At 48.0% G+C, this 576716-nt stretch overlaps 1 protein-coding gene and 1 non-coding gene across 2 annotated transcripts; one reads left to right on the top strand and one right to left on the bottom strand.

Annotated features, from left to right (window-relative positions):
* Positions 1-111272: 111272 nt before the first annotated feature.
* On the top strand, positions 111273-111379 carry LOC119972060. Its single transcript, XR_005461989.1, has one exon. It is a non-coding gene; the product is annotated as a U6 spliceosomal RNA (small nuclear RNA).
* An 89375-nt stretch (positions 111380-200754) lies between these two features.
* LOC119970936 (receptor-type tyrosine-protein phosphatase beta-like) lies at positions 200755-444772 on the bottom strand. The gene is made up of 44 exons (XM_038806046.1): positions 444526-444772; positions 378479-378497; positions 371685-371945; positions 363689-363949; positions 362038-362298; positions 360368-360628; positions 358563-358823; positions 356921-357181; positions 355116-355376; positions 353464-353724; positions 351734-351994; positions 349818-350078; positions 348086-348346; positions 346169-346429; positions 344437-344697; positions 342524-342784; positions 340796-341056; positions 338130-338390; positions 336461-336721; positions 324732-325007; positions 319221-319493; positions 318210-318476; positions 311984-312259; positions 309839-310108; positions 308327-308593; positions 303579-303854; positions 296735-297016; positions 294569-294838; positions 289667-289927; positions 281485-281772; positions 277616-277762; positions 269398-269599; positions 260606-260721; positions 259414-259501; positions 253327-253377; positions 249492-249503; positions 247767-247848; positions 241391-241481; positions 229446-229519; positions 220291-220425; positions 215678-215797; positions 213866-214026; positions 206994-207129; positions 200755-204296 (listed from the first exon to the last, which is right to left on the bottom strand). The coding sequence occupies exons 1-44, from the start codon at positions 444583-444585 to the stop codon at positions 204153-204155; spliced, it is 9081 nt and encodes a 3026-aa protein (XP_038661974.1). The 5' UTR covers positions 444586-444772; the 3' UTR covers positions 200755-204152.
* Between the last annotated feature and the right edge of the window lie 131944 nt (positions 444773-576716).

Here is a 576716-nt window from a genome sequence, read left to right as displayed (position 1 = left end):
ATTCCTACAGTGCAGAAGGAGGCCATTCGGCCCTAGGCCTACTCCCCGTAACCCCATCTAACCTACATATCTTTGGACACTGAGGGACTATCCCCGTAACCCCAACCTAACCTGCACATCCCTGGACACTAAGGGGCAATTGTATCATGGAATTGAAGTAACCCGTGTAGTGATACCTATATGTGCTGGTATATAAAGAGTTAACAACCACAACATAGTGTAAGACACCCACTAGATGGCAGCACTAGATTCATGTATAAATAAGTGAACTCAAAGGATCTTGGGTCTCTTCGAACCAGGAGTGACCAGACAGCAGTTAGAGAGAGATATAGCTTAGTCAATACTTTTAGTTAAATACAGTTCATAGTGATTCTGATTTACTTTATCACAAGTGAGAGTTCTGTAAGCGTGAACAAACTCATTAATATTTAATTAATTATTCATTAATCCTATTTTGCTTTGAATTGAAGATTGGTAGTTTCTGTGAAAAGACAAACGCCTCGATGGACCACTCTCAAGCTCCTCAACACCCAAGGACGGCCGGTAATTTGAATGCAAACTGGAAGCTGTAAACAGCAATTTCAAATTTATCTGGAAGCAACAGATTTAACGAAAGCAACCGAAGCTCGCAAAATTGCATTGCTTTTAACTATGGCTGGTCAACATGCGATAGAAATGTACAACTCTTTTCGATATTCTGCTGGTCAGGACAAAGCTAAATTTGATGTTATGCAACTCAACTGGAAACATTAACTCCAGAAGACCTCTTTTGAATTAAAATGCCAGATGGCAGTCTGTCTGCTCCTGCAACAATCAGAAGACAAGCAGCACAATGTTCATACATTGTGAAAACAGCAGAAGGTACAATTCCAAGAAGAAATCGACGGGCACGTCAGAAACTTTGACTACAAAAAGACATTTTTCCTGTTTTGAATTTCAATTAATCAATATTTCATGACACTTTAATCAATACCAGAAATAATGGTGACATGCTCAAAACAGTCAAGACATCATCATCACGGGGCAGCACGGTGGCCTAGTGGTTAGCACAACCGCCTCACGGCGCTGAGGTCCCAGGTTCGATCCCGGCTCTGGGTCACTGTCCGTGTGGAGTTTGCACGTTCTCCCCGTGTCTGCGTGGGTTTCGCCCCCACAACCCAAAAATGTGCAGAATAGGTGGATTGGCCACGCTAAATTGCCCCTTAATTGGAAAAAATAATTGGCTAATCTAAATTTATATTAAAAAAAAGACATCATCATCACCTCCTCGCCAACTCTGAAGATCGACGAGATGCAGGAAGAAACCAAATAGACTCAACTTGTAAAATATTCACTGTTATCTGTATGATCATTACTCATTTTGCTTTGTATAGATATACACATCAGGTTTATTGTATTATAGTTATACATTTTTTCTTGCTACACCTCAGAAAATAAGTTTAAAAAAGGATGAGTGCTATGTTTATGTGTTGGGATACAAAGAATTAACAGAGCAGCATGGTAGCACAAGTGGATAGCAGTGTGGCTTCGCAGCTCCAGGGTCCCAGGTTCGATTCCCCGCTGGGTCACTGTCTGTGCGGAGTCTGCAGGGTTCGCCCTGTGTCTGCGTGGGTTTCCTCCAGGTGCTCCGGTTTCCTCCCACAGTCCAAAGATGTGCAGGATAGGTGGATTGGCCACGTTAAATTGCCCTTAGTGAGGCAAAAAGGTTAAGAGGGGTTATCCGTTACAGGGATAGGGTGGAAGTGAGGGCTTAAGTGGGTCAGTGCAGACTCAATGGGCGGCCGAATGGCCTGCTTCTGCACTGTATGTAACAATTACATCATAGTGTAAGACAACCACTAGATTCAGGTATAAATAAGTGAACTCAAAGGATTTTGGGTCTCTTCGAACCAGTGACTAGACAGCAGTTAGTGAGAGCTTAAATACAGTTAATCTCATTCTGATTTACGTTATCACCGGTGATAGTTCTGTAAGAGTGAAGAAACTCATTAATATTTAATTCATTATTCATTAAACCTATTTTGCTTTGATTTGAAGATTGGTAGTTTCTGTGAAATCTAACCATCAGATCATTCTGGAAGTAAAGCAGAGTAACGGCATGTTACAAACAAGTAAAATAACAACCTGCACATCTTTGGACTGTGGGAGGAAATCAGAGAACCCAGAGGAACCCCACACAGACACGGGGAAAAAGTGCAAGCTCAACACAGACAGTAACCCAAGGCCAGAATTGAACCCGGGATAGGCTAGGTTGATTGGCCATGCTGTATTGTGCCTATCTGGAGGTTGGTTGGGGTTGCGGGGATGGGTGGGAGATTGGGCCTCGGTGGGGTGATCAGCTGGGGGGGGGGGGGGGGGGGGGGGGCAGACTCAACGGGCCAAATTGCCTCCTTCTGCGCAGTAGGGATTCTATAATCTATGATACCTCCCTTGGCAACCCAGATGCATCCCATCCTTACTAACTTTAAATAAAGCTACACTTTTTCATACCTCTATCAATTTTTTGCCCGTTCTGTATGTCAACTACTTCCTCCTGGCACAGTCCTGCCTGCCACCACCCTGGCATCCACCCCCCTCCCAAACTAGTCGCTGCTGGCAACCCACAACACTCACCCCCCGCAGCATATTACCGCACTCATGCCCCAGCCCACATGGCACCCACTAGCAAAGCAGCACAACCCTTCCATGCCCAGGAGCAGTGCCCACACACACCTGGCCTGGATCCCCCCCTGATGCATCAGGCGTGCATCCCACAATGCCCTTTCTCTGGCTCTGCCGGAGAAGTTAGCCTATAATAGGCAGGAAAGGGCAAAGACGGGTGGCTAGGTTCCGGACATCATAGCAGAGTCCTCACATGCTAGAGGAATAGGCCATGGAGGTTGTGGAATTGTCCCAGGAGAGAGGTCAGCAACAGTGAGGTTGGCCTGTGCTGCAGAGGTGAGGATCCACTGTGTCTCAACCCAGCTGACCTGTCTCAAAAGAGTTGTTCATGTCAGACAAAATAATGCTTCCCTCTCAATGACCACATGTCCATTCTCTTGCAGGATCTCCATCCGATGAGGCCGGGTCATCCGCGGTCGCTTCTGCCCAGCCACCCAAGAGAACACCTCAGATGCCACCATTGAGGCATCATGGCTATCATCCCCACCAGTGCAGAGACACACACCTCAGTATGTGACAGGAGGCTCCTGGGGCATAATCTGTTGAGCACCACACAGATGCTGATGCATATCGAACGGAGGCAGGAACATCCAAGGGAATCAGCAGTCAGAGGTCTGCTGGATTCCAGGAATCAGCTGGGTCCCCATAAGATGCTGATCCACGAGACAAGGTTATCCCAGAGCTGATGCTAGGGCACATCTACATGGCCGTGAGATTCAGGAGGGGATGTTAGCGTCATTCTGGTGAGCGCATAGCTGATTGGAGGAGTCCCAATGGCCAAGGGTGCAGGAGATGGCGCCGACAAAGTATGGTACCAAAGCCAACGCTGCTAGGGTGACAATCCCAGTGGAAACTGCAGCATGACATCAGCGCCTTGAGTAGTGGTGTCCAAGGTTTTGCTCAGTCAGTGACGACCACAATGGAGGGTCTCGACTGCATGTCCCAGTCACTGAGGGACATGTTCCAGATGCAGGTGGACATTGGTGGGACACTCCACTGCATATCCTAGTCTCTGGGAGACATGTCCAGGGACACGGTAGTACGTCAGGGCCCTCTGGCTCCAGGCCCCCCAGAGCACCTCCACTTCTGATGTGTATCGTGGGGACACACCTAGACGTAGAAGCAGAGCACGGAAGTTTAAAAAGGTTGAGGAGCACTGAGTGGGACTGGGGAGTGGAGGCAGGGGCACCGTCTGGAGCTGGGGAGAATGAGGGCTTTGAAAGTTCACAATTAAGCCATGTTACTCCTGATACATGCAAAGCAGTAGGGGCAGCAGGGTAGCATGGTGGTTAGCATAAATGCTTCACAGCTCCAGGGTCCCAGGTTCGATTCCCGGCTGGGTCACTGTCTGTGTGGAGTCTGCACGTCCTCCCCCTGTGTGCGTGGGTTTCCTCCGGGTGCTCCGGTTTCCTCCCACAGTCCAAAGATGTGCGGGTTAGGTGGATTGGCCATGCTAAATTGCCCGTAGTGTCCTAATAAAAGTAAGGTTAAGGGGGGGGGGTTGTTGGGTTACGGATATAGGGTGGATACGTGGGTTTGAGTGGGTGATCATGGCTCGGCACAACATTGAGGGCCGAAGGGCCTGTTCTGTGCTGTACTGTTCTATGTTCTATGTTCTATCTGTCACATTATTCCTCATAGCGGGCCGGCTTGCACTCCCATCCCCCCATTGCCCTCTGCTTCCCCCACGGGAAGTGGTCCTAGATCAGGAGCCCTCCGATGTCGACTATCTGCAGGTGGTATGTGTGCGTGCGTTATCAGCAGAAAGGCAAGAGCCAGACTATTGAGCCATAAACTGAGCAGCACCAAAGCTTACCTAACAGCTGGTCATTATCACTCTCCTGCCTTGTATATTGGCCCGTTGACAATGCCGACACAGGCCCATCAGCTTGAGGTGATATTACACAGACCCTGGGAGGGTGGACAGGATAGTTGGGGAGGGCAGTGTAGGAAGGTCGGGGAGGAAAGGAGGGATGGGTCGGTAGGGGATATTATGAGGGAAAGGAGGAATTGTTGGGGATGGGGGTGGAAGAGGAGGAAAAGACTGGGTGAGCTGATGGACAAAGCCTCGTCCAATGAGAAGCGGGCGAGGATGGGGGCCTCTCAGGCCTTCCATGCACGCTGGACCTTCGCCGGAGAGCACAGCAGACCTCCACTAAACAGGACACCGCCAGAGGGGTCCAGACTTCGGAACTGCATTGTCAGCAGTCCAGTGCACTGCTCAATGGCAGCCCAGGTGGCAGCATCGGCCTTGTTATATCAGGTCTCCACTTTGGAATCCGGCCCCCGCACTGGCGTCATCAGCCAGGACCTCAGCAGGGTCTACTGAGTGTGTAGCGGTGCCTGCACATGGGGTGCTGCTTCAAGCCTGTACCAACGTTGCTGCCGACGCGTCTGCCTGTCTTGGCTGCCACCAGCACCGCAAGGGCTGCCGCTGTGGGGTTTTATATCTGTAAGGAATTAAGAGGTGAGAGACCGACAATCAGTTATGGCCTCCACCCTGGGACCCTCGAATCCCCCAAGCCTCCCCATCCTTACGTTTCCTGCCTTCTCTCAGAGTGCCATCCACCAAGCCAGTTGTGCTGGGGGATCCCATCCTGCACACATCAGGACCGCTAGACCCAAGATCCCAGACCGCTGCCGGGAACATGAGTTGGACCAAGCTCAGGTACCCTCCCCTGATCCATGCACTCAGCCTTCAGTTGTGGGGATATCCCCAGTACTGAGGCCCAGCTCTTGGGTGTTTGGCTACTGCCTCTTGTGATGCTGTTGCCCCTATAGTTCAGGCAATGTGTCCAGCCCTCACAGTTTGATTGGAATGCAATAAAATGCGTCCGAGACATAGGCACGTGTACCCACAAGACTGCACTTGAGAATATTCTGTTTATTAAATGGTCAACAGTACCTTTATACAAAAAGATGTACTCAAAAGTTCATATATCACATTAGCCAGTAACCAAGAAAAAACGGCACCCACGCTGCCATACAAACACAAGCATCTTTTCGCTTCAGAATATCGGTACAAACACAAAGCTACAACAGTGCTTTAAACATTAAACAGTCAACAGTACAATAAAGTTGGCAGCTATCTGCAAAAGCATTTCTTCAACCCCTCATCAAGTTGCTCATTTGGATCTCTCGCTCTCTCTCCTGCAGCCCCTGGCAGTAGACTCTCAATAGTGGGAAATCACACCAGAAAGTCACACCAACGAGAGCATGCCAAAAGAGTGAAAGAGCACCCTTTGCCCTTCTCCAGTAATAGTAGGTCATCTTACACACTCCGTTTCCTCACTCCAGGCCACAGAAGCAAGAGGCAAACACACGGCCTCCAGACATTAGACATGAATCAGCCAACAGTACAATAAAGTCACCAGCAACCTGCAAAAGCATTTCTGCAATACCTCCATCAAGTTGCTCAATCGAATCAATTCGCCTCTCTCTTCCCCTGCCACAGCCGGCAACAGTAGACTCTCAACAATGGAAAGTCACACTGGAAAGCCACACCGTGCAGAGCACGCCAGAAGAGAGAAAGAGCACTGGTAGCAGGTCATCTTACATCCTCGCTTTCCTTACTCCAGGCCTCAGAAGCAGAAGAGACAGCAACAAACAAACACATCCCCTTCAGGCATTTGTATCCATCAGCAAGAACGAGCAGCAAACACAACCTGCAGCTGTAAAGTGCTCGCATAACTAACAGTGCCAATTCCTTATTAGCAATAGCCTTCAGCTACACAGCCAGAGGCTGCTCATAGTCAAAGGGTGTTAAAGTTACCGTCACCATACAAGTACGAACAGGGCTTTATCCTGGAAGTGTTTGGTGGGGAAGCTAGGCAACCGCCATAGTTGCCCCCGTTGTGGGTTTACACAATTTGGGGGATGGCCTTGGGACCCGCAAACGCTGAGCCCCACACACCCCCCCTTGCCCAGCGGCAACCCCCAATCGATGGTGCCCAGCCCCCTGACCAGACCCAGGCACCCCCCCCCCACCCGAGGGACTCCATCCCTCAACACCCTCCCCCCCACCCCAAGCACTGATGCATCCCCGAAAATGAAGATGGCTACCCACCTCCTCCTATCCCCTCACCAGCCATCGAGCTAGCTTTCTATTTTTACATAGGAGTGCTAAACGGCCTCTGCGTGTCCTCTCACTGGGGGGGCCAGTTAGCCCATGGGGGGGCTGTTAGATCGGGGGTCCATCTTGTTAAGGCGACGGAGGTTGCCCTTAATTGACGACAATTGGTGTGTCACTATGTCCAAGTGGGATCCGGAACCCGCCAATGGGAGCGGGCTGGTTAGATTGCGAACCGATCGGGGTCCAGCACAGATCCCGATTACGGCCTCTCCTATGATTCCAGTGTCACACACGGATCCACATCGGGTGCAGCGTGGCCATTAAATCTCACCCTCATGAATTGCTGCTGAGCTGCACATGCAATTCAAAACTGATCCGGAGAAAATTACACAGGAATCAAATTAACGAGGCAGAGGTCGACAGGACATGATGAGACAAGGGTATATTCTGGTGTCTGTGCGGCTATCAGAGAAGCTGTAACATGCAGTGGTGTTAGTTAAAGGTGAGGTTCTCTGGAAAAGGGAGATGATTTCAAATTCATCAATATTCCCCTGTGTTTGTGCTCACCAAGGTCAGGGTTCTTAATGCTGGCACCGAGAATCAGTACCAAGCCCTCAGTGTGCACTCCATGCAGAGTGCCTTATATCACCAAGCACTTTCAAGTCAAGCAGAAGATGGAGCAGGTGCATAATGAAGTTCCCTCCACATTATCAGGCGCTCCCAGAGCAGCACCGATCAGATGGAAAATCAACCTCTCTTTACACTGCCCAGTGGCACAGAGATAGCCTGGGTTAGACACACAGATAAACCACTCCCACATGAATCATCAAATAATTTAATGTCAGATACTAAACAGTTGACATATACTAACCTTCACATTACCACTGGGTTCATACAAATTTTCAGCACCCTCCCGTGTCTTCAGCTGCCTCAGCTCCAAACTCTGGAATTCCCTCCCTAAACCTCTCTGCCTGCCCCTCCTTAATGTCGCTACCTCTTTGTCCAAGCCTTTGGTGACTGTCTCATTACGTGACTTAGTGTTTATCTTTGTCATACCCTCCTGGTAGCACCTTGGGACATTCGCATGTTAAAGATGCTCAGTATATGAAGGCTGTTCTTAATGCTCTATGAAACACTCTCAAGTTAGATAAACCAGAGGCTAGGGCCTGGATTTCTGCTGAGTAGGGAAACTTGGGAACTCTTCAAAAATGGCAAATGGGACCAGATTTTGAATTCCCTCCCCTATTCGTCGTTCTAGCAATTTCTGCTGGCACAGGTTAAGTGTACAGACAGCCCCCACGCAACCCTCCCATCTTTGACGGCTCCATTGTAGGGGGTGGCCAGTTTAAACCCCACCCCAAACCATTTTAGTGGAGTTGGGCTCCTTCAGCTCACAGCCTCCCAGAGGAGGCGTGAACCATGGGGGGGCAGCAGTCCCAAGGGGGGAATTGAAAAACCATCACCTGACGTTGGAATCCTTTCATTTTCATTTTAAAAAAAAAATTTAGGAGTACCCAATTCATTTTTTCCAATTAAGGGGCAATTTAGCGTGGCCAATCCACTTAGCCTGCACATCTTTGGGTTGTGGGGGCGAAACCCACGCAAATACGGGGAGAATGTGCAAACTCCACACGGACAGTGACCCAGAGCTGGGATTGAACCTGGGACCTCGGCGTCGTGAGGCAACAGGGCTAACCCACTGCGCCACCATGCTGTCCTTGGAATCCTTTCATGACAGGTTTTGAAATACAAAAAGTATTCTTTCCGATTAAATTGTTCGATGCCATATTGTAAGTTAGATGTGTTTTAACTGTAGTGATTGATTACATGACTTTGTTATATTCACAAGCATTGTGTAAATATTAAGATGCATCAGGATACATTTCCCAATGGAAAAGTGCTTTGATGAATTCAAATCTGATGAAAAAACAGGTTAGAGTCTCTGGTTAAATGATGTGAAGTGATTTGAATGCAGACTCAGGGAGAACGTGCAAACTCCACACACAGTGACCGCAGTGCCGTGAGGCAGCACAGTGCTAACCACTACGCCACCATGCCACCTTTCAATCTCCTTTGTCAACCACTCACTTTCCCCACTTCTCGATCCCATTGATGTCCCTGTGTGGAATTCTCACAAAACATTTCAAAGTGTAGTCTCCAACAGGATTCCCACCGGGTGGATCAGCGCAATCCTCCCACACTTAAGTTTTTTTGGAGACGGGGTGATTCGTTTCACAAGACCCAAAGACGCCAGCAAGGCCAAATCCTCAGGGCGCCCCGATCTCAGAATGCACTACAGCCACCACCCCAAAACCTCCGCAATCTCTGGCAAGGCTGACCCCCCCCCCCCCTTCCCCTACATTAGCTGGAAAGGCCACCCACCACCCCACAAGTCAGCCACTATGGGTCTGCTAAAGGGCCCACCTCTTTCAAGGCCCCTCTCAGGCCCTGCCCCTTGGCGGTGCCAACCTGGCATTGTACCCTGGCACAAGTTAGCATTGCCAGGGGGCAGCACTCTGACAGAGCAGCTAATCTTTCTAGGAAGGACTTCAGTACAGAAGAAACCCCAACAGAAAAATCTGTGGTAGAAACAACATCTCTTTCTAGGGAGCACTTCGGTACAAAAACAGCCCCATTAAAAAAAACTGTGGTTAGAAACAAAACCAGCTTAAAAGAAGCAACATTTAGAGTTAAAGGACTATAAAGAGCTATAAAAACAAATAAAGCTCATCCCTCCTTTGAAATAGCCTGGCCCTGTCAATGAAGAGACTTGGAAAAGGTATGGACCATGCAATTGAATGTAAAATATGCAGTTCAAAGCTTTTATTCTTCACAGCAAGCTCAGAGGCTTGAAATAGTTAAAGGGGAATGAAATTGAACGAGAAAAAAAGCATTTCAAAAGATTTCCAACACAAAGGAAAGGCCTTTACCTTCATCTGCTCCAGGAAAAAACCCCCACCGGAGGCCCTCCAGCCCTGGCCAGTCCCTTACCCCCCCCCCCCCCCCCGGAGGAAAGTGAGGAAAGGGTACTTACTCAACCTCATTGTCCCTGGCATCTGTTCCCTGCTTTTAGGCGCCAGTAGTTATTTGCACACGGGTGACCTTCTGCTTGCCGTGGAGGGGGGGGGGGGGGGGGGGGGGGGGGGGGGGGGGCACTGCATTCAACTTTAATCCTGCTGGTGAGATTTAAATTAATGCAATTGAATTGTGATCAGGTTCTTGCTCTTTCTAGGCAAGATCCTGATCATGCCAGCTAGAGCTGGCCGGGAGAATCCGAAACTGATTTGTGCCCAGCCTAAATCCTGTTTCAGGGCTTTCCAGCAATCCTTCCGGCATAGCGGGATTTGCAACACAGCCGGAGAATCGACCCATCCCCATCTTTCACTTGCCCAGTACCATATACACTTAACATCAAACCTACAGTCCCACCATTATCTTTACCTCTTCAAATGACTCATCACCTTTGGATCCTCATAATGCTCAACTGTCACTCACCTTTAACTCTCCACTGATTTTCCCCCATTCCTTCCTGCTCCCACAAAACATGGGGTGCTGAGGCTGGGGGCCTTTCAGCTTCAGCCAATTTCCTTTCTCCTTCCTCTTCCTATCCATTTCCCTCAAATAGGCTTATTTTTGTTCTCAAATGTTAACATCTTATTTTTTTTTTTAAAAAAGTCAAATTAGGAACAGAAAGTAAAACACTGACTTTCTCTTCACTTGTGCTTTTCCCTCCCCGTGTCACAGATGTAAGGGGCACCTTGCTGTTTAAAAAGAGAGGTGGTGAAATTATTTAAAAATTGAAGTAGCACTAAATAAATGAAGTGCTATCTATCTCTTTTCCTCTGACCACCCGGGTTGCTGTATCCCATCAATTTGTCAATTCCCCACTTTAATGTATTTCTAATTTAATATGTTTCTATAAATGTAAATGTATATGATAAAAGCTACAATAGTTGTATAATTCGACCAGTTCCTCCAAATACAGACTAGGCTCTTTGCTTTTGAAAACACACAACACATATTTTACCTCGCCCGGGCAGCACGGTGGCACAGTGGTTAGCACTGCAGCCTCATGGCGCCGAGGTCCCAGGTTCCATCCCGGTTCTGGGTCACTGTCCGTGTGGAGTTTGCACATTCCTCTCCCCCCCCCCCCCCCCCCCCCCCCCCCGTGTTTGCGTGGGTTTTGCCCCTACAACCCAAAGATGTGCAGGTTAGGAGGATTGGCCATGCTAAATTGCCCCTTAATTGGAAAAAATGAATTGGGTACTCTAAATTAAAAAAAAACATGTATTTTACCTCTGTAAAGCTTTTAAATTTTGTCTCTTGGTTTTCAAAATTATTTGACGAGCTACCGGGCAGAAAATGTGAGGAGACAAAGTAAAATATCCCCTTAACATTGGCTTCCTGATAAGTCATGGTGCATTCCAGGAAATTAGACAGGCTTCCCAGGAAATATCTAAACTCAGAATGACAGCTTCGGGCAAAAATATTTAGTCTCAGCTCAGGTTTTTTGTGCGAGGCTGACACCAAGTAAAAAAACTTTGATGAATGTGCTAAAAGATACAATGGTAATTCACTGAATATAATTCTGCTCTTATTACAAGTGAAGTATTGTAAAAGATCCAAACTCTTACTTTAGAAATTAGAAATTACAGCTACTGTGAAAAATGTGAGGCAAAATTTTTTTTAAATCACCGAATGATTTTTGGACAGCCAAATATCATTACCTCGATTGAGATTCAGGGAATGGAGAGAGTTCTATTTACAGTGTAATCCACTGCAGGAGAGAGCTTTCCACCCAATGGGATTTCATTACCGGCAGCATCAGCCCATCTTGAGGTAATATACCCTTAATTATAAAACAGCAGCAGTTGTGCGTCAATGGAACACCTCTAGCACTGAATAGACCCATCATCCAACCACATTCAGAAATGAAAGGTACTTCGGGTTTTTAATGAAATCATACCCCGAATATTGAGATTAATGCACTAGATTTTTTAAAAGAATTAACATGTTAAAGTAGAAGCTATCCTTGCTTGTCAAGCGATAAATACTGGTGCTCAGAAATCATTAGTTGACACTGCCTTGACAACGAAAATAGCTTCCTTGAAGTGCCGATTGGAGACAGTCATGTGGATGCCTATTTTCTCTCAGGACCGCATTTAAGGGAAGTATAGGAAGTGCAAGACAATTTATATATTTACTTGAAAAGAAATTGCTTCAATCAAATCCCTCAGGATCATTCAAAGATCTGACCATTAGTGTTCAAAGCATCTGAACCGAGTGGGTGTGTTGGATCTTGTTCCATTGATCAGCAACATCTCATCTTGAAGGTGTAGCAACAAATGCTTTGGCTATTTTATGCAAGTGTCTTGCTGCTTGTCAGACTCAGCCACATCACCATAAGACGAGAGCGTATTAACAATTAATTCTACTTTTGTTTTTTTTCCACATTTTTTTTTGCCTCTTGGTTTCTGTATTATTTAAACTGAAAACAAATTTGACAGGGTAAGTTTTAATTGTTAAATTCTGGTCAGGAGACATGTTACTACCAGAGTTGAGAAACTCCAATACATTCCATGTATCCCTCGTATGTGATGTACAGTAACTGATCTGTACACAGTGTGAAGTGCGATGTGGCATTTTTGTGCATAAGGAATCTTAATTTGCTAATGGAAGTTAACATTGAGTTATGAGAGCAAGAATTAGAAAGACCTACCAGATACCCCTATTTACATGACAGCGTAGCAAATTCTTGGGATCTCAGCAACTATATGATTTTTCAATCTTGTTTTCATTTACAAGTTTCAGCTGAGAGAAGGACACAGAGGTGAACATTTTTCTCTCTTTCCCTGTTACCCATCATTCACCAGTAGGATTTGGCTGAGTTGTGATCCTCTTCACGGTCAAATAGTCTGGTGGTAGGATGTGAAGAGTGCCAAGAACTGCTGAGTAAAAGCCCTTTGTCACTGAAGCATTTTACAACAATTACAAGTAGTTCCTTCGGACTCTTGTCGTGGTGTTGGCAGTTCTGCAGTACTGCACGCAAAGAGCTTCCTGTTTCTTAACTGTCAAATCTCCCCCGTCTCCAATTAAATCTCGCTGCATTTCTGCTTTAGCAACTTGGGCTGATGCTGCCGATAATGAAATCCCATTGGGTGGAAAGCTCTCTCCTGCAGTGGATTACACTGTAAATAGAACTCTCTCCATTCCCTGCAAGTATTTATCTAAGCACGCAAGATATTTCCATTTAAATTAAAATGGAGGACATTATCTTACAAACAACCTGATGACAAGAAGGTGCAGCTTTCGCATCTTTCTATTAGATTTTGCCTCTCTTGATCAATTGAGTGGTATAGGGACAGTGTTTAATGACCATGCTTTATACTTAAATCAGACATACAGAAATGGACAGAGGCTGGTTTAGCTCACTCAGCTAAATCACTGGCTTTTAAAGCAGACCAAGCAGGCCAGCAGCACGGTTTGATTCCCGTACCAGCCTCCCCGGACAGGCGCCGGAATGTGGCGACTAGGGGCTTTTCACAGTAACTTCATTGAAGCCTACTCGTGACAATAAGCAATTTTCATTTCATTTCATTTTTTCAATAATGGGTCCATTGAGGGTGGCACGGTGGCATCCTTTTTAAATCCACCCTTTAAAGGCACCTCAGGATCTTATATGTTTCAATCAAGTTGTCTCTTACGCTTCTAAACTCCAGCAGATACTAGCCTATTCTGTCCAACCTTTCCTCAGAAGCCCATTCCAGGTATAGATGGGTAAACCTTCTCAGAACTACTTCCAACACATCAATATCCTTCCTTAAATAAGTTGACCAACACTGTATACAGTACGCCAGATGTGGGCTCACGAGTGCTCACGAGAAGCATAACCTTCCTACTTTTGTATTCAATTCCTCTCATGATAAATGATAACATTTTATTAGCTTTCCTCATTACTTACTGTACCTGCATATGATCCTACTATGATTCAAGCATGAAGACACCCAGGGTTGGCATGTGGTACAGTGGTTAGCACTGGGACTCCGGCACTGAGGACCCAGGTTCGAATCCCAGCCCTGGGTAACTGTTTGTGTGGAGTTTGCACATTCTCCCCATGTTTGCATGGGATTCACCCCCATAACCCAAAGATGTGCAGGTTAAGGTGGATTGGCCACACTAAATTGCCCCTTATTTGTGAAGAAAAAAATAATTGGGTACTCTAAATTCAAAAAAAAAATTTGGATACCCAGATCGAAATGTGAATGTGGGAGGTATGATCAGCAAGTTTGAAGATGACATGAAAATTGGTGGTGTGATTAATAATGAAGAGGCAATCCTCAGATTACAGCATGATATAGTCAGGCTGATGAAATGCGCAGAACAGTGGCAAATGAATTTTAACCCAAAAAAGTGTGAGGTGATGTATTTTGGGAGGTCTAACCAGGCAACGGAATACACAATGAACAGTAGGATGGCAGGATGCGCTGAGACCTTGGGGTGCATGTCCAAAGATCCCCGAATGCAGCAGGACAGGTAGATAAGGTGGTTAAGAAGGCATATGGGATTGAATCACAGCGCCTATACCTCCTCAGGAAATTCAGCATGTTCACATTGACTCTTGCCAATTTTTGCACATGCACCATAGAAAGCATCCTTTCTGGCTGCATCACAGCCTGATACGGCAACTGCTCTGCCCAAGACCATAAGAAACTACAGAGAGCCGAGAACACAGCCCAGTCCATCACACAAACCCGCCTCCCATCCAGTGACTCTGTCTACACCCGCTGTCCTATGTTTTTCATGTATGGAACGATCTGCCTGGACTGTATGCAGAACAATACTTTTCATTGTATCTCAGTATACGTGACAATAAATCTAAATCTAATAAAGGCAAGATCAGGGAGGCGATGATGGAACATTCATTGGATGATCAGAAAAGACTGGCTGCATTACACGAGAAACAGAGAGTGACAAAAATACAGAAAAAACTCATTGAGGGGGCCCTCTCTAATTTGGACAGTCAGAAACCTGATAAAGAGAATCACATTGACTTTGAAGAAGAGGATGAAAACAAGGCACTGTTTGAAGATATCAGCGGGTGTTCTAAAACCAAAAGGTACAAACCTATCAGAAGAAGAACAGAGATAAGATCAAATAAAGATACTGAAAGGGTATAGACAGAGTTGGAGGGAAACATCAGGAGGCACTTTGTTAAGTAATCGTAATGAAGACATAAACTCTGAACTAATAAAGCCACATCCGTCTCGACTAAAGCCATTGAGACTGGCACAGTTAGAGACTGAGAAACAGTGCTTGTTGGATATGTGCGAAACAAGTGAAAAAGCTGTGGTCCACAGAACACAGTAGCGTTTGGGAGATTGATGGGTTAGTGGGCCGACGAGTGCTGGCTCTTTTCAGACCATTTGAAATGGCCACAGATGCCAGTGTCCTGGGGGTAGGGGCAGTGCTACTATGGCCCATCAACATTTTGAAGTATATGTCCGATATGACAATAAACAAAGCTTAGTTTATACAGAACATAATCCACTTGCGTTTATAGAGAAGTTTAAAACCTGGAACGCAAGATCCGTTGGAGTTTATGATTACAGCAGTTCAATGTTAAAATTGTACACATTCCTGGGAAGGGTAATGTGATTGCGTATGCTTTGTCACGTGTTTACATGCTGACTAGTTACCAATGTAGTGATTGGGAAGGGGACTTACATAATGGGGATGGATAGATATGCATTTGTGATCCATTTAAGGAGGAAGGTTTGCTTTCTTTATTTTTGCTGTTATCATTTTGATCAATGGATGCTTAATGGACATGTATCTTTAAGTCAAGCAGCAGAGAGAAGAAGGAATTCAAGAAGTTGCACCATAGTATATGGTGCTGCTAGCTTTGGACAGCAAGACCCAGACTTTTCAGCACCCAAGAGATGGGATGTGACTCTATTCGATTGATTGGCACTGGCCAGTGAATTTGCCAAAAGACCATATTCTGCCCGGTAACAGGTGGTGATTGGATCCTGCCTGAGCGGTATGGTAATACACAAATGATCAGTAAGACGCTAGGAAGTACAGAAGACTAGAGAGACCTTGGGGTGCATGTCCAAACATCCCTGAAGGCTGCAGTACAGGTAGATCAGGTGGTTAAGAAGGCATATGAAATACATTCTATGCCTCGGCTAATAAAGGAAGGTAAGAGCAGGAAGGTTATGGTGGAACTGGAGAAAACACTCGTTAGGCCACAGCTGGGGTACTACCTGCTATAGGAAGAATGTGATTGCAATAGAAAGGGTGCAGAGGAGATTTACTAGGATGTTGCCTGCGCTGGTGCATTTCAGCTATGAAGAGAGGCTGGTTAGGCTGGGGTTGATTTCCTTTGAGCGGAGAAGGCTGAGAGGTAACCTGATTGAGATACACAATATTATGAGGGATGCAGATAGGAAGAAACTTTTCCCCTTAGTAGAGAAGTAAATAACTAAGGGACATAGATTTATGCTAAAGGGCAGGCGAATTGGAGGGTATTTGAGGAAAACCTTTTTCACCAAGAGTGTGATGGGAGTCTGGAACTCGCTAACTGGAGGTAGGAACCCTCACAATATTTAAGGAACATTTAGATGGGTTCATGCGATAGCGTACAAGGCTAAGGAACAGATGCCATAGCATAGCATACAAGACTACGGAACAAGAGCTGGAAAGTGGGATTAGGATAGGTGCTTGATGATCAATGCAGTCACGATGGGCTGAAGGGCCTCTTTCTATGCTGTAGAACCCTATGACCCGTATCTCAGATTCATATCCCAGAGCTCTACAATTTCTCACCATTTAGATAATGTCAAAATGGTTAATTTCATATTTTCCCACATTATAATTCATTGCCAGATCTTTGCTCGCTCACTTAACCAACCTATCTATCACTAAAGATGACCGAAATGCACAGCACATAACTGCCCCTACTTTGGCATTCATTTGTGATAAATTGGCGGTATCACTCAGAAAATCCTCAGGAAGGCTGGTTTTGGAAACAGAAAAATGACTCACCTCTTGAGGTTTGCTTTGAGGTGGATCCTTCGTGAGTGCAAAGGAAGCTTCACCCTCCTCTGATCCTGTACCATACCAGGTCGGCTCTATTTGTAATGCAGTAATGTGCGTCTATCCCATAATATACTTTGCCGACAATGATTAATGGAACAATGTAAAGGGAACTTCACTCTTTCTCAAATGGTCAACTCCAGAAAATACTCAGGATTCTGAGCTTTCTCCGATTGACCTGATCTTCTTTAATCTCATGATGCTCGTCAGTTTCTTGAAGATAATTACGTTTTTGTGGAAATGGATTAATTCTCCTTGTGTGTGCATGCATTTCCTCCAGGTGCTCCAGTTAACTCCCACATTTCAGCACCCGAAAGACGTCCTGTTCGGTAATTTGGACATTCTGAATTCTTTGTGCACCCGAACAGGCGCCGGAATGTGGCTACATGGGGATTTTCACAGTAACTTTGTTGCAGTGTTAATGTAAGCCTACTTGTGACAGTAATAAAGATTAAGATGTTTCAGTCGGGCTCGAAACATGGGTGTTCACTTGGGACAAAAAGACAATTCTAAAAATGGTTCAGAATTATACCAAATCCCCAGGGAGCTCCCAAGTAGTTCAGTTAGTAAAATTGGAACAATCCAGAAATTCCGTGTTTGACCCCAGTCTCCCAAGGGCTTGCTGACATCAGCCGGAAAGGCAGTAAGATGCACTTCAATGCCAATAGCATGGAGAGGGAGAAGTCAGCTTGTGTTACAGAGGGATATGAACATCAAGATGAGGGACATGAGTTTATGCAAATGAACATGACGGGCGCGTTTAGCTGGGTGTTTCCTGGTGCTTGCATCGCCGAGAATGACTCCGCTATTAATTGGGACTCTGCTTCATTTTTGGATCTCGGCGAGGAATGCCCCATCGAGGCTGCACTTAGGCTCACTTCCTGCACCAACAAGCTCCACTCAGCAGCGCAGGAAGAGATTGTGGCTCCATTTAAAAAAGGCATCCCGATCTCTCGATCCCAACATCTCGGCCTCCGGACCCTCCAACATCCCAACTCACCAATTAGGGGGGGGTCAGCATGCCCCCTGCACCCCACCTCATGAGGGCAGGGCTCCCCCGGGCCCGATCCCCAGCACGGGCAAGATGTCACCTGGGTACCTTGGCGCTGCCAGCCTGGCACCCTGCCAGCCTAGAAGTGCCACTTGGGCCAGGGGCCCTCAATCGCCTGGATTTACCGACCTCGCCGTGTCCGGAGTCAGGTGCGATGAGGCTGATAAATGCCGCCCAAGAATTTTTAATTTGAGGTGTTGCTGGATGAGGGGCCAATGTAAATTAGTGTAAACACGGGTGACAGATGCTTGGATGTGAATATATCAAATGGATATAGGATACCTGATTCAAAGAAGAATAGCAACTTGGGTGAGAAACTGGAGAGTTTTCTGATGTCCCTGTATTGACACCACAGCCAGGGTGCCTTCAGGAAAGGAGAGAAAATTAGCAGAGAAGGATGAACATTTGGGGGCATCTGCAGAGTGGCTATGGGAAAGGGGCAGTTTAATTGATAGAGAACATGTAACATACTCGAAATGCAAAGCTTTATCTGCTGCAAACTGGTTTTTGTGTTCCAAATTGTATGCAAAAAGGAGCAACTATCAGTTCCGTGATTACAGTGGAATATGCGCACGTCTCATGCAGACACTACCGGACTGCAGAAAGAGCTGCATCATCACATTTAAAAATAAAACAGATTCTGCGACATGAATGCTGCTGCTCTACCTGCCACATTACAACATATCACAAAGTAAACAGTGTTGTGCATGGTTATTGGTTCGCTCTGTGCAGTATGTAAATAAACCACAGTCTGTATAAACCACAATCTAAATTGCAACATCTCTTTTGGTAGACTCCGGTCACAATTCTGGTGCATTCAAGTCGTGAAATTCAGTCATACCCGGGCTTTAAGTGCAAGGTTCCTGCATGGAATAATCAGGGTGAAACCTCAACCTGCTCCGACAAGGCAGTTGAAATAAGGATAACGGACATTCGCTTTCACCTGTGGCTGGCCAGCTTAAATGCAAGGGACCTGAAAATGGCAGCAGATCTGGCTCCTCTGACGTCGGGACGCCCCAATCTCAGGCTGATGCTCTGCTCCCCCCATCCCACTGGCAAAGAACCTCCCACCATCGCCGGAGTCAGAACCCCTCCCCGCCGACCCCAAAATCGCCGGAGTCCGGTCCGCCCTCCCCAAATTGCTGGCTTTAGGCCTCCCCTCATTTACCCCCCACAAATTCGACAGCATCAGGCCCCCTCCCAAATTGTCAGTACCAGCACTCCACAGCCCCTTGATGAGCAATACCCTCTATGGGGTCACCAAATGTCCGTCTTTCAGGCCCCACCTCTTGCTAACCAGGTCAGTACCATCAGGGCGACACTGCCAGGCTGACATTGCCTGGTGTAGCCATGCTGGCCACGCAAAATGGACACTGAGCCAAACTAAAATGGAAGGCTGCTGGGAAACAGACAGTTCAGCCAGAACAGCAGTCTGCAAAGAGCAGTTTGCATTCTGCAGCAGCAGAAACCAGTTTGGGCTCAGGTGAAGAGACCTTAGCTAGGTGCAAATGGCAAAACGCTTTGCATGCTAATGAGGCCATCAGACTTGAACACCCACACAATAGATACATTTGGTTCTGAATGGACACATTCCAATCAAGACCCAGACATCGAGGCACCAGAAACCTCCAAACAAAAGGACATAAGAAACGCCCCCTCCATCACGGAGACCCCCTCGCATTGGGGAATTAATCCAGTATCGATAAGAAATTGATCCAATAGGTAGAGCCCGCCCGAGAAGAGGGAAGGACAACGGAACCCCTATAAAAGATAGGGACCTCGTGTTGTCCGGTCTGTTAAACCTGTGCTCCGGCCCCGACTGACACCTGGTATCCTGACTCCAGCCGTTGAGCACCAGCCGCCGAAACCGTAAGTTCAACGCTCGCTACGCGATCCAAGCCCACTAGACTCCCAAGTGCCAGAACGCTTGCTGAAGGCTGCAGACAAAACCAGGACGAAGGCCTCGTTCTCTGACCTTGCCTGTTCCTGTTAGATAAGTATTCTGTTTGCTTATGTTTAGTTGTAGCTTAGTCTCTTAGTGTGTGTGCATGAGTATTTATTATTAACTGTATAATAAATATTGATCGTTTGAACTTGACTAATCGGTGTATCGTCTTTATTACTTTGAACCCTTGAGGACCTGTGTTTCGTGCACATTTAGTGGCGACATCCGCCGGGACCCTGTTGCAAGTGGAAACACCACAGTGTCCAGGACCCTGAAATTTGAATTAGAACTCCAAATTGCAGAGAAAGAAAGAGATCACAAGTATTCAAGGTGTTCAAAATAATAAGCGAAATTCGGAAGTGTGTTTTAGTGCATGCGTACTAACAGGGCTGTAAGGTAAAACTGAAAGCTTTTTGTTGCGACAAACTTTCGGTAGTTTTGTGATCGGAAAATAGCGTAAGCCGTACCCTTTTCACGAAACACCACCCCAGCAACCCCCTGTTCCAAATTATAAAAGAGAGTCAGAGGAAATGGCCATGCAGGCAATGGAACGTCTGATGGATCCAGAAAAGTTTGTGGTCGCAGCGACCAGCAGCAGTAGCAGGGTAGGCCAGTGTCCCACGTGGGAGCTGGAACTCCGCAAATATCTGCAGGGAAAGGGATGGCCCCTTTGGAAAGAGTTTTGTGCAAATGAGGAGACAGGTCCCGGAAGTATAGGTCATACTTGGTGGGAGAACCTCTCTCAGATACACAAAAAGAGTTTAAGTAAAGCACGCAAGCCGATGGCGATTGTGTCCTGCTTGGCACAGTTGCGAGGCGCAGAGGAGGTCATCAGGACGCTCCGGGCAGATTTAGAGGAAAGGAACCGAATGAGTAAGGTCGATGTCAGGGACGTCGAGAAAGAAAACCTGGATCTTAAAGGGAAGTTGGCAGAGAAGGGTAGAGAGGTGGATGATGCCAAGAGGGCTCACCAGTCTTGTCTAGCTCATCTGAACAGTTCCCAGACCCAGTATGAGAAAGCCTATCAGGACGTGCAACGTGCCGTTCTGATAAGACAGGAATCGGAGAAGCAGGTGGAGGCATTGCAGAGGCAATGCTCCGATCTCAAAGCAGCTTTGAGAGCACTCCACGCTGCAACGACCGAACAAAGACAAAGCACAGTTGACCACGCGAAATGCAGAAAACAGATTGCGGAACTGCAATCTCTGCTTTCGGTGCAGAATGGCTTCCAAAGCACCTTTGGAGCTCAGTTAGATGGGGAAAACGCCCCAGATTGGCAGGAACTAAGCGAGACAGCGCAGCGGTATGTTCAGGGAACATGTGCGCCCGCAGCTCAGCAGAAACGACAGGCACCCCAACCCCCCACAGCTCAGATCATAACCGCACCCATGAATCCCGTAACCACACAGAGGAAAGCCGAATCAGAAGGCGCCCCAGACATAACTTACACCACCCCTTTAACAGTAACCCAGCTAAGGGACGCTTGTGAAAAGATCACTCCGTTCCTCCCCACCGCAGACCCCCACCAGTTCTTCGCGAAAGTAAAACAGCAGGCTACCATGTACGGCCTGGATGAGAGAGAGCAGGTTAAGCTCACCGTGCTGAGCTTAGACCAGAGTGTAGTGGCAGCCCTCCCCGACCCACAAAACGTGGCAGGAGGCAGCCTAGAGGAGATGCACACTGCTATTTTAGATGCCATCGGGTACAATAGAGGTGACCCCGTAGAAGGCTTGAATAAGTGCAGGCAGAAGAGATCTGAACACCCCACAGCATTCGCCGGAAGGCTGTGGATTCACTTCAGCGCAGTTTTCGGACAGCTAGATAGAGCGCATTTAACCCGCGAAAACATGGTTAAGTGGACGCGCACAATTATCTCACACGCAACAGAAGCAGGACAGAGCGCTTGCAATAATTACGACCCCTCAGAAGAGGCCCATAACGAAAAATGGGTCCTCAAAAGATTGTCCCGCGCTTGGGAGCAATCGCTTCAGGCAAAAGCAAAGGTTAGATCCCCAGAAGAGGCTCAGGCTGCTGCAGACATCCAAGCAGTCAGAGAGCACCAGAAGCCCGCATGGGTAAATGAAGGCAAGAGCAGCCCTCAACAGAAAGGACAGGAATGCTATAGCTGTGGACAGTTAGGGCATTGGGCAAAAGAGTGTAATGCACCCCAGCGATCTCAGAGAGGCCAGCATACAGGCACTCTGAACCGCAACAAGGCAAAACCCATCCACAATGTAGCAGTACAGTCAGGACCCACCAATGTGGACGAGACGAACTGACGGTGTTCGGGCTCCCCCACTTGGGTCTGTGACACACTATGGGACTCATCAGGGAGGCCCGTAGTCACGGCAAAAGTCAAGGGAAGCCCATAGAGTTATTGTGGGACACAGGAGGATCCCGCACCACCATTAACTCCACAACCACGGCACACGCAGACACGTGGCCGACCACCTCCACCATCACACTTAGCGGGTTCACCGGACACTCGCAGCAGGGACATATCACAGCACCCGTAGCGATCCAGCTAGGGAACATTAGCACAAGGCACCCCGTAGTTTTAGTAAATCTTCCCCGGACAGCAGAGCACATCCTGGGGATAGATTTTATGAACGCCCACAGCTTGTCGTTCGACCCAGTGAACCAGTGTGTCTGGCGAATGGCGAGATCAGACAGAGCCCCAGCCACCCTCACAGTAGGAGACTACGCTAATCGGATTAGCGCAGTGGGAGAGTACTCATTCGACCTGACTACACTCCACACCGACCGACAAATTAAGGCCCTACTAAACAAACACAGGACAGCATTTGCAAGTCACCGTCATGACTGTGGTAGAATGACTGGACAAGTTCATGTTACCGGACAGGACCCCCGACCGCAAAAGCAGTATAGATTTCCCCTCGAGGCAGAGGTGGAAATAGAAAAAGTTATAGGCAGCTTGTTGGACCAAGGTGTACTGAGAACGGTAGCCTCCACCAACAATGCCCCTATTTGGCCAGTGAGGAAGCCCGATGGATCATGGCGTCTGACCATCGATTATCGGGAACTCAACAAAGTAACCCCCGCAGTAGCCCCAACGGTAGCTACTAGTCCCGAGACCATGCTCAAGCAGGGTCTCAACGCCAAGTACTTCACGGTATTGGACATCAGTAATGGATTCTGGTCAATACCATTGGCAAAAGCGTGCCAATACAAATTCGCATTCACTTTCAAAACTCAGCAGTACACGTGGACATGCCTCCCACAAGGATTCCACAATTCCCCCTCCATTTTCCACCGACAGCTGGCAAGTGGATTAGAGAAATTTTCCCGACCCGATTGTCTGGTACAGTATGTAGACGACCTACTACTGCAGACGGACACAAAGGCAGAGCACATTTCGCTTCTGGCCGAACTCCTAGAACTCTTAACTGAAATTGGCTGTAAAGTTAACCCGAAAAAGGCCCAAATATTGGAAAGTAAAGTGATGTATTTGGGATCAGTCATCACGCACGGCAAACGCGAGATCGAATTCAAAAGAATTGATTCGATTGTCAAATTGCCCCTTCCCCAGAATGTATCAGCCCTCCGGTCGTTTTTAGGACTGGTTGGCTATTGTCGGAACCACATAGACGGATTCGCGACAAAAGCCGCCCCACTTTCAGACCTCCTTAAGAAAGGAGCCCCCTGGGAATGGCTTCCGCAGCATACAGGCGCTGTGGAAGAGTTGAAACGAGCCCTTAGTGCAGCACCCGCGCTGCTAGTCCCCGACCACCTTTCACCGTACGCAATAGAGGTAGCGAGCACCGATCTGACCCTCTCGGCCGTGTTGCTTCAAGAACGGCACGAGCAGCTAAGACCAGTGGCTTATGCCTCCCGACTGTTAGACCCAGTAGAACAAGGATTTTCGGCCTGTGAGAGGCACCTCCTTGCTGTCTTCTGGGCAGTGCAGTATTTCTCATACATCACCGGACTCAACCCCATCACCATTCTAACCGAACATACACCCACACAGCTACTACTAGACGGTCGACTGAAGGACGGTTCAGTTAGCCAGATTAGGGCAGCTAGGTGGACCCTACTTTTACAAGGACGGGACATTACTGTAAAACGGACACGCACACACACATACTTAGCAGACAACCTCCAATACCCCGGACAGCCCCATGACTGTGAAATTGTAGCTCCCCTGCATAACACAGGACCCTTTTTAGCAAAAACACCCCCCAGGAAGATAGGGAACCCGAAACAAAGCCCCCAGCCCACAGACACGTGTGGACCCTTGAGGATTTATGTAGACGGTTCCTCCACAGTTTTAAATGGTGAGCGTATCACAGGATGCGGCATCTATGTAGAGGACGCGCAGGGGCGCGCTCTCGAAGAGATAGCTCTTAAGTTACCAGGTCACTTAGGCGCGCAGGCAGCAGAGCTAGCAGCCATAGCGTACATAGTGGACCACCCCGATTCTTTCCCCAGCCCAGCAGACATATATTCAGACAGCTTATATGTCTGTAACAGTTTAACCGATTTTCTGCCCCTGTGGAGGACACGAGGTTTTGTCTCCGCAGACGGGAAACCCCTTCCATCAGCCCCTCTACTCCAGCATATTTTAGCGAAAGCGAAGGACAGGACCTTCGGCATAATAAAAGTAAGAAGTCACCATAGGTCATCACCCCCTGGGAATGTAAAAGCCGACGCGTTGGCTAAAGCAGGTTCCAGGAGAGGACACTTATGGACCCCCCCCAGCTAGCGCACCAGCTAGCGCCCCTGTGAGCGCAGTCCAAGTCTCACAGACTGATATTAAAGATCTCGTGGCAGCACAAAAACAGGACGGAGACCTCAGGGAGGTTTTCAAGGGAAACTTTGTGCCTGCTTACGAGCACTTTAAACACGCACTGACCACACATGAGGGTGTGATCATTAAGGACCGACTTTATGTGGTCCCACAGCAGGACAGGAATCAGATGATTGCCTTGTTCCATGACGGACACGGGCATCAGGGAATTGATGCAACAACGAGGCACCTCAGGCAACTCTGTTGGTGGCCTGATCTCAGGAATGATGTAACGCACTACATTGAGAATTGCCTGATTTGTGCTCAGAATAACCCGGAGAGGTATTCTAAGAAAGCACAACTTCGGCATACTCGCCCAGTTAACGGCCCTTGGACAAACCTCCAGATCGACTTTATAGGTCCATTGCCCCCTTGTAGGAATGGCTATAAATACGTTCTGGTGGTGATAGATACCTTTACCAAGTGGGTAGAGGCATTTCCCTCACGAACAAATACAGCAAAGACAGCTGCAAAGATCCTGACCCACCACATCTTCACGAGATGGGGTTTACCCCGAAGTATCGATTCGGACCAGGGATCTCACTTTACAGGACGGGTCATGAGGAACGTCCTGACAATATTCGGAATCAAACAGAACTTCCACATTGCGTATCATCCACAGTCCAGCGGGATTGTGGAGCGCATGAATCGGACCCTAAAAACTACCCTCAGGAAAATGGTTCAAGAGAATAATTCCACATGGGATTCAGTGCTCCCATTTGCACTTATGTTCATAAGGAACACTGTCTCCACATCTACAGGATACACACCACACACACTCATGACCGGACGCCCTATGAAAGGTACAGAATTCCTTTTAGGACTGGACATGACAAGCCCCGAAGTGACGGCCCTCACACATGAAAAGGCAGTTAAAGATCTAGTTGAGACTGTGAGGTCTGCACAGCTCGCAGCCGCAGTCCAGCTAGGGAAACGCCGACAGCAACGTACTGCCTGTTTCAATAAGACCGTCCACACTACAGAATTCCAGGTTGGGCAACAGGTAATGTTATCTGTTTATAACCCCAGCAGTTTTTTGGCTCCAAAATATTCCGGCCCCTACTCAATTTCGGACAAAATTAGCCCCTCCGTTTACAGGATAAAGTATCCTAATGGGAAGACCGCGTGGTTCCATATAAACCAGTTAAAGGCATATGGAACACAGGCCAACCATGCCCACCATGTCCTGCTAGACGCAGCAGAACACTTCACCCCGCCCACCAGAGACACTTTTCCACCATCCCCCTCACAGACCAGTACATCAACGGACTCGCCCACGACTCCGCCCACAGACCACTACAGACCACGCCCCGACACGCCCACAAGCTGCCACAGCAGAGACAGTAGGACAGACACTGCCTCTGAAGACAGCGACACCACACAGCCATACAGCCCACATTGCACCAACTACGACCCCGACTCCAGTGACCCCATGGAAGTCACTTACCTTAAAAACCCAGAACCACCACCCGACCCCGACTACCCCGACAACACACTCGACGCCACACAATGGCACAGGGACAATTCCTACAGACTTGTCCGCAATGACGAGAGTGACCCCCGGTCACACAACTCCAAAATTGCATGCCTGATCCACACAAGGGTGTGGGATCCGGGAGAGCAGGACGACACGGTGTCTGACTCCCGACACGGCAACCCCTTTGTGACCCTGTTCACAGAGGCAGAATCAAAGTGAGGTGTCCAGATGATGTAAGATAGGAATCGTTTGAGGGAAACGATGTCCTTTCTGATGGAACCTGCACGTATGTTTGTCTTCGTTTTATGTTTGTTTGTTTCAGGAATGTACATTGTTCAGCTGGAGGATGGACATCTTCTTTTCAGCTGAAAAGATTGTGACCACCTCACATACACGTTAGCTTGTCTGCCGAAACTTTTGAGAACTTCGGTTTGATTGGAGATCTTTTCCAAAGTTGTAAGGCCACACGCCAAATAGTTTATCTGCAGATATCTCTGAGAACTTCAGTGATGTCCTCAGTTGGAGCATCTTGGCTCCCTTGGTTTTTTAGGTGCCCCTCTATTCGGCGAAATAGAGGCTGCAAGTCATGGTAAACACATTCGTACCCGTTTCTTTCCAGGTTACTCAGGCAGTGGACAAACGGCACTGAGGACCCGCCCTGTCTGAGAACCAACCCTTGGTCAGCCAAGCTCGGGTATGGCACAGCACGCCCTACCCGGGGATCCCATCCAACTCGTACCCGTAGCGGCCCATACGCAACTCATTCGGATGTTTCTTTCCAAATTTGTTTTCATTTTAGGTTAGGTAGCCCTTCGGCCGCCATCCCACATGCTATTTACATCCGGAAACATTCGGATGGTAAATCAGCAAAGCCTGCGAGACGGCTCGCAGAAGGAAGGATTGTTAGGTGTATGCTGGTCTTTAAATTCGCTTTTTGAAAAAAAAAAAATGAGGGGAGTCACAGGGTGTGACTTAGCCAGTCATTTTAAAGGGTCAATTGGGTTTTGAAAGACAGATGCACTAACAAGTAAAGGTCTTAAACTGTGTATTGACAGATACTGTGCTTGATCCCAAAGGTTTCAAAGGACGAGACAGAGGTCGAAGCCAGGATTGTCAATACCGGAGGAAGAAGGAAGAGAAAGAAGAAGAACAGCAAAATGATGGAAGCCCACTTATTACTATTTAATGTCATATGTATATGTGTGGAAACAAGACACGTTTCCCCCACAACCCCCACCGTAAATGTTTCTAGTACAGCAAACCCCCAGTGCTCAGCTCTGATCAGCGAGGTTCAGACCTGGTGTACTAAATTCATGACGTGGTACTCCATGTCCTACATAATCGAATCACTGTTGGTGATTGCGATCCTCACCATCCTAGTGCAGACCCTCAGGTTGAGGAAATGGAAGAGGAGAGCCTCTCGTTCCAGCACCTCACCCATCTATAGAGTGCAATCCCCCATCTTCGGATTCCACCAAACCCCTCAACCCCTCACTGATTACAACACTCTGTAAATAAAATTCAGCCATGTATTATATTGTTCCATACTCGACTGCCGAGTTGGGAAGTGTTATGTTGTGGTGTGAATGGTTAAGGTTTAGAGTGATTAAATGTTTAGGTTAAGGTTAAGGTTAATAGTGATAGGTAGAGGTTCCCAATTGTAGTAATGCATGTCCCTTTTGACATAGGGCCAAGTAGAAATGTTAGTTAAATTTTTTTTCTCTTCTTCCCATAGTTTAGAACAGAGTAGAACAGGAACTGGCAAGAGGTCAGGACACAAGGAGGCAAAGTACATAGGTGATCCTTCACAATAGTATGATTGTGAGGATCACAAGGAGGGAATGTAGCCATGCTGGCCACGCAAAATGGACACTGAGCCAAACTAAAATGGAAGGCTGCTGGGAAACAGACAGTTCAGCCAGAACAGCAGTCTGCAAAGAGCAGTTTGCATTCTGCAGCAGCAGAAACCAGTTTGGGCTCAGGTGAAGAGACCTTAGCTAGGTGCAAATGGCAAAACGCTTTGCATGCTAATGAGGCCATCAGACTTGAACACCCACACAATAGATACATTTGGTTCTGAATGGACACATTCCAATCAAGACCCAGACATCGAGGCACCAGAAACCTCCAAACAAAAGGACATAAGAAACGCCCCCTCCATCACGGAGACCCCCTCGCATTGGGGAATTAATCCAGTATCGATAAGAAATTGATCCAATAGGTAGAGCCCGCCCGAGAAGAGGGAAGGACAACGGAACCCCTATAAAAGATAGGGACCTCGTGTTGTCCGGTCTGTTAAACCTGTGCTCCGGCCCCGACTGACACCTGGTATCCTGACTCCAGCCGTTGAGCACCAGCCGCCGAAACCGTAAGTTCAACGCTCGCTACGCGATCCAAGCCCACTAGACTCCCAAGTGCCAGAACGCTTGCTGAAGGCTGCAGACAAAACCAGGACGAAGGCCTCGTTCTCTGACCTTGCCTGTTCCTGTTAGATAAGTATTCTGTTTGCTTATGTTTAGTTGTAGCTTAGTCTCTTAGTGTGTGTGCATGAGTATTTATTATTAACTGTATAATAAATATTGATCGTTTGAACTTGACTAATCGGTGTATCGTCTTTATTACTTTGAATTTGACCTTGGAATACTTGTGACGTTGCCTATACGGCAGCTGGCGACTCCAGAGCTTAAATAATTACATAGAACAGAGCCTAGCAGTGTTAAGCACACGTCGAACTCGGAGGCGTGTTAATACACTCCAATAAACGCGTTTTACGCCCATAGTAAAACGTGCAACACTGGGGACATTGACAGGGAACAGACCTGCAATGGCCCCGACAGCCCTAGGGGCTACAATGGCCTCTGAACCCTCCCTCCCCAGTGTGGCCATCAAACCTGACTTCATGTTGCACTGGCGGTTGGGAGAATTCCAGGAGACTGGAGAATTTGGCTTAAATCACATCCTGCATATTTAAATGATGATTTAAACATGCTAGTTTGGTTCACGCCTAGTGAGGGTGTGAACCAGGTCATGCCAACTGGAGCGGGATGGCAGTATCGGAAACTGTTTGGCGGGGGCGCATATCCCATTTCGAGCCTCTCCCGGAATTCTCCCAACATAGCGGGATTTGCACTGGGTGCAATGTGGCCAGAGAATCACCCCCAATAACTATCACCAAAGAAAAAGTACTAGGCAAGCTAATAGGGCTGAAGGCCGATAATTCCCCTGTGCCTGATGGGTTGCATTCGAGGCTATTAAAGAATGTTGCTGCAGAGATGGCGGGTACACTGGTAATAATTGTCCAAGAGTACTTAAATTCAAGAAAAGTCCCAGAAGATTGGAAAACTACCAGTGTAACATCCTTATTCAAAAAGGGAGACTAAAAAAAACTTCTGTTAACTTCTGTCATTGGGAAATGTCAAAGTCCATTATAAAGGATGTAATAACAAGAGCATTTAGAAATACATAATATAACCAATCAGAGTCAGCATGGTTTCATGAAGGAGAAATCATGCCCAACTAATTTATTAGAATTCTTTGAGGTGGTAATGAGCAGGATAGATAAAGGGGAACCAAAAGATGTAATATACTTTTATTTCCAAGAAGTGCTTAGTAAGGTTTTGCATGGGCAGCATGGTGGTGCAGTGGTTAGCACTGCTGCCTTACGGCGCTGAGGACCCGAGTTCGATCCAGGTCCCAGGTCACTGCCGTGTGGAGTTTGCACATTCTCCCCGTGCCTGCATGGGTCTCACCCCCACAACCCAAAGATATGCAGGGTAGGTGGATTGGCCACACTAAATTGCCCCTTAATTAGGAAAAAAAAAGAATTCGGCACTTTAAATCTATTTTTTAAAAAGGCACTTTAAACTTATTTTAAAAAGGTATCGCACTAAAATAAGGTAAGAGCCCATGGTGTTGGGGGTAGCATATTAACATGGGTAGAGGATTGGCCAAATAATAGAAAATAGAGAGTTGGGATAAGAGAGGCATTTTCAGGATGGCTCTGTAACTAGTGGCGTGCCACAGGGATCAGAGCAGAGGTAACAATTATTTCCAATATATATTAATAACTTGGATAAGGGAAGTTACTATTGGCGAGTTTGTGGATGACACAAAAATAGGCGGGAAGGTCTGGATGACACAAAGAGTCTAACATAAAAAGAGTGGGAAAACACTTGGCAGATGGAACGTAATGTAGGAAAATGTGAAGTTATGCACTTTGAAAGGAAGAATAAAGGAGCTAAAAATGATTGAAATGGAGAAAAACTGCAGAAAGCTGCAGAGCAGAGGGGGTCCTCGTGCATAAACCCCAAAAAGCTAGCATGCAAGTTCAGCAGCTAATAGGGAAAGCAAACGAAATGATTTAAGCAAATGCAGTATAATCTAGTTTCTAAAACTATACAAGACACTAGTTAGACCACACCTGCAAGATCAGTCAGGGAATTAAGGGTTACGGAGCTAAGGCAGGAAAGTGTTCAGGATTCTCATATTAGATCAATCATGATCTGACTGAATGGCGGAGCTGACTTGATGGGCCGAATAAGTCTTATGGTTCACTATCTGCAAGGTTCAAGTCAAGACTGTGATAGAATATTATCCATTTGCCTGAAGGAGTACAGCTGCAACAACACTGAAGCAACTTGACTCCATTCGGGACAAAGCAGCCCACTTGATTGATTGGTACTCCATCCAACACCTTATTCATGTGTACCGTCTATAATGTACACTGCTGCAATCACCAAAGCTCCATAGCGAGCACCTTCCAAACTTGTAACCTCCTGGAAGAACCAGGGCAACAGATGGATGGGAATATCACCATCTACAAGTTCGCTTCCAAGGCACACACTAACATGACTTGAATCTATATCACTGGTCCTTCACTGTTGCCGGGTTAAATTTGTGGAACTCCTTTCCTACTGCACTGTATACCTACATCACAGGGACTTCAGCGGTTCGAGTTGGAGGCTCACCACACCTTCTCAAGGGCAATTAATGATGGACAATAGCTACTGGTCTATCCAGAGACACCGACACCCTGTGAAGGAATAAATAAAATATTCTCAATGGTAATTTATGGTTAAAGTGCTGGAATGTCTTTTTGGACTTCGGAGTCTGAAAGATCTTGTTCCAGATGACGTGCAAAATGATCTGTTCTGAAGGAATGAGCTTTCTCATGTTTACATTGGGGACTTTAGACTCATTTAAACCCAGGCCAACTTAAAATGTCTTCAACACAAACAGACCACTGGTGCAAATCAGTTCTATAACATTTAATTTTTTTTAAAGCACTTTTCCTACCTTCAGGCAGCGGAGAGCATCAGATCTGCGAGGACACACTTTCGGGACAGAGAAAAAAAAGAGAGCGAGCGTGGGGCTCAAGGCTTTCAGGCTGCAGAGAGCATCGGAGCTGCGAGGCATACACTTTTGGGACAGAGAATAAAACAAGTGCCTGGAGCTCGTGGCCCTCACCGGACCTGTGACCACTAGTCAGACAGCGCGCCGAGTTTGAAAAACATCCAAGAGAGACATCACAGGAAAGCAGTAAGCTGATTGGTTAGTGAGAAACGGATATTAGGGACTGTGCCTAAATAGCTGAAGCTAAAGAAAAATGTATTATTTGTTGGGAAAAGTATTACTTTTAGATTTATTCTAGTCTAAGGCATAAAGGTTTAGTTTTAAGACGTCAGGTGAGGGCAACTGAGTGGAATGTGTGGCCTGTCAAATGAGGGGAGTCTTGGACCCTACCAGTGTCCCACATTTGTAGGAAGTGCTCCCACCTGCATAAATTGGAGTTTCGGGTGTCTGAGCTTGAGCAATAGCTGGAGACAATGTGGCGCATCCGCAAGGCTGTGTATTATGTATATAGCACATTCAGAGAGGCAGTCACACTACAGCTGATGGGACAAGAGGAATAAAGGAAAAGGGTGACCACCAGGCAATCCAGTAAGAACAGGCATGCAGTGCAGGAGCCCCCTGTCGTCCTGCTCACAAATCGGTATTCGGGGGGGGGGGGGGGGGGGGGGGGGGGGGGGGGGTCATTAATCAGGGGAGCAGACAGGGATTTCTGCGGCCAAAGGCGTGACTCCCGGATGGTATGTTGGCTCCCTGGTATCATAGATATCATAGAATTTACAGTGCAGAAGGAGGCCATTCGGCCCATCGAGTCAGCACCAGCTCTTGAAAAGAGCAACCTATCCAAGCCCACACCTCCACCCTATCCCCGTAACCCAGGAACCCCAGCTAACCATTTTTGGCCACTGAGGGCAATTTATCATGGCCAATCCAGCTAACCTGCACATCTTTGGGCTGTGGGGAGGAAACCGGAGCACTCGGAGGAAACCCACGCAGACACGGGGAGAATGTCCAGACTCCGCATAGACAGTAACCCAAGCCAGGAATCGAACCTGGGACCCTGGCGCTGTGAAGCAACTGTGCTACCATGCTGCCCCATTGTGTTACCGTGCTATTAGGGATGTAACTGAACAGCTGCAGGGCATTCTAAAAGGAGAAGGTGAAAAGTCAGAGGTTGCTGTACTGTTGGTACCAACAATATAGGTAGAATGCAGGATTAGGTCTTGCATCAAGAATTCAGGGAGCTAGGCAGTAGATTAAAAAGCAGGACCTCCAAGGTTGTAATCTCTGGATTACTCCTGGTGTCACGTGCTGGCGGGTATAGAAATAGGAAAATAGGGCAGATGAGTGCAAGGCTCAAAGGTTGGTGCAGAAGGGAGCATTTTAGATTATTGGATGACTGGGACCGTTTCTGGGAAAGGTGGAACATTTATAAGAGGGATGGTCTCCACCTAAACTACATTGTGACTAACATCCTTGCAGATAGGTTGGCTAGTGCTGTTGGGAGGTGTTTAAACTAGTTTGGCAGGGGGAGGGGACACAGGGTATTAACAAAATAGAGACACATTATGCTAGAGTAAAGGAAGCAAGTCAGTGTGAGTTCAGCAATGTTGAATGTCAAGCGAGCAGGACAAGGCTGGATGGTCTTTACATTAATGTTAGGAGTGTAATAGGTAAGACTGATGAGATAAGAGTATGGAGTGATACATGGAATTGTGACATTGTTGCCACCACATAGTCATAGTTAAGCGAAGGGCAGGACTGGCTAGTTAACATTCCGGGGTACAGACGAGACAGAGGAGGGTGTAAAGAAAGAGGTGGTGTTGCCCTATGAATTAAGGAATCAATTACTACAATGAGGAGAGATGATATCTTGGAAGGGTCTTCAAACGAGGTAGAATTTATGAATACAAAATGGGCAGCCACATTACTGGGAGTGTATTATAGGCCCCAGAGAGTCAGTGGGAAATAGGGGAGCAGATATGTAGACAATTTACTGAGGTGTGTAAGAATAATAATCGGGTAATTATACTAGAAGATTTCAACTTCCCCAACATAAATTGGGATAGTCATAGTGTAAAACATTTAGAGGGGGTGAATTTCTTGTCACGTATCCAGGGGAGTTTTTTGTATCAATACGCAGAAGGGCTGGAGCAGTGTTGGATTTGGTTCTGGGGAACGAACCTGGATAAGTGTTCAATGTGGCAGTGGGGGGCATTTTAGTGATAGCAACCGCAACACTGTAGGGTTCAAGTGTTTTTTTTTTAAATTGAGGCATTTATAATTTTAACATTCTAAACAACAGTGGTCCAACACACACAACATCCCCACAATAACATACCCAACTACCCCCTGTCCTAACTCCTAGCTACCCAAATATTAGATTCCCTGCCCTTATTCTTCACTTCATTTAAATTAATACTTCTCACTGGTCTTCACTCAAGAGGAACAGAACTGACGTAGGTACAAAATTCAGGAAGTGGGACTGAGGACCTTGAGGAGTTTGACATAGAAAGTGAGGCAGTAGTGGAGGCTTTGACTGGTTTAAAAATAGACAAGTACCCAGGCCCAGATGAAATGTGTCCCAGGTTGCTGTGGGAGGTAAAGCAGGAAATCGTAGGGACCCTGATACAAGTTTTTAATTTCTCACTGGCCATGGGGAAGTGTCAGAGGATTGGAGAGCAGTTAATGTTGTTCCATCTTGAATGTTGAAGGGTGGTAGAGATAAAACCAGGAATTACAAGCCGGTGGATCTCATGTCACTGGTAGGGAAACTATTCGAGAAAATTCTGACGGAAAGAATTAATTTCCACTTGTAAAAGGTGTGGGTTGACTCGGGATAGTCAGCTTGGCTTTGTCAGAGGGAGGCCATGCCCAACAAATTTGATAGAATGTTTTGATAAAGTGGCCAAGTGTGTGAATGAAGTACAGTTCATGTAGTTTATATGGATTTCAGCAAAGCCTTTGACAAGGTTCCACATGGGAGACCGATTGAGAAGGTCATGGAATTCAAAGAAACCTGTCGAGATGGATCTAAAACTGACTTAGTAATCAGACACAAGGTTTTGTGGTAACTGGAGAACAGTGCCCAGTGGCACATAAATAACATAGATAAGAACATGGAGGGAATGATATTTAAGTTTGCAGACAACACTAAGATTGGTTGGATGGTTATCAGTGAAGAAGAGGGTCATAGGTTACAGGAAGATATAGATGGGTTGGTCAGATGGGCAGAGCAGTGGCAGATGTTATTTCACCATGATGCACTTTGGAAGAAACAAGACAAGGGAGCATGTAACAAATGGCAGCACACTAGGAAGCTCAGAGGAACAGATGGATCTCCAGGTATTTGTTCACAGATCCTTGAAGACAGCAGAGCAGGTGAGTAAGGCAAGTAAGTTCAGAAAGGCAAGTAGTCACGGCACAGAATATAAGAGCAAAGGGGTTATGTTGGAACTGTATAGAACATTGGTTAGGCCACAGCTGGAGTATAGTTTGCAATTCTGGTCACCTCACTATAGGAAGGAGATGATTGCACTGGAGGGGGTACAGAGGAGATTCACCTGGATGTTACCTGGGTTGGAGCATCTGAGCTACAAGGAGAGACTGAATAGGCTTGAATTATTTTCTTTAGAGCAGATTAGGCTGAACGGTGTATTTTTTTTAAAATTTAGATTACCCAATTATTTTTTCCAATTCAGGGGCAATTTAGCGTGGCCAATCCACCTACTCTGCACATTTTTGGGTTGTGGGGGCGAAACCCACGCAGACACGGGGAGATTGTGCAAACTCCACACAGACAGTGACCCAGAGCCGGGATCGAACCTGGGACCTCAGCGCCGTGAGGCGGTTGTGCTAACCACTAGGCCACCGTGCTGCCCTGGCTGAACGGTGTATTGATTGAGGTGTAAGATTTGGACAGGGTGAATAGGAAGCAGCTGTTCCCCTTGGTTGAGGGATCAATCCCAAGGGGGCATAGTTTCAGGGTGAGATGCAGAGGATTCCGAGGGGATTTAGGAAAATATTTTTTCACTCAGAGGATAGTGAGAATCTGGAATGCACTGCCTGAGAAGGTAGTGGAGGGAGGCTGGAAACCTCACAACCTTTAAAAAGCACTTGGATAAGCACTTGAAACACCATCATATTCAGGAATATGGGACAAGTGCTGGTAGGTGGGATTAGCGCGGGATGGGCGGGGGGGGGGGTTAGTGTCAGTGCAGACTCTTAGGCCGAAGGGCCTTTTCTGTGCTGAATGATGCTATGGCTCTATGACTCTCCTGTGGTATGGCTTTATGGGCAACAGCAGACTTCAGCTCCCTGAACAAGTAGAAGTTCCTCATCTGTAAACTGAGACAGAATAGGGACATTGGGAGGATTTTAACTGAGGCTGGGCTTTAAATGGTCACGAGATAGGGGGATCACCCCATAAGTAAGAACAGCCTATTTAGCTGTGGGGGCACCACAACTAAATTAGTCTCTGCCCGTACAAAGTGCACACCCACTTCGAAGACTGGCTCACAGCTAGCACAGTGGTTAGCACTGCTGCTCCACAGTGCCAGGGACCAGGGTTCGATTCTCTGCTTGGGTCACTGTCTGTACGGAGTCTGCACTTTCTCCCAGTGTCTGCATGGTTTTCCTCCAGGCGCTCCAGTTTCCTACCATATGTCCTGAAAGACGTGCTTATTAGATGACTTGGACATTCTGAATTCTCCCTCAGTGTACCCGAACAGGCACCTGAGTGTGGTGACTGGGGGATTTTCACAGTAACTTCATTGCAGTATTAATGTAAGCCTACTTGTGACACTAATAAAGATTATTATTATAAATAAAGGAGAGAGCTTTGTTGATATTTCCCTACTGCCTGGACACTGACATCCATAGCAACTTGTTAGACTTTGTGTAGTCCAATGTATAGTCCAAGCACGAAATCAACGGAGCTCAGAGTCTTTGGCCATTGATCTTGGCATTCCAACAGCAACATTCTCTGCGAGAAGTCAAAACAGCTCAACACTTACCATGCCTACATCAGTGCAGCATTCAGAGAGATATCATGTGAGACAGATTAAAACACCAGCTCGTCCAGTCATTGCTTTCTCATTGAGAACTCATTTGGCAGCAGTGGTTTTTTTAAAAACATGGTTTTACACAGAAATTACAATGTAGAAACATGTTGTCCAACCCAAGCAAACCATGTTGATATTTATCTCCCACATCAGCTTTACATCGCCCAACGAGACACGACTGAAACGGCTTGCTGTGAAGACATTAACTTAAAAGTCTTTCTGAACAGTTCAGTCCTCCACACAACTCTAGAAAGTACTGATATCATATTAACAGGGCTTTCAGACTTACACAATTCTTTGAACAGGCCACATTGAGCAACCTTGCCTGCAGCTATGTATGCATAGGGGTGTGGGCTGCAGCAGCTGCATATTGACTGCTGTGCAAAAGCAGACAATGCTGCTTGGGCACCATTAACCAAGGGTAGGGGTGCAAAAGCATTCTGCAAAGCTCATGTGGTCTGATGTCTATAATAAACATCAAGGGGTAAATTTTCCAGTAAAAGAATTTGACGATCATTTAAAAGTCTATTGACCTCAGGTGGGAATTTCCGGTCTTGAGGCAGGCATGACCAGAAATTCCCACCGCAAGATCTTTATGTGCGAAAGGGAAGGAAGTTTGATTAGGTTAACAATGTCTCTCTATTTCCTCTGGCTTCCAACTTCTCATCTCTATTACAGCCTTTCTCATCTTTTTATTCATACTATGATCATTGCTCCATGTAGCCTTCCTCTTTCATTTCCTCTTCCTCATATTCACACTCGTGTTGATATCAACACCTCCTATTCTAATTCTTTCTTTCAAATGTGCTCAGAATTATGGTCCAACATTGGTGCTGTGCATCTCCACAGCTCTTGATTCTTCACCTCTTCATCGATGATGATGATGATGGTGAGGGGTCGTGTGTGTTGTCATCCAGTTATCATTGTTTTCATCTTCTCACAGTTATGTGTAGACCAACCTTGGTGCCACTACTCTGGAGTGTGTGCGATTCAAGGATTGCCCATCACCATCAGCAACTGAACATCAAGGACGTTGACCCATTTCCCTTACTGAGAAAGCAACATCCACCGGAAGGGTGATGTAGAGATTGATCTCCACACAAGAATTGACAAAGCAGTTGTTCCTCCAGAGGTCCCACAATGTGCGGGCATCCAACACCATCAACATAGCCATGAAATAGTGACTACACATGTCCACAGTTTACCAATTATAATCTACGTCAGCAAGACATGGAAGAGAACAGCAAAGTGTCTAAAAATAACTTATTTTAAATTAAACCATTCTAACAACAAACATATGAACATGGAGTCATGTCTTGGAATTTTCTAACAGGCTTTGCAATATGAAAGTTTTTGAAAATGGCATTAAGATATATGAACTTGAGGTTGTCGTTCTGTGTGATTACCTCAAAGAGGTGAATGATCAACCTCACAGTCGATCATCGGAAAAGGTAATGTACTCCCAGAATCACTGTGCTCAAAATATCCTGGTCTACTCACTGTCAAACGTTCCACGATAATGCAAATCACAATTTGGCCATTTGGTGTGAACACAATTTCCAACTCATTGTGATTTCCTTGCATGTGTTTGCTTGTCAAAGCACTAATTTTGTTTCACCTTATCGCTTTGCGATTTCTTATGTTTTTGCTCTGGCATTTTCGTTGCATGGTGGTGAATGGTCAGCATCATGCAAAAGTTATACTTACCAGTCAGAGTGTGTGGGGTGAATCGATTGTGTGAAGTAGGATATGAATGGACTGTTCAAATGTTTTCTACTCTGATACATTAACTCTCTGTGAATAGTTCTATAACCATTTCATTACAGGTTGTATCGTGATGTCAGATGGTGGTGAATTCAGCGAACTGACTGGAAGCAATTGTGGTTCACTGTCGGTTGTGATAGAACTCCATTTTGTTAACAATTTGTCTCGAGTGTCAATGACCAAAGTGGTGGTTATGGCATGTTATAGCGATTTCCAGTCATTTGCTATCTAGGTTATAAACAAGCAAAAAAAATGTTGATTGCTAGGGGCTGCGTACACTTCTACAAAAATATCTACTGAGAGTTGTTGGCATGGGGTTGGTTGTAGAAGTGTTGGACACAGTTTAACTATTTTTCACAATTTACAAGCTAAGCAGTTTGCAGTGAACTCTACTGTGTGGCGATCTATTGTTGGCCACTAGACTGCTTCACAGGAGCGTTGTTCCACCTTAACAATGCCCAGATATCCTTCATAGGCAATATGCAATACACGTTGCTGTAGTACTTTTTGGATAACCACTCAAGTTCCGCATGCGGTTTAGTTAGCAAACAATATAGGCTCATTGGGTATCTTGTAGTCTGGGACCAGTCCTTCCTCTGTTTCACAAGGCCACTTGGTTTTTTTGTTACTGCCTTTCTTTCGGCTGTAACTGGTCCCAATTCTGCTTTTAATTCCTCTTGCGTAACAAGATTTGCCGTCATGTGTGAAATTACAGTGACTTAGCAATATGGCTAAGTATGTCAACGACTCAGTTGTGTGAAACCGCGAGATACTCAACCTCATGAAGATGATCCGACATCTCTAGATGCACAGAGGTCAATGACCAGACCTTCTGCACTGTAAATTTGTTATAACCTGCCTGCTTACCACTGGCTGGGGACTAATGTCAATCCCACAATCCTTAGGGAGTTTGAGCTTCCCCAATTGGGGGGGGGGGGGGGGGGGGGGGGGGGGGGGGGCGGAGAAATCATTAGCAGAGTCCTTGCATAAATAAAGCTGGCCAGAATGGAACCAGCTAGAGAGGAGCGAGCAGCAAGGGAGTAATGCTGCTGTTGTATATATATATGTGTTATTGTAAATAAAGTTATTTCTTCCTATTCTACAAACTCGTGCTGGATTCTTCGTGGCCCTCACATAACTGGCGATGAGGGTTAAAGTGGATAGCTGTCTACGCTGCTGAAGCCACCTCCCTGGATTTTTGTTGGATCCAGGTTGGAAGTTTTTCAGTTACACCATGCCTCTGTATGGACGTTTGGATGTCTTTGATGCTGCACTGGAAAGTTAGAACCAGTACGCACAATGGATGCATTACTATTTCCGGGCAAACAACATCAGCAAAAACAAGCGCCAGGTGGTCATTTTGCTCACCGCCTGCGGCCCGCATACGTTTGGGGTGATAATGAGCCTTACATACCCAGCTGCGCTGGACACCATGATGTTTGATGAACTTGTGACCTTAAGTGGCGCAACATTTTAACCCAACCCTGTCCACGATAGTCCAACGTTACCGATTTAATACCGCTGAGAGGACCCCAGGAGAATCCCTTCAGAGTTTCTATCCAGGCTACGCAGGATTGCAGAAATATTACGCGACCGTTTGGTTTGCGGTATTAACAACGCGGCCACCCGGAGAAAGTTGTTAGCCGAGCCAACATTGACTCTTCAACAGGCCCATTCAAATAGTATTGTCCCGAGAGAGTGCAGAATGGGGAGAGCAGGAGCTACAGGGAATGGAGGTGCACGCTTTGGGGCGCAACCCCTTCCGTCCAAAAGCGTCTCCACTCACCCCTGCTGTACCTTGGGCGGGGCAGCATCTGGATCGATGCCAGTGACCGCCGGATGTTCCTCCCCAAAGGGGGTCTTCTCCAGAACTGATGGACGAGGAGCCATATCAGTGTCGGACTTGTGGGCGCCGACCCCAAAGCAGACGCCAGTCCTGGGGGCGCCAGAGGCGCCGTTGTTCTGACAGAAACTGGGGCCAGCCCAGAGGCCGTACCTTCCATTTGGATTAACCTGCGGCGACTACTCCAGAGGACGTGGAGACGGAGGACGACTGCCTGCAGCTGCATTGTGTGGCAGCTCCCCGTGTGGCCCCCATTAAGGTGACAGTGCGGGTCAATGGTCACCCGCTTGAGATGGAGTTGGACACTGGCGCAGTGGTCTCCGTGATCGCCCAGAGGACATAGAACATAGAACATAGAACAGTACAGCACAGAACAGGCCCTTCGGCCCTCAATGTTGTGCCGAGCCATGATCACCCTACTCAAACCCACGTATCCACCCTATACCCGTAACCCAACACCCTCCTTTTTTTTTTTTTTTAATTTAGATTAGCCAATTATTTTTTCCAATTAAGGGGCAATTTAGCGTGGCCAATCCACCTACTCTGCACATTTTTGGGTTGTGGGGGCGAAACCCACGCAGACACGGGGAGAACGTGCAAACTCCACACGGACAGTGACCCAGAGCCGGGATCGAACCTGGGACCTCAGCGCCGTGAGGCGGTTATGCTAACCACTAGGCCACCGTGCTGCCCTCCAACACCCTCCTTAACATTACTTTTATTAGGACACTACGGGCAATTTAGCATGGCCAATCCACCTAACCCGCACATCTTTGGACTGTGGGAGGAAACCGGAGCACCCGGAGGAAACCCACGCACACAGGGGGAGGACGTGCAGACTCCACACAGACAGTGACCCAGCCGGGAATCGAACCTGGGACCCTGGAGCTGTGAAGCATTTATGCTAACCACCATGCTACCGTGCTGCCCCTGATAATACCCAAGGACTCCAAACGAGTCAGCTACCCTTCTACCTTCTCCAGCAAGGCGTACCACATTCGACCACATCAAGCAGGATATACAGACCCTTACATTAACCGATACACAGGCCAAGCTGGCCACCTACACGGGGGAACCATTGGACATTGCTGGAACTACAATGACCCCTGTTGTTTATGGAGGCAAGGAGGGTCGTTTCCCACTTATCGTGCTGCGCGGCCACGGGCCCAGCCTGTTGGGTCGGGACTGGTTGCGTCATTTGTGGCTGCAGTGGCAGCACATCCTCCAATCCTGGAGGGTTGGAGATAATAGGGTGGTACCCAGATGTATTCCAGCCCGGTTTGGAGAAGATTAAAGGGGCCGTAACCCATATCCAGGTCGAACCAGGAGCCACGCCATGCTATTTCCGGGCGCGCCCGGTGCCTTACGCCTTGCTGGAGAAGGTAGAAGGGGAGCTCACTCGTTTGGAGTCCTTGGGTATTATCAGGCCCGTCCATTTCGCTCACTGGGCAGCGCCAATTGTACCTGTAATGAAGCCAGATGCCACTGTTCGCTTGTGCGGAGTCTGCATGTCCTCCCCGTGTGTGCGTGGGTTTCCTCCGGGTGCTCCGGTTTCCTCCCACAGTCCAAATATGTGCGGGTTAGGTGGATTGGCCATGCTAAATTGCCCGTAGTATCCTAATAAAGTAAGGTTAAGGGGGGGGGTTGTTGGGTTACGGGTATAGGGTGGATACGTGGGTTTGAGTAGGCTGATCATGGCTCGGCACAACATCGAGGGCCGAAGGGCCTGTTCTGTGCTGTACTGTTCTATGTTCTATAAACTTACAGTGAATACGGCTTCCTGTCTCGACAGATATCCAATGCCTTGTGTAGAAGATCTCTACGCGAAGCTTGCAGGCGGATTCTCATTCACAAAATTAGATATGAATCACACCTACCTACAGTTGGAGCTGGATTCTGCCTCCTGGCCATATGTAACTATTAATACACACAGGGGCCTGCATGAATATACACGGTTGCCCTTTGGGGTATCCTCTGCGAGAGCTATCTTTCAATGCGTCATGGAGGGCATTTTGAGAGGTTTACCGCGTGTCACTGTCTGTTTAGATGACGTTTTGATTATAGGGAGCAGGAACATTTAGAAAATTTGGAGGCTGTCCTTGGGTGCTTCTCAGAGGCTGGAGTCTGTTGACATCGTACAAAGTGTGTCTTTCAGGCAAAGGAAGTGGTCTACCTGGGTTAAATCAGGTGGACCGCGAAGGTTTGCACCCCGTTGCAGAGAAGGTGCATGCAATTCAACAGGCCCCCGCTCCGACTGACACTTCGCATCTTCGTTCTTTTCTCAGCCTCGTAAACTATTACGGGAAGTTCCTCCCCAATCTGGCAACTACGCTGACCCCATTGCACCTTCTGCTAAAGAAGAATCACACCTGGGTTTGGGGTCAGCCGCAAGAAACCGCTTTCCAGCGGGTAAAACAGCAATTGTCATCATCTGGGTTACTAACCCACTATGATCCTGGAACGCCTTTGCTCATCATGTGTGATGCATCCCCATATGGTATTGGGGCCGGCCTGTCCCACAAGATGGAGAACGGTGCCGAGCGGCCAATAGCTTTTGCCTCCAACACATTTACTGCAGCAGAAAAGAAGTACGCGCTGATCGAGGATGGGGGCCTGGCAGTGGTCTTTGCGGTTAAACGCTTCCACCAGTATGTGTAAGGCCACCACTTCACTATCGTGACTGATCATAAGCCTCTGCTGGGACTTTTCTGAGAGGATAAGCCAATACCGCCCATTGCTTCCGCACGGATCCAGCGCGGCGCTTTGTTGCTCGCGCCCTATGAGTATTCTCTGGAGCATAAACCAGGGACCCAGATAGCAAATGCCAATGCACTGAGCCGATTACCTTTGTCGACCGGCCGCATGTCGACCTCCACGACTGGTGAGGTGGTTGCAACCCTAAATTGTTTGGACTCCTCGCCTGTCACGGCATCACAGATCCATAAGTGGACCCAGACGGAGGCAGTCCTGTTAAAGGTTCGGCACAAAGTCCAGTATGGTGGGCAACATAGACAGCTCCCAGGCGAGTTGCGGGCATTTTCCTTCAAGCTGTCAGAATTTAGCATGGAAGACGGTAGTCTCTTGTGGGGGACGCGTGTAGTCGTCCCGGAAAAAGGACAGGAGCTGGTACTACAAGACTTGCACAATGGGCATCCAGGTGTGACCAAAATTAAAATGTTGCAGGAGTCATGACTGGTGGCCAGGCCTCGACACCGATATTGAGAAGGTGGCCCAAAACTGCTCCATTTGCCAGGAGCATCAGAAGCTTCCACCGGCCGTGCCCCTACATCACTGGGAATGGCCAGAGTGGCCTTGGGCGCGCTTGTATGCAGATTTCGCCGGCCCTTTTCAAGGATTCACGTTCTTTCTATTAATCGACGCCCAGTCTAAATGGCTAGAGGTGCATAAGATGATAGGCAACTTCCTGCGCAACGATAGAGAAGATGCGTTTGTCTTTCAGCTCGCATGGCTTCACCAAGGTGCTGGTCACGGACAAAGGCAATCCTTTCACCGGTGAGGAGTTTGCCAGGTTCATGAAGATGAATGGCATACGCCATATCCGCACCACCCGGCTTCCAATGGGTTGGTGGAGCGCGCAGTGCAGACATTCAAACAGGGCCTAAAGAAACAGTCTTCCGGGTCGATGGACACGAGACTGGCTCGTTTTTTGTTTTCATAAAGGACCACCCCACATGCAGTGACTGGAGTAGCTCCCGTGGAACTCCTCATGGGCCGGAGACTTCATACCCGTCTTAGCATGGTTTTCCCAGGCATTGGCACAAAAGTACGCCGCACTCAAGAACAGCAGAGACTTGGCCTTTCTCAGCATCGGCAGTTTGCGCCCGGTGACCCAGTGTTCGTTCAAAAGTTTGCTGGTGGAGCCCAGTGGATCCTTAGTGTTATCTTTCGCCGAACGGGCCCCATCTCTTACCAGGTGCAAGCCCAGGGTCGTCTCCAGTGCAAGCATGTCGACCACGTTCAGTCCAGAAGGCCACTTCTTCCAAAGATTCCCCGCCCCCGGAGCTCACTTCTACAGCCGCAGAGACCAGACACAGTGGAGGATATTCCTCGCGATCTTTCTCTGGCGCCGCACTCAGGTCGTTGCAGAACTGCGTGGAGATAGGGACGCTGAGATGATGGAAGCAGTGGACTCCGACTCCGAGATGGAGACACAAGACGCCTCAGAGGGGGAGTCCTCGGTTCCACGGGCTGTGGATGTACAACCGTTACGTCGTTCATCACAGAACCGCCATTCTCAGTCTCTTAACATCCCGCCCAGTCCAGCGCCTCGTGCAAATGGTGTCCGGCCTGAGGCAAAACAAGTCCGACACTCTCCTTCGCCAGGGTCTTCGGTGTATTTCTTAGACTTTGGGGGGGGGGGAGATGTTATAACCTGCCTGCTTACCACTGGCTGGGGACTAATGGCAATCCCACAATCCTTAGGGAGTATGAGCTTCCCCAATGAGGGGGGGGGGGGGGGGCGGGGGGGGGCGGGGGGGGGGGGGGGGGGCGGAGAAATCATTAGCAGAGCCACTGCATAAATAAAGCTGGCCAGTGTGGAACCAGCTAGAGAGGAGTGAGCAGCAAGGGAATACTGCTGCTGTTGTATATATACATATGTAATTGTAAATAAAGTTATTTCTTCCTATTCTACAAACACCTGCAGAATTCTTCGTGGCCCTCACAAAAAAATTCTATGTTCTATGGCGAACAATGCAGTCAGCTCTAGTTGAGTGGTGCAGAGAGTGAATTCTTTTTTTGTAAATTTAGAGTACCCAATTAATTTTTCCAATTAAGGGGTAATTTAGCATGGCCAATCCACCTACCCTGCACATCCTTTAGGTTGTGGGAGCGAAACCCATGCAAACACAGGGAGAATGTGCAAACTCCACACGGACAGTGACCCAGAGCCAGGATCGAACCTGGGACCTCGGCACCGTAAGGCCGCAGTGCTAACCACTGCGCCACCGTGCTGCCCGCGATTGAATTTTCTACCACACATAAACATGTGCCAATGTTCACAAGCGTGGAAACTGGCTAGTGCATCCTGTTCTCCAGAAAAGTATTTGCAATCAATTTCCAGCAATGGGCATGACCCATAAACAATTGGGCATTCGCTTCCTTCAATATACTGAGAGAATACACCTTTAATCATGTTTCCTGGGTCATATTGCGTAAGGACTGGCAGATGCATGATCTTCATCATTAATGTGTCAAACATTGTTTGCGGTGCGATTGTCCATTCCCATTGTGCATCTTTCCAAAGTAGCTTTCTGCAGTCACGTTAGACAGGATAAAAAGCACATGAGTGGCTTTAATGTCATGGTCTAGGCGTCACGCCAACTGTTGTCACTCTACCCAAGAAAGTCAATCTCAAGTGCCACAGATATCCATTTGTCCTTGTTGAGCAACAAATTGTGTTGTATTAAGTGAGTAACTCTGATAATCGCTGAATGTGTTCTGCTTTGCTCCCCTCCCCCCATGGACAACAACATTGTCAAGTAGGCTGAGCAACCTCTCAACATCTGACAAGACTGAAAAAAATCTTCTAGAATGCACTAGGTTCTGAAATTAGTCCACGGGCAGCCTTCCATCTCGTGAGGCATGGTTTGCATCATGATAGCCAACACTTACGTTGATCATGGTGCAGCTCAGTCGCCCCACTCTAGCATGGTGGTCTTTGCTGCATTTACAGCGAGGAAGACAGTGGGGTGAAAAGGTGCTAACTCACTAGGCCTCTGATTTCTCTGGGTGCTCTTTTCTGCCAACTCAGCTTTATGTTTCTGCTTGCCTCTTCCAATGTCCTTCCAAATAGTCAGCCTCCAGAGGTCACAACCATCAGACACTGTCTCCCAGTTGTCAGTGCCAACATCCACCATTTTCATGTCTCACTTGCAGATGGCCTTGTCGCAGGTGTATGGACACCTAATAGACTGCCAGGAGGTCAAGACCCAGTGGCCAATTCACCATACAGAAGATCTTTGGGTATACAGTTATTATCTATCCAATTAATGTGGCCAAGCAAATGTAGATGTTCCTCACAATGAATATATGCTGATGGAATTATCAAACACCAGGGCCTCAGGGCTGGTGACCTTGTCCTGCCAAACCTTTCAGCATGGATTAAGGATTGATTAATGGACAGACAACAGAGAGTAGGATAAACAGAGCATGTTCACATTGGCAGCCTGTAAGTAGCGTCTGCAAGGATCAGTACTTGGGCGTTAGTTATTTTGTTAGGAACTAGATACAGTTTTAAGAAAGGTATACTTGTATTTGTGGGCATTAAGAACAAGATATAACTGTATTATTTTATGTGTGTGATAAGAAAAATTAAACCTGGATTTGGTTTCATTTTAAAGTTTTTTTTTTAGATGGAGCCAGGAAGTCTCCAGGCCCTGTTTGTATGCATGCATTTTTTATGGTGTTTTATGACTCTTGAAGTTAAGAGATGGGTTACCAAGAGATTAATAGTTTTGGGGAATTAAAACAAACATAAAAAGTAGAAAAAAAACGTGCTGTTGCTTTGCAACACGGGATCAGAGAAGACCCAGACAGAGATGGGGAAAGACAGGAAAAGCAGTTTTAGTTTCAGTGGATATGGATATACCATAGAGGGAAGATGGAAAGGTCTAAGACTCTCTCTCTGAAAATGATGTGGCCAAGCAAATGTAGATGTTCTTCACAATGATGCACCTCCACATTCTGAAACTGATGTCAGACTGCTGCAGAAATTACTTTAAGGGACTGTATTGCTCTGAAGTTAAAGTAATAATGAATTGAGAGAAAGCTTTCTGGATTTCAAAAGGAGATACCAATTGTGGAAGGACTTTGACTGAATGTTCAGACATCTACCAGAAAACGAACCTCTTTGCAACTGAACAATCTCAATCCTTGGTGTGGAAATGGTGGTTGGTCTTCATTGGAGTGTTGGGTCTGTAACAGTACTGCTGGGACAAAGGAGATAATGTCAGGTTGAATCATTTTTTCTGGTTGTCGGTGTTGAAATCTTTCTAAACGTTTTGTTGCCTAGTGTAATACAGTTAATGTTTCTTGTTTAATAAATGTTTCATATTTTTGTTAAAAATAGTCAACAGCAGATTCTTTGAACCTCTTCGTTAAATACCCTCCACGGTTTGCTGATACGTAAGATTTGGCGGGAATGTCAGTGGCGAGGAGCATGCAGAGGCTGCAAATAGGCAGGTTGGAGTGTGCAAGAACATAGTAGATGGAATACAATGTGATAAAATGGAAAGTTATTCATTCTGGTTGGAAAAATAAAAATGACCAAAATGTTTGAGTGGTGAGAGACTGCGATATGTTTACATTCAAAGGGACCTGGGTGTCACAGTACATGAATCACAAGCAGATACAGCAACCAGGAAGACAAATCAATGTTAGCTTTTGTTACAAAGGGATTAGAGTATAAAATAAAAGAAGTCTCACTGCAATACACAGGACGTAGGCGAGGCCACACCTGGAGTATTATGTACAGTTTTGGTCTCCTTACCCAAGGAAAGACATTTTTGCATCAGGAGGGCAGTGAAAGTTCACTAGATTCATATAAAAGAAGAGCATACTGTGGATACACACTTCCTCTCCACATTTGCTACCAGGCCTTCTGTGTTTATCCATCATTCTCTGTTTTTATTTCACTAGACTCATTCCTGGCATGAGCAGATTGGCCTAAGAGGAGAGACTGAATGAGCCATGCTTATATTGCCTTGAGTTCAGAAGGATGAGATGTGATCTAAACGAAACATGTAAAATTCTTTGGAGATTTGACAGGGTAGATGCTGATAAAATGTTTCGCCTGGCTGGGGAATCTAGAACACGGGATCACAGTCTGAGAATAAGGAGTCAACCATTTAGGACTGTGATGAGAAATTCCTTGACACCTAGGATTGTGAATCTTTGGAATTCTTTACCCCAGGGAGCCATGGATGCTTAACTGTTGAGTATATATCATTTTGCACATAGGGATACAGGGATGGTGCAAGAAGATGGAATTGGAGGTGATCAGCCATGGTTCTGTTGAATGGTGGAGCAGATCTGAAGGGCTAATTTCGCTCCCTGCTCCTGGCGCAGTATCTTTCTCTGGTTAGGTTCCGGGAATAATTACTGAGGGCTTCAATGTCACCCTTTTTTAAACTCATGAGTGAGTTTTCTCTTTTGGTTCATTTCTTCCCAATTTAGATTTCCCCGTGTTCTGCACTATTCACTATTCCGAGTCAGCAGCATAGACAGGCAAGAAGCTTTGACATTTTGATAAATTGGCACCCCTACCAGCACAGGCAATCAACACTCCCTCGCCAGCAAAGAGACTGTGCTTGAGGAAGGTATGGAAATCGCATAAAAGAGAGACACACATTATAGAAACAGAAACACAGAAAGAGACACTCTGAAATGTGTTGAGGTACATACACAGACACACAGAGAGCCAGAGAGAAACATGCAGAAGAACAATTGATGTACAGAAAGAGGTAGAAAATGACAGATGGGAGGCAGAATTAAGCGAGAGGCATGACCGACAAAAAAACAAATGGACAGATATGCTGCGAGACAGCTGGATAGAATGACAGATGCTAACATTGCATTGCCTGGCATCCGAGATCTTGGCCCACTCCTGCTTTCTGAATGTACCACTTGTCTGCAGAGATCTCATGATACAGATTTTTAAAGGTCATTCCAGTCCCAGAGCTGTTTTGTGGTCAAGCTGCCTGTGTTGGGGTGTTTAACAGAGTTAAACTCAGAAAAAGCCACTGCCTTTAACAACATAGGGTTCCAACATGCTGTGTGATCAATTGCAGATACATATAGTAAAACTGTGACATTAACTTCATCAGAGAATTAATTTGTAAAATTACAATTAGTTTTAACAAATCATGGACCATATATCTCTGCTCCCAATCACTAATAATATGGGGGGTACTTCATGGTTATTGGGTGTTTCAGCCTTAATTTAGATTGCTATAATTGTACACATTCACCCACAATATCAGCTTGTTTAAATTTAGGACTAGTAGTCTATTAACCAATATGGATTTCTGAAGACAAAAGTATCACATGTGACATATATGTATTCATAGGTAGCTACTTTTAAACTGTTATGGATCGGCTGAAATTTCTCCCTTCTCGAACCCAGGAACGAAACATGGATACGTGGTTTGTGAAGAGGGCCTAACTGAGCAGTCACTTACTTACTGGTATGATCTGTGAAAAACGCTGAGTTCCAAAGGGGCACAGGCCTTTTCCTGGCTATTCTGTAACAGGGCTCCCTTGTAGTTCTGCATGGAAGTGACAAGCTACTCGCTTTAAAAAAACTTGATGCTGGGTTTTATGCTTGTTGGAGGATGCTTATCGGATAAATGTAGGTGGTTAGTGAATGGAAGATTGTGCTTGTTGTTGTCATATTAAAAAGTCATTGCAGCACAGAAGGCAGCCAACCAGCCCACTGTGTCCATGCTGTCTCTCTGTAGAGCAATTGGGTAGCCCCATTACCTCACTCCCAGTCCCCCACATTATCACTGTGACCCTGCAGATTTATTTCCCTAAAGTGCCTATTCTTTTGAAATCATTAGTTGCCCGTCCTTCCATCACCCCCATAGGCAGATAGTTCCAGGCAGTTACCACTCATTGTGCAACAAAGTTCTTCCATACATTCTCCTCCCTAACTCTTGGACAAAACCTTCAACCTGTCTCCCCTGGTCCTTGTACAATCAGCTAATGGTTTCAGATTTCCTTTGTCTACCTTATCTAAACCTGTCACAACTTTATATACCTCCATCAAATTCTAAGGGCATCAACCCCAGCATGTCCATCCAAACCTTGTAGCATAAATCCTGCATCCCTGGAACAATTCGAGTAAATCTCCTCTGTACCTTCTCGAGGATCCTCACATCCCTCTGAAAGTGTGGTCAACAGAACTGAGTGCATTACATGTAGTATTGTGTAGCTTGAGCTGGGGAGGGGGCCTGGGGGCTTTGTGTGTGGGAGAAACAGAAGGCAGATGGTCTTTGTCTGTTCCTTGTTAGTGAATTAGCTCAGGAGGGGTGGGGATTTTGGTGTCCGGACTTTGTGGATTAGTTGGGCAGAGGAGTGGAGCGGGGGATGCGGGGGTTGGTGAAAACAATCTGCATCTGTCCCTTCTTGGTGTATTGATTGGCGAGTGTGTATTGGTTTTATTGGAAGCCAATAATTCTTATTCAACATCAAGCTCAGTTAACCTAGCACAAACTGAGAATTGCACCTGGGATTTTGTTGTCAGTATGGCATAGTGCTGCACTGCGCTTGGCTTGACCCATGCTACCATGTGGGAATAATTTTCTGCTGGCTGCTTGCCGTGACGGCATCAGGAAATGCGTGATTATATTATGCTGCTTTCATCCGTCATTCCAAGTTGAGGGGTAACAAATACAGAATACCCCAAACACAATAAGCAATACACCAGCAGCTTCTCCCTTATTGCATTAAAACTTTGTGTAGAGGCCTCTACCTGAGAGGCCTTCCCTCGGCACGGAAACATTTAATTTTCGACAGTCTGCCTCATTGAGTCCCAAGTCTGAAAGATTCCATCTCTTCCTCGTGTAACCCTCGAGGATAATAATGCAAATGGCTGTGTTTGCTGCTTGCATTGGCTGTCCTGAAGTTATAACGGGAGTCAGGGAAAAGTCCCTGAAGAATTTCAGGGCCCCAATACTCTGTTTTACCATTATGTGATTGGCGAGTTTTGACATGTGTGGAAGGGAAGTCAATGAGTTACCAATTTAGAAGCATGCTGGGAATATTGACTACATTTTAACACTGCTTTTAGCCAAATTAGGTAGGTCAGGTAATGTAAACTATGTTGTACTGGCCTTATTATGATAAATTGTTCTTCCGAAGGACAACAAAATGCGTACTCGAATTGTTTTTAAACCAAGGGCAAAAACATTCATATTTCCTCTTGTGTATGTTCCCAAGCTTTATCTCTTCAAAGTTGTTTATTTCACACTATAAATATAATGGTTTTCGACTCATAAGTCAGAGAGCTTTTTGCAGCTGGTGCAGTTCTCTCTCCACAAATGCATTTGTGTTAATAAATTTCCTTAAATCGAACCTCAAAGGAATTTGTCTTTATTATGATTTCCACGACACATGTCTCTCCTTCATTCCGCGTGGAATTCCCTATTTGACTGGTTAGTTGGTGACAAGGTAAAGAAGAACAGGTTGTTCTTGTTGTTGACCAGTTAGAAATTCATACTCGTGGCTGCATTCATGACATGCGACGGAGGTGGTCATGACAAACCCTTCAGCTGTTCTATTTGTTCTAAAATATACAATGAGATAAGTCAGTGTTAAAATTTGTGGGCGGAGCTCAATGGTACAAGGGTGAGACGAGGTAAAGCACTTCATCAAGTTTCTTAGAAACAACCTCCATCACTTTAATCGTATTTAATCAATTGGTATGAAGCATAGAGACAGCCAATTGAGATTATTTTGAAAATTATGAAGGGCTTTCACAGATTTAATAGGCAAAGACTATTTATATTGGCTGGGGGTTTGGGGCCAAGGGGCAGAAGGAGCATGGAATGTTTCACCTCAGTGAGTGATAAATGCAGGAATCATTGCTTCAATAAAGGTAAAGTTGGACAGGTGGTTTCAAGTAAGAGAAAATACAAAGTTATGTAGAGAGTGGGACAGTAGGATCACTTTTAGATTGCTCAACCAAAGAGCAAGTGACCAACATGATGGGCCCAGCTTGCTTTTCTGGTCTGCAAACATCTAGGATTCAATGATATGAGCAATTATTGGTGTCTTTGCTGGTAATATTTGGGAGAGGAACAAGTGGCCAGGAAAACTTCCCTCCCTACTTTGAATAGTGCCAAGGGATCTTTAGCATCCACATGAGGGGCAAGTTGGCATCTCCAATGACAGAGCACTAACCCAGTATTAGGGGTGCAAACTAACTCGGAGATTGATTTATTTTGGAGTACATTTGATCCCGACAGCAAGGGCCTGGAATTCTTGCAATGAACACAAACATGATAAAGTTGAAATGGCAAACCCAGTCACTGTCTGGCTGGAAGCAGGGGGATATCGCTGCAACACGATTCAAGAATATTTCTGATCAACAGGATCAATCCCTGGTTTAATAATCTTACAATATTTTCATTAACGGGACAAAAAGCTAGAAAGTTCCAGGCGAAGGGTAATAGTGGAAATGTGATGGATAGATTAGCCACTTTTACCTGAGATTAAGTAAAAGCTGGTGGGACTCACAGCAAAACCAATAAATTTTCAGCCTTTGCTCACCAGAACTGAACATTGTCAAGTCAATCACTCATTGTCCTCAGCACAATTTCTACTCAATTTTATGACACACAAAGATCAGGGAGAGAAAAAGCTACAACATGTACAATGGGCGTGATTATCTGACCCCACGCTGGGTGGGAAAATCGCGGGCGTGCCGGGCAATTCCCACCACACCGCCCTGGCACCCGCACGCGATTCTCCCACACCCCCCAAAACGGCGTGCCACGTTTCACGACAGGCCGCTCGGAGAATCGCCGCTCGCCGTTTCTAACAGGCGAGCGGCGATTCTCCGGCCCGGATGGGCTGAGCGGCCTGCCCAATCCGAAGGGTTCATGCCGACGCCAACCACACCTGGTCGCTGCCGGCGTGAACAGCGCGCGAACGCTGTGTGTGCGGCCTGTGGGGGGGGGGGGGGGGGGTGGATCGAGCACCAGGGGGGTGCTCAGTAGGGGTCTGGCCCACAACGGGAGCCCACCGATTGGCGGGCCGGCGTCTCTAAAGGACGCACTCTTTTCTCCGCCGCCCCACGACATCAATCTTCCATGTCTTGCGGGGCGCGCCGCAGGGAGGACGGGCAACTGCGCATGCGCGGGTGATGTCATTTAAGCGCCGCCGGCCGAATCATTTATCGTGGTGCCGCCTTTGACACGGCGACAAGGGCCCGGTGTGCGTAATTGACGCAAGCGCCGCACCTAGCCCCCCTGGGGTGGGAGAATTGGGGGCTAGGAGCGGCCTCGAACGCCGGAGTGAAACACTCCGGTTTTCACTCCGGCGTCAGCACAGTCTCCCATTGGGAGAAGTAAGGCCAATATCTATAACTTTTACAGCACACAAGGCCGTGTAACCGTACATCATCACACAGGGGACCCCACCTTCTCCCTGTCACATGGCCGCCTTCACCTTCTCCCTGTCACATGGCCGCCTTCACCTTCTCCCTGTCACATGCACGCCTTCACCTTCTCCCTGTCACATGCACGCCTTCACCTTCCCCTGTCACATGGCCGCCTTCACCTTCTCCCTGTCACACTACCGTACCCGCCCTCACCCTGTCACACTGCCACCCCCGCCCTCACCCTGTCACACTGCCACCCCCGCCCTCACCCTGTCACACTGCCACCCCTGCCCTCACCCTGTCACACTGCCACCCCTGCCCTCACCCTGTCACACAGCCACCCCCGCCCTCACCCTGTCACACAGCCACCCCCCGCCCTCACCCTGTCACACTGCCGTACCCGCCCTCACCCTGTCACACTACCGTACCCGCCCTCACCCTGTCACACAGCCACCCCCGCCCTCACCCTGTCACACAGCCACCCCCGCCCTCACCCTGTCACACTGCCACCCCCACCCTCACCCTGCCGCCCCCGCCCTCACCCTGTCACACTGCCACCCCTGCCCTCACCCTGTCACACAGCCACCCCCGCCCTCACCCTGTCACACTGCCGTACCCACCCTCACCCTGTCACACTGCCACCCCGCCCTCACCCTGTCACCCCCCCGCCCTCACCCTGTCACACTGCCACCCCTGCCCTCACCCAGTCACACTGCCACCCCGCCCTCACCCTGTCACACTGCCGCCCCCGCCCTCACCCTGTCACACTGCCACCCCCGCCCTCACCCTGTCACACTGCCACCCCCGCCCTCACCCTGCCGCCCCCCGCCCTCGCCCTGTCACACTGCCACCCCCGCCCTCACCCTGTCACACTGCCACCCCCGCCCTCACCCTGTCACACTGCCACCCCCGCCCTCACCCTGTCACACTGCCACCCCCGCCCTCACCCTGTCACACCCCCGTCCTCACCCTGTCATACTGCCATCCCCACCCTCACCCTGTCACACTGCCACCCCCGCCCTCACCCTGTCACACTGCCACCCCCGCCCTCACCCTGTCACACTGCCACCCCCGCCCTCACCCTGTCACACTGCCACCCCCGCCCTCACCCTGTCGCACTGCCACCCCCGCCCTCACCCTGTCACACTGCCACCCCCGCCCTCACCCTGTCACACTGCCACCCCCGCCCTCACCCTGTCACACTGCCGTACCACGCTCCACCCTCCCACTGTCACTGACACACAGACGCTCCACCCTCCCACTGTCACTGACACACAGACGCTCCACCCTCCCACTGTCACTGACACACAGACGCTCCACCCTCCCACTGTCACACAGACGCTCCACCCTCCCACTGTCACTGACACACAGACGCTCCACCCTCCCACTGTCACACAGACGCTCCACCCTCCCACTGTCACACAGACGCTCCACCCTCCCACTGTCACACAGACGCTCCACCCTCCCACTGACACACAGACGCTCCAGCCTCCCACTGTCACTGACACACAGACGCACCACCGTCCCACTGTCACACAGACGCTCCACCCTCCCACTGACACACAGACGCTCCAGCCTCCCACTGTCACTGACACACAGACGCACCACCGTCCCACTGTCACTGACACACAGACGCTCCACCCTCCCACTGTCATTGACACACAGACGCTCCACCCTCCCACTGTCACTGACACACAGACGATCCACCCTCCCACTGTCACTGACACACAGATGCTCCACACTCCCACTGTCACACAGACGCTCCACCCTCCCACTGTCACTGACACACAGACGCTCCAGTCCCCACTGTCACTGACACACAGACGCTCCACCCTCCCACTGTCACTGACACACAGACGCTCCACCCTCCCACTGTCACTGACACACAGACGCTCCACCCTCCCACTGTCAGTGTCATACAGATGCTCCACCCTCCCACTGACACACAGACGCTAAACCCTCCCACTGTCAGTGACACACAGACGCTCCACCCCCCCACTGTCACTGACACACAGACGCTAAACCCTCCCACTGTCACTGACACACAGACGCTCCACCCCCCACTGTCACTGACACACAGACGCTAAACCCTCCCACTGTCACTGACACACAGACGCTCCACCCTCCCACTGTCACTGTCACACAGACGCTCCACCCTCCCACTGTCATTGACACACAGACGCTCCACCCTCCCACTGTCACACAGACGCTCCACCCTCCCACTGTCACTGACACACAGACGCTCCGCCTCCCACTGTCACTGACACACAGACGCTCCACCCTCCCACTGTCACTGACACACAGACGCTCCAGTCCCCACTGTCACACAGACGCTCCACCCTCCCACTGTCACTGACACACAGACGCTCCACCCTCCCACTGTCACTGACACACAGACGCTCCACCCTCCCACTGTCACTGACACACAGACGCTCCACCCTCCCACTGTCACTGACACACAGACGCTCCAGTCCCCACTGTCACTGTCACACAGACGCTTCACCCTCCCACTGTCACTGACACACAGACGCTCCAGTCCCCACTGTCACTGACACACAGACGCTCCACCCTCCCACTGTCACTGACACACAGACGCTCCAGTCCCCACTGTCACTGACACACAGACGCTCCACTCTCCCACTGTCACTGTCACACAGACGCTCCACCCTCCCACTGTCACTGACACAGACGCTCCACCCTCCCACTGTCACTGACACACAGACGCTCCACCCTCCCACTGTCACTGACACACAGACGCTCCACCTCCCACTGTCACTGTCACACAGACGCTCCACCCTCCCACTGTCACTGAAACACAGACGCTCCACCCTCCCACTGACGCACAGTCGCTCCACCCTCCCACTGTCAGTGTCATACAGATGCTCCATCCTCCCACTGACACATAGACGCTAAACCCTCCCACTGTCAGTGTCACACAGACGCTCCACCCTCCCACTGACGCACAGTCGCTCCACCCTCCCACTGACACAGACGCTCCACCCTCCCACTGACGCAGTCGCTCCACCCTCCCACTGTCACTGACACACAGACGCTCCACCTTCCCACTGTCTCTGACACACAGACTCTCCACCCCCCCACTGTCACTGACAGACAGACGCTCCGCCCTCCCACTGTCACTGACACACAGACGCTCCACCCTCCCACTGTCACTGACACACAGACGCTCCACCCTCCCACTGTCACTGACACACAGACGCTCCACCCCCCCACTGTCACTGACACACAGACGCTCCACCTTCCCACTGTCTCTGACACACAGACTCTCCACCCCCCCCACTGTCACTGTCACACAGACGCTCCACCCTCCCACTGACACACAGACGCTCCACCCTCCCACTGTCACTGTCACACAGACGCTCCAGCCTCCCACTGTCACTGTCACACAGACGCTCCCCCCTCCCACTGACACACAGACGCTCCACCCTCCCACTGTCATTGACACACAGACGCTCCACCCCCCCCACTGACACACAGACGCTCCACCCTCCCACTGTCACTGACACACAGACGCTCCACCCTCCCACTGTCATTGACACACAGACGCTCCACCCCCCCCACTGTCACTGTCACACAGACGCTCCACCCCCCCACTGACACACAGACGCTCCACCCTCCCACTGTCAGTGTCACACAGACGCTCCACCCTCCCACTGTCAGTGTCCACACAGACGCTCCACCCTCCCACTGTCACTGACACACAGACGCTCCACCCTCCCACTGTCAGTGTCACACAGACGCTCCACCCTCCCACTGTCACTGACACACAGACGCTCCACCCTCCCACTGTCACTGACACACAGACGCTCCACCCTCCCAATGTCACTGTCACACAGACGCTCCACCCTCCCACTGACAGACGCTCCACCCTCCCACTGACGCAGTCGCTCCACCCTCCGACTGTCACTGACACACAGACGCTCCACCCTCCCACTGTCTCTGACACACAGACTCTCCACCCCCCCACTGTCACTGACACACAGACGCTCCACCCTCCCACTGTCACTGACACACAGACTCTCCACTCTCCCACTGTCACTGTCACACAGACGCTTCACCTCCCACTGTCACTGACACACAGACGCTCCACCCTCCCACTGTCACTGACACAGACGCTCCACCCTCCCACTGTCACTGACACACAGACGCTCCACCCTCCCACTGTCACTGACACACAGACGCTCCACCTCCCACTGTCACTGTCACACAGACGCTCCACCCTCCCACTGTCACTGAAACACAGACGCTCCACCCTCCCACTGACGCACAGTCGCTCCACCCTCCCACTGTCAGTGTCATACAGATGCTCCATCCTCCCACTGACACATAGACGCTAAACCCTCCCACTGTCAGTGTCACACAGACGCTCCACCCTCCCACTGACGCACAGTCGCTCCACCCTCCCACTGACACAGACGCTCCACTCTCCCACTGACGCAGTCGCTCCACCCTCCCACTGTCACTGACACACAGACGCTCCACCTTCCCACTGTCTCTGACACACAGACTCTCCACCCCCCCACTGTCACTGACAGACAGACGCTCCGCCCTCCCACTGTCACTGACACACAGACGCTCCACCCTCCCACTGTCACTGACACACAGACGCTCCACCCTCCCACTGTCACTGACACACAGACGCTCCACCCCCCCCACTGTCACTGACACACAGACGCTCCACCTTCCCACTGTCTCTGACACACAGACTCTCCACCCCCCCCACTGTCACTGTCACACAGACGCTCCACCCTCCCACTGACACACAGACGCTCCACCCTCCCACTGTCACTGTCACACAGACGCTCCACCCTCCCACTGTCACTGTCACACAGACGCTCCACCCTCCCACTGACACACAGACGCTCCACCCTCCCACTGTCACTGACACACAGACGCTCCACCCCCCCCACTGACACACAGACGCTCCCCCCTCCCACTGTCACTGACACACACACGCTCCACCCTCCCACTGTCATTGACACACAGACGCTCCACCCCCCCACTGTCACTGTCACACAGACGCTCCACCCCCCCACTGTCACTAACACACAGACGCTCCACCCTCCCACTGTCAGTGTCACACAGACGCTCCCACCCTCCCACTGTCAGTGTCACACAGACGCTCCACCCTCCCACTGTCACTGACACACAGACGCTCCACCCTCCCACTGTCAGTGTCACACAGACGCTCCACCCTCCCACTGTCACTGACACACAGACGCTCCACCCTCCCACTGTCACTGACACACAGACGCTCCACCCTCCCAATGTCACTGTCACACAGACGCTCCACCCTCCCCCTGACAGACGCTCACCCTCCCACTGACGCAGTCGCTCCACCCTCCGACTGTCACTGACACACAGACGCTCCACCCTCCCACTGTCTCTGACACACAGACTCTCCACCCCCCCACTGTCACTGACACACAGACGCTCCACCCTCCCACTGTCACTGACACACAGACTCTCCACTCTCCCACTGTCACTGTCACACAGACGCTTCACCTCCCACTGTCACTGACACACAGACGCTCCACCCTCCCACTGTCACTGGCACACAGACGCTCCACCTCCCACTGTCACTGACACACAGACGCTCCACCCTCCCACTGACACTGACACACAGACGCTCCAGTCCCCACTGTCACACAGACGCTCCACCCTCCCACTGTCACTGACACACAGACGCTCCACCCTCCCACTGACGCACAGTCGCTCCACCCTCCCACTGTCAGTGTCATACAGATGCTCCATCCTCCCACTGACACATAGACGCTAAACCCTCCCACTGTCAGTGTCACACAGACGCTCCACCCTCCCACTGACGCACAGTCGCTTCCACCCTCCCACTGACACAGACGCTCCACCCTCCCACTGACGCAGTCGCTCCACCCTCCCACTGTCACTGACACACAGACGCTCCACCCTCCCACTGTCACTGACACACAGACGCTCCACCCTCCCACTGTCACTGACACACAGACGCTCCACCCTCCCACTGTCACTGACACACAGACGCTCCACCCTCCCACTGTCACTGACAGACAGACGCTCCGCCCTCCCACTGTCACTGACACACAGACGCTCCACCCTCCCACTGTCACTGACACAGACGCTCCACCCTCCCACTGTCACTGTCACACAGACGCTCCACCCTCCCACTGACACACAGACACTCCACCCTCCCACTGTCATTGACACACAGACGCTCCACCCCCCCCACTGACACACAGACGCTCCACCCTCCCACTGTCACTGACACACAGACGCTCCACCCTCCCACTGTCATTGACACACTGACGCTCCACCCCCCCACTGTCACTGACACACAGACGCTCCACCCTCCCACTGTCAGTGTCACACAGACGCACCACCCTCCCACTGTCACTGACACACAGACGCTCCACCCTCCCACTGTCACTGACACACAGACGCTCCACCCTCCCACTGTCACTGACACACAGACGCTCCACCCTCCCAATGTCACTGTCACACAGACGCTCCACCCTCCCACTGACAGACGCTCCACCCATCCCACTGACGCAGTCGCTCCACCCTCCCACTGTCACTGACACACAGACGCTCCACCCTTCCACTGTCACTGACACACAGACGCTCCACCCCCCCCACTGTCACTGACACACAGACGCTCCACCCTCCCACTGTCACTGACACACAGACGCTCCACCCTCCCACTGTCACTGACACACAGACGCTCCACCCTCCCACTGACGCACAGTCGCTCCACCCTCCCACTGACGCACAGTCGCTCCACCCTCCCACTGTCACTGACACACAGACGCTCCACCCCCCCACTGTCACTGACACACAGACGCTCCACCTTCCCACTGTCTCTGACACACAGACTCTCCACCCCCCCCACTGTCACTGTCACACAGACGCTCCACCCTCCCACTGACACACAGACGCTCCACCCTCCCACTGTCACTGTCACACAGACGCTCCAGCCTCCCACTGTCACTGTCACACAGACGCTCCACCCTCCCACTGACACACAGACGCTCCACCCTCCCACTGTCATTGACACACAGACGCTCCACCCCCCCCACTGACACACAGACGCTCCACCCTCCCACTGTCACTGACACACAGACGCTCCACCCTCCCACTGTCATTGACACACAGACGCTCCCCCCCCCCCACTGTCACTGTCACACAGACGCTCCACCCCCCCACTGTCACTAACACACAGACGCTCCACCCTCCCACTGTCAGTGTCACACAGACGCTCCACCCTCCCACTGTCAGTGTCACACAGACGCTCCACCCTCCCACTGTCACTGACACACAGACGCTCCACCCTCCCACTGTCAGTGTCACACAGACGCTCCACCCTCCCACTGTCACTGACACACAGACGCTCCACCCTCCCACTGTCACTGACACACAGACGCTCCACCCTCCCAATGTCACTGTCACACAGACGCTCCACCCTCCCACTGACAGACGCTCCACCCTCCCACTGACGCAGTCGCTCCACCCTCCGACTGTCACTGACACACAGACGCTCCACCCTCCCACTGTCTCTGACACACAGACTCTCCACCCCCCCACTGTCACTGACACACAGACGCTCCACCCTCCCACTGTCACTGACACACAGATTCTCCACTCTCCCACTGTCACTGTCACACAGACGCTTCACCTCCCACTGTCACTGACACACAGACGCTCCACCCTCCCACTGTCACTGGCACACAGACGCTCCACCTCCCACTGTCACTGACACACAGACGCTCCACCCTCCCACTGACACTGACACACAGACGCTCCACCCTCCCACTGACGCACAGTCGCTCCACCCTCCCACTGTCAGTGTCATACAGATGCTCCATCCTCCCACTGACACATAGACGCGAAACCCTCCCACTGTCAGTGTCACACAGACGCTCCACCCTCCCACTGACGCACAGTCGCTCCACCCTCCCACTGACACAGACGCTCCACCCTCCCACTGACGCAGTCGCTCCACCCTCCCACTGTCACTGACACACAGACGCTCCACCCTCCCACTGTCACTGACACACAGACGCTCCACCCTCCCACTGTCACTGACACACAGACGCTCCACCCTCCCACTGTCACTGACAGACAGACGCTCCGCCCTCCCACTGTCACTGACACACAGACGCTCCACCCTCCCACTGTCACTGACACAGACGCTCCACCCTCCCACTGTCACTGTCACACAGACGCTCCACCCTCCCACTGACACACAGACACTCCACCCTCCCACTGTCATTGACACACAGACGCTCCACCCCCCCACTGACACACAGACGCTCCACCCTCCCACTGTCACTGACACACAGACGCTCCACCCTCCCACTGTCATTGACACACAGACGCTCCACCCCCCCACTGTCACTGACACACAGACGCTCCACCCTCCCACTGTCAGTGTCACACAGACGCTCCACCCTCCCACTGTCACTGACACACAGACGCTCCACCCTCCCACTGTCACTGACACACAGACGCTCCACCCTCCCACTGTCACTGACACACAGACGCTCCACCCCTCCCAATGTCACTGTCACACAGACGCTCCACCCTCCCACTGACAGACGCTCCACCCTCCCACTGACGCAGTCGCTCCACCCTCCCACTGTCACTGACACACAGACGCTCCACCCTCCCACTGTCACTGACACACAGACGCTCCACCCCCCCACTGTCACTGACACACAGACGCTCCACCCTCCCACTGTCACTGACACACAGACGCTCCACCCTCCCACTGTCACTGACACACAGACGCTCCACCCTCCCACTGACGCACAGTCGCTCCACCCTCCCACTGACGCACAGTCGCTCCACCCTCCCACTGTCACTGACACACAGACGCTCCACCCCCCCACTGTCACTGACAGACAGAGCTCCACCCTCCCACTGTCATTGACACACAGACGCTCCACACCTCCCACTGTCACTGACACACAGACGCTCCACCCTCCCACTGTCACTGACACACAGACGCTCCACCCTCCCACTGTCATTGACACACAGACGCTCCACCCTCCCACTGTCACTGACACACAGACGCTCCACCCTCCCACTGTCACTGACACACAGACGCTCCACCCTCCCACTGTCACTGACACACAGACGCTTCACCTCCCACTGTCACTGACACACAGACGCTCCACCCTCCCACTGTCACTGACACACAGATGCTCCACCCTCCCACTGTCACTGACACACAGACGCTCCACCCTCCCACTGTCACTGACACACAGACGCTCCACCTCCCACTGTCACTGACACACAGACGCTCCACCCTCCCACTGACGCACAGACGCTAAACCCTCCCACTGTCAGTGTCACACAGTCGCTCCACCCTCCCACTGACACAGACGCTCCACCCTCCCACTGACGCAGTCGCTCCACCCTCCCACTGTCACTGACACACAGACGCTCCACCCTCCCACTGTCACTGACACACAGACGCTCCACCCCCCCACTGTCACACAGACGCTCCACCCTCCCACTGTCACTGACACACAGACGCTCCACCCTCCCACTGACACACAGACGCTCCACCCTCCCACTGTCATTGACACACAGACGCTCCACCCCCCCACTGTCACTGACACACAGACGCTCCACCCCCCCACTGTCACTGACACACAGACGCTCCACCCCCCCACTGTCACTGACACACAGACGCTCCACCCCCCCCACTGTCACTGACAGACAGACGCTCCGCCCTCCCACTGTCACTGTCACACAGACGCTCCACCCTCCCACTGACACACAGACGCTCCACCCTCCCACTGTCACTGTCACACAGACGCTCCAGCCTCCCACTGTCACTGTCACACAGACGCTCCACCCTCCCACTGACACACAGACGCTCCACCCTCCCACTGTCATTGACACACAGACGCTCCACCCCCCCCCCACTGACACACAGACGCTCCACCCTCCCACTGTCACTGACACACAGACGCTCCACCCTCCCACTGTCATTGACACACAGACGCTCCACCCCCCCACTGTCACTGTCACACAGACGCTCCACCCCCCCACTGTCACTAACACACAGACGCTCCACCCTCCCACTGTCAGTGTCACACAGACGCTCCACCCTCCCACTGTCAGTGTCACACAGACGCTCCACCCTCCCACTGTCACTGACACACAGACGCTCCACCCTCCCACTGTCAGTGTCACACAGACGCTCCACCCTCCCACTGTCACTGACACACAGACGCTCCACCCTCCCACTGTCACTGACACACAGACGCTCCACCCTCCCACTGTCATTGACACACAGACGCTCCACCCTCCCACTGACACACAGACGCTCCACCCTCCCACTGTCACTGACACACAGACGCTCCACCCTCCCAATGTCACTGTCACACAGACGCTCCACCCTCCCACTGACAGACGCTCCACCCTCCCACTGACGCAGTCGCTCCACCCTCCGACTGTCACTGACACACAGACGCTCCACCCTCCCACTGTCTGTGACACACAGACTCTCCACCCCCCCACTGTCACTGACACACAGACGCTCCACCCTCCCACTGTCACTGACACACAGACTCTCCACTCTCCCACTGTCACTGTCACACAGACGCTTCACCCCCCCACTGTCACTGACACACAGACGCTCCACCCTCCCACTGTCACTGGCACACAGACGCTCCACCTCCCACTGTCACTGACACACAGACGCTCCACCCTCCCACTGACACTGACACACAGACGCTCCAGTCCCCACTGTCACACAGACGCTCCACCCTCCCACTGTCACTGACACACAGACGCTCCACCCTCCCACTGACGCACAGTCGCTCCACCCTCCCACTGTCAGTGTCATACAGATGCTCCATCCTCCCACTGACACATAGACGCGAAACCCTCCCACTGTCAGTGTCACACAGACGCTCCACCCTCCCACTGACGCACAGTCGCTCCACCCTCCCACTGACACAGACGCTCCACCCTCCCACTGACGCAGTCGCTCCACCCTCCCACTGTCACTGACACACAGACGCTCCACCCACCCACTGTCACTGACACACAGACGCTCCACCCTCCCACTGTCACTGACACACAGACGCTCCACCCTCCCACTGTCACTGACAGACAGACGCTCCGCCCTCCCACTGTCACTGACACACAGACGCTCCACCCTCCCACTGTCACTGACACAGACGCTCCACCCTCCCACTGTCACTGTCACACAGACGCTCCACCCTCCCACTGACACACAGACACTCCACCCTCCCACTGTCATTGACACACAGACGCTCCACCCCCCCACTGACACACAGACGCTCCACCCTCCCACTGTCACTGACACACAGACGCTCCACCCTCCCACTGTCATTGACACACTGACGCTCCACCCCCCCACTGTCACTGACACACAGACGCTCCACCCTCCCACTGTCAGTGTCACACAGACGCACCACCCTCCCACTGTCACTGACACACAGACGCTCCACCCTCCCACTGTCACTGACACACAGACGCTCCACCCTCCCACTGTCACTGACACACAGACGCTCCACCCTCCCAATGTCACTGTCACACAGACGCTCCACCCTCCCACTGACAGACGCTCCACCCTCCCACTGACGCAGTCGCTCCACCCTCCCACTGTCACTGACACACAGACGCTCCACCCTTCCACTGTCACTGACACACAGACGCTCCACCCCCCCACTGTCACTGACACACAGACGCTCCACCCTCCCACTGTCACTGACACACAGACGCTCCACCCTCCCACTGTCACTGACACACAGACGCTCCACCCTCCCACTGACGCACAGTCGCTCCACCCTCCCACTGACGCACAGTCGCTCCACCCTCCCACTGTCACTGACACACAGACGCTCCACCCCCCCACTGTCACTGACAGACAGACGCTCCACCCTCCCACTGTCATTGACACACAGACGCTCCACCCTCCCACTGTCACTGACACACAGACGCTCCACCCTCCCACTGTCACTGACACACAGACGCTCCACCCTCCCACTGTCATTGACACACAGACGCTCCACCCTCCCACTGTCACTGACACACAGACGCTCCACCCTCTCACTGTCACTGACACACAGACGCTCCACCCTCCCACTGTCACTGACACACAGACGCTTCACCTCCCACTGTCACTGACACACAGACGCTCCACCCTCCCACTGTCACTGACACACAGATGCTCCACCCTCCCACTGTCACTGACACACAGACGCTCCACCCTCCCACTGTCACTGACACACAGACGCTCCACCTCCCACTGTCACTGACACACAGACGCTCCACCCTCCCACTGACGCACAGTCGCTCCACCCTCCCACTGTCAGTGTCATACAGATGCTCCATCCTCCCACTGACACACAGACGCTAAACCCTCCCACTGTCAGTGTCACACAGTCGCTCCACCCTCCCACTGACACAGACGCTCCACCCTCCCACTGACGCAGTCGCTCCACCCTCCCACTGTCACTGACACACAGACGCTCCACCCTCCCACTGTCACTGACACACAGACGCTCCACCCCCCCACTGTCACACAGACGCTCCACCCTCCCACTGTCACTGACACACAGACGCTCCACCCTCCCACTGACACACAGACGCTCCACCCTCCCACTGTCATTGACACACAGACGCTCCACCCCCCCCACTGTCACTGACACACAGACGCTCCACCCCCCCACTGTCACTGACACACAGACGCTCCACCCCCCCACTGTCACTGACACACAGACGCTCCACCCTCCCACTGACACACAGACGCTCCACCCCCCCACTGTCACTGTCACACAGACGCTCCACCCTCCCACTGACACACAGACGCTCCACCCTCCCACTGTCACTGACACACAGACGCTCCACCCTCCCACTGTCACTGACACACAGACGCTCCACCCTCCCACTGTCACTGACACACAGACGCTCCACCCTCCCACTGTCACTGACACACAGACGCTCCACCCTCCCACTGTCACTGACACACAGACGCTCCACCCTCCCACTGTCACTGACACACAGACGCTCCACCCCCCCACTGTCACTGACAGACAGACGCTCCACCCTCCCACTGTCATTGACACACAGACGCTCCACCCTCCCACTGTCACTGACACACAGACGCTCCACCCTCCCACTGTCACTGACACACAGACGCTCCACCCTCCCACTGTCACTGACACACAGACGCTCCACCCTCCCACTGTCACTGACACACAGACGCTCCACCCTCCCACTGTCACTGACACACAGACGCTCCAGCCTCCCACTGTCACTGACACACAGACGCTCCACCCTCCCACTGTCACAGACGCTCCACCCTCCCACTGTCACTGACACACAGACACTCCACCCTCCCACTGTCACTGACACACAGACGCTCCACCCTCCCAATGTCACTGACACACAGACGCTCCACCCTCCCACTGTCACTGACACACAGACGCACCACCCTCCCACTGTCACTGACACACAGACGCTCCACCCTCCCACTGTCACTGACACACAGACGCCACCCTCCCACTGTCACTGACACACAGACGCTCCACCCTCCCACTGACACACAGACGCTCCACCCCCCTCTGACGCACAGACGCTCCACCCCCCCACTGTCACTGACGCACAGACGCTCCAGCCTCCCACTGTCACTGACACACAGACGCTCCACCCCCCCACTGTCACTGACAGACAGACGCTCCACCCTCCCACTGTCACTGTCACACAGACGCTCCACCCTCCCACTGTCATTGACACACAGACGCTCCACCCTCCCACTGTCACTGACACACAGACGCTCCACCCTCCCACTGTCACTGACACACAGACGCTCCACCCTCCCACTGTCACTGACACACAGACGCTCCACCCTACTACTGTCACTGTCACACAGACGCTTCACCTCCCACTGTCACTGACACACAGACGCTCCACCCTCCCACTGTCAGTGTCACATAGACGCTCCACCCTCCCACTGTCACACAGACGCTCCACCCTCCCACTGTCACTGACACACAGACGCTCCACCCTCCCACTGACGCACAGTCGCTCCACCCTCCCATTGTCAGTGTCATACAGATGCTCCACCCTCCCACTGACACACAGACGCTAAACCCTCCCACTGTCAGTGTCACACAGACGCTCCACCCTCCCCTTGACGCACAGTCGCTCCACCCTCCCACTGACACAGACGCTCCACCCTCCCACTGACGCAGTCGCAACACCCTCCCACTGACGCACAGTCGCTCCACCCTCCCACTGACGCAGTCGCTCCACCCTCCCACTGACGCAGTCGCTCCACCCTCCCACTGACGCAGTCGCTCCACCCTCCCACTGACGCAGTCGCTCCACCCTCCCACTGACGCAGTCGCTCTACCCTCCCACTGACGCAGACACACAGACGCTCCACCCTCCCACTGACACACAGACGCCCCACCCTCCCACTGACACACAGACGCTCCACCCTCCCACTGACGCACAGTCGCTCCACCCTCCCACTGACGCACAGTCGCTCCACCCTCCCACTGACGCACAGTCGCTCCACCCTCCCACTGACGCACAGTCGCTCCACCTCCCACTGACGCACAGTCACTCCACCCTCCACTGACGCACAGTCGCTCCACCCTCCCACTGTCACTGACACACTGTCACTCCACCCTCCCACTGACGCAGTCGCTCCACCCTCCCACTGACGCACAGTCGCTCCACCCTCCCACTGACGCACAGTCACTCCACCCTCCCACTGACGCAGTCGCTCCACCCTCCCACTGACGCACAGTCACTCCACCCTCCCACTGTCACAGGCGCTCCACCCTCCCACTGACGCACAGTCACTCCACCCTCCCACTGACGCACAGTCGCTCCACCCTCCCACTGTCACTGACACACTGTCACTCCACCCTCCCACTGACGCACAGTCGCTCCACCCTCCCACTGACGCACAGTCGCTCCACCCTCCCACTGACGCACAGTCACTCCACCCTCTCACTGACGCACAGTCGCTCCACCCTCCCACTGTCACTGACACACTGTCACTCCACCCTCCCACTGACGCAGTCGCTCCACCCTCCCACTGACGCACAGTCGCTCCACCCTCCCACTGACGCACAGTCACTCCACCCTCCCACTGACGCAGTCGCTCCACCCTCCCACTGACGCACAGTCACTCCACCCTCCCACTGTCACAGGCGCTCCACCCTCCCACTGACGCACAGTCACTCCACCCTCCCACTGACGCACAGTCGCTCCACCCTCCCACTGTCACTGACACACTGTCACTCCACCCTCCCACTGACGCAGTCGCTCCACCCTCCCACTGACGCACAGTCGCTCCACCCTCCCACTGTCACAGGCGCTCCAACCTCATGGATGAATGCAGAAATACCTAACAACTTCACTGGTCAATACATTTTACAGCGTTGCCCGGGGAATTACTACAGGGACAGTGACCTGATCTTGTCGGCAAAATGGACTTAATCAGTTGAAGCAATTTGATGATCAATTTAGGACAATCTGGGTTGGCTCGTCACGTACAATTTTAAAGATGCTGTATTTGCACCGAGGAATGCTGTCATTAGAACCGTGCACACCACTATTGTGCTCAATCCATCACAGATGGGAGCAAACAGCTGCTCTTTCAACCAAAGCAACTATATTAGAAAGATCAATGCTGCTTGCTGATGGCTCCAGTGATTAAGACAATCTGATATGCATTGTGTTAACTACTATTGTCCATGAGACAGAAGATAGGAGGAAAATGTAGAGTGGGATATTGAGCAAAGGCAGACCGCAAGGGGAAAGATCCCAAAGTGGTGGTGTGGGAGTGGAGAAAAGGTAGATGATGGGATCAGTGCTTTCGGGAGGACGAATGAAGAAGCAACCAGTGGTGATTTTGAGGAGATGGGGAAGAGGGGAATAGGCAGGAGTGGTTTTTGAGGTAAAGCAAAAAAGACAAGTGCTAGCTTTAACAGAGGGAAGATGAAGAGAGTTGACCAGTTTTAAATGAGAGAAGAGAATGTGTCAGTTTAAGTCAGAGAGAGGAGAATTTTCCTACTTTAACAGAGAGTTGTAATCCCTTCAAAATTTGCAGGTTAGCAGACATACTTGAGGGGGGGCACATTTTGAAAGGCGTGTACACAACATTACGTCTGCTCCCTACAACCCAGTCATAACCAAGAAAACAAGGTTCAAATCCCATAGTTTCAATTCGCCATTTAAAGAACTAAAACTATTTCTCACTAATAGATTACCCGAAGTTAGTGCCAGAAAGAAGTTTTAAAATATAAATAAAAATAATCCAATCCTAAATGGCGGGTAGAGGTTAACTTTCAGTCATCTAACATTTGGAAATTAATTATATTTTCAGTTCCAAAAGTCAGACTGGAATTTCCTGTTAATTCTCAAATAAAGGAAAAATGTATGGTGCGAGTTCTCCACTTTCCTCAGGCCCTGATTGTATGCACCCCGGCAAATTCAAGTCAAATTGCCAGGAAATTCTGGCGCAATTCCCTTTCACAAAATGGGTAAAATGGCCCAAATTGAATGGTCATGCAGCGCCCAAAATGCAGCTCGCCATGGCGCAGCACAGCCGATAGAAGCCAGAGATTCCACGCCTGGGATCGACCTGGCTCGCAACGTCTTGCGAGATCTAACGCGATCTCACGAGACATTGCAATGTAAATCCAGTCCATTATGTTGCTCGGTTTACTGGAGTGTGATTAACACGCCTCCGTTTAAAGGCCGTGTGCTTAACACTACTATGGCTCTGTATGTGTAATTATGCTCGGGGTCGCCAGGTGCCGTATTGAGACACCGTCACAAGTATATCAAGGTCAGGTTCAAAGTAATAAATCCATACACCGATTAGTAAGTCCAAACGATTGGTGTTTATTATAACAAATATAATAAATACACATGCATACGCTAAAGAGACTAACTTACTTCTAATACTAAACAACTAAATACTTATCTAGACAGGAACAGGCAAGGTCAGGGAGCAAGGCCTTCGTCCCATTCTTGGTCTGTAACTTTCTGATTGGCAAAGTTGTCAAGGGCTAGCAAGGTCTGGATCACGTAGCGATCGTTGTGTTGGCACTTACAGTTCGATGGCTGATGCTCAACGGCCGGTGATGACACTGGAGTCAGGATGCGATGTAACAGGTCTGGGCCGGAGTCTGGAAGCAACAGACCGAGTCATGTGCTTGACCTTCTCTTTATAGGTCCTAGAAGTCCGTGCCCCTTGGGGCGGGCTCTTTCACCTGCTAGGTATCGATTGGGTCTTTCCCAATCGATATCGTTCGAATTCCCCTATCCTGGGGTCGTTTCACGATGTTTGGGGCGGTCCCTACGGCTCTTTGTGTTGGTTGCTTTGGCACCATTCTGTCTGGGCGTCTATGGAAAAGTATCCATTGATACTTAAATGTTTCTATTGTACCTGAGCCTGAGCCGGGATCACCTCATTAATATGCAGATCTGTTTCCCATTTGCACCTTTGGCTGAAACTCTGCAACTCTTTGGAAACTGGTTTCTGTACGTGCAAAATGCAAAACAGTCTTTTGCAAGCTGTGTGTCCTCACTATGACTGTTTTTCTCTGCAGTCTTAGCAGTTCTCCATTTTGTAGCCCAGTGTCCATCTTAGATGGCTACAATTATGGGCGGGATCACTTTTAGGCAAATCTGCATATTAAAGCGGGACACCGAGTCACACTTTAATGTGCAGTTTCCCTGAGGCATTGGGATCTATCGCCTTTGCCTTGGGAGTCCTCAGGTAAACGCTATTCAGTACTGGTCTCCATAAACGGGGACCAGACGGACTGGCACTTGTATAATAATAATAATAGTAATCTTTATTAGTGTCACAAGTAGGCTTATATTAACACTGCAATGAAGTAACTGTGAAAATCCCCTAGTCGCCACACTCGCCTGTTCGGGTACACTGAGGGAGAATTAAGAATGTCCAATTCGCCTAACAAGCATGTCTTTCGGGACTTGTGGGAGGAAATCTGAGCACCTGGATAAAACCCACACATACATGGGGATAATGTGCAGACTCCACACAGGCAGTGACCCAAGCCGGAAATCAAGACTGGGTCCCTGGTGCTATGAAGCAATTGTGCTAACCACTGTGTTACCATGGATTTCCCAGGAAATTGGAGGCCCCCAAGTGCATGCCCTTTGGACAGGGAGGTACCTAAGCACTGCTGGTGATAGCCAAGCACCCTGGCACTGTCACCTGGCAGTGCCACCTGAGTGCCAGCCTGGCATTGCCAAGATGCCTGGGTGGCACTGACAAGGGCACTACTAGGTTGGCTTTTTCTGCACGGTGGCAATCGGGCCTGGTGGTACCCTGTTCAGGTGTTGCGGAGGGGGCCCGGGGACCTTCCAGCAGTGTGTTGGCCAGGGGTCATGGATCGCTTCGGGGGCTCCAGAGATTAGGGCGTCATCCAATCTCCCACTCACTGAGGATTCCGGCAAAGGGTGCTCCTCAATGCAGAAAACAGGGCTGTGTGTGGCCTCGGTCGCGCATTTCCCACTGAGGCTCCCTATCTAACCCCGGTGCCGTTTGGTAGCATTTAGAGTGTTTCTCTGCACTGAGAGTGCCGAGACACACGCATCTAAAACGTACTCACTTTGGGACTTTGTTCCCATTTAGTTAAGTCCCACCCAATCGGTGTTGATTATGTCACCACAGAATTGTTCTGTTTTCAATGAAACAAGAACAATAGCAATGCTCACGACAGATTCAGAGATATTGGAACTGCAGCAAATAAAGAGTAAACATGAACAGTTTGGAGTCGGTGCAGAGGCAAGGGTGGAGATACTGCCTAAACTTTGTGCTTCTGACATTTGTATTTCTTCCGTCGACTTTTGTGTCCTTATGTCCCTTTAACCCCTAAATAAATAAGGAAATATTAGATGAACCCAAAACTAAAAATTATAATCCCCGGTAACCACTTGTTTCCATAAGTCTCGGCTGGTAATTGAGACTTTGCTCGAGTTGGCAGATTTTTTCCAGACTGCCTCAGGCTTTCAGAAGCTTTGGCCTGTTGCACGTAGCTTGTTTTCTGAACTGCTTTTTTTCCCCCCACTTGGGCTCATGCACAGTTTGGAAAATTATTTGAGAACAACGATCAATCAGGCCATTGGACTCCATAAAGAGTCTGCATCTTCAAGAAAGGAGAAGACAAAATGGTGGATGTAGGTGTGAGGTGCAAGAAATGGCCTCAGGCAACCCATTTCTGATTTCTCAATGATCCAGTTGTTGTGGATGGAGGCAAGGACTCCATAAGAGGTCAGGCTGACAGGATACAACTCTCTTTATTCCCACACTAAATACAACAAGCACTCCTCTCCACTCCCTGCAGGATCACTTTCCCCAACATGCTCCCAGGTCAGGGTTTATATCCTGTGGAGAGTTCCTCCAATTGGGAGGAAGCCCCACCCCCTAGTCACCCGAGTAGCTCATACTCGGAGGTGTAGGAGGGGAATCGGATGCAGTACAAGTTCTGTCCCCATAGGTGGTCGTAACACCAGGTAAGGCCTTGAAACACCTTGCAGGACTTATTTCCGAACAATCTATTGGAGATGAACACTAATGGGAAGTCCTTCCCACCACTGCAAGTAGAAAGTTAAACTGAAATCAGATTACATCAGACAGCAACGTAGTCATTCCATCTCCTCGGGTGTGTGACTTGAAGACAGCTTTAGGAAACACTTAGCAGGGATTACTTTTCCAAAATCAGAGGAAAGGTGGCATGAATGATTAGTGCATTGGTGGACAACTGGACCAGTGATGGGCAACCTATATTAGTGAGTGGGCTGCATGAGTGGCTCTCCTTCACCTCATTGGGCCACAAGGTTGAAAGACTTGTTCATGAACCATGACCCCATGAATAAGACTAAATACATGACAAATATTTCATAACGAGTTATAGAAAACGCTTAATCATTAAACTGCCATCAACTTCAAATGGTAACAAGAGAAATATTAACACTTTGCCAGCAGAGTTAGCACATTGCTCTCATAGTCAATGTGGTGCGCAATCAGCATGCACCTTACTTCACTTGCTCTTGCTTTATGTGCGTACCACTTCAGTCATACCGGTAGGAAACAAAACGCAGACGGAAGTCAACGGAATGTGGTAATCCTGCGCCTGGGCAATGGTCAACAAAATGTCTCATCTGGCTCCTGGGAGGTAGGTTGCGCACCACTGAGATAGACAGCGTAGTCCTCGCCCATCCAGAGTAGTCCTCGCCCATCCAGTAACAGCAGGTCGTTAAATTGGCAGCAGGTTTACACCATGTCAATTTGAACTCCAATTTTCGGAGGATTGTGGACGGTTGAATGCTCAACACATATTGGAATATTAGCTATTGGAATGTAGAGTTCGGAGGATATAATTCAGACCTCCAGTGGCAACACGGTGGAGCAGTGGTTAGCACTGCTGCCTCACGGCACCAAGGTTCCAGGTTCGCTCCCGGCTCTGGGTCACTGTCTGTGTGGAATTTGCACATTCTCCCAGTGTTTGCGTGGGTTTCGCCCCCCACAACCCAAAAATGCGCAGGGTAGATGGATTGGCCACACTAAGTTGCCCCTTAATTGGAAAATATGAATTGGGCACTCTAAATTTATTTTAAAAAACTAATTCAGACCTCCAAGTTTGAGATTAAAAATTGCAAATGATGTACAGTCCGGTAGCTTTCCAAAGAAAGGTCATACGAAGCCCAGCTAAGTAGCTGCTGTTTATAGTTTTGAAAGGATCCTGGAGTGCTCTTCTTTGCCAAACTTGTCTCTTCTACCCTTAGTTTTCTCCTTAAACTCTTCTGGTTGCAGTCAGCCTGTTCACACTCCCCAGTTATTGCTCAACTTACCTTGTTATGGCCCTGTGATGTGATAGTACCTTTAAGAAATGGGTGTTTAAGAAATGCACCTTTAAGAAATGAGTGTTTATCAGTGATGTCAGAGTGTGGGTGGAGCTGGGCTGTCTATCAGCTTTTTACTTTCGTTGTAGGCTGTTTGCTGCAGGGTGTGATTTGGTTTCATTTTTAGAGCTGGATAGCTGCCGTCACAGCCAGAAGGGGCATTAGTCTCTCTCTCTCTGTAATACAAAGACTAAAAAATTGATCCTTTGGTGATTTAAAACTAATAACTGCTCTCAGTAATGACTTTAACCTGATGTGTTTCTGTTAAAGGTTATGTTTTTCAGTCTTATGGATGTTAAAAGGAAAGCTTAAAGGATTACTTAGTGTTGTATTCTTTGGGGGTTGTATTTGAATTGATGATTGCTAAGATGTTCATTGTATGTTTTAAAAAGGTTAACTTGAGTTCATAGAATAAACATTGTTTTGTTTTTTAAAATACTTTTCCATTTCTGCTGTACCACACCTGTAGAGTGGGCCATGTGCTCCCCATACCTCAATCTATTAAAAGTTGTGGGTCAGGTGAACTCCATGATACACTTTGGGGTTCTCTAAACCCTGGCCCATAACACCCCCCAAACAGACATCTCACAAATACAGTTCACAGTTAGCTTGACCCCAGTCCATGCTTCTGTACAAATGCCTCTGCATCCTCTGGTGTATCAAAATAGTAATCTGTCGATCCGTAGTTACTCAGAGGCACACAGGGTACACTATCAAATCGAACATTGCTTCTGTACACCTCTAAACCCTGGCCCATAACAGCCCCGAGCAACTACTGCCCCAGTTCCCATTCCCATCTGAGCATCACTCCTTCCGGTTTCAGGAGGGAGAAAGAACAAACTAATAAAATTAAACCCTTGTGCAGAAACGGAGTTTGTGGAAGTTCCCCTCACCTTTCACCCCACCCTGCTATGGCATGTCCCCCAATGTGGATGTGGTGGGCCATCTAAATCACCGTAATGTCACGTTGGGCAAGAAGGGCCATAACGTCCTGGCCATTAATAAACAATCTGATGATGTCACTTTCTTTCTTCCTATATTTAATCAATTTCAAATTCACAGTGGTGGGGTTAGAACTCCCATTTCCTAAATTATTTGTCAAAGCCTTAGCATTACGAGCCCAGTTATAAATAAATACACCACCAAACTGTTTATTTTGTTGCAGCCTCTAATGGTTACGTTTTGAAATCAATCAAATCCTGTTGTTTTCTGATCCATTCATTCTTTAATGGAATATTTCTGCATGTACTCACAATAAATCAAGCGGATAAATAACCTGCTAGTGGGGAAATAACATAAGAACAATTCCCGGCTGGGTCACTGTCTGTGTGGAGTCTGCACGTCCTCCCAGTGTGTGCGTAGGTTTCCTCCGGGTGCCCCGGTTTCCTCCCACAGTCCAAAGATGTGCGGGTTAGGTGGATTGGCCATGCTAAATTGCCCGTAGTGTCCTAAAAAAAAAAGTAAGGTTAAGGGGGGGGGGGGGGTTGTTGGGTTACGGGTATAGGGTGGATACGTGGGCTTGAGTAGGGTGATCATGGCTCGGCACAACATCGAGGGCCAAAGGGCCTGTTCTGTGCTGTACTGTTCTATGTTCTAATACCAGCCTCAAAACCTGGGTGGAGGATCTTAGACATAGCACTGGCACAAGAACCACCATTTATGGTTGAACGTACAATGCAAGGTGAAATATGGGTGTTACAAGAGGAAAATAGTGATTTTTGGTCCCTGTGGTAAAACAAGTCAGACTGGACTTTTGCTGGAAAAATATCACTTTGGTACTCGAAGACCGCTGAAACTCATGCACAGCTTAAAGTTCTTTGCTACAAGAATTTCAGGTAAGATAGAGAGGGGCATTAGAAAAATAGGGTGACATTACTGATTAGACAAACAATCATAGCTGTGAGAAAGGATGATACACATGAGGGGTCATCAAGTGAGTCTATGTGGGTTGAACTAAGGAACATAGCGAGGGGTAGTTGCACTGCTGGAAGGTGACCTGAAAACCACAAACAGTCCAAGGGATATATAAGAGCAAATATGTAGGCAGATTTGTGAAAAATGCAAAAACAATAAGGCAGTAAGAGTGGGGAATTTCAATTATCCTAACTGGGACACAATCGGTGTTAAAGGTACAGAGAGCACAGTTCTGTTAATTTGCATTCAGGGGAACGTTTTTCAGCCAGTTTGTAGCAAACCTAAGAAGGGATTGGGAGAACATCTGGATTTAGCTTTAGGGAATCATGCTCGGCAAGGGGAAGGAGTGTCAGTGGGAGAGCACCTCTGTGGTAGTCATTATGCAGCATTAAACTGGATGGCTTCTCACTGTCCAGTATGGATACAATGGCCTGAATGGCCTCTTTCTGTAATATTTTCAATTTCTGCGACTTGCACTCTATTGTGCCTCAGTGAGAGTGAAATTTATCTTGGGGAGCAGGGCAAAATGAGCCTGAACAAACTGGCAGCTTATTGTCTAACTTTCAGATATCTATCAGAGCGCAAACTGCACAGCTGATTCACTACTGCCCATTTTGCACCAGTGAATCACTATCCCAAATTTTATAGTACTGGCCATTTTGCACTACCTATTCACTATTGCTAATTTTGCACTCCCGATCAAGATGTAGTATTTCACCCAGTGTTATTAAGAGAAGCATTAGTTAGAATAAAACCCAAAAACTTTCCCTGCAAATCTACTGGATTATGATTGCAGTTGTTTTGCAATGCCATCCATGACTTGTTACTACAGTTGCAAAAGAACAGCCCAACTTCACCTGTGCAATAGTCCCTTCTCGATGAATTAATCTTTGATGACCCTTATCTGGGCGGGGGGGGGGGGGGGGACAATGTGTGAGGCTAAGCCATGCCATACCCGACAGTGCACAAGCACCCCGCACATCTGCTCTGAACTCCTAACATTTTGAACAAATGCCAACAATCCGTCTACTTTACAAAAGCTAGATCTACACGGCAAAGTCAATTCCTGCCAAAACATTACTCCTGGCGTGTGAATCTAATTGTCACAGAGAGACAGTGCCCCAGTGACTGCTCATTGGTATTAGGAGGCTTGCAGCGAGTAGGCACGAACACTGGCTTGGCACAAGATAAATGGAGGAGGGCTGCAAACATACTGGTAGTGAATGAATTGCTGTATTTGTGATTGCTCTGTCTGTCTGTAACACACTGTATGCAATCTCTCCTCCCTCTATTCTGGTGTTCTTCATTCACATTACATTGCACTAATGGAGGGTTTGTAACACAGTGCCTCTGGAAGAAAAGCACTGGATTCAAGTCCAATACCAGTACTTATAAGCCCCGGAAGGAAGGTTAATAGAGTGGTTCAGCGGTCTGACAATCAATCATCTCGGGACTCTCCCCCCACCCACCCACCCCCATTCCCCAGAGGGGAAAGAAAGTGTGATGGTACACTTAAAAAAAACGTTTTAATCATTTCTTCACGCTCAGCTTCCCCGCACCGAAATGAGTGCAACTCATCAAAAAAAATTACTCTGAACCTAAACAACAGCTCCCAGAACATTATTTTTCTCCACATCATTTGTTTTTATTCAATCCAAGGAAATTAATATCCCCTTGGATCGTTCGCTCCTGCGCAAAAAAAAAACTTCGTCAAAGATGTTGAGGGCTAGTAGTCAACCGATCAGGAATCTCCAGAACGAGAGAAAGGTTTATGTGGAACTTACCTCCTGCAACATGGATGGCATCTCACCGAACGCGGGAAGGAAAGCCTCAGCCGGCCGCCCAGCTCCGCTTTAAATCCCAGTTCTCTCACACTGACTCCCCGACGCTGAAAAGTTCCCAAAGACACATTTCAGGCGTAGATCTAGAAGCATGTTGCAGACTCACAGGGTACTTGATGGACGCAACCTCGCTTTAGCTGCTGCTGGGGACGTTGGCTGGGAGAGCCTCTCCTCCCAGTTCCCAGGGAGGCTGCAAAAGGGAGAAAGAACCACCTTTCCTGAGGTTCCTTTTCCCTTCCCCGCTTCTAGCTTCAGTTTCTATTGCTGGCACAGCAATGCCATCTCCTCCCTCCCTCCCTCTCTCTCTCTCTCGAGCACGAATGGAAGGGGATTTTTAAAAAATCAACTACGAAGACAGCTTCATTGGAGGAGAGTCAGAACACAAGCTGGCTACAAACATTAGCATCTCAAAGCTACACAGCTGTCTGCGAGGCTGTGGCAGGAAATACCAGCGGACGGCCAGAACTGGGAGGAATCAAGGCACATGGCAAACCCTGGCCAGGATTTCAGTTTCAGGGATTGGGAATGGGGAATCTAAGTCTGCTGCTGTTAATGTTTAAAGGCACACATCTTCATCGGTTGGAATCTAAGCCAATTGTAACCCTCGCAAAATATATACCTGCTTGTGTTACATCAATAAATAAGGAAATTTCAGCAGATCGACCTCGATTGGTCGGAGAGCTGTGTTTCCTCTGCACCCCCGGGGTGACCAAATGCAGACTGGGGACTGCTTTGCTGAACCTGTCTGCTCATTCCACATGTATATGGAACCCAAACTTCGGGTTGCTTGTCATTTTAATTTAAGTCACCTCGCCCTCACACTCACATCTCTGTCCTCGGCCTGCTGCACTGTTCCAGTGTAGCCCAATGCAAGCTCAAGGAACAAGCCCCTCAACTTCTGGTGAAAAACTTTATAGAATTTATTTAGAATTTACAGGGCAGAAGGAGGCCATTCGGCCCATTGAGTCTGCACCAGCTCTTGGAAAGAGCACCCTACCAAGCCCACACCTCCACCCTATCCCCAGAGCCCAGTAACCCCACCCAACACGAAGGGGAATTTAGCCTGGCCAATCCACTTAACCTGCACATCTTTGGACTGTGGGAGGAAACGGGAGCACCCGGAGGAAACCCACGCATACACGGGGAGAACGTGCAGACTCCGCACAATCAGTGACCCAAGCCGGGAATCAAACCTGGGACCCTGGAGCTGTGAAGCAATTGTGCTAACCACTATGCTACTGTGCTGCCCACCGGCCTTCCGGACTCAACATTTGAGTTTAACTATTTCAGACCGTAAATTTTGTCCTCCATTTTTATACTTTTTTTGTCAAGTGTCGGTCACAATCTTGTTTTTCATGTCTTTGCTTTCAGAAAGAGCTGCTCATTAATCAATTTGCAGTAAATTTTATTATTGTTTATTATGGAGCAGATCTTTTGCCATCTTCTATGTCACGGGTTGTCATTTATTTTCTCAGACACAGAAGGTGACATTTAATGGGGCCAATGGGGTCTCGCCAGTCTTGCTGGTTGGAGAGTCAGTGAGAACCTTGCATTACCTCTTTTAGGGACGCCCACCATATTAAGTGCCACTTAATTGGAGAGCGGAAGCCTTCCTTGAGATAAGGAACCCTGGAGTCACAAGTCCCAACTGCCAAAAGCTACTGGTCAATCAGAATGCAGCAGCTCTATTGAATGGCAGTGAGTGGGGCATGTGGAGAGTGGGGCCACGGTCGGTCTAGGAGGGTTGGCAGCAAGAGTGGAGAATGACTCTTAGTCGGTTCCTTGTTTCCCGATTCCTGACAATGGGGGACCCCCAGGGAATCTGCAAACAATGCTTCATTGTGCTCTCTGCATGGCAAGTCTACCTCTCCGCCCGCCACTGGGTCAATACCAGCAGCAGTGGTATGAAATCCTTAAAGACACATTAATTAACCACCTAAGGGCCTCAATTAGCAATAAGGTGGGGAAGCTATCTACGGGCCTTCCTGCCACAGACTTAATCAGGTTGGAGGTGAAAAGGCAGCGGGATCCTTGCCAGGGGTCAGAATTCCTTATTTTCGAGGGGTGTTCTTAAGATTTTCTCGAGGGCTACTTTTTCGTTTTTGGGGGATACGTTTTGGTTTACAGGAGCTCCTTCTTCATTCCTTCCATGGACTGGTGAGATCACAGCTAATGCATTTGCATTGCAAATGCACAAAGCTAGAAGATTTCAACCAGACAGATACTATTTTTTTCACTGCATTAAGATAAATAGAATACACAAAAACATTCCTCGAGATCTAATTGAATCCATCAAGACTAATATTTTGAGAGAGCCTCTCATCCCACTGTTGCAGAATAGGTAAACATCTTTCACCATTAATTACAGCATATTGCACAATGACCCAGTAGATAACTAACGTGGTTGAGAATCATTCGGCAAAGGTAAAAGTGGCTGTCAATTCACTAAACCAATATAACACATCAGATTTTAAAAGAGGCACAAAACCTAAAAGATATATTAGACAGGAGCAGAGTGAGCACCCCCCCCCCCCCCCCCCCCCCCCCCCCACCCTCTTCCAGGAGCAGAGTGAGCCCTCCCAGCGCCAACAATTCACTCACTCACTCTTTCCAACATTCACAGTCTCTCTCACCCACTGGAGTCTATGGGCGTGATCGAACGGCTGCATCGTGCCGGACGTTATTCCCAGCGAGCGGGTTAGATCGCGGGAGAGGCCAAAATCGGGAACTGCGGTGTGCGCCGTTGTTTCCAGGGCTCGGGCGGTGACTTATGTGGCACCTCACAAGCTGCAGCCCACATATGCATCCATTTTTTTTTAAATTTAGAGCACCCAATTATTTTTTCTCCAATTAAGGGCAATTTAGCGTGGCCAATCCACCTAACCTGGACATCTTTGGGTTGTGGGGGTGAAACCCATGCAGACATGGGGAGAGCGTGCAAACTCCACACAGACAGTGACCCAGGGTTTGGATTCGAACCCAGGTCCTCAGCGCCACAGTCCCAGTGCTATCCACTGCGCCACATGCCGCCCTGACATGTACATCCATGAAGGCACAGATGTCCTGTTTGCCCAGGCAGAAAACTATATAAACCGGGACCAAACCCAACAGGATGCCCAGGCAGCAGGATTCTCTGCCATCGCTGGGATGCCCCAGGTCCAGGGGGTAATTTATGGCATGCATGTTGCCTTGCTTGCACTGGGGTGTCAGGGAGCATCCATCATCAACAGGAAGGGGTTCCACTCCTGAACATTCAACTCATGTGTGACCACCGCTCCCAGGAAGTGTGCACGATAGCTACATCCTGGGAAGTCGGAGATCCCTGACCTCCTCGAGGACCACCCCAGGATGGCCGGTTACTCTTGATAATAATAATAATCACTTATTGTCACAAGTAGGCTTCAATGAAGTTACTGTGAAAAGCCCCTAGTCGCCACATTCCGGCGCCTGTTCGGGGAGGCTGGAACGGGAATTGAACCGTGCTGCTGGCCTTGTTCTGCATTACAAGCCAGCTTTCTTAGCCCACTGTGCTAAACCAGTCCCTCTTGAGGGATAAGGTAAGGACTACGCTAATTTAATTTTGATTTATTTATTGTCACGTGTACCGAGGTACAGTGAAAAGTATTGTTCTGCTTACAGTCCTGGCAGATTGCTCCATACATGAATACATAGAACATTCGATAATACTAAATAATTATAAAAATATAATAACAGTTCTAAAAGATGTAGGAAGAGGATCTGTAGGGGAGAGCTCGCAGAGAGCCGCCACGCTCCGGCACCACCTTGGAAAAAACTTTTTTTTAAATTTAAAATCCAGCCTGTTGTGTTTTTTTGTACCCGATATTTTACTGAGTTTGGGGTCCTATTTACCCACCTCCGTATGGACATGGTTCCAATAATTCTCTTCTTCTGATCCTAGATCCGATTTTGTGGTGTCGCCCCACTGCACCTATTTGGGAAATTTCATATTCAATTAGCTACAGAGGGTGTCCTTCCAATCGGCATGGCTGGCTAATTCTTTCCTTCCCTTAGGGTTTGCCGCAGGAATTGGAAACTAATTGGGAAAGGGATTTGGTTTGCGCTAAATTCCCTCCCACAGAGAGTTCCCAATTCTCTTGATTACCCTAATTCTGAGTACACAGTTTGTAAACCTTAAATTCCAGTCACCTAGTTTATGGCTCAATTTACTGGTCAAAATGTGTATTAGTCCTTCACTCACTTAGGACTGGCCATCACGTGGGACATAGCGCCAGTATTGGGGCCGATGACCGATGTGGAGATCCAATACAATGAGGCCCATGCAGTCACCTGGGTGTCAATGAGCAGTCCATCGGACTGCTTAAAATACTTTTCTGATGCCTCGACTGCTCTGGTGGTGCACTGCACTACACCTCCCCGGAGGGTTGCCACTAGGGGGAGTTGCACTGGGAATGTACAGGAGTTTGTACTTGGGCTCCATCCTTGGCTCCACCCACGGCTCCTCCCCCTAGACTGACGTATAAAGGATGATGCCGAAGAGCCAGCCACCAGTTCATCTGGAATTCATCGTGTTACAGGCTGGCTCTGTTGTAAGTTGATTAAAACCACTGTTCACATCCCAAAGCACGTGTCTCGTGAATTGATGGTCACATCAATTTAATCAACTTAGGAAACAGTAAGGAACAACCATGGAATCAGCCCTCAAGCCTGAGCGACTGAAACACGACCCACAGGATGCAGAGGCAAAAGAAATCTTTTTGCATTGGCTCCGATGTTTTAAGGCCTACCTGGCTGAAGCAAGCACCACAGAAACGATGGAGGAGCAGAAACTCAGCCTACTGAACGCAAGGGTGAGCCACCGTATATCCACTCAACTAAACTGTACCGGCTCATATACTGAAGCCCTAGCTCTACTCGATAAAATGTACGTGAGGCCTGTAAATGAGGTCTATGCGCGACACGTGTTTACTACTCGCCGCCAGCGGCCTACAGAATCACTCGAAGAATTCCTCAGAGAACTAAAAACTCTATCTCGGGACTGTAACTATCAGGCTGTAACTGCTGCAGAGCATAGAGAACTTGCTGTCCGCGATGTCTTTGTTGCAGGCCTGAGATCAAATTACATGCACCAGCGACTGCTGGAAAAGGGGGCCCAAAATCTTGAAGATACTGTTGAACTTGCTACGACTATGGAGGTCTCATTTCGAGCCTCACCTCATTCCCCGCGGACCCCGCGACCCCGTCATGGGCCCCCGACCAGCGACTCCCCCAGGCCTGTGCCGCGTGGCCACCCAGCCACAATGCTGCCCCAGCCTGCCACTTTTGTGGCCAGCCCCAGCACCCGCGGCAGCACTGCCCGGCCCGCAACGCGACCTGCAGCAGCTGCGGGCGAAAAGGACACTATGCCAGAGTGTGTCTGGCGAAGAAAGCCCTAGCCTCTAACCCTCCCATGGCTCAAAGCGCTCGTTCCCCGAATTCACAGGCCCGCAGATCCCGAAATGCTGCAGCCTGTATGCCGACTCCGGCCCCACCCGACATGTGCAACTCATGGGGGCGGCCATATTGGCAATCCTCCTCCATGCGGTCGGCCATGTGCGACTCATGGGGGCAGCCATCTTGGCAATCCTCCTCCATGCGGCCGGCCATGTGCAACTCATGGGGGCGGCCATCTTGGGATCCATCCCCTTCAATCTCTGAAACTCACCTCGACGACTACGAACTCAGAGGGCAGTCATCACGGGGCCACTCGAGCACAGCTGATCGAGCCGCCGACTACCCGCAACTCAGCGCAGTCACACTGGACCAATCGCGCCCAAAGCACCTCCACAACTCGATGGCGATGGTCCAAATCAGTGGGTACAGCACGCCGTGCCTTTTCGACTCCGGGAGCACTGAGAGCTTCGTACACCCAGATCTGGTAAGACGCTGTTCGCTCCCCGTTTTCCCTGCACGGCAAACTATCTCCCTCGCTTCGGGTTCCCACTCTGTCCATATCCAAGGGCGCTCCGCCGCAACTCTCACAATCCAAGGCGCTAGCTATTCTAACTTCCAACTCCAAGTCCTGCCCGAACTCTGCGCCCCACTCTTATTGGGACTCGATTTTCAATGTAATCTCAAGAGTCTCACCCTCAGTTTCGGCGGACCCCTACCCCCACTCACTATCTGCAGCCTCGGCACGCTGCGAATCTCCCCCCCTCCTCTCTTTGCCAATCTCACCCCGGACTGTAAACCCGTAGCCACTCGCAGCAGGCGGTACAGCCTGCAGGATAGGGTGTTCATCCGATCAGAGGTCCGAAGGCTCCTCAGTGAGGGGATCATAGAGGCCAGCTACAGCCCCTGGAGAGCTCAGGTGGTGGTCGTCAAGACCGGGGAAAAATTCCGCATGGTCGTAGACCATTAACCATAATAATTCCGCATGGTCGTAGACCATTAGTCAGACCATTAATAGATTTACGCTCCTCGACGCGTACCCCCTCCCCAGGATTGCAGACATGGTAAATCAGATTGCCCAGTATCGGCTCTTTTCCACGGTAGATCTGAAGTCTGTATACCACCAGCTCCCAATCCCCCCGGAGGACCACCACTACACGGCATTCGAGGCCGATGGCCGCCTCTTCCATTTCCTCCGGGTTCCCTTCGGCGTCACAAATGGGATTTCGGTGTTCCAACGAGCAATGGACCGAATGGTGGACCAGTACGGGCTGCGGGCCACGTTCCCGTACTTGGATAAGGTTACCATCTGCAGCTATGACCAGCAGGACCACGACGCCAACCTCTACCATTTTCTCCAGACGGCTCAGAAACAAAATCTAACATATAACAAGGAAAAATGCGTTTTCCGCATGACCAGACTAGCCATCCTCAGCTATGTCGTGGAAAACGGAATCCTGGGCCCTGACCCGGACCGTATGCGCCCCCTCTTAGAACTCCCTCTCCCTCATTGTCTCAAGGCCCTCAAATGGTGCTTGGGATTTTTTTTCCTATTACGCCCAGTGGGTACCTCAATATGCGGACAAAGCCCGCCCACTCTTTAAGGCCACACTATTTCCCCTGTCAGCTGAGGCACGCCAAGCCTTCAACTGCATCAAGTAGGACATCGCCAAAGCGGCCATGCGGGCGGTGGATGAATCCACCCCCTTTCAGGTTGAGAGCGATGCCTCAGAGGTAGCTCTTGCAGCCACTTTAAATCAGGCAGGGAGACCAGTCGCATTCTTCTCCCGTACCCTCTCCGCTTCGGAACTCCGACACTCGGCAGTCAAAAAGTTAGCACAAGCCATTGTGGAGGCTATTCGTCACTGGAGGCACTACCTCGCAGGTAGGAGGTTCACCCTCATCACCGACCAAAGATCGGTTGCCTTCATGTTCGACAACTCGCAAAGGGGCAAAATTAAAAACGATAGAATTCTGCGGTGGAGGATCGAACTCTCCACCTATAGTTACGATATCAAGTATTGACCGGGGAAGCTCAACGAGCCCCCAGATGCCCTGTCCCGCAGGACGTGCGCCAGCGCACAGAGCGACCGCCTAAAAGTCATCCGCAATGACCTCTGCCACCCGGGGGTCACCCGGCTCGCCCACTACATTAAAGCCCGGAATCTACCTTTCTCCACTGAGGAGGTAAAAGCTGTCACCAGGGACTGCCCGATCTGTGCGGAGTGCAAACCGCACTTCTATAGACCAGACAGGGCCCACCTGGTCAAGGCTTCTAGGCCCTTTGAACGCCTCGCGATCGATTTCAAAGGCCACTCCCCTCAACTAACAGGAACGTGTACTTCCTGAACGTAATAGACTGGTTCTCCCGCTTCCCCTTCGCTATCTCGTGCCCCGATATGACCTCCCACACAGTCATTAGGGCCCTGCATAGTATCTTCACCCTGTTCGGTTTCCCCAGCTATGTACACAGTGACCGGGGTTCGTCCTTTATGAGCGACGAGCTGCGTCAGTACCTGCTCGACAAGGGCATCCCCTCGAGCAGGACTACCAGCTATAAACCCTGCGGGAACGGGCAGGTGGAGAGAGAGAATGCGACAGTCTGGAAGACCGTCCTACTGACCCTCCGGTCTAGGAATCTCCCAATCTCCCATTGGCAGGAAGTCCTCCCAGATGCGCTCCATGCTATTAGGTCCCTCTTATGTACCGCGACCAACCAGACCCCTCATGAGAGGCGCTTTATCTTTTCCAGGGGCACTACCACGGGGGTCTCACTCCCGGCATGGCTGAAGACACCAGGCCCCGTACTCCTCAGGAAGCACGTCAGGGCACACAAAACTGACCCCTTTGTAGAGAAGGTGCGCCTGCTCCACTCAAACCCCCAGTACGCTTTCGTAGAGTTCCCTGACGGCCGTCAGGACACCGTATCCCTCCGGGACCTAGCACCCGCAGGATCCAGCACCCCCACTACCACTGCAGAGGTACCCCTCACACTACATCCCACTCAACTGCCCCCCCGCGCCCCTACACCTACTAGCTCGCTACATTTGTTTTGCGCGCCCGCGCCAGCTAGCTCCCAGCACCCCCAGTCCCCAGTCGAACCAGATGGGTACGGAGTTCGGACGGAATCACCCTCGGAGTCCGCCATCGTATCCCAACCCACAACACTCATCCGGCCACCACAAGAGGCTGCAACCCCGGTGCTCCGCAGATCGCAGCGGACGACTCGACCACCGGACAGACTCAACCTGTGAACCACCACCCCCGCCAGACTTGATTTTTTTGTAGGGGGTGAATGTGGTGAATGTAATTCACACAGTAATATATATTATACCATGTCACTGTGAGCTCGACATACGAGCAGTTGCGTTGCCCTACCACTAGGGGGAGCTGCACTGGGAATGTACAGGAGTTTGTACTTGGGCTCCACCCTTGGCTCCACCCACGGCTCATCCCCCTAGACTGACGTATAAAGGATGATGCCGAAGAGCCAGCCACCAGTTCATCTGGAGTTCATCGTGTTACAGGCTGGCTCTGTTGTAAGTTGATTAAAACCACTGTTCACATCCTAAAGCACGTGTCTCGTGAATTGATGGTCACATCAACCAGGTTCAACTTATGTAACGAGGCTCAGTCATGAGCCACCCCTATTCCAAGGTACCTAAAACCAAACCTGGCCAGCCACTCCAGATCCGTTCCCTTCTCTGGAGAGTTCACTGGAAAACCTCACTCTTGCCCACGTTCAATCTATCTCCTGAGAAGGAACCAAACTTCCTAAGCACTTCCATTATCTTCCCCACGTTAGAGAGAGAGGGTCCATGATATACAGCAATAAATCATCTGCATACAGGGAAACCCTATGCTCCCTACCTCCCCTCTCTATGCTCTTTCAACTGGATGACAACCAAAGCAAACAGTAAAAGGGAAAGTGGACATCCCTGCCTCATACCCCAAACTCAGTGCATTGGTATGGATGCTCGCAGTGGGGGCCTAACTGACGAAGTGAGTTTAAGCCCGAAGCCAAACCACCTCAATACCTCAAAAAAAGGCCTTAACCACATTCATGGAGATGATTACCTCTGGATTGAACCCCCGACGAGGATGCTGGCGCCTGCACTACCCGTCTGATCCTCAGAAATTACCCCCACCTGACACCCCTTCAAACGGGTTGCCAGCACCTTAGCCAACAGCTTTGCATCAGCATTCAACAGAGATGGGCCGATATGATCCACGCTCCATGGGACCTTTACCCTTTTTCAAGATTAAGGAGATTGATGCCTGCAACACTGTTGTCGGTAACACCCCCCGGGGCAGAGAGTCATTAAAGATGTCCAACAGGTGTGGTCCCAACACAGTTGCGAATTGTTTCTATAATTCCAGAGAATCTGTCTGGCCTGGTGCCTTCCCAGAATGCATTGAACGAATACAACTCAGAATTTCCTCCAGCCTGACTAGCGCCTCCAGCTCTTGCCGTCTTTCCCTTTCTACAACCAGGAAGACCAATCCATCCAGAAACTGTACCATAGTCCAGTCTTCTTTCCACATCAGTGTCATGAGCTGACATGGAGAGTTTGAGGGATCATAGAGGGGTGGGTGGGCTACTTAAGTTGGCATGAAGGGCATGAATGGTCACAGAGTGGGTGGAGTCATGAGATGTCATGGAGTTGGCAGAGTTGGCATAAGTTCACATTGAAGGGCCATGTGTAAGACACTTTAAAGGACTCCTGAATCCAGACAATGGTCCATGACACCTCTGAGTTTCTGTAAACCATGAGTCAAGGAAAAGCTGTCCAACTCCCTGAAAATTTAGGGGTGGATAGGGGTGGTAGGAGGTGCCGACTTGCGCAATGGAGTCAGCCAAATCAGGGATGCAGTTTCTAACTCGCTATCCGCGCTCTTCTCCCACTCACAGTGTATCGTGGGTGAATGGGCATGGATGTGCCATAGACTGGCATGGGGACATGAGAGGCCATGGGGGCTGGGTGCGGGGCATCCTTTGACAAGGGGAATGAGGGGCCATGGTGGGTGCATGAGGGGCATACCTTGGCATGGGGGCATGAGGAGGACCATTTGAACTTAACTTTTAAAGGGTAGACTTTTGTTCACAACACCTCTCAGATGCCATAAACCATGACTGACCCGACTCCGTGAAAATTGTGGAGGACCATGAGATGCCTCCTGAAATGGAGCCAGCCAGATCAGGAGTGAAGGCTTGTGACCCAAAGCAACCTACCTCCTCAAAATGCCCTGATGAAAATTGGAAACATGCGAATGGGATTGGGAATCCCTGAATTGGATCTCAGCTGCCATTTCTAAGGAGCCATGGAATCTCCCAGACTCCATGAAAATCCAACTGTCCACAACTGTGGCAAATATTGAAATTTATCTCCCAGTATGATTAGAACTGAAACTCCATCTCTCAGTAATGAGCAGGACTGAGACTATACCATCTTACTCTTTGTTCAATAGAGTTGTAGGGACTTTAAGACGCACTGAACCATTGGAGTATTTGTATTTTCATCCATACTCAAATAAATGTAGGGAGCCGGTGGCATAGTGGTAAACCAGAAACCCAGAGTAATGCTCTGGGGGACTAGGTTTGAATCCTGCCACTGCAGATGGTGAAATTTGAATTCAATAAAACAAAACCTGGAATTAAAAGTCAAATGATGACCATGAAACCATTGTCGTAAAAATCCATCCTTTAGGGATCCTTACCTGGTCTGGCCTAAATGTGTCTCCAGACCCACAGCAATGTAGTTGACTCTTAACTGCTCAGTCAAGGGCAATTAGGGGTGGATAATAAATGCCAGCAACACCCACATCCCATGAATGACTAAAAAGAAAATTAAAGTTAGAAATTTAAATCCAGATTCAAAGCTCATCCTTTTCATGATATGCTTTGTCATGAGTTCTATCCAATTCATTCATCTCCTGAATGAAGGACCCATTAGGTTTCACCTTGCTTTCCATTCCAAAGGTGCAATTTGAAATCTAGAGTATTTAGTTGTGGAAGAACTTTGTTCTTATGAATTGTAAATAAAGCAGCAAACGTGCACTTATAATATTGTGAGGTGAGAAAATCGGATGGAAATAATAAATATTATGGGCCAGTGTTTATAGAACTCCAAAGTATATCATGGAGATCACCAGACCCACGACTTTTACTAGATTGTGGTATGGGGAGCACGCTACAGGTGTGGTGCAGTTGAAATGTCTTTAGATGGCAGAGAGATCAAAATTACACCTTCTTTGGCTGGCTGCAGCTCCAACACTAAAACAAAACTAAAAAACACAGACACACCCAAGCTTTTCCTCAAAGCGAAACTAAAAAGCAGAGCCAGATCTCAGCTCCACCCACACTCTGACATCACTGCAGCCACTTGAGCAGACCAACATTTCTTAAAGTGACATTCCCATGACATGAAGGACTCAGATTGTTAGGAACTGAAATAGAGGCAGTGCACCACTTGACTGGAGAGAGATTGCAGAACTCAGTGATACAGAAGGATCTGGGTGTCCTGGTACATGAATCAAAGGAAGTTAGTGAGCAGGTACAGCAAGCGATTAAGAAGGTGATTGGAAATTTATCATTTATTGCAAGAGGAATAGAATATAAAAGTAGATAAGTTTTGCTGTACAGGACCTTGATGAAACCACTTCTGGGATACGGTGCACAGTTTTGGTCTCCTTATTTGAAAAATAGTAGAAGCAGTTCAGAGAAGGTTCAGTCAAATCATTCTTGGGATGAGGGGCTTATCCTATGATGAAAGGTTGAACAGGCTGGACCTATGGAGTTTGGAAGAATGAGAGGTGATCTTATTGAAACATACAAGATCCTAAGGCGACTGGATAAGGTGGAAAGCCGGAGAGACTAGAATTAGGGGACACAGTTTAAAAATAAGAGGCCTCCCTTTTAAGACGAAGATGGAGAGAATTTCTTCTCTGGGTATTGTAAATCTGTGGAATTCACTTTCCCAGAAAGCATTGGATGCTACGTCATGGAATTTATTTAAGGCTGAGTTGGATAGATTGTTGATAGACAAGGAAGTCAAACGTTACGGGGGGCAGACAAGAAAGTGGGGTTGCGACCACAGCAAAATCAACCGTGGTCTTAGTAAATGGGGGAGCAGACTCGAAGGGCTGAATGACCGACAAGTTCCTATGGCAGCTGGGATCTAATTCAGGGATTCCCAACCCCATAGGCTGAAACAGATCAGACATCTCGTCATTTATGGATCTAATGCATTGTATGTTCTTGATTATACAGCTTGCCAAAGTTCTTTCTTTTATTGAGCGAGCATTCCTTTACGCTTAGAGAGATGCTGTCTGCCCTATTTCTCTCCCTATGCCATGCATAATCCCCTGCTAATTTTTAATTTTCGGCTTCTTTAATTTACCACTTTACTTTTCTCCTCTGCCATTGTGTTAAATGTGGGCTCTTTTTGACATTTTCCTACAGCATGTGGAGAATACCAGCAGAGATCCAAGCTCTTCTACACACACTAAGTTGAGCTCATTGTACTAATGGCACAGCTTACTTAAACTGTCAGGAAGCTGATCTCAGGCTGGTTGGCAAGTGAAATTCTCTTGATTGATTTGAATCCCAGGTACCCATCTTTTCACCACAAGACTTAATTCCATCTATCAGCATTTTGCAGCAAGAGACACTGGGAAGTCAACAGGAATGGAAAATCAGACTGACCTTCCTCCCCCTCATCCGGAAATGCTGAGATCAATTGCAGCAGCCTGACAGAACTCTGTATTTCACTAATGCAGCAATAAAACTAGGCACCTTCTAATCCACATGGGTTTGCTTCCCTCTCTCCCCTTTCTTTACTCACTGGGAAAGCTATTTCCTAAGTCACATAAATGCAAAAAACAGAACAAAAGCAACACTGTGTTCCGATAAACAAACTCACAGAATGGCTGAACGTGGCAGCTACACGTTCATCACACAGGGCGAGACAGCACATTGGCCAAACAACGTTCTCGACCCAATCTCAGAGTCTGAGTCAACAACAGGCAGCTAAAAGTAATTCAATCCAAAAATTAAATTGTCATAAATGGAATGTTTGGAATAACATCAAAACCAGATCCAGCTTAAAGAAGGATTTTCAGGACTGACGAAGAAGGAAGAACATAATATCTGTGCATTGTTATCTGTGATGACATTACATGCAAGTTGATTTTTGATGTAATGCCGCCGTTATCACACTGTTTGTCTAATGTATAATGTAGCAGATATAAAGAGCCATAACAGGGACACAACAGCAAGCTCATCTCCTCAATTTCTCAAAACACATTGCACATGCTTAAATTACACAAAATCACACTGCTATAGTGTTTTAACCCGACAGGAGGCCCAGGGATCTGCATCACCAGGTGGCAGAGATGCCACAAATTGCTAAGCGTGAGGCGTTCAATGCTGAGACAGGGGACTGGATCCAGTACATAGAACAAATGAACTATTTTTTTTGTCTGAACAGGACGAATGCGGAGATGTACAGCATTATCAAAAGTTTAACATTTCCCTACTCATCCGACAACCACCAGTTCGCGGAACATGTTACGCTGGTTGGCGACCATTTCAACGCGAAACCGCCACTAATCATTCGCCATTTTCATTTCCACATGGCTTCTCAACGGCAGGCTGGGCCTACAACGGAATTCCTGGGCCGGATGCGCAAACTTGCCGAGTCCTGTCAGTTCGGGCCAACGTTACCAAAGGCACTCACCAGTTGGTGAGTGAGTTGAATCAGAGGTGGGATGACCCACTAACGTCTATTGAGTGAAACTGATATCGACCTGAAAAAAGCAATCCAGATAGCATTGTCCTGGGAGGGCGCAGAACCCGATGAACAGGAACTCCGAGGGGTGGCCGTCGTGAACTTCAGACACCCGGCAGGGCGTGGATCGCCCTTCTCCCTGGGGGAAATTTCGGAATCCTGCCGTTGGGGGTGCACTCCAGAAGACCAGGACCAACAGCACAATTCCCCGCCAACAGATGCCACTGGATATACCTGACGAGTGGAATGAGTGTGCCAGCGTCAGAGGGAGGCGACGAGACAAATGGCAGCAGGAAACCTCACCCACCCGCCACTGCCGTACAGATGACCGGCCCAGAACACAGACGCATTTGGTCGACGACGAGCCGGAAGAGGCCCACCGCCTTTTCTGCACTTCGGCACTATGTGTGGTCCTTATCCAAGTCACAGTTCGGATTGCCGGTTTCCCGATTAAAATGGAACCTGTTACCGGAGCCGCAGTCTCTGTGATCAGCTGCCAGACATACAACAAAATTCGCTCTGGGAGGTACACAGGGGAACTGTTGGATATTTCGGGCACCTCGGACGTTCCCGTGGAATATGGGTCCCAGTCAGCGAATCTACCACTGGTGATGGTGAAAGGTTCCGGGCCGAATTTGCTGGCTGGACGCAACTGGCTAGAATGCTTCTGTTTGGACTGTCAACGAGTATGCCGAATGTACCCCAATGGACCAGATGCGGTGCTTGCATGTTTCCCAGGGGTGTTCCAGGTAGGCCTCGGTCTCATCTAGGGGGCCTCCGCCAGGACATTAGTGGACTCGGAAACCTAAAAGACTAAAAGAAAGAACTTTGGCAAGCGGGTTTTGGATAAACAGCCTGTGGCAAAGAGAGCAAAGGGTTTCTCCCCTTCTATCGCCATGGACAATGTATCAGACTTGGGGGCAGGGGGAGGGGGCGGTGTTATATATCAACAGGAGGCCCAGGGATTTGCAACATCAAAGTCCCTCTGGCTTCACCGGAATAAGATCTACCCAGATGAGGGGGTGGGGCTAACCCCACTGTTCCTGGGACTACTGGGATATAAATACCGCGGCCCAGGTATAGGCCGGGTGCAGGAGACCCATTGGGGATTAGGAGTGTATAGTAACTTGAATCAAATAACATTTTTCTACAGATATGGTTTCCGACTGGTCGCTTGCCTTAGACTTTACATATTTGTAATCCAAATTTTCTGCACAGTGAGCTCCCACTTAGTTAACCCTCGAGCAAACGATTCAGGCACCTGGACATCCTCAATCAGGTATGATGCTTTTAATACAAACTAGTTCTGCTAGTTTTGAAGAAGAGCCAAATGACTCAAAACATTAACTCTGCTGTCTCTTCTTACAGATGTTGCCAGAATTGCTGGGTTTTTTCCAGCATCTTCTGTTCTTAGTTCTACTACTTAATATGTAAATTGCAAACCTTGAATGTCCAATTGCAGGGGTTGGTTCAAACAGGAGGCAATGGAGTACAAACAAAAAACAAGAATGTAAACTAGCCTCAGATAAACAGGGAACCCTTTTAAGTAATCGGACTTAGGTTTTGTAAGATCAGCCTCACCCCTCTCCGTTTCTCCCAGTAGAAACTGGAAAACTGGGAGCTTCTGTTTTTAAAATAGGGCTAACAAAGAAAAAGAAAGCTAAACATGCATACTTAGAACATGTTTATCTCTTCACTCATCTACCAGACTCAGGCAAAAGAAACATTTTCTTCACCTTTCAGATTTACGTGAAACAGTCATGCCCTGGTTCTCAACACCTGGAAAAAAAATTGATTGCATTAATTATGATCGTCCAAAGCTTTCATAATCTAAAAGCTGAACATTCACCATCGTAATGCAATCAATGTTTAACAGCTAAAGTAATGGGCCAATCACATTCTAGGATCCATCCTCTTCATTGGTAATAATTGAGATCAGTGGCAAGTTTATGGGTCTGGAAGTTTTCCATTAAATGTGTAGAATTAGGGCAGCACAGTGGCGCAGTGGTTAGCATTGCTGCCTCACGGCGCCGAAGTCCCAGGTTCGATCCCGGGTCTGGGTCACTGTCCATGTGGAGTTTGCACATTCTCCCCATGTCTGCGTGGGTCTCACCCCCACAACCCAAAGATGTGCAGGGTAGGTGGATTGGCCCTGCTAAATTGCCCCTTCATTGGAAAAAATGAATTGGGTAATCTAAATTTTAAAAAATCGTGTGGAATTATATGAGCGTCAGTTTCATTCAAATGTTTTGATCCCCAGACTGATGACTTTTAAAAAGAGATATTAATTTCCAATTGCCTATGCAAAAGATTTCATATTTTAAGAATTTTACTGTAACAAACCAACATCGTCCAAAATTACTGAGTAGGCAACTAATACACTCGACTACATGAACTGTATCTTATCTTTAACTTCTTAACATAATTGAAAACCCCACACCACATTTATACATAATGCCTCACTAAACCGGAGTTCAGGGATGACAGACTGATGTTTTGGTCTCCCTGATAGCCCGGAGACAGAGTGGCAGACTGGGAGCTGCCGAAAGTGGGAGTGGGGGTGAATGACCTGGCAGAATTCCTGAGGCTGGAGAAGGTTAAGTTCGCTCTGCGATGGTCGGAGAGGTGTTCACCTGGAAGTGGAAGCCATTCATTGATTTATTTAAGCAGGATTGAGGGGTCAGGAAGGGGAAGGTGTGGTATGGATAAAGGGGGTAAAATAGAGAAGGCGGGTGTGAGGAGGGGGGGTTTCCGCCAGGGGGGCAGGTGGAGTGTGGTTGTTTCTTCAGTTGTTTCCGTACCAGCCTTCCTGAACAGGCGCCGGAATGTGGCGACTAGGGGCTTTTCACAGTAACTTCATTTGAAGCCTACTTGTGACAATAAGCGATTTTGATTTTCATTGTTGTTTATTTGATTTTTTTGTGTGTATATGTGAAAACGCCTTTAAAATATTTTCTGAAAAAACTCACTAAACCATTGTGAACCCAGATGATAAACTTAAATTGGCTGCTACTTTAATCCTTAGCACAATCAGGATTGTTCAGCAAGTTCTGTCCAGTTGTGTTCTGAGTTTCGGGTTCTGAGTTTGTAAGCATGGACTGGTTCTGTATGGTCAGTACTCTGCCTATGGCAAACGCTGAAAGGACATACTGTTTAATACAATCCGCCAGTCATTGGACGTATGGCCTCTGTACCTGGCATTGTACCAGCACTGAAATTCATATGCCACATTACTACTGTAATTTGTGTGGTAGGATTATCAATCGTTTGCGAGAGATACATATATTCATACGGAGCGATCTATCCTCTCGAGGCAAACGGAACATGTCTATGCATTGCCTTTATTGAATTAAATTGGTGGACAATAGTTTTCTGGTGTATTCTCCGTGGCAACACCACAACCAGAGTCAACTTGCCAACCAACCAGCATCCTCTTCTCATGCAGTACCGGGGCAGCACGGCTGCACATTGGTTAGCACAGTTGCTTCACAGCTCCCGGGTCCCAGGTTCGATTCCCGGCTTCGGTCACTGTCTGTGGGGAGCCTGCACGTTCTCCCCGTGTGTATGTGCGTTTCCTCCGGGTGCTCCGGTTTCCTCCCACAGCCCAAAGATGTGCAGGTTAGGTGGATTGGCCATGCTAAATTGCCCTCAGTGTACAAAATGGTTAATTGGGGTTACTGGGTTAAGGGGATGGGGTGGAGGAGGTGTGGGCTTGAGTAGGGTGCTCTTTCCAAGGGCCGGTGCAGACTCGATGGGCCGAATGGCCTCCTTCTGCACTGTAAATTCTATGATATAAATCTTTGCTCCTTATGAAGTTTTGCATTCTTGTGTCTATCCTGACAAGTAATAAAGATTAAAAGCTTCAGAAGAATGTCTCTTTTTTTCTTAAATAAACAAACTGAATCAACACCGACTAAACATTACTTGTTAGGAAAGTAATGCAATCAATCACAGAAAGGTATTCTTTATTAACTCCTGAAAATGACTGAAAACTACATGTCACACTTATATATTGCAACACGAAATGCAGCCTGGTAGATTCAAATCCAAATCTGCCAGAGATTTCAGAAGGCTCCCTTTTCCTTACCATGGCCGGGTGAGACTTCCAGTGATCTTTTTTTTTAGCAAATTCCCCTTCACTCAATCTTCTGAACATAATCAAATGGACTTCTAACCACAAGAGGAGGGGGGGGGGGGGGGGGGGGGGGGGAGTCAACTCAGGCAAATTTAAAAAGAGCAACTTTAACTCACTCCCAGTGAGTTCTCCCAGTGAGCCAGAGTGAGACACAGCAAAGCGTGAGTTTGGGAATTTGAAGCTAGGTGGGAATTCAAAGCTGGGTTGAGAGGAGGTGCTTTTTATCCTTGGTAAGTGACTGGTAAGTAGTTTTTCTTTTCATTTGACTATTTATTTATTTATTTTCCTTTCATTTTTGGGAATTGAAGTTGTATAAGTTAACCTAAGGTTTAAGACATGGCAGGAGATCCCAGACCCGTGTCATGCTCCTCATGTGCGATGTGGGAGCTCAGGGACACGTCCACTGTCCCTGGCTCCTTCACGTGCAAGAAGTGTTTCCAGTTGCAGCTCCTGTTAGACCGCTTGACGGCTCTGGAGCTGCGGATGGATTCACTTTGGAGCATCCGCGATGCTGAGGACATCGTGGATAGCACGTTTAGCGAGTTGGTCACACCGCATGTGAAAGTCACTGAGGGAGATCCAAATTGGGTGACCAAAAGACAGAGCAAGAGTAGGAAGGCAGTGCAGGTGCCCTCTGCAGCCATCTCCCTGCAAAACATATACCGCTTTGGATACTGTTGAGGGAGATGGCTCACCAGGGAAATGCGGCAGCAGCAAGGTTCATGGCACCGTGGCTGGCTCTGCTGCACAGCAGGGCAGGAAGAAGAATGGCAGGGCTATAGTGATAGGGGACTCGATCGTAAGGGGAATAGACAGGCGGTTCTGCGATCGCAATCGAGACTCCAGGATGGTATGTTGCCTCCCTGGTGCAAGGGTCAAGGATGTCTCGGAGCGGCTGCAGGACAATCTGTGGGGTGTGGGGGTGAACAGCCAGCTGTCGTGGTGCACACAGGCACCGACGATATAGGTAAAAAACAGGATGAGGTCCTACAAGCTGAATTCAGGGAGTTAGGAGTTAAACTAAAAAGTAGGACCTCAAATGTCGTAATGTCAGGATTGTTACCAGTGCCACGAGCTAGCCAGAGTAGGAATGTCAGGATAGATAGGATGAATGCATGGTTCAAGAGATGGTGCAAGAGGAAGGGATTCAAATTTCTGGCGCATTGGAACCGGTTCTGGGGGAGGTGGGACCAGTACAAACCGGATAGTCTGCACCTGGGCAGGACTGAAACCTATGTCCTGGGGGGGGGGGGGGGGGGGGGGCAGTGTTTGCTAGAGCTGTTGGGGAGGGTTTAAATGAATGTGGCAGGGGATGGGATCCAATGTAGGAAGTTGGGGGGGGGGGGGGGGGGGGGAAGTAAAACGGGGTCAGAAACAAAAAGCAGTAAGGGGGAAAGTGTAAGGCAGAGAAGCCATAGTCAAAAATCAAAAATGGCCACAGTACAGGGTACAGTGACTGAGGAGAGTGTGACAAGGGAGGTAGCCAATGCAGGATTCAGGATGTTGTACCTAAATGCGCACCGCATACAGAACAAAGTAAATGAGCTTGTTACGCACATTGAAATTGGCCGGTATGATGTTGTGGGCATCACAGAGACATTGCTGCAAGGGAATAAGGGCTGGAATCTAAATATCCAAGGATATATATCCTATTGAAAGGTCAGGCAGATGGGCAAAGGGGGGATTGCACTGTTAGTAAGGAATGAAGTTAAATCGATAGCAAGGTGCGATATAGGATCAGAAGGCATAGAATCTCTGTGGGTAGAGTTGAGGAATCGCAAAGGTAAAAATACCCTGATGGGAGTTATGTACAGGCCCCCTAGCAGTAGTCAGGATGTGGGGCAGAAAATAAATCAGGAGATAGAAAAGGCTTGTAAAAAAGGCAGTATTACAATAATCATGGGGGACTTCAATATGCAGGAGGACTGGGAAAATCAGGTTGGTAGTGGATCCCAAGAAATGGAATTTGTGGAATGTCGAAGATGGTTTTTTGGAGAAGCTTGTGACAGAGCCTACAAGGGAACAGGCAATTCTGGATTTGGTGATGCGCAATGAGGCAGACTTGATTAGGGAACTTAAGGTGAAGTAACCCTTAGGGAGCAGTGACCACAATATGATAGAATTTACCCTGCATGTTGAGAGGGAGAAGCTGCAATCAGATGTAACGGTATTACAATTAAATAAGGCTAACTACAAAGACATGAGGGAGGGGCTGGTCAGAGTTGATTGGAGAAGGAGCCAAACAGGGAAGACAGTGGAACAGAAATGGCAAGAGTTTTTGGGGGTTATTAGGGAGGCACAACAGAAATTCATCCCAAGGAGGAGGAAACATGCTAAGGGGAGGACAAGGCATCCATGGCTGACGAGGGATACCAAGGACAGCATAAAGGCTAAAGAAAATGCATAAAAAGTGGCGAGGATTAGCGGGAAACCAGAGGATTGGGAAGCCTTTAAAAGCGAGCAGAGGGCAACTAAAAAAGCAATAAGGGGGGGCGAAGATGAAGTACGAGTGCAAGCTAGCTAGTAATATAAAGGAAGATAGGAAGAGATTTTTTCAATATATAAAAGGTAAGAGAGAGGCAAAAATAGACATTGTACCACTGGAAAACCTGACTGGAGAAGTAATAATAGGAAACAAAGAAATGGCAGACGAACTGAATAGTTACTTTGCATCAGTCTTCACGGTGGAAGACACCAGTGGGATGCCAGAGCTCCAGGAGAACCAGGGGGCAGAGGTGAGTGCAGTGACCATTACTAAGGAGAAGGTTCTGGGGAAACTGAAAGGTCTGAAGATGGATAAGTCACCTGGACCGGGTGGACTACACCCCAGGGTCCTGAAATAGATAGCTGAGGTAATTGTGGAGGCATTAGTGATGATCTTTCAGGAATCACTGGAGGCAGGAAGGGTCCCAGAGGACTGGAAGGTGGCAAATGTAACACCACTGTTTAAGAAGGGAGGGAGGCAGAAGACAGGAAATTATAGGCCGGTTAGTCTGACTTCGGTCATTGGTAAGATTTTAGAGTCTGTTATTCAAGATGAGATCGTGAAGCACTTGGAAGTGCATGGTAAAATAGGACTGAGTCAGCACGGCTTTGTCAAAGGGAGGTTGTGTCTGACAAATCTGTTAGAGTTCTTTGAGGAGGTAACAAGCAAGTTAGACAAAGGAGAACCAGTGGACGTGATTTATTTAGATTTCCAGAAGGCCTTTAACAAGGTGCCGCATAGGAGACTGTTAAATAAGTTAAGAGCTCATGGTGTTCATGGGTAGATCCTGGCATGGTTAGAGGATTGGCTGACTGGCAGAAGGCAGAGTGTGGGGATAAAGGGGTCTTTTCAGGTTGGCAGCCGGTGACTAATGGTGTGCCTCTGGGGTCTGTGCTGGGACCACAACCTTTTACAATATAATTAATTATCTGGAAGAAGGTACTGAAGGCACTGTTGCTAAGTTTGCAGATGATACAAAGATCTGTAGAGGAACAGGTAGTATTGTTGCCCGTTTCGATCCCAACAGCGTCGCCAAGACTGCTGCTAATATTAATGATGTTGTTGGTGAACCACACAACCAGTTAGTTAGTTCAAAAGATGGTTTATTTACATACACAAGAGTTACCTCGACATGCAAACACAATAGCTACTACGCGTTAAACTACACCTATCAGCTACAATAACCTATACTTAACATCAGGGCGACCGGCACTGTGCAAATGGATAAGGCCTTCATCTGGATTTCACTTGGCTGGTTTGAAGAAAGCGGCTCTGTCTCTGCTGGGCTCATCCGTCAGGTAGCGATCGTTGGTCTTGAACTTGGCTGGCTGTTCCTGCTACAATTGATTTGGCACAGGCCAGATCCAAAAGAGACAGAACATATGGCTGTGCTCTCTTTTATCCCTCTGGGATTTCACGTTCTTTGGGGCGGTCCTGAACCTTGGAGCCAATAGTTCGACAGAGCTCTGATCACTGTCTCCGATTTTGGCCAATAAAGGGGCGGGTGCCTTGGTGGCTGGGCGGGTCCTTAGTGGTCATTGACCTTGGCAGTTGGGCTCTCTGAGTAAGGGGACTGGCGCCGATCAGTCTGTGGCTGTACTGGTTTCTTGATTGGAGTTCTAGGGTGGGATTCTCCGACCCCCCGCCGGGTCGGAGAATCGGCGGGGGCCAGAGTCAATCCCGCCCCCGCCGTGTCCTGAATTCTCCGCCACCAGAGATTCGGCGGGGCGGGAATCGCGGCGCGCCGGTCGGCGGGTATCTCCCCCCCCCCTCGGCGATTCTCCGGCCCGCGATGGGCCGAAGTCCTGCCGCTGTCAAGCCTCTCCTGCCGGCGTGGATCAAACCACCTACCTTACCGGCGGGAGCAGACGGCGCGGGCGGGCTCCGGGGTCCTGGGGGGGGGGGGCGCGGAGCGATCTGGCCCCGGAGGTGCCCACCAATTGGCGGGCGGGCCTGTGCCGTGGGGACACTCTTTTCCTTCTGCCTTCGCCATGGTCTTCACCATGGCGGAGGCGGAAGTGACCCCCTCCCTTGCGCATGCCCGGGGATGACGCCAGCAGCTGCTGACGCTCTGGCGCATGCGCGTACTTACGCGGGCTGGCGAAGTCACTTCGGCCCTGACTGGCGTGGTGCCAAAGGCCGTCCACACCCGCCGGTGGAGCACCTACCATTCCGGCGCGGGCCTAGCCCCACAAGGTGCGGCCCGACCCCGGAGTGGTACACGCCACTCCATCACGCCGCGACCCCCCGCCCAGCCGGGTAGGGGAGAACCCCGGTCCTATTGTCCTGGGAAAATAGGCCATTAAAATGCAAACAAGCGGGGGTGGGGGGGAATGGTTTCGATGCCCGGGGCCAACGCACCGTCACCCCCCCCCTCTGCACGCCGCTGCCCCCTACCCCAACCACCCCCCTCACCACCCATACCTCCCTTCAACGCCCCTACCCCCCTCACCACCCCTACCCCCCAACCACCCCTACCCCCTCCAATGCCCCTACCCCCCTCCCCACCACCCCTACCCCCCTCCAACGCCGCCCCCCATCTCTCACAACGCCGCAACCCCCCACCCTCAACGCCGCAACCCCCCACCCTCTCAACGCCGCAGCCCCCCCTCAACCCCCCCCCACATCGCCGCAACCCCCCACCCTCAATGCCGCAACCCCCCACCCTCTCAACGCTGCAACCCCCCCCTCGCAACGCCGCAACCCCCCCTCAACCCCCCCTCATCGCCGCAACCCCCCACCCTCAACGCCGCAACCCCCCACCCTCTCAACGCCGCAACCCCCCACCCTCTCAACACCGCAACCCCCCCTCGCAATGCCGCAACCCCCCCCTCATCGCCGCAACCCCCCACCCTCTCAATGCCGGGTCCCCCCCCCTCAACGCAGGGTCCCCCCCCCTCCTCTCAACGCCGGTACACACAAACACCCCCCCTCTCAACTCCGGTACCCACACCCCCCTCCCTCTGAAGGCCAGTACCCCCCCTCCCTCTGAAGGCCGGTACCCACACCCCCCTCCCTCTGAAGGCCAGTACACACACCCCCCCTCCCTCTGAAAGCCGGTACACACACCCCCCTCCCCTCCCTCTGAAGGCCGGTACCCCCCCCCCCCCTCTGAAGGCCGGTACACACACCCTCCCCTCCCTCTGAAGGCCGGTACACACACCCCCCCCGCCCCTCCCTCCGAAGGCCGGTACCCACATCCCCCTCCCTCTGAAGGCCGGTACCCACAGCCCCCCCCTTCCTCTGAAGGCCGGTACACACACCCCCCCCCCCTCCCTCTGAAGGCCGGTACCCACACCCCCCCCTCTCCTCCTCCCCCCCCTCCTCCTCCCCCCCTCTCCTCCTCCCCCCTCTCCTCCTCCCCCTCTCCTCCTCCCCCCTCTCCTCCTCCCCCCTCTCCTCCTCCTTTCCCCCCTTCCTTCCTCCTTCCCCCCTTCCTTCCTCCTCCCCCCCTTCCTTCCTCCTCCCCCCCTTCCTTCCTCCTCCCCCCATTCCTTCCTCCTCCCCCCCTTCCTTCCTCCTCCCCCCCCTTCCTTCCTCGTCCCCCCCTTCCTTCCTCCTCCCCCCCCTTCCTCCTCCTCCCACCCTTCTTCCTCCTCCACCCCTTCCTTCCTCCCCCCCCCTCCCCCCAAACACCAGGTCTCTCTTCCTCCTCCCCCCCCCAACACCGGGTCTCTTTTCCTCCTCCCCCCCCCCCCCCAACGCCGGGTCTCTCTTCCTCCTCCCCCCCCCCCCCAACGCCGGGTCTCTCTTCCTCCTCCCCCCCCCCCAACGCTGGGTCTCTCTTCCTCCCCCCCCCCCCCCCCAAACGCCGGGTCTCTCTTTCTCCTTCCCCCCCCCCCCAACGCCGGGTCTCTCTTCCTCCTCCCCCCCCCCCAACGCCGGGTCTCTCTTCCTCCCCCCCCCCCCCCCCCCAAACGCCGGGTCTCTCTTCCTCCTTCCCCCCCCCCCCAACGCCGGGTCTCTCTTCCTCCTCCCCCCCCCAACGCTGGGTCTCTCTTCCTCCCCCCCCCCCCCCCAAACGCCGGGTCTCTCTTCCTCCTCCCCCCCCCAACACCGGGTCTCTCTTCCTCCCCCCCCCCCCAAACGCCGGGTCTCTCTTCCTCCTCCCCCCCCCAACGCCGGGTCTCTCTTCCTCCCCCCCCCCCCCCCCCCAACGCCGGGTCTCCCTTCCTCCTCCCCCCCCCCAAACGCCGGGTCTCCCTTCCTCCTCCCCCCCCCCAAACGCCGGGTCTCTCTTCCTCCTCCTCCCCCCAACGCCGGGTCTCTCTTCCTCCCCCCCCCCCCCCCCCCCAACGCCGGGTCTCCCTTCCTCCTCCCCCCCCCAAACGCCGGGTCTCTCTTCCTCCTCCTCCCCCCCCCCAACGCCGGGTCTCTCTTCCTCCTCCCCCCCCCCAACGCCGGGTCTCTCTTCCTCCTCCCCCCCCCCCCCCCCAACGCCGGGTCTCTCGTCCTCCTCCCCACCACACAAACGCCGGGACTCGCCACTTCCGCAGCGGGTGAAACTCACGCGTATCGCGTCAGTCCGCTGCTGGCCCTTTCGGGAACGGAGATTACCGGCTTAAAAGAAGGCCCTGATGCCGGAGTCATCCGCACCGCTTTTTCCCGCCGGAAATGGGCGTCACGTCGGTCCGCGGAGAATTTCGCCCAAGGATGGGGAGGGCAGGTGTTCCATACGGGTCTGGATATGATGACAAGGGGGTGTCGGTGCTGGTGAATAAGCGGATGGGGAACATTGTGGCATATTTGGGGATGTACGTGATGGTGAATGGGAAGCTGGAGGGGATATTGGTAGTTTTGGGGAATGTTTATGCCCCAAACTGGGATGATGTGCAGTTTGAGACGGGTGCTGGAGAAGATTCCTGACCTGGACTCGCACCGGTTGATCATGGGGGGGGGGGACGGCGGTATTGGCAGCTGGAGCTGCGTGAGTCGCTCCAGTGCCGTGCTGGCCCCCTGTGAGGTGCAGGATCGCTGCTCCTCGCGGCCTGTTCACGCCATCGGAAAGCGAACGCCGTTTGCGACGGCATCAACACTTAGCTTCAGGATCAGAGAATCCCACCCCCTGTGTCAGCATTGACACACAATGAGAGCTTGAATTTTGGTCATCTGTGCCTTCTTGCGATAGAGTAGTTCACCTGACACCCATTTTGTGGAATTTCACTCTGCAGCCACTCAGTCTGTACGGCCATTGTACAGAAGTTTTGGTAGACATTTAGACAATAATAGCTGTTAATTCTGCAGGAGAGACCTGTTGCATTTTTAACGCTTTCACAGCGGAGTCTCCCAAAGGTCATTTATATTTCACTGTCCTGACCATACAGCAGGCTACTTCCAACCTTGGGCAGTCTGATGAATATTTGCAGATATGGAAGGGGGGGGGGGGGTCACCTGACCTCATGGACTCCATCTTGAATCAAGGTAAATTGTCCATTTTTCATTCCACTTTTTAAAAGTAAAATATTCTTTACATAAATTTGCAGGCATAACTAGATGGACACGTCAGTAACATATAACTGGAGTGAAAAATTTCTGCTCGCGCTACAAGTTAAATAGAGAATCTCAGTAAGTTTGAAGTGTCAGTTGCTATTTTTTGATCAATAGTGTTTTTTTTTTGTCATTTGTTCCAAAAAATGTTTTAAGGCGTGAAACCTTGACGTATCATTCCTTCAGTTGTTAACTGGAAATTGGAATTTCTCTTTCAAAGGTATCTGCTCCTGCGGGAATTGTAACACCACATGAAGTGAGGTGAGGATTCCTAATGTAAGGACATCCTGGCTCTCCACAAAGGAATATAATCAAACTGATACTAGGAATTAAGTGGCTGGGGCATGTGGAAAGACTAAAGAAAATACAGCTGTGGGGTCATCTTATCAAAGCTTTCAATATTCTATAATGTGCAGAGAATCTGAACAATAATAAGTGTTTTAAGATAACCACAAACTTTGTAATGAGGCAACAGAGATGGGAAGGTGAACAGTAAGTTTAGATTTCACTAGCACACACAGCAGGTTTGGAACAGATAACCGAGGACAACAGTGAAGATGGATAATATGGGCAAATTGAAAGAATAGCTGAGTTGTTTATATATCAAAAGAAAGCAAGTGTTGGACATAGAAGATATTGGAAGTTCTTTGTGAACTTTGAGACCAGCCAGAAGGACCAAGATGGTGGCTTTCCAGCTGCACATTGACACTGCCCAATGGTACACATACATCACCTTTGGCACAGAAGAAGGGAGAAGCAGGAACCTATGCTATGTTAATTCATTCAAGGCGACCATTCTTCATTCTACAAGCCCAAGTTTGTCCTCAGCTGCTTTCTACACATATAGGGTGATATCTAATGGGAGAAGCACGAACTGCAGTAGCAAGCGGGAATTGCCATGTCCATCCCCATGGCTGACCCAGCGAGACCGTGACAGGCACCTAACGCCAATTAGAGCCGGTAACGATGCCCCATGGGCTTCACGACGGAAATGATTGTCCCGCCAGCTGGTTCACCGGGATCGCGTCTGGCAGCTCCCTGCTAACGCGGGGGAGCAGCTCTTAAACCACTCCCTCCGAGCAAACCCCAGATAGCATGCAGCCATGCCACGGCGCAGACCAACCCCACGATTCAGAGATGCCAACCTGACCTGGTGGTGGAGTCACAACGGGACACCATGCTCCCCTGAGGGGTCGGAGGGTCAGCCACAGGTCAGCCAGTGCTGCTTGGGAGGCAGTGGCAGCGGCTGTCAGCGCGGGAAGGGTGAGTTGGCATCTACCCCCTGGCACCGGTCCCACCTGTCATCCCACCGATGACCCCACAGTTGGCATTGCATCCACCTGCCCCCCCCAGTATAATACCGCGGCTATGCCCCAGCACATACTGGCAACCCCCGCACACCCCACCCATGCCCAGTGGTCGTGCCCAGGCCTGCCCTCCGCCATAGCAACCCTTCATGATGCATAAAGTCGGGGGAACAGGGTGGTATAGCGAGGTATGTGCCACTGGCAAGACTGCCAAGGCCCTCTGGCCCCAGGGCCCCCAGAGGACACCCACTAGGGGCATTGAAGGCTACAGGGCATGGTAAGCAGCAGTCCCAGGTGGGCATTGCCGAGGAGCAGGGGGGCATGACCCAGTCTTAGGTGGGCATTGCCGAGGCACTCAGAACATGTCGCAATCACTGAGGAACGAGTCCCAGACACATGTGGACATTGCCAAGGCACTGCTGAGCATGGCCCGGTCACAGAGGGGCATCGCTGGGGGCTTCGACACCATGGTTCAGACAATGGGGAGCAGCAAGGGCTGGCAGAGCCAGATGACACAAGAGCCACTGGAGCGCAACCCAGCTGCCCCTCCATCCCAAGGTGACCCCATGACCCTACAGGCACTGTGTGGGTGGAGCGAGCTCCAGAGGCCGACCAGGAGCTTCCCAACAGGGAGACGTCGGAAGTCATCAGCTCTCCCAAATCTCTCCCCACCCAGTACCCAACAATGGCGTGTCCCAGGGTCAGCGGGTGGAACAGGGTAGTACAGCGAGGCATGTACCACCAGCAAAGCAGCTTGGGGCTCTCTGACTCCAAGGGGACCCCCACCAGGGCTTCGAAGGCCACAGAGCATGGTAAGCAGCCGGCTGCCTCCGCCTCCGATATGCATCCTGGTGACACATCGAGATGTAGCGGCAGAGCTACAGTCCAAGTCTTCCAGTTGATGACAAATTATTTATTTTCTTTTAAAAAAAATAAATTTGGAGTACCCAATTCATTTTTTCCAATGAAGGGGCAATTCAGCGTGCCCAATTCACCTATCCTGCACATCTTTGGGTTGTGAGGGTGAAGCCCATGCAAACACATGGAGAATGTGCAAACTCCACACGGACAGTAACCCAGAGCCGGGATCGAACCTGGGACCTCGGCGCGTGAGGCTGCAGTGCTAACATCGGGTACTCACATTGGTCTCTGGTCTCCATACTGGTGTCATTAGCCGGGACCTTATCCTCCAAGAACCAACCGGACATCTGGAGTGTCCCTCGAAGACCCTGGGATCTCTGACTGCCCCAGGATGTATTTGCCATCCACACATCATGGGAAGCATGCACACATGTGCATGATCTTCAGGTAGTCGCACACAAGCTGTACGTTCAAGGCGTGGAACCCTTCATGGAAAGCTATTGCTAATAAGGAATTGGCAATGGTGTTCCTGGACTGCCCGGTGCGTGCAAGCTGACATGGGTGCCATCTATTACCAACTGGACCTGGGGCATCTTGGTGATGGCAGAGCATCCTGCTCCCTGGCACCTTGATGGGCTTGGTCAAAGTTTATATAGTCAGCTGCCCAGGTAAACAGGGCAACCACGACACCACAAATGCCACACAGGTCCCCACTCGAGCCCTGGAATGAACCCAAAGTGTAAGTTCAAGGCTGCAGTGACCTCCTACTCTACATGGTACCAAATCTGCAAGGACATAGCACAGGCTGCCACACCCAGGGCCGGCTCAAGGCACCGGCAACTCGGGCAGTCGCCCGGGGCGCCATGTGCTCGGGGGCGCCAGACTCGGGTCCCGCGCATGCGCAGTTGGGCCGGTGCCAAACAGCGCATGCGCGGTGGCCGCCCTCCCCCAGGGCGGCCCCGCCCCCCCTTTCGGTCCGCTCCCCCCGCCCCCCCCCCCCTCGGTCGCCCCCCGCCCCCTCCTCGGGTCCGCCCCCCCGCCCCGCCCTTGGGTCCGCCCCCCCAGGCCCCCTTCGGGTCCGCCCCCCCTCGGGTCCGCCCCCCCCGCGGTCCGCCCCCCCTCGGGTCCGCCCCCCGCCCCCTCCTCGGGTCCGCCCCCCCGCCCCCTCCTCGGGTCCGCTCCCCCCCGCCCCGCCCCCTCCTCGGCCCCGCCCCCCCACCCCTCCTCGGCCCCCCCTCCTCGGCCCCCCCCCAAGGGCGCCGAAGTTCAGCTTGCCCGGGGCGCCAGCAACCCTAGGGCCGGTGCTGGCCACACCAACCCCTTGTTGAGACGGAGCCTCCTGCGGCACACGCTGTCCGACATCTCCTCAAACGAACAACGACGCCTGTAAACCTTGGGCTGTCGCCAGCCTCCCCCTTCTGGGTCCCTCCCCGGCCTGACGGGCAGCCGCCTCGAGCCTCTGTCAACACTGCTGCCGCTGCCTTCCCCGGCGTCTGGCCACCTGGCCTTTTCCATCACTGCGAGGGCAGCTGCTGCGGTATCCACAATATCATCCATAATGTGATATCTGTAAGGAATTGGAGCGGGTGAGAGACCGGCAGTGAGTTAGGCCTTCCACCCCGGACTGTTGGGTCCCCCAAGCCTTCCCCACCCTTACATTCCCTGCCATCTCTCAGGGTACCATCCAACCAGCCGGTTCCGCTGGGGGTGACCACCCTGCACACGGTCTCCCGGGCACAGCAGGTACCCCTGGGCACTGGACCCCAGACCCCCACCGAGAACGTTACTGGGATTGGGCTCAGGTTCCCTCCCCGATCCACACACGCATCCACTGGCCGTGGAGATATCCCCAGTGCTGAGGCCCAGCTCTTGGGCGTTTGATTGTTGGCTGCTGCCTCTGTGATGTTGACACCTCCAGTGTTCAGGAAAAGTGTCCAGGCCTCACAGTCTGATTGCAATACCAGGCAGTAACACTCCCCTGCGACATGGCATGTCTACCCATGGGAGCTAGGAAATGCTCATGTAACTAATATTGCCAATTCCTTATTAGCAATAGCTTTCAGTTATGCAGCCAGAGGCCATCACGGTCAAAGGGAGCTAAAGTAACCTTCACCATACTACTACAGTCACGGCTCTGTTCTGGGGGTGTTCGGGGGAAGGACAGGCAGCAGTTGACGTTGCCCCTGTTATGGTTATACACTATCTGGGGCGGGTGGCACGTTGGACCACTGGCACTAAACCGATCACCCCCCACCATGGGGGGTGACCCTCCACCGGTGGCAGACAACCCCCCCCCCCCCCCCCCCCACATCCCCCCACACCGGACTGGGCCCGTTCCCTCCTGGGGCTCCCCATCCACCTCGAGCACTGGGGCAGCAGTCCCGGTTCCCCGGGCTAATTGCCCAGTTTTGAAGATGGTTACTCACCTCCTCTAACCCCCACAGCAGCCATTGCGTTAGCTTCACGTTTTTAAATAGGTGTGCTAAACGGCGCTCATGTGACCCCTCATTGGAGGGCCAGTTAGATCACAGGAGGCCGTTAGATAGGGGATCTGTCCCGTTAATGATACGGCGATTGGCCTTAATTGGTGGTTATTGGGTTCTCTGCATCTTGGCGGGATCCGGATCCCGTCAATTGGAGCGGGCTGGTTAGATCAGAAACCAATTGTCGCCCGTCGCAGATCCTGATTTTGGCTTCTCCTACAATCTACTGGCTTGTACTGATCTGTACCGGGCACAACGCGGCTGTTAGATCACGTTCATATACTTTTCATCAGGAGCCATCGGCTAAACATGTGAGAATCAGTGAATCGTGATCAAGAAACTGAACCCTTTCTGATATTTCCTGTCCCTATTCTGGGTGCTGAGGTCAACTGTAGCTAACAGCTACAGTTACCCGAGATTGGTTTTAGCTCTGCATAGATAGAATATGAACCAGGGATTCTCCTGGTTATGTGACTGCACCACAACAAGTGGTGACTTTACTGATGCCTCAATTTTGGAGCCACTTGAAATGAAATGAAAAAACTTGAGGCAAAACATAAAGTTGCACTACAACATGGTAAGTAAGAAAAGTGTCCAATTACAAACTGCAGAGGGCTGGAAATAGTAAAATTATTTTATGTTAATTTGTTCTGACTGTGAAGCCGTATCAAAAGACACAAAGTTTTCTTTGGAACCCAAAGGACCAGCACGTTCGTGTCCTGTCTGAAATGAGCTAGTCTGATGTGCTATTTACATTTGTGAACATCAAAACAATAAAGTCTCGCCTTTGCTTTCTGTGTCAGAGTCTTGCCTGGCATCATGCCACCTCGTATGCTACTGTTGGCACACTGCCCAACATTCACTCTCACAATTGTACTGTATAACTATAAACCTTTTATCCCAGAGCTCTTTAAAGCTGGGACAATCCAGTCACGAATACATTCACTAATTAATGGATGCAGAATTAAGATGGAGACAAGAGGACGTTATCCGAGGGCTGCAATAATCAACATGAGTTGAAGATAGGTAACTAATTATTGGAGAGTAGGGCCTTTAGGAAAATCGATTTGTTTGTATATTTGATTTGACTGAAGTCACACTTCAGTACTACAAATAACCTGTTTCTCTTTATAATCAAAAAACCCTCGATGTACATCACTTAAATAAATTGTTGGGAACTTCTGCACATTGATGGCATACTCTTAATTAATGGTCAATACTCACATCCAGATCACAGGACATAGATGAGGCAGGTCAATCTGAGAAAAATCTGCAGCTCCCCATCATGTATTTAAATAGATCTTGATTTAGTCTAATATCTTACAGCACCATCCTTCCCAAAGACCGTTCTTTGTGTAAGCAGATTATAACTGACATCAGCCCTAAATTGTTTTTCAACTGCTTACAGCTTGTGCATCTTTATCCTGAGCTTACTTTAGTACTATTCTGGATTTATCTTTACCGTTTAATAAATTGTATACCTATAGAAAAATCTTTCCCAGTTGCTTCCTCTCCTAAACTAAACAATAACAAAATAATACTGAGAACCAGGCTGAAGATTTGAAAAGGCGAATAAGAGAAGCAAAGAGAGAGAGTATGAGAAGATATTGGCAGCTGACATAAAAGGGAAGGGGCGTAAAAGGAGTGGGGACAATTAGGGACTAAATAGTGGATTTATACTTGGTGTCAGGGGCATGGCTGAGATATGAATGAATACTTTACATCTGTCTTTACCAAAGGTGAAAATGCTGCTCAGGTCATGGTGAAAGGGCAGGTAATTCAGACACTTGAAGGGTTTTAAAAATTGAGAAGGAGGTGGTTTTGGATAGGGTATTTGTCCTTAAAGTTGACACGGTGCCAGGATCAGATGCAGCCAAGGAATCTATGGGAATGAAACTTGTGGTGGCACAGGCTATAATTTTCCAATTTTCCTTAGACTCAGTGGTGGTGAATTGCAAATGTTGCACCCTTTGTTCAAAAAAGGGTGTAAGTATAAGCCCAGGAATTACAGGCCAGTCAGTTTAACTTTGATTATGGGGAAACTTCTAGAAACAATAATTCAGGACAAAATTGATAGTCACTGGGCAATTTGGGTTAATTAAGGAACGACGGCATGGATATGTTAAGGGCAAATCATGTTCAACTAACTTACTTGACTTACTTGATAGGAAATAGAGAAGGATGATGAGGATAAGAGTGTTGATATAGTATACATGGGCTTCCAAAAGGCATTTGATAACAGCTGCACAACAGACCTGTGAAAAAAGTTACAGCTTATTGGCTAAAAGAGCCAGTGGCAGCATGGTACTAAACTGGTTGTATGACAGGAAACAGAGTTGCAAAAGGCGTGCTCGCTTCGGCAGCACATATACTAAAATTGGAACGATACAGAGAAGATTAGCATGGCCCCTGCGCAAGGATGACACACAAATTCATGAAGCGTTCCATATTTTTTTTAAGGGCAGCACGGTGGCGCAGTGGTAGCACTGCAGTCTCACGGCGCTGAGGTCCCAGGCTTGATCCCGGCTCTGGGTCACTGTCTGTGGGGAGTTTGCACATTCTCTCCGTGTTTGCGTGGGTTTTGCCCCCACAACCCAAAGATGTGCAGGGTAGGTGAATTGGCCAAGTTAAATTGCCCCTTAATTGGAAAAAATGAATTGGGTACTCTAAATTTAAAAAAAGGAGTTGCAAAAGGTTGGGCGCGATTCTCCGCTGCCCAAGACAGGTCGGAGAATAGCGGGAGGGCGTCCCCAACATTTTTCACGCCCTCCCGCTATTCTCCCCCCCTCCACGGCTGCCCCACGACACGAATCGCTGCTCGCCATTTTTTACGGCGATCAGCGATTCTCCCCAGGCCGATGGGCCGAGTTCCCAGGCCTTTACGGCCGATTTTACGGCAGCAAACACTGGGCTTTCAGTTCTGGGCATCCAGAGCCCCGATTGGCACGGCAGTACCACGGCCGTGCCAAGGGGGGCACCGATCGCGGGCAGTGCGTCCGCACTCTTTCTCCCTCCGCCGCCCCGCAGGATCAGTCCGTGGGGCGGCCAAGGGAGATGACGGCCCTGCGCATGCGTGGGTTGGAGCCGTCTAATCCGCGCATGCGTGGCTGACATCATCGTGCGCATCAGCCGGCGTGACGCTTGGCGCGCGGACTTAGCGACGGTTGCTAAGGCCGCGATGCCGTGCTTCATGGGGCCCCGCTGCTAGCCCCGCCCGGGGGGGAGAATCGGGTCCCGGGGGGGGGGGGGGGGGAGCGGAGGCTGCCGTGAAACACAGCCAGTTTCACGGCAGCCTTTACGACTCGCCGCATTTGCGTAGAATCGCGCCCGTTGTTCTTCGGACTGGGGGAAGGTTTATAGTAAAGCTCCCAGGGTTGATGTTAGGACCCCTCCTCTTCCTGATATATATTGATGCCTAAAGCCTTAATGTACAGGAAACAATTTCAACATTTGTGGATGGCACAAAACTTGGAAGTATTATGAATAACGAGGAGGATAGTGGCGAGCTTTCAAAGGACATAGACAAATTGATGGGATGGGTGGACAACGGTGCATAAAGTGTAATGCAGATACATGTGAGATGATTCATTTTGGTAGAAAGAATGTGGAGGGACAATATAAAATATCGGGTACAATTGTAAATGGAGTGTATTTATGCATCATTATCACTGAAGGTTGTAGGACAGGTTAGAGACCGTCACTAAAGCATATGGCATCCTGGGTTTATCAAGAGGGCATAGAGTGTACAAAAACAAGGAAGTCATGTTAAACTTGAATAAAAGACTGGATCAGCCTCAGTTGGAGTATTATGCCCTGTTCTGGGCACCACACCGCAGGAATGATGTGAAGGCTTCAGAGAAGATGCTGAAAAGATTCACCGGAATGTTTTCAGGGATGAAAAACTTAGGAACCTAGAATAGGAGTAGGCCATTCAGTCCATCGAGTCTCCTCCTCCATTTGGTTTGAACATGGCTGATCAGCTACATCAATGGCATTTTCCTACATTATCTTTTGATATCATTTGCTCCAGGAATCTATCAATTTCTGTCTTGAACATACTTAGTAACTGAGCTTCCACAGTCCTCAGGGATAGAGAATTCCAAAGATTCACCAGCTCTGAGTGAAGAATTCCTTCTCATCTCAGTTTAAATGGCTCCCCTTTATCCTGAGATTATGCCCCCTCACCAGGTGAAACATTGTATCTATATCCACCCTGTCACACCCTGTAACAATTAAAGTTTCAATTCTTTCAAACTCTCTGGAACACACACACTTCCCAACCTCCCACCGTTTAAGAAATATTCTGCCTTCTTGTTTTTTCTACCAAAGTGAATGACTTTACATTTATTCACAATAAATACCATCTGCCAGGCACATTCACTTAACCTATCTAAACCCACTTGAAGCTTTCTTGCAACCTCTTCACAACATATGTTCTCACCTCATTTGGTGTTATCAGCAAATTTGAAAATATTACAAATCATACCCACATATAATTTATACAGATTGTGAACTGCTGTGGACCTAACACTGATCCTTGTGTACCCCACTAGTAACAGCCTGCCATCCTGAAAATGATGTTTATTCCTAATGTCTGCTTTCTGTCTGTGAACCCATTCTCGATCCATACTAATATATTTACCCCAATCCCATGCACTCCAATTTTATTTACTAACCTCTTGTGGACCTTATCAAAAACCTTCTGAAAATCCAAATACACCACACTAGTTCTCCTTTACTTATACTACAAGTAACATTCTCAAAAAACTCCCAACTTTGTTCAGTTACGTAGGTAGACTGGAGAAGTTGGGACTGGTTTCCTTGAAGAAGAGATGATTGAGAGGAGACTTGATAGAGATCATGAGGGGTCTGGACACAGCGGATAGGGAGAAACCATTCCTATTGGTGAAATGATCGAGAACCAGTGGACACACGTTTAAGGTAATTGGCAAAGTGTGATGTTATCAGAACTATCAGCATTACAAAGGTTAATGTAGTGTCGCATGAAGCCACTAGAGGGAGCTGCAGATACAACTATATAAGGCAGTGACGCTAGACCTTAGCAGAAATGTGTATGCAGGAGATAGCTAGTGAAGGTCAGAAGAGTAGATAGTGTGAGTAATGTTAGATTATAGTTTATATCAGTAGTGAGATTAGCAGTAGCTGAGTGTAGTTAGATGCTATTGATCAGTTGTGTATGGAAGGGTGCTTTTCTGATTGGAGGGCTATGACTAGTGGTGTTCCGCAGGGATCAGTGCTGGGACCTTTGCTGTTCGTAGTATATATAAATTATTTGGAGGAAAATGTAACTGGTCTGACTAGTAAGTTTGCGGACGACACAAATGTTGGTGGAATTGCGGATAGCGATGAGGACTGTCGGAGGATACAGCAGGATTTAGATCGTTTGCCGACTTGGGCGGAGAGATGGCAGATGGAGTTTAATCCGGACAAATGTGAGGTAATGCATTTTGGAAGGACTAATACAGGTAGGGAATATACAGTGAATGGTAGAACCTTCAAGAGTATTGACAGAGAGATCTAGGTGTACAGGTCCACAGGTGGAGAAGATAGTCAAGCAGGCATATGGCATGCTTGCCTTCATTGGCCGGGGCATTGAGTATAAAAATTGGCAAGGCATGTTGCAGCTGTATAGAACCTTAGTTAGGCCACACTTGGAGTATGGTGTTCAACTCTGGTTGCTACACTACCAGAAGGATGTGGAGGCTTTCGAGATGGTACAGAAGAGATTTACCAGGATGTTGCCTGGCATGGAGGGCATTAGCTATAAGGAGAGGTTGAATAAACTCAGTTTGTTCTCACTGGAATGATGGAGGTTGAGGGGCGACCTGATACAGGTCTACAAAATTATGAGGGGCATAGACAGAGTGGATGGTCAGAGACTTTTTCCCAGGGTAGAGGGGTCAATTACTAGGGGCATAGGTTTAAGGTGCGAGGGGCAAGGTTTAGAGGAGATGTATGAGGCAAGTTTTTTTACACAGAGGGTGGTGGGTGCCTGGAACTCGCTACCGGAGGAGGTGGTGGAAGCAGGGACAGTAGTGACATTTAAGGGGCAGCTTGACAAATACATGAATAGGATGGGAATAGAGCGATGTGGACCACGGAAGTGTAGAAGATTTTAGATCAGATGGGCAGCATGGACGGCGTAGGCTTGGAGGGCCAAAGGGCCTGTTCCTGTGCTGTTCTTTGTTCTTGTGCATTCTTAAGGACTCAGTGTCGAATCCCAGTTTAGTGTAAATAAAATCATAGATTTGTTTAAGTTAAAAGCTATACTGTGGTCTTTGTGAACACGATGCCAACCATCCCGAAATAAGCAACACAAAGAACACCACAAAAAGAATAAATGGTGACATGAGGAAAAGCTTTTAAACACTACAAGTGGTTAGGATCTGGAATGCACTGCCCGAGAGTGTGCTGGAGATAGGTTCAATTCCCAGTCAAAAGGGATGGATTATTATCTGAAAAGAAAGAATGTGCAGGGCTATGGGGAGAAGGCAGGTGAGTGACGCTGGGTGAATTGCTCCTTCAGAGAGGTAGCCTGGGCACGAGGGGCTAAATAGTCTCCCTCTGTCCTGCATTCATTCTATGAATCTAGTTTTTCATTTTACCTCAGATTAAATCCTTTGGTTGTACAGCTCAAACGTGCGGCTCTGCTTTGCTGCTCTATGGCCTGGGTGGCATTGAGCTTCTTGAGTGTTGTTGGAGCTGCACTCATCCAGACAAGTGGAGTGTATTCCATTACATTCCTGACTTGTGCCTTGTAGATAGTGGACATGCTTTGGGGGGGGGGGGGGGGGGGGGGGGGTCAGGAGGGGAGTTACTCACTGTAGGATCCTAGCCTTTGACCTGCCCTGGTAGCCTGGTAGTTAATGAGTTATAAGGATTGGAATTTTTTGCTGCACTAGTTTTGAAGGTTCTCATCTGGCAACATCAGATAGGGGAGGCAAAACAACATTCTAGGGTAAAATAAATAATTCTGAGAGACTTTAACTGAGTAATTAGATAGTTACTTCTGCTGGAATTCTCTGGTTGTCTGGATTCACTTTTCCCGCTCGCAGTGCACCCACGCCAGCAGGTTTCGCAATGGTGTGGGTTGGTTTCAATGGGAAATCCCATTGACAAGTGTTATGGACCAGCGTCTATAAAACTCCAAAGTATATTATGGAGTTCACCTAACCTATAACTGTTTATTGATTTTGGCTTGGATTAGCAGAAGAGCCTGCCTTTCAGGTGTTATTCAACAGACTTCTTAGGCATTTTAAATAAAAATACAAGTTTTATTCTACGAATCTAGTTAACATTTGTTTTTTTTAAATGTATTTTATTACAAACATGTATCAAAACAGGTTACAGCGAGTAAACACCCCGGGAAACGTACTTCCTAACAATCAACTATACAGTCTATACAGATTTCCCCCTTCTTCACCCCACCCCTCCTGTGATGAACAGCCCCTCAAACACGGTCACAAACATCCCCCACCTTTCCTCAAACCCCTCTGAAGAGCCCCTTAACTCATACTTTATCTTCTCTAATCGCAGGAAGTCGTACAGGTCACCCAACCATGCTGCTACCCCCGGTGGCGATGCCGACCACCACTCCAGCAAAATTTGCCGTGGTGCAATCAGAGAGGCGAAGGCCAAGACATTGGCCTTCCTCCTCTCCATGAGCTCCGGTTTCTCTGAAACCCCTAATATTGTCACCAAAGGGTCCGGGTCTACCTCCTCCTCCACTATCCTGGCTAAAACACCGAACACTCCTAGAATCTTCCCAATTTTTCGCAACCCCAAAACATGTGCACGTAATTTGCTGGCCCACGCCTCTTACACTCATTTGCTACCCCCTGAAAGAACCCATTCATTCTTGCTGAGTCATATGCACCCTGCGCACCACCTTAAACTGTATCAGGCTCATCCTTGCACAAGAGGAGGTCCCATTTACCCTACGCAGTGCCTCACTCCATACTCCCCAATTTATCTCCCTTCCCAACTCCGCTTCCCATTTCTCCTTGATCTTCACCACCCGTTCGCTTCCCTGCTCCCCCAGCCACTTGTATATATCTCCAATTCTTCCCTCCCCTTCCACATCCGGAAGCAGCAGTCGGTCCAGCAGGGTGTATCCCGGCAGCCTAGGGAACCCTTTCCAGACCTTTAGTACAAAGTCCCTAACCTGCAGATACCTGAACGCACTTCCCTCGGCAGCTCTACCCTCTCCCTTAGCTCCTCCAGACTGGCGAACTCTTCCTCCAAATACAAATACTTCACCTTTACCAGCCCCACTTTCCTCCACCTCCTGTATACACTATCCATCCCTCCTGGCTCAAACTCATGATTCTCGCATAGCGGCATTAGCACCGACATCCCTTCCACCCTAAAATGCCTCCTCAACTGATTCCATATTTTCACTGTGGACTGCACCATCGGGCTCCTTGAATACCTACTCAGAATCATTGTCAATGCTGCTGTCACCATAGCCTTCAAACTGGACCCCTTACAAATTCACCTCCACCCTTACGACACTCTACCCCTTCTCCTTCCCACCACATCCGCACCTTGTCCACATTTCTAGTTAACATTTGTATAATCACACACAGCAAGGATTTCTATCAACTACAAACATAAATACGCCAGACAGCCACAGTAATCTATGTATAACCCTTAATGAATTCCCCCTTAACTGTTCCAATTCAATAACAAGACCCCATAAACCAAAAATCCCTTTTTACCAAAGATAGCAGGTAACTATAATCATTGGGTTTCTTCCTTGGAATATCTCTTTAAAAATTGAAAATAGAGAGACAGGCCAAAATACTTCTGTCTGAGTCTGCAGCAGCCAAATGTGAAAACAAAAGTAAAAACTCACAGAGACACAGCCCAGCTCCACCCACACAATGACATCACTGAAGCCACGTGATAAGACAAAATCCTTTCTTAAAAGGACACTCATATGACACAAGCGACATGAGGACAGAATCCAACCGCCAGCCAACGGCATGTGGCAGAGCAACACGGTGCTGGGGGACCGGAAAATTCCACCCTTCATCTTCAAGAAATGCTGCTATATTCATCGCTTGAAAGATGTGTAAATAAAGCTATTGAACAATGGACTGCTTTGCCTGTTCAATCCTCCCATAAAATGATTGCATTACATGATGGATTGAACCTCCAAATAGATTTATATGTGGATACTCATGCACAATGGAGTAGTAGCCATTTTTGGAAGTTGGCTTTGTCTGTTTTGAAAGAGTCCTGGGCCGGGATTTCCTGCTATGGAGTATAAGCTTTCCCAGCAGTGGAGAATTAGGACTGGTCTCTGCTGGTGCCGGGAGCGGGGCACAGATGAGAGTTTCTTTCCTTAATCAGGCAAATGGTGGCCAGATCCTGAGATCTGGCAGCAGACCTCTCTCCTCCCGACAACGCTAATCCTGCACCCCACCCCACTAATGAGGAGGGACATCCTCCATCCCCCCCCGACCACAAGAATAATGGGCCTCTCCTTCACAGCACGCACTCATGGGGGGAACCTGACCCCCGAACCCCACTGACCCCCCCCCAAGACTCCATTCAGTAACCCCAATTTGACCCCCATGTGTCCCCACATCAGACCCCTCAAACTCCCATCAGAGACCCACATCAGAGACCCTGGGCAGGATTCTCCGACTCCCCGCCGTGAATCTCCCTCCCGCTGTCCACCGAATTCTCTGGCCCCCCCAAAAATCGCCTCGGCGTGAATCGCGCCGCCCGCCTCGGAGAATGGCGGGGACTGGCGCGGCTCAATGGGCCCCGGGGCTTCCCGAATTCTCTAGCCTGCAATGGGCCGAAGTTCCGCCCGTGTTTTGCCAGTCCCGCCGGCGTAAATTAGAGTAGGTCCCTTACCGGCGGGACCTGGCGGTGCGGACTGCCTACGGGGTTCTCGGGGGCATGGGTGGATCTGGCCCTGGGAGGTGTCCCCACGGTGGCCTGACCCGCGATCGGGGCCCACCGATCTGCGGGCTGGCCTGTGCCATGGGGGCACTCCATTCCTCTGCATTGGCCGCTGTGGTCCTCCACAATGGCCGATGCGGGGACAAACCCTCCTGTGCATGTGCCGGGATGACGCCAGCACACGCTAGCGCTCCCGTTCATGCACTTACTCACACCGGCCGGCAGAGGCCCTTCGGCACTGTTTGGCGTGGCGCCATGCCCCTTCCCCGCCAGCTGGCGGGGCGCAAACCACTCCGGGGCGGGCCTAGTCCCTGAAGGTGCGGAGGATTCTGCACCTTTGGGGCGCCCCGATGCTGGAGTGGTTCACGCCACTCCATCCCGCCGGAGTTGCCCGCCCCGCCGATTACAGCAGAATCCCACCCCCTATCAGAGACCCACATCAAAAGGAGCAAAGTGATTTCACTTTTATTTATTTATTTTTATAAATTTACAGTACCCAATTAATATTTTTCCAATTAAGGGCAATTTAGCGTGGCCAATCCACCTACCCTGCACATCTTTGGGTTGTGGGAGCGAAACCCACGCAAACACGGGGAGAATGTGCAAACTCCACACGGACAGTGACTCAGAGATGGGATCGAACCTGGGTCCTCGGCGCTGTGAGGCAGCAGGGCTAACCCACTGCACCAACATGCTGCCTCTCATTTCCTTTTATTCACAGCAGAAAGCACTTAGCTGCTTTTGATGTGATGAGAAGCTGTAGATCATAGCAAGAGTGTTTATAAACATTGCGGTTAGTATCAAAACAGAGTACTTGAGATGCATTCAAGCATGAAGGGATAAATAAACAATCCATCAAGGACCTACCTATGGACCACAAAACTGTTAAGCACTGGCCAGTGAAATATAGTGCTGTGTGAAATTGAATGGGAGTTTTGCATTTCAAAGGCTATCAAGGATGTGAAGTCCTTTGGCATTAGAGGAAGAATTTGACACTTGTAACAGCTGCTGCTTTAAACACTTTGGTCTGAGGCAGCAGATGTTAGGGAAGGGTAAGTGAAAATGCAGTGATCTTTCACTCTACTGCCTGAACAGCTCTTCAGCTTTCAGGCAGGGGTGACTGAGGGGGTGTTTGATGGGGGTCTCTGATTGAGGATGTAATATGGGGACCTCTTATGGGGGGGGGGTCAGATAGGGGTGGCTGATGGAGTGACTAATGGGGGGAGCTGCTGGGGATCAGTGGGTGGGGGGGGGGAGGGGGTGGTAAATGAAGTCACCCTTACGTGTGTCTGCTCTGTGGGGATGACCTGTTATTTTCATGGCAGGGGGGGGGGGGAAGGAAGTCTCCATTTGTCAGCAACATTGTCAGGGTATGCATTGTGGGGGAGGGGGGAGCCTTCTCATGGACTTTGGGGGACCTCAATTATGTGCTGACCTTTTTGACTCATATTGGTGTCCACCGTGTCAGGGCTACGCTTGGTTAAACTTGCGCCAAAGCCCACCTGGTGGATTCCCCACTGTGGGGGTCAGTGCATAACTGCTGGGGGTGGGGGTGGGGAGGGGGGGGGGAGGGGTCATAAATCGGGCTGCCAAAGCCACCGACAGGAGATCAGGGCATGGCAATGGGTTTGACGCACGGAGCCATACTGTTTTCGGGGACACTGCATTATCTGTCTGATTGGGAATAACGATAACAGCGTCGGGCAATGGAGAATCCACCCCCCCCCCCCTCATAGTTCATAGGTGACAAAAAAATCATGTTGCTGAACCACAACACACTCTACTGGGTAACATTATTTCAAAAATTCAGAGTACCCAATTCTTTTTTCCAATTAAGGGGCAATTTAGGATTGCCAATCCACCCACACTGCACATCTTCTTGGGTTGTGGGGGTGAGATCCATAGAGACATGGGGAGAATGTGCAAATTCCAAACAGACAGTGACCTGGGGCCGGGATCAAACCCGGGTCCTCGGCGCCGTGAGGCAGCAGTGCTAACCACTGCACCACAGTGCCACCCCTATACTGGATAGCATTGTATAGCAGGGATGAAATTTAATATGACCCGGGGGATGTAGGAGCAGTAAAATCAGGAGGTAAGGCAGCAGGTGGAATGTCCATTGTCTTCCTGACTCCCTGCCATTCAATCAAGACTGGGACTGATTAATAAGGGGATCAGGGGTTATGGGGAGAAGGCAGGAGAATGGGGATGAGAAAATATCAGCCATGATTGAATGGCGGAGCAGACTCGATTGGCCAAGTGGCCTAATTCTGCTCCTATGTCTTATGGTCTTATGGGAAAGTTGAAGGCAACTTTCCCACCCAGAGGCCATTTGAAGTCTGATTAAAGGCCTTATCCCGGCATCATTGAATTTCTATCAGCATTGGGGTGGCAGGAGCGTGGGAAGCCTATGCTATGTAGGCTGACCAATTGATGATAACTGGTAGCCTCCTTGTGTAGTTGGGATGAGGGAGGGATGGGGGGGCACTCCTGATTGGGCGCCCTGTGACTCATGGATGATCCCGTGACAGCAAGGCCAATCTCAAAATATGCTGCCTTCCCAGCCCCCAAATCCACTCCCCCATCTCATTGGCATCTTCCTGGTTAGTGCCAGCCAATCTGACCCATTTACTTGGATCTGGGGCCCCTTTCATTGTTGATGGTTTCGACAAGGTGCAGTACCAGAACTGGCCACCACTTTTTCTAGTCATGCAGCTACTGCAGAGCCATTGGCTTTCTGATTGGCTATCAGTTCTTAGAGGCATGATCTTCACCCTTTGAATGGATGGAAGGCCTGTTGCCAGGCTGATAACTAAACAAACTGCTCAGGGACTTGTGGCAATATCCTGGCTTTCTGACCTGCCATCGGGGTCACCGCCGCTGCCATTAAATTCAGCTGAAGGTCTTGCCTCAGTTCACAGGGGTGTGGGTTTGTCTATGGGATCTGGCCTTTTGATTTGGAATGATAAAGAACATGCAAAATAGGTAGAGAAGCAGGCCATTCGCCCCCTTGAACCTGCACTGTCATTCAATAGGATCATGGTTGGTCAGTTAGTGACACAATTCCTGTACCAGCCTCCCAGACAGGCACCGGAGTGTGGCGACTGGGGGCTTTTCACAGTAACTTCGTTTGAAGCCTACTTGTGGCAAGCAATTTTCATTTCATTTCATTTTCTGACTCAACAATCTCTTTCTTGCTGCAATGCTGCAGATATATGTTTCTTTATTGGTTTCTATGATTCAGTCAGGGCTGCAAAATATCAAGAGCATCCGTTTGATATTTCCTGTTCCAACATCGATTGGGATATTATTTACCCCTTTTAAAAGCCACCTGTAGTTCTATAATCCATTCTTTTAATTTGTCTGAATCCTTGTCAGTATAATACAGGTTTGACTTCTCTGACTTGTCAATTTCTTATGCTCAACTGGCGAGTGTGTAACTGCTGGGCCGGACATAACACTAAAGAGCCTGACAGCTGGAGCTGTTTTTAAGTGCTTCACTTATCTCACACTCACTGCAGCCACCAAGATGGCTCACAGAAGACCTGCCCCCCAGGTTCAGGAGTCTAAGGTGGACCCCCTGCTCGATGCTAATGAGATGAGGAGGGATACACTCTTCCCCAGGTTGGGCCGCAGACTCAAACCTGCCCTCCTGAATAGCGGCTGGGGAGGTGGTGGTGGAGGCAGTCCGTTCTTCCAGTCTCACTAGAAGGAGACAGCTGGTGATGCTTCTGCCCTGAGAGGGACAGAGAACCAGGAAGGGTTTCCTCTTGGTTGGGATGAGCTCTGCTAATTCCCTGCTTCCTCTGCAGTGAGGCAGCGCTTCCGAGGAGAGCCAAAACCTGGTGTGCCATGCCATATTAGGGAGTTTAGGAGGATCGTACTTCTAAAACCTTCAAAATTTCTAGGGTGAGCACTACGCAAAACATTCTAGGAATCATTGCGTGCTGCTGAAATTGTTCCAGGTTTTGGGCAACGAAGGATTCAACCCACATTTTTCCTAAAGAAAATCCAGTAATTTGGCTTTGGCATTTTCTGACTAGATTTCCCACCTTTCAGCTTTTATAAACCTATCCAAAACTAACTTGTATCAAGTCTCATCAAATCAATATCATTCTCTTCTGATCCAACCTCGATGTTACAATTCCCGGCCTTATTTTTAAGCCCTTCCACAACCTTGTCCCTCCCTATCTGTGTAACCTACTTCAACTGTCCAAGGTATTGACACTCTTCCAATTCTGGCCACTTGCATAGCCCTGGCCTTAATCGCTCTACAATTGGCAGCCTTGCCCACAGCTGTTGAGGCCTTCAACTCTGGAATTCCCTCCCCAATTCTCTCCCACCTCTTACCTCCAATAAGAATCTCTTAAAAACCTGTCAAATTAGCCAGGCATTTGCATTAGTATCTCTTTGTGTGACTCAATGTCAAATGTTGACTGCTAATACTCCTGTGAAGCACGGTGAAATGCTTTACTACATTCAACTTGATATATATACACACATTTTTGTTGTCGGGAGGGGACTCTGATGTTTGAACCCTGTTGAATAATTTGTTCTCAGCTGAATGAGCACAGTGCAGTCAGCCTACAGCAACTATTTGGAAAGAAACGTCTTTTTGTTTAACACCAGGATGTGTGGGCACTGAAACGGAGAATCTATTTGGTCCCTGACATTCGTAGAATTCTAACAGTTACAATCATTGATTGGGTGTTAATGTATGACAGACAGAGAGAAAAGCAAAGAAAGAATAGAAACTGAGCAGCAGTGTTTCTCCTGTGATGCTGGTGGATTCCAAGAACAAGTGACAGACACCCACCATTGCCAAGCAATCTTGCCAGGGCACTTGGGGTTACGCTGCAGTTTCCAAATACAGTAACGCAATGCAAGGCATGGAGCACAATTGTACAGCTCCTCTTTCCCCACGTACGTATGACCACATTGCAAATGAGACTCTGGATTTGGGTTCAGACAATCTCAATTCTGAGAGGGAGAATTCACCCTATTTCTCAGACACGGAATGGGGGAAAAAAAGAGTACCAACTTCCGTGAAAATATGCCAGCATCCCTAGTAGCCACCTAAAGTGGCCTATGTGTTTATTTGGGGCCTAACACTTCCTAGAAGCTTGTTAGGCTCGCAAGGAACTTTCATATTGGAGGCTGCTATCAAAAGCCAGAGTACTTTCTTTTAAACTTTCCTATATGTGCAGCAAATGAGTAGGGGTGCTTTTCTACATTCCACAGCATAACTGCAGGTCGCTGCACGCTCCCCTTCCATTCTCCTGAAGCCCACCTAGTCCCCAATGTAACTGAAGCCCTCTGACTGGTGAGGTAACTTGCCAAACTGCTCCGTCCAAACCAGAGAACTGCCTCTAGATCAGTGTTTTTCAAACTTTTCTGCCCGGGACCCATTTTTATCCGACCATCCTTCAGGACCCAAGTTGGCCGACCTTTGCAACATTCGCTGACCGAACTTCACGACTGACTTTTTTGCACACCTTTAATGCGACAGGTGAGTCTGCTTGGTCCTCACAAACTCACTTGCTTTGTCATTCAATGTTACATTTCTGCGAAGGGCTTCAGCTGATGATTTAAGTTCTCGCTGCATCCTTTGAAAAAAATCAAGGTGTTCGTACTCACCTTGTTTAGTCTTCAAATGCCTTTGAAGTTTTAAGGGTTTAATCTTTCATTTGTCAGTACTTCCCTGTACATAACGCACATGGGTTTTGCATCCTGATTTGCACTGGCACAATTAATAAAGCCAGACCTCAGGAACCATCTTTATACTGCTTTCTTTCTGATTGCAGTATCTTCTTAATGATTTGTTCATCAGTGGACCTGGAGCTCACACCAACACTGCTTTGTCCTGCCATGGAGTCTCCTGAGAATGCACTCTCCAGAAGATTCAGTTGAAAGATCCTGGCCTGTTTGTGTCTCTGGCCCTCTTTACCTTATTACAAACTGATCCACCTTCAGTTCTTCACACACTCCTGTTGCTTGCTAGCTACAAAATGGAGGAACCTCTCCTTCAGGATTTTGCGGCCAAAGCACGGACCGCATGACATCAGGGAACATGTGGGCACCTGACCTGCTCTCTCTCACCACTTCTGGTGTGAAGACTGTGCCATTTTTAAAAAGGAATTTGGTCCTGGGGGACAGCACGCTGCTGTCAGGAGAAGACTGTTCTGGGATAGTGCGTTGATGTCAGGAGATGGCAGTCTGCTATGCTGGGCACCAGGCCTGTGCACTGTTGGAACCGCCTGAGGGAGAATGCATGCAGATGGTATTCTCTTTTTTTAAACAGCACATGTGTTTTATTTATGTAATCTGATAATTTATAATACACCATTATAGTGACACAATGCAGGGGTTTCAAACATTCACACAGATTTTACATGCTGGTGTTTAAATTCCATTTGCCCAGTGTGGTGAATGTAACGTAGTAATTCACACTGTAGCATGTAGCATGGTGGTTAGCATCAATGCTTCACAGCTCCAGGGTCCCAGGTTCGATTCCTGGCTGGGTCACTGTCTGTGTGGAGTCTGCACATCCTCCCCGTGTGTGCGTGGGTTTCCTCCGGGTGCTCCGGTTTCCTCCCACAGTCCAAAGATGTGCAGGTTAGGTGGATTGGCCATGCTAAATTGCCCGTAGTGTAAGGTTAATGGGGGGATTGTTGGGATACGTGGGTTTGAGTGGGGTGATCATTGCTCGGCACAACATCGAGGGCCGAAGGGTCTGTTCTGTGCTGTACTGTTCTAAATTTACCAATACCATTGTAAGCGCAGTAGCATTATCCGACCACTAGGGGGAGTAGCTCTGTGAATGCTCAGGAGTTTGTACAGGGCTCCACCCTTGGCTCCGCCCACGACTCCTCCCCCTTGACTGCTGTATAAATAACCGTGTCCAGAGCCAGCCTGCAGTTCATCGAGAGTTCAACGGGTAACAGGCTGGCTCTGTAGTAAGTAGATTAAAACCACTGTTCATATCTTAAAGCACATGTCTCGTGAATTGATGGTTCCATCAATTTAATCTACTTAAGAACAGTCAGGATCGATCATGGAATCAGCCCTCAAGCCTGGACGCCTGGAACTCGACCCAAAGGATGCAGAGGCAAAATAAATCTTCTCCCACTGGCTGCGGTGCTTTAAGGCCTACCTGGCAGAAGCAAGCACAGCCGAAACAACAGAGGAACAGAAGTTAAGTCTACTGCACGCAAGGGTGAGCCATAGAATCTCTACGCAACTAAACTCGGCCGGTTCATATACTGCAGCGCTAGCGATACTCGATAAGATGTATGTAAGGCCCATTAACGAAGTTTACGCACGCCATGTGTTCACAACTCGCCGCCAGCGGCCTACAGAATCACTCGCCGAATTTTTAAGAGAGCTCAATAATCTATCTAATGACTGTAACTATCAAGCGGTTACCGCGGCTGAACATAGAGAACTTGCTGTATGCGATGTTTTTGTAGCGGGCCTCAGGTCTAATTATGTGTGCCAACGATTGCTGGAAAAGGGGGGCCCAAGACTTAGAAACAACTGTGGAAATTGCTACCACGATGGAGGTCTCCTTCCGCAGCCTTAACCCGTTCCCCGTGGACCCCGCGACCCAATCATGGGCCCCCGACCAGCGACTCCCCCAGGCCTGTGCCACGCGGCTGCCCAGCCACCATGCTGCCCCAGCCAGCCACTATGCTGCTCCAGCCTGCCATTTCTGCGGCCAGAATCAGCACCCGCTGCAGCACTGCCCGGCCCGCAACGCGACCTGCAGCAGCTGCGGGCAGAAAGGCCACTACGCGAGAGTGTGCCTCGCAAAAAGGGCCCCAGCTTCCAACTCCCCAGCGGCATGAAGTAATCGTTCCCCACACCCGCAGGTCCGCGGGGCCCGAAACGCTGCGGCCTATGCCCCGACCCCTTCCGCCACGTGCGATCCATGGGGGCCGCCATCTTGGCAAACCTCCACCACGCGGCCGGCCACGTGCGACTCATGGGGGCCGCTATCTTGGAGGCCATCTTCCTTGCCGCCCGCCACGTGCGATCCACGGGCCCGACCTGCATCTCCATGCTCGGACAACTCATCGGAAGAGTACGACCTCCCTGGGCGCTCGTCACGACGCCCGCAACTCGGCGCAGTCACCCTGGATCAATCACGCCCGAAGTATCTGCGAAATTCGATGGCAGATGTCCAAATCAACGGGTACAACACGCCATGCCTTTTTGACTCCGGGAGCACTGAGAGCTTCATACACCCAGACCTGGTAAGACGCTGTTCGCTCCCCGTTTTCCCCGTGCGCCAAACTATCTCGCTCGCTTCACGCTCCCATTCTGTGCAGATCCAGGGGCGCACCGCCGCGACATTCACAATCCGAGGCGCTAGCTACTCAAAATTTCAACTCTACGTTTTGCCCAACCTCTGCGCGCCACTCTTATTAGGCCTAGATTTTCAGTGTAACCTTAAGAGCCTCACTCTCAGCTTCGGCGGGCTCCTGCCCCCACTCACTATCTGCAGCCTCGCTACACTGCGAATCTCCACCCCTCCTCTCTTCGCCAATCTCACAAAGGACTGTAAACCCGTAGCCACTCGTAGCAGGTGGTATAGCCTGCAGGATAGGGTATTTATCAGATCAGAGGTCCGAAGGCTTCTCAGTGAGGGGATTATAGAAGCCAGCAATAGTCCCTGGAGAGCTCAGGTGGTGGTCGTTAAGACCGAGGAAAAATTCTGCATGGTTGTCGACTATAGTCAGACCATAAATAGATTTACGCTCCTCGACGCGTATCCCCTCCCCAGGATTGCAGACATGGTAAATCAGATCGCCCAGTATCGGCTCTTTTCCACGGTGGATCTGAAGTCTGCATACCACCAGCTCCCAATCCGCCCGGAGGACCGCCACTACACGGCATTCGAGGCCGATGGCCGCCTCTTCCATTTCCTCCGGGTCCCCTTCGGCGTCACTAACGGAGTCTCGGTGTTCCAACGAGCAATGGACCGAATGGTGGACCAGTACGGGCTACGGGCCACGTTTCCGTACTTGGACAATGTCACCATCTGCAGCTATGACTAGCAGGACCACGACGCCAACCTCCACCTTATTTTCCAGACGGCACAGAAATTAAACATCACCTACAACAAAGAGAAATGCGTTTTCCGCACAAACAGACTGGCCATCCTCGGCTACGTCGTGGAGAACGGAGTCCTGGGCCCAGACCCGGACCGTATGCGCCCCCTCTTAGAACTCCCCCTCTCCCATTGCCCCAAGGTCCTCAAACGGTGCTTGGGCTTCTTCTCCTACTACGCCCAGTGGGTCCCTCAATATGCAGACAAAGCCCGCCCACTCTTTAAGGCCACACAATTTCCCCTGTCAGCTGAGGCACGCCAGCCCTTCAACTGCATCAAGGAGGACATCGCCAAAGCGGCCATGCGGGCGGTGGATGAATCCACTCCATTCCAGGTTGAGAGCGACGCCTCAGAGGTAGCTCTAGCAGACACACTAAATCAGGCAGGGAGACCAGTTGGATTTTTGTCCCGTACCCTCTCTGCTTCAGAACTCCGACACTCCTCAGTCAAGAAAGAAGCACAAGCCATCGTGGAGGCTGTTCGTTACTGGAGGCACTACCTCGCAGGTAGGAGGTTCACGCTCATCACCGACCAAAGATCGGGTGCCTTTATGTTTGATAACTCGCAAAGGGGCAGAATAAAAAATGATAAAATTCTTCGGTGGAGGATCGAACTCTCCACCTACAGCTATGATATTAAGTATCGACCCGGGAAGCTCAACGAGCCTCCGGATGCCCTATCCCGCGGGACATGCGCCAGCGCGTAGATTGACAGACTGAAAGTCATCCAAAACGACCTCTGCCACCCGGGGGTCACCCGGCTCGCCCACGACATCAGAGCCCGAAACCTGTCTTTCTCCAACGAGGAGGTAAAAGCGGTCACCAGGGACTGCCCGATCTGTGCGGAGTGCAAACCGCACTTCTATAGACCAGACAGGGCCCACCTGTTCACGGTTTCTAGGCCCTTTGATCGCCTCGCAATTTATTTCAAAGGGCCACTCCCCTCAACTAACAAGAACGTTTACTTTCTAAACGTCGTAGATGAGTTCTCCCGTTTCCCATTTGCTATCCCGTGCCCCGACATGACCTCCCACACAGTCATTAGGGCCCTGCGTAGCATCTTCACTCTGTTTGGTTTCCCCAGCTACGTGCACAGCGACTGGGGTTCGTCCTTCATGAGCGATGAGCTGCGCCAGTACCTGCTCGACAAGGGCATTGCCTCGAGCAGGACTACCAGCTACAACCCCAGGGAGAACGCGACGGTCTGAAAGACCGTCCTACTGACCCTCTGGTCTAGAAAGCTCCAAGTCTCCCAGTGGCAGGAAGTCCTCCCAGACGCGCTCCACGCTATTAGGTCCCTCTTATGCACAGCGACCAATCAGACCCCTCACGAGAGGCTCTTCATTTTTTCCAGGGGCACTACCACGAGGGTCTCACTTCCGGCATGGCTGAGGACACTGGGCCCGTTACTCCTGAGGAAACACGTCAGGGCGCACAAAACCGACCCCCTTGTTGAGAAGGTGCGCCTGCTCCACTCCAACCCCCAGTACGGCTTCGTCGAGTTCCCTGACAGCCGCCAGGACACAGTATCCCTCCGGGATCTGGCACCCGCTGGATCCAGCGGCCCCTCTACCCCCACAGAAGGACCCCTCATCCTGCACCCCATGCTGCCGCCCCCTCGCGCTCCCGGGCCCACGAGCTCGCTCCACCAGTTCCGTGCACCCGCGCCGGCCAGCCCCCAGTGCCCCCAGTCCCCGGTTGAACCAGGAGAGTATGAAGCTCGGACACAACCCTCCCTGGAGTCCGCCATTGTACCCCAGCACACAACACCCATCCAGCCACCGCAAGAGGCTGCAACCCCAGTGCTCCGCAGATCACAGCGGACAGTTCGACCACCGGACAGACTGACTTTGTCAGTCACCACCACCCCCGCCGGACTTGATTTTTTTGCAGTGGGTGAATGTGGTGAATGTAACTTAGTAATTCACACTGTATTTACCAATACCATTGTAAGCGCAGTAGCGTTATCCGACCACTAGGGGGAGTAGGTCTGGGAATGCTCAGGTGTTTGTACAGGGTTCCACCCTTGGCTCCGCCCATGACTCCTCCCCCTTGACTGCCGTATAAATAACTGTGTCCAGAGCCAGCCTGCAGTTCATCGAGAGTTCAATGGGTAACAGGCTGGCTCTGTAGTAAGTAGATTAAAACCACTGTTCATATCTTAAAGCACGTGCCTCGTGAATTGATGGTTCCATCACCCAGCCCAGAGGAGAATCACGCATCATTTCTTTTCTGTGATTGCTGCTTGTGCCTTCTTCTTGGATCTCAGTTTGAAGAACAAACAAATTGCTGCAATCCCTGTTTATTTAGCTGCCACATAATTGCTCCTCCCTGTAATGGTGCAGGCATTCAAGTACTTGTGGAAGCCAGTGAACTGGCGCTGACTACCAGCATTGTGACCCGCCATTCTCAGCCCTCACACAAACTTCACTCAGCCGCTCCCCGTGTCCTTCACAGGCCCCGAGCTCCAACAGTCCCACCGCCGGAAGTACCGCTCCCGCTGCCTCCTATTGGTCAGCGGAACAATAAGACATCGGCTGTGACATTAGGAAAGCTAAGCACCTATTGGATAATCTGCCTGCCAATCGGATGGAGCAAGGCAAAATGCTGCGGCTGCTGGCAGACGTCGGCGGCATTCTCAACCTAAAGCGGTTGCAGGTGTTGCGGCTTCTCCCACGATCGATCGCTCCGCAACCCTCCTGACACCCACCCACGACCCACCCCTGACCCTGGGTTTGAAAAGCTGCTCAATTGGCATTAACAGAGCCTTGATTTCGGTTACATTTCAAGTAACTGGCTTTTGGCAAGCTCTCCCAAGGCACCGAAAATGGACCTAAACAAATTTCTAAATGTGCCCTTTCTGGTGACCAAAGTCCAACATTCAAATTAACAACAACATCTGTTACCCAATTAGCGCATTGCAAAAAGTGTTTCACAGGAGAGTTATCAGACAATATTTGATATCAAACCAAATATGGACAAATTAGGATGGATAATCAAAAACCTGGAGAAAGGGGCAGCTTTTTAGGAATATCTAAAAGGAGAGCCAGGTAAGCAGATAGTAACATTTAGGAAGGGACTTCCAGAACTTGCACGGTACCACAGTGGTTAGCACTGTTGCATCACAGTGCCAGGGACCTGGGTTCGTTTCCTGGCTTGGATCGCTGTCTGTGCAGAGCCTGCATGTTCTCCCCGTGTTGGCATGGGTTTCCTCAGGGTGCTCCGGTTTTTCTCCCACAACTCTCGAAAGACAAATGAAGAACAAAGAACAATACAGCAGGGCAGCACGGTGGCACAGTGGTTAGCCCTGCTGCCTCACGGCACCGAGGTCCCAGGTTCGATCCCGGGTCTTGGTCACTGTCCGTGTGGAGTTTGCACATTCTCCCCGTGTTTGCATGGGTTTCACCCCCACAACCCAAAGATGTGCAGGGTAGGTGGATTGGCCACGCTAAATTGCCCCTTAATTGGAAAAAATGAATTGGGTACTCTAAATTTATAAAAGAAAAAAAAAGAACAATACAGCACAGGAATAGGCCCTTTGGCCTTTCAAGCCTGCGCTGATCACGTGTCGTATTTAGACCTTCTATCCTTCTATACCCCATCTGTTCATGTATCTATCCAGATAAGTCTTAAAGGTCGCTAACGCATATGCCTCAACTACCTTACTTGGCAGTGCATTCCAGGACACCATTACCCTCTGTGTAAAAAAACTCCCCCCGCACATCCCTACTGAACCTTTTCCCCCCTCACCTTGAACTTGTACCCACTTGTAATTTTCAGTTGCGCCCTGGGAAAAAGCCTCCAACTGTTCACCTTATCTATACCCCTAATAATTTTATAAACTTCTATCAGGTCGCCCCTCAGCCTCCGCTCTCTCGGGAGAACAATCTTGTGCTTGTGCTTGTTTGGTGAATTGGATATTCTGAATTCTCCCTCAGTGTACCCAAACAGGCACCAGAGTGTGGTGCCTGGGGGATTTTCACATTAACTTCATTGCAGTGTTAATGTAAGCCTACTTGTGACAATAAAGATTATTATTAAACAGATTGAAGGCACTGCTTACAAGGGGAGGGTAAGGAAATTAGGATTGTCCAAGGCCAGGATTGGAGCAGCACTGAGATTTTAGAGGGTTGTAAGACTGGGGCAAATTACAGAGATGGGAAACGGTGAGTGAAGTTACGGAATGATTGGAATACCAGAATGAGAATTTTAAAATCGTGGTGTTTCTGGACCAGGAGCCAATCTTGGTCAGGGCTAATGGGTGAATGGGACTTTGTGTGGATGAGGATATGAAGGAATTATGGCTCACCCTGACCACCTCTGGGGTGGTTATATCAACATTTTAATTGTACTTCAAATTGAAAAATGGGAGTCACTGGGAGGAGGAAATAATTATTTGATTGTATTTGGCCTGGTAACCTCAGTGACATTTTCAGCTAGAGTTGCTGTAGTAACAAGATCACTGAACTGGAACACGGACTTATGAATCCAGAAAGTAGCATTACACAAAGCACTTTTATTATGGTGAAGGCAGTCATGTACTAACCGAGTTCCAGTAACAGATTATAATTGGTCATTTGCCAACAGGCTTCCTTCTTCCCCTTCTTCCTCAACCTGTCTGTTAATGTCCAGAATTGAATAATTATGGATTAACCACATGTGTGATAAAATGGCTGTTATAACGAAACAGCTCCAACTTTCTCAGTGGGTAGGTGGAAGGTTTAATATTGCGTGTAACTGTGGTTTCAGTGTTTGGGCACAATTCAGGTCCTGTTTGTCTCTAGGAGTGGTTGTGTAGTAACGCATACAGTAGATGATTTATTGACACTCCATTGTCATCAGGTCAATGTACTCAGTCAAGTGATCAGAAAATCACATCCCACTGACTTAATATAAGTGACACAATAATAGAGGTGCAGCGCCAATGTACATAGTCTTCTAGGATCTGTGCAGGTGTGGCTTTTGTTTGCAATAGTTAATTAGGTTTTGGAAAATAAATCCATCTTTACACCATGGCTGCAAAATTGGCCTGTGCAAGTGATACTGGAGCCTGGAGCCGTTGATCCGCTTGCATGGTACACCATTCTTGGTGGGGGTTACGTGTCCGTGCCAGTAATGCACCAGAAGTATGCAGAGCAGATCAATCTTGGGATTACTTCCATCTAACGCTGATGTGGCACCCAACCTGCCATTTTGGTCCTGTTAATGCTGTCTCTTAGCCACTGCTGGCTGAGCATGCATTCAGCTACACTTGACAATTCTCCATTGCTGCTGTGATGATTTGGTGTACATTATATATCAAAAAAGCACCAGATTTGTAATAGCATAACAGGATAGCTCTAAGGCCGTTCTTCAAATGGAGGACCTGTCTTTGGGTTATTTACAAGGGCTTTGAAAAGACAACTTAATGGAATTGAGTGTGCACTAGCTCAGCATGTCATGACTCTGTCCACATTCCACCTGAATCCCACTTTCTACAGGGAAGAACCAACATTGTTGGCCATGGCTGGGACAGGGTTGTATACATTTTAAGCTTTTACAGTCATTTTAAAAGTGGAGGAATCATGTAAACAACTTCTCAGACACTAAATCTTAGCACAACACCAGTGATAACTCCCTTGCTATATCTCAAAATGGTGTCATGGGGTCCTTTTCATCCTGCAGGGATGGTAGACAAGGTCTTGATTGGACATCTCAATCAAAAGATGGGAGCACTGACAGTGCAGCATTCCTTCAGTCCTGGAATGTCAGGCTAGTTTTTGCGACATGTCTTGGAGTTGGACTTGAATCCACGTACTACCGACTCAGGGGTGGTGGTGTTTCCAACTCAGCCAAGGATAGTAACACTTAATCTGGGAACAAATCTGATCCTGTTGTTTTGGACCTTTTGCATTGGTTTTGTCAACGTGGTGCTCTCCTTTATTTAGAAAGGGGAGGAGAGGTTGGTGACAGTCCACATATTCTCCAGTGGTTGATATTATGAAATAATGTGAATTCTTAAACCTGAATAATCAAATCATACACATCACGTGTGCTGGGAGCAGGTCCAGGAGATCGTGGTTACTTCTGGAAACTGATGTTTTCATTGCAAGAATAAAAAAAAAGTGTTGGAAAACCTGAACTGGAATAGGGAATGAGGCCAATCCTGCCCTTGTCACTTGGTTAGCATTTGCATGTTTGGATACCGATCCATTTTTTCCCTCACCATTGTCTCCCCTTCCCCTACCCCAACCCACCAGGGCCATCTATTCCCTGTTCCAAGTTGTCCGTTGACACACTGCTTACCCCTGTTCTGCCGTTAACACATTCTGATCTCGTAATGTGCCACGATCAGCATCCTTCTTAATCATTATCACCACCATTTACATTTCCATTGTTTCTTTGTCCATGAGATCTTTGTCAATCTCCACCTATAGCTGGGAGGTTTATACAGCCCCACTTCTCCACGCCATTATCGCCTCCCACCCCCACCAGTATAAATCTCATTCTATTTCCAGTTCTCTCCAGCTTTGACAAAGAGTCATCCAGACTCGAAAGATTAGCTGCATGCTCTCTCTCTCTTCCCACAGTGATGTGTTGGGTACTCTGGATCTGTGGAGACTGCGTTTACCTTAACAGGAACATATACAGGCTACCAGCACTTGAAATAGTACAACACTATTTTATTAAGCTAAGAACTGTTGAACATACTTTCACTGTGGGTCGACACTATGTTAGATTAAACTGAAGACCTATGCCTATCCTGACCGGTCTAGACTGTTAGCACATGGTGAAGATCTGTGCCACAAGCTGCGAGCTCTGTCCTTCTCAGAGGCTGCATCCCGAATGAGCGGGAAAACTAGTGCCCTCTGGCTTTATAGTGAGTGTGCTCTAACTGGTGATTGGCTGCTGTGTTGTGTGTGTTGATTGGTCTTGTAGTGTGTCAGTCAGTGTGTGCCTGCACCATTATATACTGATGTGTATATTATGACATCCCCTTTTATATAAAAAAAATGTGGTAATAAATAATGTGTGGTGAGAATGTTCTTAAAGGGAGAATTCGGTAGTGCGAATCTACCAGGACTGGAGTGCGGAGGTGGCAAAGCGACGGGCCGGGTTCAACCGGACGAAGGCGGTGCTGCATGCCAAGCAGGTCAGATTTGGAATGCTGCAGCCTGCGCGTCTGTGGGTGACATATAAGGACCGGCACCACTACTTCGAGTCCCCGGAGGAGGCGTGGGCCTTTGTACAGGTGGAGAAACTGGACTCGAACTAGGGTCTGGGGACACGCTATGGCCATTGCTGTTTTTGCTGTTGCTGTTCTTCAATTTTGACACGTGTTTTTTTTATGCTGGTTTTCTTTTTGCTCTGTTTCCGGGTGGGTTTGTCTGTTGGGTATGGGTGTGGGGTAAGTGGGGAACGTTGGGGGCATGTGCTTTATATGTTCTCTTCGGTACGGGGCTGGGGGTTGGGGTGAAACTGGATTTTGAGGAGCTGCGTCAGAAGGGTGGGGTGTGGCAGTGTGAAAGCGCGGGCTTTCCTCTGGTTGTCCGCGCTGCGGGGCAGGGGGGGCGGAGCTGGAGGTGGGGGCGTGGCCTCTACTGGTTTTCTTTCCCGCGCTGAAGCGGTGCCAAGGAGGTGTGGCAAGAGGGGGATGACCCCATGCCGGGAGGAGATGGGTTTTGGCAGGAGCAGCCGGGTCAGCAGAAGTCAGCTGACTCACGGAAGTACCATGGAGGGTGCGTCGCGGCTAGGAGGGGTCCTAGCCTGGGGGGGTGGGGGGGGATACCGGGTTGCTGCTGGAATGGCCAGGAAGGAGCTGGCATGGGCCGGGGGGGTAGAGGAGAGGCGTTATCGCCATGGGGAACGGGTCAGGCGGGGCGAGCTGGCCTGGGGCGAGCAGTCGATAAGCTATGGCTAGCCAGCGGGGGAGAGGGGCAGGTTGCCCTCTGATCCGTCTGATTACCTGGAACGTGAGGGGGCTGAATGGGCCGGTTAAGAGAACTAGGGTAATTTCTCATCTGAAGGGGCTGAAGGCGGACGTGGCTATGCTCCAGGAGACCCACTTGAAGGTGGCGGACCAGGTTCGTCTGAGGAAGGGGTGGGTGGGGCAGGTTTTTCACTCAGGATTGGACGCGAAGAACCGGGGGGTGGCGATTCTGGTGGGGAAGAGGGTGGCGTTCGAGGCGGCTGAGGTGGTGTCGGACAAGGAGGGCAGATATATTATGGTGAAGGGTAGGCTGCAGGGAGAGAAGGTGGTGCTGGTTAATGTATATGCCCCGAATTGGGATGATGCCGGCTTCATGAGGCGCTTGTTGGGCCGCATTCCGGACCTAGAGGCAGGGGGCCTGATCATGGGGGGAGACTTTAACACAGTGCTGGATCCCCCACTGAACCGGTCCAGTTCAAGGACGGGTAGGAGACCGGCGGCGGCCAAAGTACTGAGGAGGTTTATGGACCAGATGGGAGGGGTGGATCCTTGGAGGTTTGGGAGGCCGAGAGCGCGGGAGTATTCCTTTTTCTCCCATGTCCATAGGGTCTATTCCCGAATAGATTTTTTCATCCTGAGCAGGGGATTGATCCCGAAGGTGCAGGATGCAGAGTATTCGGCCATAGCAATTTCAGACCATGCTCCGCACTGGGTTGATCTGGAGATGGGGGAGGCGCGGGACCAGCGCCCGCTCTGGCGCCTGGATGTGGGGCTGCTGGCTGATGAGGAGGTGTGTAGGAGGGTCCGGGGAAGTATTGAGGGGTATCTTGATACCAACGACACGGGGGAGGTCCGGGTGGGGATGGTCTGGGAGGCTCTGAAAGCAGTGATCCGGGGGGAGCTGATCTCCATACGGACCCATAGGGAAAGGAGGGAGAGGAAGGAGAGGGAGAGACTGGTGGGGGAGCTCCTGGATGTGGACAGGAGATACGCGGAGGCACCGGAGGAGGGGTTGCTGGGGGAACGGCGTAGTTTGCAGGCCAAATTTGACTTGTTGACCACCAGAAAGGCAGAGACACAGTGGAGGAGGTCGCAGGGCGCGGTATATGAGTATGGGGAGAAGGCGAGCAGGATGTTGGCGCATCAGCTCCGCAGGCGGGATGCGGCTAGGGAAATTGGTGGAGTGACGGATAGGGGTGGGAATGTAATGCAGAAGGGGACAGAAGTAAATGGGGTCTTTAGGGACTTCTACGAGGAACTGTACCGGTCAGAACCTCCGATGGGGAGAGGGGGGATGGAGAGCTTCATGAACAGGCTATGCTTCCCAAAGGTTCAAGAGGAGCTGGTAGAGGGGCTGGGGGCGCCGATAGAGTTGGAGGAGCTAGTCAGGGGGATCGGGCAAATGCAGTCAGGTAAGGCGCCGGGGCCGGACGGGTTCCCGGTGGAATTTTATAAAAAGTATGCGGCTCTGGTGGGCCCCCTGTTGGTGCGAGCCTTCAATGAGGCATGGGAGGGGGGGGCTTTGCCCCCGACGATGTCGCGGGCACTGATCTCTCTGATCCTGAAGCGGGATAAGGACCCCTTGCAGTGTGGATCATACAGGCCTATCTCGCTCCTCAATGTTGACGCTAAGTTGCTGGCGAAGTTCCTGGCCACCAGGATAAAGGACTGTGTGCCAGGGGTGATACATGAGGATCAGACAGGATTTGTCAAGGGACGGCAGCTCAACACGAATGTGCGGAGACTACTAAATGTTATTATGATGCCGGCAGTGGAGGGGGAGGCTGAGATAGTGGTGGCGCTGGATGCGGAGAAAGCATTTGATAGAGTTGAGTGGGGGTACCTGTGGGAGGTGCTGGAGCGGTTCGGATTCGGGGAGGGATTCATCAAATGGGTGAGGCTGCTCTACGCGGCTCCGATGGCGAGTGTAGTTACCAATGGAAGGAGATCGGAGTACTTTAGGCTCTACCGTGGGACCAGGCAGGGGTGCCCCCTGTCCCCCTTGCTCTTTGCACTGGCGATTGAACCTCTGGCTATGGCGTTGAGGGAGTCAGGGAGATGGAGGGGTCTGGTGCGGGGTGGGGAGGAACATCGTGTATCGCTGTATGCGGACGACCTGCTGTTGTATGTGGCGGATCCAGAAGGGGGAATGCCGGGGGTGATGGAGCTGTTAGTGGAATTTGGGGGCTTCTCGGGCTATAAGTTAAATTTAGGCAAGAGTGAGGTATTTGTAGTACACCCGGGTGATCAGGAGGAGGGAATTGGGAGACTCCCATTTAAGAGGGCAGTGAAGAGTTTCAGATACCTGGGGGTGCAGGTGGCCAGGAGTTGGGGGACTCTCCATAAGCTTAATTTTACCAGGCTGGTGGAGCAGATGGAAGAGGAATTTAAAGGTGGGACATGGTGCCGCTATCGTTGGCGGGTAGAGTGCAGTCCGTCAAAATGACGGTTCTCCCGAGGTTCTTGTTCCTTTTTCAGTGTTTGCCCATCTTTATCCCTAGGGCCTTTTTTAGAAGGGTGACTAGCAGCATCATGAGCTTTGTTTGGGCGCATGGGACCCCGAGGGTGAAGAGGGTCTTCTTGGAGCGGGGGTAGAGATGGTGGGGGGCTGGCGTTACCCAATCTCTCGGGGTATTATTGGGCGGCCAATGTGTCGATGGTGCGCAAGTGGGTAATGGAGGGGGAGGGGGCAGCATGGAAACGGATGGAGAGGGCGTCCTGTGGCGATACAAGCCTGGGGGCCCTGGTAACGGCGCCGTGGCCGTTCCCTCCTACGAGGTATACCACGAGCCCGGTGGTGGCGGCTACCCTCAAGATTTGGGGGCAGTGGAGGCGACATAGGGGAGAAGTGGGGGGCTCGATGGAGGCTCCGTTAAGGGGGAACCATAGGTTCGTCCCGGGGGAACATTGATGGGGGATTTCAGGGTTGGCACAGAGCGGGCATCAGACAGCTGAGGGACCTGTTTATTGATGGGAGGTTTGCGAGCCTGGGGGAGTTGGAGGAGAAATTTGGGCTCCCCCCGGGGAACATGTTCAGGTATCTGCAGGTAAAGGCATTTGCTAGGCGGCAGGTGGAGGGATTCCCTTCGCTTCCCGCGAGGGGGGTGAGCGACAGGGTGCTTTCGGGGGTCTGGGTCGGAGAGGGGAAGATATCTGATATCTACAAGGTTATGCAGGAGGCGGAGGAGGCGTCAGTAGAGGAGCTGAAAACGAAGTGGGAGGGGGAACTGGGGGAACAGATCGAAGACGGGACATGGGCTGATGCCCTGGAGAGGGTTAATTCTTCCTCCTCGTGTGCGCGGCTTAGCCTCATCCAATTCAAGGTGCTGCACCGGGCCCACATGACTGGGACGAGGATGAGTAGGTTCTTTGGGGGTGAGGACAGGTGTGTCGGGTGCTCGGGGAGTCCAGCGAACCATGCCCATATGTTCTGGGCATGCCCGGCACTGGAGGAGTTCTGGAAGGGGGTGGCGAGGACGGTGTCAAGGGTGGTGGGATCCAGGGTCAAGCCAGGATGGGGACTCGCGATTTTTGGGGTTGGGGTGGAGCCGGGAGTGCAGGAGGCGAAAGAGGCCGGTGTGCTGGCCTTTGCGTCCCTAGTAGCCCGGCGAAGGATCTTGCTACAATGGAAGGATGCGAGGCCCCCAAGCGTGGAGACCTGGATCAGTGACATGGCGGGTTTCATTAAGCTAGAGAAGATCGAATTCGCCCTGAGAGGGTCGGTACAAGGGTTCTTTAGGCGGTGGCAACCTTTTCTCGACTTTCTGGCTCAACGATAGGGTACTGGGACAGTAGCAGCAGCAACCCGGGGAGGGAAAAGGGGAGGGAAAAGGGGGGGGGGGGGCGACAATGACTATGTTTGTTTATTTAATTTTAATATTTTTTAAAGTTCTTTTGTTGTTCATTTGGGTTGGGGGGGTGGGGGGATGTGATACATGCGCCGATACGGTCTGGGGGTGTCACAGTTATTATGGGTTATTTTGTTGCATTTCATTGTTTGTCGTTATGTTTTATATTTTCTGTAAAAAATTCCAATAAAAATTATATTAAAAAAAAAGAGAATGTTCTTAACTACGTGTGGTATGTGGAAGCATTTTTACAAGACTATGTACATAAACACTAAGCTATTTACATTGGAAGGTGTCTAATGCAGATGGACAGTATGCAACAAAGGAGTAACTAGAGCAACATTATATACAAACCAGTGAGTCGATTAAACAAAACAACAAAACAATTCAGAGAGTCCATGAATTCAGAAAGTTCATAAATTTAGTCTGAGGTAGGCGATGAATTCTGGTTGACCATGAGGGTGGCACACCACTCGTCGTTCGGATCAATGCTGTATATCGGGAGGGGCTGGGCTTTTGGCCTCAGGGCACCCTGTGTTTGGTAATGATATCGACTCGAAAAGGTGCTTTAGGGTCCTTGGTGTCAAGGTCAGGCAGCAGATCAGAATCGGATTCGGTGACTGTGGGTTGGATGGCGCGGACATCCCTGCGTAGATGGCTGGAGAATTGGCAGGCTGAGCAGACCTGCATAAAGCAGCATAGTGGCCACGTTTGCCACATTGTAGGCAGCGTCGGGATTTTGCAGGACATTGACGCTTTAAGTGGGCGGAGCCACAGTTGCCGCACGTTGTGATGTCAGGACGCTCGTTGCGCCACTGCGCATGCGCAGTGCGGTCATACGTGGTGCACGCCTGCGCAGTGCGATCTTCAGCGTCACCATCCCCTCGTTCAGTGTGCGCATGCGCGGGAGGCCGTGAAAAGTGCGCAAAATGGCCGCCCTCATCCAGGCTGAGGCCCTGGAGTTGCTTGATTGCTTGTACCCGTTCTGCCTCGTGGGGACCTGCCACGCCGTTTCAGCCACTTGAATGTGCGAGTATCGGTTAGTGGCGTGTTCATGCAGAATGCAGGTCTCGTTGGCAATCGCTAGGGTGAGCTGTTTAACCTTGAGGAGCTGCTGGCGTAAGGGGTCCGACTGAACACCGAAAACGATCTGTTCGCCTATCATGGAGTCAGAGGTGGACCCGTAATTACAGGACTGCGCAAGGATGTGGAGGTGGGTGAGAAAGGATTGAAAAGGTTCATCCTTACCCTGCAAACGCTGCTGGAAAACATAGCGCTCAAAACTTTCATTTACCTCGATGTCGCAGTGACTGTCAAATTTGAGGAGGACCATCTTGAATCTTGACTTGTCTTCACCATCAGCAAAAGTGAGAGAGTTGAAGATGTGGATGGCTGGTCCCCGGCCATGGAGAGGAAGAGAGCAATCTTCCTGGCGTCTGAAGCAGCTTCCAGGTCTGTGGCTTCAAGGTAAAGCTGGAAGCGCTGTTTGAAGATCTTCCAGTTGGCCCCAAGGTTACTGGTGATGCGGAGCGGCGGTGGGGTGCGGACGCTGTCCATTTTGCAGGAAGGCAGATCACTTGAAGGTAGGTCTAATAAGTTCTAACATCACATACTGGTACCATGATGTGTTGGGTACTCTGGATCTGTGGAGACTGCATTTACCTTAGCAGTAACATATACAGGCTACCAACACTTGTGATAGTACACTATTTTATTAAGCTAAGAACTGTTGAGCATACTTTCACTGTGGGTCGATACTATGTTAGATTAAACTGAAGACCTATGCCTATCCTGACCAGTCTAGACTGTTAGCACATGGTGAAGATCTGTGCTACAAGCTGCGAGCTCTGTCCTTCTCAGAGGCTGCATCCCGAATGAGCGGGAAAACTAGTGCCCTCTGGCTTTATAGTGAGCGTGCTCTAACTGGTGATTGGCTGCTGTTTTGTATGTGTTGATTGGTCTTGCAGTGTGTCAGTCAGTGTGTGTCTGCACCATTATATACTGATGTGTATATTAAGACACACAGATTCTGTAAGACTTGCCGAGATTGTCCAGCATTTTCTGTTTTTGTTGTTAATGGGAATCTTGGTCAGTTATCTTTCCTCTGGACAGCACTGAGACCAATTTAAGTGACTGCCTTACTACTCTGGCTGAGATCTGCTAATGCAGAGCAGCTCAATATTGAACCAGGGCTCAAATGAATACCATGCTGGCAGGTGAAGTAAAGGTACAGCCATTTGGGAAGTGAAATGTGTTGTTATGCTTAGTAAAGACATATTATATTCCTAATTTTTAGCATGTTAACTTTATTCAATGTGGGCTCTGAAATTAACCTATTCTTTCTAAAATTAACAATATGCTGTTGCAAAGATGGCTGTTGAATGTCAGCTGACCTGGTTGTGTATTCAAAAAGTGACTCGGTCTAACAGACAGAAAAACGTACAACCCAGATGGGCAGCACGGTAGCACAGTGGGTAGCACTGTTGCTTCACAGCTCCATGGTCCCAGGTTTGATTCCTGGCATGGTTCACTGTCTGTGCTGAGTATGCTCTTCTGAGCCCATGTAGGTTTCCTCCGGTTGCTCTGGTATCCTCCTACAAGTCCCGAAAGACGAACTTGTTAGGCGAATTGGACAGTCTGAATTCCCCCTCTGTGTACCCGAACAGGTGCCGGAATGTGCCGTCTAGGGGCTTTTCACAATAACGTAATTGCAGTGTTAATGTAAGCCTACTTGTGACAATAAAATATTATTATTAAAGGTGTGAATTACATATATTCCTGAGACCATCAGAAGGCATTCCTGAATTGAATGGGTCTTTTTGAAACAAGGAAGGTGATTGCTGTAACCCCCTTGGGATGAATGTATTAACACAACAAATCAGGATGTGGCTCATCAACCAAAGACCACCACCATATTCAGTCACATGGTAGGACAACCACATTTCTCTTCTTTTAATCTTTATCTGTAGAAAGAGATAGAGGGCGGAAAGTGCAATACCATCAATGCTTTAAGAACCGGAGGCTGCAACATACCAAGATGTCCGGGCCTGTTCCTTTTTGGATCCAACCACACAGAAAACTGGCCTCTTGGTGCCAAGTTTACAAGTAACTAACTTTGTGACCTGCAGACAGTCTATCCCATTGACAGAATCCTGAAATGACTTTGGCTGTTAAATTCACCACACTAATCTTCAGGAGCGAAGATAACTTTTAATTGTCTTGTTCTGGAAAACATGTAATCACTTGAATGAAATATTCCTGTTATTTATAATTTGTGAAAGTGCACTATTCTCCTCAACTGTACATTCCTTGAATGTGTTTGTGTGCGTTTTAGTGTGAGTGGGATGCCATAATGCTAGATTTCAGGGCGAGTGCTTAAATAGTCACATTTCTCTATTTAAACCAACAAAAAAAGCTTTCACAAAATTTATAGGATGTGGTTGTTGCTGGCTAGGCTAGAAATTATTGCCCGTTCTTCAAGAAGGTGAGCTGCCATCTTGAACCTCTGCAGTCCCAGAGGTGTAGTGCTGTTAGTGAGGGAGTTCCAGGATTTTGATCCAGCGACAATGAAGGAACGGCGATATATTTCCAAGTCAGGATGATGAGTGACTTGGAGGAGAACTTCAAGTTTCTGGCACTCCACTGTGTTTGCTGCCCTTCTCTTTTATATGGTACTGTTTGTGGGTTTGGAAGCTGCTGCCTAAGGAGCCTTGGTGAGTTCCTGTAGTGCATCTGGTAGATGGTACACATGGCGGCTGCTAAACATTGGTGGTGGAGGGAGTAAATGTTTGTGGAAGGGCTACCTATAAAACAGGCTTCTATCACATTCCTGACGAATGCCTTGCAGATGGTCGACAGGCTTTTAGGAGTCAGGAGGCAAATTACTCGCTGCAGGATTCCTAGCCTTTCACCTGCTCTTGTAGCCACAGTATTTATGTGGCTAGTCCAGTTCAGATTCCGGTCAATTATAACCTCCAGGATGTTGATAGTGAGGGATTTACCAAGGATAATGCCATTGAATGACAAGGGGTGATGATTAGATTCTCTCTTATTGGATATAGTCATTGCCAGGCATTTGTGTGGCACAAATGTTATTTGTTATTTGTCAGCCCAAGTCTGGATATTGTCCAGCTCTTGCTGGACATGGACTGCTTCACTATCTGAGCAATTGAGAGTGGTGGTGAATGTGGTGCAATCATCAGCGAATAATCCCCATTGCCAACCTTATGATTGGGTGTGGGGAGGGGTGGGGGGGGGGGGGAAAGGTGAAGACAGTAAGCAGCTGAAGATAGTTGGACCGAGGACATTACCCAGAGGAACTCCTGCAGCAATGTCCTGGAACTGAGAAGGTTAACCTCCAACCATCACACCCATCTTCCTTTGTGCCAGGTATAACTCCAATCAGTAGAGAGTTTCCCCTCAATTCCTATTGACTCCAGTTTCCTGATGTCACACTCAGTCAAATGCTACCTTAATGTCAAGGGCACGTTATGGACACTTAGTCAGACCTCAAAGGGTTAAGAGACTGAACTAGACACATAACATAAGACTGTGCACAAAAGATAGATTCTTTTCAGGAGTGATAATAAAATGTTGGGCTTTGTTATTTTTATACATGAACTTTCTGAAAACAAAACAAAAAACACAATTTAACTTTCAAGACTTCACAGTTCTAAAACTAACGCAAATTCCCATCAAACAACACTTGGCCTTGTTCAACTCTTGTTCCACTTACTCATCCAGGCAAAGGCAGCACTTTGCTGATTTGGGAAGCAATCTTCCTTCTTGAAGTAAATGGCAAAGGGGCATCTGAAGAATTCATAAGAAACACATTTATTCAGCAGAACAGCAGTATTTACACAGGATCCAGTTACACATCTCAAGGTCCTCACTCCTTTCTGGGACAGGATCCAGTTACACATCTCAAGGTCCTCACTCCTTTCTGTCAGCTGCTGCAGCAGCTGACCTGTTACACAGGTGCTGGTTAACTCACAGCCCAATCAGCACTAGGGAACAATCAGCCCCAGCTGGATGTCCCATGCAGGGTAGTAACACCCACAGGGCCGGCTCAAGGTACCGGCTACTCGGGCAGTCGCCCGGGGCGCCATGTGCTAGGGGGCGCTAGGAACCCTTTACAAATGTTCAGTCATTGCTGTGAATTGCTGGTACAGTGAGATTTCTTTAGTGACTTTTGAACAAGTCCTCAACGGGAAGGGAAGACGCATATTTGCTTTGATGTCTGCCGAGATAGTGAAGCAAGCCCGGTTCTACATTTGGGTTCACATATGGAGGGGGAGGGGGGGGGGGGGGGGGGATTGGTAAACACAACCATCGGGCCTGCTGCTGGGGGCCACAGGGCTGCCCCGCCGCCTATAAATGTCAATAACGTCTTGTTAGAATCAAATACCTGCAGCACTCCACCACCTCTTAGATCAAAGCAAATCACTGAGGATGCCGGAGACGGATCCCCCCTCCCATCCCCCCACCCCACCCAGAACAGACAGAACAATCTCAGCAGGTCTGACAGCCTCTGTGGAGACAGAGATCTGCAGATGGGATTAGCTTTGTATTTGCAGTTCTGCTTCCCGTTCACTGGACGAAGAATGATCCGGACTCCAAACCTTAGCTCCGAGGTTCTCTCTCCACTTTGTGTGACCCCCCCCACCAAAAAAAAAGGTTAAGGGTTCCAGTCGCCTGAATCAACAGCCTTGGCTCGGGGAAATACTAATTCTGTTGTAAGAAATCTGCAACAACGACAAACATATTGACCAGACAAGAGAACAAGGTGAAGTGATTCTGTCAGTGGAGATTCCCTCTGTGGACGGGGCAGACAGGATTGGGGGTGGGGGGGGGGGGGGGGGGGGGGGGGGGGATGGATAATTCCCTCAATTATACACTGTCTCACCCAATGAGTAGATGAGTAGAGTAAAATAAGAATTAATCACAGGTGCGTTTGCCAGTGTATTTGGTGTGTAAACCATTAATAAATCACATTTCTTACTGTCGTTAATGATTACAGAGAAATGTAGCAATCTGAGTTTTGGCAGAGAATTCCGTTTTGTCATTGGGAGGAGAAGGTAACAATGCTGTCAACTTTCAGCCTCTCTCTCTCTCTCTCCTCTCTCTCTCTCTCTCCTCTTTCTCAGTGCCCAGTAGTGACATCATCAGGCAGTGTTAATAAGGTGGGGTGTGCGGGCAGAGTCTGTCCTCAGGTATTCCAAACCCTCCACTGGACAACAATGCAGAGATCACCCATTGAAAAAATCAATGCCTTCTCCAAACTCTTCTTCAGGTAAGCTCCTTCCGCATTCCGAGCCACCCCTCTCTTCCTCTCTCTCTCTCTATCTCACTCCTCTTGTTCTCACCGCGGGGAGGGGGTGAAATGAATCGTTCCCACATTTTTCCCGGAATCACTGCAGGATTGGTAGTGATTAACCTGCCCCTGGCTCACAGTCCCGCGCGCCCAGCCTGAAATGCCACGGCCATGTCCATTTCACACGAGCGGCGTTGCTGCACTTCGGACATTTCAAGGTCCAGGGCAACGACTCCCACCAAGTGGCAACTGACCTTACCCCGGTCTTGCTGTTTGCCAATCAGCTCCCTAACTCGCCGGAGAAACCAGAGCTTCACCGGAGCGCCGGCGACGCTTCAGCTGTCTGTCCTTTGAAGTCTCAAAACTCTTCCGAAACTTTGCTCCAACTTTTTTTCACCCCCTTGACCACACGCCTGAGACCGCTTGACGGTGCAGAGGCCAACAATCACGAGTTCGCTTCAGACGTCCTTTTGCAGCCGCGAAAAGGGAAAAGTCTGACATCTGGTTAAAGTTACTGAATGTGCAGCACATGCATCTGAGGGAGAAAGTTTCGCGGATCGTCGCTCGGGTGATTCAGAAACATTTAATTTGTTATCAATTGGACAGCGTTCGGGTCCTGTCCTGACCATCATGGTATGTTTTGAGGGGCAGACAGTTTTTGTGTTTTAAATGAGAGACAGGTTAGTTGTGTACGCAGTGAATTGAAGATCGGTCCTGGACAGAATATAGAAACGAAACAATTTCTACCCATTAAAAGTTGTGAGGCTAAATGAGAACTATTTGCCAAATGGCTCTGGGGTGACTCGTGTGTCCAGCAGTGGGTCCGGGAAGCGGTTCGTGTTACTGGACAGAGTGGCTGAGCTGTGAACGCCGCCAAGTTGTATTGTAACTGCTGAATTTTTATTCTACATTTTCAGTTTTTCTCCTTGTGAAAATTTTTAAAAATTATACTTGTAAGGGCGCCGATGTTCAGCTTGCCCGGGGCGCCAGCAACCCTAGGGCCGGCGCTGAACACCCACACCCCAAACGTCCAAAAACAACCATGGAGGAGGCCAAACCCCCCCCCCCCAACCCCCTGCAAGGAGAAGGAGAACTAAAAACCTGAACAAATCGCAATGTTCAGACGGCAAAAAAAAACACATTCAATTTTTCACAATTAAGGGCCAATTTAGCATGGCCAATTTACCGACCCTGCACATCTTTGGGCTGTGAGGGCAAAACCCACGCAAACACGGGGAGAATGTGCAAACTCCACACAGACAGTGACCCAGAGCCAGGATTGAACCTGGGACCTCGGCGCCGTGAGGCAGCAGTGCTAACCACTGTGCCACCATGCTGCCCAAAAAGGGGGAATTAACTACACCCACCAATGCCCAGGGAGCTGGTCACCCCTTAATTCATACAGTGCCTATTCAATCAGGCACATCACACAGAACAGAAAATTAGGCACAAAACTTGCAGCCCAGCAGCAACATCAAAAGCCATGTAAAATACCACTGTAGTCCATCTCAGTCCCAACCATTATGGAACAGTCTTTCCAAATCAACACCACACTCACAAACCATATTGACAGCCCAAAAGGGCAGGCCAACAACAATAAGGACTCCCCAGTAAATCATTCTGTCACAGCAAACCAGCATTGTAAAAAGGCCACAAATGAAAAATGGCCAAACACTTTGTATGACCATCACCAGAAGTCACCCCGATGACGTCAGCTCCAGTACTGTGGGATACAGCAGGCCCCGGAACTCTCCCAACACACATGCTCAACAAGCCGGCATCAATCCTCAGCCCGGCACTCACCTGCCATTTCAATACAGGTTCCAAAAATAAGGCCTCGCAGCAACAAATGTTCATTCCTCAGTCTTTAAAAAGATTTTGCGGGGAAGCCGGCCAACACTCCAATTCATCCTGGTCGCCAACAAAGTAAATGGCAAAGGGAAATCTGAAGAGTTCATAAGCAAGCCATTTATTCATCAGCGTTTGCAAATCTCAGAGACCTCACTCCTTTCCGTCAGCTGCTACAGCAGTTGACCTGTTACACTAGTGCTGGTTAACTCTCAAGCCAATCAGCACTAGGGAACAATCATACTGAATGAGTCCTATACAGGGTTATACCACTTCTGCTAGGTGTAGTTGTAGTTCACCGACTGACCAATAGGAGTCTCATTACTATATAAGTCAGGGGTGGGCAAACTTTTCCGTGCAAGGGCCACATTCAGAAATTCACAATTCACAAAGGGCCGCATAGTATATTAAGTAAAATAATTACTTCACCCGGTTATGATTCTGGGCGCCTCATATAGAACATAGAACAGTACAACACAGAACAGGCCCTTCGGCCCTCGACGTTGTGCCGAGCAATGATCACCCTACTCAAGCCAACGTATCCACCCTATACCAGTAAGTAACCCAACAGCCCCCCCCCTATTAACCTTAAAAAAAATTAAAAAAAAAAAAAAAAAAATTTTTTTTAATTTTTTTTTTTTTTTTAATGACTTAGTGGGCCGCAGAAATACCTTTGGCGGGCCGCATGTGGCCCGCGGGCCGTAGTTTGCCCACCCCTGATATAAGTGAATGTTAGAGTCAGGTGACCTCAGACTGACTAGGGTGCTGAGAGAGAGATAGTGGTTTGTGCGTGTTCATACTGTTATGCACATATATTTGACCCATAGTTAACGTTAATAAATAATTTATAGCTTGAGCTACAAGTGTTCTTGTAATATACATCAGGCCATCCACAAGAACATTACATTAGGGATATCTCTTTCAGAATCCTTTGTCAAAGCTTTCTTTCTCTGTGGCTTTTCCCATTATCTGTTCCATGGCAGATTGTAACTTTAAGCAAGCAGGGTTTCTGCCCTCTACTTGCTTCTCTGTAACTGTTTTACGACTGCATGTTCATGACTTCCTTCTGTGGGTTTTTGTCATGACCTCATCCACTGGCTGCCCACCTGCTTCTCTGCCTGCCATTGTTCCTCAAAAGATGTCTCTCTCTCTCTCTAAGCTCTACCCAGCCCTTCACAAAAAGCTTCTTCCTCGAAGTGGTTAAACCTGAATCTATTCCTAAACTTTGGCTGATAGCCCATTCCCATCTGCACAAAAGGCCGGAGCTCGGTCATTCATATGCAACTAGATTTCCATTACTAGACCATTAGGTCCTCAGATTCTGTTAATGGGAGGATGTCTGGTCCTGCAGGAATGTCCTGAAGAATAATGGGTCTCTTCTGAATCACATTATGTTGAATGGGAACCTATGACTTCGCTGGGTATGAACATATTCCTTTGCCTCTTCTGCTGGCATGAATTCCCATCAAACAATCAAACAGACAAGAATCATAGAATCCCAACAGTGCAGAAGGAGGCCATTTGGTCCATTGAGCCTGCATCGACCCTCAGAAGGGGCACTTGACCTCGGCACACTCCCTGCCGTACCCCTGTAACCCAGCGCATTGATCATGGCCAATCCACCTAACCTGCATATCTTTGGACTGTGGGAGGAAACCGGAACACCCAGAGGAAATCCATGCAGATACGGGGGGGGGGGGGGGGGGGGGGGGGGGGGGGGGGAGTGCAAACACCACAGTCACCCAAGGTCGGAATCAAACCTGGATCCCTGGCGTTGTGAGGCAGCGTGCTAACCACTGTGCCACCGTACTGCCCTATGGATTCTATGGATAAAGTGCCGCTTGTTAGTGCTGTTGATGCCCCCTTCCATCACCGTACCAATGATTGAGAATAGACTGATGGGGCACTATTTGGTCAGGTGGGATTTGTCCTGCTTTGGTGTACAGCACATGCCTAGGCAAATTAACACATTGCTGGGTAGATGTCAGTATTGTAGCTGTACTGAAACAGCTTGGCTGGGGGCATCGCAAGTGCGAGACCACAAGTATTCAGTACTATAGCAATATCATCAGGGTTTGTAGCCTTTGCAGTGTCCAGAGTATTCAGTCGCTTCTTGATATCACGTAGAGTGAATCGCCTTGGCTGAAGACTAACATCTGTGATGCTGGGGATCTCCGGAAGAGACCGAGGTGGGTCATCCACTCGACACTTCTAGCTGAAGATCGTTGTCTTTTGTCTGGCTGAAGTTGTCATTTACATTGAGGATGGGGCTATTTGTGGTGACTCCTCCTCCAGTGAGCTGTTTAATTGTCCACCACCATACATGGCCGGATGTGACAGGATTGCAGAGTTTAGAATTGCTGCGTTTGTTGTGGAATCACTTAGCTCCGCCTGTTACTTGCTGCTTAAGTGTTTGGCATACAAGTAGTCCTGTGTTGTAGCTTCACCAGGTTGACACCTCAATTTAGGTATTGCCTGATGTTGCTCCGGGCATGCTCTCCTGCACTCTTCATTGAATCAGGGTGTAATCCCCTGGCTTGGTAGTAATGGTAGTGTGGGGATATGCTGGGCCATGTGGTTACAGATTTGTGGTTGAGTACCACCTGCCATGCTCATGGATGCCCAGTCTGTTGCTAGGTCTGTTTGAAGTTTATCCCATTTAGCACAGTGATAGTCCACACAACACAATGTAAAGACGGGACTTTGTCTCCACAAGGACAGTGCGGTGGTCACTCCTATCAACACAGCCATTGTCAAGTGCATCTGCGGCAGGCAGGTTAATGAGCATGAGGTCAATAATGTTTTTCCATCTTGCCGGTTCCCTCACCACCTGCTGCCGCTGAATATTCATATTGTCCATATACTCATGGGTTAAAAAAACAAATACTCAACTTCCTGTCAAAAAGCTCACTGATTACAGGCAGTTGGGAAGGGAACAGGGACCCCAGAAGTCCTCTCTCAACCCATCTGAAACAGAAATTGGGGCTGCATTCAGGATCTGAATCAAACAAGCTGGATTTGATGTTAAAAGAAGAAATCAGCGACAAAAGGGAAATGTTCAACAGCTGAAATTGTTTTCTTTTCAAAAAGAACGACAACAGCAGGCTTTGTGCTTTTGACATTAGGAAGTAGAATGTCTGACATTATCTTTGCATAAACTAACAAGCTTAACAATTTAACAGCTGTGAACAGCAGCTAAACAGGTGGAAGTTTGTGTGAGCCACATGGTGAGAAACCCAAGGACCTAGAAAATACTGACCGAGCATTTCTCCCTCGCATCAGAACCAGAACAGGCAGAAGATAAGGGACTTGAATCAGATCAGGTTACCTTGTCAAAAACTTTTGACAAGAGCGGAAAACTAGAACTAGAATTTCAAACAAGAGGAAAGAGAAGAAAGGAGGGGAGGGATAATTCCAGGAATGGGAGAGAGAGAGGGCCTTGGAGAAGGGAAAGACAGGCACAAATAGATCGGGAAAGAAGAGAGCTTGAACTGAATATGGAAAGATTGTACCCCAGTGGAGATACCACTAGATAGATAAATAATTTGAGCTCAGGACAAAGCTTTGAGCTCTTAAATGTCATTCCCTTGTATAGGTACGCCATGTTCTGAAGTTTCAGTCAATGCTTTTAAAATTTGGACACAAACAAGCTGCTAAGATGGCTTTGTTAAATCATATAACTTTTCGTATTCCTCGACAGCAGTATCAAGTATCTGGGCGTGTATACTAAATGAAATATGGACATATTCACCTAATCTCCAAATAAACAATTCAATTAGTGCCAGTCTCTTACTTTCTCACCTTAATCCTGCACATCCTTCATTTTCAGATCACAGTGCTTCACTTGGACCAGCCTCCACCACACTGTCAGGCAGTGCATTCCAGCCCTTCACTGCTAGATAAAAAATGTTTGCCTTGTGTTGTTTTTGCTTCTTTTACCAATGACTTTAAATCCGTGCCCTCTCATTCTCGATCCTTTCACAAGTGGGAATAGTTTCTCCATATCTACTCTGTCCAGATGTCTCATGATTTTAAAAACCTCTATCAAATCTCCTCTGAGCTTTCTTTTCTCCAAGGAAAACCTTCCTAACTTCTCCAATATTTCTTCATAACTGAAGGCTGTCATCTATTTTCTCATTTGCAGAATTCACACATCTCGTTCTTTTCCTGCACCGGTCTCCCTGAACAGGCGCCGGAATGTGGCGACTAGGGGCTTTTCACAGTAACTTCATTTGAGGCCTACTTGTGACAATAAGCGATATTCATTCATTAAGGATGACAGAGTATCCCGACTGCCTGGACAAAAGGGAAGATTGAAACTCTATAGCCTCCGACAACTTCCAATTGTTTCATAATGCCACTCCCTAACCTTGCATCCAAACTATATTGAATGGGCATCAGAAGTCACGTGATAAGAGTTATTTTCAGGGACTGGACCTTTATTACCAGAGGACCCAGCAGATCCATCAGAGAACTATGCTCTGAAACTAGCTACTGGTCATCAAGCAGCTCAAGTACTTAAGTAGTTTCAACGTTCACCTGAGATCCAACCTCCTAGATATTTGACTGCAAGGAACTTTGCAACCTGCTCTGAACCCTTCATTTTACAAGGTCCTCTCTTCAACTTTTAATTATTGAAGGCAATCAAGAATTTTTTTGTCTTTTAGAAAATATTTTATTGTGGCATTTATAACTTTAACAATTTTAAACATCAAATTTCAATAAAAACTAAGCCACAATAATATATCCAACAAATCCCCCCCAGGCACAAACCCCAGCCAACATGGCTTACAAAAACAGTGCCACCTTCCCCAACCTCCCCTTTCTTTCCCCCACCCCCGCTGACAGTTTAATTCTTCTCAAAGAAGTCGATGAACGGCTGCCACCTCCGAGCAAACCCCTGCAACGAACCCCTCAAGGCAAATTTTATTTTTTCAAGTCTGAGAAACCCCACCTCATCGCTAACCCACACCCCCGACTTTGGGGGCTCCGAGTCCCTCTACCCTAGTAAGACCAGTGTCCGGGCCACCCAAAAGGCAAAGTTCAAGACATCGGCATCTCTCGCCCCCTGGGCTTCGAATCAAGAAATTACAGGCCTGTCATCTGGAAGACCAGAGCGTGTAAATGAGAGACTGGATTAAATATCGGTAGCACAGTGGTTAGCACTGTTGCTTCACAGTGCCAGGGTTTGAGGTTTGATTCCCACTTGGGCCACTATCTCTGAAGCATCTGCACATTCTCTCCGTGTCCGCCTGGGTTTCCTCCGGGTGCTCTGGTTTTCTCCCACAAATCCTGAAAAACGTGTTGTTAGGTGAATTGAACATTCTGATTTCTTCCAGGCGCTGGAGTGTGGCGACTAGGGGATTTTCACAGCAATTTCATTGCAGTGTTAATATAAACCTACTTATGACAATAATAAAGATTGTTATTACTTTGTGCACTAGCTTTACCTGTATTCAGTCTTTGTATGCATGTACGTTAGGCCAAGTATGGGATTGTGTGTTAATTTGTGGTAAATTGTGAGAATAAATAACATTCTTTACTTTTAATTCAGAAAAAGCTTGCTGCTGAATGAATTACTTTGAATATACACTGCAAGGGGAAGAAAAGCCAACCTCTTTCATATAAAACATGCCTTATTCACTGGAGGTTACCCTGTATTCACTGACATTTAGAAAAATGGAGAGGGGATCTCATTGAAACATACACTAACCTGATAGGACTGGATATAGGGATGATGTTCCCCTGGCTGGGGGTCTAGAACAAGGCATCACAGTCTCAGGGTATGAAATAGGCCGCTTAGGACTGAAATGAGGAGAAATGGCTTCACTAAGAGTGGTGTACCTGTGGAATTCTCTATACAGAAGGCTATGGATGCCAAGTTACTAAACATATTTAAGGAAATAGATAGATTGCTAGACACAAAAGGCAGTAAATGGTATGGTGGGCAGCACGGTGGTGCAGTGGTTAGTGCTGCTGCCTTACGGCGCCAAGGTCCCAGGTTCGATCCCCCGGCTCTGGGTCACTGTCCATGTGGAGTTTGCACATTCTCCCCGTGTTTGCTTGGGTTTCGCCCCCACAACCCTAAAATGTGCAGGGTAGGTGGATTGGCCACGCTAAATTGCCCCTTAATTGGAAATAATGAATTGAGTACTCTAATTTTTTTTTTTATAAATGGTACAGTGAGAGACCTACAGAATGCTTTGGTGAAAGGATAACGAAGTTGATGGGGGGGGGGGAGGAACCCTGCCAGTTTGGGCCGGAGAATCACCGCAGGGGCCTCTCCGATCGGAGTGGCGAGATTCCTGCTGCCGCCACTTCCCGGGTGGTGGAGAATCTCTGCCACGGCGGGGGCGGGATTTTCGGCGGCCCCAGGCGATTCTCCGACCCTGCTGGGGGTCAGAGAATTTTGCCCAGTGTTACTGAAAAGGAGAAGGATCCGGTGGAGTTATATTACCCTTGGTGGTAATATGGGGCGAAATTCGCCTGGGGGCGCCTAAAATCCCGCCCCCGCCGTGGCAGAGATTCTCCGCCACCCAGGAAGTGGCGGCAGCAGGAATCTCGCCACTCCGATCGGAGAGGCCCCTGCGGTGATTCTCCGGCCCGGATGGACCGAAGTCCCGCTGCTGGGAGGCCTCTCCCGCCGCCGAGGTTTAAACCACCTCTGGAACGGCGGGCTCAGCGGTGCGAGCAGGCCCCCGGAGTCCTGGGGGGTGGGGGGTGATCGAACCACGGGGGGTGCCCCCACGGTGGCCTGGCCCGCGATCGGGGCCCCCGCTCAGACTCCGTGCCAGTGCCCTGGCTGCACTATTTTCCTCCGCGCCCGCCACGGCCTTCGCCATGGCGGAAGCGGAAGAGAACCCCCACATCGCGCATGCGCCGGCAGTGACGTCAGCGGCCAGCTGCCGCTGCGTCACTGCCGGTGCATGCGCCGACCGGCGAAAGCCTTTCGGCCAGCCCCGCTGCCGGGGGCGCCGGTTTTTTGCGCCGGTCTTCTGGTGGCAACCACTCCGGCGCGGGGCTGGCCCCCAAAGGTGGGGAGAATTCCCCACCTTTGGGGAGGCGCGACCCCTGAGTGGTTGGCGCCACTCCCCTACTCCGGGACCCTCCGTCACGCCGGGTAGGGGAGAATGCCGCCCATGTTGTGTACTTTGCCTTTTCTTCCAGAATGGTCCGATGTGTTGTTGATAAAGAATCCACCAATCATCAGATTGAAACAAAACTAATTCATTGTATAATTATTAATTAAATGTAGCTCGCAAAACTCTAATGAGCTATAGTTAATAATGAAATAATATTGAATCTGTCTAGCAGTGCTCACATAGCAGTGTCGTCATTAACTACACTACGATCTGTAGTGGGTTGGTTTAGCTCACTCAGCTAAATCGCTGGCTTTTAAAGCAGACCAAGGAGGACCACGGTTCGATTCCCGTACCAGCCTCCCCGGACAGGCGCCGGAATGTGGCGACTAGGCGCTTTTCACAGTAACTTCATTGAAGCTTACTCGTGACAATAAGCGATTTTCATTTCATTTTTCATCTAACCTTGCGTTAACTCTATCTAATCTAATCTTCTCCTAGGGCTGTTCTCATGCTTTCCCGTTCACTAACCACCCAGCATTCCCTGAGGTCTGATATATATACAGAGAGGTGGTGGTGCCCTCTAGTGTTTGAATTACACAAAGATGTGATAATTAACCCTTCACTAATCTGACTGTATACATATCATTATTGACTGTATGGTGAATCTGGATGCAAAGATATTGGTGAAGGGGCTGGCGGTGAGGCTGTAGGAGCATCTTCCAAAGGTAGTGGGGGAGGATCAGATGGGATTCATCAAGGGCAGGCAGCTGTCGGCAAACTTGCGGCAGCTGCTGAATGTGGTGCTTTGCCTGGCAGAGGGGAGGGAGTTAGAAGTGGTGGTGGCATTACATGCGGAGAAAGCATTCAACAGAATAGAGTGGAGATATCTGTTTGTGGTACTGGAGAAGTTTGCTGTATAGGGAACCGACGGCTTGTGTGTGGACGAATGAGATGCAGTCAGAGAACTTCCCGCTATTCTGGGGAACGAGGCAGGGGTTCCCTATGGCCCCCATCTTGTTTGTGTTGGCGATTGAGCCCTTGCTGATTGCGCAGAGGGATTCGGGCTTATAGGGCGCGATTCTCCGATGTCACGCCGGTTGGGAGAATAGCGTGCCACGCCATTTTTTCCCGCGACGTCGGTCCGACGCGCTCCCACTATTCTCCCAACCGGCCAAATTTTGTCATCGTGTTTCGCGCGCAAAAACACGGAGAATCACCCGATACAGCCAAAATGGTGATTCTCCGGCACCCCCGCTATTCTCCGTCCCGGATGGGCCGAAGTCCCGACGGCGTGACCCCAGTTCACGCCGTCGCCGTCCACACCTGCTTTTTAAAGTCGCCAGCCAGTCGTGCTGGCTGACGCTGAGCAGTGAGGAGGTAGCGGACCGTCCCGGAGTCTCCGCAACTTGGGGAAGGCATCCCCGAGAACGCAGCGGCCAGTGGGAGGGGGGGGGGGGGAGGGAAAAGTGGGGGGGGGAGAAGGAGAAGTGGAGGGGGGGGAGAGGGAGAAGTGAAGTGGGGGGAGAGCAAGTAGTGGGGGGGGAGAGAGAGGGAGAAGTGGGAGGGGGGAGAGGGAGAAGTGGGGCGGGGAGAGAGAGGGAGAAGTGGGAGGGGGGAGAGAGGGAGAAGTGGGAGGGGGGGAGGGGAGAGTGAGTGAGTGGAGGTGGGGAGGGGGGAGGGGGAGTGAGTGGAGTGGGGTCGCCAACCCCCGGCTGCAACATCTCAGCCGCCCTGCCATGGCAGGACGGTGACAAGGACACGGCCACTGGTTGCCCTGTGGCTGATGGCCACAGCCCACTGACGCACCGGTGAGGAGGATGTAGTTAACTGCCCGTTGGATGCAGAAAGTGACCAGGAGTTAGGCTGGCCGCGTGTCAGCAGCGAGACCAGGCCACCGGGACACACAGGTATCCCGTGGCAGGCGGCTGCCGAGGTGTCGACTAACTTCCGTCTAACATGTTGTTTCTCTGCCCCCCACCACGCTTCTGTAGGTGACCAGAATGTATTCTAACCGAACAGCTATGTTCAGCGCAGTGGTTGGGGCTGCTGCACTGCAGTTGGACATCCAGCAGCGTCCACAGCCGCATCCCACAGTGGATGCAGGGCCAGCTACAGGAGCAGAGGGAATGGCCGCAGAGTGGCCCATCGTCGAGCAGCATGGGGGGGGAGGAGGAGGAGGAGGAGGAGGAGGCATTGATGGTGGAGCCAGGGCGCCAGAGGCGACGAGCGAGGCCTAGGGTGTACCGTGGCCAGCTCTCTTTCGAGAAAATGCCGGACATCACCTGCAGGAGGAGACTCCGGCTGCGTAGGCGGATGGTGGTACATATCTGCCAACTCGTGTCGCACCTCGCCCCACGTGGAACGGGGGGAGGACAGGCAATACCGGTTGCCGTCAAGGTGACGGTGGCACTTAACCTTTATGCGACCGGCTCCTTCCAGTCTCCGAGCGGGGACCTCTCCAGGATCTCCCAGTCATCGGTCCACAGGTGTATCCGGGATGTGACCGACGCCCTGTATGCCATCGCCGACCGCTACATCACCTTTCCCGAGGACCGAGCAAGTCAAGACGCACAAGCTCGTGGATTTGCCAACGTGGCCGGGATACCGATGGTCCAGGGGGTCATTGATTGTGTTCACGTCCCCATGCCCCCGCCTGCAGGCAACAGGGAAGTGTTCACAAACAGGAGGGGGACATACTCCATGAACATCCAGGTGGTATGCGACCCCCACATGAAGATCATGCACGTGTGTGCAAGGTTCCCTGGAAGTGTGCAATGATGCGTACATTCTTGCGCAGTCGTACATCCCTGCTATGTTTGAGGGACCGCCCCCCCCCCCCCCCCCCCCGGCTGAGGACTGATTGCTGGGCGACAGGGGTTATCCACTGAGGTCTTGGCTGATGACGCCCATATGGAGGCCTCAGACCAACTTGGAGACCCTTTACAATGAGGCCCATGCAGCAACCAGGGGTGTGGTTGAGCGCTCCTTCGGTCTGCTGAAAATGAAATTCAGGTGCCTGGACCGCTCCGGAGGGGCCCTGCAGTACCAGCCCGAGAGGGTCGCTCGCATTGTCGTGGTATGCTGTGCGCTGAACAACATTGCAATGCAGAGGGGGGATGCCCTGGTGGAGGAGTCGGAGGGAGAAGCCACTGGCAGTGGTGCCAACACGGAGACCGAGGAGGTGGAGGAGGTTGGTGGTGCGTCTGGCGCAGCACGCAGACACGACCCAGGTGCTGGTAATGTCCAGGAGGCTGCACGACGGCACCGGCGAGGACAGCGGGCACGCGACACCTTGGTGGCAGCAAGATTCACGCGTCGCGTGCGAAGGCATCGCTGAACACTACCACTACCACCTGCATCGCCAGTCGTGCAGACGGTCAGCACACAACTCCCACCACCACCCCACCCCACCCCACCCCCCACCCCCCCTGCACCCCCGCTCTGTGTACACTGCTCCACTTCGAGATCACCCTTACCACTGCGGCACAACGGTCTGGCACTACATTGATGGCTGTGTCAGCGGGTGTGATCAGTGCCATGTTGAATGATGACAGCCCGCTCTGCGATGAGCTGTGAGCTCAGAATCGTTAGACAAAGTCTGACTCATGGCAATAGCTGAACCATCCATCTCGGTGGTCGCTGAGTTCGTCAGGGACACTCCATCACGTGCCCGCGTGGGGTAGCTGGGAGAGGGGGTGGGGGGGGAAGGAACTGGACACCCGGAACCGAAGTTTCACCGCTCGTCAACCCCAGCGACACTCGGTCACCATTACGATCCCCATGGCAACGGACAAATCACACAGCCTTACAAGTTAGGTGCAACAGTGAGTTTAATGGTTAATATTAAGTACAGATGCCCTAGCCCCTACAACTAAACTGTGCCCTTCACCCGTGCCAACTTACTCTGTGTCCTTCTTCATTGCCTTACGGACCCGACCACTACGTCTAAGTGAATCCCCAGATGATACAGCGGGAGTGGAGGAGGACTGCTGAGAATCACCCCCTGCGACATGTCTCCCCGTCGGCATTCATTTCCTGGGGCGGCCCGGCCTTGATGGGCCAGACTGCTCCGCGGGCGTTTCGGATGACGTGGTGCCACCCTGCTCTGCCCACTGCCCACCCGATGCACCAGGGATGGGACGGGGGGAGGTCGAGCGTTCAGGGACGTCCCGTGATGGAGTTAATGGGACGGGCCCCAGAACCTCCTCCTCCCTCGGGGTGCCCGGTGGCCCCCGGGCCTCACTGTGGGACGGAGGTGCAATCGGGGAGGTGCCCCATCGCCCCACCGACACCTGGCGCTTCCAGTCCTGGAGGCCTGCAACTGTATCGACCAGGGTCCGAAGGTTCGCTGAGATGGAGTCCAGGGAGTGAGTCATTCCCGCCAGGGACTGTGCGACCTCAACCTGTGAGTGCGCGACGCCATCCAGCACATGTGTCAGGCGGTTGATGCTCTCCGCGACTGACTGCTGGGGCTATGCCATGGGCTGCTGGGGACTGTGCCATGGCCTGCTGGGACTGAGCCATGGCCTGCTGGGACTGAGCCATGGCCTGGTGAGACTTGGCCAGGGCCCATAGCGCGCTGGCAATGTCGTTTTGGCTCTGGCGCATTGCTGCCTGTGAGAGGGCAGTCCTGTCCAGGGCCGAGGATGACGCGTGCACGTTAAGCCCAACGCCTTGCAGTAAATGATCCATGGCCGAAACCGTTTCACCCATTGCCTCGACCGTGGACGCCACCCGTGCGATGTCGGCCTGGGTGGCTGCCATGTGCGGCACCACTCCGTGCTCCTGGATGTGGTTTGACTCCTCTAACTGCGTCTGCAGCTGCTGGAAGACGGCCCTCATCCCGTCATTGTGTCCCTGGGTTTCAAAATGCATCGGCTGTCCACGTGGGTCGAGTAAATCCAGGAACCCGGGAAACGTCTGGGAGCCAGTTGGATGCTGGGCCTGGGCTGCCCTCCGATCGTCCTGCCCCTCGGCTGCTCCGACCTCCACCTGCTGTACTGGCTCAGCTGTGTGGTGCACAGCAGACCGTGACCCAGGAGACTCATCACTTAATTGCCCAACCGAGATGAGTGTCTCTGGGATGGTGGATGGTGTGGGAGACAGCAGTGCCGCAAGCTCTAGGTCCTTGTCCGTCATAAAATCAGCAGTGTCCTCATCCCAGTCATATCCGAGCGCAGGCTGCACGCAGCCCAAGTCTGGTTCTCCCTCAGGTGACTCTGTTGAGTGTGTCGCCGCCCGGTGTGCGTCTTGCTCGACGGTCCCGGGTTGGGAGGATGGCACTCCTGGCTGCCCTCCTGCCAGCCTCTGGCGTGCGGCCCTGGGTTCGGTGGTCGTGGCAGATGGGCGCCTGTGTGTGGCAGCAGACGGCCCTGGACGTTCGTCACCGCGCCCTAGGGAACAGAATAATACGGGGTTAGCTAGACACGCTCGGCCGGGCGTAGGATGGTCCAGTGGGCTGAGTGTGAGGGGATAGAGGATAGGCTGGGGGGGGGGGGGGGTGTTGGGGGGGGTTGTCATGCAGTGTTGTCTCACTTGGTTCTGCACCTCCAACCTCGCATTGCGCGACCTCCCGGGTGCCAGATCCCCCAGCAAGGTCCAGTGCCCTCTGCTCGAACACTGTCAGCGGGTGCAGAATGGGTGAATCCCCTCCGGTCCTGTACCGCTCCCGGTTGTTGTGAGCAGTCTTGTCCTGTTAGGTGGGGGCATAGATAGATCATCACAATTCGGCAGGGAACATCAGGGCGTTCAGATATTGGCACAGGTTGGGGGGAAAGTTGCAGCTACACCATGGCATCTCTCCAGGGTGTCGCAGCGCTCATGTGGGTCTGTGGCAACTTTGTTACCCACCACCCTCCACTCACTCTGGCCCGCCCTCCCCCTCCCCCTCGTGCCCGGGGGGGAGGTGGGTGATGAGGGACATGGGGGGGGGGGGGGGGAGATTGTTGTGACCCGGGGGCACCCTCTTGGCACTTACTCTGGCAGCCCTGGTGACGTCGTGGAGCTTCTTCCGGCACTGCTCCCCAGACCGAGGGGTCTGCCCCACAGCACTCACTACTGTACCCATCTAATGCCAGGCCCGTCGCACAACGCTGGCAGGGTGGCAATGCCCTCTTCTAGGGAAGATGATGCCCCTCCATTGTTCCACCTCATCGAGGAGGGTCTCGAGGTCAGTCTCACCGAACCTCGGGGCGGCCCTCCGTGGCTCCGACATTTTCACCCCCTCACTTGTCGCTCTTCCCCTTTTACGACGCGGAGCGGCGTCACTCGGGCATCATTCTGGCGTCAATTGGGGGTCACGGGCTTTTGCCGTCATTCCCCACGTATTTCCCGCGGCCCCGCTCCTAGACCATTTCCGGGGCCGGAATTGATCGGGAACGGGGCCGTGTCGAGCCGTCGTAAAACTTGGCCGAGTTCACGACGGCCTTCCCGATGCCGCGCGGGAGCGGAGAATCGCGCCCATAGAGAGGGATAGTGAGGGGCGGATTGGAGAATAGGGTGCCCGGACGCAGATGAGTTGTGCTGTACATTTTACCCGGGCACATTGGTGAGTGACCTAATAGGGTTGCTAGGGATATTTGGGCCTTTTGTGCGAGTGTTTTGTTGTGTCTCCTCCAGGTGCAGGGGCGGGAGTGGAAGGGTTGCTATTTGGGGTGGCGACAACTTACTTTAGGTACTTGGGAGTGAAGGTAGAGTGGGACTGGATGTGACTCGGCTAAATTTCACGAGGCTGTTAGGGGAGGTGAATGAGGATTTGGAAAGGTGGGACAGGCTTCATCGTTGGCTGGCCGAGTATAGGCGGTCAAGGTGAATATTTTGCCACAGTTTTTGTTTCTATTCCAGTGTCTACCTGTCTTTTTGCCAAAGGCATTTTTCTGAGGGGTGAATAGGCTGGTCTCGTCGTTTGTGTGGGCAGGGAAGGTGGCGAGGATAAGGAAGGCGGTGCTCCAAAGCGGGCGGCAGTCGGGGGGTTTGGCTCTTCCGAATCTGTTGCACTATTACTGGGCGGCGAATGCAGAAAAGGTGCGGGGCTGAAGAAAGGAGACGGAGGTTTTGTGGGTGTGAACGGAGGCAGAGTCGTGTTAGGGGTTGGGGCTGTGGGCACTAGCAACGGCGCCGCTACCGCTGGCCCTGGGGAAGTATTCCGGGAATCCGGTAGCCACGCTGAAGTCAGGGGCAATCGGTTACTGTTAACGTAAAAATGTTAAATCAAAATACTTTTCAAAAATAATTTGGCCACTGTGTAGTGACAGTGGTCATTCTGAACTTACCCATTCAAGAGGCTGACCCCTGGCTGGGCAATGTCTTTGCAGGAAACACAGTATTGTTTCCAGAGGGTTCAGAGCACTCCACCGAGACCGAGAAACTGAGAGGACAAAGCAAAGTTCTGCACAGCTGCAGAGGGCTGAGAAAGTCCCCAAATTGCCGACATGGTATCAAAAAAGGACCTCCACTATCCGCTGGTATATGCCACCTCCGCGGATAAAATCCGCTCGAGCAAGGCTGCTTCACTGGGAAGGCTGGAAAGTACCTTCTGACCCAGCTGCGCACCTGGAGATACCTGAAACCACCAGCATCTGTGAGCCCATGTTTCTCCATCAGCTCCCCCAGGCTAGCGAACCGACCTTCTAAAAATAAATCTCCCACCTTTTCCAACCCCTTCTCCTTCCATTCCCTAAACTTTGCATCCAGCCTCGCAGACTCGAATAACTATTTTTTTTACAGGTGCGAGCTCGCCTTGGGGCAGCCTTCAAATTGAAATGTTTTTTTTAAATTTAGATTACCCAATTATTTTTTCCAATTAAGGGGCAATTTAGCATGGCCAATCCACCTACTCTGCACATTTTTTTGGGTTGTGGGGGCGAAACCCACGCAGACACGGGGAGAATGTGCAAACTCCACACGGACAGTGACCCAGAGCCGGGATTCGAACCTGGGACCTCAGCGCCGTGAGGCAGCTGTGCTAACCACTAGGCCACCGTGCTGCCCTTTCAAATTGAAATGTTGATGGAGCTGTCTCCAAATTTTTAACAAGTGTTTCTTTGGTATCACCGGGAGCGGAGCCATTACCAACGCCCCCAGGCTTGCCCCACTGATGGATTCTATTTCCATCGGGAACCACAGCTCCTCTGGGTCCCCGCAACACTCCAGGACCTTTTCAGCATTAGTCACCCAATTGTAATATTGAAAGTTTGGCAAGGCCAAGCCCTCTGCTGTCTCTCCCTCTGAAGCACCATCCTCCTGATCCTCGGGCCCTTAGCCGCCCAAATAAACCCAGTCACAAACCGGTCAATCTCTCTGAAAAGCACTTTGAACAGGAACACCGGGGGTCACTGGAATATAAATAAAAATCTCAGCAAGATATTCACCTTAACCGATTGTACTCGGCCTGACAGGGATAGCGGGAGACCATCCCATCATTACAGGTCAGCCTTGAATTTTACCACCAGATTTATATAGTTCAACCTCTGGAGTTCCGCCCAGTCTCTTGCTATCTGGACCCCCAGATACTCAAAATTACTTCCTGCTAATCGGAACGGTAATCCCCTAAGCCCCCCTTTCTGTCTAGGTGCCCCAACCACAAAGTACTCGCTCTTGCCTTTACTTAGCTTATAGCCAGAACAGACCCCAAAATGCTACACGATCCCCATAATGTTTTCCACTGAAGCCTTCAGATTCCTAACATATAATAGCAAATAGTCAACATATAGCGAGAACCTATGCTCCACCCCTCCTATAACTATTCCTTCCCATGCTTTCGAAGCCCCCAACACCATGGCTAGTGGCTCTATTGTCAATGCAAATAACACAGGGGCCATCAGACATCCCTGCCCTGTAACCCAGTGTAGCCGAAAGGGCTCAGAGTTCACTTTGTTAGTGTAAACACTGGCAAATGGGGTTGCATATGGCAGCCGCACTTGTCATAATATACATCCAGGTATATGATGGTGTGCAGACAGGCAGTGATTGACACACAGGATGACCAGTGAACACACAGAACACAGCAGCCAATCACCAGACAGGACACAACCACTATAAAGCCAGAGGGCACTAGTTTTCCCGCTCTCTCGGGATCCAGCCTCTGAGACAGTCAGAGCTCGTGAGCCGCAATTAGAACAAACATCATGTGGTAGAAAAATAGTCTGGTCAGGTTAGCCTCAGGTCTCCAGTCAGGTCAGCATTGTGTCAACCCACAGTTAAAGCATGTATTATAGTTAAGTGTTCAATAAAATCGAGTTGCATTTCTTCAAATGTTGGAAGCCTGTCTCTCTCACCACTGTAGTAAACGCAGTCCTCGCAGACCCAGCGTACCCAACACATCAGCACCCACATTACGAAGCCCGGTCCAAACCCAAATTACTCTAGTATTGCAAACAGGTGGTCCCACTCTACCTGCTCGAATGCCTTTTCCATACCAAGCGAAACAATGATCACCGGAAACAGATGCACCCCAGGGGTAAGAACCATGTTCAACACTGTATCACATTTGCCGTCAGCCTACGCCCCTTTACAAATCCTGTTTGGTCTTTTCCCACCACCTCCGGGAGACAAGGCTCCAGTCTTAATGGCAACACCTTCGCTAGAAGCTTCGTGTCCATGTTTAACAGGGAGATCGGACGATATGATCCACAGTCTGCAGGGTCTTTGTCCTTCCTCAGGAGCAGTGAAACTGATGCCTACCCTAGTGACTGTGGCAAGGCACCTCTCTCAAAGATTCCCTGAACATCCCCAATAACAGAGGGCCCAGTTGATCTATGCATTTTTAATAAAATTACACTGGGAACCCATTGGGTCCTTCCCCGACTGCACAAATTTCAGCGCCTCCTTGATCTCCTCCAACTCCAATGGAGCATCCAGTTCCTCCCGCAACTTCTCCCCCCTCTTGGGAAACTCCAACTCCCTCCAAAGTTCAGCCATACCCCTCTCATCAGAGGTGGTTGGGAACTGTATAACTCTCGTAGCAGGCCCTAAATGCCCCATTCACCTTCTTCTGAGCCAAAACCAGCCCCCCATCCCGCACCCCAACCTGGACAATCTTCCTCTATGCCTCCCATTTCCTCAGTTGATATGCCAGGATCCAACTTGCTTTCCCTCCATTGCCCCTTCCACTCACCCCAACTGTTGCACTGTCCATCTGTGGAGATCAAATCGAACTGCATTTACAGTTTTTTCCTATCCGCTAGTAATTCTGGGGATGTAGTATCTGACAGATAACAGTAGTAACACAGCACACTGCATGCAGAACCATTTAATTGACACAGTATAATCACAATCATTAAACAATGTTCAACATGAATTTTTCCACAGTCACAAAGGCCACAGTGCAGAGGTGTCCTGTATAATTCAGCTATCGGTTTATACAATGGCATGCTTCCTGGACATGACCTGTGACTCCATAATTTTTTAATTACCTAACACACTTCACGTAATGTACTGATATCAGTATTATACACACACCCACACCACTGGTATCATTTATACCCTCAAACAAATCACTGGTATTAGCGTTATCTGTATAAATGAATCACATTATGCACACGTAACTCCCAACACATCAAACCGTAGATCTGTGTCAATATTACATGCTTACTGTTATCGTATTGTTCACACGTACGAGTATCAACAACCTGAGGTGTTACATACTTGTTATTACCATTTCGCCAAGCAGATAAACTCACTACGTACCTGTGACATATCATTAACAAACAGATATTTACTATTTCCCCCTAATTTCTCATTGTTTAGTGTGTTCAATATTCAGGAGCAATGCTGTACTGGAGTTTGGGAAACAGCAGAATAAGTTAAAACTGGAAGCGGGTACTGGTGCCACATTTTAGCTGGCTTTCCAGAAACTCTCCTTCCCATTGCACAACTTTATCACCCAGCAGAAATATAACTGAGCTGTCAACGTTTACCGAGATCTTCTGTACTGTGTACTTACGGTGCAGCAGGGCATATGAATGAGGCTTGGAGTTCTGCCTTGTTCTGTAATATTCTTGTCTCCCAGACTGGAGCTGCCCTGTAATCCCAGCTTTTGCAAGATGTAATATTAGAGCCTCAGCCAGCTGAAGTGCAGGAAGACCACCGCCAGCCGCAACTTCTATTTGGCAAGTCTCTGGTGCAGAACTGCCAGCTGGTTCAAACTGTCGATTCAGCTCCAAGGATCTCAAGCTTCAGTTAAATTGTTGCAGCTGGCTTTTACTGCATTTGGCTGGGTCGTGTCTGATGCAGCAAATTGGATTACATTCCTCTATCCTTCCCATCGTTCATTCTTATGCATAACCTTTTTTTTTAAAACTGTCTCCTGTTTACAAACCATGTCTGTGCTGTGTGCAACCAAATGGGATTGAACAAAAACAGGAAAGTGGTCCCACCCCGTAATGCAGCTCTACAACCCTCCAAAAGTGGCCTCAGTCCTTCTTACCTCACATTCTCTCGAAACTATCAGACTGCTTGTCCAACATCCAGTGTTGGATGAACAGAAACTGCCTCCAAATAATAATCAGGAAGACCGAAACCATTGTCTGTGGTCCTCACCACAAACTCTGTTTCCCTGACTGAGGCTTTACCAGACCATTAGCAACCTCGGTGGCTGAATTGACACTGAGATGAGTATCCGACCCAGTTCTTCACCAACACCCAAAACCACTTCCTTCCACTCTAATATTTCTCAGCTCTGCCCCTTCCTCAGCATATTTTAATTTTTTTTATTATTCAGTTACGGAATATGGGCGTCGCTGGTTAGGCCAGCATTTATTGCCCAACCCTAGTTGCCCTTCAGAAGTTGGTGGTGAGTTGCCCTCTTGAACTGCTGCAGTCCTTGAGATGTAAGCACACCCACTGTGCTGTTAGGATATGAAATCCAGGATTTTGGCCCAGCGACAGTGAAGGAGCGGCGATCTCTTTCCAAGTCAGGGTGGTGAGTGACTTGGAGGGGAACCACCGGTGGTAGGGTTCCCAGATATCCGCTGCTCTTGTCCTTCTAGGTGGTAGTGGTTATGGTTGTGGGTTTGGATGGTGTTGTCTAAGGAACCTTGGTTAGTTACTGCACTGCATCTTGTGGATTGAACATACAGCTGCAACTGTTCATCAGTGGTGGAGGGTTTGAATGTTAGTGGAACGGGGAGCAATCTGGTGGGCTGCTTTGTCCTGGATGGTGATGAGCTTCTTGAGTGTTGTTGGAGCTGCACTTATCCAGGCGAGTGGAGAGTATTCCATTACACTCCTAACTTGTGCCTTGTAGATGGTGAACAGACTTCGGTGGGGGTCTAGCAAATGAGTTACTCGCCGTAGGATTCCTAGCCTTAGGCCTACCCTTGTAGCCACAGTATTAATGTGGCGAGCCCAGTTCAGTTTCTGATCAATGGTAACCCCCAGTATGTTGATTGTGTGGGATTCAGCGATGGTAATGCCACTGAAGGTCAAGGGTCAGTGGTTAACACTCTCTTGTAGGAAATGGTCATTACCTGGCATTTGTGCGGCGCGAATGTAACTTGCCACTTCTCATCCCAAGGCTGGATGTTGTCCAGGTCTTGCTGCATTTGACAATGGACTGCTTCATTATCTGAGGAATTGCGAATGGTGCTGAATATTGTGCAGTCTTCTGCAAACATCCCTACTACTGACCTTATGATGGGAGGTCATTGATGAAGTAGCTGAAGATGGTTGGGCTGAGGACACTACCCTGTGGAACACCTGCAGTGATGTCCTGGAGCTGAGATGATTGACCTCCAACCACCCACAACCATCTTCCTTTGTTCCAGGTATGACTCTAACCAGCGGAGAGTTTTCCCCCTGTTTCCCATTGACTCCTGTTTAGCTCGGGCTCCTCGATGCCATACTCGGTCAAATGATGCCTTGATGTCAAGGACAGTCACTCTCACCTCACCTCGCGCATTCGGCTCTTTGGTCCATGTTTGAACCAAGGCTGTAATGAGGCCAGGCGCTGAGTGACCCTAACGGAACCCAAACTGAGCGTCCATGAGCAGGCTATTGCTGAATAAGTGTCACTTTAAAAAAATAATAATTTTAATTCAAATTTTCATATTTTCACAAAAAAGAAAACAATAACAGAAAAAAGAGAAACAATAAATTAACGCCCGTCGTTGGCAAAAAACAGATATTCAACCCAAAACAAAAACAAAGAGACAACCACCCTCCCCCTCCACCGCCCCCCCCCCCCCCCCCCCCCCCCCCCCCCCCCCCCCCCCCCCCCCCCCCCCCCCCCCCCCCCCCCCTCCCCCCGGTTGCTGCTGCTGCTGACCTTTTGTTTTTACTGTTCTGCCAGGAGATCTAGGAATGGTTGCAATCTCCTGAAAAACCCCTGCACTGACCCCCTTAGGGCAAATTTCAACCTCTCCAATTTAATAAACCCCACCATATCGTTGACCCAGGCCTCCACGCTTGGGGCCTCGCATCCTTCCACTGAAGAAGAATCCTCCGCCGGGCTACTAGGGACGCAAAGGCCAGAACACCAGCCTCTTTCGCCTCCTGCACTCCCGGCTCCACTGCAACCCCAAATATTGCGAGTTCCCAGCCTGGATTGACCTGGATCCTACCACCCTCGATACCGTCCTTGCTACACCCTTCCAAAATTCCCCCAGTGCTGGGCATGCCCAGAACATGTGGACATGGTTTGCTGGACTCCCTGAGCATCTAATACACCTGTCCTCGATCCCAAAAAACCGGGTTATCCTTGTCCCGGTTATATGAGCCCTATGCAGTACCTTAAACTGTATGAGGCTAAGCCTCGCACACGAAGAGGAGGAGTTCACCCTTTCTAGGGCATCCGCCCACGTCCCCTCCTCAATCTCCTCACCCAGCTTCTCCTCCCATTTATCTTTCAGCTCCTTCACCGAGGCCTCGTCTACCTCCTGCATCACCTGGTACACTTCCGAGATCCTCCCCTCTCCAACCCATACCCCCGAGAGCACCCTGTCCTGAACCCCATGCGGCGGCAGCAGAGGGAACCCCGCCACCTGCCGCCTGACAAACGCCCTTACTTGCATGTACCTAAAGGTGTTCCCCGGGGGAAGCCCAAACTTCCCCTCCAGCTCACCGAAGCTCGCAAACTTCCCGTCTATGAACAGGTCCCCCAGCCTCCTGACACCTGCCCTGTGCCAACTCAGGAACCCACCATCAATTCTCTCCGGAACAAACCGGTAGTTCCCCCGTATCGGGGACCCCATCGAGGCCCCCACCTCCCCCCTGTGCCGCCTCCATTGTCCCCAAATCTTGAGGGTAGCTGCCACCACCGAGCTCGTGGTATACCTCGTCGGAGGGAGCGGCAGCGGCGCCGTTGCCAGCGCTTGAATAAGTGTCACTTGATCGCACTGTTGATGACTCCTTCCATCACTTTGCTGATGTTGGAGAGTAGACTGATAGGCTGGTAATTGGCTGGGTTGGATTTGTCCTGTTTCTTGAGTACAGGATACAGCTGGACATTTTCCAGATTAAGGATAGATGTCAGTGTTGTAGCTGTACTGGAACAGCTTGGCTAGGGGCATTGCAAGTTCTGGAGCACAAGTCTTCAGTACTATTGCCGGAACATTGTCAGGGCGCATAGCCTTTGCAGTATCCAGTGCCTTCAGCCGTTTGCTGACACCCTCATCCATGTCTTTGTTATCTTTAGACTGAACTGTTCAAATTCTCTTCTTGCTGGCCTATCACCCTGCATCATTTATAAATTTCAACTCATCCAAAACTCTGCTCCTTGTATCTGATCTCACACAAAGTCCTATTCACCTATCAACCTTATCCTTGCTGAGCGACATTGGCTTCTGATGTGGTAATATCTCTTTTAAAAAATGTTCATACTTGTTTTCAAATAGCTGCATGGTCTCGCCCCTGTTTATCTTTTATCATTCTCCAGCCCTACAATCAACTCTCCAGGTTTGCTGTGCTCCTCCAATTCTAGCCTCTTAAACATTCTTGATTTTAACAGTCTACCATTAGCAGCCGTGGCCTTAGCTGGCAAGGCCTAAGCTCTGGAATCTCCTCCTTAAACCTTTCTCCTCTCCTTTAAGACACTTAAAACCAACCTCTTTCACCAAGATTTTGATTACCTTACATGGCTGGTTGTCAAATTTTGTTTAATAACACTTCTGTGAAGTGTCTTGGAATGTTTTACTGTATTCAAGATGCCCTATAAAGCTGAATCATTATTGCAGTAGGGGGTAGAAGACTCTGATTTAAGATAATCATTCACCCCCTCCCACAACATCAATTTCTGTTTCTTTGATAAAATTCAAGGAATGAGGGGTGGAATTCTCCGCCAGGCCCGACGCCGTCGTGAAACCCGGAGAGGTTCACGACGGCGTTGGAGGCCGCTCCTGGCCCCCTGTTCTCACCCGCCAGGGGGCTAGGAGGGCCGTGCCGTGAATCTCGCCTGCCGGGCCTTGTCGCTGGCGTCAAAAATGGTGGTCCATGCCTGGATGCCCCAGTCCTGTGGGGGGTCACGCTGACCCCACAGCCCATCCCTTGGTCACCCCTGCCCGTCACTCCTCCGCTCCACACACCACCCCGGGCCTGGCGGAGGGGCCCGCTCACCCCTCCCAGCCAGCCAGCCCTGCTAGTGGCAGGACCAGCAGCCACGTCTTCTGTTTCCCGATTTTTAAAACCACAAGTGAAAATTGCCATCAGGAATTCTTCCCGACGGAGGCGGAGCATCTCAGAGACCCCAGAGAATACTGGGGCTGGCCTGCTAATAATATGCAAACAGTGTTTATTGTCTTTTGGCTTCATGACCGATTCTCCACACAGTCGCCTTTCCTGATTTCGGAGTTGGCAATGGAGGACCCCACCTGTGGTGTATTTGGATTTCAATGTGCATTCAGTGAGGTTTCACATTAAAGATTGCCTCATAAGAGCTCATGATGTTGGAGGTGATATATTAGTATGGATAAAGGATTGGCAAATAAAGAAGAAACAGAGAATTAACTAGTCATTTTCAGGTTGGCAAATGTAACTAGTGGAGTGCCAGAGGGATCAGTTCTAGGGTATCAACTATTTAAGATCTATATGAAAGACTTTGAAAAAGAGACTCTTTGTCAACATATTTGGCAACAATACAAAGATAGATAGGAAAGCACGCTGTGAAGTACACACTTAGTTGGTTAGGTTAAGTAAATGGCCAAAAAATTGGCAGATGGAATATAATACGGGAAAATATGAGGCTTTACACATTGATGGGAACATTGCAAAAGCAAAATATTATTTAAATGAGAGTAACTGCAGAAGACTGCAGTACAGAAGGAATCGGAGTGTCCTTGAACATGAATAAGAAAAAAAACATGCATGTGCAGCAAGTAATTAGGAGGGCAAATGGAAATAAGCTTTAAAAAACTATAAACAAAATCCAGGAACAGTTACCACACAAGGTAGTTATATCTCTTTGGGGTTGCTTCCAAGGTAGAACAATACAACTTTTTTTCCAAACCAGACTTTCTTCACAGGCAGAGCTTGCTGGGAGTTAAAACAACTATTCTTGCTACTGGCTGAGATTTCAAACAGCTATCATTGCATGGGTTGAATGCTTCTGATATAAGTTTCCCTCCTTTAATCTTCCCTAACCTGAACTCACCTCTTTAGAAGTCAAATTTAATTACCTTCATTTTGCGAGTCTACGTTTTAGAATATAAATGCAAGTTCACACCTTGTTTCCTCCTTTGAACATCTAACAGCTTATTCAACCCTTTGGGCTGGATTCTTCAGCTGTGCCTGCCGCAAGATCGCCACGGACAAATCACGGACCATGTAAAGGTTCGTTGACCTCGGGTGGGAATTTGCGGTCGCTGGGAGGGGGAGGGGAGCAAAACATTCCATCCTTTATGTTCTAATTCCCAATGTTACAGTTTGCCTTCGGTAAACGTCTGTTGCAGTGTTGTTAGGCTCATCAGCATATGAAAAGCACTAGCTCCATGAACACAATCAAACTGTCCCTGCTTTTAAACAGTCTACATTTTCCAATAGTTCTTAAATAACCAGGAAAAAAACAGGAAAAAACATTCCGAGTCCTCAGATTTCCCTGATATTTTCATGTCTTCACTATTTTTCCTGACAACATCTCGAGTATTATGTACAGCTCCATGTTTAAGGAGAGATATACCAGTAATGGAGGCAGTTCGGAGATGATTCACTGGATTGATTCCGGGAATGAAAGGGTTGTCAAATGAGGAAGGATTGAGCAGGATCGGCCTGTAGTGATTGGTTTTTAGAATAACGAGGTGATCTTACTGAAACAAATAAGCATCTTGGCAGCCTTCGTTGGCTAGATGCTGAGAGGATGAGTGGAAATCTCCCAGGCCCCACCAATGGGATGAATGGTGGGCCAGGTGGAGAATATATTGGGAGGCCCAAAAATCGGTTCCATGTCGGCATGAAATTACAGATCTTCCAATGCTGCCTGCCATGGTGGAGAAGAAATCACATTGGAGGTCTGAGTGAAACCAGTTTCCATTCTACTAATTGGATGTAGGTGAAGGCCTGACCAGAAAATTCACTCCCACGTCCAATTCTCCACTGTGTTGTGGGGAAATACGTTGGTCCAGAAAACACCTGGAATATTGTGGTGTATTAAAGTCTGTACTTATTGGAAGAAGGCCTGGGGCTGTCTCTTGAGTTTGGGCTGCCAATGACCATGGAGCAGCACAGCAGTGGGGGGGAAGATCCAGGTACAGTGTCTCCAAGGAGGCCCATCTTCCAGCCTCAGAGTGTTCATGGAGAACCATCTTATGTCATGCTCTGAACCCCTTTCTTACCCTTATCCCGCTTTCATTGTATGAGTGTAAAAGGGGGTGGATGTTGTGAAACCCCTTCCCGCGTTTTGTGTGTGTAAAATAAACACACCATTTTATTTTATCTTATCTCATCTCAAGTTTGCGAGTTAGTCATAGAAGATTGGAACACTCCATATTTAAGGTTGGAGTAATGAGCCACCATTTATAAAGGAGGAAATTAAAAATACCTTTCTGTTTACAGATGGGTAATGAGAGGAGAAATCATGGCTGTTGTGGTAACACAGCCCCTATAAGGGGGCGGGCTTTGCAGTCCTTGTGACTGGCTCAGTACCAATCACACGAACCCTGACCATTACACCAGTAGCTCACAAAGAAAAAGTGACCCAGCTGCCTTAGACATTTTCAGCTCACCCATGTCTGCCACAGGATTTAAAATTTTTTTTACAGCACACAATTTTTTTTTTCCCAATTCAGGGGCAATTTAGCCTGGCCAATCCACCTACACTGCACAGCTTTGGGTTGTGGGGATGAGACCCACACAGACACGAGGAGAATGTGCAAAGAATTGGATTTGCATTTGTTTATTGTCACATGTACCGAGGTACAGTGAAAAGTATTTATTTGCGAGCAGCTCAAACAGATTATTTAGTACATGAAAAGAAAAGAAAATACATAATAGTGCAACACAAGGTACACAATGTAAATACAGAGGCACCAGCATTGGGTGAAGCATACAGGAGTGTAGTATTAATCAGGTCCCATAAGAGGGTCGTTTAAGAGTCTGGTAACAGGGGTGAAGAAGCTGTTTTTGAGTTTGTTCGTGCGTGTTCTCAGACTTTTGTATCTCCTGCCCGATGGAAGAAGTTGGAAGAATGAGTAAGCTGGGTGGGAGGGGTCTTTGATTATGCTGCCCGCTTTCCCAAGGCAGCAGGAGGTGTAGATGGAGTCAATAGACGGTAGACAGGTTTGTGTGATGGACTGGGCTGTGTTCACGACTCTGTTGTTTCTTGTGGTCTTGGGCCAAAGAGAATGATGTCTGCCACAGGATGATTGTTTTTGTTAAAACCATCTACTGTGGTGGGACTTGAGTCTGGGATACCTGAGCATTGCTCGAGACTTGTGGTTTACCAATTCAGTGATTTATACCCTTAGGCCACAGGGGGAACCCAGCTGCCCTGGTTGCCGTGCAGGGGCATAGACCAAGCCTGATGGGACAGGACTGGTTGCAGCAAATTAAACTGAATTGGTTGGAAGTCTTTAAAATCTCAAACAACATTTTTCAAGACATCCTGCGAAGATATGAGGATGTGTTTCACAATGAGTTAGGATGGATCAAGGGCATGGCGCCAAAGTTTATGTCAATCCAGACTGAACACCTATGTTTTTTAGGGCCATATCAGTCCAATACGCTCTCCTGGCATCAAAAGGTCGAAGCTGAGCTAATGTAATTGAAATAATTAAACCAATGCAATTTTCTGAGTAGGCAGCCCCATGGTTCCAATGCTGAAACCAGACCGATCAATAAGTATATGTGGGGACTATAGACCCAGTCCCCTAATAGAGGACCTCTATTCCAAGCTGGCGGGAGGCCTTACCTCCTTCAAACTAGATTTCAGCCACACGTACCTGCAATTGGAATTAGATGAAGAGTGCCAAAGGTTCACCACAATCATTACACATAAAGGCCTATTTCAGTCCACGAGGCTACCTTTCAGCATTTCTTCAGTCTGCTTTATTTTACCATTGATAACCTCTTTCAGGCTATCCTAAAAGTGATGGTCTATCGAGACGATATTTAGTCACTAGCACCACTCCTGAAGATCACATGTCAAGTTTCGGGACGGTATTAGAGGTTCAGAGATGCGGGTGTCTGTGAGAAATGTACCTTCCAGGGTTCCGAATGGATGCCACAGATCTACACACACTTGAAGAAAAAGTCAACACCATATGAGAGGTGCCAGCACCCAACAATGGAGCTGATCTGAAATCCTTCCTGGGCACGGTGAATTAATGGCAGGTTCATTCCAAACCTGGCCACAATACACCCGTTACTAAGGAAACAACAACGTTGGCAATGGAAGGAGCAGCAAGATCAACATCCTGGGGATACCATTGATCAGAAACTGAACTGGACTAGCCACATTAATACTGTGGCTACCAGGGCAGGTTATAGGCTAAGACTCCTATGGCAAGTAACTCACCTCCTGACCCCCCAAAGCCCGTCCACCATCTACAAGGCACAAGTCAGGAGTGTAATGGAATATTCTCCACTTCCCTGGATGAATGCAGCTCCAACAACACTCAAGAAACTCAACACCATCTAGGACAAAGCAACCCCCTTGATTTCTCCCCCTTCTACAAACATTCAAACCCTTCACCACCAATGAACAGTGGCAGCTGTGTTTACCATCTACAGGATGTTTTGCAGTAATTTTCCAAGGTTCCTTATGCAGCACCTTCCAAACCCACGACCATTCCATCTAGACAGACAAGAGCAGCAGGTACCTGGGAACACCACCAAATCCGGGTTCCCCTCCAAGTCACACCCCACCATAACTTGGAAATATATTGCCGCTCCTTCATTGTCATTGGGGCAAAATTCTCTAACAGCACAGTGGGTGTACCTACACCTCAAGGACTGCAGCGGTTCAAGAAGGCAACTCACCACCACCTTCTGAAGGGCAACTAGGGATGTGCAATAAATGCTGGCCTAACTAGCGATGCCCGCATCCCTTAAATTAATTATTTTTTAAAAAGGAAGCTTTCCATTTGGTAAAACAAGCGTTGCAATCTTCAAACCTTTTAGTCCATTTCGACCTGAGGAAGCCAATTGTTCTCACATGTGATGTATTACTATATGGGATAGGGGCAGTTCTATCCCATAAAATGGCGGATGGATCAGAACGGCTGATTGTCTTTGCCTTAAGGATTCTCTCTGAAGCTGAGCGAAATTATGCCCAAATCGAAAAGGAAGGACTATGTATGGTGTTAAGAAGCTTCACCAATATGTTTATGGACAGCGATTTGTGATAATAACCAAACATAAGCAACATTTGTGTCTTTTGAGAGAGGACAAGCCAATACCCCCAGTTGCTCTGCCAGGATGCAATGTTGGGCCTGCTGCTAGAGGCCTACAACTATACCTTCCAACACAGGCCTGGCACCCAAATCTCCAATGTGGAAGCATTGAGTCAACTCTCCTTGCCAAAGATCTTGGTTGCACCGTCAGTATCCCAAGATCTCATCTTGGGGCTGAACGTCTTGGATACCTCTCCAGTGTTGTTTAGACGTATATGAAATTGGACCGGGTGAGTTCTGTAATTATCCAAGGTGAAGCAGATGATACCAACAGGTTTGCACCATGGGAGGTCCGAACAGTTGAGGCCCTACTTAACCTGCAGGCATGAACAAACCTGCAAAGATGGGGTAATACTTTGGTGTTCTTGAGTCGCTGTTCCACCCCCAATTAGGGGACCCCTCTTCTAAGTATTACGCAGCACCCATCCAGGCCAAGCAAAGATGGAGAAGCTGGCTCACAGTTATATCTGGTGGCCGGTAACCGATAAAGCTATTGAGGAAGTGTACGGCGGCAATGCACTGCCTGTTAGACGTTTAGCTGCTTTTGTATAAAGAGACAAAGGTTCTGCTCCCTTTCAACAAACACCTATAATTTACTTCAACAGACTCTGTACAAAACTCTAACAACACATCACCTTACATAAGAGCCACCTGAAGCCCCTTTACATATCTGTGTCAATTATTATATACTTAATATAAATGAGACAACTAATTGGAATGACTATTAACCCATTTCTTAACAGTTTCCCCTTCCTTGGAGAAAAACAAATTAGGTGAAAACAAAATTACAAGAAACTTAAAAACACACCCGCAATTTCCCCCCTTCTTTTTTTCATTTTTGGAAAAACAACAGTCACAGAAACAGGTGCTTCATCAACAATATCGAAAAGTTTCTGTGAATTAGCCCCTCTTTTTGTAAAACAGTCTGACATTTGATAGCTACTGTCGACCCATTTAATTTTTGCTATTTCCCCTCTGTCCAACATCTGTAGCAGGGTAGCATGGTGGTTAGCATCAATGCTTCACAGCTCCAGGGTCCCAGGTTCGATTCCCGGCTGGGTCACTGTCTGTGTGGAGTCTGCACGTCCTCCCCGTGTGCGCGTGGGTTTCCTCCGGGTGCTCCGGTTTCCTCCCACAGTCCAAAGATGTGTGGGTTAGGTGGATTGGCCATGCTAAATTGCCCGTAGTGTAAGGTTAATGAGGGGATTGTTGGGTTACGGGTATATGGGTTACGTGGGTTTAAGTGGGGTGAACATTGTTCGGCACAACATCGAGGGCCGAAGGGCCTGTTCTGTGCTGTACTGTTCTATATCTATATTCTATCTGCTTCAAACTTGCAATGTCTATCCTTAACCATTTTTCATTGACACTTTTTGTAGAGTGCACAATTTCCCACAGGGATTTATTGTCAATGTGACATTCAATAGGTATATTATCCAAATCCCCTAATCCCAAAATTTCTTTCAATATCTGAGAAATATAAAAGGCCATACCCACTGCCTCTACAAGGCTTAACGTCTCAGCAGCCAAAGTGCTTTTGATACTCCTTATTTTCTTTGTTTCCCACACAAGAGGGCAACATTTACCCCAAAAGGACAATTATAAAACCTCCTGCGCTTGAAACCCCATCACATAAATTTGTGTAGGACGCATCACTATAAACTATGAGTTTCAAGTGCCTAAGGTCACCTAAAACTGGGAACCTAAAAACACACTCCTGCATTTTTAGTTTGACCAACGCTTTATTTGCTCTTATTATGTCTGCCACTTTGGGATAATTCATTTTTGTACTCAACTCTAAGACATCAAAACTTACGTCTGCTCTAGTCTATCGACCTAACCAATTCAGTTGCCCAATTAAACTTCGCAGTTGCTATTTTTTCCATCTTTTTAAAAAAAATGTTTTTAATTGGGTTTTAGTACAGAGTATACTTTGCCGTTATGTATAGAGGATATGATATATCTATATTAGGGGCAGCAGGATAGCATGGTGGTTAGCATAAATGCTTCACAGCTCCAGGGTCCCAGGTTCGATTCCCGGCTGGGTCACTGTCTGTGTGGAGTCTGCACGTCCTCCCCCTGTGTGCGTGGGTTTCCTCCGGGTGCTCCGGTTTCCTCCCACAGTCCAAAGATGTGCGGGTTAGGTGGATTGGCCATGCTAAATTGCCCGTAGTGTCCTAATAAAAGTAGGGTTAAGGGGGAGGTTGTTGGGTTACGGGTATAGGGTGGATACGTGGGTTTGAGTAGGGTGATCATGGCTCGGCACAACATTGAGGGCCGAAGGGCCTGTTCTGTGCTGTACTGTTCTATGTTCTATGTTCTATATACATGCAAGTCGGCAACCGTTTGTGCCGGCACTTCTGGAGGGCAATCCTCGAGTGGGTCTGGTGCCGGTGTTGCCCTTCGCTATTCCCAGTTGGATTTCGCCGCCGTTGTCTTCTCGTGCGTGCTGCCGCTTCCGCCGGCCCTCCTGTCCTCCGCCTGTGTTCTCCTTTTTCTCTGTTCCTGTGGATGTCAAGTTGGTTAATGATTCCCTGCCACCCCACCCCCCGCCTCCCTGGCTCTCCTCTATTGTTCCCTGTCTCTTCCCTCCTCCCCCCCCCACCCCGTGGTTCACCTTTCCTTTTCTCCTCACCCCCCACCACCCCCTCCCCCACCCTGTGGTTTGCCTTTCCTTCCTCTTAGAATGAGTTGTCGCCACCCCCCCCCTCCCGGTCTATCTCTCCCTCTCATGCTTTGACTGCTTTCCCCTGGTTCCTGGCTACCTGGCTATTCTTCTCCTTGTTCGTTGGCCACAAACAAGTCCGGAACAATCGGGTGAATGGCTCCCACATCCTGTGGAAGCCGTCGTCTGACCCTCGGATGGTGAATTTAATTTTCTCCATTTGGAGAGATTCCGAGAGGTCGGACAGCCAGTCTGCAGCTTTGGGTGGTGCTGCTGACCGCCAGCCGAACAGGATTCTACGGCGGGCGATCAGGGAGGCAAAGGCAAGGGCGTCCGCACTCCTCCCCAGGAATAGATCTGGCTGGTCCGAAACCCCGCAGACCGCCACTTTCGGGCATGGCTCCACCCTCACCCCCACCACTTTGGACATAGTCTCGAAGAAGGCTGTCCAGTACTCCACAAGTCTGGAGCAGGACCAGCACATGTGGGCGTGGTTGGCCGGGCCTACTTGGCACCGTTCACATCTATCCTCCACCTCCGGGAAGAACCTACTGATACGGGTCCTTGTTAAGTGGGCTCTATGTACCACTTTTAGTTGCGCAGGCTGATCCTTGTGCAAGTGGAGTTGACTCGATGCAGTGCTTCGCTCCAGAGTTCCCCACCCTATCTCGATCCCCAGGTCCTCCTCCCATTTCCTTCTTGTTGCGTCCAGCACAGTGTCGGCCCCTTCTACCAGTCGGTCGTACATGTCGCTGCAGTTTCCTCTCTCTAATATGCTTGCGTCCAGTAACTCTTCCAGGATTGTCTGTCGTGGCAGTTGTGGGTAAGTCCTTCTCTCCTTTTGTAGGAAGTTTCTGAGCTGTAGATACCTGAGCTCGTTCCCCCTGGTCAGCTGGAATTTCTCCGTCAGTTCGTCCAGTGTCGCAACCCTGCCGTCGGTGTATAGGTCCCTGACTGTCAGTGTCCCCTCGTCCTGTCTCCACCTTTTGAAGGTGGCGTCGGTCAGTGCTGGTTTGAACCTGTGGTTGTTACAGGTGGGAGCTTTGTGTGATATTTTGGAAGGACAATTGCTGCTGTAAATGGTTCCAGGATTGGAGGGTGGCTATCACCACTGGGCTGCTGGAGTGGGGATGGGAGTGCCGCCATGGCGAGGGCCCGGAGGGAGGTCCCCTTACAGGAGGCCTCCTCCATGCGCACCCACTCAGCCTCTGGCTCCTTGATCCATCCCCTTACTCGCTCGGCACCGCCGCAGCCCAGTGGTAGAATTGTAGGTTTGGGAGAGCTAGCCCTCCCCTTGATTTTGTTTTTTGTCAGATCTTCTTTGTGATCCTCGCATTCTCCCCCCCCCCCCCCCCCCCCCCCCCCATGATTAGTTTGTCAACTGCTTGGAAAAAGACCTTGGGGATGTAGATCGGGATGGATCTGAATAGGAAGAGGTACCTGGGCAGCACGTTCATTTTGATCATCTGAACTCCCCGCAAGGGAGAGAGGGAGTGTGTTCCATCTTAGCAGGTCCTTTTTTACTTCCTCTGTCAGACTGGTGAGGTTCCAGTTGTGGGCTATTTGGATCCACAGGTAGCGGAATTTGTGTTGGGCCTGTTTAAACGGCAGTCCTGTTAGTGCTGCCCCCCCTACTTGTGGGTGTACTGGGAAGATCTTGCTTTTGTTCATGTTGAGTTTGTAGCCCGAGAAGGCTCCAAACTCTTTCAGGAGCGCGATGATTCCGTCTATGCTGCTTTGTGGGTCCGAGATGTAGAGGAGCAGGTCATCTTCATAGAGTGAGACTCTGAGCTGTCTGCCGCACCTTCGGATCCCCCTCCAGCTTTTAGCCGCTCTGAACGCAATTGCTAGTGGCTCGATCGCTAGGGCGAACGGCAGCGGGGACAGTGGGCATCCTTGTCTGGTGCCCCTGTGCAGTTGGAAGTATCGGGAGTTAGTGTCATTTGTCCATACGCTCGCCATGGGAGCGTTGTATAGGAGTTTTACCCAGGAGGTGAATCCTGTTCCAAGCCCGAACCGCTCCAGTACCTCTGTGAGGTATTTCCATTTGACTCTGTCGAAGGTACGATCACCTCTGATGTTCTCTCCCCGGAGTGGGTCATTGTCACGTTCAGCAGGCACCTGATGTTGGAGGTAAGCTGTCTACCTTTGACAAAGCCCGTCTGGTCTCCTGCGACCACCTCTGGCACACATTCTTCTAGCCTTTTGGCTAGAATCTTGGCCAGTATTTTGGCATCTGCGTTCAGCAGTGAGATTGGTCTGTATGACCCACATTCCATTGGATCTTTATCTTTCTTAGGTATCAGCGAGATTGAGGCCTGTGCTAGCGTGGGTGGTAGTGTGCCCTTGGCTAGCGAGTATGTGAACATCTCCCGCAGGTGCGGGGCCAGTGCTGTCGCGAATTTCTTGTAGAAGTCCGCCGGGAACCCGTCTGGTCCCGGCGCCTTCCCCGCCTGCATGGAGCTAATGCTCTCCATGATCTCTCCCAGTGCTAGTGGTGCTTCCAGGTCCCGTTTTCTGCCATCCCCAACAACTGGAATGTCCAGCCCATCAAGGAACCGTTTCATCCCAGCCTCCCCCGTTGGGGGCTCTGAGGTGTACAGCCCTTGGTAAAAGGCCCTGAATGCCTTGTTGATCTTTACTGGCTCTGTTTGTAATGTCCCTCTGGTATCGCTGATTTGTGCAATTTCTCTGGTGGCTGCCTGCTTTCTCAGCTGTGACTCAGTCAGTCTTCATAATATACACACAAGTATTTAATGGTGCATAGACAGACACTGACTGACAGACTGAATGACCAATCAACACACAGAACACAGCAGCCAATCACTAGACAGGACACGGCCACTATAAAGCCAGAGGACACTAGTTTACCCGCTCTCTTGGGATGCAGCCTCTGAGACAGTCAGAGCCCGTGATCAGCAACACGAACATCCACCATGTGCGAGCAGGATAGTCTGGTCAGGTTAGCCTCAGGTCTCCAGTCAACTCAACGTAGTGTCAACCCACAGTGCAAGTATGTTTAACAGCTCATAGTTCAATAAAATAGAGTTGTACTTCTACAAGTGTTGGTAGCCTGTCTCTCTCACTGCTATGGTAAACGGAGTCCTTGCAGACCCAACATATCCAACACGTCATGGCACCAGTGCGTGATGTTAGAGTTTGATGGACCTACCCTGAGATAGTCTGCCTTTGACCAGCGATCAGCCATCGGGTTGTATAGACAGCGTCCGCCCTCTCCCGCTGTTCCGCATCGCTGGCAACCTCGGTGCCAACTGGAAGATTTTTAAGCAGAAGTTTCAACTGTACCTCGAAGCTACAGATCTGGAAGCTGCCTCAGACGCCAGGAAGATTGCTCTCTTCCTCTCCACGACCGGGGACCACAGCATCCATATTTTCAACTCCCTCACATTTGCTGAAGGTGAGGACAAGTCCAAGTTCAAAACAGTCCTGCTCAAATTCGACAGCCACTGTGACATCGAAGTCAACGAGAGTTTTGAACACTACGTGTTTCAACAGAGGCTGCAGGGTAAGGGTGAACATTTTCAATCTTTCCTAACCCATCTTCGCATCCTCGCACAATCCTGCAACTACGGCTCCACCTCCGACTCCATGATCCGTGACCAGCTCGTTTTTGGAGTACACTCGGACCTCCTACGCCAGCAGCTCCTTAAAGTGAAACATCTCACCCTCGTTATAGCCATCGAAACCTGCGTTCTGCATGAGCACGCCACTAACCGATACTCGCACATTTAAGCGGCAGAGACGGCACGGCAAGGCCCCCACAAAGCAGAGCAGGTGCAGTCTGTAAATCATCTCCAGGGCCTGAGCCTGGATGAGGGCAGCCATTTTGTGTGCTTTTCTTGGGCTCCTGCGCATGCGCGCAACGACCGTGGGGATGGGCGAGGCCAAAGACGGAAATGCGCAGGGGCGCACAACATATCACCACACCGCGCATGCGCGGTGGTGCACGGAGCATTCTGATGTTACGATGTGCAACAACTGTGGCTCCTCCCACTTAAAGCGACAATGTCCCGTGAAATCTCGACGCTGTCTCCAGTGTGGCAAACTTGGGCACTACGCAGCCCTGTGCAGGTCTGCTCAAATACCTGCCCCCTGTCACTCCCAGCAGCGGCGCAGGAATGTCCGGTCCGTTCAACAACCAGTTACAGATTCCGACTCTGACATGGTTTCAGACCCTGATACCAAGGATCTCAAATCTCCATTCCGGGTGGGCATCATCACCAAGCATACGATGCTTCCCAAAAAAAAGGCCAAGCCCTTCCCAGTGATGAGCATTGAAACGGACGACGAGTGGTGTGTCACCCTTACGGTCAACCAGAATTCGTTGCCCACCACAGAGACTGAATTTATGAACTGATTGTTTCATTACCAAAGTTCTTCGTTTGCTCGTTTGTACATACTGTTATTTATATTCCATGTTTTGTTACATGCACTCTATCTGCACTAGACACCTTCCCGTGTAAATATGTTAGGATTTTTGTATATAGTCAGGATCATGGTCATGTAAATATGCTCACATACTCTGGGCGGAATTCTCCGCTCCCCCGCGGAATCGGGAAGGTCGTCGTGAACTCGGCCGAGTTTCACGACGACCTCGGAGGCCGCTCCTCGCACCTTATTCACCACCTCCCGGGGGGTTAGGAGCGGTGCTCCGTTATTCTCAGCCGCCGGGCCTTGACGCTTGCCCGGCTCCAACCCGCGCGGCTGGCGTCACGATGGCTGACGGCTCCAACCCGCGCATGCGCGGTTGCCGTCTTCCCCTCCTCTGCCCTGCAAGACGTGGCGGCTTGATCTTGCGGGGCGGCGGAGGGGAAAGAGTACGTCGCTTGGAGACGCCGGCCCGACGATCGGTGGGCACCGATCGCAGGCCAGTCCCTTCCCGAGCACGGCCGTGGCGCTCACTCCCCTCTCTGCCCCCCACAAGCCACAAACGAGCATTTGGCACCCATGTTCATGACGGCAGCGACCAAGTGTGGTTGCCGCCGTTGTGAACCGGTCGGGAACGTCAGGCCGCTCGGCCCATCCAGGCCGGAGAATCGCCGGTCGCCGTGAAAAACGACGAGCGGCGATTCATCCGAGCGGGGGGGTGGGAGAATCGAGGGGGGTGCCGGCGTGTCGTGAGTCGCCCGGCCCTCCCGCGATTCTCCCACCCGGTGTGGGGAACGGAGAATTGCGCCCTCTGTACATAGTCAGGCACATTCACATACCACACTATTTATTGCCATATATACATTGTCTTTTCAAAAGGGGGAGGTGTCATAATATACACACAAGTATATGATGGTGCATAGACAGCCTCAGGTCTCCAGTCAACTCAACATAGTGTCAACCCACAGTGCAAGTATGTTTAACAGCTCATAGTTCAATAAAATAGAGTTGCACTTCTACAAGTGTTGGTAGCCTGTCTCTCACTGCTATGGTAAACGCAGTCATCGCAGACCCAGCAAACACAATACATCACACATCACCTCATACAAAGGCCACCTGAAGCCCCTTTACATATCAGTGTCAATTATTAGATACTTAACGTAAATGAGACAACTAATTGGAATGTCTCTTAACCCATTACTTAACATTCCCTGCAAGACTCAACAATCATTATCTCCTTTGGCCAATCTCTAACCCTGGAAATGGCCAGGTTTCCCACGGACCAGAGTGCATGTCGACAATGCAGGCCCTTTCTTGGGAAGGGTGCTTATTATCCGGCAAGACGGGCATTCCAAATGGCTATCCATACAAGAGATGGTAGCTATGACCTCAGCGGCTACTGTCGACGCCTGACATCAGGCATTGACCAATTATGGCCACCAGAAGCCATTGGGCTGGATTCTCCATTATTGGGACTATGTCCCCACGCCGGCATCAAAACCGTGAAGTTTTACTCCTGAAAATCCTGGTAAAAAGTGACATGAATTCATAGCCCTGCTGGGGCATAGCAGGGTCCTTAAGACCATAAGACATAGGAGAATTAGGCCACTTGGCCCATCGAGTCTGCTCTGCCATTCAATCATGGCTGATGTTTTCTCATCCCCATTCTCCTGCCTTCTCCCCATAAACCCTGATCCCCTTATTCATCAAGAACCTGTCTTAAAGACAGTGAATTGGCCTCCACAGCCTTCTGCGGCAAAGAGTTCCACAGATTCTCCACCCTCTAGCTGAAGAAATTGCTCCTCATCTCTGTTTTAAAGGATCGTCCCTTTCATCTGAGATGGTGTCCTCTGGTTCTAGTTTTTCCTACAGGTTTCCTACATCCTCTCCATGTCCCCTCTATCCAGGCCTCGCAGTATCTTGTACGTTTCAATAGGATCCCCCCTCATTCTTCTAAACACCAACGGGTAGAGACCCACAGTCCTCAAACGTTCCTCATACAACAAGTTCTTCATTCCAGGGATCATTCTTGTGAACCTCCTCTGGACCCAATACAGGGCAGCCCCATATCACACTGCATCCAGCGTGTTGGCGAAAAGTACTGCACAGAGTTATAAAAATGCCATTGCACCATCGACTAGCCAATTTCCTACTGTCCGCGAACAGGAACCCCGACCCCACCACAGAGAGTCATGTTCGCTGAATTGCTTATGGGCCGTAACCTCAGATCTCATTTGGACTTGCTGGGGGCGATTCTTCGATATGGCGGCCAAGTGTTCGCACCGTCGAGAACGCCATCGCGTTTCACGATGGCGCGAACAGGGTCCGGACACGTCCTATTCCGGCCCCCACAGCGTGGCGCTGGAGCGCTTCATGCTGCTCCAGCCTCTGTATGCACCCACGCATGCGCAGTTGGGACGGCTTAATCCTGCACATGTGCAGTTGGGCCATGCCATCCTGCGCATGCGGGGGGGGGAACTTCTTATGCGTGCCGGCCCTGACGCAATCTGGCGTGGGTGTTCAGGGGCCAGCCACGGCAGAATGTAGGCCCGGTGGGTGGGTGGAGAGGCCGGCCCGCCAATTGGTGGGCCCCGACCGCGGGCCAGACACCTTCGGAGGCCCTTCCCCAGTGAAGGAGCCCCCTCCTGCCCCACAGGCCACCCCCCGAGCATTCCTGCAGAGTTCCCGCTGGCAGCGACTAGGGATGGACAGCACCGGTGGGACCCTGTCATGTCGGAGCGGCCGCTCCGTGCCGGAGAATCACCGCACTCTGAGTGCCCGGCGCGATTCGCGTGGCACTGGTTTCGGGGGGGTGTTGGGAGAATCGCATGCGGGGGTCGGGGCGGCGTGGAGCGATTCGTGTGGTGCCCCGGCGATTCTCCCACCCAACCGGGGGGGGGGGGGGGGGGGAGATACCGCACGCTATTTCCAAATTTGGTGGAAAGGCACATCAGGCTTCCCAGAAAAATCAACACACTTTGCAAAAGAGTGACAGAGATCATTCAGAGAGATGGCCTGGTTCTAATTCCAGTTAGGAGAGCCTATTGCTGGCATGGGTTGCAGAAGCCACTGGCACCCCTGTCGACAGTGATGGGTGGTGAGGATGGAGGATCCCTATATCACAGGCCAGGTGCCAGTCACTGATGGAGACAGGGGTGCAGTGTGGAAGACAACATATCAAAGGAGTCGGCTGAGGGTGTCAGTGCTTGAAAGATATTCGGACACAGTGTTCGCGAACGATCGATCCTTTATTGTCTCCTTATTGATAATGAGAGGAGAACTGGAGAATCCATAAAGCTCCTTCAGTCTGCTCTCCCCAATTGTGTACAGTCAGCCATTTTATAGGGCATTCTGTACAACTTCTAGTAAAGACAATTATTTCTAGTCACGCGCAGCGGTGAATTATTTACATATGATGCAAAGAGGTAGGCCCGAGACAATAGCTGCTTAATCGCTTCCCATTGGTAATGCCATAATCTTTAGTGGTAGTCCGTTCAGACAATGGTCATTTAATCATGACTTTATTACAGTTTTGGTGCTGTTATCAAGGACATTCAGCTGTGTCCTGTTGATAGATATAATGAAACATTCACCTTTGTCCGTGCTGTCTATCTGATATATATGCAGAGACATCCAGTACATAGTGAGAGTGTTGCCGCTGATGCACTAATTTTCCTGGTCCCCTGACCGACCTCCTGCAGAGCTCAGTCTCTTCTCCCACAATCCTTTATTTTTGTCCTCCAAGGACAACACCCTGTGATGCTCTTTGTTTTGTTGGTCGTTCTGGGTGAGTGTGCTTAACACTCAATTTGGCTCTGTTTCCTTTCTAAGCTCTGGAGTCGCCAGGTGCCGTTAAGACACCGCCACAAGCTTCAAGGTGAAGTTCAAAGCAATAAAACCATACACCAATTAGTAAGTCCAAACAACTGAGTTTATTATAATACAATTATAATAACTACCCATGCACACGCTAAAAGGATTAAACTTACTCCTACCGCTAAACAACTAATACTTATCTCGAAGAAACTGCTGGGTCAGGGAACAAGGCCTCTTGCTCTGCTCTGGTCTGCAGACTTCAGGTTGGTATCAATTAAAAAGGGAGTCAGGAGTGCCTATCTCTGGCAGCGGTCGTCGTTAGGCACTTACTTGTTGGTGGCTGCTGTCCGAAGGCTGGAGTAGGAGACAGGAGCCAGGAGACAGGAGACTGAACCATGTGTGGGACCTTTCTTTTATAGGTCCCAGGGGATCCGCGCCCCTTTGGGCGGACTCCCTTACCTGCTTGGAATCGATTGGGTCTCTTCCCAATCGATATGTTTGAACCCCCCAATCATGGGGCAGTTCCTCGGTCACTGGGGCGGTTCTTGGGACTTATTGTTTTGGGCTTCTCGGGCACCGAAAGGTCTGGCCTTCCATTCAATGTATCGATCTGTGTTTAACTTGTTTCCATTGTAACTGGGGATCTCCCGGTATCGCCTCATTAGTATGTTAACTGGTTTCTTTTCACAGTGCTGTCTGGTTTCTGCAGCAGTCAAAACTGTTTTCTGCAGCCGTCCCAATATACAAGCGCTTTGCAAGCTGCTTGCTTTACAACATGTCCATTTTCCCTGCATTCCTTGCAATCTTCCATTTTGTGTTGGGCAGTGGTCACCCCAGGTGGCTACAGTTTAAATTATTATTAAGGTTGCAGTGTTGCGACAAAGAACATGCAGGCTTTGTACTAAATCAAAGTCAATTTATTTACACACAATAAATTATGAATTCTTAAGTATGCCGAAAAATCTAAGATTTAGATCAAATAACTACTATACACAGAACTACTGAAAAACGCGACTGTCTCGAACCTCTCCACTAACTCACTCCCAGATCACACAGACCATCGTGTGGCATGTGAAATGTACTTACTCCATCTAGTGGCTGGATGCTGTAATTACATACTATTCTTCATGATCATTCATATATACAAAGATGATATACTATATATAAATATACAAAGATGACATACTAGATATCATTACATCCCCCTTTCTTTGCAAATTTTGAAGTTTACATTACATTCAAATGTATATTTACAATTACATTTACTTAGATGATGATCATTGTTCAATACATGTGAAAAATGTTCAAAGTTTTCGCCAATCAGGCTTCTTCCTAATTGGTTGCGATCTTCTCAGCACTCTACCCAGGCTTGATATAGATTGCTGTGGAATTGGATTTGCATCTTGTTGTTTATTGTTGCACGTGTTGCGTTGTCTTTCTCAGGAGTGACTTTTTTTTTCTTTTCTTCCAGTCAATCTGGCATCCCGTGCAACCCGTGATTGCTGGTTTGTGAAACAATTCAAACTGGTCAGGCTGCGATTCCATCTGGTATTCTTTCGTAATGACTTCATTGGTGAAATACTCGTTTGGTTCAAAGTGAAATTCCAGAGTAAAACCCACTGGCTGTCTAGGATCTGAAAATTTCACCTTAAAGTCTTGTAAATGCTTTAATTTACATTGTCATCATGCTCCAGTGCCATGTCACGGAGTACGTCCACATTCTTGAAAACTGTTAACCAAAAGTCTGGAATTTCGTTCGGGCTCTGCATTTCTTCCTTCACTTTGTCATTGCGTGCGTGGAGGCTTACGTGTTTTTAATCAATGAGTTTCAGCAGTATATCTTGTTGAGAGTTGCAGTAATCACTGGACAATTCGCTATCTGTAACGAAAGGCCGCTATGATTTCGCAAGAAAGGGCCTCACATGCATCCGCTCCTAATATGGACCCTCACTCTATAACCGTAATGGCGAATTGCACAATGTGACTCCGGATGTGCACCCATGCTTCGAGCTCACATATCCCCAGCATTTCAATCATATTCTGCACATTGTCGATCAGCCTTGTTGGGCAATCAGAAACTGTCGGTTGAACTCTCGGGCGGTTCAAATCGGGCCGGCTGAGGAGATTGTCTGTCGCACCCATGCCGAGCGTGCACTTAATCAGTGGGTCATTCAATAGGACCGGAATTGTTCATCGATCTTTGACTGTGTCAGCTGTATCATCCACAGTATTGCAACTGGTATGTAACACTTCTTGGGCTTACAATTCCAGGCTGCCAGTATTTTTGATCGAGATGAGATCCATGAAGAATGCATCATCTAGTCTTATCGCCATATTTTCATTCACATATTGATTGTTTTCGGTTAATCTATCTGTCACAGATGTACTTTTTATCTCCTGAATTTTATGGATACCATTAACCTTTCTCTCTTGTTGCATCTTACTGGACATGCATTGTTATACAAAATGGTTCTTTTTGCCACATTTGGCACATATTTTTCCAGATGTAAGACATTTGCGTCGAGGGTAAGTCTTTCCATACTTCTTTCACAAAATGGTGACTTCAACATTTTTTCTAAAATGGCCGCTCGGACCACGTTTTTGGTTGAACTGTGACAAAGCATTAATGGCACCGCTGGAAGCTGCGGTTTACACGCCATTTTCATGGAGATGAATCTTTGTTATTCTTTTCAATGCTACTTCACTTGCTTTGCATATTTTAATGCATCACTGAGCTTTAATTTGAATTCTCTGAGTAGACGCTCACAAAGATTATCGTTCTGGAGACCATACATGATCTGGTTTCTGACTAAGGCATCATGTAGCTCTGCAAAGTTGCAGTTCCGCGCTTTTAACTTCAGATCTGTGACGAAGCTATCTATTGTTTCGCCCGTTTTCTGCACATGTATTCGAAAAATACATCTTTCAAAGGTTTCGTTCGTCTGAGGATTACAATGATGATCAAATTGCTCTATTACCTTCTTATAGCTCTTTTTGTCCTCCTCCGTGTCAAATTGAAAAGAGTTGACCAATTCAATTGCCTGGGGACCCGCTGTGGTTAAAAAAAGTGCAATTTTTCTCTCATCCAAGGCATCCAAGGCACCTGCACATGCAGCGTGAACTCCTGTCTAAAAACACGCCAGTTTGCATCTATGTTACCCGATGTGCGCAGGTATTGTGGAGTCTTCAAGCCTTCCATATTTTCTGTGCCACGTGGTAAGCTATTTTCTTCATAATCGGTCTTTCGATTTTCGCACATTTTCTGTCTTCAATATTTTATGTCAAGTTGCTAGATCTAAATACTCCTTTCTTTCTGATACCCATGCCCATGTGATGTTCTTCGTTTGTTTAAATTAATATTCTTAAGGTTGCAGTGTTGCTGCAAAGAACATGCAGACTTTGTACTAAATCAAAGTCAATTTATTTACACTACACTATAAATTGTGAATTAAGTATGCCGAGAAAGCTAAGTATTAGATCAAATACTACAATAGACAGAACTACTGAAAACACAACTGTCTCAAACCTCTCCACTAATTCACTCTCAGATCACACAGACCACCGTGTGACACGCGAGATGTGCTCTTACTCCATCTAGTGGTTGGATGCTGTAATTACACACTATTCTTCATGATCGTTCATATATACAAAGATGATATACTATACTTACAAAGATGATATACTAGATATCATTACACACCCTTTGATACATATAGATATATATATGTTATTCTTCATCATAGATGCTAATTTTCATCAAAGCGTCGGCCTCTGGGACTGTTGAGTTGCTTTGATTGGGGGAAACTGTAGGTGTCAAGACTGGCACGCATGGATCAGCAGCAGCAGAGGGTCTATTGTATTAGGACATAAATTACAATCACTATCACTAGAATTGTTCGGGCATACTTTAGGATATATGGGGCAGCAGGGTAGCATGGTGGTTAGCATAAATGCTTCACAGCTCCAGGGTCCCAGGTTCGATTCCCAGCTGGGTCACTGTCTGTGTGGAGTCTGCACGTCCTCCCCCTGTGTGCGTGGGTTTCCTCCGGGTGCTCCGGTTTCCTCCCACAGTCCAAAGATGTGCGGGTTAGGTGGATTGGCCATGCTAAATTGCCCGTAGTGTCCTAATAAAAGTAAGGTTAAGGGGGGGTTGTTGGGTTACGGGTATAGGGTGAATACGTGGGTTTGAGTAGGGTGATCATGGCTCGGCACAACATTGAGGGCCGAAGGGCCTGTTCTGTGCTGTACTGTTCTATGTTCTATGTTCTATTTGAGGAAGCCCCCTAACCATCCTCCTACATCAGGCAGCCATCCCCACCAGTCAAAAGGTTTATCCTCTGCTATTTGATGTAAGACCTGCAACTGATCAGGTATGATTTAACATCTGTTTCTATGCGTCCGTTTTGGCTATGATAGAATTTATGGCTGCGCACATGCCTCCCTGGGCTGCTAGGAGAACGTACAAAATCTACGGTTCTGTATGACCACCTTAGATAGGGACTGAATCTCAGATTGCAGAGCTTGAATAGTGACCGCTGTGTTATTTTCTATCCTTTCCATAGTGGCTGAGATATTGATGATAACTCTAACTGGGCTACACTCAGACTTGGGAACAAGGCCCTCAAAAACTGGTGGAACCCGGTACCCCTAATGACAAGGGGGTTTGTGACATCATGCTTGTGGCATCTCCCACTAAAAGGGACGTGATTGTGAATTGAGTGGGCATAGATGCAATCCAGGCCAAAGGCCTCTGGGGCTATATACCCTATGGTGCATGTGCCAGCCCAGTCTAAAGGTTACATCTTATAGGCAAAGCCAAAAGAATCCTGGACACATAAGAGTAGGTTACCACCGGTTGTGGTTTTGACAGAAGGTCATCCATCTGATGAACTGAATTTATGCCACTGAACTCTACAGGTTCGTCTGAGCCTCAGTGCCCGGAGGGTGGTCAGGTTCCAACGCTCGCTCTGGGTTCCCCATCCTCAAACATTGGAGTTGGTCCTGCTAAACCTGGCAGTGGATAACCACAGCCATCATAGATGAGGCTGTGGGCCCGCTGGCAGCTGCAGGTACCATTTTTGTAAGTGAGGACTGACTCATCCCATGGGAGAGATGCCCGACCGCCGGATTCTGTCACCTGGCATTCCCAAATGTTGGGGATGTTAGCAGCGGAGCTTGAGAACTGGAATCACACGTCACTGGCGTTGTGGTAAGCAAGGTACTAGCAATGACTAAGGTCTGTACTTCCTACTCTAATACTTCCCTCGGTGAACCTCCTGTGGACACAAAAATGTGTTCCTCCCTTTGGCACAATTAGGGTTGGCTGGCGCCTCCAAGGTGGCATATTTCTAATTAGGGCTACCATTTGGTCCTTATGCCCGGAAGTATGAGAAGGGAACGCAAGCAAATGCAGTTCTGGGGAGGAGGCGGTAGTGGGAAAATTGGTACAGAACCAGCAATTAGTCTGATTCCCTTGTGAGGCTATGGCCTGCATTTGCAGAACAGCAGAGTTATTTACCCAGGCCCGTGTGGTACAATATGATGGGGTCCCTGCACAAATGAGTACAATTAAACAGTGTTCAAGCATTATTCCGGTGCGGGGGGCCCGCTTGCAGTGCGAAGCATGTATCCATGTCAGCTTCTCTTCAAGCTTCAGTGCTGTGCATGTTGTCAGCAACACATGGTGTGGTCCTTCCCAACGCTGTTCCAGACAATTCCTCTATTGGTAAGCCTTCATGATTATGTAGCCCCCCAGCTGGTAAACGGGGCAGGTCGCGCTGGCCGGTTTCTTCTGGGCCTTGGCTACCTGTGAATGAAAACCCTTCAAAAATGTGTTAGTGCAGTGCAGTAATTTAGCATCTCTTCACTCATTCTGTGGATGTCCACTGCTTTGACTGTTAGGGGGACGCTTATTGGCAGCCTCATAGGTCTCCACATAATGTCTTTCTGGGGTGTTAGTCTGGTGGTTCCTTTTCTTACGTGGCCTGTCACTCCTCCTAGGTATTGCCCGTGGTTTGCATCAGAAGTGTAGGCAGCCTGCTGCCCATCTTGCCCTCTGCCCTGTGCTGCACTTGGCTTCTGTCCTCTGGAGGGCCTGGACGGACCTGGCCAACTTCTAGGTGTCAAAGCTGATGATGTGTCACCCGATTCTGTCTGCTGCCCATGAGATGCACCAGCTGCAGATGGGGGGGGGGGGGGGGGGGGGGGGGGTGGTTTGGAAACGTGGAGGTGTTCCAGCACCTCCCCTGTGGGAGGCGTTAGCATGGGCCCCATCACTTCTTCTTCCCTTGGGGTGCTTTCTGGCCACCGGCAACACCAGGGAACAGAGTTGAGGCCAGATTGAGGTCCAGAGGCTCCACTGTTACTGGCGCTGGCAGTCCTGGAAGCCTGCTTTCATCTGAGCTATGGTGCGTGCCGTTAAATTGTGGGAGAGACTGAAAACAGGATTCACTCTAGATCCCGATCGGTTCGCGATCTAACAGGCCCACTCACATAGGCAGGTTCCCGATACTGACCAGACACCAATTAAGGGCAATTTCCATCTCACAAATGAGATGGACGCCCTATCTAACAGCCTCCCAGGAACTAACTGGCTCCCCAGCGAGAGGTCACGCAGACGCCATTTAGCACTGGCCCACATAGACGTGGATCAGGCATAACGGCACCTGGGCGGGGAGTCTGCTAGGCCATTGGAGACCCCTGGGTGGTCAGGGACAGGACAGGGTTCCTCCCTGGCTCTTCCTCTAGCACCCAGGCACCGTGCCACTGCCAAACTGGCACTACCAAAGTGCCTAGGTAGCACTGCCAGACTGGCACTACCAAGGTGCCTAGGTAGCACTGACAGGCTAGCAGGGACACTGCTATTATCACCATCAATGCAATTCTGATTTTTTTTGGTTATAAATTTAGAGTGCCCGATTCATTTTTTCCAATTAAGGGGCAATTTAGCGAGGCCAATCCACCTACCTTGCACATCTTTGGGTTGTGGAGGTGAAACCCACAACAACAGGGGGAGAATGTGCAAAGTCCACACTGACAGTGACCCAGAGCCAGGATTGAACCTAGGACTTGGGCGCCGTGAGGTAGCAGGGCTAACCCATTGTGCCACCGTGTCCCGGCCATCCTCTTATTGAATAGTGTGGCCAGCCCCCCCACCCCCCCAAGCCCTCGTCCTGTAGCACGAGTGGCATGTCTGTCCTATCCAGCTTTTTCTTACCCATAGTCCCTCAGGTGCATCTCTTGGAGGAAGATTAAATCGGCCCTCAGGCTTTTGAGGTGGGCATCGACTCTGGATCTTTTCACCAGGCAGTTGAGTCCCTTGATGTTTCAGGTTCGTATCCTGCCCCCTCCTGCAGGGTCAGCCATACTCATCATGTGGATGTACCCCTGCCCTCCGAGTTTCCTTTTGTTTGGGGACCATCCAAGATGGCTGTTTTCAATGCCCTTGCTATTGCCATGTGCAGCCTGTCGTAACCCACGTTCTGGCCCTTTCCCTCCGGCCTGAACGCCTCCCCCCCTCCCGTGGCGGTCTACCCCACTTGTTCTATCCTTCCCATGCCCCTGTGGATGTCCCCCACTATCCTCCCCAGTGTCTCAGGTTTACCTCTGGCAGCCCCCCCCCCCCCCCCCCCCCCAACCTGCCAGACACTCCCTTCCCTTCGGGTGCTGTGCCACGGTTCCCTACCCGTCCCCCCCCTCCCCACATGTTTATTGCCCTGTTCAGGGTCCGTTTTTTATCTAGGAACCACTGGAGCTTGGCAATGATGGCCCTTGGTTCTTCCCGTTTCTGGCCTCGACTGGAGCAACTTGTGGGCCCTCTCTATTTCTGGGGTCTTAGGGAAGTTTCCCCCCCCTGACCAGCTTGCCCAGCATGTGAGCCTCATACTCTGCAGACTTTCTGCCCTGGATACAGAGGTTCTGGCGGCGTGAACGGTTTTCTTGGTCCTCCACCTTCCCCCTGAGCATCATTGGGATTTGACAAACCTCGCCACCCGACACCTCCAATGATGCGATGCGGTCGCCCGGTAGTAGCCACCTTTGAGCTTTCACATGGTCGCTTCCTGAGCCTCCATCCTCCACTCCCATCTTCTTCAGCGCCTCCTTGAAGGGGACCAGTGCATCTGCGACTGCTACCTTCATCATTGCCATCTTCTCCTTTCTGATAGTTGTGTTACAAGCTCCACCTATTGATTTATTGTTGAGTAGTCAGACGTGAGTGTGAGTGACCCGGCTGGTCCAGCTACATCCGGCTCCACCGCGTTCCGTGTACCCGCCGCCTCAACTTTTCTCTCCTGGCTCTTGCTCAGTTTGCCGTCCTTTTGGCCCCTTGGTTGGTTTGGGGGCATCTACTTTGCAAGTTTTGTGGAGGAGGATGGAGTGTTTTTGCTGGCTTAGTGGCCTATTTGCGGGCTAAATGTGCCAAAATCCAAGTTTTCAGGAGGAGAGCCACCTTTTTTTTTTAACTGAAATTTATACAAAGTAATAAATTAATTAATTAATCAGAGATGGCTGGGCAGGTGATGTGCTGTAGCTGTATGATGTGGGAGCTGGCTGTTCCCCTTGTGAATGGCAATGACCACATCTGCAGCATGTGTTGGTTGCTGGAAGATCTCCGGCTCAGAATTGATGATCTGGAGTCTGAGCTTCAAACACTGCGGCACATCCGGGAGGGGGAGAGTTACCTGGACACTTTGTTTCAGGAGGCAGTCACACCTGGGAGATTAAGTAATTCACATTCAGTAACTGATCAGGGACATCAGAGTGTGACTGTAAGTGAGGCAGGCAGAGGGAACCTGAGTTCAGGAGTGCAGGAGCCTCAGCCCTTGACCTTGTCCAACAGGTATGAGACTCTTGCTCCCTGTATGGATGAGGAAAGGGGCTCTGGACAGGATGAGCCAACTGACCACGGTACCATGGTGCAGAAGGCCATTCAAGAGGGGGGAGTAAAAAGACAAGTAGTTGTTATAGGGGATTCTATAATTAGGGGGACAGATAGTATCCTATGCAAGCCGGATCGGGAGTCTCGCATGGTGTGTTGCCTGCCCGGTGCCAGGGTGCGGGACATCTCTGACCGGCTTGAAAGGATACTGGAGCGGGAGGGGGAGGATCCAGTTGTTGTGGTCCACGTTGGGACTAACAACATAGGTAAAGCTAGGGTGGAGGACCTGTTCGGGGACTATCAAGCACTAGGAAGAAAATTGAAGTACAGGTCCTCAAGGGTCATAATCTCTGGATTACTGCCCGAGCCGCGTGCCAATTGGCATAGGGATAGGAAAATTAGGGAAGTAAACACGTGGCTAAGGGATTGGTGTGGGAAAGAGGGATTCCACTTCATGGGACATTGGCATCAGTTTTGGAACCGGGGGGATCTGTACCGTTGGGACGGTCTCCACCTGAACCGATCTGGAACCAGTGTTCTAGCGAAGAGGATAAATAGGGTGGTCAGTAGGACTTTAAACTTCTGAGTTGGGGGGGAAGGGAAAGTGAAAGCGACAGGGAGCAGGGAGTTAAATGGCAAGATACGCAGGAGGATAACATGTAGGCAGGTGGATTTAAGCTTGAGGCAGACTAGGAATGCAACAAAAAGGAAGGATAACTTTGGACATCTTAGGACTTCCAATATCTGTACTGATAAGAAAGTTAACATTAAGGCACTTTACCTGAATGCTCGTAGCATTTGTAACAAAGTAGATGAACTAATGGCACAGATCATCGTGAATGATTATGATGTGGTAGGCATCACAGAGACATGGCTGCAGGGGGTTCAGGACTGGCAGTTAAACATCCAAGGATATACAACCTATCGAAAAGACAGGGAGGTGGGCCGAGGGGGTGGGGTTGCCTTGTTAGTTAAGAACAAAATTAAATCTATGGCACTAAACGACATAGGGTCGGATGATGTGGAGTCTGTGTGGGTAGAATTGAGGAACCACAAAGGCAAAAAAACCATAATGGGAGTTATGTACAGACCGCCTAACAGTGGTCAGGACCAGGGGCGCAACATGTACCGGGAAATAGAAAAGGCATGTCAGAAAGGCAAGGTCACAGTGATCATGGGGGACTTCAATATGCAGGTGGATTGGGTAAATAATGTAGCCAGTGGATCCAAAGAAAAGGAATTCATGGAATGCTTACAAGATGGCTTTTTGGAACAGCTTGTCATGGAGCCCACAAGGGAGCAGGCTATTCTGGACCTAGTGCTATGTAATGAACCAGACTTTATAAAAGATCTTAAAGTAAGGGAACACTTAGGAAGCAGCGATCATAATATGGTTGAGTTCAGTCTGCAGTTTGAAAGAGAGAAGGCAAAATCGGATGTAATGGTGTTACAGTTAAATAAAGGTAATTACGAGGGCATGAGAGAGGAACTGGTGAAAATCAACTGGAAGCAGACCCTAGCAGGGAAGACAGTAGAGCAAAAATGGCAGGAGTTTGTATGCATAATTGAGGACACTGTACAGAGGTTCATCCCCAAGAAAAGAAAGATTATCCAGGGAGGGATTAGACAGCCATGGCTGACAAAGGAGGTCAGGAAATGTATCAAAGAAAAAGAGAGATCCTATAAAGTGGCCAAAAGCACCGGGAAATCAGAAGATTGGGAAGGCTACAAAAACAAACAGAGGTTAACAAAGAGACAAATAAGGAAGGAGAGGATCAAATATGAAGGCAGGCTAGCCAGTAATATAAGAAATGATAGTAAAAGTTTCTTTCAATACATAAGAAACAAACGTCAGGCCAAAGTAGACATTGGGCCAATTCAAACTGATTCTGGAAGGCTAGTGATGGGAGATGAGGAAATGGCTGGAGAACTTAATAAGTACTTTGCGTCTGTCTTCACAGTGGAAGACGTTAGTAATATCCCAAAAATTATAAAGGGTCAGGGGGCTGAGTTGAGTATGGTTGCCATTACAAAAGAGATGGTGCTAAAAAAGCTAAAAGGTCTTAAAATTGACAAATCTCCTGGCCCCGATGGGCTACATCCTAGAGTTCTGAGGGAGGTGGCTGAAGAAATAGCGGAAGCGTTGGTTGAGATCTTTCAAAAATCACTGGAGTCAGGGAAAGTCCCGGACGATTGGAAGATCGCTGTTGTAACCCCCTTGTTCAAGAAAGGATCAAGACAAAAGATGGAAAATTATAGGCCAATTAGCCTAACCTCGGTTGTTGGTAAAATTCTAGAATCGATCGTTAAGGATGAGATTTCTAATTTCTTGGAAGAGCAGGGTCGGATTAGAACAAGTCAACATGGATTTAGTAAGGGGAGGTCGTGCCTGACGAACCTGTTAGAATTCTTTGAGGAGGTGACAAGTAGGTTAGACCAGGGAAACCCAGTGGATGTGGTCTATCTGGATTTCCAAAAGGCCTTTGATAAGGTGCCACACAGGAGGCTGCTGAGTAAGGTGAGGGCCCATGGTGTTCGAGGTGAGCTACTGGCATGGGTTGAGGATTGGCTGTCTGACAGAAGGCAGAGAGTTGGGATAAAAGGTTCTTTTTCGGAATGGCAGCCGGTGACCAGCGGTGTCCCACAGGGTTCAGTGTTGGGGCCGCAGCTGTTCACCATATATATTAATGATCTGGATGAAGGGACTGGGGGCATTCTAGCGAAGTTTGCTGATGATACGAAGTTAGGTGGTCAGGCAGGTAGTGCTGAGGAAGTGGGGAGGCTGCAGAAGGATCTAGACAGTTTGGGAGAGTGGTGCAGGAAATGGCTGATGCATTTCAACGTGAGAAAATGTGAGGTCTTGCACTTTGGAAAAAAGAATCCAAGCATAGACTACTTTCTAAACGGTGAGAAAATTCATAATGCCAAAGTACAAAGGGATCTGGGAGTGCTAGTCGAGGATTCCCTAAAGGTAAACATGCAGGTTGAATCCGTGATTAAGAAAGCGAATGCTATGTTGTCATTTATCTCAAGAGGGTTGGAATATAAAAGCAGCGATGTGCTACTGAGCCTTTATAAGGCTCTGGTTAGGCCCCATTTGGAGTACTGTGTCCAGTTTTGGGCCCCACATCTCAGGAAGGACATACTGGCACTGGAGCGTGTCCAGCGGAGATTCACACGGATGATCCCTGGAATGGCGGGTCTAGCATATGAGGAACGGCTGGCGTTCCTGGGATTGTATTCATTGGAGTTCAGAAGGTTAAGGGGAGATCTAATAGAAACTTACAAGATAATACATGGCTTAGAAAGGATGGACGCAAAGAAACTGTTTCCGTTAGGCGAGGAGTCGAGGACCCGTGGGCACAGCCTTAGAATTAGAGGGGGTAAATTCAAAACAGAAATGCGGAGACATTTCTTCAGCCAGAGAGTGGTGGGCCTGTGGAATTCATTGCCGCAGAGTGCAGTGGAGGCCGGGACGCTAAATGGCTTCAAGGCAGAGATAGATAAATTCTTGATGTCGCGAGGAATTAAGGGCTATGGGGAGAATGCTGGGAGGTGGAGTTGAAATGCCCATCAGCCATGATTGAATGGCGGAGTGGACTCGATGGGCCGAATGGCCTTACTTCCACTCCTATGTCTTATGTCTTATGGTCTTTCCTGCGACTGCTCAGCACATCCCCACCACCAGAAGTCTTCCTTTTCTTACCTTGACTGAAATGTCCCCACTACCAGCACCCTCATACCCAGGATGCCAAACCCTCCCACTTCAATCCTTCATGCCCCTGACCTCCATCCTCGGTCATCCCCTGATGAGCAACTTCTGCTTCATAATTAAAACATTTATCACCTTTAAAAAATGAGATCAACAACATTTTGATTTTTCAGCAGACCAACTAGACCATCGCATTGTGAAAGTTCCTTCAATCTCCAGTGTTCCGTTCACAAAAGGTACTCTAATGTCTCAGAGCTCTATTATAAATGATACTGTATCCCATCAAATTTCCCATTCGATCAGAGATGCTTCTTTCTCCTCCAACATCCCATCTCTAACTGGCAGTCTCTTTAACCGTTCCACTCTCAATTTAAGCCTTCTCCTTCAACTTAGGTGAAAGGATACTCAGGTTTCACTTTGCATTGTCAATTAGTGCTCTTCCTTTCTTCCATGACCACAGCCATGGGCAGTATGGTGAAACAGTAGTTAGCACTGCTGTCTCACAGCGCCAGGGACCAGTGTTCGATTCCGGCCTTGGGTGACTGTGGAGTTTGCATGTTCTCTATGTCTGTGTGCGTTTCCTCCAGGTGCTCCAGTTTCCTCCCACTGTTCAAAGACAGATTAGATGGATTGGCCATGACCAATGCACAGGGTTACGGCCTGATGGAACCATCAATTCACCAGAAACGCGTTTCCGATGTGAATCTAGGCTTTAATCGACTTACTTCAGAGCCAGCCTGTTACCTGTCAATGAACACGTAGTGAACTCAGGCTGACTCTGGACAAGGGTATTTATACAGCTGCACTAGGGGGAGGAGCCGTGGGCAGAGCCAAGGGTGGAGCCCAGCACAAGTTCCTGAGTGCTCCCAGCGCTACTCCCCCTAGCGGTAGGATAGCGCTACTGCGCTTACAAAGACAGTGTGAATTAACATATATACATCTATATTACATCCACCACAGGGCCTAGGTACAGTGTTCGTTCAGAGGGGCAGTGCAGAATCAACAGTCCACATGGCCTTCTTCTGAACTCTGGGGGTTCTATGGATCCCATCCATCATCACCCCCCACCCTTCCTCCAAATCATGCTGAAATTCTCTACCTACACCCCTCCATTATTGCTGCTTGACACCACTAAAACTGACTAGTTCCCCCAGTTAATAGCTGTATGTCTACAGCTGGAAGGACACTTAAGGGCTTACATCTGCCCTCAGCACTTCTTGGCTAAGGAATGGCAAACTGAACAAGGATGGACCCCATTGCTGGTTACTATCCAGTGATTCTGCCTGCAGTGTGCATTAATGTAGACATCAGAGGAGGTTAGGTGATAATAAGTTCTCTCTATAGTCTCATCAAACACTCCCACGCCAGATTCAATAGGAGTTAGATTCAGGACAAAGTTCCCTTTAGGTTTCCCCAAATCCAAGTGCATGCATGTTTCTGATATTTCCGTATCAGAACCTTTCAATCATTCTCGTTCTTACTTCCAAAGATGAGGCTAAAGAGTAAAAAGATAATCTTTAATTGTAACTTTTATCCTTGCACATTACTTAGAAAATATGATTTATACAGCATTAAATTGTCACACAAAGTTCAAAATGGAGCATCACTGATGGATGATTTAGGAGCTCCATCAGATAATCACATTAAAGCACAGCTCCTCACCATACCGACAGTGTAAAAAATCATACAGAACTACAGAAAAATATAATTCCACATTTTATAAAATTACCAATCTCTTTCTATGAATAGAAGTGAACAAATAGAATAAATGGACATCTCCCAAAGAAGCATCCAGTGCATTTACTATTTATTATCCAATATATATACACATCTGGTTTCTAGTTTAAAGTTAAACTATTTAGTACAATGATTGGTAGAAAGTGCTGTTGCATATGGCTTCTTCCTCCTTCACCGTGTCATTCACTTCCACCATGTTTACGCAGTGTTGCTGCTTATGAATTATTGACATTGTACTCAATCTACAGCCCCTTTCATTTCTATCCCTCTTCATCTGGAATGAAATTATTTATATGCCAACTAACAGTGGACAGATATTTCTACACTTAACTCGGACAAAACAGCAAAAGTCTTTTGGGCTGGTGTTGTGCAAATGCAAACATTATTAAAGAACATAGACAGTTTTCCTTTCTTTTCATCATCTTCGTTAATCTCCTGCAAAAGAAACTTAAAGCCTGAATCATCTCAATTTCACCCCCATCCCAATGCCACGTCTATCACCTTTCAGGCGATCTACCTCATTGCGATGAACAGGGATCTCTGTATACTTTCCATCCCTCCACCCTTACAGGTGGAATCTATGACTTTAAAGTCTGCCCTCCAATGGTTCAGAGGAGGAAATTGCAGATAAATGATAACTGAGGGCATAATTCACGTTACTGATCAGGTGGACAGAGCAAATCCGTGCTGGAGCCTCCAGGCTCCCAAGTTGTAAAGCTGTGTGAAAAATAGGAGAAAGAAATCCCAGGTGTCCTGCTCCAGTGGTGCCGGTGGCTGCCAGAGATAGCACCTCCAGGGTCAAACTGGAGAGGAAACAAAATGTCTCCAGTGTAGGACATTGATCAATCGTTCTTAACCCGTGACCCTTTGGTCAGATTCTAAATTCCAGTACAGTACTAATATTGCCAGTACCACATTGCAGCGCCACATGCTGCACGCGGATATCAGGATCATCAAGAGGACCGGAATCAGTATGCATGCACACACACAAACACAGACACACACACACACACACACCCCAGCTAAAGTGCGTAGTATTAAAATAATCAAGTATTCAGTGTCAAAGTATTCTGCAGGAGTGGGTGATACTATAGTATCATGTTACATCTATACAATTGCAGTTTAAAAATTGCTTGCAATTACTTCATTTTATCTGCATTTCAGCCCCATGTCAGTTGGATTTGAATTAAATTTGCACATGGAGGGAAGGCCTGGCAGCCCGAATTGTCCAGGAAGCAAGTAATTCTTGTATATAATCAAATCAAGTTGGACCTCACCATCTTTCCCCATTATTCACATCATCCCTCTACAAGTAAACCAAATTATCTCATAATTAGGAAGTTGATTTAAAGGTTGAAACCAAAAGTGAAATCAGAGCCAGCACTAACTTGCAGGACAATTACAGGTCAGCCCCATTTTCCAGTGACGTAATGTCCCTATAAAGACCTGAATAAAATGTATTTCCATTCAAAGCTCTTCACAATAAACAAAATAAATTTAAAATAAATCCTCCAGCTGCAAGGATGTTTTTGAATGCTCTATGTATTACTAGCGATAATTCTTGTCTGTGGTATGCTGGCTTTCCCTTATTCATCCCAGTTACATAGGGCTAAAGTTCTGCAGTTCCATAGATGTCCAAATTCAAAGTAGATCAAATCATAAGCTCTTAAATAAGGCTACAATAATGTAATGAGGCTGTAAAATAGACTGACACAGAGCTTCAATCAATTCTTCATTGCAAGTTTAAGATTAAATCAAAATTTACATATTACATTCCTTAAACATTTTAACTAACACATATGGAATAGATATTGGCTCATACAGGTTCACACTACTGCTTAGATAAAATAGAGACCTCCGCCTTGTCACTCAGAGATCTTTCATTACCCCCTTGGCAATAAACTCAGTGACCCAACTACCCTTCAGCAATCACTGAGACAGAGACCATTCAGAGACAGATTCTTCAAAAGCTTGATCCAAATATCCACCAGTGATGAAAGGAATGAAAATTAAAAACTTTCCAAACAAAACAAACATGCAGTTCTGATGCAATGCTTTGTAGGCATCTTAATCAAGAAGCAACTTTACATTCAGCCAGTCATTCATTCGGCTCAAATCTGCACAGGATCAATTCTCTGCTGTCTAATCTGCTTCCGACTGCTGTTTTGCCCGTTAGCTATGATACAAGGCTGAGAACATCTGTGAACAAATACTGGCCTCGTAAGGAATAGTTCATTTAACCAAGATGAGAAACACCTCTGTTTGGATTGGTGAATAACTTGCAGGTTGATTGTATATTAATTCCAGTGCTGCATGGATTGCTGAATATTAATTCACCACAAAACCCCAAAAAAGCAGAATGAAATAATTTTACCACATAGAGCATGTTGAGTGATCCGATTAATGCTGATACGAGCATAACGTTCAAAAAATAGTTTCCCACTTCACTATCACTGTGATGCTGGACTTCTTTGAAGGAAGCACTCCTTTTTCATCTGTGGGCTTGATTTGAATAAAGCATTCACCATAAAATGTGGCTTCAATGTCATCAGGTTTGATGAAAACACTTAAGGGATCAACATCCGGAAACAGCTCTTGCAGCTTGAACCTAAGTCTGGTGATATTTTTAAGGGTTTGCATTTCTGCAGTGCTTTATTCGAATGAAGCCTGAGGGTTTGTGCCTCAATGGTTCTATAACAGTTTATATAACAACCTGAAGGATAGGAAGGTTGAATATCTTTGAGATATTCCTGTCAAAGACAGTCTCCATTTCACACACCAACCAATAATATTCAAGGAGGTTGCATTTAAAGTGAAAGTACAGAGAGAACCCATGCATCAGATGTCAGTACAACAATCATGAAATGGGACACTATTTGGAATGAATTATGTGGAAGATTTTCAAATGTCTCAAAGTACTCCTGAAAGCTTTGGAAGGCTTTGCAAAGATTGCCTACAGTTTCTTGGAATTTCCCAACCATTGTTCCACAGTAGTTTTATATTTTGAAAAAAAAATAGCAAATCAGCATTAAAAGGACAGAAATTCTAAACATGTCTGACTGAATGAATATATATTCCTCTTAAAAATAAACATTTATAATTTACAAATAAAATTAGTGAAGGGTGCAGTTGAATTTAAAAAGAAGCCTCCGAGGCCATTCCCATTAAAGTACATGGCCATTGGCTGCATGGATGGCAGACGTATTCTCGTAGATGAGTGAAGATGTGTTTTGGTAGATTGTATCGGTTTGTGGTTTGTTTGCTCTGATGTACTCCATAGCACACTGGTTCAAGAAGACATACTGTGACTGAGGAGACAAAAGAGAAATTTGTAATGAGGCGCACCAGGACAGCTTGGTGTACACAGTGTCCTTCACTTTAATGTTTCCAGAAAGGCCTGCCATCTCCACTACTCAGTAAGGCCGAGAACCCAACTCTGTTCACTCACACTATGAGACCAACAGTGTTAACTAATTAATCTTGCAAAACAAGCATCAGTGGTAGTAATCCATCCTCCACTGTAAGATCAACATCATTAACACCCTGGGCGAGATTCTCCGCAAATGTGGAGAATCGTAAAGGCTGCCGTGGGACAGGCCGTGACCCACGGCAGCCTTCACGCCCACTTCCGGGGCCGATTCTCCCCCCAGGCAGGGCTAGGAGCGCGGCCCCGTGCGTCACGGCCGCACGGCAAGCGTCACGCCGGCTGACGCGGCCGATGACGTCAGCCGCGCATGCGCAGTTGCCGTCTTTTCCCTCCGCAGCCCCGCAAGACGTGGCGGCTTGATCTTGTGGGGCGGTGGAGGGAAAAGAGTGCGTCCGTTACGGGCGCACGGCCCCCCTTGGCACGGCCGTGGTGCCGTGCCAATCGGGTCCCCAGATGCCCAAACGGGCATCTGGCGCCCGTTTCACGACGGCAGCAAGCAGGTGTGTTTGCTGCCATGTTGAAACGAGCGTTCGGACCGGCCGCTCGGCCCATCGGCCTCGGAGAATCGCCACTCAACGTAAAAAACGGCGAGCGGTGATTCGTGGTGTGGGTCGGGCGTGGGGGGAGAATAGCGGGAGGGCGTGAAAAATGTCGGGAGGCCCTGCCGCTATTCTCCCACCCGGCGTGGGGGGCGGAGAATCGCGCCCCATCTCCATTAGTGAGATGAACCAAGCCATCCACCCACCTTCCTACAATGAGACTGACAGTGCTATCACTCATTCCCAATGGGTCTCTGAGACATGGGTGATGCGTGATTAGCAAAGAGTGATAGTTACCCATCTTTGCAGAGTAACACTGAAGTGCAAATGACCTTCCTCGCAGCGAGACTAAGGGCAGATCTTTCTGTGCCATTCTGTCTTGAGCCATCACCCACTTGTCCAGAGTTGCCAGCTCCATTCACGTGTCAATGAAATTCTGTATGCTAACTTACATATGTTTGCTTAATACAGTGATTGATGAGAGCTTTGTTTTGTAAACATAAGTGACCATTGAATTGACCAGCACTTTTTAAGTGGAAAAATCAGATACATTAAAGTACATTATTTTCTGGATAAACTGTAATTCTGCACTGAAGTGCGGCTGGGGAATGCCGGGAAAGCTGTCTCACAGGCTTCCCGACAGTCTTTGCGCCTTGCGGGATTCACCCAAGTCCCGCGAGGCATCGGAGTCCGAATTCCGCCCACAAGGGGCGTGACCAAAGGGCGTGCACCGAAGTTGGTTTTAAACCCGCTGAGGCGAACTTACCCGTTACTCATCGGCAACACGAGATCCACCGACCTCCTAAGCAAGGCTGCAGCCGGGCGCAGCTCAGCACTGGTCCACACAAACGTAGACCTGGCGGAACGGCACCCAGGTCGCTTAGGCCATCGGAGACCCTAGGATCGTCAGCGCAAGTGCAGGGTGGCTCCCTGACCCGTCCCCTGGAATGCCAGCTGGGCACCTTGGCACTGCCCAGCTGGCACCATGGTACTGCCACTCTGCCAAGGTGCCCGAGTGACACTGGTGCACTGCCTGGATGCCAGGGTGGTAGTTCAAGGGTGATACTGCCAAGGGCTGGGGAAGGGGGGGGGGGGGGGGCATGCCCATGAAAGGAGGGTTGAAGGGGTGATGGCTTGGTGTCCTGGAAGGGAGGGGGTGCTGTAAGGGGACCTGGGGGCCTGATAAGGGGGGGGGGGGATTCCCAGGGACCCCAGAGCAGAGTGTCCTCACTTGGGGGGTGTTGGGTAGTGCCTATATATGTGGGGGGTGTCATTGCCCATGGGTGGGGGTGTGGGAGACCCACAAGCTCACTTAGAGATCGGGGCACCCTTTCAAAATGGCAACGCAATCTTTTGAGAAGAAATTAAAGTTTATGTCTAAATGTAATGAGAACCCATTTATTAAGAACAATACCAATGGAGGCAGCCCACCACTGGCCAGTGGTGGAATCTTGTGGTCTTGCCACTGTCGGTGGCATTTTCCATCGAATCCACCCCATGCTGCCGGAAAACCCGTGGTGGGGGTGCACTGTCAGTGGGACAGGAAGATCCCAATGGCACGAACAGCTTGAAGTTCGTGCTGCCTGCAGTGGGTCGATTTGAATTTGCCGACAACAGAAATTTGAAATATTGCCATTGGGAGTGTTTTCAAAACCAAAGGATGAGTAAGGAATTGAAAGAGTGAAAAAATATGATACAAGAGCAAACAAGCAAAAAGTTAAAAAATCTTTATCTACAAATCTAGGCTGACACACCAGTGCGGTAGAGAGAGAGAGAGAGAGAGAGAGAGAGAGTGTGCTGGACTGTCTTCTGTTTCTGTATCATCTGTACTAATTATGATAGAAATAACTATTATAATAACATGGAAAAGGGATAGACTGAAAGTATAATTAACTTATTCACCGACGCCTAGTTGTGGGGAAAAGCTTGTGGTTCTTATTGATTAATATGCATTGATGGCACTGCTGATCTCCAAGCCCTATGATCTTGACTGTGCACAGATGAATATCTGCATTCTTCACTGGTGCTGGGTGTCTTACCTCAGTTTGCACCATCAGTGGTCGGCGCATTCGCAGCTGATGGACTGTGGTCCAGATATCGACCTGTCTGTTGTTGTCTATCTGATAAATCATATGATCGATGCAAATGAATGTCCCTGTCCGACCAACTCCAGCACTGAGAGAAAGGAGACCAAAGGTCAGTCACATAATAATAATAATCATCTTTATTATTGTCACAAGTAGGCTTACATTAATACTGCAATGAAGTTATTGCGAACATCCTCTAGTCACCACACTTCGGCGCCTGTTCGGATACACAGAGGGAGAATTCAGAATGTCCAAATCACCTAACACGTCTTTTGGGACTTGTAGGAGGAAATGGGAGCACCCACGCTGACACGGGGAGAATGTGTAGACTCTGCACAGACAGTGACCCAAGCCAGGAATCGAACCCAGGTCCTAGGCGCTGAGAAGCAACAGTGCTAACCATCGTAATTATGATGGAGAGTCAAACTCCTCTGTCCTCGCAGCCAGTTCATTCCTACCTGATTTTGTTCCAGTGAGGGAAGAAAATTCTCTCATGAGACACAGAGTGGCAGAATGGGTTTGGCATTCACCTTTCACCTCTGGGAAAGAGGGTTTTAAAATTGCCCAGACAAAAGGGATAGAAGGCTACTTTGATAATAATCTGTACATACTTGAGTGCCTTGCAAGCATGGGCCAACAACAAGATTATCCCTAATTCAAAACAAATTGGTAATCTCACTCTGGAAGGAAAATAAATAAGGCAGGCAGTGGTTTTGGGTCTTCCGAATCTGATGGATTACTACTGGCCGGCAAATGTGGAAAAGGTGCGGAGCTGGGTCAGAGGGGTTGATTCCCAGTGGGTCAGAATGGAGGAGAGTTTGTGCAGGGGGTCGGGATTGAAAGTACTAGCAACAGCACTGCTCCCGATGGCCCCGGAGAAATATTCAGGAAGTCCGGTAATAATAGCTTCATTGAGAATTTGGAGGCAGTTTCGCCAACACTTCGGTTTGGGCGCAGGGTCAAGGGAAATGCCGATTCGGGGGAATCACAGATTTGAGCCAGGGAGGTGGGATGGAAATTGTCGGAAATGGGGGAAGGGGATTAAGACACTGAAAGATTTGTTTCTTAGGGGTCGGTTTGCAGGATTGAAGGAGCTGGAAGCGAAGTATGGGCTGGAGCAGGGGGAAATGTTTAGACACATGCAGGTTCGAGATTTTGCCAGAAAGGAGATACAGAACTTCCCAGAGGGGCCGGCCTCGACATTGCTGAAGGAGGTGCTGACGACAGGTGGACTGGCGAAGGGGGCAGTGTCAGCGGTCTACGGAGTTATTTTGGAGGAGCAGAAGGCACCACTGGAAGGGATCAAAGCAAAGTGGGAGGAAGAGTTGGGAGAGGATATGGAGGAGGGGTTCTGTTGTGAGGTGCTTCGGAGAGTAAATGCCTCCACCTCATGGGCGAGGTTGGGGCTGATGCAGCTGAAGGTAGTATACAGAGCACACCTCATGAGGCGAGGATGAGCCGATTCTTTGAAGGAGTAGAAGACGGGTGTGAACGTTGTTTTGGGGGGGGGGGGGGGGGGGGGGGGAGGAGAGCTAATCACCTTAATATGTTTCGGTCCTGTCCAAATCTGGAGGATTACTGGAAGGAGATTTTTAGGGTCATTTCTAAAATGGTGCATGTGAAACTGGACCCTGGCCCCCCGGAGGCCATATTCGGGGCGTCAGACCAGCCAGGGTTGGAAACGTGCGTGGAGGCAGATGTTGTAGCCTTCGCCTCATTGATCGCCTGAAGGCGGATCCTGATGGGTTGGAGAGCAGCCTCTAAACCCTGTGCCCTGGTGTGGAGGGGGGGAATCTGTTGGAATTCTTGACTCTTGAGAAGGTCAAGTTTGAACTGAGGGGAAGGACAGAAGGGTTCTACAATTCATGGGCATTATTCATTATGCACTGTCATCGAACATTAGTTGGGAGGGGTGGGTGGGAGGGGGGCGACGGGTGTTAATAGGGGCTATGGGGGATTCCTGATTTATTTTTGTCAGTTGTTTATGTGAACATGTGGGCGAATGTTTCGGGTTTGGTGGGAGGATGGGATCGTTGTTATTGATATAGGGATTGACATATTTGTTACTGATTATTGTTTATTACTGATTATTGTTTATTGTTGATGGGTGTAAATTTGGGAGAAATTGCAAAATAGGAGGAGAATAAAGAAATATTAAAAAAATACATCTTGGAATGTTTTTCAAGAGTGATGTAAGAAAGTTATACAACAGAAAGTTGATGATGATGAATAAATGAATTCAGTGAATTCTCCTGGAGCTACTTCTAGTGTGACTATCCTCTTGTATGACTTACTACCAATTATCGGATATCTTGCGTCACATGGTAGATCTCTATCGCCACCAGCTGGTTGAAGGTCGCATCGATAGCTATAAATATTGATGGACAACTATATACAAAACTGTGCACAGGGATATCACCACAAAACCGCTACAAGGTCTGAAAGAAATGAAACCAAACAGACCACCTGGGATCGACCTAGGCATCGGAAATGACAATGGCACACCTGTCGACCTTGTAATGTGGGCTTTTGCAAAATTGAGACAACTGTTTGACAGACTAGATAAGCAACAACCTGAATAGCCATAGTTACGGAATCATACCGTACGGATCACAATGTTCCAGACACCACCATCATTGGGTATGTCCTGTCCCACCAACAGTTGAAAGAAGTTGCCTGGGAGTACTCAACATTATGACCCCAAGTCTCATGGCATCACAAAAAGCAGGACAAATTCAACCCAACAATTACTACCCTATCAGTCTACTCTTGGTTATCAGTAAAGTGATGGAAATTGTCCTCGACAGTGCCATCAAGCAGCACTTACTCAGTAATAACCTGCTCACTATTGCTCAGTTTGGGTTCCTCATTATAACCTTGGTCCAAACCTGGACACAAGAGCTGAGCTGAGAGTTACTGCCCTTGATATCAAGGCAACATTTGACCGAGTGTGACATCAAAGAGTCCAAGCAAAACTGAAGCTAATGGGAATTGGGAGGAAATTCTCCACTGGTTGGAGTCATATCAGACACTGAAAATTGGTTGTGGTTGTTGGAGGTCAATCATCTCAGTCCTGGGACATCACTGCAGGAGTTCCTCAAGGTAGTGTTCTAGGTCCATCCACCTTCAGCTGCATCATCAGTAATCTTCCCTCCACCATCGGGTCAGAAATGGGAATTACTGATGATGATTGCACCCATGTTCAGCACCATTCATTATTCCTTGGATACTGAAGCAACCAATGTCCATATGCAACAAGACCCGAACAATGTTCACCCTTGGGTTGATAAGCCACAAATAAGATTCACATCACACAAATGCCAGGCAATGACCACTTCCTCCAGGAGAGAATCCAACCATTTCCCCATGATACTCAATGGCATTACCATTGCTGAATCCTTCACTATCAACATCCTGGAGATCAATAGTGACCAGGACCTGAAGTGGACCAGCCATATAAGTACTGTGGCTACAAGTGTAGGTTAAAGGCAGGGTATTCTGCAGAGTGTAACTCAGTTCCTGACTCTTCAAAGCCTGCCCATCACCTACAAGGCTCAAGTCAGGAGTGTGATGGAATACTCTTCACTTCTCCGGATGAGTGCAGCTCCAAAAACACTCAAGAAGCTCAATACCATCCAGGACAAGGTAGCCTGCTTGACTGACACAACAGCTAAGACTATAAAGATTAATTCTCTGTATCACCAATGCACAGTAGCAGCAGAGTGTACAATCTACAAGTTGCACTGCAGGACCTCACAAAAGCTCCTTCGACAGCATGTTACAAAGCAACGGCCTCTACCCCCTAGAAGGACAAGGGCAGCAGGTGCATGGGAACACCACCACCTGCAGAATTCCCTCCAAGCCACACACCAACCAGACTTGGAAATATAATCGCCATTCCTTCGCTGTTGTTGGGTCAAAATCCTAGAACTTGCTTTCTAACAGCACTATGGGGTGTTCCCAAAACGCATGAATTGCAGTGGTTCAAGTAGGCAGCACATCACCTTCTGAAGGGAAATTAGAGATAGGTCCATGTGTGCCAGCTTAGCCAATGGTGCCCCCATCCCATGACCGAATGAAAAACATTATGCAGTACAAACTGCATTTGTGGGTGAAGAGGGAATATTGCTCTGTATCTTGCTGTGCCGGATTAAATTGAGACTACTTGATGCTGTCACTGAGGAATGGGAGGGATTTCCGTTCCCTGAACTAGCAGTCTCACCTTGATAGATATAAAACCATGGAAAGGGGAAAAGTAAGAAACTCTTTTTATTCTAACTGTACATGTAACTGAACTGCTGAGCAACCAGGAAAAAGCCATTATGATCTGAACAAATCTATTTTGGAGGGAATTTTGCAGGTGGTGGTGTTCCCATGCACCTGCTGCCCTTGTCCTTCCCAGTATCTCAGTTTGTCCGTGCATCTTGTTCTCTCATCATCTCAGGTCCAGCTGTGAGTGTAAGGACTGACTCTTTGGACTCTGAAAACCTATGGACTTCGGGACCACTTTCAGGCCCGACCCCGTCTACTGTAGCAGCAGGAGTTCAGGGATGAGCTTAATGGAGGCAGCTAATTAAGAACCTGCCTCCAGTATCACTCTTAGGGACTTAAGAGCAGGCTCAGGAGGCGGGGTGGTGGGCAAGGGGAGGTAATTTAGTGACTGAAATGTGAAGGAGTCCAGCAGCCATCATTGTGGCTGTGAGTGCAGTGACAGTGAATGGAACACAAGAGGGAGCAATGCAAGAAAAAGGACATTCCATGAAAGACTGCTGCTATGCCAGGCCCATGCCTGGGGATAATCATTGCTTTTGCAACTTCACCAAGTAAAAGTCAGATTACTTTTAAATGTCACATACTTTCCTCCTGTGAGCTGCTGAGTTTTGTTAGCTTTTCAGATCCCAGTTGCCTTGGGGAAGATTGGAAAAGCCGATGAATATCTCCATTATTTCCTGACCTACCTTAATGGGCTTCCCACCACTGCCAGATAGGTTACCACTCGCAATCTGAAGCTGCCTCAACTCACTCCTTTGGTCAGCTCCTGCAGCAAAACAAACCCACTTCCAAGGTGCTGGGAAAATTCCTCCCTGCTAAATCTCTCCCTCATTTTCTTGTCCATGTCTGTTTATCTGTCTCTTGGACCAATTGCACCTTGCAGCAGAAACCCGGTGGGAGTGGATGGGAATCTTTAGTAGACACCCAGCGGATTTTTTGCTTGACTTGTTTGCAGCCTCTGACATGGTCGGTGATACTATTATCCTTCAGAGCCTGTCCAGTCAGAAGGCACTCAATTTGCCACATTCCATTCTTATCCATCCAGTTACAGACAGAATGTCACCAACAATAGTTTCTCTTCACACTCCCACACTGTTACCTCTGGTGCCCCCCCAAAGATCTAGCCTTGGCCCGTCCTATTTCTCACCTACATGCTGCCCCTCAGTGATGTTATCTAAGCATTAGTTTCCACATGTACGCTGACAGCATCCAGCTCCCGCTCACCAATCGTACCACCTTGCTCAACCCTTATTATCAAGAGTGCTTGGCAGAGCATAAATTCCCTCCAACTAGATATTGGGAAGACCAAAGTCATTGTCTTTGGTCCCTACTACAGCACTGTGGGTGTACTCGGACCAGGTGGACTGCAAGAAGTTGACCCATCACCATCTTTTCAAGGGGAATTTGGGATGGACACAAAATAGTGGCATTGCCGGAGATGCCTGCATCACGTGAAAGGAATAACAAAAACATCTGTGCTTCAATTCCCTTCCCTGAAAACTGTCCGTGTTGGATACAGACTACTCACAACCTTGGTGTGATATCTTATCTCAAGATAAGTTCCTCAGGGAATCTGAAACTCACTGCCTGAAAGGGTGGTAGAGGTGGGAACCCTCACATCAGCGAAGCATTTAGATGAGCACATGAAATGCCTGAGCATATAAGGCTATGGACCAAGTGCTGGAAAATGGGATTAGTGTAGTTAGGTGCTTGATGGCCGGCGCAGATATGATGGGCCTAAGGACCTCTTTTAGTGCCGTAAAAACCTGATGACTCTATGACCACCGTTCCCCATTCAGCATGGAGGAGGTTGCCAGCAGAAAGCAAAGTCCAGGAGATAGGATATTGTAATGTTTTGCAGCTAGGGGTGGGGCCCCAAGAGATCTGAGCATTCCTTAGGGAGCCTGGAGGAGTACTCAAAACTCCATTTGGCTACACCTAATGAAGAATTTTTGTTTAAAACCTAATTATGAGAGCCCTAGTAGCTTTTCAGCAGATTTCCTTGGGAGCATCATGTGACAGCAAAATCAGCAGTGTTGAAATGTAGAAAAGGTAGGAATGCTGTTACGCCATTTTTATGGCTCACCTGCTCCTTTCTCTCAGGCTATTCTACCAATATAACATCTGTGCAGTGCTCATCCTAACCAACTTTCCTGCCTGGACAGGATAACTCGCCAAGCATCCCTGACCTTGACCTCAGCCCACTAGCCTCAAAACCACAGTTGGTCAGGTAGGAGCCTTTAAGTGACCATTAATTGGGAGCCCTTAAGTGCCTTAATTGGGGCGAGGGTGGGCAGCCATCTGAGGTCTTCTCCCACACACCCTCCCCTAACTTTAAAATTGTGGACAGGGTGCGAAGCGACAAGGAGGATAGTTCAACCTACAGAATGTTTACAGCCCCACCCCACTCCCTGCAAACCCATCAGCGGGGACCATTAAAATCAGTCTCTAGTTCCATTTACTTCATAAAATGCCTCAGTGCAAAGCTACAATACACAATATCCAACACTGAATGTACAATATTCAAAAATTTAAAGTGATGGTCTCATTACCTGCAGTGCACCACAGAAGGTCCACTCTTTGGGTACTGATTGATGTACTGCCGCACTAAGTTCCTGAAGTCAATGAGGACCTCAGTGGTGCTAGGGACTCCATGGTCAGGCCAGCCTGTAAAGTGGAAATGCCGCAGGGCTCGTTTTTCTTTGGATTTTTCCTGTAGGAAAAGAGGAAACAGGTGGCATTGTCAGAGGATCTATACAGGCAAATAATCTGGTTGAGTGTGGTGATTTTATCATAAGATTTACAGTGCAGAAGGAGGCCATTCGGCCCATCGAGTTTGCACCAGCTCTTGGAAAGAGAACCGTACCCAAGGTCAACACCTCCACCCTATCCCCATAACCCAGTAACCCCACCCAACACTAAGGGCAATTTTGGGCACTATGGGCAATTTATCATGACCAATCCACCTACCCTGCACATCTTTGGACTGTGGGAGGAAACCGGAGCACCCGGAGGAAACCCACGCACACACGAGGAGGATGTGCAGACTCCGCACAGACAGTGACCCAAGCCGGAATCGAACCTGGGACCCTGGAGCTGTGAAGCCATTGTGCTATCCACAATGCTACCGTGCTGCACCGATGCAACCGATTCAATGAAAATCAACCTCGGTGACTATGTTGTTGAACATTATCAGCACCAAGGCAACGCCAGGTCCATTATAATGATCAGGCACACAGAGAAAGCTACCAAGGGGAGGGGTTGTCCAAGCAGCATTATAGATGTGGTGACTGCCGATAGGGTTGAAAGTGTGGTTTCCCAATACTTTGTGAAAAAAATGAAAACATATTTTTGGTCTTTTTAATTATGATAGGGATCTGAATCATATGATTTTGTTATACAAAGAACAAAGAGAACAAAGAACAAGGAAAAAAGAAAATTACAGCACAGGAACAGGCCATTCGGCCCTCCCAGCCTGCGCCGATCCAGATCCTTTATCTAAACCTGTCTCCTATTTTCCAAGGTCTACTTCCCTCTGTTGCCGCCCGTTCATATGCCTGTCTAGATGCCTCTTAAATGATGCTATCGTGCCCGCCTCTACCACCTCCGCTGGTAAAGCGTTCCAGGCACCCACCACCCTCTGCGTAAAAAACTTTCCACGCACATCTCCCTTAAACTTTCCCCCTCTCACCTTGAAATTGTGACCCCTTGTAACGGACAGCCCCACTCTTGGAAAAAGCTTGTTGCTATCCACCCTGTCCATACCTCTCATAATTTTGCATACCTCAATCTGGTCCCCCCTCAACCTCCGTCTTTCCAACGAAAACAATCCTAATCTACTCAACCTTTCTTCATAGCTAGCACCCTCCATACCAGACAACATCCTGGTGAACCTCCTCTGCACCCTCTCCAAAGCATCCACATCCTTCTGGTAATGTGGCAACCAGAACTGCACGCAGATGAAGGCAAGCATGCTCTATGCCTTCTTGACCACTCTATCAACCTGCGTTGCCACCTTCAGGGTACAATGGACCTGAACTCCCAGATCTCTCTGTACATCAATTTTCCCCGGGACCCTTCCATTGACGATATAGTCCGCTCTTGAATTTGATCTTCCAAAATGCATCACCTCGCATTTGCCTGGATTGAACTCCATCTGCCATTTCTCTGCCCAACTCTCCAATCTATCTATATTTTGTTGTATTCATAAGTGTTGCTCGATGGCAGCAGTTGTAGTTTACAGGACTCTCTCTTGGATCCATTATGCACCCTATTGCCTGTTCTCAGAATATAAAATGTTGTCAATTAATTATCTCTTCCACCCGCATTTACTTCGTGTTCTCTTGAAAATATAGATAACTCACCTTTACTATTGTAAAGTCCCTGATAGTCCAGTCTTGGAGAACTAGTTCTGACGTCATGGTAACAGTTTTGTCTTCATAGATGTGAGGACGTTCAGTTGGCCAATACTGCTCACATTTTGCCTAGCATGTGGCACAAGAAATAAAAAATAAATAAAATAAAATTTAACTGAGAATTTCATACTATTCTAATGAACTTTGTTTGTTTGATCATGTTCAGGGAGTAGAATTTTTTTTTCCTTAAAAAATTAAATTTAGAGTACCCAATTCTTTTTTTTTTTCCAATTAAGGGGCAATTTAGTATGGCCAATCCACCTACGCTGTGCACCTTTTTGGGTTGTGGGGGTGAAACCCACGCAGACACAGGGAGAATGTGCACACTCCACATGGACAGTGACACAGGGCCGGGATCGAACCTGGGTCCTCGGCGCTGTGAAGCATGGGCAGGGTTTAGAGAACCCCAAAGTGTATCATGGAGTTCACCTGACCCACAACTTTTAATAGATTGTGTTATGGGGAGCACACAGCCCATACAGGTGTGGTACAGCAGAAATGGAAAAGCATTTTTTAAAGCAAAACAATGTTTATTCTATGAACTCAAGTTAACCTTTTTAAAACATACAGTGAACATCTTAGCAACCATTAATTCAAATACAACCCCCAAAAAATACAACACTAAGTAATCCGTAAGCTGTCCTTTTAATATCCATACGATTTAAAACACCTTTTACCAGAAGGACATCGGGTTAAAGTCACTACTGTTATTAGTTTTAAATCACGTGGATCGATTTACAGTCTTTATATTACAGAGAGAGATTCATACAACTTCTGGCTGTGCCTGCAGCTCCAACACTTAAAACAAAACTAAAACACACCCTGTAGCCTGTTCAAAAACGAAAGTAAAAAGCTGACAGACAGCCCAGCTCCACCCACTCTGACATCATTGCAGTAGTGAACACCCATTTCTTAAAGGTACTCTCACTACAGATATTTATATACACACCCATTTATAAACACCTATTTCTTAAAGGTACTCTCACATGACAAGCAGCATTGCTAACCACTGTGCCACCATGCCATGCCACCCAGGGAGTAGAATGTGAATTTGTAGAGACAAGTTATTGTTCACTTTGTATACAATAATAGTGATTTAGCTGTATATAGATTAAATAAAGCCCATTCCTGATTACAGAGTCGCTACATAAAAGTCATGTGCAGTTTAGTAATAAGGCTGTGATGTCCCTAATTTCTAATAAACATCAAGAATTTCAGTGCAAGGGCGGCACGGTGGCACAGTGGTTAGCACTTCTGCCTCAAGGCACTGAGACCCCGGTTTGACCCAGCTCTGGGTCACTGTCCGTGTGGAGTTTGCTCATTCTCCCAGTGTCTCCGTAGGTCTCACCCCCACAACCCAAAAATGTGCAGGGTAGGTGGATTGGCCCTGCTAAATTGGCCCTTAATTGGAAAAAATAATTGGGTACTCTAAATTTATTTTTAAAAATAATTTCAGTGCAAAATAAATGCACAGTTATGTTGATTCTACATTTAAGGCATCAATCATACAAATGTCTCATAACTCTCCAACATCCCCAAAATTCTTTGAACTCTGGAATGGTTCCTACAGATTGTAGGGTAGCTAATATAATCCTGCTACTCAAAAAGGGAGGTAGAGAGAAAACAAGGGACTATAGATCAGCGAACCCAACATCGGTAGTAGGGAAATTGCTCGAGTCCATTACAAATATTTCATATGCAGCATTTGGAAAGCAGAGGCATAATCGCACAAGTCATGGATTTACGAAAGGGAATACCAGAACTCTTTAAAGATGTAACCAGCAGAATTGACCAGGGAGAACCAGTGAATGTGGTTTATATAGACTTTCAGAAGGCTTTCGACAAGGTCTCACATAGCAGATTACTCACGCATGGGATTGCGGGTAGTGTCTTGACATGGTTAGCAGACAGAAAACAAAACATTGGAATAAATGGATCTCTTTCCGATTGGCAGGCTTTGAATAGTGGGGTAACAGGGTTCTGTGCTAGGACCCCAACTTTTCACATTATGTATTAACGATTTAGACAAGGGAACTATTATCTCCAAATTTGCAGATGATACAAAGTTGGATGGGAGGATGAGCTGTGAGGAGGATGCAGACATGCTTCAGCAGGATTTGAACAGGCTGAGAGAATGGGCGTGGTAGATGCAGTATAATGTGGATAAATGTGAGGCTATCCACTTTAGTGGCAAAAATAGGAAGGCAGATTATAATTTGAATGTGTTAAAATTGAGAGACCTCGAGTCCTCGTGAATCAGTCGCTGAAAGTAAGTGCGTACGCACAGCAGGCAGTAAAGAAGGCAAATGGTATGGTGACCTTCATAGCGAGAGAATATTTGAGTATATGAATGGAGATGTTTTACTGCAATTGTATAGGGCATTGGTGAGGCTACACGTGGAATATTGTGTGCAGATTTGGTGTCCCTGTCTAAGGAAGGATGTTCTTGCTATGGAGGGAGTGCAGCGAAGGTTTACCAGGCTGATTCCTGGGTTGGCAGGACTGTCATCAGAGACTACATCAGTTAGGATGATATTCATTGGAGTTTAGGAGAATGTGAAGGCATCTCATATAAACTTATAAAATTCTAAGAGGTTTAGACAGGGTAGCTTTGGAAAGAAGGTTTCCGAATGTGGGGGAGTCCAGGACTAGGGGGTCATAGTTTGAGGATAAGGGTTAAACCTTTTAAGACTGAGGTGAGGGGAAATTTCTTCATCCAGGGAGTGGTGAATCTGTGGAATTCACTATCACAAAAGTAGTTGAGACCAAAATTACAAGAAGGAATTATATATAGCTCTTGGGGGTAAAGGGATCAAGGAATATGTGGGGAAGGCAGGATCAAGGTACTGAACTTGGTGATCAATCATGATCAGAACTAATGGTAGAGCAGGTTCGAAGGGCCGAATGGTTTCCTCCTGTTCTATTTTCTTTGTATGTTTCTACGTAAATCAGAGGGAACAGTTTGATGATTTCCTGTACTCCATGATTAATATAAAGTTCTCATTCAGTATCAGAGCAAAGGCTTCACAAGTGGTGCAGACGTAATCAACTAACACAAGCTTCATCGTTATAGCTTAACAGAGCAGTAACAGGTGCAACATAGAACCGAGTTAGATTTTTTGATGTAGAAAATTTGTCTCATTCGGGGCATCATAGGTTTGAAAATACCATCTACTTTGATGCTTCTCACTTTTAAATACAAACATATCTTCTATGTGTTCAAATGGGGTTGTGATCGTCTTTTCTCTGATGTTCATGATTGGTGTCTGATTATTCACCTCATGATTTGACAGGATATCCAATAGTTTTGGCAAGTAAAAAGTAACAGATCATTAAAGGGTGAACTAATTAAAACGACTATTCAGGAAATCCTTAACATCCGTTAACCTTTCACCCCAAAGCTCAATGAAACTTCCCATTAGGATATCCTGACTGCTGCACAATAATAATTTTCTCTTATCGAGTTGAACAGGCTAGCTCCTTAGCGACAAGTTATCCTCATCCTATTGTTCCACACAAACTTTGCAAATGATGTCATTCTTCTCAGTCTTACCGTATTTTCTAGATCCACAGGCCGGCTCGTAGAAGGCTTATAGAATCATAGAATTTACAGAGCAGAAGGAGGCCATTTGGTCCATCGAGTCTGCACTGGCCCTAGGAAAGAGTACCCCACTTAAGGCCACCACTCTACCCTAACCCCACCTAACCTTTTTTGGACACTAAGGGTAGTTTAGCATGGCCAATCCACCTAACTTGCACATCTTTGGACTGTGGGAGGAAACCGGAGCACCCGGAGGAAACCCACACGACATGGGAAAAAAGTGCAGACTCCGCACAGACAGTGACCCAGCCAGGAATCGGACCTCGGACCCTGGAGCTGTGAAGCAACTGTGCTAACCACTGTGTTACCGTGCTGTTGATCCACTGCCATTCTCACTTCACCAGCTCAGTCTGTTCTGTGCCTGTGAGACTTGTGTTAGTTTTTCACAGTCCCCCTTGGAACTCCCTTCCTTATTGGGACCTCACATTTAGTTTTCTGGTGGGGGTAGTGTAAGGGGCACCTAGCGTACCATACTGCACTGCCGACTTCTGATGGAGAGGAGCTTATTGGAGAACACCATGTCCTATGGGCCCTATTCTTGCCAGCATAATCTTCTTGTGATATACTGAGGGGGTAATTATCACTGTCATTACCTAGATGATAACGGACTAAATGCTACAACTGATAGGTGACTTGTTCCACTGCCTGGTTGGAGAAGATAAAAATGACTGCAAATGAAATGCGTTTGCATGTCTGAAGCAATGGCAATCTAAACTAAAAATCACAAGGCCCAAAAAAAGACCAACAGCAAAGTTCAATCCAAATGCAACATCCACGACATGTGCCATCCAGAGAATCAAAAATGAATAGTCTTATTTATCTGGCAGGTACGTCAAGAATGTGGGACTTGCCATAAATAGGTATGTTCAGCTGCTGGCTGGCGAAAATACTGGAATCTAGTTATTTACAACATATTATTAAACCTTTTAAAAATTAGTAAGCATAAGAATCATCCACATACTCGCCCTTGCTCTACACATTTTGTGAGCATGATGATAGCTGGCACATTATGTTCCCAAATCATTCTCCAGAAATCGCTGACCGTATTCAACAGTGGTCCCTGTGCAGCAATGAATTCTTTATTTAAGTTATAGCCCTGGAAAGAAACAGAACACCAAGTTAAGTGATGCTGGAGAATAAGTTCAAATAGCACAATCGCTGTTCAGAACGATGATTGTGAAGATACAGGGAAGGGAAGTGCTGCTGATGCTGACTGATTGATCAGTCAACGTAGATGCTGCAGTGGCATCCAGTGTCACTTATAACTTACTGCAGGAGTGTCAAAATCAATCATACAAACAGCTAATGGCACCGTAAAATTGTAACAAAATTGAGAAGGAGGGTGGCAAACGGGGAGGACATGTAGACTCCGCACAGGCAGTGACCCAAGCCGGAAATTGAACCTGGCATTCTGGAGATGTGAAGCAACTGTGCTAACCACTGTGTTACCATGCTAAGACTTCACACTATGGGCAGAATTCGGCGTTTGGGAGACTACGTGCTGGATTCTCCGATTTTCAGGCTAGGTCCGTGATGTACCATCAATTGTACGCGAGGCGAGTGATTTACCAAAGCCTGGCTTTAATTGACTAGAACACAGCTCTGCGATCGTCTACTATGGAAAGGCACGAGCGTCAGGCGTCTGACCATTTATACCTCGTTAATAGAGGCGTGGTTAACTCAGCCTCTCGGCCACTCGGTCGAGAGGCACATGACCGACCAGGGCCAATGGTAAGCCGACGTTCTGGCCCAATGGCAGACAAGTATGCAGATCATATCACCACAGTCCGGAGGAAGTGTCTAATTTTACGATGAAGAAGTCGGCACCGCCTCCGCACCGATGCTCCGCCCGGTGGGGGGCTAACAGCCACACTACGTAAAACCTCCGGCATTGCAGACATAAACAGCCAGAGAATTGCCGGGTCTGTGGCCGTGCATGCGCACTGTGACGACCTGCAACGGTCGCGCCGTACAACATGGCACTGGCTGCATGCGGACCCGACTTGCCAGACTGTGTCCCCCGTTACCTGCCTCACCATCCCTGGACCACCCCTGGAGCTGTCCCCCCAGCCCATGCCGAAGCCCCCCCGGCCAGCGGAACGGCTCCCTTCCCCCCGACTGTGGCAGTGCTGGACACCGTCCGCAGCCGCCATGCGAGGTTGACGGAAACCCCAGAGTACACGTGTCCCATGCGGATGGGAAGTCGCCCCTTCGGGGGTGGAGCATCAGGGGAGAGGCTGGAGATGACGTCCTGAGGTCGTCCCAACGGCGTGCGGCCTACTCACCTATGGTGCCGTTTTGGAGGGATTGGAGCATCCGAAAACAGGCGCCGCCCCCAATTTTGCCATCAAAAGGTATTCTCCACCCGATCGCCGATTACGATATCGGCGTTGGGCAACGGAGAATTCTGCCCTATGTTCTCCCGCTGGTTGTGAATCGCGCCCAACTCGTGCTCCCACTAGGAGCACCGTTTGGATGAGATTCAGGAGATGCAAATGAGTCAGCATGCTGCCCACATGAAACACTTGCGACTCCCGTCCGCGCTGGCATCTGATTTGTTGGTGCCGGGATTTGTGCTAAAGTGCTGGAAAAGCTGGAGCTGCTGATAAACGCTCCAGTCACCATACATTCTCATTCCAGCCAAGAAGATGGCAGCATGGTAACCTGTTACCCCATTCCCGGAGTCCACAATTGTGCGAATACGGAATGCCATTGAGGAGAGGAGAGACCATCCTCTTCCCCAGGGTGGGGCGGAGACTGAAGCCCTACTCAATAGCACCTGGGAGAGGTGGCAGAGGCAATCAGTGCTGCCAGCCTCATTAGGAGGACCAGCATGCAACTGCAAGAAGAATGACTTCATTAGAGCAGCTCAGGAGAGTCACCACCTTTGTGCCCCTGGCATCACTTCCATCCTTCACTCCTCACATCACACCTCCCTATCCCCGAGAGGCCAACAACACCCTTACACTCCACCCTCCCCCAAACTCCCACCTCATGTACGTCCCTCTTTGGCCAGGAGCCTTGCACACTCATGCCACCAGCTACAGACCCCCCATCTCACTATGGGCTTTCAGTGTCCCAGAGGATAAGGTGACCCATAAAAGGCACAGGCGCCAGTAGAGGGGAGAGGGAGTCACAGACATCCAGGTCCAGCCCCCTCTCTGAGGAGAGGGTTATGCAACCCCCAAGAGAGGTCAAGGAGAGGGCAGTGGCAGTGATGGAGGTGCAATGCAGCAAACAAGTGACAACCCAATGAGACACAGTTGTCCCTATAACAGGTGAGTCCTCCCTCTCACACAGGCCAGTCCTTCCCAAGGTCTCTTCCCATGTATTTGTCTCGCAGGTTCACCATCAGATGAGTCCGGGAATTCGGGGTGGCTGCTTCCCAGTGAGATCCTCAGCACACCCATGAGCACCACTCCGGGGGAAGACACTGACTTTTCGACGTCGCTTTCACCTGCACCATGCACCACCGCAGAGACTTTCACCTCGGTGGGTAATGTTAGTGATCAGGCTCCTGGGTCACTCTCTGGTGAGCACCACACACATGCTGCAGCACAACAGCTGGAGGCAAGGACTCCCACTGGAGCAGATGGCCAGAGGGCTGCTTGATTTCAGCGAACATCTGTTATCCTTATAGTTGTCGTGCTTCTAGAAAATATGATCCCATCACTGGTGCAGATGCAGCCGCACAGCCAGAAATTACAGCAGGGGTTGTCAGCAACTTTCCAGCACCGGCAAATCCAGCTGGAGGAGTCCAGTCACCTTCAGATGCAGGAGGTGATGCTGACAATGCGTGGCACCCAGACCAACACGGTGTTGTCCATGGCTGAGGCTCAGGACAGGACAGCCCTGTCACAGGCGGAAAGTTCCGGGCACAGATGGACATTGCTGCAGCGCTCCAGAGTTTGGCCCATTCACAAAGGGTTATGGCTGGGGGCATAGAGAGCATTGACCAGGCATTGACTGACTTTGACCAGTAACAGAGGGACATGAACGAGGCAGTATGTCTCAGTGCGCCATGGCTAAGGGTATCGAGACCATGGCTCAGATGAGGGCAGCCTCTTGGACCGGAAGTGCCAGGTTACAGTCGGAGGTCTCTCTGGCCTTAGCTCCATCCTATGCAGTAGCCCAAGGGACAGAGAGCACCCCAAGGGAGGAGGAAGTGATGGGACCCACGCCGGTGCCTCCCGCAGGGCAGGTGCTGGAACATGACAGCCCTTCTAAAGCTCCCCACTTGACACTGCCACATCTCATGGGCAGCACACAGAACAAGCTGACATGTCGTCAGTGTTGACACCTGGAAGTTGGCCGGGCCCATCTTAGGTTGGCACAGGTGTAGTAGATAGATGACAGTCAGGGGTTGGGGAACACCAATGTACATAGTCACCATTAAACACTTTTATACCAGCAGTCCAAACTGCCTCGAACCTCTGTGTGACGGGTGTGAAGGATGGGCTGGGGATGGGTGTTACTTAGTGGTCAGGTGGGGAGGGAGAATGGTGGGAGGGGGTGTGTGGAGGTAGTTGGGGAGGGGGGTTGTGGAGGTAGTTGAGGAGGGGGGGTTGGGGAGGTAGTTGGGGAGGGGGGTTGTGGAGGTAGTTGGGGAGGGGGGTTGTGGAGGTAGTTGAAGAGGGGGGTTGTGGAGGTAGTTGGGGAGGGGGATTGTGGAGGTAGTTGGGGAGGGGGATTGTGGAGGTAGTTGGGGAGGGGGGGTTGTGGAGGTAGTTGAGGAGGGGGGGTTGGAGAGGGTGTTGGCGAGGGTGTTGGGGAGGGGAGTTGTGGAGATAGTTGGGGAGGGGGTTGTGGGGTGGTAGTTGGGGAGGGGGTGCATGGAGGTATTTGGGGAGGGGTGTGGAGGTAGTTGTCGAGGTAGTTGGGGAGGGGGATTGTGGAGGTAGTTGGGGAGGGGGGTTGTGGAGGTAGTTGAGGAGGGGGGGTTGGAGAGGGTGTTGGCGAGGGTATTGGGGAGGGTGCTGGGGAGGGGAGTTGTGGAGATAGTTGGGGAGGGGGTTGTGGGGTGGTAGTTGGGGAGGGGGTGCATGGAGGTATTTGGGGAGGGGTGTGGAGGTAGTTGTCGAGGTAGTTGGGGAGGGGGGTTTGAAGGTAGTTGGGGAGGGGTTTGTGGAGGTATTTGGGGAGGGGGGTGTGTGGAGGTAGTTGGGGAGGGGGGTGTGTGGAGGTAGTTGGGGAAGGGGGGTTGGGGAGGTAGTTGTGGATGGGGGTTGGGGAGGTAGTTGGGGAGGTAGTTGGGGAGGTAGTTGGGGAGGTAGTTGGGGAGGTAGTTGGGGAGGTAGTTGGGGAGGGGGGGTGTGTGGAGGTAGTTGGGGAGCGGGGTTGTGGAGCGAGTTGCGGAGGGGGTGTTGCGGAGGGGGTGTTGCGGAGGGGGTGTTGCGGAGGGGGTGTTGCGGAGGGGGTGTTGCGGAGGGGGTGTTGCGGAGGGGGTGTTGCGGAGGGGGTGTTGCGGAGGGGGTGTTGCGGAGGGGGTGTTGCGGAGGGGGTGTTGCGGAGGGGGTGTTGCGGAGGGGGTGTTGCGGAGGGGGTGTTGCGGAGGGGGTGTTGCGGAGGGGGTGTTGCGGAGGGGGTGTTGCGGAGGGGGTGTTGCGGAGGGGGTGTTGCGGAGGGGGTGTTGCGGAGGGGGTGTTGCGGAGGGGGGTGTTGCGGAGGGGGTGTTGCGGGAGGGGGTGTTGCGGAGGGGGTGTTGCGGAGGGGGTGTTGCGGAGGGGGTGTTGCGGAGGGGGTGTTGCGGAGGGGGTGTTGCGGAGGGGGTGCGGAGGGGGTGGTTGCGGAGGGGGTGTTGCGGAGGGGGTGTTGCGGAGGGGGTGTTGCAGAGGGGGTGTTGCAGAGGGGGTGTTGCAGAGGGGGTGTTGCAGAGGGGGTGTTGCAGAGGGGGTGTTGCGGAGGGGGTGTTGCGGAGGGGGTGTTGGGGAGGGGGTGTTGGGGAGGGGGTGTTGGGGAGGGGGTGTTGGGGAGGGGGTGTTGGGAGGGGGTGTTGGGGAGGGGGTTGTTGGGGAGGGGGTGTTGGGGAGGGGGTGTTGGGGAGGGGGTGTTGGGGAGGGGAGTTGTGGAGATAGTTGGGGAGGGGGGTGTGTGGTGGTAGTTGGGGAGGGGGGTGCATGGAGGTATTTGGGGAGGGGTGTGGAGGTAGTTGTCGAGGTAGTTGGGGAGGGGGGTTGTGGAGGTAGTTGGGGAGGCGGGTGTGGAGGGGGGTTGGAGGTAGTTGGGGAGGGGGGTTGTGGAGGTTGTTGGGGAGGGTGTTGTGGAGGTAGTTGGGGATGGGGGCTGTGGAGGTAGTTGGGGAGTGGGGTTGGAGGTAGTTGGGGAGGGGGTTGGAGGTAGTTGGGGAGGGGAGTTGTGGAGGTAGTTGGGGAGGGGGGTTGGAGGTAGTTGGGGAGTGGGTTTGTGGAGGTAGTTGTGGAGCGGGGTTGGGGAGGGGGGTCGGGGAGGTAGTTGGAGGTAGTTGGGGAGGGGGGTTTGGAGGTAGTTGGGGAGGGGGGGATGGGGAGGTAGTTGGGGAGCGGGGTTGGGGAGGTAGTTGGGGAGCGGGGTTGGGGAGGTAGTTGGGGAGGGGGTTTGTGGAGGTAGTTGGGGAGGGGGGTTTGGAGGTAGTTGGGGAGGGGGGATGGGGAGGTACTTGGGGAAGGGTTGTGGAGGTAGTTGGGGAGTGGGGTTGGGGAGGTAGTTGGGGAGGGGGGGTTTGGAGGTAGTTGGGGAGGGGGGGATGGGGAGGTAGTTGGGGAGCGGGGTTGGGGAGGTAGTTGGGGAGGGGGTTTGTGGAGGTAGTTGGGGAGGGGGGTTTGGAGGTAGTTGGGGAGGGGGGATGGGGAGGTACTTGGGGAAGGGTTGTGGAGGTAGTTGGGGAGTGGGGTTGGGGAGGTAGTTGGGGAGGGGGGTTGGGGAGGGGGGTTGGGGAGGTTGTTAGGGAGGGGGTTGGGGAGGTAGTTGAGGGGGGTTGGGGAGGTAGTTAGGGAGGGGGGTTGGGGAGGTATGGTCCTTGGATAGGCAGCTGTGGTAGTGAGAAGGAGTGGAAGGACAGTACAGGCGGAGCTACTAGTGAACAGGCCTCCTAGTTGGAGCTACCTTTGGATAGGCCTCCATGTAGGAGCTACCAGTGGCTCGGCAACCGAGTTGGAACTACCAGTGGACAGGCCTCCTAATTGGAGCTACCAGTGAACAATCCTCCTAGTTGGTAAAACATGAGTTGACGAGGTTGTTCAATGTGCAGCTATCCTGGACGCACATTGGGTGGCCTGCCATGCCAGCCCTGGCTCCATACGCAGATCCTCCTGGACACCATCCTCACGCTCACTGAGCACATCTTCAGGAATCCGATGCACCACTTGATGATGCTCCACGAGTGTAGATTTAACAGTTCACTGCCTTGGTCTGGGGCCTCTTTACAAGTGTTATTAGCCACGACCTCAGTTGGTAAGCCTTACTGCCCAGGAGTCTACCCCTAACCCAAGGAAGTGCCTCGAAGGCGCCATGAACCAATGCATGTGCCAGGACATATGAGACATGCCCGCTAGCTGGATTAAAGGTTCTGTAGCCAAATTTGCAGATGACACAAAAATAGGTGCGGCAGTAAGTTGCAATGAGGAAATAAGAATCTTACAAATGGATATAGATAGGTTAGGAAAGTGGGCCAAAATATGGCAGATGGAGTTTACCATGGATAAGTGTGAGGTCATCCATTTTGGTCGAAAGAATGGAAAGGCAACTTATTATCTAAACGGGGAGAGGCTTCGGGGTGCTTCAATGCAGAGGGATCTGGGTGTCCTTGTGCATGAGTCACAGAAAACTAGCATGCAGGTACAGCAGGTAATAAAGCGAATGGAATGTTGGCATTTATAGCTAAAGGAATAGAGTACAACGGTAAGAAAGTGTTGTTGCCACTGTACAAGGCATTGGTGAGACCACACCTGAAGTGATATGCGCAGTTTTGGTCCCTTTATTTGAGGAACGATGTAGTGGCATTGGAGGCAGTTCAGAGGAAGTTCACTAGATTGATTCCAGAGATGAGGGGTTTGTCGTATGAGTAGAGATTGAACAGTTTAGGCCTATACTCTCTAGAGTTTATAAGAATGAGGGGAGATCTAATTGAAGTATACAAGATACTAAAACGTATGGATAAAGTAGACGTGGAGCTGATGCTTCATCTTGTGGGGCATTCTAAAACAGGAGGTCATATTCTTAGAATAAGAGGTAGCAAATTTAAAACAGATTTGAGGAAAAAGTACCTCTCCCAAAGGGTTGTGAATCTGTGGAATTTGTTACCCCAGAGTGCGGTGGTTGCAGGGACAGTGAGTAAATTTAAGGAGGTGTTAGATTTTTAATTGGTAATGGGTTAAAGGGTTATGGAGAACAGGCAGGGCAGTAGATTTGAGGCCAGGATGGGACCAGCCATGATCACATTGAGGGTGTTAGGCTCAGGAGGCTAAATTGCCGACTCCTGCTCCTAGGCCATGTGTTCGAGGGAGGAGATGCTCTGGCTGATTTTGCAAACCAGTTCTTGGTATGTGGCATTGTAGGTAGCAGATGAGGAACATATCAGCCATGATAGAGTGGCGGAGCAGACTCGATGGGCTGAATGGCCTAATTCTTCTCCTATATCTTATGAACTCATATCAGGCAGAGACATGCATGATGTGTAGCTGGTGATCGCACACCAAGGGGTCCACATTAATGGAGTGGACCCCTTCCTGTTAATGAAGGGCACCCCTGTTGAGACGGTGCTCAGAGGATGACATGTGTGCCATCAATCATCCCCTGGGACATGCCAGCTACAGCGTCATATCCTGCCTGAGCATCTTGGTGGGCCTGATCAAGGTTGAACATGATGTAGTCTTGCACCCTGCATAGATTTAGAGGCATAAAAGTTCAGGGTGACCGTCGCCTTTACAGCCACTGGGAGCGGCTGTCATGCTCCATACCCCCACGATGCCAGGTGCGCCATGACACAGGTGAGCTCTGGTGCAGCACATTGTCTGACAAAGCCTGACTCCTGCTATTTGGATAGCATTCCACTGTCCACCCAGGAGATCCCTGCAGTGTGCTGCCAGATCGTTCTCATGGAGCCATGTACCTTGGAGGGGTTTGGGGGATTGGCAGATGATGAACTGTCAGGGCTCACACACTGGGATGCATACAAAAAGGGCGGGCTCACACTGCCGACCCCATTCTATGGTGAGGCGTAATCCACAGCAGCACACGTGATCCGGCAGCTCCTTGAAGGACAGGCTCTGATGGTATACATGTGCCCTGTTACGGCGCCTCCTTTGCACCTTGTGCTAAAGTGGAGAGGTGGAGTCATGTGACATGACACACTCCTTCCCCCCCCAAGCTGGGAGGACCGGTTATACTGTCTATCTGCACTGCAAATTAGTCTGTCATCTGCCATCTGCAGAAAAGGGGTCTGTCCACATTTGAATGCTGGGATCCCATCTGCACTATTTCTACTGGAACTTTTATTGTGTCGCCTACAAGATTGATTCCCTTTGTGTGTTTATCTCATCATGGAAGTCATCTTTTTGGGGAAAAGGGAATTATCTCTCATCAGCTTTAAACCTACCAACTTCTGTGAAGGAATAATAATCTTTATTATTGTCACAAGTAGGCTTACATTAACACTGCAAAAATCCCCTAGTTGCCACACTCTGGCGCCTGTTTGGCTACACAGAGGGAGAATTCAGAATGTTCAATTCACCTAATAAGCACGTCTTTGGGACTTGTGGGAGGAAACCGGAGCACCCAGAGGAAACCCACGCAGACACGGGAGAACGTGCTGACTCCTCACAGATAGTGACCCAAGCAGGAATCAAACCCGGGTCCCGGGCGCTGTGAAGCAACAGTGCTAACCACTGTGCTACTGTGCCCCCGAATACACCAGTGGACTTCTATTCTGGACTCATATGAATAATAATTTTTTACTCTTCGGTATTTACCTTGAAAATCCTTCTTCCTCTACCCCTCCTTACTACAAGAGTGAAAAAGGAGGTAACATTCCTACCCTCTTCTCACATTTGAGTTTACTACACGCAAATTACCAACAGCCTTTCGAAAGTCATGTTTAACTAGATTTACAAGTTCTACTTAGAATCAATCGATGTAACTCACCGGCATGAAATTAGCATTGATGTAATCACTGGACGGATCTTCAGTGACAGAGAGTTTAACTCGACTTGCATCATCTAAAAGTTTGACAGAAACAGAATTATTTTACACAAGAGATAACAATGCAAGAGGGTGTGCAGTACATTGCCAGGAGGCGAGAGCTTGTCAGACCAGTTTAATGGGAATTACCAAATACCTGCTCTAATGTTGCAACAGACCTGTGTTAATCCAGTCATTACTTGACAAGACAAAGAAAGTGCTTTTAAAAGTCTGGAATTTTCATTTTAGTCAACGCTATTTGTGGAGTGATATGCTAGCAGTGGGATTGGAGCACTTTCTGATTCAGTTGGAGTATCGGCATCAAAATATAAGAACAAGGACAAAAAGATTATTCAATTGATCAAAGCTCATCCCTCCAATATTCTAATTCCAACACTTGGTTTACAGAATGATATCCCATTTTCTAACTCACAGTGGCCCAGTTCCTGATTTTAAAAAAATGTTCATGTAAAACTTGTCAAAACAAACACCTGACTTGAGGTGCTGAAAGAAAGACAACAGCTTTATTAGTGGGAAGTGAGCAAGCAGCAACATGCTCCATTTCATCAGCAAGCATCATCAGAAATCATCCGTGCTGCAGGTCCCAACCAGACAATGAGAACTAGCTACAGGGACTTATCTGCCAAATCACTGCATCCTCAATGTAGGATCAGTGATGGAAAAAAAAAATCCCATTTACTGTCTTTATTTCAAAATGACATTTTATTGGGTTGGTGTGATTTAGTTTGTTGATAGGAAGCATTTACGATAAGGGGACAGACTTTGCATTTGGATTGATTCGCCAAGAGAAAATCTAACATGGGGTGAATATATTTTACCACATCAGTAGTTCTATTGGTTTAAATCACCACAACAGAGTTAGGCATTTTTCGATCATTTATAATGTTCTACATCGTGAATCAAAATGAAGTGGTATAGTCAAACTAAGCAGAGTTAGTGTGTCGCAGGATGAATGGAACAAGACAGGTGAAGTGGGCGGGGTAAGGCAAACAGCAGAAGGGAAGGAAAGGATGAGGAGGAGAAGAGAGGAAGAGAGAGTTAGGAAAAAGAAAGATAGATGGGAGTATAGGGGAGGGACATGTGAGGAGAACGGGTGAAGGAATGGGACAATGGTGGTGAGAAACGAGAGGGAGCAAGAGAGAGCAAACCCCTTGCTGGAGTCAAATCTCAATCATATGGGAAGGCAAGTCTATAGTTAATGCATTTCGAGCCTTGCATATATTGGGAATCAGAAAAATTGGGCAAGAATTTTCCAAATGGTGCACATCAGTCACGTTGTGGGGGTTTTTCTGGGTCAGAGGTATGCATGGGTGTGAGCCGTGATTTTGCCAGCAAGTGTGAGAGGCAGCCCGTCAGCCTCCCACACTGCCAGCCCAATCAGACTGCCAGCAGCTCTGGGACTTCAGCAGCCCCGCCATTACTGAGGCATGAAGGAGCAAGGGCACAACAATATGGATGCGGCTTCAAGGGGTCCAAGCAGGCAGGCCTGGTAAACAGAGGAAAAACACTTCCACGGGCAGCATGATGAGGCATTGCAGGCAACCTTTGCTGTTGTTGTCCCTCTCTGGGACCAATGTGCCTCTGGCTTCAATGGTGCCCAAATGGAGGCCATATTGGTGCAGCCAGAAAGTTCCCTATGCGATAGAGGACCAGTCCACTGCTGGAAAAATACTGGCATACTAAATACTAAAATTGTAATTAATTGGGCCTTTAATTACTGAAATTGGATGCCTGCCTGTGTTGAGTAGGTGGCTGAGCTGCAGTCGGTCCTGCTATGGGGAAACTATACTGGTGGCTGGACAAAGTCGGGAAACCATTCCAACACGGTTCACTGCTCTTTTCAAGTCTCGTCACTCAAGAAAGTAAAATTCTCAGACTGGAGATGAGAATTCTCCTTCTACAAGCTGTACCATCCTGTCAGGGTAGGAGGGAGTCCAGGCTTTCTGATGTCAAATTGGGGAGGGGTTGGGAACTGCATTTGTCTGCCTCCAGGAGCCTAGTCTGTAAATCAGTGAATCTCAAAGTGTGGCCTGTTGATCACTGGCGGTCTGCGAGGACCCTCTATGTGGTCCACAGGCTGGACCAGAATGCAAGCCGCTGATGAGCAATGCCATGGCTGAGGCTATACAAGAGAATTGGTCAGAAGCCACATCCCCACCATTGATTAAAAAAAATATATTGTTATTAAGGCATTTATAAATATATACATAAAACACAACCAAAGCCAAGAAAAAGAGAACAAACAGGAAGTCTCATAACAAATACAACCCCACCACCCCACCCTCCCTGCTGTTCTCCATCCACCCTGCTCCCCCATTTATACCCCCTATAACCCCCCACTCCCCGCTGACACCTTAATTATAAATTAAGTAAATAAACAGCTTCCTTCCCCAGACGACCCCCCCCCCCCCCCCCCCCCCCCCCCTCCCCTCCCAAGACCCTCTCAAGGCGAACTTGAATTTTTTCCAGCTTCAGGAATTCTGCGTTAACACTCACCAACACCCCTGGTTTCAGCAACCCCGAGCCCCTCCGTTCCAACAAGATCAGTCTCCGGGCTACCAGGGAGGCAAAGGCCAGGATGTCGGCTTCTCTCGCCCCCGTGACTCCCGGGCCTTCTGATACTTTGAAAATCGGCACCTCTGGACTCGGGACAACTTTGACCCTCAGTACCTCAGATATTATGTCAGCGAACCCCCGCCAGAATCCCTCCAGTTTCGGCCCAAAATATGTGAATATGGTTCGCAGGCCACCCCCACCTGTCCTCCACTCCCTCAAAGAACCTGCTCATTCTGGCCACCATCATATGCACTCTATAAAGCACTTTGAATTGAATAAAGCTAAGCCTAGCACACAAAGAGGATGCGTTCAATTTCCTCAGAGCCTCGTCCCATAACCCAGCCCCCATCTCCCTCCCCAGCTCTTCCTCCCACTTCCGCTTAACTTCTCCAATCAGGGCACCCTCCCAATCCATCAATTCCTTATAAATCTCTGACACCCTATCCTTGCCAACTTCCATATTCGACACCACCTTGTCCTGCAGCCCTGGGTATGGCAGGCTAGGAAAGAACGGCTCCCGTTTCTCAACATAATCCTGAACCTGTAAGTATTGGAACGCCTTCCCGCTGGACAGCTCATACTCCTCTTCCAGTTCCTCTAGGCTTGAGAAGCTGCCCCATGAATAGGTCCCCAAAGTGTTTGATTCCTGCCCGCTGAACCCCTGCGACAGCACCCCCAGGGCAAACCAGCGAGTCCCACAGATCACTACCCAAACAGAGGCCCCCTCCAGCCTCAGGTGCTGCCGCCACTGTCCGCAAACTCTCAGAGCCGCCACCACCACAGGGCTTGTGGAGTACGTGGCCTTTGCCGTCAACGGTTCCCCTAAACTAGTGTCCTGACAAGAGTCGGCCTCCATCCGCTCCCATACCAACCCCTCCCCCACTCCCCACCATGGTTATATTTTCTGACAAGTAATACTCCCTTAAGTTTGGAATGGGTCCTACACCCCACAGATTCCCTTCCCCGCTCACATTCTTCCATAGTGCAAACAACAATAACATTGTGAAGAAGAAAAAAAAAGGTGCACTCACCCCTCCACCGTCCTCCGGCCTCTCATCAAAAAAACCCATGAAAACGCTAAACTGCCCCCAAGAGAAGAAAGATTCTCCCCTGGCCATCACCAAAACAAAAGAAGCCCAGCACAATACAACAAAAAGAGGAGCAGGGAGAACCAACACCACCTCACACTTCCTCCAAAGTTCAATGTCCTCCCTCTCCTGCCAGTTAATTGTCTCTCAAAAACTCCGTTGCCTCCTCCGGTGTTCCAAAGTAGTATTTGTGGCCATTGTGGTCACCCAAAGGCGGGCCGGATACAGCATCCCAAACTTGACCCCCTTCTTAAAGAGGGCCACCTTGACCCGGTTGAATCCAGCTCCCCCTTTGCCAGTTCCGTGCCCAGGTCCTGATAGACCCAAAGCTCGTTGCCTTCCCAGGTACATCTCCTCATCTGCCTGCCCACCACAAGATCTTCTCTTTGTCCAAAAACCGACGTAGCCTCACCACCATCGCCCTCGGCGGCTCATTCGCCTGTGGCTTCTTCAATAGCGCCCAATCGACCACCAGCAGTTAGTCGAAGTCCCCCTCCCCCATTAGCTTCTCCAACATCTTGGTCACATAAGAGCCTGCATCTGCATCTGTATGGGCAGCACGGTAGCATGGTGGTTAGCACAATTGCTTCACAGCTCCAGGGTCCCAGGTTCGATTCCCGGCTTGGGTCACTGTCTGTGTGGAGTCTGCACGTTCTCCCCGTGTGTGTGTGGGTTTCCTCTGGGTGCTCCGGTTTCCTCCCACAGTTCAAAGATGTGCAGGTTAGGTGGATTGGCCATGCTAAATTGCCCTTAGTGTCGAAAATTGCCCTTAGTGTTGGGTGGGGTGGCTAGGTTGTGGGGATGGGGTGGGGGCGTGGGCTTGGGTAGGGTGCTCTTTCAAAGAGCCGGTGCAGACTCGATGGGCCGAATGGCCTCCTTCTGCACTGTAAATTCTATGATCCACTCCCTCGATGCCCTCCTGCATCCCCACTATCCCTCAGATTCTGCCTCCGAGAGCTGTTCTCCAAATCCTCCACTTTCTCCTTGAGCTGCTTCTGGGTCTCCCGCAGCATCCAAACTTCGGCCGCCAATGAGGCAAGTTGCTCTTCGTGCTCCCCCACTGCCTCCTCCACCTTTCGGTTCGCCTGGCTCTGGGACTCCAGCCTCAGCTCCCCACGGTCGACCCCCGCTTTCTGTGGGACCACCGCCTTTGCCTGTCTCTCTCCTCTGCTGACTGAACATTTTGTTCAGAAAGTTCACCAACTGCTCCGTTGATCATTGGGCTGATAGGGCCGACCTCTTGCTCTCCGCCATCTTTCCCTGTGTCTCATGAAGGGTTTCTTGCTCCTGCAGCTCCTTCCTTCTAGACCCACTTCTGTTCTGTGGATTCATCCACTGACCTCACCAGTGGAGTACAGCTTTCCTCCACCACCTCAGCACCCTTTTCCTCCAAAACATCCACCTGGCAACAGGGGAAAAGGACCAAAAAAAACCCGCCTCGAGCGGGAGCTGCCAAATGTGTGACCACTCACACCATGGCCACTGCCGGACGTCATCCCCACCACAGATGTGACGTCACAGAACCAGACTGGTTCTTGAATACGCAGCACAAGTCATCATAAGCCTGAGCAATAACACTGCGGTTTTAGGAAAATGTTTTTATATTATTATTACAATATACAATTTAGGACTGAAAACAAGGAGGAACTGGTTAAATGTGGAGCCTGACATGAGATCAAAGAGGTCCAGATTGGTAACATCCATCAACTCATCAGCACCTCATCAAAAACCATGGGGCCAGGTTGTCACTGACTGGGCACCAGGTTGGCACTGCCAAGGGGAAGGGCATGAGGGACCCTGTCTAAGAAAGGAAGGAGTGAAGGGGGATATGAAGCATGGTGGGTGAAGGAAGGGGCCCTAAAGAGGGAGTCCTGAAAAGGGGGTGCCTAAAGACTGGGGGTCCCTCAGCATAATATGCTTACCTGGGGGGTTGGGGAGGTGCTCACGTTAACTTTTAGTTATTGAGACATCCGGTGGCGTGGGCGCGCAGGGCGGCCGCAGCGCAAAGAGCTCCCGCCGGTGGCCGCGAGTCGCGGCGATTTCGGGGAAATCCCCGAGTTTCGATGCACCCCCCGACTACCGTCGGCCTTTGGGGCCGTCGCGAGCAGCCAGCGGGGCCGGTTTAAAAACCGGTGAAGAACCCCGCGCGGGTGTTGGGGCGGCGGGAGCTGAGGTCCTGGGCCCAGCGCGGCGTCGGGGCCAGAGAAGCGGGGGCGGAGCTACGAGGAGGCAGGCCCGAGTCCAGGGCACGTGGAGGTGGGGTGTCCCACGAGGGATGGCTCCCACCTAGGAGGAAGAAAGAAGGCTGGAACCTGGTCCCAGGGGAGTTCTGGATGAGTACAGAGGGGAAAGGAAGAGAGCTGGAAGATTTTAAGAAATTTAAAGAAGTTTGGTGAAGTTTCTTTTTTCCTCCCCTTTGTCTTTAAAAAAAAGAATAATTCACATTGATGAAGGACAGAAGGGTGGAGCGAGAGAGAGGAGAAGAGAAAGAAAGTGAAAAACAATAAGCCGCTAAAGGATGCGAAAAGCAGCGTCGAAGAAAGGAGGAAACGCGGGGTCGCCGCTGAAGGAGAAGACAAATAAAAGCGGTGATAGGATGGCGGAAGCCGAACTGCAAAGCAGGGCCGCACTATTTACGGTGGAGAAGATGACCGAGGTGATGGCGGGGGAGCTGGAAAAACAGTTTGCGAGGCACCTGGAGGCCTGGAAAAAGAAAACAGCGGCCGCATTGAAGTTACTGCTGGAGGAGGCAATCGCCCCGATAATTGCCCTGTTGAAGGTGGCGGTGGCAAAGGCATTGGCCGAGGTGAGAATGCAGGGCGAGAAGATGAAAGAGGTGGAGGAAGTCATGTCATGACACAGCGACCAGGTCACTTCGATGGGAGAGGAATTGCGGAGGGCTGTGGAGATTAATAGAGGTCTCCGAGCAAAGCTGGAAGACTTGGAAAACCGCTCAAGGCGGCATAATTGGAGAATTGTGGGCTTGCCCGAAGGGACAGAGGGCCCAAGGCCAACACAATACTTCACGAAGAAGTTGGCGGAACTGATAGGGGAGGGGGAGAGCCCGTCCCAGTACGAGCTAGACCGAGCCCATCGGTCATTAAGGCCGAAGCCCAAAGTGAACGAGCCGCCAAGGGCAGTAATTATCTGCTTCCATAAGTTTTGCTTGAAGGAGAAGGTGTTAAACTGAGTGAAGCAGAAGCGGGAGATACTATGGGATGGTACTACGGTCCGAATCTACCAGGACTTGACAGTGGAGTTGGCAAAAATACGAGCGGCGTTTGGGTGAGTGACAGCGACGTTGTATAAGGGGGTACGGTTTGCTATGGTGTACCCAGCGAGGTTGAGGGTAACGTATAACGGCAAAGACTTTTATTTTGAGACAGCGGATGCAGTTGAGGCGTCCGTGAAGGCAGAAGGCTTGGGACAGACATGAAGAGCGGAGCTGGAAGAGAGACTGTGGACTGTGTTTGAACAGCCGGAAAATGTATAAATGCTATAACTTTCTTTTTACGGATTTGTATTGTAATCTACTTCTCTTCGTATTGTTATAGAGTTTAAGTTAATGGTGGGTTGATGGGCGCTCTGTGTTGCGACGGTTACATGTTATGTTAGTTTATGGGTTGAATTGTTGGGTTTGGTTTTTTTTTCTCTGGGACTGGGTGGAAGGGGAGGATATGTCTTGGCGGGGTGGGGCGGGGGGGGGAAAGAGAGAGAGAGAGAGAGAGAGAGAGAGAGAGAGAGAGAGAGAGAGAGAGAGAGAGAGAGAGAGAGAGAGAGAGAGAGAGAGAGAGCACCCGCACTAGCTAGCTAAAGTCAGTCAGCTAGTGAACGGAGGTGAGAGGAGAGCTGCGGACATTGGAGCCTGGATAGCAGGCGTCAATGGGCCTACGAGGCGTGGAGAGGGGGGGGGGGGGGGAGGAAGGGTTGGATGATGGGGGATGTTGTTGCTGGGGGAAAGGTAGGGGGGCTTCGGGAGGGGGGGGGGGGAAGGGGTTCGATGTTAACAATGGAAGGGGAGGGTCAGGCTTATGGGGCAGGGCCCGGCGGTGTGTTGATGGTGGATAAGAAAGGTGGGGAGGGGTGAGAGACCCCCCCAGTAAGGATAGTTACGTGGAACGTAAGAGGGCTAGGAGGTCCGGTCAAGGGTGCTTGCGCATCTTAAAAGTCTGAAAACCGATGTGGCAATGCTGCAGGAGACTCACTTGAGGATGAAGGACCAAGTGAGACTTAAAAAGGGTTGGGTTAGCCAAGTGTTTCACTCTAGATTTGATGGAAGGGCTCGAGGGGTAGCAGTGTTGGTCAGCAAAAGGGTACGCTTCCAGATGGAGACGGTAGTGGCAGATCAGGGGGGTAGATATGTGATTGTGGCCGGGGCGCTGGACGGGAGATTAGTGGCGCTGGTAAGTGTATACGGTCCCAACTGGGATGATGCGGGATTTGCGAGGAAGGTGTTTGGAGCCATCCCTGACTTGGACACACCCAAGCTGATTGTTGGGGGGGGCTCTAAAGGCGGTAGTGAGGGGTGAGGTAATTTTGTTTAACGCCAGGGTGGACAAAGAGGATAGATTGGAGCGGCAGAGGCTAATAGATGAGATGTTGGAGGCAGATAGGAGTTATGCGGAGGATGGGGACCCAGCGATGCTGGGAAAGAGGAAGGAACTACAGGCGAGCTTCAACCGACTATCCACCAGGAAGGCGGTGCGCCAACTGAGGTGAGCGAGGGGTGCAGTTTATGAGCATGGAGACAAGGCGGGTCGTATGTTAGCAGGTCAGCTCCGGAGGGAAGCAGCAGCAAGGGAAATTCTTCAGGTGAGGGATAGGGCCGGGAAGTTGGTGGTGGCTCCGGAGCTGATTAACAAGGTTTTTGAGGAATTCTACGAGAGGTTGTACAGGTCAGAGCCACCCGGGGGAGACCGTGAGATGCTGGAATTTCTGGATGGGTTGGAGTACCTGAGGCTAGGGGAGGGAGACAGGGCTACATTAGAAGGAGCAATACTGGAGCAGGAGATAAAAGACGCGATTGGGAGGATGCAGTCGGGGAAGGTGGTAGGGCCGGATGGGTTTCCGGTGGAATATTATAAAAAATTTAAGGATAAGTTGGCACCCCTGAGGTAGGGATGTTTGAAGAGGCGATAGGGAAGGGAGTGCTGCCGCAAACCTTGGGGCAGGCATCGATTTCACTGTTGCCTAAAAAGGATAAGGATCCGACGGAGTGTGGGTTGTATAGGTCCATTTCACTTCTTAATGTAGACGCAAAGTATTGGCGAAGGTACTGGCGGGTAGGCTGGAGGGGTGCCTCCCGAAGATGATAGGTGAAGATCAGACAGGGTTCGTGAAAGGGAGGCAGCTGTTTTCGAATATTAGGAGTGTTTTGAACGTCGTTATGGCACCGGTGGAAGGGAAGGAAACAGAGGTGGTGGTGGCACTGGACGCCGAGAAGGTGTTTGATCGGGTGGAATGGGGGTACCTGATGGTAGTGCTGGAACGGTTTGGGATTGAACCAAGATTTGTGAACTGGGTAAAGTTATTATATAAGGAGCCGAAGGCGAGTGTCCGCACGAACAATATCAGTTCGAGATACTTCTCTCTCCACCGTGGGATGAGGCAGGGATGTCCTATGTCCCCCCTACTGGTTGCGCTTGCGATTGAGCCGTTGGCCATCGCATTAAGAAGTACGGGAGCATGGAAAGGAATAGTGAGAGGGGGGATGGAGCATAGGATAGCCTTGTATGCCGACGACTTGCTGCTGTATGTGTCGGAGCCGAGTGCGTCAATAGGAGGAATATTGGAGTTGCTGCAGGTATCTGGGTCTTTCTCAGGGTACAAGCTGAACTTGGACAAGAGTGAGTATTTTGTGGCGTCTCAACCGGGGGTGGGGGCAGGGGTGGTGGGGCTGCCATTCCGTAGGGCAGGGACTCACTTTAGGTATTTGGGGGTGCAGATTGCCCGGGAGTGGGGAAGACTTCGCAGATACAACATCACTAGTTTGGTGGGGAGAGTGAAAGCTGACCTGGCGAGGTGGGATGGTCTCCCTCTGTCACTGGCGGGTCGGGTGCAGGCGGTTAAAATGAATGTGTTGCCGCGATTTAGTTTATTTTTCCAATGCATGCCGATGTTCCTGCCAAAGTCCTTTTTCAGGGAGTTTGAGGGGAGGATTACCTCGTTTATATGGGGAGCGAAGGTGGCCAGAGTGAGGAAGGTGCTGCTACAGAGGGGAAGGCAGACAGGAGGTTTGGGTCTCCCGAACCTGATGTATTACTACTGGGCGGCGAATGTGGAGAAGGTGCGGAGCTGGATCAGAGGGGTTGATTCCCAGTGGATCAGAATGGAGGAGAGTTCGTGCAGGGGGTCGGGACTGAAAGCACTAGCAATGGCCCCGCTCCCGATAGCTCCGGGGAAATACTCGGAGTCCGATAGTAATAGCTTCATTGAAAATCTGGAGGCAGTTTCGCCAACACTTCAGGTTGGGGGCAGGGGCGAGGGAAATGCCGATCCGGGAGAACCACAGATTTGAGCCAGGGAGGTGGGACGGAAGCTTTCGGAAATGGGAAGAGAAGGGGATTAAGACTCTAAAAGATTTGTTTCCTCGGGGTTGATTTGCAGGATTGAGGGAGCTGGAAGCGAAGTATGGGCTGGAGCAGGGAGAAGTGTTTAGGTATATGCAGGTTCGGGACTTTGCCAGGAAGGAGATACAGAGCTTCCCGGAGGAACCGGCCTCCACGTTGTTGGAGGAGGTGCTGGCAGCAAGTGGACTGGAGAAGGGGACAGTGTCAGCGGTATACGGAGCTATGTTGGAAAAGGATAAGGCACCACTGGAGGGGATCAAAGCAAAGTGGGAGGAAGAGTTGGGAGAGGTTAGAGGAGGGGGTCTGGTGTGAGGTGCTCCGTAGAGTGAATGGCTCCACCTTGTGTGCGAGGTTGGGGCTGATACAGTTGAAGGTGGTGTACAGGGCACACCTCACGAGGGCATGGATGAGCCGATTCTTTGAAGGGGTAGAGGATGTGTGTGAATGTTTGGGGGGGGGGGGGGGGGGGGCCTAATCACGTTCATATGTTTTGGTCCTGTCCAAAGCTTGGGGAGTACTGGAAGGAGGTGTTTAGGATAATTTCCAAGGTGGTGCATGTGAAGCTGGACCCAGGTCCCCGGGAGGCCATATTCGGGGTGTCGGATCAGCCAGGGTTGGAAACGGGTGCGGAGGCAGAAATATCATAGCCTTCGCCTCGTTGATCGCCCGAAGGCGGATCCTGCTGGGATGGAGAGCGGCCTCTCCACCCTGTGCCCTGGCGTGGCGGGGGGAGCTGTTGGAATGCTTTACCCTTGAAAAGGTTAAGTTCGAACTGAGGGGAAGCTCGGAGGGGTTCTACAAGTCATGGGCACTATTTATTATGCACTTTCAAGAACTGGATAACATCGAACATTAGTTGGGGGGGGGGGGTGCGGGGGGAGGGGGGCTGTGTATGTTGAAGATGGCTATGGGTAATCCCTGATTCCTTTTTTTTGTTTCTTTGTCATTTGTTTATGTTAACATGCGGGCTGATGTCAGGGCATGGTGGGAGGGTGGGATCGTTGTTACTGTTATGGGGTTTGAGATATTTGTTGTTGGTTATTGATTGTTGTTGGGTGTAAATTCGGGAGAAAAATTGTGAAGAAGGAGGAGAATAAAAAACTTTTAGTTATTGGGGGAGTCCACACGGACAGTGACCGGGGCCTTGGCGTTGGGTGGCACAACTAAACCATTTTATCAGAGAACGGAAAGTCACTTCATTCAGAATGACTTTGTGGTGGAACCAGGAGAAAGGACTGTCCTAAGACTTGCAGTCAATTGCTGAGGACCCTTGGACAATTGAAAGGCTCACTAAAAGTAGGGATGGTCAAGTATTCTAACAACCCACTTCCCCAGCAAACTGCAGAAAGTCAGCAAGAAGAAATTTCTCAGCATAAGCAGAGTCCCCCAACATTCCTTTCTACCGTAGCGATGGCCTAATCTCAATGCTTCTAGCTCTCTCCACCCAAAATTGCAGAGACAAACAGTAGAGGAAAGAAAACACAGAAGAGTAAGACAGGGAAACAGAAGAGAGAAACTTAAAGCAGCAGTCGCACGAGAGAGGGAGAGAGATAAATAGAAAGGGAGATGGATAAATAGAAAGGGAGATTTTAGGAGCGGAGACATTGAGTATTTAGTGTGAGGGAAGGGTGAAGAGAGACCAACAGATAGATTGACACTTGCACCAGATACTTACAGGGCAAGACATTATTGTAGCGATTCTTAGGCTTGTTCAGGGGTAGCTGGGCAGCTTGTGTCGACTGCAAGATTCCAACTGGCTTCAGTTCCTAGAAAGGAGAAATTCATGAGTGACAAGCCTGTCCAGGAAGAAGGGCTTCACGTTTTAGCAATGTATTAAGCTCCCAATCTCAAGAAATGTTAATTTTTTCCGCCTTATGGAACTGAAGTGAAGTGAAGGGCCAAGAATCACAATTCATTTGTTGGCTAAAGAACAGTAAAGAACAAAGAACAAAACAACACAGCAACAGATCCTTTGGCCCCCCCAAGCCTGTACCGGTCATGATATCACCCGTGGCCAAAACCTTCAGCACTTTCTTGTGCCGTATCCCTCTATACCCATCCTATCCTAATAATATTATTTTTATTATCCATGTATTTGTCAAGATGCATTTTGAACGCAATGTATCTGTTTCCACAACCTACATTGGCAGTGCATTCCAGGCACTCACCACCCGCTGTGTAAAAACAACTATCTTGCACATCTCCTCTAAACTGTGCCCATGGACCTTAAACTGGGGAAGAGTACTAAATTGGGGAAAGGCAGAGTATAACAGAATTCGGCAGGAGCTAGGGAATGTGGATTGGGAACAGCTGTTTAAGGGTAAATCCACATTTGAAATGTGTGAGTCTTTTAAGGAAAGGTTGATTAGAGTGCAGGACAGACATGTTCCTGTGAAAATGAAAGATAGAAATGGCTAGATTAGGGAACCATGGATGACGGGTGAAATTGTGAAACTAGCCAAGATGAAAAAGGAAGCATACATAGGATCGAGGCAACTCAAAACTGATGAAGCTTTGGAGGAATATCGGGAAAGTAGGACGAATCTCAAACGCGCAATAAAGAAGGCTAAAAGGGGTCATGAAATATCTTTGGCTAACAGGATTAAGGAAAATCCCAAAGCCTTTTATTTGTATGTAAGGAGCAAGAGGGTAACTAGAGAAAGGAATGGCCCACTCAAAGACAAACAAGGGAATTTATGCATGGACTCAGAGGAAATGGGTGAGTTTCTTAATGTGTACTTTGCATCGGTATTCACAAAGAAGAGGGACAAGACGGATGTTGAGGCTAGGGATGGATGTTTAAATACTCTCGGTCAAGGTGTCATACGGAAGGGGGAAGTTTTCGGTATTCTAAAAGACGTTAAGGTGGACAAGACCCCAGGACCGGGTGGGATCTATCCCAGGTTACTGAAGGAAGCGAGGGTTGAAATATCTGGGGCCTTAACAGACATCTTTGCAGCATCCTTGAGCACGGGTGAGGTCCCGGAGGACTGGAGAATTGCTAATGTTGTCCCTTTGTTTAAGAAGGGTAGCAGGGATAATCCAGGGAATTATAGACCAGTGAGCTTGACGTCAGTGGTAGGCAAACTGTTGGAAAAGATACTGAGGGATAGGATCTATTCACATCTGGAAGAAAATAGACTTATCAGTGATAGGCAGCATGGTTTTGTGCAGGGAAGGTCATGTCTTACATACCTAATAGAATTCTTTGAGGAAGTGACAAAGTTAATTGATGAGGGAAGGGCTGTAGATGTCATATACTTGGACTTTAGTAAGGCGTTTGATAAGGTTTCCCATGGCAGGTTGATGGAAAAAGTGAAGTCGTATGGGGTTCAGGGTGTACTAGCTAGATGGATAAAGAACTGGCTGGGCAACAGGAGACAGAGAGTAGTGATGGAAGGGAGTGTCTCAAAATGGAGAAGGGTGACTAGTGGTGTTCCACAGGGATCCGTGCTTGGACCACTGCTATTTGTGATCTACATAAATGACCTGGAGGAAGGTATAGGTGGTCTGATTAGCAAGTTTGCAGATGATACTACGATTGGTGGAGTTGCAGATAGCGAGGAGGACTGTCAGAGAATACAACAAAATATAGATAGATTGGAGAGTTGGGCAGAGAAATGGCAGATGGAGCTCAATCCAGGCAAATGCGAGGTGATGCATTTTGGAAGATCAAATTCAAGAGCGGACTATATGGTCAATGGAAGGGTCTTGGGGAAAATTGATGTACAGAGAGATCTGGGAGTTCAGGTCCATTGTACCCTGAAGGTGGCAACGCAGGTTGATAGAGTGGTCAAGAAGGCATACAGCATGCTTGCCTTCATCGGACGGGGTATTGAGTACATGAGTTGGCAGGTCATGTTACACTTGTATAGGACTTTGGTTCGGCCACATTTGGAATACTGCATGCAGTTCTGGTCGCCACATTACCAGAAGGATGTGGATGCTTTGGAGAGGGTGCAGAGGAGGTTCACCAGGATGTTGCCTGGTATGGAGGGTGCTAGCTATGAAGAAAGGTTGAGTAGATTAGGATTGTTTTCGTTGGAAAGACGGAGGTTGAGGTCTACAAAATTATGAGAGGTATGGACAGGGTGGATAGCAACAAGCTTTTCCCAAGAGTGGGGGTGTCAGTTACAAGGGGTCATGATTTCAAGGTGAGAGAGGGAAAGTTTAAGGGAGATGTGCGTGGAAAGTTTTTTACGCAGAGGGTGGTGGGTGCCTGGAACGCTTTACCAGCGGAGGTGGTAGAGGCGGGCACGATAGCATCATTTAAGAGGCATCTAGACAGGTATATGAACGGGCAGGAACAGAGGGAAGTAGACCTTGGAAAATAGGAGACAGGTTTAGATAAAGAATCTGGATCGGCGCAGGCTGGGAGGGCCAAAGGGCCTGTTCCTGTGCTGTAATTTTCTTTGTTCTTTGTTCTATGCCCCCTGGTGACTGACCCCTCCACCCTGGGAAAGAGTGCCTGCTTATTCATTCTATCCATGCCCCTCAAAATCTTGTAGACCTTTATCAGGTCACCCCTCAACCTCCGTAGTTCTAATGAAAACAGTCAGAGTCTATTCAGTCTCTCTGCATAGCTAACACCCTCCAGACCAGGCAACATCCCGGTAAACCTCTTCTGCACCCTCTCCAAAGCCTCCACATCCTTCTGGTAGTGTGGATAAATCCCATCTGGCCCAGGAGACTTATTAATGTCTTTTAACAGACCAAATACCTCCTCCTTTTCAATGTCAACATGACCTAAACTGTCCACACAGCCTATCCAAGAATCATCTTCAACATAGTCCTTTTCCCCTCGCGGGGAGAGTTCAGACGATCAAAATGAACGTACTGCCCAGGTTCCTCTTCCTGTTTAGATCCATTCCGATCTACATCCCCAAGGCCTTTTTCAAAGCGCTGGACAAACTCATCATGGCGTTCGTATGGGGGGGTAAAAATGCTAGGATCCCAAAGAAGGTCTTACAAAAAACAAAAACCAGGGGAGGGCTAGCCCTCCCGAATCTACAATTCTACCACTGGGCAGCAACAGCCGAGCGAGTAAGGGGATGGATCCAGGAGCCAGAGGCTGAGTGGGTGCGTGCGGAGGAGGCCTCCTGCATGGGAACCTCCCTCCGGGCCCTCGCCACGGCAGCACTCCCATCCCCACCCAAAAAACACTCCAGCAGCCCAGTGGTGACAGCCACCCTCCAATCCTGGAACCAACTGCGGCAGCAACTTGGCCTGACCAAAATGTCGAACAGGGCTCCCATCTGCAACAACCATAGGTTCACACCAGCACTGACTGACGCCACCTTCAAAAGGTGGAGGCAGGACGGGGGGACACTGACAGTCAGGGACCTATACACGGACGACAGGATCGCAACACTGGACGAACTGACAGAGAAGTTTCAGCTAGCTGGGGGGAACGAGCTACGGTACCTGCAGCTCAAAAACTTCCTACGAAAGGAGACAAGGACGTACCCACAACCGCCACGACAGACACTACTGGAAGACCTACTGGACGCAAGTATCCTAGAGAAAGGGAACTGTAGTGACATGTATGACCGACTGGTAGGTAGGGACGACACCGTACTGGACGCAACAAGAAGGAAATGGGAGGACGACCTGGGGATGGAGATAGGGTGGGGACTCTGGAGCGAAGCACTGCATAGGGTCAACTCCACCTCCACGTGCGCAAGGCTCAGCCTGACGCAACTAAAAGTGGTACATAGAGCCCACTTAACAAGAACCCGTATGAGTAGGTTCTTCCCGGAGGTGGAAGACAGATGTGAACGGTGCCAAAGAGGCCCGGCCAACCACGCCCACATGTTCTGGTCTTGCCCCAGACTCGTGGAGTACTGGACAGCCTTCTTCGAGGTTATGTCCAAAGTGGTGGGAGTGAGGGTGGAGCCATGCCCGATAGTGGCGGTCTTCGGGGTTTCAGAACAGCCAGATCTATTCCTGGGGAGGAGGGCGGACGCCCTTGCCTTTGCCTCCCTGATCGCCCGCCGTAGAATCCTGTTTGGCTGGCGGTCAGCAGCACCGCCCAGAGCTGCGGACTGGCTGTCCGACCTCTCGGAATCTCTCCAAATGGAGAAAATCAAATTTGCCATCCGAGGGTCGGACGACGGCTTCCACAGAACGTGGGAGCCATTCATGCAACTGTTCCGGGACCTATTTGTGGCCAATGTACAAGAGGAAGAATAGTCGGGGGAAGGTAGCGGGAGGGGCTACAGGTTCGGTACGGGGGTTCGATGGCTAGCTAAGGCCCAAAACCAAACTAAATAAACATGTTGGGGGGGGGGGGGGGCGGGCGCAGTTACTACTACGAAGATGCTTACCTGTAAATATGTATGTTAATTTTTGCGTGTTTGTTTGTTGTTTTTTTTTTTTTTTTTTTTTTGTTCTTTTTCTCTCCTAACAATTTGTAATTTGTTCAATATAAAATATGAAAACTGAATAAAAACATTTATAAAAAAAAAAAACATAGTCCTTTTCTTTGGTGAACACTGATGCAAAGTACTCATTTAGTACCTCGCCCATTTCCTCTGGCTCAACACATAGATTCAACCCACCGTCCTTAAGTGGTCCAATCCTTTCCCTGGATACCCTCTTGCTTTTTACATATGAATAAAAAGCTTTGGGATTCACCTTAATCCTATGTGCCAAGGACTTTTCATGATCTCTCCTAGCTTTCCTGCTTAAGTACACTTTCTTTGTACTCAAGGGTTTTGACTGTCCCCACTGTTCCAGACCGTACAAAACCTATTTGTTTTTGACGAGGTTCACAATATCCCTCGTTATCCAAGGCTCCCTAAACTTCCCATACTTATCCTTCGTTCCCTCAGGAACGCAACTTTCCTGAATCCTAATCAGCTGTCGTTTGAAAGAATCCCAAATGTCCGATATTGATTTACCCTCCGACGTCCGCACCCAATCCAAATTCTTCAATTCCTGTCTAATGTTATCGTAATTTGCCTTTCCCCAGTTTAGCACCTTAACGTGAGAGTTACCCTCACCCCTATCCAAAAGTACCCTAAAACCTATGGAATTGTGGTCACTACTCCCAAAATGTTCGCCTACTGAAACCTCAACCACCCATCTAGACTCATCTAGGCCCCAATACCAGGCCCAGGACTGCCCCTTCCTTAGTTGGACTATCTACATATTGCATCAAGAGGCCTTCCTGGTTACATCTTACAAATTCTGTCCCATCCAAGCCCCTAGCACTAAGCGAGTCCCAGTCAATACAGGGGAAATTAAAATCTCCTACCACAGAGGGAGCACTGAAGGTAGCAAGGAATTCCAAAAGGTTTGAGGTCCTTAAAATTGTAGGCCAAATGACAAATTCTATTTGTATTTCCGGCATTTTCTATTTAGATTTAGACTAGGGAAATTGAATTTACAACCCTGATCCATAATCTACCCATCTTATCGCCAACCATCTATCACAGGTTTCATATTTAAAATTAAGTTCATCATCCCGCAAGGAACCCATTTGAAACTGGAACAGGTTCGAACCAACATGACAAGGTTAGTCACCATCTATGTGGTGCAGAAATAGATGTTTAAGAGTTCGGAACCAAATCCGTCAATATTTTACTAATGTGTTTATTTGCTTCATGAATGACCATGGGAAACGTAGTTCACGAATCAAACAAATCAAACAGACACAGCTCAGTTGAATGACAGATGCGTTGCATCTCCCAAATAACATGGCCATCAAACTGTGATCATCCAATGGCAAATATGCCAAGAGCGATGGGCGGGGGTTTAACCAACAACATCAACTCCTTTGGCAGCAGGTTGAAAACAACTTGAGCTGCAGCAATAACAGAGCTAGTGAGGGAGGTAGCCTGCAGAATTCTACATGAAAGCTGCAACATCGGGCTAAATGATTCGCTTGACAACACAAGACCCCATAAATCCAAGCAATGCTAAAGTACACACTGATTATCGCATAAAAAACCTTGAACACAGATGAGCACAGCCTGCTCCAGACCAGAATGGAACCAAAGCAGGACAGAGAATGGAAACAAATCAAAGGGTAGAATTAATATTGTCACCTCATACTCTTCAGCAAATCCACAGTCAGAGTCAGCATGTTGCTTACTGAAATATCCTTCAAAGTAGTCCACACTGATGGCACTATGAACAGTAACAAAGCATAATAATCAGTCCTCAGGCCTGCGAGTTAATTCATTTACACCGTTTAAGATATTAAATATTTCAGTTGAATTTTTGCCCTCAATATGAAAAAGCAGTTGCTGGAGAATGGAACACAATAATTTTGACAGCATTTTGAAATCCGTCAAGAGTGAGGTATAGCGCCTCCACGTGGGGTACGGGACAGGGTGCTCTCGGGGGTGTGGGTTGGAGGAGGGAGGATTTCGGACATGTACCGGGTAATGCAGGAGGTAGCCGAGGCCTCGGTGGAGGAACTGAAGGGTAAATGGGAAGAGGAGCTGGGTGAGGAGATTGAGGAGGGGACGTGGGCGGATGCCCTGGAGAGAGTGAATTCCTCCTCTTCCTGTGCGAGGCTTAGCCTCATACAGTTCAAGGTGCTGCATACGGCCCACGGTGTCGAGGGTGGTGGGATCCAGGGTCGAGCCAGGCTGGGGACTCGCAATTTTTGGGGTTGCAGTGGAGCCGGGAGTGCAGGAGGCGATAGAGGCTTGTGTTCTGGCCTTTGCGTCCCTAGTAGCCCGGCGGAGGATCTTGCTCCAATGGAAGGATGCGAGGCCCCCAGCATGGAGGCCTGGATCTCTGATATGGCGGGGTTCATTAAATTGGAGAGGGTGAAATTTGCCCTGAGGGGATCAGTACAAGGGTTTTTCAGGCGGTGGCAGCCTTTTCTGGACTTCCTGGTGGAAAAGTAGGGAAATAGGCCGATAGCAGCAGCAACCCGGGGGGGAAGAGGGGGTAAGGATTGGGGGGAGGGAGAACTGTGAATATGGGTTTGTGGAGGGTGCTATTTCTCTCTTTCTTTTTTGTTTTTTTCTTTTTTCTTTTTCTTTGTTTTTGTTCTTTCCTTTTGTTTGAAGTTGCTCTTGAAGCTGGGGGGGGGGGGGGGGGGGTATTGTTCATGGGGTGTTACCGCGGTTGTATGTTAATAGAGTTCAGATGTTTATATTTTGTATTTTGTAAAAATTTCAATAAAAATTATTTTAAAAAAAAGAGTGAGGTATAGCAGAGGTTAGATTAAAGCTTCCTTTATGCTGTTCCAAATGCATTCAGATTAGATTCAAGTTTCTTTATACCATTCATTGTTATATAGAATGAGATTATTCATTCCATGATTCTGGTCTGGAGCAACAAGAAAACATATTCTTTGAAAAACCCCTTTTTATCACCACTTTTGTTGTTTCCGGATGAGTTTTTAAGTATGCAAAGTGGTTGCAGTTTCTTGAACACGCATCAGTTTATATTAGACATGTGTGTTAGCAACCGCACATTACTGCAATGAGATGAAGAATACACAGCATTATTGAACAGGTCAGCATTGGAATGCCTCCATAATTCATGAGTGCATGCAAGACAGTAGCCACCAAGGGTTACCTCAGTCACATCCTTTACTGGATGCAAAGGCATTTTTTAAAACTCCGCTACTGTGATATTGTTTGCTCCTTCTACCCCTATACTGCACAAGAATCCCCACCCAGATATTAGATTCCATGTCACAAGCAGCTTTTTTATAATTTTCTCGTGGGTGAACCTAGACTGGGAGTGACAGTGGTCTATTTGTGAGATATGGATACATTGCAAGTTAAAAAAAAAAGTTTCATACTTACTTTCTTGCGACCCTGTTGAAAGAGATGGGTTGAGAGAGAGAGAGAGTTAATTATTGACCAATGTATTCCTGCATCACAGATTCTTTTGTTGGTGCTTTTTACTTTGATGCTTCTGTGCCAGGAAAATGACGCTCGTGAAGCTGTCATCACCTCTGAAAACTTCTCCATCCTTTTTATTAGCAGGTAACTTTTCCAATTCATTATATAAATGCAACATTTAAGCACCAAAATGATCAGAAACATATTAAACCAATGTCAAAGAATTTGATGAAACCCTTATCCACACCATTATCACCTCCATTCTCGAATATTACAATGCTCTCCTGGCCCAAGCCATCCTTGACCCTCTGTAAATTTCAGCAACTCCCCAACTATGTTGCCTATATATCATCCAGCATCAAGATCTGCTCATCTATCAACCTTGCCTTCGGTGAGCTGCACCAGTACCTATCACTTTGATTGCTTCATTTAAAATCCTTATCCTTATATTTAAATTCCTTCATGGCCACGCCACTCGTATGTAATCCCCTCAAACATTATAGTCTTCAAAACTCTCTCTCTTGCCTTCTGTACATCTTCCCCTCACCACCATACAGCCTCGGCCACCTAGGCCCCACATTCTGGGCTTCTCTGCTGAACGCTCTCTCCTTCTCCATTGTCAAAAGGTTTCCGCATTTTAAAAGCACCGTTGACATGCTTCTACATGAAAAGCACTATGTAAATGTAAGCTGTAATTGCAGCTGGTTCGGTTATTGGGAATGACTCCACTATGCACTTACTGGTGCTGCATGATTCACAGAAATAGCTCTCTCTTTATTGTACGAGTCAGTTCCTTAGCAGTCTGTCTCAAATCAATCCTTGCTGTCATTTCATAAGCTTCAAACACTGCACACCAATCCTTTCTTGGTTTTATGGAAGTTGTCACATCACAATGGACCAGATTTTGTGCTGAGCTTCTTGCAATCTTTGGACTTCCCTCTTCCTGATATTACTTTGAATCTAGTGCCAAGGCGGATCTTCAGGGGTCAAGTAAGGATGATATCAGCAAGCAGAGAAAGCAGCAAAAAATTGAAGTATTCCCACAGTCTTCAAATCAGGAAAAAAAACATTTCTTCACTTCTAATTTTTACATTTTACAGATGGAAAAATAAATGATTGGGGGCTATGTATTGACAGAAGCTAAAATATAATAAACAATAAAAAAAAATTGAAACTATATGCTGCGGGATTCTCCGTCGGTGGGATCGTCCGCTTCGCCGGCTGGACGCACAAGCCAACGGGTTTCCCAACGGTGTGGGATGGCGACAATGGAAAACCCTATTGGCTGGCTGCTGAAAAGGAGGATCTCGCTGCCGGCAGGGGCGTGTTGTGTTGGATAATGGGGCTGGTGGGACGGTGAACCCCACCCATGGAACTTCTTACCATGGGGAAATCTAGCATTCAATAAATATAAAATTGCTCAGAGTTAGCAAGACCGTTTTTCACTAATAATGAACTTGGTACACTATTAAAAACATATTATTGAACAAATTGTAACTTTTTCAAGAGCTGTCGTATTGAAACAAATTCGCAAGAGTTGGATTTCACATCACTTCAAAGATTTCCCAATGATTAGTGTCTAGATTTAAAAAAAAATAAACTTAAGAGTAGCCAATTATTTTTCTTTTTCCAATTAACGGGCAATTTAGTGTGGCCAATCCACCTAACCAGCACATCTTTGGGATGTTGGGAACCCAACATGGGGAGAATGTGCAAACTCCACACGGACAGTGACCCAGGGCCGGGATTCGAACCCGGGTCCTCAGCGCCGCAGTCCCGTCTGAGGTCGAGATTTGGCGCACCCTCTGGTAAAGTGAAAAATAACTGACAGCAACTTCCACGTTTCCATATTTTTCTGCACATGTGTGGTTTTCAGAAGATACTGTTGGTTTTCGTTAATCAGCTCAAATGTAAGTTCTACATTCAAGTGCCTTCCCCACAACACATGCTAGATCAATAGATCTATAATTTCCTGGTTTCTCTCTCACCTTTCTTAAACAAATGGAGTTTCAGTTACAATTTTCTGATCAAAACTGACAGTTCCTGAATTGACAGATTTGGAAGATTATGGCTAAAGCATCTGCAATTTCCTTACCTAGTTCCTTTAAAACATAACTGGGGTGGGTGGAAAGCAGTGGGTCACAGGATTTTTAAACGTCATTATTTTGTCTCATCTTGTTTTTTGTATTTGCTTATTCTATCTTTAGTTAGTTCTATGCAGGCTTTGGTGGTTGTGGTTTCCCTGAAATATCAAATATATGATCCTCTTCCACTACAGTGAAGACTGACAAAGTAGTTATTGAGCAAATATGCCAGTTCCTCATTTCCATTTGTAATATTGCCCACATTTGTTTTTAAAAGAGCTGTTACCTTTTATGATCCTTTTCCATGTAACATTATTGTGAAAAATTATTTTATTTGATAATGAGAGCTCTTTTTCCTTCACTCTATCTACTAGTATTTTATTTGATAAGGAGAGCTCTTTTTCCTTCACTCTACTAGTTCAAATCACTTTTTGTTTTGAACACCTCCTGATCTTCATCTGTAATTTTTCCTTATTCCAGTTGTGATTATCATATGAGGAGGCCATTCGGCCCATCAAGTCTGCACTGACCCTCTGAAAGAGCACACTAACTGGCCCAATACCCTGCCCTAGACCCATAACCACACCTAACCGTTGGACATTAAGGGGCAATTTAGCGTGGCCTATACACCTAACCTGCAAAACTTTGGACTGTGGGAGAAAACCGGAGCATCTGGAGGAAATCCACACGGACAGGGGAAGAATGTGCAAACACCACACAGACAGTCATTTGAGGTCAGAATTGAACCCAAGTTCCTGGCGCTGTGAGGCAGCAGTGCTAACCACTCTGCAAACGTGCCACCCCAAAATTGAGTGTGCCGTCCCAAAGATAAGTTTGCTGTCATATGTCCTTGGCTCATCCTGCTAATCTTACAAAAACGTATAATCTTAGTAACTGTATTAGGTTTTTAATTTTCAACCCTCTAATATTAAATTCTATCGGACCACTGTTGCATTCCCTTGATAGATTATCAAGAATGAATTACTAAATCTACTGTGGCCTGCCCTCTTTATGGTTCCGAAACACATTAGTTTAGAAAGCTACCCTGAATATACTCAAGAAACCCATTACCTTTCTGACTTGTGCTAATCTGCTTGTCCAATTTATATTAAAATTGAGGTTTTCCGAAAGAAATTGCTGCTTTTGTTATAAATCTCACTTATCTCAGAATTAAAACATTCTTCCATTTCATTTTCAACATCAGGAGGGCAACATCCAACTCTCATTGTGGTTTTATGCCTGGTCTAATTCCTGAACACAACTAATTGCTTCCAGCTTTCAATCTTCCATAAGGGTCATCTGGACTCGAAACGTTCGCTCTTTTCTCTCCCTACAGATGCTGCCAGACCTGCTGAGATTTTCCAGCATTTTCTCTTTGATTTCAATCTTCCATCTTGGTTTTATCAATACAATTGGTCATTGCCCTGGTCAACTTTATTTCTTGCCCCATTTAGATCCAAATATTCCCTTTCCGTTCCCTTCACAATTGAAATTAGAATCAAGACTCATATCATCTCCTGCTGCAAGTCATTCTTTTGAAGAACTTAAACTACTCTTGCCTCGTTTCTCACCAGCAATCTCAAATAATGAAAACAAGCAAGTTAAACACTACTCTCTGATTTACCTCATCTTCACCCATTCTCTTCACATCTTGGTAATGTTTTGCAATATTTACCCTAATTCTTTATTTGGGTTATCCAAAAATAAGTTACCTGATATTCGAGATTGGAAGCTGGGTTAATTCCTTGTTGTTGGACTTTGTTCTGTGAAGAGAACTGAGATTGAGATGGAAAACTGAATTGAGAAAGTAGCACAACTTTGCATGAACCATCACATTGCTCATGCATTCATAAACATTTCACCTAGGCTGCACTATTCTTTTCTTATTGACAGCTACTCATACTATTCACCATCTGGTGTGTTGGCATGGAAAGCAAGCATGTTTCTTTTAGATTATCTAAATTTTAAAGGAATTTTCCAGCCTCCATTCAGTGCAAGTGCCTAGCTGAAACTCGCATTAATAGAAATGCCCAGTGTAGCAGGATAGTGCCTCACGAAGCGTCAGCCATTACACAGTACCTTCTCATCAGAGGTGCCTGGTAGCAGCTTTGCATCCCCTGGGGAAACACCCAACCTTAACTCAGCATCTCCCAGTGGGGAAATATCCAATTTTGGTTCATTATCCTCCCCAATGGTGTGGCTAAGATCAGAAACACACTGCATTGGTAATCATCAGTGTGAGCTTATACCCTTTGACACATCATAAATAGCCATGCTATCGCCCACATCTAAAATAGTATTATTCAGGGGAACAAACAAGGCTTTTTAATTTAGTTCACTCATTTCCTCCCTGAAAGGGTTGACTTTTGCTGTCTTCAATGAATTAGCTGCTAAATAAATTTCCCTCTAATCAATCTCAATTTCGGACAAGTGCTGCTTCCTATCAAGGAGTGCCAACTTTTCAACTCCCTTCACCAGCTATCCAGTGTTGTCAGTGGGGCTGCTAACTGTGGGCGCACTTTGAGCTGAGATCGATGGGAATCCGTAGGCAGTGTTCACTGCTAGTCAACAGGACCAAAGGAAGGTTCCAATGGCGGCCATGGTGTGAGTGGTCGCATATTTGGCAGCTCCCGTTCGAGGTGTTTTTTTCTGATCCTTTTCCCCTGTTGCCAGGTGGATGGTTTGGAGGAAAAGGGTGCTGAGGTAGTGGAGGAAAGCTGTACTCCACTGGTGATGTCAGTGGATGGATACACGGACCAGAAGTGGGTCTAGAAGGAAGGAGCTGCAGGAGCAAGAAACCCTTCACGAGACATGGGGAAAGATGGCGGACAGCAAGGGGTCAGGCCTATCAGCCCAATGATCAAAAGAGCAGTTGTTTGATATTTTAAAAAATAAATTTAGAGTACCCAATTCATTTTTTCCAATTAAGGGGCAACTCAGCGTGTCCAATCTACCTACCTTGCACATCTTTGGGTTGTGGGGGCGAAACCCAGGCAAACACGGGGAGAATGTGCAAACTCCACACGGATGGTTGATATTCTTAATGAAAAGTTCAGTCAACAGAGGAGGGAGGTTCAGGAGGACCTGGCAAAGGTGGTAGACCCGCTGAAAGCAGGGATCGACCATGTGGATCTGAAGCTGGAGCCCAGAGCCAGCTGAACCAGAAGGTGGAGGAGGCAGTGGGGAGCACGAGGAGCAGCTTACCTCGTTGGTGGCCGAAGTTGGGATGCTGAGGGAGGCTCAGAAGCGGCTCAAGGGGAAAGTGGAGGATTTGGAGAACAGCTCTCGGAGGCAAAATCTGAGGATAGTGGGGATGCCGGAGGGCATCCAGCGAGTGGACGCAGGAGCTAATGGGGTAGAGGGCCTTCGACCAGCCCCTGGAGATCTATTGGGCGCATAAGGTGCTTATGAGGAAGCTGCAGGTGAATGAGCCGCCGAGGGCGATTGAGGTGAGAATACAACAATTTCTGGACAAAGAGAAGATCTTGTGGTGGGCCAGGCAGACGAAGAGATGTACCTGGGAAGTAACAAGCTCCGGCTCTATCAGGGCCTGGGTGTGGAACTGGCAAAAGGGAGAGCTGGATTCAACCGGGTCAAGGTGGTCCTATTTAAGAAGAGGATGAGGTTTTAGGATCTCGGCCCACCTTTGGGTGATCCACAATGGCTGCGATCATTATTTTGGAACACCTGAGGAGGCAATGGGGTTATTGAGGGACAATGAACTGGCAGGAAAGGTGGGACATTGAACTTTGGAGCGAATGTGAGGTAGTGTTGGTTCTCCCTGCATTTCTTTTGTTGTATTATGCTGGGTTTATTTTGTTTTGGGTGATGGCCAGGGCAGAACCTTTCTTTTCTTAGGGGCTGTTTAGCTTTTTCATGGGGTTCTTTGGTGGGAGGCTGGGGACAGTGGAGGGTAAGTGTACCTTTTTTTTCTTCTTTATAGTGTTATTGTTGTTTGCACCATGGTGGAGTGAGAGTGGGGGTGGGGGGTTGGAGTCAGTAGGATGCTTGGCACCATTGGCAGGGGCCATCAAGCTAGCTGGGCAAGTTAGTTCATGGGAGCGCTGTGCTGGGGGCGATCAGGTGGTTAGAGAGTTAGAGATTTAAAGGGGGCTGGGATTGTTGTTTTGTTCGGGCGGGGAGGGGGGGGGGGGAACGGCTGACGGGGATGGGACAGTTGAAGTACAATAAGGAGGGAGTTGGTGGCAGTCGACATCCGAGGGTGGGCCTGGCAGGCTACGGGCTGTGTGCTGGCCCAAGATGGGGTATGGTTGACAGGCAGGGGAGGGTGCGGGGTGCCCCGGCCAGATGGTCACATGGAATGTGAGGGGGCGGAATGGGCCAGTCAAACGGGCGCACGTATTCACACACCTGAGGAGTTTAAAGGCGGATGTGGCATTTCTACAGGAAAAGTATTTGAAGATTCAGGACCAGATTACGCTGAGGAAGGAAGGGTAAGACAGGCTTTTCATTCGAGTTTGGAGGAAGGGGGGCGTGGCGGTGCTAATAAATAAGCGGGTAGCGTTTGAGGTGGGGAAACATAGTGGCAGATCTGAGGGAAAGGTTTGTGATGGTGAGTGGGAAACTGGAGGGGATGCCAGTAGGATTGGGGAATGTTTATGCCCCAAATTGGGAGGATGTCAAATTTATGAGGTGCCCGCACTGGAGATTAGACATGGGGTTGTTAGCAGATGAGGAGGTGTGCGAGCATACGATGGCTGCCAGTCGAGGGTATGTGGAGCTGAATGGCACGGGTAAGGTATCAGTTGCCACTCTATGGGATGCCCTGAAGGCAGTGGTCAGGCCGATGGAGTTTGGGTTGGTGTCTATAGGGAAGGCAGTGGGGCAGCTGTGGAGGGCCCTGGGTCCTCAGCGATGCATTTCCAGTGCTAACCACTGTGCCACATGCCTCCCTTTCCTATTAGTTTTTCAGAGCCCTGCGATTTTTATCCCGAAAACCTTTTTAAAGAAAGTTAACACTCTGATTTTTGGGTTAGTATGGCCCCCCCTCCCGATGTTTGGGTTAGTATGGCCCCCCCCCCCAAAAGTAAAAAAGGTGCTGCTGGAGCAGGGACGTGGTGGAGACAGGCTGGTACTGCCAAATTTAATGCACTACTACTGAGCAGCAAACAGGGGCTGGTTTAGCTCACCAGGCTAAATTGCTGGCTTTTAAAGCAGACCAAGCAGGCCAGCAGCACGGTTCGATTCCCGTACCAGCCTCCCCGGACAGGCGCCGGAATGTGGCGACTAGGGGCTTTTCACAGTAACTTCATTGAAGCCTACTCGTGACAATAAGCAATTTTCAAATTTTCATTTCATATAACCACAGTCAGGAAGTGGATAGTGTGGGAGGGGACAAAGGCAGCCTCGTGTAAGGACCCAAACTTAGGGGCACTGTTGACGGCGCCTCTGCCGTTCTCATCGGCCAGGTAGTCCACGAGCCCGGTGGTGTGGTGGCCTGGAGGATGTGGGGACAGTGCCGGTAGCACTTGGTGCTAGAGGATGCCCGGGGGGACTGAATGCCGGGTTCCGCGGGTGGTGGCCGGTGGGGAATGAATGGTTTGGTGACCTCTTTGTGGGGGGTACTTTGAGGTACAGGATTATGTTAGGAAGCAGGTGGTGTCCTTTCCCAATCTGCCGCCCAGGGGGTGCAGGGCAAGGTGGTGTTGAAAACAGGAGTTGCCGAGGGTAGGGTGTTGGAGGTATGTAAGGAATTGATGGACCTGGAGGGTGTCCCAATAGGGAAAGTTAAGCAGTAGTGGGAGGAAGAGTTGGGGGAGGGGGTACTGGGTTACGGAAGGAGATCCTAGGCTGAATGCATCCACTTTGTGTGCTAGGCTTAGCCTCATTCAATTTAAATTAGTCCATATGACGGTGGCCAGAATGAGCAAGTTCTTTGAGAGGGTAGAGGATAAATGGGGGCGGTGCACGGGGGGAGGGGGGGGGGGGGGGGTGGTGGTGTGCGCAAACCATGTCTATATGTTCTGGGCTTGTCCGAAACCGGAGGGATTCTGGCAGGGGTTTGCTGACGGGGTTGTCCAGAGTCCAGAATTGGCAATTTTCGGACTGTCGGAAGATCCGGGAATCCAGGGGGCGAGAGAGGCCGATGTCTTGGCCTTTCCCTCCCTTGTAGCCCGGAGACTGATTTTGCTGGAGAGGAGGTATTCAGGGCCCCCAAAACCGGGGGTGTGGGTGGGCGACCTCGTAGGTTTCTGAAGCTGGAAAAGATTAAGTCCACCTTGAGAGGGTCTGTTGGAGGGTTCATCCAGAGATGGAAGCGGTTTATTGACTTCTTCAAGGATAGTTAAACAGTTTCTTTGGGGGGAAAACGGGGGAGGCAGGATGGGTGGAGGGAAACGGTGGGGTGATGGGATGTTATTTATTGGTTATGTGATTTCCTGTTCTCTTTTTCTTGGTTTTGGATTGTGTTTTATGTATTTTTACAAATGCCTTAATGAAAATATTTTTAAAAAAATCAGGACACAAGGAAGACCTCTAACCTCTGGAGGTAGTTCAGAGAATACCTCGCATCAGATCCCCAAGTTAAAAAAATTAAAATGGATGATGGGGTGGGGAGCACGGGTGTGATGAAGCAGCACTATCTACAGTTAAACCATAAGTCGAGGTCAAGGAAGCACAGATACAAATTGGTAAATCGCAAGTTCATCAGGAAGCACGGGCAAAATTCTCCCCTACACGGCGGGGTGGGGGGGTCCCGGCGTAGCGGAGTGGCGCCAACCAGTCCGGCGTCGGGACTCCCCAAAGCTGCGGAATTCTCCGCACCTTTAGGGGCTAGGCCCGCGTCGGAGTGGCTCCCGCTCCGCTGACTGCCTTTGGCGCCATGCCGCCCGCCGTCGGGGATGGCCGAAAGGCCTTCGCCGGTCGGCGTGAGTCCTCGCATGTGCCGGAGCGTCAGCGGTCGCTGACGTCACCACCGGCGCATGCGCAGTGGAGGGGGTCTCTTTCGCCTTCGCCATGGTGGAGGCCGTGGCGGCGGCGGAAGAAAAAGAGTGCCCCCCACGGCACAGGCCCGCCCGCTGATAGGTGGGCCCCGATCGCGGGCCAGGCCACCGTGGGGGCACCCCCTGGGGTCCGATCGCCCCGCGCCCCCCCCCCCCCCCCCCCAGGACCCCGGGGGCCTGCCCGCGCCGCCTGCTCCTACCGGCACAGAGGTGGTTTAAACCACGTCAGTGAGAAAGGCCTGACAGCAGCGGGACTTTGGCCCATCGCGGGCCGCAGAATCGCCGCGGGGGGGCCCGCTGATCGGCGGGGTGCGATTCCCGCTCCCGCCGATTCCCGGGTGGCAGAGAATTCCGGCCACAGCGGGGGTGGGATTTACGCCGGCCCCGGGTGATTCCCCAACCCTGCGGGGAGTCGGAGAATTCCGCCCCACTTCTATACAGAGAGAGATTAATACTTGAGTACGGTTGTGAAGACAAAAAGGCAGTGGAATAAAGTTTCCATGATAGAGAAAGCTCAATGGACTGAATGGTCTCCTTTTCTTACTGATCTTTGAGATCAGCTATTTCAGTAAAGACCGGCTGAGAGTTTCCACGTGTGTTTACCTCACAACAGGCAATGATCTGTTATAATTATGTATGAATCTTTCCAAGTCAATAATTCAGCAACTAGATTTAAACTTAATGAGTAGACATTTTTCTGCTCCACACATTCTTGGGATAGTAAAGCTTCAAGTGACAATAAACCAGGCGGAGAGTCAGAGGATGGATAAAAGTTGGGTGAAGTGATTGTAAAAGGCAGCGCATGATTGGACATGCAAAACCAGGGGTGTGGCTTACCGTTTCTTCCACCAGAAAAGCATTACCACCAGGAGTACTATTATAATTGCGCCCAGGATGGTTCCAACTACAGCTCCAACAATAACATCTGAAATAGACACCAATGGACATTAACAATCCTTGCAGGCCAGCATTTGAGACTCACAGAAATAAAGCATTTCTCTCTTCATTGAAAATCTACGAGTCTGTCACAATTATGGCTAGAACATTAGAATCTAGGGTGATAGATTTTGGATTAATATTTTACCCCATATTTAGCAACTGAAGAGAAAATCATAAAATTAACAGTGCAGGGGCCATTCAGCCCATCGCGTCTGCACTGGCCCTTGGAAAGGGCACCCTAATTAAACCCACACTTCCACCCTAACCCCATAACCCAAGTAACCCCACTTAACCTTTTTTTTTGACACTAAGGGCAATTTATCATGGCCAATCCATCTAACCTGCGCACCTTTGGACTGTGGGAGGAAACCTGAGCACCTGGAAGAAACCCACGCAGACACGGAGACTCCGCACAGGCAGTGACCCAAGCCGGGAATTGAACCAGGGACACTGGAACTTCTCCATTTACTCCTCCTCACCGAATTATATTATTTTATGAAGGGATATATTTTTAACAATAAATGTCAGAAAATAGTGAACCAGCTGAAATTGGTTGCTTCGACCAACTCTGGAGGGATATATTTTTAATAATAAACGTCAGAAAGTAGTGAACCAACTGAAACTAGTTGCTTCAACCAACCCTGGATGCTGGATTAACATTTCGATTGGACTAATGATATGAAAATTGACCATTTCTTCACTTGCAAGTATCAACACTCCATGAAGTAAGTCAGAATGCAGTCTGCAGTGGGCATCAGCTAAACTAACCAAAAAATTAAGTTAGAGTCCAATTGGGAATCTCCACAAGAAGACAAAAACATGGGCAATTGGTGTGAAAACTTAAACAAACGTTGCATTATTCCAATAGTTAAAAATGGAGCTTAGAGAACTCACTCTCACGATCAGCAAGAAAATAAACATTCTGGGATAAAAAGTGGGGGTATATGGAAACTCGGGGCGGGGGGGGCTGTTTATGAGACACAAAAAAAGATAGAGACAAAATTATGACAAGAAACAAATAGGTACAGCAAAAACTACAAAGACAGGGAAATTGAATTAGATATCATATAGACAGGCATTTTATATAAACCTGGATCTTGCTGCATTGTAATCGGCACAGAATAACTATACACCGAGTAGATGGATTCACTTGAGCTGATTTTGTCGGAATTAAGTTTTATTTTTGTAAATCCAGCCAAGCTGACTCTGAAAGAGAACAGAAAGCAAAGAACAGTAGTGAAGACACTGCAATATGTTGTCGGAAAGGTGCTCATTTGGAATATTATAAACTGAAAACCAAATTATTTTCAGAATTTTGTTTTTTGCAATCTAAAGAGGGAATGGCACCACGCAGGCAGGGCAATCCTTCAGGATAGGGAACAACATTCCCTGAGAGCCCTTACTCATCAGGTGTCTGAGCTTTAAGCAACTCCCTGTTTCACATCAAATTGGTTGAATTTGTTAATTGGAATTGGATTTGCAAATGTGCATTGCGATTGTACAATATGCAGGAGGAGGAATCATGGCTCTTCTTGAGAAGGACTGATGGAGTCATTCTGTTTGTCACTCTAATCACATAGCAACTGACATGTACAGGGAAGTTTATTGTTGGTTGGCTGGTTGAAAAATACTTAGTGCTCCTGGCCAACAACATGGACTCCATGTAGGTCCTCATTGGCCTGTTTGCTGATGACTAGAAAGTGTATTGTTGAAGCAAATAATACATTGCGATGGCGGTGAGCTTGCTTTGTTCTTCTGGATAAATTAAAGGGCAAAATATCACTAGACATACTTCGCAAAATCATTGAATCAGCAGTGATACTTGTTGGCAGTCATTTAATAGATGAGGTACAAACCATCAGCCCAAACAAAACTCATTTTACACATCCACATTGAAACAACCCAGTCAAAAAGGAACACAAATGAATCAATTCCCAAGCTATACGTTTGGGTTGTACAGCAGAAAATAGAGTACAGTAAGTCCCAGCCTTCTCACCCACTCATCCTCCCGCCACCCACCCTTGAGTGATTTCTCACAGTTCAGGAGAATGTTGGCAAGCAAATTAGGGAGAGCACGAGTCAGCATGTGGGAGAGGGTTGATGAGCAGGGGGAGATAGAGGGGGAGAGACAGAGAGAGAGAGAGAGAGAGAGAGCGGGAATGGGAGAGGGAGAGAGAGAGGCACGCAAGAGAGAGGGAGCGTATTGATGCAGGGAGAGGGGGTGCGTCGGCGTGGGGGTGAGGGGCACGGCGGCAGGGGGGCGTACAACATGGGGGCATATCGGAGAGGGGGCCTGATGGAACCATCAATTCACCAGACACGTGTTTCCGATATGAATCTAGGCTTTAATCAACTTACTTCAGAGCCAGCCTGTTACCTGTTGATGAACTCTCTGTGAACTGTAGGCTGACTCTGGACAAGGGTATTTATACAGCAGCACTAGGGGGAGGAGTCGTGGGCGGAGCCAAGGGTGAAGCCCTGTACAAGCTCCCAGAGCTACGCCCCCTAGTGGTCGGGTAACGCTACTGCGCTTACAATAGACAGTGTGAATTTACCATGTTATATTCACCACATTCACCCCCTGAAAAAAATCAAGTCCGGCGGGGGTGGTGGTTTACAAAGTCAGTCTGTCCGGTGGTTGAACTGTCCGCAGTAATCTGCGGAGCACCGGGGTTGCAGCCTCTTGCGGTGGCTGGATGGGTGTTGTGTGCTGGGGTATGATGGCGGACTCCAGGGAGGGTTGTATCCGAGCTTCACACTCTCCTGGTTCGACCGGTGTGGGTGCGCGGAACTGGTGGAGCGAGCTTGTGGGCTCGGGAGCGCGAGGGGGCGGCAGCATGGGGTTTAGGGTGAGGGGTCCTTCTGTGGGGGTCGAGGGGGCGCTGGATCCGGCGGGTGCCAGATCCTGGAGGGATACAGTGTCCTGACGGACGAATGCGTACTGGGGGTTTGAGTGGAGCAGGCGCACCTTCTCAACAAGGGGGTCGGTTTTGTGCGCCCTGACGTGTTTCCTCAGAAGTACGGGGCCCGGTGTCCTCAGCCATGCCGGAAGTGAGACCCCTGTGGTAGTGCCCCTGGAAAAAATGAAGAGCCTCTCATGAGGGGTCTGATTGGTCGCTGTGCACAAAAGGGACCTAATAGCGCGGAGCGCGCCTGGGAGGACTTCCTGCCACTGGGAGACTTGGAGCTTTCTAGACCGGAGGGTCAGTAGGACGGTCTACCAGACCGTCGCGTTCTCCCTCTCCATCTGCCTGTTCCCCCTGGGGTTGTAGCTGGTAGTCCTGCTCGAGGCAATGCCCTTGTCGAGCAGGTACTGACGCAGCTCGCCGCTCATGAAGGACGAACCCCGGTCGCTGTGTACGTAGCTGGAGAAACCAAACAGGGTGAAGATGCTATGCAGGGCCCTAATGACTGTGTGGGAGGTCATGTCGGGGCACGGGATAGCGAATGGGAAACGGGAGAACTCATCTATGACGTTTAGAAAGTAAACGTTCTTGTTAGTTGAGGGGAGTGGCCCTTTGAAATAAATCGCGAGGCGTTCAAAGGGCCTAGAAGCCTTGACCAGGTGGGCCCTGTCTGGTCTATAGAAGTGTGGTTTGCACTCCGCACAGATCAGGCAGTCCCTGGTGACCGCTTTTAACTCCTCGTTGGAGAAAGGCAGGTTTCGGGCTCTGATGTAGTGGGCGAGCTGGGTGACCCCCGGGTGACAGAGGTCATTGTGGATGACTTTCAATCGGTCAATCTGCGCGCTGGTGCATGTCCCGCGGGATAGGGTATCCGAAGGCTCGTTTTTTTTTTCCAGCACAGAACAGGCCCTCGGGCCCTCGATGTTGTGCCGAGCAATGATCACCCTACTCAAACCCACGTATCCACCCTATACCCATAACCCAACAACCCCCCCTTAACCTTACTTTTTTTTTTAGGACACTACGGGCAATTTAGCATGGCCAATCCACCTAACCTGCACATCTTTGGACTGTGGGAGGAAACCGGAGCACCCGGAGGAAACCCACGCACACACGGGGAGGACATGCAGACTCCACACAGACAATGACCCAGCCGGGAACCGAACCTGGGACCCTGGAGCTGTGAAGCATTTATGCTAACCACCATGCTACCGTGCTGCCCCTGTTGAGCTTCCCAGGTCGATACTTAATGTCGTAATTGTAGGTGGAGAGTTCGATCCTCCATCTCAGAATTTTGTCGTTTTTAATTTTGTCCCTTTGCGAGTTGTCAAACATGAAGGCAACCGATCTTTGGTCGGTTATGAGGGTGAACCTCCTACCTGCGAGGTAGTGCCTCCAGTGACGAATAGCCTCCACAATGGCTTGTGCTTCTTTCTCGACTGAGGAGTGTCGGAGTTCTGAAGCGGAGAGGGTACAGGAGAAAAATCCAACTGGTCTCCCTGCCTGATTTAATGTGGCTGCTAGAGCTACCTCTGAGGCATCGCTCTCAACCTGGAATGGAGTGGATTCATCCACCGCCCGCATGACCGCTTTGGCGATGTCCTCCTTGATGCCGTCGAATGCTTGGCATGTCTCGGCTGACAGGGGAAATCGTGTGGCCCTAAAGAGTGGGCGGGCTTTGTCTGCATATTGAGGGACCCACTGGGTGTAGTAGGAGAAGAAGCCCAAGCACCGTTTGAGGGCCTTGGGGCAATGCGGGAGGGGGAGTTCTAAGAGGGGGCATACGGTCAGGGTCTGGGCCCAGGACTCTGTTTTCCACGACATAGCCGAGGATGGCCAGTCTGTGCGGAAAACGCATTTCTCCTTGTTATAAGTGAGATTCAGTTTCTGTGCCGTCTGGAGAAAACGGTGGAGGTTGGCGTCGTGGTCCTGCTGGTCATAGCCTCAGATGGTGACATTGTCCAAGTACGGAAACGTGGCCCGCAGCCCGTACTGGTCCACCATTCGGTCCATTGCGCATTGGAACACCAAGACCCCATTAGTGACGCTGAAAGGGACCCGGAGGAAATGGAAGAGGCGGCCATCGGCCTCGAATGCCGTGTTGTGGCGGTCCTCCGGGCGGATTGGGAGCTGGTGGTATGCAGACTTCAGATCCACCGTGGAAAAGAGCCGGTACTGGCCGATCTGGTTTACCATGTCTGCAATCCTGGGGAGGGGATACGCGTCGAGGAGCGTAAATCTATTTATGATCTGACTATAGTCGACAACCATGCGGAATTTTTCCCCGGTCTTAATGACCACCACCTGAGCTCTCCAGGGACTATTGCTGGCCTCTATAATCCCCTCACTGAGAAGCCTTCGGACCTCTGTTCTGATAAATACCCTATCCTGCAGGCTGTACCACCTGCTACGAGTGGCTATGGGTTTACAGTCCTTTGTGAGATTGGCGAAGAGGGGGGGGGGGGAGGGATTCGCAGCGTGGCGAGGCTGCAGATAGTGAGTGGGGGCAGGGGCCCTCCGAAGCTGAGGGTGAGGCTCTTAAGGGTACATTGAAAATCTAGTCCTAATAATAGTGGTGCGCAGAGTTCGGGCAAAACGTAGAGTTAGAATTTTGAGTAGCTAGCGCCTCGGATTGTGAGTGTCGCAGCGGTGCGCCCCTGGATCTGGACCGAATGGGAGCCTGAAGCGAGCGAGATAGTTTGCTGCGCGGGGAAAACGGGGAGCGAACAGCGTCTTACCAGGTCTGGATGTATGAAGCTCTCAGTGCTCCCGGAGTCAAAGAGGCATGGCGTTTTGTACCCGTTGATTTGGACCTCTGCCATCGAATTTCGCAGAATCTTCGGGCGTGATTGGTCCAGAGTGACTGAGCTGAGTTGCGGGTAGTCGGCGGCTCGATCAGCTGTGCTGGAGTGGCCCCGTGATGACTGCCCTCTGAGTTCGTAGTTGTACTCTTCCGATGAGTTGTCCAAGCGTGGAGATGCCGGTCGGGCCAGTGGATCGCACGTGGCGGGCAGCGAGGAAGATGGCGTCCAAGATGGCGGCCCCCATGAGTTGCACGTGGCCGGCCGCATGGTGGAGGTTTTCCAAGATGGCGGCCCCCATGGATCGCACGTGGCGGGGGGGCGGAGTCGGGGCATAGGCCGCATCGTTTCGGGCCCCGCGCGAGTGGGGAGTGATTAATTCATGCTGCTGGGGAGTTGGAAGCTGGGGCCCTTTTAGCGAGGCACACTCTTGTGTAGTGGCCTTTCCGCCCGCAGCTGCTGCAGGTCGCGTTGCGGGCCGGGCAGTGCTGCCACGGGTGCTGGTTCTGGCCGCAGAAATGGCAGGCTGGAGCAGCGTGGTGGCTGGCTGGGGCAGCATGGTGGCTGGCTGGGGCAGCATGGTGGCTGGCTGGGGCAGCATGGTGGCTGGCTGGGGCAGCATGGTGGCTGGCTGGGGCAGCATGGTGGCTGGCTGGGGCAGCATGGTGGCTGGCTGGGGCAGCATGGTGGCTGGCTGGGGCAGCATGGTGGCTGGCTGGGGCAGCATGGTGGCTGGCTGGGGCAGCATGGTGGCTGGCTGGGGGAGCATGGTGGCTGGGCGGCCGCGTAGCACAGGCTTGGGGGAGTCGCTGGTCGGGGGCCCATGATTGGGTCGTGGGGAATGAGTTAAGGCTGCGGAAGGAGACCTTTATCATGGTCGCAGCTTCCACAGTCGCTTCTAAGTCTTGGGTCCCCTTTTCCAGCAGCCGTTGGCGCACATAATTAGATCTGAGGCCCGCTACAAAAACATCGCATACAGCAAGTTCTCTGTGATCAGCCGCGGTAACCGCTTGATAATTAGTCATTTGACAAGTTATTGAGTTCCCTTAAAAATTCGGCGAGTGATTCTGTAGGCCGCTGGCGGCGAGTGGTGAACACATGACGTGCGTAAACTTCGTTAATAGGCCTTACATAAATTTTATCGAGAACTGCTAGCGCTGCAGTATATGAACCGTCGAGTTTAGTTGCGTAGAGATTCTGTGGCTCACCCTCGCGTGCAGTAGACTTAGCTTCTGTTCCTCTGTCGTTTCGGCTGTGCTTGCCAGGTAGGCCTTAAAGCACCACATCCAGTGGGAGAAGATTTCTTTAGCCTCTGCATCCTGCGGGTTGAGTTCCAGGCGTCCAGGCTTGAGGGCCGATTCCATGATCGATCTTTACTGTTCTTAAGTTGATTAAATTGATGGAACCATCAATTCACCAGACACGTGTTTCCGATATGAATATAGGCTTTAATCAACTTACTTCAGAGCCAGCCTGTTACCCGTTGATGAACTCTTGGTGAACTGCAGGCTGACTCTGGACAAGGGTATTTATACAGCAGCACTAGGGGGAGGAGTCGTGGGCGGAGCCAAGGGTGAAGCCCTGTACAAGCTTCTGAGCATTCCCAGAGCTACTCCCCCTAGTGGTCGGGTAATGCTACTGCGCTTACAATAGACAGTGTGAATTTACCATGTTATATTCACCACAGGCCTCAAAGGAGACAAGGCATAGGGGAGGTGGGGGAAGAGGGGCGCCTGTCAGCACGGGGGAGCGTTAGCACACGGGAGAGGGGGCACATGGGGATGGCAAGAATGAGTGTGTTGACCAGCGGGGGAGAGAGAGAGTGGTGAGTAGGATAGTGAAGGAGTGAATCGTTGAATGGAAGGAGGGAGATTGGGAGTAGACAAGTGGGAAAGGGCACGAGCATGCAAGTCGGTCAGAGCAGGCGAGAGAAAAAGCATGAGTCGGTGCCAGAGAAAGTGAGAGTCTGTGATCAAGAAGGAGAGGGAATGAGTCAGCAAGCGGGGAGAGGGAGTGAGTCAGCAGGCAAGATATCATCAAGAGTGTGAGAGGGTGAGTCAGCACAAAAAGGAGAGAAAACAAATTGGGAGGCGGGAGAGCGAGCGAAGAGAGTACCAGCAAGTGGGAGTCAAGCTGACAGGGTTACCATATTTCTTTCAGAGTTTTAAAATTTATTTTGTTTTACATGCAGGAATATAGGAATTTAGGAACACACAGTAGTTTACATTACAGGATATAATGTTATATTAGTACAAATCCTCCTTAGTGAAATCTGGAATTAAATTGCTGCTGTAATTTGGCCCTGTGGAAGTCCTGACATGGGCGCTGTAATTGCTCAAGAGACTTAGACTTTTCATTGGCTTGTTTGCACTTTCCTAGATCTAGACATAGACCATACCGTGCAGAAGGAGGCCATTCAGCCCATCGAGTCTGCACCGACCCACTTAAACCCCTCACTTCCACCCTATCCCCGCAACCCAATAACCCCTCCTAACCTTTTTGGTCACTGAGGGCAATTTATCATGGCCAATCCACCTAACCTGCACGTCTTTGGACCGTGGGAGGAAACCAGAGCACCCGGAGGAAACCCACGCAGGCACGGGGAGAACGTGCAGACTCCGCACAGACAGTGACCCAGCGGGGAATCAAACCTGGGACCCTGGCGCTGTGAAGCCACAGTGCAAGCCACTTGTGCTACCGTGCTGCCCAATCTTACATGATCTCACCCAGCATCAGAGACTTGATACAAATACACAGGACTTACCTGCATATTTAACCTGGAAATGTTACACTGGTTAATATCGGACCCAACTTAGTGATTATCCAATATAACTGAATTAAGCACCAGAACAGATTACCTCTCCCTGCAATCATCCCCCACAACCCAACTACCCCTTGACCTAATCCCACCATTTTGTTACCCATCTGACACCCCAATTTCTCCAGACCCGACTACCTATTCACTCATTCAATAAAATACTCAAGAACTTTAATAATGCATTTATACAGCAGCTTGAGTTACAAAAAAGGAGGCAGAACTCTCTCCCTTGGTCTCTTCTGGACTCACCATTTGAGATGCAGCCAGGATGGTAAGTCCCAGCTAAAAATGGGCAGTGTAGTCAGAGCACGGAGAGGAGTGGACAGTAGATCTTGGCCTATATTTTTGTTTTAATGAGAAGGTGCTGACAGAATCTAATGACAGCTTTTATATCAGTTGTAAAAGCTGTCTTGTTTAAAGTAGCACTTATTAGAAACATTAACGTTAAGTGAGGAATTACTGTACTACAATCAATTTTACTATTTAATTTTCAAATGCTAGGTTAAGAATTTTTTGCTCATCTCTGATGCAGATCGTTAAAGAAATAGGGGAGAGGGCAAACTATCAAAAGAGAAACAGTTTCCTAGTCTTTGCTTCAGAACATATTGCAACAATGGGTTTCCTCCGGGTGCTCCGGTTTTCTCCCACAGTCCAAAGATATGCAGGTTAGGTGACCATGATAAATTCCCCTTAATGTCCAAAAAAAAGGTTAGGTGGGGTTACTGGGTGATGGGGACAGGGTGGAGGCATGGGCTTAAGTAGGGCGCGGTAGATGCCGGCGTATGACCGGTGCAGACTCGATGCGCCGAATGGCCCCATTCTGCACTGTAAATTCTATGATCTATGAATACATTGGGCAGCACGGTAGCATTGTGGTTAGCACAGTTGCTTCACAGCTCCAGGGTCCTAGGTTCGATTCCCGGCTTGGGTCACTGTCTGTGCGGAGTCTGCACGTCCTCCCCGTGTCTGCGTGGTTAGGCGGGGTTACTGGGTTAGGGTGGAGACGGGGGCTTAAGTAGGGTTCTCTTTCCAATGGCCGGTGCCAACTCGATGGGCCGAATGGCCTCCTTCTGCACTGTAGATTCTATAATTATTCTCCCTTTTCTCTGCATTTAATTGTGGTTTCCAAGGATTGGAAATCACCCCATCAATTCAGCATCTATTTTTCTTTGCTGCGTTTGCACAATGTGCTGAGCGGGAAAGGAAATTGCATTGCATACCTTTCTAAATGGGTGTAAAGGTGACCAATCCTCTGCCAAGAGTATTTCATAGCTGTGACACAATTATCACATTGTGTACCTTAACGGCACTCTGTCTTTCGAGCCCTTCATTAAAAATGTCTAATCACAGAACTTACCGGTATGGGGTTAAAGGAGTCAACTCTTGATTAACATATCCATGACTTTTACTGTTATTCCCTATGATGACAGGTAAAGGAGCTGCCAAAGCAGGTGCTCTGGTATTTGAAGTTGTACTTTGAAGCTCAATGATATGGGTTACATAGGTAGATACAGTGGTACTAAATGCCGTTTCAAGAGCGTTTCCATCAGGAGAATTGCCTGTAGTAGAAATGAAAATAAATCTTAATAGAGTAAAGTGCGGAATGAGACAAGACTACTCACCTCATCAATTCCAATCCTTTCACAGAACATTGGCGGGATTTACTGACCAACCAGCTGCTTGTTTTTTTGGCAGCAGAGACGGCCCGCCAGCGGGATTTACTGGTCCTGCTGTTGTCAATGGGATTTCACATCGACTGCACCCCTTATCACTGGGAAACCAGTGTACTCTCAGGGCTGGAATATCCTGCCAGCTTGAGCAATCGGCAAATTCCACCCCTTATATCATAAATGTTATGATGTGGAGATGCCGGCGTTGGACTGGGGTGAGCACAGTAAGAAGTCTTACAACACCAGGTTAAAGTCCAACAGGTTTGTTTCAAACACGAGCTTTCGGAGCAGTGCTCCGAAAGCTAGTGTTTGAAACAAACATGTTGGACTTTAACCTGGTGTTGTAAGACTTCTTACCATAAATGTTATGTCACTGAATCATCTAAAAACCTCAAAGCTTTTCCATTTCATTCACTCACATCAAAAGTAAAACACATGCCATTCCTGAAAAAAAACCCCAGGATCATATATTAGTTTGATTGGCTCCTTCGGTTGAAATTTTTATGGACCCAACAGCTCAAGAGTAAAAATGTTGCACAGGCTATTTGATCATCCTGTATAATCTTCAACCCTGCTTCGAATTTGATATATGCCATTTTGGAAAGTTACCACTCGGGAGCAAAAGCACAAAAGTATTTGAGTACAATTGGAAACTCCAAGAAACATTTGGATATAGCGGAATGGACAAGGATCAAACATAAACGTACTTTTCAAAATCTTTAAAATCTACGAGGAGCATTTCAAATAGGCATAGTCCTCAAAAGTGTTTGGGAGATAAAGGAATCATAAAGCTATGTGCTTATTTCTATAATAGAACATCATGATGTGTTCCAATGTTATTTACAGCAATTGCATTGTGATTGTCTGCACAAATTAACAAGTTTTCTAATAATTCTTTTTATTCCCTTTAAAGATAAAGATGAAAGACACTGGGATTGGGCAGTGATCGTCAACCTGGGTGAGGCAAAAATCAATTTCAAGATGAAAGTCTCCTCCATCTGCCGATTATGTGGACTTACTTTGAGCACCCCATGTTTTATCATCAATTGGTGATAAATTGAGGCAATCTTGTGCAGAAGACGTACCTGTGCAGTTGCCACACCAATGCTGTTTTGAGCTTGGAGCTGAAAGATGTTGTTGATTTTCACTGGAGGGAGCTTTATTTTACATCTAATTGTACTAGAAATGATCTGTAACAAAGGAATGCTTTTGAATATGGTGTCAGAGCCCCTATTTTATGAGATGAGGGAAAACGGAGACAAAGTGGCCAGCTGCTGGTATCAAGCTTTTTTCAAAGCTGCTCTTGGAATGTAATATGCTGACACCATTAAGATAGCATTTAACACATGTGTATAGGTGTCCTGAGGACATTACAAGTCTTAAGTGACTTAAAGTGTGCGATTGGAGATACACAGTGGCCAGATCAGATGAGTTTTCCTTCCTGGAAGAACCTTAGTGTCCCAGTTTTATGACAATCAACTTTCATGATTATTTTTCCGATACAAGCTCATAATATACCAGGTTGTTACATAATTTAATTTTAGTGTGGTGGGATTGGAACACAATCTCTGCTTTGCTACTCTTGTGCCATAATGACAAACCAACTGTAACATAACCCATAATACATTGAGCAAACTGCACAATATTATGAGGAAAGTTCATTTTGATCAGAGCTCCAAACAGTTTTAGTCATCTGTTTAATGAAGGACAAACAATCTGCCGTGCAATTTAAACTGAAAAGATTACTGTGGTGAATCACAGTAGCGTAATTCACACTGTATTACACATGTTGTACTATGTCTCTGTAAACTCGGCACACGAGCAGTTGCGCTGCTCTGCCACTAGGTGGAGATGCACTGGGAGTGTACGGGAGTTTGTACTGGGCTCCACCCTTGGCTCCTCCCCCTAACCGGAAGTATAAAAGTTGATGCTGAGAGCTTGCCTGCCAGTTCATCTGGAGTTCATCTTGTCACAGGCAGGTTCTGTTGTAAGACGATTAAAACCACTGTTCACTTCAAACCACGTGTTGCGTGAATTGATGGTCTCATCAATTTAATCGTCTCAAGAAACAGTAAGGAATGACCATGGAATCAGCCTTCAAGCCTAATTGACTGGAACTCGACCCGCAGGATGCAGAGGTGAAATAAATCTTTTCGCATTGGCTCCGATGTTTTAAGGCCTACCTGGCTGAAGCAAGCACCCCAGAAACGACGGAGGAGCAGAAACTCAGCCTACTGCACGCAAGGGTGAGCCATCGTATATCTACTCAGCTAAACTGAACCGGCTCATATACAGAGGCCCTGGCCCTACTCAATAGAATGTACGTGAGGCCTATCAATGAGGTCTATGCGTGCCACGTTTTTACTACTCGCCGCCAGCGCCCCACAGAATTGCTAGACGAATTCCTCAGAGACTTAAAAACCTTATCCTGGGACTGTAATTACCAGGCTGTAACTGCTGCAGAACATAGAGAACTTGCTGTCCGCGATGTCTTTGTTGCAGGCCTTAGATCGAATTACATGCGCCAGCTACAGCTGGAGAAGGGGGCCCAAAATTTAGAAGATACTGTTGAACTCGCTACAACTATGGCGGTCTAATTTCGTAGCCTCACCTCGTTTCCTGCCGACTGCTCGACCCCGTCATAGGCCCCCGACCAGCGTCTCCCCCAGGCCTACGCCGCGCGGCCACCCAGCCACCATGCTGCCCCAGCCTGCCATTTTTGTGGCCAGCCCCAGCACCCGCGGCAGCACTGCCTGGCCTGCAACGCGACCTGCAGCAGCTGCGGGCGAAAAAGCCACTACGCCAGAGTGTGCCTGGCAAGGAAGGCCCCATCCCCTAAACCTCCAGCGGCACAAAGTAATCGCCCTCCGCACTCGCAGGCCCGCAGGTCCCGGAACGCAGCGGCCTATGCCTCGACTCCGCCCCCACCCGCCATGTGCGATCCATGGGGGCCGCCATCTTGGCGGACCCCCACCACGCGGTCCACCACGGGCGACTCATGGGGGCCACCATGTTGGATGCCATCTTCCTCGCTGCCCGCCACGTGCGATCCACGGGGGCGGCCATCTTGGGCCCCATCCTCTCCACACTCAGAAAACTCGATTGAAGACTGCGACCTCAGCGGGCACTCATCGCGGGGCCATCCCAGCGCAGCCGACCGAGCTGCCGACTACCCGCAACTCAACGCAGTCACACTGGACCAATCGCGCCCCAAGAATCTCCACAACTCGATGACGATGGTCAAAATCAACGGGTACAAGTCACCGTGCCTTTTCGACTCCAAGAGCACCGAGAGCTTCGTACACCCAGATCTGGTAAGACACTGTTCGCTCCCCGTTTTCCCTGCACGGCAAACTATCTCCCTCGCTTCGGGTTCCCACTCTGTCCATATCCAAGGGCGCACCATCGCAACTCTAACAATCCAAGGCGCTAGCTACTCTAATTTCAAACTATACGTCCTGCCCAAGCTCTGCGCCCCACTCTTATTGGGACTCGACTTTCAATGCAATCTCAAGAGTCTCACCCTCAGCTTCGGCAGACCCCTACCCCCACTCACTATCTGTAGCCTAGCTACGCTGCGAATCTCCCCCCCCCTTCTTTGCCAACCTCACTCCAGACTGTAAACCCGTAGCCACTCACAGCAGGCGGTACAGCCTACAGGACAGGGTGTTCATTCGATCAGAGGTCCGGAGGCTTTTATGTGAGGGGATCATAGAGGCCAGTAACAGTCCCTGGAGAGCTCAGGTGGTGGTTGTCAAGACCAGGGAAAAATTTCGCATGGTCATAGACTATAGTCAGACTATTAATCGGTTTACGCTCCTCGACGCGTACCCCCTCCCCAGGATTGCAGACATGGTGAATCAGATCGGCCAGTATTGGATTTTTTCCACGGTGGATCTGAAGTCTGCATACCACCAGCTCCCAATCCGCCCGGAGGACCGCCACTACACAGCGTTTGAGGCCGATGGCCGCCTCTTCCACTTCCTCCGGGTCCCCTTTGGCGTCACAAATGGGGTTTTGGTGTTCCAACGAGCAATGGACCGAATGGTGGACCAGTACGGGCTGCAGGCCACATTTCCGTACTTGGATAACGTCACCATCTGCGGCTATGACCAGCAGGACCACAATGCCAACCTCAACCAATTTCTCAAGACGGCCCAGAAGCTTAACCTCACATACAATACGGAGAAATGCGTTTTCCACACAACCAGACTAGCCATCCTCGGCTATGTCGTGGAAAACGGAGTCCTGGGTCCCGACCTGGACTCCCTCTCCCTCATTGTCCCAAGGCCCTCAAATGGTGCTTGGGCTTCTTCTCCTACTATGCCCAGTGGGTTACTCAAAATGCGGACAAAGCCCGCCCACACTTTAAGGCCACACTTTTTCCCCTGTCAGCTGAGGCTCGCCAGGCATTCGACGGCATCAAGGAGGACATCGCCAAGGCTGCCATGCGGGCGGTGGATGAATCCGTCCCTTTCCAGATTGAGAGCGATGCCTCAGAGGTAGCTCTTGCAGCCATACTAAATCAGGCAGGGAGACCAGTCGCATTTTTCTCCCGAACCCTCTCCGCTTCGGAACTTCGACACTCCTCAGTCGAAATGGAAGCACAAGCCATTGTGGAGGCTATTCGTCACTAGAGGCACTACCTCGCAGGTAGAAGGTTCACCCTCATCACCGACCAAAGATCGGTTGCCTTTATGTTTGACAACTCGCAAAGGGGCAAAATTAAAAATGACAAAAGTCTAAGGTGGAGGATCGAACTCTCCACCTACAATTACGATATTATGTATCGACCGGGGAAGCTCAATGAGCCCCCAGATGCCCTGTCCCGCGGGACGTGTGCCAGCGCACAGAGCGACCGCTTAAAAGCCATCCACAATTACTTCTGCCACCCGGGGGGTCACCCGGCTCGTCCACTACATTAAAGCCTGAAATCTGCCTTTCTCCACCGAGGAGGCAAAAGCCATCACCAGGGATTGCCCGATCTGCGCGGAGTGCAAACCGCACTTGTACAGACCAGACAGGGCCCACCTGGTCAAGGCTTCTAGGCCCTTTGAACGCCTTGCGATCGATTTCAAAGGGCCACTCCCCTCGACTAACAGGAATGTGTACTTTCTGAACGTCATAGACGAGTTCTCCCATTTTCCCTTTGCTATCCCGTGCCCCGATATGACCTCCCACACAGTCATTAGGGCCCTGCATAGTACCTTCACCCTGTTTGGTTTCCCCAGCTATGTACACAGTGACCTGGGTTCGTTCTTTATGAGCGACGAGCTGCGTCAGTACCTGCTCGGCAAGGGCATCGCCTCGAGCAGGACTATCAGCTACAACCCCAGGGGAACTGGCAGGTGGAGAGGGAGAATGCGACCGTCTGGAAGACCGTCCTACTGACCCTCCGGTCCAGGAATCTCCCAGTTTCCCATTGGCAGGAAGTCCTCCCCGACGCGCTCCACACTATTAGGTCCCTCTTATGTACCGCTACCAACCAGACCCCTCACGAGCGGCTCTTTATTTTTCCCAGGGGAACTACCACGGGGGTTTCGCTCCCGGCATGGTTGAAGACACCGGGCCCAGCACTCCTCCGGAAGCACGTCAGTGCACACAAAACTGACCCACTCGTAGAGAAAGTGCTCCTACTGCATTCGAACCCCCAGTACACCTTCATAGAATACCCTGACAGCTGTCAGGACACTGTATCCCTCCGGGACCTAGCACCTGCAGGATCCAACCCCCCCTTCAACCACCGGCAGGTACCCCTCACACTACATCCCACCCAACTCGCCCCCCACGCCCCCGCACCTACCAGTTCGCTACATTGTTTTTGCGCACCCGCGCCAGCTAGCTCCCAGCGTCCCCAGTCCCCAGTCGAACCAGACGGGTACAAAGCTCGGGCGGAATCGCCCGCGGAGTCCGCCATTGTACCCCAACCGACGGTGCTCATCCAGCCACCAGAAGGGGCTGCAACCCCGGTGCTCCGCCGATCGCAGCGGACAACTCGGCCACCGGACAGACTCAATCTGTAAGCCACCATCCCCGCCAGACTTGAATTTTTTTTACAGGGGGTGAATGTGGTGAATCACAGTAGCGTAATTCACACTGTATTACACATGTTGTACTATTTCTCTGTAAGCTCGGCACACGAGCAGTTGCGCTGCTCTGCCACTAGGGGGAGATGCACTGGGAGTGTACAGGAGTTTGTACTGGGCTCCACCCTTGGCTCCACCCACGGCTCCTCCCCCTAACCGGAAGTATAAAGGTTGATGCTGAGAGCCTGCCTGCCAGTTCATCTGGAGTTCATCTTGTCACAGGCAGTCTCTGTTGTAAGACGATTAAAACCACTGTTCACATCTAACCACGTGTCGCGTGAATTGATGGTCTCATCAATTACTAAAAGCGAAGTGGCTGCATATTGCTTCAGCGTTAAATATTTGGGAACCTTTGCCTAGCTGAGAGAAATACAGAGATGGAAAACAAAGTCTGAAGGCAAGAGATGGAACAGGGTACAGCACAAAAGCCCTGTTTGATAGCTGGAAAAGTGCTTCTGCTGCTGAACAAGATGGGTGCAAGGAGGGTGGCATTTTTTGGCACTACAGAGCAGCCTCCCCAGTTGATAAATTACACATTGCACCTGTCAAGACATGGTGATCAGACATGATGCCATGTATATGATGACATTAAAAATGTCAATTTTTGATAATAAGGTTAAGTAAACCATTTCAATCAACCTCACTATATTGGGCCGTGTCCTTATCAAGGAATTGCTTTAACTTCACCCAAAGTAAGGGGCATCCTGCTCACCAAATGCCCTATGTACTATGACTTTCTCAAGCATAATTAGAGATGGACAATGAGGTTGCATTATTTCCTTCATGTGCAAAATGCAGGTTAGGCAAGCTGGTCTGAGCATCTGACTCTGATCATGTTCCCTGGTCAGCAAGGTTCCGCACTACCAGTGAAACCTCAAAATCAATTTTTATGTACCCAACTGAAAGTGTTTTTCACAGCAACTACTATTGCACACTATTGCAAAAACAGTTGTAAAAGGTGAAAATGTGATACAAGAAGGTCATACAAAACCCTTGCCATTGCTATGTTTTAGCAATAGCTTGAGAAAGCTGCAGCTCATAATCTGATCTTGAATACAATCGGTTGAATGACAAGGAATTACTGAGGTAACTTCTCCTGCATTTGTATAATTTTAAAAACTGTTATTCAACTGTTATGCTTGTGAAAACGCAAAGGCGATGGTCATGCTTTAATGTCTTCAGTCATAAATCCTCATCCTGTTACATTATCCCTACAACCAGCCACATAATGCCCTATGAGACCAATCGTTGGAGGGGGCAGGGTGGAAAGAATATACTGCAAAATAGTTTACCAACTCCAAAAGCTTGTCAAAAAAATTCTAGCTAATCAAATTGTCCGGCAAGACATTCCCAAATATTTCACCCATCTTTCATACTTGAAAGCGATTCAGCCACAGTTCATTAGTTTCCCACATTCGCATAAAATCTGTGTATGTGTCTGCAGACAGTTCCCGCAATGCTTTTCTCCAGATCACTGATCAAGAGCAAAGGAATTGCTGCCACGAAAAAAGAAATCTACCTTCAACTGGAACAACCACCGCTACCTGCCAGATTTGACGAGTTATTTTTCCGATTCCTGTTTGCTTCAAGTACCCTTACATCACCCATAGTATTTTGTAAGTCAACCCATCCTCAAGTATTAATGACTGATGGCCAGAAATCTTAATCTACTGACTATACTTTCTCAACAAGTTCAGAGTCTAAGGCACCTCTGATATAATGCAAGATGAAAATCAGCCATGGTCAGGATCATTAGAGGAGTCCAACTCTTCACGGGAGCAGGACGATTATAATTCAATTAAAAAAAGGAACTACTTACTGCTTTGTTCTTTTGTGACAATCACAGCAATTGCCTCGATTGGACCATTGTCGGAATTAAATGCACCTTCTTGGATGGTGAACTTAATAGTTTTGTGGGTAACTGAAATTTCTGATAATTCTAATTTACCAGGAGGCTGGGAAGGTCCTGTGAATAAATGAGATAAGTAGCATGAAATAGCACAATGCACCTTTTCAATGATTGTATGCACACATTTTAAGTCAAGTAGGAGAGCGATATTAGAATACAAGTTTTTTTTAAAGAATTGAAAAGACAATGCAATTGCAACTTATTCATGAATTAACGCAACCTGCATGTCTCTGACTAACATCCATCATTTTTTTCTCTACTTCTTTTCAAGAAAATGGGGGCATTCTCCACCACTGCCATCAGGAGCAGAGTTCCCGACGTGGCGGAGAATCTCACGTTGGAGGAAAAAACGGAATCCCCACTGGCGGCGGCATCGAGGCATCAACAGGAGGATGCAAATAAGTCAGTTGAACCAATCTGCATCCTATTAAAGGCTCAGATACCATAGTCTCCATGCTTCCATGATGCCTCGGCCCTCTGGGCTAGTATTCACATGGGTGTGGAGTGGTGCAAGTATTTGCCAGTGTGGCCCTGATGCAGTGGTTTTCAAAGTGGGCAAAGGGTGTAGGTATTTAAGGTAGGTGCCCCCAGAGTCCAGAGGGCATCCCTATACCCCACAATGCAAATCGTGTCCATCCCACACACCCCAACAATGTTTATAAACATCAAGGATTTATGTGCTTTCACGTCCTCTTTTTCTCAGCAGAAAGCACTGAACTGCTTTTGATGTGGTCAGGAGGTGGCAGTCACAGCTAGATGCATTCTAGTTTGAAGGGAAATGAAAATAAACAATCCTGACATCTGCCTGTCTGGAATGACTACCCTGTCAATTACAGCATATTAAAAGTTATGTCTCTCTAAACGTGAATAGAAGCCTTGCCGTCAAAGGATCTCGGGGGGTTTAAAGACTTGTGATGTGCTTTGACTTTAATTTTCTATATTTCTGTCTGAAGTGTAAGGGGCAGGTAAACGGACAGGGATTTTGCACTGTTTCAGCCTGGACTGCTTCTTAGCTTTGAAGCAGGAGTAATTGATTTTGGGGGGGGGGGGGGGGGGGGGGTCTGATGGGTGGCCTGTCTTGTGGGGATTGACTCAGCAATTCCCAAGTTGTGGGGACAGAGTGCGAATGATGCCCAACTTGTCAGCAAGGTGGGGGGGGGGGGGGGGGGGGGGGGAAACCTGAATCAGAGAGGATTTGTGTTGTAGGGGTAGGGGGCCAGCCACCAGACCTCACTATTGGGCCACCCACTGAAAATGGTAGCCCAATAGTGGGATTTGGAATGGAATCCCTTGTGATCTCCACCATGCATGTATTTGCAAGGCTGGGGAGAGTGAATCGCTTCTGGGTGCCACTCCCAGCGCCAGTGATCGAGCTCCAGCAGGAAAACAAAGCCTTCCAAATGAAGAACCCAGTCCAATATCTTGAATTAATGTACATTTCAATTAATTTATCGAACAATTTATTTTGAAGTTTATTGCAGCAAAGAGTGCCAAAGACATTTGACATGAAATATTTTTAGCTCATGAACAGAACGCGCGTTCATCCAATTTGGGTTACATATAGAATAGGCAATATTTGATTCACTTCCGTTAGCCACTGCAGCAGTGAGGTATCTCAAGACATATCTCAGGACTTGTTTAAGCAATCCTGGCACATGCGAGAAACACATATCGGAAACTTGCATTCATCCCATCCCACTCTCTCCCAATCTGTGATTTGCTGACCACAGTATAGTTGGAAAATGGGTGTGAAGAGTACCAAAATACAGAAATGTGGCTTCAGAGTTGAAGGTGGCAAAACAAATCAAGACCCAGGAGCTGACTGATCTAACTGCCTTCCTATGGTGAGTGAGAAGGTTCCGAGTTTCAATCCCTACTCTAGACTTTCAGACCACAAGCTAGTATGTAGTACTGAGCGAGTGCTGTATTAATGAACATTTGTGATCTTTGAAAGAGATACTAAACTGAAGTCTGACACTGGTTCAAGCAGATGCTAAATATCTTATGACAGCATTTGAAGAGGGAGAAAGAACACTCCTGGTGTCTTAGCCAACACTTCTCCTACAATTAGCACCAACGACACATAGGGTGGGAATTTCCGGCTACGCCTGCCCGGCGACCGGAAATTACCACCAGAGGTCAACGGACCTTTACATGGCCCACCATTTCATCCCTGGCAATCTTGCGGCAGGCGTGGCCTAAGAATCCTGCCCATGGAATCCCTACAATGCAGAATTAGGCCATTCAGACCATCAGATCTACACCAACCCTCTATTCCGGTAACCCCATAACTCCAACTAATATTTTGGACACAAAGGGACAATTTAGGGTGGCCAATCTACCAAACCTGCACATCTTTGGACTGTGGGAGGAAACCAGAGCACCCCGAGGAAGCCCACCCAGACAGGGGGGGAAAACAATGTCGGAATCAAACCTGGTCTCTGGCGCTGTGAGGCAGCAGTCCTAACCACTGTCCTAAATGCTGCCACATTTGCATATTAGCAACCATTACTGTAGGTCATTATGTTTTGAAGCACAAAGTTATATCAAAACAAGAGGTTGGATTTTGTATTCCATCGCCAGCAGCAGGTTGGAAGGCCAAGAAGTGGGGCGGATGCAGGGGGGTGGGGGGAAATGGCCTTCCTGACAGTTCACGATCTGTCTGAAAATTTACAAGGCTGGGGGAAGATTTTTATTTTACCGATTGTGGTGGTGGCAGGGGGAGGAGTCCCATGACATGGGGAAAGCCTTGTAGCTTTCAAAGTGAAGGCTAGGTTGGGAAAATGGTAAGCAAAAACCTCCTTCGCAGGTTCCCTGGGTGCATCAGAGCTAGTTTGGTGGGTAGGATGTTCACAATCATGAAGGGTTTTATTAAAGTCAATAAGGAATAATGTCTCTCCGAAGGATGCAAAATAATTGCCAAAATAAATATATATATATATAAAAATATATAGATATGTAACTATATAATATATATATATTTTTTTTATTTGTTATTTTTACGCAGAACGCTATGGTGATTTGGAATGAACTGCCTCAACTGTTGTGGAAACATTTAATCGTATCTATCAGAAGATAATTAAATGTATCCCTTTTTTATTCCTTCATGGAACATGGGCATCGCAGACTATGCCACCATTTAATGCACATCCCTAATTGCTCTTGAGGGGGCAGTTAAGAATCAACCACATTGCTGTGGGCCTGGAATCACATGTAGGTCAGACCAGGTAAGAATGGCAGATTTCCTTCCCTAAAAGGACATTGGTGAACCAGATGGGTTTTACAACAGTAAAATGGTTTCATGGTCATCAATAGACTTTTAATGCCAGATTTGTATTGAATTCATTGAATCTGCAGTGGTGGGATTTGAACCTGGGTCCCCAGAGCATTACTCTGGGTCTCTGGTTTACTAGTCCAGAGACAATACCACTACGCCATCTCCTCCCCTTGAAAAGTAAATAACTGCGACAGAGTAAGAGTGGGATGAACTCATTCACAGTTAGCACATACAATAGATTGAATGCCTGCCTTTTCTAGATGAAGATTTTATGACTCGAGAGAGTATCTTAACTTTTGCTTCATGTACTGAAAGAGGACTCCAGATCAGAACCCCCCCCCCCCCCCCACTCCCCCACCAGATAGAAATAAAGATGGTAGGTGCTGGATTTTTAAAAAATCTTTTGCAAAATGCAATATCTGAGAACTTTCTTTTGATACGAACTCTCCAGAGCCACATCTGTTTGTTCACGGTGAAGAGAATGTGCTGAGTTTCTACTTACGTGAAATGCCAGAACGACACACTACATTGGTCGGTACACTGGGCCGACCACACGACAGGGTGATGACGTTCACAGAATAATTTGTGAAGAATGTAACATTGGTCAGTGTGAAAAATGTATCTTGTTGGGGACATGTTGAACTGTTGGCAGTTAAGGCACCATCCCCTGCATCGTTTACTGCGTCGATACGAAAACCGGAGTACACTCCGCTCGGACAGGCCCAATTCAAACGGAGGATAGGGTTGCGATCGACTCCTTCACACTTCAGGGATGAGATCGCGGCTGCATCTGCAGGGAACCAAAACTCACATTTATGTAACAAGGAAGAAAACCTTCATCAATTAAAGTCATTGAGTTGGGGAAAATGAAATCCTGTTACATACAACTTTTTCCCTTTCTTTGGTTCCGAATGCCCCTCACTGACTTTTGCTCGCCTTCTCTCCTGAAGACAGTGATTTCCTTAGGTACCATCTCAAGAGTTGATCACTCTCTAGTCTCTCGCTCAAGTAGCTCTTCTTGTGTGAACTTAGCTAATATGTCTCTTTCTATATGATGTTTGCCCAGAGTGTACCATTCTAACTAAACCTAATCTAATCTTCACTGGATAATCAGGATGAAGAGGTTTGGCCGATTTGATTTCTATTCACTCGCCCAGGTGCTCCAAGATTAATTTTGCCATCCTCTGGCTAACCTGGGAGTAGTTTACCCAGTCATGGCCATGAATCTAACCTGGACACTTCCTTTCTGTGAAGTTAAGCATCCTAATTTTTAGAATCAAAGGACCCCTGCAGTGCAGAGGAAGCTATTTGGCCCAACAAGTCTGCACCAACCCTCAGAGCACTCTACCTAGGCCCAATCTCACCCTATCGCCGAAACCCCACCTAACCTATGGATACAAAGGGGCAAATTAGAATGGCTAATCCACCTCCCCCGCACATCTTTTGAACTGTGGGAGGCAAGTGGAGCACCCGGAGGAAATCTACGCAGACACGGGAGAATGTGCAACTCCACATAGACAGTCACCCAAGATCAGAATCGAACCCGGGTCCCTGGCACTGTGAGGCAGCAGCACTAACCGCTGTACCACCCTATTTTATAGTACATTTACTAATAAATCACGAGGAAAGACACATCTGCACTTCTATTGAATGATCAGCATTCAGCAACGATGTAATCTCAAAACTACGTGAGTATGGAGCTTCGCTTCAGTGGAGAGTGTAGTAAATTCATATTTTTGTATTTTGATTTTATTTTATTTTAGTCCTTTGTTGTTATTGGAGGGAATGGCACCATTTATCTAGCTTGCAACTCCACAGGCTGTACCATTTGTTTAAAAGTTTAATTCACTCATCAAAATCACATTAAATCACTCATCAAAACAAAAACTCATCAAGGGGCTTTTCACAGTAACTTCATTGAAGCGTACTCGTGACAATAAACGGTTTTCATTTTCATTTTTTCAAAATGGCAAATTATTTAACCAGGCTTTTATCAATAAACTCAAAATGAATGATTTATTGTAAAGCAAAACTCATTTTTCAGAAAAAGTTGCAAGAGCTAGTTAAGACACAATTTGAAATCTGGAAGGGTCACTATCTATCCCTTTTGAAATACCCCAGAGCACACATGCACACTCACACACACAAAAAGAATGACGTCTGCAGTTTTCTGACACTGTTGATCTGAAGTTCCCTCATGTCAAGATATAAGAACTAGGAACAGGAGTAGGCCATCTGGCCCCTCGAGCCTGCTTCGTCATTCAATGAGATCATGGCTGATCTGTTGTGGGCTCAGCTCCACTTTCCCACCCGAACATCATAAGCCTTTATTCTTCAAAAAACTATCTATCTTTATCTTGAAAACATTTAATGAAGGAGCCTCAACTGCTTCACTGGGTAGGGAATTCCATAGATTCACAACCCTTTGGGTGAAGAAGTTCCTCCTAAGATAGATCACTAACCCTAGTAGATGCCTGGAAGTTCTCACCAATGGAGCTTTGAAATGGAGGAAAATAGAAATGGACAAATCCTTCTCATCTCAGCCTCTTGTATTTCCAAAGAAAGACAAGTTCCACCAAGATAAGAATTCCTAGCTAGATACTGACAACCACCATTTCAGGTAAAGCAAAGAAAATGCAAACTGTGCCACTTTTCACTTTCTCAGTTCTGTCCCAACTGATTTCCTTTTAAAAAAAAAAGGTCAAAGCTTAAAGCTCATCTCAGTTAGGTGATTTCTGACAAATCAACATTTTTTTTAGTCTTTCCATTTAAGAGGCAATTTAGAGTGGCCTATCCATCTACCCTGCACACCTTTGGGTTGTGGGGGTGAGACCCACATAGATACGGGAGCATGTGCAAACTCCATGCGGACAGTGACCCAGGGCCAGGCTTGAACCCGGGTCCTCGATGCTGTGAGGCAGCAGTGATAACCACTGCACCACCATGTAGCCCTCGCAAATACTATCCTTTGTCCTTAAACCATTTTTTTCTCCATCAATTAAAGAAATTGCAGCTTGAATAAGCAAACAGCTCTCCCCCTCAAGGGCCATGTGGGTCTGTTAGCTGAAATCATGTGGTTTCCTAGAAAAGACAATCCAAAGAGAACTTATAACCCTTTTAAAAAGAAACCCGGGTCAGCTTCCCAGTGTCAAGGTAATTCAATGCCCTTCCATTTTTTAAAGAAAACATTGACTTGGAAGATATTGTTCTAACACCTTCAATACTAGATATTTTTGTGTCTTCCCTTTGGGCTAGATTAGCATAGAATTAGGTTAAAGAATTGATTGCTGAAAATAAATGAAGTGGAAATATTTATCAATGGCGACTGACAAAATCCACAGTGGATTATTCTTAGCCTGGCAGCATGTTACTAGTGGAGTCCCAAAGGCATCTGTTTTGTGGCATTCTTTTTAAAGAAAACATCTTCACATGGGGCAGCACGGTAGCATGGTGGTTAGCACAAATGCTTCACAGCTCCAGGGTCCCAGGTTCAATTCCCGGCTGGGTCACTGTCTGTGTGGAGTCTGCACGTCCTCCCCGTGTGTGCGTGGGTTTCCTCCGGGTGCTCCGGTTTCCTCCCACAGTCCAAAGATGTGCGGGTTAGGTGGATTGGCCATGCTAAATTGCCCGTAGTGTCCTAAAAAGTAAGGTTGGGGGGGGGGGGGGGGGGGGGGGGGGGGTTTGTTGGGTTACGGGTATAGGGTGGATACGTGGGTTTGAGTATGGCGATCATTGCTCGGCACAACATCGAGGGCCGAAGGGCCTGTTCTGTGCTGTACTGTTCTATGTTCTATGTGATCTCGGGCTCAGATGAAGCAAAATGACAAAATTGGGAGAAAACACAAAACTCATGGATGTACCGAGTTCAAAGCTGCACAGGATTTGAATATGCTTGGAAACTGGGCAGACTAAAACAAGAAGGGGCCATTAATTAAATGGAAATAAAAGTGAGTGGTAACAGATAGAAATGTGGGGTACTGATTGAAAATAAATGCAAGAGATTGCAACGTTGTTCAAAGATAGGGTATAAAGCAAATCAAATGTTTGATTGTATTAATAGTAATAATCAAGTCAAACAGGGCGGTAACCCTACCATTTTATTAGTCATTGGTTTGTTGTCCTTACAACAGTGTGCGTAGTTTTGGTCATCAGAGTACAAAAAGGATTTTGTAGCTATGAGTAGAGCAACCAGAATGATTGAGGGGAAATAAGGGTTGGGTTATGATTCAGTGATTATGTCGACGTGGCATTGTGTCACCAGAAAAGGTGGTGAGCAATTCCACGACTGTCGTTTTGAGGATTATGAAAGGGATTGGATAATGCAAACCTGGATGAGCTCTTTCATCCAGTTGTGAACAACAGAACCAGACACAGTAGCTGATATTTGAAGAAGAGTAATTTAAAACTCATCCTCGGGAACAGTTCCGTTATCAAGTGATCAATTTATGAAACAGGCTACCGAGAACAGATAGTATTGATTAATTCAAATTAGATAGCTTTCTATCAGAAAATATATCTGCAATATGGTATAAAAATAATTCAAAATATGACATGGTAATTTTAGCAACAAAATTCAAAATGTGCGATACATGTTTTGTATGTGTGCATTGTGGGAAGTGTCTCTGACTGCCAGTTTCCAAATCTGGGGAGAAGCTTACTGACAGTATGAGAGGTTCAAGTGCTCTTGGCCACACGGTAGCATGGTGGTTAGCATAAATGCTTCACAGCTCCAGGGTCCCATGTTCGATTCCCGGCTGGGTCACTGTCTGTGCGGAGTCTGCACGTCCTCCCCGTGTGTGCGTTGGTTTCCTCCGGGTGCTCCGGTTTCCTCCCACAGTCCAAAGATGTGCGGATTAGGTGGATTGGCCATGCTAAAATTGCCCTTAGTGTCCTAAAAATAGGGGGGGGGTTACTGGTATAGGGTGGATACGTTGGCTTGAGTAGGGTGATCATTGCTCGGCACAACATTGAGGGCCGAAGGGCCTGTTCTGTGCTGTACTGTTCTATGTTCTATGAAAGCATATTGTAAGAAATGGTCAGTCTACAGGCAGACTGGGGAAAATGATGAAGCAAAATGTGAGACCATCCATGGAGGGAGGAAGAGGAGATAGTGCAGGGATCTTCTAGGTGTGTTGAATTTATAAACAGGTATTCTGTGTTGCATACAACAATTTGGAGGTGGTTAATGACAAGTAAAGCCACAACACTGAGGATCAAGCGATTCTCAAAAAAGGAAAAAATTAAATATAGAAACACAGCAATACAGGCATTTCATAGTCACGGGAATGGATATTTGTTTTGCAGTTGCAATCAAGAGTCCCAAATGGTTTGTTGATTCACAAGGATCAGTGTTGGGGGTGTCAAGGAGAAGGTACGAAGTATTTTGGAGAGGATTGTATTGGAATCAAGAACATGAAGAAATATTGAGGTGAAAGAGGAAGCATCAGAAATGGCAATAAAAATTAAAGAGAAAGACCTCATTTAGTCCAGCAACAGAAAGGCAAGGGTAGAAAATACACTGGTGGAGAAATAATGCAGCAAGGTTGAGATATTTAGGACAAAGGGACTGACCAGACGACATGGGTGAAGGATTCCATCTGAAAAGGATGAGGGATAATGCTTTCAATGCTTAGGTGGTCTTAAGCTGATATGGCATAAGGGAGAGAAAAACATGACAAGTCACAAAAATGTGAATGCAGAAAGCTTTATAACAAAATTGGGGGATGAGAAGCATTAATAACAATGGAATGCATCTAACAGATGTTGCTTAGCTTTGGAGAAATCAAGCAACTTTTTACAGGTTATAATAACTTAGAGAAGGACAAAGTGAGAGAATAAAGTAATAGAGCCTCCATTTTAAACTCATACAGTCCATGCTTTATTTATTTTCTTCCATGTAAATTCCTACATCCACATTTATAACGAATACTGCCTATGTATGCATGGCAATACATCCACTGTGGAGGGTGAACATTGAGTGTGCCAATTTCCATGTGTGAATAGAGTACCTTATAATTAAAGGGACTGACAGGAAGTGGGTGCTGTTGCAATTTTACTAATACAAACATGGCAATATTATGACTTTGAAATGGCTGTGATGGGTCACTCTATACTGATGTGGGTCAATCAGAGCACAGTGGATGTGGAATGAGGACAGAGAAAATGGCAAGGGGTGTTTTCAAGGAGAAAGATAATGAGAAAAAAAACAGTGAGATTAGTTTTTGATTCTTTTCAGTGAAGGGATGATACAGAATGATGGGCTGAATGACCTTTGGTAAAGTTCTCTGGGCCTATGAGCATGGTGTTCTAATTTAATGGAAGGTTCCATTTCAGAAAGCAAATCAATAACATTAGAAGTGCCTCCAATATACTTCAAACACATGTTATGAAAGAAAATTATTTTAAAATCTCATTGGCACCAAAATAAATATTACTTATCCTCTTGAATTGGGGCCCAATTATAGATCTCAGCTAGCTCAATGAGTGGTCTGCTTTTTTTGCTCTCAAAAATTATTAAGTAGCTTGGCCTAAAAATGGTGCTGCACTCGTGCAACCATGGCGGAATGGGGATTTTCTTTCACTGTGACAGCATGCATGGTTGCTAGTGTACATGAACTTCCAAAAAGCATTTGATAAAGTGTTGCACAATCGAGCTCTGAGCAAACTTCGAGATCACAGAATAAAAGCAACAGCAATAAAACGGATACCAAATTGGCTGAGTGACAGGAGACAAAGAATAGTGGTGAATGGGTGAATGGTTATTTTTCAGACCCAAGTTAGGTTTATACTCTAGTTTCCCCGAGGGTCACTGTTCGAACCCCAGCACTTCCTGATATATGCTGATGACCTAGACCTTGGTGTACGGAGCACAATTTCAAATTTAACAACCCCAAAATTGGAAGCACTGTGAACATAGTGTAGAATTCCAAAAGGACAAAGGCAGACTTGGAGGAATGGGTAGGCAAGTGGCAGATAAAATTTAATACAGAGAATTGTGCAGTGATTTGGTTTGGTGGGAAGAATGCAGAGAATTCTCTGACCGTTGGATTCTCTCTTCTGGCAGGCAGCGCACCCCGCCCACGGGTTTCCTGGTGGCATGGGGTGGGTTCAATAGGAAATTCCACTGACAAGTGGCGGGAGCACGGGGCAGCAGGGTAGCATGGTGGTTAGCATAAATGCTTCACAGCTCCAGGGTCCCAGGTTCGATTCCCCGCTGGGTCACTGTCTGTGCGGAGTCTGCACGTCCTCCCCGTGTGTGCGTGGGTTTCCTCCGGGTGCTCCGGTTTCCTCCCACAGTCCAAAGATGTGCGGGTTAGGTGGATTGGCCAAGATAAATTGCCCGTAGTGTCCTAAAAAAAAGTAAGGTTAAGGGGGGGGGTTGTTGGGTTACGGGTATAGGGTGGATACGTGGGTTTGAGTAGGGTGATCATTGCTCGGCACAACATCGAGGGCCGAAGGGCCTGTTTCGTGCTGTACTGTTCTATGTTCTATGAGTAGGGGATTCCTCTGCCAGCAAATGACATCTCACCAAGAACCATGTGGCGGGGACCAGAGAATCCAGCTGAATATAAAATAAAGGGCACAATTCTAATGGAGGTGCAGATGCAGAGGGACCTGGTTGGGTAGGTGCAGAAAATCAGCGAAGGTGACAGTGAAGGTTTAGAGCATGGTTGATAAATAATAAGTCATCCTAGGCTTTATCAATAGGAAGTTAAATTTGTATATAACACTGATTTGGCTTCAGCTAGAGGGTTGCATCCAGTTTTGGGCACCATGTTTCAGGAAATATGTGAAACCATAAATAGGGTGCAGAAAAGCTTCACGAGAATAATTTAGGAATGTAAAGATTTAGCCATGCGGATCGATTGGAGAAGTTGAACTGTTTTCCTTGAAGAAGTTTGGGAGGAGATTTGATAAACGTATTCAAAATGAGTAGGGGACTGAGTCATTGGGAGAAACTGTTCCTATTGGTAGAAAGATTGAGGACCAGGAGAACATTAAGCAAAGGAAGCAATTGCAACATGAGGAAAAACTTTGTACGCAGTGAATGGTTAGCACTTGGAATGCACTGCCTGAGAGCGTGGCGGAGGAAGGTTCAATCGAGGCATTGAAAAGGGAACTGGATCATCATTTGTAAAGGAAAATGTGCAGGGCAACAGTGAAAAAAATAGGAGGGTGTGGCACTAGGTGAACTGCTCCTCTAAGAGCGTAGACATGATAGACTGAATGGCCGCCATCTGTGTTGTAACCATTCTATAATTCTAGTTGCCTTACTGTATTCAGGTACTTGAACAAGTATCAGTGCACCTGGGGGCAGCCTCTTGGGTCTAATGCAAAGGTGGTCAAGCAGTTGACAAATAGAAAAATACCCAAGCTACTTAGTCCTTCAAAAATGGCTGTTGTGGTCAGTCTTCTTTCAGCACTCCAACTCATTACAGATTTATTTCACTTGAGTCATTTGATTGACACAACTTGGAATCTATCTGCTCCTGTTCTCAGGCAATGAAACTATCATCTGCTTACACATTTCATGTCCGTTTAAAGAAACATTTTTTGGGTGAATGCATGCATGCGGATACATGTATAAGTAGTTATGCATTGGAATAATTACTTGTTTTTGACTCCTGATGATACAAAGATTAGGACAAACATATTGACAAGTAACTGGGAGCTTTGACACTTACCAGTACAGTGGTTCAAGCTGACAGAATTTCCTTCAATCGTATTTGCTACCAAGGTTAAGACTGTAAATGTGAACTGAGCTCCTGATGTCAAGCCACTGATGGTACTCGAATTGGTCCTGACTGTTGTGTTGGAAGGTGGACTCCCATCAGTTCTCACTCTGTATTGGTAATTACTCTTGTACCCAAATGGTGCGTCCCATGTCAGATTTATAGAGGTGGCGTCACTATTTACAACATTGAGATTTCTGATGGGGTTTGGTTCTGGTGAAAAAAATTCAAGTTAGAGATGATCTGGTGTTTTTTGCTCCCCTCTTTAATTTTCCTCCCCCATTTCCTGCCAACTCCTTGATGTAAAGCAATCTGTTGTTATAGAACATAGAACAGCACAGCACAGAACAGGCCCTTCGGCCCTCAATGTTGTGCAAACCTTGTCCGAAACCAAGATCAAGCTATCCCACTCCCTGTCGTTCTGGTGTGCTCCATGTGCCTATCCAATAACCGCTTGAAAATTCCTAAAGTGTCTGACTCCACTATCACAGCAGGCAGTCCATGCCACACCCTAACGACTCCGAGTAAAGAACCTACGTCGGACATCCCTCCTATATATCCCACCCTGAATCTTACAGTTATGCCCCCTTGTAACAGCTACATCCACCCGAGGAAATAGTCTCTGAACATCCACTCTATCTATCCCCCTCATCATCTTATACACATCTAATAAGTCACCTCTCATCCTCCTCCGCTCCAAAGAGAAAAGCCCTAGCTCCCTCAACCTTTCCTCATAAGACCTATCCTCCAACCCAGGCAGCATTCTGGTAAATCTTCTTTGCACCCTTTCCAATGCTTCCACATCCTTCCTATAGTGAGGTGACCAGAACTGCACACAATACTCCAAATGTGGTCTCACCAGGGTCCTGTACAGTTGCAGCATAACCCCACGGCTCTTAAACTCAAGCCCCCGTTAATAAACGCTAACACACTACAGGCCTTCTTCACAGCTCTATCCACTTGAGTGGCAACCTTCAGAGATCTGTGGACATGAACCCCAAGATCTCTCTGTTCCTCCACATTCCTCAGAACCCTGCCGTTGACCCTGTAATCCGCATTCACATTTTTCCTACCAAAATGAATCACCTCGCACTCATTTATTAGACATTGCCAATACTACCATTGACTGGGCTCACTTCCTTCAGTTTCCTCAGATGTATTTGATCCAATCCTGGTGATCCATCAACTTCAAGTATTGCCAATTTTTTCGATAACACCTCCTCATCAAATTTTAGCCAACCCAGTGTCTCAATTCCCTCCTCTTTCATTATGACCATCGCAGCATCTCCATGCTTAGTAATGATAGATGCAAAGTAATAATTTAGTACCTCAAGCTCCTGCAAAAATCCCTCATCAGTCCTATTCCTAGTTTTCCCACTATTAATATTTATATGTCAGTGGAAGACTTGGATTCCCTTTTATGTTGGCTTCCAGTCTTTTCCCATACTCTCCATTTGTTGCTCTTATTTCCTTTTCCATTTCACCATTGAACTTTCTATATCCAGTTTGGTTTTTACTTGTATTATCAAAATGAAATCTTGTCAAATGCAACTTTTTTGCTTCATGCTTCCCACTCGTTTATTAGACAGGAAGCTGCCTTTCTGACTCACCTTTCCCCTTTGTGAGAATGCACCTCCACCATTCCCAATGCTCAAGTGTTCAATTCAAATTTGCCTGGGCCAAATCAGTTCATACTCCATTGAAATCGGTCCTCTCCCAATTATTTTTTTTACCCTGCATTGCTTTTTGTTCTTTTCCATAGCTGAATTAAACCTCATGACACAATGATCAATGTACCCAAACTGTTTCTCTGCTGTTACTCCTTGTCTCACTTCATTTCCCAGAACTAGAGACAATGGGCGGGATTCTCCGACCCCCAGCCGATTTTCGGGCGGGGGCAGGGTTTACGCCACGCTGGTCGGGGGCCTTTGGCAACGCCCCCTGGCAAATCTTCCGGCCGCGATGGGCCGAGTGGTTGTCGTTTCCTGGCCAGTTCCGCCGGCGTGAAATGGACATGGTCCATCATGGCGGGACCTGGCTTGTAGGCCGGCTAGGTGAGTCCTCGGTGGGATGCGGCTCAGGGAGGGGGCCCCTCACAATGGCCTGGCCCGCGATCGGGGTCCATTGATCTGGGACGGACCTGTGCCGCGGGGGCACTCTTTCCTTCCGCGCTGGCCTCTGTAGGGCTCCGCCATGGCCAACGCGGAGAAGAGCCCCCCCAACACATGCGCGGAACCACGCCGGCGGTTCTGCTCATGCGGCAACTCGCGTCGGCCCTTCGGCGCCAGCTGGCGCGGTGCCAACCTCTCCGCCACCGGCCTAGCCCCGGAAGTGCAGAGGATTCTGCACCTTCCGGTCGGCCCGATGCTGGAGTGGGTCGCGCCACTCTTGGCACTGGCGTCGGGCCATCCGGCCAGTTATGGGAGAATCCCGCCCAATGTTTCCTTTCTCATTAGACTGGGAACAGATTGCTACAGAAAATTCTCCCGAACACGGTCTAGAAATGTTTTCCTCCCCCTCTTCCCTTTACGCTAATGCTATTCCTGATAATTAAAGTCTGCCAATACGGCTATTCACTAGTTTTTACACCTCTGTAATTTTCTTGCAAATTTGATCCTGTAAATCTTTTCTGCCAGTTTGTGGCCTACAGAATACAACCAGTAGTGTAATAGCACATCTATTCTTTCTTAGCGGTAACGAACTAGCTTCCTTCTTTGACCCCTCTGGAACATTATGTCCACTAATATCACCCATTCTCCTTTATTTATCTATCTTTACAAAAAACCTTGTACCCAGTAATACTTGGTACCCGGTCCTGCCCTTTTTGCTATTATCAACATGACACCATATTTCCACATGGCTGTCAGTGCTTGCAGTTTCCATTTTTATTTATCACACTGTGCATTCACAAACGTGCACAATAACCCTAATTCAGACTGTATTGCATTTCCTCTTCCTCTGACCCAACCTAATACCTTATATTTGAATATTGCTGAAAAGACAGACATGTTACCAAAGCCTTTCAGTATTGATGTGATGATCGGTGCATAGACAGTACATCCCAGTGATTGGCTGAAGGAATCAAACAGCATTGCTTTGGTTGTTTATAATAGGCAGAGTACTGTATTTAACTAGTTCCTGCTTGCAAAGCCCAAAACAAAACATCCATTGCTAGATGCGATTCCATGATTGTACTCAACCAGCCAGCACTTGCAAAACTCCAAACAGAACAGCTATTGTCAGATGTTAAACAATAGATAAAAGCAAATTACAGCGGACGCTGGAACCTGAAACAAAAACAGAAAATACTGGACAATCTCAGCAGGTCTGACCGCATCGTTGGAGAGAAAAAGGAGCTCACGTTTCAAGTCTGGATGACTCTTTGTCAAAGCTTCTCTCTCCACAGATGCTGTCAGACCTGCTCAAGATTGTCCAGTATTTTCTGTACATGCTAAACAATCCTGAGTGCACTAATAGCTACACCAACAACCAACTTAAGGTAAGCAGTTGAGCTCATAATGTGGTTAATTTGACTTGTGAGAAGCAACATACATTCATACAGAGGGACATGGGGCGGGATTCTCTCAGCCCGGGCCCGGGGCTGGGCCGGAGAATCCCCATGACCGGCGCGAATCGCGCCACCCCACCCTGAAGCTGGCACGCGATTCTCCGCAGAGAGGAGAATCAGCACCATTGGCGCTGGCGTGGTTGGCGCGGCGCCGGTCGGGGGCCACTTTACGCAGCTGGCCCGCCAATTCTCAGCCCGGGATGGGCTGAACGGCCCTCGTGAAATCCACACCTGCTCTCAGCCGGCAGGAACTCGGCGTCGAAGGGTTGGGGGGGGGGGGGGGGGGGGGGTCCAAACCCAGGGGGAGCCTCCGATGTGGCTGGCCTATCGGGCTGGGGGCCTTGTTTCTTCCGCGCCGGTCCCTGTAGCCCTGCGTTGGGGCCGGCGCGTCAACGGAAGGCACTGCGCATGCGGGTGCTGGCGCCGGCGCCACTGCGCATGTGCGCGTTAGCACCGGGGCCACTGCGCATGCGCGGATCCCGCAGCTCCCAGTTCGTGCCGGGATCAGCAGCTGGAGTGGCATGAACCGCTCCAGTGCCGTGCTGGCCCCTTTTGCAGGCCAGAATTAATCCTCAGGTCAGTCCGTTCACGCCGTTGTAAAACATGACGGCGTTTATGACGCCGTGGACACTCTGCCGCGGGAGAATCCCGCCCATGGTCTCTGCAAACAAAAGGCCTTTTGCCTTTTTTCAATTACCCAGAAGCTCGGGGAACCTATCCTTCCCTGTTGCTTTTTCCAAAACATTGCCTCAGCCAATTAGTGTAGACATGCCTATTGGCACCCTTTCCTCTAGTATAAATCGTTGTGATTATTTGAAATTGGGCATTCTTTTTCAAACTGAGTGAAAAACAAAAGCTTCGACAAGATATCTCTTTTCAACAATACTCAAATTCTTTACTACCAAGTTACCTCACGATTTGTTACACTAGCGTTACCGGTCTCTCCCAATTCTTTATACACCTCCTTTTCCCTCCCTAATGTTACATCCTGTTTTCCCCTGTCAATTAAACCTTCCCCAAGAACACTAGACATTGCTCCCAGCTTTGGTTAGTTACAGCCCATCTGGTCTGTCCAGGTCCCGTCTCCCCTAGAACTGATCCCAAAGCTCTCGGAATCTAAAGCCCTCCCATCTCTCCAGTCATGTATTCACCTTTGTGCCCTCTAACTTTTATATTCACGGGCACACGCCACAGAACTATAGTGGAGATTGCTACCTTTTCATTTATATAAATAGCCAAACTAAAATTCCCGTCTTCCATGAAGGAAAACAGCACAGGACACTTACTTGTGAAGAGAGGTTTTGTCACAGAAATGCTGTACAAATTCTCACGAATAGTGGTAAAAACAGTTATGGTGTACTCGGTTCCAGAGTCAAGGCCAGAAATAATAGTTTGGTTATCTCCTGCAGAGTGCGACATTACATTTGTTGTTTGTGCCTTGTAGGTGACAGTAAAGTTGTAAGTTCCGATATCCATATTTTCTGGCCTTGACCAGCCAAACTCAATGGTGGAATTAGTGATGTCAGTCACGACTATGGTACCAGGTGGTGACGGAACTGTAGAAGAAATAAAGTTATATCCTGGAACATTTTGGATGAGGAAAACAAAAAATTGGCATATTTCAGAAGTTGAAATGACTCAGTCTTGGTATCACAGCACCTTAAATGTGGTTCTTCAATGAGCTGTACTGGTTATTTGCAATCTGTAGTCACAATCGCCAAAGAAACTTTCATTCCAGCATTTCAAAAGTAATACAATTACATATTTTACACTGGAGATACTCATCAGCAATTACAATGGAAACGTGTCAAAGTGGCTAATCTGGTGGTCTAGGGCTTGGAATCTGCTCTCAGAGTGGATCCTGCTGTAATGTGTCCTGAGTCTTTAAAATATTTTGAAAACCTTTTGTTTTAATTGAGTTCTTGACTGTTGGCTTCCTATTTTCTGTTATCTTTGATCTACCACATTAACTAATTGCAGAGCAAATGGATTGTCTCTACTCATCTCATTTTAGAAAGGACCTCTATAGGCAGTGAAGGCGACTTTTGCTCCATCACTGTGGTCAGATTCAAAACTCCCAAAAGAGCAAAACATAAATACATGGGAATGGAATTTAAACTAAAAACAGGGGTTGTTGGCTACATAGGCCCAGATTTTCATGCCTCAGCTTGTGTCAAAATGGAGATTGAGAAATCAGTGAATCCCTACAATGCAGGAGGTGCCCGTTTAGACCATCAAGTTGGCACTGACCCTCTGAAAGAACACCGTACTGAAGCCCAAACCCTCGCCCTATCTCCGTAACCCCACCTTAACCTTTGGACACTTAAGAGGGCAATTGGAATGACCAATCCACCTAGCGTGCACATCTTTGGACTGCAGAAACCGAAGCAATTGGAGGAAACCCACGCAGACACGTGGAAAATGTGCAAACTTCACACAGACAGGAACCCAAAGTCAGAATTGAACCCGGGTGCTTGGTGTTGTGAGGCAGCAGTGCTAACCATTATGTCACCGTGCCACCCCTGAAGGGTTGAAGATTAAGGGCTTCAAGTGAAGTGGTTGCTTTGTTTAATTGACAACTTGATCTTTATTCAAGTCAGTTTTCAATGCCAGTGTATTTATTTGAACAAGATTAAGATCTGTAAAGTGCATTAAACTTTCTTCAACAGAACGCGAACTGCCTGTATTTGATTCATGGCTTAATGAGAAGATGAGGGATCGATGTTTTTCCAAAGTGATTTTTGAATGGCTGTTTTTGTATTTCATGGGCATTTCAAAGACTTGACAATTTTATTATATCAATTCTTGGTTGCGTACATATTTCATTCTGTGTGAGTGAGTATGGCAGGAGCATGAGAAATCTGAAAGAACATGGGATGTATTGGGGGGGGGGGGGTAAGAATTAAAATATTTAAAAAAATATTTGTTAGAATAGCAAAAAATGAATGCAACAATAGCATTTGGAGGAAGTAGCCAGCACAATTTGCGCCATATTAGAGAGGATGATGTCCAGGTTAGTTGGATTGGAATAAGAATTGTTTCACAAATCGTATTAAAACGAGACAACATGAAGCACGTTTATTCTTCCATAGCAACGCCTTTTACCTGAATGAAGGGAGTGGTTCAGGATGAACAAATGTTCAGCCAAATGGGGGGAGCAGTTCGGTAACTGTTTAAGAAAGCAGAGATTCTGGTCAATGTACAAGAGATGACTGTCGGGGCTGGAGAATCTAATTGTATCAAGAGAATCAGAAAAGTTGTGAACATAGGTGGGTAAAGACTGCGCAATATGAGCAAATATGTAGTTGTGATCTGTGAAAACTAGGCCAGTATAACAGTCCAGTTGTAGTTTTGCTTCCTCATCGAACCGTAGAATCCCTGCAGTGCAGAAGAAGGCCATTCGGAAAGAGAATTCTGATATTAAGGACAATTAGAATATGCCCTATACTTACTTGTAGCCTTTGTTACAGGATATGAAGTTATGTAATGGGGTCCACTCATTGTTGTCACCGTTATACGGTACAATCTTCCAGGGCGCAGGCTGCTGAACACTATTCTATTTGTTAACGATGGGACAGTGGTGCTGTTTTCGAATGCTCCTGGATTTTGAGCATCTTTGATGAGAATGATGAAGTTCTCAACACGTCCGGGTGGATGGATCCAGGAAACGGTCAATGAATCAGTTGTGTTCTCATTGCTCAGAGTGATATTTTCAGATGGTATTTTCACAGGTTCTGTTTAGAAATGAAATAATATTACTGCAGCACAGTGCATGATAATGTCACAGATATTCTGCCTCCATCACATCAATGCTACTACCATTAGGTTCTGCGTGCAGAAGTGAGAAAAAGCAGTTTTGCATCTGTTCATCGCCTCTTATCATGTAAACACTTTACCCTCTAACCTTTTCTTTTCATTTAAAAAAAATTAAGTGGCAATTTAGCGTGGCCAATCCACCTACCCTACATACGCTGGGGTTGTGGGGGCGAGATGCACGCAGACACAGGGAGAATGTGCAAACTCCACACGGGCAGTGACCTGGGGCCGGGATCGAACCCGGATCCTTGGCACCGTGAGGCAGCAGTACTATACTACCTCCAATCCCAACTGTTCACACCTTTGAGAACTAAGTAATCTACCAATAACATGCCCAGATATCCCAAAAGAAAACATTTAGGGATTTTTAACTTCTGTACTGTGGTTTAGAACAGAAAATGGCACATCCTGAGCCTGTGATTTTCCCCCCCCATTCATTTTAGGAGCCAATGATGTGCAACTTCACAATGTGCGTTTTAACATTCACCAGACATACAGAGGAGAAAAGATCTTTCAGGTTTCCTAATTACTTCTAGCAGCAGAACTTAACATATACCTTTACAGGATCTCACTGCTCTCCATCTATATCCATTAAACCTGCAGATATCATTTAAGTTTTAAATATAATCCAAACGCATTTAAATGCAATAAGAATCAGAGATATAATTCTACAGTTATAGCAGAAATCCAGATAAACAACTCAAGAGGAGACTAATAAAAGAAATAAAACTAATTACTATGTCAAACCTTTGTAAATAATTTCTGAATTATAATCCTTTTCCCCCCAATAATAATAATCTTTATTAGTGTCACAAGTAGGCTTACATTAACACTGCAATGAAGTTACTGTGAAAATCCCCTGATCGCCACACTCCGGCGCCTGTTCCGGTACACTGAGGGAGAATTCAGAATGTCCAATTCACCTAACAAGCATATTGACTTCCCATAAAAGTCCCATAAAAGGTATGACAACATTATTTTTTGGGACTTGTGGAAGCACCCGGAGGAAACCCACACAGACACAGGGAGAACGTGCAGACTCCGCACAGACAGTGACCCAAGCCGGGAATCGAACCTGGAACCCTGGCTGTGGAGCAACAGTGCTAACCTCTGTGCTTCCGTGCCGCTCACACTGTGGAAGCCAATCTTTCACCAAACTTCCACCTCTTGAGAAATTTTCAAAGATAATCTCCTCTTAGAATTTCAAATTGGTTCTCGGGTCCAAACAGGGCAGCTCTTGCATTCGAGAAGAAAGCTACTGGGATTTTCTGGAATTTAAATATCCGATTATTCACATATACTCTGAAACATTTGCTGGGATTTTCCAGCCCCGCATGGGGCCACAGGGGATGCGGCAGGGCAGCCAAATGTCCACTAAATCCCACCATTTGAATTGTTTCTCGCAATGAGCCTGCAATGAATAACACTTCCAGTCCTGAACTCGGATAAGCTTGGTGTCAGGGCAACTATTTTTTTCTAAAATCTGCAACGTACAATGACTAAGTTTGAGAGAACTGCCACCCAACCAAAAGCTGGACAAAAATGTTGATTTTCTGTCACACCTCTCTCTATTCACCTGTCGGAAGTGCTTGACATTCTTTTTTTGCTGTGATTATTTCCCACAGAACATTAAATGATTAGGCTCTGTATGATGATATTTATACTGCAGTATATACAAGATTGTTGAAATGAAAATAATGTTGTCATTCCTTTTATGGGGCTTATTTATACATAGAACATACAGTGCAGAAGGAGGCCATTCGGCCCATCGAGTCTGCACCAACCCACTTAAGCCCTCACTTCCACCCTATCCCTGTAACCCAATAACCCCTCCCAACCTTTTTGGACACTAAGGGCAATTTAGCATGCCCAATCCACCTAACCTGCACGTCTTTGGACTGTGGGAGGAAACCAGAGCACCCTGAGGAAACCCACGCACACACGTGGGGAGAACCTGCAGGCTCCGCACAGACAGTGACCCAGCAGGGAATCGAACCTGGGACCCTGGCGCTGTGAAGCTACAGTTCTATCCACTTGTGCTACCCATAGAATTTACAGTGCAGAAGGAGGCCATTCGGCCCATCGAGTCTGCACTGACCCTTACAAAGAGCACCCTACTGAAGCCCACGTATCTATCCTTTCCCCATAACCCAGTAACCCCCACTTAACATTTTTTGGACACTGAGGGCAATCCACCTAACCCATTCTAACAGTGTGATATGCTAAAGAGAAGTATACGTCAAAGGAAATTATGCAATGTCTCATGATCTTGCTTTCTTTTGTGGAACTCATGACATGAAAGCCACTAAGTCATGTTCCAATAAAGTTAATGCTTTCCGTACTTCAGTAGACTGTAAATTTCCTGTGTTGTGTTTGCACAGCAAGATCAAGAATAAGGCAGTTAGTGCCTTAAAAGGGGGTTGTGTCCTTTCCTTTTCCTGATCCTAGCCTGTTTGTTAGACGTAGAGAGAAGATGCGGTGTTGCCCATTTCTTGGTCAGTGGGGATAGAAAATGCTGGAAGAAATGATCAGTAGCATCACGTCAGGAAGCCAGTATGGGCAGCAGTGCATCAGCATTGCCACTGACCAGAAGATATAAGCTATTATACTCAAGAATACCAATAATCAATAAATTAAAACAAAAATGGCAGGGGTGACAGCCCCTGATGAGACACTGTAATTAAAACAACATTAAATTAAAATATCATTCCGGGGGTGATGATGCACCCCAGCACCCAAGGCATGGAAGACCTGAAGTGGATATCGCCTGCTCCCTCACCAAGGCTGGGACTGTAGCCATGGTAAAGGGGCAGACTGTTGGGTTGGACCACCATCTGCTGCTTGGCCCTGTTAACAGCCCCTTGACCAGGACGAGGGGCAGGCTTACAGTGAGGTCCTCCCTGCCCCACACCGGGTGACTGAAGATTAGGAGTTTGCCACACCAGGTGACTGAAGATTAGGAGTGTGGGGCTAAAGTGCAACCAAACGTTGAGGAGCAGTCCTTTCAAATAGCAAAAAAAGGGGCTGCAGCCTCAGGCAATATACATGTAGAACATTGACCCACCCCACCTCCCGGCTACAGAAAAGGCTTGCGACCTGGGTGTCCATAAACCACCTTAACCTACAGTTGCATGGCATGCATGCAACACCTTCCATGCCAGGCCCCCTATTGGAAAAGGGAGGACTCCCATGTAGCGTGTCCTGCACTGAGGTCCTCCCCCACCCCCGGCTGTAGAACAGAATGCCAAGGCATGGAGGAAGGAAAGAAGGTGAAAGGTGTGCAGCAGCAGGCCATATAGGAAACCCCTCTCTGCCAAATTGAAAGGCTCAAATTATTGGGCCACGGCTCTCAAGGGGGTTGTTGGGGTGGAGGACCAATGTGGAATTCCATCCCAATGGGGTCAGCTCAGATGGGAGTCCATCGCATGCTTAAACCATCTCGGTTTTAGGCCATTATACTCTTTCTTCTACATTAAACAAATGATCAATAAATTAAACAAAAATGAGAGTTGCTGACAGCCCCTAGTGGGGTACTGTAACTAAAACAAAACCGCAAAAGGAAACTTAAGTAATTAACTTGGGATGATACACACCAGCCCCCTCAGTGCCCACCAGTGCTAGGCCATTATATGTGCACAAGTCATTATCCAAAGAGCTCGTCTTACCTGTAACCACTTAAACCTTAATTTATATAATTAATAGTTAGCACTAGGAATGTGATCTTTCCTACTTCAGTTACCCAATGTCTACACTTAACTCATACTGGACCAGACTGGGTTACCGACTGCCAATCCCAGACCAGACTCCAACAGTGGCTAGGATATTGGACTGAAACCCCAATATTTTAGTTTATTTGTAAGACTATGTGGATAGAATGATTCACTCCAGGAGTGAATGCATGAAGAAATAGGGCTTGGGTATGTTTAAAACAAAACTTTATTATGACTACAATATTAAACTTTTTAACTTCACCCCCGGAAAGAACAGCTTACAATTACTCATGAAATACTACAACTCAATTCCCCATTAAACAAGAAAACAAACATGCAGCTTTCAATCCATCTTCTACTATGGGAGAATTGTGGGCTCGGCATTCGGCAGATTAGAATTCTATAACCTTTCTCCAAAACATTCTCTTAAAAGGTTTCAAAATGTTCCTCCGTATGTCTCGACTCCACCCAGCAATTACCTCATCATCCCAAGCTAAAGATAAATGATCTCTGAAGGCTGCAAAGCACATTAACTCCCCAGGGACTTTCCCAGTCAAATTAGTCCATTAGTCCAGACTGAAAAACACATTTGTTTATGAATTTCACCTTCTGGCTGCTAAAAGCACCCAGGCCCTGCAACACAGAATTGATTTAAAAAAAGACCACTGCAATAAAACACACTGGCCCCAGGCTTTTAACCCTTAATTGGCCCAAAACATAAAATCCAATATTTCTAAAATCTTCAAATTGTCACACCGAGCAAAGCTCTCATCTCCATTGTCTATCCCAACAATTTGAGCAGCCTAATCTTAAGTATGGTTTCCAATGCACCAATATCCCCATTTTTCTTACGGGCCATCCTCTGACTCAGGGAGGTTGTCAGTTAGAGACATTTGGGACCTAATTATGGTCAGTTGTATGGTGTTCCACTGCACAACTGGAGCTGTATTGCAGCCAAATTGAGCTTTATATAGATTTTGCTGCTGTTGACCTCTTGGTCAATCCTCCAATCTACTCAAACTATTCAAAATTTTATTTTTTCCACAATTGTAAAGAAAGGAATTTCAATTCTACTCATTCACCTTTAACAAAATAAACCACCTCTAAATGTTAACACCAGGGCGGCACGGTGATTAGCACTGCTGCCTCACGGCACCGAGGACCCAAGTTCGGTCGCGGCCCTGGGTCACTGTCTGTGTGGAATTTACATTCTCCCCATGTGTGTGTGTGTGTCCCACCCCACAACCGAAATATGTGCAAGGTAGGTAGATTGGTCACACCAAATTTCCCCTCAATTGGAAAAAAAAGAATTGGGCACGTTAAATTTATATTAAAAAAATGTTAACATCTGTCACTGGAGTAGTTTTCTCTCCCCATTTCAGGTCTCTCTAGGTGATCACAGATGACCTACTTCCAGATTGCTGATACTTGGGGTAACAACAGATGTACGTGCGACAGTCTCAACCATTTTCCCCTGTTCCTTTTTTCCTCTTGTGCACTTGGTAATGTGATTGACAATCAATAAGTGCCGAACCAAAATTCAAACTTGTGATACTACCATTGGAAGCTTCCAAGTACTTCACCCAATTCTGATCCCCAAAGTCTTTTAAATTGAGGCACTCATTATTGAAAGCTACAGCGTCCCAGTTCTAACCCCGTGTCAATGCTGTGACCTGTAACATATCTGGGCCATGGATCAAACTCTGTCATTTCTGCATTTTGTATTTCTCTCCTTGCATTAAAATTTTATGAAGTGTTTCCTAGAGGAAATAAAGTCATTGGGCACTTGTGGAGGAAAAATCACTACTAAAGTTACTAGTATAGACTTCCTTACACTTCCTGTTTTGATGCCAATAATTCATATTGGGTTTTGGTTCTAAATACAGCAGAAGCTTTCAATCATTCCATTGTTCATTTATCATTAAAATTCCCATTAAGTGAACATCCACAGCTTTGAATGTAGGGAAACCCAACAGTCCTCACCGGCTATCTGCACAAAGTCTATAGAAGAGGTCACTGGAGAACATTCAAAGGCAGAAACCTTTTCTGGTTTCTCCTTCCTCCTGAAAGTACACCAAGGTGAAATGCTGGCCGGGATACTCCGTCCCCGCGCCGGGTCAGAGAATCGGCGGGGGGCCCCCGAGAATTGCGCCATGCAGCCGGCTCGCCGACCCCGGGGGGTTGGGGGCCTCCACGGTGGCCTGGCCCGGGATCAGGGCCTCCCGATCGGCGGGCGGGCTAGTTCCGTGGGGGTCTATGTTCCGCGCCGGGCCCCTGTAGGGCTCTGCCATATTGCCCGGGGCCGTTGCGGAGATGGGAACCCACACGCATGCGCGAATCTGTGCCAGCTGTGGCGCGCATGCGCGAACACGCGCCGGCCGTGGCGCCCATGCACGAACACGTGCCGGCCATGGCGCGACGGCTTTCGGGTGCCGAAGCTGCGGACACTACTCCGGCGCCGTACTAGCCCTCTAGGAAGGGGTGGATACATGCCACTTGAGGCCCGTTGACACCAGAGTGGCTCATGCCGCTTTTCACGCCGGCATCAAAACTTAGCCACGGGATTGGAGAATCCTGGCCGTTACCTCTACCATTCACTGTCCTGGCTGAAATTAGCTAATTAATCACACACCAGAGCTTGAACGTTGGATCCTGATGGTGTGTAGCTTAATAGCAGCACCACCTGTACTAATATGACTTGGGAATGAGAACGAATACCTGTTTAAAATGTTAACAACTTCATGCAGATAATTGAATTCTGACTGGTTACCTGTGTAATTGGCTACAAAAACTGGATCTGCTGGAGTTCCATCCTCCGCCAGAGTGATAATGGAAAATGTGTACTTGGTTCCAGGTGTCAGTCCCATCACAGAAACGTTTTCATTTGTTATGGGTTGATTTCCATAATTAACTATGGGTGCAGGGTTTCCATATGTCAGAACTCTGTAACGATACTCATCTTTATACTGGTCCGGCCTTGTCCAACGCAGAGTTATGCTGTTTGTGTCAATTTGCACGATTTGTAGGTTCTTAACAGGGTTTGGCTCTGTTGAGGAAAGTGATTAAACAGTTATGTTGTGGGTACGAACAAGGATGCAGCCACCTTACAGTCATTGCATGATCTTTCAATATTTTAATCAAATCAATCTTCACATTGAGGATACCCTCCATCGTGCTGTATGGCACTACCACTGTGCTAAACGGGATAGATTTTGGAACAGACTAGCAACTAAACAAGGCATCCATGTGGTGTTCTGGGCTATCAGTAGCAGCAAAATTAACTGCAATCTGCAGCCACATCATTCGGCATATCCCTAACTCTATTATTACCATCAAGCCAGGGGATCAATTCTGGTTCAATGAAAAATGCAGGAGGGCATGCTAGGAACAACAACAGGCCTACCTGAAAATGAGGTATTATTCTTGTGAAGCTAAAACACAGGATCACTTAAGTGCCAAACAGCATAAGGAAAATATTATAGACAGAGCTAAGTGATCTCAGAGCTAATGGATCAGATCAAAGCTCTGCAATCCTGCCACATCCAGTCATGAATGGTAGTGGACAATTAAACGATGAACTGGAGGAGGAGGCTTCACAAATATTACCTTCCTCAATTATGGAAGAAGAGAAGCCTGTTTCATGTATAATGCAGCAATCTTCTTCAGTGTCTGTCTCTGTGAGGAGCTTTATTCAAGTCACTAGAAATGGCAGCCTACAGTGCTTGCCTCATGACAGTATCATATGATTATGGCAAGCTAAGCAGTCCACTTTGTAGGATTGCATTTTTAAAATTCAACCAGAACCCAGAACATCAGTGCAAAACACAAGGCTGAGGCATTTGTAACCATCTCCAGCCATCTTCTGAAGTTATCAGCTGTCAATTTTCAGCCAATTAGAAATATTTCACGTGATATCAATAAATAGTTAAAGGCACTGCATACTGCTAAGGTCCTGACAACATTGTGGTAACAATACTGAGGTCTTGTGTTCCAGAACTAGCTGCATCCCTAGCCAAGTGGTTCCAGGAGAACTACAACACTGGTGACAACATACACCAATTATGATTTTCCTAAATTCCTTAGATTCAGGAGTGGCCTCAGGAAGTCAGTAAATGTTACCCAACTTTTCAAGAAAGGAGGAAGGGAAAACAGTGATCTGCAGGTCAATTAGCCTATCATCGGTCATTGGGAAAATGCTGGCACCTAATTTAAGGAAATCGTAACAATGTACTTCAAAATGCATTATATGTTTAGAACAAGTCAATGGTTTTACTAAAGAACATAGAACATAGAACACTACAGCGCAGTACGGGCCCTTCGGCCCTCGATGTTGCGCCGACCTGTGAAACCATCTGAAGCCTATCTGACCTACACTATTCCATATTCATCCATATGTCTATCCAGTGACCACTTAAATGCCCTTAAAGTTGGCGAGTCTACTACTATTGCAGGCAGGGCGTTCCACACCCCTACTACTCTCTGAGTAAAGAAACTGCCTCTGACATCTGTCCTATATCTCTCACCCCTCAATTTAAAGCTATGTCCCCTCGTGTTGGTCATCACCATCCGAGGAAAAAGACTCTCACTGTCCACCCTATCTAACCCTCTGACTATCTTATATGTCTCTATTAAGTCACCTCTCAGCCTTCTCCTCTCTAACGAAAACAACCTCAATTCCCTGAGCCTTTCCTCGTAAGACCTTCCCTCCATACCAGGCAACATCCTAGTAAATCTCCTCTGAACCCTTTCCAAAGCTTCCACATCCTTCCTATAATGTGGTGACCAGAACTGCACGCAGTACTCCAGGTGTGGCCGCACCAGAGTTATGTACAGCTGCAGCATGACCTTGTGGTTCCGAAACTCAATCCCCCTGCTTATAAAGGCTAGCACACCATATGCCTTCTTAACAGCCCTATTAACCTGGGTGGCAACTTTCAGGGATTTATGTACCTGGATGCCGAGATCTCTCTGTTCATCTACACTACCAAGAATCTTGCCATTAGCCCAGTACTCTGCATTCCTGTTACTCCTTCCAAAGTGAACCACCTCACACTTTTCCGCATTAAACTCCATCTGCCACCTCTCAGCCCAGCTCTGCAGCTTATCTATGTCCCTCTGTATCCTATAACATCCTTCAGCACTATCCACAACTCCACCGACCTTCGTGTCATCTGCAAATTTACTAACCCATCCTTCTACACTCTCTTCCAGGTCATTTATAAAAATGACAAACAGCAGTGGCCCCAAAACAGATCCTTGCGGTACACCACTAGTAACTGAACTCCAGGATGAACATTTGCCATCAACCACCACCCTCTGTCTTCTTTCAGCTAGCCAATTACTGATCCAAACCGCTAAATCACCTTCAATTCCATACTTCCATACAATTCCATAATTCCATACAGGTAAACATGTTTGACAAATAATAAGTTTTTTGAGGATGTAACTAGTCAGATTGAAAAAGGGAAACACCTGTAGAGTTTCCTGGATTTCCAAAAGGTATTGATAAGATGCCGCACAAAAGGTTGATCGACAAGATGGAGACTCATGGAGTTGGAGATTATGGATTACCATGGATAGAGGATTGGTTCATGGAATAGAAGCAGACAGTGGGCCTCATTGGAGCATTTTCAAGTTGACAGGTAGTAAATTGTGGAGTTGCAGAAAGATCAATGATGGGCGTCCATTTATAATCGATATTCATATATGTAAGTTTTATGATGATGTAAAGCTAGTTGGAAAAAGTAAACTGTGGGAAGGCCACGGAAAGGTTGCAAAGTTATACAGACAGGTTAAGTAAGTGGACAACAAGATGAAAGATGGAGCATAAAGTACTGAAGCAAAAAATTGTTCACTTTGATAAATAGAGAAGCAGGTTATTTTAAGGTGAGATATTTCTAAGTGTTGATATTCAAAGATCGTGGGTGTGCTTACACAAGGAATGCAGAACGCTAGCAAACAATTAGGGAGGCAAATGGCAGGTTAGCCTTTATCATGAGATGATTGGAGTGCAGGAATAAAAAGTTATGTTACAGTTGTACAGAGTTTTGATGAGGCCACATCAAAACGGTGTGCAGTTTTAGTCTCTACATTTAAGAAAGGATGTATTTGCATTGGAGGTAGTACAGCGAAGGGTCACTAAATTAGTTCCTGGGTTGAGGGGTTATCTAATGATAAGAGGCTGAGCATATTCGGCCTACATTCTCTGGAGTTTAAAAGAGTGCGAGACAAATTTTGAAGGAGCATAATAGGGAGAATTATGAGCGATTATTTCCGCTAGTGGAGGATCTAAAATATGGGGGCACAGTCATAGAATAAGGGGTCAATTATTTCAGACTGATGAGGAATTACTTCACTCAAAGGTAGTGAATCTTTGGAATTCTCTAACCCAGAGGGTAATGGATGTTCCATTGCTGAACACTTTTAATGCTGGGAGAGACAGATTTGTCGGGTCTCAGCAAATCAAGGGACATGGGAGTGGACAGGAAAGTGGAGTTGAAGCTCATGAACAGCCATGATCATACTAAATGGTGGAGCAGGCTGTATGGGCCATGTTTATTCTGGCTCAACCAAGAGACACCATCAAGTAATTAATTGAACAAAATTACTCAGATGTTAGGCCCAAGTAGGAGCAATATTTCAAGATAGCGATCTGAACAGACATTGAACAAAAATAGCATGATGGACAAGGGCGTTCGCAAATTGGCTCAGCACCCAATTTTGGGTTAAAAAGTTATCAAGTGAGGAGTAGCACTATCATTTTTCATCTACTTCTTAACACATTTAGTTGGATGCTCAAAAGCTTTTCCATTGAAAATTCCTCCTAATTTTCTTACAGATGTTATTATACACACAACAAAGTGCTTCTGCTTTTTAAGACTCTCAGGGCGAGATTTTCAATCAGTTTTGTAACCCATTGCTGAGATCATCTCTGGGTTGTAACCCTACCCTGCATCGCTTACTCAACACTATTTTTTTCAATACAAAATTTCTAACTGAGCCAGAGGCAATTCTGCTGCCCAATTAGTGGCGCCAAGCACTGCCTGGAAACGGAAACTGGTTCTGGAGGGCGAATCTCAAAGGCAGACAGCAGCATGACTGGGCTTATTGCTGCCTTGCAGAGTGAGACTGGCAGGAGTACAGAGGGCCAGCCATGGTGCAGACAAGTGTCCAAACGTTCACTCATATTTTGATCTTCTCTGCTAAAGTGATGGCAAATTTGAATGACTGATTGAGCACCTCAGATGGAATTTCCTTTTTCAGAACTTTAAATCAGCAGTAACAATACACAGTACCGTGCTCCTGACAGCTGTGCACCATCATATTCCAGCCTGTTCACTCTTCCTGTTCTCAGCATCAAAAATCTTCATCTGTCCCTGTCCAACCCATTAATAAGCTCGTCAAGGAGCTTTTAAGGTATGTTGGCAGAACCCCCCCCCCCACACACACACACACACAGACAATTGAAAATCCAGTCGCTTTGACCATACCAATTATCACATTCCTTTTTGCACTTACTGGTGAACTGGGTTTTCAGCACAAAGGCACTCTGCAGTTGTCCAGGTCCAATGGTGGCCACAGAAATGGTATACTTCGTTCCAGAAGTAAGATTTGAAATTGTGGTGGAGTTTACATTTGCTGTCATAGACTCAGTAACAGAATCATTATGGTAAGTGACATTGAAGGTGTAGCTTCCATTATCCATGTGTGCAGGTGCTCCCCAGTTTAATGAGATGGAATTGGTGCTGAAAGTTGTGACATTTATTGTTCCAGGAATGCTGGGAACTAAATGAAGAAAAAGGTAAAAAAAACATTATTCCACCTGCTCCAGTGCATACAGATTGCCAAACGATTTTGAGATGTTTCTTAGCATGATGTTGCTCAACTTGGAAATGGTCATTTCAAGCACTATTTGAGGTGGCCAAGACTTAGGAGTTGGAATATCAGACCAGCACCACTTTGGTCAATGATGAGTGATGGAGAAGTTGTACAATAATGGGCATAGAGATGGAGGGACATGGAGATGGAGAGGAGGAGTGGGGTGCGGTGAATGGTTGGTAATGAGAACCTTTAAATCACAGCCTTTTATTGAAATACAACACAGGCAATTGCCTCACTCTCGGTACCGGAGGTAAAATCCTATCCATTGTCTAAAACATTTCTTCAGCCTATGAATTGACAAGCAATGAAAAAAGGTTCATCAGTCTCAAACTAATAGTCAGCTGCAAGGTGATGCAGGACAAAAGCAGCTCAGTAAATGCTCAAACATTTATAGAATCATAGAATTTACAGTGCAGAAGGAGGCCATTTGGCCCATCGGGTCTGAACCAGCCCTTGGAAAGAGCACTCTACCTAAGCCCATGCCTCCAACCCATCCCCATAACCTCACCTAACTTTTTGGACACTAAGGGGCAATTCAGCATGGGCAATCCACCTAACCTGCACATCTTTCGACTGTGTGAGGAAACCGAAGCACCCGGAGGAAACCCATGCAGACACGGGGCGAAAGTGCAAACTCCACACAGACAGCCACCCAAGGCTGGAATTGAACCCAGGACCCTGGAGCTGTGAGGCAGCAGTGTCAATCACTGTGCCACCCTATTGTTATAGTTTAATTTGTCGAATTGCAGTTCAAGGTAGGGTTGTTACCTAAATTATAATCAAACTTCTTGTTGGGATAACAGAACTCCTCAGTTTCACTAAAATATGTGTTAATAAACTTCACTGACAATGAGTCAGTGATAAACTAATATTTATAATTTCTTATTTCTCTGCATTATATCTTCAAAAGGTCTTTATTGGCTTGCTTTCTTCTTGGACGACAGCCACAAATGTACTGTGTTTGGGCCGAACAATCAGTGGTAGCGAAATGTTACAGATACTTACTTTTACTGCAGTGATTCACGTTCAAAAGAACTTGGCAGGGGATGGTTAACAACCTGGTAACTTTTAAATTTTTGATAAATGACACTTATCCACATTACCGTTGTGTGGATTTAATCCAAACTGATTTTCTTATATTCCACATACCTGTTATACCCTGCACAATGTTAGAGGTTACATTGAAAGGTCCACTACTTGTAGTCACAGTGATGTTGTACACTCGTCCAGGTTGAAGTTCTGTGAATGTTACAGGTGATGTGGAATCTGTGCTGTTGGTTTGTCTGTATGAAGTTAATGCATCCTGAATAATGACAAAGAATTTCTCCACATTGCCAAGAGGAGGAATCCAGGAGACAGTCAACTTGTCTGTTGTCCTATTGCTCACCGTGATGTTGTTTTGTGGAATCTGTACAGGTTCTGTGGGGTTGAAAGAAGTTTGAATCTTCCACAAACATTCAGATAGAAAGAAGAATGTGAAGAGGTTGATAACGAAAGGTCAATAAAAGAGGAGAAGCACAGGATCAGAAGCAGTCCATTCAGTCCTTGAGCTTGTTCTGTCATTCAATTTTATCTGTATCTCAACTCTATTTACCCACTTGTCTTTGCTCCATATCCTTAGGGTATTCTCATTCCACAAACATTTGTCACTTTCAGTCATGAAAACTTCAACTATTCTAGCTTTTAAAATCTTTTGGAGAAGAGAATTCCCCATTTCTGTTACCCTTTATATGAAGAGATGTTTCTCGATTACTTTCGGAGTAGGCCGACTCTAATTTTAAGGTTAGGTCACCCAAGATTTGGAAGATCTTGTTTGATAATCTGGATAGGCTACGAATACATCCTACCTGGAGTTGTCTTGTAACAAAAAAAGACACGGCAAGTTTTACTCTGAACTCTCTCAACAAAGGGAATTCATACTGTTGCTTTACTCGGTGCCTGCTGTTGGGATTCTGAAAAGGAGCTTATTTTTAATGCATTCTAGAGCTGAATGTTTTGGGGATAAATGTAGATCCAGCTGTAGTTCACAAAACATCTACCCTGAAGTACAAAGAAGTGGAAAATGACCGCATTTAAAATATACCAGGCGGGATTCTCTGATCCTGAGGCTAAGTGTTGACACCGTCATAAACACCGTCGCGTTTCTCGACGGTGTCAACATGGCCTCAGGAGCAGCAATTCTGACCCCTACAGGGGGCCAGCACGGCACTGGAGCGACCCACACTGCTCCAGCTGCTGATCCCCGGTGTCAAACGGGAGCCAATGCATGCATGCGCAGTGGCTCCCTTCTCCGTGCCGGCCCCGGCGCAACACGACGTCGGGCTACAAGGGACGGTGCGGAATAAAAGAGGCCCCCAGTCAGAGAGTCCGGCCTGCCGATCGGTGGACCCCGATCACGGGCCAGGCCACAGCGGAGGTCCCCGGGGTCGGACCCCACTAGGCCTCCCCCAGATGCATCCATGCTAAGGTCCCGCTGGGTAAGAGCAGGTGTGGATGGCACCGGTGGGACTCGCTGTTTTTAGCGTCCTGGGCTGAGAATCGCCAGGGGGACGGCGGGGGGGGGGGGGGGGGGGGGGGGGCATAGGGTGGCCCCTAACTGGCGCCACGCTGACCACGCGGCGCCAATGGACTGTCGTCAGGGTGGCGTGGCGCGATTCGCACTGGTCCCGAAGATTCTCCGGACGGCCCCAGGGGTGAGAGAATCCCGCCCACCATGTCTGATCCAGTAAGTCTCAATAATGGTACTGAAGGACAAACTACAACGCCACTACTGAGATCTCCCATCATGATGAGCACAAACATTTCTCAATTAAAAACAAATTAAACACTTCAAGAGAAAACCCCATGCATGAGAGTACACCACTGTATGTGAAATTTTAAAAATAATTGCAGCAGCGGATAATCATACCTTATGGTGTGGCACTATGGCACAGAATTGGCTCATATTTGGTTCATAATTTACACTGAGTTTATCCAGATTAATGATGAGGGCTACTAACTTTCACCTCAGGGAGAAGTCGGTAGGATTCCCTGTGTCTGACTGTTGTTAGATCACTCCAACTGGACATTCCAGGTGGTGTGGATTGCAAGTGGACAGCATGTTGGATTGGCTGTAATACTCCAGCACTCACTATACAGCTGCAGATCACTTTGACAATACACTGCAGGACTGTCACAATCTTTGGAACTGTACCCCATCGTTGGTTACCATCTCAGAGGACAGAAGTGTAAATGAGGAAAGAAAACATTAAAAGAAATATACTTTTATGAGGTGCCGTACTTTGCAACACTTACTTGTGTAGCTGGATATCGTCACTGAATCAGCTCGGGTGCTATCTGCTGCCAGTGTGGTAATGGTGAAAGTGTAGCTGATTCCCGGGATCAAATCTTTCACTGTAACATTTTTCGTTGCTACAGTTTGATTTATATTGTCACCAGAAGATGAGTCACTTTTCATTGTCACTACCGTATATGAATAATCTTCTCTGCCTTCTATTGGTTGTGTCCAATTCAGAGTTATGGTGTCTGTGCCAACATCGACAATCTGTATATTCCTCACTGGGTTTGGCTCTGTTAAAAAGTTCTCCATTTTATTAATCCATCAATGAGCTACAGAAAATAATCCTTCAAGTAAACCAGCCATGGATGATAGACATTATACATAAACAGACACTGGCTCAGATGTTGAAGTCATCAGTGAATGAAAGCTGCCAGCCATTGGTTAGAACGGCAATTTACCTACAGACTTTGGGCTGAGTATTGTCAGGCCAGTGGTGGCCCCAGTAGCAGGCTAGAAATCCAGGTCAACCTCACCGTGGTCATTTCTGGGAGCTACGGCTGCATTCTGAGGCAATCGAGAAATTAATTGCGTGGTGCTGGGATTCCCATCCCTTTAAGAGGCATTTCCAAGAGCTGCCTGACAATTGGAGGGTTGCAATTTCTTTATTCCTGGCAGCATCACTGGGAACAGTGCTTCGTCCCGTAGAAGTAGAAGTAGAACAGTACAGCACAGAACAGGCCCTTCGGCCCTCAATGTTGTGCCGAACAATGATCACCCTACTCAAACCCACGTATCCACCCTATACCCGTAACCCAACAATCCCCCCTAACCTTTTACTTTTTAGGACACTACGGGCAATTTAGCATAGCCAATCCACCTAACCCGCACATCTTTGGACTGTGGGAGGAAACCGGAGCACCCGGAGGAAACCCACGCACACACGGGGAGGACGTGCAGACTCCGCACAGACAGTGACCCAGCCGGGAATCGAACCTGGGACCCTGGAGCTGTGAAGCATTTATGCTAACCACCATGCTACCGTGTCCCCCTCGTCTGGGGGACTCCCGGAATCTGCCACATTATAATTGAGGGCTCTTTTTTCTGCCTCCATAGATAGATGCCATATTGGGCCCCCCTCCACCAACTTCCTTCCCTCTCTCCCCCCCACTCTGCCTCCTCCTCCTCCCCCTTACATTGGTACAGAGGCGAGGGTACCCGGTCTCTCTCCACTGCAAAGTTCAATGCTTGCATCATTTGCTTTGTACAACTGCATTGGTTACCGTTCTAATAATCCGAATATTCTCCTCCATCCTCCTGCATGCTTGTACAGAGGTGAGGGTACCTGGTTTCTCGAATGCAAAATTTAGTGCTTGTACCGTTTGGCCTTGTACAACTATAATATTTACTGTTTTAATGAACAAAATATTTCACTGGGAACAGTGTCCACTGCTAGGACTGTACCTGGCTCAGGCAGACAGCAAAAACGCTGACGGATCAAAACATATGGGGTGGGATTCTCCCATCTGATGGCACAGTGTTTATGCCGTCGTAAAAACTGGAGAGTTTAACAACGGCGTCATCGGACCACTAAGTGTAGCGATTCTCTGCCATACAGGGGGCCAGCACGGTACTGGAGAATAGGCCAGTGAGAATAGGCGGCACATTTGACATGTGGACGGATGACACATTTGTGACACAGAGTAGGGGACATGTATGTGGGCGATAAATTGGCGACCCTGGGGGAACTCTCAGAGAGGTTCCAAATCCCGAAAGGGAATGAGCTCAGGTACCTGGTGCTGTGCAACGTTCTCCACAAGAAGACAAAACCGTTCCCCCAGAAACCTGGACATATATTTCTGGACACAATAATAGGGCTGGACTGGTTAGGGGTCGACAGATGTGGCGGCATCTACAGACGACTCCTAGAAAAGGTCAGGATCCCACTGGGTGAGACCAGCTGGAAATGGTGGTGGGGGGGGTGGGGGGGGAAGAGAAGAGGAGATAGGCCTGGAAATAGGGGGATGACTCTGGATCGAGGCGCCACACAGGATCAACTCCACCTCCTCTGGTGCTGGGTTAAGCCTGATGCAGCTCAAGGTGGTGCACAGTGCAAACTTTACCAAGACACACATGAGCGGGTTCTTCCCAGAGATGGAGGATATGTGTGAGTGGTGTCAGGGGCCCCCGGCCAACCACACTCGCATGTATCGGTCCTGAAATTGCCCCTTGAAAAAGAGCAAAAGAGAAAGGAGATTGCCCCTTATTTGGAAAAAAAAGTTAACTTTTTTTTAAAATGTGCACTGACTTCCTGAGATAGATGCAGGGAAAGAGAGGAATTTGGTGAGAAATATACACCTGAACCAGAGGGGTACCAATATCCTGGGGGGGAAATTTGCTAATGCTCTTCAGGAGGGTTTAAACTAATTCAGCAGGGAGATGGGAACCTGAATTGTAGCTCCAGTATACAGGAGGTCAAGAGTAGTGAGGTCATGAGTAAGGTTTCAAGGTCGCAGGAGTGTACTGGCAGGCAGGGAGGTGATTTGTATCTACTTCAATCCCTGGCAGCGCCGGCCCTAGGGTTGCTGGCGCCCCGGGCAAGCTGAACTTCGGCGCCCTTGTGGGGGGGGGGGGCGGACCGAGCGGACCGAGCGGAGGGGAGGGGCGGACCGCGGGGGAGCGGACCGAGCGGAGGGGGGGGGGGGGCGGACCGAGGGGGGGCGGACCGAGGGGGGGACGGACCGCGGGGGGAGAGGGATGGAGCGGGGGAGCGGACCGAGCGGGGGGGGGGGGGGGGGCGGACCGAGGGGGGGGGGGGGCAGACCGAGGGGGGGGGGGGCGGACCGAGGGGGGGGGGGCGGACCGAGGGGGGGGGGCAGCCCTGGGGGAGGGCGGCCACCGCGCATGCGCTGGTTGGCACCGGCCCAACTGCGCATGCGCGGGACCCGAGTCTCTGGCGCCCCCTAGCACATGGCGCCCCGGGCGACTGCCCGAGTTGCCGGTGCCTTGAGCCGGCCCTGATCCCTGGAGCATCTGGAATAAGGTGGGTGAACTTGCAGCATGGGTTGATACCTGGGACTTCGATGTTGTGGCCATTTCGAAGACATGGATAGAGCAGGGACAGGAATGGTTGTTGCAGGTTCTGGGGTTTAGATGTTTCAGTAAGCTCAGGGAAGGTGGTAAAAGAGGGGTTCGTGTGGCATTGCTAGTCAAGGACAGTATTACTGTGGCAGAAAGGACATTTGATGAGGACTCGTCTACTGAGGTAGTAGGGGCTGAGGTTAGAAACAGGAAAGGAGAGGTCACCCTGTTGGGAGTTTTCTATAGGCCTCCGAAAAGTTCCAGAGATGTAGAGGAAAGGATTGCAAAGATGATTCCGGATAGGAGTGAAAGTAACAGGGTAGTTGTTATGGGGGACTTTAACTTTCCAAATATTGACTGGAATTGCTATAGTTCGAGTACTTTAGATGGGTCAGTTTTTGTCCAATATGTGCAGGAGAGTTTTCTGACACAGCATGTAGATAGACCAAGAGGCGAGGCCACATTGGATTTGGTACTGAGTAATGAACCAGGCCAGGTGTTAGATTTGGAGGTAGGTGAGCACTTTGGTGATAGTGACCACAATTCGGTTAAGTTTACTTTAGCAATGGAAAGGGATGGGTATATAACGTAGGGCAAGAGTTATAGCTAGGGGAAAGGCAATTATGATGCGATTAGGCAAGGATGCAAAGGATGGGGAAGGAAACTACAGGAGATGGGCAAAATTGAAATGTGGAGCTTGTTCAAGGAACAGCTACTGTGTGTCCTTGATAAGTATGCACCTGTCAGGCAGGGATGAAGTGATCGAGCGAGGGAACTGTGGTTTACTAAAGTAGTTGAATCAATTGTAGAGGAAGAAGGAAGCTTATGTAAAGATGAGACATGAAGGTTCAGTTAGGGCGCTTGAGAGTTACAAGTTAGCTAGGAAGGACCTAAAGAGGAGCCAGGAGAGGACATGAGAAGTTCTTGGCAGGTAGGATCAAGGAAAACCCTAAAGCTTTCTATAGGTATGTCAGGACTAAAAGAATGACTAGGGTAAGAGTAAAGCCAGTCAAGGACAGTGGTGGGAAGTTGTGTGTGGAGGCTGAGGAGATAAGCGAGATACTAAATGAAGTTGTGCGTTGAGTCCGAGGTGATGAGAGGCATTAAATGAATATTTTTTGTCAGTATTCACACAGGAAAAAGACAATGTTGTCGAGGAGAATACCGAGATACAGGCTATTAGACTAGACGGGATTGAGGTTCATAAGGAGGAGGTATTAGCAATTCTGGAAAGTGTGAAAATAGTTAAGTCCCCAGGGCCGGATGGGATTTATCCTAGGATTCTTTGGGAAGCTGAGGAGGTGATTGCAGAGCTTTGGCTTTGATCTATATGTTGTCATTGTCTACAGGAATAGTGCCAGAAGACTGGAGGATAGAAAATATTGTCCACTTGTTCAAGAAGTGGAGTAGAGACAACCCCGGTAACTATAGACCAGTGAGCCTTACTTCGGTTGTGGGCAAAGTCTTGCAAAGGATTATAAGAGATGGGATTTATAATCATCTAGAAAGGAATAATTTGATTAGGGATAGTCAAACCGGTTTTGTGAAGGGTAGGTCATGCCTCACAAACCTTAGAGTTTTTTGAGAAGGTGACCAAACAGGTGGACGAGGGTAAAGCAGTTGATGTGATGTAGATGGATTTCTGTAAAGCATTTGATAAGGTTCCCCACGGTAGGCTATTGCAGTAAATATGGTGGCATGGGATTGAGGGTGATTTAGCGGTTTGGATCAGAAATTGGCTACCTGTAAGAAGACAGAGGGTGGTGGTTGATGGGAAATGTTCAGCCTGGAGTTCAGTTACTAGTGGTGTACCAGAAGGATCTGTTTTGGGGCCACTGCTGTTTGTTATTTTTATAAATGACCTGGAGGAGGGCGTAGAAGGATGGGTGAATAAATTTGCAGATGACACTAAAGTCGGTGGAGTTGTGAACAGTGCGGAAGGATGTTGCAGGTTACAGAGGGACATAGATAAGCTGCAGAGCTGGGCCGAGAAGTAGCAAATGGAGTTTAATGCAGAAAAGTGTGAGGTGATTCATTTTGGAGGGAGTAACAGGAAGACAGAGTACTGGGCTAATGGTAAGATTCTTGGTAGTATGGATGAGCAGAGAGATCTCGGTGTCCATGTACATAGATGCCTGAAAGTTGCCACCAGGTTGAGAGGGTAGTTAAGAAGGCATATGGTGTGTTAGCTTTTATTTGTAGAGGGATTGAGTTTTGGAGCCATGAGGTCATGTTGCAGCTGTACAAAACTCTGGTGGGGCCGCATTGGAGTATTGCGTGCAGTTCTGGTCGCTGCACTATAGGAAGGATTTGGAAGCATTGGAAAGGTGCAGAGGAGATTTATCTGGATGTTGCCTGGTATGGAGGTAAGATCTTATGAGGAAAGGCTGAGGGACTTGAGGCTGTTTTCATTAGAGAGAAGAAGGTTAGGAGGTGACTTAATAGAGGCATACAAAATGATCAGAGGATTAGATAGGGGGGACAATGAAAGCCTTTTTCCTCAGATGGTGATGGCTAGCACGAGGGGACATAGCTTTAAATTGAGCGGAGATGGATATAGGACAGATGTCAGAGGTAGGTTCTTTACTCAGAGTAGTAAGGGTGTGGAATGCCCTGCCTGCAACAGTAGTGGACTCGCCAACATTAAGGGCATTTAAATGGTCATTGGATAAACATATGGATGATAATAGAATAGTATAGATGGGCTTTAGATTGGTTTCACAGGTCGGTGCAACATCGAGGGCCGAAGGGCCTGTACTGCGCTGTAATGTTCTATTGTTCTATTAAACAAGCATATTCAGAACCAAACATCAAGAAAACATTAGACCAATAATTCTAAAATTATAATAATCAAAACAGCCCAATGTACCAAAGCATTAATGCACTGTGCCAGTTAGTGGTGCTGCTAGGTTCATTTGCCATTACTTAAGTGACTGATTTTAGCTATGACAGGAAGCGAAGAGAGGGTGCTGGGTTCTTTGCAGAGGAAGTCAGTTCTAGGAATTTGCAGCTATATCTCAGAAGACAGATTTGCAGCAATATATGCAGTGAGGGGAGGTGGTTATCTGACTTCATGCTGAGGCTGGTGTGGATGCACACAGGAAAGGGGAAAGGAAGAAAGTTAGTTATCCATTTTAAACTCCTTTTGGAAATTACACTTACTGGTGAAGTGAGATGTTGACACAAAGCCACTCTGCAGATTGCCAGGTCCAATGGTGGCCACGGAAATGCTATAATTAGTTCCAGAAGTAAGATTTGAAATCGTGGTGGAGTTTATATTTTTTGTTGTAGACTCAGGAGTCAAACCATTGTGGAAGGTGACATTGAAAGTATAACGTCCAACATCCATGTCTGCAGGTGCTCCCCAGTTTAATGAGATAGAATTGGTGCTGAAGTTGGTCACACTGATAGCTCCTGGCGTGCTGGGAACTGAGTGGGGAAGAAGATACAAAAATGTTACTCTCAACTGTTTCAGTGTATACGGGTTCCTGATTATTGTATTATGCCATTTAAACATTTCTAGTCAAAGGTGCTACACAAATGCATGTTGTCGTTGGCTTGAAATACATGTGGTGTGTCTGCAACATTTAAGGAAAGAGCCAAGAGATTTCTGATATTTACTTGGAGCCATAAAGAGGGCTTGAGGTGGGGGTTGCTAAGTTTCATGTAGTGCCTATTTGGGAGACGTTGCTGTCATACTTCAACAATCACACATTGTTTCATGAGGATTGGTTTGCAACCCTTTGGTGAAAATCAATGGCTAAAATTGTGAAATGTGTTCATGCCGAATTAGCAGTATTGCTGTGTTCCTGGACTAAATGCAGAAATTCTGGGGGATCAAGGTCCTGAGCTATAAATATTTGTGAAAGAAATTACCAACGATGAGTATTTTGACAAATGATTAAATGTATCAACAGACTTTGCACAATCAGATTATTAACTTTTTGTTGTTACAGAATCTTTACAAAAGCAAAGACCCCACTGCAGTACTTTGTTCCACCAAGAATGAAATGTGGCCATGCCATGGTTGTGAACACTTCAATGTTTCAAAGCTCTTGGCAGAGGGTAGTTGACGGGCACTTTTACATTTTACAATTACTGAGAAGTCAAAGTCTTTGCCATAATACAGTTAAATGGATTCAATACAAAATTATTTTCTTAGATTCCACCTACATGTTATCCCTGGCACGTTGACAGAGGTTACATTGAAAGGCCCGCTGTTTGTAATCACCGTGATGTTGTACACTCGCCCAGGTCGAAGTTTAGTGAACGTTACAGGTGATGTGGAATCTGTGCTGTTGGTTCGATTATCTGAAGTTATTACGTCCTGAACATTCACAAAGAATTTCTCTACATTGCCAGGAGGAGGAACCCAGGAGACAATCAATGTGTCCATTGTCCTGTTGTTATCCACTGAGATGTTCTCTGGTGCTACTGCTGCAGGCTCTGTGGGATTGAAAGAAGTAAGTTTTGAATCTTTGTGCAATAGGATGCGAGTTGCAGAAGATTCCGAAGTATTTGTAAAGAATCTAGAAGAATACTGTAATTCTTACCTACACTTGTTGGAAAACTACCTGTTTATTTTAGTTGACGTAAAGCAAAATGAAACTCAGTTTATAGCATACATCTGATTACACAGCTCTAGGACTGGTCACAAAAAGATACATTGCCTGCGTTAACCAGACTCTCTCTCATGGAAGATTATGAATAGGCTTTTAAGAATTACCAACACACTGTTTTGCTACAGCAGAAAATGTAAATAAGATACTTGTTGAAGTACCAAAGGGGATAATGTGTGAATTAAAAGTGATTGTAGTATTGCTTTAAAAGATTTTGTCAGATTCCAATTACAATACTGTCTATAACTAGAGATAGATTAATAAAAAGGATATTATTGCTCTGAAAAAAAGGTTGAAATTAAAAATGATCTGTTTATTTCAATCTAACCCCTATCAGAGTTCATAATACGAGAGTGCATATTTTGCCAACGTAACAGTTGATGAAGGCCATTCTTCACTTGTACAAGTCAGCCTGAGTGGGCAGCTTATACTTGGCAAGAAAATTCTCTGCCTCACTGACCATCTCTATACAAAATCCTTTAGATTGAGGTGGTGATAGACAGGATTTCAAAAATTTGACCTCTGGCTCTCTTATTATCTCTGCCTCCAGATATTGGCAAATTGAGTTACAATCAACAATTGTAAACTCCTGGCAGTTAGACCCACCCCACTACCTTGGCTGGGTTCAGATGAATGGAACTAATCCATTACATAAAGGTATGATTATCATTAAAACTGACCTATGTATAAAAAAACCAGAAACATTTCGGACTTCATTTGTGGTGGGTTTTTCAGGGAGTTTTTACCGTTGGCTCTGCCGGCCGGTTCTCCACCACTATTCACTGATACTCGGGGCTGAATTCTTCCGCCCTGCCTGTCGAGAGATCTGTGGGATGCGGACTATGTAAAGATCCATTGACATCGGGCGGGAATTTCCAGTCACGGGGCGGACGAGGCCGGAGAATCCCTCCCATAGTCACCTCTTTGGGCTCTGGGGAGTTTCTCACCAGTTTAACCCACATATAATTTTTTTTCACCACTGGGGAGCTGAACTCAAATCGGCTACCGTTTTGAAAGAGTGCCCGATTTCTAAGTGAGCTTGTGGTTCCCCCACACTCCTCACCCATGGGCAATGTCACTCCCTCCCCCCCCAGACACACACACATGGGCACGACCCCACATCCCCCCAAGTGAGTACACCCTGCTATGGGGACCCTAGGGCTCCTCCTCTTCTGGCCCATCTACATCCCCTTACAAATCCCCCCCCTTCCATGACTCCACTCATCACCCCCCCCCCCAACCTCCCAGAGGCCCCTACATACCTGCCATGCATGACCCCCATCCTTCATGACCCCTCTCCATCCTCCTTTCATGGCCGCCCTCGGCCCCTGAGCCTGGGCAGTGTCACTCCGGCACCCTTGCACTGGAACCCAGGCAGGGCTCCTGCTAGTTTAGTGGTGCCATCTAGGTACCTTGGCAGTGCCACTGGCAGTGCCAAGGTGCCAGCTGAGCAGTGCCAAGGACCACCCTGCACTGACCCTGACCACTTGAGGGGTCTCAGAAAGCCCGAGAAACTCTCCGGGTGCCAGACCAACTGCACCACGGTTGTGCGGACCAGTGCTGGGGAGGCCTACAGATCCTGGGAGGTTGGTGGATCTGACTCAGATGCGTCGCGGGACTTGGATAGATTCCGCAATGCGTGAAGACTGCAGGGAAACCCGCGGGTGACCTCTCCCAGCATTCACCGGCCGCACGCTCGAGTGAGAGCACAATGCGGCCAGTGGATCACGCCAACTATTTTGGATGACTGGAATTAATACAAATTTCCATGTGTTGAAAGCGGTGTGCATTTAACCAGTTTCTAATTTAACATAATGCAACATCTTTATATGAAATAACCTGAAACCTTTCTCAGCACAATTATAATTTCCTAATTTCCCAAATGCTACTAGACAGCCCTGTTCTTTCTTGGAATTGCACCATCAGCCTCCATATGGCCCATCATCCCAGCATATTCTTCTGTTGCTTGGTGAACAGACCTGTACCTTGTGGAGGCCGATGCCAACCCTCTACCACCCTTTGGACCATGGTCTCAAACCATGGCTTCCCGAACAATTACTATCATTCCCCAACTCTTTCCCAAAATCCACAAACATGGCCGGCATGTTTGGCAACATGGTAACATCCACAAACATCCTTCCAACCTGCTCTCGTCCCACAGAGCTTATTTTGTCCCACTTTGACAAACCACACTTCTTCCTTTGCCAGTTAATAATTACATTTTCCTCGCACTAACCCATCTTCTTTGTACCATGGATGTCCAATACCTCCAAACCTATATTTTCCATCAGGTTCCTTTTTGAAAGAGGCACAACCAGGCCCATCTACCATCATTCTTCTCCACATAGCTAATGAACATGTTCTTACTTGGATCATTTTCTTCTTTGAGTCTCCATGCTTCCTCCAAATACGTGGTTGCTGTGGAAATCAGTACGATCCCTGGCTATATTGCCTTTACGTGGGCTGTATGTGGAACATTTACTCCAATCCTACACAGGTCACTCACGTCATCTCTTTATTTGGCACACCGATGGGTGCTATGTCTTTTCGTCCGACGTCATTTCGTCCAACGACACTTCGTCCACGTCTTTTGGTCCAACGTCTTTTGGTCCTACGTCTTTTTGTCCGATGATTTTTTTCGTCAAAGACTTTTTGTGACTTGTTACGTTTTTTTGCCGGATGATTTTTTTGTCAAAGACTTTTTGTAACTTGACTTTTTGTAACTTGCTTATTAGCACTCCACTCCACTCCCCACATTAACATTTTGTAAATAGAAATCTTCTCTAATGCACATAGCAAGGTATACTATGTAATAAAGGATTTCATTCTGCGATAAAGCGTTCGGCGGGTGGAGCTCATTTGAATATCTGGAGGTTAATCAAAACTCTGAAGGAAGAGGAAGGGTTCATAATAGGCAAAAAGGCTCAAATTCTTCGGGTAGATCAGTCGACTTCATGTACGCGATATAAGAAAATAACTGAACGCCTCAAAAGATTGGTCGTTGAATATGATTCTACAACAAAAATTGATTTCTTGAGGAATGTTGCTTACAATTTACATCAATTTTAAGTAACTTTAAGAATTTACATTTTCCAACTGTATTCTCTAAGTGATGTGATATCTTTCGGGAATTTTAAGTAATTAGTAAACTTTTAGATTTTTTAACTGCATTTTTCAACTAGCATTTTACTTGCATTTTATCAATTACTTGCATTTTAGCAATTAAAGTCACTTGCTGTATTGTACTTACATTTTATCAATTAAATGGTTTTATACGGAGTTTATTTGTAATTGGATAATTGGACAAAAAGACGTTGGACCAAAAGACGTGCGGACAAAAAGACGTTGTACCAAAAGACGTGGACGAAGTGTCGTTGGACGAAGTGACGTCGGACGAAAAGACGCGACACGCACCGATGACTCCATTAGTGCTGCTGACTGTTCTCGCCTCAAGTTGGAACTTTACTTCTACCTTTCACCTATCCCTTGTCTTCACATGGTTCATCTTGGACTCTTTCTTTCCTCAAATTCTCTATCTCTAATTTGGTCAACCAACAAGTATAAGACCACTGGTTTCCATATCTGCCTGTTGACACTTCCCCATCCCCATCCCCTTAAGGTTTCCAGAAGGACTCGATTCCTTTCTCCAAGTTTCTATTTTCTGATGCAACCTGCCATACCAGTTTTCAATCTATCTTCTTTAACTGGCAAAGGTGTTGGCTTCGCGAATTGAGGGCTGCATCCTGGGGATGATAGGCGAGGACCAAATGGGATTTATGAAAGGGAGACAGTTGTCAGCGAATGAGAGGAGGCTGCTTAATGTGACTATGATGCTTCCGGAGGGACAGGAGGTGGAGGTAGTAATGGCGATGAACATGGAGAAGACTTTTGACCGATGGAGTGGAAATGGCGCTTAGAGCGAGAAGGGAATTAAGCGTTGAGCACAAGGTTTTGCTGTACGCGGACGACCTGTCGCTATATATTTCGGACGCATTGGGGCATTATAGGGTTTTTGGAGGACTTTTGCCAATTCTCCGGGTACAAGTTGAACATGGGAAAGAGTGAGGTGTACCCGATTGAGACCAGAGGGCAGGAAAGGGGGTTAGGGGAGCTGCCGTTCAAGATAGAGGGGGCAAGTTTTAGATGCATGGGCATCCAGGTGATGTGTGATTGGGTGCAGCTGCAGAAGTTAAATTTGACACAGTTGGTGGAGCAGATGAAGGGGGACTTCAAGAGGTGGGATGTGCTGCCACTGTCATTGACGGGATGGGTTCAGACAGTAAAGATGACGGTGCTGTCAAGGTTCCTGTTCGTAGTTCAGAACCTCCTGATCTTTGTCTCTAAGTTGTTCTTTAAAAAAATGAACGTGCTGATCTCAGGGTTTGTATACACGGGGAAGACCCCGTGGGTCAAGAGGGCTTTTGAGGAGTGGGGTGGGGGGGGGGGGGGGGGGGGGGGGGGGTTGACATTGTCGAATATAATGAACTACTAGCCGGCAAACATCACCCTGGTAAGGAAATGGGTAGTGAGGGAGGTGTTGGTACTTTTGTGTGGAGCAGTGTTTTTAAAAATTATTTTATTTAGGCATTTTCATAAAAACAATCTGAAGCAGAAGCAAAATGATACAACATTATAAATAACCAACACCCACTCTCCTCTCTTTCTCCTCCTCCTCCCCCCCCCCCACCCCCCAATCTCCGGGGATCTCTTGTGAATACGAATACAGTAAGAAGTCTTACAACACCAGGTTAAAGTCCAACAGGTTTATTTGGAATCACCAGCTTTCACTCACCTGATGAAGGAGCTGTGCTCCGAAAGTTAGCGAGTCCAAATAAACTTGTTGGACTTTAACCTGGTATAAGACTTCTTACTGTGCTCACCCTAGTCCAATGCTGGCATCTCCACATCATGGCTTGTGAATATAAGCATTATTAGGGAACAACTAATACATAAAGCAGGCTTGATAACAGTTCCAAGTGAACAGTGTATTAGTGATTGTAAAAATAGCAAAGATTAAGGAAAGGTTTTTATTTACAGATCTCATTTGATCAAGAGTAATACTTACTTGTGTAGCTAGATTCCATGACTGAATCTCCTCCAATGCCATCTGTTGTCAGTGTAGTAATGGTAAAATTGTACATGGTTCCCGATGTCAGTCCCTTTATGGTAGCATTCTCACTTCTTACAGTTATATTTCCATTATCACCAGTAGGGTTTGGGTTTCCCGTGGTAATCACTGTGTACTGATACCCTTCTGTATAATCTGGTAGATTTGTCCAGGTCAGGGTTACAAAGTTGATGCCGACATCCAAAACCATCACACTCTGTACTTTATTGGGTTCTGTAGGAAACAGTTATCCCAATTTTTAAAAAAAAGAAACATTTGGTTATAGTAGCAAACAAGAAACGATACCCAGGAATTTCTTTAACAGGAAACAGTGAAGAACCATGAAAGCCATCATACACCATATATTCAAGGTTCAAATCATGAAGCTAAATTCAGTAATACCGAGAAGCTTTCTTAAAAAAAAACACGAGGACTGCAGATTGTAGGAAGTAATGAAGACAAATAACCAAGTAGGCAGCAGAGGAGGTCACTGATACAGATACTTTTGGTAAGGAAATGGGAGGGGGATATGGAAAAGAGTCCCAGAAGTATTCATCATAGCACAGTCACTTCAATTTCAAATGACACTAGCTAGCATATAAACTGGGTTGTAGTGAATACCAAACAATTTTTTCGTTAAAATAAGCTGTGCATTGGAAAGAAAATTGAATGATTGAATAAATAAGTAATTTGGAAGAGCAGCAGTGAAAGGATTAGGGGTGCTCCACGCAGCCATGATTTAATAGGTAGAACACCATTAAACTTTCCCGCATTTGCAGGAAGATCAATTTTGTGGTGATTGCTGTGAAGGTGAAAGGAGTATGTTCCTCATTTTTTGTAGCGCAGTGTGAAGCAAGGTCACTGATGAGTGAATGAGTTCAGGTCCTTGGTGCTAGGAAAGTGGTAGAGCATAAATAATGAGCAATAACTCATGACTTTGAATCTATAAGAAATTGTTCATTTCACGTGGCTAAAATTTAAGACCTCAATTTCAAATTCCCTCATTACCTGTAAAATTAGATCAACGGCTGGGGATTCTGCAATGAGTAACTCAGCTCCTAAAGCCTGTCCACGATCTACAAGTCACAAGTCAGGAGTATGATGGAATACTCTCCACTTCTCTGGATGAGTGTAGCTCCAATAACATTCAGGACAAAGCAATTTTCTTGACTGGTATCCCATCCATCACTTTTAACATTGACCACCGATCCACAGTGACAGCAGTGTCCACCACCTATTCTACATGATGTAATGCAGCAACTCAAGGCTACTTCAACAGCACCTTCCAAATTTGTGACCACCACTTTCAGGTTCCCCTTCAAGCCATCCTGACATGAAGTATATCGCCGTTCCTTCATGATCGTTGGATCAAAATATTGCAACTTCCTCCCTAAAGGCATCGTCAGTGTATCTACACCACATGGGCTACAGAATCTTCTCAAGGGCAATTTGGTATGGACAATGTGGATTGACCCAGCCCACATCCCTTGAAAGAATAAATAAAACTGTCACAATACTATGGATAAACTCCACAGCACTGCAAACCTGCATGCATCCTTCAATCTTGTTTTATCCATCAATGCCACATTAAGCACTTTTCTCTCTTCACTAAACCTCAATCCTTCCAGCACATTCTCTGTTGGTTCCCTCTATGCTTCAATCCTTCCAGCACATTCTTTGCTGGTTCCTTCTATGCCTTCAGAAGCCTTGGGGCAAATGTACTGTGCACAACAAGCACAACAACCAGAAGTCAATCCTGAGGCTCTAAAGATCTTCACCTCCAAGGAACCTTTTCTCAAGTGACTAGTAGAGCCCAATAGCTTGACCCAAGATCCACTGGTCTTAAAAGATGAATAAAAAGGAATAGTAGTTGTGTAAAGGGCAGTGAAGAGTTATTAGAGTGTGTTCAGGAGCATTTTCTATGGCAGCACACTTCCAGTCCAGTGAGAAATGAGACACTGCTGAAAAATGAAAAGATAGGGTAAAAGAGATAGCGAAGAAGGTGAAACAGGTAAAATGTGCTTATGACAGATGTTAGGTGGGTGACACAATTGAGATCCAGGCTGAGTTTCAAAGGTTCAGAGGAGAATTCAAAAAGAAAATAAGAAATGCATAGAAGGGGATTGAAACCAAAAGAGAAAATGCTGGAAAATCTTAGCACGTCTGGTAGCATCTGTGGGGAGAGAAAAGAGCCAACGTTGAGAGTCCAGATGACCCTTTGTCAAAGCTAAAAGGCATAGAAAATGGGAGAAACTAAGGGAAAAGAGTGTTAATAGCCACAGAAACCAAGGGAAAAGAGTGCTAGTGGCTGTCCCCAGAGTGAATAAAAGACGTGAAAGGCCAAACAGCAGAGAAACTAAAATCAGAAGGTAAGCTGTGACAGATGTAGTGGGGAAGGGAGAAGCAAATGGGAGAAAAGGTAAGGAGAAGAGGGATAAGATGGGGGGATATATATAATATATATGTATATAAAGAAAGCCAAGAAAGACAGTAAAAGACAGTTAAAGTGAAATTGAACTAAAACAAAGGGGTCAAGGTAGGGTAGAGCTCATCATCTGTAGTTGTTGAATTCAATGTTGAGACCGGAAGGCTGTAGCGTGCCTAACCGGAAAAGGAGATGCTGTTCCTCCAGTTTGCATTGAGTTTCACTGGAACATTGTAGCAGGCTAAGGACAGACATGAGGGCAGGGGAGCAGGGTCTGATGTTAAAATGGCAGCACGGTGGTGCAGTGGTTAGCACAGCTGCCTCACGTCGGCGAAGTCCCAGGTTCGATCCCAGCTCTGGGTCACTGTCCATGTGGAGTTTGCACATTCTCCCCGTGTTTGCATGAGCTTTGCCCCCACAACCCAAAAGATGTCCAGGGTAGGTGGATTGGCCATGCTAAATTGCCCTTAATAGGAAAAAATGAATTGGGTACTCTAAATTTGTAAAAATAAAAATGGCAAGCAACGGGAAGGTCAGGGTACTGAATGCACACAGACCCAAGGTGCTCAGCAAAGCGGTCACCCAGTCTGCGTTTGGTCTCTCCGATATAGAGGAGACCACATTGGGAGCACCGAATGCAATAGACCAAATTGAAAAGAGGTGCAAGTGAAATGCTGCTTAACCTGGAATGAGTGTTTTGGGCCTGGGATATTAAGCATGGAAGAGGTAAAAGGAGTGTTACTCCTTTTGAGAGGTGCCATGGGTGATGGGAGAGGTGTTGGGTATGGTGGAGGAGTGGACTAGATTGTCTCGGAGGGAATGGTCTCTGCGGAATGCTGACAGAGGGAGTGAAGGGAAGATGTGTTTGGTGGTGGCATCACGCTGGAGTTGGCGAAAATGGCGGAGGATTATGCTTTGCATACGGAGGCTGGTGTGGTGAAATGTGAGAACGAGGGGGACTCTATCCTTGTTCTGGGAGAGAGGGGAGGGGGCGAGCGTAGTGGCACGGGAGATGGACCACGGGAGATGGATCGCACACTGTTGAGGGCCCTGTCAACAACTGTAGGTGGAAAATAATGGTTGAGGAAGAAGAACACATTTTTGAAGCACCATTTTGGAAGGTGGCATCATCGGAACAAATGCAACGGAGGTGAAGGAGTTGAGAGAAAGGGATGGAGTTCTTACAGGGTGTAGAGTGCGAAGAGCTGTAGTCTAGATAGCTGTGGGTGTCAGTGGGCTTGTGATAGATATTGGCAGTTAGTCTATTGCCAGAAACGGAAACAGTAAAGTCAAGGAAGAGAAGGGAAGTGTCTGAGATGGATCAGGTGAAAGTGATGGAGGGGTGGAAACTGGAAGCAAAGTTTATGAATTTTTCCAAGTTCAGACGAAAGCATGAGGCGGCACCAGAATAGTCATCGATGTACTGGTAAAGGAGTTGTGAGGGGAGACCCGGGTAGGTCTGGAACAAGGAACGTTTCACATACCCCATAAAAAGACAAGCATGGCTATAACCCATTCAGGACCCATTGCTACACCTTTGATTTGGAGAAAGTGGGATGAGTTAAAGGAAAAGCTGTTGAGAGGTAGAACGAGTTCAGCCAGGCGTAGGAGAGTGGTGGTGAATGGGAATTGTCCAGGCCTCTTTCTGAGAAAGAAGCGATGAGTTATCAGGCCATCCTGGTGTTGGATGTTGGAGGCACATGAAAAGATCTGTGGAACGGAGAGAGGACTCTTGCCCAAAGAAGTGGGCACGGAGTCGAAAGCGACAGAAGGGTTCTGTGGCTATGACTCATCTTTCATTCCCTCACCCCACAGTATAAATATCTCCCATTTTCTATGCCTTTTAGCTTTGACAAAGGATCATCTGGACCCAAAACGTTAGCTCATTTGTCTCCCCACACATGCTGCCAGACCTGCTGAGATTTTTCAGCATTTTCTCTTTTGGTTCAGATTCCAGTATCCGCAGTAAATTGCTTTTATAAAGGAGATCAAGTGGAAACTGCCAGTTAATATAAAAAGGAATCCAGAAGTAGGAACATCATTAGTAAAAGTGGTAAGGGGAGGAGTTATGCTGAAAGAGACTGATTAGGGACCAAAAGGAGATTTATGCATACAGACAAGGGACATGGCTGGATATTAAGTCAATACCTTGCATCTGTCTTTACCAAGGAAGGTGCTACCCAGGTCATGATGAAAGAGGAGAATGTTCAATCACCTAGAGTTTAAAATTGGTATTGGACAGGCTGTCTGTACTTAAGGCACCAGGAGTGGATCAGATGTATCTAAGGATCCCGAAAGTAGAGAGAGTGGAAATTTCACTCTTATGGCACTGGCGATAATTTTCCAATCTTCACGAGACTCAGTTGCGGTGCCAAAGGGCTGGAGATTTGCAAATTTTACATCCTTGTTCAAAAAAAGGATAAGCCTGGCAGGTCAGTCAGTTTAACTTTGGTGGGAAGGAAGGTTTTAGAAAGGATAATTTGGGAGAACGTACTAATCACCAGAGTGGCTTAATTGAGGAAAGCCAGCATGGATTTATTAAGAGAAAAATATGGGGCCGGTTTCACCGTTTTTGAGTCTAAGTGTGGAAGAACTGTGGCGTTTTACAACAAAAGCTTTGGCGCCGACCCCGCACCGATCCTGTGACCGGTGAGGGGCGAGGAGCTGCGCAGAGTAAAACTCCCGGCTCCCACGATATAAATGCCTGGAGAGATGCCGGGTCCGTGGCTTCGCATGTGCCCGGCTACGACCTGCAGCGGTCATGCCGTAAAACATGGCGTCGGCTGTGAGCGGACCCGACCTGCCAGATAGTGCCCCCCTAGCCACTCCCTACCAGTTCCCCAGCCCTTGCGGAAGCCTCCCCCCTGCCAGCAGCATGGCTCCCACCCGACTGTGGCGGTGCTGGACACAGTCCGCAGCCACCACGCCGGGTTCCCAACCGCTGAGAACACATGTCAATAGCGTGGTCGGGAACTCGGCTCATTGGGGGTGGCGCATCGGGGGAGGGCTTTCAGGTTACGCGCTAACGCCGTCCTAACTGTGTGCGGGGGAGGGGGCAGCGGAAACAAAACCTGCGTCAAACTGGCGCCGCTCCCTTGATTTTGTGTCAGAAGGGATTCTCCGCCCGTCGGGAACAGTGAATCCCACCCATGGTTACCAACTAGAGTTTTTGAAGAAGTAGTGGAAAAGATGGCAATGCTGTTGATACCGTGGACATGGATTTCCAAAAGGCACTTGATTAAATGTACACAATAGACTTGAGGGCAAAATAAGAAGTCATGGAATAAAAGGGACAGGAGGAAAATGGGTACCAACTTGCCCAAGGGGCAAGAACCAGAGAGAAGTGGCAATTTTTTATTTTGGACTTAAGTTTTATAGTGGAGTTCCTTACAGGTTGGTGGTAAGGCAATGACTTAGACCTTGGTACAGTAAGAAGTCTTACAACACCAGGTTAAAGTCCAACAGGTTTGTTTCAAACACGAGCTTTCGGAGCACGGCTCCTTCTTCAGGTGAAGGAGCCGTGCTCCGAAAGCTCGTGTTTGAAACAAACCTGTTGGACTTTAACCTGGTGTTGTAAGACTTCTTACTGTGCTCACCCCAGTCCAACGCCGGCATCTCCACATCATAGACCTTGGTGTACAGGGAAGGTTCAAAATTTATAGATATTATGAAATCTGGAAGCATTGTGAACCATGAGAGGGATAGTGGAAAACTTAAAAAAGACAATACAGCACAGGAACAGGCCCTTCAGCCCTCCAAGTCTGCACCGACCATGCTGCCCATGTGAACTAAAATCTTCTACACTTCCGGGGTCCGTATCCCTCTATTCCCATCCTATTCATGTATTTGTCCAGATGCCCCTTAAACGGCACTATCGTCCCTGCTTCCACCACCTCCTCCGGCAGAGAGTTCCAGGCACCCACTACCCTGTGTAAACAATTGCCTCGTAAATCTCCTCTAAATCTTGCCCCTCGCACCTTAAACCGATGCCCCCTAGCAATTGCCCCTTTACCCTGGGAGAAAAAAAGTGTCTCTGACTATCCACTGTCTATGCCCCTCATAATTTTATAGGCCACTATCAGGTCGCCCCTCAACCTCCGTCATTCCAGTGAGAACAAACCGAGTTTATTCAACCTCTCCTCATAGCTAATGCCCTTCATACCAGGCTACATGCTGGTACATCTCTTCTGCACCCTCTCTAAAGCCTTCACATTCTTCTGATCGTGTGGCGACCAGAATTGAACACTATACTCCAAGTGTGGCCTAACTAAGGTTCTATACAGCTGTAACATGACTTGCCAATTTTTATACTCAATGCAACCATGTTGTATGCCTTCTTGACTACCTTCTCCATCTGTGCTGCCTCTTTCAGTGACCTGTGGACCTGTACACCTAGATCTCTCTGTCTGTCAATACTCTTGAGGGTTCTCCCATTCACTGTATATTCCCTACTGTATATTTATACCTTCCAAAATGCATTACCTCACATTTGTCAGGATTAAACTCCATCTGCCATCTCTCCGCCCAAGTCGCCAAATGACTGGCGGAAGGACAGGCAGATGAAATTTACTGCAGAAAAAGTGTAAAGTGATTCACTTTAGAAGAAAGAATGTAGGGAGGCAAAAGGGTCCAATTTTAAAGAGGGTGCAGGAACAGAGAGGCCAAGGCATGTGCGCACATAGAATAATAGAATTTACAGTGCAGAAGGCGGCCATTTGGACCAGAGTCGGCACCGGCCCTTGAAAAAATGCACCCTATTTAAGCCCATGCCTCCACCCTATCCCCCTAACCCAGTCACCCCACCTAACTAAGGGGCAATTTAACATGGCCAATCCAGGCCAATCCACCTAAACTGCACATTTTTGGACTGTGGGAGGAAACAGGAGCACTAGGAGGAAACCCACGCCGAGACTAGGAGGAAGTGCAAACTCGACACAGACAGTCACCTGCGGCGGAAATGAACCCGGGTCCTTGGAGCTGTGAGGCAGCAGTGCGAACCACTTAAATGATTAAAGATGGCAGGGCAGGTTGAGAGAGTGGATAGCTGTACAGCACCCTGGCATTTTAGCAAGTTATTGTAAAGATACTCCTATTTAAACCCGATTCCCTTTAATAATAATAATCTTTATTATTGTCACAAGAAGGGTTACAGTAACACCACAATGACATTACTGTGAAAATCCCCTCGTCACCACATTCCGGCACCTGTTTGAGTACACGGAGGGAGAATTCAGAATGTCCAAATTATGTAACAACAATCTTTCGGGACTTGTGGGAGGAAACCGAAGCACCCGGAGGAAATGAATGCAGACACTGGGAGAACGTGCAGACTCTGCACAGACAGTGACCCAAGCCGGGAATTAAATCCGGGAGCCTGGCGCTGTGAAGCAACAATGCTCACCACTGTGCTACTGTGCTGCCCTCGTCATCCTGGCTGTTGTATCTGGACAATTACTGAAACCTCCCTCCGACAGATGTGCCATTTGGTTTGGCCTCTGGAGACCCCCGGTATCAGTGCTATTTGGTCTGGCCCATTGGATGATGTTCCAGAATATTCTGCCAAAATCAGAGAGATTCCATTTTGGAGAGTGAAGCGCACACTTTTGAAGAAGCATTTGTGTGTCTCTCTCCTCATTAACACATTTTGATAGATGCTTAAAGAGCCATAGTTTATCTGTATCTCTCCTGATGACCACTCTTTTGATAAATAAGCTTGAGCAGCAGTTTCTCTCTCGCCCTACAGCCAGTTAAAGAACATAGCTGACTACCAAGACTTCAACATATCAGCAATAGGAATCTGACTTCCATATTTTAATCCCCTATCATTGTGGCTGTCTTGTGTGTGTTTGGATAGAGGGTGAGATGGGTAAAAAGGGGAAGTAATAGATTAGAAAGTAGTTATCTAGTTTAATTATTGCATGTTTTAACTCTTTCTTGATCTAAATAAACAGTTATTGTGTTTTTACTCACAATCTGGGCCGGGATTCTCCCCTACCCAGCGGGGCGGGGGATCCCGGCGTTGTGGAGTGGTGAGAACCACTACGTCGTCGGGCCGGAGGAGAATCCGTACCTTTAGGGGCTGGGCCCGCGCCAAGTGGTTTCTGCTCCGCCGGCCAGCGCGAACGGCCTTTGGCGCCCCGCCAGCCGGGGCTGAAAGGCCTTGGCGGAAGTCCGCGCATGCGCCGGAGTGTCAGCGGCTGCTGATGTCATCCCGGCGCTTGCGCGGGGGAGGGGGTCTCTTCTGCCTCCGCCATGGTGGGGAGCGTGGCGGAGGCGAAAGAAAAAGAGAGTGCACAGGCCCGCAGATCAGTGGGCCCCGATCGTGGGCCAGGCCACCGTGGGGGAAATCCCCGGGACCAGATCGCCCCGCGCCCCCACCCCAGGACCCCGGTGCCCGCCCGCGCCGCCAAGCCCTCCGGCACCAGACGTGCTTTGATTCCCGCTGGCAGGAAAGGCCTGTCAGCGGCGGGACTACGGCCCATCACGGGCCGGAGAATCGCCGCGGGGGGCCCGCCGACCAGCACGGCGCAATTCCCGCCACCACCAATTCCCGGGTGGCGGAGAATTCGGGCCATGGCGGGGCGGGATTGACGCCGGCCCTGGGCGATTCTCCGACCCGGCAGGGTCTAGGGCAGGGTTTTTCAAACTCAAGGTTGGGACCAAGAGCAGGCAACGGGAGGTGAGTGGAGCGATCAGTTGTGCCATTCCTGATCGTGTGAAGAAGTCCCCAATGGCTGCGACCGGCTTTTAGAATCCCGGCTCGGAGAAGTCACCGATTGCTTGCGGCGGTTGAGGGGGTGGGGTGGCGCAAGGCTGGTCACTGTACATGGGGGAGTGGGGACAGGGGCTGATGGGTATACACATGGGCACGCGATGCTAACAGTGGTGGCCCCAGCTGGAAGCTCCACTCTGGTGCTCGTCCTCTGCGCGCTGCTCAGCTCGTCCCCCACCACCGATCGGCATTATGCGACCTGCGGCTCCGTGGTCAAGCTGTTCAACGGCCGGCAGAACATCCGCTTGCACTCCCACGACGTGAAGTGCTGGTTGAAAAGTGGTCAGCAGTCTGTGACTGGGGTGGATGCAGTTGCTGGACAGTGAGAGGGAAGCCAGGCCAGGTTTGTTGGCGAGGAATATCGATCAAACGAGGCCAGTCAATACGGATGACACATGTCAACACTGGAAGAAATCTACAGTCAGCACTTTGCATTGCCACTCTCTGGAAACCAGGATGTCAGTGTTTTTGGTGAGAATGGAGCAGGCGATTACTTGGATGTTTGGAAAGTAAATGCAGAGGAATCAGTAAGAAATATTGTGACATTTTATGTGTTTTACAAGTTAGTTCAACTGGTCGAAGTCAAAGTTTGCAAAGTAAATAACAAATCATTCTTATGCTGCGACTCCAGGTCATGGGGGATTGGAATTGACCAAGCACTAGTCCAGGATGTTGTGACATTTATTAAATGGAGCTTGGAGTTCAAAAACTAGGAAGTTATATTAAATCTGCAAAAATACTGGCTTGGCCTTAACGGGAGTTCTGGGCACAACACGTTAGGAGGGATATGAAGGTATTAGATTGAATGTAGAAAAGATTCACATGAATGACTCTAAAGACAGGGAACTTCAGCCACATAAAAAGATTGGAGTAAGTTGGGGGACTGTGCACCTTGAAGAGGAGAAGCTTGAGAGGAAATTTGATAGAGGCATTCAAAATCATGAGGCTCTGGATGAATAGATAGGGAGAAACTATTCCCATTGGTGGTAGACCAAAAAGAGTGTACAGGTTAAATTGGCAAAAAAGCCAGGACAATGCAAGGAAAGCTGTTTTCGCACAGAGTGCTTAGGATCTGGAATGAACTGACTGAAAGTGTTGCGGAGATTTTCAATAGAGAACTGGATCATTAACTGAAAAGCAAACATTTTCAGGGCTTCAGGTAAAAGGTGGGGAGTGGCACTACATATATTTTTCCTTCAGAGGGTTAGCAAAGACACATCATTACTATTGGCTTGGAAGAATTTGTTGGAGACGAGGTACTGGCTATTACACAGTTGTTGAAAGCTCGTCATTGGAAAGAATGTTCCGATGTATTATATTCACTAATTCAGAATGCACACATTATCCACCTCAAAAACATATCTTGGTCATAAACTTTGCATCGGAAAACTTAGTTGTGTGGTGTTTCCAAACTAAAAAATTACAACATTTATTCACAAAGCTTTGAGTTTGTGATATCACCATTCAACATAGTGTAATTTTTGCCATGTATTGAAGTTAAGTACACTGGAGGCAGTGCAGCGAAAGTTCACTAGATTGGTCCCTGGGATGAGAGGGGTGTCCAAAAATGAAAGTAAACTGGGTCTACAATCTCTGGAGAAGAATGAGAGGTGATCTCAGTGAAACTGTTATGACTGAGAAGAGGATAGACACAGACGTGGTTTTCCCCTCGTTGGGAAATTGAGAGTGAGTCATAAGGGACTGAGAATGAAGGATGGAGGGAAACTCAATGGGTTCTGAACCTATGGAATGCTCAATCGCAGAGGGCTGTGGATGCACCATCATTGAATACATTTTAAACGGAGATAGACAGCCACTTGTGGGAAAAAAGGCGTGGGTGGCTGTCTATCTCCTTTTTAAATATATTCAAGATTGGCCATGATCATGTAGAATGTTGGAAGCTGGCATAATGGATAATTCCTACTTCAAATTCTTATGTTCCTATCCTCCAACACTACAGATTTTGGACTGTTCAGAGCAGGTTGTTCACATCAAGCAAGCAGGAAACACTGAGCTGGGCTTTGGCACCCTTCAAGATTCATATAGCTTTTACCGTGTCATCTCAATCATCAAATGTCGTGATTACTGTTCCAAAGGCTCATCTTTCCACAGTTTTGCATGTTTCTTATTTGAACAAGTACATAAAAACCCCTGATAGAGTTGATCCACAGCAATGTGGTTGACCCTTAAATGCCCTCAGGGATGGGCCAAGCCAGCGATGCCCACACCCCATGCACGAATAAAAAATAGGATGGAACAAATATAGATTTATACCATTTCCAGCTACAAACATACATGACATCAAACATCATTTCAATCTTAGTTCATGAAGATGGAAGTCCAATTACATCACAAAGTATTTGTCTTGCTGTTTTCATTTTATACAGGATTATGGCTTTGTCGGACTGAAGGATAATCTCCCTCCTGTATTACATCCACATCCTGACCATGGACAAACTCCTATTAAACCAAATTGAGCTGATTCCTTACCTGTTGTAAGAGAGACTGTGGTGGGATCTGATGATGTATTATCTGCTGTCAATGTGAACACACTGAAATTGTAATTAGTCCCAGCATTCAGTTGTGCCACTGTAACAGTCTCAAGATCAACAATGATATTTGAAGTTGGATCGTCATTCGTCTGTACCCTGTATCTGTACTCAGACTTATGGTCTAATGGACGGGCCCAGCTCAGAGTAATTGAAGAGGTGTTGCGATTCACAAGGATTAAGTCGGCCACAGCATTTGGTTCTGTAAATAATAATGAGATGTTGAGAATAACATTAACCTCACACTGCCTACTGCTCCCCTCTTGTCGATGATCTGTGAAATCTTCAGCAGATCCAATCCATTTTCCTCCGTTTCCTGTCCACTAAACCAGACTGGCAATCGCAACCATCTCATCAATGAACTAGCTTCTTGCTGAAGATCCTATAAAATGATGCAAATATGCTAAATCGTCCAATCACATCCCTGGGCAGGCTTGCCGCAGTACTAATCAATCATAGTGGTCACTATTATTCCACAAACCAAAATGATGAATGTGTTGTCACCTTGGTTAATTCATGTCCAACTCCGGTGTTGGCTTTCATTTTGACAACTTTAATACCCAATAACTCAACAAGCCAACATTTTGGTTCCACACAAAAGTATGCTCCTCACATCCCATCTTTGTCATCTGAGATTTGTGCTTGACGGCTGACATCATGACAAAATTAGTGTCTTCAATGTCAACATTGATCAATATTCAACCTAGTTACCATGACGTGATTGAGCTATTGCAATCATGAAGAAACTAATAATTTCTCCCGTTCTAAACCCCAACAAACGTGGATGACGTGACTGATGGACAGAATCACTGTACTGGTAAATAAGAGGCCTAGGTTAAAATGTGGGTACAAGGGTTCAAAACCGACCACGGCAACAGGCAAACTTTACATTTAATTTTTAAAATCCTGAATTAAATGTATTCTCATAAATAGTAAGCATCAAGCTATTATTTATGCTGTAAAATCCTGTTCAATGACAACCTTTAAGGAAGGTAACATGCTCGTCTTACCTGACGAGGCCTGCTCTAAATGTGATTCCAGATCAGAGCAACTTGATTCTCCCTTGACCTCTCTCTAAAATGGCCAAACAAACTACTCAGTTGTAGAAATCATGAGAGAAAAACAAAGTCCAAACAGAACAATTCCAGAAGTTGATGACTGACAGCTCACCAGCAATCTTCAAGAGCAATTAGTGACAGGCACCAAATACTGGAATGTTCCGTGATGCTCACAACTCATGAACACATATTTTCAATAAAAATACGGCTCAATCAGTACATATGCTGATTAATACACCACAGGCTTATCCCTCCACAGTTTTACTCCAGCATATCACAATTCTTCTACCACAATGCTGAAAGAGCGGACTAGCATAAGCACAAATTTTAATCTTTGAGACACAAATAGAGATTGTATCCAGAGGAATTTCAATCTCCCTTCCTGGAAAGAGAGGCCAATCACACTGGTGAACAAGAAGGTTCAACTTGTGCTTTGAATCTGTTCATGGTTACTGTTTTGTAGGACTGAGGAGGAAAAGACGCCCTCTAGTATTATGTATCCATCCTGACAATGGACAACTCCTATTAAACCAAATTGAGCCGATTCCTTACCTGTTGTAAGAGAGACAGTGGTTGGATCTGATGATGTATTGTCTGCTGTCAATGTGAACACACTGAAATTGTAATTGGTCCCAGCATTCAGATGTGCCACTGTAACAGTCTCAAGAGCAACAATGATATTTGAAGTTGGATCGCCATTTGTCTGCACACTGTATCTGTACTCAGACTTATGGTCTAATGGACGGGCCCAGTTCAGAGTAATTGAAGAGGTGTTGCGCTTCCCAAGAGTTAAGTTGGCCACAGCATTTGGTTCTGCAAATAATAATGAGATGTTGAGAATAACGTCAACCTCATACTGCCTCCAGCCGATGATCCATCACATCGTCAGCAGAACCAATCCATTTTACTCATTTTCCAGTCCATAAACCCAGACTGGCAATCGTCCCAACAATGAACTGACTTCTTGGTTATCCATAAAATGATACGAACATGCTGAACCATCCTATCAAATCCCTGTGCACTCTTGCCTCAATATTAATTCATCATATTTATTCCACAAACCTGAAAGATTAACAACTTGTTGCTTTGGTTAGTTTGTGTCCAACGTCGGTCTTGGCTTCCAGTGTGACAATTGTTATTCAATAACTCAACATGCCAACATTTTGGTTCCACACAAAATTATGTTCCTCACATCCCACCTTCATCATCTTATATTTGTGCTTGACTGCTGACATCATGGCAAATTTATAACCTGTTCATAGATGCTCAGTTTGGGTTGTGATAGGGTCACTCAGCTCTTCACCTCATTACAGTCTTTATTCAAACATGGACAAAAGCGCTGAATGCGAGATGCGAGGTGAGAGTGACTGCCCTGGACATCAAGGCAGCATTTGACTGAGTATGGCATCAAGGAGCCCCAGCTTAACTTTGAGTGAATGGGAATCAGGGGGAATACTCTTCGCGGTTGGAGTCATATCTGGTACAAAGGAAGATTGTTGTGGTGGTTGGTCGGCAATCTTCTCCCCTCCAGGACATCACTGCAAGTCTGACTCCAACCATCTTCAGCTGCTTCATCACAATGACCTCCCTTCCACCATAAGGTCAGAAGTGGATGTTTGCGGATGACTGCACAATATTCAGCACCATTCGCAATTCAACAGAAAATGAAACAGTCCATGTCCAAATGCAGCAAGACCTGGACAATATCCAGGATGGGATGACAAGTCGCAATTTACAATTGTGCCTCACAGGTGCTTGTAATGATCATCCCCTACAAGAGAGGATCTAACCATCACTCCCTGACATTCAATGGCATTACTATCTCTGAATCCCCTACAAATCAACATCCTGGGGGTTACCATTGATCAGAAACTGAACTGGACTAGCCATATTAATGCTGTGGCTACCAGGGCAGGTCAAAATCTTGAAATCCTACGGCGAGTATCTCACCTCCTGACCTCCCAAAGCCTGTCCACTATCTAGAAGGCACAAGTCAAGAGTGTAATGGAGTATTCTCCACTTGCCTGGATGAATGCAGCTCTCAACACCAAGAAGCTCGATACCATCCAGGACAAAGCATCCCGATTGCTACCCGTTCCACAAACATTCAAAACCTCCACCACTGATGAACAATGGTAACTGTGTGTGCCATCTACAAGATCCATGGCAGTAACTAGCCAATATTCCTTTGAGAACACATTCCAAACCCACAACCGCTCCCATCTAGAAGAACAAGAGCAGCAGGTACCTGGGAACCCTACCGCCTGGAGGTTCCGTTCCAGGTCACTAGTCAACCTGACTAGGAAATCTATCGCCGCTCCTTCACTGTCACTGGGGCAAAATCCTAGACCTCCCTCCCCAACAGCAATGCGGGTGAACCTACATATCAAGGACTGCAGCGGTCAAGAAGGCAGCTCACCACCACCTTCTGAAGGGGAACTAGGGATGGGCAATAAATGCTGTCCTAACCAGCGAACCCACATCCCATAAATTAATAAAAATAAATTTTTTAAAATTATATTTTCCAATCATCATTGGTCAATATTATTAATGTTGTAAAGTCATGTTCACAAACAATCTTTCGGGAAGGAAATATGCTTCCCTTACCTGACATGGACTGCCCCACAGGTGATTCCAGACCACAGCAATTTGCTTCACTCTTTACCTCTCTCTGAAATGGGCGAACAAACTACTCAATTGCACAAAACATTAGAGAAAACCAAAATCCGAACACATAAACGCCAGAATTTGACGACCCACAGTTCACCAACAATCTTCTTGAGGGCAATTAAGAATGGATAACAAATGCTGCACTTTCCAGTGATGCTCACAACTCATGAAAGAATATTTAAAATAAAAATACATCTCAATCAGTAAATATGCTGACTAATAAACCACAGGTTTCTCCTTCCGCAAGTTTACTCCAGTATATCAAATTTCCTCCACCACTATGCTCAGAGAGAAGACTAGCGAGGCACAGCTACAAATTTCAACCCTTGCGATACCCAAGTACAGATTGTACCCAGAGGAATATCAATCTTCGATCCAGAAAAAATAAGAGCACAATATCTGGTGAACAAGAAGATTCAACTTGATGTTTTGAATCTGTTCATGGTTGGTATTTTGTCGAACTGAGGAGGAAAATACTCCCTCTGTATTAAGCATCCATCCTGACCATGGGAAAACTCCGATTAAACCAAACTGAGCCGATTCCTTACCTGTTGTAAGAGAGACAGTGGTTGGATCTGATGATGTATTGTCTGCTGTCAATGTGAACACACTGAAATTGTAATTGGTCCCAGCGTCCAGTTGTGCCACTGTAACAGTCTCAAGAGCAACAATGATATTTGAAGTTGGATCGCCATTCGTCTGCACCCTGTATCTGTACTCAGACTTATGGTCTAATAGACGGGCCCAGCTCAGAGTAATTGAAGAGGTGTTGCGATTCACAAGGGTTAAGTTGGCCACAGCATTTGGTTCTGTAAATAATAATGAGATGTTGAGAATAACATTAACCTCACACTGCCTCCTGCTCCCCTCCTGTCGATGATCAGTGAAATCTTCAGCAGACCCAATCCATTTTCCTCCTTTTCCTGTCCACTAAACCAGACTGGCAATCGCAACCATCTCATCAATGAACTAGCTTCTTGGTGAAGATCCTATAAAATGATTCAAACATGCTGAACTGTCCTATCAAATCCCTGAGCATTCTTGCCTCAGTACCAATAAATCACCGTGGTCAATGTTATTCCACACACCAAAAAGCCAATGTCACCATGATTCATTAATGTCAAACTCCAATCTTGGCTTTCATTTTGACAACTTTGATACCCAATAACTCAACAAGCCAACATTTTGGGTCCACACATAAGTTGGTTCCTCACATCCCATCTTCGTCATCTTAGATTTGTGCTCGACAGCGGACACCACAGCAAATATATGTGCAGTGCCTTCCATGTCAAAAATGATCAATATGCCAAGGGATCCAATGGTGTTTTGATGAGAAAATAACCACAGTTTCACTGCCAACTAGTTACCATGATGTGATGGAGCTATTAAAATCAGGAAGCCATTGATAATTTCTTCTGGTAAACCTTCTGAGCCCCAACAAATGGGAATATCGAGCCATGTGGCCAGAGTCACTGTACTAGTAAAGATGCTCAACTTAAAATGAAGAGACAAGGGTTCAAAACTGACCATGGCAACTGGCAAACTTTACATTTAATTTTTAAAATCTGGAATTCAATCTATTCTCAAGAATAGCAAGGATCAAGCTATCACCAATGTTGCAAAATCCTGTTCACTAACAACATTCAGGGAAGATAATATGCTTCCCTTACATGATGAGGCCTGCCCTGCATGTGATTCCTGACCACAGCAATGTGCTTCACTCTTGACCTCTCTCTGAAATAGCCTAACAAACTACTCAATTGTACAAAACATTAGATAAAAGCAAAGCAAAGTCCGAACACAAACTGCAGACGTTGACAACCGACAGCCAATCAGTAAGCATCTTGAGGGCAACAGGAATGGGCAACAAATGCTGGACTTTCCAGTGAAGCTCACAACTCATGAAAGAATATTTAAAACAAAAATACATCTCAATCAGCAAATATGCTGATCAATACACCACAGGTTTCTCCTTCCGCAGTTTTACTGCACATTTCCTCCACCGCTATATTCAGAGAGACGACTAGCAAGGCATAACTACAAATTTGTACCCTTGCGAGACACCAGTACAGATTTTATTCAGAGGAATTTCAGTCTTCGATCCAGAAACAAAGAGCCCAATCTCTCTGGTGAACAAAAAGGTTCAACTTGATGTTTTGAATCTGTTCATGGTTGCTATTTTGTCGAACTGAGGAAGAAAATACTCCCTCCAGTATTAAACATCCATCCTGACCATGAGTAAACTCCTATTAAACCAAATTAAGCTGATTCCTTACCTGTTGTAAGAGAGACTGTGGTAGGATTTGATGATGTATTATCTGCTGTCAATGTGAACACACTGAAATTGTAATTAGTCCCAGCATTCAGCTGTGCCACTGTAACAGTCTCAAGAGCAACAATGATATTTGAAGTTGGATCACCATTCGTCTGCACCCTGTATCTGTACTCAGACTTATGGTCTAATGGACGGGCCCAGCTCAGAGAAATTGAAGAGGTGTTGCGATTCTCTAGGGTTAAGTTGGCAACAGCATTTGGTTCTGTAAATAATAATGAGATGTTGAGAATAACATTAACCTCATGCCGCCTCCTGCTCCCCTCCTGTCGATGATCCGTGATATCTTCAGCAGACCCAATCCATTTTCCTCCGTTTCCTGTCCACTAAACCAGACTGGCAATCGCAACCATCTCATCAATGAACTAGCTTCTTGCTGAAGATCCTATAAAATGATTCAAACATGCTGAACTGTCCTATCAAGTCCCTGAGCATTCTTGCCTCAGTACCAATAAATCACCGTGGTCAATGTTATTCCACACACCAAAAAGCAAAACGAGATGTCACCATGATTCATTAATGTCAAACTCCAGTCTTGGCTTTCATTTTGACAACTTTGATACCCAATAACTCAACAAGCCAACATTTTGGTTCCACACAAAAATTTGTTCCTCACATCCCATCTTCGTCATCTTCGATCAGTGCATGATGGATGTCACCACAGCAAAGATACGTGCAGTGTCTTCCATGTCAAAACAGATCAATATGTCAAGTGAACCAATGGTGATTTGATGAGAAAGCAATCACAGTTTCACCACCAACTAGTTACCATGATGTGATGGAGCTATTACAATCAGGAAGCCATTGATAATTTCTCCCAGTAAACCCCAACAAATGGGGATGTCGCGTCAAATGATCAGACTCACTGTTGTGGTAATTAAGAGGCCTAAGTTAAAATGAGGGTACAAGGGTTCAAAACTGACCATGTCAACAGGCAAAGTTTACATTTAAGTTTTAAAATCTGGAATGCTCTCTATTCTCTGGAGTAGTATGAGGAAGGAGCTGTTCTCCGAAAGCTAGTGATTCGGATCAACCCTGTTGGACTTTAACTTGGTGCTGTAAGACTTCATACAGGAGTAGTAAGCATCAAGCTATCACTAATGTTGCAAAATACTGTCAATTAGGAAGGTTTAGGGAAGGTAATATGCTTCCCTTACCTGACGAGACCTGCCCTACACGTGATTCCTGATCACAGCAACATGCTTCACTTTTGACCTTTCTCTGAAATGGCTTAACTACTCAATTTTACAAAGCGTTAGAGAAATGCAAAGTCTGAACAGATAAACTGCAGAAGTTGACGACCCACAGCCAACCAGTAATTTTCTTGAGGTCAATTAGGAACGGACAACAAATGCTGGACTTTACAGTGATGCTAACTGTTCATGAATGAATGTTTAAAAGAAACATACACCTCAATCAGTAAATATGCTGATCAATACACCACAGGTTTCTCCTTCCACAGTTTTACTCCAGTATATCAAATTTCCTTCACCACTTGCTGAGAGAGGCGACTAGTGAGGCACAACTACAAATTTGAACCCTTGCGAGACACAAGTACAGATTCCCGTACCAGCCTCCCCGGACAGGTGCCGGAATGTGGCGACTAGGGGCTTTTCACAGTAACTTCATTGAAGCCGACTCGTGACAATAAGCGATTTTCATTAAATTTCATTTCATCTTCGTTCCAGAAATAAAGAGTACAATCTCTCTGGTGAACAAAAAGGTTCAACTTGATGTTTTAATTCGCTTCATGGTTGTATTTCGTCGAACTGAGCAGGAAAAGACTCCCTCCAGTATTAACCATCCATCCTGACCATGGACAAACTCCTATTAAACCAAATTGAGCTGATTCCTTACCTGTTGTAAGAGAGACTGTGGTGGGGTCTGATGATGTATTATCTGCTGTCAATGTGAACACACTGAAATTGTAATTAGTCCCAGCATTCAGTTGTGCCACTGTAACAGTCTCTAGAGCAACAATGATATTTGAAGTTGGATCGCCATTCGTCTGTACCCTGTATCTGTACTCAGACTTATGGTCTAACGGACGGGCCCAGCTCAGAGCAATTGAAGAGGTGTTGCGATTGTCTAGGGTTAGGTTGGCCACAGCATTTGGTTCTGTAAATAATAATGAGATGTTGAGAATAACATTAACCTCATGCCGCCTCCTGCTCCCCTCCTGTCGATGATCCGTGATATCTTCAGCAGACCCAATCCATTTTCCTCCGTTTCCGGTCCACTAAACCAGACTGGCAATCGCAACCATCTCATCAATGAACTAGCTTCTTGCTGAAGATCCTATAAAATGATTCAAACATGCTGAACTGTCCTATCAAATCCCTGAGCATTCTTGCCTCAGTACCAATAAATCACCGTAGTCAATGTTATTCCACACACCAAAAAGCAAAATGAGATGTCACCATGATTCATTAATGTCAAACTCCAGTCTTGGCTTTCATTTTGACAACTTTGATACCCAATAACTCAACAAGCCAACATTTTGGTTCCACACAAAAGTTGGTTCCTCACATTCCATCTTCGTCATCTTAGATTTGTGCTCGACAGCGGACACCACGGCAAATATACGTGCAGTGCCTTCCATGTCAAAACTGATCAATATGCCAAGGGATCCAATGGTGTTTTGATGAGAAAATAACCAGTTTCACTGCCAACTAGTTACCATGATGTGATGGAGCTATTAAAATCAGGAAGCCATTGATAACGTCTTCTGGTAAACCTTTTGAGCCCCAACAAATGGGAATGTCGAGCCATGTGGCCAGAGTCACTGTACTGGTAAAGATGCCCAACTTAAAATGAATATACAAGGGTTCAAAACTGACCATGGCAACTGGCAAACTTTACATTTAATTTTTAAAATCTGGAATTAAATCTACTATCAAGAATAGCAAGGATCAAGCTATCACCAATGTTGCAAAATCCTGTTCACTAACAACATTCAGGGAAGATAATATGCTTCCCTTACATGATGAGGCCTGCCCTGCATGTGATTCCTGACCACAGCAATGTGCTTCACTCTTGACCTCTCTCTGAAATAGCCTAACAAACTACTCAATTGTACAAAACATTAGATAAAAGCAAAGCAAAGTCCGAACACAAACTGCAGACGTTGACAACCGACAGCCAATCAGTAAGCATCTTGAGGGCAACAGGAATGGGCAACAAATGCTGGACTTTCCAGTGAAGCTCACAACTCATGAAAGAATATTTAAAACAAAAATACATCTCAATCAGCAAATATGCTGATCAATACACCACAGGTTTCTCCTTCCGCAGTTTTACTGCACATTTCCTCCACCGCTATATTCAGAGAGACGACTAGCAAGGCATAACTACAAATTTGTACCCTTGCGAGACACCAGTACAGATTTTATTCAGAGGAATTTCAGTCTTCGATCCAGAAACAAAGAGCCCAATCTCTCTGGTGAACAAAAAGGTTCAACTTGATGTTTTGAATCTGTTCATGGTTGCTATTTTGTCGAACTGAGGAAGAAAATACTCCCTCCAGTATTAAACATCCATCCTGACCATGAGTAAACTCCTATTAAACCAAATTAAGCTGATTCCTTACCTGTTGTAAGAGAGACTGTGGTAGGATTTGATGATGTATTATCTGCTGTCAATGTGAACACACTGAAATTGTAATTAGTCCCAGCATTCAGCTGTGCCACTGTAACAGTCTCAAGAGCAACAATGATATTTGAAGTTGGATCACCATTCGTCTGCACCCTGTATCTGTACTCAGACTTATGGTCTAATGGACGGGCCCAGCTCAGAGAAATTGAAGAGGTGTTGCGATTCTCTAGGGTTAAGTTGGCAACAGCATTTGGTTCTGTAAATAATAATGAGATGTTGAGAATAACATTAACCTCATGCCGCCTCCTGCTCCCCTCCTGTCGATGATCCGTGATATCTTCAGCAGACCCAATCCATTTTCCTCCGTTTCCTGTCCACTAAACCAGACTGGCAATCGCAACCATCTCATCAATGAACTAGCTTCTTGCTGAAGATCCTATAAAATGATTCAAACATGCTGAACTGTCCTATCAAGTCCCTGAGCATTCTTGCCTCAGTACCAATAAATCACCGTGGTCAATGTTATTCCACACACCAAAAAGCAAAACGAGATGTCACCATGATTCATTAATGTCAAACTCCAGTCTTGGCTTTCATTTTGACAACTTTGATACCCAATAACTCAACAAGCCAACATTTTGGTTCCACACAAAAATTTGTTCCTCACATCCCATCTTCGTCATCTTCGATCAGTGCATGATGGATGTCACCACAGCAAAGATACGTGCAGTGTCTTCCATGTCAAAACAGATCAATATGTCAAGTGAACCAATGGTGATTTGATGAGAAAGCAATCACAGTTTCACCACCAACTAGTTACCATGATGTGATGGAGCTATTACAATCAGGAAGCCATTGATAATTTCTCCCAGTAAACCCCAACAAATGGGGATGTCGCGTCAAATGATCAGACTCACTGTTGTGGTAATTAAGAGGCCTAAGTTAAAATGAGGGTACAAGGGTTCAAAACTGACCATGTCAACAGGCAAAGTTTACATTTAAGTTTTAAAATCTGGAATGCTCTCTATTCTCTGGAGTAGTATGAGGAAGGAGCTGTTCTCCGAAAGCTAGTGATTCGGATCAACCCTGTTGGACTTTAACTTGGTGCTGTAAGACTTCATACAGGAGTAGTAAGCATCAAGCTATCACTAATGTTGCAAAATACTGTCAATTAGGAAGGTTTAGGGAAGGTAATATGCTTCCCTTACCTGACGAGACCTGCCCTACACGTGATTCCTGACCACAGCAACATGCTTCACTTTTGACCTTTCTCTGAAATGGCTTAACAAACTACTCAATTTTACAAAGCGTTAGAGAAATGCAAAGTCTGAACAGATAAACTGCAGAAGTTGACGACCCACAGCCAACCAGTAATTTTCTTGAGGTCAATTAGGAACGGACAACAAATGCTGGACTTTACAGTGATGCTAACTGTTCATGAATGAATGTTTAAAAGAAACATACACCTCAATCAGTAAATATGCTGATCAATACACCACAGGTTTCTCCTTCCACAGTTTTACTCCAGTATATCAAATTTCCTTCACCACTTGCTGAGAGAGGCGACTAGTGAGGCACAACTACAAATTTGAACCCTTGCGAGACACAAGTACAGATTCCCGTACCAGCCTCCCCGGACAGGTGCCGGAATGTGGCGACTAGGGGCTTTTCACAGTAACTTCATTGAAGCCGACTCGTGACAATAAGCGATTTTCATTAAATTTCATTTCATCTTCGTTCCAGAAATAAAGAGTACAATCTCTCTGGTGAACAAAAAGGTTCAACTTGATGTTTTAATTCGCTTCATGGTTGTATTTCGTCGAACTGAGCAGGAAAAGACTCCCTCCAGTATTAACCATCCATCCTGACCATGGACAAACTCCTATTAAACCAAATTGAGCTGATTCCTTACCTGTTGTAAGAGAGACTGTGGTGGGGTCTGATGATGTATTATCTGCTGTCAATGTGAACACACTGAAATTGTAATTAGTCCCAGCATTCAGTTGTGCCACTGTAACAGTCTCTAGAGCAACAATGATATTTGAAGTTGGATCGCCATTCGTCTGTACCCTGTATCTGTACTCAGACTTATGGTCTAACGGACGGGCCCAGCTCAGAGCAATTGAAGAGGTGTTGCGATTGTCTAGGGTTAGGTTGGCCACAGCATTTGGTTCTGTAAATAATAATGAGATGTTGAGAATAACATTAACCTCATGCCGCCTCCTGCTCCCCTCCTGTCGATGATCCGTGATATCTTCAGCAGACCCAATCCATTTTCCTCCGTTTCCGGTCCACTAAACCAGACTGGCAATCGCAACCATCTCATCAATGAACTAGCTTCTTGCTGAAGATCCTATAAAATGATTCAAACATGCTGAACTGTCCTATCAAATCCCTGAGCATTCTTGCCTCAGTACCAATAAATCACCGTAGTCAATGTTATTCCACACACCAAAAAGCAAAATGAGATGTCACCATGATTCATTAATGTCAAACTCCAGTCTTGGCTTTCATTTTGACAACTTTGATACCCAATAACTCAACAAGCCAACATTTTGGTTCCACACAAAAGTTGGTTCCTCACATTCCATCTTCGTCATCTTAGATTTGTGCTCGACAGCGGACACCACGGCAAATATACGTGCAGTGCCTTCCATGTCAAAACTGATCAATATGCCAAGGGATCCAATGGTGTTTTGATGAGAAAATAACCAGTTTCACTGCCAACTAGTTACCATGATGTGATGGAGCTATTAAAATCAGGAAGCCATTGATAACGTCTTCTGGTAAACCTTTTGAGCCCCAACAAATGGGAATGTCGAGCCATGTGGCCAGAGTCACTGTACTGGTAAAGATGCCCAACTTAAAATGAATATACAAGGGTTCAAAACTGACCATGGCAACTGGCAAACTTTACATTTAATTTTTAAAATCTGGAATTAAATCTACTATCAAGAATAGCAAGGATCAAGCTATCACCAATGTTGCAAAATCCTGTTCACTAACAACATTCAGGGAAGATAATATGCTTCCCTTACATGATGAGGCCTGCCCTGCATGTGATTCCTGACCACAGCAATGTGCTTCACTCTTGACCTCTCTCTGAAATAGCCTAACAAACTACTCAATTGTACAAAACATTAGATAAAAGCAAAGCAAAGTCCGAACACAAACTGCAGACGTTGACAACCGACAGCCAATCAGTAAGCATCTTGAGGGCAACAGGAATGGGCAACAAATGCTGGACTTTCCAGTGAAGCTCACAACTCATGAAAGAATATTTAAAACAAAAATACATCTCAATCAGCAAATATGCTGATCAATACACCACAGGTTTCTCCTTCCGCAGTTTTACTGCACATTTCCTCCACCGCTATATTCAGAGAGACGACTAGCAAGGCATAACTACAAATTTGTACCCTTGCGAGACACCAGTACAGATTTTATTCAGAGGAATTTCAGTCTTCGATCCAGAAACAAAGAGCCCAATCTCTCTGGTGAACAAAAAGGTTCAACTTGATGTTTTGAATCTGTTCATGGTTGCTATTTTGTCGAACTGAGGAAGAAAATACTCCCTCCAGTATTAAACATCCATCCTGACCATGAGTAAACTCCTATTAAACCAAATTAAGCTGATTCCTTACCTGTTGTAAGAGAGACTGTGGTAGGATTTGATGATGTATTATCTGCTGTCAATGTGAACACACTGAAATTGTAATTAGTCCCAGCATTCAGCTGTGCCACTGTAACAGTCTCAAGAGCAACAATGATATTTGAAGTTGGATCACCATTCGTCTGCACCCTGTATCTGTACTCAGACTTATGGTCTAATGGACGGGCCCAGCTCAGAGAAATTGAAGAGGTGTTGCGATTCTCTAGGGTTAAGTTGGCAACAGCATTTGGTTCTGTAAATAATAATGAGATGTTGAGAATAACATTAACCTCATGCCGCCTCCTGCTCCCCTCCTGTCGATGATCCGTGATATCTTCAGCAGACCCAATCCATTTTCCTCCGTTTCCTGTCCACTAAACCAGACTGGCAATCGCAACCATCTCATCAATGAACTAGCTTCTTGCTGAAGATCCTATAAAATGATTCAAACATGCTGAACTGTCCTATCAAGTCCCTGAGCATTCTTGCCTCAGTACCAATAAATCACCGTGGTCAATGTTATTCCACACACCAAAAAGCAAAACGAGATGTCACCATGATTCATTAATGTCAAACTCCAGTCTTGGCTTTCATTTTGACAACTTTGATACCCAATAACTCAACAAGCCAACATTTTGGTTCCACACAAAAATTTGTTCCTCACATCCCATCTTCGTCATCTTCGATCAGTGCATGATGGATGTCACCACAGCAAAGATACGTGCAGTGTCTTCCATGTCAAAACAGATCAATATGTCAAGTGAACCAATGGTGATTTGATGAGAAAGCAATCACAGTTTCACCACCAACTAGTTACCATGATGTGATGGAGCTATTACAATCAGGAAGCCATTGATAATTTCTCCCAGTAAACCCCAACAAATGGGGATGTCGCGTCAAATGATCAGACTCACTGTTGTGGTAATTAAGAGGCCTAAGTTAAAATGAGGGTACAAGGGTTCAAAACTGACCATGTCAACAGGCAAAGTTTACATTTAAGTTTTAAAATCTGGAATGCTCTCTATTCTCTGGAGTAGTATGAGGAAGGAGCTGTTCTCCGAAAGCTAGTGATTCGGATCAACCCTGTTGGACTTTAACTTGGTGCTGTAAGACTTCATACAGGAGTAGTAAGCATCAAGCTATCACTAATGTTGCAAAATACTGTCAATTAGGAAGGTTTAGGGAAGGTAATATGCTTCCCTTACCTGACGAGACCTGCCCTACACGTGATTCCTGACCACAGCAACATGCTTCACTTTTGACCTTTCTCTGAAATGGCTTAACAAACTACTCAATTTTACAAAGCGTTAGAGAAATGCAAAGTCTGAACAGATAAACTGCAGAAGTTGACGACCCACAGCCAACCAGTAATTTTCTTGAGGTCAATTAGGAACGGACAACAAATGCTGGACTTTACAGTGATGCTAACTGTTCATGAATGAATGTTTAAAAGAAACATACACCTCAATCAGTAAATATGCTGATCAATACACCACAGGTTTCTCCTTCCACAGTTTTACTCCAGTATATCAAATTTCCTTCACCACTTGCTGAGAGAGGCGACTAGTGAGGCACAACTACAAATTTGAACCCTTGCGAGACACAAGTACAGATTCCCGTACCAGCCTCCCCGGACAGGTGCCGGAATGTGGCGACTAGGGCTTTTCACAGTAACTTCATTGAAGCCGACTCGTGACAATAAGCGATTTTCATTAAATTTCATTTCATCTTCGTTCCAGAAATAAAGAGTACAATCTCTCTGGTGAACAAAAAGGTTCAACTTGATGTTTTAATTCGCTTCATGGTTGTATTTCGTCGAACTGAGCAGGAAAAGACTCCCTCCAGTATTAACCATCCATCCTGACCATGGACAAACTCCTATTAAACCAAATTGAGCTGATTCCTTACCTGTTGTAAGAGAGACTGTGGTGGGGTCTGATGATGTATTATCTGCTGTCAATGTGAACACACTGAAATTGTAATTAGTCCCAGCATTCAGTTGTGCCACTGTAACAGTCTCTAGAGCAACAATGATATTTGAAGTTGGATCGCCATTCGTCTGTACCCTGTATCTGTACTCAGACTTATGGTCTAACGGACGGGCCCAGCTCAGAGCAATTGAAGAGGTGTTGCGATTGTCTAGGGTTAGGTTGGCCACAGCATTTGGTTCTGTAAATAATAATGAGATGTTGAGAATAACATTAACCTCATGCCGCCTCCTGCTCCCCTCCTGTCGATGATCCGTGATATCTTCAGCAGACCCAATCCATTTTCCTCCGTTTCCGGTCCACTAAACCAGACTGGCAATCGCAACCATCTCATCAATGAACTAGCTTCTTGCTGAAGATCCTATAAAATGATTCAAACATGCTGAACTGTCCTATCAAATCCCTGAGCATTCTTGCCTCAGTACCAATAAATCACCGTAGTCAATGTTATTCCACACACCAAAAAGCAAAATGAGATGTCACCATGATTCATTAATGTCAAACTCCAGTCTTGGCTTTCATTTTGACAACTTTGATACCCAATAACTCAACAAGCCAACATTTTGGTTCCACACAAAAGTTGGTTCCTCACATTCCATCTTCGTCATCTTAGATTTGTGCTCGACAGCGGACACCACGGCAAATATACGTGCAGTGCCTTCCATGTCAAAACTGATCAATATGCCAAGGGATCCAATGGTGTTTTGATGAGAAAATAACCAGTTTCACTGCCAACTAGTTACCATGATGTGATGGAGCTATTAAAATCAGGAAGCCATTGATAACGTCTTCTGGTAAACCTTCTGAGCCCCAACAAATGGGAATGTCGAGCCATGTGGCCAGAGTCACTGTACTGGTAAAGATGCCCAACTTAAAATGAATATACAAGGGTTCAAAACTGACCATGGCAACTGGCAAACTTTACATTTAACTTTTAAAATCTGGAATTAAATCTACTATCAAGAATAGCAAGGATCAAGCTATCACCAATGTTGCAAAATCCTGTTCACTAACAACATTCAGGGAAGATAATATGCTTCCCTTACATGATGAGGCCTGCCCTGCATGTGATTCCTGACCACAACAATATGCTTCACTCTTGACCTCTCTCTGAAATAGCCTAACAAACTACTCAATTGTACAAAACATTAGAGAAAAGCAAAGCAAAGTCCGAACACAAACTGCAGACGTTGACAACCGACAGCCAATCAGTAAGCATCTTGAGGGCAACAGGAATGGGCAACAAATGTGGACTTTCCAGTGATGCTCACAACTCATGAAAGAATATTTAAAATAAAAATACATCTCAATCAGCAAATATGCTGATCAATACACCACAGGTTTCTCCTTGCGCAGTTTTACTTCACATTTCCTCCACCGCTATATTCAGAGAGACGACTAGCAAGGCATAACTACAAATTTGTACCCTTGCGAGACACCGGTACAGATTTTATTCAGAGGAATTTCAGTCTTCGATCCAGAAACAAAGAGCCCAATCTCTCTGGTGAACAAAAAGGTTCAACTTGATGTTTTAATTCGCTTCATGGTTGTATTTCGTCGAACTGAGCAGGAAAAGACTCCCTCCAGTATTAACCATCCATCCTGACCATGGACAAACTCCTATTAAACCAAATTGAGCTGATTCCTTACCTGTTGTAAGAGAGACAGTGGTTGGATCTGATGATGTATTATCTGCTGTCAATGTGAACACACTGAAATTGTAATTAGTCCCAGCATTCAGTTGTGCCACTGTAACAGTCTCAAGAGCAACAATGATATTGGAAGTTGGATCGCCATTCGTCTGCACCCTGTATCTGTACTCAGACTTATGGTCTAACGGACGGGCCCAGCTCAGAGTAATTGAAGAGGTGTTGCGATTCACAAGGGTTAAGTTGACCACAGCATTTGGTTCTGCAAATAATAATGAGATGTTGAGAATAACATTAACCTCATGCCACCTCTGGCTCCCCTCCTGTCGATGATCCGTGATATCTTCAGCAGACCCAATCCATTTTCCTCCGTTTCCGGTCCACTAAACCAGACTGGCAATCGCAACCATCTCATCAATGAACTAGCTTCTTGCTGAAGATCCTATAAAATGATTCAAACATGCTGAACTGTCCTATCAAATCCCTGAGCATTCTTGCCTCAGTACCAATAAATCCCCGTGGTCAATGTTATTCCACACACCAAAAAGCAAAATGAAATGTCACCATGATTCATTAATGTCAAACTCCAATCTTGGCTTTCATTTTGACAACTTTGATACCCAACAACTCAACAAGCCAACATTTTGGTTCCACACAATAGATGGTTCCTCACATCCCATCTTTGTCATCTTAGATTTGTGCTCGACAGCAGACACCACAGCAAATATACGTGCAGCGCCTTCCATGTCAAAAATGATCAATATGCCAAGGGATCCAATGGTGTTTTGATGAGAAAATAACCACAGTTTCACTGCCAACTAGTTACCATGATGTGATGGAGCTATTAAAATCAGGAAGCCATTGATAATTTCTTCTGGTAAACCTTCTGAGCCCCAACAAATGGGAATATCGAGCCATGTGGCCAGAGTCACTGTACTGGTAAAGATGCTCAACTTAAAACGAACATACAAGGGTTCAAAACTGACCATGGCAACCTTTACATTTAATTTTTAAAATCTGGAATTCAATCTATTCTCAAGAATAGCAAGGATCAAGCTATCACCAATGTTGCAAAATCCTGTTCACTAACAACATTCAGGGAAGATAATATGCTTCCCTTACATGATGAGGCCTGCCCTGCATGTGATTCCTGACCACAGCAATGTGCTTCACTCTTGACCTCTCTCTGAAATATTCTAACATAAACTGCAGAAGCTGAAGACCCACAGCCAACCAGTAATCTTCTCGAGGTCAATTAGGAACGGACAACAAATGCTGGACTTTCCAGTGATGCTCACAACTCATGAAAGAATATTTAAAAGAAAAATACATCTCAAACAGTAAATATGCTGATCAATACAGCACAGGTTTCTCCTTCCGCAGTTTTACTCCACATTTCCTCCACCACTATGCTCAGAGAGACGACTAGCAAGGCATAACTGCAAATTTGAACCCTTGCGAGACACAAGTACAGATTGTATCCAGAGGAATTTCAATCTTCATTCCAGAGAAAAAAAGAGCACAATCTCTCTGGTGAACAAGAAGGTTCAACTTATCCTCTTCATGGTTGGCATTTTGTCGAACTGAGGAGGAAAGTACTCCATCCTGACCATGGGCAAACTTCTATTAAACCAAATTAAGCTGATTCCTTACCTGTTGTAAGAGAGACAGTGGTTGGATCTGATGATGTATTGTCTGCTGTCAATGTGAACACACTGAAATTGTAATTGGTCCCAGCATTCAGCTGTGCCACTGTACCAGTCTCAAGAGCAACAATGATATTTGAAGTTGGATCGCCATTCGTCTGCACCCTGTATCTGTACTCAGACTTATGGTCTAACGGACGGGCCCAGCTCAGAGTAATTGAAGAGGTGTTGCGATTCACAAGGGTTAAGTTGGCCACAGCATTTGGTTCTGCAAATAATAATGAGATGTTGAGAATAACATTAACCTCACACTGCCTCCTGCTCCCCTCTTGTCGATGATCCGTGAAATCTTCAGCAGACCCAATCCATTTTTCTCCGTTTCTTGTCCACTAACCCAGACTGGCAACCGCAACCATCTCATCAATGAACTGACAAAACTATAAAATGAGACAATCATGCTGAACCGTCCTATCAAATCCCTGTGCACTCTTGTCTCCATACCAATTAATCACCATGGTCAATGTTATTCCACACACCAAAAAGACGAACGAGATGTCACTAAGATTAATTCATGTCCATCTCCGGTCTTGGCTTTCATTTTGACAACTTTGATACCCAATTGCTCAACAAGCCACATTTTGGTTCCACACAAAAGTTTGTTCTTCACATCCCATCATCGTCATCTTCGATCTGTGCATGATGGCTAGCACCACAGCAAAGATACGTGCAGTGTCTTCCATGTCAAAACAGATCAATATGCCAAGTGAACCAATGGTGATTTGATGAGAAAGCAATCACAGTTTCACCACCAACTAGTTACCATGATGTGATGGAGCTATTACAATCAGGACGCCATTGATAATTTCTCCCAGTAAACCCCAACAAATGGGGATGTCGCATCAAATGGACAGACTCACTCTAGTGGAAGTAAGGGGCCCCAAGTCAAAACAAGGGTACAAGGGTTCAAAACTGGCCATGTCAACAGGCAAAGTTCACATAAAATTTTTAAAATCTGGAATTATCTCTATTCTCAGGAGTAGTGTGAGGAAGGAGCTGTGCTCTGAAAGCTAGTTATTCGAAAAAACCATGTTGGACTTTAACCTTGTGTTGTAAGAATTCATACAGGAGTAGTAAGCATCAAGCTATCATTAATGTTGCAAAATACTGTTAACTGACAGATTTAGGCAAAGTAATATGCTTCCCATACCTGATGTGGTCTGCCCCACATGTGAGATCTGACCACAGCAATATTCTTCACTCTTGACCTCTCTCTGAAATGGCTTAACAACCTAGTCAATTGTACAACATGCATTAGAGAAATGCAAAGTCTGAACACATAAACTGCAGAAGCTGAAGACCCACAGCCAACCAGTAATCTTCTCGAGGTCAATTAGGAACGGACAACAAATGCTGGACTTTCCAGTGATGCTCACAACTCATGAAAGAATATTTAAAAGAAAAATACATCTCAATCAGTAAATATGCTGATCAATACAGCACAGGTTTCTCCTTCCGCAGTTTTACTCCACATTTCCTCCACCACTATGCTCAGAGAGACGACTAGCAAGGCATAACTGCAAATTTGAACCCTTGTAAGACACCAGTACAGATTTTATTCAGAGGAATTTCAGTCTTCGATCCAGAAACAAAGAGCACAATCTCTCTGGTGAACAAAAAGGTTCAACTTGACGTTTTAATTCGCTTCATGGCTGTATTTCGTCGAACTGAGCAGGAAAAGACTCCCTCCAGTATTAACCATCCATCCTGACCATGGACAAACTCCTATTAAACCAAATTGAGCCGATTCCTTACCTGTTGTAAGAGAGACAGTGGTTGGATCTGATGATGTATTGTCTGCTGTCAATGTGAACACACTGAAATTGTAATTGGTCCCAGCATTCAGCTGTGCCACTGTAACAGTCTCAAGAGCAACAATGATATTTGAAGTTGGATCACCATTCGTCTGCACCCTGTATCTGTACTCAGACCTATGGTCTAACGGACGGGCCCAGCTCAGAGTAATTGAAGAGGTGTTGCGATTCACAAGGGTTAAGTTGGCCACAGCATTTGGTTCTGCAAATAATAATATGTTGAGAATAACATTAACCTCACACTGCCTCCTGCTCCCCTCCTGTCGATGATCCGTGATATCTTCAGCAGACCCAATCCATTTTTCTCCGTTTCCTGTCCACTAAACCAGACTGGCAATCGCAACCATCTCATCAATGAACTAGCTTCTTGCTGAAGATCCTATAAAATGATTCAAACATGCTGAACTGTCCTATCAAATCCCTGAGCATTCTTGCCTCAGTACCAATAAATCACCGTGGTCAATGTTATTCCACACACCAAAAAGCCAATGTCACCATGATTCATTAATGTCAAACTCCAATCTTGGCTTTCATTTTGACAACTTTGATACCCAATAACTCAACAAGCCAACATTTTGGGTCCACACATAAGTTGGTTCCTCACATCCCATCTTCGTCATCTTAGATTTCTGCTCGACAGCAGACACCACAGCAAATATACGTGCAGCGCCTTCCATGTCAAAAATGATCAATATGCCAAGGGATCCAATGGTGTTTTGATGAGAAAATAACCACAGTTTCACTGCCAACTAGTTACCATGATGTGATGGAGCTATTAAAATCAGGAAACCATTGATAATTTCTTCTGGTATACCTTCTGAGCCCCAACAAATGGGAATATCGAGCCATGTGGCCAGAGTCACTGTACTGGTAAAGATGCTCAACTTAAAACGAACATACAAGGGTTCAAAACTGACCATGGCAACCTTTACATTTAATTTTTAAAATCTGGAATTCAATCTATTCTCAAGAATAGCAAGGATCAAGCTATCACCAATGTTGCAAAATCCTGTTCACTAACAACATTCAGGGAAGATAATATGCTTCCCTTACATGATGAGGTCTGCCCTGCATGTGATTCCTGACCACAGCAATGTGCTTCACTCTTGACCTCTCTCTGAAATATTCTAACATAAACTGCAGAAGCTGAAGACCCACAGCCAACCAGTAATCTTCTCGAGGTCAATTAGGAACGGACAACAAATGCTGGACTTTCCAGTGATGCTCACAACTCATGAAAGAATATTTAAAAGAAAAATACATCTCAATCAGTAAATATGCTAATCAATACAGCACAGGTTTCTCCTTCCGCAGTTTTACACCACATTTCCTCCACCACTATGCTCAGAGAGACGACTAGCAAGGCATAACTGCAAATTTGAACCCTTGCGAGACACAAGTACAGATTGTATCCAGAGGAATTTCAATCTTCATTCCAGAAAAAAAAGAGCACAATCTCTCTGGTGAACAAGAAGGTTCAACTTATCCTCTTCATGGTTGGCATTTTGTCGAACTGAGGAGGAAAGTACTCCATCCTGACCATGGGCAAACTTCTATTAAACCAAATTAAGCTGATTCCTTACCTGTTGTAAGAGAGACAGTGGTTGGATCTGATGATGTATTGTCTGCTGTCAATGTGAACACACTGAAATTGTAATTGGTTCCAGCGTTCAGCTGTACCACTGTACCAGTCTCAAGAGCAACAATGATATTTGAAGTTGGATCGCCATTCGTCTGCACCCTGTATCTGTACTCAGACCTATGGTCTAACGGACGGGCCCAGCTCAGAGTAATTGAAGAGGTGTTTCGATTCACAAGGGTTAAGTTGGCCACAGCATTTGGTTCTGCAAATAATAATGAGATGTTGAGAATAACATTAACCTCACACTGCCTCCTGCTCCCCTCTTGTCGATGATCCGTGAAATCTTCAGCAGACCCAATCCATTTTTCTCCGTTTCTTGTCCACTAACCCAGACTGGCAACCGCAACCATCTCATCAATGAACTGACAAAACTATAAAATGAGACAATCATGCTGAACCGTCCTATCAAATCCCTGTGCACTCTTGTCTCCATACCAATTAATCACCATGGTCAATGTTATTCCACACACCAAAAAGACGAACGAGATGTCACTAAGATTAATTCATGTCCATCTCCGGTCTTGGCTTTCATTTTGACAACTTTGATACCCAATTGCTCAACAAGCCACATTTTGGTTCCACACAAAAGTTTGTTCTTCACATCCCATCATCGTCATCTTCGATCTGTGCATGATGGCTAGCACCACAGCAAAGATACGTGCAGTGTCTTCCATGTCAAAACAGATCAATATGCCAAGTGAACCAATGGTGATTTGATGAGAAAGCAATCACAGTTTCACCACCAACTAGTTACCATGATGTGATGGAGCTATTACAATCAGGACGCCATTGATAATTTCTCCCAGTAAACCCCAACAAATGGGGATGTCGCATCAAATGGACAGACTCACTCAAGTGGAAGTAAGGGGCCCCAAGTCAAAACAAGGGTACAAGGGTTCAAAACTGGCCATGTCAACAGGCAAAGTTCACATAAAATTTTTAAAATCTGGAATTATCTCTATTCTCAGGAGTAGTGTGAGGAAGGAGCTGTGCTCTGAAAGCTAGTTATTCGAAAAAACCATGTTGGACTTTAACCTTGTGTTGTAAGAATTCATACAGGAGTAGTAAGCATCAAGCTATCATTAATGTTGCAAAATACTGTTAACTGACAGATTTAGGCAAAGTAATATGCTTCCCATACCTGATGTGGTCTGCCCCACATGTGAGATCTGACCACAGCAATATTCTTCACTCTTGACCTCTCTCTGAAATGGCTTAACAACCTAGTCAATTGTACAACATGCATTAGAGAAATGCAAAGTCTGAACACATAAACTGCAGAAGCTGAAGACCCACAGCCAACCAGTAATCTTCTCGAGGTCAATTAGGAACGGACAACAAATGCTGGACTTTCCAGTGATGCTCACAACTCATGAAAGAATATTTAAAAGAAAAATACATCTCAATCAGTAAAAATGCTGATCAATACAGCACAGGTTTCTCCTTCCGCAGTTTTACTCCACATTTCCTCCACCACTATGCTCAGAGAGACGACTAGCAAGGCATAACTGCAAATTTGAACCCTTGTAAGACACCAGTACAGATTTTATTCAGAGGAATTTCAGTCTTCAATCCAGAAACAAAGAGCACAATCTCTCTGGTGAACAAAAAGGTTCAACTTGACGTTTTAATTCGCTTCATGGCTGTATTTCGTCGAACTGAGCAGGAAAAGACTCCCTCCAGTATTAACCATCCATCCTGACCATGGACAAACTCCTATTAAACCAAATTGAGCCGATTCCTTACCTGTTGTAAGAGAGACAGTGGTTGGATCTGATGATGTATTGTCTGCTGTCAATGTGAACACACTGAAATTGTAATTGGTCCCAGCATTCAGCTGTGCCACTGTAACAGTCTCAAGAGCAACAATGATATTGGAAGTTGGATCGCCATTCGTCTGCACCCTGTATCTGTACTCAGACCTATGGTCTAACGGACGGGCCCAGCTCAGAGTAATTGAAGAGGTGTTGCGATTCACAAGGGTTAAGTTGGCCACAGCATTTGGTTCTGCAAATAATAATGAGATGTTGAGAATAACATTAACCTCGCACTGCCTCCTGCTCCCCTCCTGTCGATGATCCGTGATATCTTCAGCAGACCCAATCCATTTTTCTCCGTTTCCTGTCCACTAAACCAGACTGGCAATCGCAACCATCTCATCAATGAACTAGCTTCTTGCTGAAGATCCTATAAAATGATTCAAACATGCTGAACTGTCCTATCAAATCCCTGAGCATTCTTGCCTCAGTACCAATAAATCACCGTGGTCAATGTTATTCCACACACCAAAAAGCCAATGTCACCATGATTCATTAATGTCAAACTCCAATCTTGGCTTTCATTTTGACAACTTTGATACCCAATAACTCAACAAGCCAACATTTTGGGTCCACACATAAGTTGGTTCCTCACATCCCATCTTCGTCATCTTAGATTTCTGCTCGACAGCAGACACCACAGCAAATATACGTGCAGCGCCTTCCATGTCAAAAATGATCAATATGCCAAGGGATCCAATGGTGTTTTGATGAGAAAATAACCACAGTTTCACTGCCAACTAGTTACCATGATGTGATGGAGCTATTAAAATCAGGAAGCCATTGATAATTTCTTCTGGTAAACCTTCTGAGCCCCAACAAATGGGAATGTCGAGCCATGTGGCCAGAGTCACTGTACTGGTAAAGATGCTCAACTTAAAACGAACATACAAGGGTTCAAAACTGACCATGGCAACCTTTACATTTAATTTTTAAAATCTGGAATTCAATCTATTCTCAAGAATAGCAAGGATCAAGCTATCACCAATGTTGCAAAATCCTGTTCACTAACAGCATTCAGGGAAGATAATATGCTTCCCTTACATGATGAGGCCTGCCCTGCATGTGATTCCTGACCACAGCAATGTGCTTCACTCTTGACCTCTCTCTGAAATATTCTAACATAAACTGCAGAAGCTGAAGACCCACAGCCAACCAGTAATCTTCTCGAGGTCAATTAGGAACGGACAACAAATGCTGGACTTTCCAGTGATGCTCACAACTCATGAAAGAATATTTAAAAGAAAAATACATCTCAATCAGTAAAAATGCTGATCAATACAGCACGGGTTTCTCCTTCCGCAGTTTTACTCCACATTTCCTCCACCACTATGCTCAGAGAGACGACTAGCAAGGCATAACTGCAAATTTGAACCCTTGTAAGACACCAGTACAGATTTTATTCAGAGGAATTTCAGTCTTCGATCCAGAAACAAAGAGCACAATCTCTCTGGTGAACAAAAAGGTTCAACTTGACGTTTTAATTCGCTTCATGGCTGTATTTCGTCGAACTGAGCAGGAAAAGACTCCCTCCAGTATTAACCATCCATCCTGACCATGGACAAACTCCTATTAAACCAAATTGAGCCGATTCCTTACCTGTTGTAAGAGAGACAGTGGTTGGATCTGATGATGTATTGTCTGCTGTCAATGTGAACACACTGAAATTGTAATTGGTCCCAGCATTCAGCTGTGCCACTGTAACAGTCTCAAGAGCAACAATGATATTGGAAGTTGGATCGCCATTCGTCTGCACCCTGTATCTGTACTCAGACCTATGGTCTAACGGACGGGCCCAGCTCAGAGTAATTGAAGAGGTGTTGCGATTCACAAGGGTTAAGTTGGCCACAGCATTTGGTTCTGCAAATAATAATGAGATGTTGAGAATAACATTAACCTCACACTGCCTCCTGCTCCCCTCCTGTCGATGATCCGTGATATCTTCAGCAGACCCAATCCATTTTTCTCCGTTTCCTGTCCACTAAACCAGACTGGCAATCGCAACCATCTCATCAATGAACTAGCTTCTTGCTGAAGATCCTATAAAATGATTCAAACATGCTGAACTGTCCTATCAAATCCCTGAGCATTCTTGCCTCAGTACCAATAAATCACCGTGGTCAATGTTATTCCACACACCAAAAAGCCAATGTCACCATGATTCATTAATGTCAAACTCCAATCTTGGCTTTCATTTTGACAACTTTGATACCCAATAACTCAACAAGCCAACATTTTGGGTCCACACATAAGTTGGTTCCTCACATCCCATCTTCGTCATCTTAGATTTCTGCTCGACAGCAGACACCACAGCAAATATACGTGCAGCGCCTTCCATGTCAAAAATGATCAATATGCCAAGGGATCCAATGGTGTTTTGATGAGAAAATAACCACAGTTTCACTGCCAACTAGTTACCATGATGTGATGGAGCTATTAAAATCAGGAAGCCATTGATAATTTCTTCTGGTAAACCTTCTGAGCCCCAACAAATGGGAATGTCGAGCCATGTGGCCAGAGTCACTGTACTGGTAAAGATGCTCAACTTAAAATGAAGAGACAAGGGTTCAAAACTGACCATGGCAACTGGCAAACTTTACATTTAATTTTTAAAATCTGGAATTAAATCTATTCTCAAGAATAGCAAGGATCAAGCTATCACCAATGTTGCAAAATCCTGTTCACTAACAACATTCAGGGAAGATAATATGCTTCCCTTACATGATGAGGCCTGCCCTGCATGTGATTCCTGACCACAGCAATGTGCTTCACTCTTGACCTCTCTCTGAAATAGCCTAACATAAACTGCAGAAGCTGAAGACCCACAGCCAACCAGTAATCTTCTCGAGGTCAATTAGGAACGGACAACAAATGCTGGACTTTCCAGTGATGCTCACAACTCATGAAAGAATATTTAAAAGAAAAATACATCTCAATCAGTAAAAATGCTGATCAATACAGCACAGGTTTCTCCTTCCGCAGTTTTACTCCACATTTCCTCCACCACTATGCTCAGAGAGACGACTAGCAAGGCATAACTGCAAATTTGAACCCTTGTAAGACACCAGTACAGATTTTATTCAGAGGAATTTCAGTCTTCGATCCAGAAACAAAGAGCACAATCTCTCTGGTGAACAAGAAGGTTCAACTTATCCTCTTCATGGTTGGCATTTTGTCGAACTGAGGAGGAAAGTACTCCATCCTGATCATGGGCAAACTTCTATTAAACCAAATTAAGCTGATTCCTTACCTGTTGTAAGAGCGACAGTGGTTGGATCTGATGATGTATTGTCTGCTGTCAATGTGAACACACTGAAATTGTAATTGGTCCCAGCATTCAGCTGTACCACTGTACCAGTCTCAAGAGCAACAATGATATTTGAAGTTGGATCGCCATTCGTCTGCACCCTGTATCTGTACTCAGACTTATGGTCTAACGGACGGGCCCAGCTCAGAGTAATTGAAGAGGTGTTGCGATTCACAAGGGTTAAGTTGGCCACAGCATTTGGTTCTGCAAATAATAATGAGATGTTGAGAATAACATTAACCTCACACTCCTCCTGCTCCTCTCCGGTCGATGATCCGTGATATCTTCAGCAGACGCAACGCATTTCACTCCTTTTCCTGTCCACGAACCCAGACTGACAATTGCAACAATCTCATCAATGAACTAGCTTCTTGGAGAAGATCCTATAAAATGATGCAAACATGATGAACCTAACATCACTGGGCAGGCTTGCCTCAGTACTAATCAATCATAATGGTCAATATTATTCCGCAAACTGAAATGATGAACGAGTTGTCACCTTGGTTAATTCATGTCCAACTCCGGCCTTGGCTTTCATTTTGACAGTACCTATCCATTTAACTCCCATTCCTTTCCAATGTCCTGGATCGCAATCACAGGCATCTAACCTACCTTGAGAAGATTTCTTTGAAATTCTGTAATTGCATCGTACTTCCTATCAAACTCCTTTGTGCATTTACCTAACTACTCTTTAATCATCATCTTCCATGCTCCTCCACAACCCAATAAAGGTGAACAAGCTTGGTTATTTCATTTCCAATCCACGTCTTGAATTCAATACTTTTTGATCTCATTTCGAGATGCCACTGTCTCTGTTGCCCGACAACCCAATAACTGAAGGTACCCAGCATATTGTTTGCACACAAGAGCACAGTTATCACATCCCATCTGTGCCATCTCCATTTTCACTTCAACTGTTGAAATCTTGGCAAAATTATGTGCAGTGCCTTCCGTGCCAATGAATCAAATGATACACTGCTAAGAAATCAACCAAGCATTTCACCAACCTGTTAACTTCTAAAGTGCAATGTAGTTATTGCAAACATGGAACCAATAATTATGTCTTGTAATACATCGTCTAGTCCCCCAACAAATGCCAAATAACCATTCAGTGGTGTCTAACAGAATTCACCAACGTTACTACCAATATCAATCTTGCATCTGCCATTAACCCTTTAATCTTTGAAGACATTCCAGCCAGGTGAATTTTCTTATTTCATTGGGTGTATCCATTCATGCACAGTCAGATAGAGACCCCAGAAAGACTTGTGAATGCTCTTTTAACCACAGCTTCAACCTTCACAGCACCAGGAACCACGTGGTTGCCAACACGGTGTACATGGCCCAAGGTTCTAAGTTAATTATTGTGGAGATTGTCCATTCAATAAAAGAATTCTCATTGGAAGAACCAATCACGTTGTATGAAGTGTCAATGACGCTTGTAGGTTTCCTGAAGCTCAGCGAGATTGAACTGTTAATAAAGCTCATCACTGTAATAACTCCAGACTCGGAAGGAACTGGGAGAGAAAAGTTTCCCACAAAAAATCTGGTAACAAACTAAATGCCTCAAATTGTGAGTTTTTAAAAATAAATTTAGAGCGCCCAATTCTTTATTTTCCACTTAAGGAACAATGTAGCGTGGCCAATTCACCTACCATGCACATCTTTGGGTTGTAGGGTCAGACCCACGCAGACACGGGCAGAATGTGCAAACTCCACGCGGACAGTGACTCGGGGCCGGGATCGAACCAGGATCCTCTGCGCCGTGAGGCAGTATTGCTAACCACTGCACTACCATGCCACCCTAACTCAAATTGTGAGTTTATACTCAAATAATTGTATCCAGTTGACAAAAGGCTGTTTAGCACAGGGCTAAATCGCTGGCTTTGAAAGCAGACCAAGGCAGGCCAGCAGCACGGTTCAATTCCCATACCAGCCTCCCCGAACAGGCGCCGGAATGTGGCGACTAGGGGATTTTCACAGTAACTTCATTTGAAGCCTATTCATGACAATAAGCAAATTTCATTTCATTTTCAAATGAAGAAGAAACAATTTGCTGATCCTGGAGATGTAAATAGCCATAGGAGTAGGGAATAACGATGTAATGTGAGCAAAAACACAAGCTTTTATTCCTTTGACCATATACATCAATCAACAGCTACTCAAATTCCTGCAAAGTGCTGTGCCAACCACGTCCAAAGCATTGTGCAAGACGGACACAAATGTCAAGACCTGATGTTTCTCAGTTCACATAAGTCACATATGCACACGCACACCACCTTTATCAATTAACCAATTGTACACACACAAGACTGTTTTTTCCCAATTATCTTTCCGTTATAGACCCTCTCTGCATCCCAATTCTTTACAGCGAAAATTGGCAAACCGGAAAGAAAGGTGTTTGACAAGGGTAAATCAAACCTGATTGATTTACTTTTCCACAGTACTATATATCCATTGTGCATTACAGGGTCTAACTGTGGTTTAGATTAATTCTGTGACTCTTTGAGGATTCCCTTTACACAATGACCTCACAAGCCTGGGACAAATATAACTTTAAACCATTTCCAGCTCCTAACACAGACTGTTTCTCATACAAGCTCAATCTCCATTCTAGAAAACTTGGGCGTCAAATGCCATTGGTTCAAAATAGGTTTCAACTTGGATGTTTTCATTCCGTTCATGGTTACTGTTTTGTTGGACTGAGGAAGAAAGACTCCCTCAAGTATTACCCATCCATCATGATCAGAGGATTCCTTATTAAACCAGATTTCGAATTCAGCTGCTTCCTTACTTGTGGTAAAAGAGACTGGTTGGGTCTGCTGATATATTATCTGTTGCCAGTGTGAACACACTGAAATTGTAATTGGTCCCAAGGGTTCAGTTATGCCACTGCAATAGACTTATTAGCAGTGCTGATCAGAACTCAGCATGGTAGAAGTGTCATAGCTGTCACTCCCACCCTCCACCAGCACAGATACCCGCACCTTAGTGGACCATATTACTATGTAGGCCTTTGAGTCACTTACTGATGAGCACCTCACGGCTGATGATCCCCAGCAGGCGGAGGCAGTGACATCCCAGGGATCCAGCACTTTGGAGGAGTGGAGGCCAGGACTCAGTTCAGCCCCTGTCTGCTCATGTGCTGCTGGATTCAGTTTCCCCCCGGCTGCGGGAGGTACAAAGTAAGGGATATCAGCATCCCTCCTCGGATTGAAAGGCCGACTGTGTGGGATTCTGTCCAAGGAGATGGTGCCGGCATGCCGAGGCAACCAAGCTAACAATCCAAGGGTGGCATCCGCAGTGGAGCTCTTCGCACATGACGTCCACTCCATGATTCAGGGCATGCACTCCAGGGCATCAACTCACGGTGAAGGCATTTTAAAACTGAGCCACAGCATAACAGTTGGCGGAACCTTCCGATATTTTGGCTAAGTGGCAGTTTCAGCAAGAAAACCAGAGAATATCCCTCCCTTGGCGGCCGTCTCGGCCCAATTTCTGGATCTCACTCCAGCTGGTCCTCTATTCTATGGAGGAGCCCAAGGGCCTGGGGACCTCCACAGGGAGGAGGACCATCTGGTACATACCCACCAAGGAGACCCTGGGGGTGTCATGGCCATCTGATTCCCCACTTCCTGTAACCGACACTTCCAGCCCTGCACACCACGGAGGATGACATACAACACTCGTGTTGCACGAAGGCAGGCTGGAACCTCAAGGTCCTGGCCCTCCATGGGATGGCTGCCAAGTTAATCTCAGACAACAGGACATGGCAGACAGCAGGGCTCCATCACCTCAGCAGTAGACCCTTTGGAAACATCTTGATGTATTGGTAGGGTTAGGATGGAAAATAAATTGTCAGAGCATGGTGATGGGTGATGTTAGACACAGTAGGAATTCTATAAGATAGTGAACACTGATGTAACCACCATTCTATAAATTAAAAATCAGATTATGTATTCCCTTAGTGCCTCCCTGCTCTCAGGGAAGGCAGTGGCATAGTGGTATACGGGAGGCTGTGGCGTAGTGGCATTGTTGCTGGACTAATAATTCAGAGACCCAGAGTCATGCTCTAGGGACCCAGAATCAAATCCCACCATGGTCGATGGTAAAATTTGAATTTAATAATAATCTGGAATTAAAAGTCTAAAGGTGACTCTGAAACCATTGTCGATTGTTGTACAAACCCATCTGATTCACTAATATCCTTTAAGGAAATCGACCATCCTTACCTGGTCTGGCATACATGTGACTGCAGATCCACAGCATGTGGTTGACTCTTAAATGCCCTGCGGGATGGGCAATAAAATGCTCAAGCATCGTAAGAGCCGTTCAACTTACACCAGTGATGCCAAGCTCATCGACGCTCCTAACCTCGGAGGAGCCTGCATCAGCCGAGGTGGGTCATTTCGCATCTCATAGCCCTGATATCAACCTGATCAGTGTTGGTTTGCGGGCAGTATTCCGTCAGGCAGGAGTCAGACATTCACCTGAGATATATGATGAAACAAAGATCTGTCCTCGCCGAAAGTCACCATCATCCTGCTACATCGCCTGGTACTTGAGCTTCCGCACCTGCCCATGAAATATCTGAGCTGATGTTTTGCTGGCCATGCACAGGTCACAAAGACCCACCCCTCCATGTGGGGCGGTGGGGGCGGTTACATCAATGGCCACCATAGTCCTGGTCATCCCTGAATTGAGAAGCTATCAGGGTGCCCCAAACCCTGCGCCCCATTTGGACACTGGCTGTTGCCAGAGGCTCACCCTCTGACTCCACCAAGGGTCCCCCTTGGTGGCCTCCTCTTCCTCTTCTGAGATGATGTGGCGTTCTTCCATGTTCTCCTCTGCCAGCTCCTTGCCCAGTTTCAGCGCCAGGTTTTGGAGTGCACAGCACACCACTACAATACGCAAAGTTTTTCTGACCGGTCCACGCACCGGAACTGCATCTTGAGGAGGCAGATCATCTGCTCCACCAACTCACAAATTGCAGCATAAGCCTCATTGTAATGAGTCTCAACAGTACTCTGTGGCTTCTGCATAGGCGTCATTTTCCACTTCCTGAGGGGGTACCCCGTCCTGAGAATCCACCCCGAAGCCAATACTTTCCCTCAAAGACCACTGGGATCTGAAAACGGTGAAGGATGCAGCTGTCATGGGCGCTTCCCAGGAATCAGGCACACATCTTCAGGATATGCTTGGCATTTTCACTGACGATTAAGGGAGTTAAATTTCTTGTGGTTCATTAATGGGGCACAATACCCCCATGGTGAGCCTAATGCCACACACGTGCAGTCAATTACTCCCTGCACTTGGGGGAATCCAGCAATTCATGTGGACCCCATGTCTCAGGCACCTTGGCTAGCCTGGTCCCGGTCAAATTTAATGTAGTGATGTGCTCTTGCGAAGAGCGGTACATGTGACTTCCCTGATGCGCTTATGTGTGCCGGACTGGGAGATGCCACAAAGGTTACCTGCGCAACCCCAAAATGTACCACTGGCATAGAGGTTCAGGGTGGCTGTCATCTTCAGGGTGACAAGCGTTGGGTGACCTCCCAGCCCATGTGGCACCAACAACTGCATAACCTGGCAATGTGGTTGACCATCCTTTGGGACATCCACAGTCTCCGCCTGCACTAGTTCACGGTCATCTGCAGATAACTCAACCGTCAATGGTAGACATCCCTGTGTGCTGCAGCCTCAGGCAGGTCAGCAGGCCCTGCCATCCCTCCTCCTTAGGGTACACCTGCTCCCTTCAGCCACACATCGATGCTCGCGCCATCTCTTCGGGGGATAAGCGCCAACTCCACAGGCTCCACGAGTGTATAAATCCACTAACTGAAAGGGAAGACACAGAATGTGAGCAATGAGGAGTCCAGTCAATGCCTTGACCCATTCTGCAATCAAGACATGGGGCATGCCATGGGTGGCCATTCCCTTATGTCAGCGCCTTTTCATTGATCTCTATTCTCTTTCTCTCACCCACAATGGCCAAGACCCCACGCAAGCCTCGCCCAACTCCATGTGACAGATGGACATCTACCTCGGAGACACTCAATGGCCCTCAGGACTACCCAAATGTGGCAGATTCATACATCGCACAACTAACTAAATGGGCATAACTCATTGTCCAGGAAGGCTAAAGAATGTTAATATACAAGTGGTTCCACAGAATTAATCTACTGTGATGGGCATGAGTGAGCTGATTGTTATCAAGTCTCCAGATTAAACTTTACTTGGTCATTAACAATTAACTGCACTCCCCAGAGTTGCGGCTTATATGCGCCTTGCATTTTGTACACCCAGCCACCCGCGCACCCAACCCAGATGGCCAGGCTTCCCGCACCAGTGACAGGGCCTCTCAAAATTGTTCAGACCCTCCAGCTGTGGATTGTAGCCGGAGGGTGGGTGAGATATGTTGGTGGCATCATTGTCCCCTCAGTGTCCTTCTGCACTCATGGAGCAAAGCATAACACCCTGTCAATGTTCTCCCCCAAAATGGATGGCCGTCTAGGATGGACTCCCACCCCCCACCTAGGAACATCATCTTTGCCTCCCTGTGCTGGCCCGGTGGCTTTCCCATACCCATCCCTTTCAAGCAACCACCCAGGATCGCCATTCACCGTCAGGACCCAATGTTAATACCCCAGCAAAGATGTCCCAAACTGTATCCGCCTGCCCCCCAACTGAAGACCTGCAGCATAAATCCCGGCCCCGGATCCAATAAAGCTGCTGTACACCGCGATGGCGTGACGTCAAGCCAACAAGGTTTCAATATCGAATGAGGGAGCAAGTGATGGTGAGATTGCCCACTCATGAGATTTAAATTTAACGAGAATTATGTTCCTGGTTCCTGGGCGGGAACCTCGTTACGCCACTAGCGAGGGGTGGGAAAAATAGGAAAATTAGATCTTGCCAGTGAGAATCTCATTTTCCAACTCTCACGATATTTTGGGCCCACGTCACAGTTTATGCTCATTGCAAACGCAGGCTCAAAATTGCCCCCCATGTTTCTTCCCTACCTCTGAAGTCAAGAATTTCAGATGATGAAACAGCAGAGACACAAGGGTTATGATATTTGGAGCCATAACATATTGGCCTTAGCATCAGATGGGTGACAACAGATTGGAAAGGTGGTACGGCACACAGTTAGCGTGCATAGTAAATCTGAAACAAACCAATGTAGAGTTAGCAAAACACCCACTGACACAACTGTCTGGTCATTTCATAGGGTGAACATTTCATACTGATCAAATGTGGGTTGAACCGAACAAGGTTCCGCCTAGAGTTTGCACATGATTGGCACTTGCATAACAGCTTAATCAGGGCAGAATCAAATCAAATAGAGCAAAATACTGTTGAATATTAAACGTCAGGAGAGTTGCATCAATACCACATTATGTTCAATTATCTCAACATGTTAGTTCAGCAGTCCCTTCACCTGAAATGGTGACCACCTACAAAATCGGACACCCCCTCAGGTCAGAAAGATGAGTTTCCACTGATTGTGCTCATTGATGGGGGTGGTGGAAGGTTGTGTTCATCACACTATACCCAAATTCTCAGGTGTACACACCCGAGGTCACATGAATGCGGCATTAATCATCTGACCAGCAGTAAACTGAAGTCAAGGATCTGTCCATTGCTGCAGAAATTAATTAGTTTGAATAAATTTAAAACTACTGTTTGGAAAGATTTCTTTTCACCTTATTTTGTACATGCCCCATCAAGCATCTCAAGGACCAATGGCCCTTATCCAGCAGCAAACTCATTACCTGTGACCACATTGTTACGAGATATATTTTACATTTGGGCTTATGCTCATTAATCGGCATTTAAAATTGGCCATAGTTTCATCAACACAAAATGAGCGCCGTGTTGGGAACATAACAGGAAAATGATTCCCAATGAAAATTCAGGGCCGTTTTGATGTACTTACTTGTAAATACACTTGTAACCACAGGCTCACTCTCTGTCCCATTAGCAATAGTCACTACTGTGATAGTGTAATTGGTTCCAGAAAGTAAGTCAGTTATTGTGGTGACGTTTACATGTAGTGTTTTGGGAACAGTTCCATTAGGTCTGTACGTAATGTTGAAGGCATATTGGCTGGCATTCATGCCTGCAGGTCTGTCCCAGCTCAGAGAGATGGATGCATTGGTAATGTTTGTCACTGTGATATTTCCAGGCTTAGCAGGAGCTGTTCAAAACAAAATTCAATACGTCAATAAAACCATACCATTTTAATTCCCTCTTGCTAGCCTTATAAGTTCCACTCTATACAAATTGCAACTGATTCAAAAGTATGATCCACATCCTATTTTCCACTAGGTCCCACTCACCCCCCAATCACTCGTTCTCTGTCCATCAAGCCATTGAATTCAAATCTTCAAGTCAATTCCCCCATGGATTTTTACAATTATAATCTCTTCCATAATGCCCCCTTTGGCCTTCTGTGCATTTGTCCTTCACTTTACTATGCTTCGAGATACCTTTTGAAAAACTCACTACCTTACTATCATTACCCCCCTCCCCTTAAAAACCGTTTTATAGCTCTTTTATTCTGTAATTTGGTAATGTTTCCTAATATCCATTTAGGATCTGTGCCCCCTTTTCCACTGAAGTAAAACTCATTTTTTTTCTCTGTTAAAGCTGCTCCATAAATTGAGATCCCTTTGTATCTAACAGAATTCTGAAAGGAACCATATGATTTGAAGAAAAGTGAGGTCAGGTTTCTGAACCCTTCTACTTTGAACAGGAATCTAGCAGTATTCTGTGCAGTTCTGGAATCACACTGCAAAGGGTGCAGAGGAGATTTACCAGGATGTTGCCTAGGCTGGAGAGGTTTAGCTATGGAGAATGATTGGATAGACTGCGGTTGTTTGCCTTGGAGCAGTGGAGCCTGAGGAGGTGGAGAGTGGGCATGATTGAGATGTATAAAATTATGAGGACCATAGACAGACAGGAAGAAACTTTTACCCTTGGGGAGGGATCATTGGCCAGGGGCATAGATTTAAGCTAAGTGGCAGGAGGGTTAGAGGGGATTTGAGGAAAAGCCTTTTCACCCAGAGGGTGGTGGGAGCCTCAAACTTGTTGCCTGAAAAGGGTGGTGGAGGCAGAGATCCTCACAACATTTAACAAATATTTAGATGTGCACTTGCAATGCCAAGGCATACAAGGCCATGGGCCAAGTGCTGGGGAAAATGCGATTAGAATAGATAGGTGGTTGTTTTAAATGGGCGCAGATGCGATAAGCCAAAGGGTCTTTTCTGTGCTGTAGATCTCTAGGACTCGTTCAATCTTTCCTCTGTTTTCCGTCTACTTTTCTTTTGGACAGCTGAACAACTTTTTGTCAGAGACGGAGGCGAGGGTGAGCCAAGCACATTCATTGAACTTTAATGCAGGAGCCAATATAGGGCAACAAGCACAGGGATGTGGGGATATGTACAAGTTAGCAGACAAACAGAATTTCTGATGAGCTCCAGAGGATGCAAAGTGGAAGGCTGACCAGGAAAACATTGGAATTGTCCAATTTGTCCTTTCTGTAAGACATGGAATGTGCCAATCATCATGGGTTACCATTGATTTTCCTAAGTTTCTGCACTCAATTTCACAGTCAGTATAGCGGTTCTGTAGAGAATAGATAGTAAGGAATCTCTGGCAGTGAGAGGATATCTGAAAAGACATCCGATGAATAACGCTTATATTGTTCTGTACCCTCCTGCTTCTTCCCACTGCACTCAATTTTGAAACTTCTTTCCCCCCCTCAACGTAGACGATGTTTGGAGAATTTACTAAGTTTTATGGGTAATACAGGATTGAATGGTGAAGTAATGTGTTAATCAAACATTGGGTAGGGTAAGTGAACATTTTGAAAGTGACATTCTTAACAATTCCAACAATGGCACCAACCCCAATCAGCTTGTGGAGCAACGATACAAAACTATTTTGCAACTGTAAGTTTCTCTAGATCCAGCAGGTGTCAGTAAATCCTTTGCAAGTACCAGATTATTTCTGTCTCAAGGTGGCACTAATGGTTCTTGCAGACGTCAAGGGCTGGATTCTCTGCCGGCAGGATGCTCCGCTTTGTCGGAAGCCCGGTGGTTTCCTGGCGGCGTGGCGCTGCCCCACTATGGGAAACCACCATTGACCAGCAGGCGTAACGGAGCATCCCACCTGTGGGGTGGACCAGAAATGTGGCACGGCGGGGCGGAGAATCCAGTCCCAGGTGTTTCACAGCAGAATCCCAAAGTAGGTTATAACTTGATTCATCATAACATATTTAGACTTCAAAATGTTTTTAAACTTAGTGTACAGTGAAATATTTAAATTGAAAGTAATGAACAAATTGCAAATTGAAGATAATGAAGAAACAGAGTTCAAACTCTAACTTTTCAAACACCCCAAATGCTATATAATTACTTTGTTTCTTATTTCTCCCTACCCTGGTCATTTCTTGCCTTTGGATCAATCTTTAATTACCCAACATCCTCCGGAATTGACTTAATTTGTCAATTATTTTCTCTCTTTTAATGCTACTGGATTACTTTGAATCTTATGGGAACCACTTCTGCACCTCCCTTTAATTCTTGGACTATGTTTTGCTCCTCTGCTTGCTGTCAAATGTGCTGCTGTTGAAGGTAGGGTAAATTGAAAAACTAAAATAAGGGCAATTATAAGGTTTGAAGAGAGAGTCGGCTAAGGTGGATAGGGAAATAGATTAAAAGGTATGATGGTATAGAAGCAGTGGTAGTCATTTACAGACATATTTCATAACTCTCAACAAAGGTATATTCCATTGAGGAAGAAAGACTGTACCAGAAGGAACCTAGGAATTAAGAGCAGAAGTATGCTCCACCATTAAATGAGATCATAGCTGATCTCTTCCTGATCTCAAATCCACCTCTCCACCTGTTGCCCATAACACATTTCAGTTCTAAATCTACCGCCTCTCAACCTATATCCACGACCTCTCATTCTAAATTGCACCACAAGAGGGAACATTTGGTCTACGTTTATTTTATCAATCCCATTTTGTATTAGATCCCCTCTCATCCTTCTAAACTCCAGCGAGTATAAACCCAAACTGTTTAATCTCTCCTGATATGTCAACCCTTTTATCCCCGGAATCAATTAGGTGAACCTCCCCTGAACTGTCTCCAATACCATGACAGCCTTCGTCAAATAAGGAGACCAAAACTGGATACAATACTCCAGATGTGATCTCATCAACATCTTATGGGTTGCATAATAGTGCAGTGGTTAGCACAGCTGCTTCACAGCTCCAGGGTCCCAGGTTCAATTCCCGGCTTGGATCACTGTCTGTGCGGAGTCTGCACGTTCTCCGGGTACTCCGGTTTCCTCCCACAGTCCAAAGATGTGCAGGTTAGGTGGATTGGCCATGCTAAATTGTGCTTAGTGTCCAAAAGGGTTGGGGTTACTGGGATAGGGTGGAAGTGTGGGCTTAAGTAGGGTGCTCTTTCCAAGGGCTGGTGCAGACTCGATGGGCTGAATGGCCTCCTTCTGCAGTGTAGATTCTGTACAATTGCAACATTATTCTACTTTTATACTCCAGTCCTTTTGCAGTAAATGCTAACATTCCATTTGCTTTTTAAATTACATCTGTACCTGCATACCGACTTTCTGTGATTTATGAAGACACCCAGATCCCTCTGCCCAGGCACATCATGAATCTGCTTTCCACTTAGATAATAATTTGTCTTTCTATTTTTTCGGCCAAAATGGATAACCTCACCCCTATCTACATTAAGCTCCATCTGCTAAACTTTGGCCTAATCTCCTAACCTATCTATATCTATTTGTAAAATCTTTATCTCCTCTTCACTGCCTGTGTTCCCACACATTTTAGTATCATCTTCAAATTTTGCTATATTACACTCTGTCCCTGCTTGCAGAATTTATATAAATTGTAAACAATTGAGGTCAGAGGACTGGCCTCTGTGGCGCCCCACTGGTTATAGTTCACCAGCCAGAGAAGGACCCATTTATCCCAACCCTCTACTTTCTGTCAACCAGCCAATCCTCAACCCAATCTAGTACTCCACCCCTAATCTCCTGCGATCTCACCTTCTGGATCAGCCTTTCATGCAGCACCTTATCCAATGCCTTCTGGAATTCTAGAAATATCACATCCGCAGGTTCCCCATTATCCACCTTGCTGGTTACGTCCTCAAAGAACGCAAGCAAGTTTGTCAAGCTTAACTTAGCCTTAATAAAACCATTCTGGCAATGGTGGATCGAGCTTTGTCTTTCCAAATGTCCAGTCATCTCCTTCTCCCCACCACAGAGGTCAAACTAACCGGTCTATAGATTCCTAGTTTTTGCCTCTCTCCCTTTCTGATCCACCGGAATTCTGAAATATCATAATCAATACATCTCTGCTGCCATTTCCCTAAATACCCTGGGGGCAGGCCATCAAGTCCCGGAGTCTTATCTGCCCATAATCCTATCAGAAGGACGCACCATTCATTGCTAACTAAAGGGTGTTAAGGGTGGTATTAAATTAAAAGAAAATCCATACAATGCTGCAAAGAATAGTGGTCGAGCAGAGAGTAGGAAGGTTTTATAAATCAACAATGGGTGACTAAAAAGGGGCAGCACGGTGCAGGCACGATGGCCTGAATAGCCTCCTTCTACACTGCAGGAATTCTGTGGTAAAAATGAGAGAGAAATTGGAGTATGAGAGAATAGTAGCAAGAAATATTATAACAGACAGTAAAAGCTTGTCCAATATATACAAGGGAAATGAGTGCTAAAGTGGGCATAGATTCCTTCAAGGGTGACACTGGTGAATTCATATTGGGAAGAGAGAAAATGGCAGAGGTTTATTATTTTCACAGTAGAAATGCTAAATGCACCCCAGAAATAGTTGAAAATCAAGAGGCAAAAAGGAAGGAACATAGAACAATCACTTGAGGAAAAAAAACAATGGAAATACTAATGGAACTTAAGGTTGACAAGTCCCCTGATGGAGCATGCTACAGTCTTCAAGAAGTGGCTGCAAACATAATGGATGCATTTATTATAAGCTTCCAAAATTCCCTTGTTTCTGGAAAGGGACCAATAGCTGTACTGTATTTGGACTTCCAAAAAGGTGCCACTTAAAAAGCTTTGGTTTCGGGCTGGCGGGGTTAGATATATTTCCATGGATAAAGTAGTCAGGACGAATGGGGTAATTTTCAGGTTGGCAAATTGGGAACTAATCGAGTCCCACAGGGATCAGTGGTGGAGCATCATTTAATCATGGAGGCCTTGTGACACAGTGATAGTGCCCCTGCTCCTGGACCTAAAGCTCCAGGTTCCAGTCTAACATCAGGACTTGTTGGCCATGGAAGGAGCATTCAATGCGGTTCAATGGGCTGGTAATCAGCTTGGAAAACCTTTCACCACTTTCCCCACTATTCCCCAAAGAGTAAAAAACAAAAATATAGATGTGAAGATATGCTAACAACGCCAACTAATTCTGATCTATGGTAATGACTTGGATGAAGGGATTGTAGCTAAATTTGCTGATAATACAAAGATTGGTAGGAAAGCAAGTTGTGAGGGGGATACAATGAGTCTGCAAAGGAATGTAGATAGGAGACATGGGACATTTTGGCAGAATGAGTATAATGTGAGAAAGGTGAGGTAATCCACTTTGGCAGGAAGAATATTTTTTATTTATGAGACTGCCGAATTTTGCAATACAGAGGAACTTGGGTGACCTCTTAATCTTGGTCTTGATGGAAAGGGAGACGGAGTATAAAAGTTGGGAAGTCTTGCTGCAAATGTGCAGTTCACTGGGGAGACCATGCCTGGAGTAATGTATACTGTACTGGTCATTGTACTTCAGGAGGGTCAAATTTGCATTGGAGGCAGTTCAGAGCAAGTTCACTAAACTGATTCCTGGGATGAAGGATCTGTCTCTTGAAGAAAGGCGAAGAAAGTTGGACCTATATTTGTTGGAGTTTAGAAGGATGAAACACAGTCCTACTGAAACATAAAAGATTCTGAGAAGGCTCATCAGGGTACATGAAAAGAGGAGCCTAAAACTAGAGGGCACAGTTTCAAAATAAGGAGGAGGAAGTTTGGCTCTCTGAGGTTTCATTAGTGCCTGGAATTCTCTCTCTCAGAGAGCAGTGGAGACTGGGTCATTGAATATTTTCAAGGCTCACTAAGACACAGTTTTGATTGACAAGGGAGTCAAAGATTATGAGGACAGACCAGAAAGTTTAGTCAAGGTCATAGCAGATCAACCTTGATCTTAAAGACTAGTGCAGCAGACTCATAGGTATCAATAGCTACTCCTGCTCTTATTTGCTCTTGTGTATGAACATTTTAAAGATGGGGCTGATAGATTTTTATTAGTTAAGGGAGTAAAAGCATTTGGAATTAATTCAGGTATCAATAGAGTTGAGATAGTGATCAGCAGTGATCTAATGCAATACTGGAACATCCCCAAGGGGCTGAATGGCCTTGCCTTGTCCTATTGTCAAAGTCCTGGAATGCCATTTAATGAACGATAATTGAACTTATTCTGCCACCATAAAGACGTGGCCCTGGTCGTAGGCCTGTATGGAGAGTTGGTTCCAATTTTTGATTGTATTTGAACAGTCAACTTTTTTGGGCTGCTTACTAGCTTTTGAGAGCTTTCTTAAAAAAAAAGTATTGACATGTACCAAACTCAATAAATTAATATGATTATTCATAGAATTATAAAATGATACTTACGTTCAACAGTAACGATGCTCTGTGAGGAAAAAGAAAAAAAAAATGTTAATGACTGAATTTCTCCTGACTTTGCTGAAGATCCCATTCTCTTGCTGCAGTATAATTTCATAGGCACCAATAGCTAATCTGTGGCACTTTGTCTAAATGGTCATTCTTATCGTGAACCTAAATAAGCATTGGAGATGACATTTATTCAGTCCTCACCCGATAATTACACAAATACATTTTCTAGCTGTGCCACTAGATAATAATTGGGATCATAAACCCTCACCAATTTTGTTTCCCTTTAGTAAACGCTCAATGCCACCATAAAATCTACGACTTTTACTGCTGCTGTAACAGACACATAAAATAGGTGCAAGAGGCCATTCGGCCCTTCGAACCTGCTCCGCCATTCATTATGATCATGGCTCATCATCCAACTCATTGCCTAATCCCGCTTCCCCCTATATGCGACATCAGCTAAGTAAACCTTCCTGGTCCATATGGCTGAGGATTGCCTAGGACGATGGTGTCTTTAATCACTGAGTTATCAGACAGCACAGCAACATTCACTATGATTCTCTTACTGTTGCCTCCATTTTGCTGCCTTCGCCTCACTATGCTTTATTCAGTAGTGATGGCATTTGCTGGAGGATGGGAGGCTGAGGCTCTATATTTTACAGCCAGTGTTCCTTCAGTGAGATCAACTGATAAGACAATGGGAATGAATTTTGGGGATAATAAATTGCCGTAACGTTGTCAGCTGTAACAGGTGGAGCTGCACAAGGGCACAAAGGACCCAGTGGTGCAATTAAGTGGAGAAATGATAAGGATCAGAGTCCAAGAAAGCAAGTGCATAGGTGTCACTCAAGATGGTGAATTACTTTGTATTTCAGTTTCACCATAACCAAGAAGAAACTGGGACCCAAATACAATGGGCGAGATTCTCCGCAAATGCGGAGAATCCTAAAGGCTGCCGTGGGACAGGCCGTGACCCACGGCAGCCTTCACGGCCACTTCCGGGGCCGATTCTCCCCCCGGGCACGGCTAGGAGCGCGGCCCCGTGCGTCACGGCGGCTGACGTGGCCGATGAGGTCAGCCGCGCATGCGCAGGCTGGACAACTCCAACCCGCGAACGCGCAGTTGGCGTCTTTCTCCTCAGCCACCCGGCAAGACGTGGCGGCTTGATCTTGCCGGGCGGCGGAGGGGAAAGAGTGCGTCTGTTTTGGACGCTGGCCCGATGATCGGTGGGCACCAATCGCGGGCCTGTCCCCTCCGAGCACAGTCGTGGTGCCCCCGTGCCAATCGGGCCCCTGGATGCCCCAAACGGGCATCTGGCGCCCGTCTCATGACGGCAGCGAACAGATGTGTTTGCTGCCGTGGTGAAACGGGCGTGAAGGCCCAGCCGCTCGGCCCATCGGCCTCGGAGAATCGCCGCGATTCGTGGCATGGGGGTGGGGGGGGGGGGGGGGGGGGGGGGGGGGGGTGGGGGAGAATAGCGGGAGGGCGTGAAAAATGTCGGGAGGCCCTCCCGCTATTCTCCCACCCGGCGTGGCGTGGGGGGCGGAGAATCACGCCCAATGTACTAGATCTGTGCTATTGTCAGATATACTACCCCTGGACCTGATGGCCATGATGTAATGTGGAGGGGGTGGCCCACCCACTGGATAGAAAGTTATGTGTGAGCCTAGCTTTGCCAACCTCAGAAGCTACAATGCGAGTTTTGTGTGTTCCAACCACAGCAGATATTAATTGTTGAACAAGCTAATCATAATTTTTTTTTGTATTTTGAATAGGAGGAAGAAGAACTACTGATCCCAGAAGCATAGAACTCCAATAACACTTCTAGAATTTTTAAAATTAAAAGATTTATTCACAAGAAGAAAAAAATCGACAAGCACACAAGATTAAAGTTACACAGCTAAAGCAGTCTTGTGACACCCCCCCCAGCCCCCAATAGCTCACTTGGTCAGAACACACAAGGAAACTACTTGGCAACATTTATTTTATGGGAGTAATATAACCCAAGACAAAAACTGTTGTTACTTTAGTTACGGTATACCACACGACTCCTCAAACACTTCCATTCTGCTACAAGAAAATTTAGAAAACAAACTGCTCACTGAACAAAGACTTCTGATCTGACTGGATGGCTGTTTCAGCTTCCATGTCTTCTCTCAACACAGGACTGATCTCAGGACATCACCCCAACACAGCCACGGCACAATTCAGCTCAACACCTTTCCTGAAATATCCATTCCTCTCAGCATCTCCGATTCCATTGTCCTTCGCCTCTTCGAACTCTACTTTTCCAAAAATCATATTTTCCACTTTCAGGCCAAATAAAATTTTATAACCTTCCTGTGATAGCGCAGTCTCTTTGAGGAGCAAGCCCTTATGGTCCACATGACCAGCTCGGGCCTATTGTGAGGGAGTGCGCGAACTCTGACCAATGGGAAAAAAGCACGGGGTCCTAGGAGTAGGGGCCCAGGAGTCAGTGAGTGAAGACCCATTTAGTGAGTCTGTGCATGTAGTTTACCTTTTACTTGTCATCAATAAACCCTTGTTGGGTTAAAAAATCCTCCACAACATTGCTTCATGCAAACACATTGGCGGCAATGAATGTAAATCGACAATGATTGCAAGTCCTCATTGGTTTCGGAATTGAAAGGGGGGGGGGGGGGGGGGGGGGGGGAGAAAGAGGAGAAGCCTTCAAAAAGAACTTAAAAAACTAAAAGAGCCAAAGCCATTGTAAAACAGTGAGTGAAAAATGCACCCGATTGGGAAACTCGATCGTTTCAACCAGGGGGTTGCAGACCGGAGCCAGTATAAATCGAGCAGCTCCATTACTTCTTTACAGCAAACAAAATCATGGAGGAGGTTATTCTGTTAACAATTTATGGGACCTCATAAGGAATTTGATGTTCCCGGAGACTCCCTGTGAGTGACACCCCCCCCTAAAAAGCTCACTTGGTCAGAACACACAAGGAAACTACTTGGCAATATTTATTTTATGGGAGTAATATAACCCAAGGTAAACTACATGCACAGAGTCACTAAATGGGTCTTCACTCTCTGATTCCTGGGCCCCTACTCCAAGGACCCCGTGCTTTTTTCCCCATTGATTGGAGTTTGCGCGCTCCCTCACAATAGACCCGAGCTGGTCATGTGGACCAATCGTATGAGCAGTTGGTGATGGTTGTGAAGGAGCACTTTAACCCAGACCCTCCGTCCGTGCTACAAGTTTAATTTGGCTATCAGGCGCTGAGAAGGTGCTGGATTGATGTGGGAATCCAGAGGCTTTATGGGTGCGAATGGAGTTGGACGCATGTGGGGGGGGGGGGGGGCAATTTTGGCACCACTTCAAATTGGGGGTGGCGTCGAAGTCTGTGCCGGTTTGTGTGAACCATTTGTTTGAGTTGGTGAGGTTGGATGCTAGGTTTAGGGGATGGAAAGTGAAGGGGACAACTGTGATAAAGGCTTTGTTTTTGGAAGGCCGATTTGACAGCTTTGAGGAGTTGGGGTGAAATTTAGACTTTTACAGACAGTTACATTTAGATACTTACAGATGCGTGACTTGGCAAAGATCTTCCCACATTCCATGTGGTGCCCCCTTTCTCGTTGCTGGAGCGAGTTTTGTCACTAACAGGGACAGAGGAGGGGAGTATCTCGGGGGTTTATGGGAGGCTTAAAGAAGAGGAGGCAGTATCCTTGGATGAGGTTAAGGCAAAGTGGGAGGAGGGGAATGGGATGATCTCCTACGGGACTGCTTAGAGTCAGTGGACTGGTCAGTATTTAAAATCTCAGCGACCAGCCTGAACAAGTACACCACTACAGTAACTGACTTCATCAGTAGGTGTGTAGAAGATTGTGTGCCAAAGAAACAAATCTGTGTGTTTCCCAACCAGAAACCCTGGATGAACAGGGATATCCACTGCTTGCTGAAGGCTAGGTCTGAGGTGTTCAAGTCAGGTGACCCTGACCTATACAAGAAAGCCAGATATGATCTAAGGAAATCCATCAACGATGCCAAAAGACAGTACCGTAACAAACACGTGTCCCAGGCTAGCCATACGGACCCCTGCTGACTATGGCAAGGTCTGCAAGACATAACGGGCTACAAGATGAAGGCAGCAAAATTACCGGCTCCAATGCACCCCTCCCCGATGAGCTCAACGCATTCTATGCCCACTTTGAGTAAGAGGTCAGCGAGAGCGAGCCCTCCACCCCAGAAGTCTCGGATGAACTTGTATCGTAGATCAGCTTTGCAGACGTCAGATCAGCCTTCTCGAATCAACCCACGGAAAGCCACTGGCCCGAATGGGGTAGCCGGACGGGCACTCGGGTCTTGCGCGGATCAGCTGGCGGGGGTATTCGCAGACATCTTCAACTTCTCTTTACAACAATCTGAGGTCCCTATCTGCTTCAAGAAGACGACCATCATCCCTGTACCAAAAAAAAGCCAAGCTGGGTGCCTTAATGACCATTGTCCAGTGGCTCTGACATCCATCATCATGAAGTGCTTCAAAAGGTTAGTCATGGCACAAATCAACTCCAGCCTCCCAGATTGCCTTGATCCACTACAGTTCACCTACCGCTGCAACAGGTCCACAGCAGATGCCATCTCCATGCCCTGCACTCTACCCTGGAACACCTACAGAACAAAGACACCTATGTCAGGCTCCTATTTATCGACTACAGCTCAGCCTTCAGCACCATTATTCCGACGAAACTCATCTCCAAACTCCGTGGCCTTGGCATCGGCTCCTCCGCCTGCGACTGGATCCTGAACTTTCTAACCTACGGGCCACCCACAGGCCACAATCAGTAAGGATAGGTAACAACACCACCTCCACGATCATCCTCAACACCGATGCCCCACAAGGCTGTATCCTCAACCCCCTACTATACTCCTTATACACCTATGACTGTGTGGCCAAATTTCCCTCCAACTCGATTTTCAAATTTGCTGATGACGCCACAGTAGTGAGTCGGATTTCAAACAATGACGAGACAGAATACAGGACTGAGATAGAGAATCTGGTGAACTGGTGCGACGGCAATAATCTCTCCCTTAATATCAACAAAACAAAGGAGATTGTCATCGACTTCAGGAAGTGTAGTGGAGAACATGCCCCTTTCTACATCAATGGGAATGAAGTAGAAAGGGTCAAGAGCTCCAAGTGTTTAGGTGTCCAGATCACCAACAACCTATCCTGGTCCCCCCATGGCGACATTGTAGTTACGAAAGACCACCAATGATTCTACTTTCTCAGAAGACTAAGGAAATTTGGCATGTCACCTACAGCTCTCACCAACTTCTACAGATGCACCATAGAAAGCATTCTTTCAGGTTGTATCACAGCTTGGTATGGGTCTTGCTCTGCCCAAGACTGCAGGAAACTACAAAAGGTCGTGAATGTAGCCCAATCCATCACGCAAACCAGCCTCCCATCCATTGACTCTATCTATAATTCCAGCTGCCTCAGAAAGACAGCCAGCATAATTAAGGACCCCACGCACCCCGGACATACTCTCTTCCACCTTCTTCCGTCAGGAAAGAGATACCAAAGTTTGAGATCACGTACCAACCGACCCAAGAACAGCTTCTTCCCTACTGCCAACAGACTTTTGAATGGACCTACCTCGTATCAAGTTGAAATTTACTCTACACCTTGCGATAACTGTAACATTATATTCTGCTGTCTCTCCTTTGTTCCCTATGTACGATATGCATTGTTTGTACAGCATGCAAGAAACAATATTTTTCACTGTATACTAATACATGTGACAATAATAAATCAAATCAAAGATGGAGTCTGAGCTAGAGGTGAGATTTTGCGTAGGGTGAACGCAATGTCATCATGTGTGAGGTTAGGGTTGATACAGTTGAAGGTAATGCATGGGGCCCATTTCCAGGATGAACAGATAGAGGATATATGTGAGCGTTATGGGAAGGACCCGGCTAATCATGTGCACTTGGTCTGGTCGTCCCCTAAGCTCGTGGGGTTCTGGGTCTCCTTCTTTGGCACCATAGCGCCAATCCGACAAATTGAAATGAAGCCTTGTACCCTTGGGTCCATATTCAGGGTATCAGACCTGCCGGAGCTGCAGACTGGGGTGGCGGCTGATGTTTAGGCCTTCGCCTCACTGATTGCTTGAAGGCACGTGCTGATGGGTTGGAGGTCAACTTCTGCACTCAGTGCCTTGGTATATCAGGGAGGCCTTATGGAATTTCTGTATCTCGAGAAAGTTAAGTACATCATGAGGGGCGCAATTGAAAGGTTCGACCGACGAAGGCAGCCGTTTATTTTGTACTTTAAAGAGCTGGTCACAGTTAGTTGTTAGGGAGGGTGAGGGGGATGGGGGGTGGTGTTGGTGGGATTTCGGTTTGGTTTTCTTGTAGGGCGGTGGGCAGTTTTTATTACCGGTTATTATTTTTATTATGTATAAAATTGGAAAAGTAGAATAAAAATATATATTTTTTAAATCTGGCTGTCAGGGACCCAGGAAAAACAATTGCCATCTACCTTGTCAGATCCCACCAAATGGTCGAGCATTTGAGTTTGGCACAGTGTTGAGCAAAATGCTGCTCAGTATTTGGCATTAACAACATAAAATGTGCTGTCTGAGACAAAGATTTCCCTGGACAAGGCGATCAAAGTATGCACCGAGAAGCAAATGCAGCGAGAAGAATGTGTCAGAGCTCCAAATCGTTCACGATGGCGAGGTGAACCAGGTGTGTGTGTCTGGCTGCGAGACGCACAGCCAAATTGACAGACACAGAGGAAGTTAAGCCATGATTCCAGGAGCAGGAAAGGAGGAAATTGGGTCGTCATCCTAGAAGTTAAGATAAGTGCTACCGAGGTGGGGGACATCGCCCCCAAGAAAAGTGTCACGACAGAGAATTTATTTGGTTTTGGTGCAGTTGAAAGGGCCGCATTCAGACACGTTGCCACGCCAGGCAGAGCTCGACAATTCCAAATAAATAACAAACAATGACTCCTGTGAACAAAGTGGAGGAGAACGCTGACGAAGAACTAGAAACATACAGACTACCTGTGGTGAAAGCGAGTAAAACAGCCCCAACAGAGATAGTCCACATGGTAATGGAGGACCACTAAGATGGAGGTTGACACCGGGGCATTGGCCACAGTTGTGGGTAAACAAACATTTAAATGTCTTCAAGGAGGAGCATTGACAAAGGGTCATAGATAGATAGAACAGTACAGCACAGAACAGGCCCTTCAGCCCTCAATGTTGTGCCGAGCAATGATCACCCTACTCAAACCCACGTATCCACCCGTAACCCAACAACCCCCCCCCTTAACCTTACTTTTTAAGGACACTACGGGCAATTTAGCATGGCCAATCCACCTAACCTGCACATCTTTGGACTGTGGGAGGAAACCGGAGCACCCGGAGGAAACCCACGCACACACAGGGAGGACGTGCAGACTCCACACAGACAGTGACCCAGCCGGGAATCGAACCTGGGACCCTGGAGCTGTGAAGCATTTTATGCTAACCACCATGCTACCGTGCTGCCCGTGAGTCATCTGGACTCTTTTCTCTACCTACTGATGCTGCCAGATCTGCTGAGATTTTCCAGCATTTTCTCTTTGGTTTCAGATTCCAGCATCCACAGTAATTTGCTTTTATTCTGCAAGGAGGAGCTCAGTCTTTGAACCCAAGTAGCACAACTGCCAATTTGGCAACATATGCAATGGAGATCTTGAACATTTTGCGGATCACCATGGCGCCAGCCTCGTATCAGCAACAGGATGCCCAGCAACCCGTGATCATTGTTGAGGGATATGAGCCAAGTCTTACGGACGGGATTGGCTGTGCCAAATCAGGTTGAATTGGTTGAAGGTCTTCAAGATGTTTTCCAGGAAGTCTTCTGCAATTACAAAGACATATTCCAGAACTTGTTGGATCGAATACGAGGAGTAAAGGGCAAGATTTATGTCAATCCTAATTCTAAACCCAAGTTCCTCAGGGTGAAACCCATCCCTTACGCCTTACAGCAAAAAATGGAAGCTGAGCTTAAATACTTGGAAGAATTGAGAAAGATCAAGCCTGCAAAGTTTTCTGAAATGGGAAGCCCCCATTGTCCCAGTGTTAAAACTGCACCACTCAGTTAGAATCTGCGTGGACTACAAGTTTACCATAAACTAGGCAGCCCATAGGACAAATATTCAATTCAATGAATTGAAGAACTTTATGCAAAGTTGGTGACAGGCCTCACGTACACCAAGCTTGACTTCAAGTCACGCCTATTTGCTGCTAGAATTGGACGAGGATTCCTAGAGGTCCATGACCATTAATAAAGGCCTGTTTTCATATACCAGATTATCCTTTGTAATCCCTTCGGCCGATGCAATATTCCAACGCACAATGGAGAAACTGCACCGGGGCATCCCAAATATTGTGGCCTGCCTGGATGACTTTTTAGTGACAGGAATATCGCATGAAGTTCACCAGTAAACCCAGAAAAGGTGCTGAGAAGATTCAGAGATGCTTGAATCTGATTGAAGTGCGAGAAATGCACACTCCAAGCTAGTGAAGTAATTTGCTTAGGGTTCAAAACGGACTCAAAAGGTCAGCATCCACTCAAGTACAAGGTGAGAGCCATAAGAGAGCTCCTGGAGCCAAAGAACATGCCACTAAAATCCTTCCTGGGGATGGGAAACGAGTATGTTCAGTTTATCCCCAACCTCGCAACTACACTGCCGCCGCTACGCTTGCCCTTGAAGAAGTACCAGTGTTGGCACTGGAGGGAACCACAGGAGCAGGCCTTCCATCATGTCAAGCCCCAAGGTCATCGAGTTTGTTAGTTTGTGGCTTCCGGTTGCAGTACATAGGGAGAGGATGCGCATACGATGGCTCCCGTTAGGTTACGGCCTTTTCTAACCCCTTTCATCCAGTTTCCATGCCCAAATCTCTGGCTGATTCCAGATCTGGGTGGAAGGGGGATTCACTTGATCACCTGGAATGTCAGGGGGTTGAATGACCCAGTGAAGAGATTGAGGTGATTTCAGATCATGCTCCACATTATGTGGATTTGGCACTGGAGTTTGGTCCGTTCCAATGTCTGCCATTGGGATTGCACAAGGTATGGTTAGCGGCAAAAAGATTTTTGCGATCGCATGATCACCCCCATTGGGGGACATATTAAATTTAATAAAAGTGAGTTTATTTTGCCTTCTACATTGTGGGAAGCCCTTAAGGTGGTCATTGGAGGGGAGCATTGAAATAATTTCCTTCAAAGCCCACTTGGAAAGGACTGAGGGCAGAGTGGCAGAGGCTAGTGGACTCTATCCTTGATGTGGACCATCAGTCCTCACTCGCTCCCCCAACCCCTGTGAGAAGGAAAAAGTTGCAGGCACAATTTGATTTACTATCAGGCGGTGGGCCAGCTGCGACGTTCAATGAGGGTATTTTACGAACACAGGGAGAAGGCCAGTGGTCTATTAACTGTAAAACACTATCAGGATCTCTATAGATCGGAGTCCCCGGAGGAGAGCTCCATCATGATGGATATTTTGGATGGAACATCCAGCCAAGAGGTGGGGAGGGAGAGACGGGAAGAGCTGGCAAGAGATTAGGAAATGCATTGGGTTGATGCAGTCAGGTAAAGCCTCTGAACCTGATGGCTTCCCCATTGAGCTTTCTAAGGAGTTTGCAGAAGAATTGATGACTCTAATTTTAGATATGTTTATTGCATCCTTGTCATGGGGTTCATGACCCATTATACTTGTGAAGGCCGCTATTACCCTGATCTTGAAGAATGTCAAGGAGCCTATGGAACGTGGGTCGTATCAATCTATTTTGCTTTTAAATGTGGAAGATAGGTTTTCCTCGGCTCTGGCACTGTGGTTGAGGCCCTGCCTCCCAGAGGTGATCTCGGAGGACCAGAGAGACTACGTCATGGGTCGGTAATTGTTGGTCAATATATGGCTATTAAGTGTTGCCCTCTCCCCCTTTTCGGTGCCTGAACCGGAGGGGATTGTTTTCCTATGCGGAGAAGGCATTGGAGAAGGGATACCTCAGATTCTTGGGAGTTTTGGATTTGGGCAAAAGTTTATATCCTGGGTTTGTTTAGAGTATTACACCGCTTGTGTTCAAATAACTGCGGTGAACTTAGCCCGAGGCAAGGTTGTCTGTTGTCTCTGGTCCTATTTGCTTTAAGCAATAGAACCGATAGCCACAACGCCGAGATCTTCCAGTAGGTAGAGGAGTATAGATCGGGCAGGGGTGGAGTATAGGGTGTCCTTGTACGCAGATGATCTGCTTCTTTATATTATGGACCCAGTATCCAGTTTGGTTGAGATAATAAAGCTACTTAGGAGTTTTGGCTCCTTCTCTGGGTACAAGTTGAATTTGGTTTCACCCCGCCGGGGAGGGGGGCCCATCTGGGGATCTTGCCTTTTTGCCTTGCCGGATCCAGATATTGTTATCTGAGCGTTAGGGTGACCCACGATTGGGCCTTGCTCCATAAATTAAATTATACTAACCCGGTTAGTGCAGTCAAATCTGACAGAAAATGGATAACCTCCCCCAGCCCTGGTGACTTGGGACCAGACTATTAAAATGAATGTGCTCCTGAGATTTTTATTTCTTTTTCAGTGTCTCCCAATTTTTCTCCCCCAAGTCCTTCTTTATCAGAATTAACAAAATAGTGTCTTCTTTCATTTGGGTGGGTAAGACCCCAAGGATCATTAGGGCATTCCTCCAGAGGGATAGACAGTCAGGAAGTTTCGCTTTGCCTCATTTATTTTATTGTCGGGCAGCTAATATTGAGAAAGTATTGGGGTGGTTCAGTGATCCGGGCTCCATATGTGAGAAAATGGAGGCGGGTTCGTGGAAGGGTTCCAGCCTTGGTGCTTTAGTGACTGCATCGTTGCCGTTTTCTCCATCAAGACTTTCTTCGAACCCGGTCGTGGTGTCCACGCTGCAAGTCTGGAAGCGGTGAAACTTAGCTCCCTATTTTTGCTGGCCCCAATCTGCTGTAATCATCTCTTTATGGCAGCAGGTTTAGATTCAACGTTTAGGTCATGGGCTGAGGGCGGGGAATTTGGCAGTGGTTTGGAGAGATTTGGGGACTTGTTCATGGAGGGAAGATTTGCCAGTTTTGTGGAGCTGTAGGAAAGATTTCAACTCCTCAGCTTCCAATCGGTTTGGATATTTTCAGATTCTCTATTTTTCACGTGAGGCCTTCCCTCTTTTCTTTTGGCACCAACTTCCTCGCTGTTGAACTGACCGGGTCTTCGGCCGGGTCTGGTGGGGAGAGCATCTCTGGTGTTTACAGCCAGATCCCGTCAGTGGAGTCCGCTCCGTCGAATGTGGCAAGGGCAAAATGGGAGGGCGAATTTGGTCCTGTTCTGGATGATGAGGTGTGGAGCGAGGCTCTTCACAGGGTTAGCCCTAAGTCCTCTTGCGCTTAGCTTAGCCTGATCTAGTTCAAAGTGGTGCACAGGACACATTTGACAGAGGCAAGGATGAGTGTTTTTTTTCCAGCCGGGTGGAGGACAGGTCTGAGCACTGCTCTCATGAGCCAGCTAACCTCACGTTCTGGCCTGTCCCAAGTTGTTGAGCTTCTGGTAGTCTTTCCTTAGCATGTCAGAGATTGTTAATGTTGATCTGGGCCATGTCCATTGCTGGTCATTTTTGGGTTATCAGACCTGCCGGTGGTGTGGACGGGATGAAGGTGGATATCCTCGCCTTTGTCTCGTTAACAGCCCGGAGACGAGTTCTGCTTAGGGGGAGATCTTTTGCGCCGCCCAGTGCCTCGTCATTGTTGAGTGATCTCTTGTCATTCTTGCATTCTGAGACGGTTAAGTACACCATCAAGGTGGGTGGGTGGGGGGTGAGTAGAGAGGTTCTACCTAAGATGGCAGTCATTAATTTCCTTTTTTAAAAGAGTTAGTCAACTTTAGACGTTAAGGGATTTGGTTGAATATTGGAGGGTTAAGTTAGTGTGGGTTCTTGATTATTTATTGTGTTCTTGCATTGTAGCTTATATTAACTGTTTCATATTTTTGTGCTTATAATGAAAAATAAATAGATAGTTTTTAAAAAGAGTATGTTGGATCACTTTGACGTGGATAAGCCAATCATCCTACCTTGCGATGCATTGCCATATGAGATAGGGGCGGTCTTGTCCCATCAAATGAAAGATGGCTCAGAGAGGTCCATTGCCTTCGCCTCTAGAACTCTCTCCAATGCCAAATGGAAATACACACAGGTCGAGAAAGAAGGCCTCGCTGTAAGCTACGGCATTAGTAAATTTCACCAGTATGTCTATGGCCGATGCTTCACCATAATAACTGACCACAAGCTACTGTTGGGGCCCCTCCGGGAAGACAAGCCAATACCTCCGATCACCTCCGCCAGGGTACAGTTGTGAGCCTTGCTGTTGGTGGCCTACAACTAGATCTTTCAGCATCAGCTGGGCACACAGATCTCAAGTGCCAATGTGCTGAGTCAGCTTCCACTTCCAAAGAATCTGGCACCACCACCTGTGCCTCAAGAAATTGACCTGCCATTAAACTGGATGCAATCTGAATGTGTCCTGCTCAGAGTGAACTGAATCATAGAATTTACAGTGCAGGAAGTCATTCGGCCCATCAAGTCTGCACTGGCCCTCGGAAAGAGCACCCACCCTATCCCCGTAACCCCACCCAACCTTTTTGGACTCCAAGGGCAATTTAGCCTGGCCAATCCACCTAACCTGCACATCTTTGGACTGTGGGACGAAAACGTAGCACCCGGAGGAAACCCATGCAGAATGATCTTAACAAGGTGGCACCATTATAAATCAGGCCAGTTAATGCCTTTAAAGATACCTTAAAAAAAGTGTGTAGGTTAGCTGGATTGGCCATGCTGAAATTGTCCCTTAGTGTCCAAAGATATGCAGCTTAGGTGGGGTTCTGGAAATAGGGAGTGGGCCCAGCAAGACAGACAGTTACAGGAACTGCACAGTGCACGTCTGGGCTAAATGAAGATGAAAATGTGAGCTCGGAGCTACATTTGGTGGCTTGGCATAAATAAGGATATTGAGCATCTGATGCACCAGTGCGACTCTTGCCAGACACAGCAGACTTTGCCACCCACAGCCAACCTCCACCCATGGAAATGGCTTGGTTGACGATGGATGATGCTACATAGAGGACTTTGCAGGCCCTTTCCTGGGCAAAATGTTCCTGATCCTGGTTGAAGTCCACTTCAAGTGGTTGGATGTTCAGGCAATCTTGGCAGCCACAAAAGAAGCCCTGCTGCGGGATGGATCTTTGCTACCCACAGCCTCCCCGAAGTAATAGTGCCCGACAATGGTACTGCGCTCACCAGGGAGCAGTTTCAACACTTTGTCAGAACAAATGGCATTTGCTGTATCAGATAAATGACACAGCGTAAAATGGGTTACTGGAGAGGGCAGTTCGGATGTTCAAGCAATAAAGAAACAATCAAACAGCATTAGGTTGGCCAATTTTCTTCTCTCATATCTAAACTACCCCTCCTCCCCCCACCCTGCTCCACCCCCCCACCCCCATGCCATGATGGGAGTCACTCCGGCCGAGTTATTCATGGGTCATTGCCTCCGGACCCGATCGGACTTGGTTTTCTTGAATTTGGCGGGGAGCGTGAGGCACGGTTCACTCAAAGCAGACAGGCCATTTCAAGTGGGCAACCTGTTCTTCATAAAAACTTTGGCTATCCGGCAGAATTATATCGATGTCCGGTGTAGAATGTGGTGGATTTGAAAGGCAGGACAGTGCGGAGCAGGAACATGGAAGGAGTTGGGGACTACAACCCAATTTCGATCAGTTGGAGCCAACAGGCAGCACAAGTGCTCCTGTGGTGGAACGGGAACAGAGGAAACTGGGGAATTCCATGGAGGCCTCACCAATGCTCCAGGAGGGAGATGGTTCCTTTTAAGAGGCAAGCCCTCGAAGCCCACGTGACTGGCTTGGGGCCTATTGTGCAGGAGCGGACGAGTCCCGACCAATGGGAAAAAGGCAGGAGGCACTGGGAGTAAGGGGGCCCAGCCAATGTGGATCCGGGAGTCAGAGAGTGAAGACCTGTTTAGTGACTCTGTGTCTGTGCATAGTTTTTCTTCTACTTGTCATCAATAAACCCTTGTTTGATTATATAAGAAGCCTCTACAATATTGGCTCAAGCCACCGCACTTCCTTGCTTACTTACAAAGAACATACAGCACAGGAACAGGCCCTTTGGCCTCCAAGCCTGTACCGGTCATGATACCAACTTTGGCCAAAACCCTCGGCACTTCCTAGTGCTGTATCCCTCCATGCCCATCCTATCCATGTTTTTGTCAAGGTGCCTTTTGAACGGTGTCAATGTATCTGCTTCCACAACCTCCCCTGGCAACTCTTTCCAGGCACTCACCACCCTCTGCCTAAAAGACCTGCCTCGCACAACTCCTCTAAACCTTGCCCACGAACCTTAAATGTATGCCTCCTAGTGACTGACTCCTCCACCCTGGGAAAGAGTGCCTGCTCATACACTCTATCGATGCCCCTCATAATCTTGTAGACCTCTTATCAGGTCACCCCTCAACCTCCTGTTGTTCTGATGAAAACAGTCTGAGTCTATTCAGCCTCTCCGCAGAGCTAACACCCTCCAGACCAGGTAAACCTGCTATGCATCCACTCCAAAGTCTCCACATTCTTCTGGTAGTGTGGCGACCAGAATTGTGCACAATATTCCAGGTGCGGCCTTACCAAGGTTCTATACAACCAGAGCTTGATTAGCCAGTTGTAAGCCCCTTAAACTCCCCATTGAAATTTAACAGCTCAAAAGAAAAGTCCCTATCTATCTCCTAATGCAAAATTTTTAATCCAAGCTATTCACTGTTGTTTCTCATCACGCATGCATGGATTACACACCTTTACCCTTTCACCTTTCAACTCTCCAAGATGAGGTGGCTCTGTTAACCTTCCCCCAGCTTAATCAAATCATGCATACATGCATCGAGATACACTGCCTTCTTTACAGAATACCACCACATCCCCCAAAATATGTTTGAAAAAACATTAATTTTCACACGTGGCTCAGACAATTAGTTGCACAAGGTCATTCTACCAACATGAGGGAAGATGTCCCACTCTTCAAACCCTGCAGCACCATTGGGAGCAGTGGCCACTGCAGGCTGCAACAGACCCCACGTGCAGCTCAGTGAAACAGTGAATTGGATGGGCTTGCTGGGGGCAGTCAGGCTGGCTCTGATGATAGAAGCGATAGGGGATGCAAATGCAATGATTGAAAAGACAAGGAAGGTTAATTGAGACACGTGGTCCTTTCTGCTGGGTTGAGGAAGGGGCAGGATGCCCTCTGTAGGGCACAGGTGTCGTGGTCGCTGTTCTCCTGAAGGCTGGGTAGTTTGCTGCAAACAATGGTCTGTATACTCGACATGAAGCAATCAGGAGTCGCGCCAATGCCAGATTAATCAGTCCCATTCACAAGACAGCCCCGAACGTCACCCAAGCACAGCGCAACACCATCCACACTCTCAAGATCAACCGCAACATTGTCATCAAACCAGCAAAGGAGGGGCCACCGTCATACTGAACAGAACAGACTACTGCAAAGAGGTGTACCGACAACTCAACAACCAGGAACACTACAGGCAGTTACCCTATCCGCAGATCCGACCAAGGGACACACCTGCCAACTCAACAGACTGATCAAGACGTTAGGTCCAGACATTCAGAGCACCCTACGTGCTCATCTCACGTACTCCCCGCGTTGGAAATCTCTATTGCCTCCCGAAAATACACAAGGCCAACACACCAGGCCGTCCTATTGTATCAGGCAATGGGACCCTGTGTGAGAACCTCTCTGGCTACATCGAGGGCATCTTGAAATCCATTGTACAATAAACACCCAGCTTCTGTCGCAATACAATGGACTTCTTACAGAAACTCAGCACCCATGAATCAGTCGAACCAGGAACATTCCTCGTCACAATGGATGTCTCAGCACTCTACACCAGCATCCCCCATGACGACGGCAATGGAAGATTCCACTGGCAGGAAGGGCTGGAAAATTCAGACCTGTGTTTATTTAGTAGTGGTTGATTTACTTGACACACTGGTACTGCAGGGCCGAATCTTGCAGTTTTGTGTTTTCAATAAATACTGGAGATTTAGGGTTTTGTTTTTTTAAATAAGTTACTAATCTCAACCCGGATCATAATAATTGGTCTCTACCAAGATTGTAGCACTACCTTCGTCATACCAATAATCAAATGATTAACCAATGTTTCCAGTGGCCTCTGTGAAATAATAACCTGAAGCATTTTGATTTGCATGCAAACAGGAAATGCTTGCCACAAAAACATGGGACAATGTTCCTTTCCCCTCAACTCCAATTGCACTATCTTTGTATAATGGTAACTAGCTTTATTGCACAACCCCATGGCTTCTCAGCTCATTTTCATAGAATCATAGAATTTACAGTGCAGAAGGAGGCCATTTGGCCCATCAAGTCTGCACCGGCCCGTGGAAAGAGCACCGTACTTAAGCATATGCCTCCACCCTATCCCCGTAACCCAGTGACACCACCTAACCTGTTGGACACTAAGGGTAATTTATCATGGCCAATCCACCCAACATGCACATCTTTGGACTGTGGGAGGAAACCGGAGCACTCGGAGGAAATCCACGCAGACACTGGGAGAAAGTGCAAACTCCACACAGACACCTGAGGCCGGAATTGAACCTGGGACCCTGGAGCTATGAGGCAGCAGTGGTAACCACTGTGTCACCGTGCCACCCCTCCAGTTGAATGTTTCCAAGTAGCAATTAGAAGATCAGCAACTACACACAAATCTGCATTTGACACCATGAATCAGCTTTATTCAGATATTGTGAACAGAATGAAAAATTCCATTTGATTTTTTATAATATTGCAAGATTTCAGAAGTGCAGTGGCCTCTATGGGACTCCATTGCCGCATCTTCAGTAGGGCATAAGGTTGGGGTATTGTGGAAGTCCATAGGGCCTACTTTTCCTGAGTTTTTAAATGTTGGTGCTGAGTTAGGCAGGGATCGGCACTGTGGTAAGTATCTGGTTAATCTATGGATTGAGGACACTCCTTGCTGAGGTGTCCGATGTGGTTGGATCCACAGCCAGATGGGTGACTATTTTGGAATGGGCCAAGGGTTTTTGTTCAGTGGTTATCCTATTTCTTTCATCTTCGGAATAGGGGAGCCCCCTATACCGTTAGTTGGTTGGCTTTCGTCCAGTTGCAATATCTCGGGAAGTAGTTTGAGACATCTTATTATCCGGGTGTTTGGCTCTGATAGAAAAAGGAAAAGGAACAGGAACAAGAACTTTTTTTGGAGACACCTCGGGGCATTGCTTCCGATGTGTCCTTCTCTTAGAACTAGCTTTTCTTTGGAGCAAATAGTGGTATTATTAGATGTTGGGTCTTGGTGTTATGGACATTTAGATACATACTCTTAGGTGTCCTTAGGGAGCCCCAATCCTTTCCTTTTGCGTGGTACTAGTTGTGGGGGTGGGTGGTGTCAGGCTGACACTCCCTCCCAGGGCACCCCTGCCTTTCTGAGGCTTGCCCTCATGGCTCCCTCTCTCTGGAGTTCCCCTTTTGTTTCCAATCGGGACCTGACTATATTCTTTAACAAGGACTTTGGGGAGGAGGGGGGGGGGGGGGGGGGGGGGGGGGGGGGGGGGGGGGGGGCACACCGGGTAAAACTGAAGAAATAAAGTTATTATTTACAGCACAAGATACACACAGCCCGCATGAGCCCTCCAGAGTCCATCCCTCTCCAGTCGACCTTTTATCCAGAGGTCAATAGAGATCCCGCCCATAGCGGGGGAGCGCGTACTCCACAAGGGCAAGGGGGAAGATAATCGTTCCCGCCCCGTAGACCCCATGCAGGCTATAACATATTCCTTCTGACCTTGTTGTCCTCATGGGGGATGTTTTGCTCCTGGTGGCCCGGTGCCCAGCTCCATCCTTTAATCCTGGACTCGGAGCTGGACGTTTGATAGCTCAGATTCTGTCTCTGGCTCCTTTACTTTCTTCACATTTTTTATGCGAGTCTTTAGGCTGAGATTTTAGGCCTAAAATTTTCTTGGGCTTGTGGTGCCTGGGTCCTCTTGTAATCTTGCAGTTATATAATTACATAATGGCTATCCGTTCAAATCTGGACATGAAGAGGAGAAGTTTAACTACGCTGTATTTTCCCCTTAGCTTTGGGGTTCTCAAAATGTTTTCTTCCTTTCCACCCCTCTGTTTTTTTGCTAAAGCTATGGGTATGATATAGGTCTGTACTGATGTTTGTATCCTGCTGTGGTGTGGAAGGGTCTCATACCCGTGGAGGGGATCCGTTGGTGATTTTGTCCCCAATTTACCCGATCCCTTTTGTTCCCATGCCTTTAATAACTCCTGTTTTGTGTTGCTCTTGTTGTATATTGATACCTGTGGCTTTTTTTCCATTTTTTTTTTTTTAAATGAAATTTGTAAAATTTGAGAATTTGATAAACAGACAGGTGGCACAGTGCTCAGCACAGCCACCACTCGCAGCACCAGGCAAATAGCGGCACCAGGAACCTGGGTTTGATTCCAACCTTGGGTGACTGTTTGAGTTTGCATGTTCTCCCCATGGGTGGGTTTTCCTCTGGAATCCCCTCAGTTCAAAGATGTGCAGGTTAGATGGGTGGGCATGCTAAATTGCCCCCCCCCCCCCCCCCCCCCCCATCCTTCTAAATTCCAATGAGTACAGTCCTAGTCTACTCAACCTCTCCTCGTAATCCAACCCTTCAACTCTGGGATTAACCTAGTGAACCTCCTCTACACACCCTCCAGCACCAGTACGTCCTTTCTCAGGTAAGGAGACCAAAACTGAACACAATACTCCAGGTGTGGCCTCACTAACACCTTATACAATTGCAGCATAACCTCCCCAGTCTTCAACTCCATCCTTCTAGCAATGAAGGACAAAATTCCATTTGCCTTCTTAATCACCTGTTGCACCTGTAAACCATCTTTTTGCGACTCATGCACTAGCACACCCAGGTCTCCCTGCACAGCAGCATGTTTTAATATTTTATCATTTAAATAATAATCCCTTTTGCTGTTATACCTATCAAAACCTCACATTTGTCAACATTGTATTCCATCTGCCAGACTCTAGCCCATTCACTTAACCTATCCAAATCCCTCTGCAGACTTCTGGTATCCTCTGCACTTTTTGCTTTCCCACTCATCTTAGTGTCGTCTGCAAACTTGGACACATTGCCCTTGGTCCCCAACTCCAAATCATCTATGTAAATTGTGAACAATTGTGGGCCCAACACTGATCCCTGAGGGACACCATTAGCTACTGATTGCCAACCAGAGAAACACGCATTAATCCCCCACTCTTTGCTTTCTGTTAATTAACCAATCCTCTATCCATGCTACCACTTTACCCTTAATGCCATGCATCTTTATCTTATGCAGCAACCTGTTGTGTGGCATCTTGTCAAAGGCTTTCTGGAAATCCAGAGGTACCACATCCATTGGCTCCCCGTTATCTACCGCACTGGTAATGTCCTCAAACAAATTCACTAAATTAGTTAGGCACGACCTGCCCTTTATGAACCCATGCTGCGTCTGCCCAATGGGACAATTTCCATCCAGATGCTTCGCTATTTCTTCCCTGATGATGGATTCCAGCAGATTCCAGCATCTTCCCTCCTAGCGAAGTTAAGCTAACTGGCCTATAATTACCCGCTTTCTGCCTACCTCCTTTTTTAAACAGTGGTGTCACATTTGCTAATTTCCAATCCGCCAGGACCACCCCAGAGTCTAATGAATTTTGGTAAATTATCACTAGTGCATCTGCAATTTCCCTAGCCATCTCTTTTAGCACTCTGGGATGCATTCCATCAGGGCCAGGAGTCTTGTATTCATTTAGCCCCATCAGCTTGCCCATCACTGCCTCCTTAGTAATAACAATCATCTCAAGGTCCTCACCTGTCATAGCCTCATTTCCATCAGTGACTGGCATGTTATTTGTGTCTTCCACTGTGAAGACCGACCCAAAAAATCTGTTCAGTTCCTCAGCCATTTCCTCATCTCCCATTATTAAATCTCCCTTTTCATCCTCTGAAGGACCAATATTTACCTTAGCCACTCTTTTTTGTTTTATATATTTGTAGAAACTGCTATCTGTTTTTATATTCTGAGCAAGTTTACTCTCATAATCTATCTTATTCTTCTTTATAGCTTTTTTAGTAGCTTTCTGTTACCCCCTAAAGGTTTCCCAGTCCTCTAGTCTCCCACTAATCTTTGCCACTTTGTATGCTTTTTCTTTCAAATTGATACTCTGCCTTATTTCCTTAAATATCCACGGTCGATTTTCCCTCTTTCTACCGTCCTTCCTTTTTGATGGTATAAACCTTTGCTGAGCACTGTGAAAAATTGCTTGGAAGGTTCTCCACTGTTCCTCAACTGTTTTACCATAAGGTATTTGCTCCCAGTCTACCTTAGCTAGCTCTTCTCTCATCCCATTGTAATCCCCTTTGTTTAAGCGCAAAACACTAGTGTTTGATATTACCTTCTCACTCTCCATCTATATTTTAAATTCCACCATATTGTGATCGCTCCTTCCGAGAGGATCCCTAACTATGAGATCATAAATCAATCCTGCCTCATTACACAGGACCAGATCTAGGACCGCTTGTTCCCTCGTTGGTTCCATTACATACTGTTTTAGGAAACTGTTGCAGATACATTCTATAAACTCCTCCTCAAGGCTGTCTTGACCGGCCTGGTTAAACCAATCGACATGTAGATTAAAATCCCCCATGATGACTGCTGTACTATTTCTACATGCATCTGTTATTTCTTTGTTTACTGCCTGCCCCACCATAACATTACTATTTGGTGGCCTATGGACTACTCCTATTAGTGACTTTTTTGCCTTACTATTCCTGATCTCCACCCAAATGGATTCAACCTTACCCTCCATAGCACCAATGTCATCCCTTACTATTGCCCGGATGTCATCCTTAAATAACAGAGCTACACCACCTCTATTGCCATCCACTTTGTCCTTCTGAATAGTTTGATACCCTTGGAAATTTAACTCCCAGTCGTGACCATCCTTTAACCATGTTTCAGTAATGGCCACTAAATTATAGTTATTCACGATGATTTGAGCCATCAACTCATTTACCTTATTCCGAATACTATGAGCATTCAGGGAAAGTACACATATATTGAGCGCAAAGAGCGAGAGACGTGGAGCGTGCGAGAGATATGGAGAGATAGAGAGAGCGCGCGAGAGATAGAGAGAGCGCGCGAGAGATAGAGAGAGCGCGCGAGAGATAGAGAGAGCGCGCGAGAGATAGAGAGAGCGCGCGAGAGATAGAGAGAGCGCGCGAGAGATAGAGAGAGCGCGCGAGAGATAGAGAGAGCGCGCGAGAGATAGAGAGAGCGCGCGAGAGATAGAGAGAGCGCGCGAGAGATAGAGAGAGCGCGCGATACAGATAGAGGTAGAGAGGTAGAGGGGTAGAGGGGTAGAGAGGTAGAGAGGTAGAGAGGTAGAGAGGTAGAGAGGTAGAGAGGTAGAGTGTGGCAGATGGACAGATCTTGTAGGGAGTGGGCAAGGTGGAGTGGATGAAGAATCAGTCATTATGGCACAGAAGGAAGGCATTGTCTATTCCATGCCCGCTCTCTGTAGCAAAATCCCATTCAAAGCCCCCGCCCCCCCATTCTATCTCTGTGGAACAATGTAGTAAGTCCCATACAAATTTATTTCCCATAAGTGTCCACCCTATTTTCTTTTGAAGATGAAGGGTGTCTAAAAAAAAAAAAGTGGCTTTGTCACGAGATAGAAGGTCTGCTAAATGGCATTATTCTATATACAGAAAATAATTTGCATGTACTGGAAATCTGAAATAAAACAGAGTGCTGGGCTTTGCAATCAAGTCTTGCAGCATTTAAAAAAGCTCACAATATTTCAGATCCAAGCCCTGGCAAATCATGACATGAAATTCTCTTTATGGCACAGACAAATGAAACAGAAGTGGAGAACAGTGCTAATGGTCACTGGACAAATATGACAAGCTGTATTTAAAAGAGGAACTGCTCATGAAGTTCACAGCTTTAGCTAAAGGTTTTAAAAACTGGAAACAGCTGATCAAAGTACATCACAAGCAGACTGTCAAAATAGATCAGAATGATACGTGAATGAAAATAGTTTAATAAGAACAGCAGCAATTCATATCAATATTCCGACTAGAGGGCTGCGGAATGCCCAAAAGAAGGGAAAGATACGGCTAAAATTTGTACTGAGCCAAAATAAGAATGGAAGGCGAAATTACCTCCGGGTGATTATTATCTGTACAGTTACTGGGCAAGGATTCACTCAAGCTGCATTTGGTTTCCCCTGTATCCGGAAGAATACATGCGGATTAATGTATTGTGCTCCCCATCTACTTTTATTTCTCCCCTCTCCATTTTTTTCACAACCCATGTGATTATGCCCCAGGTTTAATTCATTGCTCTATTAGAAGGGCATTTTCCATATTAAGTGTTAATGCGGAAATGGGAAATTTTATGACACATGACCTGATATTAGGGTCAGTTGTGAACTTGACAGAGACCGGTGTTGAAGCAAACATGGAGTTTCTCACAGCTTGGACTATACCCTGTATATGTGTGCATAATTACGAGCTAATTATCAATACACACTTAAATGTTCAACCATACAAGACTCAGAATATCTTATGAGACCTATTGAACATACAATTGCCAGATGTCAGTCTTAGCGTTATGGTACTATCCTGGCAGTTATGGCTACAAACCCTGCTGCAGACTCAAGCACAAAATCCCACACTGATGTTTAAATGCAGTACAGAGAGACTATTGCATTATTGAAGGCTTTAACTTAGAGACATTAAACAGTCCTCTCAGGTGGAGTGAAAAGAAATCAGCACTTTTTGAAGTATATTAGAAATAATCAAAGTTTTGATTGCATATGGGAAGATTTGGACATCCTAAAGTTGTGAAAGGTGCTTTATAAATGCAAGCTATTTCTTACTTTCCCTTGAGAGAATGAGAAAGCTTTAGATGGAGGCTGTCTGGGTAATCAAAGATTTAATTGAAGTCCACTATGAAATCCATAGGACATCATAGTCTGTTGATGTAGAACACTATGAAGACGAGATAGAGGAAGGATTATAATTTCACAGAGAAGTCTGGCAAATCTGGGAGAGTTTAAAAAAAAAAGTATTATCAAATAAAGAGACAATGATTAGCCAAATCCTAGTGTAATATTTCTTTAGATCATAATTCAAACACACACACATCATGACAATAACTGGGTTTGAGGAACATCTCACTCAGTGACAGGAACAGAGGAACTGACTCATACACAATGATCTGAACATTCACTATTACCTGTTCTGCACCAGCCTGACCATAAAACAAAAGCAAGGATTTAAAAACTAGAAGCTGTTTCAGAATTGATAGAAGAGATAATATTAATGTATCATGACTTCTGTAAACTTCAGGAAAACACATTGTACTAACCGTCCATGGATCCCAATCTACGAAGAAGCAACTCAAAAGGAGGAAATTTCAATATAAGGCCACAAAAATAAATCAATGTGCAAACAGGAGCCCTCAATCCCAACTCAGCAAAATTAACATACACTATTAATTGTCAGGCAAAGAGTGAAAAATAAAGAAAGTAGATTTGCATTCATCGAATGGCTCTCATGATCACAGCTGTCCTAAAGTGCTCACTGATAATGAAGAAGTACTTTTGAAGTGTAGTTGCTGGTGTAACATAGGAATTGTGACAAGCAATTTTGTTCATAGCAAACTCCTACAAACATGACATTGGCCCGTTAAACTGTTTTTCGCAATGTTTCTCTGGGGGTTAGCATTGTCCAGGGCACCGAGATAATGCCCCTGCTCTTCTTCCAAACTGTAGCATGGCGTCTTTTACATAAGACCATAAGAAATAGGAGCAGAATTAGGCCACTCGGCCCATCGAGTCTGCTCTGCCATTCAATCATGGCTGATATTTTCTCATCCCCATTCTCCTGCCTTCTCCCCATAACCCCTGAGCCCTTATTAATTAAGAACCTATCTATCTCTGTCTTCAAGACACTCGGTGAATTGACCTCCACAGCCTTCTGCGGTAAAGAGTTCCACGATTCACCACCCTCTGGCTGAAGAAATTCCTCCTCATCTCAGTTTTAAAGGATCGTCCCTTTAGTCTGAGATGGTGTCCTCTGGATCTAGTTTTCCCTCCAAGTGGAAACATCCTCTCCACGTCCATTCTATCCAGGCCTCGCAGTATCCTGCAAGTTTAATAAGATCCCCCCCCCCTCATCCTTCTAAACTCCAACAGAGTACAGACCCAGAGTCCTCAACCGTTCCTCATACGACAAGTTCTTCATTCCAGGGATCATTCTTGTGAACCTCCTCTGGACCCGTTCCAAGGCCAGCACATTCTTCCTTAGATACGGGGCCCAAAACTGCTCACAATACTCCAGATGGAGTCTGCCCAGAGCCTTATATAACCTCAGAAGTACATCCCTGGTCTTGTATTCTAGCCCTCTTGACAGGAATGCTAACATTGCATTTGCCTTCTTAACTGCCGACTGAACCTGCACATTAACCTTAAGAGATTGATGAACAAGGACTCCCAAGTCCCTTTGTGCTTCTGCTTTCCGAAGCATTTCCCCATTTAGAAAATGGTCTATGCCTAAATTCCTCCTTTCAAAGTGCATAACGTCACTTTTCCACATTGTATTTCATTTTCCACTTCATTGCCCACTCTCCTAGCTTGTCCAAATCCTTCTACAGCCCTCTAGCTTCCTCAATACGACCTGTCCCTCTACAGATCTTTGCATCATTTGCAAACTTATCAACAGTGCCTTCAGTTCCTTCTTCCAGATCATTTATGTATATTGTGAAAAGTTGCAGTCCCAGCACAGACCGCTGAGGTATACCACTAGTCACTGGCTGCCATCCTGAAAAAGACCCCTTTATCCCCACTCTTTGCCTTCTGCCAGTCAGCCAATCCTCTATCCATGCCAGGATCTACCCCTGAACACCATAAGCTCTTAACTTATTTAACAAGTCTCCTATGTGGCACCTTGTCAAAGGCCTTCTGGAAATCTAAATAGATCACGTCCACTGGCTCTCCTCGTTACCTCCTTAAAGAACTCTAACAGATTTGTCAGACACGACTTCCCTTTGACAAAACCGTGCTGACTCGGTCCTATTTCACCATGCACTTCCAAGTACTTTGCGATCTCACCTTTAATAGCAGACTCTAAAATCTTACCAATGACCGAAGTCAGGCTAACCGGCCTATAATTTCCCACCTTCTGCCCTCCCTCCCTTCTTAAACAGTGGTGTTACATTAGCCACTTTCCAGTCCTCTGGGACCCTACCTGCCTCCAATGATTCCTGAAAGATCATCACCAATGCCTCCACAATTTCCTCAGCTATCTCTTTTTAGGACCCTGGGGTGTAGTCCATCTGGTCCAGGTGACTTATCCACCTTCAGACCTTTCAGTTTCCCCAGAATCTTATCCTTAGTAATGGTCACTGCACTCACCTCTGCCTCCTGGTTCTCCTGGAGCTGTGGCATCCCACTGGTGTCTTCCACCGTGGGGCATTCCCCAGAGGGGAATTAACCACATTCACCAGAGGGGGCCAAGACATCTCATGTCAACTGAAAGATGGCCTGTGCCACCACTTGTGCAATTTAATTAAAATTGAGCGTTTATCTGCTCTCTCAGCACTGTACTGCAGTGTCAGCCTTGACTGGAGTGGATCTTGAATCCATAATCTTCTGATCCAGGAGGCAAGAGTGTCACTAGCTGAGATGCAAGTGACACTGAGTGGCAGAGAGCAAACCATAGAATTTAGAATACCGTAGAATTTACAGTGCAGAAGGAGGCCACCCGGCCCATCGAGTCCGCACCGGCCCCTGGAAAGAGCACCCCACCCAAGCACACACCTCCACCTTATCCCTACACCTCCACCCTTTCTCCGTAACCCCACCCAACCCTTTTTGGACACTAAGAGCAATTTAGCATAGCCAATTCAACTAACCTGCACATCCTTGGACTGTGGGAGCAAACCGGAGCACCCAGAGGAAACCCGCATAAACACAGGGAGAACGTGCAGAATCCGCACAGTGACCCAAGCCGGGAATCACACCTGGGACCCTGGGGCTGTGAAGAAACCGTGCTAACCACTATGCTACTGTGCTGCCCTCCACACATGATAGATACAGAGTGCAGAGTGAGAGAATATATGGAGTGAACATGCATTGTAATATTTCAATAATTATTCTGGGTAGTGAATTTAGCCAGACACCTGATTCTTTTCAAAAGCTCAGTCCTGATATAATTAATCATTGCCAAGAGTTTGTTTTTGCATTTAAATTGTTTAATTTTGTTTTTCTGCATTACATTAATAATAATTCTACTGCAGAAATTAATTATGTTGAACCAAGCAAGATACAACCTTACTAATTGGTCTTTCATCATAAAACATCAAACACTCAAGTTAAAAAAAAAAATATGAATAGCATTTCGAACAAAAGAGTGAGGAAGCCAGGCAGAAAGATAAAAAGGGGAGTTTTATATAATCTTGCCAAGCAGTAGCTCTACAGTGATCGCTTGGAATGATCCACCACATCTTGATATTTGCTGGTATATGAAACCATTGTTTATTTTAAATTTTTAAATTACCCAATGACAAGGATGAATTTAGCAAAAGAAAGGGACACAGAAGGATGGCAACACCAGGTTGAGCAGAGAATGAAACTCAAAATACTTCAAAACCTCAACAGGTTTGACAGCATCTGTGGAGAGAAACGTAGTTAATGCTGAGTCCATATGACTTCTTCAGAGCTAAAGAGAGGCAGAAGTGTGGTATGTTGAAGAGAGGGTGTGGAGCAAAGTAGAAGGGCAGGAATAGTTCAGGAGAGATTTGACAAAGATGCCACTGACAGACAACAAAGGGAGTTGAATGATAGTGTACCCTGTGAAAAGACATTTGATAATGTGCCACATAACAGACTTGGGAGCAAAATTAGAGCTTGTGGAATAAAAGGGACAGTGGTAACCATGCTTTGAAATTGGGTGAGTGACAGGGAACAGGGAGTGGTGGTGAATGATTGCTTTTCAGACTGGAGGAATGTTTATAGTGAGGTATCGGCCTGTATTAGGATTCCTGATCTGTTTGATATTATAACCTAAGTTTTGGTGTACAGGACACAGTTCCAACATTAGTGGATGATACAAAACTTGAAGTGTACAGTGAGAAGGATGATATAAAACTTGAAAAAAGGACAGAGACAGTTTGATGGAATACAAGTGATGGATAAACTTTAACACTGAGAAGTGTGAAGTGTTTCATTTTGATAGAAAGAATAGGAGAAACAATATAAAATAAAGAGTACAATTGTAAAGAGGGTGCAGGAGCAGAGAAACCTGGGGGTATATGCAATTGAACGTTGCAGGATAGGTTCAGAGAGCAGTTAATAAAGGATATGGGATCCTTTGGCTTTAAATAAGGGCTTGGTACAAAGACAAGGAAGTTATGATAAACTTCTAAGAGAAGTGGATCATTATCCGAACAGAATACATTTGCAGGGCTACAGGGTAAAGACAGGGGGGGGGGGGGGGGGGGGGGGGGGGGTGACACCAGGTTAATTGCTCTTGCAAATAGTCAGCACAGGCACGGTGGAGCAAATGGCATCATTCTGTGCTGTAACCATTAGAGGATTCTGTTCAATTCTCCTGGACTCTTATACTTCACAAAAGAATGTGTCACAACTGTCATTCTTTAGAAAAGCAGTTACAATGAAGTTATTTCACCCAGCATAAAGTCAAAAATCTCACACAGAGGGAGCCACAAATCTTCTTTCGATGTTTTGATGTCCTTTGAGAACTTTGTTCTCTGTGGATCCGTTATCTTACCCAAAATTCAACTGGTTTCTTTTCCCCCCCCCATTCAGGTCTTGCTAGGTGAAGGACCAATACTGTAGATATTAAAGTTGAAATGAGTAGGAGGAAGTATATTGGGAAATATTAATTAGAGTGTGCAGTGGATGCCGGGACATTGAGTAAATTTGAGGAGAGGGACGGATTTTTAAATTAGTAATCACAGAATCATACAGCGCAGAAAAGGCCCTTCGATCCATCAGGCTTGCATCGACGCATTAAAAACATCTGACCTGCCTCCTAATCCCATTTGCCAGCACGTGGCCCATTGCTTGAATATTATGATGAGCCATGTGCTAATCCAGGAACTTTTTAAAAGGATGTGAGGCAACCCCCCCTCTGCCATACCAGTGCATCCCAGACTGTCACCACCCTCTGATAAAAATGTTTTTCCTCAAATCCCCCCTAAACCTCCCGCCCCTCACTTTGAACCTGTGCCCTCTCGTAACTGACCCTTCAACTAGAGAAACAGCTGCTCCCTATTGAGCCTGTCCATGCCCCTCATAATCTTGTACACCTGGATCAGGTCTCCCCCTCAGTCTTCTCTGCTTCAGTGAAAACAACCCAAGCCTATCAGACCTCTCTCATAACTTTATGTTCCATCCCAGGCAACATCCCAGTGAATCGCCTCTGCACCCCCTCCAGTACAATCACATCCTTCCTATAATGTGACCAGAATTGCACACAGTACTCCAACTGTGGCCTCACCAAAGTTTTATACATCTCCAACATGACCTCCCCGCTTTTGTAATCTACGCCTCAATTGATAAAGGCAAGTGTCCCATATGCCTTTTCCACCACGCTATTAACCTGCCCTTCCACATTCATAGATCTATGCACCAACGCGCCATGGTCCCTTTGTTCCTTGGAACCTTGCTGTGTCAGACCATTCATTGAATTCTTCCTTGTCACATTATTCCTTCCAAAGTGTATCACCAGCCACTTTTCAGTGTTAAATTCCATCTTCCACATATCTGCTCATTTGACCATCCCGTCTGTATCTTCCTGTAATCCAAGGCACTCAACCTCACTATTACTCTTTGTGTCATCCGCAAACTTACTGATCCTACCCCCCCCACATAGTCATCTATGTTGTTTATATAAAAGACAAACAACAGGGGACCCAGCACAGATCCCTGTGGTGCGCCAGTGGACACTGGCTCCCAGTCACTAAAGCAGCCATCTGTCATCACCCTCTGTCTCCTACAGTTAAGCTAATGTTGAATCCACCTCATCAAGTTACCCTGTATCCCATGTGCATTTGTCTTCTTTATAAGTCTCCTGTGTGGGACTTTGTCAAAGGCTTTGCTGTAAATTACATCAACTGCACTATCCTCAACTACACACCTGCTCATATGATCAAAAAATTCAATCAAATTTGTTAGGCATGATCTCCCTCTGACAAAGCCATGCTGACTATTCCTGATCAATCCTTGCCTCTCCAGGTGGAGACAGATTCTCTCCTTCAGAATTTTCTCAACGAGGCGAAGGCTACAACATCTAGCACTGATGCGAGACTCAAGAGTCTGTAGTTCCCTGGCTGATCTCTACAACCTTTCTTAAATAGTGGGACCACCATAAGGGTGAGGATGAGCCAGTTCTTTGAGGGGGTAGAGGATGTGTGTGAACGTTGCCGGGGGGGGGGCGCAAACCATGAAGGAGGTATGAAAATGAAATGAAATGAAAGAAAATCGCTTATTGTCACAAGTAGGCTTCACATGAAGTTACTGTGAAAATCCCCTAGTCGCCACATTCTGGCGCCTGTTCAGGGAGGCTGGTACGGGAATTGAACCCTGCTGCTGGCCTGCCTTGGTCTGCTTTCAAAGCCAGCGATTTAGCCCTCTAGGTATTAGTGTAATCTCTAAAGTGGTGCACGTGAAACTGGACCCAGGCCCTCGGGAGGCCATATTCTGGATGTCGGACCTGCCGGGGTTGGAAACGGGTGCGGAGGTAGATGTTGTAGCCTTCACCTCGTTGATCGCCCGAAGGCGGATCCTGTTGGGATGGAGAGCAACCTCTCCACATTGTGCCCTGGCGTGTCAGGGAGACCTGTTGGAATTCCTAAACTCTCGAGAGGTTAAGTTTGAACTGAGGGGAAGGGTGGAGGGGTTCTACAATTCATGGGCGTTATTAATTATGTACTTTCAAGAATTGGATAACATTGAGCATTGGTGGTGGTGGGGGGTGTGTTAATGATGACTATGGGTGATTCACAATTCCGTTTTTTTTGTTATTTGTTTATGTTAACATGCGGGCTGCTGTTTGGGGGTTTGGTGGGAGGAAGGGATTGTTGTTGTTGATATGGGGATTGACATTGCATTCGTTGCTGTTTATTGTTGGTGGGTGTAAATTTGGGAGAAAATGTTTTTTTTTTAAAAAAAGAGAATAAAAATATTTTAAAAAAATAGTGGGACTACATTAGCCATTCTCCAGTCCTCTGACACCCCCACCAAGGCCAGAGAGGAATTAAAACTTTGGGTCAGAACCCCTGCAATCTCCTCTCTCGCTTCCCATGGCTTCCTGGGACACAATTCAGCTGGACCTGGAGATTTGTCCACTTTTAAGCTTGCCAGCTCCTTCAATACCTTGTCACTCCCTCTGACAATTTGCTCAAAAACCTCACACTCGTTCTCCCTGCGTTCTACATCTCCCTCCTCATTCTCTTAAGTAAAGACAGATATGAAGTATTCGTTCAACACTCTACCAATGTCCTCTGGCTCCACCCACAGAGGTTGGTCCCTAATGGACCCTACTCTTTCCCTGGTTATCCTCTTCCCACTGATATACTTATAGAATATCTTGGGATTTTCCCTACTTTTATCAGCCTGAGCTTTCTCATATCACCTCTTTTTTTCTCCTAATTGCTTTCTTTTTTTAAATAAATTTAGAGTACCCAATTATTTTTTCCAATTAAGGGGCAATTTAGAATGGCCAATCTACCTATCCTGCACATCTTTGGGTTGTGGGGGTGAAACCCACGCAGACACGGGGAGAATGTGCAAAGTCCACACAGACAGTGACCCAGGGCCGGGATTCAAACCCGGGTCCTCAACGCCGCAGGCAGCAATGCTAACCACTGTGCTGCCCCCTAATTGCTTTCTTAAGCACCATCCTGCACTTTCTATCCTCCACTAATGCCTCTGCTGTCTTGTTACCCTTGTACTTGCTAAAGGCCCCTCTTTTCCTTCTCACTGTATCCTGAATGTTTCTGGTCATCCATGGTTCTCTGGGCTCGTTACTCCTTCCTATTACCCAAGAGGGAACATGTTGGGCTATACCCTCCCCATTTCCTTTTTGAACACTCCCCACTGCTTTTCTGACGATTTCCCCACAAGTAACTCTTTCCAGTCTACCTTGCCCAGATCCTGCCTTATATAGATATAGAACAGTACAGCACAGAACAGGCCCTTCGGCCCTCAATGTTGTGCCGAGCCATGATCACCCCACTCAAACCCACGCATCCACCCCATACCCGTAACCCAACAACCCCCCCCTTAACCCCACTTTTATTAGGACACTACGGGCAATCTAGCATGGCCAATCCACCTAACCCGCACATCTTTGGACTGTGGGAGGAAACCGGAGCACCCGGAGGAAACCCACGCACACAGGGGGAGGACGTGCAGACTCCACACAGACAGTGACCCAGCCGGGAATCGAACCTGGGACCCTGGAGCTGTGAAGCATTTATGCTAACCACCATGCTACCCTGCTGCCCTATATTGCTGCCTTATATTACTAAAGTCTGCTCTCCCCCAATCCACATCCTTTTTTTTTTGCAATTTAACCATTGCTTTGTCCATAACAAACTTAAATTGGATCATGTTGTGGTCGCTTTCACCAAAATGCTCCCCCATCAACACCTGTCCAGCTTCATTCCACAGAATGGGTCCAGCACTGCACCGTCCTTTGTTGGACCCTTTACATGTTGAGCTAAAAGCTTATCTTGTATACATTTTAAGAACTCCACTCCAACTGCTCACCGGAACTCCTTCAGTGCAGGAGGAGATCGGGATGCCATTTTTAAACAGCGCCACGATCTTTCGACACACTCCCTCAACATGATCCCCAAACACCCCCCAAAGCCCTATAAAGGCTGCCCTCAAGCCCTCCTGCACAGGGCATCCCCAAACCCTTTCCCCATCAAAGGAAAAATGGCAGCTTGGCACCACCAGCCTAGCACCCTGACAGTACCACCTGGGCAACTTTGCAGTGCCAGGTTGGCACCCAGGTGGCACTGGGAGATCCCGACAAGTGCTGTTCCGTCTGTCCCTGTTTGTGGAGACCAGTACTGAATGCCGCTTGCTTGAGGCCTCCAAGGCACAGTGGTTAGATCATGGGAAGTGCATATTAGTCGGAAACGAGCTGTCTCACTCTAATATGCAGATTTTCTAAAAAATGGCACGGCCACAATGAGTTGGATTCACTGTGCGGCGTCTCGCGAGATCGCGTTAGATCTTGCAAGTTAGATATCGCGGTAGATCCTGGAAGTGGGATCTCCCGACATCTGCTGGCTGTGCTGCACCGCCGTCGGGCCTAACGTAGCCGGTACATTGTGCCCAATGTTTGCAGAACATTGGTGGACCAGGTGCCAGAAAGCTCGGGATGTGGGTGGATGAACTTTCAAGAACTGCAAACAGTTAAAAGGGCCAAACAGGCTCTTGGATGAGGGATCAAGTGAATGGTTCAGCTGAAAATAAAAGGTGTGCATCTCTTTTTGAATAGTTCATACGAAGTACAGCAGCCTGAATTTAAATTAGCTGTCATGATGGGATTTGAATTCGTCTCGTTGGATTACTTGGAATTACAGAATTATAACCACTACCTACCATTTTCTGATGTATGATACCATTCATGACCTTGCGATAGCCATCCAGTTAAGCACTAAGTGTCAACACTGTTGTAAAGTTGGAAATGCAATAGCCAATTTGCATTCAAGGTCCCACAGCAATGAGATAATGATCAGATCAGCTTTTTTACTCTTTGTCTGGGGGTATCAATGGCCAGAAAACCAGGAGAACACACCACTTTTCCACAATGGTGCCTTTTACATTCACCCGCCACCCGATAGAATGTTTTGTACACAGCAAAGTTAATGGTATTCTTAGTTGCTCCCGGAGGCTTGACTGATAATCATACAAGGATCATACAAGTTAGAATGGAGTAAAAAGAAGTAACATAGGAGTAATTGAAAAAGATAACAGTTCGGAACGAAGCTTGGAGGATAAAGGAGGAGATGTGAATCTGAAAGCAGAACCAGGAAATCAAAAGAGCTGATGGGTGAGTACATTTATATATTCTGTAATAACATGGAGTGGAGAAGGGCCCTCGTTAATATTAAAAGGACAAATTTAATTTTAAGTGACAGCAGAGCTCCATGCCAGGGTCTGCTCTTAGAACATAGAACAGTACAGCACAGAACAGGCCCTTCGGCCCTCGATGTTGTGCCGAGCCATGATCACCATACTCAAACCCACGTATCCACCCTATACCCGTAACCCAACAACCCCCCCCCCCCCCCCCCTTAACCTTACTTTTTATTAGGACACTACGGGCAATTTAGCATGGACAATCCACCTAACCCGCACATCTTTGGACTGTGGGAGGAAACCGGAGCACCCGGAGGAAACCCACGCACACAGAGGGAGGACGTGCAGACTCCACACAGACAGTGACCCAGCCGGGAATCGAACCTGGGACCCTGGAGCTGTGAAGCATTTATGCTAACCACCATGCTACCCTGCTGCCCCTTGTTGCTGCAGATGGGAGGCCAGGAATATTTCCAGTTCCCAGGACCAACATGTGTGCAGGAAGTGTCTCCAGCTTTAGCCCCTGAAAGACCAAGTTTCAGAGCTGGAGCAAAATCAGTCAAACATTTCAAAAGGAAATCACAACGTAGCTCGACCAAGTTTTATGGGAATATGTTAAGTAGCTGGGTGCTGGTAGTTTCTCTGGTTAGTCATTATTTGTAAACATTTGTCAGAGACCTACAAGAGAAATATGGCTCCATGTGAGTTCCAACCCAAATCTTCAGTCACTAGCCTTTGCAGTACTTTCCCAACTCTCGGCACAGGTTCTTCAAGCCATCAAATGGTAATTCAAGCTCTCCCGCTGGCTCAGTGAATGAAGGCAACATCTGGTGTCATACTCTATGCTATAGACCAGAAAATCCCAGGCTCCATCACAGTCTGTGCTGGGTTAGATGATTCAGTGATTGCAGTGCAGCAACATGTCTCAATGACCTTCATCAAGAAAATGAAGTCAGCCAGTTATTTGCCACTGATCATTGGCCTATATGTTGGGGAATGCACATGTGGATTTGACTGATGACAGGACTGGCTCAGACGGTGATGCCCCTTCTCGTCAATAGCCTGTGGACACTTAACTGGCTCACATAACAAAAATGGTCACTCAAGCAGGGTACAGCATTCAGACTACATCTATGAAATCAAAATGGAGCAGTACAAAGAAGAAAACTGCTACTTTGAGTCCACTGTGTGAGGATCAATGAATGCATCATTGAACAATTAGAGTTATTACATCAAAAGATATTTAGATTATTCATCAGATTATTCATCTAACCATTAATAGAAAAGGTGGCTAGTTCAGCAATTGGATTCAAACATAAAAGCACAGCAGGCAAATTTTTCTTTTCTCTACCTTGGTGTTCTTTTATTATTCTGCCTTAGGATATTTTACCTAATCCAATCTGGTACTTTGGCCATCAGCCTTCTTAGTTCAAATAGGACTCCAGCCAACACACGAGCCCCCCCTCTCCCCCGAAGCTGCCGTTTCAAATTCCCCTTTAATTATCAGCTTCCTCCTGTTATCTTACTTCAAACAAATTATCACAGGCAAGAGTGAAAGAATTTAAACAAATTATTCAAATGAATGTGGTTCAGTTTCATATGCTTTTGACTTTGGCAGCTTTTGGAAATTGCACTGTAATGTTGCTGAAACTGGTTGGGGGCTTTGCTCTAAAGATAATGACATGGTGCCACCTGTCAGTTAGCACACAGTGTCCAGTACGGGCTGTTAAAGGGGAACTGCTGGGCACAATGAACAGAACAGAACAAAAGAGCAAACAGCTTCGAGCAAAGTAAGTGGGGCCAAGCTTGGGCAGATCTTAAACCTGCATACAAAATCCTGGGAAGTTGATCGCTGGAGTCTCGTCATCCATCACTTAACTAAGGGTCATGTCAGGCTGTAATACACAAATCGAATCGAGACATAAAATAATTTAAGACAAAAACTGACTTTTTTCCTCATCTGTGCACTGCAATGTAGCAACGTGTGAGAGTGTACACACAACCATTTGTCAATCTCCACCAAGTTAAAGCAAGGAAGATTCACAAAACAACAGGGAAAAAAAACACTAAAATGTTCAGAAAAAGGTCAGGTTTTTACCCCCCTCATGCAAGGATTAAACAATCCCAGGTCAGGCACATCGTGGGTTTCTCATATGTTCTAATGTTCTTCTATCAGATACATCATGGATTAAATACAACGGAAAACTCATCTACGCTATCTTGTTCACCTTCCAGGTCAATAGCCAGCGGTCACCAGACACAGAGTAAATCCTTACGTATCACAACAATATGCTATAATCCTAGCCTCAAAAGCACGTTCCACTGCACAAGCGTAAACATCATCTTGTAGCTACCTTGTTGTTGGGAATGCGAAATAACACCAGAATATTCACAAGGGGCTGGTTTAGCTCACTCAGCTAAATCGCTGGCTTTTAAAGCAGACCAAGCAGGCCAGCAGCACGGTTCGATTCCCGTACCAGCCTCCCCGGACAGGCGCCGGAATGTGGCGACTAGGGGCTTTTCACAGTAACTTCATTGAAGCCTACTCGTGACAATAAGCGATTTTCATTTCATTTCATTTTCAAGTTTGGAACACCAATTGCCAACTGCGGCAAACTAAGTTGAGACTGCCCAAAATAATTTCAAACAGGCTCCTTAGAGATGGGAGGGGTTAGTGGGGAAAAAAAAGCAGGAGACTCTCATGCCTGCAACCTGGGCTGGATCAAAGTGCCCAGAGAAGGAAATAGTATCTAACCATTGCACCACCCAATGTCCACAAACATTGTGTGGCATGGGTCCAGCTGTAAAAATAGACAAAACGTGCAAGCGACTTGGGTCTGATTTTAACTGCCACTGGTCTGAAATTAGAAGTTTAGTTGTTCAGGGAGCCTCCCTTGTTAAGGAAAGATCAGAACAACTTAAATCTTCGGCAACCGATACACAATAAAGATAAACCGATTCCTCATTAGGCTTCTGAGGATTGGTAAGGAAACTAGAAAAAGCGGGCAACCCGATCAACAGGTCAATCTAAATGAAAATGCTCCCTGGATGCTTGCTTGGTTTTTTAAAAAATTAAGAAGGAATTTTACTAATGAATTTTGCTATTTGAACGATTGGATGTGGCAGCAGCATCAACTGAAAATAAACCAGGAAGTTGAGGCGGAAATTGTTAAAGAGCGCTGGGTTTACTCCTGATAAGATTTAACATCTCCAAGAGTTTCTAAATAATGCTCTCTGAAACTCACCAAGCCCCGACATTCCAGATATTCATTCATCCAATAACTGGTCGCAGTTACTAGATTTCATTGCAGATTCTATCCAGCACTATCTTTCAGCATGTTTCAAAATAGAAGTTATGCATTTAAAATGGATAGAAATCACCAAAGCATAATTTCCATAACAGCAGAACCCCATGGGGGAAAGCAGCAAATACTCAGCTAATCAAAAAAACTGGATGCAGGAGAGCCAAAGCACGCCTTTCCGAGTGGTGAGGATTCATGCAGAATGTCACAGCAAATGCCGTGCAACATCTTCCAAAGCACTAACACTGTTCTTCTCCTTCTCCCCCAACACACCCTCAACCCCACACCAGTTTTCTTCGCTTCTCTCCTGAAGGCATCAGATTCTTTTGTGTGTCGTATCATTTACATCAATCACCCTTCAAAACTTCATCCAAGTGCCTATTCTTTGTGTTACATTAGCTTACAGCTGAGCCTAATTCTATCATAGCTAAAAACTGCACAACAGCTTGCATTTGTGCAGAACCGCAAACAATATTTCAAGGCATAGCAACATTATCAAACAAAATCAAACACCCATTTAGGGGCATTCGGGCAGATGATCAAAAGAATGGTCAAAGAGGTAGGGTTTAAGATCGACAGAGAGAGAATGAGATCGAGAGAGATCGTTACATAAATAGAAAGTGGAAAGAGGTTCAGGGAGCGACTTCCAGGTCTTAGGGCAGCACGGTAGCACAGTGGATAGCACTGTGGCTTCACAGCACCAGGGTTCCAGGTTCGATTCCCCACTGGGTCATTGTCTGTGCGGAGTCTACACGTTCTCCCCATGTCTGTGTGGGTTTCCTCCGGGTGTTCCGGTTTCCTCCCACAGTCCAAAGACGTGCAGGTTAGGTGGATTGGCCATGCTAAATTGCCCTTAGTGTCCAAAAAAGGCTAGGAGGGGTTATTGGATAGGGGTGGAAGTGAGGGCTTAAGTGGGTCGGTGCAGACTCGATGGGCTGAATGGCCTCCTTCTGCACGTATGTTCTATGTTATATCTTAGGCCCCAGGCAGCCAGAAGACACAATCTTAGAAGAAGTCAGCAAGACCAAGTTGAGCAGGATGCGGGCAGAGCTTTTGATGAAGTCAGATTTAAGGAGGGTGGTAGGTGGGGGCAAACAGCCAGAGGAGCATTGGAATAGTCAAGTCACGAGGTAACAAAGACATGAATGAGATTTTCAGCTGCAGGTGAGCCGAGGCAGGGGAGTGTTGAGGCAATATTACAAAAGGGGAAACAGGCAGCATTACTGATGACATGGATGTGGTAGGAAATTCCAACTTCAAATACAACACCAAGGTAAAATGGTCTGGTTCAGCTCCTGACAGTGGTCAAGAAGAGGGAAGGAAACAGTGGGCTGGGGAATAGAGCTCGTGGTATTGACTGATAGGAGCTAGGGTAGTAAGGTTAAGGGGGGGTTGTTGGGTTACGGGTATAGGGTGGATACGTGGGTTTGAGTAGGGTGATCATGGCTCGGCACAACATTGAGGGCCGAAGGGCCTGTTCTGTGCTGTACTGTTCTATGTTCTATGTTCTAAGACAACCTTAGGGAAACTTTGGCACTTATGCAAGGGGAAGAGAGTGACGTGAAAGAGGCAGCTAAATGGGTGGTCTCAATCTCCATGAATGACAAACGAATGGGCAGCACGGTGGCCTAGTGGTTAGCACTGTTGCCTCACAGCGCCAGGGACACAGGTTTGATTCCGACCTTGGGCGACTGTGTGTGGAGTTTGCACATTCTTCCCATTTCTGCGTGGGTTCCCTCCAGTGCTCCGGTTTCCTCCCACAGACCAAAGATGTGCAGGTTAGGTGGATTGGATTTGCTTAATTGCCCCTTGGTGGGGTGACAAGGATAGGAGAGTTGGTGAAGACTTGATTGGCCGAATGGCCTCCTTCTGCACTGTAGAGGTTTTATGAAATGTTTTTGCCTCTGATCTTTTCAATTTTTGAGGTTAGAGGCGAAGAGGCAGTGACGAGGAGTTTAGGAAGACTCTATTGAAGAGAAGCTGACATTATCTTCTCTGGATGATCTTGGAATAATGACTAGTTTTTAGCAGAAGAGAACAAGAATCAACGGTACTTTATAAGGTTCATCCAAATCTGGAAATTTTGAACCAGCTGTTTAATCTATCATTCAAATCTGCACCTATTTGACTTATGGTCACTGAGGTAAAAGGCATATTGGGAGAACCAGGATGAAGCAGAGTAATTATTTTAATAGGGGCTGGGCATCTGAGCTGGAAGTGAGGTTGTTTTTTAACTTGCCATAGTCTCAGATGGCCATAGGTTGCTTTCCCCTTTGAGGGAGGGGGATGGGGGGGGGGGGGGGGGAAAGAGAGCTGACTGGTGAGGATCACTACACCTAAGGCAAGGGGCAAGGTTGAGAAGGCGGGGCCTTAACAAATAACCTTAGCCGGTACGGGAATTGAACCAGCGCTGCTGGCTTCACTCTGCATCATGAACTAGCTATCTAGCTACCCGAGCTAAACCGACCCCAGCGACGAGGTTGTAACTCAGCAGAGGATAGCTGCTGAATGGAAGGCCACCGAGTACATGGTTAGGTAAGTGCTGTTATAAATGACTTGAGAGGAGAACTTTTTCTGTGAGTGGACACTGAAATAAGTGGAGCCACGAAGGGAAAGGAGATACGAGTGAAGTTATAAAGAACTTCAGAGTTAGAGTTAGCCTTATCTGTAACTGAAAGAATAGAACATGTGAGATGGTAAGATGGGGAGGGATGGCCATGAATATATGCCAGAGGAGTTTTTAAAGAGGGGGAGATTAGGTGAAAATGGGAGCTCAAGAGAGACGGAACATAGTGTGTTGAGGTAGAGGTTGAAATCACCAAGGATGAGAAGATGCTCAGTGCTGAGAGTGATGGTGGAAAACAAAGAAGATACCCAAGTAAGAATTCCAAGTGGTGCTTCAGTGGATGGCAGAGAATGAGGTTTTGTTTACAAAAATGAGGAGGATGGAACAGGGAGAGGCATTCAAATGAAAAGAACATTCCAGAGGGATGGGGGCAGTCCATGGTATGATTTGACAATAAGAACTACTCTACTGTTTTGGATGTAGGCTTGTCCAAGAGGGAATCATACCTGGGTTGGTGGCATGACATATATAGCATGAGGTTTACTGAAGGATAGGGGCAGGAATTTGGAAGGGCATTGAATCCAAAAGGGAAGAAATGTGGGAGGTGGGGTGTAAACAGAAATTACTGGAAACCAAAAAGATGAAATTGAAATGATGGGTTCAAGTTCGAGCAGTAACTATAACCCACCCGCAATGGTCATGGGGAATTTCACATTACACACATACAGTTACATAGCAGAATGAGGCGTGAAATGTCCTTGTGATAAATGAGAAATAGGAAGGAGACAATAGGAGGGAGCCTGCAATTCAAGTCAGAGATTTTGTGGTAGGATAATAGTGGCATTGATGGGGTGGGGTCAGTGGGGTCACATTTGAACATTGATGAACCGATGATTTGAAAGCCAAATTTGGACAAAAAGCTGAAAGACCAGAAGTCACTGAACAGATGCATGGCCAAATCCACTGTGGAAACCCAAAAGAAAAAAAAAATACTTACTTTTAAAAACAGAGATTAGGACTCGCAGACTGGGATTTACAATTCCCCGTAGGCCTCAGTTTCAATGCATGTGTCAGTGTTAGGAGATAGAGATCGTTTTAAATTTTATATGAATTTTTTGTGGGGTCAGGATTAAGATACGGCTTTAAATTTAAGTTTAATTTATATTTCTGCCGTTGAGTTAAGGAAACTGCAGTTTTCATTTCACTTTAAAAGATGCCTGCATTTCAATGAAGTTTTCTGACTCCAAAACAAATACACGCATAACTAACTGGGCTCCTATCTTGTAACATAGGCCACAGGGGAACAGGAAACAGTGTGCGGTTCAGTTGGCAAACATGCTCGAAGGTGAAGGGAGCAGTTTAAGTCTTTTTCTAGCAGGACATGAAAGGAGACTGCAAAGAGCAGGCCCCAAACTACGTGAATAGAAAGTCCTAAAAACAGGGAGAGGGACAGAAGGACCTTCTAGTTAAAGGGGAAGAACAGGAATATGGAACAGATCCTGTTTGTAAAGTTAAGAGTGAGGGGCAAAGGAAGACTCCAAAAATACAAAGCTGATGTAAAGCAATATAAGCTTACAAGAAGACCAAAAAGATTGGTGACTCCTTACTCCAGGCCTGTGAAGCAGTGGTGATATTTTGGGACGGTTAGGTATCTGAGAAAGTGCACGAAACACAAAGCTTGAATGCACGTGGCACTTCAGGACAGAGGAACACTGGAAGGAGAGAGTAAAACTCTAAAGATGGACCTTTGGTGAAGACATCGGAGAGAAACATCATTTGGAAGAAGAATCCAAGGGCTGTTATAGAATTTTATTAGATAGAATGTTATTGAATTGAATGGTTAGAATTTCATTACATAGAATGTTATTGAATAGTTATAGGCTGTTCTTTGGGAACGGAGATTGGAAACCCTCAAGTGAAAGTTCGTATTCCAGTAAGCTCAGTGCAACAAGCACCTGGGGGCAGTTGGCGAGAAATCGGAGGAGGTTGTTTTGAATGGCATCTGTCACTTGGGTTTCAGAGTGTGGTGTGCCTGACCACACTCCATTGTAGCTATAACGCTGTTATAACTATTGTATTATATTATATATTATATCACATCACTCCACATGCTGCTTGGTCTTAAGGCTGCAAAACCTTTTATCCCCTGATTCTGGTCCTTTGACACACAACTTTTAGCTCCGACCACGAGTTGTTCCCTGCATATTTCCAAAATCAGCACCTGAAGTTAAGCACAATTCCAAAGACGAGCTAGCCATGGAAAATGGCGTCCAAAAGCACACTTAACAGAGCACTAGTTGTATTTGGCATGATTTTCCAAACAAGAGGCCCGAGATGCCCATGGTCTAATCTGCAGGAGATCATCCAATTAAAAAAAGATGCACAACAAGAAATGCGCATTCGATGATGTCAAGCATGGGTTTTAAAACCTATAGGTAAGAAAGGAATACGGAATAAGTAAGGATTGGAGTTTTGATTCTTATAATAAATGTCACGAGTGAGGATGCAGATAAGAGGAAACCTGTATGTATGGAGGATGTACTTGGAGTTATGAAGAAAAAGGTGGAGGTTCAGCAAAGAGCTGGTCAGAGTAGTATTGTCAGCATTTGCAAGCATGGTAAAAGTTATTTGTATTTTACATAATTAATATGGCTTGTACAAATAGATCCAGAATCCAGATTTCCACAAAACCCTTGGGCATCCATTGTTTCTCAGGCTGTTTTCTTTAAGACGTCAAAAAGTGGCAAACAAACACTTTGAATAGTTCAAAATGTAGTTTATATTTAAAAAAAAAAGACTACCTATGCATGTTTGAGGAAAATACACATACTCTGATGCAACTTTCTCCTCCATCTCACAACGTCCCATACCTCTCAGCCACAACTAGCTTTTCTTAAGACACCAATCCTTTTTAGGGTCCAATCAAATACGAGTAAGCAACGTGGGTTGGCAGCCTCTCCTGGTGTCTGGGGAGTGGGAAGAGAACACAGCCCAACCCAATTCTGCTCTGAACCAAGACGACTCGCGCAGTTTCTACTAGCGTTAAAGATCAGACCTAACTACCTTGGTGAGGTACTGATAGGCAGGCTGGCAGTATCTGTGGAGCTGTACAAAAGAAAGTCAATAGCTTCAGGAAATAAGGGGAGGAAATTGAAAGCAAAAAAGGGAGGAAGGTGTGGCAGGGGAGAAAGAGAAAAACCTTCCAGTAACAGGAACAAATTTGAAACACCAACAGCAACGCTCAGGAAAATCCACCCCATTTCTAACATGTTTCTGTCTAAACTCTATTTAGGCGATTTTAGTTTCACCTTCTGCACTGTAGCAATGCAAGAGCTGTACTCTGTACTTCCACTTTTCAGCCAGTTGAATCCCATGTGGTTCATATCAGATTTATAAAAATGGCACAGCCCAACCACAAACGATAAATACCACTGGTGGGTCAGCAAAACGACAGAGACCATTAACTGAATCATCTCTGCAAAATACTAGACAAGCCACATGAGGAAGCCAAACAAAAAAAAACTTATAAGATGAACACCCATCAATGGGTCAAGGGTTATTATTCTACGCACAAACCATTGGAATCTTCCTCCCCACCCCAAAATTAGCTTCCAGGCTGTATCTCACACTCTTGTGCGTAAGCAGATAAGAAAACAAAACATTTTGATAAAATGTCCCATAGTAAGTGTTAAATTGACTGATAGCTTTCAGATACTGACAGATCTGCTGCGCATTTACAGCATTTTTTATTTTATAATCAGGTGTTGAAGATCCTGTTTATCATTTTTTTCCATTTTTAAGATCAGTTCTGATAGATTAACACATTTACAGCTAGGCATTCAGCTAATACCAAAATTAATCATAGTGTTTAATTGATTGATTGATGATTGATATTTATTGTCACACGTACCGAAGTACAGTGAAAAGTATTTTTCTGCGGTCAAGGGAACATGCACAGTATATACATAATAGACAAAAGAATAATCAAAAGAATACTCCTGCAAAGTCTCCAAATCAAGGTTTTAAAATTTTTTTTAAGTACCCAATTATTTTTTTCCCAATTAAGGGGCAATTTAGCGAGGCCAATTCACCTACCCTGCACACCACACAGCAATGACCCGGGGCTGGGATTGAACCCGGGTCCTCAGCACTATGAGGCTGCAGTGCTAACCACTGCGCCGCCTAGTGTCGGCCTCATATAGACTATTGACATGCTCTCCCTCCATAGCGACATACACTTCTCAAAGAATATATAGGTAAACTATTGCAACAAAAACAGAAAATACTGGACAATCTCAGCAGGTCAGATGGCATCTGTGGAGAGAGAGAGAGAGAGAGAGAAGGGAGCTAACGTTTCAAGTCTGGATTACTCTTTGTCAAAGCAGAGCTCTGCTTTTCTTTAGAATTTATTGTTGGTAATTTATCAGTAAGCCTGGCACAAAGTGTCCTGGAGAACTGTGACCTAGTTGATTCAGCTATCAGATTACTGAGTGCCAGGGCGTCTCCTCTGAAAAAAAGTCAAAATATTAACAGTGGGCGTGATCTACTGGCCATTTTGTGCCCTAATGGGAGCATGACATGGCTGATACATGCCAGGTGAAGCCTCCCACAGGCTTCCCAAAAGCCATGACACCTTGCAGGATTTACCAAAGTCCTGGGAGGCATCCGGATCAGGAACCTGCCCACAATGGGTGGGACCAAGCCACGCTCGTGTAAGTAGGCTTAAACCTACTCAAGTCCCTCCTTACCTGGTATCTACAGGGCTCCAGGATCTACCAGCCTCCCCAGGGAGATCACAGCTGGGCACTGTTCAGTACTGGTCCACACAAACATGGACCAGGCGGAACGGCACCCGGGGGGTGGAGTGGGGGGGGGGGGGGGGGGTCCTTCCAGGCCATCAGAGGCCCCTGGGTGACCCAGGAGTGTGCCCCTGGTACCTGGGCACTGCCAGGCTGACACCCTGGCACTGCCTCACGGTAGCATGGTGGTTAGCATCAATGCTTCACAGCTCCAGGGTCCCAGGTTAGATTCCCGGCTGGGTCACTGTCTGTGTGGAGTCTGCACGTCCTCCCAGTGTGTGCGTGGGTTTCCTCCGGGTGCTCCGGTTTCCTCCCACAGTCCAAAGATGTGCGGGTTAGGTGGATTGGCCATGCTAAATTGCCCGTAGTGTAAGGTTAATGGGGGGGGATTGTTGGGTTACGGGTATTCGGGTTACGTGGGTTTAAGTAGGGTGATCATTGCTCGGCACAAAATCGAGGGCCGAAGGGCCTGTTCTGTGCTGTACTGTTCTATGTTCTATGCCAAGGTGCCTGGGTGGCACTACCAAGGGTCAGGACTAAGGGGGGGCTCATGCCCATGAAAGGAGGGAGAAGGGGGGTATGAAGGGTTAGGTGGGTGTAGGATAGGTAGGAAGGGGTCCCTGGGAGGTGTGGGGGAGGGGGTTTGGTTGGGGTTTCTGTAAGGGGGGGGCCCATGGACCACATAGCAGGGTGTCCTCATTTTTGGGGGGGGGGGGGGGGGGGGGGACCTACAAGTTCACTTAGCGATCAGCACACCTTTTCAAAAAGGCAGCTCGATCTCAGAGTTCAGCCCACCAGTGATTTTTTAAAAAGTTTGAACGGTGGGCTAAACCAGTGAGAAACTCCCCAGGGCCGAAAAAAGTGTTGTTAAATAGAGGTGGGAAACTCGCCGACAACCTACAGCAAAGTTTGCTACAATAACACTGAGAAACTTAATCGCGCTCTCTGTTTCTTTCTCCACAGATGCTACCAGGCCTGCTGCAAAATACTGCTGGAAATACTGAGTCCCACAGAGTGACAACTTGCATAGAACAAACAGTACAGCACAGTATAGGCCATTCGGCCACGATGTTGTGCCGACCATTTATCCCAATCGAACATCAACCTAACCTACACCCCTTCAATTTATTGCTGTCCATGTGCCTGTCCAAGAGTCGCTCAAATGACCCTGCTGACTGACTCCACCACCTCTGCTGGCATTGCATTCCACTCATCTACCACTCTCTATGTAATTCACCTGAGGAAGGAGCAGTGCTCCGAAAGCTAGTGTTTGAAACAAACATGTTGGACTTTAATCTGGTGTTGTAAGACTTCTTACTGTGCTCACCCCAGTTGTAGCCACCTGGGTTGGCCACTTCCTCACACAAAATGGAAGAACGCAAAGGTTACAGGGAAAAATGGACATTGGCAAAGAGACAAGCAGTTGGCAGAATCCCCCGTGTATTCTAGCTGCTAAAGAAACCAGACAGCATTGTAACTAACGAGCTGCGCATATTAAGTGAGCGATTCACGGCGATTCCCAGGCACAATGGACACAACAATTGGAAGAAACTGAAACATTCTATAGAAGGTCAGACATCCCGGCGCCAGTGGAGTCTGAAACAAAGGACACAAATAAGGTGGAAGGAACCGCCCAGTGATCGAGGAACAGCCCCGTTATTGGGGAAATTCAAATCAATCGATTGGGAAGAGATCCAATCGATTGCAAGTTTATAGAGGGTCCGCCCAGAAGGACACGAAGCCCCTGGGACCTACAAAAGTCAGGTCCCAGGACCGATTCTTTCTTCTTGACCAGCCGGCCCTCCCAGCAGAACACCTTTGCAGCAGAAGACCTAGAGAAGGAGAGGCCTGGTCAGCAGCCGCCATCAAGTAAGTGTCATACAACGCACGCTACGAGAGTAGACACTCCTGACCCCCTTAGTCCACACGAACTGGAAGCTTGCGGATCCAGGACAAAGCAAGAGGCCATTGTTCCCTGATCCGGCAGTTCTCTTATTCCAGATAAGTATTGGCCTATTAATGGTAGGAATAGCCTAGCCTTTTAGTGTTATATGCATGAGTAGTAAATAACTGTTATAATAAATGTGTCTTGTTTGAACTTACTAATTGCTGTATTGAGTCATTGGTCTGAACTTGAACTTGAATCTTGTGGCGGTATTATAACGATACCTGGTGACTCTAGAGCTCAGGAATAAAACAGAGCCAAATTGAGTGTAAAGCACACTCACCCAGAACGAGCAACACAGTCCAACGCCGGCATCTCCACATTATCTCTATGTAAAGAACTGACCACTGACATCTCCCCTATACCTTCTTCCAATCACCTTAAAATGATGACCCCTTGGGCCAACCATTTCCGCCCTGGGGAAAAGTCTCTGGCCGTCCACTCTATCCATGCCTCTCATCACCTTGTACACCTCTTATCATGTCACCTCTCTTTCTTCTTCGCTCCAGTGAGAAAAGCCTTAGCTCCCTCAACCTTTCTTCATAAGACATGCCCTCCTGTCCAGGCAACATCCTGGTAAATATCCTCTGCACCCTCTCCAAAGCATCCACATCCTTCCGAAAATGAGGTGACCAGAATTGGACACAACACTCCAAGTGTGGTCTAACCAGGGTTTTATAAAGCTGCAGCAAAACCTCGCGGCTCTTAAACTCAATCCCCCTGTTAATGAAAGCCAACACACCATACGCCTTCTTAACAACCCTATCAACCTGGGTGGCAACTTTGAGGGATCTATGTACGTGGACCCCAAGATCCCACTGTTCTTCTACACTTCCAAGAATCCTGGGCGGAATTCTCCGCCAGGCCCGATGCCGCCGTGAAACCTGGAGGGGTTCACGACGGCTTCGGAGGCCACTCCTGGCCCCCTATTCTCCCTCCGCCGGGGGGCTAGGAGGGCCGTGCCGTGAATCCCGGCCGCCGGGCCATGTCGCTGGCGTCAAGGCCCGGCGCGCCGAGAATGACACAGCCGATGCGTGGCGGCTTGATCTTGCGGGGCGGCGGAGGGGAAAGAGTGCGTCCCATTGAGACGCCGGCCCGACGATCGGTCGGGCCTGTCCCCTCCCGAGCACGGTCGTGGTGCTCAGTCCCCTGTATGCCCCCCACAAGCCCCAAACGGGCATCTCACGCCATGTTTACGACGGCAGCGAGCAGGTGTGGTTGCCGCCGTCGTGAGCCTGTCGCGAACGGCAGGCCGCTCGGCCCATCTGGGTCGGAGAATCGCGGGCCACCGTGGAAAAGAGCAGCCCGCAATTCTCCGAGCGGAGTGTCGCAAAACGCGACACGCCATTTTGTGGGGGGGTGGGAGAATCGCGGGAGGTGCGAGAGCGGACCTCCCGCGATTCTCCCACCCGGCGTGGGGAGCGGAGAATTCCGCCCCCTGCCTTTAAACCTGTATTCAGCATTCAAATTCGACCTTCCAAAATGAATCACTTCACATTTATCAAGGTTGAACTCCATCTGCCACTTCTCAGCCCAGTTCTGCATCCTGTCAATGTCCTGTTGTAACCTGCAACAGCCCTTGACACTATCTACAACTCCACCAACCTTCGTGTCATCAACCTTTTTCCTAACTTTCTATTGCTAGGCATGGCACCGAGGAGGTACTTTGACTTAGAGATTCCAGTGTGCAGGAAGCCATCCACCGAGAGGTAAATTGGTCAACATAAAGGGCCAGATTTATTTTTTGAAAGTTAAAATACATCAATTAAGGGGAAGTATCAAAATTTGAGAAAACAATCATTGTGTGCTGTATCCTCATTTATTATAAGAAGCAGATATAGGCCAGCAACTCTGCCAGGCAACTCCGAAACCAACATCAATTGTAATTGCCGAAACTGACTTATAGACCTAGGAAACTAAAATATATTTGTCTTATTGCTTCTACAGTACTAGTAGCGACAACAAGATCGATCCCACATCTTTATCACAATTAGAGTATCCGTGAGAGACCAGGATCAGGGGAAATTCAGCAAACTGGCTGCAACAGGTGTTTGAAGTGGCTGAGGAAGGGTGGCTGATACGAGTGAAATTGGCACAAAAAGGACAAAGTGTGTCCCAAGGTTCTCAGTCACAGTACTTGGAGGTCTTGGCGCAGGAGGTGGACAGGAGAAAAGAGCTCCTCTATTGACAAGGTGGGTGCGTGTGCGAGAGCAAGGTGGGGAGGGGGCAGCTGCCAGATTGGTTGCAAGTGATGTGACCCCAGTCTGCCATACGCAAGGGCAAGTATAAAGCAACAGCAGTAAAATCATTTATTTTTCAGTGGCACAGTAATACGAGCCATCGAGTGGATAGATTTGGCAAAGGGTTGCACCTAATAGCACACATGTTGTCTTTGGACCTCCAGAGAAAAGGCAGTTAAAATCCAGGCTGCTACATATCATAGAAATAGTGGCCGGTAACAGAAGTATTGCTGCCTCCATCCCGTTCCCTGACCCTGCGCTCGCTCGCTGTATTCCTGCCAAGGGCAGTCTCGTGAATGTCACCAGATCAAACCCAAAGCAGCAAATTATTATTACTATGAAATGGAGACCAGCCCAGAAGATCTTGCAATAGCAATCCAGACTCATGATGCAGAGTACTTCAGGGAATTGTAATTCTATAAAAGTGGCCCATTGCAAGAGTTCCAATAAGCTGCTTCACAGCTGCCATCAAGGTCTTGGACCCAACAATCCCAAAATTTCATCTCACGACCACACTGTGGGTCATGACCCATGGTTTCAGAATCTCACTGCAAAGACATTGGGAGCAGTGAGCCATTGCGGTCCACGTAAGCAGTGTCTCCCCAAGTATTTGGATGCAGTCCAAGGTGTTTAATGATCTCACATGTGTGCTTAAGATTGGTGAATGCATCATCAAATACCATGAACTGGTTTCTCCATTGCCCAATGCTGATATCATAGTCGTCGATCGGGTGGAGAAACGACTCAGACTCCCAAATCGGGGCCGGCACCTGTTTAACACCGGTTAGCCATGCTCCGCCCCTCGGAAATGGCATAATCGTGTCGCGCGCTATTGTAACGGCGTTGGTGCGTCATCTGCAGGCCCTCCCATGATGCTCCACCCCCGATAGGCCAAGTTCCTGATGGCAAAGGACACATATGGTCTCAGCGGTCAGGAACCATGGGGGGGGGGGGGGTGTCGGCTGTGGACTGTGTCCAGCGCCGCCACATTTGAGTGGGATCCATGCCGCTGATCAGGGAGTCTTCCGCGAGGGCTGGGGGTGTCCTGTCGGGTGGTGGATTGGGTCCGTGCACAGCCAGTGCCATGTCATACAGCACGATCGCTGCATGACATTCGCCGTGCGCATGTGTGGCCAGGGACGCGGGAAATCTTCAGCCATTTTTGTTTGGCGCGACTGCTGCAGATCATCAGCCGTGTGCATGTGCGGCCAGGGACCTGGCCATTCTCGGCACGGGAGCCGTAAATTTCACCCAGTGCTGCTGCTAGCCCCTCACTGGTCGCATTATTGGCGAGGGGTCGACACTGATTTTTTTGGTCGTAAACCTCCCGCAAATTCTCCATTCGATCCGACACTTAGCCACTGAAATGAAGAATCCAGCTTCTTACCTTTGTAAATTTACCATTAGCCTCACACATCACTCCAGGTCATGAACCCCGCCTTCACTCACCTACTACCATTCTCCAGCAATCACACCTTATTCTTCACATTCATAACCTCACCTTACCCTCACATGCTTAGCATTGCTGCAAGTCTTACACCCACATCTCACAGCTTGCACACGTTGTTGAGATGTTCAACAATGACAAGCGCATCATTCAAACACATTCCTCCACACTGACTGACAAACTCACTTCTTGCAGGCAGGTGGTACATAACCACAGGCTTCAATTCATAATCATTGGAGTTGAGGACAGCTATGTGGATTGAGCAGGCCAAGCTGGCCATCACTGGAGTGGCCATGACTGAGGCTACGGCCAGCGATGGGGCTAAAACACGGAAGATGTTTCCACCTACTCTAACTCATCACATTCCATTTCCCTTTCATCTCACCATTTTTCTGATTTACAAAATGTCAATAGTATAAGCACGCACCTCTTGCTTTCCTCTTCTTCGCTCACTGCAACCCTACCCTTATATCGCTCTCCTTTTAGACAGACAGCAGTGCAGGAGCGTAAAGTCCAAGAGGAATAAGAGAGTGATGATGAAGAAGAAACACCTTCACTCAATCACACACAAATATAATAATAATAAATCTTTGTCACAAGTAGGCTTACATTAACACTGCAATTAAGTTACTGTGAAAAGGCCCTAGTCACCACATTCTGGCACCTGTTCGGGTGCACGGAGGGAGAATTCAGAATGTCCAAATTACCCAACAGCACGTCTTTAGGAACTTGTGGGAGGAAACCGGAGCACCCAGAGGAAACCCACGCAGACACAAGGAGAGCGTGCAGATTTCGCACAGACAGTGACCCAAGCCGGGAATCGAACCTGGGGGTCCCAGGTCAATGGGGCATGGTGGTCAATGAAATGCTTGGTGCATTCACAGACCTGCCAGAAAGCTTGCCATACAAAAATGAGCATGGAGGAGTCCTGCCTCAACTTAGCAGAGGGTTTTTCATGGAGTTCAGAACCCATCCTTTCCAGAATGCAGGTGGAGGCCAATTCAATGAGAACACTTGCAGACGGAACCATTGTGCGGTACATGGTCAATGTCTCAACTTGCACTGCAGCTGGGAGATGGCATGATGAGAGTGCAAGTATGCTATGTTTTTATGAGCTCCAACTCTGGTTATCTTTGTTTTACCCTTGTGCACATTCCTTTTATGTCTTTTTTCAGTTTACACAGCTTTCACTACGTGCCGGGATTTGTTGATCAATGTTTTAGCATTGAGTGGAGATGATAGGCTTTAATCATCATTGATTCGTGGCAGTTGGGAGGGAGTTGGAGTGGGGCCTAGTATTGGGTTGTGCCTTGGTGAGGTTTCCACCTGGATGATATGGTGCACACTGACGGATGATGGTTGCTACCATGAAGGTGATCTGTCTGATAGTCTTGGCTCTGCGATGCAGGATGTCTGGCTCTGCGCTGCAGGATGTTAAAGCCCAATTTCAAGAGTTGCAAGCCATTTTTATGGAGGTGCAGCACACGAGAAGGTTCTTGTAGCAGTGAGAAAGAGCACTGCCTCTGGTGTCAGCCTGCCTCCACACAGTTGAGTTTCTTTTGCAGGCTTGTCATCCATCCTGAGGAATTCAGGTGAGGACAAGTGGAACCAGTGAGGAGCACGATAATGTCTCCAGTGAGGAGGTGAGTTCCTAGCGAAGTTTGAGCTATCTGGCATCCAGATCTAGATACGCATAATAAAAGGTCGCACACAGTTCCCGCGCGCGTGTTGTACCCCTTCTGCTTGACGGCACGGGTTGGATGCACCGAAGAGTTGAACCAGGTATCTGATTACTTGTTTGGAGGGAAGCCATTTGTCCTCTGTCAGACACATGCAGTGCTGACCGGCGACTCCCAGCAGTCTGTCCCGAGGGTCTGGGCAGCTTGATGTCCCGGGAATCTTGATCCGGATGCTCAAATTTGATGGAGCACATTTAATCCAGTCTCAAAGGCTGGGGTTGGATTGGCTTTCCAACCTCTGGTCATGTGTGAACCTGTTCCTGTTGTCAGTCAAGGGGGTTTGCAGTTGCCAGAGCTCGATGGGCTGTCCCCTACTGCTGGAGTCCAGGCAGTTAACCACCTGGGCTTGGTCAAGTAGGCATGTTAGAAGTAATGAGTTTTGTGTTAAGTGCTTTCCATTTCAGATCCTGCTTTATCCTGGTTGGCTACTTTCTTCTTAGCCAGTGGAGTCTCTTTATCCTGATGACTGGCTCATTTTTCAGTTGTTATCCAGGAATTTAATCATGTTGTTGACTGTTAATGTTGTCAATTTATTGGTTTGCAGGGAAGTAAAGATTTTGGGTTTGATGTCCTGCACTGTTGGTTATCCTGATTAAATAAGGTTTATCATGTTAGGCGGAATATTGAGTTTGGGATTTGTGCAGTTTCTTTATCCTAATACATCCTTGGGGAGAGGATGAGCAGAGCCAGAATGGGTGGCAAGGTTGGATTTTGGCCTCGCTACGTTTGAAAGAGGGTCCCCCATAGTCAAAGTTGTATATATTTGTTATTTTGGGCCACGCTTTTTTCTTCTTCAGGCCCAGGCAGACTGTGTATTGTCCTGTTGAGGTCTGGGGTTTGTTGGACTTTCATTTCTCCTCGCATTGATCTTCCTCTTTGACTGTTCTAACTGCTGCCAGAGCTTGGGACGCAGGCCGGTCTGAATATCTTTGATTTGGTGGTCGGTGGTTTCTCCCAAGATGGTTCCTTTTTCTCTTCTGTCGGGACGTATGGTATTGGTTCGGTTGTTGGTATGTGTATTGGATGGTTTGGGGGGGAACTGAACAGCCTAGCCTTGGGAGGGATGGAAGGACTGGGTTGCCACGGGAGTCCTTGGAAATAGTTCTCCGATCTTTTTTTCCCCTCTTTGTGCCGGTGCTGGGCTAGGCCAGGCTCAGCATCACGGTCAGTATCCTATCCTGTTGCTTGGGTGAGGGTACTTCTCTTTGGGTATCGTGGGAGAGTCAGATGTGAATAGGTACACATTCAGAGAGGTGAAGTTTGGGTTAGATTTAAAGGTTGTGTCCAGTTATTAACCTTATTTTTTCATCTTGAGTGTTGAAAAGGGTCCACTTGGTGTTTGGTTGGCTCGCTCTCGTCTTGCTGTAATATCTTATGCGGGGTTTGTGGGTCCGAGGGGTTAGTTCCGACAGTCTTTTTCTTCTGCTTCACTCCTCCTCTGACTTGGAGGGGTTTTGTTGGCTTTGCTTCTCCTCTCTCCGGGACTGGGAGATGAAATTATGGAAGCTCAGACTCTTGCTCTTGTTCTCTTTTTATTTCTATGGGCTAGGCTGAGAGTTACGGTTTGGTTGTGTCCGGTCCCCTCTTTGCCTGTGTTTTTGTCATTTTGCTATCTTGAAGGTTTAGGATGTCTGCCTGTTCCAGTCTTGATGCAAGAAAAGTTTAAATTGCGCTGCAAGTGCTACCCGATTTTCCCTCAGAATTGGGGTTCTCAGGTTATCGTTTTCTTCTTCTGTCATTTTGTGTTGAAGCTGTGGGTGAGATGTAGGCCGAAAATGATGCCTGGTTCCTGTTAAGGTGCAGACAGATTATTCACCTGTGGAAGGAATATGTTGGGGATTTTGTCCCTGATTCATCCGGTCTTAATTGTTCCCATGTACATAATGACTATTGTTTTGTGCTGTACCTCGAGACCTATGGCTATTTTCCTGCTTTTGTTTGAGGTGAATGCTTTGTAACAAAATTGAAAAATCCAATAGACATTTAAAAAAAATTGTATTGCAGCACAAACAGAAGCCACTTTACACCCTAATGCTGCTGTGAAAGCCAAGACGGAGGTCATGCAATATCAGTTCACTGTCACCCAGGTTCAGACAATTGCCATTGTGATTGTGGTGACGAGTATTCAAATGATACTGGGTTTCACAGATGTTGAGTAATCTGTCCTACAGCAGATTACAAAGATTGCTGGGGTGTTGGCAGCAGTGACACAATGAAACACATACCTGCTGTCCTCTCTTAGGATGACAACAGTCAACATTCCACCACTGCCTTACAGCTACCCGTCAACCAGCCAGCCAGATTGTTGCCACCCATGCCGAGGTGGTGCAGTCCAAACTTCTTCTTGAGGTCACTCGCCTCGGCCACCAGCAGCTTTCTCCAGAGAGCTTTAGCACCTTACTGCCAACCACTGGTATTGCAGTCGGATGAGGCAGTCATGGCTATCCCAACAAGAAAGGGGACGTTTTAGTAGCCTCTTCGCTTTCTTCGCCCCCTCTTGAACAGCTACCATATCACAGGTGGAAATGGTAGGATACAACAGATCACAACAAATTGCGATTCGTGATCTGAGAGTACTGCAGGGTTTCTTAAGTTAGCATTGCTGGAGTATTCCAATGGTCTGCTTGATAGCACTAATCTCTGCTGGCCAGGTGTATTTGGATTGCACACTGGAGGATAGGTCAGGTGGCCAGCTGATTGCCTTGTTGTCCAGTCCAACAGCCATCCTCTGGTTTGACTGCTGCCAGGATAGTGAAAATTTGTTGAATGGATTGATACCAAACACACATTCAGGAACGGAAACCTTTTGCAGTTAATATAGAAACATAGAAAATAAGAGTCGGCCATTCGGCCCATCATGCCTGCTCTGCTATTCAATAGGATCATGGCTGGTCCTCTATCTCAATGCCATACTCATGCTCTCTTCCCATATCCCTTGACATCTATAATACCTAGAAAACTATTTCCTTCTTAAATATATTGGACTCCATCCAGCCTTCTGTGGTAGAGAATTCCACAGGTTCCCTACCCTCCGAGTGAAGAACTTTCTCCTCATTCACAGCCCTAAATGGCCTACCCCAATACCTTCAGACTGTGACCCCTTGTTCTAGATCCCCGAGCCAGTGGAAACATCATCCCTGCATCCAGTGTGCCTAACCCTGTCAGAATTGTATACGTTTCAGTGAGAACTCATTCTTTTAAATACTAGAGAATACAGGTCCAGTCATCTCAATCTTTGCTCTGAGGACAATCTCATCATGCTGGGGATTGGTCTACTGAACTTTTGTTGCACATCCCTTATTGTCAGTATATTGTTCATAGACAAGACCAAAACTATACAAACACTCCAGGTGTGGTCTCTCCAAGGCCTGGACAGCTACACCTAGACATCCTTGCTCCTGTACTCGCATATTGAGATACATCTACACATTATGATAGAGCACCCAGAACATTCAAACGGCTCTCTGCACCATGTGGAAGCCCTATATCCTGGCAAAGCTTTGTGTACACTCTGTCTGTTCTCTCTTAGTTGGAGAGAATGCAATTCATTCCCCTCCAGAAATCAGTTCCTTCTGCAGCAGTGGAAACAATGCCTGTGCTACCCTGAAAGGCAAGGCAATTCATGCTCACAGTTGCCTTCACAACCACAGGCATTACCATCCTTGCCCTGCTTGGAGTTGCACGTCTGTCTGCAAGAAGCAGCAGATTTCAGTGAGCACCCCCTTCATAAAATGATGATGGTGAGCCAGTGCAATCCTGATAGTGATGAGTAGTGATACATGGGAAATCCTTTGTACAACTGAGTGGTTTGCAAGGACACTTGAAAAGCCATTAAGGAGCCAGCCATGTAGGGCAAACTAAGTAAAAGTGGCAAGTTCAATTCTCTAAAAGGAATGAGGGAACAAATTAACAAAATGGTGCACACAGGAGTGACAGAAAGGAGCCCAATTCTCTTATACAGTTTATATTCAGAGCAAGAAACCATCAGGATTCCAAGCTAAATGTATACAATAAAAAGTCAAGTATGAGAAGAGTTCACCAAGTTTCTCCATTCAATATTGCAACTTCAAAAGTACATAAATAGTGCCCTTAAATGTAGTAAAACGTTCCAAGGCTTTCTAGCGAAGCAATTATCAAACAATATTTGACAGTATAACAGATATTTTCAACAGATGATGAAAAGGACAGGTAAAAAAGGTAGATTTCATTAAGTGTTAAGAGGAGGAGAGAGAAATAAAGAAAGAAAGAGATAACGAGGTTTTGGGGAGGAAATTGCGGACAGCTGAAAGCACATCATCGATGCTAGAGCAAAGGAAATCATGGATGTGTAAGAGTGCAGAATTAGTCCAGAGATCTTGGAGGGCTGAAAGAGGTCACAGATAGGTGCAGGGACAAAATAATTTGGAATAAAGGATGAGAATTTTTTTAATCAAGGAGTTGCCAGATCAGAAGCAAATGTAGGTCAGAGAGCAAGACTGATCACTGAACAGGACTTGGTGTAAGTTAAGATACAGGCAACAGAGTTCTCTCAAGTACACAAGGGTCATTGAAACATTCAAATCTAGAGATAACAAAGGCATAGATATAGGAACAGGAGTAGGCCATTTTGTCCCTCGAGCCTGTCCCACCATTCAACGAGACCATGACTGAACTGTGGCCTAAATCCATATACCTGCTGTCGGACCATATCACTTAATACCTTTGCTAACAAAAATCTATCTCAGATTTAAAATTAATAAGTGTTCTAGCTTCAACAACTTAGATGAGATACAGTGAAAAGTATTGTTCTGCGTACAGTCCAGGCAGGTCATTCCATGCATGAAAAACATAGTACATACGATAAATACATAATGTAAATACATAGAGATAGACATCGGGTGAAGCATACGGAGTGTAGTCAGTAGAGAAGATGCGTAAAAAGATCAGTTCAGTCCATAAGAGGGCCATTCAGAAGTCTAGTAACAACGGGGAAGAAGCTGTTTTGAATCTGTTGGTGCGTGTTCTCAGACTTTTGTATCTTCTGCCTGAGGAGGTTGGAAGAGAAAATAATCCGGTGGGAGGGGGGGTCTTTGATTATGCTGTCTGTTTTCCCAAAGCAGTGGAAGGTGTAGACAGAGTCAATGGATGGGAGGCAAGTTCACATAATTGGCTGGCTGTGTTCACGACTCTCTGTAGTTTCTTGCGGTTTTGGGCCGAGAAGTTGCCATACCAAGCGGTGATGCAATCAGATAGGCTTTCTATGGTGCATCTGTAAAGATTTGCAAGAGTTGAAAGGGTGGACTAGGGAAGATTGTTGGTGATGTGTACACCTAGGAATTTGAAGCTATCAACTATCCCCACCCCAACACCATTGATGCAGACTGGGGTGTGTAAGACACTTTGCTTCCGGAGGTCGATGGCCAGCTCCTTAGTTTTGCTGATGCTGAGGGAGAGATTGTTTTTGTTATACCACCCCACAATGTTCCTGATCTCCCTCCTGTCCTCTGACTCCTCATTGGTTGAGACCTGACCCACTACGGTTGTGCCATCAGCAAATTTGTAGATGGAGTTGAAGCCGAATTTTGCCACGCAGTCGCGTGTGTAAAGGGAGTATAGTGGGGGACTAAGTACGCAGCACTGCGGGGCCCCTATATTGAGGATTATTGTGGGGGAGATGTCGTTGTTTATCTTTACTGACTGTGGTCTATGGTTCAGGTAATCGAGGGATCCTTTTGCAGAGGGAGGAGCCAAATCCTAGGTGGAGTTTGGGTATGAGCTTGGCTGGGATTATGGTGTTGAAAACAGAGCTAGTGTTAATGAATAGGTGTCTGACACAGGAATCCTTGGACTGCTGCTTGTGGGAGAGAGTTCCAAACCTCTACCACCCTTTGCATAAAAAGGAGTGCTTCCTAACATCCCTCCTGAACAGTCTGGCCCCAATTGTTAGAATATGTCCCCTAGTTTTAGAATCTCCAACCAGTGGAAATAGTTTTTTATTTCCCCTGTCTTTTCCTGTTAATATCTTGAAGACTTCGATCAGCTCACCCCTTAACATTCTAAATTCTGGCGAAAACAGGCCTAATTTGTGTAACCTCTGCTTGTAATTTAACCCCTGAGAGCAGCAGCAGGAGATTAGCTGAGGCAAAGGGAAGACAGGTGATGTTAGAGAGGTGGAAATAGCCAGTCTCAATGATGGCAAGCACATGGGGTTAGATGGCCGATCTGATATGGTTCCAATTCTCGATTCCCTTACTGATTAGAAATCTACCTATCTCAGCCTCGAGTATAGTTAACAACCCAGCATCCACAACTCTCGGCAGTAAAGAATCTACAGATTCATTACCCTCAAAGAAGAAATTCCTCCTCATCTCTGTCATAAATAGGTGTCCCGTTACTCTGAAATTATGCCCTCTGATCCTCGATTTTCCCCGCAAGAGGAATCATCCCCATAGCTTGTGTCATAATATCCACTCGTATACAATGAGATTTAGACAGGCAGTGATTGACACACAGGATGATCAATGAACACACAACACAGAACAACTAATCACCAGACAGGACACCACCACTATAAAGCTCACAGGGCATTAAGACTCCCGCTCTTTTCGGGCCCAGATACTGAGATAGTCAGAGTGCACAAGTTAGTGGGCACTATTGCCATGTGGTAGCTAGTAAGTCTGGTCGAGCCAGTAAGAGGTCATCAGTAGGATTCGTAGAGTGTTGTTCATAGTTAAATAAAACAGTGTTGGATCATCTCCGGTGTCAGACGGTTGTATCTAGCTTCCCTGCATCCAGTTGCAGTCGACGCCGAACCAACCTGCCTAACACATCATGGTACCAGAGTGCTATTAATCCTGCCGAACCTACCTCGAGTGAATCTGCAACGACCAGCAAGTGGCCATCCAGCGAAATGGAAAACATCCTCCGCAGCTCCGCATCTCCGGCAACCTCGCCACCAATTGGAAAATCTTCAAGCAAAAGTTCCTCCTGTATATAGAGGCCTCCTACCTCGAGGCAGTATCGGATGCAAGGAAGATCGCGCTATTGCTCTCGACCATGGGGGATCACGCCATCCATATCTACAACTTACTTATGTTTGCCGATGGCGAAGACAAGATGAAGTTCAAAACAGTTCTGCTAAAATTCGACAGCCACTGCGATATTGAGGTGAATGAGAGCTTTGAACGGTACATCTTCCAACAGAGGCTTCAGGGTAAGGATGAAGCTTTTCAGTCCTTCCTGACCCATCTCCGCATCCTGGCGCAATCAGGTAATTACGGCTCGACGGCTGATTCCATGATCCCGGATCAGATCGTTTTTGGGGTCCACTCCGATTCCCTGCGGCAGCAGCTCCTCAAAATCAAACAGCTGACCCTCTCCGTCGCTATCGAGATGTGCGTAGTCCATGGGCATGCCAAGAATGGTTACTCCCACATCAGGGCGGCAGAAACTGCAAAACTGGCATTCCACGAGGCAGAACGGGTGCAGGCCATTGCAAAAATGCAAGACCTGAGTATCGAGGAGAGTGGCCGTTTTGCGTGCTTTTCCCGGGTCCCTACGCATGCGCGCCACGACCGGGTGGAAGACGAGCCTGAAAACCCTAATAATGCGCAGATGCGTACGTCGGCCGACCGCACTGCGCCTGCGCGCTGGCGCACAGAACGCGCCGACATCAGCGTTATGACGTGCCCGAATTGTGGCTCCATCCATTTAAAGCGGCAATGTCCAGCCAACGGACGGCGATGCCTACAGTGTGGGAAGCCTGGCCATTACGTGGCCTGCTGCAGGTCCGCTCCACTGATTATCAGCCAGCGATCCCAGACATGACGCAGAAGTATCTGCTCGGTACAACAAGACATGCAGGATTCTGATCCCGACAGCCCAACGGACCCCGATGCTGACTGCCTCGAGTCTCCATATCGGGTGGGCATCATAACCACATGCGAGCTGGTGTCCACTGCACCTGCAACCATCCTTTCAATCCTCAGTGTGGATCCCGACGAGGAGTGGTGTGCTATCCTCACAGTCAACCAGGCTCGCATTTCACAAGGAAATCAAGGCAACTTTACGATTAGAGATCGTCCGGCCTGACAGGACGTCCCTGCTCGGTGCTCGCGCCTGCAAGCTCCTGAATCTGGTCCAGCGAGTCCATACCATGTCCATGACACCGCCGCAATGCCAGCAATCCTGCCTGTCCAAGTGCCGGCGTCTCCTGCTCCACCTCTGCGGCGATCAACCAGAATTCGGCGCCCGCCTCAAAGACTGAATCTATAGACTTTACTTTTGTAAATTTTGTTCAGTTTGCTCTGTATCTGCACGATAGACACCTTCCCATGTACATATGTTCGTTAACTCACCACTTGTACATAGTCAAGCATATATATACCTTCACGTTCCATATCTTATTTTTAAAAAAAAGGGGAGCTATCATAATATCCACTCATGTATATAATGAGATGCAGACAGGCAGTGATTGACACACAGGATGATCAATGAACACCACAACACAGAACAACCAATCGCCAGACAGGACACCACTATTATAAAGCCATTCCCACTCTTTTCGGGACCCAGATACTGAGACAGTCAGAGAGTGCACAAGTTAGTGGGCACTATTGCCATGTGGTAGCTAGTAAGTCTGGTCGAGACAGTAAGAAGTCATCAGTAGGATTCGTAGAGTGTCAACCCACAGCTGAACATGTACAGCAGTTTATAGTTAAATAAAACAGTGTTGGATCATCTCCGGTGTCAGATGTTTGTTTCTAGCTTCCCTGCGTCCAGTTGCAGTCGACGTCGAACCAACCTGCCTAACACATCAGCATGTACCTTGTCAAGTCCCCATCTGACTCAATAAGGTTGCCTCTCATTCTTCTGAACTTCAATGAGTACAGGCCCAACCAACTTAACCTCTCATGAGAAAATCTTTCCATACCTGGAATCAACCTCGTGAATCTTCACTGGACTGCCTCCAATTCCAATATAACTTTCCTCAGTTAAAAGGACCAAAACTGTTTGCATTATTCCAGGTGTGGCCTAATTTATGCTTTGTATAGTTTTAGTAGGGCTTCCCTATTTTTATTCTCCATTCTCTTTGAAATAAATGCCAAAATCTCACTTGCCTTCCTAATTCCCTGAACTTGTATGCTAGTTTTTTGTGATTTGCACAGGACCCCCAAATCACTGTGCTGCAGTGTTCTTTAGTATTTCTCCATTTAAATAATATTCAGCTCCTTTATTCTTCCTACCAAAGTGCATACGTTCATATTTTCCTACATTATCTTACATCTGCCAGGTTTTTGCCCACTCATCTAACATGTCTATATTTCTCTGTAGAGCCTTTGTCTCATCCTCACCACTTGCCTTCCCACCCATTTTTGTGTCATCCGCACACTTGGCAATAGTATATTCACTTCCCTCATCCAATGCATTAATATATATATGTATATATATTGTAAATTGTGCCGTAGCATTGATCCCTGCGGCACTCCACTAGTTGCAGGTTGCCAACCTGAAAATGCCCCTCTTATTCCAACTCTGTGCCTTCTATCAGTTAATCAATCCTCTATCCATACTAATATACTACCCCCAACATCATGGACTCTCATCTTACTAAGTAGCCTTTTGTGTGGTACCTTACCGAACATCTTTTGGAATTCCAAGGATATTACATCTACTGGTTCCCCTTCATCTACCACCTCAAAAAATTCTCATAATTTTGTCAGGCATGATTTCCCCTTTATGAAGCCATGCCAACAATATTCTGCATTTCTAAATGCTCTGCCATTACATCCTTTATAATACTCTGACATTATCCCAATGACAAGTTAAGCTAACTGGCCTATTGTTACTTGCTTTCGCCTTCTTTTTTTTTTTGAATATAGGTGTTACATTGGCAGTTTCCCAACCCTTTGGAACTTTTCCAGAATTTAAGGATTCTAGAAAGATTACTACCAGTGTATCCACTGTAGCTGCCTACTTTAATATTATGGGATGCAACCATCAGGTCCCGGGGACTTATCGGCCTCGAGCCCCATTAGTTTCCCTAGTGCTTGTTATTGTATTTATTTCTACCCCCCCCCCCCCTGATTATTTAGTATTATTGGAATGTTAGTAGTGCTTTCCACCATGAATATTGACATGAAGTATTTGTTTAACTCCTCCACCATTATCTGGTTCCCCATTATTGTTTCCCCAGTCTCATTCTCTAAGGGGCCTATGTTTACTTTGGCCTCCCTCTTCCTTTTTATATCTTTAATACAGCTCTTGCTGTCCATTTTTTAAATACTTGCTAGTTTACCCTCAGTTTATCTTCTCCATCGGTTTTTTTTTGATCATCATTTGTTGTTTATTTTAAAAAAGCTTTCCCAATCCCCTGACTTACCATTAATCTGTGTGTCACATTATAGGTCTTTTCTTTCAGTTTCATATTATCTTTCATTTCCTTGGTTAACCATGGTTGACTTAACCCCTTCCTAGGATCCTTCTTGGGATTTATCTTTGTTGTGAGTCATTTCCTGCTAAACCTCTTTCCCAGTCCAGTCCAGTCAACTCTGCCCTTATTCCGTCATAATTACCCATATTTCAGTGGAGCACAGTTGTTTCTGACCCAAGTTTCTCACTCTCAAATTGAACGCTAAATTCTACCATGCTATGGCCACCGCTTACTAAGGGATCTTATACTCAAACTTGTTTACTGAACCTGCCATATTATACATTACTAAATCCAAAACAGCCTGATCCTTGGTTGGATCCACAACATATTGTTCAAGGATACTGTCCTAAATACACTATGAATTCTTCCTCATGACTACCTCTGCCGAGATTTTCCCAATCTACATGGAAGATTAAAGTCACCTATGATTAAGTACTGCTTTTTTTACATGCCTTTATTATCTCCTGATTTATTCTCCGTCCTGCAGTGGAGCTACTGTTAGGAGGCCTATAGACTTACTCCCGCCAGTGCCTTCTTCCTCTTGTTATTTCTTATCTCCACCCATATGCATTCTGCATCTTCCCAGATGAAGATCATTTCTTGCTATTGTACTTATTCCATCTCGTACTAACAAAGCTACCCCACCACCCTTTCCTTCCTGTTTGTCCTTCCGAAAAGGTGTGTTTTTTGGATGATAAATGCTCCCAATACGTTAAATTCACTGAATTATCTGACAGATATTCCCTTTCTCAAGTTTGGCACTAGACCACTTTTGAATATTTTCAATTTCCACTTTCTAATTCATTTTTGAATTCAGATCCATAATGAATTAAGATTGACCCACATGGATTTCCACAATTTGGCTAAATCAGTCATTTTTGTGTCACTTCAAGTGCAAATAAAATCCACATAAATAGCTCAGGAAATGGCTCGGAGCAGTAAAGTTATATAGAATAATAGAACATAAAAACAGATCACCTTCTCGGCCTCCCCTGGCCCCAGACTTGTATTCCCACAAGATTGGCCTGGCAGGAAAGCTTTCCCATCCAGGCCTTTGATTAAAATAACAAATGAACCCCAATTACAGCATCACAGACCAAGCCACATATTTGAAGGCGATAATATTAAAATCTGCAGGGACAGCATGGGATCTTGGCAGGCAGATCAAGCTAAACCCGACAGTGCACAAACCTAGTGTCCTGACTTTCAAAGTTCAGCTGTAGTCCATCATCAAAATTATCTACTTCTACCTCCATATCAGGCAACTCCATTTCTACCTAACCAGTAAAGTAAGCAAAGTTGCCATAGTCCCAGATGACAAAAGGCTGCTTTCCCCTTTGAGGAGAGCTGACTGGTGGTGATTTAACCTGAGGATCCACACACCTCAGGCAAGGGGCAAGGTTGAGAAGGCATGCCTTCATGAATAACCTCAGCCAGTACAGGAATTGAACCCCTGCCGTTCGCATCGCTCTGCGTCACAGAGAAACAAAGAACAGTACAACACAGGAACCGGCCCCTCAGCCCTCCAAGCCTGCGCCGATCATGATGCACATCTAAACTAAACTTTTCTGCACTTCTGAGATCCATTTTCCTCTATTCATGTATTCATGAAACAGCTGTCCAGCCAACTGAGCTAAACCGGCCCTCAATACCGCTTCTGAAACCCTGGTTTATTTGTCTGGAGATTCAACCTGGTCCATAAACTTCACTCTTAATATGCTTCAACTCTTCCACAACTATTCTTAAAAACAGAATTCACACCAAATCCTGCTCATCTCCCACTCCCATGATTTTTCCCTTTTGTGGCTCCCTATTGTTAGATGCAAGAATAGCAAAATTCCTCTTGCTTGAAAATGATTCCACATAATTATTCTAACCTACTCCAGTCCTATTTTCTGCGCATACCCTTCACTTTTCCAGCACTGGTGCTGCTGCAATGTTTTTCCTGCACAGAGTCGAAATGACCTGCCTTCACCTGAACAAAGTACAACATAGCAGTCCTCCCCTACATCACTGGTAACGGCAAGTCAATTTGACTATCTTCTCATCTTCCTAGTTTTGAGACCACCTTCATGTTTACCCCTTTGACAGCACCTCTTGGTCCACTCCCTTCTTTCCACCAGTGAAGAACTTATAGGATGTCCTAATCTGTAAAAATATTGATACAATTCACAGTGCAGAAGGCGGCCATTCAGACCATCAAGTCTGCACCAATCCTTCTAATGAGCACCCTTGCCCACTTCCCCTATCCCCATAACCTAACCTGCACATCCCTATATACTAAGGGACAATTTATCATGGCCAATCCACCTAGCACACACATCTTTGGACTGTGGGAGGACACCAGAGCACCTGGAGGAAACCCACACAGACATGGGGAGAATGTGCAAACTCCACACAGTCACCCAAGGTCGGATTTGAACCCAGGTCCCTGATGCTGTGAGGCAGTAGTACTAACCACTGTGCCACCGCACCACCCCTGTTGTCAGTTGTCAGAGTGCCAGCAGAAACTGGGCCAGAAACTAAAACTAACTTAGTCTTGTGAAATTATAGTAAAAAAAAAGGAGACATTTATCACAAGGTTTATTTTCCAAACAACACCATTAATTAGAATGATTTTAATTGACTCATTGTCAATGGCAACTTTGATTAAATGTGCCCTGACAAAAACAGTGCCTCTGCTGAGTTACTGAAGTTATTATTTAAAAAAAGGAAACTCTGTAATCTTAAATCAATTTATTTAACAAAAGGATTGGTAGGGAAGCACCCGACCCGACTGGATGTATTTAGAAGCAATTAGTCATAATGGTGTTCTGGACCATTACCCATGAACCTGATAAAGGTGCTTGCTTATTTCAATGGTCTTCAACTATAATTGCACTCTGCCCACAGAGAGAGTAGAGTGGCCATTAAAATTTCAGAAAATGCAATTAATCATTTCTATAAAAAAGTGAACACAAAATAAAACTTTAATGTGACCATTTCTCCAGGAATTCTTTGGAAATGTTATCCATTAAATGAGCATCTGAAACTAATTGTTTAGAGATGTAATATTTAATTTAACCCTCAAGGTATACTAGTTATCATTCCTATCTGCTCAGAGACATGAGCACAAATACAGGTTTCTAGTTACTTAACACCCTACTCTAGAAAGCACTAACAATCTTTATGGTTTTGCCTTTCACCGGCTTAACTGAAACATAAACCATATAGGAGAATACTCCAGAGGAGTGCAACTTCAGATACCACAGAAATCACTATTGTTGACCTCCACCTTGGGATGAACATCCAAGAATTAACCAAACATGTGGTTTAAATTAGTAATGGATAACGCCAAGGCATTGATATTCTTGACATTGAGAATCACAGTACAAAGAAGCTGAGGATTATAGAAAAATTCTAATGTAGCAAAAAGAGAAGATATTACACGTTTTAAATTTAAATTTATCATGTGTCCCGAGGTAGTGATAAGTATTGTTCTGCATACAGTCCAGGCAGATTGTTCCATATATGAAAAATATAGGACATACAATAAATACACAATATAAATACATAGACATCTGTGAAACATACGATACTACAATAGAGAAGATGCGTCGAGAGATCAGTTCAGTCCATAAAGGGCCGTTCAATAGTCTGGTGATAGAAGGGAAGAAGCTGTTTGAGTGTGTTAGTGCATGTTCTCAGACTTTTCCCATCTCCTGCCCGATGAAAGAAGTTGGAAGATAGAATAACCCGGGTGGGAAGGGTCTTTGACTATGCTGCCTACTTTCCCCAGGGCAGCGGGAGGGAATACAGTATGTAGTATTCTACAGTGATTGTTCTCTTAAATCCTAGTTCTCACATTAATTGTAATTAACTTATAAATTAAGTCGAAATAGGGGTGCATGATGATAAAACCGTGCACGTCTGTTGTTACACAGCTTGAAACTTCATAGGGTATACTCGTAACGCTAATTTAGAAGTTTTCAAGGCACGCATGTTAAATCGTGATTGTGCAATATGCAGTAGTCGAGTTAATTGGTAAACCAGTAAGCGATAAACAGCGGTAGGACCCTGGGAATTACACGGAACGTCACATAGAGAATAAAACAATGGTGTAATTCGGAAACAAAATTCCACATCCACAGGTCGGCTCTGCATCCACAGCCCCTCGGGGTGGTGACATGCTACCTGACTGCACTCGGCAGGTGCACTGCGCAGCCTCCCCCACCCCCGCCACCACCTCACCTCCCGCCACTGAGGGGCTGTGGAAATCTCAGTCCACCGGCCAGACAATGATTACCTGGAATAGGGAGACACTGCCCACCAGCAGCATCAGAGCATTCCGCCACCTTGGTTCCATCCCGCTCCAGGGAACGACGCCAACTGCAGCGAAACTTTCCTTCCACTTTTTCCCTTTCCGTCTTTCAGCTCACGAGATTCGGTGCGGCCGACTTTGTCAACTTTTTTATTTCAGAAAGTAACAAACTTCATTTTGATGTTTGGAAAGTCGCAGCCCATAATGTCCGCCGAGTGTGTTAAGACACTGACCTGGGCTGGAAGAAGGAAGAAAGTTTAATTAAATAGAGGGTGGGGCCCAATCGCTGAAACGTCAGAGAAACATTCCGAGCACTGACCTGCTGGAAGTTCAGGCTGCACAAACTCCCCTTCAACCGGCCGGGCTGGCCGAATAAACAGTGAAGTTTACTTGGGACCTTGTTAGTTAGCGATTGTCTGAAGTAAAATGTTAAGACTCAGGTTTCCTCCAATCGTTTAAACTGTAAATATACCGTTTCATCTGAAATGGCTTGAAAATAAATGGCATTTGACATCCCAACACCGGGCTGTTATCTGGCAAAATTTGACACTGAACTACATAAATGTTAGGACGGGTGACGACAAGTTTTGCTGAAGTGGTGGATCTCTTGTGGGGAATCCAAAACATAAATCCAATCAAAGATTTGAGGAGAGAGTGGGAGGAGGATCTTTGAAACATAAACACTGGCAGAAACCAGTTTGGCGGAAATGTCCTATTTCTGTCCAGTAAACTATGTAATTAAAGGAGTAGTTTACAGGAGAAAATGTATTTCTTTAAGGCCTAGGCAGCTGGAGACATTACTGTCAATGGCAGAGGGATGGAAATCAGGGACCAGAATTGTTGGTGTTCAGAGATGAGAGGTTATTTAGGCTGGTTGGGGAAAGTTTCCGATACTTGGGGATACAGGTGGCACGAGACTGGGGCAGGTTACATAAGTTAAATTTGACCAGAGTGGTGGAACAAATGAAGAGGGAGTTTCGGAGATGGGATGCACTCCGACTATCACTTGCGGGGAGGGTGCAGACGGTAAAGATGACAATCCTCCCAAGACTCCTGTTCATTTTTCAGTGTCTCCCGATCTTTATCCCATGGTCCTTCTTCAAAAGGACCAGCAAAATCATTATGAGCTTTGTCTGGGCGGGAAAATCCCCACGGGTGAGGAAGGCAATGCTGGAAAGGAACCGAGGCGGGACTGGTGTTGCCGAATCTGCTGGTTTAGCTCACTGAGCTAAATCGCTGGCTTTTAAAGCAGACCAAGCAGGCCAGCAGCACGGTTCAATTCCCGTACCAGCCTCCCCGGACAGGTGCCAGAATGTGGCAACTAGGGGCTTTTCACAGTAACTTCATTGAAGTCTACTTGTGACAAGCGATTTTCATTTCATTTAATTTCATTACTGGACGGCTAACATAGCCATGATAAGGAAATGGATGGTGGATACGGGGTCTATTTGGGAGCGGGTGGAGGCGGCTTCATGCTGGGGCACCAGCTTGGCAGCCCTGGTCACGGCTCTTCTACCGCTTTCGCCGGTCAGGTACTCCACAAGCCCGGTAGTGGGGGTGGCCCTGCGGATATGGGGCCAGTGGAGGAAACGTATAGGGGAGGTGGGTGCGTCAGTCTAGGTTCCAATATGTGATAATCATCGATTCGCCACTGGGAACATGGATGGTGGGTTTTGAAATGGCGGTGGGCGGGGGTGAGGAGGGTGGGCGAAATATTCCTGGAGGGGAGCTTTGCGAGCTTGAGGGCGTTACAGGAGAAATTTGGGCTGGTAAGGAGAAATAACTTTAGGTACTTACAGATGCGGGACTTTATACGCAGACAGGTCCCATCCTTCCCACGCCTCCCGCCAATAGGGATCCAGGACAGATAGTCTCTCGAGGAGAAGGAGGAGAGGGTAGAGTCTCGGATATCTACAAGGTGCTCATGAAGGGGGAAGACTCCTAGACGGAGGAACTGAAACTCAAATGGGAGGAGGAACTCGGCGGGGAGATGGAGGACAGGGTATGGGCGGAAGCCCTGAGTAGGGTAAACTCAACCACAACATGTGCCAGGCTCAACCTGATTCAGTTTAAGGTCGTTCACCGGACCCACATGATGGTGGCTCAGATGAGCAAATTCTTTGCGGTAGAGGACAAGTGCGCAGGATGCGCAGGAGGACCAACGAAACACGTATACATGTTTTGGGCATGCCCTAAGCTTAGGGGGTACTGGGAGGGATTTGCAGGTGTCATGTCCCGGGTACTGAAAACAAGGGTATGATGAGTCCAGAGGTGGCAATGTTCGGGGTTTCGGAAGACCCGGGGATCCAGGAGGAGAAAGAGGCTGATGTTCTGGCCTTTGCTTCCCTGATATCCCGGCGACGAATACTGCTGGCATGGACTGACTCAAAACCGCCGAAGACCGAACTATGGCTTTCGGACATGTGAGTATCGAAAAAAATCAAGTTCGCCTTGAGGGGATCTGTATTGTACTGGGGTTCGCCCGAAGGTGGCAACCATTCATCGACTGCTTCGCAGGAGATTGAACGTTAGGAGGGCCGGGGCGGGGGGGGGGGGGGGGGGGGGGGGGGGGGGGGAGAAGGGGAAGGTTAGAGTAAAGTAGGAGGGACAAATAGGCCGGTAGTGTTTATGGGAGAGGAGCGGTTATGTGCTCTATGGTTTGGTTGAAGTGTTGGTTTTCCATTGTTGTTTGCATATTTCTGTAATCTGTAACTGTTTACAATGCCAAAAAATACCTCAATAAAATTGTTTGTTAAAAAAAAAGAGATGAGAGAAGGTTGTAGGGCTGAACGAGATTACAGCCATAGAGAAAGCTGTGACCAAGGATGGATTTGAACACTAGGATGAGAATTTTAAATTTGAGGCATTGTCAGGCCTGGAGACAATTCAAGTAAGCACAAGGATGACAGCTGTGCAGGTCTTAGTGCGATTCATGATACGGGCCGCAGTGTTCTGGATGAATTTATGTTTGCAGAGAGTGGAAGGTGGTGCACTGGGCAGGAGTGCATTGGAATAGTTGAATCTGCAGATAAAAAAAGGCTTCAGCAGCAAAAGGAGGATATTGGCAATGTTCTGGAGGTGTAAGTAAGCAGGCATATAGGATTAGAAACCGCGATCAGTGTCAAATAGGACACTCAAGGTTGTGAACATTCTGTTTCAGCCTTAGAATGTGGCTGAGATACCCTCAATTACGACACAGGAGAGAAGATAGGTAATTCAAAGGCTTTAATCATCAAAGCACTGAACAGCAGCCGAGAAGTGTGCTCATCACATGCTGCCGAGTGAGCCTCATCTTATATACCGTTTCCTGGGGGCGGAGCCAGAGGCGGAGTCCCCCAGGGTTCCAAGCCCGGTCTTAAAGGGCCAATGCATTAAAGGTAAGGTGCTGTTACAGCAGCTACTGATACCATTCATCACATTCACCCCCTGTTTAAAAAAAACACCTAGTCCGTCGGGGGTCAAGTGGAGTTATAAATTCAGTCTTGTGGGTGGTTTGACCGTCCGTGCTGACTTTCTCCGCTCCGGTGGTGGTGCCGTGGATACGGTTGGTTTCGATGCTGGTATATCCGGGAGCACGGTTGCCTGAGCCTTTGCCCGCCTTGGAGCGGGGGGGTATCGGCGCTGTCGGGGTCGGCAGTCGGTGCGGGGAGGGGAGCGTCGGTAGGGGGGGGGGAGTCGGTGGGGAAAGCGTCGGGTCGGTGGGTGAGCCAGTGGGTGCCAGATCTCGCAGGGAGACGGTATCCTGCCTGCCGTTGGGGTGCTCGACATAGGCGTATTGAGGGTTCGCGTGTAGCAGTTGGACCCTCTTGACTATGGGATCCATTTTATGGGCTCCTCACGTGTCTCCGGAGTAGGACTGGTCCCGGAGTCGTCAGCCAACATGGAAGCAAGACCCCAGAGGTGGACCTCCTGGGGAAGACAAACAAACGATTGTGAGGGGTCTCGTTCATGGCTGTACAGAGGAGCAACCTAATGGAATGTAGGGCATCGGGTAGGACCTCCTGCCAGCGGGCGATTGGGAGACTCCTTGACCGTAGGGCTAGAAGGACAGCCTTCCAAACTGTTGTGTTCTCCTTCTCCACTTGCACGTTTCCCCGCGGGTTATAGCTCGTCGTTCTGCTCGAGGCGATGCCCTTGCTGAGCAGATATCGACGCAGCTCATCGCTCATGAATGATGTACCCCGGTCGCTGTGGATATAAGCGGGGAAACCAAACAGTGTGAAGATGCTGTGCAGTGCCTTGATCACGGAGGTGTTGGAACCAACAATTCTACGGACACGTGCTTGTAGGATTAGAATAGCGGTTTTAATATACTCACAACAGAGCCAGCCTATTAGCCATTGAACTTTCGGTGAATTGGCCGGCTGACCATGTGACACTGATCTTTTATACAGCAGCTTCCGGGGGAGGAGTCCTGGGCAGAGCCAAGGGAGAAGCCCCGTACAACTAGAGCATTCCCAGAGCTACTCCCCCTGGAGGACAGGTAGTGCAACTGCACTTACAATACAAACACATGTATATACAGGTTATAATCCGGTGTGAATCACATTCACCACATTCACCCCCTGTGAAAAAAATCGAGTCCAGCGGGGGTGGTGGCTCACAGAGTTAGTCTGCCCGGTGGATGAATTGTTCTTTTCGATCTGCAGAGCACCGGGGTTGCAGCCTCTTGCGGTGGCTGTGTGGGTGTTGAGAGCTGGGGTACGATGGCAGACTCCGGGGCGGGTCTCGTCCGAACTTTATACACCTCTGGCTCGACCGGAGGCTGGGGGTGGGCTGGTTCTGGCGCGTGGAACCGGTGGGGTGAGCTTGCGAAATCGGGGGCGCGAGGGGGCGGCAGCATAGGGAACAGGGTAAGGGGTTCCTCAGCGGGGGGTAGGGGGGGGCTGGATCCAGCGGGTGCCAGGTCCCGAAGGGATACTGTGTCCTGGCGACCGTCCGGGAACTCCACGAATGCGCACTGGGGGTTGGAATGGAGGAGGTGCTCCTTTTCAACAAGGGGGTCAGTTTTGTGCCCCCTGACGTCCTTCCTCAGGAGGACCGGGCCTGGTGTCCTCAGCCACGCCGGAAGTGAGACTCCTATGGTAGTGCCCCGAGAAAAAACGAAGAGTCGCTCCTGAGGGGTTTGATTTGTAGCTGTACAGAGGAGGGATGTGATTGCGTGGAGCGCGTCTGGGAGGACTTCTTGCCATTGGGAGACTTGGAGTTTTCTAGACCGGAGGGTCAGTAGGACGGTCTTCCAGACCGTCGCGTTCTCCCTCTCCACCTGCCCGTTCCCCCTGGGGTTGTAACTGGTAGTCCTGCTCGAGGCGATGCCCTTGTCGAGCAGGTACTGATGCAGCTCGTCGCTCAGTACCAGCCTCCCCGGACAGGCGCCGGAATGTGGCGACTAGGGGCTTTTCACAGTAACTTCATTGAAGCCTACTCGTGACAATAAGCGATTTTCATTTTTTCGTTTTCATTTCATAAAGGACGAACCACGGTCACTGTGCACGTAGCTGGGGAAACCGAATAGGGTGAAGACACTATGCAGGGCCCTAATGACTGTGTGGGAGGTCATATCAGGGCATGGAATGGCAAAAGGGAATCGGGAGAACTCATCGATGATGTTGAGGAAATAAATGTTCTTGTTAGTGGAGGGGAGTGGCCCTTTGAAGTCGATCGCAAGGCGTTCAAAGGGCCTAGAAGCCTTGACCAGGTGGGCCCTGTCTGGTCTATAGAAGTGCGGTTTTCACTCTGCACAGATCGGGCAGTCCCTGGTGATCGCTTTTACCTCCTCGTTGGAGAAGGGCAGGTTTCAGGCTCTGATGTAGTGGGCGAGCCGGGTGACCCCTGGATGGCAGAGATCAACGTGGATGGCTTTCAGATGGCTGATCTGCGCGCTGGCACATGTCCCGCGGGATAGGGCATCCGAGGGCTCTTTGAGCTTCCCCGGTCGATATTTAATATCGTAACTATAGGTGGAGAGTTCGATCCTCCACCGAAGGATTTTATCAATTTTTATTTTGCCCCTTTGCAAGTTGTCAAACATAAAGGCAACCGATCGTTGGTCAGTGATGAGGGTGAACCTCCTACCTGCGAGGTAGTGCCTCCAGTGACGAACAGCCTCCACGATGGCTTGTGCTTCCTTCTCAACTGAGGAGTGTCGGAGTTCTGAAGCGGATAGGGTACAGGAGAAAAATGCAACGGGCCTCCCTGCCTGATTTAAAGTGGCTGCGAGAGCTACCTCTGAGGCGTCGCTCTCAACCTGAAAGGGAGTGGATTCATCCACCGCCCGCATGGCTGCTTTGGTGATGTCCTCCTTGATGCAGCTGAAGGCCTGGCGCGCCTCAGCTGACAGGGGAAATCGTGGATAAGTGTGAGGTCAGGCATTTTGGTCGGAAAATTTGGAAGGCAACATATTATTTAAATGGAGAGACTTTGGGGTGCTCCGATGCAGGGGGATCTGTGGGTCCTTGTTCATGAGTCGCAGAAAATGAACATGCAGGTCCAGAAGACGATAAAGAAAGTGAACGGAATGTTGGCATTTATAGCAAAAGGAATTGAGTGTAAAGGCAAGGAAGTGTTGTTGCAACTATACAAGGCATTGGTGAGACCACACCTGGAATATTGTGCACAGTTTTGGTCCCCTTATTTAAGAAAAGATGTAGTAGCATTGGAGACAGTTCAGAGGATGTTCCAAGTTGATCCAGATATGAGGGGTTTGTCATATGAAGAGCGATTGAACAGTTAAGGCTTGTACTCTCTGGAGTTTAGAAGAATGATGTGCAATCAAATTGAGGTACACAAGATTATAAAAGGTATGGATAAAGTAGACGTGGAGCGGATGCTTCCTCTTGTGGGGCATTCTGAAACGAGAGGTCGTAGACTTGGGATAAGGGGTAGCAAATTTAAAATAAAGTTGAGGAGAAACTACTTCTCCCAAAGGGTTGAGAATCTGTGGAATTCATTACCCCAGAGTGCGGTAGATGCTGGGACAGTGAGTAAATTTAAGGAGGAGTTAGACATATTTTTAATTGGTAATAGGTTAAAGGGTTATGGAGAACGGGCAGGACAGTGGAATTAAGGGCAGGATGAGATCAGCCATTATCGAATAGTGGAGCAGACTTGATGGGCAAAATGGCCTAATTCTGCTCCTATATCTTATGAACTAATGATCATCATTTCTTCTTCACAACACCACCAATAATAAGATTAACACCCTCTTCATTTTATTTCTATTTGTGTGGCTTTGTCTTATTCAAGTTTTGGGATGAGAGTGGAAGATCTGGCATTGTTCTCTTTAGAAACTAGTGGTTGAACTGAGATTTGATACAGATATTGAAAATTATGAGGGATTTTGATATTGTAGACAGGGAGAAACAGTTACGACAAGCAAGAAGAGAGGAGAACCAGAGGATATTATAAGGAACAATGGTCTGGATTCACCAGTTTTGGGATAGTGTCCCCATGCTGACGGGAAAACTGTGCGGCGCGATTCTCCGCCCCCACGCCGGGTGGGAGAATAGCGGGAGGGCCTCCCGACATTTTTCACGCCCTCCCGCTATTCTCCCCCCCCCCCCCCCACGCCTGACCCACGCCACGAATCACCGCTCGCCATTTTTTACTGCGAGCGGCGATTCTCCGTGGCCGATGGGCCAAGCAGCCGGCCCTTCATGCCCGTTTCAACACGGCAGCAAACACACCTGCTCGCTGCCGCCGTGAAACGGGTGCCAGATGCCCGTTTGGGGCATCTAGAGGCCCAATTTGGATGGGAGCACCACGACTGTGCTCGGGAGGGGACAGGCCCGCGATCGGTGCCCACCGATCGTCGGGCCAGCGTCCAAAACAGACGGACTCTTTCTCCTCCGCCGCCTGGCAAGATCAAGCTGCCACGTCTTGCCGGGCGGCTGAGGTGAAAGACGGCAACTGCGCATGCGCGGGTTGGCGTTGTCCAACCTGCGCATGCGCGGCTGCGTCACCGGCCGCGTCAGCCGGCGTGACCCTTGACGTGCGGCCTTGACGACCGTCGTCAAGGCTGCGCCGCCGTGACGCATGGGGCCGCGCTCCTAGCCCCGCCCGGGGTGTAGAATCGGCCCCGGAAGTGGCCGTGAAGGCCGCCGTGGGTCACGGCCTGTCCCACGGCAGCCTTTACGATTCTCCGCATTTGCGGAGAATCGCGCCCGTGGTCTTTTACACCAGGAATACTGGCGTCAAAAGGCCACAGATTCCCCGTTTTGCTGTGGGCTAGCAGGCAGCTGTGGTAGAGCTCACAGCTCTAGCTGCCGATGCGGCCCCCCTGCACTTCCGGGTCAGAGGCACGCATGCGCATAGCGCCAGCCACCAATGGCTGCGCCGTGCTCCATGGCGGACTCAGCCCGTGAACCTGGACCCCCGAAATAGTGACCCATATTGGCTGCTTGCGCACCTCAGACTGGCCACACACATTGTCCCCAGCCCCGAATGAAGCCCACCCTGCCCTCCGATCGGCCCTCCTGCCGACTGTGGCGGCCCCGGACTGAGTCCGCAACTGCCACACGAGTGTCACGGACGGTGGGATGATGGTAGAACCACGCAATTGGGAATTCAGCCGGTCAGGGGGTGGGCCTCAGGCAATGGCCTGAGGCGGTGGATACTCGGCACAGTGTACTCCACGAGAACGCTAATTTTTGGAGGGGCGGAGAATTGCAAAACCGGCGCCGGTCCCGATTTCATGCGCCAAAACGTATTCTCTGCCCCGTCGCTGAACGAGTTTTCGGCATTGGGAGGGCGGAGAATCCAACCCAATGTATTGCTTTAAGTTCAATTTGTATTTGAATGTGAAGAAAAGGTGAAATCTAGTTCTAGTTTCATTTAGAGGTTGTTGTGAGTTGGGTGCCAGGAAGCCTGGAGTCCTATTTATATACATGCATTTTCAATTAAGTTTTACAACTCTTGAAGTGAAGAGGTGAGATATCAAGCGGCTCGTGGTTTACTGAAGTTAAAATAAGTGGCAAAAATGTGCTGTTGCCAAATGACAGGGGTCCAGAGACATAGGAAAGCACAGAATGGCAGTCAGATGGTGTATGTATATATATCAGAGTGTCTAATCTCTCAACTACAAATCATGCAAGCCTGTTGGTGAACTGAATTGAGGGAACTTCTGTTTGCTCTGAAGTTTGAGCTGCACACAGAACAATACCTTTCATTGTACCTCGGTACACATGACAATAAACCAATCCAATCCAAGTTGAAGTAATAGTGAGTTTAGATTGCGTTTTTGGGTGTCTCAGGGAGAGATACAAGCTGAAGAAAAGCATCTCGCGAATGCTCAGAAGTTAGCCATAAAAATATTGTTTGAAACTGAGCTAACGCAATTCACAAACTTTGGTGTTGAAACAGTGGTAAATCTTCACTTGGATTTTGGGTCACTAAGGGTTGCTGGGATGAAAGAAATGATGCGAGTTTGAATCATTTTCTGGTATCTGTATTGAAATCTTTCTTGTGTAATATAATTCAGTTTTTCTTATTTATTCTTTGTGATAAAAGTATACTGGCAGACTCTCGTGAACAGATTGAGTAATTGACCTCCACAGTTCCGAAATATAAATGAAGTTTGCGATGGTGTGATGGTAGTGTCACTGGGCGAGTAATGCAGAGACACATAATGAGTTCTAATCCCACCATGACAGATGGTGAAATTTGAATTCAATGAACATCTGGAATAAAAAGTCTAATTGCTGATAATTGTAAAAATCCATCTGGTTCACTCATACCCTTTGGGGAAGGAATGTGAATCCTGATACTCAGCTGTGGTTGACTCTTAAATTAATGTTTTAGAGGCAATGAATAAGGAAAAAAAAATCTACCAAGCCAGTTCTCACTCTGGGATCTGACTTGTTCAGTATTAGCATCAGCTAGAACTATATCAATATAGATTTAAGGTAATTGGCCAAGTATTCAGCCTGGCAGGATTGTTACAATTTGGAATGAACTGCCCTGAAGCAGATTCAAGGTAACCTTCAAAAGGAATTGGATATATATTAGGAAGCAATTGCGCAGCTTTGGGAAAAGAACAGGAACTATAGGACTAATCAGGTAGCAACAGCTATCCAAGAGCTCTTTATAAATGTCAGTAAAGGCATAATGGTCTAAGTGTCCTCTTCTGTGCTGTTTTATTCTGATTCTAACTTGACTGCCAGTTTACCTGTTGGGAGCTGTGGGAGGGGGAGAGAGAGGCGGCTTGATCCGAATGTGCAACTTGATGAATGTGTTGAAGAAATGCGTTTGCTGATTGCTGGTGACTTTCTTGTACTGTTAGCTGTTTATTTGGTTTTCTTTGTACAAATGAACTGTTGTAGTTTTGCGTTTGTACCGATATTCTATAGCAAATAGGTGTGTCTGTGTGTACAGCATGCTGCCTTTTCCTTTTCGGTTAATGTAATCTATGGACTGTTTAGTAGTTTGTTTTCATCTTTTTGTATAAAAATACTGTTGACCATTTAATAAACAAAATATTTAGAAGTGGTGCTGCAGGTTGTGTTTGCTGCTTGCTGCTGCCAATGCCTGGAGGCTACTGCTGGTCTTTCCTTTTTATTCTGTAGTCTGGAGCAGTGTTCTTCAAACTTTTTATCTGGGGACCCATTTTTACCAACTAGCCAACTTCGCGACCCACGCCGGCCGGCCTTCACGACCCACGCTGGCGGACCTTCACGACCCACGCCGGCCGATCTGCGCGACCCACCATTTTCTCTTACCTTGTTTGCTGCTGACAAAAATGGAAGAAATGGTTTTGGGTCCCTTTGGCCCTCGTACACGCTCCTCCAATGGAACCTGTTGGATGAAGGTGAAGCCTTCTGGTGTCAGAAAGTATGGAGTCTCCATCTGTCCAAAGTTCTGAATTTTTTTCCTGTAAAAGTTTATCAAATAAACCCCCGCCCCGAACTTGTAACAAAAATAATAAAATGAGTAAAATAAATGAAAAGAAAGAATAAAACCCCGCAAACGTTCATGGTGGGTTTCATTAGTCGCGGTGCACAGGAGCGACCGAATGGAGTGAAGTGCGTCGAGGAGGACCTCCTGCCAGCGGGAGAACAGGAGATGTCTGGACCGTAGGGCCAGCTGGACAGCCTTCCAGACCATCCCATTCTCCCGCTCCACCTGCCCATTTCCCCTGGGGTTGTGGCTGGTCGTCCTGCTCGAGCGATGCCCCTATTGAACAGGTACTGGCGCAGCTCATTGCTCATGAATGAGGATCCCCGGTCGCTGTGGACGTAGGCGGGGAAACCGAACAGAGCAAAGATGGTGTTGAGGGATTTGATGACGGTGGCAGACGTCATATCGGGGCATGGGACGGCAAAGGGGAATCGGGAATATTCATTGACCACACTGAGAAAGTACGTTTTGCGGTCAGTGGAGGGGAGGTGCTCTTTAAAATCCATGCTGAGGCGTTCAAAGGGGTGGGGGCCTTCACCAGGCGCGCATGGTCTGGCCGGTAGAAGTGTGGTTTACACTCCGCGCAGACCTGGCAGTCTCTGGTGATCGCCCTGACTTCCTCGATGGAGTAGGGCGGGTTGCGGGCATTAATGAAATGGGAAAAACGTGTGACCCATGGTTGAAAGAGGTTGTCGTGCAGGGTCGGGAGTCAGTCCACTTGTGCGCTGGCACATGTACCTCGGGATAGGGCATCGGGGGGCTCGTTGAGCTTACCGGGGCGACACAAAATCTCTTAGTTGCAGGTGGAGAGCTCGATCCTCCACCTCAAGATTTTATCATTTTTGATCTTGCCCCGCTGTGTGTTATTAAACGTGAAGGCAACCGACCGTTGGTCAGTGAGGAGAGTGAATCTCCTGCTGGCCAGGTAATGCCTCCAATGCCGCACAGCTTCAACGATGGCTTGGGCCTCTTTTTCGATGGAGGAGTGCCGAATTTCGGAGGCATGGAGGGTGCGGGAAAAGAATGCAATGGGCCTGCCTGCCTGGTTGAGGGTGGCGGCCAGAGCGATGTCTGATGCATCGCTCTCCACTTGGAATGGTAACGTCTCGTCAACCGCGTGTACCGCGGCCTTGGCGATGTTGGCCTTGATACGATTGAAGGCCTGGTGAGCTTCGGCCATCAAAGGAAAAACAGTGGATTGAATGAGTGGGCGGGCTTTGTCCGCATAGTTTGGGACCCACTGGGTGCAATACGAAAATAACCCCAGGCATCGTTTGAGGGCCTTGGGGCAGTGGGAGTTCCATGAGGGGGCGAATGTGATCGGGGTCAGGCCCCAGAACTCCGTTCTGGACCACATAACCGAGGATGGCTAAGCGGTTTGTGCTGAACACGCACTTCTCCTTGTTATACGTGAGGTTGAGGAGAGTGGTGGTGTGGAGAAATTTGGCAATATGGCGTCATGGTCCTGCTGATCGTGGCCACAGATGGTGACATTGTCCAGGTACGGGAAAGTGGCCCACAGTCCGTACCGGTCAACCATTCGGACAATCTCCCATTGGAAGACTGAGACCCCATTGGTGACGCCGAAGGGAACCCTAAGAAAGTGGTAACGGCGGCCGTCTGCTTCGAATGCAGTGTATAGGCGGTCTGCCTTGCGGATGGGGAGCTGGTGGTAGGCAGAGTTCAGATCCACTGTTGAGAAGGCCCGGTACTGTGCAATCTGATTGATCATATCAGATATGCATGGGAGGGGGTATGCGTCGAGCTGCGTGTACCGATTGATGGTCTGACTGGAGTCAACGACCTTCCTGTTTTTCTCCCCAGTTTTAACTACTACCACTTGGGCTCTCCAGGGCTGTTGCTGGCTTCGATGATGCCTTCCCGAAGAAGCCGCTGGACTTCAGACCTGATGAAGGTCCTGTCCTGGGTGCTGGACCGTCTGCTCCTGGTGGCGACGGGTTTGCAATCCAGGGTTAGGTTTGCAAAAAGGGAAGGTGGGTCGACCTTTAGGGTCGCGAGGTCGCACACAGTACGGGGTGGTAGGGGCCGCCGAATTTCAGGGTTAGGCTCTGGAGGTTGCACTGGAAGTCCAGGCCAAGTAGCAAGGCAGCGCAGAGGTTGGGGAGGACGTTAAGGCAGAAGCCACTGAACTCCACGACCTGGACAGTGAGAGTGGCGATGCAGTACCCCCGGATCGCCACGGAGTGGGATCCGGAGGCCAGGGAGAATCTCTGGTTAGCGGGGTGTACCGCGCGGGAGCAGTGCCTTATTGTATCAGGGTGAATGAAGCTCTCAGTGCTCCCGGAGTCCAGCAGGCAGGAGATCTCATGTCCGTTGACCTTCACTTTAGTTGAAGCAGTTGCGAGGTTGTGTGGATGAGATTGGCCAATCGTGACCGAGGCGAGACGCGGCTGGTCGTCGGTGGTTGCAGGCAATGAGCGGCCTGATGAGGTAAGGGGTCCTGAGTCAGGTAAGATGGCGGCACCCACGAGCCGCCCGTGCCGTGGGGGAGGCAAGATGGCGGCACCCTGGGGCTGCACGTGTTGTGAGGAAGACAAGATGGCGGCGCCTGTTGGTCCTGGGAGGAACAAGATGGTGGAGCCCACGGGCCGCATGTGTTGCGAGTCGAGCAAGATGGCGGCGTGCACTGGCCGCACATGGTCCGAGGAGGGGAAGATGGCGGTGCCCATTGGCCGCACGTGGGGGGTGCCAGGACAATAGCGGCGACTGAGTGGGCCTGGCACACTACAGCAAAATGTCCCTTCTTGCCACAGGCCTTGCAGAGGGCGCTCCGCGCCGGGCAGTGCTGTCGGGGGTGTTTCGTCTGCCAAGAGAAGTAGCATTTGGGTCCCCCGGGGTTGGTTGGCTGCCACGCGGTACAGGCGTGGGGTTGGCTGAGGGCAGTCGCTGATGGGGTCCACGATGGGGCGGCCGTCTGCAGAGTCCACGATGCACAGGGTGGGTGGGCCACGCGGTCGGGGGCATCGGCCTGAAAGTTGCATGATGCGACCGTAAGTGAGAGCTCTAGTTTTCTGGTCGCCGCGAGGTCGAGCGTGGCCCTTTCTAAGAGGCGCTGGCAGATGTAGTCAGACCCTATGCCCGTAACACATGCGTCTCTCATTAGCAAATTCGAGTGTTCCGTGGCCGAAACGGCCTGACAGTCACAGTCTCTAACTAGGGCGAGCAGGGCGCGCCAGAAATCTTCCACCGACTCACCGGGAAGTTGGCGCTGCATGGAGAGGAGGTGTCTGGCGTAGATTTTGTTAGTCCACTGACCATAGTTTTCCTTCAGTAGCGCCATGGCTTCTGCGTAGGTCGGCGTGTCCTGGACGAGTGGAAAGACGTTGGAGCTCAGCCGTGTGTAAAGAATCTGGAGCTTCTGTGCTTCTGGAATTGTGTCTGGCGCAGACCCGATGTACGCTTCGAAACAGGCTAGTCAATGTTCAAAGTCCTTTTTGGCGTTGTCTGCTTGAGGATGCAGCTGCAGGCGATCCGGCTTGTGCGGAGGTCCATCTCTGAAAAACTCAGTGTAATAAATTGATGCACCATCAATTACGCAAAGACAAGAGTAGGCTGTAATCGAGGCTTTATTACACTGAGATGTGTGGCCTCCTGCAGCAGCTGACGAAATGGCTGCTGTACAGGGAACACACATATTTATACTCCGCCTACTGGGCGGAGCCAGCAGGCAGGGATCTACCCCCGTACCTGTAGTACAGGGGCCTTACCGTAAAGCAACTCTCTCAACATCCTATATATACAATATATGCATCAGTGCTGACTACCACAATAATAATCTTTATTGTCACAAGAAGGCTTACATTAACACTACAATGAAGTTACTGTGAAAAGTCCCTAGTTGTCACATTCCGGCGCCTGTTGGGGTACACAGAGGGAGAATTCAGAATCCCCGAATTACCTAACAGCACGTCTTTCGGGACTTGTGGAGGAAACCAGAGCACCCGAAGGAAACCCACGCAGACACAGGGAGATCATGCAGAGTCCGCAATGTGACCCAAGCCGGGAATCGAACCTGGGACCCTGGCGCTGTGAAGCCATAGTGCTAACTGCCGTGTTGATCACCCTGGGGTAACACGGACTGCAACTGGATGCAGTTGTACTTGAAAGTAGGCTCCAAACTTTGATGATAGTTCAATACGCTTTATTGAACTTGTTAAGCAATGCACACAGTTCGCTGTGGGTTTGACACTCTACTAATCTAAGTGTGCTTACTATAACTAACTGGACCAGACTAGCTCTGAGCCACATGTAGAAGGTGCTGATACATACACCCTGGCTGTCACTAAAGTTGTCACCAGTGGAAAGTGACAGAGTGTTGATGTCTTGTGTGTTTTATAGTGGGAGACCACCTTCTTGTGTTCTGTCTGGTGATTGGTTGTGTTCTGTCCTGTGTGTTGATTGGCTGTACTGGGTGTCTGTCATGCCTGTCTGTATCTCATTATGTGCATGAGTGCATATCATGCCACTAACCACTATGCTGCCGTGCTCACCATAAGGAGCTAGCACCGGCGCCATGTGGAACACAATCGATTCCAATGAGAAACGGTGCCGAATTTACCAGATTCGCAACTGACACTCTGGAGGCTGACTGCAGCCACATATACACATTGCATTCCCCACACACACCATCCCAGTCAACAAGATGGCAGCAAGAAGAGCGGCCCCGAGATTCACCGACGTCGAGTCTGAGACCCGCCTGGATGTCATGGAGGAGAGGTGAGCTATCCTGTGCCCCGGCCCAGGAAGGAGGCTGCCAGCCGCTGCCATTCACCGTGCCTGGGCGCAGTTGGCAGTGCCAGCAGCAAAACCGTCCGGATCGGCCTGCAGTGCCATAAAAAACTGCACAACCTCCTCAGGCCAGCCAGGGTAAGTAGGCTGCACTGTGCCCCTGGCACTAACCCTCATCCCACACACCCATTACCCCATCCCCTCCAACCCAGAGGGCGGCCGAATCCCTACCCTGCACCACATGCCGGCACCCATACCGGCCGCCATGGCCGATGACCTGGCTACTAAAGCCACCAGCAACCCACCCTGTGGGCTGTATGCTTCGGACAGTCTAACACTGTGTGTTTTCTGCTTTCACCCCCCCTCCCCCGGAAATTCCCGCTCAGAACCGCAGGGATCGGGAAAAGACTGGAGGGAGACCGCCAGACCTGCGGCTCATGGGGCGGGTCTGGTGTCCCCTGCCCCCAGCCACAGCCAGAATGCCGTCGTGTGCAGAGCAGCGATGATGACACATACAGGGAGGGGACCCATATTCCCAAGATCCAGGACACCCAGGAACTCGAATCTGATGTCGACACAGATTTCCTGTCACACTGTATCCAACACCCTGCACAATCCCAGAGACATTCATCTCCGTTGGGCACTTTAGTGAAGAGGCTCCTGGAAATCTCTCTGGTGCTCACCACACAGATTCTGCGGTACACCAGGTGGAGGTAGGAACTCCTGAGGGGACAGATGGTTGGAAGACGGGCCAATTCCAGCAACTAGGTGCTGTTTAGATGGGTTTTAGGCTTCTGGAACGTACAGTCATAGAGTCAAGGAATATATGAGAAGCTGTCGGGAGCATCCAGCACCTGGGTTGGCCATAATTCCCATGGTTCTATGCAGGTGGCCATCTTAGATAGCGACAGTTCTGATGAAGAATCAAATTATGAACCTGACCTCTGCTTTCATAAAAAATTGATCAGGACATTGTGTATTTGAAATGTTTACTGTTTTTAAAACCTTAAAATGAGACCAAAATTCAGATGAAAGTAATACAGGGTAACAGACAAATCATAAATGTGCTTGTATGACACTTCTCTAGACATCGTTTGAACAAGTGTTCACCCATGGTTTAGCACACTGGGCTAAACCGCTGGCTTTGAAAGCAGACCAAGGCAGGCCAGCAGCACGGTACAATTACCGTACCAGCCTCCCCGAACAGGCCCCGGAATGTGGCGACTAGGGGCTTTTCACAGAAACTTCATTGAAGCCTACTCGTGACAAGAAGCGATTTTCATTTTTTTCATTTAATTTAAAATAACTTGATTAATTCTTCCAATTAAATGGAGAAAGCTATTTGAGAACAAGCATTTGTCTTGGTGTTAGCTTCAGCCCTAATTCCCAGTCTGTATTGTTTTACTCATGCTATTGTAAAATTCTGCAGCGGGAAATAAACGTGATTATGACCGTACAAGCTAAAACGTGCTTAAAATAAATTGCAGCAATAGGACGCAGAGCTGATTTTTGTGTTTTGGGCAGGGTTTGACTAATTAGTCTGGTGTCAGCCTTTGGTCAATGGTCAGAAAGTCATGTGTTTAACTCCAGCGACTTGAGATGCAATCCAAGTGGATATTTTTATGTTTCAGATAGGGGTCTCCGTCTGCTTAACCTGGTAATGTCTACTTAAATATTTTCAACTGGTCATTGACCCAAATGCACCACTGGATCTAATCGGCCTTCGTTCGCACTCTCCAATGATCTGATGCTTGATTCATCTTTAAACCTCTGCTTGAATCAATGTGTATGGCTCTGATGAACTGGAGGCCAATCTTTCAACTGATATAATTTTCATTCATAGACTCCAGGACTGCTTTCAAATAAATCTTATGTATACACTGGCAACCTCCAATCTCAGTGATAAAAGCTGAATTTTGTTGTGAAAGCTGACACATGGATTGAACTGTTGTTTGCCAGCTACAAATGCCAACGGCTGGCATGTTGTTAAATATACATTTCCAGCTGTCTACATCTTCTGTATAGTTCAAATGCCAAAACCTGCCAATTTTTGTGTTTTCTTCATAAGAATATTTACTCTTTCCAGTTTGTTTTCCTATTCTCCAGATGACAATGGTTCTTCTTTCACAAGTGGCTATTCTTCTAGCCTTACAGCTAAATAAAAATAAGTGACAGCAATTCACTGACTTATTCCTGAGGGCAATCCTTGACCAATCAGGTTCAAACTGCCTGGTTTAAATTTCAAACAATGCACAGCAGTTAACTGTCAGTTACCTCCACGGTAACATTACCAATCAGTCTACTTTCCAATTAGCACTTTCTTCTCTTCCAGTATGAATTGATGTTTCCCTTTATCTTTCAGTATTCTTGTGAAGTGTCCTGATGATTGCAAGGCGAAAGCTTCGATATGCCTTTTTTCAGCATTACTAAACTTTTATAAAATTATTTATTTTTATTTTTTGAAAATAAAACTCAAATTGTTTCTAAGCATTTCCCATTAAACTTCTGTTTTTCCTTTCTTAGATTCTACATTTCTAAAATATTTATTTTAATAGTGCTCATCAACCTTTTTTCAATTTTAATTAGTTTCTTTTTTTAAAATAAATTTAGAGTATCCAATTCATTTTTTTTCCAATTAAGGGGCAATTTAGCATGTTCAATCCACCTAGCCTGCACATCTTTGTGTTGTGGGGGTGAAACCCACGTAAACACGGTTGAAGTGCAAACTCCACACGGTCAGTGACCCAGAGATGGGATTGAACCTGGGATCTCAGCGCCGTGAGTCTGCAGTGCTAACCACTGCGCCACTGTGCTGCCCTAATTTTAATTAGTTTCTACCCGTATTATTTAAAACTACAAACACTTTTCTTTTTTAATGTGATGTATGTATTCTACACCTTTACTCTCAGTATTCCTAAAGGCATCCAACCATTGCTTGACAGTCATATGCAAAGGTTCACCTTCCAGAAAGAAAAACATCAGCTGACACGCTCCTCGGGCTGGATTCTCCGCCGGTGGAATGCTCTGCTTTGCCAGCAGCCCGGGGGTTTCCCAATGGCGTGGGGCTGCCCCACAATGGGAAACCCTATCGATCAGCTGGCGTAACGGAGCATCCCGCTGGCGTGTGGAACCAGAAATGTGGCGTGGTGGGATGGAAAATCCAGCCCCATATCTTTCTAAAATTTGTCCTAATCCAATCTGATGCTCTAATTTGTGCACTAACGTCTTCCCTTTCAAATTGGATCTTAAAACCTTTCACATATTGTGGCCATTATTCCCAAGGTGCTCACCCCCCATTTTGCTCATCTGTCAGATCAAGCAATGTCTCTGCATTTGTAGGCCTTCTAATATACTGGTTGCATACATTTTAGGGATTCCATTACTCTTTCTTCATTTACCCCTGTCGTAAGCGGACAATTAAAAAATATCCTCAACAATCATTTTGCCATTCCGACTCATCTCTCTTTTCTTGTTCCATCTCCGCTCCATAATTTGAACATGAGTACTACACACCTAATCCACAAGCACTTTTTAAAATCTTGAACTCCAACCATAGTGAGTCTGTATTCCTTTCTTGTATGTCAAACCTCTCTACATCCTTCCCACGCTTCCTAACTACAGCATATTTTATCCTGATATTGATTTTTCTTTCTTATTGAGGTATTTTGTCTCATTCATGGGGTGTTTTTGTCGCTAGCAAGTCCAGGATTTATTGTCCATCCCTAATTGCCCTTGAAAGGATATTGTGAGTTGCCTTATTAACCCATTGCAGTCCTTGTGGAGAAGGTCCTGACACCATGCTGCTAGATTAGGGAGTTCAAGCTTTTGACCCAGTTACAATGAAGATATATTACCAAGTTAAGATAGTGAGGAACATGGAGCTGTTGGTGTCCTCATGCACCTGCAGTCCATCCAGATAGTAGAAATTGTGGTACACGCTGAAGTCACTGCAGCTGGTGTTTTTAAGATTTAAGGTGGTGTACTGGGAGCCAATTGAATGGGTTGCTTTGTCCTAGATGGTGAAGAACTTTTTGATAGTTGTTGGAATTGCCTCACCCAGGTAAATGGAGAGTATTTTACCCTACATCTGACCTTTTATCTTGAAGATAGACATGTCTTTGGGACTCAGGCCACCGGTGAGTCACCCTGACTCACCCCAAATACCTGGTCTCAGACCTGCTTTTGTAACCACAGTATTTCTGTGGTTATCCATCTCCCAGGATGTCAATGGAGAAGAATTCAGTTGTGATAATGTCATTGAATGTAAAGGGGAGGTGATTAGGCTTTCTCTTATTGGAGTTGGTTATTGCCCAGCTCTTGTGTTGCGCAGAAGTCACTTACCACTTCTCAGCTGAAACCTAAATGTTGTCCACGTTTTATTGCATGCGGACAGGGATGACTTTATTTCCCGAGGAAATGCAAATGGAACTGAACACTTGCAATTGTCAGTGAACACCCAACCTCTGGTCTTATGGTAGAGGAAACATATAAACATTCAAAATAGCAGCAGATGTAGGCCATTCAGCCCCTCAAATCTGCTCCACCATTCATTAAGATCATGGCAGATCCATTTGTGGTTCTCAATCCATATTCCCATATACCCCTGGTTACCTTTGATTCCCTAGCCTAACAAACACCTATCAATCTCCAACCGAAAAGTATTCAATGATCCTGCCTCCGCTGCCTTCTGAGGCAGAGAGTTCCAAAGTCAGACAAGTCTCTGAGAGAAGGAAATTCTCCAAATCTCTATCCTAAAATGGAGACCCCTAATTTTAAAACAGTATCTCCCTAGTTCTGGACTCAACCACAAGAGGAAACGTCCTTTCCATGTGCGCTTAGTCAAGACCATTCACAGTCTTATAGACTTCAATCAAGTCACCCCTCACTATTCTACTCTCCAATGGAAACAAGCCAAGCCTGTTCAACCTATCCTCATAAGACAACCCGCTCATTCCAGGTATCCTCTGAACTGCCTCCAATGCATTTACATCCTTCGTTAAATAAGGGGGCCAAAACTGGACAAAGTATTTCAGATGTGGTCTCACCAATGCCCCCGAGAACTGAAGCGGAACATCCTTACTTTTATGTTCAATTCTTGTCCTAATAAAGGGTAGCATCCCATCAAGCCTTCTTAATTACTTGTTATACCTGCAGACTAACTTTTTGTGACTCAAGCACTAGAACACTTCAATCCTTCTCCAGCTCTGAATTCTGTAGTCATTTTCCATTTCAGTAAAACTCTTGGTTTTTATTCTTCTTGCCAAAGTGAACAACTTCACGTTTTCCAACATTGTGGTCTATCTGGAGGATTTTAGCACTCGCTCAACACATCCACCTGCAATCTCCTTATGTCTCTTCACAACAGCTGGAACTTTTCAGTTGTTTACACCGGCGGCATCTTCCAATCCCGACGGTGCACCCCTGGCGGGGGTTTCCTGGTGGCGAGGGGTGCATTCAATGGGCAACCCCGTTGACAATGGCAGGACAAGAAGATCCCACTGCCAGCCAGTGGCAGGCTTTCTCCGCCCCCATAAAACACATGACGGGTTGCTCTGAAAATCCCGCCCAACTCATTTTCCGACCTATCTTTGTGTCATCTGTAAATTTAGCTACCGTGTCTTCATCCTCATCTAAATCATTGATACAAACTGTAAAAAGTTGCAGTCCCAGCATAGACCCCTTCAAGACTCCACTCATTACATACTGTCAATCTGTGCCCTCCGTTTTCTTCCAGCCCACCAATCCTCTTTTCATGCTACTGCTATCCTCTACACCATGAGCCTTTATTTCCCACAATAGTCTTTGATGTGACACCTTATCAAATGCATTCTGGAAATCTAAGTACCGCACTCTACAGGCTTCACTTTCTCCACAGCACATGTTACTCCTTTAAAGAACTCCAATAAATTGGTTAAGCATGTTTTCCCTTTCATAGAGTTTATTTAAGTGCCTAGCTATAACCTCCTTAATGATTACTTCTAACACTGTGGTAGTCAAGGAGAAGTCTGGAAAGAAGAGTTAAAAAAGGTTTATTTCCAACTCTTGGTTTAGGAAAAGTATATACAGGCAACAGTCCAAGTCCCAGCCGAAACTATTCTGGAAACTCGGCTTCTGTCTATGCCGGCTTTTATGGTACTGGGTTAACTAGGTTGCTGATGGGTCTCTGCCACTCAGCAAGGGAGCTCACATTCCATGAGACTCATGGGGGATTACTTGGGTTTTGCCCTTGGGTCTTGTGGGAGTTATAACATCCCTCCCCGCCCCAAAGTCTGTAAGTCCCTCTGAAGTAGGGAGTGTAGAAGGATGTCTTCACCTCTTTGCCCACAAATGCACTTTCTGTTACTGGGGGTTGCTGGTTCGCGGGTGTAGCGTGTCGGGGATTGTTGCTTACGTGATGCCCATCTGGGAGGTACTGCTGGCGATTGATCCCTGGCAAGGTTGCCATCAGAAACCTCGGATGTCTGGGTCTTCATCTCGGAATCTGAGTCCATCACCTCTCGCAGCTCGGTGTCGGGGCGCCAGGGAGCAACACCCCCAGGCCCCCATGTGCCAGGCTGATGTGGCTGGAAGATGCTTCCTCTGGTGGGGCGTATAACACTGGCTCTCTGCCCCTGTGGTGATCAAGGTGTTTCCGCACTGACTGTTCAGAAGTCTTTACTTGTTCCGATACTGAGACTGATCCAGTCTCATGTACTACAGTCCCTGGAATCCAACGGGGTCCGGCCCCTAAGTTTCAGATGTATACTGCATCCCCTGGTCTGTGTCCACCTGTCTCAACCTTGCCTCTGCAGGTCCCGACTGCATTGCATTGCCCCGGCAATATCAGGGAACATGAGGCTAAGGCTTCTGGCCCATCAATAGTTCAGCTAGTGCCAAGCCGGTCGTGACATGTGTTGTGATCCGGTAACTAAATACAAATCATGCTAATCTCGTTTCCATGGATCTTGTGGTTTGTTTCTTCATCCCTCTATTTTTAAATAAATGTTTTTTTAAAATATTTTTTATTCTCCTCCCTTTTCCCATTTTCTTCAAAATTTACACCCACCAACAAACAATCAACGGTGACAAATACAATGTCAATTCCCTTATCATCAACAACGTTCCCATCCTCCCACCAATCCCCAAACAACAACCCACATGTGAACTCAAACATCAAATAAAAATGTAATAAATGTTTTTATTTGGTTTTCACATTTTTATGTTACACATTTCATATTGTACGTTAAATTACAAGTTTCATAACTGTGCATAATATCACACAAAAACAACCATGGCAAAATTAAAATTAAAATTAAAAAAGAGAGATAAACCAAAGAGTGAGAAAAGACAAAAAAACAAGAGCATCACTGCAAATATTTACATCTACATGTTTTGCCTCCCCCCTCCCTAACTTTGGCTGTGGGCCCCATTTGCCCGGTCTGCCTCAGGCGCCCTGCCTAATGTTGACCCCAGCGTGTATTTCCCCACGTATTGCTGCTTGTTCTGATTCTCCGATGGCCCTTCGTCCTGTCCCCTGCATTATGCCTCTTGTGTCCCACAATCTTTATGGGCTTTTGCCCCCTTCCCCCGCCCCCTTTCTATCTGTGGTTCGTCTGTGTCTTCATCCCTTTCTTGGAAGTTCTGCACCACTCATTCGGCCAGCCTATTCGAGGAAGGGTGGTATGGAGCAGTCCGGATGTATCTCACTCAGTTTGCCCTCATAAAGTGTGCAAGCTTGTCAGTGGTGAACGGGGTACCATTGCCCGTAAGTTGCACGTGGAATGCCGTGAGTGCTGAAGGAGAGTCGTAGCTTCTTCACAGTGGTCTTCGACATGGTGAATGGACATCCAATGGACATCCATCCATTTGGAGAGGGCGTCTACCCAGAGTAAAAGTATGGAACCTGGGAAAGGCCCGGGAAAATTGGCAAACAGGTGCAACCAAGGGCGGCCTGACCATTCCCATGGGTGAAGTGGTGCGGCTGGCGGGAGCTTCAGGTGCTCCTGGCATATGGTATATTGTTGGGCCAGTTGTTCAATCTCACTATCCAGGCCTAGCTATCACATATAGCTTCTGAAATGTATCTACATTTTCGACACTACTGGCTGTTGGTTGTGCAGATATTGGAGTATAGCCCATCTGCTCTGGCTTGTGATCACGACACGAGCCTCCCTCAGGTGGATGCCATTTCCACATCTTGGTGTCAAAGGCCTATAGTTCTTTGGGCAGCTTCCCTTGCTGGCTCCCCCGCCAGAGTACGTGGCATATTTTCACCAATGCTGGGTCATTTTGCATCCAGTTGTGTATCTGGCTGGCGGTGACTGGCAAGATATCCATAAGGTTTAGCACAGTGGGCAGCACAATTTAGCACGATAGGCAGCATGGTAGCACAGTGGGTAGCACTGTTGCTTCACAGCTCCAGGGTCCCAGGTTCAGTTCTTGCTGGGTCACTGTCTGTGTGAAGTCTGCACGTTCTCACTGTGTCTGCGTGGGTTTCCTCCGGCTGGGGGCCCCGAAGTGACGTCAGCCGCGCATGCGCAGGTTGGCCGGCTCCAACGCGCGCATGCGCGGTTGCCGTCTTCCCCTCCGCTGCCCCGCAAGACATGGCGGCTTGATCTTGCGGGACGGCGGAGGGAAATGAGTGTGTCATTTACAGACGCTGGCCTGACGATCGGTGGGCACCGATCGCGGGCCAGACATCTGATGAGTACGCCCAGTGGTGCTCGATCCTCCCTCCGCCCCCCACAGGCCACACACTTACCGGTCATGCGCTGTTCACGCCAGCATGACCAGGTGTGGTTGGCGCCGGCGTGAACCGGTCGGGTTCATCAGGCCGCTCGGCCCATCCAGGCCAGAGAGTCGCCGGTCGCCGTGAGAAACAGCAAGCGGCGATTCTCCGAGCGGCGTGTCGCAAAACGCGACACGCCATTTTGGGGGGGGGGGTGGGAAAATCACGGGGGGGGGGGGGTGCCAGGGCGGCGTGCCATGATTCGCCCGGCTTTTCTGATTGGAGGGCTGTGTCTAGTAGTGTTCCACAGGGATCTGTGCTGGGACCTTTGCTGTTCGTAGTATATATAAATGATTTGGAGGAAAATGTAACTGGTCTGATTAGTAAGTTTGCAGACGACACAAAGGTTGGTGGAATTGCAGATAGCGATCACGACTGTCAGAGGATACAGCAGGATTTAGGTCATTTGGAGACTTGGGTGGAGAGAAGGCAGATGGAGTTTAGTCCGGACAAATGTGAGGTAATGCATTTTGGAAGGTCTAATGCTGGTAGGGAATATACATGAATGGTAGAATCCTCAAGAGTATTGACAGTCAGCGAGATCTAGGTGTACAGGTCCATAGGTCACTGAAAGGGGCAACACAGGTGGAGAAGGTAGTCAAGAAGGCATACGGCATGCTTGCTTTCATTGGCCGGGGCATTGAGTATAAAAATTGGCAAGTCATGTTGTAGCTGTATAGAACCTTAGTTAGGCCACACTTGGAGTATAGTGTTCAATCCTGGTCACCACACTACCAGAAGGATGTGGAGGCTTTGGAGAGGGTGCAGAAGAGATTTACCAGGATGTTGCCTGGTATGGAGGGCATTAGCTATGAGAAGAGGTTGAATAAACTCGGTTTGTTTTCACTGGAATGACAGAGGTTGAGGGGCGACCTGATAGAAGTCTACAAAATTATGAGGGGCATAAACAGAGTGGATAGTCAGAGGCTTTTTCCCAGGGTAGAGTGATCAATTACTAGGGGACATAGGTTTAAGGTGCGAGGTACAAGGTTTAGAGGAGATGTACAAGACACGATTTTTACACAGACGAGAGTGGGTGCCTGGAACTCTCTGCCAGAGGAGGTGGTGGAAGCAGGGACGATAGTGATGTTTAAGGGTCATCTAGACAAATACATGAATAGGATGGAAATAGAGGAATACGGAACCAGGAAGTGTAAAAGATTTTAGTTTCGACGGGCAGCATGGTCGGCGTAGGCTTTGAGGGCCGAAGGGCCTGTTCCTGTGCTGTACTTTCTTTGTTATTTGTTCTTTTATTAGCAAGTGCGGCTTGATAGTATTGTTTTTTTTAAACCAACATGTATCAAAACAGGTTACAACACACAAACGCCCCGGGAAACATACTTCCCAGCAATCAACTATACAGTCTGTAGTTGTTGTTAATATGTTGTGTTGTTCATTGAGGAGGGGCGAATGTTTATGATTGCTATTATTATTGTTATTGTTGGTATTTTATTATGGTTCGATGTTGTTGTATAAATACAAAATTTTTCAATTAAAATTATTTTTTAAAAAACTATAGTCTGTAAAATGTTTTCCCCCTTTTTCACCCCCCTCCCCCCCCGCGATTAACAGCTCCTCAACATGGTCACAATCATCCCCCACCTTAGCTCATACTTTATATTCTCCAACCACAGGAAATTGTACAGTTCATCCAAACAAGCCACTACCCCCGGTGGCGATGCCGACTGCCACTCCAGTAAAATTGGCCGCCGTGCAATCAGGGAGGCGAAGGCTACAACATCGGCCTTCCTCCTCTCTATGAGCTCCTGCTTCTCTGAAACTCCAAACATCGCCACCAATGGGTCTGGGACTACCTCCTCCTCCACTATCCTGGCTAAGACCGCGAACACTCCTACCCAGAATCTTCCCAATTTTTCGCAACCCCGCAACATGTGCATGTGATTCGCTGGCCCCTGCCCACACCTCTCACACTCATCTGCTACCCGCTGAAAGAACCCACTCATTCTCGTCCGAGTCATACGCACACCCTTAAACTCTATCGGGCTCATCCTTGCACAGGTGTAGGTCCCGTTTACCCTACGCAGTTCCTCACTCCATACTCCCCAATGGATCTCCCCTCCCAACTCCTCTTCCCATTTCTCCTTCATCTTCACCACCCGCTCGCCTCCCTGCCCTCCCCAGCCACTTGTGCTTGATAGTATTGTCGATGACCCTTTTTTATCACAACCAGTACTGAGAGGGTATTGCTACCTTTACTGAGAGCTGCTAATATAGTTTAACCCAAGGATTGAACAGGGCACCTCATCCATCTGTATGGCTGAATACCACACTGAGCAATGTAAATGTCCACTGAGCCATTGAGTAACTTGAATTTGCAGCCCGCAGAGTTTGTGCCAGACCTTTCGGCAGCCTGCATGCCATGTTGTATCCTACTTGCTAAGGGCACCCAAGAAGATCCAGCACAAGGAAATACTGTACTTGAGGAGATAATAGTGATTACATACCTGATATTGCAAACTTCCTTACTTAGGGGCCGGTTAGCTCAGTTAGCTGGACGGCTGGTTCATAATGTAGAGTGAGGTCAACAGTGTGGGTTCAATTCCTGTATGGGCTGAGGTTATTCATGAAGACCCTGTGTCTCAATTTTGCCTGAGGTATGGTGATCCTCAGGTTAAATCACCACCTCTCAGCTCTCCCCCTCAAAGGGGAAAGTAGCCTATTGTCATGTGGGATTATTTAGAACAGTACAGCACAGAACAGGCCCTTCGGCCCTCGATGTTGTGCCGAGCAATGATCACCCTACTCAAACTCACGTATCCACCCTATACCCGTAACCCAACAACTCCCCCTGAACCTTACTTTTTAGGACACTACGGGCAATTTAGCATGGCCAATCCACCTAACCCGCACATCTTTGGACTGTGGGAGGAAACCGGAGCACCCGGAGGAAACCCACGCACACACGGGGAGGACGTACAGACTCCACACAGACAGTGACCCAGCCGGGAATCGAACCTGGGACCCTGGAGCTGTGAAGCATTGATGCTAACCACCATGCTACCGTGCTGCCCTGATTATGGTGACTTTATTTAGTATTACAGTTCCCTGAAAATGTATTTTCAGTAATGTGCTGTACCTTAGCAACAATGCAAATTAACTCACACCATAGCACTGTGACAATACCTGCTGATTAAACTCTATGAGGCACTGCTAACTTCTACTTCTGACTGACAAAACAAAAGCTGTTGTTTGGAAATACCGGAGGATCTAAAGTGGTCAGACAGGTTGGGCAAGAGACATTGAGAAGGTAGGCGGTACTGTATTACTAGTTCATCACAACACTGTGATAGCATTCCTCATTCAACACTCAGACAATATTTTTTGTTTAAGTCTACGGTGACTCCTCCCACGTTGTTGCTGAATTTAAAGGAAGTTGTAATGGTGGAAAAGAAAGGCAAACTCTCTTATCTCAAACTTTTCATCTATGCAACCTCTTAGTTGTTCAGAAATTATCATTCCATCATCAGTTATTCAAATTTCCATCCACCCTGCTTTTCTTCATTCATTCAAACAATACCAGCATTCACCCAGAAACCATTTCTTCCTCATCGGTGTTTGAGCCATCTAGTGTTTACATAAGAACATTTGCAATTGGACAATAGACTGTTCAAATGTTGAAAATGTTTCCAAAAATAAACCTCGTGGCTAATCTCCAACTTTTGGAAGTCTAATAACATACTGGAGAACAGCATACTTTTGGGACTGATTCGTGTTTATGGATCTACTCAGCCCGATGCACTCTGATTGAACCAATGACCCAGATTCCTTGTGCCTCATCGAATCACCCTGATTCCTCCCAGTGACTCTAATTTCCTGAGATGGCTCCAGTCTGCCATATCTTGAGTCAACCTGAGTCCTTGGAATGTGCTCCAATCTTTGTGATGGTTCCTGTCGCCCAGTTTTTTTTTTTTACATAGAATTTACAGTGCAGAAGGAGGCCATTCGGCCCATCGAGTCTGCACCTGCTCTTGGAAAGAGCACCCTACCCCCTATCCAAGGTCAACACCTCCACCCTATCCCCATTACCCAGTAACCCCACCCAACACTAAGGGCAATTTTGAATACTAAGGGCAATTTATCATGGCCAATCCACCTAACCCGCACATCTTTGGACTGTGGGAGGAAACCGGAGTACCCGGAGGAAACCCACGCACACACGGGGAGGATGTGCAGACTCCGCACAGACAGTGACCCAAGCCGGAATCGAACCTGGGACCCTGGAGCTGTGAAGCGATTGTGCTATCCACAAGGCTACCGTGCTGCCCCCTATAGATTGGATAATGTGACAAGTCAGCATCGCCACATTTTCCTGCCCCGCCTCCAATTAATCCTGTCAATGTCGAGGCCTGAATATCCTAGCCTTGACTGTAAGAGTGATTTACACTATTCAGAAAGCAGAAAATTGAACTTCAATGAAACGGAAAAACTTAGGTGGGAGTTGGCATAGGTAGACTAGAAAATTAGATTATAATGCATCATTAGATAAGCATTCACAAACATTTGAACACATATTTCATAATTTTCAACAGATATATATTCCACTGAGAAAGTGGGGAAATGATCCATTGCGGCTAATAATAATGCTAAGAATTGTATGAGATTTGTGGGCAGCACGGTGGCGCAGGGGGTTAACCCTGCTGCTTCATGGTACTGAGGCCCCAGGTTCGACCCCGGCTCTGGGTCGCTGTCCGTGTGGAGTTTGCACATTCTCCCCATATTTGCGTGGGTTTCGCCCCCACAACCCAAAGATGTGCAGGCTAGGTGGATTGACCACACTAAATTGCCCCTTAATTGGAAAAAATGAATTGGGTATTCTAAATTTAAAAAAAAGAATAGTACGAGATTTAAAAAGGCTTACAATACTGTAGTGTCAGGTAGAGTAGTAAGGCTGTGGATCTAGCAGGCAGCACTGTTGCTTTACAGCTCCAGGGTCCCAGGTTCGATTTCCGGCTTGGGTCACTGTCGGTGTGGAGTCTGCATGTTCTCCCCGTGTCTACGTGGGTTTCCTCCGGGTCCTCTGGTTTCCTGCCACAAGTTCCAAAAGACATGCTGTTAGGTAAGTTGAACAACTGAATTCTCCCTCTACGTACCTGAACAGGCGCCGGAACGTGGCGACTAGGGGATTTTCATAGTAACTTCATTGCAGTGTTAATGTAAGCCTACTTGTGACAATAAAGACATATTATTAAAGATTATTATTATTATTAAAACTTTGAATAAGGAAGAGATAATGGAATATTAGAGTAAACTAACATGAAATATAAAAAGATTAGAAGTGATTGTAAACCTGAAGTAAACTAGTATCCCTTAGAGACTGAGACAGAAGAAATTATAATGGGGAATAAGTTAAATGGCAGTTGTTGTTTTTCTTTCCACAGATAGTGGTGCACAAGACAGATTTTCAGTTGTTTTTCCTGGAACAGGTCACCAGAGGTTTGACTGCATCAAGCATGACTGATCAGGAGTGTCACTCACTTTTACCACCTGCCGTGTTGGAAGAGTTTAGCAGGTTGATGCACAACCTGTTTGGCCACATTATGAATGCACTTTCCTTGACCATCGAGCCCTGGGGTGGGACTTGAACCCAGAGCTTCTGGCTCAGAGTCAGGGGTGCTACCCACTGTCTTGTTATGCTCTTGGCGTAGCATAAGCAGCTTCCTTGATGTTCACTCTGACAAAGGAAGATTCAGACGTGGAGATAACTTCAACACGTTTATTGAACTATTTACAATTCTCCTACTTAGATTCACCACTACTGACAATGCTTCTATAGCTACTCAGACTGACAAACCAGTCTGCTACAATCCATGTGGTGGGTGTGATCAACCCTGTATCTGTACTCACTAAGTGTCTCCACTGGAAAGAGGGAGATCATGTGTGCTGTGTCCTTTATATATGGGTTCGTGTAATGCCTCCCTGTGGTAGTGTCACCTCTATGTGTATCGTGAATGCCCATTGGTCGTGTCCTATCTTGCTGATCTATTGGTTGAGTGTCTGTGTGTCATGTCTCTGGTGCTGCCTCTAGTGTCTATCTAGTCTACATGTGCTTACATTAACCCTTTGTGTATCTACAGTGATGCATATCACCACACCCAGTGATGCTCTTCTAACTGCCAGTGACATTAACTAAATATTTTGAAGACGGGCATCTTGGGCTGTGGATTGTCACTCTGTGACAAATTACCCACATGGTTTTTCTTTCCAGCCTGTCTCACCTGACCTTCTGGCTAAAGGGAGGTGGTGGTGGTGTAGTGGTATTGTCACAAGACAAATAATAACAGAGACCCAGGCACTGCTCCGGCAACCCAGGTTTAAATTCCACCACTGCAGACGGTGAAATTTGAATTCAATAAAAATCTGGAATTAAAAGTTCAATGATGACTTCCGGTGGCGGCCAGGGAGTGAGAGGTTGCTTATTTGGTAGCTCCTGCTCATGGTAGACTTTTAGGACCTTTTCCCTCGATTTAAGGGAGATTTGACCAGTAAAATTGGAGACTGGTGAGGCAGAGAAGAGGAACCCCCACCAGTTTATGGAGTCGTGGACCAGAAGTGGTCTGCAAAGGGGAGATTGTTGGGCAAAGAAGAGAGTGGAGCCTGCAGCACAGGAAAGCGTGGCTGAGGTTCAGGAGCTGGGATTGCCGGCCCAGTGGTCAATGGAGCAGCTGGTGAAATTCCTCCAGGTGAATTTCGCCAAGCAAAGACAGGACCCAATTAAGACTGGGATTGATCGGGTGGAGCAAAGGTTGGAAGCCCAGGATCTGGCGATCCAGAGGTGGAAGAGAAGGTGGCTAAGCACGAGGACCATGCTTAACCGTGATGGCAATTGAGATGGATCTGATGAGGGGACATCAGAAAAGGCTGCAGGAGAAGATGGAGGATTCGGAGAACAGGTCACGCTGGCAGAATTTGAGGATCGTTGACCCCTTGGAGGGCATCGAGGGTTCGGACGCAGGGGCATACATGGCCTGTATGTTTGCGAAGCTGCTTGGCGAAGGTGCATTTGCTCGACCCCTGGAAGTGGACAGGGCGCATAGAGCACTTGCGTGGAAGCTGCGGAGGAATGAGCCACCGAGGGCAGTGGTGGTGCGAATGCACCGGTTCCTGGATAAGGAACAGATCTTGAGGTGGGCCAGGCAGACAAGGAGCTGCAATAGGGAAGACAGCGAGCTGTGCATTTACCAGGACTTGGGTGCAGAACTGGCCAAAAGAAGAGCGGGCTTTAACAAAGTTAAATCGGCCCTCTTCAAGAAGGGGGTGAAGTTCGGCAACAAATGTGATGTACCCAGCACATTTGTGGGTCACTTACGAGGGCCAAGAACATTATTTCGGATCGCCGGATGAGGCGATGAACTTTGTCAAGGATGGGAGATTGGCACGTGACGGAGGACATTGAACTTGGGGACGAGTAATTTTGTTCCTGTGCTGCTAAATTTATTTTCCTTTTGAGCTGCGCATGTAGTGTTTTTGTACCAATTTTTTTGGGAAGTTGCTCAGTTTTGTGCAACTTTGTTCCTGTGGGGGGATGGTGGGTGGTATTTTCTTCGTTGTGTTTGTTGGGGATTGTGATGTTTTGCATATGTATGTTTGAGTGGGGTGGGGGGGGGGGAGAACAATAGGGGGGAGGACACTTGGCGCCATGGGCAGCGGCAACGAGGCTAGCTGGGCAGACTAGCTCACGGAAGTGCAGTGGGGGGCAAGCAGGTGACTGGTTTGATATGGGGAGTTGGGATTGTGGTTCTGTTAGTGTGGGAGGTATAGAATTGTACTGCTGACAGGGGAGGGACTAGCGTTGGGTGATGAATGGGAGGTCGAGGGCAGGCCTGAGGAGGCGTAGGACGTGAGCTGGAGGCTGGCCTAAGAAGGGTGATGGTTGATCGGCAGGGGGGTGAGTTACGGGGTGCCCCTGACCAGGCTGATCACATGGAATGTGAGAGGGCTGAATGGGCCGGTTAAAAGGGCTCGCATGTTCATGCATTTGTGGAGGTTGAAGGCGGACATGGAAATGCTACAAGAGACACACCTGAGGGTAGCGGATCAGACTAGACTGAGGAAGGGGTGGGTCGGGCTGGTATTTCACTCTAAGACTAGGGGGCTTGTGATCCTGATCAATAAGTGGGTGTCATTTGAGGTAGGGAATATAGTGGCGGACTCAGGGGGTAGGTATATCATGGTGAGCAGGAAGCTGGAGGGGATGCCGGTGGTATTAGTGAATATTTAATCAACAAATTGGGATGATGCAGAGTTTATGAGGCAGGTGTCAGCGAAGATCCCGGACCTGGAATCGCATTAGCTGATCTACGGGGGGGGGGGGGGGGGTTTGGAATGACTGAGTTCATGGACAGGGAGGGTGCCAGCTGGGGCAAAAGTTTGCAAGGGGTTTATGGAACAGATGGGGAGGGGTACACCTGTGGAGGTTCGGATGGCCAAGAGCGAAGGAGTTTTCTTTTTTTCCCACGTGCACAAAGTGTACTCCCGGATTGATTTTTTCGTTTTGAACAGGGCTTTTCTGGTGGGGGTGGTGGGTACTTAGTATTTGGTATTGCTGTGTCGGATCATGCCCCACACTGGGTGGATCTACGGGTGAGCAAGAAGAGGGTCAGTGCTCGCAGTGGAGATTGGATGTAGGATTAGCGGATGAGGGGGTGTGCGAGCGGGTGAGGCCATCCAGAATTACTTGGAGATAAATGATACGGGGAAGTTTCAGCAGCAACGGTATGGGAAGCGCTGAAGGCAGTGATTAGTGGGGAGCTAATTTCTATACGGGCTCATAGGGAGAAGATGGAGCGGGTAGAGATGGATAGGCTGGTGAGGGAAATACTCCAGCTGGACAGAAGGTATTCTGAAGCCCCAGAGGCGGGGTTGTTGAAGTAGCGACAGACACTGCAGATGGAGATAGGTCTGCTATCCACAGGAAAGGCAGTTTGGCCGTTGAGGAAGGCAAAGGGGGTGAGATCTGAGTATGGGGAGAAGGCCAGTAGGATGTTAGCACACCAGCTAAGGAAGAGGGAGGCGGCCAGGGAGGTAGGAAGAGTGAAGGACAGATTGGGGAACATGGTCTTGGACCCAGCGGTGGTGAATGGGGTATTTAAGGAGTTTTACAGGCGGCTGTATGAGTCGGAACCCCCAGCTGGGATGGAGGGGACGAGGCAGTTTTTAGAAGGATTGGAGTTTCCGAAGGTGGATGGGTTGGGATTACGGAAGTAGTACAGGGATTGGAGGCCATGCATCGGGCAAGGCCCCGGGACTGGACGGCTAGCCAGTGGAATTTCACAAGAAGTTCCCTGGGATACTGGGCCCACTGTTGGTGAGGGCATTTAATGAGGCTAGGGAGTGAAGTGTCCTTCCTCCAACAATGTCGCAGGCTTCAACATCATTGATCCTGAAGCGGGAGAATGACCCAGAGCAATGTGGATCATACAGACCAATCTCCCAGCTGAATGTCGATGCCAAATTGCTGGCCAAAATTTTGGCCTCAAGGATAGAGGACTGTGTTCCAGAGGTGATAGAGGAAGACCAGACGGGTTTTATTAAAGGCAGGCAGCTAAGGGCCAACATTAGAAAGCTCCTAAATGTGATCATGGTGCCCGCTGGGGGGAGGGAGGCGGAGGTAGTGGTTGCTATGGACCTGTAAAAAATGTCTTTGACTGGGTGGAATGGAATTATCTGTGGGAGGTCCTAGACAATTTGGGTTTGGGCAGGGCTTTATTGACTGGGTTTGGTTGCTATACCAGGCACCGGTGGAGGGTGTGCGGAAGAATCGGCTGAGCTCGGACTACTTTAAATTGCACCAAGGGACAAGGCAAGAATGTCCCCTCTCCCCACTGTTGTTTGCCTTGGCGATGGCGCTGAGAGCATCAAAATACTAGAAGGGGCTAGTTGGTGGGGGAGGGGGGGGGATGGAACACAGGGTCTCATTATATGCAGACGACCTACTCCAATACATTTCAGGACCGTTAGGGGGGATGGGAGAGATTACGCGGATCTTAGGGGAATTTGGCTGGTTCTCAGGGTACAAATTGAATATGGGTAAAAGTGAGGTTTTTGTGATCCAGGCGGGGAGGCAGAAGAGGAGACTGGGGGAGCTTCCGTTTAAAGTGGTGGGAGGGAGCTTCCGTTATTTGGGAATTCAGGTGGCACAGGGATGGGAGCAGCTACATAAATTTAATTTGACCCGGCTAGTTGAGCAAATGAAGGAGGACTTTCGGAGGTGGGGCATGCTCCCGCTGTCACTGGCGGGGAGGGTACAAACCATAAAAATGACGGTCCTCCCGAGGTTTCTGTTTGTTTTCCAGTGTCGCCCTATTTTCATACCAAACATCTTTTTTAAGCGGGTAAATAGGGTGATCTCTGGTTTTGTGTGGGTGGGTAAAACGCCGAGAGTAAAGAAAGTGCTGCTGGAGTGAAGCCGAGGGGGGGCGTGGGCTGGCACTGCCAATCTTTAGTAATTACTACTGGGCGGCAAATATAGCCATGATCAGGAAGTGGGTAGTGGGGATGAGAGTTGGTGTGGGAGTGAGTAGAGGCGGCAGCATGTAACGGCACAAGTTTGGAGGCATTGGTAACGGCTCCTCTGCCATTCTCGCCAGCCCGGTCCTCCACAAGCCCGGTGGTGGTGGCGGCTCTGAGAGTCTGGAGGCAGTGGCGGAAACATATGGGAGTGGAGGGAGCTCCAATTTGTGGTAACCACCGGTTTGTCCCAGGGAGGCTGGATGGGGGGTTTCGGAGGTGACAGAGAGCAGGGATTGAGAGGCTGGGGAATCTATTTATTGACTGGAGCCTTCCATGTTTAAAGGATATGGAGGAGGAGTTTGAATTGCTGGGAGGGAATGGGTTTCGATATCTGCAGATAAGGGATTTTGTGCGAAGACAGATTGCGACTTTTCTGCTTCTACCGCCACAGGGGATACAGAGTAAGGTTTAAAAAATGGGAGTGTGGAAGGGGAAGGTTTTGGATATCTATAAAGAACTCATGGAGTCGGGTGAAACTCAGATTGGTGAACTAAAGCATAAATGGGAAGATGAGCTGGAGGGGAGGTAGAAGCGGTCTGCAGAAGGATGCTCTGAGCAAAGTCAACACGTCCTCATCATGTGCCAGGCTCAGCCTGAATCAATTCAAGGTGGTTCACCGGGCACATATGACAGTGGCCCCGATTAGCATGTTTTTTGGGATAGAGGACAAGTGTGTGAGGTGTACGGGGTGGGCCCAGCAAATCATGTCCATATGTTTTGGGCATGCCCGAAGCTTAGGGGATACTGGCAGGGCTTTGCGGATATCACGTCCACGGAACTAAAAACAAGGGTGGCGCCAAGTCCAGAGATGGCGATTTCCGTAGTGTTGGAAGATCCAGGAGTCCACGAGATAAGAGAGGCTGACATTTTGGCCTTTGCCTCCTTGGTAACCCGGAGAAGAATCTTATTAGCATGGAGGGACTCGAAGGCCCCAAAATCAAGGGTTTGGGTTAGTGACATGGCTGGATTTCTCAAACTTGAGAAAATTAGGTTTGCCCTGAGAGGATCGACGTTAGGGTTTGTCCAGAGGTGGCAGTCGGTGATATCGACTTCTTCGGAGAAAACTAAACTGTCAGCAGATTCGATAAGAGGGTGGGGGGTGGGCGGTGGAGGGGTTAGGGGGTAGGGACAGGTTAGGCTATTTTTTGTTTAGAGTAGGTGTGAACAATGGGAGATGGTGGGATGTGTTATGCACAGAACTATGTGTAGATAGAACATAGAAAAATATAGCACAGAACAGGCGCTTTGGCCCACGATGTTGTGCCGAACCTGTGTCCTAGATTAATCATAGATTATCATAGAATTTACAATGCAGAAGGAGGCCATTCGGCCCATCGAGTCTGCACCGGCTCTTGGAAAGAGCACCCTACTCAAGGTCAACAACTCCACCCTATCCCCATAACCCAGTAACCCCACCCAACACTAAGGGCAATTTTGGACACTAAGGACAATTTAGCATGGCCAATCCACCTAACCTGCACATCTTTGGACTGTGGGAGGAAACCGGAGCACCCGGAGGAAACCCACGCACACGCGGAGAGGATGTGCAGACTCTGCACAGGCAGTGACCCAAGCCGGAATCAAACCTGGGACCCTGGAGCTGTGAAGCAATTGTGCTATCCATAATGCTACCGTGCTGCCCTTAAGAACAAATTAATCCACACTCCATCATTCTACCGTACATTTGTATTAATATTGTTTATTGTTATAAAATCACAAATGCCTTAATAAAATGTTTGAAGAAAAAAGTTCAATGATGACCATTGATTGTTGGAAAAACCCATCTGGTTCACTAATGTCCTTTAGGAAAGGAAATTTGCCATTCTTACCTGGTCCGGCCTCCATGCAATGTCAAGATCCACAGCAATGTGGTTGACTCTTAACACAGGAAATAGCAGCAGGAGTAGGCCATTCGGCCCATCACACCTGCTCCACCATTCATTATGATCATGGTTCATAAAACCATTGAATGACTACAGTGATAGAAGTAGGCCATTTGGCCCATTGAGTCTGCACCAACTCTCTGAAAGAGCGCATTCACCAGGCTCTCACCCTATCCCTGCAACCCCACCTGACCCACACATCCCTGGACAATAAGGGCAATTTAGGATGGCCAATCCACCCAACCTGCACATCTTTGGACCGTGGGAGGAAACTGGAGCACCCGGAGGAATCTTAGACACCGGTGGGATATACAAGCGCCACACAGACAGTCACCCAGTGCTGGAATTGAACCCGCATCCCTGGTGCTGTGAGACAGCAGTGCTAACCACTGTGCCACTATGCCGCCCCCAAATTGATTACCCAACACGGTAAACTGGTCCCGCTTTCCCCATATATCATTCGCTGGCCTGACCCGGTATTCCCCGGAGGGGTAAGTGGAGGTGGTGGTGGGGTGTTGAGGAGGAGGCATAGGGCATTTGTCAGGGCTAGAAGGCTGGGAACAGATGAAGCCTGTGTGAACTATAAGGAAAGAAGAAAGGAACTTAAGCAAGGAGTCAGGAGGGCTAAAAGGGGTCATGAAAAGTCATTGGCAAATAGGGTAAAGGAAAATCCCAAGGCATTTTATACAGACATAAAAAGCAAGAGAGTAGCCAGGGAAAAAGTTGGCCGACTGAAGGACAGGGGAGGGAATCTATGCGTGGAGCCAGAGGAAATGGGCGAGGTACTGACTGAATAATTTGCATCAGTATTCACCAAAGGGAAAGAATTGGTGGATGTTGAGTCAGGAGAAGGGTGTGTAGATAGCCTGGGTCATCATTGAGATCCAAAGAGACGAGGTGTTGGGTGTCTTGAAAAATATTTCGGTAGATATGTCCCCAGGGCCTGATGGGATCTACCCCAGAATACTGAAGGAGGCGAGAGAGGAAATAACTGAGGCCTTGAGAGAAATCTTTGGATCCTCACTGTCTTCAGGTGATGTCCCGGAGAACTGAACATAGCCAATGTTGTTCCTTTGTTTAAGAAGGGTAGCAAGGATAATCCAGGGAACTACAGGCCGGTGAGGTTTACGGAAGTGGTAGGGAAATTACTGGAGAGAATTCTTTGAGACAGGATTTACTCCCATTTGGAAACAAATGGACGTATTAGCGAGAGGCAGCACGGTTTTATGATGGGGTGGTCGTGTCTCACTAACTTGATAGAGTTTTTCGAAGAGGTCACAAAGATGATTGATGCAGGTAGGGCAGTGGATGTTGTCTATATGGACTTCAGTAAGGCCTTTGACAAGGTCTCTCATGACAGACTGGTACAAAAGGTGAAGTCACGTGGGATCAGGGGTGAACTGGCAATTGGCAATTTGGATACAGAACTGGCTAGGTCATAGAAGACAGAGAGTAGCAATGGAAGGGTGCTTTTCTGATTGGAGGGCTGTGACTAGTGGTGTTCCGCAGGGATCAGTGCTGGGAGCTTTGCTGTTCGTAATATATATAAATGATTTGGAGGAAAATGTAACTGGTCTGATTAGTAAGTTTGCAGAAGACACAAAGGTTGGTGGAATTGCGGATAGCGATGAGGACTGTCAGAGGATACAGCAAGGATTTAGATCGTTTGGAGACTTGGGCGGAGAGAAGGCAGATGGAGTTTAATCCTGACAAATGTGAGGTAATGCATTTTGGAAGGTCTAATGCAGGTAGGGAATATACAGTGAATGGTAGAACCCTCAAGAGCATTGACAGTCAGAGAGATCTAGGTGTACAGGTCCACAGGTCACTAAAAGGCAACACACTTGGAGAAGGTATTCAAGAAGGCATACGGCATGCTTGCCTTCATTGGCCGGGGCATTGAGTATAAGAATTGGCAAGTCATGTTGCAGCTGTTTAGAACCTTAGTTAGGCCACACTTGGAGTATAGTGTTCAATTCTGGTTGCTATACTACCAGAAGGATGTGGAGGCTTTAGAGAGGGTGCAGAAGAGATTTACCAGGATGTTGCCTGGTATGGAGGGCATTAGCTACGAGGAGCGGTTGAATAAACTCAGTTTGTTCTCACTGGAATGACGGAGGTTGAGGGGCGACCTGATAGAGGTCTACAAAATTATGAGGGGCATGGACAGAGTGGATAGTCAGAGGCTTTTTCCCAGGGTAGAGGGGGTCAATTACTAGGGGGCATAGGTTTAAGGTGTGAGCGGCAAGGTTTAGAGGAGATGTACGAGGCAAGTTTTTTACACAGAGGGTAGTGGGTGCCTGGAACTCGCTGCCGGAGGAGGTAGTGGAAGCAGGGACGATAGAGACATTTAAGGGGCATCTTGACAAATACACGAATCGGATGGGAATAGAGGGATACGGACCCAGGAAGTTTAGAAGATTGTAGTTTAGTCGGGCAGCAACGCCAGTACGGGATTGGAGGGACGAAGAGCCTGTTCCTGTGCTGTACTTTATTTGTTCTTTGTTCTTTGGGTGGTGGTGGAGCGGGGGTGTGAGGATGGTGTGGGGTGTGAGAGTGGTGTGAGGGTGAGAGTGATGTCAGGGTGAGGGTGGTGTTGGGGAGTGACACACGTGTTACAGGGAACCACAACTCAGCGTGGTCTCACTTCCTCACCCAATGACAACATCCTCCCCGGCGAATTTCCATTCCGTGGGCCCAACGACCACATCCAGGGCCCCCTGCTCTGCCATGGTAGGGGCCTGTTATGCCTAAACCACAGTGTGTCTTAACCCGTATGCATTGGACAAATGACTACAAGTTTGTTTAATACAACAGTATAATATTTATTTACGTTCACACAATGTTAAGGTTATTCAATCAAACACACATAAGTTAAACTACAAAGCTATTACATCCAAGACCTCAACATCTTTCAAGTGACTGACAAGTATGGACTTTATCTGTGATCTGCAGTCTTGCAGTCTTGATGGTCAGTTGCTGGTTGTCAATGTCCTTGGCTCTGGTCCTTCTATCGGTGGCATGGATGGTCTTCTTCTTTGGCCGGTAAAGGGTCATCGTTGTTGGTTGCTGTCGAGAGAGCGAGTGAGGGATTGCGCAGCATTTTTTATCCCTGGGGATTTCTCACCCTCTTGTGTGGTCCAAGTTAAGCTACGAATCAATTGATCAGGGTTCAATCAACCTGATCGATCGTCCTTACTGGCCATGTCCGTTGATGTCCGAGGCACCTAGGCCTTTCCAAATAAGGAAATAGACGCCATTGTAGTGATTTGCATTTAAGCCCATTGTCCCAGGATGGCCTCTTGATGGCCTCTTCCCTGTGTTATTTGCGAAGTTTGGGCTGCAGCCTTTTGTATATTTGGAGATGCAGCCTGTTTGTCGCTGAACTTGGGCACCTTTCCCAGTGTCCTTTGCCGGGTGCCATTTTAGGTGGTCACAGGCCGCAAGTCTGGCGGTCCCCCTCCAGTCTTCCCCTGCACCCGGTAAAGGCTTACAAGGGAATTATTAGATCCTAGGAAGAGGCATACAAATTGGCCAGTAAACCTGAGGATTGGGCGCAGTTTAAAATTCAGCAAAGGAAGACAAAACGATTGATTAGGAATGGGAAAACAGAATATACGAGCAAGCTTGTGGATAACATGAAAACTGACTGTAAAAGCTTCAATGGGTATGTGAAGAGAAAGTCGTGGTGAACGTAGGTCCCTTACAGTCAGAAATAGGGGAATTTATAATGGGGAACAAAGAAATGGCTGACCAACTACATACATACTTTGGTTCAGTCTTCACAAAGGAGGACACAAATTGCATACCAGAAATGTTGTGGTGCACAGGGTTTGGTGAGAGGGAGGAACTGAAGGAAATCAGTATTAGTACATAAATGCTGTTGGGGAAATTGATGGGATTGAAAGCCGATAAATCCTCAGCACCTAGTAATCCACATCCCAAAGGATTTAAGGAAGTGGCCCTAGGAATAATGGATGCATTGGTGGTCACCTTCCAAGATTCTATAGACATGGGAACAGTTCCTATGGATTGGAGCGTAGATAATGTAATACGATTATTTAAAAAAGGGAGGCAGAGGGAAAACGGAATTATACCAGTCAGCCTGATGTCAGTAGTGGGGAAAAGTCTAGAACCCATGATCAAAGATTTTATAGCAGAGCACCTGGAAAACAGGATCTGACAGAGTCAGCATGGATTTCCGAAAGGGATGTTTTTGAGACGGCCATGAGGAATCCAGCACAAGTTTGCAGAGTTTGGCAGCATGGTAGCATGGTGGTTAGCATCAATGCTTCACAGCTCCAGGGTCCCAGGTTCGATTCCCGGCTGGGTCACTGTCTGTGCGGAGTCTGCACGTCCTCCCCGTGTGTGCGTGGGTTTTCTCCGGGTGCTCCGGTTTCCTCCCACAGTCCAAAGATGTGCGGGTTAGGTGGATTGGCCAGGCTAAATTGCCCTTAATGTCCTAAAAAAAATAAGGTTAATGGGGGTTGTTGGGTTACTGGTGTAGGGTGGATACGTGGGCTTGAGTAGGGTGATCATTGCTCGGCACAACATCGAGGGCCGAAGGGCCTGTTCTGTGCTGTACTGTTCTAAAAAAAAAGAAAAGAACTTTATTTACAACACTATATACACAGCAGTAGTAGTTCACCACTGCTCCCTCCTCTGGCTTGTACCTCACTGGCCAGCTCTATTTATCCAGGTGAAACTGTAATGATTTCTCCGTCCCCCTCATTGGGGGAGATCATACACCCAAAGAACTTTGGGATAACCAGGCCTTCCGTGCTTGGTGCACACCGCAGGTGTTGGATTGTTTTGTCGACCCTTCTTTCCCCATTTTGATTTGATGTTTTTTAAGTTTCCATTCCTCTTTGTTCTTTTTGGGCTGTGCTCCTGGCAGGGGTGGCCCCTTTTAATTACCCCTAAGTTAATTTCTCTTATTCTATTAAGTTGATGCACCCTATAATACATTATGGGATAACCAGTAGTCCCCAGCCAATAGTATTCAGGCAGGCTGTAGCAGAAATCATGCTTGCCAAATGTACTGGAATTCTTTGAGGATGGAACTAATAGAATTGGACTTTCAGAAGGCTTTCGACAAGGCCCCACATAAGGGGCTGGATTCTCCAAAAATGGGGCTATGTCCTCATGCCGGCGTAAAAACACTGCCGTTTTACTCCAGACTTTCCTGAAAAACATACAGAGCAATTCACCGACCTGCAGGGGGCTAGCAGGGACCCGAGGAGCTTCACGCAGCTTTGGCTGCGGATATGGGCCCCCGCACTTCCGGTTCCGATTCCACGCATGCACACGGTGGCGCCCTCCAGCAGCCGCGTTGAGCACCATGGCAGACTTGGAATGTGGACCAACACTAAGAAACAAAGTCCCCCCCCCCCCAATCGGTCCTGCGCCACGTGATCCGACCCGCCCAATCGCTGCCTCAGCTGACCATAAGGCCCCCCTGATGATGGACCCCTGCCCCCCCCCACCAGAGCGGCGCGGACTGAGTCCGCAGCTGTGGCGCATGAGTCCAGACTGGCCATACGTGGTTAGAACCACACCGTCGGGAAATCGGCCGGTCGGGATCGGAGTATCACTGGGAGGGCCTCTCGCAATGGCCACCCAGCCGCGCGCCGTGATTCACAGGCGAGCGATTCTCCAGGGCCCGGAGAATCGCGGGAGCGACACTGGGCCTGATTCAGGCGTAAAAGTTCATTCTCGAGCCACGCACCAAACGCGATTTTGGCGCGTGGCTGTGGAGAATCCAGCTCAAGAGATTTAGCATGTAAAATTGAAGTGCATTGGATTTGGTGTAATGTATTGCAATGGATAGAAAACTAGTTGGCAGACAGGAAACAAAGAGTACAAACAAATGGCTCTTCTTCCAGTGGTAGGTAATGATTAATGGGGTACCACAGGGATCAGTGCTGGTCCCTCAGCTATTTGCAATGTATATTAATGATTTAGATGAGGGAAACTAAAATTAATGGGCATGATTCTCTGGCCTCATTATGCTCTTGATCAAGATGCAGTCCCCATGCCCCAGGCCAGTCCCACCCCTCCCAATTGAGGAACCTGGAGCCAATCAGTGCGTCTCGTGCGCGCTGGCCCTGCCGCACATGTCATGCAGCCTCCAATGCTTGCCTGAGCCCCAAACCCTGCCCATTCTCGCCCTCCCTCACATCCTTCTCATCGGACGAGGAGGCCTGCCATTCATCCTCATCCTCCAGCACATCACCCCTCTGCTACGCGATGTTGTGCAGGACGCAGCAGGGCACCAAGATGCAGCGACCCTCCCAGCGCTATACTGGAAGGCTCCTCCAGAGCGGTCCACATTGGTCTGTGGCCTCCAGATAGGCCATAACCGCAGTGGATAATCCCTGTCGCCTAGGAGCCAACTCCCCAGCCAGGGGTGCACCTCGAATAGGCCAGGAACCGTTGAGTGTGTGATGATGAAGGCATCGTGCACACTGCCTGGGTATCGGATGCAGATGTGCATGATGCGCATCTGATGGTCACTCACCAGCTGCACTTTCATTTAGTGGAACCCCTTACAGTTTGTGAACAGCGGCCTGTCACCTGCAGGTACGAATAGGGTGATAGGCATCCCGTCAAACTCCCCCTGGATCCGAGGCATTTTGGCGATTACCCCTCCAAAATAATATCCCAAAACCCCTGCCTTGCTGTTCCGCTGTCCTCCATGCTAGACTCCTTTTCCAATTAACTCTGGCCAGCTCCTCCCTCATGTCTTTGTAGTTACCCTTATTTAATTGTAATACTGTTACATCTGATTGCAGCTTCTCCCTCTCAAACTGCAGGGAAGCGTCTACCATATTGTGGTCACTGCTCCCTAAGGGTTCCTTCACTTTAAATTCCCTTATCAAGTCTGCCTCATTACACATCACCAAATCCATAATTGCCTGTTCCCCAGTGGGCTCTACCACAAGCTGATCCAAAAATAGCATCTCTTAGACATTCCACAAATTCCTTTTCATGGGGTGCACTGCCGACCTGATTTTCCCAGTCCACCTGCATATTGAAGTCCCCCATGATTATTGTAATATTGCTTTTTTTACAAGCCTTTTCTATTTCCTGATTTATTTTCTGCCCCACATCCTGACTACTGTAGGGGCCTGTACATAACTTCCATCAGGGTCTTTTTACCTTTGCGATTCCTCAACTTTACCCACAGAGATTCTATGCCTTCTGATCCGATATTGTTCGTTGCTATCGATATAACGTCATTCCTTACTAACAATGTACCCCCGCCCCCTTTGCCCATCTGCTTGTACTTTCAATAGGACACATATCCTGGTATATTTAGATCCCAGCCCTGATCTCCTTGTAGCCATATCTCTGTGATGCCCACAACATCGTACGGGCCAATTTCAATATACGCAACAAACTGATTTACCTTTTTCCCTATACTGTGTGTATTTAGGTACAACACCTTCAGTCCAGCATTGACTACTTCCCTTCTCACACTTGTCACTTTTTTTACTCTGCCTGATGGCGATGTTGTTCTTATTTTTGTTCTCTATTTCCCCTTCAGTTATGACACCTTCTAAGCTAATGCTCTGCTTCCCACCCCCCTACCATACTAGTTTAAATCCTCCTGAGTGACTCTAGCAAACCTTGCAGCTAGGATATTTATGCCCCTCCAGTTTAGATACAACCCGTCCTTCTTGTACAGGTCCCACCTACCCCGGAAGAAAACCCAATGGTCCAGAAATCTGAAACCCTCCCTCCTACACCACCAGTTTAGCCATGTATTTAGGTGCAATATTCTCCTATTTCTAGCCTCACTGGCACATGGCACAAGGAGCAATCCTGAGATTACAACCCGAGAGGTCCTACTTTTTAGCTTACTGCCTAACTCCCTGAACTCCTTCTGCAGGACCTCATCACTCTTCCTGCCTATGTTGTTAGTACCTATGTGTACTACGACCTCTGGTTGTTCACCCTCCCCCTTCAGGATGTCCTGTGTTCGTTCAGAGACATCTTTGCCCCTGGCATCTTTGACCCTTGACACTTCCTACACATATGTTGGCCCCAGGCACTAGAAATGTTCCTGAATTCCCACATGGAGCAGGAGTGGCATACCACAGCTTTAAGCTTTCCTGCCATGACATACCCTTTTCAATTAAACCTTCTGGAAGGTACTTAAAATCAAATAATATCAATTACTCTAGGGTCCTTCTTCCCTGGTCCTCATTGCTGCAGAATATAGTCCTTATGAACTCTAAGCCACAAAATAAAGACCTTCTAAACGATAAAAGCAATAAAAGTAGTCAATGCTCATCCAATTAACTGTTTCCACTACTCCTCTCAAGGTGTTGTTAACTACCTGTCCCTACTACTTTCCTCTAGGTGCTGTTAACTGCCTGTCCTGGTGGCCTCCTCTTGCATTCTCCTGTAGGTGCTGCTGACTGTCTGCCCAAGTGTTCCTCTTGCATCCTCCTCTCAATGACGGCAGATTTCCTTCCCTCAAGGATATTAATGAACCAGATGGGTTTTTTTTTAATGACAATTGACAATGGTTTCATGGTCATCATTCGACCTCTAATTCCATATTTTCATCGGATTCAAATGCCACCATTCGCCATGGCGGAACTTGAACCAAGGTCCCCAGAGCAAAGTGGTATGTAGCCCACTGGGACCCTAGAGCAAAGTGGTACATTACCTGCCGGCTCTACTGCCAGCTATTTCTGACACATTTGTTGACACTTGGTCACACTGGCAGAGCTGCTCCGCCCCGCCTGCAACATTGGTCTTAACTATAATAAAAATAATAAAAAGGGTGCCCCACTCAAATGTTAACAAGCCAATTGACCTACATATTATGCTGCCCACATTATAATATGATTGGGATGGGCAGATGACGAGAGTGGAGAAACCGCTTTTTCACCATCCGAGGTGAAAAAGAGGAAGGAATGAGGTAAATCCTTTTTACTACGACCTCTGGTTGTTCACCCTCCCCCTTCAGGATGTCCTGTGTTCGTTCAGAGACACCCTTGACGCTGGCATCTTTGACCGTTGACACTTCCTACACATATATTGGCCCCTGGCACTAGAAATGTTCCTGAATTCCCACATGAAGCAGGAGGGGCATACCACAGCTTTGAGCTTTCCTGCCATGACACGAAAGGAGGTGCCTGTGTGCATCAGTGGCATCTCTCAAGATGATATCCTCCACATTTTGTACCTCCCCAATCCCTCCCTGCCCGGACTCAGGGTCCTCCGGGATCCATTGTTTTCTTCTTTGTGGGCCGACTTGCAGTCCCAGCAGCACCGGCTACTGAGTTCTGGTTCTGCTACAGCTGCTGGCTAATTAAATTGGCTGCAGCGCATGAGGGCACACCTTTCTCTCACTCTGTTTATTTAGGCCGCCTGCAGCATAATACGTCTGCAGCAAGGCAAACTTATTTTAAGTCGGCTGGTTCGTGATGACTTTTGTAATGGAGAGGGGAGCAATATCAACCCCCATATAAAATTCACCCAAGATTTCCTTTCCTCTAATTGTGGGTGCATTTTAGAAGAATATTTAAATTTAAAGCTACACCTGTTCATTCATTTGCGAAAGAGATCACTCACACATTGCCGCTGCCCAATTTACACCATGATTCCACCCTATGATTTAAAAACTTTTAAAGAAATGCTATGAAATAAATATTGTTTCGCTGAAAAAAATATTAATTGTTACAGATAATATTGAATGGGATAAGGCCTTCAAAGCAGCACTTTTCTATAATTAAGAAATCAATGTGCAAATGTTGCCTCAATGCTGGTTGATATGAATGTATACACACTTGCTTTGTATCATTTTATTGTTCAGATAATGCTATCTTTATTGAGTGTTATAACATGCACCAACATTTCCTCATTGGTGAAGCTTGTTATTATTATAAGCGTCTTATCAGCTCCTTGAAATAATATTTACTGGTGAAACAAAGGAAATGATAATGTCTGTGTGGACAATTCCATGTTTCTTTGGTGCTTGAATTTTCTCTCCGTTTACATATCTTTTCTTGTATTCTTGTTCTTTATGGATTCACTGAGCTATAGGAGTTCCACAATCTATCATGGTACAACTTTATTGTCAACTTACCTTACATTTTCAGCTCTGACTCAGTTGGCTGTACTCTTGTATCTGAATCAAAAAGGTGTACGTACAATCCCCACTCGAGAGATTTAAGCATAGAACCTAGACTGATACATCACTGCATTACAGAGGGAGTGCTATGCTTTCAGAGATGCTGTCCATCAGATGAAATATAAACAAAGACCCAATCTACCCACTCATATTGATGCAACAGACTCCATGGCACAATTTCAAAGAAGACCAAGGGAGTTTCCTGTGTCCTGCCTGATGTTTAATCCCTCCAACCAACACCAATAAAACAGATTGGGTACAGAATTAACTCACCCTGATTTATTGACCAGGAGGCTGCAATTTACAGTGGGCCCATGCCTGTTGGAAATGAAATGGATCACTTTCGTGGCGGCCATGGAGGAGTACGTCGCAGATTTGATAGCTCCTGTCTGTAACGGGCTTTTGGGCCTTTTTCCCCTGTTTTTTCCCCGGATGTTCTGGAATAAATCGGTGAAGAGTGAGACAGTGAGGAGAAATCCCCCTCCAGTGTATGGAGAATTGGACCAGAAGTGGCCGTGTGAGACGACCAAGTCCTATAAGGGAGACGCAAGTAGAGCTAGTAACACGGCACAGCATGGCGGAGGGCAAGGGCTGCGGGGAGACGGCACAGTGGTCGAAGGAGCAGCTGGTGATGTTTTTCGAGGATTGCGTCGCCAAGCTGAAGAAAGTACCCTGGACCCGATTAAGGCTTCGATTGATCAAGTGGCTCAGAATCAGGAAACCCACAGGAGAGCGATCCAGGAGCAAAAAGTTGTCCGAACACGAGGAGTATATAACTGTGCTGGAAAACAAGGTGGGGATGATGAACGACTGCAAAATAAGAATGCAGGAGAAGCTGGAGGACCTGGAGAATAGGTCCAGGAGGCGGAATCTCAGAATTGTTGGCCTCCCTGAAGGCAGTGAGGGATCGGATGCGAGGGCCTATGTGACGGACATGTTGGAGAGGTTGATGGAGGCTGGGGCGTTCCCTCGGCCCCTGGATTTGGACAGAGCGCACAGAGCCCTCGCGAGGAAGTGAATGAGCTGCCGAGGGCCATGGTAGTTTGTTTTCACCGTTTCATGGACAAAGAACAAGTTTTGCGGTGGGCCAAGAAAGAATGGAGCAGCAAGTGGGAGAACTATAAGTTGCGCATCTATCAGGACCTGGGAACGTATTTGGCCAAGAGGTTTTTCAATTGGGCAAAAACGACCCTCTTTAGGAAAGGGGTGAAGTTCGGGATTCTGTACCCAGCCCGTCTGTGGGTCACACATGAGGAACGGTACTTCTACTTTGAAACGCCAGACGAAGTATGGACCTTTATTATAGAAATTAAGCTGGAGGCAAATTAAAAGACACTTAAGCCTTGGAGAGTACTGTGGCGGCGTTTGTGGTGCTGGATTGTATAAATTTAAGTAGCTCTATGTGAAATAATGGGCAGTGTGGATCTATGTCAAAGGTTGCTTTGTCTCACAGGGACCTTGTTATAGGCGGGGATGGGCTTTGAATTTGGTTCTGGTTTTTGGTCGAATATTTTTCGGAAGTGACTGTTTCGTCACTGTTTATTTCTGATGTTTGTTTACTGGGGAATGTGATGCTTTTAAAATGTTTATTCATGTGGGGGGACAAAAGAAGAGAACAATAGGGAGGCAGACTGCTTGGTGCCAGGGATGGGAGCTACCGAGTCAGCATGGGTCAGCTGACTCTCGGAAGCGCAGTGGGGGGTGAGCAGGTGTTAAGCTGGAGCTTGACTTGGGGGATTGAGTTTCTAGTGTTGTTGCTGGGGTGGTGGAGGGACGGGGGAACTGCTTTGCTGAGAGGGGAGGAACTGTTACTGGGGGACAAATGGGAGGTTGGGAACAGCGACAGCCCAAGTGGGGACGCAAGGAAGCGGAGGGTGCGAGCTGGAAACTAGCCAAAAAAGGGTGATGGCTAGTCGGCGGGGTGTTGGGGGGGAGGGTTGGGTTGGGTTGGAAGCCCCCCATCCAGGCTGATCAAATGGAACGTGAGAGGACTGAATGGGCCGGTCAGGAGGGCTCATGTGTTCGCGCATTTGAGGGAACTGAAGGCAGAGGTGGCAATGCTACAAGAGACACACCTAAAGGTTACAGACCAGACCAGATTGAGAAAGGGGTGGGTTAGCCAAGTGTTCCACTCAGGACTGGACTCAAAGACCAGGGGGGTAGTGATCTTGATCAGCAAACGAGTCGCATTCGAGGCAGAGAGAATCGTTGCAGTCAAGGGGGGTAGGTACTTAATGGTGAGTGGGAAAGCTGGAGGAGGTACGAGTGGTACTTGTGAACATATATGCTCTGAATTGGGACAACGTGAAATTTATGAGGCGGGTGTTGTGTAAGATCCCAGACTTGGAGTCACATAACCTGATCATGGGAGGGGACTTCAATACAGTCATTGATACGGAATTGGACCGGTGAAAATCCAGGATTGGGAGGAGGCCAGATGCGGCAAAGGAATTGAAGGGTTTTATGGAACAGATGGGGGGAGTAGACCCATTGAGGTTTGCACAGCCAAGGACGAAGGAGTTTTCCTTTTTTTCACATGTCCACAAGGTATACTCTCGCATCGACTTTTTTGTTCTGAGTAGGGCTCTAATACTGGAGGTGGTGGATACTGAGTACTCGGCAATCGCAGTGTCGGATCATGCCCCGCATTGGGTGGATCTACGGCTTAGTGTGGAGAGAGGGCAACGTCTGCTGTGGAGACTGGATGTGGGGTTACTAGCGGATGAAGCAATCTGTGGGCGGGTTAACAAGTCGATCCAGAACTACCTGGAAACAAATGATATGGGGGAGGTTTCTGCAGCGTCGGTCTGGGAAGCTTTCACGGCAGTAGTCAGAGGGGAATTAATCTCGCTATGGGCCCACAGAGAAAAGGTGGAATTGGCTGAGAGGGACAGGTTAGTTGAGGAGATACTCCAGGTGGACAGGAGATACTCGGAGGCCCGGACGCGGGGCTACTGAGGGAGCGGCAGAGGTTACAGGTGGAGTTTGGGCTGTTGACCACAGGGAAAGCGGTGGCACAGTTGAGGAAGGCAAGGGGGGGTGGGCGATCTATGAGTACAGGGAAAAGGCAAGCAGAATGTTGGCGCACCAGCTCAGGAAAAGAGAGGCAGCCAGGGAGATAGGTAAAGTAAAGAGTAGAGACGGTAATACTGTCCTGCACCCAGAGGGGGTGAATGAGGTGTTTAAGGACTCTTATAGTAAATTATATGAGTCGGAACCCCCGGCTGGGGTGGAGGGGATGAGGCAGTTTCTGGATCAGTTGAGGTTCCCAAGGGTGGAGGAGGACCTGGTGGAGGGGCTGGGAACCCCAATTCAGATTGAGGAAATAATCAAGGGGCTGAAAGGCTTGCAGTCGGGCAAGGCCCCGGGGGCCGGACGGCTACCCGGTGGAATACTATTAGACGTTTTCGGAAATATTAAGCCCACTGCTGGTGAGGACATTTAATGAAGCAAGAGAGAAGGGAGTGCTCCCCCCAACAATGTCGCAGGCCTCGATTTCATTGATCCTAAAACTGGAGAAGAATCCGGAGCAATGCGGGTCATACAGGCCAATTTCTCTACTGAATGTGGATGCCAAACTGCTGGCTAAGGTACTGGCCACAAGGATAGAGGACTGTGTCCCGGGGGTGATAGGGGAAGACCAGACGGAATTTTTTGAGGGCAGGCAACTCAAGGCCAATGTTCGAAGGCTGGTTTGTACGCACACTCGCTACTGGTGCCTGATAGAGCAACCGCACCCAGTCAATAAAGCCCTCACCAAACCCAAACCTTCCCAGCACCTCCCACAGTTAATTCCACTCCACCCGATCAAAAGCCTTCTCCGCATCCATCGCTACCACCACCTCCACATCCTCTCCTTCTCATGAGCTAGGAGAAGTGATAGAGGCGGGACTATGGGCAGATGCCCTAAGCAAGGTTAATACCTCCTCATCATGTGCCAGGCTTAGCCTGATACAATTTAAGGTAGTCCACCGGGCACACATGACAGCGGCTAGGATGAGTAAGTTCTTCGGGGTAGAGGACAGGTGTGCGAGGTGCGTGGGAAGCCCAGCAAATCATGTCCACATGTTTTGGGCATGCCCAAAGCTTAGAGGGTTTTGGCAGGGTTTTGCTGAGGCAATGTCCACGGTGCTAAAAACACGGGTGGTGCCGAGTCCGGAGGTAGCGATCGTTGGAGTGTCGGAAGATCCGGGAGTTCAGGGGGCGAAAGAGGCCGACATCTTGGCCTATGCCTCCCTGGTTGCCCGGAGACAGATCCTTTTAATGTGGAGGGACTCAAAGCCCCCGAGTGTAGAGACCTGGGTTAGTGACATGGCTGGGTTTCTCAGTCTCGAGAAAATAAAGTTCGCCTTAAGACGGTCAATGTTAGGCTTCACCCGGAGGTGGCAGCCGTTTGGCGACTTTCTCTTGGAAAATTAAAATGTCAGCAGATGCAGTATTCCAAGGAGGTTGGGGGGGGGGGGGGGGGGGGGGGGGGGAGGATTGTTGATGTATGGTTGAGGCGTGTGAAGATTGGGCGGGGGGAGAAATGTTTATTATACCATGTTGATGTTATTGTTTATGTTACTGTTATAAAAATTTTCAAATACCTCAATAACATATTATTTTAAAAAAAGGAAACAAAATGGATAGAACACAAAATTCTTCCGTAGTAACGTGGCTGAAAGCAGGTCCAACGCAGCCCAGACTCCATTATGCTGCTGCCATTCTCTGTGCATACCAGGGGGCCAAGAAGGACATGCTCCAGGCAGCCTTCCGTTTTTAAAGGTGCAGTCCTGATAAAAGGAAATTTGCAGTAATGTATAACTGTTAAGGTGATGGTGATCTTTGCAAACACTGGGAGGCCCATTCTTGCTCTCGGTCAGAGTGAAGGAATTATCACAATTCCGACACTACCTCCTCACTGAAGCAGAGTCTCCTCAGGTCCTATGGATGACTCATCACAATGTAGGATTGTTGGTCCCAGACTGCCCTTTGTGGGTGGACCTTCCAAAGAGAACTCTCCCTCTCCTGCCTCTGTACAGAGGTGCCCCCTCTGCCTCCTCTACAGGTCATGCTCAGGTTGCAGAGCAAAGTCTATCTACGCAAGGCAGTGGCTGAAATTTTTAATCAATAAACACTTTTTAACTCCTCCAGCTTTACATTCCCATTTTTCCTACACATGGTTACTTTCAGCGACAAGTAAGGCTGGGAGTTCAATTTTCGCAGAGTTGTCCGGCTTTATATACACCATTCTTTGCTTTACAGCTTTTACCTCTTTATCTTAGTCTTCTTAATCCTAGTGTCCAGGACCCAAATGTGCTTTCCTTTGTTCTCTGCAAAATCATCCCATTCGGGTAGGATCCAATCTCCGCCTGTTACCGGGCAGAGTACTGCTTTTTAGCCAATTGGCCACCATCCAACCAATCGAACCAAGTCCCACCAACCTCTCGGGTGCCAAAAAGTCTGAGTTCTGCTGTCGGAAGGCTAGCACAGTGTACTCTGTTGTAACTTTTGAGTTCCTCACTTCCCTCTGCTCGGTGGCCTAATGGTTAGCACAGCTGCCTCACGGCACTGAGGTCCCAGGTTCAATCCCGGCTCTGGGTCACTGTCCGTGTGGAGTTTGCATATTCTCCCCGTGTCTGCGTGGGTTTCACCCCCACAACCCAAAAATGTGCAGAGTAGGTGGATTGGACACACTAAATTGCCCCTTAATTGGAAAAAATAATTGGGTAATCTAAATTTATCTGTGCGGAGTCTGCACATCCTCCCCGTGTGTGCGTGGGTTTCCTCCCACAGTCCAAAGATGTGCAGGTTAGGTGGATTGACCATGCTAAATTGCCCTTCGTGTCCAAAATTGCCCTTAGTGTTGGGTGGGGTTACTAGGTTATTGGGATAGGGGGAGGTGTTGACCTTGGGTAGGGTGCTCTTTCCAAGAGCCGGTGCAGACTCGATGGGCCAAATGGCCTCCTTCTGCACTGTAAATTCTATCTATGATATATGTCCATTAAGCATCAAAATGATTATGGCAAAAATAAAGAAATAGGAAATATGAAGTGAATCAGGAAGGGCCCTTACAGTAATCATTTGGCTTCCAAGCCTCCCCTCATATGTTATAAAAATTCTCGTCATTCCCTGTAACACAAGTACTTTTTCATTGTAAAAATTAGTTATACAATTAAGTACACAAATTTAATATTATTTTTGTTTTACTTAATGTGAAACTCGTTGCTGATGCCAAACTTCAATTTTGTCACAATGTGGTGTCTTCTCTGACAAGCACACACTTGTCTCATAGTGAATGTTCGTCCCGGTGTAATATTTCATTGATGCCATTCTGAAAATCCAGCTTTGCATAAGCGGATTTTACTAAATGGGATCTACACTTTCAGTGCGGCAGAAGAAACAGTACTTAATTCATTCGAGTTTTATCACCAAAATATCTCCAGTGGCAATTCTCAGAACTGAGTGAGCCAACTCGTGAAATGTCATTGGGGACTTTTAGTAGCTGTGATGAGGCAAAGGTGGCAGTCCAGCTTCAATATTCTCACTAAAGGAGTTATAGCCAACAGGTGTGTGACACATTGTTCCCTCTTGAGTTCTGGAAAGTAATTATTAAATTTGTTGCACAGACCAGAAAGTAGCATTACCACCTGTGGTTTAAGTACGTCAGAGTCAATGTTTTCTTCTTGAATGTAAGAATGTGAAAATTCAAACATGTCCGTACTCCCCCAGAGAACTTTCCAGGCTTACTGTTTTCCTTTGAATGAGTCAATTCTTTTATACTGGACAAAAAAATGAACTCTCAAACCTTGCATAATTTTATCAGTTTATTCATTTCACTGAATGTATCTGCGAGGTTACCTAGTTGAGCCACCCACACATCATTATTCAAATTCTTTGTAAGTTCAGGTTTGTTATCAGTTTTGTTGAGATTAAATATGTAGGTAACAATTCCGCCTTGAGGCAGACATCTTAACTCTGCTCTCATGAATGCTGAATGTTACAAATCAATTATACTTTTAAATGTCCTCTTTAACTTAAGGTAAGACAGAACGTTCTGAAAAGGAGGTTGAATTCCTGACACACCTCATTTCAGAGAAATGCCCATGCATCTGTTTGCCACGGGGTGAGAAATTCAATTGGAAACTCATTGAGATAGGGTGGCAGTTTTAACACCTTTCACAGTACCTTATACAGAGAAAAGGACAGCTACGGCAGGAACAAAGAAAGCATTGCTGTGAAAAAGAGCTACGCTGTGTGTGATGAATGGTATTAGTAACTGCTGTAACTGTACCTTGCCTTTAATATATTGGCCCTTTAAGACAGGGCTTGGAACCCTGGGGGACTCCGCCTCTGGCTCCGCCCCCAGGAAACGGTATATAAGATGAGGCTCACTCGGCAGCATGTGGTGAGCACACTTCTCGGCAGCTGTTCAGTTCTCTGATGATTAAAGCCTTTGAATTACCAATCTTCCTCCTGTGTCGTAATTGAGGGTATCTCACTGCTAACAACTAAGCAGGATACATAAAAGAGTTTAATTTCTGTTCAAAAGAAAGGGAAAAGAACAGGCGGGCTCATGAAGATTTAAGGAATGGGGAGTCATCGAGGCGACCCTTGCTTGTGATCATTTTGGTGATCATTTTATGCAGGAGATTTCATGCAGACTGAAATAATTGTCAAAGGACTGGAAATGTTGACCTGGCATGGTGGGGAGAAGTGAATCTCTGCTGAAGAGCTGGGAGTGATTTTGAAATGACTAATTTAATATTATCTATCTTCCAGACACATGATAACAGGGTTTTGTTATGATCCCAGTTGGTGTTAAAACTGGATAGGAAGATCCCAGGATGGCACCTGGCTCAAAAGACCGTGGGCGGGATTCTCCGTCCCGCCACACCAGATTTCTGGTGCAGTGCGCCCCCTGGATTCTCTGTCCCGCCAGCCGGTCAATGGTGTTTCCCATTGTGGGCAGCCCCATGCCGTCAGGAAACCCCTGGGCATCCGGCTCAACGGAGAATCCCAACAGTGGAGAATCCAGCCCTGTAGCTTTTACTTTTTTTCAGACGATATGGAGGAACAGAATGCTGGATTCTCCGTTTGGGAGGTAAGTCCCCATGCCGCCATGAAAACGGTGGTATTTTACGCCAGAAAAACTGGCACAAAATGGCCACCGATTCCCTGGGGATGGGGGGGGGGGGCGGGCAGGGGCTAGCAGCCAGGCAGTGTTGAGCTCCCAGCTCTAGTTGCTGATACAGCCTGGAGCATTACCGGGTCGGTGGCCGCGCATGCACACGGCGGCGGTCTGCAGCGGCTGCGCTGTGTTTCATTGCGGGTGCAGCCCGCAGACCCAGACCGCAAAAATAGTCTCCCACTTCGGCTGGCTCACGCGGCCTGGATCGCCCCCCACAGTGCCCCCAGCCCCAAATAAAGCCGCCCCCCCGCCCGCAAATCGGCCCCCCCCCGCTCCCCCTCCCCCCCCCCCATGCTGAGTTCTCTCCTGATACAATACACCTTTACTGCCTCCTTCGATTCACAAATATACATAGATTTTAAGGTTAACATGGATCACAAACTATATCTTAAACTACAGTGGTCTCAGTAACACAAAGTCCCTTTAAACACACACGCTGGCTGTGGCAAAACACATACTCCCATCTGAACCGAAGCAAATGTTTCTTTCTCCTGGGTAGCGCTGTTGCTTCACAGCTCCAGGATCCCAAGTTTGATTCCCGCTTGGGTCACGGTCTGTGTGGTGTCTGCATATTCTCCCTGTGTTTGCGTGGGTTTCCTCGGGTGTTCTGGTTTCCTCCCACAAGTCCCGAAAGAGTTAGGTTATTTGGACATTCTGAATTCTTCCTCTGTGTACCCGAACTGGCGCCGGAATGTGGCAACTAGGGGCTTTTCACAGTAACTTCATTGCAGTGTTAATGTAAGCCCATTCGTGAAAATAAAGATTATTATTATATCGTGAGACACCTTGCCCCTCTGAACTCCAGCTTCTACAAGAGTGATTTCAAATTCCGCTTTCAAAAATACACACTTTCAAATCTTCTTATAAACCAGGCTTTCCTCCCAGGGTTTGCTTACAGATGCTACACCTTCCCCCTTGAGGATTGCATTGTCTTCATAGTTGTTTTAACTATCAATTCCCAGACTGTATTAAAATGGCATCAAACCTTTGATTTTCCTCTGAAGTCTGTTTTCCCACTTTAAATCTGGTTATTGCAGCAGTCTCTTTCACTCACAACACTTTGTCTGCTTTTTCCTTGAATTGTCTTGAGCTGTACCTTGTTCAACTTATTGGCTTCTGTTCCCTTAACTTCTAAAAAAATCTTTCTGACCTCATTCCTTGGTTCTCTGGTCTGTATCTTTTGGCAATTCTGCCTCTTTGCAGCTCCTTTGTCCTGTCCAGTTTGCATTTTCCTGGCAGAGTTGAGAGATGCTCATTCCCTGGCTTCCTAATTCCAACTGCAAACTAATTCAATTAAAACTAAATTCAAAAAGGCTTTCTACCTCAAAAGGGCCGTCAGTTGCTAAGCAACACCACATGAATCTGCTAGCTTTTATTTATTCTTCACGCTGTAACGGCCACTGATTCCCCATTTTGCTGGGGGCTAGGAGGACGGCAGCGTAGAGCACCCGGCTCTAGCTGCCAATATGCCCCGGAGAATTGCTGCGTCCGTGGCCACGCATGCGCATGGTAGCGGCCTGCAGTGGCCATGCCGTGCTACATGGTGGTGGTCGCTCGCGGACCCGGCCTGAGAAATGGTCCCCCCGTTGGCTGGTTTGCACACCCCAGACCACCCCCCCTTGGTGTCCCCAGCCCCGAATAATGTTTTCCCCTGCCCATGCCTCAGCCCTCCCCCGATTATGGTGCCACTGGACTGAGTCTACAGTCACCATGCCAAGTTCCCAACGGGTGAGACCATGAGAGGCCCACGCCGTCGGGAACACGGTTGGTCAGGGGCGGAGCATCAGGGGGCGGGCCTCAGGCAATGTCCTGAGGCCATCAAAACGGCATGCGGCGTACTCGTAGAGTAAGTCGCTTTGGAGGGGCCAAGCATCACGAAAGCAGCGCTGCCCCTGATTTCGTCGGAAACCTGGATTCTCCGGCTGATTGCCAGGCGCCGAATGCATTTTCGGCGTCGGCATCCGGAGAATCCAGCCCCTTATTTCTCATATTTACCAATACAAATATAAATTCCTTAAAACTACCTTTATTTTCCTAACAGTTTAGTAAGGCATTTTTTGGTCATATTAGTCAGTAAATGCAAAAGTTCCTTTTCTTTAGTTGGTCGTATTAGTTGCTTGTTAATTAATGTTTGATCTATGTTGATTTTAGTTTGTTACAGTCAAGTCTTCAAAGTAAAATCTCAGTCTTTGGTTCTTTCCATTTGTAATTGGGAAATTCATCTCTTTAAAATTCATCAGTATCTATAGGGATTGTGACAATGCATGAACATTGAATTGTGCTCTGTATCCACTTCCCCACAAAGTGCAGCAAATCACCTTGGTTTTGTTGCTCTGGATTTAATGGAATTGGCAAGTTTTGCTGCTGTGTTGAGAATAATGTGAAGACCTGGCTCAATATCTTTCGCAGCACGTGCTTCTCAATGTAAAAAGCAACGTGACAAATATCACTGGTGCAGAGACTTTTATTTTCTGCACATCCCTCGAAAGATTCTGGTCATTGCTGAAGGACAATTTGTGCAGACCTCATTCTATTCGTCCAGTTGATTTCAGCTGAAGTCATGAAATCATACAAACAATTTGAAGATATCATCCAACTTTGTTGCTGTCTGTCTTGAGCTCTTTGGAAGACAAAACATCTCTTTTTATTTCCTTATTTCACAGATACCTGTTAAGATCCTGGGCCGGACATGGTGGGACATCCTGTTAAGGATCCATAATATTTGTTTAAAGTTGACACAGTTTGAGATTCCAGATACGTACAAAGTGAATGAAGCCACAGGATTCCACAGGTTTTGAACAAACAAAAATAAACTTTGCTATACAAGTTCAAAAAGATAAAACAATTTACAATATCTATCTTGTACTCTAACATTCATGGGAACATGAGGCACATGTGAATTAACAGCCAAACTGTGGGCGGCCACATTACACTACACAATAAGTACAAGATGCAACGAAAAATGCTTCCAGGGATTTCTCAACAACCCAGCCAGATGTTAGTCACACTGTGAATCAACCAACCTCACTGAAACTTTGTCTTTCTCACGAGAGATTCCAATCATCACCTTCAAAGATCGTGTCTTGGAATTCTCTCCAAAACTGGTTCCAACTCGGACGGCTTAAACAACATCTAACCTTGCAAAGGTTTCAATTTTGCCTTCCAGAATTATGGTCCCCTGGATTTCCGGGTACACTCAAGCATCAACTTACAAGCGCAATTTCAGATCTTTGGCTACCAAGCAGAACACGACTGCTCCAAAGAGGTACCTATTCCCCATTGGCCTCCAGCATGGAGTGACTAACCTTTGGCTGCCTTCTTGGATCTTCAGGCTACTTTTTAGACCACTTTGACAAGGTGCCGCATAGGAGACTGAAAAATAAGTTAAGAGCCCATGGTGTTAAGGGTAAGATCCTGGCATAGATAGAGGATTGGCTGACTGGCATAAGGCAGAGAGTGGGGATAAAGGAGTCTTTTTCAGGATGGCAGTCGGTGACAGTGGTGTGCCTCAGGGGTCTGTGCTGGGACCACAACTTTTCACAATATACATTAATGATCTGGAAGAAGGAACTGAAGGAACTGTTGCTAAGTTTGCAGATGATACAAAGATATGTAGAGGGTACTGAGGAAGCAGGGAGACTGCAGAAGGACTTGGACAGCTAGGAGAGTGGGCAAAGAAGTGGCAGATGGAATACAATGTGGAAAAGTGTGAGGTTATAGACTATTTTCTAACTGGGGAAATGCTTAGGAAATCAGAAGCACAAAGGGACTTCGGAGTCCTTGTGTTCAAGATTTTCTTCAGGTTAATGTGCATGTTCAGTCGGCAGTTAGGAAGGCAAATGTAATGTTAGCATTCATGTCGAGAAGGGTAGAATATAAGAGCAGGGATGTACTTCTGAGGCTGTATAAGGCTCTAGTCAGACCCCATTTGGAGTATTCTGAGCAGTTTTGGGCCCCATATCTAAGGAAGGATGTGCTGGCCTTGGAAACGGTCCAGATGGGGTTCACAAGAATGATCCCTGGAATGAAGAGCTTGTCGTATGAGGAAAGGTTGAGGACTCTGGGTCTGTACTCGTTGGAGTTTAGAAGGATGAGGGGGGAACTTATTTAAATTTACAGGATATTGTGAGGCCTGGATAGAGTGGACGTGGAGAGGATGTTTCCACTTGTACGAAAAACTAGAAGCAGAGGACACAATCTCAGACTAAAGGGACGATCCTTGAAAACTGAAATGAGGAGGAATTTCTTCAGCCAGAGGGTAGTGATTCTGTTGAACTCTTTGCCGCAGAAGACTGTGGAGGCCAAATAATTTGAGTGTCTTTAAGACAGAGATAGATAGGTTCTTAATTAATAAAGGGATCAGGGATTATGGGGGGAAGGTAGGACAATGTGGATGAGAAAAATATCAGCCATGATTGAATGGCGGAATGGACTCGATGGGCCGAGTGGCCTAATTCTGCTCCTGTGTCTTATGTTCTTAAGTCTTCTCCGTGCAGTCTTTTCCCTAAAAGTGTCTGTGTCTTGGCTCCTTCTTTCTCTTATCTTTACTGGGACCTCTCCTTGCCTCCTTCCCTTGTCCCTTCCTGGGACACTTGCTGGCTGACTCCCCGAAACTGGCTGCCTCCCAATTGTTTTTTTTAATTTAAAGTGACCAATTCCTTTTTCCCCCCAATTAAGGGGCAATTTAATGTGGCCAATCCACCTACCCTGCCCATCTTTGGGTCATGGGAGTGAGACCCAGGCACACACGGGGAGAATGTGCAAACTCCACACGGACAGTGATCCAGGGCCGGGATTGAACCTGGGTCCCTGGCGCGTGAAGCAGCAGTGCTAACCACCGAGCCACCGTGCCACCCCACTCTCAACTGTTGTTCACTGGCACTTGAACTGATCTGGTGACCTATCACAGCAGTCCAATAGGCTCTCACCCTTGTCACAAGGCAAGAACCAATGTGACAAGCATTGGAAAATCCTGTACCTTAAGTGTTACAATCTCCGCAGACTTCTAATTCAGAACCCAGGACCCGGAATGAATTGATTTCATAATATAGCAAACATAGGCAAGTGGATAACTGGTTTAGATAATTGTTTATTGAAAAACCATCATGGTGGCAGGTGCTGAATTGCGATCATGATATAAATAAAAGTAATCGTAATTCATAACATGGTGTAGACAATCGTTAAATTGAAATAATGAACAATATGATAAAAAGATTGCACAATTCTCAACGCTTCGGTCGACAAATAATTACAAAATATTTCAAAATGCAAGTCTCCTTTGGTAGATTGGATTCCCCCAATTTTCCTCCCCCCCACCTCAATCTCCCCCGCCCCCACCAATCTCCCTTCCCCTTCCCCCCAGTACCCCCATTTCCCTCCTCCACTCTCCTTCCGTCCCCCCTCGCTTAAACCGCTCCCATACCACCCCACACCAGCCTTCCACTCACACCACCCTCACTCCCACCCTCACCCCCGCACCACCCTCACCCCACTCCACCCTCGCCGCCACCCTCACCCCACACCACCCTCACCTGAAACCACCCCACCCCACTAAACCCCACCCCTACCCATACGCTTACTCCCCACTCCCCCCCCCCCCCTCCACCAGCCCGCGGTCTCATCATACGCTTTGTCTTTTGTCTTACAGGAGCTTCTGGAGATGGGGCGGGTCCATCTGGCCTCCTCCACCACCAGCCAGTGCCACAGCCGGAGCTCCCCCGTGAGCCAAGCAGTGATGAGAGCAGCTCGAACACCAGCTCTCCAACCAAGACTCAGGACACCCCGGAGCTCGGGTCGGAGGATGACACTGACTTCCCATCACAGCTGTCACCAACATCCTCCCCCATCCCAGAGACACTCACCTCAGTTTGGCACGTCAGTGAAGAGGCTCCTGGGACACTATCTGGTGCTCACCACACAGCTGCTCCAGTACAGCAGGTGGAGGTAGGAACCCCCGAGGGCTGGAAAGTCGGAGGGCCAGCCGACCCCAGGGACTAGGTGCCATCCAGATGGATTTTGGGCTTCTGGAACGGACAGTCCCATCAATTGTGGAGATGCAGTCGCAGAGCCAGGGTCTACATGAGGGGTTGTATTGAGAATCCAGCACCTGCAGGTGCAGTTGGAGGTGTGCTACCGCATCAGGAGCAGGAGGTGGTGCCGCCCATGCGTGCCACCCAGGCTAACACAGCACGGGTGGCATCCACGGTGGAGGCATTGGGGGTGACAGTTTAGGGTATGGATCAGCAGGCCCAAGCCATGGGGCATTCTGTGCAGGCGCTGGCCAAGGCCCAGGACAGGGTTATTGACTCACAGGCAATCATGCGCCAGAGCCACCTGGTCATTGCAGCAGCACTCCTGAGCATGGCCCAGTCATGGCGGCATTGCCCAGGCACTGGCCGACTTGGTGAAGACACAGAGGGAGGTGGCCCAGTCCCAGAGGGAGATGGCGCAGTCACTGGCTGATGGGACAGAAACCTAGAATGTGGTGGCACTGTCAATGAGTGATGTGGTAAAGTCCCAAACGGAGATGGTCCACTCCCTGTTCTCTTTGGCCACAAGTGTGTGGACCCTGGCCGAGACCAGATTGAGCCTCCAGGACTGGCAACGGTAGGTGGCGGGGGAGCCTCAGGGGATAGAGATACTCACATCCCCATCCCATGGAGTAGCCCAGCGGCCATCGGGCACCCCGAGGGAGGAGAAGATGATGGACCCGTGCCGGTGACTCCCGCAGGGGAGGTGCCAGAACACCGCAGCACCTAGGACTCCCCCCTCCTGTCCCTGGTGCATCGAGGCCCTGTCATCCTAGAAGATACCAGCCAACGGGGACCCAGGACACAGGAATCGCAGCAGGATGCCTCTCGTCCTGATGTACTGTCTGCGGAACCACCTAGATGTAGCGTTAGAGCCCGTAAGGCCAGAAAAGTAGACACTAGTTTAGTTGGCGTGGGTGCAGGACCACTCAGCCTGTTCCCCCGTCACCCCCCACCCACGGCCCTGGCAGGGCCCCCTCACCCCAACCAGCCCTGCATGTGTCTGACCCGGCAGCCCACGGTCATGCTTTTCTGTGTCCTACCTCCCCTCTCTCTCCCTCATCAGCCACGATGCTGGTTTCACGATTTTTAAAAGAACCTCGCCGTCGGGAACTCGGTCCATCGGAGGTGGAGAATCACGGAGACCCCGGAGAATACCGGGTCAGGCCCGCTAGTGATATACAAACGGTTTTTACTGTACATCCGTTCAGGTACGCATTGACGCCACTGTCGAGGTGACGTAGAATTGCGATTTTACCTCAAATCTGGGCCTGCCGTGATTTTAGCGTTGGAACCTTTTCTCTGCCCAATTGTGTTTCCTGGTTTTGGCTTCAGTCAATGGAGAATCCTGCCCCTGGTATATGATGATGGATTTCTCCAAGTGCAGAATTATAGCTTTTCATTACTCAAAATGGAATCTTATTCTGATTGGAAGCTGGAAGAGGCATCTGTGATGTCAGCTTTAGACACGGCTCGCCAGCACAACACTCAGAGGGAACAAAGGCTTTGCCTGCGGGTATGTAGCAGGCCTGATGCTTTGAGAAATGGGTGTGATGATGTCGGGAGAGCTTCTTGACATCATTGTGCTATCTCATGATATTTTGGTTGGCCCACGCAGAAATCTGAAGTGTACCCATCAACAATTAAAAGGCAGGCCTATTGAGACTATTGAAGGCCCAATTCACTGTGATTTTGAATGGCCAGTGCACCTTTGTGCTTGGTGCCTGGACGAATCGGCCAGGCAGCCTTCACCTTTTTAATTGATACTGGGGCAGGATAAGAGGCCCAGAAGATGCTGGAGAGGTGTGTGTTTGTGTGAAGGGGCTAGGGGGTGGGGGGGGGGGGGGGGGGGGGGGTGGATTAAGAGTTTTGGTTGATTGTACCTTGTTTTTGGTATATTGTGGTTTATTTAGATAATTCTCAGAGGATTAAACATTTGCCGAGGTTTTCTGCAGAAAGGCCCCTTCAGTGCTGAAACATGTGCAATAATCAGCTCACACATGGGAATTGTGTATGTAAATGGACTTCCCTGGAGGGCCAGAAGGGAGAGCAGGCCAGTTTTCCACAGGCACTGTCCCAAAGATTACCCCCTGGACTACGAGGCACAGCCAGAAGGGGTGGGAGCCTGCAAGCCTTATGATGTGCCATCAATTGCACGAGACGAGTTGCTTTACAAAAGTTAGGCTTTCATAAACTAGAACTTAGCCCTGCGGTTGTGTACAATAAAATGGACGACCGCCGGGCGTTTGACTATTTATACCTCGGCAAGGAGGCGTGGTTAACTCAGCCTCTCGACCAATCGGTCGAGAGGCACATGACCGACCAGGGCCAATGGTAAGCCGGTGTTCTGCCCCAATGGCAGACAGGTATGCAAATCATATCACCACACCTTACAAGGGAGAAGGATCAGGAGAAGTTGCCAATACCCAGCAAGTAGAGTGTTTAGATAGCGATCGTTCTACTTAGACATGGCAGAGGCACAGTGCTGAAGATGGTGCACCTCTCCAGGTTAACAGTCAACTCTATTAGTTGATTCATGTATACTTGGTAATCAAGTACCTGCACCAATGAAAACGTATCCAATTATTTTTTTCCAATGAAGGGTCAATTTAGCGTGGCCAATCCACCTACCCTGCACGTCTTTTTGGGTTGTGGGAGTGAGACCCACGCAGACACGGGGAGAATGTGCAAACTGCACACGGACAATAACCCGGGGCTGGGTTCGAACCCGGGTCCTCAGCACCGTGAGGCAGCAGTGCTGACCACTGCGCTGCCCTATTCTAGTTCATTGTTGACGAATGATCAACCAGCTTGGCTCATTCATGTGATCAGGTGCTGGAGGTTGAATCTTCCTGCATGCCTTAGTGAACCAAGCAGACCGGTGTTCTGTATTTGATTGTTGACAATGGTATTCTTGTGCACATCTAGGAGACTCTAAGTATTGCCTTCTGACAGGCTTCTCCTAAGCTCTCTGGACTCAGGTACATACAGCATATACTTCTAGGAAGACATATCAGGTAAACAGGAACTACTTGTGGGAACTTCTCAGTAGGTTGATTTGGAGATTTTAAAGTATATTTTAGGTCATTGGTATATAATAAAAACAAAAACAAATAGAATTTAAACCCCAAAATGGACGTTTTGTGTTACAATTACATGAGCTGGGAATTTACAGTGGTGGCAGTGACACCGCCCACTGTTCAGAAAGTTGGGACAACCCCCTCTAAGCTGATCAATTAACTGCCTGCAGCCAGGGCTTCCGTATCTTTAAGGGATGAGCATCTGCTCCCGATCGGAGGGCTGGCAGCTGTTCAGTCTTAGCAGCACAACTGGGACCAAATGCAACCGACCAGCATCAGCGACAATGGAAGAGCCTCTGGAATGGAGGTGAATTGGGTTGGGTTCACTGGGGCTAAAGAGGCAGGCCCCAGAATTTTGCAGATGCTTGTTTCTGAGAGTATGACTTTTGTAAGGGGCAATGAAGAGTCCACACTGAGTGGTAGAGAAGACAAAGCCTTTTACACATAACTAATATGTACAGATCCAGTAGTCCGTACTGGGTCTTCTCTCGCCTGTGCCTTAGTGGCCTACTCTATTTACACAAGGTGAAGTGGACATTGTTAAGGGTCCCCCACCCCCTTATTGGGGGAGCTCATATTCTGCAAGTTCCACGGGGTAGTGGATCGCCCCTCCCCCGTAAAACACGTGCGGGTTATAACAATGACTGGTTCTTTCATTTGTGGTTTCCTTCGCCTCGTTAGAGGGGGAGGGCCCCTCCATGGGCAGTAGGATGTCAGGAGGGAGGGCCCCTCCATGGGCAGTAGGATGCCAGGAGGGAGGGCCCCTCCATGGGCAGTAGGATGCCAGGAGGGAGGGCCCCTCCATGGGGAGTAGGATGCCTGATCAAGGGTGCGTCTGCCTCCCCCATGCCCCCACCCAAGCCCACAGGAAGGCTGCCAAGTAGTCTCTCCACATGGCAAAGTGCCCACCCTCCACGGGTAAAATTCCAATGACAGTGGGAAGGCGGTGAGTATGCCAGCCCCCCCCCCCCCCACCATCCCACCCGATTGTATGCCCCCCCCCCCTCACCCACCTGCAGCACCATAGCACACTCCCTGAGACTCTGCAAAATCCTGGCAATATATTTTGAAAGTATTGAAAATGTCTTCAGAATATAAAGAATCACTGTGTTGTGTACTGGTTCTTGTCCATCTTCATTCCTCTGTGTCTGCACTTTGACAGGTTAAGATGTGCTAGTCTGTTTCAAATGTATCATCCTGCACAACCACATGCCTAAGGTATTAGCATTTTTTTTATTCCTTTAGTGACGCATGAGAAAGACTGAAATAGAATCACCCGGCACATTTCTACCATCAATTGGTGACTCAGAATACTGTAGGAGGATGGCAATGTAAAATCTTTCTAAATTTCACAAAAATCAAGATGAGGGACATCATCACTGGGAAAAGGAACATTTCCTTATTTCAGACATCCAATGATGATAAGTATTCTCAGCTTCTTGTAGTGTCGGTGCCCTGTTGCCAACATGACTTTATAACTAAGATGCAAATAATTTATAAATTAATGCACTCCTGGATCCTGGGGAAATTGCAACCTATCTATTACTATATATTCTTAGAGATTTTGAACTTATCAGTAAATGCAGGTGACTTTGGAAATAGTAAAGTTGTGTAATATGAGGACAATATATGCAGATCCATCATTATTTCTGTTCTGTGTCTGAAATGCTGTAAATGAATAAATCTGCACCATGCATGACTGAACACAATGTTAAATGAAAGGCACAAGTTGCCCTTAATGTTCGGAGTGTTACCTCTGTTTCATCCATGCAGATTAAGCATTTACATCAGTGCATCCTCTCTGAAATATAAAATCTTTTTTATGCAAGGCCAATCTGATTTAAAATTGCAAATTCAGGAGTGGCACAAAGGGGAATGATTCTGGAAGAAGATACTGGCGCTCACAGTATACTTTTAGAAGTAGCCAGGGGAGTTTGCACACACCAGAAATGTGTGTATAACAAAATATTTGCCATATGTCAATCATTGCCTGTGGCAATATCAGAGCATCCAGGTATTAATAGAAATGATGACACAATATATACCTACCACATAATAATAACATGCTCTCAATTATCCCAAGGCTATTTGGACTTTCTGCTAATATTGTCACAATTACAGGACAACTAGATTATCCATAGGTGTGGGGCTGGATTCTCTGCACCCTGACGCCGAAATCTGGTGTCCGGCGCCGGGACAGAGAATTCAGTTTTGCGCATGGAATCAGGACCGGCGGCGGTTCCCCGATTGTCCGGGCCCCGAAAAGGTACGCCATGCCGCGTATCCCCCACCTGCGGCCATTGCTGGAGGCCCGCCACGCCATTCTCCACCCCCGACCGGCTGAATTGCCGACGACGTGGATCTAACATGGTCCTGTCAGTCGGGATACTAGCGTGGCGAATGACTGCAGATTCAGTCCACGGCCGCCATGGTCGGGGGCAGGCCGATCAGAGGGCAGGGGGAGCCTCATATGGTACCGGACTAATTCTGGGCGAGTGGTCCGGGTCGGGCGACCGGCTGATCAGGGCACTATTTGGGAGGTCCAGCTCCACGGTCTGTGTCCGCCATGGAGTACGGTGCGGCCCCCGTTGTGCGTATGCGCTGCCTCCGACCAGGACGTGCGGGGTCCCATATCTGCAGTAAAAGCTGCTAGCTTCCAAACGGGTCGCTGCTCGCTCCCTGCAGGGCTGTGAATATGTCGCCCTTTCATGCCTGTTGTTCTGGCGTGCGAGTCCACAGTTTTTACGACGGAGTAGTCCCCACATCGGAGAATCCAGCCCATGGTGTTCTTTGTGTTCTAAATTCAGGATGGTTGGCATAGTGTTCACAAAGATCACAAAATAGCTTGAACTTGAACAAGCTATAAATTTATTAACACTACTAATTTGGATTCGACATGCACTCCTAAAGAATACACAGTTGATTATTAACATATAAACTACACTCATCTACAACTAATCTATATACTGATATAAACTATGATCTGCTCTGGCTTACACTATCTTTACTTCTGACTGCCTCGAGCTGACTCCCGCACACTCTCCCACAAGGCTTAGTATCAATGCCTGTATACATGTAATTGTAGCTCCCTCTAATGGCTATTCTAGACATTTCATTAACCCTTGCGGCTCTTACATTTATAATACCACAATAGGAACATAGAGTATAGAAGCAGGAATAGGCCATCCAGCTCTACGAGCCTGTTCTACCAATGATAAGATCATGATTGAACTGGTTGTGGTCTTAATTCCAATTTCCTGTCAATTCCCCATAACCCTCGACTTTCTTGTCCATCAAAAACCCACCTGGGGGGGTTCACGCAATGTGAGTATGGAAGTCGTTACATTTTCACGAATTCTGGCTCTGCTCATCTTGTAATCGTTTGTTTTATCCTGGTGCACATTTCAGATGAATCATTTCTTGGGTTAAATGGCTTGCGCTATGTCCCTGGAGGATCCTGACTGGTGTTTGGCAAAGAAGAGCCAAGATAAAACCTAAAAACCTTTATTTGATCATGGCAGTCTGAGTGGGCTGGGGTGGGTTGCTGGTGAGCGTGAACTTGCTTCAGCACTGCTGTGTGCATCTAGATGAGGACCGCTATTGAAAATGTCCTGGATGAGGATCTTGGCTCTATGGTGTAGGTCGTTAAAGCTCACTTTGAAGACTTGCATGGTATCCATAGGAGAACGGTTGAGGTGCATGAAAGAGTTATTGCATTTGAAAGAGAACTTCGAGTCACCAAGATCCGGATGCATGGTGGCTAGGCAGATGGATTCAGGAAGTGGGAGCTGGGCAAGGTGTGCCCGTGAACCCGGACTCTGGTGAGAAGTGGGTGGCATGCTCATGATTGGGTTTGAAAATTGAGTGGCACGGTGGCGCAGTGGTTAACACTGCTGCCTCACGGTGCTGAGGACCCGGGTTTGATTACGACCCCGGATCACTGTCCTATGGAGTTCGCACATTCTCCCTGTATCTGTGTGGGACAAGGAGAGTCAAAGATGTGCAGGCTTGGTGGATTGGCCACGCTAAATTGAAAAAAAAAGAATTGGGTACTCTAAATTTATTTTTTAAAAAGAGTTTGAAAATTGGTTGCCTTGCTTTAGTAGACTTGATCTGGAGGCTGGGTGCATCAGTTTCAATGGAACACAAGGTATTCGCTCTTTGAGGCCAGGGGTCGGTTGGGCCCCTTAATACACCTATTCTCAATGATCATTGTGAGAGGTTGAAGGTGGCCAAGCGGGTCAAGTCATTTCCCTGGCTGGGGCCTAGACTATGGGTCACCTGGGCATTGGAGTGATGGCATGGTGGAAGTGATGGTGCTTTGTTAGTTCATTGGAATCCTTGCGAGATCCTGAGGGATGTTTGCTGGTCCTGTCTTAGGATTTGCCTTCTTGAGCAAGAGATGCTGTTATTATCCTGTAATTCTCTATAACCCTGGACACTGCTCCCTTGTGATTATGTTGCTGATTATTTATTATCTTTTCTTCTGTAAGGGCATATGAGCACAAGGACAAGTGCAGTCTGTTATATTGTTTTAGCAAAACCATATTGAGTCTATCATGTGAAGTGTGGTCTGTGCACAGTTTTACTCCTTTTTGGTATCAAGTGTTATAATCCTTGTGGTTACGGGAGGCTTTTTTGTTACTCCTTATCTCATTCATAATGAAGGTGAGTGGAGCCAGAGAGGGGTAACGGGTGGATGATTGAGGTGGAGTTGGATGGTGGGGTTAATTCAATCCTCACTGAGATTGAGGATAGTCCCCAATTAGAGCTAACCATATTGGGTTTTAATTACTTTTTCTGTTGTTTCAATTTTAAAAAACCTTGCCGTCCTCCTTCAATGGCCTCTGCAGTCCTGGAGAGGATGGAGTTCTTTCTGACTATTCCTTAAGGTTGTAGTTTTTTCTTTGGGTCTTTCCTTTTCACTTTGAAGCTATTAGAATGAGAGGCGTTGAGTCAGGGCACACGCTGAGGGGAGGTTGGTTAATCTGTGGTTGCTCTGTTAAGGAGAGTGATTGTTCCCCTTCTAAGATGGCGGATAGTGTGGGGTGCTGCTTGATGTTTTTGGGTCAATTTGGGCGTCGCTCCCTTGGGGTGTTTTCTTTCTCTTCTCCTCATTCGGGTGAGCAGAATACTGTTTCTAATCCTGGGCCGGTCAGGTGGTTAGTGGGGGGTTCCCCTGGTTATTCTGGGGAGGGAGGGAATCAACTGTGGATCCCAGGTTGCCTAATTGCTGGGTGTCTTGACAATTCTTCTCCTTTACAATGATGGGGTCTCCCTTGCTGGGACTGGCATAATTATCCTTTTTCTTCATCTTAGTATACGTGGAGGAGATGCATTGCCCTGGATGTGGTTGGAGAGGTGCAGATTTGGCTGATTTGTAGGTTTTGGGGTGTTCTGGAAGTCCTGAGGGTATCAATTCCTGTGTGTCGGGAGAACAAGACCAGGTCTGGTGCAGTGGGTAGTATCCTGTTGCCCCTGGTTACGTGGGATGTCCCTTCACGAAGGCACTTTTTAGGGACATCCTGAGAAGTTAGATTTTGCTCCTTTGGTGTACGGGGGCCTGGGGATGAGCCGAGTACTTTGCCTGTTGGGGGTGGGGGATGCTTTCTTGTTTGAATGAGAAGTCTGTACTTTTCTTTATTAATGGGTGCTCGGCATGTGCCAGGGAAATAGGGAGCCAGGGTTGGGCCCTGATCTTTTGTTATCCTGCAGGTTACTCTTAGTAGTTTCAGCTCTTCCTCCTTTTTTTTTCTTGGGAGGCACTGAAGGCTTGATCCTTTCTGTACAAACATATGGAATGATGTTGGTTCTGTGCTGGGCTTGAGATTGGGGTTTAGTTGCGTGGTGTGATAAATATGTAACTCCCCTTAGACCGGGGGCTTTTGCGTATTTTCTTCTCTTTTTAAAAAAAAATGTGAATCCATGATTGGCTCCTGCATGGGTGTAGATGGGTCTGGTATCCGAGGAGAGGAGGCTGGTGCCTTTGGTGCTGCTGGTGTTGAGGGAGATATATATTGGTGCGCGCCAGAACATGATTCAGAACATTTATCCTGAACTCTCACGATAATTGTGAGCAGACGCAGTGTGGGAGTGTGTAACATCTTTCCATGTTTTCATTGCTTAATTCTGTATCTGCCTTGGACTCTGGAGGGGCGATAAAGGTATCTAGTTATGTCTAATGCTTGTTTCGAGCCAGTTATAATGTTGTCCTCTTGTCCCCCTCTGTATTCATGTATGTTGAGTTGTTTTTTCTTTGCTGAAGGAGATGTAACTATTTTTGTAATTTTCTTCTAATAATTATTATTGTCACAAGTAAGCTTACACTAACACTGCAATGAAGTTACTGTGAAATCCCCTAATTGCCACATTCCGGTGCCTGTTCGGGTTCACTGAGGGAGAATTCAGAATGCCCAATTCACCTAACAAGCACGTCTTTCAAGACTTGTAGGAGGAAACCGGAGGCAACTCACACAGACACGGGGAGAACGTGCAGACTCCGCAGACAGTGACCCAAGCCGGGAATAGAACCTGGGTCCCTGATGCAGTGAAGCAACAGTGCTAACCACTGTGCTACCGTGCCGTCCATATGTTATTTGCTAAACTGTAAAACCTTAATAAACATATTTTTAAACAAAACTCAGCCTGAAATAAATTCCATGACCCAGCTTCTGCTGCTTTCTGGGGAAAATAATTTAATAGAATAAAAACCATTTGAGGGAAAATAAATTCTCGTTTCCACCTTAAAGGGAAGACCTATTATTCCTAAACTGTGTCCCAGATTACGATTCTCCCCACAAGAGGAAACATCCTCCTGATATTCACCCTATTCAGTCCTCTCAGGGTCTTACATGTTTCAATAATATTGGTAACATTGTAGCATAGTGGTTAGCACTGTTGCTTCACAGTGCCAGGGTGCCAGGTTCGAATCCCACTTGGTTCACTGTCCATTCGGAGTCTGTACATTCTCCCTGTGTCTGTTTGGGTTTCCTCTGGGTGCTCCGGTTTCTTCCCACAAGTCCTGAAAGACGTGCTTGTTAGGTGAATTGGACATTCTGAATTCTCCCGCAGTGTACCTGAACAGGTGCTGGAGTGTGGCGACTAGGGGATTTTCACAGTAACTTCATTGCAGTGTTAATGCAAGTCTACTTGTGCGAAAGATTATTATTATTACAAATATCACCACTCATTCTTCTACACTCCAATGGCTATCGGTCTAACCTAGAACATAGAACATAGAACAGTACAGCACAGAACAGGCCCTTCGGCCCTCGATGTTGTGCCGAGCAATGATCACCCTACTCAAACCACGTATCCACCCTATACCCGTAACCCAACAACCCCCCCCCCCTTAACCTTACTTTTTAGGACACTACGGGCAATTTAGCATGGCCAATCCACCTAACCCGCACATCTTTGGACTGTGGGAGGAAACCGGAGCACCCGGAGGAAACCCACGCACACACGGGGAGGACGTGCAGACTCCGCACAGACAGTGACCCAGCCGGGAACTGAACCTGTTCAATGTTACTGCATAAAATAAGCCTTTCACCCCAGGAATGGGTTGAGAGAACTTTCTCTGAACTACTTTTCATGCATTTATATACTTTTTTAAAAAAATGACCAAAACAGGACACAGTACTTTAGATGTGGCCTTAACAAGCCCCTATACAGCAACAGTAACACTTACATATTTTAACATTTAATTCTCCATGCAATAAACACCAGCATTCCATTTACCTTCCTAATCATGTGCTGCACCTGCATACTAATTTTTTGTGACTCATTAACCAGGGCATCAAGGCCTTTTGTACTACTGAGTTCTGCAATCTTGCTCCATTTAAATGGTATACTGTTCTTCTGTTCTTCCCACCAAAGTGGACAACCTCACATTTTCCCACATTATACTCCATCTGCCCAATTTTTTGCCCACTGATCTAATCTATCCTTTGGCGGGATTCTGCGTGAATCGTCAGGGCAGGAAAAAACAGTGCAAACCCTGGTGGGAAACACTGCGGCGTTGAGCCGCCTCAAAGGTGTGGAATCCTCCGCACCTTCGGGGGCTAGGCCGGCGCTGGAGTGGTTTGCGCTGCGCCGGCGGTAAGGGGCTTGACGCCATGCCAACCGGCGCCGAAGGGCCTTCGCCAGCTGGCGGGAGTTAGCGCATGCGCAGGAGCATCCCCGCACATGCGCGGGGGGGGGTGGTCATCTCCGCGTCGGCCATTGCGGATCAGTACAAAGCTGACGTGGAGGAATAGAGTGCCCCCACGGCACAGGCCAGGCCACCATGGGGGCACCCCCCCCCCCTCCCCCCCCAGGGCCAGATCGCTCCGTGCCCCCCCCAAGGATCCCGGAATGCAGACAAGTTTCGGGCTTCTGGAACAGACAGTCCCATCAGTTGTGGAGACGCAGTGCCGGGGACTACATGGGGTCATCTAGGATGGGAAGATCTTTTTTGGGCCCCATTATATTCAAATGGTCCCAAAATGCTGCTCGTGTCGTATCCTCCATCTTTGGTGTCTCTGCTGAAGAACCCATTTGTACCATAAAAGCAGCCAAAAATGAATACATTCACAAAAATGTTTTTAATGATTGGACATTGTAATCAAAACTGTATCTCTCTCTTTAAATCTTACTCTGGTTAAAGCTAATTCATATTTGATTTCCTAGTTACGTCAAATAACTTAGGTGAATATTGTTTGAAGCACATTTCCGAGCAGAATCGCCTATATAGTCGATTAAACTCCATGATGTATTAAACTTCAAGTCCAATCAAGCCTCCTGGGCTTTCAACAAGTCATCTTTCATATGGAATTTATGCATGAATTTTCAGAAAATGTCCAAACATTCTTCATTTTCCTGGTTCTGCACATCTAGTTCTGAGAAGACTTTGCAGCTGAACTTGCTTCTGGCAGGAAGTGAAATTATCAGAGACATCCATCACTTTCTAATCAGTAAAGGCATAAACTGTGTTCATGCATCGACTTTATTTTTCAATTGAGTGTTAGGTTCCGTTTGACAAAGCAGTGTTGGAAAATCACATCCTACTATCTTATACCTGGATTCAGTCATCTTTCTTCAAAGAGTCTCCACTTACAGTGTTTTCTCAAAAAGATTAAATTCTAACTTTCAGTCTGAAAGTAAATCTTGGGGTGGAATTTTCCCCAAATCTGGCAGAGTGTCGGTTTCAGATTGAAAACCGTCACGTACCACTACAGATGCACAGTCTCGTTTTCACTCCAGGTTTTCTGGCATTCTGTGCACTGTTATGGGAGCAGCGTTTTCAGAACCCCAAAATGTATCATGGAGTTCAACCAACCCCCACTTTAATGTATTGTTGCTTTTGAAGCACACGGCTTGGTCTCCAGGTGTGGTATTACAATTATGGACACGTGGGGCGCGATTCTCCGCTCCCCATGCCAGGTGAGAGAATCGCGGGAAGGCCGGACGACTCACGACACACGCCGCCCTGGCACCCCCCCCCGCGATTCTCCCACCCCCCGCTCGCAGAATCGCCGCTCGCCGTTTTTCACGGCGACCGCCGATTCTTGAGCGGCCTGACGTTCCCGACCTGTTCACGCCGGCGGCAACCACACCTGGTCGCTGCCGTCGTGAACATGGTGCCAAATCTTCATTTGTGGCTTGTGGGGGGCGGAGAGGGGAGTGAGCACCACGGCCGTGCTCGGGAGGGGACTGGCCCGCGATCGGTGCCCATCGATCGTCGGGCCGGCGTCTCCAAGCGACGCACTCTTTCCCCTCCGCCGCCCCGCAAGATCAAGCCGCCACGTCTTGCGGGGCAGCGGAGTGGAAGACGGCAACCGCGCATGCACGGGTTGGGGCCGGCCAACCTGCGCATGCGCGGCTGACATCACATAGGCGCCGCCATCGCGTCATTCTCGGCGCGCCGCCTTAACGCAAGCGTCAAGGCCCGGCGGCCGAGATTTAAGGAGCGCCGCTCCTAGCTCCCTGCGGGGGGTGAATAGAGTGCGAGGAGCGGCCTCTGAGGCCATCGTGAAACTCGGCCGAGTTCACGACGGCCTTGCAGATGCCGCGCGGGAGCGGAGAATTCCGCTCGTGGGTTTTTAAACAGAAAACAATGTTTATTCCATGAATTCAACTTAACCTTTTTAAATAAACATTGGATCTCTTAACATCCCTTACTTCAAAGATAACCCCGAAAATAATACAAAACTAAATAATCCCTCAAAATGTTCCTTGAAACCTCCAAAAGACTTAACACCTTTAAACAGAAACACATCAGGTTAAAGACATTACTATTATGAGTTTAAATCACCCAAATGATTCAGAGATAGTCTTTCCTGGCAGAGATCACAGCAGACCCAGCTCACTGCAAACACAGAAACACCCAAGCTCTTTCCCTCAAAACTGAAACTAAAAGCAGAATTGAACTCAACTAAGCTACCCCCACCCTCTGACATCACTTCAGTAATATGAGCTGCTATTTCTTAAAGGTACATTGCTGAAAACATCCATTTCTTAAATGTACTTTCACATGATAGCACAGAAACTCTGTGGGCATTTTTTGTGCCATCACTCTGGTGGGGCGGGGCCTGATAGAACTAGCAACGCCAACTCCACAGAAACTGATCCATGTGCACCCCGCTACCATGGATACAGAGGACCCCCCATCACGAGCATCGGAGCATTCCCTTGCCTGACACCATGTACATCGGGCATTTACCATCAACCCCTGCGCCATCCAAACCTCCTCTGCTTCAAGCGAATATCAGGGCAATCCCCCAACCCCACCCTCCCTGCACCAAATGAGCATCGGAGTATTCCTCTAAAAGGCATCGGCACTCCTCCCTGCCCCCAGGAACCCATCCACCCATCACAGGTTTTGCCCATCCTACAACCTGGGCATCACTAACCCACCCCCCCCTCACATCTCACAGGCATTGGCCCTCTAATCTCACATGCATTAGCCCTTCTGCACCTGCCCCCCAAGCATCCTCGCCCACCACCATACATTAGGGGTACACCCATGCCCCCCATGGGGATCCCCAGAGGGCCTGCCCCTGGCACTGCCAGGATACTGCTTGGATTTGCCCCTCAGCACCCGGGCACTGTACTTACCTGTGCATACCCAGCGTGGTCATCATGACTGGTTTGTCATGTCATTCCGGTTGCGTGGGTTGATATGGTGAGGGTGGAAATAATAGTGTTAAGCCCTATTATGATATTCTAATGTGTTGTAAAATATGTTAATCAGGCTCGCACCTTTCCTATGTCTGAACATGACTGTGTCATCGGAGGGAAGCGGAGACAATATCAAACTGTCATCTCGCCGGCGCAAATCCTGTCTTGCCCTTCTCGTGAGATTTAGTGGCCATTACAGAATTTGCGCCGTTGGCTAGTGCGGCCATTCGATCATGGCCTTAGTCTCCAATTTTCACTTGCATGCAGCCATCGACTGTTACCAATGTGAGAGAAACTCCCAAGCCTGGTTGTCCAGAAGACACTGAGGCGAGGATGTTTTGATGAAGACTGTTTATTGCTCATCTTGGCGCTCTAATGCAATCTCTCCCCAATGCTGCTGACTTTATGCACATATAGATCTTTGTATAATTAACTAAACAATGCCCAACACTTGTTCATCTTATTACCTTAAAAGCTAGGGGTGGAATCTTACCAGAATGAGGCTCAGACAGAAAATTTGCTTGTAAATCTTCATTTACTCAGACCAGGGGCTGGATTCTCCACACCCCAATGCCGTAACCGCGTCCGGCGGCGAGCGGAGAATCCATTTCCACGCACAGAAACGGGACCGGTGCCGGTTCCCCGATTCTCCGGGCCCCGAAAAGAGGCGCGGCTGATCGGGGGCACTATTTGGAAGATCCGGCTCCGCGGTCTGAGTCAGCCATGGAGAATGGCGCAGCCGCTTGGGTATTCCATTAAGGGGCCCAGAAAAATATGCCTACAGATCACCTGTTGGAATAATTCGATGACGTCAATGCCTGCTGGTACCTCTGAAAGAACTTTAAACATATATGCATATAACCCTGAATATGATCAGAGCTGACTTTTGCGAGCTAAGGGTAGCAGCAGAATCTGTCTCTAATGTGTGCACACGGCAATTTCGAATAAACGCAAATTTTACAACTCCACGCGGTCGTAAAAAAAAACTCTGTGCATTCCTTCCCTCCAACACCTCCCGACAATCCTCACAGGCATTACGGTCTCTGCACTCCAACATTCTCCACCAGCATTGAACACCCCGCCCTCCCACTCCCTCCCAAACACCAACACTGCGGGTGTTTAGATGACACTCCAGCCGCATCGCACATCAATGCACCCCCCCCCCCCCCAATTGGTGGCACTGGCACCAACCTGGCACTGCTCCAGAAAACATTGGCACTGCCAGGTTAACAGTTCCAATCTGACAATGCCAACCTGTGCCAGGGGCAGTGCCATGACATATCCCTCCACCCCCCCAAGGGTTATGCTTAGTTCTGTGCCCCTGAGGGGATCCCTTCGACTGCCTCACATCTGGCCAAACCTGTTGTCAACCTCACCGATGAATATTTAATGAGTGGAATTATGTGGCAGGGAGACCACTAATAATCGTTATATCAATGCAAATGTAGTGAATTTCCAATGGCCCTGCCGGAACGGGGTGGGGAAAATTGGGAAACTCGGGCTCCGGGGTCCTGGGGGGGGCGCAGAGTGATCTGGCCCCGGGGGATGTCGCCACGGAGGCCTGGCCCGCGATTGGGGCCCACCGATCGGCGGGCAGGCCTGTGCCGTGGGGGCACTCTTTTCCTTCCGCGTTCGCCATCGACTTCACGATGGCGAACGTGGAAGTGACCCCCTCCCCTGCGCATGTGTGGGGATTACGTCAGCAGCCGCTGACGCTCCGGCGCATTCGTGGACTTCCGCCGGTCGGCGAAGTCCCTTCGGCCCCGGCTGGCGTGGCGCCAAAGGCCTTTCCCGCCGGCCGACAGGGCGCCAACCACTCCGGCGCGGGCCTAGCCCCTCAAGGTTAGGGCTTGGCCCCTAAAGGTGCGGAGAAATCCACAGCTTTGGGGTGGCCCGACGCCGGAGTGGTTCACGCCACTCCATCCTGCCGGACCCCCGTTCCACCGGGTAGGGGAGAATCCCGGCCACGGTTACTAAAATAGGAGATCCATTTAATAATGTGCAGTTGTGTACTTGGATTATGTCCTTGTCACTTGATCATGAGAAGCTGAACATTCAGCCAGCCTCGTGGAAGTGATGAAAAGAATTATGGAAACAGTTCTGCCTTTGAAGTGAGAGAAATGCACATGCTGGGCCTCTGAGGTAACCTACCTGGGCCTGAGAGAGGACGCTATGGGATTGCATTTTATTGAAGTCAAGGCTCAGGCCATTAACAATGCACCATCACCCTGTAATGTGACAATTCTTAAGTCATTCCCAGGGATGATAAGTTATTAGCCATCTCTTACCTAATCTCTTCACTGTTTTTGCACCAGTCCATCTGTTGGGTCATGGGATTCACAGCAAGAAAAAACCATTGCAACAGCAAAGAAACTTCATCAGTTATCGTGTTTGGTGGTACATTATGCCCCAGCTAAAGAGCTAGTGTTGACATGTGATGCTTTGCCCTATGGCATAGGAGCCATACTGTAGCATCAAATGAAGGATGGGTCAGAAAGTCTCATCAGCCACGTTTTGGGAACGCTCTCCCAGGTTGAAAAAGGCTACTGCCAGCTGGAGAAATAAGCTCTATCGGTTGTGTTTGATGTCAAGAAGTTTCACTAATACCTGTCTGGGCGGCATTTTACAATTGTGTCTGACCATAAGCCGCTTACAGGCTTATTCAATGAAGACAAAACTATTCCACCTACAGTTTCAGTGAGAACCCACCATTGGGCCCTGACACTATCAGTTTATGAGCACACATTCATGTACTTTGCTTGTATATAACCAATGCAGATACACTTTGTCGTCTTCCGTTACTGGGCAGCCTTGTCAACCCACTCATTCCTCAAGAGTTAGTGTTGTAGTTAAATTTCTTGGATTCATCACATTTATGTGTCAAACAGAATTGGATGAACTGCCCCAGAATTGGGGCAGCAGGGTAGCATGGTGGTTAGCATAAATGCTTCACAGCTCCAGGGTCCCAGGTTCGATTCTCGGCTGGGTCACTGTCTGTGTGGAGTCTGCACGTCCTCCCCCTGTGTGCGTGGGTTTCCTCCGGGTGCTCCGGTTTCCTCCCACAGTCCAAAGATGTGCGGGTTAGGTGGATTGGCCATGATAAATTGCTCTTAGTGTCCTAATAAAAGTAAGGTTACGGGGGGGGGGGGGGGGGGGGGGGGGGGGGTTGTTGGGTTACAGGTATAGGGTGGATACGTGGGTTTGAGTAGGGTGATCATGGCTCGGCACAACATTGAGGGCCGAAGGGCCTGTTCTGTGCTGTACTGTTCTATGTTCTATGTTCTATGAGCAGAGACCCAGTCCTGTCAAAAATGAAAGGCTTTGGGCGGGATTCTGTGTCGGCCAGCGCCAGAATCAGGAAAGGCGATTTGGCAGAGAATCAGTTGTCAGATCAAAATTGGGGCTGTCGCCAGGCGCCTGACAGAATGCCATACACCGGTGCCCCAACAGCAGTATCAATGCGTTCTACTCCCAACGTACAGTAAACATCATTCGCAAATCATTAGCGAACCTGATCCAATATTCTCCGGGGCCTCCCCAATTCTCCGCCTGGAGGAATTACCGAAGGCGAGTTTCACTTGTGGTTTTAAAAAGCTGGAAACAGGACTTCCGGTGGCGGCCATGCATTGAGTGGTTGCACATTTGGCAGCTTCCGCTCGAGGTAGTTTTATTGGTCCTTTTCCCCGCTTGCTGGGTGGATGTTTTGGATGAAAAAGTTGCATAGGTGGTGGAGAAAGTCTATACTCCATTGGTGAGATCGGTGGATGGATTCACAAACAAGGGGTGGGATTCTCTGACCCCCCCGCAGGGTTGGAGAATCGCCGGGGGCAGGCGTGAATCCCGCCCCCGCCGTCTCCCGAAGTCTCCGGCACCAGAGATTCGGTGGGGGCGGGAATTGCGGCGCGCCTGTCGGCGGGCACCCCCTCGGCGATTCTCTGGCCCGCGATGGGCCGAAGTCCCGCCGCTGTCATGCCGGCCCCGCCGGCGGTAATCAAACCACCTACCTTACCGGCGGGACCAGGAGGCACGGGCGGGCTCTGGGGTCCTGGGGGGGCGCGGGGCGATCTGGCCCCGGGGGGGTGCCCCCAAGGTGGCCTGGCCCGCGATCGGGGCCCACCGATCAGCGGGTGGGCCTGTGCCATGGGGGCACTCTTTTCCTTCCGCGTTCACCATAGTCTTCACGATGACGGACGCGGAAGTGACCCCCTCCCCTGCGCATGTGTGGGGATGACGTCAGCAGCCGCTGACGCTCCAGCGCATGCGCGGACTTCCGCTGGCCGGCGAAGTCCCTTCGGCCCCGGCTGGCATGGCGCCAACCACTCCGGCGTGGGGCTAGCCCCTCATGGTTAGGGCTTGGCCCCTATAGGTAAGGAGAAATCCGCACCTTTGGGGCGGCCCAACACCTGAGTGGTTCACGACACTCCATCCTGCCGGGACCCCCCGCCCCGCCAGGTAGGGGAGAATCCTGGCCCAGAAGTGGGTCTAGAAGAAAGGAACTGCAAGAGCAAGAAACTCTTCAAGTGACTCAGGGAAAGATGACGGAGAGCAAGGGTTCAGCCCTACCAGCCAAATGGTTGACGGAGCAGTTGGTGGAAGTTCTGAATGAAAAGGTCAGCGAACAGAGGAGCGAGGCTCAGGAGGACCTGGCGAAGGTGGTAGACCCGCTGAAAGCGGGGATCGACCATGTGGATCTGAAGCTGGAGCCCAGAGCCAGGCGATCCAGAAGGTGGAGGAGGCAGTGGGGAGCACGAGGAGCAGCTTACCTCGTTGGTGGCCGAAATTGGAATGCCGAGGGAGGCTCAGAAGCGGCTCAAGGGGAAAGTGGAGGATTTGGAGAACAGCTCTCGGAGGCAAAAATTTGAGAATAGTGGAGATGCAGGAGGGCATCGAGGGAGTGGACGCAGGGTCTTATACAGCCAAGATGTTGGAGCAGCTAAATCGGGGAGGGGGCCTTCGACTGGCCCCTGATCGGGCACATAGGGCACTGATGAGGAAGCCGCAGGCTAATAAGCTGCCGAGGGCGATAGTGGTGAGGCTACACCGTTCTTTGGATAAAGAGAAGATCTTGCGGTGTGCCAGGCAGATGAAGGTCTATCAGGGCCTGAGTGTGGGACTAGCAAAGAGGGGAGCTGGATTCAACCGGTTCAAGGCTGCCCTCTTTAAGAAGGGAGTGAAGTTCGGAATGCTGCACCCAGCCCGCCTTTTGGTGACATACAACGGCTGCGAGTATTATTTTGGAACACCGTGAGAGACATGGAGTATCGAGAGACAATGAACTGGCAGGAGAAGGACAACGTTGAACTATGGAAGAAATGTGAGGTGGTGTTGGTTCTCCCTGCCCCTCTTTTTGTTTTATTGCTTTGTGGTCTTTTTTGGGGGATGGTCAGGGAAGAACCTCTCCTCTCAGTCACTGTTTAGCTTTTTTACAGGGTTCTTTGGTGGGATGCTGAAGGACGGTGGTGGGTGAGTGAACTGTTTTTTTTTCTTTTCATTGTTATTGTTGTGCACGATGGAAGTGTGCGAGGTGGGGGCAGGGGGGACTGCTGACTGAGTGGGACAGTTGATGTGCAATAAGGAGCGAATTGGGGACAGTGGACGTCCGAGGGCCTGGCGGGTTGGGGGACACGAGCCGGTTGCTGGCCCAAGAAGGGTTATGGTTGACAGGCAGGGGAGTGGGGGGGGGGGGGGGGGGGGGGGAGGGTTCCCCCTGACCAGACTGGTCACATGAGAGGGCAGAATGGGCCAGTCAAGCGATCGCACGTGTTCGCACACCTGAATAATTTGAAGGTGGCTGTGGCATTTTGACAGGAAACGCATTTGAAGATTGGGAACCAAACTAGGCTGAGGAAGGGGTGGGTTGGACAGGTTTTTCACTCAGGGTTGTATATGAAGAGGCAGGGAGTGGCGGTGCCGATAAATAAACAGCTAGCGTTTGAGGTGGGGAATATAGTGGCAGACTCTGAGAGAAAGTTCGTGATGGTGAGTGTGAAATTGGAGGGGTGCCAGAGGTCCTGGTGAACATGTATGCCCCAATTGGGATGATGTTGAATTCATGAGGCGGGTCTTGGGGAAGATCCCGTACCTGGACTCTCACAGGTTGATTATGGAGGGGGGTGGGGGGGGGTGGGGGTGGGGGGGGTGGTTCACAGTGCCCTCATTGGAGAGTAGACGTGGGGTTGGTAGCAGACGAGGAGGTGTGGAAGCGGGTGAGTGCCGCCACTCGGGGATATGTGGAGCTGAATGACACGGGTGAGATTTAGTCGCCACACTATGAGAGGTGCTTAAGGCAGTGGTCGGGGTTAGTGGATATAGATTCGGACGCACAGGGAAAGGATGGAGCAGGCAGAGATGGCTAGGCTGGAGGAGCACATCCTGTGGGTAGATAGGAGTACTTGGAGGCCTCAGAGGCAGGGTTGTTGAAGAAGCTCCAGATGGAGTTCAGGTTGGTGTCCACGGGGAAGCAGTGGGGCAGTTACGGAGGGCCAGGGGGGCAGTGTATGAATATGGGGAGAAGGCAAGCAGGATGCTGGCCCACCAACTTATGAAGCAGGAGGAACCAAGAGAGATCGGAAAGGTGAAGGATGGGAGGGGAAGGGCAGTCTTGGACCCAGTGGAGGTGATGGACCTTTTGAGGAATTCTAAAAGAGGCTATATGAATCGAAGCCCCCCTACTTTTTTGTGCAAAAGTTTGTAGCGTGGTTGCTCCACTGATGGCTGAAGCAATGTCGAAAATTTCAGTGGACAGGGGACTTTCAACAGGCATTTGACGGCCTCAAAGCTATGATAACCAATGCTCCTGTGTTGGAGAATTGCAAGGGACTCTGTGATCAGATTGAACTCAAATATCTGACTTTAAAGAGAAATGCCGAGGCGTAAAGAAATAGACAGATCGTGCAGAGACCTTCTTGTTCAAAGAGACTGTCAATCAGGAAGGATTTCAGTTGGAGGAAGAAGAACAAAAATGGACTATGTTATTGTACCTGTTTGCGTATGTTGTTTTTTTTTAAACAAAAAAGTATATTTACTGTGTGCATTCCTTAAAGGATAGTGAAAAGATGAAAAATGAAACCATCTTGAAGTTGATGGTTTATTTTTTTTTTCTTGGGCAGAGGTGCCATGTGAGAGTACCTTTAAGAAATGGGTGTTTAAGATATGTACCTTTAAGAAATGATTGTTTATCAGTGATGTCAGAGTGTGGGTGGAGCTGGGCTGTCAGCTTTTTAGTATTGTTTTAGGCTGTTTGCTGCAGGGTGTGTTTGAGTTTCATTTTCCGTGTTGGAGCTGAAGTCAGACAGAGCGGGTGTACTGTTGATCTCTCTGCCATGAAAAGACTATCTCTTGATCATTTGGTGAATTCAGAATTATAAATGTTCTCAGTAGTGAATGTAAACCTGATGTGCTTCTGGTAAAAGGTGTTTTAAGTCATATGGATGTTAAAAGGAAAGCTTAAAGGACTACTTAGTGTTGTATTCTTTGGGGGTTATATTTGAATTGATGGTTGCTAAGATGTTCACTGTATGTTTTAAAAAGGTTAACTTCAGTTCAAAGAAGAAACATTGTTTTTCTTTAAAAAATACTTTTCCATTTCTGCTGTACCACACCTGTAGAGTGGGCCGTCTGCTCCCCATACCACAATCTATTAAAAGTTGTGGGTCAGGTGAACTCCCTGATACACTTTGGGGTTCTCTAAACCCTGGCCGACAACAGTAAAGGGGAGGCATCTGTCGACGAACGTTAGATGCTTATCCAATGTGATTATGATGCCCCTGGTGGGATAAGAGGTGGAGGTTGCTGTGAATGGAGAGAAAGCCTTTGACCGAGTAGAATGGGAGTATCTGTGGGAAATACTGGGACGTTTCGGGTAGAGGTCTGTGGATTGGGTCTGGTTGTTATATAAGGCACCAGTAGCGCGTGTTAGGGCGTATCGGGTGAGTTCGGGGTATTTTGAATTGCATCGTGGGACAAGGCAGGGATGTCCGACCTCCCTGTTGCCTTTTGCCCTGGTGATTGAGCCATTGACAATGGCGCTTAGAGTGTTGAGGAGTTGGAAAGGGATACTGTGGGGGGGGGGGGGGGGGGGGGGGGAGAGCATAGAGTTTTGCTACATGCGGACGATTTGTTGCTGTACATTTTGGATCCACTGGGAGGCATTGGGGAGATTGTGAACATCTAAGAGCAATTCAGCCGGATTTCCGGGTATAGGTTAAACATGGGGACGGGTGAGGTCTTCCCGATCCAGGTAAGAGGACAGGAAAGGAGGCTGTGCGAGCTGCTGTTTCAAGTGGTGGGCACGAACATTAAATACTTGGGCATCCAGGTGGTGCGGGGATGGGAACAATTACACAAATTGAATCTGACACGGTTGGCAGAGCAGATGAATGGGGATTTTAAGAGATGGGACGTGCTCCCGTTGTCGCTGGTGGGGACGGTGCAGATCGTGGAAATGACTGTGCTTCTGAGGTTTTGATTTGTTTTGCAGAACCTTCCGATTTTTATTGCAAAGGCCTTTTTTAGGAAAGTTAACACCCTCATTTCAAGCTTTGTGTGGGCGTGGAAAATCCCCATGGGTAAAGAAAGTGCTCTGGAAAGGGTACCTGGGGAGGGCTGTCCTTGCCAAATTTAATGAATGATTCCCTGGGCAGCGAATATAGCCGCGGTTAGGAAGTGGGTAGTCGGGGGGTTTGGTGTCGGAGCGGATTGAGGCAACCTCTTGTAAGGATACTAGTTTAGGGGCACTGTTGACATGCCTCTGCCATTCTCACCGGCCAGGTACTCCACGAGCCTGGAGGTGGTGGCGGCCCTGAAGGACTGGGGACAGTGGTGATAGCAACTGAGGTTAGAGGGTGCCTCGGTTTGGGCACCGATTTGTGGGAATCATAGATTTTCACCAGAGGACTTGGATGCGCGGTTCCGGAGGTGGCAGCAGGCGGGGATTGAATGGTTTGGGGACCTATTTGTGGGTGTCAGCTTTTCAAGCCGAGGGGAATTGGAAGAGGAGTACAAGCTGCCCAGTGGGAATGGCTTCAGGCACTTACAGGTCTGGGATTTTGTCAGGAAGCAGGTGCAGTTCTTTCCCGACCTGCCGGGGCTGCAGGACAAGGTGGTGTCAAAAACAGGAGTTGGCAAGGGTAGGGTGTCTGAGATTTATATGGCATTAATGGACTGGAAGTAAGCCCTGTAATGAAATGAAATGAAAATCACTTATTGTCACGAGTAGGCTTCAATGAAGTTACTGTGAAAAGCCCCTAGTCGCCACATTCCGGCGCCTGTCCGGGGAGGCTGGTATGGGAATCGAACCATCCTGCTGGCCTGCATGGTCTGCTTCAAAAGCCAGCGATTTGGCCCAGTGAGCTAAACCAGAGACGTTAAACAGAAGTAGGAGGAAGAGCTGGGGAGGAACGTGATGGCTGGGTTATGGGAGGAGGCTCTGAGGAGAGTGAACGCATCCTCTTTGTGTGCTAGGCTTACATCACCAGGTTAAAGTCCAACAGGTTTGTCTATCATCACTAGCTTTCGGAGCGCAGCTCCTTCATCAGGTGAGTGAAAAGGTGGGTTCGGCAAACACATATATAAACAAAGTCTATATGCAAGATGATACTTTGAATGCGAGCCTTTACAGGTAGTTAAGCCTTTACAGGTCCAGAAAGTGCGACTGGAGAGAGGGCTAATCACAGGTTAAAGAGATGTGAATTGTCTCAAGCCAGGACAGTAGGTAGGATTTCGCAAGCCCAGGCCAGATGGTGGGGGGGTGAATGTAATGCGACATGAATCCAAGATCCCGGTTGAGGCCGTACTCATGCGTGCGCAACTTGGCTATCAGTTTCTGCTCACCAATTCTGTGTTGTCATGTGTCCTGAAGGCCGCCTTGGAGAACGCTTACCCGAAGATCAGAGGCTGAATGCCCTTGACTGCTTGTGTTCCCTGACTGGAAGGGAACATTCCTGCCTGGTGATTGTCGCATGATGTCTGATCATCTGCTGACGCAGTGTCTGCATGATCTCGCCAATGTACCACACCTCGGGACATCTTTTCCTGCAGCATATGAGGTAGTCAACGTCGGCCGAGTCGCACGAGTATGCATCGTGTACCCGGTGGGTGGTGTTCTCATGTGTAATGACAGTATCTATGCCGATGATCTGGCAAGTCTTACAGAGGTTCCCATGACAGGGTTGTGTGGTATCATGGTTGCTGTTCTCCTGAAGGCTGGGTAGTTTGCTGAAACAATGGTCTGTTTGAGGTTGCGCAGTTGTTGAAGGCAAGTAGTGGGGGTATGGGATGGCCTTGGCATGATGTTCGTCTTCATCGATGACGCGTTGAAGACTGCAAAGAAGATGTCGTAGTTTCTCCGCTCCGGGGAAGTACTGGACAACGAAAGGTACTCGAAAGGTCAGTTGTGTCCCGTGTTTGTCTTCCGAGGAGGTCAGTGCGGTTTTTTGCTGTGGCGCGTTGGAACTGTCGATCAATGAGTCGAGCACCATATCCCGTTCGTACTAGGGCATCTTTCAGCGTCTGTAGATGTCTGTTGCGCTCCTCCTCGTCTGAGCAGATCCTGTGTATACGGAGGGCTTGTCCATAGGGGATGGCTTCTTTAATGTGTCCAGGGTGGAAGCTGGAGAAGTGGAGCATCGTGAGGTTATCCGTGGGCTTGCGGTAAAGCAAAGTGCTGAGGTGACCGTCTTTGATGGAGATGAGTGTGTCCAAGAATGCAACCGATTCTGGAGAGTAATCCATGGTGAGTCTGATGGTGGGATGGAACTTATTGATGTCATTGTGTAGTTGTTTCAGTGATTCTTTGCCGGGGTCCAAAGGAAATAAATGTCATTGATGTATCTGGTGTATAACGTCGGTTGAAGATCCTGCGCGGTGAGGAGATATTATTCAAACTTGTGCATGAAGATGTTGGCGTATTCAGGTTCAAATTTGGCCCCCATGGCTGTTCCGTGTGTCTGGATGAAGAACTTGTCGTCGAAGGTGAAGATGTGGTGATCCAAGATGAAGCGGATGAGTTGTAGAATTACGTCTGGAGATTGGCAGTTGTCGGTGTTGAGTACTGACGTTGTTGCAGCAATGCCGTCGTCATGGGAGATGCTGGTGTAGAGTGCCGAGACATCCATTGTGACGAGGAATGTTCCTGGTTCAACTGATCGATGGGTGCTGAGTTTCTGTAAGAAGTCTGTCGTATCGCGCCAGAAGCTCGGCGTTCCTTGTACGAGGGTTTCAAAACACCCTCGATGTTCCCGTGTTTGTCTTCTGAGGAGGTCAGTGCGGTTTTTTGATGTGGTTCTCGCTCATGCTCCCATTCCTTGATACAATAGGACGGCCTGGTGTGTTGGTCTTGTGTGTTTTCGGGAAGCAGTTATACGGGGTAAAAACGGGGCAGGCACGTTGGGTGGAGAAGAATGTCAGGGAGGGAGGGGCAGTGGGATTTTATTTATTTGTTGTGAGATTTCCTGTTCTCTTTTTGGTTTTGGTTGTGTTTCATGTATATATATATAAATGCCTTAATAACTTATTTTGAAAAAATATTGGGAAACAGGCACCATGGGTGATGAGGGTGAGGCGGTCAGACATGCAAAGGCAAGACTGTGGGCTGCCAGTCCTGCCACTGGCAGGGCTGGCTGCGGGTGGTGGGCTCTGCCAGGCCCCGGGGGAGGCAGCAGGTGTGACGGGGTTAACCTGTGGATGGGCCATGGGGTCGGGGTGAGACCCCATGGGACCGGGAGGTCCAGTCATGGATTGCTAATTTTGCAGCCTGCAAGGAAGCCATCTTGCTGCAAACCCACTGACCTCCGACCACGGCCTGTGGTTGCGCAAAGTGACACCCGTGTTAGTGCCCCCAACCCACCATCGCCGGACCCCAGCCCCCACCCTACCAACTATCCCTCCTCCGGCCGCCAGCAGCCAGCAGGGCGGCATGCAGCCCACCCAAGGGCATTGCCGCCAGTACCCCTGCAGGAGGGCGCCAGACGAGGGCCACAGAGCATACTGCTGGTTATGGGTAGCGCCTGCCAATCGTACCCCTGGCAGCAGGGATCAGGCACCAGGGCCAGAGGTTGCACTGTGCCGGGCACCAATGGGGCCAGGGGTATGGATGGCAGGGTGCCGCTCTCTGTGGCCGTTAAGGTGACGGTCGCCCTGAACATTTACGCCAAGGGGTCCTTCCAGGTGCCGAGTGGAGACCTGTCTGGAATTGCACAGACCTCGGTGCACAGGTACATCCGAGCCATCACGGAGGCCCCATATGCCTGCTCGACACAATATATCAAATTCAATGTGGACTGGCCCACCAGGATGCCCAGGCAGCGCCGTCTTTGCTGAGATGCCCCGGGTCCAGGAGATGATTGATAGGACGTATGACGCCCTACGAGCTCTGGCCCATGACGGGGTGGTCTTCACAAACTGTAAGGGGTTCCATCAATGAACGTGTAGCTGGTGTATGACCATGAGCTGCACATCATGTACATCTGAGCCCGATACCCGGGCAGGGTTTATGATGTTTTCATCCTGGCACACCCGATGGTTCCTGACCTCATCAAAGCATTCCTCCGGCTGACAGATTGGCTCCTGGGCGACAGGGGTTATCCGCTGCAGTTTTGACTGATGATGCCTATCCAGAGGCCACAGACTGACATGGAAACCTGCTACAATGATGTCCATGCCACAACCAGGTGTGTGATTGAGGGTTGCGGGGGGGGGATATGGGGTGGAGAGGGATGGGGGCACCGGACGGATGAACACTGGCTGAACTGGGGACCCTGGCCCAAGCCCACCCTACAACATCCGGACAAACAGGGCATCTGTGACATGACACAGGTGATGCACGCCCCTTGTTGAGACAGAGGCTCTTGTGGCACATGCTGTCTGACATCTCCTCAAATGACCAGCGACGCTTGTATGCCTTGGGACCTCGCAGACTATCCCTCTGGGTCCCTCCCTAGTCTGATGGGTGACTGGATCGTCAGGATGTGGCTCGAGCTCCTGCACATGGGCTGCCACCTCGAGTCTCTGTTGATGCTGTTGCCACCGCTTTCTCTGGTGTCTGGCCACCTGGACTGCCATCGCCACTGCAAGGGCAGCTACTGCAGGATCCAGCAAGTGATATCTGTAAGGAATTGGAGAGGTTGAGAGACCAACAATCGGCTATGGCTTCCACCCTGATACACTCAAATCCCCCAAGCTTCCCCACCATCACGCTACCCACCTTCTCTCAGGGTGCCATCCAATGAGGCGGTTGTGCTGGGGACCCTGCCCTGCACATGCACCCCCGGCCACAGCAGGGGACCCTAGGCACTGGACTCCAGACCCCGGACCGCAGACCTCCTGCGGGAACATTACTTGGACCAAGCGCAGGTCCCCTCCCTGATCCACACACCCATCCTCTGGCCGCCAGTGACCTGCAGCATCTTACCACAGACAGGGCTGTCTGGGGGTGTTTCGTGGGTTGAACAGACCGCAGCTAAAATTGCCCCTGGTATGGGTATACACCATCCGGGGGTGGCATGTTGGACCCGTGGGCATTGAGCCCCTCACGCTGTCCATCCTATTGCTGACCCCCCCCCCAACCAATGGCGGCTGACTCCCCCCCCTCCCCCCCTCTCTCCCCCCCTCTCTTCCCCCCCTCTCTTTCCCCCCCTCTCTTTCCCCCCTCTCTTTCCCTCCTCTCTTTCCCCCCTCTCTTTCCCCCCTCTTCCCCCCCTCTTCCCCCCCTCTCTCCCCCCCCCTCTCTCCCCCCCTCCCCCCCTCCCGCCGACACAAACCCCCAAATCAAAGCATTGACTTTCTTAAAGAATGATTTTGGGAGGTTCTAAAAGACAAACCTCAGCATCACCATCATCTTCTCTGTCTGCACCCGTCCCACCAGTGACAGCTGGAGCACATCCCACCTCATAAAATCCCCCTTCATCTGCTCCACCAGCCAAGCCAAATTCAGCTTGTGCAGCTGCACACATCCCCGCGCCACCTGGATGCCCAGGTACCTGAAGTTCGCTCCCACCACCTTGAACAGCAGCTCTCCCAACCTCCTCTCCTGCCCCTTGACATCAATCGGCAACACCTCACTCTTCCCCATATTTAGCTTATATCCGGATAACCAGCCAAACAGCTTCAGGATGTGCATGATTCCCCCAATTCTAGAATACAAGACCGGGGATGTACTTCTGAGGCTGTATAAGGCTCTGGTCAGACCCCATTTGGAGTATTGTGAGCAGAATTTGACCCCATATCTAAGGAAGGATGTGCTGGCCTTGGAAAGGGTCCAGAGGAGGTTGACAAGAATGATCCCTGGAATGAAGAACTTGTCGTATGAGGAACGGTTGAGGACTCTGAGTCTGTACTATGTACTCAGAAGGATAAGGGGGATCTGATTGAAACTTAGAGGATACTGCGAGGCCTGGATAGAGTGGACGTGAAAAGGATGTTTCCACTTGCAGGAAAAACTAGAACCAGAGGGCACAATCTCAGACGAAAGCGACGATCCTTTAAAACAGAGATGAGCAGGAATTTCTTCAGCCAGAGGGTGGTGAATCTGTGTAACTCTTTGCCACAGAAGGCTGTGGAGGCCAAATCACATGCTCGTTACCGGCACCTTATACAATAACCGGGACACAATCCACAAGCCCCTGCCTGACCCCGAACCATCCTAATACTTCCCACAAATACTCCCGTTCCACACGATCAAACGCTTTCTCTGCATCCACTGCCATTGTCACCTCTTTTTCTTGTCCCTCTGGGGACATCATTATCACATTTAATAATTTAAAGGTTTCCTCCGGATGCTCTCGTTTCCTCCCACAAATCCCGAAAGATGTGCTTGTTAGATGGATTGGGCATTCTGAATTCACCTCTGTGTACCCGAACAGGTGCCGGAATGTGGCGACTAGGGACTTTTTCACAGTAACTTCATTACAGTGTTAATGTGAGCCTACTTGTGACAATAAAGATTATTATTATTTTGCTGAATTTTAAACTGTTCTCAATCCTCAGGTTTATTGCTTTTCTTGCTAATTTGTATGCCTCTTTGAATCAAATCTATCTCTAATTTCCCTTTTACATAGACATAGAATTTACAGTGCAGAAGGAGGCCATTCAGCCCATCGAGTCTGCACCGGCTCTTGGAAAGAGCACCTTACCCAAGGTCAACACCTCCACCCTATCCCCATAACCCAGTAACCCCACCCAACACTAATGGCAATTTTGAACACTAAGGGCAATTTATCATGGCCAATCCACCTAACCTGCACATCTTTGGACTGTGGGAGGAAGCTGGAGTACCCGGAGGAAACCCACGCACACACGGGGAGGATGTGCAGACTCCGCACAGACAGTGGCCCAAGCCGGAATCGAACCTGGGACCCTGGAGCTGTGAAGCGATTGTGCTATCCACAATGCTACCGTGCTGCCCGTACTGCCATGGTTTGGCCAGAGCTCTCTTTCTACTCTTGCTGCAAATGGGAATAAACAACTTTTGGAGTTCATCTATTTGTTTCTTGAATGCCTGCCATTACCTGCCCACTGTACTTCCTTTCAATAATGTTTCACAGTCCATCATTGCCAGCTCAAGCCTCAAACCATCACAGTTACCTTTATTGAGGATCAGGACCTAGGTCTCAGAATCAACTACCTCACTATTCACCTTGATAGAGAATTTGACCATATTATGGTTATTCATTCCAAGGGTTCTCTCACAACTAGATTGCCAACTAATCATTTCTCATTGCACAGCACCCAGTTCAAGATGGCCTGTTCCCTTGTTGGTTGGTTCCTCAACATACTAGTCCAGAAAATCATTCAGTATACACTCCAGAATGTCCTCCTCTATTGTATTGTGACTGATTTGGGTCATTCAATCTATATGCTGATTAAATTCACCCATAATCACAGATGTTCCTTTGCATGTTCACATGCACCTCTGATTTCCTGTCTAATGCTAATCCCAACATTGCCACTGCAGTTTTGTGGTCTGTCTACCATCCCAACGAATGTTTTTTGCCCCTTGCTGTTTCTTAACTCCACCCAGATAGATTCCACATCATCTGGACTAATATCTGTCCTCAATATTGTATCACTTTAATCAACAATGAAATGAAATGAAATGAAAATCGCTTATTGTCACGAGTAGGCTTCAATGAAGTTACTGTGAAAAACCCCTAGTTGCCACATTCCGGCGCCTGTCCGGGGAGGCTGGTACGGGAATCGAACCGTGCTGCTGGCCTGCTTGGTCTGCTTTAAAAGCCAGCGATTTAGCCAAGTGAGCTAAACCAGCCCCAATGCAACTCCACCACCTTTTCCTTTCTGTTGTCCTTCCTAAAAGGTGAACAGCTCTCAATGTTTAGTTCCCATCCTTGGTCACCTTAATTTTCTTTACTCACCTCAGCAAGTAGTCAGCAAGCTTCACAACTTCTTACATTCTCAAGCCTGTCACCTGTTGATGTCTAATTTCTCTGCCATTCTTTCTTCTTTTACTTAAGCCCTTCCCAGCAACAAGAGGCTCCTACAGAAACCACATACAGAAAACACTAGAAAGGAGAACAATCCTTTTAAAAATGCATCATCACATCACGTGTTCCATTTGCTCCCAACAGCCAGCACAGCTTGAGTACTTTACGTGGAATGGATAGGAAGGCAGAGGGGTCTACATGGGGTTAAGAACCCAGCACAGTTAAATGACAGCAGACACTGATAGAAGGGACAACCCAGGAGAAAACTATTTCAAGATACTTCCTGGTTATTTCCTTTGCTCCCATTTATTTAATTTAAAAAAAAATATTTTTATTCTCCTCCTTTTTCACATTTTCTCCCAAATTTACACCCACTGTTATCGGCCAATATTTAGAGAACCCCACAGTGTATCATGGAGTTCACCTGACCCACAAATTTACTAGATTGTGGTATGGGGAGCACACGGCCCATTCTACAAGCCTGGTACAGCAGAAATGGAAAAATGAAAAAAAGCAAAACAATGTTTATTCTATGAACTCAAGTTAACCTTTTTAAAACATACAGTGAATATCTTAGCAACCATCAATTCAAATACAACCCCCAAAGAATACAACACTAAGTAATCCTTGAGCTTTTCTTTTGACATCCATAAGACTTAAAACAAAACCTTTAACAGAAACATCTCAGGTTTAACTTCACCACTGAGAACAGTTACCACGTTGAAATCAGCAAATGAACATTCATAAACTTGTAGAGATTCACACACACCCTGCTGTGATTGCAGCTTCTCCAAAACTAAAATGAAACCAAACCCACCCTGCAGCAAAAAGCCTAAAGCGAAAGTAAAAAGTTGACGGACGCCCAGCACCACCCACTCTCTGACATCACTACAGTAATAAACACCCATCCCTTAAAGGTACACCCACTACAGCTATTCTATAAAAACATGCATTTCTTAAAGGTACTCTCACATGACACCACCAACAATAAACAATAAGCAGTACCAAATATAATGTCAATCCCCATATCACCAACAATCCCATCCTCCCATCAACCCCCAAATAACTGCCCACAGGTTAACATAAATAAACATCAAAAAGGAATCAGGAATCACCCATAGTCACCATTAACACGTACAGTTCCCCCTCCTCCCAACCCTCCCAACCACCACCCCCCACTAATGTTCGATGTTATCCAATTCTTGAAAGTGCAAAATGAATAACACCCATGAATTGTAGAACCCCTCCCATCCTTCCCCTCAGTTCAAACTTAACCTTCTCCAACAGGACCCCCCGCCATGCCCCTGGGGCACAGGGTGGAGAGGTTGCTCTCCATCCCAACAGGACCCACGTTCGGGTGATCAACAAGCCGAAGGCTACAACATCTGCCTCCGCATCGGTTCCAACCCTGGCTGGTCCGACACCCCAAAATGGCCTCCCGAGGGCCCGGGTCCAGTTTCACATGCACCACTTCAGAAATTACCCTAAAAACCTCCTTCCAGTAATGCTCCAGCTTTGGACAGGACCAAAACACATGAAGGTGATTTGGGAAAAGATTTCGACTGTCCACCTTATCTATACCCCTCATTATTTTATAGACCTCTATAAGATCACTCCGAAGCCTCTACGCTCCAGGGAAAAAAGTCCCAGCCTCTCCTTATAACTCAGACTATCAAGTTCTGGTAAATCTCTTCTGCACTCTTTCTAATTTAACAATATCCTTTCTATAATAGGGTGACCAGAACTGAACACAGTATTCCATGTGTGGTCTTACCAATGAAGACTGACATCTGTGATGCTGGGTACCTCCGGAGATGACTGAGATAGATCATCCACTCGGCACTTCTGGCTGAAGATTTTTACGAATGCCTCAGCCTTATCTTTTGCACATATGTGCAGATAGGCTGGCTTGTGGCATTAATGACGACAACATTCAGCGTTAGCTGTTGGGTGAAGCCACTCTTACCTTTCAGAAACCTCTAGAAATGTCTCAGGGCTTGGAGATGACTGCCAATAATGCTCGGCATATTCAGTGGGCTAACAGTGGTGCCCAGGCGAGGCCGCTGCACCAAGTGGAGAAAAGGTTGCAGGCAGAAAGGTGAAAGCAGTGGCGTGGTTTAGGTGTGGAGGGCCACTATATGCTTATTATCCAAGTTTCTGAATGCTGTTTGTCACCTAGGCAACAAGAAGAGGCATTTGACAAAGAAATGCAGGGGTGAGAAAGGTATGATGAAGGCCGAGGAAGAAAATAGCTCCACTCCACTCTGTGTAATGCTTTCTCCGCATCCAACTCCCCACCACCTCCAACTCCCTCCCTTCTGCCTGAAAAATCACCACATTCAGCAACCGCCTCATGTTCGACGACAACTGCCTGCCCTTGACGAACCGCATCTGATCCTCCTCCACCATCTTCGGGAAACAGCCTCACCACCAGTACCTTGGCCAATATCTCGGCATTCACATTCAATTGAGAAATTGGGCCCAAATGACCCACAATCCACCAGGTCCTTATCTTTTTTCAGTAACAATGAAATAGATGCTTGCCTCATAGTCTCCAGTAACCCTCCCTTTACCATCGCATCCTCAAGCATTTCCACAATCAGTGGCGCCAACTTGTCCTTAAGCTTTTTATTGAACTCCACCGGGAACCCATCTGTCCCCGCTGCCTTAACCAACTTCATCTTCCCTATTGCTACCTTCACTTCCTCCAGACCTAATGGCTCCTCCAAACCCGCCCTTTCCACCTCCAGGTTTAGGTACCTGCAACTCCCAGACTCTGTAAGGAAGGAGTTTCCGAACTTCCCGATAACCCCCTCGTTGTTGGAGGAGATACTGTTGGCAGGAGGATTGGAGACGGGGGTGGTCTCGGCGATTTATGGGAAGATTCTAGAGGAGGATAGGGTGTCCAAGGAAGGGATCAAGGCCAAGTGGGAAGAGGAGTTGGGTGAGGTAATGGAAGAAGGTTTGTGGTGTGAGATGCTGTGAAGGGTTAATGCCTCAACCTCATGCGCGAGGTTGGGGCTGATACAATTAAAAGTCGTGTACAGGGCGCACCTCACGAACGTGATGATGAGCAAACTCTTTGACGGGGTGGAGGATGTCTGTGACCAGTGCAGGAGGGGCCCTGCTAACCATGTATTTATGTTTTGGTCCTGCCTAAATATGAAGAGGTACTGAAAGGAGGTCTTCAGCACCATCTCGGGGGTACTACATGTGGACTTGGAACCGGGTCCCCTAGAGGCTATTTTCGGGGTGTCTTACTGGCCCGACCTGTACGCGGGGGCAGGGTCAGATATTTTAGCCTTCACCCTGCTGATTTCCTGCAGGCGGGTCCTGCTTTGGTGGATGTCAGCTTCTCCATCCTGTGTCTCGGCTTGGCGGGGGGACCTATAGAATTCTTGGCCCCGGAGAAGGTGAAATTTGAGGTAAGGGGGCGAAGGGGGACGGGTTTGGTTTAATTTTCTCCGTTCTGTTGGTAACTTTTTTTTGTAATCTACGAGTTGATGTCTCAGGCTGTATATTGATGAGGCTGTATTGATGAGGGGTTGTTGCGTTGTTTTTCTTTTGTTGTTTGTTTGACGAAAATGTGGAGAATAAAAAGATTTTTTAAAAACAGTGAGCAGGAGACAAGAGAAGCAGAAGGAGGGACATGACAATCATACCAAAGAGAGGTAGTTCAAACCAGATGATTGGATTTACATTAGGAACTTTGGTACTAACCAGAGGTGGTTACTGGGAATCATTGGGCGAAATTCTCCCAAAACGGGAGAAATCGTCAAACTGCCGTAAAACCCGGGCGGGTTTTACGGCATCGCGCCCCTTCCCGACGGGGGACCGATTCTGGTCCCCCGTCGGGGCTAGCAGCCCGACGTCGGAGGCTCCGACAAGTCGGGCTTAACGAAAATCGTTAAGCCCGCTTGTCGGACTTAGCGCCGGCTGACGCGTCATATGACGTCAGCCGCGCATGCGCAGGTGGGAAGACTCCACCCGCACATGCGCGGGTGACGTCATCGCGTTTTTGCGCGAAACCCGCGCATGCGCGGTCCGGGTTGCCCCTCAGCCGCCCCGCGTATTGATACTGCGGGGCGGCGGAAGGACAAATAGTGCGCGGGCATCGGGCCCGCTGCCCGCGATCGGTGGGCACCGATCGCGGGCCCATGGCACCCTTGGCACGGCCGTGGTACTGCCGTGCCAATCGGTGCCATGGTTATTTTTTTCCAGGTGGTCACGACGTTTTTACGAACGGCAGGACCAGGTGTGTTTGCCGTTCGTAAAAAAGTCGTAAAGGGCTGGGACTTCGGCCCTTCTAACAGCTGTGAATCGCTGCCGGCCGTAAAAAAAACGGCGGCAGCGATTCGTGTCGGGATTTCGGCGGGGGGGGGGGGGGGGGGGGGGAGAATAGCGGGAGGGCGTCAAAAAAGTCGGGAAGGCCCTCCCGCTATTCTCCCACCCGTCGTGGGGGGGGGGGAGAATTTCGCCCATTATTTTTCTTTTTAAAAAAAATTTAGAGTACCCAATTCATTTTTCCAATTAAGTGGCAATTTAGCGTGGCCAATCCACCTACCCTGCACATCTTTGGGTTGTGGGGGCGAAACCCACGCAAACACGTGGAGAATGTGCAAACTCCACACGGACAGTGACCCAGAGCCGGGATCGAACCTGGGACCTCAGTGCCGTGAGGCTGCAGCGCTAACCACTGCGCCACCGTGCTGACCCGGGAATAATTTTAAACCAAAGTGGTTTGCTATCTTGGGTCATGAGACTGCAACATGGAAGAGATGTTCGCAGACAACAAGACCATATGTGTTTATGTTATGACTCAGTGAGTCAGGGGAGCTTTGAGAGTCAGCAACCATTACAGACAACATGGCAGAAGGTAATGCTGGTGGTAATGGTGGGAATTGGTTCCTCTGTTTCCACGTTGGCCAGTTGGTACACTGCTGGGACAGTGGAAGAGGGATGCTCATGTTCAGATTCTCAATCTATCTCTTCACCTTTCATTCAAGGTTCACCGTTACAAAATTCACCAGTGGTGTTGCATAGGTGGCAACACACTGCAAAACTCCTGACAGACATTCATATAGTTACGGCATTACTTTTGTTGTATTTCTGTTGAAGGCGGATTGGATTTAAAGGGGGTAGCAGTGGTACAGAGTGTCATTTTGAGTACAGAGTGTTCTTATAAGCTTTCTCCTACCCATCTGTTGAGGGTTCTGAGCATGTGTGAGCTCTGGGCTTTTTGCAGTCTATAGCAGAGTGTTCTGCAAGTAAGACTTGTTTTACCAGGGCTCTGTTTTTCATAGTTATTACTGTTATTGTTAAATTGAATGATTTTTTATTCAAAGAGTTCCTTCTTTTAAACAACGCAATTGACCAACTCCTTTGTGGTCTCAAGTTACCACACTACAGTTCTGCTGAGGTACTGTTACTGTTAAACGTTGTTATTTTTTGATATAAAGAAGTTCCTTCTTTGAAACAACACATTTGACTACCCGCTTTGAGGTCTCAATTTCCCATAGTTCAAAATGAGGTAATCTGGTGTTGCATCCGCTGATTGGGCTGTGTGGTGTGGGGATAACACACTCCCATTGTTTTTTGATACATCCTGACAATGCCCCCGCATGTGCCCATTTCCTGATAGACTGCCGCATGTGCGACACAGGAAACAGCTGGTGGCACATTGACAAAGGCTATGGCAATGAATTTTACATCTGGGGTGCTGTTCCCTGTGTAGGACAGAGGCCAGAGTTGGAGTGTGGCAGAGAATTAAAATGACTAAATTATTAGAAATTTGGTATGTTGCTTGTGGACTGAACAGAGGTATTCAGCAGGGGTATTAATCAGTCCACGTTTGATCTTCCCAATGAGCAGGAGACCATCCCATAAGGGAATACAGAAAACTAAATTGGAAGAAGTGTCACTAACTTTCCATTTCACCTGAAAGGAGTGCATGGAACCCTGAACTATGGGTAAGGAGGAGGTAAAAGGGTAGGTTTCGCATTTCCTGAGTTACATGGGAAGTGGCCATGGAATTGGCAAGAGTTTTCAGGGGGCGATTGAGGAGTGGTCCAGCGTGTCTCAGAGGGAATTGACTCTCTGATTATACTGAAAGAGGAGGGTAAGGGAAGATGTGTTTGGTTATGATATCATGCTGGATCTGGCAGAAATTGCAGAAGTTGTCCTGCCTAACATGGTGGTTGAGGGCTGGAAAGGGGATCTTATTGTTGTTCTGGGAAGGAGGGGAAAGGGTGAAAGTAAAAGTGTGGAAAATGGAACAGATACGGTTGAGGGGCCTATCATTAACAGAGGAAATAAATCCTCAGTTGAGCAAAAAGAGATGTCAAAAGAACTCATTTTGAAGGTAGAATCTTCAGATCAGAGCTGGAGAAACAAGGAGAATTCAATTGAGTTCTAACAGGAAGCGGGTGGGAGAAATGTAGTCAGAGCAGCTGTGAGAGTTACCTTTTTTAATACATTTGACTGTGGAATGTGAGCATTACTGGTTCGGTAATTGCCCTTGAGGAGGTTGTGATGAGCTTCCTACAAGATGACATCATCAGAACAGATGCAATGATGATAAAGAAACTAAGGGAATTAATTAGAGCCAAATAGGAATATAGCTGGAAGGAGGTATCATCAAGGTAGCTTTGGAAAAGTAGGCCTTTGATAACCATTGGCCATCAGTTTATCCCTAGAAATGGAGATGGGGAAGTCATGGAAGGGAAGAGTCAGTGATAGGCCAATTGAAAGTTGGGGTTGGGGTGGAAATATGAAGCAAAGTTTATTAACTTTTCCAGTTCAGGCTGAGAGCAGGAAGCCATTATAGAACATAGAACAGCGCAGCGCAGTACGGGCCCTTCGGCATGATGTTGCGCCAACCTGTGAAACCATCTGAAGCCTATCTGACCTACACTATTCCATTTTCATCCATATGTCTATCCAGTGACCACTTAAATGCCCTTAAAGTTGGCGAGTCTACTACTGTTGCAGGCAGGGTGTTCCACACCCCTACTACTTTACTGAGTAAAGAAACTGCCTCTGACATCTGTCCTATATCTACCACCCCTCAATTTAAAGCTATGTCCCCTCGTGTTGGTCATCACCATCCGAGGAAAAAGACTCTCACTGTCCACCCTATCTAATCCTCTGACTATCTTATATGTCTCTATTAAGTCACCTCTCAAGCCTTCTCCTCTCTAACGAAAACAACCTCAAGTCCCTGAACCTTTCCTCGTAAGACCTTCCCTCCATACCAGGCAACATCCTAGTAAATCTCCTCTGAACCCTTTCCAAAGCTTCCACATCCTTCCTATAATGTGGTGACCAGAACTGCACACAGTACTCCAGGAGCGGCCGCACCAGAGTTATGTACAGCTGCAGCATGACCTCGTGGCTCCGAAACTCAATCCCCCTACTGATAAAGGCTAGCACACCATATGCCTTCTTAACAGCCCTATTAACCTGGCTGGCAACCTTTAGGGATTTATGTACCTGGATGCCGAGATCTCTCTGTTCATCTACACTACCAAGAATCCTGCCATTAGGCCAGTACTCTGCATTCCTGTTACTCCTTCCAAAGTGAACCACCTCACACTTTTCCGCATTAAACTCCATCTGCCACCTCTCAGCCCAGCTCTGCAGCTTATCTATGTCCCTCTGTATCCTATAACATCCTTCAGCACTATCAACTACTCCACCGACCTTCGTGTCATCTGCAAATTTACTAACCCATCCTTCTACACCCTCTTCCAGGTCATTTATAAAAATGACAAACAGCAGTGGCCCCAAAACAGATTCTTGCGGTACACCACTAGTAACGGAACTCCGGATGAACATTTGCCATCAACACCACCCTCTGTCTTCTTTCAGCTAGACAATTACTGATCCAAACCGTTAAATCGCCTTCAATCCCATACTTCCTTATTTTCTGCAATAGCCTACCGTGGGGAACCTTATCAAACGCCTTACTGAAATCCATATACACCACATCAGCCGCTTTACCCTCATCTACCTGTTTGGTCACCTTCTCAAAAAACTCAATAAGGTTTGTGAGGCATGACCTACCCTTCACTAAACCGTGTTAACTATCGCTAATCAACTTGTTCTTTTCAAGATGATTATAAACCCTATCTCTTATAACCTTTTCCAACATTCTACCCACAACCGAAGTAAGGCTCACAGGTCTATAATTACCAGGGTTGTCTCTACTCCCCTTCTTGAACAAGGGTACAACATTTGCTATCCTCCAGTCTTCCGGCACTATTCCTGTCGACAAAGACGACATAAAGATCAAGGACAAAGGCTCTGCAATCTTCCCCCTGGCTTTCCAGAGAATCCTAGGATAAATCCCACCTGGCCCAGGGGACTTATCTATTTTTACACTTTCCAAAATTGCTAACACCTCCCCCTTGTGAACCTCAATCCCATCTAGCCTGGTCGACTGTACCTGAGTATTCTCCTCGACAACATTGTCTTTCTCCAGTGTAAACACTGACAAAAAATATCCATTTAATGCTTCCCCTATCTCCTCTGATTCCACACACAACTTTCCACTACTATCCTTGATTGGCCCTAATCTTACTCTAGTCATTCTTTTGTTCCTAATATACCTATAGAAAGCCTTAGGGTTTTCCTTGATCCTATCCGCCAACGACTTTTCGTGTCCTCTCCTCGCTCTTCTTAACTCTCCCTTTAGGTCCTTCCTGGCTAACTTGTAACTCTCAAGTGCCCTAACTGAGCCTTCATGTCTCATCCTAACATAAGCCTTCTTCTTCCTCTTGACAAGTGCTTCAACTTCCTTAGTAAACCACGGTTCCCTTGCTCGACAACTTCCTCCCTGCCTGACAGGTACATACTTATCAAGGGCACGCAGTAGCTGTTCCTTGAAAAAGCTCCACATTTCGATTGTACCCATCCCCTGCAGTTTCCTTCCCCATCCTATACATCCTAAATCTTGCCGAATAGCATCATAATTGCCTTTCCCCCAGCTATAATTCTTGCCTTGCGGTATATACCTATCCCTGCCCATCGCTAAAGTAAACATAACCGAATTGTGATCACTATCACCAAAGTGCTCACCTACATCTAAATCTAACACCTGGCCGGGTTCATTACCCAGTACCAAATCCAATGTGGCATCGTCCCTTGTTGGCCTGTCTACATACTGTATCAGAAAACCCTCCTGCACACACTGCACAAAAACTGACCCATCTATAGTACTCGAACTATAGTATTTCCAGTCAATATTTGGAAAGTTAAAGTCCCCCATAACAACTACCCTGTTACTCTCGCTCCTGTCGAGAATCATCTTTGCAATCCTTTCCTCTACATCTCTGGAACTATTCGGAGGTCTATAGACAACTCCCAACAGGGTGACCTCTCCTCTCCTGTTCCTAACCTCGGCCCATACTACCTCAGTAGACGAGTCCTCAAACGTCCTTTCTACCGCCGTAATACTTTCCTTGATTAACAATGCCACACCCCCCCCCCCCCCCCCCCCCACCCCCCGCCCCCCCTCTTTTACCATCTTCTCTGTTCTTACAGAAACATCTAAATCCTGGAACCTGCAACAACCATTCCTGTCCCTGCTCTACCCATGTCTCCGAAATCGCTACAACATCGAGATTCCAGGTACCAACCCATGCCGCAAGCTCACCCACCTTATTCCGGATGCTACTGGCGTTGAAGTAGACACACTTCAAACCAGTGTCTTGCTTGCCGGTGCCCTCTTTCGAACTTTTAACCCTATCCCTGACCTCACTACTCTCAACATCCTGTACACTGGGACTACAATTTAGGTTCCCATCCCCCTGCTGAATTAGTTTAAACCCCCCCGAAGAGCACTAGCAAATCTCCCCCCCAGGATATTGGTACCCCTCTGGTTCAGGTGAAGACCATCCTGTTTTTAGAGGTCCCACCTACCCCAGAATGAGCCCCAATTATCCAGGAAACCAAAACCCTCCCTCCTGCACCATCCCTGTAGCCACGTGTTCATCTCCTCTCTCTCCTTATTTCTCACTTTGCTAGCATGTGGCACGGGTAACAACCCAGAGATAAGAACTCTGTTTGTTCTAGCTCTCAGCTTCCACCCCAGCTCCCTGAATTTCTGTCTCAAATCCCCATCTCTCTTCCTACCTATGTCGTTGGTACCTATATGGACCACAACTTGGGGCTGCTCCCCCTCCCCCTTAAGGATCCCAAAAACACGATCAGAGACATCATGTACCCTGGCACCTGGGAGGCAACACACTAACCGTGAGTCTCTTTCGTTCCCACAGAACCTCCTGTCTGTTCCTCTAACTATGGAGTCCCCAATGACAAGTGCTCTGTTCCTCTTCTCCCTTCCCTTCTGAGTAACAGGGACAGACTCTGTGCCAGAGACCTGTGCCCCATTGCTTACCCCTGGTAATTCGTCCCCCTCAACAGTATCCAAAACGGTATACTTGTTATTGAGAGGAACGACCACAGGGGATCCCTGCACTGCCTGCCAGTTCCCTCTCCCTCCCCTGACGGTAAACCATCTACATTCTTCTTTTACCTGAGGTGTGACTACCTCCCTATAATTCCTCTCAATAACCCCCTCCGCCTCCCGAATGATCCGAAGTTCATCCAGCTCCAGCTCCAGGTCCCTAACGCGGTTCTCAAGGAGCTGGAGTTGGGTGCACTTCCCGCAGATGTAGTCAGCAGGGACACTCGAGGTGACCCTTTCCTCCCACATTCTGCAGGAGGGACATTCAACTGCCCCAACCTCCATTCCCACTGAACTAACTTCCCAACTACTGAAAACTAAAAAGAAAAACTTGTTAGTTTAGCAATCCGACGGACAGAACTTTTTTTTTGGTTAGAGGAGGAGGATGGGTGGGAGACACTACGTAAGTAGTGTTTCGGGTAAAGCTGTCACTCGAGAACAGCCCCTTCACAAACCACCTTCAACTTACGCTGACCGCACTGCACGTATGCAAATCTCCCCGGAACAGCCAATCAGAAGCTCTGCTCTGCTGCCCTCTGCTGGATCATCATCATCAATGGACCAGGGAAAGGGGAGAGAAAGGAAACTTGAAGTAACTGGAATGAAGAATGCTCCACAGATCCCAAGAAAAGGTAGATATAGCTGGGACCTATTCAGTTCGCAAAACAATATTTTTCATTGGGAGCAAATGAATGGAATCAAAAGAAACATTGTTCGACTTCAGAACAATTTACCCCAGGCAGAGGAGGGTGGTGTTGGATGGGGGCTGGTTGAACCTCCTTTCTAGGAAGAAGCAGAGATCCCTCAGTGTATCCTGGTGGTGGATAGAGGTATAGAGAGACTGGACATTTGTGGTGAAAAGGAGATTAATAGGGCCAAGAAACTAGAAACTGGTTAAGTGCCACACACCATTGGAAAAATCACAGATGGTGGTGGGTAGAAACTGGACAAGTGGAAAAAAATCGATTTGTGAAAAAAGATCCATGAACCACGAACAGTGGAAACAATGGATCTGCTAGCATAGACCTGTTTGAGGATCTTGGAAGGTAGAAGTGGGCTATGCAAGGCTGGGGTCGATGAGGTTGAGCAGAGCATTTTCTGGGCCCTGTATTGCAGACTGCACACTTTACATGCTTGAAGATGTCTGATAACATTAGACACACTGGGATGAAATCAATATATGCAATATTGAATAATGGCAGAACACATATTTACCAGATATAAGTTGGCTGCATGTGCCTTGGTGTACAGAGCTATGGGGTAATTCAGTAAGGTACAAGTCCCCTTTAGTAGCCCAGAAGTAACAGACAACTGCAGTACTTCCATATTTTCCCTTGCAATAGTGACCAACTTGGAGTTACATCAGACCACTGAATGAACACTTGCATCATGTGATGTGAGCACAGGGGCTCCAGCTCAGCTCATCCTTTCATCCGTCATTTTATCCCACTGCACACTTCATTTTCATTTTATTTTGGGATGACATGACATGTGATGTGTCCCTGGAAGTTCATGATAGGTGCTTCTGTGAGTAAGAGGCGAGATAAATAATTAAAATCCTTAGTTGTTCGTGGCAGTTGGAGTGGGCCAGGATGGGGTCCGGGTTGCTGTGGCACATTTGCTGCTGAGCGGGCTCATGCCTCAGTGACGCTGCGTGCAACTGGGTGAAGATATTGTCCTGGCTGAAGATTTCGGCTCTGCAACGCAGCTCTTTAAAGCTCACTTTGAAGAAATGTGGGCTACTTTTATGAGCGTGGTGGAGGCACATGAGAAGGTTCTTACACTTGAAAGTGCACTTTGCCTGTTGAGGGTCCACCATCATGTTGTCGAAATCCTGCTGCATGGTGTGCCATCCATCCTGTCTGGTTCAGGGAGGGTAGCTGGGAAGGGTGTGCTTGGGGGATGGAGGGTAATTCCCATATGTGTGGGAGGTAGAATTGCCCATGGTGGGGTCTGTGGTGGACCCTCAACATGCTGTAGTCAACATCCTGGGGATTACCATTGATCAGAAACGGAACTGGACTGTGGCTACCAGGGCAGGTCAAAGGCTAGGATCCTACAGTGAGTAACTCACCTCCTACCCCCCAAAGCCTGTCCACCAGCTCCAAGGCACGAGCCAGGAGTGTAATGGAATACTTTCCACTTGTCTGGATGAGTGCAGCTCCAACAACACACAAGGCTGACACCATCCAGGACAAAGCAACCCGCTTGATTGCTCCCCCTTCCACAAACATTCAAACCCTCCACCACTGACGAACAGTGGCAACCGTATGTATCATCTACAAGATGCACTGTAGTGACCCGCCAAGGTTCCTGAGACAACACCTTCAAAACCCACGACCACGACCATTTAGAAGGACAAGAGCAGCAGATACCTGGGAACCCCACCACCTGGAGGTTCCCCTCCAAGTCACTCATTACTCTGATTTGGAAAATATATTGCCGTTCCTTCACTATCACTGGGGCAACATCCTGGAACTCACTCCCTAACAGCACAGTGGGTGTACGTACACCTCAAGGGCTGCAGCGGTTCAAGAAGGCAACGCACCACCACCCTCTGAAGGGCAACTAGGGATGGGCAATAAATGCTGGCCTAACCAGCGATGCCCACATTCCGTAAATGAATTTAAAAAAAAATTCACTTAGAGATCGGGGCATCCTTTCAAAATGGCGGCCTGATCTCCGAGACGCCGGTCTCGCTGGCACGTTCAGCTCCCCATTGCTGAAAATATTTCTAAATATGGGCTTGATAGGGGAGAAACTCCCCTAGGCCCAAGAAAATGACTGAATGTGGGTAAATACCTGTGTGGGTCTCACCGAGAAAGTGGTTCGCTTAAGCGAGAGCGCAACGACCCTGTTTAATCGTGGGAGAGGCCAAAATCTGTTTGAGATCTAACCGGCCCGCTCACGTTGGCGAAATCTGGATCCCGCCTTAGTGTGGTGAAAAACCAATAATCACCACTTCAGCCCAATCTCCATACAATTAATGGGAGTGACCTCCTATCTAACGACCATCGTGATCCAACTGCCTCCCCAGCAAATAGTCACACAGGCGTCGCTTAGTACTTCTTTTCAAAAACATGAAGCTGGTGCAAGGGCTGCTGCGGGGACCCGAGGAGATGAGTAGCCATCTTTTCTCACAGGCAAAGAGCCCAGGGGCCCTGGGGTTGCTGCCCTGGTGCTCGGAAGTGGGTGGGGGAGTCACTGGCGGGACCAGACCCGGTCAGGGTGGGCTGCCATTGGTGGGTGGGACAGTTGCGGGACAGGGGAAGTGGCCGCCCATAGCCTGGGCTGGGCTGGGCTGGTGGAGGACGCGGGGGGGGAGAGATAGGTATTTCAGCCACCGCGGGTCGGCCATGCCAACCCCTGTACCACGTGGTACCGTTCCAGGGGCGACCCTAGCCCGCCAGCCTCATTGACCACCCATAATTCCCACTGAGCGCAGAGGCCTCCGGCCGCGTGGCTGAAGGCTATTGCTATTTGGGAATTGCCAATCGTAGTTAAGTGAGCACTTCACACATCCTAAGTGGACCCCTAAGTGGTTAGGCATGCCACACAGCATGTGGGAGTTATTGCCTAGCATCAGACCATGATGCCTGTACACTGTGCCTGAACACTGCACGAAGCAGCACCTAGAACGCAGTGGCCAACATCCGAACACCCAGGGGATGGGCCCCAGCACCGGGGACATTTTTGTGACCAGAGGGTGGGTGTGTGCACCGGGGGGGGGGGGGGGGGGGGGGGGGACCAGCGCCGGGTCCAGGTAACGTTAGTGCAGGCGTCTGGGATACAGGTTTGGGGTCTGGTGGGCAGGGGGTGCTGGGTTGGGGGAGGGGAAGTAATGGGGGAACTGGAGGGATCCGAGGTGGAAGAAACCACTGGTTGTCAGTCTCACACATTCTCCCAATTCCTGACAGATGTTAAACTGTATGCACAATATCTTGGACCCTGTGGAAACTGCCCTAGTGGTGCTACTGGCAGGCCAGGCGGCCTGGCAGCAGGAGAGGTGGTACCAGCGTCAACAGAGGCTCGAGGCGGCGTCCCACATGCAGGGCCCCTCCCTACACCCTGTCGACCCAATCACCCAACAGACCAGGGAGGGACCCAGAGGGCAAGGCCAGTGATGGCCCAAGGGTGCATTAGAGATTTACCAGGATGTTGCTTGGTATGAGTGCATTAGCTATGAGGAGACGTTGAATAAACTTGGTTTGTTCTCACTGGAACGAAGGAGGTTGAGGGGCGACCTGATAGAGGTCTACAAAATTATGAGGGGCATAGAGAGAGTGGATAGTCAAAGACTTTTTCCCAGGGGAGAGGGGTCAATTACTAGGGGGAATAGGTTTAAGTTGCGAGGGACAAGGTTTAGAGGAGATGTATGAGGCAGGTTTTTTACACAGAGGGTAGCGGGTGCCTGAAATTCGCTGCTGGAGGAGGTAGTGGAAGCAGGGACGATAGTGATGTTCAAGTGGCATCTTGACAAATACATAAATAGGATGGGTATAGAGGGATTCAGACCCCGGAAGTGTGGAAGATTTTAGTTTAGATCGGCAGCATGGTCGGCGCAGGCTTGGAGGGCCGAAGGGCCTGTTCCTGTGCTGTACTTTTCTTTGTTCTTTGTTCTATGCCATGTCCTCGCGGACTTGGTACCATGTGGATGAGGAGGATATACGCTACCGGTGGGCGTCAAGGTTACTGCAGTCCTGAACCTCTACACCTCAGGATCATTCCGGAGCTCAAGCGGGGAGCTGTGCGGCATCTCACAAGGTTCAGCCCACAAGTGTATCCATGAAGTCATGGATGCCATTTGCCCAGGCAGCGGACTATATAAGCCTTGACATGGACTAAGCCCAACAAGATGCCCGGGCAGCAAGATTCTCAGCCATTGACGAGATGTCCCTAATAGATGGCACGCATGTGGCTTTGCGCTCTCCGGGCCGTCTGGGAATGCCCTACATCCACAGGAAGGGGTTCCACTCTCTGAACATCCAGCTCGTGTGCAACTAGCTTCCCAGGGAGTGTGTACAATAGCTACATTCTGGGACAGTCAGACATCCCCGGCCTCTTTGAGGACCACCCCAGGATGGTTGATATAACAAGGCCTATGAGGCCACCTGGGTGTCATTGAGCGGTGGTTCAGACTCCTCAAGATGCTGTTCCGATGACTCAACCACTCTGGTGGTGCACTGCAGCCCCTTTGTGGTAGCCTGCCGTGTCTTCCAGAACCTGGCACAGCATAGGGGCGATGTGCTGGAGGTGGAGTGGGAGGAACACCTCCGAGGAGGAGGACGAGGAGGTGTCGGACAAGAAAGGACTGGACGATATGCCTGGGGAGGACCTGCAGGACCAGCCCGAGGATGGTGCATTGGTGGAAGCAGCGAGGGTCTGGCACCCCGGAGGGCCAGTGGGACCCTCATATTTTCCTTCACATAGGACGTGGCCTTGTCTGTCATTCCTTCTCTCCTGATGGATCTCTGTGTCTATTCAGAATCCTGGATATGTGTTATCCCTTCTTAGTTCCAAATTAGCAGAGATTCCAGACTGAACTTTTTGGCAAAGTTATTTGAAACTTTATTTGTTGGTTTGTTTAGTGTCTACTGGTAAACTTAATTTCAATACAAAATTTTAGAAAGTTCCAACTAGCCCTGCACCAAGCTAGCCAGATCAATTGTCTTTAGCAAATACAGTGGTTGAATTCAAAATACAATTATATTTCTTGGTAATTTCTTCACATCAAGATGCACAGTACAAAATTATCGATTGATTTAAACAGAAGAAAAATGGTGATTTTGCAAAGCAAGCAGAATAGGTTTCAGAAAAAAGAGTGATTCCAGAATGGTTTTCCCATCCCAACAACGGATCTTTTAAGGAGATTACTATCTTAAAGTTTTGCCGTCTTTACAGCTGCAATTGGTTTTAACTAATTTATAATTCATTCAATTCGGCCGAACTGTCTGTCTGCCAATTTAAGAGATAAAGGATTTGGTTTAATTTTCAATAACAATGTTTGAGCGAAACACATTTCCCAACAGGTCTTATCACTATGAGCTGACTTGTCATTACCATGGAAAAGGAACTGGGATCTCAGACCAGCTCTTTAACACAAAGGGTTAAAGCCTTAACTGTTATTTGACCTTGGAGACTCTCGCAGTTTGCTCGACTGGCAAAATCTGAAAATTAAGTCTTATCTGATCAATTCCCAGCCATTCAGCTTTTCTCACTCTCATGGTTAATATCTTGATTTATTTAATTCCTCTTAAGTATTTAAGGATTTTTCCAACTAGGATTTCTTCATTAAACCTTTTATCTATCTTATCTATAGCTAACTCAAAAGTTGATTTCTATCAGTCCCCTCTTTTGATTCTTCTAAAGATTAATAAGATGAATCAAAATAACGAATAGAAATTAAGGAAGAAATGCGACAGACTAGAAGTAAGCGCGGAGAGGAACTCATTCACATTGCCTTTTAACAATGGAGAGGGTATAGCTTTGCAACATTACAAGCATTCTGGAAGTATTTTATTCAAAAGGGTGATGATAAAGTACAATAACAATTCAGTAATAATTGAAGTTGATTATACGATTCAGTAATAATTGGTTAATAATGCAATAAGAAAGCAGTAATAACAGTTCAGTAGTAGTAGTGTGGTTCAATGTCATGGCTGGTAGTGCAGTTGGATTACTATAAACCACTTTGATTGTTGGGGCATTATGGGTAGCCATTAATTGGCCAACGCATCTGATCAGCAAGATCACTACGTAAATGACAAGTCCAATTATGCAAAATAAGAGAAGTTACTGAATGATGGAAATTCCTGTGCCACCCAACCATTCGGAAAGCCACCCCAGAGAATGTTGTCAGAGGATTGGCAAAGTTTCCTGACTTCCTCTTGAATATGTGTTGCCAAACTTTTGATTTCTTCTAAATTATTTGGGATGTAGGTGCAACACTCTGCACCAATCAGGGCTGAGGTGCCACCTTTTTCAGCTAGCAAATAGTCAAGTGTCATCCGATTCTGTAAAGCCACAGTTCGAACAGCTAGCTTTTCAGCAGAAACTTTAACTAGGGCATCAGAGGTATCATTTGCTGCTTTTTCTATGATGGTTGTTATTTTATCCAATTCTTTGGCTACCTTTGCATCCCAATAAAAAGGAACCAGTTGGGCAAGGAATCTATCTCGTGTAGTGAGGGCACACTTATTTCTTTGAACTGGTAGTCTTGATAAAGAAGGAAGCTGACGGATGGCAGGTATTACGTATCTTGAATGACAAGACCCTGACAAAAGTTTTGGAAGCCAAGGATATGCTTTGTTGTTACAAATAAAATAAGTCCCATTATAAGAAGTAAAATGGGCAACTTCCTCCACGTAGCATCGAACTGAAAGTGTATTATTACCAGTGAGATTCTGTAGGCCTGGTAATAACGAAGAGCCAATAACTATCTAACAGTGTTGGAGTACATTTGCAAGCTCTGCTTACATTAAAATAATGAGTAAAGTTACTATATCCCATCTCAATCCCTTTAGGATGATAACTTATTAAACATATGAAATGAAAATCGCTTATTGTCACAAGGAGGCTTCAAATGAAGTTACTATGAAAAGCCCCTGGTCGCCACATTCCGATTGATCCTTCCTAATTAACAGTAGATGGGAGGTTGATATGCGAGGATTTTGGTTTCTGTCATAGTTGTATTGATACCATCTTAAAAAAGTATTTAATGAATAACCTGCAGATTTCCATAATTAGATTATTTTATTTAAATTAACTTGATACTTGGTTGCAAAATCTGAAAAGTATGTCTTATCTGATCAATTCCCAGCCATTCAGCTTTTCTCACTCTCATGGTTAATATATTGAGTTAATTACTCTTAAGGATTTAAGGATTTTTCCAACCAGGATTTCTTCATTAAACCTTTTATCTATCTTATCCATAGCTAACTCAAAGGTGGATTTCTATCATCTCCCCAACACCTCCACTCCCGCCCCTCCTACATACCTTAGCCTTCCTTCTCCCCCTCATACCCCACCCTACCTTCAACCTTCTATGCCCCCTCCACAATTTCCCACCTCCTCACACAGGGTCTGTGTAATCTCACTCCATGGTGATGGGACTGTGTCAAAATTGTCAGAGGGTCACTGTTGAGGGCAGTGGGGAGCGGTGATAAACCATTGAAAGCTGAGCGCCGGTGCTCCTCAAACTATGCCAGTCTGGCCGCGTCCTGTCTGCTGAGTGCTCGCTCATGTCCATTACCTGCACATGGTGTGTCGGGGTGGGAGTGAGGGGTGCTTGGGTGGGAGGGAAGAGGCATCCAGGACCTCCATGTCTGTGGAGATGGGTCATGGGATTGGTGCTTGGTCCACATTGTGGAGTAAAGTGCCAGAGGCATCATATTGGTCGAGTCAACGATTTTTATATTTTTATAAATTTAGAGGACCCAATTACTTTTTTTTCCAATTAAGCGGCAATTTAGCATGGCCAATCCACCTAACCTGAGGGTTCTGATGTCCAGCACCCCGCCGCCTGTCTGAGCCCTCCCCATCTGTTGGTTGCCAACATCTCCTGCAGCGACATAGAGGGGGCATCACATCATTAGCCTCACGTGTCTTTCATCGGCGGGGGGGGGGGGGGGGGGGGGGGGGCTCTGGGGCAGTTTCAGCAGTGGGCTTTGTGGCGGTGACTTTATGGGGGGGATGGGGAGTATGGGGGGGTTGGGGGGTACGAGGGGACGGGGATGGGGGCTATGGGTGGGCAGCATTGGCAGCACTGCTGAACATGGGTGGGCCGCGGCATGAACGGTGCTGAGCAGTGCCAGGCACATTCTCATTGTGGGGGAGATCTTGGGTCTGGTACCAACCCACCCATGGAGCCCAGTGGAGGTCGTTGATTATCTTACGGCGCTGGATGCCGCTCGTCCTGGTCATGCTCCCCAAGACGCTCTCAGGCGGCACTGGCTGCCCTGTGGCTGACCTTCCCAAATCGTGAAGCTGGTCTTCTCGGCGACATGGCTGCGGGCTGTGTGGGGTTGGTGTGCAGGAGATGATCTCCCTTGTAAGTGGGAGGCTGGCGAAGGCGGTCAGGACTGATCAGTTGGTGGGACCAGCATTTGCGGCGTGAAGCCTATGGGGTCTTGTCAAGTATCAGCTAACGTTTTATAATGGCGACGGCCTCGCCTGACCGAGCGTCAGGAAACTCCTGGCAGTTCCCGCTCGCTACCACACTTAGAAACATTTTATTAAATCGCTCCCTATGTGTCATATTGGGCGTGATTGGTGGTGTGTTACCGGCAGCCGGGTTGGCGAGATCAGCACTAACTTAGTCAACACACGCAGTGACGGCGGGCAGGAGGCGGCCGCGCAACGGAGGGCTCCCGATCGGGAACGGCATTTTCGGGGCTTTAAGCCCGGTCCCAGGGTCCATGGAGGGGGTCTAGGACAACTCATCGCGGCCGACTCATCGCCACCGACTCATCACCGCTGACTCATCACCAGCCCGACTCATCGCCAGCCAACTCATCGCCAGCCCAACTAAAAATTGAAATTCATGGTAACTCATGGTAAAAGCTGTCGGCGGCGGGTAACTTTTGAACGGCCCGCACCAAGCATTTGATAGATAGACCGGCCGGCGAACCTTATTTTTATTAAATATTTACGTGGTATTTCTCATAACATAAAATAAGTCTCCATGAATTTCAATTTTAAATAAGTCTTTTAACCTCCATTAATTTTTATTGAATTTGAAATACCACCGGTCTGAACTGTGATATAACTTGGTTCGCCGGCCGGTCTATCTATCAAATGCTTGGTGCGGGCCATTCAAAAGTTACCCGCCGCCGACAGCTTTTACCATGAATTACCATGAATTACAATTTTTAGTTGGGCTGCCGATGAGTTGGGCTGGCGATGAGTTGGCTGGCGATGAGTTGGCTGGCGATGAGTTGGGCTGGCGATGAGTCAGCGGCGATGAGTCGGCGGCGATGAGTCGGCGGCGATGAGTTGTCCCATTCCCCCATGGAGGCGTCAAAGGCACGGAGAAGGCACAGAGGAGGCACAGCAGAAGAAGATGTCAAGGGTCAGTAAGAAAACGGCCGTTAAAAGAACAGCTGAGGGCCCGTCGGGGAGTGGACAGGTCACCATGGGGTCACCAGGGAAAAAGGAGGCTGGAGCACCAGGGGAGGCCGCATTGCTGAAGGCTGAAGAAATAACTACGGTAATGGCTACAGAATTCGAAAGGCAGTTTACAAAACACCTGGAGGCGATGAAGGAGGTGAGGGAGGATTTGAGTGTGCTGGTGGAGGAGGCGATTTCCCCGGTGACGATGGCGGTGGCGAGTGCAGTGGCGGAGGTGCGGGCGCAAGGGGAGGCGCTGAAGAAAGTGGAGGAGACGGTGGCGCAGCACGGTGATCAATTTACCTCGATGGGAAAGGAGATGCGGAAGGTGATGGAGGTGAACAAGGATCTGCGAGGAAAATTGGAAGACCTGGAAAACAGGTCCAGGCGACAGAATTTGAGGATTTGGGGATGCCCGAAGGAGTTGAATGGCCGAGGTTGACGGAGTATTTTGCCGCTATGCTGGTGAAACTATTGGGGGAGGGGGAGAATCCCTCCCGATATGAACTGAATCGGGCTCATCGGTCGGGGAGGTCTGTACCAAAGGCGGGTGAGCTGCCAAGAGTAGTGACTTTGTGCATCCGTAGGTACAGTGTGAAGGAGAAGGTCCTGTGCTGGGCCAAGCAGAAGCGGGTGGTGCAGTGGGCTGGAGCTGGTATACGTGTGTACCAGGGCTTTATGGTGGAGCTGGCGAGGAGATGGGCTGCTTTCAACCGGGAGAAGAGGGCACTGTACATTAGCAAGGTGCAGTGCGGCATTGTATATCCAGCAAAGCTGAGGGTGACTTCTAAGCTCAAGGACTTTTATTTTGGAATGGTGGAAGCAGCGGAGGAGTTTGCGAAGACAGAAGGACTGTGGCAGAACTGAGAAATTGAGATATGGCCATGTGCCGATGTAATCTCAGGACTGTATTTTCTTCTTTTTTGTCTCTTCTTTTTTGTTTCACTGCGTGCGGGTGTATGGGCTAAAGGAGCCAATGTTGTACATATTTGGACAAGGGAAGTGATGGGACTTGCACTAGAAGTGAGGGCTCTTTGGGGTGTAGGTGGGTGTGCTAAAAGGGGATTTCTGGGTTTTCCTAGGGCCGGGCAAGGGGGAAAGGGACCAGGGCGGGGGCCTCCGCGCTGGCCGGTTTAAACCGGCCAGTGAACAGGAGTGAGGTGGGGGGAGTGGCTGCGGCCAAATGGTCTAGCCGGGGTGGAAAGTTGGGGGGAAGGAACCGAGGTTGGGGGGAGGAGTTTTACAAGAGGCAGTGGGCGGGAGGAGTTGGAGGGGAGAGGAGGAGAGGGTTTACAACTCTTGGGTATCACAGACGGTACTCATTCAGATGTTGGACGGCATTGAGTGTGGGGCGGGGAGAATTATTGGATGCATATATTGACAGGCGGGCTGTTGTTTGGGGTGGTGGGAGGATGGGATCGTTATTATTGTTAAGGGGATTGACTTTGTATTTGTTACCGTTTACTGTTTGGGCGTGGGGTGTGAATTTTGGAGGAAAATGTGAAAATGGAGAATAAAAACATTTTAAAAAGAAACTTAGTCAACACACAAGCATGGCAATGCACAGACCTGCTCCTCGCTTTGGCAATGTTGACCTGACCAGGCCTCTGGATGTTGTGGATGCAATACGGGAGATCCTGTTCCCCCAAGGTGTTTGGTAGCCAAGTATCAGGGCCACCAATTCTGCCCGGGAGGCAGTGACAACGGCTGTCAGTGCGGGTAGCATGACCAGGAGGACCACCATAACAATGCCAGAAGAAGGCCAACGTCCTCCACCGATCTGCAAGGGTACGTTACCACCTCTCACCAGGCATCAGTTCCGCCTGCCACTCCTCAAATTCCACCTGCCCAACCTCCAGCCCTGCAAGTCACTGGCTGTCACCTCACAGCCTCCCCACATCTGATGTTAGTGCTTGTTCCTCAGCACCCTGGCACCCACCAGCACAACTCCTTCTTGTCCAGTTCTGGTGCCCACATATGCCACCTGCTACAGACCCCCTGATCCACCATCCATGTGGTTCACAATGCCCTCTCTTTGTCCCGGCAGGAGAAGATAGCCCATAATAGGCGCAAAAGGGCCAAGACCGGGGGGGGGTATCTGAGATCCTGGTCCTCACTGTCTATGAGGAACGGGCCCTGGAGGGGTTGACAGACGAGAGAGCAGTCACCAAAGATGCCGTGATCCCGACAGCGAGGTTGGCCTGTGCCACAGAGGTGAGGCCCCTTCACCCAGATGACCTGCCTCAAGTGCAGGAGATGATGTCGACAATGCGTGGCATAGAAGCCAACACTACTGGGGTGCCAACGGCATTGGAAAAGCGTGAATCATGTCAGCAGCTTGAGTGGTGGTGTCCAAGGCATGGCTCAGCCTGTGATGGCCATGGCTGAGAGTTTCGACACAATGTCCCAGTCACTGAGGGTTGTGTCTCAGACGCAGGTGGACATTGCTGAGCCAGTTACTGAGGAACATCACTGAGGGAATCAACACCATAGTGCAGACAATGGGGAGGTGCCAGGACTGGTGGAGTCAGATAACGCAGAGGCCACTGGAGCTCACTACAAGTTCCCCTCCAACCCATGAGACCTCCAAGGTCCTACGAAGACCATCAGGGAGGAGGAAGTGCTGGAGGCCAACCCGATGCCTGTCACTAAGGCGGTCTCTAGTGTTATGGGCCAGGGTTTAGAAAACTCCAAAGTATATCATGGAGTTCATCTGACCTACAGCTGTTTATTGATTTTAGTTACGATGAGCTCAAGGGCCTGCCTTTCAGGTGTTAGTCGACAGATGCCTTAAGCATTTTTAATCAAAAACAAGCATTATTCTATGAATTTAGTTAACATTTTTATAAACACACACAGTAGCCATTTTTATCAACTACAAACATAAATACCCCAAACAGCTACTGTAATCTATGTATCACCCTGAATAACTTTCCCCCTTTAACTGTTCCAATTTAATAGCAAGATTCCATAAACCAGGAACAACATTTCAAAGGTGTGGCCCAGCACACGGCACTCAAGACCCTGGGTGGATGCTCTGGTTTCCTTTCCAAAACAGTAGGTTTGAATTCCTTCCAGAAAACAATTATTTCTTTTCAAGTTATCAGTATTCTGGGAACAGCTTTTCAAATGCCGATAGCGATTCACTTCTTTTCCAACCTGTGTTGTTCAAACCAGTCCAAACCCAAAGCGAAAGTAAAGCCAATTTCCAGAGCCACAGCCCAGCACCGCCCACACAATGACATTACTGAAGCCATGGGATAAGACAAAAACATTTCTTAAAGGGATACTCCCATGATACTAGTTCTTCCAAATACTCCCCTCCTGACACTGGCGCATCTCAAGGGGAGAACAGAGTGGCACGGTAATGCCAGTGACACCAGTTCATCCGGGACACTCCGGCTCCAGGTCCTCCAGAGGATGAAAATGAAATGAAAATGAAAATCGCTTACTGTCACAAGTAGGCTTCAAATGAAGTTACTGTGAAAAGCCCCTAGTCTCCACATTCTGGCACCTGTTCGGGGAGGCTGGTATGGGAATTGAACCGCGCTGCTGGCCTGCCTCGGTCTGCTTTAAAAGCCAGCGATTTAGCCCTGTGCTAAACCACCAAGGGTGGCCATCGGGTGCAAAAAGTAGCAGGCTGCCTCCATCTCCAATGTGCATCCTGGGGCAGTCATTTTCAAAGTCGGGGTCGCGACCCGTGTGTGTGAGGAGGGTTGCGAAACCATTCATCGTGGCATTCCTGATTGCGTGAATTAAAGCTTTTAAAAATGCAGGCTGCGATCGGCTTTAAAAATGACGACTGCGACCGGCTTTCATCATGCGGGCGCTCTGCGCGTGCGTGCCCGCTCATCAGTGCGCAGGCCTGGAGCCCAGCGAGAAACACCGCCTCCTTCGGACATCAGTGTGCTGACCCAGAAGAAGATTTTTTAAAAATTCAATGCATTCTTCTTGCCTGAAGCGATGGCAGAGAGCAGGTCACGCACCCTGAACACTGACATCACATGCTCTGGGCGCGATTGCGATTCTGCCATTTTGTTAGCAGCAAACAAGCAACAGGTTTGCAAAATTTATACTTGATTGTTTTGGAATAAGGAACAGAGGGCCAGAGACACAATCAGGCCAGGATCTCACAACTAAACCTGCTGGAGAGAGTGGCTCGGGAGAGTCCACAACAGGACAAAGCAGTACTGGTGAGAGCTGTACAGGAGAGTCCACGGCAGGACAAAGCAGTGCTGGTGAGAGCTGTTCAGGAGAGTCCACAACAGGACAAAGCAGTGCTGGTGTGAGCTGTTCAGGAGCGTCTACAGCAGGACAAAGCAGTGCTGGTGAGAGCTGTACAGGAGAGTCCACAACAGGACAAAGCAGTGCTGGTGTGAGCTGTTCAGGAGAGTCTACAGCAGGACAAAGCAGTGCTGGTGAGAGCTGTACAGGAGAGTCCACAACAGGACAAAGCAGTGCTGGTGTGAGCTGTTCAGGAGAGTCTACAGCAGGACAAAGCAGTGCTGGTGAGAGCTGTCCAGGAGAGTCCACAACAGGACAAAGCAGTGCTGGTGAGAGCTGTTCACGGGAATCCACGGCAGGACAAAGCAGTGCTGGTGAGAGCTGGACAGGAGAGTCCACGGCAAGACAAAGCAGTGCTGGCGTGAACTCCAGGATCTCTGATGAGCAACCCATACAGAATGACAAAGCAAGTGAGATTGTGAGGACCAAACAGGTTCACCTGTCGCATTAATGGGAAGCGGAAATGGAGGAGCACGAAGTCCGGTCGACGTGGGTTGCAAACGTTGGCCAGCAAAGGTCGTGAAAGTCGGTCGGCATTGCTCATGAAGGTTAGTCGGTTGGTAAGAATGGGTCCCTGGAAAAAAGGTTTGAAAAACACTGTCCTGGGGACACATCTAGACGTAGCACTAGACCATGAAAGATCAAGAAGATTGAGAATCACTGAGTTGGCACTGGGGATAGAGGGGGGTGAGTCACTATTTGTAGCTTAGGGGAATGGATATGGCAAATGCTTACAATTTAAACATGTTACTCCTGATACATGTGAAGCCTCTGTCACGTTAACCTTCACAGCGTGCCTGCCTCCACTCCACCCCCCCCCTCCCAGTTGCCCTTCGCACCCCCCATTCCTCACCCCCTCGAGCACAGTGGTCAAAGATCAAATGGTTCCGATGCAGACCCCATGCAGGCCTATCACACTGGGGTGATGCCACTTCTCAGCCCAGCTCTGCATCCTGTCAATGTCCTGTTGTAACCTGCAACAGCCATCGACACTATCTACAACTCCACCAACCTTCTTGAAATTGGCAAACTTACTAACGCACCCTTCCACTTCCTCATCCAAGTCATTTATAAAAACCACAAAGAGCAAAGGTCCTAGAACAGATCGTGCGGGACACCACTATTCACTGACCTCCAGGCGGAATACTTTCCATCCACTACCACTCGCTGTCTTCTTTCGGCCAGCCAATTCTGTATCCAGACAGACAGATTTCCCTGTATCCCATGCCCCCTAACTTTCTGAATGAGCCTACCATGGGGAACCTTATCAAATGCCTTACTGAAATCCATATCCACCACATCCACTGCCCAACCTTCATCAATGTGTCTTGTCACATCCTCAAAGAATTCAATGAGGCTTGTGAGGCATGAGCTGCCGCTCACAAAGCCATCCTGATTATCTTTAATCAAACTATGTTTTTCCAAATTATCATAAATCCTATCTCTCAGAATCCTTTGCAGTATTTTGCTCACCACAGACGTAATACTGACTGGTCTGTAATTCACAGTTATTTCCCTATTCCCTTTCTTGAACAGGGGAACAACATTCGCCTCCCTCCAATCATCCGGTACTACTCCAGTGGAGAGTGAGGACGCAAAGCTCATCGCCAAGGGTGCAGCAATCTCTTCCCTTGCTTCCCATAGTAACCTTGGGTATACGACGCAGGCCCAGGGGACTTATCTATCCTTCTTAATATCAACCTGTTCGAGTCTATTTACCTAGTTCACACTGTTCTCATGAGCAACAAAGTCCCTCTCTCTTGTGAATACTGAAGCAAAATATCATTTAGGACTCTAGGCATAAGCTCCCCACACTATCCCTGATCGGCCATACTCTCACTCTAATCATCCTCTTATTTCTCATATAAGTGTAGAACGCCTTGGGGTTTTCCCTAATTCTACCCGCCAGGGCTATTTCATGCCCCCTTCTAGCTCTACTAAGTCCATTTTTGAGTTCCTTCCTGGCTACCTTGTAACCCTCTAGAGTTGTACCAGATCCTTGCTTCCTCAACCTTACGTAAGCTTCCTTCTTCCTCTTGACTAGAAACTTCACTTCTCCTGTCATCCAAGGCTCCTTCATCTTACCATTCCTTCCTCGTCTCAGTGGGACAAAAATATCCAGCACTCACAGCAAGTGTTCCTTAAAGAACCCCCACATTATGTTGTGGATTTCCCCAAGAACAAGTGTTCCCACTTTATGCTCCTCAGCTCCTGTCTAATTTCTCCTCCCCGAATTAAATACCTTCCCATACTGTCTGTTCCTATCCCTCTCCATGACTATGATAAAGTTCAAGGAGTTGTCGTCACTGTCACCGAAATGCTCTCCCACCGAGATTTCTGACACCTGGCCTGGATCGTTGTTAAGCACCAAATGCAATATGGCTTCCCCCCTAGTCGGCCTATCTACGTATTGAGTCAAGAATCCTTCCTGTACACACCTGACAAAATCTGCTTCATCCAAACCATTTGCAGTAAGGACGTTCCAGTCAATATTAGGGAAGTTGAAGCCACCCATGGCAACAACTCTGTTACTGCTGCACCTTTCCAAGATCTGCCGCCCAATCTGTTCCTCCATATCTCTGCTGCTATTGGGGGGTCTATAGAAAACTATAGAATGGTTGTTAGCTGTTCCAGGGTTTAGACGTTTTAAGAAGAATAGGGAGGGAGGTAAAAGAGGAGGGGGAGTGGCACTGTTAATTAGGGAGTGCATCACAGCTGCAGAAAAGGAGGTCGTTGAGGAGGGTTTGTCTACTCAGTCAGTATGGGTGGAAGTCAGAAACAAGAAAGGAGAAGTCACTTTATTGGGCTAAAAATGCAAGAGGGGCATTTGGTTCCCATTCCCTTGTTTTTTTTCTTCTCTATCTTGTTGAACATAGAACATAGAACATAGAACGATACAGCGCAGTACAGGCCCTTCGGCCCTCGATGTTGCACCGACATGGAAAAAAAAAAAACTAAAGGCCATCTAACCTACACTATGCCCTTATCATCCATATGCTTATCCAATAAATTTTTAAATGCCCTCAATGTTGGCGAGTTCACTACTGTTGCAGGTAGGGCATTCCACGGCCTCACCACTCTTTGCGTAAAAAACCCACCTCTGACCTCTGTCCTATATCTATTACCCCTCAATTTAAGGCTATGTCCCCTCGTGCTAGCCACCTCCATCCGCGGGAGAAGGCTCTCGCTGTCCACCCTATCTAACCCTCTGATCATTTTGTATGCCTCTATTAAGTCACCTCTTAACCTTCTTCTCTCTAACGAAAACAACCTCAAGTCCATCAGCCTTTCCTCATAAGATTTTCCCTCCATACCAGGCAACATCCTGGTAAATCTCCTCTGCACCCGTTCCAAAGCTTCCACGTCCTTCCTATAATGAGGCGACCAGAACTGTACGCAATACTCCAAATGCGGCCGTACCAGAGTTTGGTACAGCTGCATCATGACCTCATGGCTCCGGAACTCAATCCCTCTACCAATAAAGGCCAACACACCATAGGCCTTCTTCACAACCCTATCAACCTGGGTGGCAACTTTCAGGGATCTATGTACATGGACACCGAGATCCCTCTGCTCATCCACACTACCAAGAATTTTACCATTAGCCAAATATTCCGCATTCCTGTTATTCTTTCCAAAGTGAATCACCTCACACTTCTCCACATTAAACTCCATTTGCCACCTCTCAGCCCAGCTCTGCAGCTTATCTATGTCCCTCTGTAACCTGCAACATCCTTCCGCACTGTCTACAACTCCACCGACTTTAGTGTCGTCTGCAAATTTACTCACCCATCCTTCTGCGCCCTCCTCTAGGTCATTTATAAAAATGACAAACAGCAACGGCCCCAGAACAGATCCTTGTGGTACGCCACTCGTAACTGAACTCCATTCTGAACATTTCCCATCAACTACCACTCTCTGTCTTCTTTCAACTAGCCAATTTCTGATCCACATCTCTAAATCACCCTCAATCCCCAGCCTCCGTATTTTCTGCAATAGCCGACCGTGGGGAACCTTATCAAACGCTTTACTGAAATCCATATACACCACATCAACTGCTCTACCCTCGTCTACCTGTTCAGTCACCTTCTCAAAGAACTCGATAAGGTTTGTGAGGCATGACCTACCCTTCACAAAACCATGCTGACTATCCCTAATCATATTATTCCTATCTAGATGATTATAAATCGTATCTTTTATAATCCTCTCCAAGACTTTACCCACCACAGACGTTAGGCTCACCGGCCTATAGTTACCGGGGTTATCTCTACTCCCCTTCTTGAACAAAGGGACCACATTTGCTATCCTCCAGTCCTCTGGCACTATTCCTGTAGCCAATGATGACCTAAAAATCAAAGCCAAAGGCTCAGCAATCTCTTCCCTGGCTTCCCAGAGAATCCTAGGATAAATCCCATCCGGCCCCGGGGACTTATCTATTTTCACCTTGTCCAGAATTGCCAACACTTCTTCCCTACGCACCTCAATGCCATCTATTCTAATAGCCTGGGTCTCAGCATTCTCCTCAACAATATTATCTTTTTCTTGAGTGAATACTGACGAAAAGTATTCATTTAGTATCTCGCTTATCTCCTCAGCCTCCACACACAACTTCCCACCACTGTCCTTGACTGGCCCTACTCTTACCCTAGTCATTCTTTTATTCCTGACATACCTATAGAAAGCTTTTGGGTTTTCCTTGATCCTACCTGCCAAAGACTTCTCATGTCCCCTCCTTGCTCGTCTCAGCTCTCTCTTTAGATCCTTCCTCGCTTCCTTGTAACTATCAAGCGCCCCAACTGAAACTTCACGCCTCATCTTCACATAGGCCTCCTTCTTCCTCTTAACAAGAGATTCCACTTCTTTGGTAAACCACGGTTCCCTCGCTCGACCCCTTCCTCCCTGCCTGACTGGTACGTACTTATCAAGAACATGCAATAGCTGTTCCTTGAACAAGCTCCACATATCCAGTGTGCCCAACCCTTGCAGCCTACTTCTCCAACCAACACATCCTAAGTCATGTCTAATGGCATCATAATTGCCCTTCCCCCAGCTATAACTCTTGCTCTGCGGGGTATACTTATCCCTTTCCATCACTAACGTAAAGGTCACCGAATTGTGGTCACTGTCTCCAAAGTGTTCACCTACCTCCAGATCTAACACCTGGCCTGGTTCATTACCCAAAACCAAATCCAAAGTGGCCTCACCTCTTGTTGGCCTGTCAACATATTGTGTCAGAAAACCCTCCTGCACACATTGTACAAAGAACGACCCATCCAATGTACTCGAACTATATCTTTTCCAGTCAATATTAGGAAAGTTAAAGTCTCCCATAACAACTACCCTGTTACTTTCGCTCTTTTCCAGAATCATCTTCGCCATCCTTTCCTCTACATCTCTAGAACTATTAGGTGGCCTATAGAAAACTCCCAACAGGGTGACCTCTCCTTTCCTGTTTCTAACCTCAGCCCATACTACCTCGGAAGAAGAGTCCCCATCTTGCATCCTTTCTACCACCGTAATACTGTCCTTGACTAGCAGCGCCACACCTCCCCCTCTTTTGCCCCCTTCTCTGACCTTACTAAAGCACCTAAACCCCGGAACCTGCAACAACCATTCCTGTCCCTGCTCTATCCATGTCTCTGAAATGGCCACAACATCGAAGTCCCAGGTACCAACCCATGCTGCCAGTTCCCCTACCTTATTTCGTATACTCCTGGCATTGGAATAGACACACTTCAAACCACAGACCTGAACACTGCCGCCCTCCTGCGAAGTCAAAACTGTGCTCCTGACCTCTCTACTCTCAATCTCTCGCACCCCAAAACTACAATCCAGGTTCCCATGCCCCTGCTGAATTAGTTTAAACCCCCCCAAAGAGTACTAACAAATCTCCCCCCCAGGATATTGGTGCCCCTCAGGTTCAGATGTAGACCATCCTGTCTATAGAGGTCCCACCTTCCCCAGAAAGAGCCCCAGTTATCCAGAAATCTGAATCCCTCCCGCCTGCACCATCCCTGTAGCCACGTGTTTAATTGCTCTCTCTCCCTATTCCTCATCTCACTATCACGTGGCACGGGCAACAACCCAGAGATAACAACTATGTTTGTTCTCGCTCTGAGCTTCCATCCTAGCTCCCTAAAGGCCTGCCTGACATCCTTGTCCCCTTTCCTACCTATGTCGTTAGTGCCAATGTGGACTACGACTTGGGGCTGCTCCCCCTCCCCCTTAAGGACCCTGAAAACACGATCCGAGACATCACGTACCCTTGCACCTGGGAGGCAACATACCAAACGTGAGTCTCTCTCGCTCCCACAAAATCTCCTATCTGTGCCCCTGACTATTGAGTCCCCAATTACTAATGTTCTACTCCTTTCCCCCCTTCCCTTCTGAGCAACAGGGACAGACTCCGTGCCAGAGGCCCGTACCCCATGGCTTACCCCTGGTAAGTCGTCCCCCCCACAAGTATCCAAAACGGTATACTTGTTACTCAGGGGAACGACCGCAGGGGGTCCCTGCACTGACTGCTTCTTCCCAGTCCCTCTTACAGTTACCCATCTATCTCCAGTCTTTGGTGTAACTACTTCCCTGAAGCTCCTATCTATGACCCCCTCTGCCTCCCGAATGATCCGAAGTTCATCCAGCTCAAGCTCCAGGTCCCTAACACGGTTTTTGAGGAGCTGGAGTTGGGTGCACTTCCCACAGATGAAATCAGCAGGGACACTGACGGCGTCCCTCACCTCAAACATTCTGCAGGAGGAGCATTGTACTGCCTTCCCTGACATCCCCTCTAGATTAAAAAAAAACAAGAAAAAGAAAAAGAAAGGAAGAGCTTACCTGATATTACCTCAAACCCTGATCCCGCTGAAAGGTAAGCAAATTTAAAGGCACTCACTCACCTTCACGACAGGCCCCTGCTCCCGCTTCCCAACCACCGTGGGGTGGGGGGGTTGGTTAGAGGAGGAGGTAGGGTGGGAAACACTCACAAAGTGTTTCGGGTTTAACTGTCAGTTGCCAACAGCCCCTCCACAAACCACCTTCAACTTAGGCTGACCGCACTGCACGTATGCAAATTTCCCCAGAACAGCTGATCAGTAGCTCTGCTCTGCTGCCCTCTGCTGGTTGCTTGCCTTTACTCAAACTCCTTGGGTCTTCTTCGCAGGTTCACCTTCGACTTAGGCTGACCGCACTGCACGTATGCAAATTTCCCCAGAACAGCTGATCAGTAGCTCTGCTCTGCTGCCCTCTGCTGGTTGCTTGCCTTTACTCAAACTCCTTGGGTCTTCTTCGCAGGTTCACCTTCGACTTAGGCTGACCGCACTGCACGTATGCAAATTTCCCCAGAACAGCTGATCAGTAGCTCTGCTCTGCTGCCCTCTGCTGTTGAGGAGGTTTTCTTTCTGGGAAACCATGTCGGTTTGATCAGAATCTGAACACATCACTGGCAGCCCTCTCTTTACATTTGTCTGGAAAGATTTTGGTTCTGCCTAGGGCCTGTATTAGGATTTAGTTGCGTTATGTGAGATGTATGTAATTCCCCTTATGACTGGGGTTTTGTGCATTTTCTTTTGTTTTTCGAAGGATGAATCCGCTCTTGGCTTCCACATGGGTGCAGATGGTTTTAGTATCCGAAGAGAGGAGGTTTCAATGGGCTGATTATGCCTTTGGTGCTGCTGGAATGGAGGGGCCTGTATATTGGTGCTCACTCAACCATGGCGCAGGAGACCCATGTTTTTTTTGTGGTGATTGTGAGTCTGTGGGGCGTGGGAGGGGGTGCACCATTTTGCCATCTTTTGATGACTTTGCCATAGAATCACAGAATTTAACGTTTCATGTCTGTGACCTTGCATCAGAACAGTATTTTCTGTTTTTATTTCAGCTTCCCAGCACCTGCAATATTTTCCTTTTATATGAATGAACTCACAGGTGTTCACGAAAGCAGAAACAGCTGGTCAAATGTCAGACTTAATGTAGGATTCCAGCATATCATTAATTTCTTTGTTGCAGATTCTGGCTATAACTTAACAAAATTACACTGAGTACACCCTTTCCTCCAGAACGAACGGTAACTGTTATTTCTGCACTGCTGAAATATCCGCTTGAATCTATTTTCATTGCTGGTAATGAGGCATGCTATAAATAATCCCCTCAGCAGTTGTCAGTACCCTTATCTGCTCAATGACTGGTCTGAAATATTCCCCTTAGAGTAAAGAGAGGAAGCAACAGCCCATTGCAAATAAGCATTAATTGCTCACTGTCAGCCAGCACTCAAGCTCCACCCTGATCACTGACTTTCACATGCACACAATCTCAAACAACGGCAAAACCTATTTCAGAAGTGATGGAACTAAAGCTGCAACAAGTCTAGCTGTTGACCACTGTCTCATAGCAGCGTGGGAGCCACGTATTGCATGGCTGCTTCTGCACAAAACAGAGTCTCGACAGAATTCTCGTGCAACCGCAGTGTATGTGTCAACTGTCAGCAATTTACCCTTCTGCTTGGAGGATGGCAAACATTTTCAAAGTCTGTGTGCTTCACTATCATGGGAAAGAAAATGTTTAAGTCCAACTGTTGGAATTTTGAATGTGCCGCTAAGGCGGGTCTCTGAATGGAAGGTTGTCCTTAATGCTAGCAGTGCAGGCCTGAGGCCTGGATGCAGTGCTGAAAGAATGGCATTGCAGACTGCCCCATTCCACCAACTACACCACAAGCCTCATACATTGCTCAATCCACTAGCTGTCCCAATTTCTCAACAACCAGTAATCTTCCTCAATCATGTCTCAATTCTAATGTTTACAGCTTTACGCACCCTTATGCACTGAGCTGGAAGGCTCAGAACCACATCCCACACCATGCGCATACTGACAGTTGTTGAACCATTAAAATCTCATCATTAGATTGCAGCACACTCATCTATACATTTCCCTCTATATTGCAGACCAAAGTGATGGACAGTTGAAGGCACCAGCAGTTAACTGATAGAAGCCAGGCATGTTTGCAAGTCCTCACCTTGATGGTGGAGGCAATACTTGCCATTGATAGGGTGACCACAAGTGGCCATGTGTTATAAACCCTGTGGAGGTCACAGCATCAGGACTGTCAGATTCCCCATGACCTCCACTGAATATGAACTTCCCCAGTAACAGGATGGGACTTCCCCTTTACCAAAGATAAGCTCACTAGTATAAAAATCCTGAGGGAGACCCTTCAGGGAGTGGAGATTCCTGTGTACCGGAAATAAATCTAATCTTTGTTTTCCACTTGCTTGATCCATGCCTGCTACTTTAGTGGACTCTATATTGATGTTGAGAATAAAGTGGATCTGCCTTCGGCGCTAGCTAGTACACGCCAGAGCCACTTTGTCTAGACCAAGAGAGGCCTCTCATCCATCCGCCAAAATGCAACATAGCAGTAAACACGAACCATTTCAAGCAGGTGACAATGACTGGGGAGAATATGCCGAGTGCAATCAATATTTTTCTCGTACCAACAGGATTGTCGGGGACGAGCGGCAGACTGTGGTATTGCTAGGAGTCTGCGGTGGGCCTTTGTACAGTCTCATAAAAAGCCTCACTCACCCAAATGTGCCGGATACATTGTCGTTCGCTGCATTGTTTGCCTTGGTGAAAGAGTATTTTGACCCAAAGCTGCCTTTAAACATCAGACGATTCCGCATTCATACGGCCACTCAGGCCCAGTCAGAGTCGACCAGCGACTTCCTGATCCACCTCTGTAAATTAGCAGAAATCTGTGAATTCGGCACCACGCTCAATGAGTTGTTGTGAGACCGGTTTGTGTGTGGAATCCATGTGCGGACAAGCAGAGAAAACGGTGGCTATGACTGACCTGACTTTGAAATGCACCGTGGAAATCACAATCTCCCGAGAGAGCGTGGAGCAAGGGGTCCAGATGCTGAGCTTTGGCTGCCAAACCCCACGTTGCCCGGGCTCCACCCTGGAAACAGACCCCCAGCAGTAGGGCGCTCCCCGCAGGGTCACAACCTGCCCCCAACACCGAGGCCAGGTAAACCACAGAAATCTCTCCCCTGACCACGAGGACCTGGAGTACGAATTCCAGCTGGAGGCTGTAGGTTGTCGAACCCCAGAATACAGACGACCCAGGGAGGACCCATCGCCCTGTTGCTGTGCCAAGCCTGACCGCCGCTTCAGGGACTCGGCCCATTACGTGGACAAGGCCTATCGCCAGTTGCACTGCGTGGTTACACCTCGACTCACCATCATTCAGTCTTCATTGCAGGTAAATGAGCATTCCAAACATGGGATTGGAAACCGGTGCGGCGGTACCTGTGGTCAGCTGCCATACCATTGACCGGATTCGCTCCAGTCTCCAGACGCTGACCCTCTGGGACACTAACACTTGCCTTGCTACATACACTGGAGAATCGCTGGCAATCACGGGTACCTCCATGATTCCAATCGAATACAGGCAGTAGATGGCACACCTGCCATTGATAGTCATCAATGACAGCAGCCCACGTTTATTGGGATGTGATTGGCTGCGCCATCTCCGGTTGGACTGGCAAAGGGTTTGCCGAATGTACCGGCACGGCACTGATGGGGTCCTGGCCAGATTCCCGTCCGTGTTTCTGAAAGGGTTTGGCACCATCAATTTTAGCAGTGGCCCGCATCAGTGTTGGCCCAATGGTGCAGCCAAGATATTTCCGCACCTGGCCTGTCCATTTGCATTACGTTCGAAAGTGGATGCGGAGTTGGACTGTCTCGAAGGATTGAAGATAATTTGCCCTATCCAATTCTCCGAATGGGGGGCACCGGCCATGCCGGTGATGAAGCCCAACAGCTCTGTTCACCTGTGTGGGGACTATAAGATTACGGTAAACTGCGTCTCTCCTTTTGGATCACTACCCGTCCTTCGTCTTCAGGATCTGTGTGTCAAGCTCAGCGGTGGCTGCACATTTTCCAAATTAGACATGAGCCACATGTACCTCCAACTGCCTTTGGCCGCGGATTCCAGGTGATTCGAGACTATCAACACACTGCAGGCTATATGAGTATGCTGGCTACCCAGCGAGATTTCATCCGCTAATGCTACCTTTCAGCGGGTGATGGAGAACATCCTGCGTGGACTCCCAAGAGTTGTGGTATACCTTGATGATGTTCTGATCACAGGGTCGTCTGACCAGGAGCATCTGGACAACCTGGCCGAGGTCCTCCGGCGCTTTGAAGAGGTGGGGGTCAGCGGATGGAGGCAGCGTCATGTAAAGGCACATGTTTGGGGGCACTGGTAACGGCACCTCTGCCGTTCTCGCCGGCCCGATACTCCACACACCCAGTGGTAGTGGTGGCTCTGAGGATCTGGGGGGCAATGGAGGAGACATCGGTTATAAGACATGGGAGCATCGGTTTGGACCCCGATATATAATAACCACGGGTTTGCACCGGGTAGGCTAGATGGCGGGTTCCGGAGTTGGCAGAGGGCAGGAATTAGAAGGATGGGGGATCTATTTATAGATGGGAGCTTTCCCAGCTTGAAAGCTTTGGAGGATAAATTTAAATTGCCAGCAGGGAACTTGCAGTTGCGAGACTTCCTGAGAAAACAGGTGTCTGCCGTTCCGCTGCTGCCATCATGGGGGATACAGGATAGAGTAGTCACTAGTACCTGGATGGGAGAGGGGAAGGTATCGGATATTTACCAGGAGCTTTCGGAAGCGGAGGAAACCCCGGTGGAGGAGCTTAAGGGCAAGTGGGAGGACGAGCTAGGAGGAGAGATAGAGGCGGGTCTATGGCCGGATGCCGTAGGCATGTGCCAGGCTTAGCCCGATACAATTTGAGGTAGTCCACCGGGCACACATGACAGCGGCAAGGATGAGCAGGTTTTTCAGGGTAGAAGATAGGTGTGCGAGGTGCGCGCGAAGCCCAGCAAATCATGTCCACATGTTTTGGGCATGCCTGAAGCTTAGAGGGTTTTGGCAGGATTTTGCTAAGGCGATGTCCACGGTGCTAAAAACACGGGTGGTGCCGAGTTCGGAGGTGGCGATCTTTGGAGTGTCGGAAGAGCCGGGAGTTCAGGGGCGAAAGAGGCCAACGTCATGGCCTTTGCCTCCCTGGTAGCCCGGAGATGGATCTTGTTAATGTGGAGGGACTCGAAGTCCCCGAGTGTAGAGAGGGGCTATGTGTGACTTCGGCTGTGTGACCTCTGCTGAGGCACCCTATCTGACCCAAGTGCTGTTCGATTGTATTGTCTTTCTCGGTGCTGCAAGCGCCGGGAAACAAGCGGCTAAACATGCTCGCTGTGAGACTTTGTTCCCATTTCATTAAATTGTGCCCAAAATATGGTAACAGGAAGTGAAGCCATTGCTAGGTATGATTAGATGAGTAAGAGTGGGACAGAACAACAACTGCCCCAGCTGACAATGGAAGAGGAAGGTTTGGTTGAACATGCAAGGGACACAAGGAAGACTTGAAATGTCAACTCTTCAGTGGGAATGGGAAGAGTATGGACAAGGTTAGTTTAGAGGGTGTGAGGAAGGCTCAAAGAGATAATCAGGAGAGATGCAATATCAGGTTAGGTCGAGGGGAGCCTTTGAGGAGGTTTGCGGTTTGACATGAAAGAGGAGGTGGGGGGGCTGCGTGGGGGGGCTGGTGGGATGAGCGGATTGTTGTTGTCTGATTGAGGTGCGTGAAGATTGGGCTGGGGGGTAAATGTTTATTTTACCATGTTAATCTCATTGATTATGTTACTGTTATAAAAATGTTCAAATATCTCAATAAAATATTATAAAACAAAGAAGAGGATGGGGTCTTCCTTGGCAGAGAAAAATGCGTTTTCAATGCAACCGAGGTCACCTACCTGGGTCATCGTGTGGACCGCCATGGGATACATCCCATGGAAGAAAAAGTACAGGCCATCCGTCAGGTCTCGGTAACCAATTGGCCAACAGAAATATGCTCATTATCAGGCCTAGTAAATTACTATGGCAAGTTCATTCTGGACCTCACCACAATCTCTGCCCCGCCTTCACCATCTGTTAAAGAAAGGTCAGCGTTGGGAATGGTCCTAGGCCCAGAAGACGGCTTTCGTGTCGGTGAAGAAGCTGTCATCCTCCTGTCCACTGACCCACTTTGACCAGACCAAATGTAATTGTTGACCAGGGATGCTTCTCCCTTTGCGGTCGGCGCCAACCTCACTCACCGGATGGACGACGGGTCGGAGCGCCCCATTGCTTTCGCGTCTTGGACATTGGCAGATGCCGCAAAAAACTAGGCACAGATCGAGCAGGAGGATTTGGCAATGGTATTTGGGGTGAAAAAATTCCATTGGAATGTCATGGGCATCCTTTCACTGTCATCACTGGTCACAAACCACTGTTGGGGTTGTTTAAGGAGGACCGGCAATTTCCCCCCATCAGCTCTGCCAGGATCCAACAGTGGGCGCTACTATTAGCAGCGTATGATTACATATTGGAACACCGGTCCAGGTCCGTGATTCCGCACACCAATGCATTGAGCCCCTCACTCTCCCCACTGGGCCGCTGGCACTGGCGCCGGCCGCAAAGTCATCGCCGACCTCCATATTATGGATTCCTTACCAGTCATGGCTTCCTGCATCCATGTCTGGGCTCAGACAGACCCACAGTTGTCCTGGGTGCAACACATAATCCAGTAAGGGGCAAAACACTGTCATGCCGGGGTACTTAAAGGCACGTAACAAGGTACCTGAATTAATGGTGTCATTCTGTGGGAAACGCTCGTGACGGTTCCTGAGGGCAGACGTACGCCACTCCGACAGGATCTCCAGAATGGATACCTGGGGTGTCAAAGGTGAAGATGCTGGTCTGTAGCTATGTATGGTGGCCAGGTATTGATGTGGACATTGAGAAAGTGGTCCAGCATTGTATTCAGTACCAGGAACACCAGAAGCTGCCACCGGCGGTGCCGCTCCACCCATGGGAATGGCTGGGCTGTCCTTGGTCCCAATTTCCACATCGGCTTCGCGGGACCGTTCCAGGGGGCAACGTTCCTCATCGACCTTCACCCAAAGTGGATGGAAGTCCATAAATTGCAAGTTACGACAGCTCAGGCCACCCTCAGCAGGCTGCGCAAATCTTTCAGCACTGGGACGACATGGATTTCATGAAGTAACTCATGGAGAAATCCTCAACATAGACTTAGACAGATTCACCATGGTGGGGGGGGGAGTTTATCTGCGTTCAGGGCCCAAGGACAGACAGACAGGGCAGCATAGTGACACAGTGATTAGCACTGCTGCCTCACAGCTTCAGGGTCCAAGGTTCAATTCCGACCTCAGGTGACTATCTGTATGGAGTTTGCCCTGTCTGTGTGGATTTCCTGCAGGTGATCCGGTTTCCTCCCACAGTCCAGGTTGGGTGGATTGGCCATGCTAAATTGCCCCTTAGTGTCCAAAAAGTTAGGTTAGGTGGGGTTATTGGGTTACGGCGATACGGTGGAGGCATGGGTTTCAGATGGGTGCTCTTTCCAAGGGCCGGTGCAGACTTAATGGCCGAATGGCCTCCTTCTGCACTGTAAATTCTATGATTCTATGATCAAACCCCAAGTCAAATCAAACATAGCAAAGTGATTGAACACGTTCATGGAACAGATGTGGGCTGTGGACCAATGGAGCTTCTTCTTCTCCCAGGTACATTGGATATATACAAGGATCAACATCTTTGTGGCGGAAGCTACTCCGCAATTATAATCTCTGACTATGCGCCACACTACATAGATGTAAGGCTGGAGATAGGCCGGGGACAATGCCCTCCCATGGAGGCTGGAAATACCCTCCTGGCCAATAAGGCATTCTGTGAACAGATATCACAGGCCATAGATAGGAACCTTACCAACAACCAGAATGGGGAGTCTCACCCTCCATGTTCTGCGGGGTACTGAATGAAATGAAATGAAAATCACTTATTGTTACAAGTAGGCTTCAAATGAAGTTATTATGAAAAGCCCCTCGTCGTCACATTCCGGTGAAGGCTGTGATAAGGGGGGAAATTATTGTGTACAAGGCGCGCAACGATAGGAAGGAGAGGACGGCTAGGCTACAGCTGGTCGACCCCAGACTGGAGTTGGATTGGAGGTACTCATTGAAGTCAACCGTGGAATTACTGGCGGGAGGAAAATGTTACAGATGGACTTTGACCTGCTCCGCACTGGGAAAGCATTGCATCAGCTCCACCCGACATGGGGGACCTTTTATGAACACGGAGGCAAAGCCAGCCACCTGCTGGCTCACCAGCTGAGAAAGCAGGCAGCCACGAGGGAAATATCTCAGGTTAAAGAAAGAAGCTGCAGACTAATTGCTGTGCCAGGAAAGATCAATGAAGCCTTTGCAGCTTTCCACTAAGAGCTGTGCACCCCCAAGCACCGGAGGGGGACTCGAAGATGAAGCAGTTTCTCGATGGACTGGACATGCTGGTCGTGGGGGAAGATAAAAGATGGGGCCTAGAAACACCTATAGAACTGGG

The sequence above is a fragment of the Scyliorhinus canicula genome, chromosome 9, assembly GCF_902713615.1.
Source record: "Scyliorhinus canicula chromosome 9, sScyCan1.1, whole genome shotgun sequence".
In the NCBI taxonomy this organism is placed as follows: Eukaryota; Metazoa; Chordata; class Chondrichthyes; order Carcharhiniformes; family Scyliorhinidae; genus Scyliorhinus; species Scyliorhinus canicula.
The sequence above is the reverse complement of the archived record's forward strand: the minus strand, read 5'-3'. Positions and strand labels throughout refer to the sequence as shown.

Bases quoted from the DNA above. Each gene is read 5' to 3' on its own strand.
- LOC119970936 (XM_038806046.1), bottom strand. From the start codon at position 444,585: ATGGAACCAAGGTGGCGGAATGCTCTGATGCTGCTGGTGGGCAGTGTC. The intron at 325,008-336,460 runs GTAAGGAATCAG...TGTTTCCTACAG, and splicing joins CACAGTCTCTCTTACAACAG to AACCCAATAAAGTACAGAGT. The intron at 310,109-311,983 runs GTAAGTGTTGCA...TCAACCCCACAG, and splicing joins GACGATATCCAGCTACACAA to AACCTGTACAGATTCCACAA.